The following is a 576,716-nucleotide window of genomic DNA, read 5'->3' on the forward strand; positions in this document are numbered from 1 at the left end:
CGCAGGGGGCCCACCGACCGGCGCGATTCCTGCCCCTGCCGAATCTCGGGGGGGGGGCGGAGAATTCGGGACACAGCGGGGCCGGGATTAACTCCGGCCCCGGGCAATTCTCCGACCCCCCGGGGGGTCTGGGAATTCTGCTCCAGGCCACCAATCCCACTGTTTTCAGCAACATCTCCCTGTCTGGTCTTCCTCAGAGCCATACTGGCCCTATTTCTTGGTTCTCCTTTAATTTCTTCCCCTTCTGACCTATTGCTCCGGTTACCCCCCCCCCCCATCCCCCCTGTCATACTAGTTTAAACCCTCCCGTGTGACATTAGCAAACCTCGCGGCCAGGATATTTATGCCTCTCCAGTTTAGATGCAACCCGTCCTTCTTATACAGGTCACACCTGCCCCGGAAGAGCTCCCAGATAACTGAAACCCACCCTTCTACACCAGCTGTTTAGCCATGTGTTTAGCTGCTCTATCTTCCTATTTCTAGCCTCACTGGCACATGGCACACAGAGTAATCCTGAGATTACAACCCTAGAGGTCCTGCCTTTTAACTTTCTGCCTAACTCCCTGAACTCCTGCTGCAGGACCTCAGCCCCCTTCCTGCCTATGTTGTTAGTACCAATATGTACCACAACCTCTGCCTGTTTGCCCTCCCCCTTCAGGATGCCCACTACCCGTTCTGAGACATCCTGGACCCTGGCACCAGGGAGGCAACATACCATCCTGGAGTCTCTTTCACATCCACAGAAGAGCCTTTCTGTGCCCCTGACTATAGAGTCCCCTATGACTATTGCTCTTCTGCGCTTTGACCCTCCCTTCTGAACATCAGAGCCAGCCATGGTGCCACTGCTCTGGCTGCTGCTGTTTTCCCCTGATAGGCTATCCCCCCCCGACAGTATCCAAAGCGGTATACCTGTTCGAGAAGGGGAACAACCACAGAGGATTCCTGCACTGACGGCTTGCCCCTTCTGCATAATCACACTTACTCTCGCACGCATACATGCTCATGCACCCTCACACACACTCATACATACATACACTCCTGCTGTTGCACATATACACAATCGCACACGTACATAAACTCATACATACATACACACACCCACACAATCATGCATGTTCAAATACACCCTACACGCTCACACCCACTCACGCTTGTTCAACAGTGGGGCACATTCAAGAAGGAAAGAGGGGGAATACAGGGCCCACGTGCTCCAAGCAAGGAAAAGGGAGGGGCCAACAAATCCAATGAACCCTGGATATTGAGGGATATACAGCATTGGATCAGGAGAAAAAGGGAGGCTTATGGCAAATATCAAGGGCTCAAACCAGCAGAAGCCCTAGAGGTGTATAGAATGTGCAAGAGGGAACTTAGAAAGGAAATCAGGAGAGCAAAAAGAGGACATGAAAGGATACTGGCCAGAAAAATAAAGAAAAATTCTAAATTGTTTTAAATGTACATTAAGGGTTAAAGGATAGCGAAGGAAAGAGTGGGGCCGGTTAAGGACCACAGTGCTAATGTGTGTGTGGAGCCGGAGGATGTGGGTAGGGTTTTAAATGAATACTTTGTGTCAGTGTTCACTAGTGAGAGGGACGGTGTGGGTAGAGGAATCAGAGAGAAGGACTATAATAAAATTAAAGAGATTAACACAGACAGAGAGGAGATTCTGAATGGTCTGACAGGCTTAAAAGTAGACAAATCTCCAGGGCCAGATGGAATGTATCCCAGGCTGCTGAGTGAGGCAAGGGAGGAAATAGCAGGGGTGCTGGCAATAGTTTTCAATTCCTCTCTGGCCACAGGAGAGGTTCTGGAGGACTGGAGGATAGTCAATGTGGTTCCATTATTCAAGACGGGAGGAAGGGATGAACTAGGAAACTACAGACCAGTCAGTCTAACCTCAGTAGTGGGCAAACTATTGGAAGCAATTCTGAGAGACAGAATGAATCTGCCTTTGGAGAGGCCGGGATTAATCAGGAACAGTCAGCACGGTTTTGTAAAGGAGAGGTCATGTCTGACCAACTTGATTGAATTTTTCAAAGAGGTGACCAGGTGTGTAGATGAGTGAAATGTATTTGACGTTGTCTACTTGGGCTTCAGCAAGGCTTTTGATAAGGCCCCACATGGGAGACTGATAGCGAAGGTAAGATCCCACGGGATCCAAGGAAATTTGGCAACATGGATCTAGAATTGGCTGAGTGGCAGGAAGCAGAGGGTGATGGGCGAGGGGTGTTTTTTTTGACTGGAAGCCTGTGTTCAGTGAGGTCCCGCAGGGATCAGAGTTGGGGTGATGCTGGGGCACCCTGGGAATGTCCCAATACATTGACAGCCTCTCACTCTTAGAGACGTGTCCACACAAACCTGGACAAGATTAATCTACCACACATCCAGACACTGACAGAATCAGCTGTTACATACACCCCACCTCAGTCTAACCTCCATTGACCAGATTCTTACACTCACACCCATATGTATTCTCCTCTCAAACACTTTCTTTATTGCTCGCACTCTCATGTTCTTTCTTGTACTCTCTCACCCATTCTCTCACTCTCACATCCTCTCTCTCTCCCTCTCGCAGATCCTCTATCTCTCTCTCTCTCCCTTTCGCACTTCCTCTATCTCTCTCTCTCCCTCTCACGCATCCTCTATCTCTCTCTCCCTCTCACACATCCTCTGTCCCATGCACGTTCACCTTTTTCATTTGTACTCTCTCACACATTATGCTGATACCTTCCTCACAATGACATACACTTTCATTAATTCATTCTCACACACGCCTTCTCGCTTTTAGGTACTCATGCACCCTACTCTTCTGTCACATGCATGCCCTCTCACCCATACACAAGTACTCTTTGTTCTCACTCACGCACCTCTCTGCAAATCATCTTTCTCTCACATGCACACTTTGATGCCATGATCTCTCTCCCCCTCTCTCTAACCACTGCGCCACCACTGCCCTGGCCACGCTAAATTGCCCCTTCATGTCCAAAGGTTAGGTGGAGTTACTGGGTTATGGGGATAGGGTGGAGGCGTGGGCTTAAGTGGGGTGCTCTTTCCAAGGCTCGATGGGCTGAATGGCCTCCTCCTGCACAGTAAATTCTATGGTTCTATGAATATCTCAACTACTAAACCTCCATCACCAAAACGGCCACAAGGGTTCCGAGAACAGTGTCACATTCAAGACATGCACCATCCTGGATATGGAAAAACATGATTGTTTCAGCATCATTTCTAGATCCTGAAATTCCATATCTAACTCCATGGCTGCAGATCCATAAATACAATGGATCACAGCAGATAAAAGAGAAGACACAGCACCACCACCTTCTCAACACAACAAGGAAGAGGTTATACACCCTAGGCTTTTGCCAACATCATCCTCAGCTTGAGAACAAATAATTTTTTAATGTTTTCTATCCTTTCAGCTAATTCTTATTCATTCTTAAGATTTATCCTGAGTCCCCATAATGTCTATGTGCAGCATTTCATGAGGCTTACAGTTCATTTGGGTCTTCTCTCCTTCAACGCAATTGGTTAGACAGGGTCTTTTCATTCTGAAGCCCCATTGGCTGTTGTTTACTCTGGTACAGATTATCCTCAAATTCTCTCCTGATGATCAATTCCAAGATTGTACACGGGGTGGACTGTATGATGTTGGTGTGTCTCTTAGTCCTTCTTGAAGATGCACTCACCCTAATCAGTTTTCAACACCCAGTGACTCTCTCATGATGAATTGTCAGTTCCTCTCTGGACTCTCTCAGCAATCGTCTATGCTAAAAATTCATCCATCACTGGATATGCTTGTTTTGAATCTCTTTTATGCTTTATGGCTTTCCATCTCACGGTAGCATGGTGGTTAGCATCAATGCTTCACAGCTCCAGGGTCCCAGGTTCGATTCCTGGCTGGGTCACTGTCTGTGTGGAGTCTGCACGTCCTCCCCGTGTGTGCGTGGGTTTCCTCCGGGTGCTCCGGTTTCCTCCCACAGTCCAAAGATGTGCGGGTTAGGTGGATTGGCCATGCTAAATTGCCCGTAGTGTAAGGTTAATGGGGGATTGTTGGGTTACGGGTATAGGGTGGATACGTGGGTTTGAGTAGGGTGATCATTGCTCGGCACAACATCGAGGGCCGAAGGGCCTGTTCTGTGCTGTACTGTTCTATGTTCTATGTTCTATCTCATAGAGTCATAGAGTTCTACAGCACACAAAGAGGCCTTTGGGTCCATCATGTCAGTGCTAGCCATCAAGCACCTATATATTCCAGTCCTATTTTTGTTTACAGAATTTACTGTGCAGAAGGAGGCCATTTTGGCCCATCGAGTCCGCACCGGCTCTTGGAAAGAGCACCCTACCCAAGCCCACACCCCCACCCTAACCCCATAACCCAGTAACCCCACCCAACACGAAGGGCAATTTTGGACACTAAGGGCAATTTAGCACGGCCAATCCTCCTAACCTGCACATCTTTGGACTGTGGGAGGAAACTGGAGCACCCGGAGGAAACCCACACAGACACGGGGAGAACGTGCAGACTCCACACAGACACTGATCCAGCACGGAATCAAACTGGGACCCTGGCGCTGTGAAGACATGGTGCCAGCCATATGCGCTACGATGCCGCCCATAATCCTCATCTTAACGCTCCTTAAACGTTGTGAGGGTTCCCACCACACTCTGGGTCAAAATGTTTTCCCTCAAATCCCTCGGAGTCTCCTGCCCCTGACCCCTGGTTATTGACCCCACCGCTAAGGCGAAAAGTTCCTTCCTATCCACCCTATCTGTGCCCTCCATCATTTTATACACCTGAATCCAGTCTCCCTTCAGCTCTCTTTGCTAAAAGGAAAACAGCCCCAGCCTATCCAGTGTCTTTATACACTCCAGCCCAGGCAACATCCTGGTGAATCTCCTCTGGACCGTCTCCAGCGCAATCACTTCCTTCCTATAATGTGCAATCAGAGCTGCACACAGTACTCCAGCTGTGGCTTAACCAGTGTTTTATACAGTTCCATCATAACCTCCTGCTCTTATATTCTATGCCTCGGCTAAAAAAGGCGAGTATCGCACATGCCTTCTTTTTTTTCTTATAAATTTAAAGTACCCAATAAATTTTTTCCAATTAAGGGCCAATTTAGAATGGCTAATCCACCTAACCTACACATCTTTGTGGCTGTGGGAGTGAGACCCACCCAGACACGGGGAGAATATGCAAATTCCACACGGACAGTGATCCAGAGCCGGGATCGAACCTGGGACTTCGGCGCCGTGAGGCTGCAGGGCTAACCCACTGCGCCACCGTGCTGTCCGCATATGCCTCCTTAACCACCTTAACTATGAGACGATAAGACGAAGCAGCAGATGTAGGCCATTCTGCCCATCATGTCCCCGCCACCACTCAATGAGATCATGGCTGATCTGATATAATCCTCAACTCCACTTTCCCACTTTTCCCCCATATACCTTTATTCCTTTACTGATTAAAAAGCAACTACCTGCCGTTGTGCTGTAACTGTTGAGGGAGTGTATGTTCCACACTCTCTCACTGGTTTTCACACATTCTCAAACAACTTACATGCGCTTCCACATATTGACACATAATCTGTCTAACACTCATAATGTATACTGTCATGCATATTTTCTCACATTTCACCTATGCAATTATATTTATTTTTTTTAAAATTGGAGTACCCAATTCTTTTTTTCCAATTAAGGGGCAATTTAGCGTGGCCAATCCACCTACCCTGTACATCTTTGGGTTGTGGGGTTGAGACCCGGGCAGACACGGGGAGAATGTGCAAACTCCACACGGACAGTGACCCAGGGCCGGGATCGAACCATGGTCCTTTGTGCCGTGAGGCAGCAGTGCTAACCACTGCGCCACCGTGTCGCCTCACATATGCAATTCTGGACACCCCCCTCTCCTTTTCACCATGCACCTTCTGTAGACGTGAACTCATTCAAATCACTATTGCCCTGATCCTGACTTGCACAGGGTCCTATGAATTTAGGCTCTGACAGATACATGTAGAAGATCTCCTTACACTGGTTTGAACAGGATGAGTCCCTTCCCGTTAACCAATCCATATTTATTGCTCAACTGACTAATATCTGGTCCTTATCACCTCGCTGTTAGTGCTGTGCAAAGAGCAGTGTGCAAATTGGCTGATATATTTTCTGCATTACAACAATTAAAAAGTATTTAATGGGCTGTGACGAGCCTGAGATTGTGAAAGGTGCAATGTAAATGCAAGTTATTTCTTTAGTCCTTTTTAAGTGCTGCCTGACTCTCCTTTAGCCCATGTAAGACCCAGTGTATGGGCTCTTTTAGCTCAGCCTCCATGTTAATAGAATACAAGGGAGCAGCAACATTGAGATTTATTGTAAACTTTCACAGAGCCAGCACGTGCATGGTGAGCCAAACAAGAGTCTCTGAGATAACCTGACTGGGACATTGAGCATAAAGAACAAAGAAAAATTACAGCACAGGAACAGCCCCTTCAGCCCTCCAAGCCTGTGCCGATCTAGATCCTCTATCTAAAACTGTTGCCTATTTTCTAAGGATCTGTATCCATCTGCTTCCTGCCCATTCATGTATCTGTCCAGATACATCTTAAATGACACTATCGTGCCCGCCTCTACCACCTCCGCCGGCAATGCGTTCCAGGCACCCACCAACCTCTGCGTAAAAAACTTTCCACGCATATCTCCCTTAAACTTTTCCCCTCTCACCTTGAAATCGTGACCCCTAGTAATTGAGTCCCCCACTCTGGGAAAAAGCTTCTTGCTATCCACCCTGTCCATACCTCTCCGTCTTTCTAATGGAAATAATCCTAATCTACTCAACCTCTCTTCATAGCTAGCGCCTGCCATACCAGGCAACAACCTGGTGAACCTCCTCTGTACCCTCTCTAAAGCATCCACATCCTTTTGGTAATGTGGCGACCAGAACTGCACGCAGTATTCCAAATGTGGCCGAACCAAAGTCTTATACAACTGTAACATGACCTGCCAACTCTTGTGCTCAATACCCCGTCCGATGAAGGAAAGCATGCCGTGTGCCTTCTTGACCACTCTATCGACCTGCGTTGCCACCTTCAGGGTACAATGGACCTGAACTCCCAGATCTCTCTGTACATCAATTTTCCCCAGGACTCTTCCATTGACCATATAGTCCGCTCTTGAATTAGATCTTCCAAAATGCATCACCTCGCATTTGCCCAGATTGAACTCCATCTGCCATTTCTCCACCCAACTCTCCAATCTATCTATATTCTGTTGTATTCTCTGACAGTCCCCTTCACTATCTGCTACTCCACCAATCTTAGTGTCATCTGCAAACTTGCTAATCAGACCACCTATACCTTCCTCCAGATCATTTATGTATAACACAAACAACAGTGGTCCCAGCACGGATCCCTGTGGAACACCACTGGTCACAGTTCTCCATTTTGAGAAACTCCCTTCCACCACTACTCTCTGTCTCCTGTTGCCCAGCCAGTTCTTTAGCCATCTCGCTAGTACACCCTGAACCCCATGAGTCTTCACTTTCTCCATCAGCCTACCATGGGGAACCTTATCAAATGCTTTACTGAAGTCCATGTATATGACATCTACAGGCCTCCCCTCATCAATCAACTTTGTCACTTCCTCAAAGAATTCTATTAAGTTGGTACGGCATGACCTTCCCTGCACAAACCATGTTGCCTATCACTGATAAGCCCATTTTCTTCCAAATGGGAATAGATCCTATCCCTCAGTATCTTCTCCAGCAGCTTCCCTACCACTGACGTCAGGCTCACAGGTCTATAATTACCTGGATTATCCCTGCTACCCTTCTTAAACAAGAGGACAACATTAGCAATTCTCCAGTCCTCCGGTAGCTTACCCATGTTCAAGGATGCTGCAAAGGTATCTGTTACGGCCCCAGCTATTTCCACTCTCACTCCCCTCAGTAACCTGGGATAGATCCCATCCAGACCTGGGGACTTGTCCACCTTAATGCCTTTTAGAATACCCAACACATCCTCCCTCCTTATGCCGACTTGACCTAGACTAATCAAACATCTATCCCTAACCTCAACATCCGTCATGTCCCTCTCCTCGGTGAATACCGATGGAAAGTACTTGTTAATAATCTCACCCATTTTCTCTGACTCCACGCATAACTTTCCTCCTTTGTCCTTGAGTGGGACAACCCTTTCTCTAGTTACCCTCTTGCTCTTTATATATGAATAAAAGGCTTTGGGATTTTCCTTAACCCAGTTAGCCAAAGATATTTCATGACCCCTTTTAGCCCTCTTGATTCCTCGTTTCAGATTGGTCCTACATTCCCGATATTCTTCCAAAGCTTCGTCTGTCTTCAGTCGCCTAGACCTTATGTATGCTTCCTTTTTCCTCTTAGCTAGTCTCATAATTTCACCTGTCATCCATGGTTCCCTAATCTTGCCATTTCTATCCCTCATTTTCACAGGGACATGTCTGTCCTGCACTCTAATCAACCTCTCTTTAAAACCCTCCCACATATCAAATGTGGATTTACCCTTAAACAGCTGCTCCCAATCCACATTCCCCAGCTCCTGCCGAATTTTGTTATACTTGGCCTTCCCCCAATTTAGCACTCTTCCTTTAGGACCACTCTCGTCTTTGTCCATGAGTATTCTAAAACTTACAGAACTGTGATCACTATTCCCAAAGTAATCCCCGACTGAAACTTCAACCACCTGGCCAGGCTCATCCCCAACACCAGGTCCAGTATGGCCCCTTCCCGAGTTGGACTATTTACATACTGCTCTAGAAAACCCTCCTGGATGCTTCTTACAAATTCTGCTCCATCTAGACCTCTGACCCTAAGTGTATCCCAGTCAATGTTGGTAAAATTAAAATCTCCTATCACCACCACCCTGTTGCTCCTATATCTTTCCATAATCTGTTGATATATTTGTACCTCTATCTCAAGCTATTGACGTTGAGCAAAAGAAAGTCTGGACAGCGGTTAAATGGATGGTTGATGTGTTTCCACCTGTTTTTGGCTTGATGCTAAAAGTTAAAATTGTCTATGCCTTACCTCTATTGGATACACCCTCTCTTCACACTCCACACACACACACTGGGTAGAAACTGGCGGTATAGCTTCAGTTTTACACTCCCACTGTCTTTCCAATCCTTTGATAAATCTTCGTTGTGAAAAGGTTAACATAATATTTGACACTTACTGTGAAAGATTTCAAGCAAGTCAAATTTAAGCATCTATTAATCTCACAGGCATAAATAGTGTACCCCCAGATAGGCTATCGTAGGAGCAAAGGACCCCGAACAAAAGGAAAGGGATATCTGATCAAGTTCTTCAAGATCAAGGAAGGACTTGTTCAAGTAGACACAGAGCAGATTTTGCACTTGTTTAATAATAATAATCTTTATTAGTGTCACAGGTCGGCTTACATTAACACTGCAATGAACTTACTGTGAAAATCTCCTAGTCATCACATTCCGGCGCCTGTTCGGGTACACAGAGGGAGAATTCAGAATGCCCAATTCACCTAACAGCACGTCTTTTGGGAAGGGAACCGGAGCACCCGGAGGAAGCCCGCGCCGACACGGAGAAAGTGCAGACTCCGCACAGACAGTGACCCAGGCCGGGAATCGAACCCGGGTCCATGGCGCTGCGAAGCAACAATGCTAACCACTGTGCTACATGGCGGGACCATGAGTATGTGATAGTCACTAATGAATCCGATTGGGAATTCAAGAGAAGCCCGTTTGCCCAGAGAATGATGAGAATGTGGAACTTGCTCCCACAAGGAGTACACAGCGTTTTGTGAGTAATTTCAGCACAGAAACAGCCCATTCAGCCCCTCTGGTCTGTGCTGGTGTTTCTGCTTTGCACAAGTTTCCTCCCACTCCTCTTCACCTCACCCTCTATTCTTTTCTCCCTCATGTGTGTCTAGCTTCCCCTTAAAGTACCTATGCTATTCAAATAGTATATGCCAATGTATATACAAAGATATATATATATATACATATATATATATATATGAACCAATTGGGCTAAATGGCCTGTTTCACTGCTGTAAAATTCTACATACATCTAATTAATTCTATGTAACTGATGCCATAGAAGCTCTTGATGCAAATCGCTATAAATGTTAATTGATTCTATTGGGATTCTCCACACTGAGTGATTGTCTGGATGGTGTCTTTACAGAAGGTAAAAGTTTACAATTATACCATGGGGGCAAGCAACACAGTTTTAACAGGACCAGCAACTAGGGACAGCCAGACTCAGAGGAGTGTAAGGTCCGTCAGTTCAGTTGCAGCTCTCTTAATTACAATTGCCATTTTAACTCTGTTTTCCACAGAGTCCCTTTGAATTAAGAATTATTTAACGTGAGTTAAATTCTGCTACCATCCCCCCCCCCCCCCCCCCCCCCCCCACCCCACCCCCACCCTGCAACTTGGGCTTGCTGGAGATTAAAATATGCCAAGAACCCCCCCCCCCCTCTCTCTCTCCCCCCCCCCCCCCCCCCCCCCCCCCCCCCCACCCTGCAACTTGGGCTTGCTGGAGATTACAAATATGCCAAGAATATTTTCTCGAGCTACACTGTATCACTGAAGTTTCTGTTGAGCCCAATTTTAGTTTTCCCTAAGTGATTTAGAGCAGGGCGGCATGGTGGCGCAGTGTTTAGCACTGCTGCCTCATGGCACTGAGGACCCAGGTTCACTCCCGGCCCCGGGTCACTGTCCGTGTGGATGTGGAGTTTGCATATTCTCCCTGTGTCCGCATGGGTCTCACCCCACAACCCAAAAGATCTGCAGGCTAGGTGGATTGGCCATGCTAAATTGCCCCTTAATTGGAAAAAATTAATTGGGTACTCTAAATTAAAAAAAGAAAATCCTCACAATCTCACTATCTTTGTTATTCAATGTTACATTTCTGCTAAGGACTTGAGCTCTCGCTGTTAGTTCTGATTTAAGTTCTCGCTACATCCTTTGAAAAAAATCAAGAGGTTTCTCCTCAAACACGTCAAATGCCTTTGAAGTTTTGAGGTTTTTTGAACGTTCATTTACCAGTACTTCCCTGCACATAACACACATGGGCTTTGCATCTTGATTTGCATTGGCACAATTAATCAAGCCGTACCTCAAGAAATTATCTTCAAACTACTTTGTTCCCGATTTCGGCTTCTTCTTAATGGGTTTTTCATCAGGGGCCCTGATGCTCAGACCAGCGCTGCTCTGTCCTGCCGTAGACTCTCCTGTGAAGCTCTCTCCAGTGGGTTCAGTTGTGAGATCCTGGCCTGTTTGTGTCTCTGGCCCCTCTCTTCCTTATTACAAAATGATCCATCTTCAGTTCTTCACACAGTCCTCTTGCTTGCTCGCTGGCAGCTACAAATTGGAGGAATCTCTCCTCAGTGATTTTGCGCCCAAACCACGGACTGTGTGACATCAGTGTATGTGCCAGGCATTTGACTTGCTCTCTGCTGCCACATCTGACGGGAAGACTGACGCACTGTCGTCAGGAGGAGATGGCACTGAGACAGCGTGCTGACATCAGGAGGAGACGGCACTGAAACAGCGTGCTGACGTCAGGAGGAGACGGCACTGAAACAGTGTGCTGACATCAGGAGGAGACGGTACTGGGACAGCGCGCTGATGTCAGGAGGAGGCGGTACTGGGACAGCGCGCTGACGTCAGGAGGAGACGGCACTGAAACAGCTCGCTGACGTCAGGAGGAGATGGCACTCAGGCAGCGCCCTGACGTCAGGAGGAGACGGCACTGAAACAGCGTGCTGACATCAGGAGGAGACGGCACTGAAACAGTGTGCTGACATCAGGAGGAGACGGTACTGAAACAGCTCGCTGACGTCAGGAGGAGACGGCACTCAGGCAGCGTGCTGACGTCAGGAGGAGACGGTACTGGGACAGCGCGCTGACGTCAGGAGGAGACGGTACTGGGACAGCGCACTGACGTCAGGAGAAGACGGTACTGGGACAGTGCGCGGATGTCAGGAGGAGACGGTACTGGGACAGCGCGCTGACGTCAGGAGGAGACGGTACTGGGACAGCGCGCTGACATCAGGAGGAGACGGTACTGGAACAGGGCGCTGACGTCAGGAGGAGACGGTACTGGGACAGTGCGCTGATGTCAGGAGGAGACGGTACTGGGACAGTGCGCTGATGTCAGGAGGAGACGGTACTGGGACAGTGCGCTGATGTCAGGAGAGACGGTGCTGGGACAGCGTGCTGATATCAGGAGGAGACGGTACTGGGAGAGCTCACTGACGTCAGGAGGAGACGGTACTGGGACAGCGCGCTGACATCAGGAGGAGACGGTACTGGGACAGCTCACTGACGTCAGGAGGAGACGGTACTGGGACAGCGCGCTGACGTCAGGAGGAGACAGTACTGGGACAGCGCGCTGACATCAGGAGGAGACGGTACTGGGACAGGGCGCTGACATCAGGAGGAGACAGTACTGAAACAGTGTGCTGACATCAGGAGGAGATGGTACTGGGACAGCTCACTGACGTCAGGAGGAGACGGTATTGAGACAGGGCGCTGACGTCAGGAGGAGACGGTACTGGTACAGCGCGCTGACGTCAGGAGGAGACGGTACTGGGACAGCTCACTGACGTCAGGAGGAGACGGTACTGGGACAGCACGCTGACGTCAGGAGGAGACGGTATTGAGACAGGGCGCTGACGTCAGGAGGAGACGGTACTGGTACAGCGCGCTGACGTCAGGAGGAGACGGTACTGGGACAGCGTGCTGACATCAGGAGGAGACGGCGCTGAGACAGCGTGCTGACATCAGGAGGAGACGGTACTGGGACAGCGCGCTGACATCAGGAGGAGACGGTACTGGGACAGCGCGCTGACATCAGGAGGAGACGGTACTGGGACAGCGCGCTGACATCAGGAGGAGACGGTACTGGGACATCTCACTGACGTCAGGAGGAGACGGCACTGGGACAGTGATGTCAGGCGGAGGCAGTCTGCCCTGCTGGCCTCTTGGGCTGCATGCGAGGGGTGCCCGACATTCGCAACTGAAAAGCAGGTTGCGGCCAGCATTTTGAAAAGCCGGTTGCTGCTGTTGGCCGCTTCTCCCGCGATCGGGAACGTCGTGTCCAATCGCCCCGTGACCCGCCTGCGACCTATCCGCGGTTCGCGCCCCTGAGTTTGAAAATCCCTGATCTAAAGAAAGAAGAAACAATACTTCCTGCATTTGTATACCACCGTGTCATATCATCAACATGTTTTAAACTGCTACATGCAGTGAATTTGTAAAAATACAGACTGGCAGTTATAATGTGTTTGTCATGACTGCCACCCATCTGAAAATGCTTCCCAGAGAGGGAAGAACATGTTGAAGTGGAGTCACTGTTATAATGTGGGAAATGCAGGAGCCAATCTTCACACAACAAAATCTGGCAAACAGCAATTTGATAGTGATCAGATAATCAGTATTGTTTTTGTGATGACCATTGAAGGATGAATATTGTCCAGGAAACTTGGGGTAACTCCGCTGCCCTTCTTCAAAACAGTGACGTGGGATTTTTTAATATCTACCCAAACCTGAACAGCTCTTACAGTGCAGTGCTCCCTCGGTACTGCCCTGATGTGTCAGCCTGGATTTATTGTTTGTGCGCTCAAACACTGGACTGAAACTTGAACGCAGAACTTTATGATTTGGAAACCAGTGGGCGACCGCTGAGCCACTGTATTTCTGAAGAACTGGGAGTCTAAAGGAGGGGGAATCTGCAGGGTAGCATGGTGGTTAGCATAAATGCTTCACAGCTCCAGGGTCCCAGGTTCGATTCCCGGCTGGGTCACTGTCTGTGTGGAGTCTGCACGTCCTCCCCCTGTGTGCGTGGGTTTCCTCCGGGTGCTCCGGTTTCCTCCCACAGTCCAAAGATGTGCGGGTTAGGTGGATTGGCCATGCTAAATTGCCCGTAGTGTCCTAATAAAAGTAAGGTTAAGGGGGGGGTTGTTGGGTTACGGGTATAGGGTGGATACGTGGGTTTGAGTAGGGTGATCATGGCTCGGCACAACATTGAGGGCCAAAGGGCCTGTTCTGTGCTGTACTGTTCTAAGTAATTCAGTGAGTAAATGTTGTGGATTTTACTCAAAATATACAGAACACTTAAATTGAAATCTTAGTCCTAAGTGGCTGACCTCTTCACTAATTTCTTTTTTTCCCCTTTTTTAAAAATAAATTTAGAGTACCCAATTCATGTTTTCCAATTAAGGGACAATTTAGCGTGGCCAATCCACCTACCCTGCACATCTTTGGGTTGTGGGGGCGAAACCCACGCAAACACGGGGAGAATGTGCAAACTCCACACGGGCAGTGACCCAGAGCCGGGATCGAACCTGGGACCTCGGCACCGTGAGGCTGCAGTGCTAACCCACTGCGTCACCGTGCTGCCCACTTTACTAATTTCTACCTGAGACCAGGATCCAGGATTTGGTTTAAATTTTCACTGGGCACCACATTGGGCGGGTCAGTTAACTTTTTGGCACAAAGTCTCTGGTGTGGAACTTGAACTCACACAACCTCCTTCCGTGGAGGTGAAAGTACTGCCCATGAAACCACAGCTGGCATTAGATACCATGTCAGAGAAACACAGCAAAGAATATTGTACCATGACACTGTGGTCAATTTGGTTACGCAGAGAGATGATTGGCATGGATTTCCTCTCAGCAATCTGACTTGCCAATGACTCCAGCCCAAGTCCCAGGCTGAGGGTATTTGTGTTAAGGAGGCAAGTATCCAAACAGACGTGATCTCCACCTCCCCCACACTCCTCAAACAAAGCCTCCATCTGGGGGAGGGAAGGGGGGGGGGGAGGGGAGCAGTGGGGGGGGGGGGGGGGGAGAGGGGGGGGGGGGGGAGGTTGACCATTCAACCAAAGAATCAATATTTTTCTTTTGAATGATTCTGCCAATCCATTTGTTGCCATTGGGAAGCCATCATTCAACCCTCATGTTTCCATTTAATAGGTGTACCCACATTACACAGGTATACCTGCGAGTGTACAGAAAGAGTTGGAGCTGGTGGGGTATCTATATGTGCGCCCCCCCATCCCAACTTACTACTCCCTCCCCCCCCCAAACCATACCTGCCTCAGGATGGAAAGGAAAAATTCATGAGGTAAATGTACACCCCTACCTCCCAGTCAGAATTTTGACTTGGGAGGAGAAATCAGCAGAGGCCATTTTCAACTGAATCCCTACCCAGATTCTGCTCTTATGAATTCTGTATGTTGTCCAAAGCTCAGGTGCTTCAGCCCTAAGTATCAGCACATTTATGACCCATGGAGAATATCCGATTAAACTTAATGTTCTGAGAGGCCTGACAGGTTAAACAAAGAACAAAGAACAAAGAAAATTACAGCCCAGGAACAGGCCCTTCGGCCCTCCCAGCCTGCGCCGATCCAGATCCTTTATCTAAAGCTGTCGCCTATTTTCCAAGGATCTACTTCCCTCTGTTCCCCGCCCATTCATATATCTGTCTGGATGCATCTTAAATGATGCTATCGTGCCCGCCTCTACCACCTCCGCTGGCAAAGCGTTCCAGGCACCCACCTCCCTCTGCGTAAAAAACTTTCCACGCACATCTCCCTTAAACTTTCCCCCTCTCACCTTGAAATCGTGACCCCTTGTAATTGACACCCCCACCCTTGGAAAAAGCTTGTTGCTATCCACCCTGTCCATACCTCACATAATTTTGTAGACCTCAATCAGGTTGGATGCTGAGAGACTGTGAAAATCCCCTCATTGCCACACTCCGGCACCCGTTCGGGTACACCGAGGGAGAATTCAGAATGTCCAATTCACCCAACATGCAGGGCAGCACGATGGCACAGTGGTTAGCATTGCTGCCTCATGGTGCCGACGTCCCATGTTCGATCCCGGTCCTGGGTCACTGTCTGTGTGGAGTTTGCGCATTCTCCCCGTGTTTGCATGGGTTTCGCCCCCACAACCCAAAAATGTGTAAGGTAGGTGGATTGGCCGCGCTAAATTGCCCCTTAATTGGAACAAATTAATTGGGTGCACTAAATTTTTTTTTTAAATTCACCTGACAAGCACATCTTGTGGGAGGAAACCGGAACACCCGGAGGAAACCCACGCAAACACGGGGAGAACGTGCAGACTCCGCACAGACAGTGACCCAAGCTGGGAATCGAACCTGGGACCCTGGCGCTGTGAAGCCACAAAGCTAACCACTGTGCTGCCTGTTACGTTGCTCTCTCTGTGTTGCTGCTTTTCCCTCCCAACTTACTCTTTTAAAAAAAAAATTTAAAATAAATTTAGAGTACTCAATTACTTTTTTTCTAATTAAGTGGCAATTTAGTACAACCAATCCACCTACCCTGCACATCATTCGGGTTGTGGGGATGAGACCCACGTAGGCACAGGGAGAATGTGCAAGTGACCCGGTGGCGGGATCGAACCCAGTTTCTCAGTGTCGTGAAGCAACAGTGCTAACTATAGGGCAGCACACTGGCCTAGTGGTTAGCACAACCGCCTCACGGCGCTGAGGTCCCAGGTTCGATCCCGGCTCTGGGTCACTGTCCATGTGGAGTTTGCACATTCTCCCCGTGTCTGCGTGGGTTTCGCCCCCACAACCCAAAAATGTGCAGGGTAGGTGGATTGGCCATGCTAAATTGTCCCTTAATTGGAAAAAATAATTGGGTAATCTAAATTTTTTTTAAAAACAGTGCTAACTATTGAGCCACCATACCGCCCCTCCTAACTTACTCAACAGCTTCCCCCTGTCCACTGAGTGCATGACCCTTTTGTTGGGAGTGTAGTCTGTACGGGCATCCAGTGTCCTAGCCAAGGGTTCCAGAGTCTCCGCAGCCTATTCTTCAATGGGTAGCATCACAGCTGAGGCTGATCCTGTCCTCGCGGAGATGCACTTGCATTTCCAATCAACCGATCTCAGTACGGTTTGGGAAGACTGGGGGAATTTACTCTCTCTATTGCAAGGTCTGAGGTCAATTTTAGCAATCCAAACAAGACCCTCAGTTTACATCAGTTAACTCAACCCAGACTGCACATAGGAACATAAGAACGAGGAGCACGAGTAGGCCATCTGGCCCCTTGAGCCTGCTCCACCATTCAATAGGATCATGGCTGATCTTTTTGTGGACTCAGGTCCACTTACCCACCCACTCACCATAACCCTTAATTCCTTTACAGTTCAAAAATCCATCTATCTTTGCCTTAAAAACATCCAATGAGGTAGCCTCAACTGCTTCACTGGGCAGGGAATTCCACAGAATCACAACCCTTTGGTGAAGAAGTTCCTCCTCAACAGTTTCACGAGTGTCATGAATGTGGAAAATTGATGAGATTAGCAGTGAATTGGAGATGAAAATAAAATAACAGAACAGTAACAAGATTAGCAGGCATCTAGAGGAATAATGAAATGTGATTTAATCAGGAACAAGATTAGCAGGGGTCTAGAGACATTGAGGTGCAATTTGGCCATATCAGAAATATTTTTTCCCAGATTTGTGGGGCAATACAAATGGTAACTTCTAAAGGCAAGGAATTTGAGCGAGGTAGACAACAGACTTCACACGGGGGAACATTAAAGAGACTGAACAGTATATCTATCCCCTCACTGGGGAAGCAGGCTAGTTCTCCATCCAACAGACAGGCAGGTCAGTTCCACCTGTATTAAGCCATGCAGGTTGGTTCCATCTAATATTCAGACCCATGCCAGATTGCAGATGTTCTCCTATAACAGACATAGTTTTGTGCCTTTGCTGAAACAGGAAGAGATGTGTTCCTAGATTTGGTTACCTAAGCAATACTGAGTGGTGACTATTAAGTGGATTTGACCGATAGAGTTACCGATAGAGGGCAGCATGGTATCACAAGTGGATAGCACTGTGGCTTCATAGCGCCAGGGTCCCAGGTTCGATTCCCGGCTTGGGTCACTGTCTGTGTGGAATCTGCACGTTCTCCCCGTGTGTGCGTGGGTTTCCTCCATGTGCTCTGGTTTCCTCCCACAGTCCAAAGATGTGTAGGTTAGGTGGATTGGCCATGCTAAAATTGCCCTTTGTGACCAAAAAGGTTAGGAGGGGTTATTGGGTTAGGGGGATAGGGTGGAAGTGAGGGTTTAAGTGGGTTGGTGCAGACTCGATGGGCGGAATAGCCTCGTTCTGCACCGTATGTTCTATGTTCTAAACTTGGATGTTGCTTGGGAAAAGGCGTGTCCCAGGGAATTCAGGAAATGCGGGCATATTTTTGGAAGAGGTAACTTCAGATAAAACGGTGTGTTTAGTTCTTCATAAACTTAAGTGTCACAGTGAATATTAGTCTTTTGTTGTGTTCTTTTCTTTTTTTAAATAAATTTAGAGTACTCGATTATTGGATTAAGGGGCAATTTAGCGTGGCCAATCCACCTACCCTGCATATCTTTTGAGTTCTGGGGGTGAGACCCACGCAAACTCGGGGAGAATGTGCAAACTCCACACGGAGAGTGACCTGGGGTCGGGATTTAACCCGGGTCCTTGGCGCCATGAGGCAGCAGTGCTAACATTTTCATATACACACACAATACCTCATACATTTTCCACAAACACACAATCCGTTATACACTTTCTCCCCAAACACAGACAATCACTCACACTTTCCACACACACAATCCTTTATACACACATACACCATCACTCATCCACTATCCCCACAAACGCACATAATCTGTCATACACTTTCCCCCCCACACATGCACATAATCACTCAGACACTTTTCCCCATACACACATGCACAACCCCTTATACACCTTCACCTCAGACAAACACACAATCCCTCAAACGCAACCCTCCCCCACATCTCCTGCGTGCACTTTCCCCACACACACAATCTCTCATTCAATATCCCCCCAACAAATGCACAATCCCTCCTACACTTGCCCCACACACAGACACACAATCCCTCATACACTTTACCGCCACACACCTATCCCTCGTACACTTTTCCCATACACATGGACATCACTCATACACTATCCCCACACACCTGCATAATCCCTCATACACTTCCCACCCCCTCACACACACACAATCCCTCATACACTTCACCCACATTAAGTGACCTCATTATCACTATACCCCTATATCATTCACCCGATGCGAGTGTCATGTAGTTACATTGTGTACCCTGTGTTGCCCTATTATCTATTTTCTTTTATTTCCTTTACTTTTCATGTACTTAATGATCTATTGATGTGCTCGCAGAAAAATACTTTTCACTGTACCTTGGTACACGTGACAATAAACAAATCCCAAAAAAATCCAAATCCAAATCATACATCTTCCCCACAAACATGCACAATCACTCATACACTTTCACCACCAAACATACACAATCCCTCATACACTTTTCCCCCCCACACACACACAATTCCTCATGTACTTTCCCCACACACAGGCACAATGACTCATACACTTTCCCCCTATGCACACGCACAATCCCTCACACTTTCCCCACACACAGGCATAATCATTCAACCACTTTCCCTACAAAGCACACAAGCCCTCAGACACGTTTGTCCCACACATACATGCACAATCCCTCATACACCTACTCCTCAGACACAAACACGATCCCTCATACATTTTCCCCACAAACATGCACACTCAATCATACACCTACCCCTCAGGCACAAACACAATCACTCATACACTTTCCCACTGCACACTCACAAACCACCATATACTTTCCCCGCACATATGCACAATCCCGCATATACTTTCACCACCAAACATACACAATCCCTCGTACACTTTCCCCACACACAGGTACCATGACACATACACTTTCCCCCTACACACACAATCCTTCATAAAGTTTCACCCACACACACAGATTCACTCATCTACTTTCCCCAAAACACACACAATCGCTCACACATTTTACCCACACGCAGACACAATCACTCATTTACTTTCCCCACAAACGCACACAATCCCTCATACGCTTACCCCCTATACACACAGTCCCTCATTCACTTACCCCCACCCACACACACAATCTGTCATACACTTTCTCCACACGCACACAATCCGTCCTACACTTTCCCCAGACACACAATGCTTTGTACACTTGACAATTTACACACACACAATCACTCATCCACTTTCCCCACAAATACTCACAACCCCTCATACACTTTCTCCACACACACACAATCCCTCCTACGCATTCCCCACAAACACACAGTCCCCCACCCACACAATCCCTCATCCACTTTCCCCACAAACGCACAAAGTCCCTCATACACTTACTCCGCAGAAACGAACATGATCACTCATACACCTTCCCCACGGACACGCACAATCACTCCTACACTTTTCCCACACACATGCCATATCCATCGTCCAGTTTCCCCCCACACACGCACAATCCCTCATAGAGATCCCTCATACACATTCCCCCCGCACAGACACACACAATCCCTCGTACACTTCCCCAAACATTCACAATCACTCATACGCTTTCCACACATTCACCCACAATCCCTCATACACTTCCCCCCACACACACAATCCCTCATACACTTTCCCCACACACACACAATCCCTCATACACTTCCCCCCACACACACACAATCCCTCATACACTTTCCCCACACACACACAATCCCTCATACACTTCCCCCCACACATACAATCCCTCATACACTTCCCCCACACACACAATTCCTCATACACTTCCCCCCACACACACACAATCCCTCATACACTTTCCCCACACACACAATTCCTCATACACTTCCCCCCCGCACACACAATCCCTCATACACTTCCCCCCCCACACACACAATCCCTCATACACTTTCCCCACACACACAATGCTTTGTACACTTGACAATTTACACACACACAATCACTCATCCACTTTCCCCACAAATACTCACAACCCCTCATACACTTTCTCCACACACACACAATCCCTCCTACGCATTCCCCACAAACACACAGTCCCCCACCCACACAATCCCTCATCCACTTTCCCCACAAACGCACAAAGTCCCTCATACACTTACTCCGCAGAAACGAACATGATCACTCATACACCTTCCCCACGGACACGCACAATCACTCCTACACTTTTCCCACACACATGCCATATCCATCGTCCAGTTTCCCCCCACACACGCACAATCCCTCATAGAGATCCCTCATACACATTCCCCCCGCACAGACACACACAATCCCTCGTACACTTCCCCAAACATTCACAATCACTCATACACTTTCCACACATTCACCCACAATCCCTCATACACTTCCCCCCACACACACACAATCCCTCATACACTTTCCCCACACACACACAATCCCTCATACACTTCCCCCCACACATACAATCCCTCATACACTTCCCCCACACACACAATTCCTCATACACTTCCCCCCACACACACACAATCCCTCATACACTTTCCCCACACACACAATTCCTCATACACTTCCCCCCCGCACACACAATCCCTCATACACTTCCCCCCCCCCACACACACAATCCCTCATACACTTTCCCCACACACACACAATCCCTCATACACCTTTTCACCAGACACCCGCAAAAACCCACATAAACTTTCCCCAGAATACTCACAATCACTCTTTCACTTTCCCTCCACACACATATAATCGCTCATCCACTTTTCCCACAGACACAAACAAACCCTCATACACATCCCCCACACATAAGCATAATCCCTCATACACTTTCCCCCCACAAATACAATTCCTCATACACTTTCCCCCCCCACACACACACACACACATTCCCTCATTCACTTTCCCCACACACAGGCACAATGACTCATACACTTTCCCTCCTACAGACACCACAAAATCCCTCATTCAGTTACACCCCCACAAACACAATATCCCTCATACACCTTCCCCACACACCCGCACAATCCCTCATACACTTTTCCCACACACACACAATCCATCATTCGCTTTCCCCACACACAGGCAAAATGACTCATACATTTCCCCCCCTACACACACACACAATCCCTCATACAGTTTCACCCCCACAAACACACAATCCCTCATAGAGTTCCCCCCACACCCATGCACAATCCCTCATTCACTTTCCCCACACACAGATGCAATGACTCATACACTTTCCCCCCACACACACACGCACAACCCCTTATACACTTTCCCCCTACACAATCACACACAGTCCCTCACACATTTTCCCTACACAGAGGCATAATCATTCAACCACTTTCCCCACAAACACACACAAGCCCGCATACAGCTTCACCTCACACCTACATGCACCATTAGTCATACACTTTCCCACTGCACACTCACAAACCATCATACACTTTTCCCACACCCATGCACACTACATCATACATTTTCCCCACACACAGGCACAATGACTCATACACTTTCCCCCTACACACACACACGCACACACAAAATCCCTCATTCAGTTACACCCCCACAAACATGATATCCCTCATACACCTTCCCCACACACCCAAACAATCCTCATACACTTTCACCACCAACAATGCACAATCCCTCATACACTTTCCCCACACACCCAAACAATCCTCATACACTTTCCCCACAAACGCACACAATCCCTCATACATCTACACCCCACACATACATGTACAATCCCTCATACACTTCCCCCTACACACATCCCTTGTACACTTTCCCCGCAAACACACACAAACCCTCATACACTTCGCCCCCTCAACACACACACACTCACACAATCACTCATACACCTCCCCACACATACACAATCCCTCATACACTTTTCCCCCACCCCACACACATGCACAATCCCTCATATGGTTCCTCCCACACACAATGCCTCATACACTTCCCCCCATACACGCACAACTTCTCATATGCTTTCCCTACACACCTGCACAATCCCTCATAAACTCCCCCCCCCCCCCCCCCCCACACACAAAATCTCTCATAACAATAATAAAAATAATAATAATCTTTATTATTGTCACAAGTAGGCTGACATTAACACTGCAATGAAGTTACTGTGAAAATCCCCTTGTCGCCACACTCCGGTGCCTGTTCGGGTCCACAGAGGGTGAATTCAGAATGTCCAATTCACCTAACAAGCACGGCTTTCGGGACTTGTGGTAGGAAACCGGTAGCTCTCCCACACACGCCCGCACAATCCCTCACACAATTCCCCCACAAACACACACAAACCCTCATATAATTCTCTCACACATAGGCACAATCCCTCATCAGGCACAATGACTCATACATGTTCCCACCTACACACACGCACACACACACACGCACACACACACACAAAATCCCTTCGACACTTCCCCCCCTCCCAAACTCAGAAGAAATCCATGCACACACGGGGAGAACGTGCAGACTCCGCACAGACAGTGACCCAAGCGGGAATCGAACCTGGGACCCTGGCGGTGTGAAGCAACAGTGTTAACCACTGTGCAACAATGCCACCCTCAGAAACTTTCCCCCTACACCCGCATAATCCCTCATAACATTTTGTGCCACACATGTAATTGTTCATACACTTCGCCCCCCCCCCACACACACACACAATCTTTCCAACACTTTACCCACACACACAGTCCCTCATAAACTTCCCCCGCACACTTGCACAATCCCTCATACACTTTCCTCACGCACACACAGAATCCCTCATACACTTTCCCCACACACAGGCACAGTGATTCAACCACTCTCCCCACAAACACACACAAGCCCTCATACACATTCTCTTTTTTTGAAATTTAGAGTACCCAATTATTTTTTCCAATTAAGGGGCAATTTAGAGTGGCCAAGCCACCTATCCTGCGCATCTTTGGGTTGTGGGGGTGAAACCCACGCAGACACGGGGAGAATGTGCAAACTCCACACGGACAGTGACCCAGAGCCAGGATACGATCCCTCATACACTTTCGCCCCACACATACATGCGCAATCCCTCACACACCTTCCCCACAAACAGGCACAATCACACATACACTTTCCCACTGCACACTCACAAACTCTCATATACTTTCCCTACACACATGCGTAATCCAGGCACAATCACACATACACATTCCCCACACATACACATAATCACTCATACACTTGCCCCTCACACACATGCACAATCCCTCATACAGTTCCGCTCACACACACACACACAATGCTTCATACACTTTCCCCTTACACACATGCACAATCCCTCATACAGTTCCACTCACACACACACACACGCAATGCTTCATACACTTTCCCCTCACACACATGCACAATCCTTCATACAGTTCCGTTCACACACACACACACACATGCAATGCTTCATACACTTTTCCCCTCACACACATGCACAATCCCTCATACAGTTCCGCTCACACACACACACATGCAATGCTTCATACACTTTCCCCTCAGACACATGCCCAATCCTTCATACAGTTCCGCTCACACACACACACACATGCAATGCTTCATACATTTTTCCCCTCACACACATGCACAATTACTCATTTTTAAAATATAAATTTAGAGTACCCAATTAATTTTTTTCCAATTAAGGGGCAATTTATTGAGGCCAATCCACCTAGCCTGCACATCTTTGGGTTGTGGGGGCGAAACCCATGCAAACACGGGGAGAATGTGCAAACTCCACACGGACTGTGACCCAGAGCCGGGATCGAACCTGGGACCTCGGCGCCGTGAGGCAGCAGGGCTAACCCACTGCGCCACCGTGCTGCCCTGCACGATCACTCACACACTTGCCCCCCCCACACACACCCACACAATCCTTCATACACTTTCCCCCGCACAGTCACACACAATCACTCGTACACTTCCCCACACATGAACAATCACTCATACACTTCCCCACAAACAGACACAAACCCTCAGATACTTTCCCACACACCTGCACAATCCCACATACACATTCACCCCACAAGCACACAATTCTTCCTACACTTCACCCATGCACACACACAATCCCTCATATACTTTCCCCGCACACAGGCACAATCACTCAACTACTTTCCGCACAAAAGCACAGAATCCCTCATACTCTTCCCCCCATGCACAGTCCCTCATACACCTTCCCCACACACACACACAATCCGTCATACATTGACCATCCCCACACAGGCACAATCCGTCATTCGCTTTTACCCCACACACATAAGCAATCCCTCATACACTTTTGCCACACACAATCCATCATACAATTTCCCCCCCCCCACACAAATGCAGAATCCATCATACAGTTGTCCGCCCCCACACACAACCCCTCATACTTTTCCCACACAGCCGCACAATCCCACATACTTTCCCCCCACACAGACAAAATCCCTCATACACTTTCCCCCCATGCAAGCACAGTCCCACATACACTTTTCCCACACAGTCCCTCATGTACTTTCCCCCCACACACAATCGCTCATACACTTTCCCTCCACACACACACAATCGCTCATACACTTTCCCCCCACACACACAATCGCTCATACACTTTCCCTCCACACACACACAATCGCTCATACACTTTCACCACACACTCACAATCGCTCATACACTTTCCCCCCACACACACAATCGCTCATACACTTTCCCTCCACACACACACAATCGCTCATACACTTTCACCACACACTCACAATCGCTCAAACACTTTCACCACACACACACAATCGCTCATACACTTTCCCTCCACACACACACAATCGCTCATACACTTTCTCCACACACACACAATCGCTCATACACTTTCTCCACACACTCACAATCGCTCATACACTTTCTCCACACACTCACAATCGCTCATACACGTTCCCTCCACACCCTCAGAATCGCTCATACACTTTCTCCACACACTCACAATCGCTCATACACTTTCTCCACACACTCACAATCGCTCATACACTTTCCCTCCACACACTCACAATCGCTCATACACTTTCCCTCCACACACTCACAATCGCTCATACACTATCCCTCCACACACTCACAATCACTCATACACTTTCCCTCCACACACTCACAATCGCTCATACACTTTCTCCACACACTCACAATCGCTCATACACTTTCTCCACACACGCACAATCGCTCATACACTTTCTCCACACACTCACAATCGCTCATACACTTTCCCTCCACACACTCACAATCACTCATACACTTTCCCTCCACACACTCACAATCGCTCATACACTTTCCCAACACACACTCACAATCGCTCATACTTTCTCCACACACTCACAATCGCTCATACACTTTCCCAACACACCTGCACAATCCCTCATTCACTAGTCCCCACAAACACACACAAACCTTCATATACATCCCCCACATACACATAATCCCTCATATTGTTTCCCAAAACACAGGCACAATACTCATATACTTGCCCCCATACACACACACAAACACAATCCCTTATACACTTTACCCCCACACAATCACGCACAATCCCTCAAACACTTTCCCAGTGCACACTCACACACACACAATCCCTTGTGAACTTCCCCACACACACATAATCCCTCATCCACTTTCCCCACGCACACACAAAATCCCTTGTACATTTCCACCCCCCCCCCCACACACACACACAATCCCACAAATACTTCCCCCACACAGTCCCTCATACACTCTTCCCTCCAGACACACACAATCCATTTTACACTTTCTCTACAGACACAATCCCCCATTCACTTCCACCCCCCCCCCCCCCCCCGCCCCCCCCCCCCCCACACACACACACAATCCCTGTTGCACTTTTCAGTCACAATCACTTCTCAGGGGAACGTGCCCTGCCAGAGCCTCGAGCAGTTGTGACTTCCTGCGTCTGTCACTCTCTCACAACAGCACTCCCAATATCCTCTCCTTCCCTTCATCTGCCTGTTCCCTGGTCCAGGGGTAATGCGGGTGCAGTGAGGGAGACATACTTACTGTATTACACAATAAAAGCCACACACGAACACACTTTTCTGCCGAATGAGACAGAGGCAACAAAGAACTTCCAAATGAAGACAAATATTTTCGCTTTCACTTCGTTTGTTTTGCCCTGACTCGATGTTACATTAAGACGTAAGGTTACACTTTTATTGTTTCCCTCAAATAACACCACGAGTCAGGGGGGGAATCAAATCTGCTTGAGGTGCCCAGCATATCCCGCTGGGCAGAGAGAAAAAAATCAAGCACTTCAGTGCTAATTACAAATAAATTATGATGTGCTGACTAAGTAATTGATTTAATGAAGTTCCTATGAAACTATTAAAAACGGGTAAAGGTCAGGATGGTGACGGCCCAGAGCGCACATTGTCGGATGTTTAACTCCAAGAGGCTCCTCGAAAAGGCATCGGGGCTAATAGGTGAAATCACAGCTGCCTGGACCTGACTTCCAGGAGGGGAATCAATCGCTCCCCAAATTTACCGCAATTCAAGCGGCCCTAATTCAACAGGACACCGACCTCCTCCCCCCCCCCCCCCCCCACCCCCGCATTGAAAACTTCTTCAAGAAAAGCACATAATACACTTTCAACAACTCCACCATCTGTGACAAAGCCCCCCCCCCCCCCCCCCCCCCGACCCAGCCACTACCAGCCTCCCTCATCTGCTTTAGAAAAGAGCTGGAGATTCATGTACTTACAATCTGCCAGATTGCCCAAACTCTGCACCTTCTGTAGAGAGAGAGAGAGAGATCTTGACCATTCAAATTAAAACTTGGCTGCTCAGGACGACTTTATCTGTTTCCCAGAACAAGACGATGCCAGTCTCCCCCCCCCCCCCCCCCCCCCCTTCTCTCTCTCTCTCTCTCCTTTTCTCTCTCTCTCTCTCTCTCCACCTATTCAAGAAATGTAAGCGGTTGCGGTCAGGTAGGGTGCTTGAAGATTTTGGCACGGTGCCTGGACTATGAATGTGTGTCCATTAACAAGAAGTATTTCCTCTCTGAAATCTCACACTTGAATCACCAGGAAGAATAGAGCAGAAGACCTGGGAGGGCAGCAACCCCCCCAAAAAATCTCCCAAATCCTACTGTAAAACAAACGCGAGGGTTTCAGGTTAATCCGAAGTGAGATGGAAAGTTTTGCTGTAAATTTCCTTAGTTATTGATAACGTGGATTATTTTTTTTCCTGGTGACTATTTTCCTGGTAACTAGCTGCTTTGCTTTTTGTTGTAAAGGAGTTTCAGAAGCCTCTCGTTGAGGATGAGCTGATCAGGGTGTGCTGGGACTGTCTGAGAGCGCGGCTCCCCTCCGAATTGTTCTGGCCCAGGACGGTGGCTGGTTCAAGGGGGGCATCTGACCTGTCTGTCCCTTTCCAACAGGATTGTTTTACGAGCCTTGCCTTTTGTTCAACCATCAAGGAGACTGGTCGAGCCAGACCCCCGCGTGTGTGACGAGGACAGTCGGACTCTGTGAAGAGCCTCACCTGGCCTCACTCAGACCCACTCCCCAATCACCCCTTGGCACAATGTCTTTTTTTTACAGCATTGATAACACTCGACAGACTCATCTCCCCGAGGAGAAACCCCACATGTCGCTAAATAGGTTTAGGGTAGAAACGAAAGAGTTATTCAGAGTGTTATCCGCCATCTTTCTAATGGTGATTCTGTCTCTGCCACCTCTCTATCTAAAGCAGAGAGAGGCACTGCTGCCTGTGTGACTGGGGGTGGAATGCCCAATGATTTAGTATCCTTGTTAAACCCAGCCCAGTGGCAGCAACACGTGTACCTTTCACTTTTCACAAACAGGCCATGTCCTCTGGGACTGAGCATTTTCCCCACAGAGCTTCCCCATTCACTCCTCTAGCAGGTAAAATCTTCCAAGGAATATTGGATTTTCCCCACCAAACAAAAAGGTAATTTCCCCAAATGGCTCCAGCAAAATATTTACTTCGGTCAAGTCCCCATCCTTAAAACCCGGAGTGGGAAATATTTGCGAATGGTGCGTGAATGAACCCAAATGATTTAAGCTACTGTCTCCCAGGGTTGTGAAGCTGAACCATTGGAGTTAGTTTCCTGAGTGAGTTGCTGATTTCAGTTTCTATCAGTGAGGCCTGGGAGTTTCTGAGGGGGGGGGGGGGTGCTGCTGAATCTCTGCTGGGGTTAATTTCCATTACAGGACATTTAGAGACGGGGGCCATGTTCTACCCCCCTGTAAATCACCCACATTAGAAGGGCAGCCGCCGAAGCACTCTTCACTCTGAATATGAAAGCGAATAAGAGGATATTTTGAGACCATGTTTATTTCTGTAATCTCTCCTAGCGGGACAGCTGTTGTTGTGGGTTCATTGTTGTTTGATGTTAGGGCAATTAGCAGGAAGTTTCCAGACATTATCAGCGGACCGCTTCTTGTAACCAATGCAAGGAGCACTGCGTTTAGTGCGTTTTCCATAACCGTTATCATTTGTAGCTTTTAAACATAGTTTGCAATGATCTGAAATATACAATATGATGTGGATTTTGTTTATTGTCACGTGTACAGAGGTACAGTGAAAAGTATTGTTCTGCCAGCAGCTCAAACAGATAATTTAGTACATGAAAATAAAATAAAATAAAATAAAAGGAAAATACATAATAGGGCAACACAAGGTACGCAATGTAACTACATAAACACCGGAATCGGATGAGGCATAAAGGAGTGTAGTATTAATCAGGTCAGTATGTTGCAGTAAAACAATTGGGCCGGTTGGCCTGAACCATACCTATTGATCAAGCATTGTGGAGAGGATTGATTAGCCAGACCATTGGCCTTTTGGTAAATATGTGACTTTAGCCTTCAGTGTAAAGCTTAAACAGTGTTTTATTCACGTGAATTCTCCGAATGGACGAAAGGTTGCGCTCAGAGCATGTTCTGTGTTCATGGTAGCCAGCACCCCGAGCCAAAAGTTCCAGTTAGACCCACCAATGACACCTTTGGGTTAATGCGGCTGTATCGATCTTTCAACATGTAAATCAATGTTTTAGGGGGAGGCTTCTGGGCTGGCTGAATCCCTTGCACGGCATGATGACAAGCCATCTCCAGTGCTACAGGAAATGTACTTTCACTAAACTAAACGTGTGTGCAAAAAAAAAAAATCTGGTTGGGCTAACGATGTCGTTTGACAAGTGTGGTGAGCGAAAGAGACAAAGCTGGGATGGAGCTGAATCGTAAGCAGCCTTAATTAACACCAGCTTAAATAGTCGGACAGGGCAGTGCAAGAACAAGTCAAAGAAAGACTTTCAGCCTGACTGCCCCTTGACAAGCTCTTTTTCCCCCCCTAATGTCATTCAATATTTAATGCACTCTGTTTGTAACGTAGCCACTGGTTCTCGATTCTCAGCAAGGACATTAATTTTCAGTGTCCAAACTAAAAGACAGTCCCTCGGAGAGTACAATATGTGCTCAATGTAATTATTTATATATATATATATACAGAGACACACACATGTGATAAATATATATATAAACTGTAGTCAATCTACCTTCAGAAGCTATCTGGTAAAAAGGTAACTTCAATTCCAAAAAAATAACATCTGTACTAAATGCGTCTTGCTTTTGATATTTCCATTTCTAAAAAGAGAAGCTCAGCTGTTAGACAGCCCATCTTTGGAAATCGAAAGTGCATTTATATTAAAGTGAAATAAGCAAGAGAATGTGGGGAAATATTAACAATGGGTTGTACATTGGGTATTCACCCTCTTTAACACAGTGAAACCTAATTATTCCATTGCAAGTGTGTAGTTTCAGAGGAGGTACAGATATTTCAAAATAAATCATTACTTGCACGGGGTCTGGGAGGGGAGGAGGTACAAAAGAATTATTTACAACTTTCCCAGCTCGCCTTCCTCTTCGACCCTTGGTTCTGAAATTGGCCCGTTCATCCCGTGCATTCTGTTGTGAATGAATTTGGGTCAAACAGGATGTGGTTTGGGGAAGAGAGGGGAGAAAAGGCGTCAGGCAGCTCGGGTGTTTAAGAGTTTAGTGGCGATGCAATGTGTGAGCAAGGGGAACACGAGGCCGCGAAATTTGGCGTTGTGGTGTCTAAAGCGGTGGTATGGAAGAACATGCGAGAAGTGGGGGCCGGAATCGAGTTTCTAACAATATACAATCAGAAAACGCGCATATATTTATAAATACTATCGATTATTCCAAACTCTCCCCCCCCCCCCCGTCCCACAGCCAGCAATACCCTCCACCTCCCCTCAAACTGGCGTCTGAAAGTCTGACTTGCAAAGTTACTGATTTCCAGTCTCTATGTTAAGACAGTTCATGTAAGTAATTCCAGTGGGCTTTCTAGTAAAGGAGAACAAATCGGTGACAAAAGGGAGCGCTTTTCAATTCAGCTGTGTCGTTAGGACGACGGGGAAGTATTCCTCAGATAATAAGTTCCACTTCAAAGCGTTTTCCATTCATTCGTGGCCGCGGTGGCTCTTTTATTTAGTCCCCGGGTTTTTCACTGGCAGGAATCATGTGTTTGGTTATTTTCCATCCTGTTTATTTTTCACCATTCACGCAAGTACTTGTATTAAATAAACAAAGAGCGATAACATATTTCACACAATAGTTGGTAAGCACCGACCCCCCCACCTCCGAAAGAGAGGGAGAGAGAGAAACAAAAAGAAGATCCGAGTAAACACTTCAAGGTCCATGCAACAAAAGAAAACACAAGTGGCTGCCTGATATTTGGAGAGGAGGGAGGAGAGGTAAAGGTAAAGGAGAGGGAGGGGGGGGGGGTGGAGTGGAGAGGGGGGGCTCAGAGGGGGCAAAACAAAATATGAACGGTCCTGATGCAGTGAAATTGACTAAACTAACAGAGCATGAAACTAAAGGTCAATGAAACTGTATCTTAATAGACTGTCGCGAATCGAGGTAGACCTGCTTTGAATGCAGCCCGCTCTGGGCTTACGCATTGCCATAGCAATCTTAACGCGCCATGTTGATATACCGTAAAAGCAGTAGTTTGAATTTCAAAGCGGTTTGCCTTTGAACTTTCGCATGTCTGATTTAGGCCTCTTGCGCTTTTTTTTCGTCTCCCTGGCTTCTTCTTTTGCTGTTGTTGTTGTTGTTGTGCTGGGTTAGCTGTGCTTTTCCTCCACACTCTTCTTCTGTTTGGCTTCTCCAGACCGACCAGTCACAAACTCCAGATATGGGTTGTTCCAGGGAATGGAGAGGGGGTGGGTGGGGAGGAAACTTGCCATTAATCTCTTAAAAAAGTGAGCCCACTTTTTGTCGTTCTGTTTGTAACCTCTGCACCTGATTCCGCCCACACACACTGGATAGACACCCCCCTACACACACACATACGCTCCTTGTTTAGCCCACATATATGCTATTTCTGGTCCACTCTTGTTTTTAAAAAAAAACAAACAAACTTGTTCGCTTCTTGAAAGGACTGAGCGAAATTACTTGCAGCATTATCCGCCGGTTATTTATGAGACATCTTTGTATCTCTGACAAAGGGAGTTGATCAATGTTTTAACATGTTGACATCAATATGCTGGTTACAGTGTGCGTTTGTGTGTGTGTGTGTGTGGTTGGGTGGGGGGGGGGGGGGGGTACCTGTAGCTGAGAGTTAGAGATGGGATACATGAACAAACGACAAGTTTCATCCATCAGTTCGCCCTCTGTAACAAAAAAAGTATTTTTCTTTTCTGGGGCTAGGTGTGTAGTGGTGCCTTGTTGGGGCGGGTGGCTGGGGGTGGGGGATGGACTCCGCTTGAATCATGCGCCGCTTCGACCCAAAGTGAGCTTTATTGTAAATATATTCAAATGTGGAGATGGGGTTTGCCAATTGCCATAGAAATCCTAACACAGCGTGAAGAGTGGGCAAATACCAACTCTTCCGCTCTGGAGTAAATTGCTTTGAAGTGGCCCAGGACAGGCACTGGTCGCATTTTAACTCTATAGGGAGCGATAGTGAATGCGAGGAGTGAGAGATTGTGGGGTTTAATGCAGAAAGTATGGAGGGAGGCGTGTTTTTTTTACATTCTTTACAACGATCTGCTTATTGTCGGATATCTTTTATCTTTTATATCTGCCATGAATGATTCATGTCTAGATGCCTTTGTACAACCCTGCCTTTCACCAGAAACTTCATTAGAGAGCTATAAGTTTTCCCATTGATTGGCGCCTTCATTTACATGAGTCTGCTGCTTCATATGCTTTTAATTGTGAATCTCACAGCAACGCCCTATTTCATTTAGGAGCCATATCACTCATTCTTCAGATTGCATGCCGGATCTGTCCTTTTACCCACATTTCCATCTGCTCTTTGACACTTTGGCCAACAGGAATGTAGTTCCTGTTGCTCCATTCTACCAGCAATGTTTCAGAAGAATATAAACTGGAAAAAGCCACCCCCAGGCTGGGGCTGTATGTCTTGAGTTCTATAGATCTCAACTTTTAGGTGCACAGTATGAGATATCTATCTGCTTTAAAAGGCAACACTGCGTGTCGTTCCATGTTGAAACCATTTTACCTGATGGCACAGTTTTTTTTAACAATCCCAATGAGAAAGAGATTGCGCCACCAACATCACACTTGAAGTCAATCGTCAATAGTGGCGCAATCGTCCATATGGATTTTCGGACCACCTTTGGCAGTTGCGAGGCAGGTGTGGGATTTTGGAAAAAGGGAACAGTAATGGTGGAATTTCGCGGAATATACAAACTGAAATTGACTTTCCGCCTGTTCTCTTTCCCTGGACTGTTTCTGGGATTTTTTTTTAAAATACCGGAGATTGGTGTGGCATTTGTGTGCAATTCACCAAGCGCAATGCTTCATTAATACTGCTGATGGGTTAAAAGTAGGCACAGTTACATTTCTGCGTGTACAAGTATTGGATCTGTGAAAAGGGCATGGGCAGAGCGAGGTGAGACAGGTATACATTGCTGCTTACCTGGGACCATGCTGAAATGCCAATCACAGGCAATATTAGGAACTGTTTGATCTCCCGTCTGCCAATTGTAGCCAGGTGGCATCTTCAATGTTTACTGTGGCCCTTCTGTACATCCTATTTACGATGGCCAGGTAAATATTTATAATGGGGCAAGTGCAGCCATGGAGCAACAGACATAGGAATAGAAGTTACACCAAGGGCCCTAGGTCGAGTAGTTTCAGACCCATTAGCCAACGAATTGATTCCCCCATCATGGAGGTAAGGATTTCCATATCCGCAAGACAAGGACTTACTGATGAGGGTACATTTAATACACAATACGGTTGTTAACACTGAGGAAAAACAATATTTGTTTATTCACAATTTTAAAATACATCGTCACAGGGTTAAACCTCCTTCACTGAAACACAATTCTAATTGATGTACACGTGGACCATTCGTCGTTTCAAATGAACTGCTATCACTCCGTTGCATTATGTGTGTGTGTGTGTGTTCTGGGGGGTAGGGAATTGTTTTCAGATTCCAATCAAAGGTGTCTGGGCGGTGTCTGTTAAATGACTGCAACATGCATGTTAATAACATATGCACCAATACTGTAGTTACAACGGTTAACTACAGCACCAGGAAGAAATAAACAAGCACATATCTCCATCTTCACATTTCACGTTTCATTCAAGTAAGCAAAAAAATAAATGTTCTGACAGACCACACATTCATAGACACCACGATACGGCACCAAACGTAACAATATAATTCTTTGGTGTGTCTGTACTATTGCAGAAAGATATTACACATCAGCAAATAAATTATAGTTTACAAATTAAAGAGCATTCACGGACGGAAATCTTAAGGTAGCTAACGATTATATCAACGGCTCGCAGCTCACAACGATTATATACAAACTCTACAGGGACAGGCCTGTCATTTTTGCGTCTCCTGGCCTCTAAGGACATATTAGTGCTCTTTAGTCTGTTTGTATGAAGGCCTGAATAATTATCAGTAAAATATGAATGTTTTTTTGTCAATACCACAATGGAGAGAAGGTCACACAAAAGGTTGGTCCTACAGAATCCCAGTGAAGGTTGATATATTGGCGGTACTGATTTCACAGGGTCAGGATCCTCGCGCTTTTCAGCATTACTGATATACGACTCACTTAGGGATCTCCTAATTCAACTCTTTTTTTTTGGTAACAGTGTAAAATTTGGGGCGGATAGACATGAGCTCGTGCGTGTGTTTCATTAGAGAACCCGGGAGCACTGAGTCATTTCGGTTCAAGGCAGAAATATGACCCCCCCCCCCCCCCTTCCAGAGCTGGAATCAACACCAATCCTTCGCTCAGACCGTCCAATTGTTGCTACTGTCCCCAACACCGCTTCCAGCTCTGCAGGCGGTGACCGTGTGTCTCCCCTGTGCCGGCTCCAAAAGGCGGATGTGTCTTCTAGCCCACAGGAATGTACGATTGCCAGGCCGGAGTAGGTCAGCTGATATGTTTCATTTCTTTGAAGTCACGTTTGAATTCATACCGTCATTATTTACAAGTCTTAAAAACAAATCAAGTTGTGACCCTCTCTTGTCTGCCATGATCTCAACCTTGGCTGCCACAGACAATGAGAACATCGAGTAGAAAAGTCGAATGGGGCCGGGTCCATAACCCCTTCGATTGTTTTCTTACGAGGTTTGAAGCTGGTTGACTTCAGGAGATGGGAGCTGGTTTGATCTGATGGCCGCCGTCGCTATAAACCTTTCTCCTGGCCATTCTCAAGGTGCCTAGACGAACGCTTCCGCAAGGCCCCTATGTCAGAGCATAGTCCTGGGGTCAGGGTCCCTGTAGCCCTCCTCGTCCTCGGTGTCGGACGAGGTGGCGTTGCTTGAAGGGGTGTGGAGGCTGTTGGCTGCCCCGCTCCCCTGGCAGACATACCACTCATTGAGGTTGGTCACTTGGGAAGATACGCTGGCAGTGCGGCCCCTGGCTGACTCCGAGGCTGGGGATACCACCCCCAGGGACATGTTGGAGAGCTCGTAACCGGAGCTGAGGGGAGGCGGGGGGGATTTGCAGTGCACCTTCATGTGTTTGCGGAGGGAACTGGGGTGAGTGTAAGACTTGTCGCAACCTCTGACTTTGCAGTTGTAGGGTTTGTCACTGGTGTGGACGTGAGAGTGTTTCTTCCTGTCACTACTGTTGGCAAACCTCCTGTCGCAACCATCGAACTCGCATTTAAAAGGTTTCTCTCCTGCAAATAAAAAGAGAAAACACTGTAAGGATCAGACAAATGGAGTGACATTGGAGAGCAAGGTTTTTGTTAAACGTGTTTCTATTGATTGTGGGGGTTGGACAGACTGCACGCGGTTTATTGGGACCATTTGAGTTCTGCTTCCCAAAGTAAATTCCTGCCTCACAGCTGTGGCATCTTCATTGGCGGCAGTGTGCGAAAGGGTATGAAAGGCGCTATGCAAATGCAAGTGTCCTTGTTTAAATGCACATGCACGTAAAATGAGAGCCTTATAACAGTGACCAGTGGCGGGACTTTGACCCCCCCCCCCCCCTAACGCATCACAGCTTCTGTCTGCATTCTGAAAGGGGCAACAAAAGCAAAGTATCCAATTCACCCTTTCGTTTGGCGTGAATGCATCTCGGGGAAAATTGCTCCTCTTTCCTAAGACTGCCCCTGAGTACTTTGCGAAACCTGAAGCCACGTCTTAAACGCATTTTAGCCAAATTGCACGTTCTTCCTCCGCAATATTGAGAAACTGACATGTTTATCACTTGACCCCGGAGCGGGAAATCGCTGCTGGTGTTAATGGTTGGGCTTTCCTTGGCCAGAAGTTTGCAGGCAACTTTTATTTAAACCCCCTTCCATTGTCACTATTTAATATTTATATTCGGCACTCACACCAACCCACATCGATCCTCCGGGGCTCTGTCGAGAGGATAACTGAACAGGGTATTGGCGTTTGATATTTGCATGGTCAACATGCAACAACCCCTTCAACAAAAAAATCTGTAACAACTCGAATTGAACCGTTTCGGCGGCCGTGAGGGATCAACCCTGAGCCTCGCCCCTTTGCTGTTGTCCTTTGTGGCGTTTCTCGCAATGTTTATTCTATAACTCGGCACCCAGTGGTCTGATATTTCAGTGAATGTACTCCCAGGGGCAATATTGTGGGTCAGGCAGGTTCCATTAAAATATTCCAATCGCCAAGAGGGACATTGATATTTACAGGCCAACTTTGCAATAACTCGAGCGAGCCGGAATCTCCCGTTTATCTATTTATTCGTAGATTAGAGTTCAAATGGAAATCAGATTCACATCACGTCGTTTCTTGTTTTTGTTTTCCAGCCTGTACTTGGGGTGAAGTTGAAGAAGGACAATAACAGCCGGATTGGTGGCCATTTTAGTAACAGCGCGCACTTTGCATCATTAGAAATGCATTTTGACCCTTCTTCCCAATGTGATTGAGGTTGACTTGCATTGAATGTCTTTAGTATCTGACACGTACCTGGCGGAATATTTAAAAACAAGAATAATGATGTGCCTGTCCTGGATCTGTTTGCGCCACTATTCTTCCGCAGGGATTGTGATGGAGGTGGACAAATGCAGGGGCCACAGGCTCCTTCCAGTATTTCGGCAGGCCAGACCCGCTTGTACATTGTAAATTTGGATATTTAGCTGTGCCGACTCCCAGGGACCGATCAGAAACTTGCACTTTGCAAAGTGTCTGCTGTTCGGCCTGGCGGTTAGTTAGGAGTATCTGACGGCAGGCTGCGATTTTTTGCAGAAAGACACTTTGTGAAAGACCTTTGACTGCCGTGTTGCATTTCTGTGTGAGCTGGGTCCAGGAAACATTTGGCATTTGATGTAATTTTTTTTTTTAAACCCTCAGACGTAACCTGGTCCAGGGCTTTGCGAGTGAGCTGGGTCCATTAGTGCCTGGCAGCTCACAGTCCTGTCACCATCAACCTGCCGACCACTCGAATTTCCTTGTGCTCCCAGACATTTCCCTATTTCAGAGGCACCGCTTTTATGTCTGAATGGGTACAGAATTCCTCCCGTAAAGACGCGGCTTTGAGAATATCGATGCCTCAGTTTAGACAACGCACGAGTGTATCGAACACAACACAAAGTCTCAGCAACGCCCCCCCCCCCCCCCCCCCCCCCCATCCTCCTCCCCAGGGTAACACACAGCTTCTGTGTCTGAACAGTACGAGTTTCCAAACTTATCAATTCTGCGTCCTGACGCCAAAAGACAGACAACACAGGCCCCTTCGAATGTATTTTTCTTTAAAAAAAAGCGAAAAATTATGGTAATTGACTTTGCAAACACACTTGGCTCACATCACCATATTGTGTGTGTTTATGCCTTGGGGGGGGGGGGGGGGGGGATTTGCATTTGAAATAGTGGCGAAACCGGCTCCACCAAACCCAAACCCTGGTTTGTTTTAGTGGCCGCTGCCCCTACTCTGCATTTCAGCAGCATCGCTTCCATTTGTTGGGCGGACATTGAGTGTGGATGGGCAGTTCCAGCTCCATTGAAAGTGGAGAAAGTGATTCTGCTTCTCCCCTGGGACGCCGGTGACCGTTCTTGTGTTATTTTTTTAAATCTGGGGCCCATTAAAAAATATTAGTTTTCCTCTCCGAACTCCTCCTCCTTTTCGTGTCCAAATGGCCACTATTCGGAAGGTTAAGCAAATGCCCGCTTCCTAACTGTAGCATGGAAGCATACACAGGCCTGAAAAGATGGAAGTAATGCATCAGGGTGTACGACGGCGCCCAGTTTGGGATTCACCTTTAAGGTGCTGTGTTAGGTGGATATAAGAGTACAGATTGGGTAAAGTTGGCCTTTTAAAACACTCCATTACTTTCCACACTTCTCTTGAGAAAAGATGGACAAGATCCGGCCAACCGAATCCATCCTTCCAATGGGGTGCTAAACAACATAACTGAAACACACATTCCCAGTTCGACCCCCCCCCCCCCCCCCCCCCCGACCCCCACGTTCTTTTTTTGGAAAAAAAAACTTGAGCAACATATTCTTTAGATAAAATCTGTAATCAAAGCAGTCAAGGCCCATTTGCTCTAACATATAAACAGCAAATTAAGAAGGCACTAAAGAAATAAGTGTAACACTATCTGTTTGTACCCTGTCACAGGGCGCTATAAATCAGGGCAAACAATTAAGCAAAGCATACGTCAATAAACATTCTCCAAGGGATCATATCTGTCTTAAACAATAAATTCTGACCAGGTTGAGTTATTTCGCAAGGAAACAAAAAAAAAACCGACACACGAGAATCCGAATAAACTTTGTTGAAGTTGGATGGGGCACAGCCCTGGGGTATTACTAGGCGAGGCGATTGTTCCTGGAGTATATTCACTGTTACAGATTGTGCTGCCTCTGTGTGAATCGGGACAGCTCCTCTCAAAAACTCTTCAGTAGTATTTTACAACAACTCGACTCGTCCGATCAACAATTTCAAACCCCCCTCCCTCCCTCCTTGTTTCTAAACCTTTGGCAAAACTGCACTGGAATCTTTCTCAACCAAATCTCCTTTCCCACTTCGCCAGGATCATTCTCAATTTCATTTTATTTTGGTTCCAAAATCTTAGGGGAGGGGGGGGGGGGGGGGGCTGAGGTAGGACCTCGCTTCCTCAACCCCCACACCACCTCCAGGAAAGGCACCTTCATTTCAAATCAGTGACATGACTTCCCGGGCGGGACACAAAGGGAGGCAGGCCCCTGTTTTAAATCCCTCTGGAAAATGTTCCCAGCCTGTGGAATGGAACAAACGCAAACCGCGGTGGGTGGAATTTAACGTTCTCCGAATTTGTGAAGGGGTGTATTGGTTTGCAGGCGTGTTTATGGCACAGTGGAAATGTGAAGTGGTTAGATTCGGGATTCAGGGTGTGTATGTGTGTGGGGGGTGCTGAGGGTTGATTTAACAGAGCTGTATTACCCTGGGATGCGGGCAACTGGACCGGGCGGGGGGACAAAAGCGCAAAACTGCTGAGAAACACCAACCTGTGTGAGTCCTCTTGTGAATTTTCAAGTTTTCTGAGCGGGCGAACACTTTGCCACAAGCTGGGAAGGGGCACGGGAAGGGTTTCTCGCCGGTGTGCACCCTGATGTGATTGACCAGTTTGTACTTGGCTTTGAAAGGTTTGCCCTCGCGGCTGCACTCCTCCCAGTAACAAATGTGGACGCTCTGCTCAGGGCCCCCGACATGTTCCACCGTGACATGGTTCACCAGTTCGTGCATGGTGCTGAAGGTTTTGGAGCAGGCTTTCCTGGCAGTCTCTCCCTGGTCAATCCACTTGCAGATCAGCTCCTGCTTGATGGGCTGCCTCATGTACCTGAAGAAGGCGCCGGCACCGGGGTGAGCCGTAGTCAGGTTAACGTTCAGATTCATGGAGTTGTAAGCGTGCAGAGAGGCGGCCGGGAACTGCTCTGCCCGGTGGTTGAAGTGCTCCTGCCGGTAGAGATCCCCCGCTAAGCCCAGGCGCATCTGTCCGTTGAGGGTGTGGTGGGATCCGGGTGCAGGGGGGTCGTGGAGCCCCTGGAAGACCTCCGGGTGAGGGTAGCTGGCGGCTGAGGGCAGGAACATGCCGTGGTGGTGGTGGTGGTGATGGTGGGAGGCAGGGGCAGGGTGCTGCTCGCTCAGCCCGTGCATGGAGAGGTCCCTCCTGAGGATATAGTCTCTGCCGCCCGCGTAGCCCGGGTGGTAGGAGCCGGGGGTCTGGCCCGAGCCGAAAATCGCTGCCGTTTGCGTGTCGGGAGGTCCGGCCATGTGCTGGGATGGACTGAGTTTCAGGGCAGTGGACTGGCCCATATGCTCCGGCCCAAAGGGGGCGAGGGCCACGCCGGGGTCGCTGCTCATCTCCCCAGGGTGGAGGTGTGCATGATTTCCCAGCCCCGGGAAGCTGGACATACTGTGCTGCGGATGGTATTTGTTCGCTGCCAGATCCGCTAATCTCAGAGCTGAATTCCGCTTGCTTAACGCGGCTTCCATAACTACACAAAGCTGTCCATCCGCACTACTTAGTGGGACACTTTAAAAAAAAACTCTCTTTACAACACCCCCCCCCCCACCCCCCACCCCACCCCCACCCCCCAAAAAAACGAAGCTTCAAAATACTATTGAGTGCACTTCAAGCACTTTTTTTTGAGCACTTTTAACTCAGCCTTTCTCAATCTTGTCCTCAAGCGATTGGCAGAACACAGAGCGATTAGAGGACACAGTGGGGAAATATAGTTCAGCCATGGCAAGGCCGGGGATTGGCGACTTGGGGCTGATTGGCAGATACGCCGTTCAGACAATTCGCCCGTTCGCTGCGGAGCAGCGCAGCGGGAACCTCCCATCTCCCGCCCGCACACCCCACAATGTTGCTCCTGCTCAAGTTTTGACTGGGAAACTTCAGGAAAATCGGCACTTGTTTTTTTTAAACCCCATCCCCCATATGACATGAAACCTCGATAAGTGGTCATTACAGAATTGCAATGCTCCCCCCTCTGCACACACACCTCGCCTACACCCTGGAAGAATTCATGTATTTTCTGCAGGGATGTTAGTTGTAAATTTGAACAATTCGCCCATCAGTCTCTTGTTGGAACTATGGTTCGCTAATAAAATCAAACAATGATAATTGCCTCCCAAAATAATTTCTAAACGCATTCCAACGTAAAGATAACAGCGCCGGTGTTGCAAGGCAGCATTTTACAGCATCATTTCAAATGTAAACCCTGCTTTACCATTATCGAAACGATGCTGTAAATATTGTTGTTTGTTACCAACTGAGCATAATTATGAATAACCATTTTACAGGATCGGATATGTTAAATTGTCCTTAATGGGGCACTAATTGAAACTCTATATGCCTGTAAATCGTGAAGGCATTCATAAATAAAACGAAGGGGTTGGGAATATTGGTACAACGTGTTTCAGCAAATCGTTATGAATAAAGTGTGCAAATTAACGGATTCCTCAAATTCGAACTGGTGTTTTACAATCAATATTTTAGGCCTATATCCCTGTAGCAAATTACACAAATAAAGGCGGGAAAATATTTAAACGGGCAGATGGATAGAGGGATGCATTCGAATATTCGGAGTGTTTTGCAGTTGCAAATCTATTGATTGAAGTGGGCTTGGTTGAAAGTGCAACAGGACAGGGCCAGCTATTGTCAACTTTCTTTCAAATCTGATGGAAAGGTTAAGATAGAAGATCAGAACACACATCACATAAGATTATGTTGCATGTTATTGTTGTTGGTTTACACGCCTGTACGCCAATGTTTCAAACTGCATTAACATAACGAAATCATTATTTTCTGCTTCATAATGTTTCCGCTGCTGTCGATACCTCTCACTGTAACTCCTTACCATAGGTTCAAATACACATTGTGTCACCTTTTTCCCACTTTGCGTTTTAAATGTATGTTTCGATCATGTATGATAATATGTAAATATGTATAGATGGTTTGGTGCAAAATTTGTCCCTGACATTTAACATGATCAGGTCGTTTGAGGGAGGTAAGATTTACCACTCACCCCCAGGTGAAATAATGGAAGATAGATCGCCATGTAACGAAAGGATTAATCGTTCTGAAAAGTCGCAAGGCAAAATTGAGGACAGAAAATGCGTTTATTTGACAAAATGCCAAATTTGTGGAAATCGAGCTATGTTCAGCCACAATATCTGGACATAGAAAAAATAAATAGGAATCTTTATAATACAATTAGAGATTCTGTTTTCGAAGGCAAGCGTTTAATGTGAACCTGCAGACTTCAGTATCACGAATTGACAAATGAGATTAAATATTAATTATAGCATAAATAAATGTGCAGTAAACATGTCAACACCATTACGGACCGTTCTCTTGTTTAATGTGTCTGTCTATTTGTGATACTTATTGCATATGAACCTACCTAAGAAGTTCTTACCTAGTTACTTGCCTTTGGATTGCGAAAAATAAGATGATGCGAAATAAAAATAAAAATAAAATAAAACAAACTAATAAATAAACTGGTAAATGCAAAGTTAAACCATTAAATTGAGTTCAGTTGATGTATTTATAAATACGTACTTATTTCCCATGTATTCAACGTGTGAGACATTTCACATCACCGCCAACCCTTCAAATATTTCTTAATGTTCCCATAACATTTAGAGGCTTTTATTTAATTTAAAAATGAATTTAAAAAATAAAATGATGTCGGGAAGGAATGGATACGGGTTATTGCCAGAGAGTCTTTACCGAAACAACACTGATGTAATCTTCTTGAATCCCAGTATTTATAGAGCTTTCTGATTCGTTGGTTTATTGACAATGTTTGAAACATTCTTTAAATTCTTGTGATTCTATTCTGGGCATCCAGCTAGCCAATATTACCAGATAGTTCATATTTCTAAAACTCTGCTCGATCATTGTGGAGTTTCATTGTTAATAAATTGGTTGCCACCTGTTTGCCCGTATATGCTGTATACAGGACATATTACAATAAAGTTCTGCAGAGATGTGTTTGCCCCTTGATTTCACTGTGCTTTACGCTACTTCGGGGTTTTCTTTTGGCAACGTTTTGGTAATCTTCTACTGGTGTTATATGTTTCCACGAGTTTCCATTCTCATTGCATCATTCCACCATGTCTGGCCAGGTGCACGCCCTTCAGTCCTTTGAGATATCTGTATTGATCCAACCCTTCACAAGGGCATGTGCCAACATAGAAGGAATGCAAATGTACATTGCTGGCCATAACAAATAATTTACGCAATTCACAAGTGATGGGATGTATAATTTAGCAAGCAATACAAAACATGACGGACGAACTACCAGCAAGCACCTCTGAGATGTTGCTGTGAAGCGGTTTGATGCCTTCCTGTGCAATTCGGCGAAGCGGAAAATATTGCCACACCTTTAGCTCATCCACAAACCTTTGCATGGTGTCTAACACACAACTCGTTTTGTGGGAATGTAGCACAAGTGTACTGTTTATTATTGTGCGTTATCGGGCAGCACGGTGGCGCAGTGGGTTAGCCCTGCTGCCTCACGGCGCCGAGGTCCCAATGTTCCATCCCGGCTCTGAGTTACTGTCCATGTGGAGTTTGCACATTCTCCCCGTGTCTGTGTGGGTTTCACCCCCACAACACAAAGATGTGCAGGGTAGGTGGATTGCGCCTTAATTGGAAACGATGAATTGGGTACTCTAAATTTATTTTTAAAAAAGTATTGTGCATTGTGCATCTTCTTTCAATGGTCTAAGTTAAGAATACTGATTGATACGCTTTCAAAAACATTTAAAATAAATACTATATGTCCATTGGATGGTTCATATTGTTCCTTAAGCTTCACACTAAATCAAGCGATATCATTCTCCGAGATCCATTATAGAACTGTTATAGAATGTTGCATGTAAGGACTCGTTCTCACTCTGTGATATGAAATTCAAAAGCAACAAAAATAGGTAATGTCATCAGTTCTCTTACTAGTAGTCACCTTCCACAACACAAAAGCACTTCCTAGGAAGTTCCCTGTACTTGCCACTTGCAAAGAAATAGATACCAAACTCCACTTAAGAAAGTTTGCTGATTACAAAAAAAAGTGAAAGATTTATGGTTTGAGCGGCTGGGTAGGTTAATTGCACCGTAAAGGGGTTTTGATAGAACACGCGTTTCCTTGTCGCTGTACTTGATCAACACAGCATGATGTGTATCTGTCATCGATTGGTATGTCTTAATATATACTTACTTCTGTGATCGATTTATTTATCCGACTTGTTTTTTTTTAAAGATCGTTACAAAATGTCACAGAGAAATAAAATCCCGATTATTTGCAAATCCCGACTGCTCCGATTGATCGCATTGATTTGAATAGACTTCGGATGAAGTATGACTGAACCCTTCAAAGATCCCAATCCACGCCCTGAAGAAAGTTCTCTTTCTCCGGCAGCTAATTGTAAATTAGGATGTGTTCACAATGCAAACAATATGGAACGCGGTTGAGAAATAACAAATATTTGGCACTAATTTCCTTCTTGCGGTCTGCATTAGCCCCGGCATTGCGCCTGTCCGTCCAGTGCAACGCACCGAGTTAAATAGTCATTAAACACTGTGCATGCGTTATAATTATAATGAATTGGTTTCCTGTTTTCCCTAGCTTGTTTATTTTTTAAGGAAATCGCTTCCGAGTTCTCGGGGTTTTATTATCTCTTATTGCACTTTCAAAGCATAATTGTGTTCCTAGTTCAAACTTCTAATTTTAGCTTGTCCTGCGATCTGGTGGGACACCAACAGTTGCTCAAAATGTGTCAAAATATCAGACAGGTTGGGTGGTGCCATTGTCAAAAAAGCTGCGCCAGTGATGCTAATTTTTGGAGCCCAAGTAATATTGTGAACGGATGTAGTGGGACTGTAAAGTTATTAATGTGGCTTGGGTAAATTGAATGAAGCATGGGGTTCGAATTAAGGAAACAGAAGCCTGTGTTATATCCTCTGGACAGTCGCAGAGTGGAATAGTGCTAAATCGTCAAATAACCCAGGGATCGGAGGCAGAGATCGTTGCAAAGGGAACAGGGAGCATTTGGAAATTAAGTGCTGGAGAGTACAGACAACGCCAAAGAATGCCACATGTTCCATCAATGTGAAAAGGGAGCCCAGAGACACACATAAATGCACTACCTACTGACCCAGGTAGGCACGGCGACTCCCTGATATCAGTTTCAGCAAGGAAGGAGCACCGTTAGAAGCGAAATGGTTGCAGGTAGGTGGAACGCAATGGATTACAGCCTTGTGAAAATGCTGGGCCATGTGTTTGGTATTTGTCTCCATTCCCATTCCAATACTGACTGGTGGTAAACCACAACGACTTGCCTCCAAAGCCAATGTTGTCTGTCAGTGGCCACATCATACAAGCCATGTCCTCAGAGCGATCCGACGCTCCATTACCTCATGCCTTGTAAGGCTGGATTCACATAAAATCCCCATACGCTTGATTGCACGCCCTTAATTATTGAACAGATTACATGTTTCTTCTCAATGGATGGGCTAATTAATAGACTATCAGTAAACTGAATTCAGCACTTGCTGGCGGTTTACCACTGTTTGTTTATAACGTGTTTCTACTTATTCACGTCAATATGAAAGAAGGCGAACAGAGGTATTGTGTTCTTGTCTTTCCTGATACTCACACAACTATAAACAGATTAGGTTATACTGATACATGAGGAAATTGGGGAAATCCGCATTTTATTTCGCCGGCGTTTGCATTGCATTTAATTTAAAGTTCTTCATTAAATTCGTGATGAAGAAAAAAAACATTTGCATCCTTAATACACCATATACTGGTTTTGTTCCGTTTTTGTTTACGTGTTGATTTTTCCTTTATGTTTCTATGAACTCCCTGCACATCGTTGGCAAAAACAGAAGTGTTAGAATTCATGTTGCGCATCGAAGGCTCAATATTCTCCCAACATTAGAATACTCATTGCAAATACTTGGGGGGAAATGTGTACAAGGTCATAAGATCATCCTTTCTTCGAAAAACATATTTTCGCCCATATAATTTTATCTCAAACATTTTGAACTGTAATACTGCGGAGGGATGTTTCATCACGATATCTAGATTGTTGCAAAACATTGACAAATTGAAACATTGAACCTTACTCATTTGTATTTGACAAATGTGGTAGTGAAGTTGTTCCCATTTTTCTCCACCATTTACTTTTTAATAAAAGCGACATACATTGTGAGCTTGCCCTTGGTGTCATAAGGTATACTGAGGTCAATGTTACAGATGATTAAGTGTCCTTTACAAATCCATTATTTAATTGGTTCATTTCTGACACCCATCATCCCGCCACATTTCCCCCCCCCCCCCCCCCCATCTCTCTCCCCTCTTTGTCAACTTTCTCCCTCTGCGCTCCCCTTTATTGGTAAATAATTAACTATTGATAGCAACTACTTAACGTTGGCAATTGTGAGAGGGAAATGCTAGCCCGGCTGGCCACTTACCTTAACGGGGTAGTCATATTTCTCGTGTCAACTGAATGGCAATGCTGATAAACAAGAGCGAGCAGAACACCCACAGACCAGAACCGAAATAAATTACGCTAGTAATGTGCTTTAAAAACGCGGGCCGACTTTACAGGGGTTAACAGCAGATATAATTTATGGAATAACCATCATAGGTCGCCAACTCGTAAACTGATAACACATGTCACTTCCATTTGTCCTCTTTCCAACATGCCATCGTAAAAATGTTTTTTTTTGGATGCTCTTTGCCAAGAGCTCACAGTCCCTAGTTGTAAACGCAATGCTGTAATGCACATGTATATATCTATGGATGGGTGCAGTCTGACAGTTAGCAACAGGCCATAACCCTGTACTCTGTATAGTACCAAGAGTAGTCGTTAACAGCATAACACAGGAGCGCATTTCTTCTGCCCATTTCTTAAATGCATAAAATTCACCCGGACCCCATTCACCCTGTAACTGGGTATAAGGTTAGTTCGATGTTGGGGATTCACCAGCTCGCACTATTTCCAGGCACTAACATTAACATCTAGGACAGTATTTCACAAACAAGTGGGCGAACTCATTCAGCTGTGTTCTCAGAACCCTCCCACAGGCCAACAGAACCGAACACACTGCAATTCTATCCTCCTGAAGTATGGGATAAATTAGCAACACTGCGTTTGGCCAAGGTTGCCTGTGTTGTCCCAGCAGTCTGCGGAGGAATTGTGCCACACAATCAGTAATATTTTGCGTGTAACATTTTGAGACTTTTGTGTCACGGAATCTAGATGGTCAGCTCAGAATACGAGAAGTGGTCAATGCATTCAGTGTTCTGGCAGCGGTGAGGAGTTGCATGTCGTCTGGGGCACCATGTCCTATAAATACACTGGGTCAGGATTGGTCATTGATTTGGTTTAAAGGTAGGGGCTCCCATCCCGAGCCTTGGGTTCTGATCAAAGTAAGCAAAAAGCAGAGGTAACTTGTACCTTGGCGGTCATTTGCTTAACTTACTTGGATTCAAGGTTTGATAGGCCAGGTAACAGCGATTGGAAACTGACTGTGTCGCAAACAGTAAGCTTTAGCAGCAGTCCTCAAGACCAATGTAATCCGAACAAAATACAACTATAAGCAAATCATGAAAGCAGCAAAGGCGGATTAAATGACACAGGATTCATTCTGAATTTATGCAGCAGAAATAGCCAGTAGCTGTATCGTATACAGGACTGAAAAGGCGGTCATGTTTATTGCACGATAGTGTACTAACAAAGGGTCCATGGACAATTTTCACATATACCTTTGTTGCCTTCACAAGATTTGAGAATACGAAGGAATCGTTTTTTTTTTAAATAAAGCAATGTTTTGGTAGATCATGTACAATTAATTCCCGAAAAATAATAACTAAACGCATGACCGACAATCTGGCCTTTTACGAAATTTTAGACCTTGTTTACTCAAAGAAACGTATTGAAAGCAATGGTGATTCCCCCCCCCCCCCCCCCCCCTCCCTCCCTCCCTCCTCCTAACCCGTTGCTTCCGAATACTGGCAAAAATATATCTTTAAGGAGGGGCGTTTCTGATGCGCTCAAGTGATGTTTTAAAAGTAAAAAGATTGCAGCCTGTCCCACAGTCAGCACAGTGATATTGTCCAGTGGGTGGATTCTGTTCCAAGGCTCTATCTAAACAACCACCCAACAGTCACAAGAAAACAATCTTTCACCCACATTTGTCAGAAACATGGCGTAGATTTCTCAGCCCTGCCTTGACCGACTTGATTCAAAAAATAGATGAAAATATGTGACCAGATTGATCAAGATGAAAGAGGAGATTGTAGAGGTGTCATGGTTGGCAGTTATTAAAACAAGCCTGACAGCGAACAAAAGAAGCGCTGTCGCTATAAAGTGTACGGATTGCGGTGTTGTACAACGAGATAAAGACATTTCTCCCAGCCTTCAGAGCTCCATCTCTCGCAGTGTAAGTTCATTGCTTACCTCCCTCCAAACCTGTTGAAGCACCATAAAGATTGCCAGCCGGGGGCCTTCCTTCCTATCCAGCTCCGGCTCCAGACTGCATTCCTGCTACAATGGTGCTGAAATGAAATTGAATTTTTGTATTTCTCTCTCCCCCAACCCCCCCCCCCCCTCTGTCTCCCAACCCCGGTGACCAAAGACAGAGGGTTTTTTGGGGGGAGGGGAGTTGGGGTGGGGGGGGGGGGGGGGGGGAGAGCTGCTCTGCTGAGAAATAATACCGCTCTGTGGAAAGTCGGCAAACGTGGCTTTGAACTTGGCTCAGCTCCTGAATTTCCTGCAGAGTGGCCCTGGATATAAGTGAAAGGATAGCAGCGACCACGATGCTGTGACCCTCCCGCCAACCCCCCACCCCGGGCCAACCCCCTTTAGACTGGAATCAGAGAAATAAAACAGCAAAGAGATTATCACAGAAAAAAACCCAATAAGATTATTACATGAATGTGTGACACACACAAGACAGTGCCCGCATCAAACTTTCGAAATTATTGCACATAAAGTGGGCAACAAATTGTCTTGTTTATTCTGTCCCCACCCACCAGCCCACTCACAACAACCCCCCCCCCCCCCAAAAAAAAACTTGCGGCTTGATTGAAATTCTGTTAATCTCAGATGAGGTGGTGACATTTGTGAAAAATGCGGGGTCAGTACACAGTAGCAGACGAACAGATCTTGTAATTAACTCTGGGTGATTTAGTGCAACGTGACGTGTGCTTGGGTTTCTGTCTGCAGACCTGCCTTTCCAGATACACTTCTACCAAAAGACAAACACATCCGGCACCCAAATGCAAAACGGTAACAAGTGAAACACTGCCTTTCCGTTCCTGACAATAAGGCAGCGTGGATATATATATATATATATTAAACTGTTGCATTAATATGTGCTTTTAACCCTCAACCCCCCTTTATTTAAGATTATTTCACAACCGTTTTCCTCAAACAATCGAATATCAGCTGGGGGAAAAATCGAGAGCTTTTAGTGCAAAAAAATATGGTGTGCAATTTAGTGGCTGGTAAATGAGGATTACCCCCCCCCCCCCCAACCCCAGGCTTCCTGTTGCCCCCCTCTTTTATTTCTGGTGCAAACCTGTCTTAGAAAAACCTGAGAGAGGGAGAAGGAAAGGCTGGTGGAGGGGTTTTCACAGCCCAAATTTGATCAGATAGATTCGTCTCTTCCATTGATGTCAAATGATTCCAACGCAAAGGTTTGAGATGTGACAAGTTTCCTACAGATAAAGTTCTCCGATTTGCACTGTGTTCCCGATGTTGTACAAAGGGTTGTTTGGGGGGGGGGGGGGGGGCAGGCGCGGATTGTATTTTGTAAACATTGCACTGACCTCCCCCCCCCCCCCCCCCCCCCCCTCCTCACCGGCACTTTCTGTAATCCGATTCCAAGCCGCGGGAAGGGATTTGGGTGAAGTTTTATTGCCTGCCGGTGGAGAGTGATTGTTGCTACAGCCACTGGTGTATCAGTGAGAAAGGGAGTGGCTCAGTGATGGCCGAACTGAAGAGAGGGGGAAGAGGAGGAGGGGGGGGGGGGGGGGGGGGGGGGAGAGTGAGAGAAAAAAAATCAAAGTAGGCGTAATTAATGAAAAATGGCGATGGGTTTGGAGCAGGCTACCTGGGATGGATGAGGCGGAATTGGCCAATGAGAGCCCTGCAGAATGTGCCCGCTGCCCTGTTTAAAAGGGGTGTTGGGACAGGCCCGTCAGTCCGTTCAGCTATTGCACTCTGTATCATATAACAAAGCGGGACCAGCTTCAGGTCCCCCCCCCCCCCCCCCTCCTACCAACCCCCCCCTCTCTCTCTCTCTCCCCCCCCCCCCCCCCACTCTCTCCCCCGGCCCCACATCCCCCCTCTCCCTCCCTCCCTATCCCATCCATGCTGAGGACGATGCTTATCTGCTTATTTATCCTCATCACTGAGCTGCCTTGCTGATTCCCGCTATCTCTGGCAACGCGAGTGAGAGGGAGACGGAGAGAGGGAGACAGACAGACAGAGAGAGAGAGAAGAAGCTTCAAAGAAGACGGTCGCTCGGTGGGATTCCCCGCTGCCTGTACGTGATCGCAATAAAAACTGTTTTCAGAGGGCAAAGGAAAAAAAAAGTTAGCCCAGCTAATGTGGCTCGAACTGTTGGTCACCGTGTTCTGAGTTTGCCAGGAGGCTGGTGGAGAGCGAGGCGGATCAGTGGACTTTTGGGGGCATTTTGGCCGCTTTCGGATCCATCGCTAAACAATCGGAGGCGCCTGAAGTGAGAGAGCCTCTGTGTGTGTGTGTTACTGTGGCTGGGAGGGCGCTGGGCCAGACCTGCTGCTTCTCTGCCCGGCTCTCGCAGGCATGCTGCTGGACGCGGGACCCCAGTTCCCCACCCTGGGGGTGGGCTCATTCGCCCGGCACCACCACCACCACCACCATCACCACTCGAGTGGGGACATGTCGGAGCGGGAGCTAGGCTTGCCTCACAACACCTTTGTCGACTCCCCGCACATGGGGGCGTTCAAGCTGAACGGGGGCGCCCACCACGACCAGAGCTCGGCGTTCAGCTCGCAGGCGGCCGCTGGCCAGGGCTACGGCTCCGCCCTGGCTCCCCACGCCGCCCATGTCGCCTCTTACTCGGGCGCCGCCTTCAATTCCACCCGGGACTTTCTGTTCCGCAGCCGCGGCTTCGGCGACTCGACCCCCGGCTCCAGCCAGCATGGCATCTTCGCTGCCAACCCCGGAGCCCTCCACCACCCTCACTCCGACCCGCCGGGACACCTCCTCTTCCCGGGCATCCACGAGCAAGGAACAGCCCACACCTCTCCTAACAGCCAGATGCGCCTGGGGCTGCCCGGGGAAGCGTTCGGCCGCTCCGACCAGTGTCCCAGGACTGACCCATACTCGGCGGCGCAGCTCCACCACCATCACCACAACTATAGCCACATGAATATGAACATGAGCATGAATATCGCTGCTCACCACGGCCCCGGAGCCTTCTTCAGATACATGAGGCAGCCCATCAAACAGGAGCTCATCTGCAAGTGGGTGGACCCCGAGCAACTCAACAACCCCAAAAAATCCTGCAGCAAAACCTTCAGCACCATGCATGAGCTGGTCACCCACGTCACGGTGGAACATGTCGGGGGCCCCGAGCAGACCAACCATATCTGCTTCTGGGAGGAGTGCGGCCGCGAGGGCAAACCTTTCAAAGCCAAGTACAAACTGGTCAATCACATCAGGGTGCACACCGGCGAGAAACCCTTCCCGTGCCCCTTCCCGGGCTGTGGCAAAGTGTTCGCCAGGTCGGAGAACTTAAAGATTCACAAACGCACCCATACAGGTAAAAGAAAACACCCCAAATCTCCCCAGTCTCCCCCCTACCCAGACCTCTGGCTGCTGCGATGCCCGCTTCGAGCACAGCTCTATCCACAGCCCAGCCCATTGCTGACAAACCTCACCCTTCAATTGTATTTTTCCTTTGGCGCGCATCGCAATGATATGGTTTTATGTATTGACAAAACAAAAACCCCACGGAGAATAAGATTACCGCCCAACAATAAAAATTAAACTTTCCCCCAGCTCTTTCTAATCCATGTGAGAAATCTCCATTTGCCTCGTAAACGACGCCAGATATAATTTATATTACTTGACCAAAACAGGCGTAGGATTTACGGCGAATAAATAGTTTGTAGAATATTTGGCACATTCGTTAAGAGTGCATTTGCTCAAGTTGCTCTTCAATCCTAAGGAAATGGAATCACAGTATCTGCTGTGGTGGACATTTAAGAAACTAACTGATACATTTCACCAACCCTGTTCAGCTCTGACCCGATCGTTAGGCGATCGAATCGCAACGTAAAGAAACAAACCCGCCAGATATTTTGAAGCAGCGTTGTGATATTTGGCAATTTTCGCCCTGGGCCACAGTGTTGTGGAAGGTAAACACTCCCTGTTAGATAGCAGAGAAAGGTCGCTCGCTACACCCCAGCTGTCCCTTACAATTTGTGCTGTGGTTGCATAATACTTCTCCGGAGTGAGTCGAGTTATGTCACCAGCACTGCCCTTCATTTGGAGCATAAACTCTGAATATGGGTCAAGATGCAGTGGAAGGTTGTGTGTCAAACGTGGCAGCTTTCAGCTCCACCCGGGCAACGTTCATTATTTACCGTCACGTTTAGATTTTCTAAATGGCTGGCTCCTTTAAAGAGGATCAAAACAAAGCGGTAATTAATTAATAAGATTTTTTTAATATATTAAAACACACACACACACACACAATAACTATTTGCTTCTCAGAGTCTGCTAACAGGAGGAAGGCCTATTGTTCACTCATCTGAATGATTAGTCATAGGTGCCAGACGAGCCTTTAGCGAGGTTTTCAACTGCGAAAATTATTTGCTTGGAGTGGCTATCGTTCAGATTTCGAGGCGGTTTACATATCTTTTCGGAAACAATTTAAATGCTAATAGAGTGTAATGTTACATTGTGTCCTGTCCGCATTCAGGGGGCTGCCTGTGTGATTCACACCTCCCCGGCATCGCGGCTCAGCACAGAAAAAGTTCGGACGGGACATTTTCAGTGTTTCACACGGTGCAATTGCCATTTATTTTTTATTTGCAAATTAAAAAAGAATGCGTTCCCGTAAATCAGTGCAGATAAACAGATGCAATTAACCAGGGGCTGTTTTTTTAAAATAAAAACCGTCTGCGTGGCTACCGATGGCGCTAAATTGGGACTTGTGTTGGTTAATCATTGTTCAGCTATTTTACTTTTAGATTCCGCGCGGATCAATTAATTTAATACACTCCAATCCTGCCAGTCCAAGCGGGCACTTTAATTACATTCTGCTATTGTGCGAACGCGATGAACTATTTCCTCTCCGTGTGTTGCAATCGGGGGTAGAGGGAGGCAGCTGCGAATCTTTCAATGTGAGTCCCTCCATTGAAGGACAGGGACCTGGACAAAAACACAGTATTGAGAACGCAAGCACTTCGCGCGCGGATTCCCATTAATCACTCAAAGCTGAATCAATTCTTGTCATTTCCCGTTCGCAGCCTGGGACATTTAGGATGGCTCGTTTTGAAATATATTTTGTGTGTGTGTGTGTGTTTTTAGGGGTCTGTGTGTGTGTGTGTTGGGGGGAGGTGGTGATTAACAACAACAGTATGGGTTGCAAACCACCACGGTTCAATATTCAGAATGTTTTCCAAGTGTTTTGAATCCAGGTGCTTGGTGGGGTGTTGAGACCCGAGCGAAATGCAGGGGATCGGTGGTTGAGGGATTTGTACTTTCTGCTATGACTGGTCCATTTCACCCCTGATGTTTTGTTTAGGTGAAAAGCCATTTAAATGCGAATTTGAAAACTGCGATAGACGCTTCGCCAACAGCAGCGACAGAAAGAAGCACATGCACGTTCACACTTCAGACAAACCCTATCTGTGCAAAATGTGTGACAAGTCCTACACACACCCCAGCTCTCTAAGGAAACACATGAAGGTTACTAGTTTACAATATTTCTACTGCGAGCGATCACTTTGTATTTCGGGAGTGTTTCTGTTGTTGGTCAAAGAGGACTAATTTGGGACTTTCTCCTCCCCCTTCCAACCATTCCTTTCCTTTGACTTTGTTTTTCTCTCCTCCACCCCCTCCTGTGCAGGTCCACGAATCCTCACAAGGCTCCGAGTCCTCACCGGCAGCGAGCTCCGGTTACGAATCATCGACACCCCCAGTTCTGGTTTCGCCGTCCACCGACCCCCAGAGCAGCAATAATCTCTCCCCTGCTTCGTCTGCGGTGCACTCTAACGCGGGGATTTCTTCCAACTTCAATGAATGGTACGTTTAGAGAAGAGACAAACGAAGCACAAAAGGAGATCGATCATAAGGCCCCCAAACGCCCTGGAAGATCACCGTCTGTGTTAACTCTTAAACAAAAAAAAAATCAGAAACGACATTTAAAAACGAAACAAACTTTCTCTTTATGTACACAAAAAAAAAATCTGTGAACGGGGAACGGAGAACTGTCGAGGCAATATCCGGAGATTTTGCAGAAGTGGAGACCAGCTTTATTTATGTCTTATTGAACAAGCCTTTTGTCGTTACTTTTTACAATTTGGGACCCGGCTAAACCCAACATCATGGAGCACACAGCCTTCAATCCTCGGCGACTGTGGATATACCGTCTCCTGGGGCTGACATTTCCCCCAAAACTGCGCGCACAACAGAAACGCGAAGGACAGAGAGAATGATTATATTGTCGTTGTGTGTTTTAATGCTGAAATTTCTGTCACCTATTTGCAGGACGGCCGATTGTAGAATCTTCATACAACAGAGTGGGAAACTGTGCCAAAGTCAATTTGCAGTTCACACACACAAACACACACACACAAAACGCAAACAACTGCTTGTGAATGTACTTTATTTTCTGTTAGCTGGGTTTATAAACTTGTGACGTTTTGTGCTTTTGCTAGTTTGAATTGTGGAACACTATTGGAGGATTGTGAAAAATAAAAGTTGTGCCCGTTAATTTTTGTAACAATACTCATTCTGTAAATTACCATATTTATCCCATTTGTAATTAAATTATGGTATTAACTTGCTACACATGAAACAATATTTATAAAGAATGTTTCTTAACTATAAATATGTACAATTGTGAGTTAAACATGAGATTGTTGAGATTGTTTTGTTTTAATTTTTAGATAAAACAACGTTTTCCTCTTTTTGTGCGCCATGTCCTGAGGTCATTAACAACATACAAATAAATAATAAAATATGTTGCAAGTGGACTTTTGATGAGATCGTTATTACTGAAATCCCAAATATTTCCTTGCTGATTTCAACCTGTATCTTATTCGTTAAATTGATCTCAGGCGAATTCTTTAAGGTCAATATTTTTTGTGTTTTTGTTTGTGTGGGGGGTGGGAGTTGCGAATAGATAAACAGCATCAAATATTCCACTAGTTTTCCAGGAGTGTCTAAATACACTGGGAAGTAAAGTCAATAAGAGCACCTTACGCAATATTTGAAAACAGGTTTGATTTCCATCATTGTTTGCTTGCAAAGTGCTCTGTCGAGTAAATATCCAGGCACATCTCTTTCAGAGCGGTGATTGGCAGTTTCGAAACGATTTATCGGATGTTTTGGCCGGGTGACTTCTGCGCTGGAGGTAGAGCGAGCCACGTTAAGAAAGGCAACTCAGACAGTAATGTTAAACCTACCAAAGGTGGATTCATTTGGGAGGGGGGAGGGGGGGGGGGGGGAGTAGTGCTTACTGCTATGGGGTTGGTGAAATTCGAAAATGTACATAATTCTGCGGAAATGGAGGTGGAATTCAGTTACACACTAGGCAAATGAGAGGTGTTTCCTTTGCATTTTGAATGAGCAAGGATCGGGCGCACATTTGAACATGGGGAGGTCAACGATTCCCTACTATAAATCGGATTGAGAATCGCTTCTGCTCCCGTGTTTTCCGCTCTGGAGTGAGAATGACCAGGGTAACGTCCAAACCCACTCGAATAATCAAACGGGCGATTTACAAAACGCATTGCCAGAACCAGGGGATGGGCCAGGTATATTTTGGTTTTTTTTAAAGAAAAATAAATAAAAGGCAAAAAAAAAAGAAGCGGAAGTTTTCTCTTTGCCAACAGCTCGCAATGAAACTCGACCTTCCCGCGGTTGCTTTAGGCCATTCGGCTCTGTGACTAAATCAGTCTTGTCGGCAGAAGCAAAGTAACTTTTGGGGAAAGAAAAACCCCCAAACGGCATTCCAGGGAAAAAGATAGAGGAGGGCGGGTAAACTTCGCTGGCAAGTGTGCAATGCACCCGGATCTGACAGCAAAGTAAAAGCAGCTCCTGTTACAACTGCCAGCGGATTGAAATAAAACACAATCCAGGCACCGAATCTCCACACGGGCACATTTGGGAATGAAATGAGAGACTCGCTCGCTGTTAAATCAGCCTCTAGCAAAGGCAAAGCAGCGCCTTGTTATTTCTGGAGACCACTTGAACTTGACTTTGCCCCACTCGTATTTTGTTCGAGTTCATCGCCCCCCGTCCTGACTTCCCACCGCCCAAAATTAAACAACCCGTTACCCCGTCTGATTGTGTGCCCCCCCCCCCCCCCCCGCCCCACTTCGCTCGGGCAACCGCGTTTCCGTTACCGATCTGAATAGTCGCAGCTCTCGTGGAGAGCTGACCGAAGAAGCGAATTCCCTCGGAAATGGTAGCGGGAGGTGTAAAGTGACCTTTCAAGTGTCGTTTCCTTCCATTTCTGATATTTCACATTGGCAACTTTTGACCAGGATTGGAACGTTGGGGGGCAGGGGGGGAGGGGGGGGGGGGTTCTGGCCCGAATGATTTGGGGGCCAAATGTGTCATCGAACCTTGGCAAAGGCAAACTGAGATTTGAAAATATAATTTCAGAAGGACTGTTAACGCTCCACATCTCAAAACAACGTCAGCCAACATGAAACTGATTATAAATTTCATGAGATCTGTTACAATGGCCAGTATCTATCGGTGGACTATTATTATTTAATGTCTACACACCCATGTATCCATATATTATACATACATAGTCCTGCAGGTCGGATGACTCGAGTCAAGCAGTGTTTTTTTTTTAGCTGTAAAGTGTAGTCAGAGCCCTGTTTAGCAGTGATGATAATACTGAATAAACGTTATGATGTAATCTTATAAAGAGGCTGTTAAATGGTCTATAAATTACAGATAGAGACGCACCTGAGGGCACAGTGGCTGCTGTATTGATAATTACAGGGGGATATGGCGAGTCCCTGTCACTCGAAATGGCAGCTCATAAATTATAAAGCTGCCCAATAAACATTCAATTGTGGCGCTCGAATCGGCAGATTTTATGGTACCATTCAAAGTTATAAGACAATTTTAAGAGATAATTCAATTGACCCTGCTATTAATGATTAACAATGGCACGATAACGTTACAGTAAGGGCTGGAAAAAGATGTGTTCATGTCCAGCGGTCGAATATATTGTATTGTGTCAGAAACTTAGAGAGAGCGGCAGACAAGGAACAGGCGCTTCAAAGGTATGAGTGGAAACCAAATTCTGCGAGGGCACACATTTTCAGAAAACACCCTTAAACATGGTCAGCTATTTCGAAGCGCCAGTTCAGGCAACCGAGAGATTTCTTTGCCAAGCAGGACTGCCGTTCTGTGTCCCAGCTCGCGCTCTCTTTCTATTCCTCCAGGAGAATGAAAGCTGTGTTCCCGGTGAAAACATCATTTGGCGTTGTTTAGAAACAAAAGTGCCGTGGAAGTGCCTCGTGAGCGGTCAGTAAGTTGGAACCTGCGCGATTCGCTGCTCAGGACAAAGCGAGCAGGCGGCAAGACACGAAACACACGCTTTACTGCACACCTATTGTTTTGGGCAAAGTAAATGCAAGCAGGCACGGGGCTTAACCATCATAAATGGGGAAACACAATTTACAAATACTCCAAGTCCTTGCGTATAAAACCAGTCACAACCAAATCCGAAAGTGCTTTTTACTAGTTGACCACAAATCCGTGTTTAATTGGTAAGACTGACGCTAAAGTTATGTGTGACAATTCTTACAATCTTTAAAATTCGAACCACGCGCTAGTGCATGTGTGATGTTGGAGGAATGCGCTTCAATTATATTATCTTATTCATATTTTCCACGTCTGCGCATTTTTACCTCCACGAGTTAAATTAATAATAAACTAATCAGCGCCTTTATTAGGGGATTAGCAATGGTCCATTCTGTTGTATATTAATGGTTTAACACGCATTTATGTCGATCAAAGTGGGTGAATGGGAGCAATTTGGTTACTTAAGATTCTCCAATTAAAATGATCACAAACTCGTGTTCGTTCGCGTACAAATTATTTCATTGGAAGGTAAATTAATCTCTTTGACTGGTCTATTACACAATCTCCACTCGTTAATTAAAATGTGACAGTGGTTCCAATTGAAAAAAAAAATATTGCTCTGTGTTGGTCACTTGACTTGAGAAAAATACTCGTTTTGTTTCTCCCTAACAGAGGGGAAAGCCCCCCCCCCCCCCCCCCACATTCCCCTCTGTCAGTCCAGCCACACACAGAGAGAGAGAGAGAGAAACAGAAAGATTGAGAAGATAAATTGTGAAGATGAAGGTGTTGTGCATAACACTAATGGTGAATTTGGTGATGATGCTGATTTGAGAGCTACAGTGAGGGTCAGAGGACAACCCCATACCGTGTCCAGATATCTGCTCATTTCTGACACACGCTGTTATGATATTGATCCGCGGTGGAAAGTGAATGCAGAAGCTGTATTGTTGGAGGTGAATACATATTCTGAGAAATTTGGGTTTACTTTACCCCAAATTATTTTCGATTAAACACTCCCTCGCCATGGGTGGTTTAGATTTCTGATTCCCCCACCAGCCCCCATATTTGTAATTTCCTGGAACTATAAACTACTTATTTTAAACTTGTAGATTATTCAGCACTTGACAGGCGCCCGGAAAGATGGTCAGGTGCGGGATAATGCATTGACCACTACTGTGCACACACCCGGTGCAATACTTGGGAATTCCTGTACCACCCAGGCGCAGGACTTTGCACTGTGTTGTTCTGGTATGGGTAAAAAGGTTACCGTGAGAGTAATCATTGGGGCAACAGGTACACTTGCGTTTTCCGCCCCGGTTCCGCCAATCATACACGTCCGCTGATCGTTTCCTTTTCGCTTTTTCTTCGCCGAATCGAAATGGTGTAACTTTTTGTTGACCCTTTGGGACATTTCACCAGATCACGCACCCCCCCCCCCCCCCCCCCCCCCCCCCCCCCAGCGAGTGGCCGCCAGCTTTTTAACCCTTTGGTTGCCAAATGCACTTTCACAATAGTTTAGTTTGCAGCAGGCGCGCGAATTTTAATCCATTTGTGAACATGGAAACGCCAAATGAGTGCGGGAGGAAAATAAAGAAAGGCAGAGGGAGCCAGGATATGTTTGTAAGCGGTAACATGTTTTGCGGCTATCTTACATTTGGATTTCACGCAATCATCAGACACTTGGTGCAGATTGAAAATGAGTAAGTGGCTGGGTTTAGCAGGTCAATTGCAAAGCTTGAAAAAAAAATTCGCACTTGGGAGTGAATTTGACCTTGAAATACTGAGGCTATCCATAGCGGTGAGTGTTTACTCGTAACCCGCTTGGCTGAATTATTAGGATGGCTGCCTGGTTCTGCACAGGTTAACTGCGCACCCGCACATTAGAAAACCTAAACCCGAATATTGTTCGGGTTGGACAAGGCGCCGACACAGCCAGATCGTGCAATTGTGTGAAACTAACCCAAGATCAGAAACTAGCTGGATTCTTACCTTCGCAGGCAACGATCCACCAAAGCAGCTTCTTCATTTTGAAGATTTTAACATGATAAGCCTGGTGCAGAGTTCTGAACGGACACTGGCCGCTTATATAGTTTCCGGAGCCCCAGTGAATAATGGACAAGTGGCATTTTTTGTGAGGATTATTATTGTAACCCGCGCCAGAGTGCCACTTTCAAAGCGATGTATTTATTTAGAATTTTGTATTTATTTTAAGGATCAAGCGACTTTTCTGAAAAGCCTGTTTCAATCGCCAAGTAACTGTCAAGCGAAAAGTTTCGTGCCTTTTAAAAATACACGTGCATTAAATCATTCCCCAAATACATCCTTTCGTTGGACGGCTAGATGCTGGCTGAATTTCCGTGTGGGAATTCGGAGAACGAATTCACTTCTATTCAATTTGAAATAAAGTGTTCAGAGACTGACGGGGCAAGGCGATTCTGATCCAGTGACATTCGGGGGAAAGTGCAGTTACCCTCACTGCTAAATGTCCCTTAACTCTGCAGTGTCCGTTTTTACAGAGTCAACCTTTAGTCAGAATTTGCCCTCTTGTTTTCAGGAGCACTCTTTATTTTACAGCCTGATATTTCAACAAGTTCAGCAAGTTGCACTAACATTTCTGGCCATATCGCTCTTCCTACCCCCTTCGCGTCGTGACAGCGGGATTGAAACCTCCGATTAGCAGGACGAGGCACTGCAGTCGCAAAAAAACGAAATCAATGCCCCCCCCCCCTCTATATTCGGACCTACCCTCACCCCGGCAACCCCGGCGAGTGGCCTGGCTGTCAGCCTCCACCAGAATATAATTCACGCAGCTTCAGTACAACAATGTGCATCTTTCTTGTTGTTGTTAGGATCAATAAATACACGTCTTTTGAAAAGACACCGAGGATAATTCAGTGCGCAAGGAAAGGTTAGGTCGTTTTAGAAATTCGGCCCAAGTTTTTAAAGTGGATTCAAACAATTTTAATCTTGGAAGTTACATTTTTGAAAATTGTTTGTTCTTGGGAGATTTTTCGTGTGCATCAAGATTAGCACAGAGATTTAAGTGGCGATTTTATATGGCGGTGTCCTGCCTCATTCTTGTCATTTACTGTGAAGCCGGTATTTCGAGCAACCTCTTCGACATTCTCTTGATCTGAATGAGACTGTATGGCAGAATCTAGATACTGGAGTGAAAAATACTCCGAAGGGGTACAAAGATAGACTGGACGGTGGATGGGGAGAAACGGTTCTCTCTGATCATCAAATGAAGTGTCAACCTTAATAAGAGTTTCCTGTCCCTCTACCCACTTCTTTCCCCCTCTCTTTGCATGTCCATGATCAAGACACATGACATTGCATTTGTACACATAATTGAGTAACTTGGAAACACAAGATAGGTTCAAATCAGTGTTCCGAATTCTCACAGGGAAACATCCCGATACTGTATAATAAGTGATATATTTACCCGTCAGTGTTTTTCTTTTCCTCTTGTCGCAATAGCAATCTTAAAAAAAATATATGTTCTCATTCTAAAATATTGCCTGAATCAAAGTTGCAATATTAATTCCTCCCGGCCTCTTTCTTTCAAATGGTTATTTATTTGACCTCCCCCACTTCTATGTTCTGGTGTATGTTTCTCTGCATTTATATTGAGACGCAATAAGATATCATCCACAGTAATGCGAAGAACTGCAACTATTTCATCAGTTTCAGAAAGCAAATATTCTAACTCTATCAATTCATTTACACAGCATCTTTAACGCTTCGTTTTAACGTTAGGGAATAATTAGAGGTTAAGATTACATTTAGAAAACATTCCAAAAAGTGGAGCTTTCGATGTAATGGATCCTCCGTCGAACCTGACGTATTTGTGATTTGCACTGTAGGAAGATTTTGACAGCACAGGAACAATATGATTTAATACCTCAGTTGTAATCCAGATCATTTTACAATAGTATTTGTCGTGGAATTCAATACTTCGTAAAATACTGATCTGCCATAAATCTACTTTTTAATCGCTTTTTAATGTCATGCAAAATACCAAGGACTTTCACCAAGGCTGTCTCTGAATATTTAGGCTTAAGCATGAAAGAATGTTATTTGGAACAGACACCGACTGCTGCCCGGGGAACCGTAAGTCAACATGAGGAGAGAAGGGGAACAGAATTAAAGGAGATTAAATAAAAATGAAAACAAGTTTGGCTTGCTGGTTTAATATTGCCACTTTTTTTTCGTGTTTAAATTAACTTTTCCCCCAGGGCTACAGTCCAGTTCAGCAATGAGGGAATGTTACACGTGGCATGCTCCCTCAGAATTATTTTGTTTTCTATGTTTTCCACATGGTAAATCTATTTTATGGTGCACTGTACCGCATAATAATAATAATAAACATAATGATAATCTTTATTATTGTCACAAGTAGGCTTATATTAACACTGCAATGAAGTTACTGTGAAAAATAGCTCAAAAGCCAATATGACTAAAACAGGACATTGGAGATTCTTGATGCTGTTAGTTCAGTGACAGTTTTACTGTTTGTTTAGTAACATTACCATTCGAGGTAAATCAGGGCAGCACGGTGGCACAGTGGTTACCACTGCTTTTTAAAATATAAAATTAGAGTACCGATTCATATTTTTCAATTAAGGGGCAATTTAGCATGGCCAATCCACCTACACTGCACATCTTTGGGTTCTGGGGGAGAAACCCACGCAAACACGGGGAGAATGAGCAAACTCCACACGGACAGTGACCCAGAGCCGGGATCGAACCTGGGACCTTGGCGCCGTGAGGCTGCCCAATGGTTAGCACTGCTGCCTCAGAACGCTGACGACCCAGGCTCGATCCCGGCCCCGGGTCACTGTCCATGTGAAGTTGCACATTCCCCCCGTGTCTGCGTGGGTTTCACCCCCACAGATGTGCCGGGTAGGTGGATTGGCCAAACTAAATTGCCCCTTTATTGGAAAAGAAGAATTGGGTACCCTAAATTTTTTTTAAAAATTGAGATAAGTGGCATTGTACAGTGGAGAATGATTTGTTTAGTTCAGAATGAATGTGGAAGTGGTCACATCAAGGAATAGCTGAGGGGGATAGCACAGATGCACTCAGGAGGAAACTAGATACATGAGCGAGGAAGGAATAGATGATGATGCCCACAGTGGGTGAGGATGAAGAGGGGCAAGAGAAGGCTCACTTGGAGCAGAAACACAAGTATCCACCAACAAGGGTGAATGGCCTGTGGCTGTACAATCAATCCACAGAATTCTGTGCAATTAGGGACAGCACGGTGGCGCAACGGTAAGCATTGCTGCCTTACAGCGCCGAGGACCCAGGTTCGACCCCGGCCCCGGGTCACTGTCCATGTGGAGTTTGCACATTCTCCCCGTGTATGCGTGGGTGCCACCCCCACAACCCAAAAAGATGTGCAGGGTCGGTGAATTATCCATCCTAAATTGCCCGTTACTTGGGAAATAAAGAATTGGGTCTCTAAATTTATTTTTAAAAAAAGAATTCTGTGCAATTGGATGTTTTCTTCTTATGATAGTTGACCGAATCACAAATTTATTTTCATCAGTATATCTTATCAGCATGATACTTAATCAACGAAATACATTTTTTTGTGGGAGACTTTGTAGTGTGATATACACTTTCCTCCAGACTCACACTAAACGAAAGTCTTTTGGTTGGACAAATGGACATGGAATTTTGGTAAGATCAACAAAAGTATATTTACTCTGGGATTTCAGGTGATATCATAAACCACAAATGTGAAATGAAAGGATCATGGTTTCTGCAGGATGTTTACATTATATTACAGGCCACTCTTGACAATTTAGAAACATAACCTCTTTTACAATCTCCACAACTTTCAATTCTCAGTAGATATAGAAGTAATGTCGAAGGACTGGAAGATTGCTAAGGTTATACTATTATTCAAGAAGAGGGATAAACCAGGAAACTACAGACCACTTGGAGTGGGAAATTTATCGGAAATTATCACCAGGGATAAAATGACGTTCCATTTGGAAAGGCATAGATTATTCAAGGAGAGCCCACATGAATTTGTTAAAGGTTAATCATATCTTACTAACTTGATTGAATTCTTTGATGAAGTAACATCATGAAACATCAACTGAATTATTATATCTTTTTAAAAATAAATTTAGAGTACCCAATTAATTTTTTCCAATTAAGGGGCAATTTAGCGTGGCCAATCCACCTACCCTGCACATCTTTGGGTTGTGGGGGCGATACCCATGAAAACACGGGGAGAATGTGCAAACTCCACACGGACAGTGACCCAGAGCCGGGATCGAACCTGGGACCTCGGCGCCGTTAGGCAGCAGTGCTAACCTCTTCACCAACATGCTACCCTGGTAACAGGGAAAGTTGATGAAGATTTAATAATTCAGGGGCAGCACGGTGGCGCAGTGGTTAGCATTGCTGCCTCATGACGCCGAGGTCCCAGGTTCGGCCCCGGCTCTGGGTCACTGTCCATGTGGAGTTTGCACATTCTTCCCGTGTTTGCGTGGGTTTCGTCCCCACAACCCAAAGATGTGCAGGATAGGTGGATTGGCCATGCTAAATTGTCCCTTAAATTGGAAAAAATGAATTGGGTACTCTAAATTTATTTTTAAAAAGATATAATAATTCAGTTGATGTTTCATACATATCATCATGAATTCCATGTGCCGTGGATGATTCTTTCTTGTGGACGGCTGGGTAGAAATGAGATGTGAGTGTTGGCTGTGTGTTTCCAGATGGCGTATGAGCTCCATCCTTGCCTTGAAAACTTTCCCACTGGGAGGAGATCAGTCATCAGCTCGTATAGATGGTGGAAGATTGTTGGCTTGAGGAGCTACCTTCTCTTTCCATCTCTCTCAGTATTCTCCCAGTTGCTGCTCTTGTTGAATTGAAGATCATGGTGCCATTTGCAATGATAGATTGTATTTTGATCACAATTGGTTCTCAGCTTCCTATGCATTGATGTTAATAGAGCAGACTTTCATGGAGACTTTGAGATTTTCTTTGAGAAACCTGGGGAGAACTATGTATTTATATGGACTTTTGTAAAGTTATCAACAAAGTGGAAGCTACCAGGAGCTTATTAAGTAGATGATATTGAACAAAATTTTTAGGTGCGGATGCAACATTAGTCTACTGACAAAAGGCGAAGATTGTTTTTCATAAATGACCTAGACTCGTGTTTAGGGAGCAGCATTATAAAGCTAATACATTGGGCGGCACTATGGTGCAGTGATTAGCACTGCTGTCTCATGGAGCCGAGGAATTGGGTTCGATCCCAGCGCCAGGTCATTGTCCGTGTGGAGTTTGCATATTCTCCCCATGTCTGCGTGGGTCTCACCCCCACAACCCAAAGATATGCAGGGTAGGTGGATTGGCCTCGCTAACTTAAAACATTTTTTTTTTTTAAATAATCCAATTATTTTTTGAATTAAGGGGCAATTTAGCATGGCCAATCCACCTATCCTGCACATCTTTGGGTGGTGGGGGTGAAACCCATGCAGACACAGGGAGAACGTGCAAACTCCACATGGACAGTGACCCAGGGCCAGGATTCGAACCCGGGTCCACAGCGTTGTGGGCAGCAATGCTCAACACTGTGCACCGTGCTGCCTTTGGCCACACTAACATGCTACCTAATTGGGTACTCTAAATTAATATTTAAAAAAGTAAAGCTAATACATGATACAAAATTTAGGAAAGTAGTTGTCATGTGAGAATACCTTTAAGAAATGGGTGTTTATAAATGGGTTTGTGTATAAATATCTGTAGTGAGGGTTCCTTTAAGAAATTAGTGTTTACTACTGCAATGATGTCAAAGAGTGGGTGGAGCTGGGCTGTCTGTCAGCTTTTTACTTTTGTCTTAGGCTGTTTGCTGCAGGGTGTGTTTTAGTTTTATTTTCAGTGTTGGAGCTGAAGCCAGACAGAACAGCTGTACTGTTGATCTCTCTGCCATGAAAAGACTATCTCTTGATCATTTGGTGAATTCAGAATTATAAATGTTTTCAGCAGTGACTTTAACCTGATGTGCTTCTGTTGAAAGGTGTTTCTTTTGTAATGGCCATGAAACATGACAGTCAGTTAAAATTTGCAGACATAAAGGGAAACGTACAGTTGGATGATAGTGATGAGGATAGTGAGAAAGAACGTCAAAGTCGAAGGCTTGGTGGGAATCTATTTAAATATGCCCAAGCATTGCCAAGGTTTGACGAGAAGGAGGTAGAAGTCTTTTTCATTTCATTTGAAAAGGTGGCTAAACAAATGAAATGGCCCGAGGACATGTGGGTATTAGTGATTCAAACAAAACTGATAGGTAGGGCTAGTGAAGTGTTTGCATTACTACCGGAGGAAGTACTGGGATGTATGAGGAGGTGAAAAAATCAATCTTAAGTGCATATGAACGAGTGCCTGAAGCTTACAGACAAAGGTTTAGAAATTTAAAGAAAGAATTTGGTCAAACATACATGGAGTTTGAAAGGCTCAAGCAAAGTAATTTTGATAGGTGAATATGGGCTTTGAAAATAGACCAAACCTATGAAGCTCTCAGAGAAATTATACTTTTGGAGGAGTTTAAAAATTCAATTCCTGATGTAATGAGAACTCATGTGGGAGAGCAGATGGTTAAAACTGCAAGGTTAGCAGCAGAAATGGCAGATGATTATGAATTAGTTCATAATCAAAGCTTGGGTTCCGACATCAGTTTCAGCCTGTGAGTATCCTGGGATTTTTCCGGATTGTGTAGTAACAAGGTTGCAAAGTCACAGGTTAAGACAAGAGGAGAAATCAAAGAGTGAAGATGAAGTTGAAGTGCAATTATCAGAAACGATAAAAAAAAAAAATTTAGAGCAGCCAATTCATTTTTTCCAATTAAGGGGCAATTTAGTGTGGCCAATCCACCTAGCCTGCACATCTTTGGGTTGTGGGGGTGAAACCCACGCAAACACGGTGAGAATGTGCAAACTCCACATGGACAGTGACCCAGAGCCGGGATCGAACCTGGGACCTTGGGGCCGTGAGTCAGCAGGGCTAACCCACTGTGCCACCGTGCTGCCCATCAGAAACGATTTTTGATCAGATGGTTGAAAAAGAACAAGAACAGGTGGAGGATCAGGCGGATATTTTTAGTTCAAGAAAATTGGCAGAGTTACAACAGAAATATATAGAAATAAAGCAGATGTATCAGAAAGCATTCACGGAAGAGGAATCTGCGTGTATACCAGAGTGTTATTATTGTAAAAGTGATGTCTTGATGAGAAAATGGAGACCTTTACATATACAGGCAGATGAAAAGTGGGCAGAAGTTCATCAAGTAGTATTGCCGGTAGGGTATAGAAAGGAGGTGTTGCGAGTTGCACATGAGGTACCAGTGGGAGGTCATTTGGGAATAAGGAAAACTCAAGCTAAAATTGAGAAACATTTTTATTGGCCTGGACTACATAAAGATGCAGTTAAATTGTGTCAATCATGTCACACATGTCAAGTGATAGGGAAACCTCAAGCAATGATAAAACCAGCGCCCTTAATACCCATTCCAGCATTTGAGGAACCTTTTACATGGGTCCTAATTGATTGCGTAGGACCGCTTCCTAAAACAAAAAGTGGGAATCAATATCTTTTGATGATAATGGATGTGTCTACTAGGTTTCCAGAGGCCATTCGAGTACATAATATTACAGCTAAAAAGATTGGGGAGGTGTTACATAATTCTTTAATTGATATGGACTACCCACAGAAATACAGTCGTATCAAGAATCAAATTTTACCTCAAGATTATTCAAAGAAGTTATGGAAAGCTTAGGAATAAAACAATTTAAATTAACTGCTTACCATCCAGAATCGCAATGAGCGTTAGAAAGGTGGTATCAGACATTAAAGACAATGTTGAGGCCTTATTGTCAAGATTATCCAGAGGATTGGGGTAAAGAAATTCCATTCATACTGTTTGCAATTAGGGATGCAACTAATAAGTCAACCAAATTTTGTCCTTTTGAACTAATTTTTGGTCATGAGGTAAGAGGACCACTTAAATTGATTACGGAAAAATTGGTGAGTGAGAAATCAGAAATTACATCATTGGATTACGTGTCAAAGTTTAGGGAACGATTAAATAGAGCAGGTGAATTGGCTAGACAATATTTAAAAGTTGCACAAAACGTGATGAAACGGATAGCGGACAAGAAATCCAAAGTTCGTAGTTTTGCCAGTGGAGATAAAGTTTTAGTATTGTTGGGCAGCATGGTGGCGCAGTGGTTAGCACGGTTGCCTCACGGCGCCGAGGTCCCAGGTTTGATCCCGGCTCTGGGTTACTGTCCGTGTGGAGTTGGCACATTCTCCCCATGTTTGCGTGGGTTTCACCCCCACAACCCAAAAGATGTGCAGGGTAAGTGTATTGACCACACTAAATTGCACCATAATTTTAAAACATGAATTGGATACTCTAAATTTAGAAACAAAAAGTTTTAGTATTGTTACCAGTGGTAGGTGAACCTTTAAAAGCTAGGTTTTGTGGACCTTATCAGATTGAAAGGAAATTAAGTGAGGAGAATTATGTGGTAAAAATGCCGGATAGAAGGAAAACTCACCGAGGGTGTCATGTGAATATGCTTAAAAGATACTTTGAAAGGGAAGGAGATAAAAAGGAGGAGGTTTTAATGATTCTAACTCAAAGTGACGAACCAAATCCGGATGATTGTGAATTTGACATACCTCAAATTAAATTGGAAAATGAGGATGTTCTTAAAAATTGGGATAATTTGTTGAGTTTCCTTCCAAACTGACCTGAAAGAGTTATTAATATCACATGAGCAAGTTTGTGGAGATAAATTGGGAAGTACTAAAATAGCTATACATGATGTAGACGTGGGAAATTCTGTTCCAATCAAACAACATCCATACAGACTTAAGCTTTAAAATTGGCACAGGTTAACAAAGAGATTGAGAGTATGCTTACAAATGGCATTATTGAAGTGGGTTGCAGCCAATGCAGCTCACCCATAGTGATGGTACCAAAACTAGACGGTACCCAACGGTTGTGTGTGGACTATAGAAAGGTTAATGCAGTTACAAGAATGGACTCTTATCCTATCCCACATCTGGAACAGTGCATTAAGAAAGTGGGACAATCAGCTTTTATTTCCAAACTGGATTTACTTAAAGGTTACTGGCAGGTCCCTTTATCCGAAAGGGTGAATGAGATTTCAGCTTTTGTGACTCCAGATGGTATATACCAATTCAAAGTTATGCCATTTGGCATGAAAAACGCCACAGCCACATTTCAACGGTTAACTAACAAAGTTATTTCAGGATTACCCAATTGTACGGTATACATCGACGATCTGATAATTTTCAGCCAGACATGGACAGTACATTTGAAAAATCTGATGGAGTTATTCGATCGACTTCAGGAGGCAGGTTTGGTGATAACCCTAGCCAAAAGTGAATTTGGAAAAGTCGAAGTCACTTTCCTTGGCCATACAATCGGACAGGGTCGAATGGTCACACGGGATGTGAAACCAACCGTTATTTTTTTTTTTTTTAAATTTAGATTACCCAATTATTTTTTCCAATTAAGGGGCAATTTTAGTGTGGCCAATCCACCTACTCTGCACATTTTTGGGTTGTGGGGGCGAAACCCACGCAGACACGGGGAGAATGTGCAAACTCCACACGGACAGTGACCCAGAGCCGGGATCGAACCTGGGACCTCAGCGCCGTGAGGCGGTTGTGCTAACCACTAGGCCACCGTGCTGCCCAAACCAACCGTTATTGAGGAGTTTCCAATATCCTCAAGACGAAGGGAGATGGAGCGATTTCTTGGCATGAGTGGATTTGATCAAACATTTGAGCAAACGTTTTGCGGCATGGTTGCTCCACTGATGGACTTGCTGAAGAAGCGTAACAAATTCCAGTGGACAGCGGAGTGTCAACAGACATTTGACTGCCTGAAAGCTGTGATAACCAATGCTCCTGTGTTGGAGATTTACAAGGGACTCTGTGATCAGATTGAACTAAAGTATCTGACTTTAAAGAGAAATGCCGAGGCATAGAGAACTGGGTGGATTGAGCAGAGACCTTCTTGTTCAAAGAGACTGTGAATCGAGAAGGATTGCAGTTGGAGTAGGAAGAACAAAAATGGACTATATTATTGTACCTGTTTGCGTGTGTTGCTTTTTCGAAACAAAGAAAGTATATTTACTGTGTGCATTTCTTAAAGGATAGTGAAAAGGTGAAAAATTAAACCATCTTGAAGTTGATGGTTTATTTATTTTCTTGGGGGGATGTGTCATGTGAGAGTACCGTTAAGAAATGGGTGTTTATAAATGGGTGTGTATATAAATATCTATAATGAGAGTATCTTTTTTTTTTTAAATTTAGATTACCCAATTATTTTCCAATTAAGGGGCAATTTAGCGTGGCCAATCCACCTACTCTGCACATTTTTGGGTTGTGGGGGCGAAACCCACGCAGACACGGGGAGAATGTGCAAACTCCACACGGACAGTGACCCAGAGCCGGGATCGAACCTGGGACCTCAGCGCCGTGAGGCGGTTATGCTAACCACTAGGCCACCGTGCTGCCCTATAATGAGAGTATCTTTAAGAAATGGGTGTTTATTACTGCAGTGATGTCAGAGAGTGGGTGGAGCTGGGTTGTCTGTCAGCTTTTACTTTTGTTTTCGGCTGTTTGCTGCAGGGTGTGTTTTAGTTTTGTTTTCAGTGTTGGAGCTGAAGCCAGACAGAGCAGCTGTACTGTTGATCTCTCTGCCATGAAAAGACTATCTCTTGATCATTTGGTGAATTCAGAATTATAAATGTTTTCAGTAGTGACTTTAACCCGATGTGCTTCTGTTCAAAGGTGTTTCTTTTGTAAGTCTTCTGGATGGAAAAAGACAACATAAGCATTACTTAGTGTTGTATTCTTTGGGGGTTGTATTTGAATTAATGGCTGCTAAGATGTTCACTGTATGTTTTAAAAAGGTTAACTTGAGTTCATAGAAGAAATATTGTTTTGCTTTAATAATTACTTTTCCATTTCTGCTGTACCACACCTGTAGAATGGGCAGTGTGCTCCCCATACCACAATCTATTAAAGGTTGTGGGTCAGGTGAACTCCATGATACACTTTGGGGTTACCTTATATAATGGAACACTACTCCTCTCACCCTGAATTCCACATATTACCAACTTTTCTGGCAACATTCTTCCCAAACTACATAACTCCTCATCTCTTACCATTAAAGATTGACTAGCTCCCGTATCTCTGAAAATTGTGACTTCTTTACCTGCTCCTCCTGATATACATGAGTAAACTTTACCCACACAAGTAAATTTTCAAAGAGATCTGGGACTTTCTTATCAATCACCTCTTGATCAGTCTGTACAATCTTTTGCACCTCCTTCGCTTCACTTGGGCTGTCCTTTACCATTTTAACAAACCCCACTGTCTTATCCTGTTTTAGCACATCAGCCTTCCCAGTGCTTTTCTTCAACCACCAACACTGTGACTTTACATGGCCTAGTTAATTACAGTGAAAACATTTGAAATTTTTCATGTCTCTTCCACCCTCCTGGATTTCTTTTTTTAAGCTGAGGTACACTCTCCTTATTATCTCCCATCAGATTCTCTTTACCTTTACCTCTTGAGTATTTCTCAAGTCCCCAGTTTCTATCCCACACAGGCCTTTCAAACTCCATATATGTTTGACCAAATTATTTCCTTTTTTAATTTTTTAATAAATTTAGAGTACCCAATTTATTTTTCTAATTAAGGGGCAATTTAGCATGGCCAATCCACCTACACTGCAGATCTTTGGGTTGTGGGGGGCGAAACCCACGCAAACACGGGGAGAATGTGCAACCTCCACACGGACAGTGACCCAGAGCCAGGATCGAACCTGAGGTCTCAGCTCCGTGAGGCTGCAGTGCTACCCACTGAGCCGCCGTGCTGCTCAGACCAAATTCGTTCCTTAAATTTCTAAACCTTTGTCTGTAAGCTTCAGGCACTAGTTCATATGTCCCTAAGGTGGATTTTTTCACCTCCTCATACGACCCAGATACCTCCTCTGGTAGTGATGCAAACACTTCACTAGCCCTACCTACCAGCTTTGTTTGAATCAGTAATTCCCACATGTCCTGTAGCCATTTCATTTGATTAGCTACCTTCTCAAATGAAATGAAAAAGGCTTCCACCTCCTTCTCATCAAACCTTGGCAATGCTTAGAAATATTTAAATAAATCCCCACCAAGCCTTCCACTATGACGCTCTTTCTCACTATCCTCATCACTATCCTCCAACTGTACGTTTCCCTTTACATCTGGCAATTTTAACTGACTGTTATGTTTCATAGCCATTTTCTGAAGTTCAAACTCTCTCTCTTTTTCCCTTTCCTCTCTATTTCTTTATTTTTGTTCTGCTAGGGCTATTCTTTCTTTGTTTCTTCTCTCTCCTTTTCTTTTTCCATGATCTGTATCTCCCTCTCTCTTTATTTTTCTCTCATGCATATTCAAGCTGCTTTAATTATTTTTCATGTTCAAGTTGCTGAATCTGCAACTAGATCTTTGCCATTTCTAATGAGTCAGACTGTATCTCAGGCAATTTGAAATGCTCAGCTACCACGGTACGTACCTCATCTTTTTGCATTTTGTCAGGTAATGTTAACTGCAATGTTTTTGCCAAATCTAAAAGTCTGTTTTTAGTCTCTGTCCGTAAGGTACTGCGTGTGATTGTCTCCACCCCCAAAAACTTCGGAGCCTCTGAAAGAGCCATTGTCCACAACACACTCCATACTTAAACTAAAATACCACACCTGAAAAGCAACCACAATATGCTCACCCCTCACTGTCTTTAAGTTCACTAAGCCAATCCAATAGATAGACTTTCATCCCCCTCGAGCACCCAAATTTGTTATGGCCCAGGGGTTAGAGAACCCCAAAGTGTATCATGGAGTTCACCTGACCCACAACTTTTAACAGATTGTGGTATGGGGAGCACACGGCCCATTCTACAGGTGTGGTACAGCAGAAATGGAAAAGTATTTTTTTTAAGCAAAACAATGTTTATTCTATGAACTCAAGTTAACCTTTTTAAAACATACAGTGAACATCTTAGCAACCATTAATTCAAATACAACCCCCAAAGAATACAACACTAAGTAATCCTTAAGCTGTCTTTTTAACATCCATAAGACTTTAAAAAACAACTTTTAACAGAAGGACGTCAGGTTAAAGTCACGACTGAGAGCACTTATCAGTTTTAAATCACCAAAGGATCGATTTACATTCTTTAGATTACAGAGAGAGAGACTAATACACCTTCTTGCTGTGACTGCAACTATCCAGCTCTAAAAACGAAACTCAAACACACCCTGCAGCAAACAGCCTAAAACGAAAGTAAAGAGCTGACAGACAGCCCAGCTCCACCCACACTCTGACATCACTGATAAAACACCAATTTCTTAAAGGTACATTTCTTAAACACCCATTTCTTAAAGGTACTCTCACATGACATTAGCACTACTGCCTCACGGCGCTGAGGTCCCAGATTCGACCCCGGCCTGGGTCACTGTCCGTGTGGAGTTTGCACATTCTCCCTGTGTCTGTGTGGGTCTCACCCCCACAACCCAAAGATGTGCAGGGTAGGTAATTAAGTACAGTCACCAGATTTGTAAATTTTAACAAAAATTTTAGGCCATGCTAAATTGCCCCTTATATGGAAAAAAAATAATTGGGCACTCTAAATTTATTTTAAATAAATAAATACCATGATTTTGAAGCGTGCTAATGAGCAGAGAGATCTTGGTGTGTGTATAAACAAACCCTTAAAGGTGGCTGGGCAACTTGATAAAGAGATTATAAAACATTTGGGTTATTTGGGTTTATAAATAGAAAAATAGGCAGCACGGTGGCGCAGTGGTTAGCACTGGGACTCTGGCGCTGAGGACCCATGTTCGAATCCCAGCCCTGGGTCACTGTCCGTGTGGAGTTTGCACATTCTCCCCGTGCCTGCGTGGGTTTCACCCCAAAGATGTGCAGGTTAGGTGGATTGGCCACGCTAAATTTCCACTTCATTGGAAAAGAAATAATTGGGTACTCATAATTTTTAAAAATAAATAAATAAATAAATAGAAAAATAGAATAAAAAGGAAAAGAGATCATGCTAGAATGTCATAAATCACAGGTTAGGTTTAGTGGACAATTCTGGACACTACACTTGAGGAAAGATGTAAAGACCTTAGAGTGAGCACAGAGGAGGTTTACTGCGATGTTACCAGGGGTGAGGATTTCCAATTATGAGCAGAGGTTGGAAATGTTAGTATTGTTTTCCTTGGATAATTAAGAGATGTCTTAATAGACATTTTCAAAATGATGAAAGATTTTGATCGTGTTACAATCTTGGTCGAGACCAGTAATTTGTTTAGTTAAGAATCTGAAATCCCCGTTATTTGCCAAAAGAATGAAGCCACAAGACTCCACAGTTTAAAACAAAATCATTTTTACTCTACAAGAGTCAAACAAAGCAAAGTCTAAGAACTGTCTTAGGTAACCATCTATACTCTAAAACTTCAAATTAACATAAATCAAATATGAATTAACAAATAAATTGTAGCTGATTATAAACTGACCTTAAATGTCAGATATAGCTAAGAGAGATCTTATGAATTGGCTTGACAATCCACTCAGTAAATATATATGTATATTTTTAATTTAGAGTATCCAATTATTTTTTTCCAATTAAGGGGCAATTCAGCGTGGCCAATTCACCTAACCTGCACATCTCTAGGTTATGGGGGTGAGATCCACGCAGACACGGGGAGAATGCACAAATTCCACACGGACAGTGACCCGGGGCTGGGATTGAACCTGGATTCTCAGCACCATGAGGCAGCAGAACTAACCACTGCAGCGCCATACCGCCCCACTCAGCATATATGTCATCAACCTCAGTCACAAAGTTGTTCAAAAAGTTGTCTTTCTCATGGACAATTTCAGCTTCTTTTCTTCTACGATGTAGCCTGATCCCCAGTTGACCACAATGCACAATCAACCTGAGTTCCATGGGCACGGTCTTCATCAAGAATGGTAGACATCTACAGATCCTCCTCAATTCTGCTTTTGCCAGTCTGGATGGTGCAAATCCACCAATTTTTAACTGTACCTTTGTTTACTCTCAGCTTCTTGGTCTATCCTCCTCCATCTTGAACCTGCCTGTACTACCCCACTGGAATCACCATCTGCGATCTAATGGCTCTGCGCCCTTTTACATTGTTTCAACCAATTTTGCTCTCCTTCAAAATGTTGGTTTCCAATCTCGGTTTCAGTTGCCTTAGAAATTGTCAGGATAAATTTCCTTTCTCAGTTTTGCTTTTCATTTTCCCCTTGCCATCTCAAAAAAACTACTAGCTTTGCAAACATGGATTCCATCACAATCAGGAAAAATCATTCCCTCCAGCAATTGGATCTAACTAAAGGTCATGGGATTCAAAATCATTGGCCGAAATTCCAGAGAGCAGATGTTGAGAATTTCTCGCTCAGAGAGTGGTCAGAATTTGGAACTCTCACCTGAACAGGTGGTAGGAACTGATTTTAAAAGGAAGCTAGGCAGCTAGCTGAGGATGTTGAACCTACAGATGTGAGACTCAGCAGGATCGCTCTTTGAGGAGCTAGCACAGGCACCATGGGATGAATGGCACCCTTCTGTGCTTAAAGTTTCTATAATTCTATGATTCAACTTCTATTAATAGATTGTCTGAAAAGGAGATTGCTATTTGTTTTGAAAGATGTCATGAATTTGTAGGAATAGGGCAACACGGTGGTACAGTGGTTAGCACCGCTGACTCACCGCGCCGAGGTCCCAGGTTCGATCCCGGCTCTGGGTTACTGTCCGTGTGGAGTTTGCACTTTCTCCCTGTGTCTGCATGGGTTTCACCCCCACAACCCCAAAAAAGATGTGTAGGGTAGGTGGATTGGCCACGCTAATTTGCCCCTTAATTGGAAAAAATGCATTGGCCATTCTAATTTTATATTTAAAAAATGAATTTGTAGGAGTATATAGAACAGGGGTGGGCAAACTTTTTGGTGCAAGGGCCACATTCAGAAATTCACAATTTTAAAGGGCCGCATAGTATATTAATTAATAGTCCCGGTTGTAACCAATTAGCGTGCGGCATATACCTCAGCGCTTCCCCCGGCGGCATCCTGCCTTTAGCCCTCTTTTTTTCTACTTTTCAAAAATGGCGCTTCACCCGGTTATGATTCTGGGCGCCTCATATAGAACATAGAACATAGAACAGTACAGCACAGAACAGGCCCTTCGGCCCTCGATGTTGTGCTGAGCAATGATCACCCTACTCAAGTCAACGTATCCACCCTATACCAGTAACCCAACAGCCCCCCCATTAACCTTATAAAAAAAAATAAAAAATGAAAAAAAAAAATTTTTTTTTAAAAATTTAAAATTTTTTTATTTTTATTTTTATGACTTGATCTTGGTGGGCCGCATAAAGACCTTTGGCGGGCCGTAGTTTTCCCACCCCTGATATAGAATGTTCCTGGTCTTTGCCATGGTCGGCTGGGGTGACAGCCAGTTAGTTGCGTGATCTTTGGCACTATTGTCCCTTGGTTGGTCGAACAAGTGCAGTACCGTGTTCCTGTTCTCGATGGCTCCTGACTGCTCCTTCTGATAGCACAAAAAATACATCAGTTGAGGACAAGATTTGGTTTGGCTGTGCTGCCTGTTGTGGTCAACAAGCCTGCTAAGCTTCACTATAAATCTCACAATGATTACTAGCCATTTGAGAAAGGTATCAGAGACACGTATCTCTCAGCATAAGTCAACATCCACAGAAAAGATGCTCAGATACACAAAGCTTTAAGAGTGGGAGGACAAGTTGATAAAACTGCAAAAAGGTAAAATATGAGATCAGACTGTGGATAAACATCTTGGGCAGTGTTCTTCCAGATAAACGTAACCCACTGTTCTTGTTTTATCTTGAAATTCACCGAGGAAGACAGGGGTTAATTAGGGCAGTCAGCGTGGGTTTGTAAAAGGTAAGACATGTCCAAAAAAATTAGTGGAGTTATTTGAGGAAATAATGAAGTATACTGATAAAGAAAATGAGTAGGTGTTGTTTATATGGATTTTGAAAATATGGCTCATAATATGGCACATGTTGACAAATATGAGGCATATGGTATTAAAGAAAACATGGACAGTTAAGTCTCAGAAAACAGAGAGTGCTGGTTATTAAAATGCTTGCTTTTGGAAAGGAAGTGTGCTGGAGCTACTGCTTTTCATGATCTATAAGTGAACCAGACAAGCTGTGAAGGGCACTGTCAATCAATCAAGCAGGTTACTAGAATGATCAAATAGATGTCTGATTAAATTTAGTGCAAAGAATTTTGGGGTGATTTGTTTTGAGAGTAGGACTGAAAACAGGTTACATGCAGTAAATGGCGAAACATTGAAGGAGTAGAAGAACAGAAAGAATTAGGGGTTCATATCCAGACATTTAAAAGTTAGGGGACAAATTGATAAGCCATGAAAAGCAGACAAGATTCCAGGTATTATTATAAATAAGGACCGAGAGTTCAAAAGTAAAGAGGTAAAGCTCAACCTAAACAACGTTTTCGGTATCTTACTTTACAAACATGGAGACCATGAAGAGAGTGCACAAGAGATTCATTGAGATGAACCAGTGATAAACTGTGCCAACTGTGGCTCGGCTCCGTTGGTAACACTCTCACTCTGAATCGCAAGATTCCCCACTGGTTAGCACTGCTGTCTCATGGCCCCGACCACCTGGGTTTGATCCTGGCCCTGGGTCACTGTCCGTGTGGAGTTCGCACATCCTGGCCCAGGCACACTGTCCTTGCGGAGTTTGCACATTGTCCCAGTGTGTGCGTGGGTCTCATCCCTTCAATCCAAAAGTGGGGCTGCTCGGTGGCACAGTGGTTAGCACTGCTGCCTCACAGCTCCACGGACCCGGATTCAATTCCGGCCTCGGGTGACTGTGTGGAGTTTGCACTTCCTCCCCATGTCTGCGTGGGTTTCCTCTGGGTGCTCCGGTTTCCTCCCACTATCCAAAGATGTGCGGGTTAAATGGATTGACCATGATCAATTGACGTTTAGTGTCCCAAGATTCATAGAATTTCATAGAATCTACAGTGCATAAGAAGGCCATTTGGCCCATCGGGTCTGCACCAGCTCTTGGAAAAAGCACCCTATTTAAGCCCATTTAAGCCCTATCCCTGGAACCCAGTAACCCCACCTCACGCTTTTTGGACACTAAGGACAATTTATCATGGCCAATCCACCTAACCTGCACATCTTTGGACTGTGGGAGGAAACCGAAGCACCCAGAGGAAACCCACGCAGACACAGGGAGAACATGCAGACTCCGCACAGACAGTGACCCAAGCTGGAATCGAATCTGGGACCCTGGAGCTGTGAAGCTACTGTGCTAACCACTATGCTACCATGCTGCCCTGCCCTACCACTGCCCAGTACTGAGATTAGGTGGAGTTACTGGGTTACGGGGCTAGGATGGAGGGGTGGGATGAGGTAGGGTGTTCTTTCAAGTGCCGGTGCATAAACCCACAATAAACATCTTATGATTTACCAACACTGATAATCCCCCAAAAAGATACAGTACTCAATAGGTAAGCCGTAGTAACTTTCCTAACAACATCCATAAGTCAAAGACCATTTTTAACAAGGTTTGCATTCCTTACAGAAACAGGTATTACTTTGAAATCATCAAGTGATCTGGAGTCATTCTTTAGCATGCAGAGAGAGTGGCCAAAATACACCTCCTTGGCTTGAATGCAGCTCTCCAACTGAAAATGAAACTAAAACTCAGAGTCAAAAACAGCGTCCAGATCAAACGAAAGTAAAAAGCAGAGCCAGAGCCCAGCTCCACCCACACACTGACATCACTGCAGCCACTTGAGAAGACAAACATTTCTTAAAGTGACATTTCCATGACAATAACTACTCTTTATTTCCACACTGTCTTGAAGCCAACAGCAGTCCATTTTATCACTTTTCCCTTGACTCTGCATTCTCGGGCCTTAGTCATTAGTCCTTTTCAAAACTTAGATGAATTACATCTACTGCATTACCATTGTCTACTCTATCTGTTATCGCCTCAATAAATTCAATAATGTTGGTTAAACAATATTTTCCCTTTCAAATCCATGGCGACTATTCATGATTGTATTTTTCATTTGTTTAAGTTCTTGTATTCTCTCCCCGAGTAGGGATTGTATTATTTTTCCGACCACAGATGTTAAGCAGTCTTGTCTATAACTGCTGGGACATGGGTAGTGGGAGCCTGCAATTTGATGCTCGAGTTGGTGGAGGAGGTACCTGGATCTGCACCTTAAGTTCTCTAAGATACAGGGCTGTGGACCGGGTGCAGGAAGGGGGATTAGAAAGGGCACCCGAAGGGCGGCATGTGGCACAGTGGTTATCACTACTGCTTACGGTGCTGAGGACTCGGGTTCAAATCCCAGCCCTGCGTCACTGTCCGTGTGGGGTTTGCACATTCTCCTCGTGTCTGCGTGGGTTTCCCACCCACAACCCAAAGATGTGCAGGATAGGTGGATTGGCCACGCTAAATTGTCTCTTATTTTGAAAAAAAATAATTGGGTACTCTAAATTTATAAAAAAAAAAGAAAGGGCACCTGGGTGTCCTCAGGTTGGCCTGGACAAGATGGGCCAAATGGCCTCCTTCTGTGCTGTAACTTTTCTATGTTCTGCTCCCCTATTTTAACAGGAATTATGTTCGCTATCTACTGGGCAGGACGGTGGCGCAGTTGGTTAGCTTTGCTGCCTCACAGCGCTGAGGTCCCAGGTTCGATCCTGGCTCTGGGTCACTGTCCGTGTGGAGTTTGCACATTCTCCCCATGTTTGCATTGGTTTCATCCCACAACCCAAAGATGTGCAGGGTAGGTATACAGTCGGACAGCAAGTCATGGTCTCCCTATACAATCCCGGCTCATTCCTCTCCCCCAAATTCGCATGACCCTACTCAATTTCTGATAAAGTAAGCCCCTCATTTTACAAGATTACGCATCCAAATGGAAAGTCAGGATGGTTCCATATAAAGCAATTTAAGGTTTATGGAACTCAGTGCAGCCACCCACACCACATTTAGCTGGCAATAGCAGACGACGACGAACCTCCCACTGGCGACCCAATCCAGCCCTCCCCCAGTCAGGCCAGTACGTCCACAGACACAACTTTGACTCCGCCCCCAGAGACGAGCTTCCGTCTCACACTTCATTCGACCACCAGCGATAGCGATAGCGACAGCGAAAGCACAGCGGACGTACTTGAAATCCCCGACTAATGGCAAAACAGACTAGGCCCCAGTCGGTACAGCCCCAGTGACACCGACCACGATATGTTCGGCCCCCTCAGAGACCATTTATTTGCCACTACCAGAATCTGACCCACCGCCCGACGATAGCGATTCACCCCTTGCCGCAACCATCCTACAGGATAAGAAATAATGGCACCACGATAACCCTTATCGACTGATCAGAAATGACAAAATGGATCCCACATCGGCCCACGCCGCCATGACACAGAAACTCCAGTCACGAGTTTGGCAACTGGGAGATGGTGATGACTCAGAGTCTGACTCCCACAATGCTAACCCCTTTACGACACTTTTCAGAATGGAACCCTGAGGTGTCCAGATGATGAGAGAAAGGAATCGATTGAGATTTACGGTGTCCTATTCCCTGATGGAGCCTACCATCTTTCTTTCTTTAGTTTGTTTTTTAATGTTGAATGGTTCTCTCTTGTACGACTTTGTGTGTCGATCTCTTGCCAAAATTCTTGATACAGTCATAACTACTCTTTTGACGCCACATGGTAGTTAAAGGAACAAGTTTGCCGGAAGTCCATAGATATTCAAATTCTTTCCGTTCTTGTAAGGTCACCCAGGCAGTGGAGTAACGGCACTGATCCCCGCCCTGCCTGAGGACCCCCTATGTATTTGGTCAGCCAAGCTTGGGTAGTGGAGCAATGGCACTGATCACTGCCCTACCCGGGGATTCCACCCATTCTTGCCCTGCTGATACGCACCCCATTCGGAAAGTTCTTTCCGAAACTCTTTTACTGTTCTTTTAAAGTGTGGGTCAAAGAATGCACTTTACCACAATTTTTGTTTGCTTTCTGGCGACCCTTCGGTCGCTAACCCCCAACTGCTATTTACACGTTCAAACACTTGGTTGAAACAAATTTGATACTCGGAAAACACTACCTCAACACTGGATGGAGAAATTGTCTGCCCACTCAGCGCATTGAACACAGACTGCGAGAGTGCTTGCACTGTGACAGAACTTCTTTCTCGGATGTCTTGTCTCCCAAATGGTTGGTTTAAAAAAAATGAGGGAGCCACATTTGGTGACGATTCTAAATGGGAAATTAATGTTAAGGAGAAAGAGACAGACAAACGAGATATTAAACAACAAGATAATAACAGATATTATGCTTGTATCCCCAGGAATACACGAATATACCAGGAGACAGAGGAAGACAAAGACAAAATGAAGACGGACCTGATGACCTGCATCATGATCGTCATTGGATCACTACAGTTGCGCACGTTATCAGCCCCTATATCCTTCACCACACAGGCCGTAAACATTAAAAAAAAAATTTAGAGTACCCAATTATTTTATCCGATTAAGGGGCAATTTAGAGTGGCCAATCTACCTATCCTGCACATCTTTGGGTTGTGGGGGTGAAACCCACGCAGACACGGGGAGAATGTGCAAACTCCACACGGACAGTGACCCAGGGCCGGGATTCGAACCCGGGTCCTCAGCGCCGTAGGCAGCAATGTTAACCACTGTGCCACCGTGCTGCCCTACAGGCCGTAAACATGACCACCCAACATGATAGCCTGGACACTACACAACACATAGAAACAGCCACTGATCCCCGACATGGTGTGGAAACATCATAAAGTGGTATTTCCTTTCTTACACGGTAGAAGCCCGATTGATTATAACAATACTTTACAGTGTTGACCAGACACTCAGACTTCGGAAATGGCGAAGGAGAGCCTCCCGCCCTCCAGTATACACACTCAGGGCACCTTTTCCTGGACTTCAACAGATCCCACACTCTTTTTGAACCCTTTTTCTGCACAATAAATTCCGCGGTTTTTAAGACAACTTACTTTCTCTGTAAATGGCGTAAGTGTTAAGTAGAAATGTGATGCTGCTATTGTTTATTTTGTACCGTAATACAAGTTCTTTTGGTTATGAGCTAACAGCATTAGTGTAGTTTAGGTAAGGACAGTTAGAGGTTCCCCTGTTTGTGTAAGGAAATTGAAATGTATGATTGACTGTTATAGTGCCCCCGTAGAATTTTTATAGATGTGTGATGTATTAAAATCATAGGTAAATGTTCCAATCCGCAGGACAGAGAACATGCCCCTGATTGCGAGTACCCGGCACAGCAGAGAACAGAAGAAGATTCAGTAGTGTGATCCATCGTGCTTCACATTTACGAACAAGTGGACGGACTGTAGCCATCTTGGATGGCCACTTACAACAAGAAACATGGACGTTCGCAAAACCTAAAGGGACATATGGAAAATGTAAGATTCAGGCAGGCACAGAGCCTGCATGTATATTCGTGAGCAGAGAATTCAGACAGCATCGAAACCCCCAACCGATCAGCATTTTCATGGCCCATCTCCATAAGACAAAGGACTGATGCTCAGGTAACCGATACATGTCCAGGGCAGCACGGTAGCATAGTGGTTAGCACAAATGCTTCACAGCTCCAGGGTCCCAGGTTCGATTCCAGCTTGGGTCACTGTCTGTGCGGAGTCTGCACGTTCTGCCCGTGTGTGCGTGGGTTTCCTCCGGGTGCTCCGGTTTCCTCCCACAGTCCAAAAGATGTGCAGGTTAGGTGAATTGGCCATGCTAAATTGCCCTGAGGGTCCAAATTGCCCTGAGGTGTTAGGTGGGGTTACTGGGTTATGGGGATAGGGTGGAGGTATGGGCTTGGGTAGGGTGCTCTTTACAGGAGCCGGTGCAGACTCGATGGGCCGAATGGCCTCCTTCTGCACTGTAAATTCTATGTCCAGACATTTCGGCGGCACTCCCTTTACTCAGGAAGCATAAACAGCAAGGTCAATGACCGCTTAGGACACGCCCAGCCATCAAGGTACCCGCCCCTTTATTGGCTCAGATAGAATGCAGTGATCGAGAACTGACCAATTAATTGGGTCCAAACCTAAGGACGACCCAAAAGAGCGTGAAACCCCCCCCCCCCCCCCCCATCCCTCCAAGGATAAAGAGAGACACTGCCATGTGTTCGATCTCTTTTGGACCAGGCGCTCCGGCAATGTCTATCTCCAATCACAGCACCACGACCAGAAGCAAGTCCACATTCAACGCCTGCAACCAGGCGGATGAGGCAAGCTGAACAGCAGTTACTGCTCCAGACCCAGCGGATCCAGATTCAATCAAAGGCCACTGTTCCTCTGACCTAAGCCGAGTGCCTGAAGTTAAGTACAGGTTGTCATAGTTGTTAGGTGTAGTTTAGCTCGTAGTGTTTATGTTGCATGTATAAGTTGATCTTGTGTGTAAATAAAGTATTATTGAACTTGAATAACTAACTGGTTGTTGGGTCTTTGATCGATATCTGGTTGAACCTTGTGGTGGTATCATTTGATACCTGGTGACTCTGAAAGCAATATAATATCGATATGTAAAGAAAGAAGGGCAACCTTTTTGACTGCCATATTTATAGCAAGTGAATATAGCAACACCTGTCCCTCCATTCACACACACCTGTCCCTCCATTCACACACACCTGCCCCTCCATTCACACACACACACACACACACGTCCCTTGATTTACACAGACATGTGTCCCTCCATTCACAGACACACCTGTCCCTCCATTCACACACACACACACACACACAAGTGTCCCTCGATTCACACAGACATGTGTCCCTCCATTCACAGACACACCTATCCCTCCATTCACACACATACCTGTCCCTTGATACACACACACACCTGTCCCTCCATTCACAGACACCTGTCCCTCCGTTCACACACACACCTGTCCCTCCAATCGTATACACACCTGTCTCTCGATTCACACACACACACACCTGTCCCTTCCATTCAAACATACATCTGTCCCGCCATTCACACACACACTTGTCCAACCATTCACACACACACCTGTCCCTCCATTCACACACACACCTGTCCCTGAATTCACACACACCTGTCCCTGAATTCACACACACCTGTCCCTCCATTCACACACACACCTGTCCCTGAATTCACACACACCTGTCCCTCCATTCACACACACAACTATCCCTCAATTCACACACACACCTGTCCCTGAATTCACACACACACCTGTCCCTGAATTCACACACACCTGTCCCTGAATTCACACACACACCTGTCCCTCCATTCACACACACAACTATCCCTCAATTCACACACACACCTGTCCCTGAATTCACACACACCTGTCCCTGAATTCACACACACATGCACACACACATACCTGTCCCTCCATTCACACACACACCTGTTCCTCCATTCACACACACACCTTTCCCTCCATTCACACACATCTGTCCCTCCATTCACAAACACACCTGTTCCTCCATTCACACACGTACCTGTCCCTCCATTCACACACACTTGTCCCTCCATTCACACACACAACTATCCCTCAATTCACACACACACCTGTCCCAGAATTCACACTCACACCTGTCCCTGAATTCACACACACCTGTCCCCGAATTCACACACACACACACCTGTCCCTCCATTCACACACAACTATCCCTCAATTCACACACACCTGTCCCTGAATTCACACACACCTGTCCCTGAATTCACACACACACGCACACACACATACCTGTCCCTCCATTCACACACACCTGTCCCTCCATTCACACACACACACCTTTCCCTCCATTCACACACATCTGTCCCTCCATTCACAAACACACCTGTCCCTCCTTTCACACATGTACCTGTCCCTCCATTCACACACACACCTGTCCCTCCATTCACACAGGCACCTGTCCCTCCGTTCACACACACACACACCTGTCCCTGAATTCACACACACACACCTGTCCCTGAATTCACACACACACGCACACATACCGGTCCCTCCATTCACAAACTCACCTGTCCCTCCATTCACACAGACACCTGACCCTCCGTTCACACACACACCTGTCCCCCCCATTCACACACACCTGTCCCTCCATTCACACACACAGCTGTCTCTCCATTCACACACACACACATCTGTCCTTCCATTCACAAACACACCTGTCCCTCCTTTCACACATGTACCTGTCCCTCCATTCACACACACACCTGTCCCTCCATTCACACAGGCACCTGTCCCTCCGTTCACACACACACACACCTGTCCCTGAATTCACACACACACACCTGTCCCTGAATTCACACACACACGCACACATACCGGTCCCTCCATTCACAAACTCACCTGTCCCTCCATTCACACAGACACCTGACCCTCCGTTCACACACACACCTGTCCCCCCATTCACACACACCTGTCCCTCCATTCACACACACAGCTGTCTCTCCATTCACACACACACACACCTGTCCCTCCATTCACACACACACCTGTCTCTCCCTCTCTGTTGCCTCCAATGGGAGGAGGGTTTTGCTGTTCCGTCACTAGAGTTGGGCTCCATGAGTGCTGATTGGCTGCCCCAGCCCCACCCCTAGGCTGTCCGGGGTGAGAGGTCAGAGACACCTGTCCCTAAATTCACACACACACCTGCCCCTGAATTCACACACACACGCACACATATACCTGTCCCTCCATTCACACACACACCTGTTCCTCCATTCACACACACACACCTGTCCCTCCATTCACACACACACCTGTCCCACCATTCACATACATCTGTCCCTCTATTCACAAATACACCTGTTCCTCCATTCACACACACACCTGTCCCTCCATTCACACATATACCTGTCCCTCCATTCACACATATACCTGTCCCTCCATTCACACACACATCTGTCCCTCCATTGACACACACACCTGTGCCTCCATTCACACACACACCTGTCCCTCCATTCACACACACATGTCCCTCCATTCACACATATACCTGTCCCTTCATTCACGCACTCACCTGTCCAAACATTCACACACACCTGTCCCTCCATTCACACACACACCTGCCCCTCCATTCACAGACATAACTGTCCCTCCATTTACACACACAGCTGTCTCTCCATTCACACACACACACCTGTCCCTCCATTCACACACACACCTGCCCCTCCATTCACAGACATAACTGTCCCTCCATTCACACACATACCTGTCCCTCCATTCACACACATACCTGTCCCAACATTCACACACACACACCTGCCCCCTCATTCACACAAAAACCTGTCCCTCAATTCACACACCTGTCCCTCCTTTCACACATACACCTGTCTCTCCATTAACACACACACCTGCCGCTCCAGTCACAAACACACACCTGTCCCTCGATTCACACACACACCTGTCCCTCCATTCAAACAAAATTGTGTCCCTCCATTCACACTTACACCTGTCCATCCATTCACACACACACCTTTTTCTCCATTCACACACACACCTGTCTCTCCATTCACACACACCTGTCTCTCCATTCACACACACACCTGTCCCTCCATTCACACACACCTGTCTTTGTATTCACATACTCACACTTGTCTCTCCATTCACACACACACACACACCTGTTTCTCCATTCACACACACCTGTCTCTCCATTCACACACACCTGTCCCTTCACACACGCACACCTGTCCCTCCAGTCACACACACATCTGTCCCTCCATTCACACACACCTGTCTCTCCATTCACACACACGTCCCTCCATTCACACACACACCTGTCCCTCCATTCACACACTCATCTGTCCATCCATTCACACACACACACCTGTTTCTCCATTCACACACACACCTGTCCCTCCATGGACACACACACCTGTCCCTTCATTCACACACACACCTGTCCCTTCACACACACACACCTGTCCCTCCATTCACACACACCTGTCCCTCCATTCACACACACACCTGTCCCTCCATTCACACACACACACCTGTCCCTCCATTCACACACACCTGTCCCTCCATTCACACACACACACCTGTCTCTTCATTCACACACACACACACCCACACACGTTCTTCCAGTCACACACACACCTGTCCCTCCAGTCACACACACACCTGTCCCTCCATTCACACACACACCTGTCCCTCCCTTTCTGTTGCCTCCTCTCCAATGGGAGGAGGGTTTTGCTCTTGCGTCACGAGAGTTGCGTTCCATGAGTGCTGATTGGCTGCCCCGGGCCCGCCCCTAGGCCGGCCGGGGTGAGAGGTCAGAGAAAGATGGCGGCCTCCAGGAGCGGCTGTTCTGTGTGGCGGGCGCTGCTGACCCTGAAGGTGAGCGGCTGTCAGCCCGGGCCGGGAGCGGGCAGCACAGTCCCGGGGATCGCGGGGAGAGCGGTCCGGGGCTGGGGGGCTCGGGTCAGTCTGCGGTTACAGAGCGGATTGGAGCCGGGGCGGCGGGTCCGCACCTTCCCCGGGCCTGAGGCACCGACTCCAGCCCGATGGAGCGGCCCGGATCCCGGCCCCAGCCTCTGGGCGATTCCTCCCTCACTCCTCACTCACTCACACCTCCTCACTCACTCCTCACTCACTTACTCCCTCTTCACTCACTTTCACCTCACTCACTCATACTCACTCACTCCCTCCTCTCACTCACTCCCTCCTCCCACTCACTCCCTCCTCCCTCACTCCCTCCTCCCTCACTCCCTCCTCCCTCACTCCCTCCTCCCTCACTCCCTCCTCCCTCACTCCCTCCTCCCTCACTCCCTCCTCCCTCACTCCCTCCTCCCTCCTCCCTCACTCCCTCCTCCCTCACTCCCTCCTCCCTCACTCCCTCCTCCCTCACTCCCTCCTCCCTCACTCCCTCACTCCCTCACTCCCTCCTCCCTCACTCCCTCCTCCCTCACTCCCTCCTCCCTCACTCCCTCCTCCCTCACTCCCTCCTCCCTCACTCCCTCCTCCCTCACTCCCTCCTCCCTCACTCCCTCCTCCCTCACTCCCTCCTCCCTCACTCCCTCCTCCCTCACTCCCTCCTCCCTCACTCCCTCCTCCCTCACTCCCTCCTCCCTCACTCCCTCCTCCCTCACTCCCTCCTCCCTCACTCCCTCCTCCCTCACTCCCTCCTCCCTCACTCACTCACAACTCCCTCGCTCACTCCTCCCTCACTCACTCACTCCTCTCACTCACACAACTCCCTCACTCACTCCTCCCTCACTCCTCACTCACTCACACCTCACTCATTCACTCACTCACTAACACACTCCTCATTGACACTCACTCCTCACTCACTTGTCACTCCCTCACTCCTCACTGACACTCACTCCTCACTCACTCACTCCCACTCCTCACTCACTCCCACTCCTCACTCACTCCCACTCCTCACTCACTCCCACTCCTCACTCACTCCCACTCCTCACTCACTCCCACTCCTCACTCACTCCCACTCCTCACTCACTCCCACTCCTCACTCACTCCCACTCCTCACTCACTCCCACTCCTCACTCACTCCCACTCCTCACTCACTCCCACTCCTCACTCACTCCCACTCCTCACTCACTCCCACTCCTCACTCACTCCCACTCCTCACTCACTCCCACTCCTCACTCACTCCCACTCCTCACTCACTCCCACTCCTCACTCACTCCCACTCCTCACTCACTCACTCACTCCTCACTCACTCCTCACTCACTCCTCACTCACTCCTCACTCACTCCTCACTCACTCCTCACTCACTCCTCACTCACTCCTCACTCACTCCTCACTCACTACTCTTCACTCACTCACTCACTCCTCACACTCCACTCACCACACTCCTCACTCACTCAATCATACTCACTCAGTCACTCAGAAACACCCAATCAATCAAACACATTCACTCACACGGCCAGGGAGGGTGACACTCACACTCTGGGTGGGGGGAAGGCTGACCCACACCCGCAGAGGGGGTGTGACACATACTAACTCCTCAGTCAGTCGGCTCCGGAACCTGGAGCACAGAATTCAGGTTGATCCAAGGACAGCGGAGCAGGAGCTGACCCTGCGGCTGGTGTCTCGAGCCTGCTCCACCTTTCAGTTCCACCGTGGGAAGTCCTCCTCTTGGGCAGCCCTTCGGGATTGAGGAGACCTTGCTCCCCCTCCGCTTCGATGGGCTCCGAGATGGCTGATGAGCCTCTGCCCACGGGCACGCTGTGTTCTCCTTGAAAGGTTGTTTGGAGGGTTTGTGCTCCCCCCTCTGACACCTCCATCTGTCCTCTGCGCATTCTCGAGCAAGTCTCTCACTATGTTCAGAGCCTTCGCAAGTGAACCTTCTCTGTTTTGGTCGATCACGAGCCAGGGTCTCCGAACTTTGATGGCATTTTTGAACTTTTCGCAGATGCTTTGAGGACGTCCCTAAATCATTTTTACTGTCCTGCTCGGGGGTCATGCTGCAATGGAGTCCCAAGTGGAGCAATTGCTTTGGGAGTTTGTTGTCAGGCATACGAACGATATGTCGCACCCAGCGGAACTGGCGTTGAGTGATTGGCGCCTCAATGTTTGTTGGGCCTGTTGGTTTGGGAGAGGACACTGCTATTGAACTACCTTTCTTATCACTGAATTTGGAGGATTTTGTACTACTGGTCGAACTTCAGTGCTGTAGGTGGTCCAAGTATCCAAAGGATATAGGAATGCGGGGATCTCTGCTGCCCTGTTAACCATAATCCTAGCCTCCAGGTTGAGATCCTGTTTATCCAATACTTTATCCCTCAGTCAGCTGAAGGCTGAACTCACACATTTGCGGTGAGCAAGGATTTCATTACCTATGTCTGCCTTCATCGAGAGGAGGCTCCCATGATATGGAAAATGGTCCTAGGATCTCGCCAAGGATCTGAATCAATGGGAGGGCGGAAACGTGTTTTGCTGTACTGTGTTTAGTGAAATGCTCATTTGGGAGTGTTGTACTGTCAGAGGTGCAGATTTATGAAAGAGACATTAAACCAAAGCATGTTCTCCTGGTCAATATCTACCCCCTCAATCAATGTCACAATCACAGATGATCTTGGGCAGCATGGCGGTGCAGTGGTTAGCACTGTTGGCCATGGCGCTGAGGACCCGGGTTCGATCCCTGCCCTAGGTCACTGTCCGTGTGGAGTTTGCACATTTTCCCCGTGTCTGTGTGGGTCTCACCCCCACAACCGAAAAATGTGCAGGTTAGGTGGATTGGCCACGCTAAATTGCCTCTTAATTGGAAAAAATAATTGGCTACTCTAAATTACAAAACAAGACACAGATGATCTGGGCGTTCTCATGTTGCTGTGTGCTGGAGTTTGCTGTGCGTAGGTTGCCTGCTGTGTTTGCAACATTACAGTTTTAAAAATAAATTTAGAGTACCCAATTATTTATTTATTTACTTTTCCAATTATGGGGCAGTTTAACGTGGCCAATCCACCTAACCTGCACATCTTTGGGTTGTGGGGATGAAACCCATGCAGGCACTGGGTTGGGGGGGGGGAGGGAATGTGCAAACTCCACACGGACAGTGACCCGGGGCCAGGAATAACCTGGGGCCTCGGCGTCATGAGGCAGCAGCACTAACCACTGCGCCACCGTGCTGCCGTTTGTTTCCTACATCACAACAGAGCAAGTGTTTCATTGGCTGTAAAGTGCTTTGAGAAATCCTGAGATTGTGAAATACACTAAATAATTGCAAGTCTGTTTTTCTTCATGTGGCTCAATGGGTAGCACTCTTGCCCCTCAGTCAGAAGGACACGGGTTAATTTCCTTCAGAGACCTCAATACGTAACCCATGCCAGCACTCCCAGTGCAGTACTGAGGGGGTGCTGCACTGTCAAAGCTGTGTATTTCAGATGTGAGATTAAATTGATGTTCCCTGCCTGCCCACCCGGATGAACGTAAATAATCTCGCAGGCACTGTTTAGAAGAAATGTCTGGGAGGGTTCCTCCAGTGTCCTGGGCCAAAAGCTATTCCCCAGCCAACACCACTTTAAAGACAAAACAGATGATCACATTGCTTTTTGTTGACGGTTGCTGTGTACAAAGTTGCTGTCACATTTCTTGCGTTTCAACGACGGCTACACTTCACAAGTACTTTCTCGCTTTGGGATTTGCTGAGGTCCTGAAATGCAATTTATAAATGTAAGTTTTTCTTTGAAAAGGTAAATGGCTTCTTACGGGTGTGCACATCTTGGCTATTGTTGTTTGACACAGGGCAGCGCAGTGGTGGCACTGCAGCCTCACGGCGCTGATGTCCCAGGTTCGATCCCGGCTCTGCGTCACTGTCCGTGTGGAGTTTGCACATTCTCCCCATGTTTGCACAACCCAAAGATGTGCAGGGTAGGTGGATTGGCCACACTAAATTGCCCCTTAATTGGAAAAATGAATTGGGTACTCTAGATTTATTTTTAAAAATAAAAAAATTATTGTTTGACACTTCGGTTTGGCAGATCTTGGTGATGTTTGTTGAGTTATGCCATGCGTAGCACAGTAGCACAGTGGTTAGCACAGTTGCTTCAGGGTCCCAGGTTCGGTTCCCAGCTTGGGTCACTGTCTGTGTGGAGTCTCCACGTTCTCCCCGTGTCTGTGTGGGTTTCCTCCGGGCGCACCGGTTTCCTCCCACAGCCCAAAGATGTGCAGGTTAGGTGGATTGGCCATGGGCAATTGCCCCTTAGTGTCCAGAAAAAGGTTAGACTGGGTTACGGTGATAGGGTGGAGACATGGGCTTAAGTGGGTGCTCATTCCAAGGGCCGGTGCAGACTCAATGGGCCGAATGGCCTCCTCCTGCACTGTAAATTCTATGATATACTTTGCAGCCTTCACTATTACTTATCAAATAGTCTGTTGCTCCCATACATTAATACACAGGCTTTCATTAGGCCAAGCGTATTTTAGATAATGTAAAATTAAAGTGCTTGAGTTATTACAGGCCAGATTTCAATTTTGTTTTTGAAATGGAGAATGAAGTTTATATCTTAAAATCAAGGTATTCTCATGGCAGTCAACCAGAGTTTTCCAATATCCTGTGAATGCTGGATAACTAACTCAGACACCTTTACTTTACTTTCTCTACATGGAAAGTCGAATGGTATTGATGTAACTATTTTGTAATGTTTGTTGACTGAACGGGAGGGGAGGGGGGGGGGGACTACATTGTTGTAACACGGATGCAAAAATGCTTATCCTGAAACCCACCTTTGTTTTTGCTAGAATTGAGTATTGTTGATTGTACTGTATGGTGTCATCTGGTAGTTTATAAATACAGTTTTGTCTCCATATTTATTTTCAAAATAATAAAAGTAAACAATTGAATGTGTACAATTCAGGGTCGAAGTTCAATGTGTACATGAGGGAACACATAACATTATATTCTGCAACTTAAATCTTGATGATCTTGACAAAGCATCTTCAGGGAGTTTAAGTCTGATTTGTTTATCAGAGTCTGCCCTTCTTTGCATTTCGATGAAGTTTCGAGTTCCAGTGCTTCATCTTCTGTTACCCCCGAGACACCACGTGCCTCTGAATGTGCTCCAACACCTGACATGTCTTCAGACTGGCTTTTTTAATTCTTTCATAGGATGTGGGCATTGATGGTAAGGCCAGCATTTGTTGCTCATCCCTAATTGACCTTGAACTGAATGACTTGGCTTGGCCATTTAAGAGTCAACGACATTGCTGTGGTTCTGCAGTCACATATAGACCAAAATGGGCTCACGGTTGGCTCACCTCCTTCCCTCAAGGATATTAGTGAACCAGATGGATTTTTACGGCAAATGGTGGTAGTTTCATGGACGTCATTATTGAGACTAACTGGGCAGCACGGTGGCCAAGTGGTTAGCACAATCGCCTCACGGCGCTGAGGTCCCAGGTTCGATCCCGGCTCTGGGTCACTGTCTGTGTGGAGTTCGCACATTCTCCCCGTGTCTGCGTGGGTTTCGCCCCCACAACCCAAAAATGTGCAGAGTAGGTGGATTGGCCACGCTAAATTGCCCCTTAATTGGAAAGAATAATTGGGTAATCTAAATTTAAAAAAAAAAATTAAAAAATTATTGAGACTAACTTTCAATTGCAGATTTATTAATTAAATTTAAATTCGGGGCGGCGTGTGGCGCAGTGGTTAGCACTGGCACTGCGGAGCTGTGGACCTAGGTTCGAATCCCGGCCCCGGGTCACTGTCCATGTGGCGTTTGCACATTCTCCCCATGTCTGCGTGAGGTTCACCCCCACAACCCAAAGATGTGCAGAGTAGGTGGATTGGCCACGCTAAATTGCCCCTTAATTGGAAAAAAAATAAATGGGTACTCTAAAATTGAACAGAATAAACTGTAAATTCCACTAGCTGCTGTTCACAAGAGGTTGTAAGGCGACCCCAGCAATTACACACAGGTCAGTCTAACATCAGTAATGGGCAAGCTTCTAGAAACAATTATTCGGGATAGAATTAGTAGTCACGTGGAAAAATGTGGATTGATTAGGAAGAGCCAGCCTGGATTTCTAAAATGGAAGACATGTTTAACTAGCTTGCTGAAATTCTTTGAGGTGTTAACAGAAAGGGTTGATGAGGGTAATTCTGTTGTTGATGTGGTGTACGTGGAATTTAAGAAGACATTTGATACAGTGCCACGCAACAGACTTGTGAGAAAAGTTATAGCTAATGGAGTCAAAGGGCCAGTAACAATGTGGATACAAAATTGGCTGAATACGAAGCAGAGGGTAACAGTCACTGGATATTTTTTGAATATTCACAGGGATCTGTGCTGTTTTTCATTTATATAAACGACGTATGACAATGTGGGGGGTAGGATCAGTACGTTTACGGATGGCACAAAGATTGGCCGGGTGGTTAACAGTGAGGTTGAGTGTCTTGGGTTACAGGATGATACAGACGGGATGGTCAAATGAGCAGAAATGTGACCGATGGAATTTAAGCCTGAAAATTGTGAGGTGATACACTTTGGAAGGAGTAATTTGACAAGGAAGTATTCAATAAATGGCCTGACACTGGGAAGTTCCAAGGAACAAAGGGACCTTTGTATGTTTGTCCATAGATCTCTGAAGGCAGAAGGGCAGGTTAATAGGGTGGTGAGAAAGGCATATGGGACACTTACCTTTATCAATAGATCTGAAGAAGGAGCCGTGCTCCGAAAGCTCGTGTTTGAAACAAACCTGTTGGACTTTAACCTGGTGTTGTAAGACTTCTTACTGTTTATCAATAGAGGCATGGGTTACAAAAGCAGGGAGGTCCTGTTGGAGTTGTATAGAATTTTGGTGAGGCCACAGCTGGAGTACTGTGTGCAATTCTGGTCGCTACATTATAGGAAGGATGTGATTGCACTGGAGGGGGTGCAGAAGCGATTTGCTAGGATGTTGCCTGGGATGGAACATTTAAGTTATGAATAGAGGTTGGATAGGGTTGGGTTTTTGCTGGAGAACCGAAGACTGAGGGCCGGCCTGATCGAGGTGGACAAGATTATGAGGGACATGGACAGGGTGGATAGGGAGCAGCTCTTCCCCTTAGTTGAAGGGTCAGTTAAGGAAGGGGGACAAGTTCAAGGTGAGGGGCAGGAGGTTTAGGGGGATTTGAGGAGAAACCTTTTTACCCAGAGGGTGGTGATGGTCTGGAATGCACTGCCTGGGAGGGTGGTAAAGATGGGTTGCCTCACATACTTATTTTCTTTGAACACTTTAGTTATAAATATAGTATAATAATCTTTTTGTCACAAGTAGGCTTACATTACCACTGCAATGAAGTTACTGTGAAAAGCCCCTAGTCGCCACACTCCGGTGCCGGTTCGGGTATGCAGAGGGAGAATTCAGATTGTCCAATTCACCTGACAAGCGCGTCTTTCGGGACTTGAGGGAGCAAACCGGAGCGCCCGGAGGAAACCCACGCAGTCACGGGGAGAACATGCAGATTCCGCACAGACAGACAGCGACCCATGCCGGGAATCGAACCTGGGACCGTGGCACTGTGAAGCCACAGTGCTAACCACTGTGCTACCGTGGGACGATAGGCTCTTTGATTAGACATGGTGGTTGGAGCTGGGAGGAGATGTACTTAAACCTCCAGGAATTAGGCCATTCAGAGATAGCAAACCCGGTCCTGTGGGGACGAATGCAATGGCTCCGATTGATTGTGGCGTGTGACTTGAGTTTTCTGGGGCCATCAGTGGGCTTATGTTTTGGGTTTTACTGCTGCAAAGAAAGTATTTGTGAGAGTCCAGGTTGTTTGTCACTGTGACTTTGTTCACACTGTCTATGACTTTAGTAGTTTGGCTTAATTAGTGGGTGATTCTTTTGAGATCCCACCACGCATTCAGTATAGACATGCAAATAGTTAATATGTCAGAATTGCATCAATTGAGATATATATTTTGTGAGTTATCTCTTATTTTTTAATTGGATAAAGTGGAGGGTGGGGGGATAGCCCAACATATGAGACTTGCCAGAAACCTTGCACTTGATATGGGCGGCACGGTAGCACAGAGGTTAGTTCTGTTGCTTCACAGCGCCAGGGTCCCAGGTTCGATTCCCGACTTGGGTCACTGTCTGTGTGGAGTCTGCACGTTCTCCCCGTGTCCGCGTGGGTTTCCTCCGGGTGCTCCGGTTTCCTCCCACAAGTCCCGAAAGACGTGCTTGTTAGGTGATTTGGACATTCTGAATTCTCCCTCAGTGTACCCGAACAGGCGCCGGAATGTGGCGACTAGGGGCTTTTCACAGGAACTTCATTGCAGTGTTTTTTATAATTTTTTAAATAAATGTTTTTTATTGGATTTTTGAACAAAGTATATTTACCGTTATATACACAGAATAAGATATATATATATATATATCGAGAGAGAAGAGAAGGGCACACAAACATACCAAAAAAAAGTAATAATATAAAATAACTGGTAAGGTATTATGCACCAGCTCAACAGAGCAACTCTGTGCAATTGGCAATATTATTTACAACACATAAGTAGGCATCTGTTTGTTGTTTTGTGGGCCGGGGGGGGGGGGGGGGGGGGGGGAGACGAGACTGGGTAGGTAGATATACATTTGGGTGTTGGAGAAACAATTACAGGGGGCAATACTTGAATGGGTTTGGTGTTGTCCATTGCAGTGTTAATGTAAGTTTACTTGTGACACTAATAAAGATTATTATTATACCTCAGGAGACAGCAGATTTATTTTGGAAACTGTTGGGAAGCAGAGTGTGGCGATCTCACTGAGATTTTAAGCTTGGAACATGGAGAGAAGATGGACAGAAGTCACATTGGAATGTGTTGATGTTTGATTGCCACATTAACAGATTAATTTAACTGAACCAAATCGGTAGTCATTTTTCCCAGTGGCTAATTATGGACATTGCCAATGTTTTAGAAGTGTGTTGTAATTTTAGTGTTTGCTGCTTCTATTGCTTCATATCACCATTTGAAAGTAAATGTATAATGGGCTGAAGCTACTGCTGTGTGTTTGCAGGTGGTAATTTCAAAGATAATTGGATGGTGCAAAATAAAACTATTAACTCCGGTAAGCCGATGACAGCAAATGGAATAGCTGTTAGATTTTTGAGTATGCATATCCCTGGTAGCAGAGATCAGAATATTACTGTCATGTTGCAGGAAGTAAAGATTACAGAAGAATATGGTACTAAATTCCTTCAAACTGTAACTACAAGGTGCACTGTAGTAAGTTCTTTTGAAAGCATCGTCCAAACCCGTGACCGTTACCACTTGAAAGGACAAGGGCAGCAGACACATGGGATAATAAAAATAATCTTTATTATCATGAGGATTCTGGGGGAATTTGGCCGGTTCTCAGGGTACAAACTTAGTAAGGAGCAAAGTGAGATGTTTACAATTCAGGCAAGGGGACAAGAGAGGCGACTGGGGGAACTGCCGTTTAGAGTGGTAGGGGGAAGCTTTCGGTACCTAGGCAGCCAAGTGGCGTGGGAAAGGGAATGGTTGCACAGACGTAATCTGGCCCGACTAGTAGTCCAAATGAACGACTATTTTCGGAGGTGGACGCGCTCCCATTGTCGTTAGCTGGGAGGGTCCAGACGATGAAGATGGTTCTTCCGAGATTCCTGTTTGTGTTCCAGTGTCTCCCCATCTTTATTCCGCGGTCCTTTTTTAAACGGGTTAGCAAAGTGATCACTGGCGTTGTATGGGTGGGCAAGACCCCGCGAATAAAAAGGGGATGCTTGAGCGGAGCCGGGGAGAGGGCGGGCTGGCGCTGCCAAACCTCAGTAACTGTTACTGGGCAGCGAATATAGCCATGATCAGGAAGTCCGTGTGGGGGCAGGGTCGGCACGGGAGCATATGGAGGCGGCTTCATGTAAGGGGGCATTAATAATGGCGCCTCTGCCGTTCCCGCCAGCATGGTAATCCACCAGCCCTGTGGTGGTGGTGGCGGCCCTGAGAGTCTGGGGGCAATGGAGGAAGCATGTGGGAGCGGAGGAAGCATGTGGGAGCAGAGGGAGCATCGGTGTGGTCTCCAATTTGTAATAATCACCGGTTTGCCCCGGGAAGGTTGGATGGGGGGATTTCGGAGATGGCAGAGAGCAGGGATTGAGAGGATGGGGGATATGTTTGTAGAGGGAGCGTTCCTAGCTTGAGGGAGCTGAAGGAGAAATTTGGATTGGCGAGGGGAAACAAATTCAGGTACCTTCTGGTGCGGGACTTCCTACATAGGCAGGTCTCAACCTTGCCGCTCGTACCACCAAGGGGGACACAGGATAGAGTAGTTTCTAGAATGTAAGTGGGAGAAGGGAAGGTCTCTGACATCTATAAGGAACTCATGGGGTCAGAGGACACGCCGACTGAGGAGCTGAAGCGCAAGTGGGAGGAGGAGTTAGGAGGAGAGATAGAGGATGGTCTCTGGTAGCAAACCGTGTCCACATGTTTTGGACATGCACATATCTCAGGGGATTCTGGCAGGTGTTTGCGGACGTCATGTCCACGGTGTTAAAAACAAGGGTGGCATCGAGTCTGGAGGTGACGATTTACGTGGTGTTGGAAGATCCGGGAATCCAGGAGGAGAAAGAGGCAGACGTTCTGGCCTTTGCTTCCCTGGTAGCCCGGAGACGGATACTATTTTTTTTTTAAATATATTTTTTTAATTTTAGAGTGCCCAATTCATTTTTTCCAATTAAGGGGCAATTTAGCAAGGCCAATCCACCTACCCTGCACATCTTTTGGGTTGTGGGGGCGAAACCCACGCAGACACGGGGAGAATGTGCAAACTCCACACAGACAGTAACCCAGAGCCGGGATCGAACCTGGGACCTCGGCGCCGTGAGGCAGCAGGGCTAACCCACTGCGCCACCGTGCTGCCCGAGACGGATACTATTAGCATGGAGGGACTCAAAGCCCCCGAAGTTGGAGACCTGGCTATCTGACATGGCTAGCTTTCTCTGCCTGGAGAAAATCAAGATCGCCTTGAGAGGGGCACTGTTAGGGTTCGCCCGGAGGCGGCAACCGTTTGTCGACTTCTTTGCAGAAAATTAATCGTCAGCAGAAGGGGGGGTTAGTTTAGCTTAAGGGTAGGGGGTTAATAAAGGTGGGATCTGTAAGGGAGGTAGCAGGCTTTTTGCACTATGTTTATAGACTCATGTACATTGTTTATTTTGTCGTAAAAACAAAAATACCTCAATAAAATGTTTATTAAAAAAAAAAAATCTTTATTTGTGTCACAATTAACACGATTAGGCTTACATTAACACTGCAATGAAGTTATTGTGAAAAGCCCCTAGTCACCATATTCCGGCGCCTGTTCGGGTACACAGAGGGAGAATTCAGAATGTCCAAATTACCTAACAGCACGTCTTGTGGGAGGAAACCGGAGCACCCGGAGGAAACCCACCCAGACACGGGGAGAACGTGCAGACTCTCACCTATCTTAACATTTCCTATGGTGTTTCATCCCACCTGTGAAGCAGCTTGGGCTGTTTTGCTACATTAAAGGTATTATGTAAATGCAAGTTGTTGCTGTTGAATATGACATTGGATGTTTTCCTGATATTGTGAAATCCGAATTCTAATCGAGTGATTTGTCTTTGTTTTTCAAGCATACGTCGTTTCGCTCCAGGTGCAGCTTCGCTGTCTCTCGTGTGTTGTACTCCACAGTTTATGATCCAAATGAAGCAGTAAGTTCAGCTTGGTGGATGTCTTGAGGGTTTGGTAGGGTAGATGTAGAGAAGACGTTGCCACCAAAACAGTTGTTGATGAACTGAAAGAAGAGCTGTGGAGGGGGCCATAGTACGACTGGAACAGGGAATGTTCCACATACCCCATAAAGAGATAGAAAAACTGGGACTCCTACGGATACCCACGGCTGCACCTTTGGTTTGGGTACCAGTTCTGTCTGTCTCTTTATGGGGTATGTGGAACATTCCTTGTTCCAGTCTCCGACCCCATCCCACAATTCTTCTCGTGGTACATCGACGACTATTTCGGTGCCGCTTCATGCTCCCGTCTGGACCTGGAAATATTTATCAATTTTCCACCCTTCCAATTCCCACCCTTCTATTACCTTCACAAGGACCATCTCCGACACTTCCCGTCCTTTCCTTGACCTCTCTATTTCCATTTCTGGGGTAGACGGCTCACTAATTTCCATTGCAAGCCCACTGACTCCCACAGCTACCTCGACTACAGCTCTTCCAACTCCACATCCTGTAAGGACTCCATCCCATTCTTCCAGTTCTTTCCCCTCTGTTGCATCTGCTCCCGATTATGTCACTTTCCAAAGTGGTGCCGCTGACTTGTTTGCCGCCTTCCTTAATTTTGGGTTCCCACCCTCCCTCCCAGAACCAGGATAGGGTCCACCTTGTCCTCACTTTTCAACCACCAGCCTCTTCATTCAAAGGATCATCCTCCACCAGACTCCAGGATGATGCCACCACCAAACACCTCTTTCCCTCACTCTACCTGTCAGCATTACACAGGGACTGCTCCCTCCTGGTCCACACCTCCATCACTCCCAACATCTCACTCTCTTCTCAGAGCACCTTCCCATGCAATCACTGTAGGTGCAACGCGTGCCTCTTTACCTCCACCCTGCTCGTCATCTCGGGGCCAAAACACCCTTTTCTGGTGAGGCAGTGCTTTACGTGCACCTCCTTCAATGTGTTCTATTGAATTCGCTGCTCCCAGTGCGATCTACTCAACAATCATAGAATCCCTAGTGCAGAATGAGGCCATTTGGTCCATCTAGACTGCACTGACCCTCTGAAAGCGTTCCCCACCCAAGGTTACTCCCCTGCCCTATCCCATAACCCCTTAACCTAACCTACACATCTTTTTTGGACACTGAGGGGCAATTTAGCATGGCCAATCCACCTAACCCGCACATCTTTGGACTGTGGGAGGGAACCGGAGCACCCGGAGGAAACCCACGCAGACTCGGGGAGAACGTGCAGACTCCACACAGACATTGGAGCGACTAAACACAGAATGGGTGACCGCTTTGCAGAACAACTATAGAATTTACAGCGCAGACATTCGGCCCATCGAGTCTGCACTGGCTCCTGGAAAGAGCACCCTATCCAAGCCCACACCCCCAACCTATCTCCATAACCCAGTAACCCCACCCAACACTAAGGGCAGTTTTGTACACTAAGGGCAATTTGGCGTGGCCAATCCACCTAACCTGCACGTCTTTGTACAGTGGGAGGAAACCGGAGCACCCGGAGGAAACCCACGCACACATGGGGAGGATGTGCAGACTCCGCACAGACAGTGACCCAAGCCTGGGAATCTAACCTGGGACCCTGGAGCTGTGAAGCAATTGTGCTAACCACAATGCTACCGTGCTGCCCACTAAAATATCTCTGATCAGAGCCGCTGCGAACGGGGTTTGAACCTGCGCGGGGAAACCTGGCTTGATTCTATGTCGATCACTTTAACCACTTGGCCGTCACAGACGACGGACCTCCGGCCCGTCCGCAAGCAGGACCCAGACCTTCCTGTCGCTGCCATTTCACCTCACCGTCCGGCTCTCCCATCCACATGTCCGTCCTTGGCCTGCTGCAATGTTCCAGTGAAACCGAGCACAAACAGGAGGAACAGCACCTCATTTTCCGATTAGACACGTTACGGCCTTCATGACTTAACATTGAGTTCAACAATTTCAGACCATGAGCTCCCTCCTCCACCTTCAGCCCATTTTTATTTCTATCAATTTATTTTAATTTTCTCCATCAATCCGTTTTTCACCATTGTCTCCCATCCCGCAGCCCTGTTTCTAGTTGTCCGTTGACACACTGCTCACCCCTGTTCAGCCATATTCTGATCTCTTGTTGTGGACCTATCAGCACCTTTCTTAGTCATTGTCACCGCCATTTACATTCCCTTTGTCTTTGTGTCCATATCTTTATCAATCTCCACCTATTGCTGACCCTTACCCAGCCCCACAGCTCCACGCCACCCCTCCCCTCCCACAACAGTATAAAACTCACCTTATTTCCAGGTCTCTCCAGCTTTGACAAAGAGTCATCCAGACTCGAAAAGTTAGCTCCCTTCTCTCTCCACAGATGCTGTCAGACCTGCTGAGATGGTCCAGCATTTTCCGATTTTGTTTCTGAAAAGAATGTTGGGCCAGACTTCCTTTGTTTCATTTAATTAGTAGAAATATTGCACTTTGCCTCCGCACCTTTAGATGAAGGAGGTGGGGGGTGCGGGGCGATATCAGCCAGCCTTCAGTGTCTGATTGCAATCCAATAATCAGCAGAAGGCTGCGTAAAGTAGATGAATAATGTCCCCTTGGACCAGCTACTTGAGGCCAGCCAAAGCTGACAGACTTGAGTATAGTCGGGGGAAGATGGGGGAATCTTAGCAAAGGTGGTTGGAATGACGCATTAATTTTACTTTGTTATGTATTGATGTAACTTCAGAGTAATTAACAAATCCCATCCTTTCGTGATTAAACAACTTTCTTTTTGGTGTTTGCCTTCTCCTCAGACATTTGACAAGATCCTTATTGCAAACAGAGGAGAGATTGCCTGCCGGGTAAGCTGTTTTCTATTACAATGTCGTCTTCACCAGAACAAGGGGAAGCAAAATCCAAGGAATGCATGTGTTTCAAAGATTTTTTTTTTGGAAAATCTTTTTATTGGCTTTTCTCATATTTATAAACAGTTGTTACTTATATACATTACATTTTTCTTGCCCGCGCTAATTTGCTTTATTTTACAGAGAGGTTTGTTTTGTCCTTCGTTTGACTAACTGTCCGTACATTTTGCTGCCCTCTGGATCGGTCTATGATATTCCCTCCTTCCTCCACCCCCCCTCCCATTGATTTCAGCACCCTTCTTCTTCTCTTGTGATTCCTCCCCCCCCCCGGGTTTCCCCACTGGGCTCGTTGTGTATCTTGCTGAGGAGGATAGGAGTGCTGCTGTGGCCAGGGCCCAGAGGGTTGTTTCTTTACAGGATGCCTCCTCCATTTGTACCCAATCTGTGTCGGGTTCTTGTACCCATCCCCTCACTTTTTCTGCCGTTGCTGCCCAGTGGTAATATTGTAGGTTCGGTAGAGCCAGGCCCCCTCTGACTTTCCCTCTTTGCAGTGTCGGTTTGGGAATTCTCGGGTTCATGCCCCCCCCACACAAACGCCATGATTAGCCTGTCTATGTTTGGGAAAAAGGCCTTGGGGATGAAGATCGGGATGGATCTAAACAGGAAGAGGAACCTCGGCAGTACATTCATCTTGACCGTCTGCACTCTTCCCGCCAGGGAGAGTGGGAGTAAGCCCCACCGTTGAAGGTCCTTTCTTACTTCCTCCACCAGGCTGGTCAGGTTCCACTTGTGGATCTGTGTCCAGTCTCTGGCTAACTGAAACCCCAGGTAACGGAATCTGTTCTGGGCCGTTTTGAACGGGAGCCCCTTCAGCTCTGCCCCTCCCCCTTTTGGGTTCACTGGGAATGTCTTGCTTTTGCCCAGGTTAAGTTTGTAGCCCGAGAAGGTTCCAAACTCTTTCAGTACTTGCAGTATTGCCTTCAGTCCCTCCTGTGGCTTCGAGACATAGAGCAGCCGGTCATCAGCATAGAGTGAGACTCTGTGCTCTCTGTCTCCTCTCTGGATTCCCTTCCAGCTTTCTGCGTCCCGCAAGGCTATCGCCAGAGGTTCGATCGCTAGCGCAAACAAGAGTAGGGACAGAGGAGAGCCCTGTCTTTTTCCTCTCCGTAGCTGGAAGTATTCAGAGCTGGTGGTGTTAGTTCGGACACTCGCTTTGGGAGCGTTGTACAGGAGCCTCACCCAGGTGGTGAATCCCACTCCTAGCCCAAACCGTTTTGAGGAGGTATTTCCATTCGACTCTGTCAAAGGCCTTTTCTGTGTCCAGGGGGAGACTATCACCTCTGGTGTTCTCTCCCTGGGGGGGGGGGGTGTCATCATCACATTCAGCAGCTGCCTGATGTTTGCTGTGAGCTGCTTACCCTTGACAAAGCCCATCTCTGGTACGCAGCCCTCCAGCCTTTTGGCCAGGCTTCAAATGAAGTTACTGTGAAAAGCCCCTAGTCGCCACATTCCGGCACCTGTTCGAGGAGGCTGGTAGGGGGACTGAACCGTTCTGCTGGCCTGCTGTAAAAGCTTTAAAAACCAGCTATTTAGCCCTGTGCTAAACCAGCCCCTTTTGGCAAAGTAATGGTTAAAATAAAAAACGTTAAAATGTTCAAGGTTCTGAATGTTCTTCTGTTTTATTGCCCTGTTTATGTACCACTGTGAGTCTGAGTTAAACTGAATTGGATGACAGCCTAAACTGAATAGATAATACGAAGAGTAGACCAAAGATTCGTTCCGATAAATCTGAAAGAGCAGTGGCAATAAAGAATTGTTTGGGAGAACAGCGTGAAAATGGTTCTAATATTTGAATCATGGTTAATGTTAACACTTTGTGCACCATAGCAAGCTGTTCAGTTGCTGGCTGGTGTGGAAAATTATATTTACAGACCGTTATGACTTGACATCTAGTTAGGTTTTATCGACCTTTTCACTCCATTGGAAAATTCTTTAAAAACATTTTTTTTTTTTTAGAGTACCCAATTATTTCTTTTTTCCAATTAAGGGGCAGTTTAACGTGGCCAATCCACCTACCCTGCACATCTTTGGGTTGTGGGGGTGAAACACGGGGAGAATGTGCAAACTCCACACGGACAGTGACCCCAGAGCTGGGATTCGATCCCGGGTCCTCAGTACCGCAGTCCCAATGCCAGCCATTGTGCCCATGGAATATTCTTTACAAAGCCCATCACTGCTGTAGTTTAAGGCCCTTATGGCTCCCATTCCAGCAACACCTCAACTTGAAACATCTCACCCTTGTTTTCAAATCCCTCCTTGTCCTCACCCCTCTCCGTCTCCATACCTACCTCTAGCCCTTCAACCCAAGAGATCTCTGCGCTTCTCGTTTTCTGGCCTCTTGAGAGGGAACGCAAACTTTTTTTTATTTTTTTACAGATTTTCCCCGGGCTCTCGCTAACTTTCTCCTGAAAAGAGGCAACCCCACTTTCTTGGGTGGCGGGGTCTGCCTGCTGGCTGCAGCTCGGGTTTTGAGTTGCACGTTTTACAAATGTGAGGTTATCCATTTTGGTAGGAATAACAGCAAACGGGATTATTATTTAAACGATAAAATATTAAAGCATGCCGCTGTTCAGAGAGACTTGGGTGTGCTAGTGCATGAGTCACAGAAGGTTGGTTTACAAGTGCAACAGGTGATTAAGAAGGCAAATGGAATTTTGTCCTTCATTGCTAGAGGGATGGAGTTTAAGACTAGGGAGGTTATGTTGCAATTGTATAAGGTGTTAGTGCGGCCACACCTGGAGTATTGTGTTCAGTTTTGGTCTCCTTACTTGAGAAAGGACGTACTGGCGCTGGAGGGTGTGCAGAGGAGATTCACTAGGTTAATCCCAGAGCTGAAGGGGTTGGATTATGAGGAGAGGTTGAGTAGACTGGGACTGTACTCGTTGGAATTTAGAAGGATGAGGGGGGATCTTATAGAAACATTTAAAATTATGAAGGGAATAGATAGGATAGATGCGGGCAGGTTGTTTCCACTGGCGGGTGACAGCAGAACTAGGGGGCATAGCCTCAAAATAAGGGGAAGTAGATTTAGGACTGAGTTTAGGAGGAACTTCTTCACCCAAAGGGTTGTGAATCTATGGAATTCCTTGCCCAGTGAAGCAGTTGAGGCTCCTTCATTACATGTTTTTAAGGTAAAGATAGATAGTTTTTTGAAGAATAAAGGGATTAAGGGTTATGGTGTTCGGGCCGGAAAGTGGAGCTGAGTCCACAAAAGATCAGCCATGATCTAATTGAATGGCGGAGCAGGCTCGAGGGGCCAGATGGCCTACTCCTGCTCCTAGTTCTTATGTTCTTATGTTTTCTATGCCCCACGGCAGAGAGCTCTGGTTATCCAGCCCAGCAACATGTTGTGCTGCCTCTCGTTGTGGATGGCCTCTTGGTGGTGGCCATGTCGACGGCCAGTTCCAGGATTTCAGAGATCACAACACTTGAGCCACAGTGCTCAGATTGACCAGCATCCTCAGCATAGTTTCCCTTTCCTAAGAACCTGTGAGTGTGGCTGAGGGGGCTGAGGTCCAGTGTGTGGGATGAGTGTGGTGTGGCTCCATCTTTATGCTGTTTTCCCTCTTCTAGACATTTCCTCAAAATCACTTGCATTCCTGCCCAATTAAAGAGTGGATGGCCAGGATGGAGACTGCAACTTGGGGAGAGGAAGAGAGATATTTCCTCCTTTAGAAATGCCTTGAGAGATGGTTAATATTGCTGAAACGTTAATATTTGAATTTAAGCTGCACAGTGTATAGTTTGAAAATTAATTTATTCTGTTATTAACTAAAGTCTTTAAATTGCAGTAAAATCAACAGCTGGATGACCCTATTTTAATCGATGAGTCTTAATTAATGTAAAGGAACAACTTGTTTTTTCTTATTTGTGTTAAAAATAAAACTTCTGACGCAGCAAGATGTTATGATCTGGAATGCGCAACCGAAAGGGAGATTCAGTAACTTTCAAAGGGAATTAGATGAATGCTTGAATAAAAAATTAGAACATTTCAAAGCTATGGCAAAAGAGCAGGGTCGTTAGACAAATTGGTTAACTTTCTAAGAGCTAGCACAGGCACGATGGGCTGAATGGCTGAATAGCTTCCCTTTGTGCTTCATTAAAAAAAAAATTTAGAGTGCCCAATTCATTTTTTCCGACTAAGGGCCAATTTAGCGTGGCCAATCCACCTACCCTGCACATCTTTGGGTTGTGGGGTGAAACCCACGCAGACACGGGGAGAATGTGTCTTCTATTCTGAAGTCCTTGACTCACGGTGACATAAAGACGTATAGGAGATGGCAGCCAGCAGTGCGGAGATCAATCCTGCATCTTCGCTTCTCTGCCTGTGGGCATTGCTGGCATGGTACGCTGCATCAGGAGTCTGATATTATTCCTGCACCTAATTATGGAATGCCATCTACTGTAATGAATATCATCATCCAATTGTTTTGAATGAGAGGGGTCATCAGGTAGAAATAAAAGGAGGAAGTGTTCAGAAGAATCAAACAGCTTTGCAAGGTGCTGTTGCATGGCTATCAACAAATAAGTAACTGAGTTGGCAATATTTGTGTTCCTTCTGTAGATCATTAAGACATGCAAGAAGATGGGCATAAAAACAGTTGCAATTCACAGCGATGTGGACTCCAATGCTGTAAGTAACTATCTCTGCAGCTTTAACCCTCTTTGTTCTGTATGTTAGACTTGTAAATACATTGTGATACATTTGAATGTGCTGCTCAATTAATTTAGCAGGAATTTCCTTTTTTAAAAAAAAACCAAAAAACTGCTTGACAAAGTTAGAAACTGTTTGTAACTTGTGACTGTGCTGCATACTAGAAAGTCCTTTGGAGTGAAAGAGGAGGTATAGCTTTCAGAAAACTGTTTTCCTAGCGGTGTGTGACCTGAAAGATGTTAACATACTTCACAACGTGATGACAAAATCTTTTTTGAAATTTAAGGGGCAATTTAGCGTGGCCTCTCCACCTACCCTGCACATTTTTGGGTTGTGGGGTGAGAACCACACAGACGCGGGGAGAATGCGCAGACTCCACACAGACAGTGACCCAGAGGTGGGATCGAACCTGGGACCTCGGTGCCGTGAGGCAGCAGTGCTAACCACTGAGCCAGCGTTCTGCCCCAGGGATGACAAAACCTGTGTGTGAAATGAGAGAGAAAGACAGGCTGACCTGCATGTATATAATAGCGGCTTTCACAACTTCATGATGCCTGAAAGCATTTTACAGCCAATTAAGTACTTTTGGAAGTGTAGTTACTGTTTTAAGAAATGCGGCAGCCAATCTGTGTACAAACAGCAATGTGATAATGACCAGGTAATCTGTTTTTGTGACTGAGAAATATGTATTGCCCAGGACGTGGGGGAGAACTCCCCCCTCCATTCTTCAGAATAGTGCCATTGGACGTTTCTTCTATAAATTTACAGTACCCAATTCTATTTTTCCCAGTTAAGGGGCAATTTAGTGTGACCAATCCACCTAACCTGCATATCTTTAGGTTGTGGGGGCGAGGCCCAAGCAGACACGGGGAGAATGTGCAACTACACAGACAGTGACCCGGGGCCAGGATCAAACCCGGGTCCTTGACACCGTGAGGTAGCAGTGCTAACCACTCCACCACCATGCCACCTTCCCATTGGCTATTTTATGTCCACCTGGAAGGACTGACAGGGCCTCAGTTTAATGCTTCACCTGAAAGACAACATCTCCAAGAATGCAGCACTCCTTTGGCACTGCACTGGAGCATCATTATAGACTTTTGTCCCTGGAGAGCGACTGGAACCCACAGCCTCCTGACCTGGAGGTGAGCCTGCAACCCATTGAGCCACAACCCGGGTAGTGCAAGCAAATTCAGTTGCCGATTCAAAAGGCAAGTGGGTATGTACTTAAAAAGGCAATTACTTAAGTTGAATTTTGTGGCTTCTTCAATCACAAATTATTCTGACCAGTAAAATATATTAGCTGCGTATCTTTTTCAAAAAATAAATTTAGACTACCCAATTCTTTTTTTTTCCAATTAAAGGGCAATTTAGCATGGTCAATCCACCTTGCCACCTCCCAAATCGTAACCTTCGCCAATCCGTCCACCCTGTGTGCCCACATTTTATACAAAACACCCCTCCAAAGTTCAATGTCCTCACCCTCCTCCCAGCCCATCATCTCGCAAACACGGGGAGAATGTGCAAACTCCACACGGACAGTGACCCAGAGCCGGGATCGAACCTGGGACCTTGGCGCCGTGAGGCAACAGGGCTAACCCACTGTGCCACCGTGCTGCCCTGCTGGTTGACTAGTTAACGGAGTGAAATGGGGGTTTGCCAGGAGGAGGGAGTGGGGATCGAGGGAATGGGTTAGTTTTTGTATGGTTCTCCGCGGTGGCACGGGGGGGGGGATAATGGGGGACAATTTTGAATGCGAGGATGTACCAGCTCGATGAAGGTATCGGTGACGGTGAGGAAATTGAGGGGGTTCATGGACAGTATTGGGGGTGGGGGTGGGGGGGGGGGGGGGGGGGGGGGGGGGCAGACCCGTGGAAGTTCGGGAGGTCAAGTGTGAAGGAGTTCTCGCACTTCTCCCATGTGTACCGGGTGTATTCCTGGATTAATTTTTCTGAGATAGATGAGGCGCTGTTGGCGAGGTTAGCCGACTCGGAGTATTCGGCGATCGTTGTCCCGGACCATGTGCCGCATTGGCTGGATTTGCGGGTGGTACAGGGAGAGGCACAGCGGCAGCAGTGAAGGTTAGATATGGGCTTGTCGCGGTGTGCGAGAGGGTGAGGGCAGCCATCCCTGGCTATATGGAAGGGAATGACACACGGCCTCCACGCTGTCGGAGGCACTTAAGGCGGTAATCCGGGGCGAATTTATCTTGATTCTGGCAGGGAGCGAGAGCGAGAGTGAGGCTTGTGGATGGGATCTTGAGGGTGGATCGGAGGTATTTGGTTGTGCCAGAGGAGGGGCGATGAAAGGAGAGGCAGAGGCACAAGATGATGTTTGGATTGGTGTCAATGGGGAAGACGGTCAGGCAATTGTGGAGGGGCAGTGGGCCAGTGAACGAGTATGGGGAAAAAGCGAATGGGATGTTGGCACACCGACTCAGGAAACAGGCAGCGTGGAGGGAGATCGGAAGGACAAAGAAAATGACAGCACAGGAACAGGCCCTTCGGCCCTCCCAGCCTGCGCCGATCCAGATCCTTTATCTAAACCTGTTGCCTATTTTCCAAGGATCTACTTCTCTCTGTTCCCCGCCCGTTCATATATCTGTTCAGATGCATCTTAAATGATGCTATCGTGCCCACCTCTACCACCTCCGCTGGCAAAGCGTTCCAGGCACCCACCACCCTCTGCGTAAAAAAACTTTCCACGCACATCTCCCTTAAACTTTCCCCCTCTCACCTTGAAATCGTGACCCCTTGTAATTGACATCCCGACTCTTGGAAAAAGCTTGTTGCTATCCTGTAAATACCTCTTATAATTTTGTAGACCTCAATCAGGTCCCCCCTCAACCTCCGTCTTTCCAGTGAAAACAATCCTAATCTACTCCACCTTTCCCAACCTTTCTTCATAGCTAAAAGGGTGAGGGATGAGAGGCAAGGTGGTGTCGGACCCAGATGGGGTGAATGGGGTGTTAGGCCTCAATGAGTCAGAGCCCTACAAGGCAAGAAAGACATGAGGCGGTTCTTGGATGGGCTGGAGTTCCCACGGGTGGAGAAGGAGATGGTGCAGGAGCTGGGGGCCCCAATTGGGCTGAGCGAGGGGATGGACTGCGTGGGCGCGATGCAGGCGGGGAAGGCCCCGGGGCTGGATGGGTTTCCAGCTGTGTTCTACAAGAGGTTTGGTGCGGAGATGGGGCCTCTGCGAGTGGGGAGGTACAATGGGTCAGGGGTAAAAAGGGGGAGCTCTCTTTCCCCCCCCCCCCCACATTGTTCATTTCGCTGATCTTAAAACACCAGGTTAAAGTCCAACATGTTTGTTTCAAACACTATCTTTCGGAGCACTGCTCCTTCCTCACTCACCTGAGGAAGGAGCAGTGCTCCGAAAGCTCGTGTTTGAAACAAATATGTTGGACTTTAACCTGGTGTTGTAAGACTTCTTACTGTGCTCACTCCAGTCCAACGCTGGCATCTCCACATCATAGCTGATCTTAAAGAAAGATAAAAGGGCAGCACGGTGGCACAGTGGTTAGCATTGCTGCCTACGGCGCTGAGGACCCGGGTTCGATCCCGGCTCTGGGTCACTGTCCGTGTGGAGTTTGCACGTTCTCCCCGTGTCTGCGTGGGTTTCGCCCCCACAACCCAAAGATTTGCAGGTTAGGTGAATTGCCCATGCTAAATTGCCCCTTAATTGGAAAAAATAATTGGGTACTCTAAATTAAAAAAAAAGAAAGATAAAGACCCGGAGCAGTGTGGGTCGTACCGCCGTTGTCGCTGCTAAATGTGGATATGAAGTTGTTAACGAAGGTGTGAGCATTGCGGATAGAGGCGTGACAGGGGAGCACAAAAGGGGTTTGTGAAGGGGGGGGGGCAGCCATTGACAAGTGTGCGCAGTTTGCTCAATGCCATTAAGCTGCCTTTGGAGGGGTAGGAGGTCGAAGCGGTGGTGACAATGGACGCGGAAAAGGATTTCGATCAGTTGGAGTAGGCGCATTTGTTGAAGGTGCTGGGTCAGTTTGGGTTTTGGCAGGGTTTTGTGGATTGGGTTCGGCTCCAGTATAGGTCACCGATGGCCACCGTCCAGACAACAGGGCATGTTTGGGGTACTTTGGCCCGAATAGGGGACGAGGCAGGGGTATCCGCTCTCCCTGTCGCTTTTTTGCTCTGCCGATAGAGCCATTGGCAATGATACTTCGGGCGTCGAGGGGTTGAAGAGGGATAGAGCAGGGTGGGGTTGAGCACAGAGTCTCGTTGTACGCGGACAATTTTGTGTTATACATTTCGGAAGCGGTGGGCAGCTTTGATAGGATCATGGAGACCCTGAGGGGATTTGGCTGTTTTTCAGGGTATAAATTCAACATGGGGGGGAAAAGCGAGGTGTTCGCGATTAATGCCACAGGGCAGCAGAGGAGGCGTGGGGTGGTAGAGCGAGTTTTCAGTATGTCGGGATACAGGTGCACGGAGCTGGGCACAGCTGCATAATTTGAATTTTGCAAGACTGGTGAACGGAACGAAGGCAGACATTAAGAGGTGCACTTCTTCATCTGCCTCGCCCGCCTCCAAAATCATCATCTTGTCAGGACGATGTTGCAGACTGAAAAGATTAGCCTCCAACAACCACCACCATCTTCCTTTGTGCCGGGTATGACTCCAACCAGCAGAGAGTTTTCCCCCTGATTCCCATTGAGTCCAGTTTAGCTCGGGCTCCTTGATGCCATACTCGGTCAAACGCTGCCTTGATGTCAAGGGCAGTCACTCTCGCCTCACTATTTACTCTCTCACAGAATTATTATTTTTTTGGAAATGTTTTTTATTGAGTTGTCATATTTTATATTCAACAAATTACAAATTATTAGAAAAAGAAACACGCAAAAATTAACATGTATATTTACAGGTAAGCATCTTCATAATAACAACTGTGGCCACCCCCTTTAACCGGCATACATATTTTACATTCCCCAATATGGCCGAGGCACATGTTTATCGGCATTTATTTACAATTTGGTTTTGGGCCTTAGCTTGCCATCAGACTGTCGCTTGCCGCTTTGTCCTTCTTTTTTTTTGGAATAATTTTTATTCAAGTTTTCAACAACAAATGTTATCACAACAGAGAAAAACAGCAACCCCTCCCCTCCAATATAAAAACAATAAATTAACAAGAAAAAGGAATAAGCGTAAAACCATGCGAACAAACCCCCATAACAAACCCGTAGCCCCCCCCCCCAGCTACCTTCCCCCGATTCCCGTCCATTTTCCCCTGATTCTTGGCCACCCGACTTTCTCTCACAGAATGATGATAAGTGCCATTGCACCTGGGTGTCAGGGGGATCTCACCTCTGACCTTGGACACTGAACTTGTCAGCAGGTTCTTAAACCTAGGTGGGGGAGTGGGATTCTCAACAGCTGATCCTTATTTAACCAACTAACTCCACACGCATACATTTTCCCATCAAAATCATCGCAAGACCAGAAAATATAATCCTGGTTTAATTTTGTTTTTCATTTCTCCTTTCGTGTTCCAGGGGTACTAAAGCCAACTTGAACTCTGTCACTTACACAACATCTGAGATTAATATATATGTATGCATTATATTCTAGAAACTTTTATGTGTGCTTTGAAGGCCAGATTTTTGTGTGGCTCAGGTGGAAAATTGGCTGAATGTTACATGCAAGTTGAAAAGGTCTTGTATTCCTACGTTGTAACAATGGCCACACTTCAAAAGTGCTTAATTGCCTGGGAAATGTTTTGGGACATCTGGAAGGTGCTGCAGAAATACAAGACATCTGTTCTTTCCCTGTCAGGAGGCAAAGCCCATAGCTGTAGGTGCAAGGTATTGGATTGGTGACACAGCCTAGCCATGAGCTAATTGAAAGGCAGAGCAGGCTTCAGCTTAACGCTGGCACCTTCCCCTCTATTAACAAAAACGTTACATGTCACTGACTTTGATTTGTTTATTTCTGGAGCTAAATGTGCTTGGAATCAAAAATGCTGCTGACTTGGACAAAATTTAAGCAGTAATTTTTTTTTAATGAACTTAAATGTTTTTTCCAATTAAGGGACAATTTAGCAGGGCCAATCTACCTACCCTGCACATCTTTTTGGCTGTGGGGCTGAGACACCCGCAGACACGGGGAGAATGTGCAAACTCCACACGGACAGTGACCCAGGGCCGGAATCGAACCTGGGACCTCGGTGCCGTGAGGCCACCAGGACTGCGCCACCGTGCTGCCCTTGAGAAGTAATGTTGGAGCAATTTTCTGAAACTCTTCCTTTTATTCATGGGATGTGGGCAAGGCCAGCAGTTATTGCTGTTATGGGCCAGGGTTTAGAGAACCCCAAAGTGTATCATGGAGTTCACCTGACCCACAACTTTTAATACATTGTGGTATGGGGAGCACACGGCCCACTCTACAGGCGTGGTACAGCAGAAATGGAAAAGTATTTTTTAAAGCAAAACAACTTTTATTCTATGAATTCAAGTTAACCTTTTTAAAACATACTGTGAACATCTTAGCAACCATCAATTTTAATACAACCCACAAAGAATGCAACACTAAGTAATCCTTAATAACTTGCCAAACAACATCCAGAAGACAAAATAAACACCTTTTACCAGAAGCACATTATGTTTACATTCACTACTGAGAACCTTTATAATTCTGAATTCACCAAATTATAAAGAGATAGATTTTTCATGGCAGAGAGATCAACAGTACACCAGCTCTGTCTGGCTTCAGCTCCAACACTGAAAACAAAACTAAAACACACCCTGCAGCAAACAGCCTAAAACAAAAGTAAAAAGCTGACAGACAGCCCAGCTCCACCCACACTCTGACATCTATGATAAACACCCATTTCTTAAAGGTACATCTCTTAAGCACCCATTTCTTAAAGGTACTCTCACATGCCATTGCTCATCCCTTATTTACCTCGAAGATGAGTCGCCTTCTTGAACTGCTGCAGTACATGGAGTGTAGGTTTATCCCAGTGCTGTTGAGAAGGGGGTTAAAGGATTTTGACCCAGTTGCAGTGAAGGAACGGCGATAGAATTTCATGTTTTGCTGCAATTAGATTTATTTTACTCAAATGAAAGTTGTAGCGACCTGTAATTTTCCGTCTACCTTCGTGGGCAGACGTATTTTTTAATTGTTTCTTTGATAATTTTAATGAGGAAGTATGTTTTCTTTTGCACAATTCACTGCAGCCATCTGTGGGATCCACATTGTATCATTTTATTCTGGTTCTTCAGTTGTGACCTTTACAAAAATGAGCAAAACATTACAAAAATATGCATTTTTATCTGGGCCCAATTTTCCCCTTTCAAAAGTAAAAATAGAATGAAACACAATAAAGGGCTGGCTGTGTGTGCACTTGAAAGTTGTGGAGTATTAGGCATTACGGAAACGTACAGATACTATATCCTTCCTGATAGCACTTCAGCCATTCCCACAATTGAAACTGGTGGGACAATATATCCTGTGTGTTAATGAACAAAATTGCCCTCGTCTGCTCTTTTTTGTCAACATATCCAGATGGAACCTATTCTGACTTTAACTGGCACTAAAAATTAAAGTTTTGAAAACTCCCAACTTGTGGCCATTTACTTAAGATGCAAGATATATAGATATCTCCATATTTTCACATTAGGTGAAATCTCGATAATGATTTGAGCAACATAATGAACTGGCCTCTTGATGACATTATCATACGAGGAGAACATTGAGTACCCGCTTGCGCGTACTGCAATTAAGTCTTATAAAAGGAGGTCATTTGTATCAATGTCCACTCATGAATGCATTAACTTTAAACCTTTCAGGAAGTGGCTTTTGTATTAGATTCCAAAGCGCGGCAGATGAGATGGCCTCCCACTCTTACCTTTCTGAAGCAACTGGATTGTGGAAATTATACCGTATCTGTGCATTCCTAATCTGGCCATGGGCGCTTTTTAAAAAACCTCTTCTCGTGATGTGTGCGTGCCTGGCAGGGCCAGCGTTCTTTGCCCATCATCGATTCCCTTTGAGAAGGTGGTGGTGAGCTGCCGCTCTGGGCCACGGCAGTCAGCGGAATGCAGGTTTAACTGCAGAGCTATCAAAAAGAGAGTTCCAGGTTTTTTTTTTTAACGAACAATTTTATTGAGGTTTTTTAGGCGTATAGAAAAAGTGACATTGTACAGTACAAAAAAAAAGAAGTCAAGACACAAATTACAAATTAAACATAGTGCAAACCATGGGGTTGCCGTTCAGGCTAGTGGGGGAGAGTTTCCAATATTTGGGTATTCAGGTGGCGCGGGACTGGGGCAGTTTGCATAAGGTCAACCTGTCCCGACTGGTGGAACGAGTGAGGGAGGAGGTCCGGAGGTGGGATGCGCTTCCGCTGTCATTGGCGGGGAGGGTGCAGACTTGCCTGACAGACCTGCCTCAATATCCCCCTACTCTACTCTACTCTACCCTTGCCCCCCCCCCCCCCCCCCCTCACCCCCCCCTGCTGACACTTACTCCTCTGCGAAGAAGTCAATAAATGGCTGCCACCTTCGGGCGAACCCTAGTAGCGAACCTCTCAAGGCAAACTTGACTTTCTCGAGGCCAAGAAAGCTCGCCATGTCCGATAGCCATACCTCAGTCCTCGGGGGCTTTGAGTCCCTCCATGCTAACAGTATTTGTCGCCGGGCTACCAGGGAAGCAAAGGCCAGAACGTCGACCTCCCTCTCTTCCTGGACTCCCGGGTCCTCCAAAACCCCAAAGATTGCCACCTCCGGGCCCATTACCGCCCCAGTTTTCAACACCCGGGACATGACATGTGCGAATCCCTGCCAATACCCCCTGAGTTTAGGGCACGACCAGAACATGTGTACATGGTTAGCCGGCGCATCTAGCACACTTGTCCTCCAGCCCGAAGAATCTGCTCATCCGGGCCACTGTCATGTGGTCCCGGTGCACAACCTTAAACTGGATCAGGCTGAGCCTGGCGCATGTTGCGGTTGTGTTTACTCTGCTCAGGGCATCTGCCCAAATACCGTCCTCCAGCTCCCCGCCCCCGAGCTCCTCCTCCCACTTACGCTTCAGGTCCTCAGTCTGCGTATCCTCAGCTCCCATTAGTTCCTTGTAGACGTCTGGAACTCTCCCCTCTCCCACCTCTCCCCTAGAAACTACCCTGTCCTGCCTGTCCTTCGGCGGGAGACGTAGGAAGGACGGCACCAGTCTGCGTACAAAATCCCTCACCTGCAAATATCTCAAGTCGTTCCCTCTCGTCAGCCCAAACTTCTCCTCCAGCGCCCTCATACTCGGAAAGCTTCCATCCAGGAACGGATCCTCCATCCTCACAATCCCCGCCCTCCTCCACAGTCGATACCATGTCCATGTTCGGCGGGGCAAATCGGTGGTTGCCGCAGATTGGGGTCCACACCAATGCTCTTGCCTCCCCTACATGCCTCCTCCACTGGCCCCAGATCGGAAGAGCCGTCACCACTATCGGGCTGGTGGAGTACCGTGCCAGCGGAAGCGGCAGAGGCGCCGTGACCAGGGCTGCTAAGCTAGTGCCCCTGCAAGAAGCAGCCTCCATCCACTCCCAAACCGACCCCGCACCCACCATCCATTTCCTTATCATCGCTATGTTGGCCGCCCAGTGATAGTTGCTGAAGTTCGGCAACACCAGCCTCCCTTCTCCTCTGCTCCTTTCAAGCATCACCCTCTTCACCCGCGGGGACTTCCCTGCCCACACAAATCCCAGAATAATTTTATTCAGCCTCTTAAAGGAGGACCGCTGGATAAAGATGGGGAGACACTGAAAAGCAAACAAGATCCGCGGGAGAATCGTCATCTTAACAGTCTGCACCCTCCCCGCCAATGACAGCGGAAGCGCATCCCACCTCCGGACCTCCTCCCTCACTCGTTCCACCAGTTGGGACAGGTTGAGCTTATGCAATCTGCCTCAGTCCCGTGCCACCTGAATCCCCAAATATCGGAAACTCTCCCCCACTAGCCTGAACAGCAACCCCTTCATCCTACTCTCCTGCCCCCTCTCCTGAATTACAGACAACTCGCTCTTCGCCATGTTCAGTTTGTATCGGAGAACCGGCCAATTCCCTCAGGGTTGCCATAATACCGTCCATCCCCACCATTGGGTCCGATACATATAACAGCAGATCATTCCCCCCCCCCCGCCCCTGTCTTGTCCCACGGTGCAGTCTAAAGTAGTCCGATGTTCTCCTGTTCATCCTTACACTCGCCTCCGAGGCCTGATACAATAGCCTAACCCAGTCAATGAACCCGAACCGTCATAGTACCTCCCACAGATAATCCCACTCGACCTGGTCAAAAGCCTTTTCAGCATCCATGGCTACCACTATCTCTACCTCCCTACTCTCCGGGGGCATCATAATCATGTTGAGCAGCTGATGGAACCATAATTTCACCAGACATGTGTTTCCGATATGAATATAGGCTTTAATCTACTTATTACAGAGCCAGCCTGTTACCCGTTGATGAACTCTCGGTGAACTGCAGGCTGACTCTGGACAAGGGTATTTATACAGCAGCACAAGGGGGAGGAGTCAAGGATGGAGCCCTGTACAATCTCCTGAGCATTCCCAGAGCTACTCCCCCCTAGTGGTCGGATAACGCTACTGCGCTTACAAAGATACAGTGTGAATTACCATGTTACATTCACCACATTCACCCCCTGCAAAAAAATCAAGTCTGGCGGGGGTGGTGGTTTACAAAATCAGTCTGTCCGGTGGTCGAACTGTCCGCTGTGATCTGCGGAGCACTGGGGTTGCAGCCTCTTGCGGTGGCTGGATGGGTGTTGTGTGCTGGGGTACGATGGCGGACTCCAGGGAGGGAGCTTCATATTCTCCTGGTTCGACTGGGGGCGCTGGGGGCTGGCCGGCGCGGGTGCGCAGAACTGGTGGAGCGAGCTCGTGGACTCGGGAGCGCGAGGGGGCGGCAGCATGGGGTGTAGGGTGAGGTGTCCTTCTGTGGGGGTAGAGGGGGCGCTGGTTCCGGCGGATGCCAGATCCCAGAGGGATACAGTTCCTGACGGCCGTCAGGGAACTCGACGAATGCGTACTGGGGGTTGGAGTGGAGCAGGCTCACCTTTTCAACAAGCGGTCGGTTTTGTGCGCCCTGACGTGTTTCCTCAGCAGTACGGGGCCCGGTGTCCTCAGCCATGCCGGAAGTGAGACCCCCGTGGTAGTGCCCCTGGAAAAAATGAAGAGCCTCTCGTGAGGGGTCTGATTGGTCGCTGTGCACAAAAGGGACCTAATAGCGTGGGGCGCGTCTGGGAGGACTTCCTGCCACTCGGAGACTGGGAGATTCCTGGACCGGAGGGTCAGTAGGACGGTCTTCCAGACCGTCGCATTCTCCCTCTCCACCTGCCCGTTCCCCCTGGGTTTGTAGCTAGTAGTCCTGCTCGAGGCAATGCCCTTGTCGAGCAGGTACTCACGCAGCTCGTCGCTCATGAAGGACGAACCTCGGTCGCTGTGTACGTAGCTGGGGAAACCAAACACGGTGAAGATGCTATGCAGGGCCCTAATGACTGTGTGGGAGGTCATGTCGGGGCACGGGATAGCAAATGGGAAACGGGAGAACTCATCTACGACGTTTAGAAAGTAAACGTTCTTGTTAGTTGAGGGGAGTGGCCCTTTGAAATCAATCGCGAGGCGTTCAAAGGGCCTAGAAGCCTTGACCAGGTGGGCCCTGTCTGGTCTATAGAAGTGCGGTTTGCACTCCGCACAGACCGGGCAGTCCCTGGTGACCGCTTTTACCTCCTCGTTGGAGAAAGGCAGGTTTCGGGCTCTGATGTAGTGGGCGAGCCGGGTGACCCCCGGGTGGCAGAGGTCATTGTGGATGACTTTCAATCGGTCAATCTGCGCGCTGGCGCATGTCCCGCGGGATAGGGCATCCGGAGGCTCGTTGAGCTTCCCGGGTCGATACTTAATATCGTAATTGTAGGTGGAGAGTTCGATCCTCCACCTCAGAATTTTGTCGTTTTTAATTTTGCCCCTTTGCGAGTTGTCAAACATGAAGGCAACCTATCTTTGGTCGGTGATGAGGGTGAACCTCCTACCTGCGAGGTAGTGCCTCAAGTAACGAATAGACTCCACAATGGCTTGTGCTTCTTTCTCGACTGAGGAGTGTCGGAGTTCTGAAGCGGAGAGGGTAAGGGAGAAAAATGCGACTGGCCTCCCTTCCTGATTTATTGTGGGTGCTAGAGCTACCTCTGAGGCGTCGCTCTCAACCTGGAATGGAGTGGATTCATCCACCACCCGCATCGCCGCTTTGGCGATGTCCTCCTTGATGCCGTCGAACCTGGCGTGCCTCGGCTGACAGGGAAAATCGTGTGGCCCTAAAGAGTGGGCGGGCTTTGTCCGCATATTGAGGGACCCACTGGGCGTAGTAGGAGAAGAAGCCCAAGCACCGTTTGAGGGCCTTGGGGCAATGGGGGAGGGGGAGTTCTAAGAGGTCCGGGTCTGGGCCCAGGACTCCGTTTTCCACGACATAGCCGAGGATGGCTAGTCTGGTTGTGCGGAAAACGCATTTCTCCTTGTTATACGTGAGATTCAGCTCCTGTGCCGTCTGGAGAAAACGGTGGAGGTTGGCGTCGTGGTCCTGCTGGTCATAGCCGCAGATGGTGACATTGTCCAAGTACGGAAACGTGGCCCGTAGCCCGTACTGGTCCACCATTCGGTCCCCCCCCTGGTTCCCTGGGTGGTTCCGAAGTGTACAGGTTCCTATAAAAGTCCCTAAAGACCTGGTTCAGCCCTGCTGGATCACCCACTAGATTACCTTCCTCATCCACTACCCTCCCTATTTCCCTAGCCGCTTCCCTCTTCCTCAGTTGCTGCGCAAGCATTCTACTGGCCTTCCATTCTACTGGCCTTCTCCCCATGCTGATAAATCGCGCCTTTTACCTTTCTAAGCTGCTCTACAGCCTTGCCTGTAGTCAGCACCCCGAATTCGGCCTGCAGCCTCTGTCGTTCCCTGAGTAACTCTGGCCTCGGGGATTCCGCGTAACTCCTGTCTGTCCGTAGAATTTCCTTAATCAGTCGGTCCGTCTCTACCCTATCTGTCCTGTCCCTGTACTCCCGGATTGAAATCAGCTCCCCTATCACCACTGCCTTCAGCGCCTCCCAGAGCACCGCTGCCGAGACTTCTCCAGTATCGTTCACCTGCAGGTAATTCTGCATGCATTTCCTCAGCCTCTCACACACCGCCTCATCCGCGAGTAATCCAACTTCCAGCCTCCATGGTGGGTGCTGAAAGCTGTCCTTACAAAACTGCAGGTCTACCCAGTGCGGAGCAGGGTCCGATATGGCAATTGCCGAATATTCTGCCCCCACCATTCCGGCCAGCAGGTCCCTACTCACCACAAAGTAGTCCATTCGGGAACACACCTTGTGGACGTGGGAGTAGTACGAGAACTCCATCGCTGTCGGCCAGCTAAATCTTCACGGATCTGCTGCCCCCCAGTTGCTCCATGAACCCTCTCGGTTCCTTTCCCATCGCTGGCAACCTGCTTGTTCTTGAGCATGACTGGTCCAGGCTCGTGTCCAGGACTGTCTTAAAGTCTCCGCCATGATCAACTTATGCAAGTCCCAGTCGGGGATCTTCCCTAGCATTCTCCTAATAAAATCCACATCGTCTCAATTAGGGGCACTGACCAGGACTACTCTCACCTCTTCGAGCTTACCCCTCACCATAACGGACCTACCACCCCCATCCACGACTGTGCCCTCCGCCTCAAATTGTACCCTTTTATTAATCAGGATCGAAATCCCCCTCGTCTTAGAATCAAGCCCAGAATGAAAGACCGGACTGACCCAGCCCTTCCTTAACCTAACCTGGTCTGCCACTTTCAGGTGCGCCTCCTGCAACCAGACTATGTCTGCCTTCAGAACCCACAGATGCGCAAACACGTGTCCTCTTCACTGGTCCGTTTAACCCTCTAACGTTCCGGGCGATCAGCCTGGTTGGGGGGCACTTCGCGCCCCCCCCCCCCCCCCCTTTGCCGATCAGCCATCCCCTTTCCTTGGCCAGCCTCCCAGCCATGTGTTGCCCTTCCTCTGGCCCGGCCTCCTCACTGTTACCATGCCCAGTTTCCATCCCCGTCAGCAGAACAACTCCCCCCCCCCCCCCCCCCCCCCCCCCCCCCCCCCCCCCCCCCCCCCCCAAAACCCCTGCTCTAATCTAACTATAGGGACACCCCCCACCTCGGCTTCCCATTGACTAGCTGCACTCAGCCAGCCTGGAGCTCCCAGCCTCGGCACCAGCCTGTCTCCCACCCATTGTTCCGTCACCCCTCCCCCCAACCCCCTCCACACCACTTCCCCAGATCAGCCCTACTTAAGCAAACACTCTATACAAGTCATAAACAGCCCCCGCATAGCACAATTCAAGTTAAACAAGAAAAATAGAGATAAGAAATAACAGGCACTCTTTAGTCCTACCCATACAGACACAGAAAAAGATTGCACAAGGTTCCCCTGAAGCATCCATTTTAACCCAACCCTTTTAACTGTTTTCTTTATTAATTCCCCCCCAGCCAAACTCCAACTAAGCAAAGAGCCCAAACAGGAAACATTCAAGTAAACCACGCAAAACCAAGAAAAAAGAGATACATCCCAAAACGGGAGAGACACCACATATACTTAAAAGCTGTAACATGAGTCTGAACGTCCTCAGCTCAGGGCCAGCCCTTGCTACTTAACGAAGTCCATCGCCTCTTCGGGTTCCTCGAAATAGTGGTGCTGACCCTCATACGTAACCCACTGTTGCGCCGGAAAAAGCAGCCCATATTTCACCTTCTTTTTATACAGTATCTCCTTCACCTGCCTGTAGCCTCCCCTCCTCCTGGCCACGTCCGCGCTCAAATCTTGGTAAACACGCAGGGTGGTATTGTCCCAAATACAGCTTTGTGTACTCTTTGCCCATTGCAGCACCCGTTCCTTATCCAGGTACCTGTGAAAACGTACCACCATCGCTCGTGGGGGACCCCCTTGTCGCGGCTGCCTCACCTGCACTCTGTGTGCCCTGTCCACCACCGGCGGGCGCGGGAACACCTCGTTCCCCAGCAACTTCTGAAACATACCCTCCACATCTGCGGCAGCGTCTAGCCCCTCTGCCCCCTCTGGGAGGCCCAGAATTCTGACGTAATGCCGGCGAGATCTGTTGTCCAGGTCCTCCAGCCTTTCCAGAAGCACTTTTTGCTGGTCCCTCAGCCTCCAAATCTCTACATCCGCCACTGTTTGAAAGTCAGCCTGCTCCTCCACTGACTTCTCCAACTGCTGGAGCTTCTCAGCCTGATCATCCAGCCTTTTCCCCATCCGATCAATCGACTTCTGAAGTGGCTCCAAGTTGTCATGCTTCAAAGCTGCATAGTCTGCAGCAGCTGCTCCATTGTGGGCTGGGCTGTCGGCTCCTTGCTCTGAACACCAGCCATGCTGGTCTCTCTCACAGCCTCCACTGTGCCCTTACTCGACCACTTCTTCTACTGTTAACGGTCCCTCCGGCTTCTTAGGTCCATACAATTCTGTATGGGTCCTGTGCCTGAGTACTATTGCTTTCCAGTTCCGCGCTCAAAAGTACAAAAAAGTCAGAGGAAAAGGTCCAAAAGTCCGACCGAAACAGGAGCCACCAAATGTGCGACCTACTCCGCCACCAGAAGTATCCGAGAGTTCCAGGTTTTTGACCTGCCGCCAGTCAAGGAGCAGCAATATAGTTGCAAGTCAATGTGACGTGTGATTTGGAGGAAGCTTGTGTCTGTTGCCTTTGCCTTTCTTGGTGTTTGGAGGCTGGGAACGTCTGTTGATAGGATGGTGCACTTTGTGTTGAATTCAAAATTTTAATAAAGAAAGACTTGCCCACGTATAGTGACTTTTATCACCTCAAATTGTCCCAAAGTCAATGAAGTATATATTGTTTGAAGTGCAGTTACTATTCTAATGTAGGATACATGGAATTTGGATGTTTGAACAGCAAGATCCCATAAACAAAAAGATGTTAATGACCAGATAATTTCTTTTACTGATGTTTTTTAAAATAAATTTAGAGTACTCAATTCATTAGCGTGGCCAATCCACCTAACCTGCACATCTTTGGATTTGGGGGCGCAACCCACGCAAACACAGGGAGAATGTGCAAACTCCACACGGACAGAGACCCAGAGCCGGGATCGAACCTGGGACCTCGGCACCGTGAGGCAACAATGCTAACCACTGCGCCAACATGCTGCCCTTCTTTTACTGAGCACAGTAAGAAGTCTTACAACACCAGGTTAAAGTCCAACAGGTTTGTTTCAAACACGAGCTTTCGGAGCACGGCTCCTTCTTCAGGTGAATGGAAAGGCTTGTTCCAGAAATGTTTATATAGACACAGTCAGAGATGCCCCGGAATGCGAGCACCTGCAGGCAATCAAATCATCAAAGATGCAGAGAGAGAGTAACTCCAGGTTAAAGAGGTGTGAATTGTCCCAAGCCAGTTCAGTCGGTAGGCCTCTGCAAGTCCAGGCTTGTTGGTGGGGGCCGAATGTAATGCGACATGAATCCCAGATCCCGGTTGAGTCCGCATTCATGCGTGCGGAACTAGCTATAAGTTTTTGCTCAGCAATTTTGCGTTGTCGCGTCTCCTGAAGGCCTCCTTGTAGAATGCTGACCCGGAGATCAGAGGCTGAATGTCCTTGACTGCTGAAGTGTTCCCCAACTGGAAGGGAACAGTCCTGCCTGTTGATAGTCGCACGATGCCCGTTTATTCGTTGTCGCAGTGTCTGCATGGTCTCGCCAATGTACCACGCTTCGGGACATCCTTTCCTGCAGCGTATGAGGTAGACTACATTGGTCGAGTCGCACGAGTATGCGCCGCGTACCTGGTGGGTGGTGTTTCCACGTGTAATGGTGGTGTCCATGTCGATGATCTGGCATGTCTTGCAGAGATTACCCTGGCAGGGTTTTGTGGTGTTGTGATTGCTGTTCTGAAGGCTGGGTAATTTGCTGCAAACAATGGTTTGTTTGAGGTTGCGCGGTTGTATTGAAGGCCAGTAGTGGGGGTGTGGGGATGACCTTGGCAAGATGGTCCATCCTCGCTGATGATGTGTTGGAGGCTGCGAAGAAGATGTCGTAGTTTCTCCGCCCCAGGAAAGTACTGGACGACGAAGGGTTACTCTGTCAGTGGTGTCCTGTGTTTGTCTTCTGAGGAGGTCGGTGCGGTTTTTGCTGTGGCGCGGTGGAACTGTCGATCAATGAGTCGAGCGCCATATCCCGTTCGTACGAGGGCATCTTTCAGCATCTGTAGGTGTCTGTTGCGCTCCTCCTTGTCTGAGCAGATCCTGTGTATACGGAGGGCTTGTCCATAGGGGATGGCTTCTTATGTGTTTCGGGTGAAGCTGGAGAAGTGGAGCATCGTGAGATTATCTGTGGGCTTGCGGTAAAGCGAGGGTGCTGAGGTGACCGTCCTTGATGGAGACGAGTGTGTCCAAGAATGGAACTGAATTTGGAGAATAGTCCATGGTGAGTTTGATGGTGGGATGGAACTTATTGATGTCATCGTGTACCTCTTTTATTCGTGTAATTCTTTTACTGAAGTTGGGCAAGGAATAAGTATTGGTCTGGATGCCAGGGGGAGGGGAAGGGGGGAGGGGGGGGGGGGGGGGGGGTGGGAGAGGAACATGGTGCTGACTTCTGGTGGCGGCTATGAAGGAGTAGGTCGTACATTTGGTGGCTCCCGCTCGGGTTTGACCTTTGGACCTTTTCCCCCGATTGTTTAGCGGACTTGATTTGGAAAATTGACGGTTGAGGTAACTTTTGATTGAATTCCCACACCGGTGCATGGAGAGGCGGACTAGAAGTGCTCGCAAAGGAAGAATCAGACGAACAGAGAAGGCTTGGGCTTGGGAGAAAGCATGGTGGATGACCGGAGACCTGGCTTGTCAACCCAGCGCTCAACGGAGCAGCTGTTGCAATTTATCCAGGAGGGCTTCGCCAAGCAGAAACTGGAATGCTTGGACCCGATTAAAGAGTCAACTGGAGCTCAGATTGGATGCCTAAGATCGGGCGATCCAGAAAGTAGAGAAGGAGCTGCCTTAGCAGGGGGAGCATCAAACTGCGGTGGAGTTGGAGGTGGGGATGCTGAGTGACCACCAGAAAAGACTCCTGGAGAAGGTGGAGGATCTAGAGAATAGATTCCGCTGACAGAACCTGAGAATCATCGCTGGGGCATACAGAGCGGGCATGTTTGAGACGTTGTTGGGGGATGGGGCATTCTCCCGACCCTTGGATGTGGGCAGGGCTCACAGAGCACTCACGAGGAAGCCGTGAGTGGGGAAACCCCCCCCCCCCCCCCCCCCCCCCCCCGAGGGCAATGGTGGTGAGATTCCACAGGTATTTGGACAAGGAGTGTATTTTACAGTGGGCCAGGCAGACACGGAGCTATGAATGGGAGAACAGTATCCTGCAGATCCATCAGGACCGGAGTGCGGAGGTGGCCAGGAGAAGAGCGGGGTTCAACCAGACTAAAATCGACCCTTTTTGAGAAAAAGGTGATGTTTGGACTGCTGTATCCGGTCCGTCTCTGGGTCAATTATGAGGAGCAACATGAGGAAGCGATGGACTTCGCTAAAAGGAAAGGACTGATGGCGGACTGAGGACTTTGAACTTTGCTGCAACGTTCACATCAAAAAAAAATTCTTGTTTTTCGGACGTTATTTGTAATGCCTTCTATATTGATTTGGGGCCAGTTGCAGAGCTGAGTGAGTTAAAGTTTACATTTGCACTGATGGGGGATGGAGGTGTGTTGTTAGATGCTGGATTTTCTGTTTGATCATTTCTTTGTTTATCGTTTTTTTTTCTAGGGCAATTGTGTTGGGACTGTTTTTTTTGTCTGAGTATGTGTGTATGAGCGGGGGAGGGTGGGGAGGGAACAATAGGTGGGATAATGTCTGGCGTCGTGGGCGGGGATCATCACCAAGCTAGCTGCGCGGGCTAGCTCATGGAAGCGCAGTGGGGGGTGAGCAGATGTTATGCTTGTCAAAGGGGTCGGTTTACATAGTGCTGTTACTATGGAGGGGAGGGGGGAAATGTTCTGCTGATGAGGGAGGGACTGTTGCTGAGGGACAGAAAGGAGGTCGGGGCGGAGGCTGTCTGGGGGCGCGGCGGTGGAGGCGTGGGGCGTGGGCTGGAGACTGGCCCAAGAAAGGTGATGGCTGATCGGCGAAGAGGTGGGGAGGGGTGATGAGCCCCCCCCCCCCCCCCCCCCCCCCCCCCCAACTAGGCTGATCACCTGGAATGTACGAGGACTAAATGGGCTGGTTCAGAGGGCGCGCATGTTCGCGCATCTGAGGGGACTGAAGGCGGACGTGGTAATGCTACAGGAGATGCACCATAGAGTAGCTGATCAGATTAGATGGAGGAAGGGATGGGTCCGGACAGGTTTTTCACTTGGGGCTGGACTCAAAGGCTAGAGGGGTCGCGATCCTGATTAATAAGTGAGTGGTGTTTGAGGTGGGAAGAATAGTTACGGATGTGGGAGGTCGGTACATTACGGTCAGTGGGAAGCTGGAGGGGGTGCAGGTGGTATTACTAAATGTGTATGCGCCAAATTGGGATGATGTGGAATTTATAAAGAGGACGCTGGGGAAGATCCCGGACCTAGATTCGCCTAAGTTGGTCATGGGAGGGGACTTTAACACAGTTATTGACCCTGGTTTGGACCGGTCGAGCTCAAAGACGGGCAGGGTACCAGTAATGGCAAAGGAGGTAAAGGGGTGCATGGAGCAGATTGGGGGGGAGGGGGGGATGGACCCGTGGGAATTTGGGCAGCCGAGAGTGAAGGAGTTTTCCTTCTACTCACAGGTGCAAAAAGTGTACTCCCGGATTGACTTTTCTATTTTGAACAGGGCTCTACTGACGAGGGTGATGGACACGGGGTATTTGGCAATCACAATCTCAGATCATGCCCCGCGCTGGGTTGACCTGCAGGTTAGCAGGGAGAGTAGCCAGCACCCGCACTGGAGGCTGGACGTGGGACTTTTAGCTGACGAGGAGGTGTGCGGGCGGTTGAGGAAATGTATTCAGAACTACCTGGAAGTCAATGGGACGGGTGAAGTTTCGGCGGCGGTGGTCTGGGAGGCATTGAAGGCGGTGGTTAGAGGGGAGCTGATCTCGCTATGGGCCCACAGGGAGAAGGTAGACAGAGCAGAGACGGACCGACTGATAAAGGAGATATTGCAGTCGACAGGAGGTATGCGGAGACCCCAGAGGCAGGGCTTTTAAGGGAACGATGGAGGCTACAGGTGGAGTTTGGCTTGTTAACTACAGGGAGGGCGGTAGAGCAGCTGAGGAAGGTGAGGGGAGTGATCTATGAGCACGGGGAGAAGGCCAGCAGAATACTTGCACAGCAGCTTAGAAAGAAGGAGGCAGCCAGGGAGATAGGGAAAGTAAAGGATGGGGACGGGAGCCTGGTTGGAGATTCAGCAGGGGTGAATAAGGCATTCAAGGAGTTTTACAGTAGGCTGTATGGGTCGGAACCTCCAGGCTGGAGGAGTTGAGGCACTTCTTAGGGGAGCTGGGGGCCCCGATCGGGTCGGAGGAGATAGCGGATGGTCTGAAGGCCATGCAATCGGGTAAAGCCCCGGGGCTGGGCGGGAACCCAGTGGAGTTCTCCGAAAGGTTGTCTGAGATATTGGGGTCGCCTGTTGATGAGGACATTCAATGAGGCAAGGGAACGTGGGGGGCTTTTCCCGACCATGTCACAGGCCACGATCTCATTGACCCTGAAGCGAGACAAGGACCCCGAGCTTTGTGGGTCCTATAGGCTGATATCCCTATTGAATGTGGACGCCAAACTGCTGGCCAAAATCTTGTCCTCTAGGATTGAGGATTGTGTTCCGGACGTTATTGGGAAGGACCAATCGGGGTTTGTTAAGGTAAGGCAGTTGGTGGCCAATGTAAGAAGGTTGTTAAATGTGATCATGATGCCCCCGGAAGGTAGGGAAGTGGAGGTAGTGTTTGCAATGGATGCAGAGAAGGCTTTTGATCGCGTAGAATGGGAATATCTGTGTGAGGTACTGGGATGGTTCGGATTTGGATGGGGCTTTTTTTGACTGGTTCAGGTTGTTGTATCAGGGACCTGTTGCGAGCGGATGGACGAATAGGACAACATCGGACTATTTTAAGCTGCATCGGGGGGCGATTCGGGTGCCCACCTTTGTTCTCGTTAGCCATAGACCCGCTGGCAATTGCGCTGAGAGCCTCAACGGGCTGGTCTGGGGTGAGGTGGTGGGGGTGGGTGGGTGGAACACAGAGTCTCGCTTTACGCAGACGACCTCCTCCTATCGTATCGGATCCATTAGAGAGGATGGATGAAATAATAAGGATTCTGGGGGAATGCGGCCGGTTTTTGGGGTATAAACTAAATATGGGGAAAAGTGAGATGTTTGCAATCCAGGCAAGGGGACAGGAGAGGCGACAGGGGGAGCTGCCGTTTAGAGTGGTAGGGGGAAGCTTTCGGTACCTCGGCATCCAGGTGGCGCGGGAATGGGAACGGCTGCACAAACTAAATCTGGCCCGACTAGACCAAATGAAGCCAAATTTCGGAGGTGGGACGTGCTCCCGTTGTAACTAGCTGGGAGGGGGGGGGGCGTCGGTATGGGAGTGTATGGAGGTGGCTTCATGCAAAGGCACCAGCTTGGGTGCGTTGATAACAGCGCCTCTGCCATTCCCGCCGGCACGGTACTCCACCAGCCCCGTGGTGGTGGCGGCCCTGAGAGTCTGGGGGCAGTGGAGGAGGCACATGGGAGTGGAGGGAGCATCGGTGTGGTCTACAATCTGTAATAATCACCGCTTTGCCCCAGGAAGGGTGGATGGAGGGTTTCCGAGATGGCAGAGAGCAGGGATCGAGAGGATGGGGGATATGTTTATTGAGGGGAGCTTTCCTAGCTTGAGGGAGCTGGAGGAGAAATTTGGATTGGCGAGGGGAAACAAATTCAGGTGCCTGCAGGTGCGTGACTTCCTACGGAGGCAGGTCTCAACCTTCCCACTCCTACCACCAAGGGGGATACAGGACAGGGTAGTTTCTAGAGTGTGGGTGGGAGAAGGGGGGGTCTCTGACATTTACAAGGAACTCATTGGGTCAGAGGAGACGCAGACTGAGGAGCTGAAGCGCAAGTGGGAAGAGGAGTTGGGAGGTGCGATAGAGGATGGTCTCTGGGCGGACGTGTTGACTCTACTCAACTTGTGCCAGGCTCAGCCTGATAAAATTCAAGGTTGTTCACCGGGCTCACATGACAGTGGCTCAGATGAACAGGTTCTGTGGGATAGAAGATAGGTGCGTAAGGTATGCAGGAGGACCAGCGAACCATGTCCACATGTTCTGGACATGCCCAAAGTTGAGGGGATTTTGGCAGGGGTTTGCGGATGTCATGTCCAAGATGTTCAAAACAAGGGTGGCGCTGAGTCCAGAGGTGGCGATTTTGGGGGTGTCGGAAGATAGGGGAATCCAGGAGGAGAAAGAGGCAGACATTCTGGCCTTTGCTTCCCTGGTAGCCCGGAGACGGATACTATTAGCTGGGAGGGACTCAAGGCCCCCGAAGTCGGAGACCTGGCTATCGGACATGGCTAACTTTCTCTGTTTGGAGAAAATCAAGTTCGCCTTGAGAGGGTCAGTGTTAGGGTTCACCCGGAGGCGGCAACCGTTTATCGACTTCCTTGCGGAAAATTAACCATCAGCAGAAGATGGGGGGTTAGCTTAATTTAGAGTAGGGGGTTAGTAAAGGTGGGACCTGTAAGGGAGGAAGGCTGTTTTTGTACTATGTTTATAAATTAATGTACATTCTTTATTTTATTGTTGTTGTAAAACCATAAATACCTCAATAAAATGTTTATATAAAAAAATATGGTGCCGGCCGTGCGCGGACCCGACCCGCCACCTGCGACCCCACAGGCCGCCCCCCCCCCCACTGGCCACCAGCCCTCGCAGAAGGCCCCCCCTGGCCAGCGGCACGGATACCGGCCGAGTGTGGCGGTGCTGGACACAGTCCGCAGCCGCAACACCGGGAACTCAGCCCAACGGGGGCGGAGCATCGCGGGAAGGCCTGCCGATGACGCGCTACGCGGTTACGCTATTTTTGAGGGGGCGGAGCATGGCTGACCAGCGTCAAACTGGCGCCGGCGCCGATTTGGCCGTCGGAGTCGATCCTCCGCCTGATTGCAGATTGTGATATCGGCGTTGGGCAATGGAGAATCCAGCCCCAGTTTTGAAAGAAGTCTTCTAAAGATCATGACTTTACAAGCCCTGATTTATTTTGTTCTAGCTGCACATTGGAACCGGCAGCTGAAAGCCTGCAGCCAACCACCACACACACACACACACACACACACACACACACAACCCCCCCCCCCCCCCCCCCCCAAAATAGCATTTACAGTTAATTTGGTTATCCGTGTGGGTTAAATTAACTATTTTTTTCAATTCTGCTCGTATGGTGAAGCTCGAGGGGGCAACCTACCACTGCCATTCACTTCCTACAAAGACTCTGTGCTGAAGGCCCTAGAGTTGCCAGGTCTAGTTTGACACATTGAGGGACGTTCCACATGACTTCCAGCTGGCACCCCCAACCCCTCTGTCTAAAGTCCTGGCGAGTGCGTGTCCACCGTCCCCTCCCTTGCAGTGGTACCACCTTCACCTGCCAATTATAAAGTAAACAGACTCTTCATTCCCTAGTTGGATGAACCTTGAGCGTCAAAAATATCACCACCACCCATCTCCAGTATATTTATAGCCAATTAAAGAATCATTTTCTTTATAATTGATCATCAGTGGTGTTCAGTGAAAATAAAGTAACAGTTTTGATTTGTATCTCCATGACTTTTCTCTGGGGTTGTTCACAGCAGAGGCCTGTAGATTAAGCAAGCATTCATTTCTTCACTCAGAATTGGGAGGGTTATTTGGTGTCAGCCATCCCACAGTGGATAGCATTCTCTCCCCTCTGAGTCAGAAGGTTGTGAGCTCCAGATCCACTCCGTAGACTGGAGCCGATAAGTCCAAACTGACACTCCCAGTGCAGTGCTGAGGGAGTGCCGCACTGTCAGAGGTGAGATGTTAAACCTAAGGCCTCTTCTGCCTGCACAGGTGGGTATAGCAGATCACACGGTACTATTTTAAAGGCGCGCAGGGCAGTTCTCCCTGTTGCCTAAGCTATTGTTTACCCCTCGGCCAACATTATTGAAAAGAGATTTTCTGGTTTTTATCACATTGATGGGGTGACAAGATATTGTATAAAGTTCAGCAACTTAACATCACTCCATTGGTTTCAATGCAGTCTTTCAGCGAGGTGCAGCTCAGCAATGCCTTGATTTCACCACGTAACTGTGCTTCACAGGAAGTTGCCACACAATTTACACTTTGATACCAGTAATCAAAGATAACTTCACTTCTGGGCAGCATGGTGGCGCAGTGGGTTAGCCCTGCAGCCTCATGGCGCCGAGGTCCCAGGTTCGATCCTGGAGTCCGTGTGGAGTTTGCACATTCTCCCCGTATCTGCTTGGGTTTCACCCCCACAACCCAAAGATGTGCAGGGTAGGTGGATTGGCCACGCTAAATTGCCCCTTAATTGGAAAAAATGATTTGGATACACTAAATTTCTAAATAAAAAAAAAATAAAATAAAAAAAAAGATAACTTCACTTCTATTTTTGCTACAAAGTCCAACCCATTGGCCAAGCGACTAAAAGTGCTGTGAGCAACAAACTTCATTCAAAGGGTGGCTGGAGTTTGGAAGGCACTCCCTCCTGAATAGTGGAGGCACCCGACTATCTGCTATCTTAAGTGAAATAATGTGCAAGATCATGGGGACAAGGCATGGGAGTAGGAATGGGTAGAATGCTCTTTCAGACAGTCAGCGCAGACTTGATGGGCCGAATGGCCTCCTTCTGCACCGCAAAGATTCTGCGATTGTTTGATTCTCTGGATGGAACAGCAGAATGTGCTACAAAATGAAGAAACAACTATGGTACTGCCTGAATCATCTAAACGGCGACAAAACAGAGACAGTATGAAAAGCAAAGTTTAACCTTTAGCCACACGAGAGTCATAAATTATACAGCAAGCAATAGCTCAAATATTGAGACAACTATTAAATTACAAAATCAGCACTCACAATTCCTCTAAGCTTGCTGATAACATTGTAAATCATATGCGAGACCTTCCATAACTTAAAAACCTCAGACCTAAAATGGTTGACTCCCAATTTCCAGTGGCAAATATATAATTTTTTTTTATATTAAGGGGCAATTTAGCGCGGCCAATCCACCTACCCTGCACATCTTGGTTGTGGGGGTGATACCCACGCAGACACAGGGAGAATGTGCAAACTCCACATGGACAGTGACCCGGGGCCGGGATTGAGCCCGGGTCCTCGGCGCCGTGAGGCAGCAGTGCTAACCACTGCCCCACTGTGCCGCTCTTATGTTATACAATTTAAAGAATCATGATTTTGAACATGTTTTGGTGGAAGTAAATAAAATACCTCAATAAAATGTTTATTAAAAAAAACATTTAAAAAAATTTTAGAAAGAAAAGAAAACCGCTAGGCAAGATTTCACTTTTTAAAACTCTTACTGTAACAAACCAACTAAAATTAACGTAATTCAAACACAGGTGCAGGATATTTCAAATAAAAAGGTAAATTTCATCTCAAGTAGTTGATACATCAAATATAGCATCACATGCTTATAAGCACCTGCATTATCTTTCGTACAAATGTGGGGCCATATGGTATCTCACAGTCTTCCCATCTGCCATGTCCTATCTCTCATTTCCCATCAAACTGTATCAGCCCTCGAGTTTATTCACCAGCAACCATGTTCCATCTGAAGTCCCCAGGCATGGCTACCACTGACAAGGCGCACAGCTATGAACCCTCTCTCACTCGGGTCATGACAGGCCTGATGCACGTAATCCTTGAGACTCCCTTCTCAAACTCTTATAATGGTCTGGTGGACTTTGGCAAGACAGGGCAGTAAAAGGCCTTATCCAATCTCCAATCCGTTGCCCTTCTTGTCTTCAGCATTCTGCTCTTTCCAACATATAGCACACAGAGTAACCCAGTCTCTGCTTTATTCTCAGAGACCTGCTTCAACACCAGGATCTATTCGAAGACATGCCAACCAGCAAACTGTTCCAATCGGAGACAGCTATGCTTCTTCCTCTTTGCACCGACTCTGTGTTCTGAACTGCCAAATAGAAAACACTGGCTGACCCAATCCTATTGCAATTAGCTTTCTATTTATCCATTGCTTCCTAGCTGTTCATCCCATGGCCACCTTGGGTTACATGACCTTTTCTTGGAACCAATGATGTCCACGTCAGGAAATCAGTTAGCCTTTTTCAGAAAACTCCCCAGCTCACTTTGATCTTAAACACATGGGTTGTCGCGCCCAGAAATGCTGAGAGTATTTGGAATGCATGTTGAAAGCACCTAACTCTGCACTGATCAGGGTTGAAACGGTGGTTCTTTCTCGCTACGTGGAGGGGTCAGCATGATGGGTCACACATCGATGGGCTGGTTTAGCACAGAGCTAAATCGTTGGCTTTGAAAGCAGACCAAGGCGGGCCAGCAGCATGGTTCAATTCCCGTACCAGCCTCCCCGGACAGGCGCCGGAATGTGGCGACTAGGGGCTTTTCACAGTAACTTCATTTGAAGCCTACTTGTGACAATAAGCAATTTTCATTTTCATTTCGACCCAACACAGAACAAGGAAACTTTTTTATGTTGAAAGCTTTTGCTGTTTTTAACTCAGTCGTGTACAGCACTGCAAGAAAATTCCTTTGACTCGAAGTCTGCCACGAAGAAGGAGATTAATTTGGATCGTTGTGCAGTTTGTAATTTGATATGCAGTACCCTAACTGCCAACTTTGGAATACTTGATTCTCTATGGTGTCATGATCTCAGTAGATGTCGATAACTTAAAGAGATCAGAGCTTCCAGTGTCTAGCTGAAAGAATGGCACAAGAAGATATCACGTTTTAAGTTTTACTGTAAGAAATGACAAATTGCTGAAACAGTATTTTCATTTTGCAGGCAGCTTATACCTGAAACTACAGAATGTGACGTTCCCCAATTATACCTATCAGCCATTGCACTCTGTGGAATTACAATCCTTTCAGCAAACAATCAATAATTGCACCCAGCTTCCACAGGGTTCGGTATCCGTGTAGCAACTTTGACCATCTCCAGGTGCTTCCTTAGTTTTCAGAGATTTTCTTAACTCCACTGCCAGCAGTAAAGCTTGTTCTGAGGCTTCGTCACCTTCCTGGCCATGCCAGGACAAGTCTCTTGGAATCCGCAGAAGGCTGCAGGATGCGTCTCTTCAATCAGAGACCGACTCACTCCCGCACGTGGTACTGCTGTGGCATGTGCCAAAGTCGAGCAGACATTTCTCTCAGCTGATCACTCAGAACTACTGTCTATCTGTGGCATTCATTGACTTGCAAGGATGGCTTCCTTGGTGCTTTTCTCCATGGCAACGTAATGCACTTTGTATCCAGGTGGAAATGTTAATTTGCTTCTTTTGACCTCCGCTTTCTTTCCTCTTTGAGGTAACGGGACAGTTTACAGCACAATTGTTTAAAAGTCGATACCTACGACGCTTTTCTGGGATTTAGGAGAGACTGAGTCAACCCATTGTGAACTTGGGGACTACTGTCATTGTCTTGAAACCCAGGTAAAATATCTAAGCCTTTGCATTGATCTCTAGAACCCAAGTTTATATCAGAACATATCACATTACTCCCTTCATTTACCCTAATTTTAACTTTTTATAATAATCTTTATTACTGTCACAAGTAGGCTTACATTAACACTGCAATGAAGTTACTGTGAAAAGCCCCTAGTCGCCACACTCCGGCCTTTCAGCTCTCCATTCCGAGATCTCTGAGAAGATCCAATGTGGCGCTGTGATTGCATCAAATTAATCTGCTCATTAACATACCCTCTATAATTCTTCATTGTTTGAGGCCACACTCCCGATGGGATCATTACCTAGGAACTAATTGGACTCGATACTAGACCAAATTAGTCCTTGGTGAGTATTTGCTTAGCTGACAAATATGGAAGAAGAATTGGTTCTATTATCAAGAGTATATTGAGGATAATATTTTCTGGATTTTGGGTTCGCTGATAAAATACCTGAAAATTTAAAGCTGTGCAAATCTGTTCATAACCTCAGTGAATAAGCAGGGTAGCACAGTTGCTTCACAGCTCCAGGGTCCCAGGTTCGATTCCCGGCTTGGGTCACTGTCTGTGCGGAGTCTGCACGTTCTCCCCGTGTCTGCGTGGGTTTCCTCCGGGTGCACCGGTTTCCTCCCACACTCCAAAGATGTGCAGGTGGATTGGCCATGATAAATCGCCCTTTGTGTCCAAAACAGGTTCAGTGGTGTTACTGGGTTACGGGGATATGGTGGCGATATGGGCATAGGTAGGGTGCTCTTTCCAAGGGCCGATGCAGACTTGATGGGCCGAATGGCCGCCTTCTGCACTGTAAATTCTATGATTACATCGGGAACTGCTATGTTGATTGCATAGATCTGGATGAGTGAACGGCTTGTGATTCTGGAACTTCAAAATTAATTCAATCGTTATCAAAATGGATGCTCTGTTGCAGAGATGAAAGGGCAGAATCTTGGGAGATTGGGAGCAGTTGCTGATTTTGAGCCACTGGAAGGAAGACGGATCAAGCATGCTCCTCAATTTACACAATGCAAAGAAAACTATAAAACTAATAACTAGGGGTAGTTTGTGTTATATGAACTATCTGACCTCTGTTCATGAGTCAAGTCCTTGATTTCTTAATTTATCATTGCATTCTAAGCGTTTATGTTTTCTTAAAAGTGCGATGGAAGGTTTTGTGTTTGAAACCCTCGTTGACTGGACTCTTGGACCTGTTTACACTATAAAGGCCGCATAAACAGATTGGAGCAACTGCAGCAAAGGCTCCCCCAACAATCTTGCGAGAGTGTCCATGCTAAACAGATATTGCTGGAATAGCCATGTTATTTCAGCAGTTCACCATTGACCCAGTAGATGAAGAGCTGAGTACAGCAGCCAGAGTATTCTCCTGTGTAGACATGGATGCTGGGGAATTCAGAGCCCCCAGCCCCATCTCCAAATTAAGCTTCTGGGACTGGTGTTTTGGGAAGAAGAAAACTCTTTGAAGAAATCAAAAGCACCCTGGCGAGTTTTAGTAAAGCAATAACAAAGCTCAAAAACAGCTTCGGCTATGGGGCCCTTATATTACAGCCTGTGAGCTCTGACCTGTTCTGTGCCTCTCCCTTCAAGGATGCATGGTTTTTCTTTCACAGCAGAGTACTAAGCATTGCCCTTCAATTCCAGTGATCCAAAAAAAAGGGGAACTCCCAGCACATAACCTAAGATCCGTGCGTCCCCTGCCCCCCCCCACCCACGTCCAAACTCTGACAAGCTCACATGCGCCCGCCCCTAACAGAACCCGAGAAAGCCGATCATCAAAAAGAATGCTTCGCTGCTCAAACAGCCCTGAATGATTCTTATTGATTAGCTTCCAGCCTCGGGGACAAAGATGAGATTTCTCGTGAGACAAGTACAGTTGGATGTTGACTGTCAACATGAAGAAATTTTGACACATGAACTACTGGGCGGCAGGCTGGCGCAGTGGTTAACACTGTTGCCTATGGTGCTGCGGACCTGGGTTTGATCCCGGCCCCGGGTCACTGTCCGTGTGGAGTTTGCACATTCTCCCTGTGTCTGCGTGGATTTCACCCCCACAACCCAAAGATGTGCAGGGTGAGTGGATTGGCCACGCTAAACTGCCCCTTAATTGGGGAAAAAAATAATTGGGTACTCTAAATTTATTTTTTTAAAAGCATATGACTGGAGGGTCTCAGATTTTCAAATGAATGGATATATTGCCATTCAGTCCCTTGGCCCTGCTCCACACGCCAATATGTTTATGGCTGATCTGGATTTTAACTTGGTCTGCCTGTGTTGGCTACATGTCCCTTCGAATTCTTGCGGGGTGTGGAGGCTGAGCCTCTATAAAGGAGTTTAGAAGAATGAGAGGTGACTTCATTCGGACATGCAAAATTCTTACAGGGCTCGACAGGGTAGGTGCGGTAGGGGGTTGGGGGGGAGGAGAGGGGGGGGGGGGCAGGAGTCTAGAACCAGTCTCCGAATAAGGGGAAGGCCACTTAAGACCAAGCTGAAGAGGAACTGTTTCACTCAGAGGGTGGTGAATCTCTGTAATTCTCGACCCCAGAGCGCTATGGATACTCCGTCATGGAGTGTATTCAGGACAGAGATTGATAGATCTTTCGTTATTAAAGATATCAAAGGATATGGGGATAGTGCATGAAAATAACGTTGAGGTTGAAGATCAGGCATGATCTAATTGAGTAGCAGAGCAGACTCAAGGGGCCAAATGGCCTCCTCCAGCCCCTACTTCCCGTGTTCCTGCTTTCCACATTATGCACAAGGTCCCCCAAATCCCTCTTCAGTGCAGTGTTCTGCAGTCTTTACCCAATTAAATAATATTGATTTTCTTTATTCTTCCGATCAAAGTGCATAACTTCACATTTTCCGACATGAAAATGAAATGAAAAGCGCTTATTGTCACGAGTAGGCTTCAATGAAGTTACTGTGAAAAGCCCCTAGTCGCCACACTCCGTCGCCTGTTCGGGGAGGCTGGTACAGGAATTGAACCGTGCTGCAGGCTGCCTTGGTCTGCTTTAAAAGCCAGCGATTTAGCCCAGTGTGCTAAACCAGCCCCCATTATATTCCACCTGCCAGGTTTTTTGCCCACTCACCTAACCTGTCTCTATCCCTCTGTAGGCTCCTTGTGTCATCCTCACCACTTGCCATCCCACCTATTTTTCTGTCATCCGCACACTTGGCTATAGTTCATTCACTTCCATCGTCCAAGTCATTAATATATTTTGTGAATAATTGTAGCCCCAACACTGATCCCTGTGGCACTACACTAGTTACAGGTTGCCATCCTGAAAATGCCCTTCTTATGCCAACTCTGTCTGATCAGCTAGCCAACCTTCTATCCATGCTAATATACTACCCTCCACACCATGAGCTCTCATCTTACTAAGTAGCCTTTTGTGTTGTACCTTATCAGGCACGTTTTAGAAACCCAGTTTATTACACCTACTGGTTCCTTCTTGTTACCCTCTCAAAGAATTCTAATAAATTTGTCAGGCAAGATTTCCCCTTCATGAAGCCATCTTGACTCAACTTGATTATATTCTGTATTTCTAAATGCTCTGTTATTACATCCTTTACAATGGACTCGTTAACATTTTCCTAATGACAGAAGTTATGCTAACTGGCCTAACTTGTTTTTTGTCTCCTTGCTTTTTTGAATAAAGGTGTTGCATTGGCAGTTTTCCAATCCTCTGGGACTTTCCCAGAATTTGATATTCTTGGAAGATCATTGCCAGTGCATCCCCTATCTCTGTAGCTGCTTCCTATAATATTCTGCGATGCGGGAGGCATGCGGCGCAGTGGTTAGCATTGGGACTGCGGTGCTGAGGACCCGGGTTCGAATCCTGGCTCTGGGTCACTGTCCATGTGGAGTTTGCACATTCTCCCCATGTCTGTGTGGATTTCACCCCCACAACCCAAAGATGTGCAGGGTAGGTGGATTGGCCACACTAAATTGCCCCTTAATTGGGAAAAAAATAATTGGGTACTCTAAGTTTATATAATTAAAAAAAAAATTATTCCTCATCACGTCCAGCGGCCTTATCGGCCTTTAGCCCCATTAGTTTCAGTAGTACTTTTTTTCCTAATGATTGTTATTGTATTTTTTATCCCCACTTCTGCCTCTTGCTTATATAGTATTGTTGGAATGTTATTAGTATCTCCCACCGTGAAGACTGACGCAACGTATTTTTTAAACTCCTCTGCTATTTCCTGGTTCCTTGTTATTATTTCCCCAGTCTCATTCTCTAAAGGATCTTTATTCACTTTGGCCTGTCTCTTTCCTTTTTATGTATTTAAAGAAGCTCTTGCTGCCCACCGTCATATTACTTTCTAGGGGTTCGCATCCCGGCCCTGGGTCACTGTCCGTGAGGAGTTTGCACATTCTCCCCGTGTCTGCGTGGGTTTCACCCCCACAACAAAACATGTGCAGAGTAGGTGGATTGGCCACGCTAAATTGCCCCTTAATTGGAAAAAATAATTGGGTACTCTTAAATTGTTAAAAAAAAATATTACTTTCTAGTTTGCCCTCATATTTTATCTTCTCTCAGCATGGTTTATCTTCTCTCGACACAGTGGTTAGCACTGCTGCCTCATGGCACTGAAGACCTGGGTTTGACCCCAGCCCCGGGTCAATGTTCCTGTGGAGTTTGCACATTCTCCCCGTGTTTGCGTGGGTTTCACCCCCACAATCCAAAGATGTGCAGGATAGATGGATTGGCCACGCTAAATTGCCCCTTAATTGGTACTCTAAATTTAAAAAAAAATATATATTTTTTTTTCTTACCCCCGTTATCATTTTCGTGGTCATTTGTTGTTGGTTTTTGAAACTTTCCCAATCCTCTGGTTTACTAATTAGATTTGCTATATGTTTTTTCTTTGAGTTTAATGCTATCCTTCACTTCCTTGGTTAACTATGGCTGATTTATCCCCTTCCTAGAATCCTTCTTATTCCTGGTCCCCTTATGACTTTTGCTACCTTTTCCCTTCGTTTGTTAAATCTCTGGGGTTTTGCCCTTTCTAATTGATGAATAATAGAAGTAGACAGTAACTGCCTCTGAGTCAGATGGTTGATGGTTTTAAGTTCCATTCACGACTTGAGTGCAACAATCTAGGTTGACACTCTCGTGCAGTACTGAGGGACTGCTGCACCCTTGGAGGTGCCACCTTTTGGACGAGGCATTGAATGGAGATCCATCCGCTCTCTCCGCAGGATGTAAAGGATTGCAAGGCACTCTTTCAAAGATGAACAAGAGAATTATCTCTCATGTCGTGCTCAATATTTATCTCTCAGCCAACATCACCCAAACTGTCACGACACTCTGGGTTAGTGCGCGTTCAATTAAAGCCCCACTTGACCCGCGGTCATAACACAGGTGAAATTCAAGTCATTTAAATATCCAATGTCTTTTGTTTGATCCCGATTAAGTACAGTTACCAGGTTTGTAAACTTTAGCACAAATAGACTTTCATTATTTAACAGTAATTAGTATTAAATACGCACCAATGCAACAACCCCCCCCCCTTTCTAACTTGCCCCACTCTATACACGCGCACACAGACAACAGAGAGGGAAAGGGTGGTGGTGATGGAAGAAAATAGCGATAAAAAATGAGAGCTTTGACTTCAGATCTCTTCCAGTTAGTTCCTTTCTCCAGTTTAGGCCTTCAGTTGCATGTCATCTTTTCCTTCAGTTTATAAAAACAAAGTAAGTAAAGTCGGCCATAGCCCCAGGTGACCATGGGGACCCTTTGAGGGGGGAGCTGATGGGTGGTGATTAACCTGAGGATCACCGTCGAGCGGCACGGTGGCGCAGTGGTTAGCACTGCTGCCTATGGCATCCTAGGACCCAGCTTCGATCCCGGCCCTGGGTCACTGTCCGTGTGGAGTTTGCACATTCTCCCCGTGTCTGCGTGGGTTTCGCCCCCACAACCCAAAGCTGTGCAGGGTTGGCCACACTAAAATTGCCCAGGTTCTCGACACTGTGAGGCAGACGTGCTAACCACCATGCCACCCCTGGAGAAGATTAAGTTTAAGTGTTGTTTGGGACACAAACAGAGGAACTACCTGGTGGTGGATGGAGATGGTGCTGGAGATGCCTGAAGGTGACAGAAGATGCTGATGGGTGGATGTTTGTGGGAGGGTTGGGGTTTGATCGTTATAAAGGGACCAGAAGCAGTGTAGATACAATTCTCCAGAACTGAAAACCCCCAACAGACGGATGGAGCCTATATCCCCCAATGCAGTCAGATCCCGCTCAGAACCACCTTCCACAGCCCAGTGCACTGTTAAGACCTTGTGACCGCAATGCAGAGACCCTTATGCTAAGTTATGGTTTCTGCTGATACTTTTAGTGGAATTATCTCCATTATCAATAAACCTTTTGCTGATCATGAGCAATGTCATGGGAGAGCTGCGAGTAATATAAACTCCACGAGTTGGTACCGTTGTTACATCCCCGAATTGCAACCAGCAGGTAATTCCCTGAATTATTACAACAGACACAGCTGAAAGTTGCATAGCTTCCCGTGACTAATTATCTAAACACAGTATGAGGACGTTTAGCCCATTGTGTCTGAGCTATCAAATTGGGCACTCACTCCTATTCTCTTTCTATTCCTGTAATGTTTTCCTTTTCAAATATACATCCAGTTCCCTTTTGAGAGTTAGTTAAACTTTTCAGCGATTGAATTTCATATCACAAGTCAGTGCTGAAAAGTATTTCTCCTCATCTCCCCTCTGATTCCTTTGTCAATGACCTTAAATCTGGACTGTCTTCTTCCAGACTCTCCCGCAGCTAGAAACAGTTTGTTCTTATTTATTCTATCAATAATCTTCCATGAGTGAGACCGCAGACGAATAGTTGGTATTCTGAGAAATGTTTTTCCGCGCTAGCATGTCTCTGAGATCTGGTTATGATGCCTGTTTCTCCCCAGCGTGGATCCTTCACTCCCTTGTGAATTAATGATGACCTTAGGGGGCAGCACGGTGACGCAGTGGTTCGCACAGCTGCCTCACGGCGCCGAGATCCCAGGTTCGATCCCGGCTCTGGGTCACTGTCTGTGTGGAGTTTGCACATTCTCCCTGTGTTTGCGTGGGTTTCTCCCCCACAGCCGAAAGATGTGCAGGGTAGATGGATTGGACGCGCTAAATTGTCCCTTAATTGGAAAAAATGAATTGGGTACTCTAAATTTATATTTAAAAAAATGATAACTTGGCAAACTCCAGGGCTTTAGATTTTGGTGCGTTACGAGCAAGTCATCTCCTTGAATACTGTTCTGTTGGGGTTCCCAAGCTCTTCCCAATGCAATCCTGAATGTATTCCAAACTCTGCATGCTGGTTTCCTGTCCTGCACTCCCATTAATTACCCCATGCTTTGTGAAACTCCACCAGCTCCTAATGCACATCCCTGTTCTACCTACAGGATTTGCACAGGGCCGTGCAGGGCACTTCCTCACTGAGCCAGCACAGCATCCACAATATTTTATAGAATTTTACAATGCAGAAGGAGGCCATTCGGCCCATCGAGTCTGCACCGGCTCTCTTTGAAAGAGCACCCTACCCAAGCCCACACCTCCACCCTATCCCCATAACCCAGTAACCCCACTCAACACTAAGGGCAATTTTTGGTCACTAAGGGCAATTTAGCATGGCCAATCCACCTAACCTGCACACCTTTGGACTGTGGGAGAAAACCGGAGCACCCGGAGGAAACCCACGCACACACGGGGAGAACGTGCAGTCTCCGCACAGACAGTGACCCAAGCTGGGAATCGAACCTGGGACCCTGGAGCTGTGAAGCAATTGTGCTAACCACCATGCTACCGGGCTGCTTTCTAAGGGATATCAATGGAATCCAGTATAAACGAGGCGGTAATGTAGTGGTATTGTCACTGGGCTGGTGATCCAGAAACCTAAGGTAATACTCTGGGTACCTGGGTTCGAATCCCACTACGGCAGATGGTGGAATCCAATACATATCTGGAATTAAAATCCTAAAGATTGCGGTAAAAAACCCAGTTGGTTTGCTAATGCCCTTCAGGAAATCTGCTGTTCCCCTTCTGGTCTGGCGTACATGTGACTCCACCTGACATCGACCTAGGCACTGGGGAAGACAGTCGGGAGGGAGTTGCCCTCAGAGTCCTCAACATCAACTCCAGCCACATGAAGTATCAAAAAGGTTAAACATGGCCAAGGAAACCTCTTGCTGATTACACGTACTGTCCACTGTCAGGTGATGAATCATCATTTGGAGGAAGCACTGAAGGTGGCAAGGGCACAGAATATATTCCAGGTGGGGGACTTCAGTGGCCGTCACCAAAAGTGGCTTGGTAGCACCACTACTGACTGAGCTGGCTGAGTCCTGAAGGACACAACTGCTTGGACTGGGTCAGCGACTGGTGGTGACGGGGAGCTACGAGAGAAAAGCATCCTCATCCTCACCAACCTGCCTGTCGCAAATGCATCTGTCCATGACAGTGCCGATAGGAGTGACTGCAACTCCGTCCTTGTGGAGACAAAGTCTTCACATTGAGGATACCCTCCGTCGGCACTGCCATTATGCTAAATGGGATAGATTCACAACACACGCAGCAACTCAAGACTGGGCATCCATGAGGCGTCGTGGGACATTAGCAGCAGCAGAATTATGCTCAGCCACAATGTGTAGCCTCATGACCCGGCATATCCCCCATTACTACCAAGGCAGAGGATCAACCCTGGTTCAATGAAGAGTGCTCGAGGGCGTGTCAGGAGTAGCACCAGGCAGACTGAAAAATGAGCTGCCAACATGGTGAAGCTACAACACAAGACTGCTTGAATGACGAAGAACATAAGCAGTGTGATCGAGCTGAGTCCCACAACCAATGGATTGGATCTAAGCTCTGCAGTCCTGACACATCCAGTCATGAATGGTGGTGGGCAATGAAACAACTCACTGGAGGAGGAGGCTCCACGAGTATCACTATCCTGAACGATGGAGGAGCCCAGCAGATCTGTGCAAAAGGCAAGGCTGAAGCTTTGACAATAATTTTGACAATAAGAAGTGGATGATCCATCTCGGCCTTCTCCAGAGGTCCCCAGCAACACCGATGCCAGTCTTCAGCCAATTCGGTTCACCCACATGATATCGAGATTCGGCTGAAGGCACTGGATACCACAAATACTATGAGTCCTGACAAGACTTGGTGCTCCAGAATTTGCTACATACCTAGCCAAATTGTTCCAGTGCATCTACCCGGCAATGTAGAAAATTGCCGAGGTATGTCCTGTACACAAAAAGCAGGACAAATCCAACTCGGCCAATTACCGCCATATCAGTCTACCCTCGATCGATAGTTAAGTGATGATAAGAGTCATCAACAACTGCTATCAAGCGGCACTCCGCAATAACCTGCACACTGATGCTCAGTTTGAATTCTTCCAGGGTCACTCAGCTGCTGACCCCATTGCAGCCTTGATTGAAACATGGACAAAAGAGCTGAACTCCAGAGGTGAAAGTGATTGCCCTGGACATCAAGGCAGCATTCGATCTCGTATGGCATCAAAGAGCCCGAGCAAAACTGGAGTTAATTGGAATCTAGGGAGAAAATTCTCAGTTGGTTGGAGTAATACCCGGCACAAAGGACAATGGTTGTGGTTGTTGGCGGTCAGTTATTTCAGTCCCGGGATATCGCTGCACGAGTTCCTCAAGATGGTGTCCTAGGCCCAACCATCTTCAGCTGCTTCATCAATGATCTTCCTTCCACCATAAGGTCAGATGTGAGAATGTTTGCTGATGACTGCACCATTCGCGACTCCTCAGACAGTGAAGCAGTCCATGTCCAAATGCAGCAAGACATAGGCGCTATCCAGGTTTAGTGCAGAGATAACAAAAGCACGGATGTGGGTTTCAGCAGCAAAGGAACTGAGACAGGCAAAGCTGAGCGATAGAACAGAGCTGGAGATGTGCATGCCGTAGGAATATGAGGCCAGAAGCACATCTCAGTTACAGGCTGGAAACGTTCTTGCTTAATGTCAAATTGTTACCAGCGATGCATTGTCGATAGTTAGGAAAACAGGCTTGGAGCGGGGACCAAAAACAATGGCTTCAGACTTCCTAGTGTTTAATGTTTTAACAAAAGCTCAAGTTGGTCTATGAGACAGAAATGAAAACTTGAAATTTGACAACACATAATTTCTGGTGAATGGTAGGGTTGAAGTCTTTGTAATTACAGTTAAATTATATCCTGAGGTATTTTCCATGGAAGGCTCCTGTAAGTCATACATAAGGGCCAGAGTTCTCTGATCGCCGGGATTCTCTTTTCCAGCTGGCACCGCACCCCCGCCAGAGGGTTACCTGCGGCGTCGGGTGGCTGGAATGGGAAATGACAATTGGCGGGAAGAGGGAATTCCACCGGCAGCGAGAGACGCACTGCCGAGAAACACACGGCTGGGGGACCGGAGAATACAGCTCACTATATTTTTGCAGGAGTCTCAAGTACTCGGTAAAAATCAAACCAGCAAAATTGCTGATTTTCTACTCATTGGATTGGATTGGATTTATTGTCATGTGTACTGAGGTACAGTGGAAAGTATTGTTCTGTGTACAATCCAAGTAGATTGTTCCATGGATGAAAAACATAGGACATACATAAACACACAATGTAAATATATAGACATAGGCATCAGGTGAGCATGTGGCACTACTCAGTAGAGAAGACGTGTGAAGAGATCAGATCAGTCCATAAGAGGGTCATTCAGGAGTCTGGTAACAGAGGGGAAGAAGCTGTTTTTGAATCTGTTTGTGCGTGTTCTCAGACTTTTGTATCACCTGCCCGATGGAAGAAGTTGGAAGAGAGAATAAGCCGGGTGGGAGGAGTCTTTGATTATGCTGCCCACTTTCCCAGGTGTAGACAGAGTCAATGGATGGGAGGCGATTTCGCGTGAAGGACTGGGCTGTATTCACGACTCTGTACTTTCTTACGGTCTTGGGCCGAACAGTTGCCCTGTCAGGCTGTGATGCAGCCAGATAGGATGCTTTCTACGGTGCATCTGTAAAAATGAGTAAGAGTCAATGTGGACAGGCTGAATTTCCCTAATTTCCTGAGGAAGTATAGGCGCTGTTGTATTTTCTTGGTCGTAGCGTCGACGTGGGTGGACCAGAACAGATTGTTGGTGATGTGTGCACCTAGGAATTTGAAGCTGTGAACTATCTGTACTTCGGCAGACATTGAACTTTGCAAGTACAGTTTTTCCAAGGATGATTTATTTCATGTTTAGTTTTATTTTCTATTAACTTGTGTGCAAAAGAACTGCTATGTTGTGACCTATAGTGAACATTTTACATCTTACTTTCCAGATAGTATTTGAAATGGAACTTAGATACTTAACTTGGTGGCAAAGTTCCTCGTTCGTATAGTGGTCAGTATCCCCGCCTGTCACGCAGGAGACCAGGGTTCAATTCCCCGATGGGGAGTTTGTACCTCTCCAGAAAAACGACGAGAATCCTTTGGGAAGCACGGTGGCGCAGTGGGTTAGCCCTGCTGCCTCATGGCGCTGAGGTCCCAGGTTCGATCCCGGCTCTGGGTCACTGTCTGTGTGGAGTTTGCACATTCTCCCCGTGTTTGCGTGGGTCTCACCCCCACAACCCAAAGATGTGCAGAGTAGGTGGATTGGCCTCGATAAATTGCCCCTTAATTGGAAAAAAATGAATTGGGTACTCTAAATTTATTTTAAGAAACCTTGGTAGCAAAACAGGAAGGCAGATTATTATCTGACTGGTGACAGTTTAGGGAAAGGGGAAGTGCAATGAGACCTGGGTGTCACGGTGAAACAGTCGCTGAAGGTTGGCATTTGGGTACAGCAGGCGGTGAGGAAGCTAATAGCATGCTGGCCTTCATAGCCAGAGGATTTGTGTATAGGAATAGGGATGTCTTGCTACAGTTATACAGGGCCTTGGTGAGGCCACACCTTGAGTATTGTGTGCACTTTTTCTCTCCTAGTTTGAGGAAGGACATTCTTGCCATTGAACGTGTCCAGCGAAGATTCACCAGACTAATCCTCAGGATGAAGGACTGACATATGGAGAAAGACTGGATGGACTGGGCTTGTACTGACTGGAGTTTAGAAGAATGAATGGGGATCACATAGAAACATATAAAATCCTGATGGGACTGGACAGGCTGGATACGGGAAGAATGTTCCCGATGTTGGGGACGTCCAGAACTAGGGGTCACAGCCTGAGAATAAGGGGTCAGCCATTCAGGACTGAGATGAGGAAAAACTTCTTATCTCAGAGAGTTGTGAACTTGTGGAATTCTCTACCACAGAAAACTGTTGGGGTCGGTTCGTTGGATATATTCAAGAGGGAGCTGGACGTGGCCCTTGCGGCTAAAGGGATCAAGGGGCAGGGAGAGAAAGCGGGACTGGGATGCTGAATTTGGGTTATCAGCCATGATCATATTGAATGGCGTTGCAGTGTCGAATGGCCTACTCCTGCACCTATTTTCTATGTTTCTAGCTTTTTATTCCACAATCAACATACCCTATTTTTGTATTGTGTGACTTTGGTTTACAGTGCTTCTGCTTATCTGTCTTCAATAAACCACCATTTTCCCTCCAATCTACAAAGCACCCTCTCCCGCTTCACTATTCCTTTTGCACCAATTAAATTCACAAAAGTTGAGACTTTTCTTACAAGCTTAGGAGGGACAAACTGTTTCCAGTGGTGAATAGATTGAGAAGTAGAAGGCACTGATTTACAGTAAAGAACATGTGGACGTGAGTTTTTTGCAGGTTAGTGTCTGGAATGCATTGCCTAAGAGTGTGGGGGAGGCAGATTCAATCATGGTTCAAAGGATTACCTGAATGATGAATGATCTGGATCGTTAACTGAAGAAAGAAAATGTTGGGCGGTGGGGAAAAGATGGGGGAGTGGGACAAGCTGTGAGTTGTTCTTGGAGAGAACCAGCACAACAACATGAATGGCCTCTTCTGTGCTGTAACAGTTCTATGAAGTCTACGATAAAAATTCTGTTGTAAATATTTTTGCCGTTGGTTCTATACAAGCTAAGTTTGTGAATTACATTCCACACTTTATGATTAGTTTTGAAGATAATATTTAAAAAGGAAATTGTGTTTTTCTTTTAAGTTTTATGAACAATTTGTTGAAACTGTATCCTGGCTGTGGATCAGAAAGTTTAATTTTACATCAAATAGGGATAATTAAATGAACTGTGTTGCAGGAGGGACATACAAATTTGTCCTTTCGTTAATCTGGTTCTAATTCATTGGCCGGGATCTTCCGGCCTTCCACGCGGGTGGGATCTTCTCGTCTCGCCGGTGGTGCACCCCCACCGCGGGTTTTCCTGCGGCGAGGGGTACGTTCATTGGGAAACCCCATTGACAGTGACGGGACCAGAAGACCGAGCCAATGGTGGGCCACCTCCCTCCACTGCTTTGGTGTCAAATCCTGCCCAATATCCCCCCCCCCCCCCCCCCCCAAAAATTGCTTTGTTGTCCCTGCAGCACATATAAGAAAGATGTGCTTTACGTGCCTGGCGGACTTGGCACTTCGCAGTCGATTAATTACTTCCTGAAGTGCAATTGCTGTTGTGGGCAAATGTGGCAGCTGATTTGTTCTTATTTTGTAAACATCAGAGAGATTAATAATTTGGTAACCAGTTTTAATGATGTTGGTTGAGAACATGGGGGAAGAGCTGTCTTGCTTTGTTTGGATGGTGGCCCAGAACCTGTTTGCACCAACTTTGGAGGGAAGGCGTGTTTAATGTTTCGCTTATAGAACATACAGTGCAGAATGAGGCCATTCGGCCCATCGACTTGGCACCGACCCACTTAAGCCCTCACTTCCACTCTATCCCCGTAACCCAATAACGCCTCTGAACCTTTTTGGACACTAAGGGCAATTTTAGCATGGCCAATCCACCTAACCTGCACGACAGTGACCCAGCGGGGAAACAACCCTGGGACTCTTATAAGACAGCACCTCTACCAACGGAGCACTCTTTCAAAACCCACAATTTCCAAGTCTTCCCAAGTCGCTGAAGTTGGGCTCGTGGCATCATGGAATTGTACAGCACAAAAGGAGGCCATGTACCCCAATCGTGTCTGGTTTGGCACTTTCAAAGAGCTCCTGCTTCCTTATTCTTTCCCCATACCTCTACATGTTGTTCTCCTCCTTGTGTTGTTTCAATTCCCTTTTGAAGGTTGTTGTTGTATCTGTATCCACCGCCTTATCGGACAGTACATGCCAAACCCTAAACACCTGGCGTAAAAATGTTTTTCCCCCTGTCATCTCTGGGTTCCCTTGCCACTCATCCTGAGTCTGATTATCAACCCGTCAGATATTGGAAACAGTTTTTTGCTTTGTTTGCTCTATCGAGATAATCATTTGTGGTTTTAAGCGCTTTTCAACGTGGGCTCGAGCCCACGTCCTTCTGAATCAGAGTGCCACCCACTGTGCCGGGTTAGCTCTGTGTCTTGCACTGCTTCATTGGCTTTCCAATGCTTGCTGGCCAGCTTCCTACATGAAAGACAGCACTTTGAGTGGTGCCGAGTGACTGTCTGTGCGTATGGAGCCCAGCTCCAGCAAAGCACTGGGGAGAGAGAGAGGAGGAGTGAAAAATGTCAGAAGAGGGAAGAAAAAAGAGCAGAGTGTTAATATTATACATCGAAAAGACTGCAGAGAGAGATGTCGCGCACACACAGAATTCTCTTTGGAATTTTAATTGAAATTTTAATGCAACATCAGTTGGTGAAGATTGCAGCACCTGCCCAGTTTTATTTGATCACCAATGCTAGCACCAATCAAGTTGAGAGAAATGGTTGTCTAGGTTACGAGGTGACATTTCTGAACTAGTTGTGGGTTACAGACATCTTGTCCGTATGTCGGGAATGATGAAATGACTTTTATGAGGTTAATACGTTTTTCGATCTGTGCTTAAAATTAAAAAAAATAACACTGATCTTCCTGTAGAAAAGCCAGGTAGACTTTTCAAAAGTATGATTTGAAGGCTTGCATATGGAAAGCACAGGGTGGCTTATGTGGAAAAGACAGCTGTTTCTCTTCGAATTAGAGTATCCTTTTAAAGTCTGTGTTCATATTTTTAAACGGGCGCTTACACAAAGTATTAGTGTAATAATGAGCAAGTTATACTCATGTAGACTGTCTGGGGAGATGCAGCATTGCACTAATTATGGAAGTTAAATTTAGTCCGAATTGAACAATTCTGCTTGTTCGTTAAATTTGTGGTGGCTTGGACTGAATATTATCTGTATATATGATGGAAAGTGAGGGATCAGAATGCCTCAAACAAGATGACTGACCTCTGCTGTCAGAAACCTAAAACTATTAAGGATCCTATGTGAATTCAAATTAAATTGACGTGGCAAATTATTTGTTTCTTAAATACCCGGAAAATTGAACAATGGTTGAATATTCATTGCACAGGCTATACTTTCTTAAAATGTGTAACAGAAAATAATACATCCCTTCCACCAGCCACCCCTCTCCACACCCCCCCCCCCCCCCTCCCCCCCCGTGCAAACAATTGCTTTTGCATCAAATACTCCTAGATTCGCCTGGAACCCTTTTACTACCGCATTCAGTTAATGGCTTGCAAAGGGCTGCAGCTCTTTACATTTCCAGTTGAGAATTTTCCGTTATATTATGAACATTTTGCGCCTTTGTTATGTGCTTGCTTCTTCCATAAAGATGTTGTGATCCGCAGCGTGCGTTAACTTTATTAAAAAGCAGGGGGCGGCACGGTGGCACAGTGGTTAGCATTGCTGCCTACGGCGCTGAGGACCCGGGTTTGAATCCCGGCCCTGGGTCACTGTCTGTGAGGAATTTGCACATCCTCCCCGTGTCTGCGTGGGTTTCGCCCCCACAACCCAAAGATGTGCAGGTTAGGTGGATTGGCCATATTAAAATTGCCCCTTAATTGAAAAAATGAATTGGATATTCTAAATTTAAAAAAAAAACTTTATTAAAAAGCAGAAACTTCCAGACCCAGGAAGTGGAGAGAATGTGGACGTTTTTTTCCTTTTGTTCTTTCGTAGCATGTGGGCATCGCTGGCTGGGACAGCATTTGTATCGCATCCCTAATTGCAGGGTAGCAGGGTAGCATGGTGGTTAGCATAAATGCTTCACAGGGCTTCCGGTTGCGGCTATGACCAGCTAAGTCGCACATTTGGCAGCTCCTGCGACAAAGGTGTTTAAGGGCCGATTGGAGGGCCCCGACGGTACTGTAAAGACGAATCCCGGTGGGGGAAGGCTCCCTGAGGAGAGTGAGACCAACTTTATGGTCGGTACTCGGAGTGGGGCGACAAAAAAAGCGGCAGCAGCTCCCCGAAAAAAGCGGGGGAAGAGGACCAAAATGGCGGCCGGTGGCGCACTAGAAGATTGGAGAAAATGGGCGGAGGAGCAGCAGGCCGCTCTCCTCCGGTGTTTTACGGAGCTGAAAGTGGAACTCTTAGAGTCTATGAACGCGACGACCACAAGGCTGATGAGGGCCCAGGCGACCCAAGAGGCGTCGATAAGAGAGCTGCAGCAGGAGATGACTGCAAGGGAGGAGGAGGCCACGGTCCTCGTGGGAAAGGTGGAGGTGCACGAGGCACTCCACCTGAAATGGCAGAGCCGCTTTGAGGAGCTGGACACTCGAATGAGGCGGAAGAACTTGAGGATCCTGGGCCTAGCAGAAGGCCTGGAGGGGCCTGATCTCCCGAAATATGTAGCGGAGATGCTGAGCTCCCTGATGGGAGAGGGGGCCGGTCCATCGTCTCTGGAGCTGGAAGAAGCATATCGGGTCATGGCTAGGCGGCCTAGGGCGAACGAGCCCCCGAGGGCGGTGCTGGTGCGATTCCAGCGTTTCTGTGATCGGGAGAAAGTGCTGAGGTGGGCCAAGAGGGAGAAAAGCAGCAAATGGGAGAATTCGACGGTGCGGATATATCAGGACTGGAGTGCGGAGGTGGCAAAGCGGCGGGCCCGGTTTAACCGGACGAAGGCGGTGCTGCACGCAAAGAGGATCAAGTTCGGAATGCTGCAGCCAGCGCGCTTGTGGGTCACCTACAAGGACCAGCACCATTACTTTGAGACCCCAGAGGAGGCATGGACTTTTGTTCGGGAGGAAAAGCTGGACCTGAACTAGAACTTGGGAACGCCGGTGGTCGAGGCCGCCCGAGTACCCTTGACTGATCAAGTGGCCCATGTCTTTCTTAGGCCAGGTCGGAACTTGGTTAAAGTTGATGGATCGTTTGGTTTCTTTGAAACTTGTGTTATGGGGGGTTTCTTTGTTCCTTTTTGTGTGTCTCTTCCCGTTGCCAACTTCCCTTAATTATTGTTGTTGTAGGGGGGGCTTTTTTACTGTTTTTTGATCTGTTCTTTAAGGGTTATGGTTACTGTTCTGTTCGATGGAGGGTGATGGTTAAATACGTTATTATTGGGTAGTTATTTAGTTATGCAGGCATAGTTATGTATTTATGTATTTATTTGAGATTTGTTATTTATATTGTTATATTAAGTTGGGGAGGCGGGACGGGGGGGGAGCAAGTTGGTTATGCGGGTTTTCTTTTTCTCTTTTTTTCTTCCTCTCGTTTTAAGGGGGCTTTTTTATGGGCTTGGATGGGGACGGGGGTGGAATTGAAGATGGCGGGGTAGGGTGTGGCCGGGCGAAAGCGCGGGCTTTCCCCTGTTTCCCGCGCGCGGGACGGAGGAAGGGGGAGGAGAGAAGAGTGGGGTGTGGCCAGCAATGGCGGCTTTTCCCGCGCTGAAGCGGGGTCAGAGAGGGATGGCAAGGGGGGGGGGAGGCCCCTCCCCCCCCACATTGGGAGGAGTCGGAGTGTGGCAGGGGCAGCCGGGTCAGCGAAAATCAGCTGACTCTCGGGAGTACGATGGTGGATACACCGCGGCTAGGAGGGGTCCTAGCCAGGGGGGGGGGAAGGGGGGTTAGGGGGGGATACCGGGTTGCTGCTGGAAAGGCCGAGGACGGGAAGGGAAGAACGGGAGGAGAGAGGGGGGGGGGGGCCATCGCCATGGGGAACGGGTCAGAAGGGGAGGGTCGACCCGGGGCGAACAGGGGACAGGACATGGCTAATAGACAGGGGAAAGGGACAGGTCGCTCCGCGACCCGGTTGATTACTTGGAACGTGAGGGGGCTGAATGGGCCGGTCAAGAGAGCAAGGGTTTTTTCACACCTAAAGGGACTGCAGGCGGATGTGGCAATGTTGCAGGAGACTCACTTGAGAGTAGTAGACCAGGTACGCCTGAGAAGGGGGTGGGTGGGACAGGTGTTCCACTCAGGCTTGGACGCAAAGAACCGGGGGGTGGCGATTTTGGTGGGAAAGAGGGTGTCGTTCGTGGCGGCGCAGGTGGTAGCAGATATGGAGGGTAGGTACGTGATGGTGAAGGGTAGGCTGCAGGGAGAGAATGTGGTGCTGGTGAATGTGTATGCCCCGAATTGGGATGACGCGGGTTTTATGAGGCGCCTGTTGGGCCTCATTCCGGGTCTGGAGGCAGGGGGCCTGATCATGGGGGGGGACTTCAATACAGTGCTCGACCCTGGGCTGGACAGATCGAGTTCCAGGACGAATAGGAGGCCGGCAGCGGCAGAGGTGCTAAGGGGGTTCATGGAGCAGATGGGGGGGGGTAGACCCTTGGAGATTTGGCAGGCCAAGGGCGAGGGAGTATTCTTTTTTCTCCCACGTCCACAGGGTGTACTCCAGAATAGACTTTTTGTACTGAGCAGGGGGCTGATTTCGAGAGTGCAGGACACGGAGTACTCGGCCATTGCGATTTCGGACCATGCACCACACTGGGTAGAGGTAGAACTGGGGGAAGCACGGGACCAGCGCCCATTGTGGCGCCTGGATGTGGGGCTGCTGGCGGACGATGAGGTGTGCGGAAGGGTCCGGAAGGGCATTGAGAGATATCTGGGCACGAACGACACGGGCGAGGTGAAGGTGGGGGTAGTCTGGGAGGCCCTGAAAGCAGTGATCAGAGGAGAGCTGATCTCCATAAGGGCACACAGAGAAAGGAAGGAGAGGCAGGAGAGGGAGAGACTGGTGGGGGAACTTATAGAAGTGGACAGGAGATATGCGGAGACACCAGAGGAGGGGCCGTTGAGGGAGCGGCGCAGTTTACAGGCCCAGTTTGACCTACTGACCACTAGGAAGGCGGAGACGCAATGGAGAAGGGCACAGGGCGCGGTCTATGAGTACGGGGAAAAGGCGAGCAGGATGCTAGCACACCAGCTGCGCAAGCGAGATGCAGCCAGAGAGATTGGGGGAGTGAGAGAGAAGGGAGGGAACGTAGTGCAGAAGGGGCAAGAGGTGAACGGGGTCTTCAGGGATTTCTACAGGGAATTGTACCGGTCTGAGCCGCCCAGGAGGAGGGGGGGAATGGAGAACTTCCTCGATAGATTGAGGTTCCCAAAGGTCCAGGAGGAACGGGTGGAGGGGCTGGGGGCGCCGATAGAGCTGCAGGAGCTAGTTAAAGGGATAGGCCAGATGCAGGCGGGGAAGGCGCCGGGGCCGGATGGGTTCCCGGTGGAATTTTATAAGAAGTATGTGGACTTGGTGGGTCCAGTGCTGGTGCGAGCCTTCAATGAGGCGCGAGAGGGGGGGGTTCTGCCCCCGACAATGTCACAGGCCCTGATCTCCTTGATCCTGAAGCGGGACAAAGACCCTGTACTGTGCGGGTCCTACAGGCCTATCTCCCTCTTGAATGTAGATGCCAAACTGTTGGCAAAGGTCCTGGCAACCAGAATAGAGGATTGTGTGCCAGGGGTAATCCATGAGGACCAGACGGGGTTCGTAAAGGGACGACAACTTAACACAAATGTCCGGAGACTGTTGAATGTGATTATGATGCCAGCAGTGGAGGGGGAGGCTGAGATAGTGGTAGCACTGGATGCGGAGAAGGCATTCGATAGGGTGGAGTGGGAATACCTGTGGGAGACGCTGGAACGGTTTGGGTTTGGGGAGGGATTTATCAAGTGGGTGAAGCTGCTGTATTCGGCCCCGATGGCGAGTGTGGTTACAAACGGGAGGAGGTCAGAGTATTTTGGGCTCCATCGAGGTACCAGGCAGGGATGCCCCCTATCCCCCTTACTATTTGCATTAGCGATCGAACTGTTGGCGATGGCACTGAGGGGTTCAGGGGGGTGGAGAGGACTGACAAGGGGAGGGGAGGAACATCGGGTATCACTCTATGCGGATGATTTGTTGTTATATGTGGCGGACCCGGAAGGGGGAATGCCGGAGGTAATGGAAATACTAGCGGAGTTTGGGGACTTTTCGGGATATAAATTAAACGTGGGTAAAAGTGAGGTCTTTGTGATACACCCGGGAGATCAGGGGGAGGGAATTGGGCGGCTCCCCTTTAAGAGAGCAGTAAAGAGCTTCAGGTACTTGGGGGTGCAGGTGGCAAGGAACTGGGGGACCCTCCACAAGCTGAACTTTTCAAGGCTGGTGGAGCAGATGGAGGAGGAGTTCAAGAGGTGGGACATGGTACCGCTGTCACTAGCAGGGAGGGTGCAGTCAGTCAAAATGACGGTCCTCCCGAGGTTCTTGTTTCTGTTTCAGTGCTTGCCCATCTTTCTCCCCAGGGCCTTCTTCAAGAAGGTAACTAGCAGCATTATGGGCTATGTGTGGGCACATGGCACCCCTAGAGTGAGAAGGATTTTCTTGGAATGGAGTAGGGACAGGGGAGGATTAGCGCTACCCAATCTTTCCGGATACTACTGGGCGGCGAACGCATCGATGGTGCGCAAGTGGGTGATGGAGGGGGAGGGGGCAGCTTGGAAACGTATGGAGAGGGCGTCCTGCGGCAATACAAGCCTGGGGGCGCTAGTAACGGCACCATGGCCGCTCCCCCCCACAAGGTATACCACGAGTCCGGTAGTGGCGGCCACCCTGAAATCTGGGGGCAGTGGAGGCGACACAGGGGGGAAGTGGGGGGTCTGATGGCGGCGCCACTGAGAGGGAACCACAGATTTGTCCCGGGGAACACTGGCGGGGGATTCCAGAGTTGGCACAGGGCGGGCATCAGGCAACTGAGGGACATGTTCATAGAGGGGAGGTTTGCGAGCCTGGGAGAGCTGGAGGAGAAATTTGAGCTCCCCCCGGGGAACACGTTTAGATACCTGCAGGTGAAGGCATTTGCCAGACGACAGGTGGAAGGATTTCCCTTGCTTCCCGATAGAGGGGTGAGTGATAGGGTGCTGTCAGGGGTCTGGGTCGGAGAAGGGAAGGTCTCGGACATCTACAAAATAATGCAGGAGGTGGAGGAGGTATCGATAGAGGAGCTGAAAGACAAGTGGGAAGCGGAGCTGGGAGAGCAGATAGAAGATGGGACATGGGCGGATGCCTTAGAGAGGGTCAATTCGTCGTCGTCGTGCGCAAGGTTGGGCCTCATCCAATTTAAGGTGCTGCACAGAGCCCATATGACGGGGACTAGGATGAGTCGGTTCTTCGGGGGTGAGGACAGGTGTGTTAGGTGTTCGGGAAGCCCTACGAACCATGTACATATGTTCTGGATGTGCCCGGCACTGGAAGAGTTCTGGGAGGGGGTGGCGGGGACGGTATCGAGAGTGGTGGGAACCAAGGTCAAACCAGGGTGGGGGCTAGCGATTTTTGGGGTTGGGGTGGAGCCAGGAGTACAGGAGGCAGGGGAGGCCGGAATATTGGCCTTTGCGTCCTTGGTAGCTCGGAGAAGGATCTTGATTCAGTGGAGGGACACAAGGCCACCAAGTGTTAACACCTGGTTAAACGACATGGCAAGCTTCATCCAATTGGAAAGAATCAAATTCGCCCTGAGAGGGTCGGTACAGGGGTTCTTCCGGCGGTGGCAGCCCTTCCTTGACTTTCTGGATCAGAGATAGGAACTGGAGGCCGAAACAGCAGCAACCCGGGGAGAAAGGGGGGAGGGGGGAAGGGAGGGGGGGGGGGGGGATAGCAACGTAGGGAGCACGTCAGCGGGGGGTCGCGGGCAATGACTGCCCGAGGCCATCGGCAGAAAGGGAAAAACGGTTTGGTTGCTAGACTGGTAGCGCGGGGGGGGGGGGGGGGGGGGGAGGGTGGGGGGGTGCGCGCGGGGGAGGGCGTGGGGAGGATTTTCCAGGGGGGATTTGTTGTGTTATAATTTAAAATGTAGTAGGGGTAAATGTTTGTATCGAAAAATTTCAATAAAAATTATTAAAAAAAAATAAAATAAATAAATAAATGCTTCACAGCTCCAGGGTCCCAGGTTCGATTCCCGGCTGGGTCACTGTCTGTGTGGAGTCTGCACGTCCTCCCCCTGTGTGCGTGGGTTTCCTCCGGGTGCTCCGGTTTCCTCCCACAGTCCAAAGATGTGCGGGTTAGGTGGATTGGCCATGCTAAATTGCCCGTAGTGTCCTAATAAAAGTAAGGTTAAGGGGGGGGGGGTTGTTGGGTTACGGGTATAGGGTGGATACGTGGGTTTGAGTAGGGTGATCATGGCTTGGCACAACATTGAGGGCCGAAGGGCCTGTTCTGTACTGTTCTATGTTCTATGTTCTAACTGAGTACCTTGCTGGGCCGTTTTGGAGGGCATTTTAAACGTCAACCACATTGGCGTGGGTCAGGAGTCACGTGTAGGCCAGACATGGTGAAGGTTAGTGAACCAGATGGGTTTTTATGACAATGGTTTCATGGTCATCATTAGACTTTTGATTTTTTTTTGTTGACTTCAAATTTCACCATCCGTCATGGCGGGATTCGAACCCAGATCCCCAGAGGATTACCTGAGGTCTTTGGATTACTAGTCCAGTGACAATGCCATTATGCCACTGCCTCCCCTGATGTTTGAAGGTGGCATAGATCTTTGCAGTTACCAACAATTCTTTTCTGACTGGGTCCAGTGAGAGTGAGACACTTGGTGTTTGGGGGAACCAAACGTTGGGCTTGTTTTGGGAACACATTTGAAAAAGAATTTTATTTCAAAATAGCCATTGCCCACAATCAGAAAGGGTGGTGACATGCCATTCCTGTAACAGGAACTCAGAAAATTGGCAATGGTTACCGGCATAACCACAAGCAACATGAGAGCCTTTCTTGCATGCGGCGGATATTTTTTCCTAATTCGAGCTAAAACACTGACATCTACCTGGCAATGTGGAAAACGGCTCAGGAATGTCCCGATAACAAAAAGCAGGAAGAATCCGGTAATGAGAATTACCACCTCTTCATAGAATCATAAAAGAGTTACAGCACAGAAGGAGGCCATTCGGCCCATCTTGTCCATGCCAACCCTTGGACACCCAGGTGCCCTTTCTAATCCCACCTTCCTGCAGGAATCCATAGCCCTTTAGCTTAGAGGACTTAAGGTACAGATCCAGATATCTTTTAAAAGAGTTTAAGGTCTCTGCTTCCCCCACCAACTTGAGTAACAGTTAATTATCAGCAAAGTGATGGAAGAGGTCATTGAGAGTGCTATCAAGCAGGACTTTCTCAGAAACAACCTGCTCACTGATGCTCAGTTTAGGTTCTGCCAGGGCCATTCATCTACTGACCTTGGTTCAAACAGGAACAAAGCACTGAACTCAAGCAGTGAGGTGAGAGTGAGTGCCCTTTGACATCAAGGCCTCAGTTTACCAAGTGTGGTATCAAGGAGCCCGAGCAAACCTGGGGTTATTGGGCATCGGGGAAAATCATCCCCAGGTTGGAATCTTAACTGGCACAAAGGAAGATGGTTGTGGTTGTTGGAGAACAATCATCTCAGTCCCAAGGCATCACTTCAGGTGTTCCTCAGGGTCGTTTCCTAGGCCCAACCACATACAGCTGCTTCATAATGACCATCACTCCATCATAAGGTTAGAAGTAGGACGTTCGCCATGATTGCATAATGTTCATCACCATTTGTGACTTGGATACTGAACCAGTACATGCCATGTGTAGCAAGACCCGGATAACATTCAGGCTTGGGTTGATAAGGGGCAAGTAACATTCATGCAACAAGTGCCAGGCAATGACCATCTCCTACAAGAAAGAATTGAACCATTTCCCCATAACATCTGATGACATTACCATTGCTAAATCTCCCATAATCAACATCCTCGGGGTTAGCATTGGCCAGAAATTGAACTGGACGAGCCATATAAATACTGTGACTACAAGAACAGGTCAAAGAACAAAACAAAGAACAATACAGCACAGGAACAAGCCCTTTGGCCCTCCAAGCCTGTGCCGATCTAGACCAACCGCCTGTATCCTTCCTTACCCGTCTGTTCATGTGCCTATCCAGATAAGTCTTAAAGGTCGCCGGGAATTCTATAGAATCCCTTCAGTGCAGAAGGATGCCATTCAGCCCATCGAGCATGCACCAACCCTCTGAAAAGAGCTCTTGACCGAGGCCCACTCCACTGCCTTATCCCCAGAACCCCACCTAACCTGTATATCTGTGGACTGTGGGAGAAAACTAGAGAACCTGAAGGAAACCCACGCAGTCAGTCACCCAAGGCAAAAATTGAACTCTGGTCTCTGGCGCTGTGAGGCTCACCACTGTGCCACTGTGGTGACTAACTCACCTCCTGATTTCCAAAAACTGTTCACCACCTAAAAGGGGTAAGTCAAGAGTGTGATGAATGGGCATCACGGTGGCACAGTGGGTCAGCACTGCTGCCTCACGGCGCTGAGATCCCAAGTTTGATCCCGGCTCTGGGTCACTGTCCGAGTGGAGTTTGCACATTCTCCCCGTGTCTGCGTGGGTTTCACCCCCACAACCCAAAGATGTGCAGGCTAGGTGGATTGGCCACACTAAATTGCCCCTTAATTGGAAAAAATGAATTGGGTACTCTAATTTGTTTTTAAAAAATAGTGTGATGAATACTCGTCACTTGCCTGCCTGAGTGCAGCTCCAAGAACACTCGAGAAGCTCAACATCACCCAGGACAAAGCAGCCCGCTTGATTGTTCTCCAATCTACCACCTCCACTCCACCCCCCAATGATGCACAGGAGCAGTATTTACATAGTTAGCATTTCCAGTGCAGAAGGAGGCCATTCGGCCCATCGAGTCTGCACCGGCTCTTGGAAAGAGCACCCTACCCAAGGTCAACACCTCCACCCTGTCCCCATAACCCAGTAACCCCACCCAACACTAATGGCAATTTTGGACACTAAGGGCAATTTATCATGGCCAATCCACCTAACCTGCACATCTTTGGACTGTGGGAGGAAACCGGAGCACCCGGAGGAAACCCACGCACACAGGGAGAGGACATGCAGACTTTGCACAGACAGTGACCCAAGCCGGAATCGAACCTGGGACCCTGGAGCTGTGAAGCAATTGTGCTAACCACTATGCTACCGTGCTGCCCCATTGTGTGCCATCTACAGGACGCATTGCAGCAACTCACCACCGTTCCTTCAACAGTATCGTCCAAGACTTCCGGTGGCAGCCACAGAGTGAGTGGCAACATATTTGGCAGCTCCCGCTCATGGTGGTCTTTTTGTGGCCTTTGCGCCGGTAAGTCGCAGGAATTTTGTAAGAAAGAGGTGCAGAAGTGGGAACAGAAGAGAATGACCCTTAGTTTCTGGAGCTGCGGTCCAGCCGCGGAGATGGCGGACAGGCAGGGTATGGCTCTGTCGGCTCGGTGGTCGATGGACCAGTTGGTGAGCTTCCTGAATGAGACTTTCACCCAACAGCGGAAGGAAAATGGAGAGGACCTGGCCCGGGCGGTGGACTCGATCAAGGTGGTGGTTGACCACGTGGAGATGAGACTGGAGGCCCAGGGACAGGCTATCCAGAAGCTGGAGGAGCAGGCGGGGGAGCAGGAGGAATAGTCCACCTCAATGGCAGCAGAGATTGGGCTGATGCGTGACCAGCAGAAGCGACTAATGGAGAAGATTAAGGACCTGAAGAATCATTCGCAGAGGCAGAACATTCGAATCGTGGGTCTGCCGGAGGGAATTGAAGGATCGGACGTGGGTATGTACGTCGGGAAGATGCTGGAGAAGCTGCTTGGGGAAGGTGTGTTCGACCGACCTTTGGAGGTGGATCGGGCCCACAGGGCGCTGATGCGCAAACTCTGGGGGGGGGGGGGGGGGGGTGTGAGTCGCCAAGGGCGATGGTGGTGTGATTGCAGTGGCTCCTGAACAAGGAACACATCATGAGGTGGGCTAGGCAGATGAGGAGACGCAATTGGGAAGATGTCGAGATTCTGGTGTACCAGGACCTGGGGTCAGAGTTGGTGAAGAGGAGTGCGAGCTTTAATAAGGTCAAGTCGGCCCTGTACAAGAAGGGCATAAAATCCGGAATCGGCCCACCTATGGGGGCCGGGAGTTGTACTTCAGCTCGGCAGAGGAAGCAGTGGACTTTATGAAGGAGAATGGACCGGCAGGGAAAGAATGATCTTGAACTTTGATTGAGGAGATCTGAACTATATTGTGGAAAACTTTGGGTTTATGTTATTTGGATTTTTTTTCGTTTTAGTTTCTCAGTTTGTTGGTTCTGGTTGGGGTTCGGGCGGTACATTGTGCTTTAAGGGAAGAGGGGTGGGCCTTTGTGTTCGGACCTTGGGAGGTATAGTTTGTTTGTTTTTACTTCTTGCCTTTGTTTTGACTGTTTGCGCTAAGAGCGGGGGGAGGGGAATCAGGGGGAGGTGGGATGCTCGGTGCCATGGATGGGGGCTGCCAGGCTAGCTGGGGAGGCTCGTTCACGGAAGCAAAGTGGGGGGGGGGGGGATGAGCTGAAGATCGATGTGGGGGGGACGTGGATGAGGGAGGGACTGGGAGTCGGTGAGGGGGTGGGATTATACTGCTGACGGGGAGGGGACTTTCAAAGTGGAGGAGGAGGAGGGTTGATGATGGTAGTTGCTCGAGGGAGGGTCGGGGGGGTGTGCGGGCCTTGGGCTGCTGACTGGCTTAGGAGAGATTATGTTGATCGGCAGGTGGGGGGGGCGTTCTCCCCGACCAGGTTGGTCACATGGAATGTTCGGTCAAATGGGCCGGTCAAAAGGCCCCTTGTGTTCGCGCACCTGAGGTAACTGAAGGCGGACGTGGCTATGTTGCAGGAGACACATCTGAAGGTGGGGGACCAGGTTTGGTTAAGGATTAGACTTTAAAACGAGGGGGGTGGCGATCTTGGTTAATCAGTGGGTGGCTGTCAAGGTGGGGAATATAGAAGCGGACCCAGGGGGTAGATATGTTATGGTTAGTGTCATCTGAGAGTGCCTTTAAGAATTGGATGTTTAAGAAATGTACCTTTAAGAAACGAAGCTGATCATATTACTGAAGTGATGTCACGGGGGGGAGTGGGGGGGGGGGGGGGGGAGCTGAGCTCACTTCTGCTTTTTGGGAGTTTAGTTTCAGTTTGAAGAAAGCTTGGGTGTGGCTGTGAGCTGCATTGCTGGTGATCGCTGCCATGAAGGACTATCTCTTAATCCTTTGGTGAAATCGGAATTGTAAAAAGGTCTCAGTATTGAATATAAATCTAATGTGCTTCTGTTTGAAGGATTTGTTAAGTCTTTTGGATGTGTAAAGGAACAGTTTGCAGGATTGGGTAGTGTTGTATTATTTTCAGGGTTATCTTTGAAGTAAGGGGTGTTAAGAGATCCAATGTTTATTTAAAAGGTTAATTTGAGTTCATGGAATAAAAATTGTTTCGTTTTAAAAACCACGTGTCCATAATTGTAATACCACACCTGGGGAACAAGCCACGTGCTTCAAAAGCAACAATCCATTAAAGGTGGGGGTTGGTTGAACTCCATGATACATTTTGGGGGTCTGAAAACACCTCTCCCATAACATTAATGGGAAGCTGGAGGGAATGGCTGTGGTATTGGTAAATATATATGCCCCGAACTGGGATGACGTTTCATTTGTTAGACGTGTACTGGGGAAGATCCCAGACCTGGATTCACATCGACTGATTATGGGGGGAGATTTCAATCCTGTCCTGGATCAAAGGTTGGACCGGTCGAGTTCTAGTTCTGGGAAGGTATCAGATATGGCAAGGGAGCTTCGGGCTTAGCCTGATCCAGTTGAAGGTGGCCCACAGGGCTCACATAACTGTGGCCCGGATGAGCAGGTTTTTTGAGGAGGTGGAGGACAGGTGTGGGTGTGTAGGGGAAGGCCTGTGAACCATGTGCATATGTTTTGGGCGTGTCTGAGGCTGAGAGGATTTTGGCAGGAATTTACAGAGGTCCTGGAAGGGAGGGTGACTCTGAGTCCAGAGATGGCAATATGGCCCGGAGACGGATTTTGCTGGGATGGAGGGACTCGGAGCCTCCAAAGTTAGGGGTTTGGTCAGTGATATGGCGGAGTTCCTTAGGCGAGAGAAATTTAAGTTTGCCTTGGGGGGGGGGGGGGGGGGGGCATGGAAGTCACGTATAAGGGCAGGGAATCTAATGTATGGGTAGATGGGGTTTAGGGGCGGGGAGAGTTGGGTGTGCTATTATGGGGTTTTTGCATGTGTTGGCTCTCTCTGTTTAGAATGTTAAAAATGTTAAACTTCTAAATGCCTGAATAGGGCAGCACGGTGGCGCAATGGGTTGGCACTGCTGCCTCACGGCGCTGAGGTCCCAGGTTCGATCCCGGCTCTGGGTCACTGTCCGTGTGGAGTTTGCACATTCTCCCCGTGTCTGCGTGGGTTTCACCCCCCCACAACCCAAAAAGGTGTGCTGGCTAGGTGGATTGGCCACTCTAAATTGCCCTCTTAATTGGAAAAAATGAACTGGATACTCTAAATTTATAACAAAAAAAAATGCCTGAATAAAATATTTTCTACAAAAAATCAGTATCGTCCAAACTCTTGAACATTACCATCTAGAAGGGCGAGGGCAGCAGACACAGGAACACCACCACCTGCAAGTTCTCCTCCAAGTCACTCACCTCCCTAACTTGGAATTATATAGCTGTTCCTTCACTGTCACAGGTTCAAACTCCTGGAACTCCCTCCCTAACAGCACTGTGGGTGTACTTACGCCATATGGACTGTAGCGGTTCAAGAAGGTGACTCGCCACTATCACCTCAAGGGCAATTAGGGATGGGTAATAAATGCTGTCTGAGCCAGTGACCCCCGCATCCTGTGAAAGAATACAAAAGGTTGTTCAATTTGAAATACCTGTGTGTTTTTAAGCATTCAGTTGTCACCTTGCTGTGTTATTTGCATTTCTTAATTCAAATCACAGGGTTCATTTCAATATTTTTCTCGTCTGAAAAATGATTTGAATTAACAGGAGCAGATTGTTTTTGTTAGTGACATTAATTTGAAGTGCCAGTCATGGTGAATGCTATTGTTCAAGGATTTCTAGAAAATGATGTTAAATTTGGAAGGCTGTATGATTCCTTATTGGCGAATGAGATTGCACGATAGGTCACACCTTTCAAGTTTACATTTAGACCTATAGAGCCAGGGAAGTTCGTAACACCAAAAAATGAAATTTAATCTGTACTTAAAAACTAATTTTTAAAATTTATTTATTTATTTTTTATGAATTTAGAAGAGCCAATTATTTTTCATTTCCAATTAAGGGGCAATTTAGTGTGGCCAATCTACCTAACCAGCACATCTTTGGATTGTGGGGGTGAAACCCACGCAGACAAGGGGAGAATGTGCAAACTCCACGTGGACAGTGACCCAGGACCGGGATTCGAACCTGGGTCCTCAGCGCCGCAGTCCCAGTGCTAACCACTGCGCCACAGGCCGCCTTTGGAACTAATTTAATTGCCCAACTCTCCCTGTTCTCTGCACTTGATTCTGCTTCAGACATTTTAGCCAATTTTCCCTTGAAATAATCTCCACTGTGTCCCTGTCTGTGCTCGAGCAGCCTTTATTCAATTAGTGATGTTAAATTTATGATCCCATTACTGCTCCCGAAGAAGAGGAAATGCTGTAAGATCAGAAGGCCAAAAGCAATAGGAGCAGGAGTCACACATTCAGCCCACCGAACTTGTTCTGACATTCAATAAGATCATGGCTATTTGATTGTAGCCGTAACTCCACTTTTCTGCTTGCCCCCATAATTATTTTTGCTCCCTTGTCGATCAAGAATCTGTGTAATTCAGTCTTGAGTGTATTCAATGACTCCTCAGCTCAATCTTAAATGGGAGACCCCTTATTTTGAAACTACCCCCTCGTTCTAGACTCTCGCACGAGGGGGAACATCCTCTCAACATCCATTCTGTCAAACTCCCTCAGAATCGCATGCTTTTAATAAGATTACCTCTCATCCTCCTGAACCCCAATCCGCTCAACCTTTCCTCAAGACATTCTCTCCATCACAGGAATCAGTATTTTCATAGAATCATAGAATTTACAATGCAGAAGGAGGCCATTTGGCCCATTGAGTCATCACCGGCCTTTGGAAAGAGCACCCTACTCAAGCCCTCACCTCCACCCTATCCCAGTAACCCCGCCTTACCTTTTTGGACACGAAGGGCAATTTTGCACGGCCAATCCACCCAACCTGCACACCTTTGGACTGTGGGAGGAAACCGGAGCACCCGGAGGAAACCCACGCAGACACGGGGAGAATGTGCAGACTCCGCACAGACAGTGACCCAAGCTGGGAATCGAACCTGGGACCCTGGCGCTGTGAAGCAATGTGCTAGCCACTGTGCTACCGTGCAGCCCATAAAATAAACTTTTTATTTGAGTTCTTTGTTTTATAAATTGCAAAATAAACAAATCTATACAAACCAAATACAATTTACAGAAAAAAATCATTAAAACTAACATAAACACAGCCCCTCCCCCAAACGACCTATGGTGATGTGGTCCTTAACTATGAAAGGTTGCTACCGCTGGTAGAATCTCAACTGAACCCCTCACGGTTTACTTGACCTTTATCCCGGTACAAAAATTCCATCAGGTCTGCCAGCCATAGGGCAGCACGGGGGCGCAGTGGTTAGCATTGTTGCCTATGGCGCTGAGGACCCGGGTTCGAATCCCGGCCCTGGGTCACTGTCCGTGTGGAGTTTGCACATTCTCCCCGTGTCTGCGTGGGTTTCACCCCCACAACCCAAAAGATGTGCCGGATAGGTGGATTGGCCACGCTAAATTGCCCCTTAATTGGAAAAAATAATTGAGTACTCTAAATTTATTTTTTTTAAAGTCTGCCAACCATACTGAGACGCTGGGTGGAGACGCAGTCCTCCACCCCAGGGGAACCCATCTCCGGGTAATCAACAAGGCGAAAGCATGAACATCCGCACCCTTCTGTAACCCTGGCCAGTCCGGCATCTCAAATTGGATTGGATTGGATTGGATTTGTTTATTGTCACGTGTACCAAGTTACAGTGAAAAGTATATTTCTGCGAGCAGCTTCAAACAGATCATTTAGGGCTTGAAAATAAAATAAAACAAAAAGAAAATGTTTATTTTCTACGCCCTTCAGCATCTCTCCATGTTCCTTCCCAGCCGCCGAGGTTTTCCCCAGCTTCTCCCGGATCGGGCCAAGCACCTCCTCGATTTGACTTTGTGAGGGTTTCCACCATCACCTTCCTGGCTTATCAAAATTGCTTTTGAATTGCTTTTCAAACTCTCGCGCCGGCAGCCCAGTCAGTGTTTTCACTGTAATAGGAGCAGCCACACCCGCGGAGGGCATCTCTGTCATCTCCCCCCCCCCCCCCCCCCCCCCCAGCAGCGGTGTGCCACGGCGGGACTGAAAGTTCCCACCGACGTGAACGGCTGGTGAGATCCGGCCTATGGCTTTTTGTAATGGGTTTACTCAAAAAGTGCACACACATCTAATTGTGGTGTAACCAATGGCTGATGAGGGAAGTCAAGGACAGCAGAAAAGCAAAAGAAAAAGCATACAAAGTGGCGAGGATTAGTCGGAAGCCAGAAGTTTGGGAAGCCTTTAATAACGTGCAGAGGACAACAAAAAAAGCAACAAGGGGAGAGATGATGAAATATGAGTGTAAGCTAGCTAGTAATATAAAAGAAGATAGGAAGAGTTTTTATCAGTATATAAAAGGTAAGAGAGAGGCAAAAATAGAATTGGACCACTGGAAAATGTAGCTGGAGAAGTAATAATAGGAAATAAAGAAATGGCAGAGGAACTGACTGAATAGTTACTTATTGAAACTTACAGGATACTACAAGGCCAGGATAGAGTGGACATGGAGAGGATGTTTCCAGTTGAAGGAAAATCTAGAACCAGAGGACACAATCTCAGACTAAAGGGACGATCCTTCGAAACAGAGATCAGGAGGAATTTCTTCAGTCAGAAGGTGGTGAATCTGCCGAACTCTTTGCCGCAGAAGGTTGTGGAGGCGAAATCACTGAGTGTCTTTAAGTCAGAGATAGATAGGTTCTTGATTAATAAGGGGATCATGGGGAGAAGGCAGGAGAATGGGGATGAGAAAAATATCAGCCATGATTGAATAACGGAGCAGACTCGATGAGCCGAGTGGTTTAATTCTGCAACTATGTCTCATGATCTTATTTCAAAATTTACGTCTCTTTACATGCACGTCATTTACCACCTTTCCATTGAGTGTATACACCAATTCATTGTTCATCATTCCAAGATGTAGCATATTGCACTTATTGCAATAAATTGCATCTGCCTCTAAGGGGCTGGTTTAGCTCACCAGGCTAAATCGCTGGCTTTTAAAGCAGACCAAGCAGGCCAGCAGCACGGTTCGATTCCCGTACCAGCCTTCCCGGACAGGCGCCGGAATGTGGCGACTAGGGGCTTTTCACAGTAACTTCATTCAAGTCTACTCGTGACAATAAGCGATTTTCATTTCATTTCATTTCCACTAACCTCTGTGTAAAGCATTTTTAGGGATATACACTTTTCAGGAGCAATCATAGCAGAATGCCAAAATAGAGCAACATTGTTATAATGTCTTTGTGTTGTGCAGTATTTTTAACTTTGACGTGAGATATATTGTTGCAGTGCAATCTTTAGCTTTTAATTCCTTGTGCTATCATTGTTTCTCTTTTCTGTAAATCATTTTGAAATTATCATTTGCGTTTATAGTTGTAATTAATGCATTATTTAAGAAAGATGCAATTCAGTCACCCTGACCTGAAAGTGTGGTAAATGGGGCTCAGTGTCAGGCAATTGAAAAATTATGTTTTTTGAGGTTAGATGTTTGGTGGCTCGGGCGCCAAAATAAATAATTCCCTCCGGGAATGAAGTTTGGCAGCATGACTGTATTTCAAGACTGCTGGAATGGAAAGAACAAAGAACAACAGCATTGTAACGATTTCACTCCTTCTGGCTTTACTGATTTTGTGCCTTTCTTTTGACTGCCTTGGGGAGCTCGCGTTGAGTCTGTGGAAAGTGTGCGCGTTCATGGTCAGGCAGACGGGCGGTTGCAGTTTTAGTTCCAATTGTGGGGAGGCGCACAGAGGCAACCCCAGGCAGCTGCTGCCTCCTCGCTGCCCCCCCCCCCCCCCCCCCCGGTGGAGTTGCCCTGTTTGCTGAGCTCAAAGAGAAGGAGGATTTGCTGTGGGGGAGTGAATTAAAGCTCCATTCGCCACGATGGCACCGGCCCCACTCCAGAGACCAGCACAAAATCCAGCCTGGCACTCCCAGCGCGGTACCGAGGGAGATCGGCAGAGTCCGAGGTGCCACCTTCCAGAAATCCGTCAGCCAATTTATGCTCAGCAATGGCTTCAGAAACAGCAATCTGCTAATGACCAGATACTCTGTGTTGGTGATGTTGTTTTAGAAATGTATACAAGATGTGCAGTTTAGGTGGATTGGCCACGCTAAATTGCACCTTAATTGAAAACAATACAATTGGGTACTCTAAATGTTAAAACAAGGAATGAAATCAGGAAGCAATGTTTTTAAAATTTGCAGTAGCCAATTTTGTTTTTCCAATTAAGGGGCAATTTAGCGTGGCCAATCCACCTACCCTGCACATCTTTTTGGGTTATGGGGGTGAGACCCACGCAAACAAGGGAGAATGTGCAAACTCCACATGGACAGTGATCCAGGTCTGGGATCGATCCGGATCCTCGGCGCCGTGAGGCAGCAGTGCCAACCACTGTGCCACCCTACCTGGGATTGTTGATGTGCTTTTTACAGCCCTGTTCCATTGACCGAGTGAAGTAGTCCCACGTCTGTCCCAAGGTGTATTTCTGTGTTAATTTTTAAAAATAAATTTAGAGTACTCAATTATTATTTTTCCCAAGGGGCAGTTTAGCGTGGCTAATCGGCCTGACCTGCGCATCTTTGGGTTGTGGGGGTGAGACCCACGCAGACATGGGGAAAATGTGCAAACTCCACGCGGACAGTGACGCAGGGCTGGGTTGGAACCCAGGTCCTCAGCGCCGAGGTCCCAGTGCTAACCACCGCGCCACTGCTTTAGTTTTAATAAAAATACTTTAGCAGTAATTTTTCAGTCAATTGCAGTGTTGAATCTATTACATAAGGTTTTCAGGAAACGCACCTATCAGTGACGAGTTGAATTTGGATCTCATTCTCCTGATTCTGTGCTTTTCACTTCAGTGCTTGTGAAATACTCTGTGCACATGTATGAGAATTCCTGTGTGCTATTTCAGGGTTATCGGAACTCCCCCTTTAACTTTGCTTCCCTCCTCTTATGATGATACTCTTTATTAGTGTCACAAGTAGGCTTACATTAACACTGCAATGAAGTTACTGTGAAAATCCCCTAGTCGCCACATTCCGGCACCTGTTCGGGTACACTGAGGGAGAATTCAGAATGTCCAATTCACCTAACAGCACCTCTTTCGGGACATTGTGGGAGGAAACCTGAGCACCCGGAGGAAACCCACGCCGAAACCGTTCTCTTCCTTATCAACCTGCTGCCCCAGGGTGGCTTTATCCATTGAAGGTCAGGATGCTGATTGTACCTAACTTTACCTCTCCAACACTCTCTTGGCCCACCGCTATATTGATGTTAAGTTTCCCCATTGGACAGGGTCACGGTTGACTTAAAATTTCTTTCGACTGTTTGCTGGGAAGGTGGAAACCGCATTTTGGTTCGTGGCATGAACTCCACTTGTTTTCCGACGACACAATTTCCCCATCCAGTCAGGTGCTCCGACTAAACCAGGCTGTACAATACATTAGTGCCCACTTCAACCCAGCTTCAAATCTTACACCCTACCAAGCACCAAGAATTTCACCTGGGAGACATCACAGGAAAGTGCTGTGGGAAGGAGTGGAAGTGTTTGGGGATGATTGAAGCATGACCCAGCTAAAAAGTACGGGAGGGGGAATGTGTGTTTGGTTGTGGCATCACGGTGCAGATGGTGGAAATGGTGAAGGATCTTGAGGGTGGAAGATGAACATGAAGAATGCTATTGTGTAATGGGGATGAGGGAAAGGGATTTAGAGCAAAGGTGCTGCAAGTGGGATGGACACGTGTGGAGGTCCTGCCAACCATGATGGAGGGGAATCTCCAGCTGAGGAAAAGGGAAGACGTATCAGATATGTTGTGTTGGAAGGTGGCATTGTCAGGACAGATGCAGTAGAGATGGGAACGCAGGGAGATTTGAATCGAGTCCTTGCAGAAATCAAGGTGAAAGGAAATATCGCCATTGTAAGTGTGAGAGATGCTGGTGAATAGGTCCCAGAGAAACACCTTTTAACACCTTGGCAGAAGTGAATGGAGTCAATGGAGAAGTTCTTCAGTGTAAGAAGAAAATTTAGGCAGGCAGTGGAGGGTAATGATGAATGGGGACTTATTGGGTTTTCATTTGAAGAAGAATTGGAGAGTCCTCAGGAGCCCCAGCATGGGCTGGAGGTGTAGAGGGATTTGGCTGAAAAGAGGAGTCGGACTGGGTCAGAAAACTGGAAACAGTTGAACGTTGTGCAGACAGTGCCAGATGTAGGTGGGAAGAGACTGGAGACGGGGAGATCAAATAGAGTTTGAGATAAGATGTCAGTTTCATGGGACAATTTTTCCCTCCTTGCGAGTCTCATGTTCATCACTTTCCATAATAAGCTCTGCTTTGCCCAATTCAGTCTCAACGCATTCATCGCTCCAGTTTTTTCCTAACCTAAATCAGCTCCTTTAGATTTAGATTTATTGTCACATATACCGGGGTACAGTGAAAAGTATTGTTCTGCGTACAGTTCATTCAGATCGATCCATACGTGACAAACATAGGACATACGATAAATACACAATGTAAATACTTAGACATCGGGTGAAGCATACGGAGTGTAGCGCCACACAATGAAGATGATGTGTGGAGAGATCAGTTCAGTCCATAAGAGGGTCATTCAGAAGTCTGGTAACAGTGGGGAAGAAGCTGTTTTAAATCTGTTGGTGCGTGTTCTCAGACTTTTGTATCTTCTGCCCGATGGAAGAGGTTGGAAGAGAGAATAACCTTCCAATTTATTAAGCTCCAAATCTCAATTGAAGTAAGAACTTTTACATAGCAACTGTAACAATATCAGGGGTTCAAAGTGTATGAAAGCCGTCATAGAGGTATCATAAAATACCTCAAGTGTAGAGGGAGGCCATTTAGCCCATCGAATGTGCACCGAAAGACCACCCCACCCAAGCCCACTCCCCCGCCCTATCCCCAAAACCCCGCGCATTGATCATGGTCAATCAATCCAACCTACGCATGCATCTTTGGACTGTGGGAGGAAACCGTAGCACCTGGAGGAAACCCACGCAGACACGGGGAGAACGTGCAAACTCCACACAGTCACCCATGGTCAGAATTGAACCCGGGTCCCTGACTCTGTGAGGCAGCAGTGCTAACATTTTGAAGAATCTTTGAAGTGTAGTCACTGCTTTAAGGTGCAGCAGTGAAATGCATTCGTCAGTCTATTGCCCAGCAAATTCGCACAAACAGCAAACATGACCAGATAATCTGATTTTGGACGTATTGTTGTTGGATAAATATTGGCCAGGTGACCGGGGTAAAATCAGCTTGCTATTTTTTGTATCGCGCCCTGGGATTAATATGTCCACTTTGAGGGGTCACTCCCAAAAGATGGTTTAATTCTGCAACTAGTATATCGCAAGATACTTTGTAGCTCCAAAGCACTGAATTCTCACCAGCGTAGTTTCTCAAAGGTTCCTGGGAGGATTCTTGTGTGTATTAACGTTAGTGCGCATCTGAAGATTGTCAGATCAAATGATTAGGCCTTCATGATCCTGTGGAACGAAAGCAATTCCTAATGGAATTTATGTTAAGTTCTTTGGGCTTCCAGCAGCTGTACATAATCACAAGTCTGGGCCTTGTAAATTAGCCCATCAAATAGGATTGTCATCATTTGTTGAAATAAGTTGCTGCATTGTATGTATTTCCAATAAATGACGCCGTGTTTTATTTTGTCACCAATATTCTTCCCCTTCTCTGAACATCTCAACCTCTTATCATAGAATCATAGAATTTACAGTGCAGAAGGAGGCCATTCAACCGATCGAGTCTACACCGACCCTTGGAAAGAGCACCCTACTTAAGCCCATGCCTCCTCCCTATCCCCGTAACACAGTAACCCCATACTTAACCTGTGGACACTTAAGTGGCAATTTAGCATAGCCAATCCACCTAACCTGCACATCTTTGGACTGTGCTCGAGGAAACCGGAGCACCCGGAGGAAACCCACGCAGACACGGGGAGGAAGTGCAGACTCCACATGGACAGTGACCCGAGGAGGGAATTGGCAGGCTTTGGGATCGAAGAGTTTCAGTGACTTACCGGTATCTTGCACATTTATCTTTTTGCAGTCAGATTAGGGTATGGGCAATTATTTGGGAGAAAAAGCGCAGTATCACAGCTAAACCCCATTCTGTCATGACAGAACATCCACTTCCAGGACATGTTGCAGGACATACTGAGGAGCTGAGACCAGGCTCCTTTTATCCCCTGCCTCAACCCTCCCACCCAGGGTGCTTTTGGTCAATTGTATCCTCACCGCTGCCCTAGCTGGGGTCAGCTCAGCCTGGGAACTGAACCACATTTATGTTGCTTAACTACCTACTATAAAAACTCACCGAGCCATTGCAGCAGCATCGTTTTCAAGCCTTTGTAATATAGAAAGCTCGCAGAAAGCTTATTTTTACAGCTGCTTGGACTATTGTTTCTTATCCTGGAGGCTTGCCCAGTTTGAGGGTCTCTTTTCTTTTCGCAATTTCTCCCTGCAAGCCTATCCTCAGAACGTTTCTGCACCTGAACTTTGTACATTAATATGCTGGAGGAGTGATCGGCAAAGCCATCTCGATGATTAGTGACACTCATTAAGCAACATAACTGTACACCAGAGTATTCTACTTGTCTGTGAAATATGAAAACAAAAGCTGCAAACTCTGGAAATCTGAAATCACGGCAGAAAATGCAGAAATACATAACGGGCCACTCAACAGGACAGAGACAAGAGAGGTTACGCATTCTGGTTACCATTCATTGCAAGAGGAATGAAGGGTGCGCACCTTAAGCATCCAGACTTGCCTCTGCTCACCAGATGTTAACTGACCTAAGGGCAGCACGGTAGCATGGTGGTTAGCACAGTTGCTTCACAGCTCCAGGGTCCTATGTTCCATTCCCGGCTTGGGTCACTGTCTGTGCGGAGTCTGCACGTTCTCCCCGTGTGTGCGTGGGTTTCCTCCGGGTGCTCCGGTTTCCTCCCACAGTCCAAAGATGTGCGGGTTAGGTGGATTGGCCAGGCTAAATTGCCCCTTAGTGCCCAAAACGATTAAGCGGGGTTATGGGGATAGGGTGGAGGTGTGCGATTGGGTAGGGTGCTCTTTCCTAGGGCCGGTGCAGACTCGATGGGCCGAATGGCCTCCTTCAGCACTGTAAAGTCTATGATTCTATGACCTGCTATGTATTTTTGGTGAGTTTTCTCTTTCAGCATTTCTATCTAAGATTTGCAAGGTTTGTGCAGCAGATTTTTTAAAACAATGTATTAATTGACGGTATGTGAGAGTGGCTGGCTGGGCAGGACTTGCTGTGCATCCTAATTGCCCTTGAGAAAGTGGGAGTGAGCCATCTTCATGAACCACTGCAGTCCACGATCTGCAGGTACACCCACAGAGTTTCCAGGTGTTTTGTAAGCAGTTCAAGGGACCAGAGTTTGCAGCGACAGGGCATCTAATAGTGTCTGCCATCAACAAGACTTGTCCCCGCGTCTTCCAGCTCAAAAATGTTTCCACCCCCACAAAGTTGTTGAAAAGCTGAATTGATAGAGGCACCTCAGTGAGGGTGACGGAGCAGCTGGGCTGTAAGTACACATTTCTGCATTTTCTGTTATTGCAGATATCCAGAATTTGCAGCTTTTGTTTTCATATTTAGAAGTTTATCAACTCAATCTATAAGTTTGCAGATGATGCGACTGTGGTGGGCCATATCTTAAACAACGACAAATCAGAAGGGAGATAAATCATTTGGTTGCATGGTGTACCGAAAACAACCTCTCTCTAAATGTTGAAAAGACCAAGGAACTGATCATTGACTTCAGGAAGCGCAGCACGACACACACTCCCATCTGCATCAATTGCTCCGAAGTGGAGATGGTCGATAGCTTTAAGTTCCTGAGGTCATCATCACCAACAATCTGTCCTGGTCCACTCACATTGATGCAAACAGTCAAGAAAGCCCAATAATGTCTCTACTTCCTACAGAAGCTAAAGAAATTCATCATGTCTGCATCGACCCTCACAAACTTCTACAGATGTGCGATAGAGAGCATCCTATCTGGCTGCATCACAGCCTGGTATGGCAACTGCTCGGTCCAAGATCGCAAGAAACTGCAGAGTGTGGTGAACTCAGCCCAACGCATCACACAAGCTTGCCACCCCCACATTGATTCTGTCTACACCTCTCGCTGCCTCAGGAAGGCAGACAGCATTATCAGAGACCCCTCCCACCCAGGCATTGCCTTCTTCCAGACCCTTCCATCGGGCAGAAGGTACAGAAGTCTGAAGACCCGCACATTCAGACATAGGAACAGCTTCTTCCCCACAGCTACTAGACTCCTCAACGACTCCCCCTCGGACTGATCTGTTCCCTGTAAGAACACTATTCATGGCGCCCTATGCTGCTCTTGCTCGTGGATTTGCTTTGTTTAGCCTTTGTTCCACTCTGTAACCAATCACTGTTTGTCGATGTACCATCTGTCAATGTATTCTGTCGATTATTCTTTTGTCTACTATGTACATACTGTGTACATTCCCTCGGCCGCAGAAAAATACTTTTCACTTTACTCCGGTACATGTGACAATAAATCAAATCAAATCATATTTTATAGATAAGTAGGATACTTTGATGTAACGTTATGTTGCTTAATATGTATCACTTGCCATTGAGGTGGCTATGGCAATCACTCCCGCAGCCAACTTACCTAATACCTTCAGTGTAGTAAAACATTTCAAGACGGTTTGAATGGTGTCGTTCCCCCCCCCCCTCCACAAACAAAATTTGACCCTGAGCCAAGTGAGATATCAGGGCAAATGAGCAAACATTTGGTCCAAGAATTAGGTTTCCAAGTGTTTTGAATGAGGAAAGAGGTAGATGATCAGAGTGGTTAAAGAAGTGAGTTCCTGAGCTTTGGGGCCCAGACAATTGAATGCACAGCTGCCACTAGTGGAGCAATTAAAATCGTGCGAGCTTTTGATGATCTCAGGTTATTGGAGGGGACAGCCAGGAGTAGGTTGGAATTCAATGAGCAGGTTACTTTTGAACTGATGAAGAGTGAAGAGGGAAACAAACAGCAGAATGATTGAGAAAGGCTGGTTAATGAGAATGGCACGGTAGCATTGTGGATAGCACAATCGCTTCACAGCTCCAGGGTCCCAGGTTCGATTCCGGCTTGGGTCACTGTCTGTGCGGAGTCTGCACATCCTCCCCGTGTGTGCGTGGGTTTCCTCCGGGTGCTTCGGTTTCCTCCCACAGTCCAAAGATGTGCAGGTTAGGTGGATTGGCCATGATAAATTGCCCTTAGTGTCCCTTAGTGTTGGGTGGGGTTACTGGGTTATGGGGATAGGATGGAGGTGTTAACCTTGGGTAGGGTGCTCTTTCCAGGAGCCGGTGCAGACTCGATGGGCCGAATGGCCGCCTTCTGCTCTGTAAATTCTATGATAATAAGTTAAAGGAGATGAATTCAGTGTCAACTCGGGTACATCCAGACATGTGTGTCAGAAGCAGGAGTAGACCATTTGGCCCTTCAAGCCTGCTCTGCCATTCAGAAAGACCAATGCTGAGGAGAGCAGGTAAATTGGAGGGGATGAATTCAATGTCAATTGAGCTACAGGAGGAGACATGAGTGATCCAACTTGAACTAATTCAAAACTCTCACAAGTTAAAATTGGGCACTAAAGTGGGCAAAAAAACTGCCTTAAAAAAAAGAGGGATATATAGGGACAGAAGGAGGTAAGTCACTACTTACAACAAGTGATAACTGTCCTTAACGTTATTTAAGAAAAATATTTAGAGTACCCACTTCATTTTTTCTAATTAAGGGGCAACTTAGAGTGGCTAATCCACCTACCCTGCACATCTTTGGGTTGTGGGGGGCGAAACTCACGCAAACACGGGGAGAATGTGCAAACTCCACACGGACAGTGACCCAGAGCCGGGATCGAACCTGGGACCTCGGCGCCGTGAGGCAGCAGTGCTAACCACTGTGCCCACCCTGCTGCCCCCTTAATGTTATTTTTCAAGCTGTCGGTTGCAATTTTGATGCAGATTAAGAAGGAAAATCGAATGACTTGCATTGGTTTATTCCCATTCTCAGCCTCACAACACACGTTACAGACAATGTTTAGTCCAAAAGGTTCAGTCCTTTTCATTAGTGGTGGTGCTTATTCACCAGTTCACAGGTAAGTATATTTTGGCAATTATTTTATTGGTAAATGTGAGCCTTGAATATTCATACAAGGAATTCAGAGTTGCAGTGGCATTCTGCCAAGTCCCCAGCATGATGATAGTCTCAATCTTATCTAGTTTAATCTTCAAATTATGTTAAAAAGGCTGGCAAATTATTTTCGTTCCAAAGGATTCAGGGATTTGTTTTGAACTTCAGTTGAAGATATGTAAAGCTAGGGCTATAGATTTTTTTCTTTTCTTTAAAAAAAAAAGAAATTTAGTGTATCCAATTATTTTTTTCCCAGTTAAGGGGCAATTTAGCATGGCCAATCCACCTACCCTGCACATCTTTGGGTTGTGGGGGTGAAACCCACGCAGATACGGGGAGAATGTGCAAACTCCACACGGACAATGACCCAGAGCCGGGATCGAACCCGGGACCTCGGCGCCGTGAGGCAACAGGGCTAACCCACTGCGTCACCGTGCTGCCCGTAGCTAGGGCTATAGATGACGGAACTTGGATAATAAGACTTATACCAAGTATAACCCTGTTATTGTACAATTATGCAATCATCTTTCCGTGTGCACATATAAATAAGGTTTCAAAGGTACAGTTTGACATTTTTCTGCTCTTCAAGTTGAGACAAATGCCAGTGAACTTTGCAAAATATCTGCAGAGAGCAGAGTCCTTCTCAGGAGCCCGCTGTTCTAAATATCTAACTCCTAGGGTGTTTTGTCCTCAGAACGCCAGGTTTCAGTAATAAGATTTACTTGTATCTTCTGCAAGTGTATTCGAATGATTGACAGTGAGGTGATGCAAGCCATCATTTATCAAGATATTACCATCCTTACCCTTGATAATGTCTTCCCCTGCTGTCAAGGGAGGTAAGGGACAGATATAACTTGGTGATGTCAAAGTAATTAGTGTTTGTTGGTTTCCAGCTGAACAAACGTGAAGCTAATGATCAGGTAAATGAAGATAGAGTGCATTAAGTGATGCTCAGTTGGCAGCACCTTAGGGAAGGGCTTATCAAAATTTGATATTGGCGATATGGATCATGGATCCTTTTCGAAAATGGTTTTATGTCGAGATAACAGGATAAATTTAAAATGACAAGATTTTGGTTTCCAAAAATGAAGCTTTTGAAAAATATATTATCAATGGCAAAATCCAAGAAGACTTGGTTTCAAGAGCTTTGTTTAAACTCTAAGAATGACCACTGTGCCTAATGCTGAGATATTAGGCAATAGTAGCAAACCTTATTTGTATCTGCGTAATCCCATTGTACATATTCATTCTGTTACACGGATTGTTTGACTTGCTTTCCATTGCGTATTTGACAAGGACAAGAAGTTACTGCCTTCCCAACACCTTCAATATTCAGGATGAGCTTTATTTATTTTGTACACTAGATGCTGATTTAAAATGTTATTTGATAGCTTCCTATTGATTGCCTCAACAGGGTCTAATCTGGCTTGTCTTAATTGTGCATGGAAGGTCCCACAGTGACCTGGAATTTGGGGAAAAGCTAGGAGTGTTGACTGAAGCAAGGTGGAAGGTATTGGTGCGACTTTCAAATGTGGAAAGAGATACAGTCAGGCCCTTGGGATTTTGTTGCAACCCCCACAAGACCCATGGAAGCAACGTGATAGATCTCATTGTGGGGCTCGTGGAATACTAGCTCCCCTGCTTGAGGGGCGGCGTCCCAACAGCGGGCCCGTTAATTTCTCCAGATAAAAGCCGGCCCAGAAGGGACCCAGCACCCGACTGGGCCTGGTTGTACTCCGTCTCTTTCTGGCTTTGCTTTACTTTGGAACGAAGCAATCGATCTCCAACCTTTTTGGGCCACCTTGTGATTACAATAGGTTTAGAAAGAGAATTTCAGAATTTAAGGAAGTTCTGGCTAAAGGCTCTTCCAAGAGTCGTAGAGAAATGGCAAGGAAAATGCATAGTTAGAAGAATGGAAAATGGGTGGGGAGGCACGGTGGCGCAGTGGTTAGCACTGCTGCCGCACGGCGCCGAGGACCCGAGTTTGATCCTGGCTCTGGGTCACTGTCAGTGTGGAGTTTGCACATTCTCCCTGTGTCTGCGTGGGTTTCGCCCCCACAACCCAATGATGTGCAGGGTAGGTGGATTGGCCACACTAAATCGCCCCTTAATTGGAAAAAAAAATAATTGGGTACGCTAAATTTATTATTAAAAATGGAAAATGGTTGTCCAAAGGGTAAGAAGACTATGATTTGAGTTATAAAGGATGACATTGTGCTGGGACAGTGGAAATCTAGTGGAAATTGGGCAAGAGTTGGTTAAATTTTAAGCAAATTATTTCATTGGATGTGGGCATCTCTGGTTGGGCCTGCATTTATTGCCCATCCCTAATTGCCCTTGGACTGAATGGGTTGCTCAGCCATAAGACGAGTGAGACTTTGTGCAGAGCAGAGCGCCTCCTGCTCTAACCTTGAACCTATGCGTCCCCCTCTCGCTCCCTCTCTTTCCATTCCCCCCCCCCCCCCCGTCCCCCCCCCCCCCCCCCCCCCCCCATCACTGCCCACACCATCTGCCTGGTCACCATGCTATGAGACCCACTCCTGCACCTTTGACGCCATTTCCTCAAAACTGAACATCAAATAGGGCCGAGATTCTAATGCAGACATATCCTTTCTGAAGAAAGGAGACCAAACCCGTACACAATACTCTCGGTGTGGTCTCACTAAGGCGAATCAAGCAAGGTATAACTTCCAAATTTGATTCCCCTTGCAATAAACACCAGCATTCCATTTGCCTTCTTTTTTTTTTTCTTCCTTTTAGAGTACCCAATTCATTTTTCCAATTAAGGGGCAATTTAGCGTGTTCAATCTACCTAACCTGCACATCTTTGGGTTGCGGGGCGAAACCCACGCAAACACGGGGAGAATGTGCAAACTACACATGGACAGTGACCCAGAGCCGGGATCGAACCTGGGACCTCGGCGCCGTGAGGCAACAGGGCTAACCCACTGCGCCACCATGCTGCCCTCTATTTGCCTTCCTAATCATTTGCTGCACCTGCCTCCCAACTTTTTGTGCTTCATGTACCAGGACTGCCAGGTCCCTCTGTACTATAGAGTTCTGCAATCTCTCTCCATTCAAATCATATGTTGTTTTTCAATTTTTCTTACCAAAATGGACAAGTTCACATTTCCCCACGGTATATTCTAATCTGCAAAATTTTTGTCCATTCATTTAACCTACTGAATCCCTCTGTAGAGTTAATGAGGAGTTGGGCAGCATGTTGGTGCAGTGGTTAGCACTGCTGCCTCGTGGCGATGAGGACCCGGGTTCCGGTCCTAGGTCTCTGTCTGTGTGGAGTTTGCACATTGTCCCCGTGTTTGCGTGGGTCTCCCCCCCCCCCCCCCCCAAACCCCAAAAGATGGGCAGAGTAGGTGGAAATAAGTGGGCTTTGCGGTGGAGATCAACCATGTTTCCCCGCCCAGATTGGACAGGGCGTAAAGATTTTGAATAGTTTTATTGTATCTCCCTGCTCAGGATGAATCAGTGATGAGAACAGTATTTGTGATAAGGTTGAAAATGATAAGACCAATTAAAACAATAATACTCGAGGAGAGAGCAGACACGTGTACCCCTATAATCTTCATGTGTGAGTCATGGAGGCATTAATTCTATGTTTGTTTGTTCTCGCTCCTTCAATATTTCTTTTACCACGTCTTTCTTTCCCTCCTTAACTCTGTGTACCTTTCCAGTGATCTTGATATCAGCTGGTATAGTTTCTAACCTCTTCCAGTGCCATTCTTCAATTTAGTAGTATGCACAGTTTGCAGTCCAGATTAGAAAAAGCATATTGAGGTGAAAAAAGGTTTTCAAAGGATTGATGCCTGAACAAGTGGTTATAAATATCAAGAGTGAATAGAATGGGTCTGTTTTCTATAGAAAAGAGAAGGTTGAGAGGCGACCTCATAAACGTAGATAATTCCAAAAGGGTTTGATAAGCTAGACATGGAGAAGATATTTCCACTTGGGAACATAAATAGCCGCCAATAAATCGGCTTATAAGTCCAGTAAGGAATTTGGGAAAAACACCTTTCGCCAAAATGTGGAACTTATTACCTCAAGAGTAGTTTTTCCCCCCCCAAAATTTAGAGTCCCAATTAATTTTTTCCAATGAAGGGGCAATTCACTGTGGCCAATCCACCTACCCTGCACATCTTTGGGTTGTGGGGGTGAAACCCACGCAGACACGGGGAGAATGTGCAAACTCCACACGGACAGTGACCCAGAGCCGGGATCAAACCTGGGACCTCGGCGCCGCGAGGCAGCAGTGCTAACCACTGCGCCACCGTGCTGCCCTTTGAGGTTTATTAATTAAACTTAAATTCCACCAATTGCCACTGTGGGATTTGAACCTGTGTCCTCAAGAGCATTAGCCTGGGCCTCTGGATTACTTGCCCAGTGACATTATCGCTACTCTACATCTCCCTCGAATGAAATCATGTGTCTCCGTTTAACTATGCTTTTCAGACCACCCTCAGCGTTACCAGTGCAAGATCTTTAGTGACGTCCCATTTCATTCTGGTGAAATGACTGAAAACATCTCCAAGTGATAGTTTTTTGCACCCATTGCATTCCACTGTGCTCAGTACATAAACAATTTGCAAATCATTATATATGTATTATTTGAAAATCTGATTAATTCCTGCTTGCAAACCTGGCATTGGTTTGTAAATTAATTGTCAAACTCAAGCGAGGAGTCAAGTACACATTTTCTTTATGCAGTGAGCTGTGATTATCTAGATCTTGCTGCCTCAGGGGTGGCGGAAGTAGATTTAATAGTGACTTTCGAAAGGGAATCAAATAAATACACAAAGGCAAATATAAATGGCAGGGCTACAGGGAAAGGGCAGGGGAACGAGACTAATTGGACAGCTCTTTCAAAGAGCTGGCACAGGCCCGATGGGCCGAATTGCCTCCTCCTGTGCTGAACGATTCATTAGTAGTAGTCCGAGCTTTTATCACCAAAACATGCTTGTATGACGACGCCACGTGATGCTGATGCACATTGCTAATGCAGCAAATTTCCAGTTGAGAGTGGCTGTCATAAATGGCAGCTATTTTATACTGATGCAGAGTTACTACTGGGAAAGAGCCCTGTACCATAACTGGTATGTGCCTCAGGACCTCCGAGTGATTTCCGATGTTTACCTAACAGAAATCTTTTTAAGCCTTGCACTGAGGGTGGGGTTGGGTGCAGAGTCCATAATTCAGGCAGGCCATTTTGGTAGCTGTTGGTTGTGGGGAGTTTTGGTGCAGCATATTGCATAAAATAATTTTGCTGATTTTTTAAAAAAAAAATTATTTTGGCTTTATAATTATTTTTGAACACGGTATGACAATTTGCTTGGTTGCCAGGGCTGCCTTTTGTGTGCAGTTGTTGACCTGAGATTTTGGCAGGAGCTTGTCAGCTTTGCTGTGACTCATCAGAGACTCTGTATTCAATTGCACAGTCTGTGGTATAATAGGAGGTTGGTAAGAATTATTTAGCATTAGTGTGGCTCATCTGGGATTTCAGTACTAATATGAAAACCTGTGGTGTTAAGTGAGTGAGTTATTGGGATGATGTGAATTATGACGATTATGACATGTTATTACATGTCTCTGATAATTGGACAAGGAATGAATTAATTTAGACATCTCTGAAACTGCTTATGCGCCATGTCATTTTAACCTTCCAGGTGTATATACGTGCCTTACTTCACCCTGTGCAAACTTAATGAATGCTTGGCTTTTGTACAGGCCGCAGTTCAAACACAACTTAAAACAGCATTACGCATACAAGAGTTAATAATTTGTGAATATTAGCAATTATAATGAAAAAAATGCACCAGGATTTCAGGTTAAAGCAATAAATGTTAGTGTTGCCGGTTTCAGTGAGAAATGTGTTCACTTCTTACGCCTCTCTCTCTCTCTCTCTCTCTCTCTCTCTCTTTCGTTTACCTAGTTACTGGAATTCTTCATCCCTGCTAACATGTTTTGAATTCATGACGATTCCAGCACCCTCCTGACCGGCCTCTTTGGAAGCTGACTCAAATCACTGCTGGCTGTCTGCACCCTAACTCGACCCAAGCCCTGTTCACCCTTCACCCCTGGTTCCCTGGTCATTGATTTTCGAATTCTTACCCTTGTTTTGAATTTGCTCCATGGACTCGCCCCTTCCCCATCTCGGTAATATCCTCCAGACTGACAACCGGCTGCGCTCCTCCATTTTTTCAATTTCCTCTTGCACATCACAGATTTCAATCACTTCGGTCATGGCGGCCATGCCTTCAGCTGCCTGGATGGGTCGTTAGTTGTGGAATTCCATCCCCAAATCTCTCCTCCCTCTCTGTCCCTCTCTTTCAAAAGACACTCATTAAAACCTATCGTTTTGACCAGGTTTTTGGTGTCAAATTTCCAAGTCATTCAAAGTGAAAATGAAAATGAAAATCGCTTATTGTCACGAGTAGGCTTCAATGAAGTTACTGTGAAAAGCCCCTAGTCGCCACATTCTGGCACCTGTACGGGGAGGCTGGTACGGGAATCGAACCGTGCTGCTGGCCTGCTTGGTCTGCTTTAAAAGCCAGCGATTTTTAGCTCAGTGAGCTAAACCAGCCCCTGTTTTACATCCAGTAAAAACTCTGGGTTAATGCAAAATGTTGTGGTGCATTTGCCACAGACTTTGTACTTCTGTTGTGAATGCAGAAGCCTAGTTTCAGCCAGTGCTGCTCTCATTGTAGCAGCAACCACACCATAGTTGTCCAGGGTAGAATCTGCTGTAGCTTTCATTGCATTATTCTGTAATGTTCAGGAGTGTATTAAGTCCAAACGCACAAGATAATTTTCGAGATGGAACAACGGGCTATTAAGTAGGATAATAATCTTTATTAGTGTCGCAAGTAGGCTTACATTAACACTGCAATGAAGTTACTGTGAAAAGCCCCTAGTCACCACATTCCGGCACCTGTTCGGGTACACAGAGGGAGAATTCAGAATGTCCAGTTCACCTAACAAGCACGTCTTTCGGGACTTGTGAGAAGAAACCGGAGCGCCCGGAGGAAACCCACGCAGACAGAGGTAGAACATGTATAGTCCACACAGACAGTGACCCAAACCAGGAATCGAACTCGGCTCCCTGGTGCTGTGAAGCAACAGTGCTAACCACTGCTCTACCGTGCCGCCCATGGTGCTTTCTCATGAGCTTGTAGATAGAACGATCTTTCGACCATCTCTTTTTTTAAAATACTGCAGCACGGTAGCTCACAGCGCCAGGGTCCCTGGTTTGATTCCCCGCTGGGTCACTGTCTGTGCGGAGTTTGCACGTTCTCCCCATGTCTGCGTGGGTTTTCTCCGGGTGCTCCGGTTTCCTCCCACAGTCCAAAGACGTGCAGGTTAGGTGAATTGGCCATGATAAATTGCCCTTCGTGACCAAAAAAGGTTAGGAAGGGTTATTGGGTTACGGGGATAGAGTGGAAGTGGGGCTTAAGTGGGTTGGTGCAGACTCGATGGGCCGAATGGCCTCCTTCTGCACTGTATGTTCTATGTTCTTAAATTTAGAGTATCCAATTCATTTGTTTCCAATTAAGGGGCAATTTAACATGGCCAATCCACCTACCCTGCACATGTTTGGGTTGTGGGGGTGAAATCCACGGAAACACGGGGAGAATGTGCAAACTCCACACGGCAGTGACCCAGAGCCGGGATCGAACCTGGGACCTCGGCGCTGTGAGGCAGCAGTGCTAACCCACTGCACCACCATGCTGCCCCTCTTTCAACCATCTCTTGAAACCTCTCTGTCAGTCCAGAGGGACTGTCAGAATTTCAAATTGCAGTTCACCTGTTATTGAACTAATGATCGGTGGAAATTACGTAATAGGACTCAGTCTCTTAGTGACCAGCTCAGTGATAGAGCCGGTTAACAAGCGAAAACACGTATATAAATTAAAAGATTTTAGGAAATAACAAATCTCTTATGATATGAATTAAACATATGGTGGGTTGACAATGGGTCACTTCATTCTTTACATTATTCTCTTGTCACCATGGCAGACAGCTAACTTATTCCCAAACCTGCACCATGTTCTAGCACCATTATCTAGACTCGGAGAGCAAACTGCAGCGTAGCGCACCCTCAGACAGCTCTTCTTGCCCATTGAGTAACTGCCTCCCCTTCATTCAGTACCTTTGTCAGTGAGCAAAGTGGAGATAGAGTTTCCAACTTGGAGGGCAGTGGTTAGCACTGCTGCATCACGGCGTTGAGGACCCGGGTTCGACCCCGGGTTATTGCACATTCTCCCCATGGGGCTCACAACTCAAAAAGATGAGCAGGGTAGGTAAATTGGCCACGCTAAATTACCCCTTAATTGGAAAAAAAGGAATTGGTTACTCTAAATTTATATATTAAAAAAGTTTACAACTTGGGGCATGGCAAAAGTGAGACTAAATTCTGTTGCTCAGCACAGTCCATCCTGCCACAGCTCTGTGAACCTGGTATTAAGCATTGTCCATTGTGGCCCCTCGCAGGGCAGGTTCACACCGGTGTATTCTCCATTGCCATTGGTGGTCGCCAGAGTGGCGGATTAAAATGCTCGTGATTGGGAGCAGGCTTGGATCATTGAAACCAGGCTGGACAGCGAGCATTTTGACTTTACTGTGCGGGAATCTGATTGTGCACGTGAGTACGATTTGTGGCTCCAGCAAATGTGGGGCTGCGTGGGAATCCGGTGAGATAGTGGGTTAACATGGTGTAGACCACACAGAAACATTGCTTTCTGACCTAAGTAGTGGGATCCAGGTCACCACATCAATGTAGTAATAGATTTTGGAGGGTGCATCATGTACAGATTATATCAACTATGTTTTATTGAGCTGGAGGGTGTCCCATACAATTTGTTTTCTTGATCCTCCAGACTAAGATCTGTAGACTCATGCTGCAGCATGTTTGTGGATAAATACTTTATAGTGGCTGCAAGATTTTCATTTGTATTGATTTAGGAAACTGATAGTTGAATTGTTTGTCAGTCATAAAACACATTGATTTAAAACTAAATATATATTGGTTGGAGAAAATTTCTTCCAGCAGATTGCAATCATGAAGAGCTTTGTTCTTCCCTGTGATTCACTGCACTTAAGGGGCAATTTAGCGTGGCCAGGCAACCTACCCTGCAATTCTTTGGGTTGTGGGGGTGAAACACACGCAGACACGGGGAGAATGTGCAAACTCCTCACGGACAGTGATCCAGGGCCGGGATTCGAACCCAGGTCCTCAGCGTCGTAGTCCCAGTGCTAATAAATTGAATTTCATGAGCCTGGTGGGTAGGGCCAAGGTAGATTTGCTGAGATGGGGCAGCCTTCCCCTGTCATTGGCAGGCCGGGCACAGGCGGTAAAGATGAATATCTTGCCACGGTTTTTATTTTTATTTTGGTGCCCGGCGGTCTTTTTGCCGAAAGCGCTTTTTATGGGGGTGGAACGGTTGATTTTGTCGTTTGTCTGGGCAGGAAATGTAGCAAGGTATTTGGAAGACAGTCCGTCAGAGAGGGCGGAATCAGGGGGCCCTGGCCCTTCTAAACCTGTTGCATTATTATTGGGCGGCGTATGCTGAGGAAGTGCGGGGCTGGATTAGGGAGCCGGTGGCTTTGTGGGTGAAGGTGGAAGCAGGCTTTTGTAGGGGGTTGGGCTTGCGGGCACTGGTAATGGTGCTGCTCCCGTTTGCCCCAGGGAAATATTCGGGGAGTCTGATGGTGATGGCCACGTTGAACATATGGAGGCAATTTCGGCAGCGCTTTAGATGAGGGTCAAAGCTGATGCCAAACCGAGGGAATCATGGGTTTGAGCCAGCGAGGCTGGATGCTAGGTTACATAGAACATACAGTGCAGAAGGAGGCCATTCGGCCCATCGAGTCTGCACCGACCCACCTAAGTCCCCACTTCCACCCTATCCCTGTAACCCAATAACCCCTTCTAAGCTCTTTTTCGTCACTAAGGGCAATTATTATGGGCAATCCACCTAACCTGCACATCTTTGGACTGTGGGAGGAAACCGGAGCACCCGGAGGAAACCCACGCAAACGCAGTGAGAACGTGCAGACTCTGCACCGACAGTGACCCAAGCCGGGAATCGAACATGGGACCCAGGCACTGTGAAGCCACAGTGCTATCCACTTGTGCTACCGTGCTCAGGGTCGGGGGGGGGGGGGGGGGTTGATGGAAATGAAGGCTTACCCCCACAACCCAAAGATGTGCAGGGTAGGTGAATTGACCATGCTAAATTGCCCCTTCATTGGAAAAAATAAGAATTGGCTACTCTAAATTTTTAAAAAAGGAAATGAAAGACTTATTTCTAGAAGGGCAGTTTGTGGGTTTGGAGGAGTTGACGGAGGAGTTTGGATTCCGTGGGGGAGGCCTTGAGGTATATGCAGGTGTGGGACTTTTCCGCTGGCACCACCCTCCTCGGTATTGGACGGGGTGCTGTTGGTGGGTGGTGGGTGGGGGATCATCTCGGTGATTTATGCGAGGATTTTGGAGGAGGACATGGCGTCGTTGGAGGGGTGGGAGGTTAAGTGGGAGGAGGATTTGGGGATAGTAGAGGAAGGACTGCGGTGTGAGATGCTGTGGGGGGTGAATGCCTCCACCTCGTGTGCGAGGCTGGGGTTGTTACAGCTGAAGGTCGAGCACAGAGTGCACCTGATGAAGTCGAGGATGAGCCGGTTGTTTGAGAGGGTAGAGGACACGTGTGAGCGGTGTGGGAGGGATCCGGCCAATCATGTACATATGTTCCGGTCCTGCCCGAAGTTGGAGAGATTTTGGAGGTCCTTGTTCAGCACCATGTCGGCAATCCTGCACGTGGAGCGCAGTCTCTGTCGGAGTTTAAGACCGGAGCGGGGGAGATGTTTGAGCCTTCGCCTCGCTGATCCCTCGCAGGCAGGTCCTGTTGGGGTGGAGGTCAATCTCTCCGACCTGTGCCTCAGTGTGGCTGGGGGTACCTGATGGAGTTCCTGTACTTGGAGAAGGTTAATTTCATTTTGAGGGCGGCGAGTGAGAGGTTCCACAAGAGATGGGGGTCTGTGTACGTTACACTTTAAAGAGTTGGTTCCCGTCAGCTGTTGGGGTCGGGGGCTGGGGGTGAATGTTTGTTCTGAGTTACTGGGGTGTTGGAGGTGGGAGGAGGGTTTGGGGTTTTTTGTTGTTTCACTTAATTGTGTTGTATGTTAAAAATGTAATAAAAATATTAAAAAAGAAAGCAATCCAAGATGATTTTATTGTCTAGCTGAGAACCCTTGCCTTTTGGTTTTCCCCCCCAGTTACCCTGCCTCGCTCCCCCCTTGAATGGTCAATAATTTGGCAGGTTCGACGAGAAAGGGGAGAGAACATGCTGGCTTTCACCTCCTGCTCTGCAGCAGAAGCATTGCTAGTAGCTGTGGAATTGCCATTGCGAACTGCAGAAGAGGAACCGGAAAAGTAACATTGACGTTACAAATTGATTTCTCTTGTAAAAGTGGCGTTTGAGTGAATAAACAGTGGTTGGTGTTAACTTCAAAATCGGGAAGGTCCGGATCATGCCACGTCCTTGTAGCTCACTGACCCTATCGCACCACAGTCATAGTTACAACATTCGAAGAAGCCATTCGGCCCATTGAGTCCATGCCAGCTCTCTGCAGCAACCTGGTCAGTGCCGTTTTCCACTCTATTGTCATAGCCCTGCGGATTTGAGGGCAGCATGGTGGCGCAGTGGTTAGCACTGCTGCCTCACGGCGCCAAGGTCCCAGGTTCGATTCCGGCTCTCGGTCACTGTCCGTGTGGAGTTTGAACATTCTCCCCGTGCTTGCGTGGGTCTTGCCCCCACTACCCAAAGATGTGCAGGTTAGGTGGATTGGCCACGCTAAACTGCCCCTTAATTGGAAAAAATGAATTGGGTACTCTAAATTTATTTTTAAAAAGCCCTGTGGATTTGTTCCCCTCAAAGTGCCCATCCAATTTCCTTTCGTAAATATTGAGCATCTCTGCACCCAACGAAACAGCGAGCGAGCTTCAGGTCTTTTACCACATGCTGCATGATAAAGTTGTTCTTCATCTCCCCCTGTCGCCCTTGCCCAAAACCTTAAATCTGTTTCCTCAAGTTCACGTGCCGTCAACAAAGGAGCTTTTCTGTTCTTGAAGCTGAGTGTTCGTTTCTAAGAAATAGAAGTTCTTCTTAGAATTCAACTGTGTCAGCCGAGGATTAACTGACGGCTTTGGCCAATATCGCAGCTTGTTCTCCGAGCCTCAGGGTGCTGAACCGTGCTGCCTTAAACCTGGAATCTAAGTTGGGGTGGCACCTCTTGAGGTGGGGGGGGGGGGGGGGGGGTTGTTAATGGGGAGAAAAACATTCTTGCGTTTTCAACCCAGATAACAAAATAGTGACCACGGCTGGAAAATGCACCTGCTTGGTTGTCAAGTATATTTTCGAAATGGGCTAGGTTGTGAATCCCTTCACAGTTAAACAGCCGACCAAAACCATTTTCGGAGGCTCACTTGAATGGCCACCTGGTTGAGTCATCAGGAAATCTGCCACCTTGGGTTTGAACCCCAGCGTGAATAACCTTTTACAAAGTGGATCTTGAATACAGAGATTCAGACAGCCTTTTTGCAAAGAGCCTCTGAGCAGTACAGCAAACCAAAGTACAGCAGAAATTCCTAATTAATGGAGGACTGCTTCTCAAACAGAATGCAGTGTGTGGAGGATAGTTACTCAATACAAATTACACGCTGAAAATTTTATTCCAGTAATTTATGACAATATCCCTCCACATCTGATTGATGGAGGATTTATTTTCAAATTTAGAGTACCCAATTCATTTTTTCCAATTGAGGGGCAATTTAGCGTGGCCAATCCACCTACCCTGCACATCTTTTGGGTTGTGGGGGCGAAACCCACGCAGACACGGGGAGAATGTGCAAACTCCACACGGACAGTGACCCAGAGTTGGGATCGAACCTGGGACCTCGGTGCTGTGAGGCAGCTGGGCTAACCCACTGCGCCATCGTGCTGCCCTTCGTTGATGGAGGAATTAGCCAATGATCTCCATTCTGGCCAAGGTTGCTGGTGTCGCTACATGCAACCTTTGTTTTGCTTTAAAGGTGAGAGGCGTAAAATAAACTCTGCACTCCGAGAAGTATGCTTCTCCGGTACATTGTTGGAAGCGTCTGGGCTTCTCTGTCCCTGTGTGCCCCGTTGTAATTGCAGGATATATTCACCTTGATGGGCACCTTGTTGAGGCCTGCCAAATGGTTTCCAGCGGGGTGTAGCCATGCTGGCCACGCAAAATGGACACTGAGCCAAACTAAAATGGAAGACAGAAGGAAAAGCCTGTTTAGTGAGAACAGACAGCCTGCTCTCAACTAATTAGCATTTTGCAAGCAGCAAAACAGTTTCTGGCCAGGTGCAAGATCTCCAAGCCAAAGGTGTTAATGGCAAAGCGGTTAGCATTCTGATGAGGCAGCCCAGATCCAGGCACAAACAATGGCAACATTTCCATCTCAATGTAACACTTAATTGGTTGTGCAGACAGGATGGCACCAGAGTAACGAATATCGAAACCACCCCCCAACATCGAGGGAAGCCCCCGCATTGGAGGATTTCGAAGGTAACCGTTTGGAAACGCTCCAATCGGTACCGAAAGGTAGAGCCCGCCTAGAAGGGGGCAAGGACATTAGAGAGGGGTATAAAGGCAAATTCCCCACAGAGCCCGGTCTGTTAAACCCGTGCTCCGGCCCTGACTGACATCTTGCATCCTGACTCCAGCCGTTGAGCACCAGCCGCCGAAACCGTAAGTTCAACGCTCGCTACGCGATCCAAGCCCACTAGACTCCCAAGTACCAGAACACTTGCTGAAGGCTGCAGTACAAGACCAGGACGAAGGCCTCGTTCTCTGACCTTGCCTGTTCCTGTTAGATAAGTATTCTGTTCACTTAAGTTTAGTTATAGCTTGGGCAGCACGGTGGCGCAGTAGGTTAGCACTGTTGCCTCACGGCGCCGAGGTCCCAGGTTCGAATCCCGGCTCTGGGTCACTGTCCGTGTGGAGTTTGCACATTCTCCCCGTGTTTGCGTGGGTCTCGCCCCCACAACCCAAAGATGTGCAGAGTAGGTGGATTGGCCACGCTAAATTGCCCCTTAATTGGAAAAATGAATTGGGTATTCTAAATTTCTAAAAAAAAAAAAAAAAAGTTTAGTTATAGCTTAGTCTCTTAGTGTGTGCATGAGTATTTATTATAACTGTATAATAAATATTGATCGTTTGAACCTTACTAATCGGTGTATCGTCTTTATTACTTTGAACTTGACCTTGGAATACTTGTGACGTTGTCTATACGGCAACTGGCGACTCCAGAGCTGAATAATTACATAGAACAGAGCCTAGTAGTGTTAAGCACACGTCGAATACGGAGGCGTGTTAATACACTCCAATAAACGCGTTTTACGCCCACAGTAAAACGTGCAACAGGGGAAACTAGAATGAAGTTGGGAGGGCCTGCTGCTTGGAGTGTGCGTGTTTTGAATAGTAATGTTTCATTTGCTGTATAAGTCGGGTGTTTGGTATCTACCCACTTTGTAGGGGCGTCTCAACTGTTCCAGATTGGACATCAGTCTGCGTTCCGCCAAAGCGGGCTCTTGTTTTTGCTTATTGCTGTGTGTGGGATCTTGCTGTGTGCAAATTAGCAGCCGCGTTACCTACATTGTAACAGTGACTGCACTTCAGAAGCACTTCTCGATTGCAAACGCATTGGGAGGTCCGGAGGTTTTGAAAGGCACTATATGAAAGCAAGCCTTTTTTTTAATAAAGGGTTACTGAATATAACAACCTAGAAATGCCTCTGATTTTGATTAAAAGCTCTTGTCCTGTAGCCGATCTGCTTCCAGACCTTCATCTCCAATGACACTTTTAGCTGGTTGCTAGGAATGCACCGAAGCAGGGTGGGTGCGATTGTTAATTAATTTCAGTCTGACCTTTGCTTGGGGCTTTCTCACATCAATGCACCCAAGACTGGGAACCCAGTACCATGGTGAGAGGTTCTATCTCCTACTGCTGTTGGCGCTATGAGTATGCTGCTCCACCATGCTGTCTCCACATGGCTTAGCTGCTAACTAATTCCTCGCTGTTTTTCAGCAATAGCGTTGAGAGATATTAGTGGTATTTTGAAGTTAAATGATTATGCGGTTTTCGCACCATTGTGTTAGTTTTTTTTAATTCTCAGCTGTGTCTTGGTGGAGAGCACAACTGCCTCTGAGTCGGAAGGTTGTGTGTTCAAGTCTCACACATGGAGACTTGAGCACAGAATCTGGGCTGAGGGAGTACTGCACTAACGTTGGGCTGGCTTCTGAATGAGACGTTAAATCTAGGCCAGGTGTGCCCCCTCAGGTGATTTAATAGTTTCAAGCCTTATTTGGCGAAGAGCAGTGATGTTCTCCCCCATGTCCTGGGGCCAATACCTAGCATGCAATGAACATCACTAAAACAGATTACCTGGATGTTCATCCTATTGCTGTTTATGGGAACCTTGCTGTAGGCAAATCGGTGTTTCCCTACGTTAAACATTAGCTGCACTTCTGAAGTGCTTCCCCGGATTTGATCCACTTGGGATGGCCTGGAGTCATAAAAGATGCCGTATAAATGCACATCATTCTCCCTAAAGCCTGCAACTCTTCTTAAGCCTTAGCGGTAAGTTCAAGTGCGGTAATTGATTGGCGATGGCCAAATCTGGTCCTTTTCGTTGCCTACGTAACCTGGACGTGGTACATGTTGGCCCAGATCTTGCGGTCCCACATTCACAATGACACTCTAACGTCCAGCTGAAGTCTGGAAGTTGCGGTGGAGCTGTACATTGGCGGTACTGCCGAGACCTGTCATTTGGGGACTTGGCTCATCCCCAGCAGTTACATTACTTTCTACATGATTATTTTAGGGCTGTGACTAATAGATGCAGGGCCTCTTTGGAGCTCATTCCTTTAAACCAGCGTGAGTGTGAAAATATTCCCATTGCTCTGGCTCTCACCTTCCTTTCCCCCAACCTTACTGCTTCCGGCTCTTGGATCCAATCCCCTTACATCCATGCCTCCATTCCCCGTGTTTGCGTGGGCCTCACCCCCACAACCCAAAGATGTAGATTGCTGACGTTAAATTGTCCCTGAATTGGGGAAAAAAAAGAATTGGGTACTCTTAAATTTATTTTTTTAAATGTCAACCTTAAGCACAGACCTGGGATCAAATCTGTAATCTTCCTAAATTGCAAAGATAAATGTCGCACAGGGCTATTCGCTCATCTGAATTATTGTCATGTATTTTCCAGAAATTAAACATTAAGCTCCAGGATGCTCCTGTGGGTAATCCAGGGGGCAGAAAATACATAGGGGTGTCAAAATTCTCTTTGAACGTTTTCATTTATTAGTTATAAACAGATTGGAGATGGATGTGGGCCAAGGTGTTTGTGGGGCCACCAAGAATCATCCAACCAGTTCTTTGATTTTGAAAAAATTTAGAGTACCCAATTCATCTTTTCCAATTAAGGGCCAATTTAGCGTGGCCAATCCACCTACCCTGCACATCTTTGGGTTGTGGGGGCGAAACCCACGCAAATACGAGGAGAATGTGCAAACTCCACACGGACAGTGATCCAGAGCAGAGATCGAACCTGGGACCTCGGCGGCGTGAGACTGCAGTGCTAACCACTGCGCCACCGTTCTGCTCCCAGTTCTTTGTTTAGTCGGTGTGTGAAAGCAGGGCTGAGCGACCAGTGGCAAGAGGGTGGGAGGTGGGAGCCTGGAGGCAAAAAGTCACATGTAGGACCTGCAGGAATTCCTCGAGCCAGAGGAATCGATGGTGGTGCGATTAAAATTGGGGTATGTATAAGAGGCCAGAAGTGGAAGAGCGCAAGGTTCTTAGATGTTTGGATGGCTGCAAGAGGTCACAGAGGTAGGAAAAGGTGAGGCCGGGGAGAAATTTGAATACAGGGCTGAGGATTTTAAAATTGAGATGTTGCTGGATTGGCAACCAATATAGATCAGCGAGCGCAGGGGGTCATGGCAAGCAGGGTTTGGCAACGGACTCAATAACTCGGTGTTTGGTAGGTGTAGAGAGGCTACAGTGTGGCTTTAGGTACGATTTTCCTAAATCGATTTGTACTATATTTTCTTGTTCTAAAACTGAAACAAAGCCCTTTTCCCTCCAATCTCATACACAAGCATCCATGTATATCTCTTAGGTTTAATCAAAGAGAAGCTGGCACGCGGCGCAGTGGTAAGCACTGGGACTGCGGCACTGAGAACCCGGGTTCGAATCTCGGCTCTGGGTCACTGTCCGTGTGGAGTTTGCACATTCTCCCCGTGTCTGCGTGGGTTTCACCCCCACAACCCAACGATGTGCAGGTAGGTGGTGGGAAAATTAGTAGACTAAACTGTCACAAAGAAAGGCATGGACTAATTGTGGATAGTCAGCTTGGATTTGTTAAAGGAAGGTCTTGCCTCGCAAATTAGATTGAATTCTTTGAGGGCTATACTTCTGCACTGTAGGGATTCTATGATTTCAAGTTGCAAGAAGGGTTGATGAAGATAATGCAATAGATGTTGTGGACATGGATTTTAGCGAGGTATTTGAGGGGCGGCATGGTGGCACAGTGGTTAGCATTGCTGCCTCACAGCGCCAGGGACCCGAGTTTAATTCCAACCTCGGGTAACTGGCTGTGTGGTGTTTGAACCTTCTCCTCGTGTCTGCGTGGGTTTTCTCCAGGTGCTCTGGTTACCTCCCACAGCCCAGAGATGTGCGGGTTAGGTGGATAGATCATGCTCAATTGCCCATAGCGTCCAAAAGGTTAGGTAGGGTTATAGGATTGCAGGGATGGGGTGGGGTGGGGGAGTGAGCCTTGGTGGGGTGCTCGTTCAGAGGGTCGGTGTAGACTCGATGGGCCGAGTGGCCGCCTCCTGCATTGTAGGCATTCTCTGATTTTAAGTTGCAAGGAGGGTTGATGAAGGTAGTGCAGTGGATGTTGTGTTCATGGATTTTAGCGAGGCATTTGACAAGGTCCCACATGGCATTTTCGTCAAAAAAGTAAATGCCAGGGCAGCACGGTGGCGCAGTGGGTTAGCCCTGCTGCACGGCGCCGAGGTCCCAGGTTCGATCCCAGCTCTGGGTCACTGTCCGTGGGGAGTTTGCACATTCTCCTTGTGTTTGCGTGGGTTTCGCCCCCACAACCCAAAGATGTGCAGGGTAGGTGGATTGGCCACGCTAAATTGCCCCTTAATTGGAAAAAATGAATTGGGTACTCTAAATTTATTTTTAAAAAAGTAAATGCCCATGGGATACAGGGCAATGTGGTAAACTGGATAAAAAGTTGACGTAGGATCAGGAAACCAAGGGTAATAGTTGATGGCTGCCCCTGCAAATGGAAAGTTGTTTCAAGTGGTGTTCCACAGGGCTCGGTGTTGGGACCCATACTGTTTTATTTATGTTATACATTAACGATTTGGAGGAGAATGTGGGAGCACGATTGGGAAACTTGCAGATGACACAAAGATTGGCTGAGTGATGGACAGTGTAGAGGATAGCTATAATCTCCAAAACGATATAGATGGGTTGGAGGAGTGGGCAATTAAGTGGCAGATGGAATTTAACACAGCGAAGCGTGAGGTCATGCATTTAGGGAGGGTGAACAGTTGTAGGGAGTACACAATAAATGGAAATATACCAAGAGGGGTAGATGAAGTGAGAGATCTTTTTTTAAATATAAATTTAGAGTACCCAATTATTTTTTTCCAATTAAGGAGCAATTTAGCGTGGACAATCCACTTAACCCGCACATCTTTGGGTTGTGAGGGTGAAACCCACGGAGAGAAGTGAAGGATCTTGGCGTACAGGTACAGGTCCTGAAAGGTAGCATTTCAAGTCGACAAGGTTATTAAGAAAGAACATGGAATGCTCTCCTTAATTGGCAGAGGTATAGAATATACAAGTATGGATATAATGTTGGTATCGTAAAAACACAACACTGGTGAGGCCACAACTGGAGTATTGTGTGCAGTTCTGGTTGCTACATTACAGGAAGAATGTAATTGCTCTGGTGAGAGTGCACAGGAGGTTTACAAGAATATTGCCAGTACTGGAAAAGTGTAGCCACGAGGAGAGGTTGGATAGGTTGGGGTAGTTTTACATGGAACAAAGCAGACTGAGGGGTGACTTCATTGAGGTCTACATAATTATGAGGGGAAAGAGATAGAGTGGACAGATAAAATTGTTTGTCTTGGTTGAGAATTCTAGATCCAGGGAACATAGATTCAAGATAAATGGCAGAAGGTGGAGAGGGGACATGAAGAAGAACTTTCTTACGCAGAGGGTAGTGGGAGTCTGGAATTTGCTACCCGAGATGGTGGTGGAGGCAGAGACCCTAAACTGTTTTAAAAAGTACCTGGATAAAAGCAAATTACTGCGGATGCTGGAATCTGAAACGAAGGAGAAAATGCTGGAAAATCTCAGCAAATCCGGCAGCATCTGTAGGGAGAGAAAAGAGCTAACGTTTCGAGTCCGATGACTCTTTGTCATAGCCCAAAGAGTGAGAATGAAAGATGAGTCATAGCCACAGAAACCCAGGGAAACTGGGTGCTAATGGCCGCAGAAACCAAGGGGAAAGAGTGTTAATGGCAGCCCCCAGAGAGGACAAAAGACGTGAAAGGTCAAACAGCAGGGAAACTAACATCAGAGGATGAGCTGTAGATGTGGGGGGAGGAGAAGGGGGAAGCAAAGAGGAGAAAGGTGAAGGAAAGGTGGAAAAGATTGGGGGGGGGGGGGGGAATTAAATATATATTAAGAAAGAAAGAAATGGTAAAAGACAGTTAAAATGAAATGAAAACAAATGGGTCGAGGTGGGGTAGAGCTGAAGGCCAGTGAAATTATACCAGGAAATTGCCGGTGCGTATGTGTAACTGCAATGGAACTGTCCCTAAATTGCTTCCTGATGGAAAAACTCCCATTGAGTAAATTTTGTTAAATGCCGGCACCCTCATCTGAATGTAGCTAACTCCACATTTAATGAAAAGCACAAACTGGATATAGAAATGCACACGTCTCTTCACTTGTCTCACTCAAAAGTAAAGAGATTATCTGGCCTGTATCTTGTTGTTTTGTGCAAATTGGCTGCCGTGTATTTTAAAAAACTTCTCAAAGCGGCTACTCTTCAAAAGTACTTTATTGGGTTCAAAGCACTTTGGGTCGTCCTGAAGCTGGAAAAGGTACCATAGAAATGCAACCTCTTTTCTTTTTGAAGATTTGACCTTGCTGTTCCCCCGGTGAATCTTTTTTGTACCCATTAAGTTTGTGCTGTGGAATGGAAAACCTTCGAATCACGGCACCCTTTTCAGAGTCGGACTGGGATGAAACAACGCCATATCACATCGCACCCTAACTGGGTTTGAACTCGAGCCTCAGAGGCGGAAACATGTGTCTTGGCCATTGCGCAGAACAGTTTATAGGTGAGATGAAGAACAATCCCAGAGCAGAGGGGAAGAATTACACCGTTTGCTATTTATAGTAAGACCATCAATCTGTTCTGTGTTTAGGCAGATACTTAGAATAATGAGCAGCACAAATCTTTGTCTCGCCTCTTTCGTTGTTTAACCAGTAACTTTGTCGCCGTTTTTAAAAGTTTGACAATATTACTTTTTAAATTAGTTGTGACAACTCTCAGTAAAATTCAGACTGCGCATGTGGAGGCAATTTTAGCTGGTCACGTGCTCTAATGCGCTAGCTGAGACTAACTATGTTAAATTCAATGTTCTGCACTTAAATTGAATGCTAAACTGCAGATAGTTCCCCCTGTTTCTTTACTCTTATAAAGGCAATATGTGTGTGGGTGAAACTTTCGAGTTGGTGCCTGCCTGGATAAATAATTCCCTAGATTTTCCGGTTCACATGCAGCGATATTGAACTCTTTAGACATTGGCCTTAATTTGTGCATGTTGCTGACCTGATGCTGTGCAGGGACATTTGGAGCATCCCTGCATTGAATTCACTCTTAATTATCTCCAACATCCTGGGGAGCCTGCTTAGAAATGGCCATGAGTGTTTGTTATTCAGTACAATTTTATTAACTGCCTACGCTACATGTAATTGTCATTTGTATTTCCAAACATTCATGGCTACAGACACATTAAATGGCCACAGTCATTCATTTATATTTAATTGCAATTAATTTTCACAATTGATGCGTTGATTGCCAGGAATCAGTCTCTTGTGTAACAGTGCACTCTAAATAGTCACTAGCTGATTTTGAAATCATTTTGTAGGTTTTGCGGTGCATTTATTGTTCAACAAACCTAAACACAATGCGGGTAAAAGGACACGTTTTTAGTCTTGGTTGAAGTCGCCTCTTCCAAAGCCACGTGTGAATGTAAAATATAAATTCATTATTTTCGCTTGAGAGTATCCTGTTGGAGCAGAATTCTTTTGCCTTTGTTCTCGCAGGTTCATGTTAAAATGGCAGATGAGGCCTCCTGCGTTGGACCAGCCCCCACCAACAAAAGCTACCTCAACCTGGATGCCATCATGGAGACCATTCAAAAGACCGGTGCCCAAGCTGTGAGTCTGAATGTGCTTAAAGCCCATTGCCGCCGCTTGTATATTCCTCGGGAAACGGGCAGAACTTGTAAAAGGGTGGCGATCCTCTTCCTGTTTAGTTCACGTGATGCGAGTTAAATGGCAAGCTTGATTGGTGCTGGAAATCAAAGGCTCTGTGGCATCTGGCAGTCCTGTCACTGATGCTGCAGGTGGCTGCTGAATTCAGCTTTTCACACCAGGGAGTAACTTGAGTTCATTTCATAACTTACTTTTATTTATTATTATTTAAAAAATTCTAATTAATCTTGAGCACCGAATTAGCATCCCCCCCCTTAATATTTGTTGTGGTAATTGTTCCTTAAGCTACTGACTCTGCAGGAAATCAATGAAGATTCGCATTGCCAATACACACGGTCAGGCAAACAATGCAATCAAATTTTCTTTCCTTGTTTCAAGCACTGAATAAGATAAATGGTGATAGACTTGAGATTAATTAGGAGCTTAAAAGATTATATTATATATGCCTTCTGCTTTTATTGTGTTAGGTCCACCCAGGATATGGGTTTCTTTCCGAAAACAAAGAGTTTGCCAGACGTCTGGTAAGTTTCGTCGTTGATGTGTGTGCCCCCCCCCCCCCCCCGCCCCGCCGCCTTGCTGTTGATTAATCTTGCGGAAAGGATAGACATGGCAGTTCGCCTGTGAGTAAGGAACATGTGAGTCGAGAGAGAGAGAGAGGGGCCTGATGTAAAGCAAGGCTGAAACCTTCACAGTGGTGCGGTTGATGACTCAGCTAGTCTCATCAGTGTGTATTATGATAACTGGAGAATTCTGGCTTGATGAGATTCAGCTGAAAGCATGGGGGGGGGGGGGGGAGATGGATCACACAGGCTTCGCTGACACGAGCAGGCCCCGGAAAAAAAGGTGTTTAAATGGCATAATGATTCTCGAAAAATCAGCTTTTTCAGAGAATAGAGGCCATTTCCGAAATTACACTGCAATCCGGTTCCACGAGATTAACCCTTCAGCTCTGTTAGAGGTTAGTGTATCATCACTTTAACTTTCAATTCGGCTTGATGCACATACAAAATCTCAGAAAGACATATGCCATTTAAACCCCCTTTAAATTTTATCCATTTGCTTTCTAGTCCCCCAACACAGGGTGTACATAAATCAGTACAATGTTTTACATAGTAGGAATTGCACAGTTTATGACCATATAAAATTTTTAAAAATCCGTTTGGGCCACCAAATAGTTGTTTCAATGTTGTTCAAAAACCACTTAAAACCAGGATAAATCCATTGATTTAATTTAAGGTTTAATTCAACAGTATAAAAATAAGCTACACTTGATTGATTAGTAGCTTAAGTGCAACTTTTGATTAAACTAATTGCTCATAACTAAATAGCATAACGGGAGGTTACAACAAGTAACATTTCCTGAACCTATCTAGTTGTATTTGCAGCATTTTATTCAGTGTATTTCTTCAAAGCAAAAGTTGGTGAGGGATTTTATCCTTGCGTTAATAAATGATAAATATAAATGGTAAAGAGCGCAGCTGTTGGTCTATTGTGATATGGACACGCTCCACTGGCAGATAGTGACCCTCTAGGTCAGGAGGCGTCATTACAGCACTTCCATTGACGAACAAGCAGAGGCACTCAGTCATTAATTAATGCAGACGAGCCTTGTTCTTGTCGCTTTCAATTTGCCAGCCTAAAATGTGACAATAAGCAGGAAGTGACGCTAACTGAGCTTCATTGTAATAGTGGTACTAATCCAGCATGGTTGTGGCTTCGTTGAGGAAATGGGGTGAACGCACTGTTATTTTCGTTTTAAACAGTGTCTGTTACAGGAGTTTTGTTTTCATGGGATTGTACAGAAAAGAAGGCGGCTGCTTGGCCCACTGAACCTACGTTAGCGCTTAGGAAGATTAATCCAGTTTGTCCCACTCCACTGCTCTTCCTGCAATGTTTCCTCTTTTGAGTATTTATGCGGTTTCCTTTTGAAGACGGCTATTGACCGATTCCGCCACCCTATCAGACCTGCATTCAAAACCCTAATCACGCGTGGTGTAAAGAAGTTTTCTTCTGTTACCATGGCTCTTTTACCAATCACCTGCAATCTGTATCCTCTGATTATTGACTCTTCAGCATTGTTCCTTATTTATTCTACCTAAACCAAACATCTTCCATTCCGTCCTCCCTTCTTCTCTCTGTCTGTAGCAGCCTCCATGTTTCAGCCCTCCCAGATCTCTGCGCTCTTCCATCCCTCCACCGTTGGTAGCTTGTGCCATCAGCAGCTAAGATCCTAAGCTATGAAATTCCCTCCTTAAACCCCTCTCTATCATTATCTCATCCTTCAAGGTGCTCCTTAAAACCTATTTCTTTGACCAAGCTTTTATTCACCTGTCCTCTACTATCTCCTTACATGGCCTTGTGACTAATTTTATTCTATAATTGCTCACGTGAAGTGCCTTGTGACGTTTTGCCACGTTAAAAGTGTTATACAAAGGGCGGCATGTGGTGCAGTGGGACTACGGCGCTGAGGACCTGGATTCGAATCCCAGCCCCGGGTCACTGTCTGTGTGGAGTTTGCATGTCCCTATGTCTGCGTGTGTTTCACCCCCACACCCAAAGATGTACAGGTTAGATAGATTGGCCACGCTAAATTGCCCCTTAATTGGTAAAAAAAATAATTGGGTATTCTAAAATTCATTAAAAAGTGTTATATAAATGCAATTTGCTGTTGCTGCTATAACTGTAAACCTATTTTTAAATTACGATCTCAGACCAGACCCCAACAGTGGCTGGGGTACTGGACCGAAATCCCAATATTTTAGTTTATTTAAGACTGTGCGGAGAGAATGATTTGCTCCAGGAGTGATTGCATGAAAAAAAAGTGATTTTGTATTTCTAAAACACAACTTTATTATAAATACAATTTTAACTTCACACCCAAAAAAGAAGAGCTTGCAATTGCCCCTTAACACTAATTTCACGTTAAACAACAAGGAAAGCAATATATAGCTGTCAATCCAGCTTCAAAGCCAGCAGGGCATTGAGTAATACTTACAGCACAGGACAGATTCTGGCTCTGGTTAGAATTCCTTCAGATTCTGGCTGAATGTCTTCAAATAGCTGTTTCAACTGGATGGTTTCTGCCTCTTCCTTGTCTTCAGACAAGACTGCTCGGCATCGAAAATATTATTACTTTTTAAAAACTCGCCTCCTGGGAATCGTGTGGTCTAAAAGAACAACAGTTGCCAGATCAGACTTCACTTCGAATAGCCTTTCTCCAAAACCCTGTCTGTCTAATGCTTGCAGAACACCTCTCTGCCTTCCTGGGCTCCACCCAGCAATGACCTCATCTCCCCAGGCTAAAACACAAATGAACTTTCCAGGAACTGAACGCACATTAACTCCCCAGGGACTCTCCCAGGCAAACCACTATGCATTGGCCCAGATTGAAAAACACATTGCTTCGTCAAATTCACCGACATCCAACCTGGAAACCTAGCAGTCAGTCTAGCCGGTTCAAACATTTGATGGCCCCTAATCGGAGTCACCTTCGACCTTCCCCCCACTTTAAAATGCTGCCGCAATTGCCTCCATATTTTTAACGTGGCCTCCATTTTTTTTAATAAACATTTTATTGAGGTATTTTTGGTATTATAACAACACAGTAAACAATGTACATGAAACTATAAACATAGTGCAGCAAGCCGTCTCCCTCCCTTACAGATCCCACCTTTATTAACCCCCTACTCTTAAACTAAACTAACCCCCCCTTCTGCTGACGATTAATTTTCTATGAAGAAGTCGACGAACGGTTGCCACCTCCGGGCGAACCCTAACAGTGATCCTCTCAAGGTGAACTTGATTTTTTCCAAACAGAGAAAGCTAGCCATGTCCGATAGCCAGGTCTCCGACTTCGGGGGCTTTGAGTCCCTCCAAGCTAATAGTATCCGTCTCCAGGCTACCAGGGAAGCAAAGACCAGAATGTTTGCCTCTTTCTCCTCCTAGATTCCTGGATCTTCCGACATCCTGAAAATCGCCACCTCTGGACTTGGTGCCACCTTTGTTTTTAACACCGTGGACATGACATCTGCAAACCCCTGCCAAAATCCCCTGAGCTTCGGACATGCCCAGAACATGTGGACATGGTTCGCTGGTCCTCCCGCACATTTTGCACACCTGTCTTCCACCCCAAAGAATCTGCTCATCCGGGCCACTGTCATGTGAGCCCAATGAACGACCTTGAATTGTATCAGGCTGAGCCTGGCACATGTTGCGGACGCGTTGAGTAGAGTTGATCCCGCCACCGGGATCTGCGACGGTCGGGATCTCCTCAGGCTCCTCCTGGGGCCCTGTGCCAGCAGAAGGCGGTGGTGCAGATGCCACGCTAAATTGCCCCTTAATTGGGGGAAAAAATAATTGGGTACTCTAGAAATGAAGGAGAGAGAAAGCTGAGAATTTATAGGCCAGTTAGCCTGACATCCATACTAGAACAAATGCAGGAATCTGTTTGTAAGGATGTGACAACAGGGCACTTAGCAAATCAGAAGTGGTTGGGCAGAGACAACACAAATTTATGAAAGGGAAATTGTGTTGGAGAAATCTTTTTTTTTAAAGGATGTAAGTGGTAGGTTAGATCAAGGGGAACCAGTGGATCTAGTGTAACTGAATTTTCAAAAAGTAGTCAATAAAGTGCCACACAGATAGGGCTGCTGCCTCGTGGCGCCAAGGTCCCAGGTTCGATCCCGGCTCTGGGTCACAGTCCGTGTGGAGTTGGCACATTCTCCCTGTGTTTGCGTGGGTTTCACCCCCACAACCCAAAGATGTGCAGGGTGGGTGGATTGGCCTCGATAAATTGCCCCTTAAGTGGAAAAAATGAATTGGGTACGCTAAATTTATTAAAAAAATATAAAGTGCCACACAGATATTTACACAAGGTTAGAGCTCATGGGGTTGTGGTAATATATTAGCTAGGATTGAGCATTGGCTAATGGACAGAAATCGAGTAAGATTAAATAGGGGTAATTTAAGAGTTGACAGGCTGTAACTTGTGAGGTATCACAGGATCAGTGCTGGGTCTTTTGGGTCTCCACTGTTTACAGTCAATGACTTAAATGGGAGGACGTTTCAATGTTAACTGGAAAGTATGCTGTGAAGGCTGCAAAAGGCATTAGGCAAGTTCAATGGTTGACAGGGATGTGAGAGATGGGATGTAATGGAGAAATGTGAAGTTAGCTGCTTTATAAAAACTAAAGAAAAGAATATTTGTTAAAGGTTGAGAGACAGGCTGAGGGTTGACCTGGTAGATGTTATAATTTTGAAGTGATTTGATCTGGTGGGTGTGGAGAAGATGGCGGAGACTAAATTTAGGAGGCATAAATATAAAATAGTCACGAGTAAATCCCAGAAAAACGGTGGCATGGTGGTGCAGTGGTTAGCACTACTGCCTCACGGCGCCGAGGACCCGGTTTCGATCCCGGCCCCAGATCACAGTCCATGTGGAGTTTGCACATTCTCTCCCCCCCTGTCTGCGTTGGTTTCACCCCCCCCCCACAACCCAAAGATGTGCAGTGATCGGCCGCGCTAAATTGCCCCTTAATTGGAAAAAATTGGATACTCTAAACTTATTTTGAAAACAAAAATCAATAAATCCAAGAGAAACTTTATTCAGAGAGTTGTTTGAATGTGGAACTCGCTACCACAGGAGTAGTTAAGTCACATAGCATAGATGAAGTTAAGGGGAAGCATGAAGAAAACAGGAGGGAGGAAGGGTTGGATGAAGAGGGAATTGTGTGGAGCGTAAACAGTGGCATAGAACTGTCCTGTCAAGTGACCTGCTAGCATGCTGTTAAATTCTAATATCAATGTTACGAAGCTGCATTTCTAAGAGTGGATGGAATCATAACCTGCAGAAGTGAAAGTAAAGAAAAATTCCAATTAAGGGTCAATTTAGTGTGGCCAGTCCACCTAACCTGCACATCTCTTGGGTTGTGGGGGTGAGACCCACGCAGATACCGGGTGAATGTGCAAACATCATTTTAACTAACTTCATTGCAGTGTTAATGTAAGCCTACTTGTGACAATAATAAAGATTATGAACTCCACACGGACAGTGACCCAGGGCCGGGATCAAACCCAGGTCCTTGGCGCTGAGAGAGAAATGTGAAGTTAGCAGCTTTGTAAAAACTTAAGAAAGGAGGAATATTTGTTAAAGGTTGAGAGAACAGGCTGAGGGTTGCTACTGCGCCACCGTGTGCGCCATTGAAACATGCATTTTAAAGCAATTCAATTGTTTGGGAACTCCCCAATGTTGTATTGACACCTGCGACCATTGCTGTTTCTTGTGGCAGTTTCTGCGTGAACTTCTGCTGCTGAGGTTTTGTATTTTTCTCACGGGCCCCCCTCTCCCCATTAGGACAGTTTCACGTGGTAGAAAGAGGAGATAGACATTCACATTGCTGTGGAACTCACAATTAAAAGGTGTGAAAACTCCCCTCACGAATGTTCATTTGCCACTGCCTAAAGCAAAGGAAATGACATTAACTAGTGTCTGTCCACAAAACATTAAAAGATATGTTCAATCCAATCGGAAAAGTTGGCTCTTTGAACAAAAATTGAGAATGAACAGAAGAGAAAGGAAATAGGAGCATGAGTAGGTCATTTGGGCCCTTGAGCCTAGTTTGCCATTCAATAACTGATCTGATTGTAGTCTTAACTCCACTTTCTTGCTCACCCCTACCCCTTATCCCAAACTCTTCACTGCTTTGTTGAGCAAAACTTTGTCTAATTCTGTCTTGAATATATATATAATGACCCAGCGTCCAATGCACTCTGGGGAAGCGTGTGCCAAAGACTAATGGTCCTCTGGGAGACCAGGAATTTCTCCTCTTCCCCATCTTAAATGGGAGACCCCCTTATTTTGAAACGATGCCCGCTAGTTCTAAATTCCCTCATGCGGGAAGAATCCTCTCGCCATCTACCCTGTCAAGCCGCTTCGGATCTTACATGTTTCAATGAGGTTATACCTCAGTCTTCTAAACTCCACATACTATAGGTTGTGGTAAGACAACCCTTTCATCCCAGGAAACCCCCCAGTGAACCTTCTCTGAACTGCTTCCAACGCAAGTATTTAATTAGGGTAAAGGGACCAAAACTGCACACACTACTCTAGGTGTGGTCTCATCAATGCCCTGTATAGTTTATTATGATCCTGGACCAGACCCAACAGTAGCTAGGTTACTGGAATGAGACCCCAATATTTTATCCTAGTTTTGTCAGACTGTGAGGAAAGGATACCTCGTTCCAGGAGTGATTTCACACAAAATAGGGATGTGGTTTATTCAAACAAACTTTATTACTGACACAGTATTAAAATATCTTTAACACTGCACAAGTAAATAGCTTACAATTACCCCTTAAACAGTGCTAATCAATGCAGTGGCACAATAACCCTTAACTGCTATCTTTATTCCCACTCAAACAACAAAACCATCGCTGATTTTAAATAGAGTTAGCACTCGGGAAGACTTGGTATACGGAGATGTATGTAGAGACTGTTTGAAAAGATAAACCTGAACCCTGTCAGAACCATGCAGAATCTCTGGCTGTATTTCTTCAGAAAACCTTTCTATTTGCTTTCCAGCCTCAAACTAAAACTGAACCTCAATACCTGACTGCTTCAATCCCTGGCTCCTCCCATTAACTACATCATCTTGCCAAGCTGCACAAAGTGTCTCTAATTAACAACTCCACAGGGAACCCTCTTAATATAAACTGTCATGGGAATGTCACTTTAAGAAATGTTTGTCAGCTCAAGTGGCTGCAGTGATGTCAGAGTGGGTGGAGCTGAACTCTGGCTCTACTTTTTCGTTTCGCTTTGAGAAGAAGCTTGGGTGTGTGTGTTTTTTGGTTTCGTTTTAGTGTTGGAGCTGAAGCCAGCCAAAGCAGGTGTAATTTTGATCTCTCCGCCATCTAAAGATTATCTCTAGATCATTTGGTGAATTCAGAGTGATAACTGCTTTCAGTAGAGAATGTAAACCTGATGTGCTTCTGTAAATAGGATTCTTGTCTTCTGGATGTTAAAAGGAAAGTTTAAGGATTACTTAGAGTGTTATATTCATAGAACATAGAACAGTACAGCACAGAACAGCCCCTTCGGCCCTCAATGTTGTGCCGAGCCATGATCACCCTACTCAAAACCACATATCCACCCTATACCGTAACCCAACAACCCCCCCCCCCCCCCAACCTTACTTTTATTAGGACACTACGGGCAATTTAGCATGGCCAATCCACCTAACCCGCACATCTTTGGACTGTGGGAGGAAACCGGAGCACCCGGAGGAAACCCACGCACACAGGGGGAGGACGTGCAGACTCCACACAGGCAGTGACCCAGCCGGGAATCGAACCTGGGACCCTGGAGCTGTGAAGCATTTATGCTAACCACCATGCTACCCTGCTGCCTTCTTTGGGGGTGTATTTGAATTGATGGATGCTCAGATGTTCACTATGTTTTAAAAAGGTTAACTGAGTTCATAGAATAAACATTGTTTTGCTTTAAAAATTACTTTTAAATTTCCTCTGCCCCACACCTGTAGAGTGGGCCGTGTGCTCCCCATACCACAATCTAGTAAAAGTTGTGGGTCAGGTGATCTCTATGATATACTTTGGAGTTCTCTAAACCCATAACAAAACAAATATCCATTAGCCCAAACATTTACAATTGCACCTTTAATTGCACCTCTTGCTCCCAAAAACGCCTAGCTGCCTTGCAACCCAGGATTAAAAAACACTCCAGCAGCAATAACCCAGGCTTTTAACCCTTATGCACCACATACTTTTTTTTTAACTTTCCAATTAAGGGGAGATTTTGTGTGGCCAATCCACCTACCTTGCACATCGTTTTGGGTTCTGGGGGTGAGACCCACGCAGTCATGGGGAGAATGTGCAAATTCCAAATGGACAGTGACATGGGGCCAGGATCGAACCCGGGTCCTCAGCGCCGTGAGGCAGCAGTGGTAACCACTGTGCCACCATGCCGCCCTATGGTCACTGGCACTAAAACTAATTTTCCATTCCAGATGTTTTTTAATCAATTGAATTGAACCTCAAGAGCATTAGCCTGGGTCTCCAGATTGCTAGGCCAGTAACAACACCACTATGCCACCAGAAACACTCCCCCTGCCATGAAATTTGGCCTGATTTGAGATTAGTATCCATGTTGAGGTGCGAAGACAATTACGCTTCACACTATAATAATAATAATAACAATCTTTATTATTTCCACAAGTAGGCTTGCATTAACGCTGCAATGAAAGGGCAGCACGGTGGCACAGTGGTTAGCACTGCTGCCCCACTGCGCCGAGGTCCTAGGTTTGATCCCAGCTCTGGGTCATTGTCTGGGTGGCGTTTACACATTCTCCCCGTGTTTGCGTGGGTTTCGCCCCCACAACCCAAAGATGTGCAGGGTAGGTGGATTGGCCACGCTAAAATCCCCAAATCGCCACATTCCGGCGCCGGTTCGGGTACACAGAGGGAGAATTCAGAATGTCCAATTCACCTAACAAGCTGGTCTTTTGGGCTTGTGGGAGGAAACCGGAGCACCCAGAGAAAACCCACGCAGACACGGGGAGAACGTGCAGACTCCGCACAGACAGTGACCCAGCGGGGAATCGAACCTGGGGCCCTGGCGCTGAAACAAGAGTGCTGACCACTGTGCCACCCATTATTATTTGCCATTTAGGTATGTGCTTCCGACATAACAGAATGTGATTCTCTCAATTAAGAAAAATCATGGATAATACTGGGATGGTGCAAGTTTAATTTGGAAACTATGCCGTACTATTTTTAGAAAGATTTCTGATAGTCTGTAATTCAATATTAAACTTTAAACGAAGTTTAGATTCTTGATCCCATTCTGTGGCTTTGTAGCAAACGAAAGACTGGCAGCACCAACAGACATTATTAAAAGGCTCTTTGCTTAAGTGCTTCACTTGTATTCTCTCAGTTTAGTAACTGTTTCCAGTTTTAGCGCTTGTAATGTTAGATGTTTGAAAGGCTCCTGCAATGATAACCGATTAATATTGGGAACCACGCAGGATGTTGCAGAAGTCCAGTCAGAGCGCAACTTTCATCAGCCCTCTGTTGTAGTCATCACCAGGGTGTGGAGACATCAGAATGTGTCGGGTTAAATGGAAACATTTAAATCATCCACTGAGTACTTTCCTTTGAGTGCACTCATTAGGCAATGGTAAGTCTGTGTTTTAAACACAAGTCCGTGATTTACATTTCACTGCCTTTGTCCAAGAGTTGTTTCTAAGCTTGATGAATATACTTGTATTGGGAATAAACAGAGTAGAAGAATTGAAAGGCAAATACCCTGCCGGGCTTTTCAGAGTGATCTGCAGTTTCTAGTTGATCACTGATTAGCAATGCTTGGAGCAGTTTGGAGTGCAGAGTTAAGGAACACAAAAAGTTACCACAGGTAGGCTATTTTATTAACTCCCAGCTTTTTTTGTCTCTACCTTTTTAAAAATCCCATCCTGGGCATTGTCCAGGGGTTCCGCTGGTTCTCTGTCAGTGTGAAAAATGCAATGCATTAAACACGGGGAGATGGACAATACAGGGTTGCTTAGCCCCCTCCAACTGTTAAGCAAAGTCTCTTTTATTATGCGCCGAGTCCTGGAAGAAACAAAAGGCTTGATGGGCTTTCCAGCACCACAGGGTCAGATGATTGTTATTGGGAACCCTGTGAATATTTGCTCTGGGGGGGTTTGTTTCTTCCCCTTTTGCCTGATTGATTTCAGCTTCTTCAGGGTTTAGTAGAAGACTGCAGCAGGCAGGACTGATGGCAATAACATTTGTAGTGCGAGGCAGCATGCAAACCAGGGGATGCTGTATTGTTGGTCAGCACTGGGATGAGATACGGACGTGCTGCCTAAGGAAACGAGTTATTGCAAGGATTTTCCAGTCTGTATCTTGTCAGTTTGAAATCTCCAAGTACATTTTGCGATCGCTTAAATATTGATTATGTATTGTATAATATGTCATATGATTATGTAATCGTACAGCACAGAAGGATATTCAGCCCTTTGTTCTCGTGCCACTCTTTGGCAGAGCTCTCCAATTAGTCCCAGTGCTTCCTCTTTTCTCGTACACTCTAATTAATTTTTCTTTCCTGCTCTCACTTTATTCAATCTTCTTTTGAAATTGCTATTAAATTTGGTTCCGTAGCCTCTTTGGGCCGCGTGTCTCTTAATCGCAACAATTTGCTGCGTAGAAGGTATGTTTCTTCATCTTCCCTCTCGTTCTTCGGCCAGCTGGATTAAATCTGGACACTGACTCTCCTGCCAACGGGAAACAGTTTCTCCTTATCAAAAGCCTTTCTGATTTTGGACATCTATTAAATCTCCCCTTAAACTTCACAGCTCTAAATGGGAATATAATTATAACTAATGCTAAACTGTTCATTCAATACATCCTAAAGCAGGGGTGGGCAAACTACGGCCCGCCAAAGGTCTTGAGGCAGCCCACCAAGTCATTTAAAAATAAATAAATAAATAAATAAATAAAAATAAAAAATTTTTAAAATAAAAAATATATATATTTTTTAAGGTTAATGGGGGGGGGGGGGGGGCTGTTGGGTTACTTACTGGTATAGGGTGGATACATTGACTTGAGTAGGGTGATCATTGCTCGGCACAACATCGAGGGCCGAAGGGCCTGTTTTGTGCTGTACTGTTCTATGTTCTATATGAGGCGCCCAGAATCATAACCGGGTGAAGTAATTATTTTACTTAATATACTATGCGGCCCTTTAAAATTGTGAATTTCTGAATGTGGCCCTTGCACGGAAAAGTTTGCCCACCCCTGTCCTAAAGGCAAGGAAGCATTTTTCACACCCACTTCCTCGTTGGGAATAAAGCTTTCAATTTAAAAATTATACAGAAGGGTCAAAACATTTAATGGGTTTTTGTTATGTTGAGACTCCTTTAAAAAAAAATTTAGAGTAGCCAATTATTTTTTATTTCTTTTCCAATTAAGGGGCAATTTAGCATGGCCAATCCACCTACCCAGCACACCTTTGAGTTGTGGGGGTGAGACTCACACAGACACGGGGAGAATGTGCAAACTCCACACGGACAGTGACCCAGCGCCGGGATTGAACCTGGGACCTCGGCACCGCAGTCCCAATGCTAACCCACTGCACCCTACGTTGAGACTTCTTAAAACAAGTTTAATTGTCTTCCTCACGTGTACATTGAGAGGAGAGCTTTTAATCTTTTAATGTCAGTTTTTTCATGAAATCATGAATAATAGCTGAAATGAAATTACCCTCTTATGGACTGACCTCATTAACACTACACCCCTGTATGCTTCACCCGATGCCGGTGTTTATGTAGTTACATTGTGTACCTTGTGTTGCCCTATTATCTATTTTCTTTTATATCGTTTTCTTTTCATGTACTTAATGATCTATTGAGCTGCTCGTAAAAAAAAATACTTTTCAGTGTACCTCAGTAGGTACACGAGACAATAAACAAATCCAATCCAACAATGCAAGAGCACCCCGGGATTCTCCATATTTTCGTTGCCCCCAGAGACGTGTCTAGCCTTCATTTGCACATCCCTACGATGCCGGAGGACCTGAATGACACAGAGCCCAAATGGGTTAAATTATCAGGACAGGTTGCATAGAGTCAGAGAATCCCTACAGTACAGATGAGGCCATTTGACCCAATGAATCTGCACCAACCCTCCGAAAGAGCACTTCACCCAGGTCCACTCCCCCATCCGCCCCGCCCTAACCCCGTAACCCTGCAACCTAACCTGCAAAGCGCTGAACTCTTAAGGGACAATTTTGGCACGGCCAATCCATGTAACCTGCACTTCTTTGGACTGTGGGAGGAAACCGAAGCACCCGGAAGAAACCCACGCAGACACGGGGAAAACGTGCAGACTTCGCACAGACAGGCACCCAAGGCCGGAACTGAACTCGCCAACCTGGCATAACAAGGCATGCATTAATTTTCTCAAATATATCGGATTAGGAGGTGATCGAATTGAAGTGTTTAGGATGTTTAACGGAATAAGTAGTGAGATACTTTGGTGGTGAGTCCAGACCAAGGGGACCTAACCTTAAAAGTAGAGCCAGATTGTTCCAGCCCAATGAAGCATTTCTTTACCAAAGGTTAATGGAAATTTGTAATTTTGAAATCAGATGCTCCAAACAAGAAGTCCGAGGTCAGGGATAAAGACAGGAATGGGAAATATCCTCTGAAGTGAAGTTGAAGAAAGGAACAGAGTATGAGGCTGCAAATGCATGCAAGATCTGCAGGAAGCAGGCTTTAAGAAGAGTGGGCACCAGCGGAGCCCTGGAAATCCGAGGAGGCAGCAAAAGTCAGCGAGTCTATGCTGCGGCTGTTGGGACAACAGACCCCTTTGGAACAGTCTGCTTGGAATAACCAAACATCCAAAATTGTGCTTGGAAACTGATGCTTGAGTGTACTTAAGGTACAGGGAAAGGAATCTCGAAGGTGAGGTTGAAACTCTGCGAGGTGGAACATTGCTGAAGGTGTCACAGTAGGCAGGACTTTTAGAGAGAATTCCAAGGCAAAATCTTCCAAGAAATCTAACTCAAGTACATCCACTGGTTCCCCTTTATCCTCAGCACATGTTACTTCCTCAAAGAACATGATTGCCCTTTCACAAAACCATGCTGACTCTGCCTGATTAGGTTCAGTGAGGTTTGTTGACTCAGTGTGACAGATGTTTGGGTGGATTGTTGAAAAATCCAAGGAATCTATTTTGGTCGCATCTGTCATCTATTGTGTACTGTGGTGTGTCCGACCATAGTTCGCTTGCCAATTCACATGTACCTAATGCTCACCCTGAATATTAAAATATATATAAGCTGTATATAGATAGATGGAGGATGCAAGTAACATCCCAGAAGCAGCTGTAAACCAGGAAATAGAGGCAGGAGGAACGCGGGGAAAATGACAGTCACTAGAGAAGTGATATTGAGTAAATTGTAGGAACTGCAGACTAACAAGAGCTTCGGTCCTGGTGGACTTTTTAAAAAAGTGTCTAATGAGTAAATAGATGCATTGGTTTTAATTTTCCAAAATTCACTAAATTTGGAGAAGGTTGCATTGGATTGTAAGATAGTAAATGTAACTCCAATATTAAAAAAGGGAGGGAGACGGAGAATATTATTATTAAAGAAGTTGTATGGGATCAGCTCAGGGCAGATGTTTGGTTTCGTGAAAGGTCAGTTATGTTCTTTGCGGAAGTAACATGTGCTGAGGATAAAGGGGGACCATGCATGTACTCGATTTAGATTTCCAGAAGGCATTTGCTAAAGTGCCACATCAAAGTTATTGCAGAAAATAAAAGTTCATGTTCTAGGGGGCAACATATTGGCATGGATAGATTATCTAGCTAATTGGAACCAGAAATGGGTTTTTCAGGTTGGCATAATGTAACGAGTTGTGTGCCACCGGGATCAGTGCAGTATATCAACTATTTGCAATGTATATAAATGCCTTGGATGAAGGGATTGAAGAGATGGTTGCCAAATTTGCTGATGACACAAAGATAGGTAGGAAAGTAAGTTGTGAAGAGGACATAAGGAGGCTACAAAAGATATAGATAGGTTTAACAAGTGGGCAAAGATCTGCCAAGTGGGATATAATGTGGGAAAAAAGTGAAATTATCAATTTTGGCAGGAAAAATTAAAAAAGAAGCTTATTATCCAAATGGTGAGAGATTGCAGAGCTCTGAGGTGCAGAGGGATCTGGATGTCCTAGTACATGAATCACAAGAAGTTAGTCTGCAGGTACAACAGGTAATTAGGAAGGCTAATAGAATGTTAATATACATTGTGATGGTAAAAGTAGGGAGCTTATGCTTCAGTTGTACCAGGGCACTAGTGAGGCGACATTTGGAGTGGTGTGTACAGATTTGGTCACCATATTTGAGTTTGGATTTAGATGGGCTGAAAGCAGTTCAGGGAAGGTTCACCATATGTAATAGCAGGAACGGATGGGTTGCGTTATGGGGAAAGGTCAGACTAGACTTGTATCCGCTGGGGTTTAGAAGCGTAGGAGGTGACTTGATTGAGACATGACAAGGTGGATATGAAGAGGATGTTTCCTTCTGTGGGAGAATCACTGATTAAAAATAAGGGGTCGTCCATTTAAAGCAGAGACGAGGAGAAATCTTTTCACTCAGATGACTGAGAGTCTTTGGAACTCTTCCTGAAAAGGCAGTGGAAGCAGAGTCTTTGAATATTTTTAAGGCAGAGGTGGGAGATTCTTGGTTAAAAAAAAAAAGGGAGTGATTCAGGAGCAGACAGAGGGCAGATTTGAGATTACTATCAGATCAGCCATGATCTTATTCAATGGCAGAGGAGGTTTGAGGGGCTGAATGGCCTCCTCCTGCTCCTCGTTTGTATGTCCGCATGCTGTAACTTGTTCATCATTCTGAATTTGTATACAAAGTTTACCTTTATTTGGTCAAAACCTGTGGAATCATAGAATCCCTACAGTGCAAAGAGGGTGCCATTAGGTTCAATCTCAAACTTCCTCTACTTTGGGGCAGCAGACTGGCGCAGTGGGTTAGCCCTGCTGCCTCATGACTCTGGGTCACTGTCCGTGTGGAGTTTGCACATTCTCCCCGTGTTTGCGTGGGTTTCGCCCCCACAACCCAAAGATGTGCAGCATAGGTGAATTGGTCAGGCTAAATTGCCCCTTAATTGGAAAACATGAATTGGGTACTCTAAATTTATTTTTTAAAACTTCCTCTACTGTAAACAAAGGACTGGACAGCAACATGACATTGACCACATCATCTGTGGAGGGATAAATGTCGGCCAATGACGGTCAGTGTTAAATAGTGGGAAACTAATTGAAGGCAAATGTGTAAACATTTGGAGAGATGTAAAACTGTTCTGTTTCACTATCACCTATTTACACAATTGTAAATCAGCATTGCTCCCATTGTCGTTCACAATTGACAGATTTGTCAATTATTTTTGAATAGGAATAAAAGTGCAAGTGGATTTTCAATCAGCCAGCTATCACTTCCCAAAAAGCTATTACCATGCCCTCTCCCATGTGGTGCCACAGTACACAGGGAACCTGTAACCCCCATTCCATCCCACCTTGCAAATTCCTACCCTCCTACCTCACTCAAGAGGAGTTTCTTCTCCGTGAACTCTCCGTCCACGTACTTCTCCCCGCCTTCCTTAATCGTGGCAGGTGACCAAATGCTTGGTTCAAGACGTAGGTCTGAAAGAGCGCCTTAAAGGAGGAGGGAGAGATAGCAAGACAAAGTGGGTTTAGGCAGGGAATTCCGGATCTTGGAGCTTAGGCAGCTGAAGACAGAGTCACCGTAGGACAGAGTGATGGAAATCTACAGGAGGCCAAAAGTGGAGAGGCACAGAAATCTGGGATGGTTGTGGGCCTGGAACAGATTGCGCTACTTTTCTGTCTGTACCCCACAACCCTTGGCTCCCTTGTCAGTCAAAAATATGTCTGTCTCAACCTTGGAATACGTTCACTGATTCAGCCTCCACTGCTCTTTGTTGAAGAGAATTGCAAAGACCTGCAAGACCGTGTTGTGATTTGAAAACCAGGACGACAATTATAAAGCCGAAATGTTGCTGGACTGGGGGCTAGTGTAGGTCAGTAAGCACAGAGGTGAGAGGCACCAGCAAACTACCTTTCTAATCAGTGCTTTCGTGGGGTTGGAACCATAGCTGGAGAAACGAATTGCTTCTCAGCGGCACATTACTCGATGCTGCTTCTCACTGCGGAAATCACGCCGGACCTTTCTGGCTGCTCACGCGGCCTGCCGACGGCGCGCCCCCAGCGCCGAGGGGCGCATTCAACACGAAATCCCATTGACAATGGCAGGACCAGAACCTCCCGCCACCTGCCCAATGGCGGGACGCCTCTCGTTGCCGTGAAACACGCTGGGTAAATCCCGCCCAGAATATCGGTATGAATATCTGGTTTGAACCTGTTTCAAGTTGTTATAGGAGCTGAAGGAACACGTGACTTAATTTCTCATCTGCCACTATAAACGTTAAGAATGCCAAAAGAGTAACTCAAGCTAAATACTTTTCTGATGGATTTCCACGAGGCAGGGCCTCCAGATGTGACTTATGACTTTATGTTCTCGGGGCTGTAAAATGTGGCAGCGTGAAGCACAAAGTCAGCACTGTCCAAAATAGCATGGCTGCTGGCAAGTCTAAATACCCAAAACTGCCTCCAATCTCCATCCACCGTTGCTAAGAAGTTTCACAAACAATGTCTTACTGGCCGCACGACTCCCCTGGTGATCTCTTTAAATCTGCTTTGAACGGGGGCGTTGCAAAAAAAAAACACATAACAGTATGCGGCTTGCTGTCTTTTTTTTGGCTGATATATCTGACCCCCCCCCCATACGATCTTGAGTCCCACACTGGACAGGGTGGTGTAGTCGACTGTTGGCAGTTTCCCTGCGTGTCAGACTGATGACTAATTTCCTCAAAAATCTTTCATCTTGAATTTTATAGTTTCCAAGCCTTGTTGGGACCAGTAGGTTCCCATCTTACTCCCTAATGAGTGCAGATCAAAGGGGAAAACCATAAGCATCACATTGTTTTAACACCTCGGCTCCCAAAAAATGCAGCCATGCCAAGCATTATACACAAAATATCGGCAATTAGAATATATGTAATTATATAGCCAGGAGGAAAGGCAGTTGTGCAATTGTAATATGACAGGTAGGATCCGTTTTGGTGAGTTTTGTAAGCGAGTGTTGGCAGTGTGCCTACGTGGAGGGTTTTGATCAGAGTAAATGAGGAGAAATTGCTCCCACAGGCACGGGAGTCAGTGAGCAGGGGGGAGATGCAGATTTCAGATAATTGACAAAAGAACCAGAGGGGTGATGGGAATTTGTTTTTGCACAGTGAGTTGCTATGATCTGGGAGAGACTGCCTGAAATGGCAGTGGAAGCGAGCCCTGGAATAACTTTCAAAAGGAAATGGGATACTTACTTGAAAAGGAAAGATTTGCGGATCTCTGGGGATAGAGCATGGGGAGTGGGACTAATTGGATAAGAGTTAGCACTGGTGTGAAGGGCCGAATGGGCCCCTATTGTGTCGTACTGTTCTGTGCTATAACTACCTTGATCCTCCATCACCGTAAGCTGGGTATTGCAGCTACATTCAGAATTTCTACCAAAGGCTTGCTCTTTAGTGGATTTATTGGATCATGAATTTCTGCTCAGTCCGACCGTCTGATTCATGTTCTCTCACCTCCTGAACTGATTACTAACTGTATGTCTCTCAATACCCTCGCTCAGTCTCTCCTAGAGCCTAAAATGTGTCAGATTGGGCGGCAGGGCGGCGCAGTGGTTAGTACCGCTCCCTCACGGCCCCGAGGACCGTGGTTCAATCACTGTCCGTGTGGAGTTTGCACATTCTCCCCGTGTTTGCGTGGGTTTCGCCCCCACAACCCAAGTATGTGCAGGGTAGGTGGATTGGCCACGCTAAATTGCCCCTTAATTGGAAAAATTTTAAAAGATTTTTAAAAAAAAATGAAATATGTCAGATACGGCCACTGAACATCAATAGCAGAACTTAAAAGCAACATGGACCTACTTACTGGCACATTCGTGAGCTACTTTTCAGAAGCAAGTGAATACAATAAAACTTTTTTTTTTATTGCAATGAACATGCAGATAAATCCATCCCCCAAATGCAGAGCAACTATTTTCAAACATTCCTGATCAGGATTTCTGTAAATCTGGGCTTTGCTGGATGGTTTTAGAAATGACAAGAAAATGTTCACCACATGGTAGCTCATCCAAAAACCTGACTGGCAGAAAGATATGCAGAGGATCAGCCTACTTTCCCCAGCCGAAGCTACTTGGGACAATCGTAACACTTTAGTGACTCTGCTGGCCGGGGGCAGGAATCTGCCCTGATTTGGGATTGAGGCTGGCATCTTGTAGTCAAAATGGAGATCATCTTAATAATAATAATATTTATTTGTGCCACAAGTAGGCTTACATTAACACTGCAGTGAAGTTACTGTGAAAATCCCCTAGTCGCCGCATTCCGGCGTCTGTTCGGGTACACAGAGGGAGAATTCAGAATGTCCAAATTACCTAACAGCACGTCTTTCGGGACTTGTGGGAGGAAACCGGAGCACCTGGAGGAAACCCACGCAGACATGGGGAGAACGTACAGACTTTGCAGACAGCGACCCAGGCCGGGAATCGAACCGGGGACCCTGGCGCTGTGAAGCAACAGTGGCAACCGCTCTGCTACCATGCCACCCTTAAAACAAGTGCAAGTATTAGGAAAGCTTGCAGCAAGTTGGCTGCATCAGTTAAGTCACTTTTCTGCCCACCATGCTCTCCCACGTACTGGTGAAATTGCCTCTTCCTAACGATGGAAGTTGCGATAGCACCGATTGAATTTAAGTGAGAAACTCGGCCTAGCCTTTGGGCAGTAACTCGATTTACTCTGAATTTTATTTCTATGTGCAGTTATCCCCACAGTTACTGTAAGTTTTGAATATTAAGAGGAGCGGGGCGGAGTTCTTCCTGGTGTCCTGGCCAATATTTATCCCTCAACCAACATCACTGGAACACATTATCTGGTCTGTGTCACATTGCAGATTGTGGGTGTTTGCTGTGTGTAAATTAGCTGCCGAGTTTCTTACACCACAACAGTGATAACACTTCAAAAGTACTCTACTGGCTGTAAAGCACTTTGGGATGTCCTGAGGTTCTGAAAGGTGTTATATAAACACAGGTTTTTAAAACAGAATGAAAAGTCCAGGTTGTTCACTTAAAGCAGAATGTCATGAAGTGAGCTACAGTGGCTGAGTAGGAGTGACCTGAAGAGTTAGCGGACAAATTGAAACTGAAGATCTTGGGTAGTGTTACAAAGTTGAATTAATTTGATTTTGATTTCTTTGTGGGCTGCAATTCAAAGCTAACAGATGGAAATGCAGAGAAGGAACCAGTTTCTGTATCCTTCAGACCCCTGGGACTGCAGCCAGCGAGCAGAGATATGCCTTGTTACTTGTCTGTTTAAGACTTGTTTTGTTAGTGCAATTCTCAACATCTTGAAGGGCTACTTAAAACTGCAGCGATGCAGTTCACTGCTTGTTCCAAGGTAGTGTGAAGCTGGCAAAAAGTTTTGGATTGAGTCAGAATTTCAGTATGTCTGTGTTTGGGTAATAAATGACATCTGCTTTTAATTAGCAGTTTATATCTATTCTAAATGAGTTGCATTTCAACAAGGCTGAGGATATTAAGACAAACAAGCTAAACAGAGACAGTTAATGAAGTGATGCTAACGGTTGTCCAGCACAGCTAGGCATATGGCAAGGTGTTAAAAGCTTGATTAATTATTTGGAGTCTCCTGTCTGTGATGCCCTCTCTGTTGTTAGACTTAAAAATGCATTTTCAGGCTTGACTTTAGAATTACGTGCAAAGACCTGTTGTAATTAAATTTTGACTGTTTAAACTCTCAGTTCCATCCTTTCCCTTGTGTCCATTTATTTCATCTGAAACGCAAGCATTTTCGCTGTGATCTGGAAGGGGGAACCTCTGCTTGTGTCTGATATGGAAATGATTTTGTGATTTGCAAATAGAGCTAATTAGAACCATGGAATGAGACAGCGCTGAAGGATGTTTTGAGGCCTTTTGTGCCTGTATGGGAACTTTGAAATATCTCATCATTTAGGCTGCCCCCTTGCTCTTTCCCCATTGCCTTGAAAGTCTTAACTTTTAAGTATTTATCCAATTCCCTTTTGAAAATTACTGCTCAATCCTCTACGCGTTCCAGATCACAGAGTCAGAAAATATTCTTCTTACCTCCCCCTTTGTGCATTAATATTAACAAAATATGCCTGTGATGCCATGGGTAGTTTTCAAACTTGTACTCCAACACAATTTTAAAAGACTTTTTGGAAAGTGTTAGCCTTCAGATTTATTTAATGTGTGTCAATCAGTTTCAACTTCGATTGGCAGAAAGACCCATTGAAAATAAATTGAACACTATATTGGCTTCTGAGTGAAATATTGGTAATTGTTATGGTACTGCAATTAAATTGGATGTGTAATAATAAACTTTATTAGTGTCCCACGTAGGCTTACATTAACACTGCAATGAAGTAACTGTGAAAATCCCCTAGTCGCCACATTCCGGTGCCTGTTCGGGTACACAGAGGGAGAATTCAGAATGCCCAATTCACCTAACAGCACGTCTTTTGGGTCTTGTGGGAGGAAAGCGGAGCACCCCGAGGAAACCCACGCAGACACGGGGAGAACGTGCAGACTCCGCACAGACAGTGACCCAAGCCGGGAATCGAACCTGGGACTCTGGTTCTGTGAAGCAGCAGTGCTAACCACTGTGCTACCGTGCCGATTGGATAGTGCAATGTGGCACATGCATCAGTTGAAACTGAGCTTCTCTTGGCTATTTTTCATTCAATATATATACTTGTTTGGAGTTATACGTTTATGATTTTTAAAAAAAGTTTGATTTAAGGTTATGCATTTTTGGAATCTGCATAATTTATGAGAACAACAGACAGCAGCCACACTTGATGTGTGTTAAATGTGTGCCATAAACCACCCTTTTTGATCTCTATTCTGGCTTTCACAATGCAGGGAATGACTGCAGAAATCTGAGAGACCTAGCTGGGTGTTCTTGTGCATGAGTCACTAAAAGTTGTACAACAAGTAATTAAGAAGACTAATGGCATGCCATCCTTTATTACGAGAGGAAGTGAACATAAAGGTTAGGATGTTATGCTTCAGCCATACAGGGAATTGGTGAGACCACGGCCGGGATTTTTCGGGGCTGCCTGCCAATGGATAGAATACCGAAGGCCCGTTGAATTGGGCGTCAGGCCACACGCATCTCCCAGTCCATCCTGCACTCCCCAACCAGGTTCCCGGCGCGGTTCATGCCCAGACCCGGCGGGAACACGTAATTAGCTCAATAGAGCTGATCTGAATCTCATTTACGGGGAGGGCACCTGATTCGCCTGCATTCTGGGATGCTCCAGGCTCACTAGCCATGAGTCGCGCTGGCTTGACTTGGTTAATGGGGACCTGGCGGCCTGCAGTCCAAGGCGTGGTAAGAGGGGAGAGTACTCTCCCTACACTTGCTTCCAGGGTACAGAATGGGGTCCTTCATGGGAGGTGGGGGTCAGGTGGGTTTGTGCAGGGCTGGAGGGTTCAAGCTGGGGATCTTTCCTGGGATGGGGGTCATTTTGCTGCTCTTCCTATCTGAGGCCTTTTAAACAACCTGTCAATATCTCAAAAATACATTTCTCTGATAATAAAGTGAACGTGTCCCATCTGTATCCCTAACCCTTTAAATGGTCTCCCAGCATGCCAAGTTCAAAGATATGTGTGATGAAAGTAAAAGTATTCCCTTTAATTGGTGGAAACCTTTGAAGTGTTTTTTTTCACAGCCTAGTTCATTACACTTTAAAGTATTGAGGCCTGCTTGTATCCTTGGAAGCCTAAAAGGTTTGAACTGCATTGTGTCTGTTCAATGTCACAGGCCACTACATTTTAAAAGCTATTTGACTGACAGGTCCAAGCAGTTTCAAAGGGAGGATTCAGGTTGTTTATCTGTATAGCTCTACAGGACTTCATTAAGTCAGAGGAGTAGCTTCCTAGAAAGAGCAGGAGACCCCATACTTCCGATCAGGAAAATCATGCCCCATATCTCGAATACTGTGCGCAGTTTTGATCTCCTTATTTAAGGAAGGATGTGTTGGAGGAGTTTCAGAGGAGGTTTGCTAGATTGATACCAAGATTAAATTAGCACGTTTCCTTATGAAGAAAGGATGGACAGACTGGAGTTATTTCTTCTGGAGTTTAGAAGAGTGAGAGTAGGCATGTGTTTAGCACTGCTGCCTACGACGCTGTGGACCCGGGTTCGAATCCTAGCCCCAGGTCACTCTCTGTGTGGTATTTGCACATTCTCCCCGTGTCTGCGTGGGTTTCACCCCCACAACCCAAAGATGTGCGGGTTAGGTGGATTGGCCATGCTAAATTGCCCGTAGTATCCTAAAAAGTAAGGTTAAGGGGGGGTTTGTTGGGTTACGGGTATAGGGTGGATACGTGGGTTTGAGTAGGGTGATCATTGCTCGGCACAACATTGAGGGCTGAAGGGCCTGTTCTGTGCTGTACTGTTCTATGTTCTAATGCGGAATTCAAAACACAAACAGAAACGTTTGCAGCTGTGTACAGTAGGTGAATAAGAGCACTATGTAAAAGAAATACATAGAATTTACAGCACAGAAGTAAGTCATTCAACCCAATATCTATGCTGATCTTTATGTTTAATACAAGCTTCCCCATCTCTCTTCATCTAACCTCATCAGCAATACCTCCTATTCCTTATGTTTTTCATTTCTAGATTCCTCTTGAATGTCTCTATGCTGTTCACCTTAGCCACTCCCTGTGGTAGCGAGTTCCACATTCTCCCCGAAGAAGGTTCTGAATGGATTTATCCATAGAATCCTTGCAGTGCAGAAGGAAGCTCTTCAGCCCATTGAGTCTGCACTGACCCTCCGAAAGGACACTCTATATTGGCCCACTCCCTCGCTTTATCCCTGTAACCCTGTGCATTGACCATGGCCACTGCACCTAACCTGTACATCTCTGGACTGAGAGAGGAAACCAGAGCATTGGGAAGAGACGAGATACAAACTCCACAGTCACCCAATGCCGGAATCGAACCCGGGTCCCTAGCCTGGTGAGGCAGCAGTGCTAATGACTGTGCCACCATGCCGTTTTATGTTTATGGCCCCCAGTTCTGGCCTCCCACAAGAAGTGGAAACATCTTCTCTTGTATCTACCCTATCAAACACCTTTATTAAAAAATTTTTTTTTAGAGTACCCAATTATTTTTTCAAATTAAGGGGCAATTTAGTGCGGTCAATCCACCTAAACTACACATCTTTTGGGTTGTGGGGGTGAAACCCACGCAGACACAGGGAGAATGTGCAAACTCCAAATGGACAGTGACCCAGGGCCGGGATTCGAACCCAGGTCCTCAGCGCCGTAGGCAGCAATGCTAACCATTGTGCCACTGTGCTGCCCTTATCAAACACCTTTATAATTTTCAAGACTTCTATTAGGTTACTCCTCGGCTGCCTCATGAGAAAAGAACCTCAGTTTGTTCAGTCTTTCTCGATTAGTTATAACCTCGCGTTTCTGGTATCACCTTGTAAATCTTTTATTTCACCTTCTCCATTGACTCGATATCCTTTTTATAATATGGAGGCCAGAACTGTGCAAAAAAAATTGTAAGAGTCAGGATGATGTATTGGTTGGAATAATAACCCTTTCATCTCATGGACCTAGAGTTTGAAGCCAACTCAGATCAACAACATGAAGATCTGTCTCTCTTTGCTGACTGTAACTGCATCTTTGTAAATGGAAGCGGCCCATTGGCCATAAGTCCTGATCATAAAGAGGCACTCTCAAGAGATCAGTCGGGTGGCTGGTGTTAAAAGTGGCAGTATCATAGGATGACTAGCTCTTGTTGAAGTATTTCAGAGAAAACTGAGAGAACAGTCTGCTTTATGTCAGACACGGCTCTCCAATTGATGTCGCTGACCTCTTCAGTGGCAGAGTTAGTAGCTGAACTTGTTCTTGTATAATGTCCCAACAGGGATCATGCACTAACCAGGATGGTAGGCCTGGCTGATGGTTTGCCCGGCGGCGCTAAATCCAATTGTGTTGGTAACCAAGCGCAAAAGACATCAAATTTTAAACGCAGAAGCAAATGTTTCAACCAAAAGACTCCGCTGCATATTTTTGCCTTCTTGAAAGAAATAATTTTTCATTCATACAACATTTTCATGACCTCACCATGACCCAAAGCGCTTGAAGCCAGTGAAATATTTTTGAAGTGTGACCACTGTAGGAAACATGGCAGCCAGATCATGCACAACAAGATTCCACAAACATCCTTGTGATAACGATCAGATGATCTGCTTTTTAGTGATGATAACCGAGGGATAAATATAGTCCAAGACTTTGGGGTTGAACGCCTCTTTGTTAAGAGATCCCTTTGGAGGGCAAATGGGGCCTTTGTTTACCATCTCATCCAAAAGACAGCACTTGCCTCCGTTCTGCTCTGGGGATGCCAGCCTAGATTCTGGTGTTCAGGTCTCCAGAGGAGGGCACACAACCTTTTCACTCAAAGTCGAGAGTGCCGCCCACTGAGGCACAACTAACACCATTGCTACCTAGTGACCTTTTGCCCAATGATGAGGCTTAGATCAGAGGCATCCGGTGGGAGGCCCATTCCAAAGATTGGAGCTGCACTGGGAATGCTCCCAACATTTCAGAGCTGGTGAATCCTGATGAAGGAGCTGCGCTCCGAAAGCTAGTGGTTCGAAACAAACCTGTTGGACTTCAACCTGGTGTTGTAAGACTTCTTACTGTGCCCACCCCAGTCCAATGCCGGCATCTCCATCATATTTTGAGAGCTAGCAGGCGACTTACTTTAAAAAAAATAAATTTAGAGTACCCAATTATTTTCTTTTCCAATTAAGGGGCAATTTAGCGTGGCCAGTCCACCTAACCTGCACATCTTTGGGTTGTGGGGGTGAGACCCACACAGACACGGGGAGAATGTGCAATCTCCACACGGACAGTGACCCAGGGCCGGGATCGAACCTGGAACCTCAGCGCCGTGAGGCAGCAGTGCTAACCACTGCGCCACCGTGCCTCCCTATCGGACGACTTACTGCCTAGTTTAAACAACACTATGCCACTGGGGACAACCTCGTAATAAAAAGGTGACATGAAACTCTCCTGTTCTATGGGCCACAAGTGTCAATGGGCATTTGGAGGATTAAGTAATTGTTGCCATTTATTTTGCATATGCTTGATGTTTTTACTTTATCTTCTTATAATCAGCACCAACATCCATTTCCCTTGTCCAATTGAATTTAATGAGGAAGGAGTTTGCATTAAGCATCTACATTCCTCTTCCTTTGTATTGTCGATGATTTGGAACACTTGAATTGATGTTAACATGAGCCGTTTTAGCTGGTTGTTTGAAACAGCTATTCTGTTTGAGAAATGCTGGCAATAAAATTTACAGCTGAAAAGACTCATTTCTGGTTTCTCATGTTTACTAAGCAAATCCACAGCTTTGCTCCAAGCATGGCCCCAAGCTACCACACCATCAATGGAGCAAAAACTAGTTTTTTTTTTGCATTTGCCGCCCAATTTAGGACCTAATTCACCACCTCAAATTTCTTCTCCCTCCCTCCTTCCCACCTCCCTCAGAAAAGGGCAGTGGATAGCAAGAAGGAGCAAGTTTGTTCAGCTTTTTAATACCCCTGCCCCTTCACTTATCAGGAGTTTGCGCATTATTCTGATTGTCACATGATACAGTGGTAAGAGACAAAAGCAGAACAATAAACCTCTTTTGATGAGCCTACATGAGCTGAGGTGAACCCCAGTGGAAAAAAGCTTTGGGAACCATTAGTCCAACATTTTCTGTTTGGGGAACATAGGAGCAGGAGGCCATTTAGCCCATTGAGCCTGTACCACCATTCAGCAACGAAGTCCATATGTCCCCCCCTTTGTTTCATATACCTTAATATCTTTTAAGAAAAAAGTTATCAATCTCCGGTTTAAAATCGATCGAGTGTGAATTTTCACGTGCAGAAGAAAGTTCTAAACTTTAGCGTCCTTTGTGTGTAGAACTGTTTCTTCATTTCACACCTAAAGGGCTGCCTCTTTGTTTTTTTTAAAATTTAGATTACCCAATTATTTTTTCCAATTAAGGGGCAATTTAGCGTGGCCAATCCACCTACTCTGCACATCTTTGGGTTGTGGGGGTGAAACCCACGCAGACACGGGGAGAATGTGCAAACTCCACACGGACAGTGACCCAGAGCCGGGATCGAACCTGGGACCTCAGCGCCGTGAGGCGGTTCTGCTAACCACTAGGCCACCGTGTTGCCCTGCCTCTTTGTTTTGAGGCTTTGCATCCTTGTCCGATACTCCCCAATTAATAGAAATAGGCCGAGATTCTCTGACCTTCCTGTCAGGCGATTCTCAGTTGCCCGCCGGCGATTAGCCTGTTCCTGCTGCTGTCATGGGATTTCCCATTGAATGCACCCCACTATGCCTGGAAATGTGCGACAGGGGGTGCGCCGTCGGTGGGACAGGAAGATCTCGCCAACGTGAACAGCTGAAAGATCTCACCGATAGTTTCTTTTTATCTGCCCTGTACCATACCTCAAGGTTCCTCAAGACCTCAGATTACTTATCCCAAAATATTTGTTCTGAAAGGAATCTATCGCACTGGTTTTCTAACAGGACAAATTGTTAATTATGGTGTTAAAAAGTTCGAGACTACTTTTCCTACCTTCATTCAACTCCACATACAAACTATACACAAGCCAATCATTTAAATGTGCGAACAAGCGGAGATTGTGCCATTAATCTAGTCCTGAGAAAAGTCGAGACTTGAATTAATAATAATAGCTTATTGTCACAAGTAGGCTTCAATGAAGTTACTGTGAAAAGCCCCTAGTCGCCACATCCCGGCACCTGTTTGGGTAGGCCCGTACGGGAATTGAACCCGCGCTGCTGGCCTTGTTCTGCATTACAAGCCAGGTATTTAGCCCACTGTGCTAAACCAGCCCCTTGGTGCTGTTCATGATCGCTGGTAGTCTCAAAGTGCTTCACAGCTAGTGAGGTGATTTTTGAGGTAAAGTCACTGCTGAAATATAGGAAATGTGGCAACAAATATCTGCTCAGCAAACTGCCGCACACAGCAGTGTTTTTCTCTATTGGCCAGGGCGCCAGGGAGAACTCCCCTGCTCTTCTTCAAAACTGTGCCGTAACATCTTTCACAACCAGACGGATCCCCAGTTTAACATCTCATTTGGAGGGCAGCACGGTGGCCTAGTGGTTAGCACAACTGCCTCACGGTGCTGAGGTCCCAGGTTCGATCCCGGCTCTGGGTCACTGTTCGTGTGGAGTTTGCACATTCTCCCCGTGTCTGCGTGGGTTTTGCCCCCACAACCCAAAAATGTGCAGGTTAGGTGGATTGGCCATGTTAAATTGCCCCTTAATTGGAAAAAATAATTGGGTAATCTAAATTTATTAAAAAAAACATCTCATTTGAAAGACGCACCTCTGACAGTATTGCACTGCGAGCGTTGGCCTTAATTCCTAGGCCCAAGTCCTACAGTGAGCCAACTGAGCAACATCTGACACAACTATGCCACTGTGCTGCACCAATGAGTTTGAGTCGGTAGCTTAGCCCTTGGTGTAATTGCTTATTCAATACTGGAAGCGATGTTCTTGCTTGTATGTCTGGTTCATGTGGAGTTTTAATTCCCTCCCCCCTCGCCCCTTGTTATAGATGGAAAAATCCCACTTTGTGAACATTTCAAGAACGTTTCTCAGCTTGGGCAGTGCTGACCTTCTATTGGGTGTTGCATCGTGCAAATGTTTACTCAGGGCGTCCCCAAGGGCGTTGTACTATTTTGACGTATAATCACTGTTGCTCTGTAGGAACTGAAGTAGGGAATCTGCGTACAGCAAGCTCCCACAAGGAACAATGCGGCAGATGATCTATTTTGTTGCGGCTTCAGTTGAGGGACAGCTATTGGCCCAGGACACGGGCAAGCCCTCCTTTTCTTCTTTGAATAGCGCCATGTGTTCTTTTATGGCCACCTGGTTCAACATCTTCTCTGAAAGGTGTCATCTCCGCCATTGCAGCACTCCCTTGCTGTTGCCACTGGGAGTGTCAACCTGAATTGTGTGCTCAGGTCTTGGACAAACTCTGCTCAACCTTTTCTGAAAGATGCAACCTTTCTGTTCATGGCATCACCCTTGTAATCCTTCTTTGCCCTTTTCCCAGTGCCTTAATATTCTTTTTTATGACATCGAGGTCACCATTTTGCCAAATCCCATTCACCTTTCACCCTTGTGCTCACTGACCGGCATTGGTCCAGCAACCCAGTCGGGCAACTCCTCGATTTAAAAAAGAATAAATAAAATTCTCACCCTTGGTTCCAAATCCCTTCATGTCCTCCAACACCCGAGATATCTGTGTTCCAATTGTGGTTTCTTGGCCTCCCCCAATCCCTCCACCATTACCAGCTATGCCTTTAATTGCTTAGATCTGAAATGCGGGCAGCACGATGGCGCAGTGGGTTAGCCCTGTGGCCTCACGGCGCCGAGGTCCCAGGTTCGATCCCGGCCCTGGGTCACTGTCCGTGTGGCGTTTACACATTCTCCCTGTGTTTGTGTGGGTTTCGCCCCCCACAGTCCAAAAGATGTGCAGGGTAGGTGGATTGGCTAAATTGTCCCTTAATTGGAAAAACGAATTGGATACTCTAAATTTAAAAAGAAAAAGATCTGAAACGCAAGAGGTTCCCTCCCCAAACCCCGCAGGCGCTCCCCTGCACTCGTTTGCTTTAAGACTCTTTAAAACCCATGTATTTAACCATGTTTTTGTTCATCTTTCATAACATCTCTTTATGTGGCTTGGTGTCAAATTTTGTCTGATAATGCTCCACTGAAGCACCTCAATGTTTTGCAAGGCCATAGGTGCTATATAAATGCAAGTTGTTGGGGTACTTTTAAATATGGTTTAACCACGGTGCTCTTCAAGTTTATGATAAACCAGCAATAATATACAGCTGTTTTCTGGTATATTCAGTATTGTGCACCACATTTTATATTGGAACTGACGGTGATTACTCCGAGTACTGCAGTTACATCTCAGGTCAGCTCAACTGTTCTTTATAGGTTTCATTCCTTTAACCTCCTCTGAAAGGTAGAGTTCTCCCACACAGTATGAGTTTTATGCTGTTACAGAGCCATTGCATGTATGATTCCTGTCACAGCCAAGTGATCTCTCTGAGGATTTGGGTGCATGCTTACCTCGAGGCTGGTTTCTCAGGGTTTGCTGACTTTTTCACCAGCCAAGTCGTTGGCATCTTCCATTGCATCGTGACACTGGGCAACATTACAGAGTTTAGAGTGTTCTCATTTCGACACCAGCTGGGCACTTCTCCCAGAACTAAAAGAAATACTGAAGTATGAAAGTAAAATCAGAAAAAGAAAGCTGGCAAGTATAAAGTTGCTTCAGCAATTTGCTGGGAAAGATAGGAACACTTGTGGGTTGAAGCACTGTGCTTTTTAATAGTGATCGTGATATTTTTCATCCATGGAGTATTCTACATGTAAGTGTTGTGAAGCCAGTGCTAAGGCCAAATCTGTTACTATTGTAATCTAAAACGTTTAATGATCTCTGCAGACTGCTGAAGGTATTACCTTCATTGGACCCGACACGCACGCTATTCAAGCCATGGGCGACAAGATCGAAAGCAAATTAATAGCCAAGAAGGCGAAAGTCAGCACCATCCCTGGCTACGATGGAGTGGTCAAGGTGAGATACCTTCGATTTTGTCCGATTAATCGGCCGTTTATACAGATCCATGCAATTCCGTCATCAGTTTGACGCAGGTGGAGACCATTCCTCCCATCATGCCTGTGCTAGCTCTGCGAAAGTTATCCCAATTAGTCCCACTTTCCCTGTGGCCTGTCAGAAGTACCTTGCCGTTGAAAGTTACTGCTGAATCTGCTTGCACCACCGTTTCAAGCAGTGCATTCCAACAGCAGGTCACTGTGCAAAACTATTTCTCCTCATCTCCTTCCTGGTTTTCTTGCATCATAACTTTGAATGCTATTATTCAATTTCTCCTTAAGTTTCTTTGCTGTAGGGTAAACAGCCCAGCTTCTTTAATCTCTTCACCCGTGTACAAATTACTCAATGAAGAATTAATGCAGATTGCGGGTAATTTAATATTCAAAAATATAGGCCAACAGTTCAGTATTCTAAAGATTGATAGTTTTGACAGAAGTTTGACCGTTTCTTTGGCGCAGGTGCATGTATGGTGGTACATACAGATCTGGAAAAGAGTGGTATTGGACTCAAAATGTTAACTCAATTCCTCTCTGCACAGATGTTGTCCCTCTTGAGTTTTTCCAGCATTTTCTTTTATTTTTATCATGCATGTCGATGCTGTTCTGTTTACAGCAGAGAAGATTACCGAGGAACGGGAGTAGTCTATTCAGCCCCTCGAGCCTGTCTCGCCAGTCAATGAGATAATGGTTCAGCTGTGACCTCAGTCCATATACCTGCCTTTGGCCCATTTCCCTTAATATCTTTGCTTAACAAAAAACACAGATTTAAAATTAACAACCGATCCAGCTTCAACTCCTGTTTGTGGGAGAAAGTTCCAAACCTCTACTACCCTTTGAGTGAATTTGTGCTTCCTAACATCTCTCCTGAACGGTCGAGCCCTAATTTTTAGACAGTGCACTCTAGTTTTAGAATCACTGGAAATAGTTTATCTTTATCTACCCTGTCTTTCCCTGTTAATATTTCATTGATTTCATAGAATTTACAGTGCAGAAGGAGGCCATTCGGCCCATCAAGTCTGCACTGGCCCATGGAAAGAACACCCTGCTTAAACCCAGGCTTCCACCATATCCCCGGAACCCAACCTATCCCTTTGGAGAGTAAGGGGCAATTTAGCATGGCCAATTCACCTAACCTGTACATTTTTGGACTGTGGGAGGAAACCGGAGCACCTGGGAGAAAGTGCAAACTCCACATAGACAGTCACCCGAGGCCGGAATTGAACTTGGGACCCTGGTGCTTTGAAGCAGCAGTGCTAACCACTGTGCCACCGTGCTGCAAATCTTGAATACTTCGATCGGATCACCCCTTAACCTTCAGAATTCTATCAAAATCAGGTCTAATTTGAGTAATCTCGCCTCGAAACTCAACCCCTGTATCATTGCTGTAAACCTACTTTGCCTTCCCTCCATTTAAGGTTAAGGGGAGATTTAGCTGCTCAAAATTGAGGGGGTTTTGATGGAGAAAATAAGGAGAAACTATTTGCAGTGGTGGGAGGGTCAGAGGGACTCAGATTTATGACAATTGATAAAAGAAGCGTGGGAGGGATAAGAATGTTTCCTGCTCAGTGACTTGCTGTGATCTGGAATGTGCCGTCTGAAAGGATGGTGCAAGCAGATTCAATACTAACTTTCAAATTAGGAACATTTGCAGGGTTGTGGGGAGAGATTAGTTGGATAGATCTTTCAATGAGCTGGCACAAGGACGATGGGCTGAATTTGGGCAGCATGGTAGCACAAGTGGATAGCACTGTGGCTTCACAGCGCCAGGGTCCCAGGTTCGATTCCTGGCTTGGGTCACTCTGTGCGGAGTCTGCACGTTCTCCCCACGTCTGCATGGGTTTCCTCCGGGTGCTCCGGTTTCCTCCCACAGTCCAAAGACGCGCAGGTTAGGTGGATTGGCCATGATAAATTGCCCTTAGTGGCCAAAAAGGTTAGGAGGGGTTATTGGGTTGTGGGGATAGGGTGGAAGTGAGGGTCACTCGATGGGCCAAATGGCCTCCTTCTGCACTGTATGTTCTATGTACCCTGCATATTGTTTTGGGTTGTGGGGGTGAGACCCACGCAGACACGGGGAGAATGTGCAAACTCCGCATGGACAGTGACCCGGAGCCGGGATCGAACCTGGGTCCTCGGCGCCGTGAGGCAGCAGTGCTAACACCCGTGCCACTGTGTCGCCCCCAAACCAAAGAGAAGCGTTGCCCATTGCATGTTTAATTTTAAAATTTACTCTCATCTTGGAAGGTTGTCTAAAAGAAACCTAGGGCTGCACGTCAGGCTCCTTGTTTACTGAGATCAGATACAGAAGCAAACCAACTGATACATGACTTAGTTAAAGCAGAATGCAAATGAAAAGCTGCAATTTTGCAACTGCAAAGACAATTCAAAGTGTTTCTACTTATCTATAAATGGTGGGGCGCCATCAGCCTTTACTTCATTGCATTGGGTTCAAGAGGCTCTAATTGTCTGCATTTGACTGGTTTAACACTCCCTGACAGAGTGGCTATTAAGGCGAAGTATTCTCGCATAACTGTCATCGAGTTGAACAAAGGCACTTGAAACTCAATGTGTGGAAACCACTAACATGCCTAAATTACTCTCTTTTGATTCTCTTTTTCCCTTTGGTATCTCCCGGCTAAAAATATTGGAAGGTGGGTTCCCTCTGCCGAACCGAGGTGGCTGGAGATTTTCTGTAAAGTTACAAACTTTTTAAAACCGGGTTTGTGTTACCGGAAAACAAATTATTTTTTGAGGGGGGTGTGGGAGGCCGGGGGGTGGGGGGGGGGGGGGGCGGGGGGGGGGATACCATTTAACACTCACAATTATTTGTAAAGAAAAGGACCTTCAACAGATACTCCTTTCAGGTTTGCTTTGAACTTAACAAGCACTGATTTGTGGAGCAGGCAAGCTAATGAAAGGAAATTAAAATTTCCGCCAACTTCCCCACCCACCCCCCACTCTAACTTACTTGTTACGTCAAATATGTATGTACTTGCAATATATATTTTTATAAAGCAATTCTTTTTTTTCTCCTCCTAGCTGGCTGCACACTTTTCCCTTGCTGCCCAGATAATTTCAACAAGGACTAACATTTAACATCAGTTGCTATCTAGTTGGCAGAGTGTATTGTGCGCACAGCTTTAAAAACTATTGGGTTTCATTTTAATGTTCATAAGGCAACCCCTGTAGCTTTAATCACTGGTGGTTTCCAGACGCCCCTTCCAATGTTTTGCTTCTCAGCTGTTTCTCTGCCCCCCCCCCCCCCCCCCTCCCCCAAGCAAATTGCAGAAAATATAATTTCCTTCTGAAATATACAAAAACCCAGTGAATTGAGGGTTAAAATCCTAGTGTTGGTTTTTTTTTTCACTGGACGCAACAGGGAAAAATTAAATTGGACCTCCTTCCCCATCCATGCTCCTCTCTCGGATAATTAGCAACAAAAATAGTGAGCTCCATACAAACTTTTCATAGGATTTTATTTTTGAAAGCATTTTCTGAACAGTTTGCCAAATGTATTTTAGCTGATTTTCTCATACTTTGTGAGGTTGGTCGGAATGGAGAAATAGAAGCAGGAATCATCTTGCTGCAAAGTGGGTGAGGTGGGGGGGAAATGCGAGTTTTGCTAAACTGTGAAAGTAACTTAATGTCTCCAAGAGTAATTTTTTGCATTCATTTAGATGTGAAATAACTGAGATCCTAGAAGCAGCGTGACCACTCAAGTAGTGATAACTGTAGACAGTTCACTCCCCCTACTGTCAGTTATGGGGACACCATAGTTGGTTGAAGATGATAAAAAACATGCGCCAGTGGGCAGATACACTGCAAAGGCTGATTTACATTTCACAAGTGACTGAAAACTATTAAAGCTTGTAATTTTTTCTCCCGCACGCTGACATGGCTAAAGTGCCTGTCAAGTGATTTGATGCTTTTTTTTGGCCGACCTTGCTTTATTAATTCGTCTTGAAAGTTTTGAGAAAAGTTGACATTTTGTGAGTGGAGAGTTGTCTTTACAATATAGGTACACAGTCAAGGTTTCGGCTAAATTATTTTGAATCCTACGAAGGGATGGTGATTTGGAAGACCCAGTCAGAAAAGCTTTACCGTTTCAATTGTGGAATTAATTCCATGTTTGGCTGAATAAGGAAGTGTGGCTGGATTGTAAATGCAACATAAAGCCTACCCTTAGTGACCGCACTACACTGCACAGCTGCCTTGAGGGGAAAGGACAGAGGTTGACGGGAGTAATCTTTGGTCTTATTTCCTGCCCTTACAGGATGCTGAGGAAGCTGTCAAAATTGCCAATGAAATTGGTAAGGTGTTAAGTTTAACCATCACACTACTGATTTATTTATCGGTGAATGTATGTGCGTGCGTAACTTGCCTACTAACACTGGTATTGGAGATTTTTAGACTTAATCTTGGAAAATTAGGATAAATAGAGCCAAATAGTGAAAGACTTGTTAAGTTACTCGATTTTTGGAGGAAGTACAGTAAAATCTTTGTTATCCGGCATGTGTAGCGAATTGGTGCGGATTAATCAAAACTGCTGGTTAATGGAGAGTTCCAGCTACCATTGGAATAAAGTGCAATACGTGCAGCAATGGCCCAATATGCAAGTACTCAGGAAGCAAAGAACAGTATTCTTTTTGCTTCCTATCTTCCACAGTACATTAAAAATAAATTAAAGAATAAAATAACACAGTATAGAGGTACACGTTCCGGACAACTTTGTAATTGCTACTGGTTGGCAATGATTCGTGTTAGAAGAACATCAGAAATTCCGGTTAGTTGGGCGGCACGGTGGCGCAGTGGTTAGCACTGCTGCCTCACGGCGCCGAGGACCCAGGTTCGAATCCCGGCCCCGGGTCACTGTCTGTGTGGAGTTTGCACATTCTCCCCGTGTCTGCGTGGGTCTCACCCCCACAACCCAAAGATGTGCAGGGTAGGTGGATTGGCCACTCTAAATTGTCCCTTCATTGGGAAAAAAAATTAGGTACTCCAGATTTATATTTTTAAAAAATTCTGGTTAGTAAGAACATCCCAGTTGGAAGAATGCCGGATAACACAAAGTTTACTGTGCTTGAAAGATTTTTTTTTTACATTTTTACGGTTTGTTTATATTCCCTCGGACATGTTTTTGTTACTGTTTCATTCCTTTAGATTCCTCCCATTCCCTTTGTCTGTCTCCCACTGAGATGCATTATTTTCAGTCTGACAGAGTGCAGGCAATCTCGGTTCCTGATGGTCCGCTTTGCAACTGGCCATGAGGTGATCTGAAAAGAATTGCCCAGGGATGATGACCTGTTGTTTTCCTTAGCTCCCTTCCTCTCTTCGGCCAAGTGCTCAGCCTTTCCTTGGCCACTCAACCGTGATGGGGACCTCACCACTGGGGTTGGCTCAAGTGCATACCTGCATTGACGAATTTGAAGTGTCGCATTTTGATGCACTAGTATAATCAAATAATATGTTTCTATTTAAAAATGCTGTTTCTACCTGTACAATTCTTGTTCGCCTACCATAAGACTAACAATGCTGAAGTTTCAGCAACTGGATTAATTTTTACTGCAATACTATTTACAGCGCAGAGACAGGCTATTTGGTCCCAATGCTCCTGCGCCTCCCCCCACCCTACTTTATCTCACACTACCTATTTATTTATCCCTCGCGTATTCCATTCTCTCTCATGTACTTTTCTGGTTTCATAGAACATAGAACATTACAGCGCAGTACAGGCCCTTCGGCCCACGATGTTGCACGTCCTGTGAAACCCTTCTAAAGTCCCTCTACACTATTCCCTTATTGTCCATATGCCTATCCAATGACGTTTCATCTTAAATGCACAAAGTACAAAGGTGTAAGATATTTCTTTCTGAATCGTTAATAAAAATAACACAAAAAAGAAGATCTGACCTTTGGCTTGATATCTGCCCTTTTTTTTAAATGACTATCTTCTTTGGTTTGGGAGAGAGGGTGGAAGTGGAAAACAAGTTATTCAAAGTAATGACGCTGTTAGTACAATGGACCCAGTGAATCAGGAATGGGATTGGAAATTTCACCTCCGATTTGATAACTTGGGAGCGATACATTTTGGCAAAAGCAAGAATAATACCCCTGGTGCCAGGTAGTACCTGAATGTGGATTTCAGTAAACCAGTTGTTGTCTCCAGCGTTATTGGACATATGGTCAGCTGTCATGCTCACATGACCAAGTGATCAAAGTCAGTACTTGTGTCTAATTGTCCCCTGCTGCTAGGTTACCCCATCATGATCAAGGCCTCCGCGGGAGGTGGTGGCAAAGGTATGCGAATAGCCTGGAATGACGATGAGACCAGGTGAGGCCACGCTCAGAAACTAACCTCCCAAAAAAAAAAACAAATTTTGAAAAAGGTTCCATCATGCCATGGCGGCTTTGATATTGGAGATCTGAAATGGGATGAAATCAAATCAGAACGAAATGGGATGAAATCAAATGCCTCTTGGTGTTGCGTCTGGCTGAGGTTTGAGGGAAGTGTTGGGAGTGTTGGCCAAGGCAGACGTTTAACATAAACAGAACACCACAGGCAGGTTGATCTTGTTTATTTTGTTTGCAAGGGTGCTGTTAAAGCAAACAGATTTGTCTGTTTGGGAAACTCATTGGAATGCCATTCACTCCTCTCTGCCACCGTTTACCGAGGTCCCGCTTTGAGCCAAATGCTCCATTTGCCATACCTGCCTCTCCCTCATCTCCCAATCAGTGTGGAAAAATAGGAGGAGCCAACACTCGAGTTGCAACAAGTAGGAACTTGAGCACAAGAAACCATCCAACCCCATTTGTGCCTGTTTTCTAATCTTATGCCACTAGCAATCTGCAGCTAGACTGAATTAAATTCATCATAACTTACATTATTCTTTTTCAAAGAAGGCTTCTGCTTTTTAAAACAATGGTGGTTAATTTAATATAATTCATTGAAGGGATACTTACACTCCGGTGCGACGCCACTACTCTCTTTGGAAAACAAAGAGTAGTTGTGATGACCACTCTGAGGAGGTGCCTGGAGGCCCTGGTGGTGAGAGCTGAGGCTGGGCATTGCACCCTAGCAGTGCCAGTGGGTGCTGACGTGGGCAGTGCGGGGAGGGGGGTAACTCTTCTCTATTGGGGCAGGGGGTACTTCCCCTTGTGTATGGTGGGGGAGGGCAGCACGGTGGCGCAGTGGGTTAGCCCTGTTGCCTCACGGCGCCGAGGTCCCAGGTTCGATCCTGGCTCTGGGTCACTGTCCGTGTGGAGTTTGCACTTTCTCCCAGTGTTTGTGTGGGTTTCGCCCCCACAACCCAAAGATGTGCAGAATAGGTGGATTGACCACGCTAAATTGCCCCTTAATTGGAAAAAAATAATTGGGCACACTAAATTTAAAAAATAAACAAACAAAAAAAAGTGTACGGTTTGAGGGGGGGTGAGAAAGAGTGTCCTTGATAGTTCCGTGCTGGGAAGAGGGTGGTGGGGGGTCATTCCAAAGCTTGTGTGGGAGGGGGAGGGGGGTCCTCCATGTGCCATCGTGGGGATGGGAAGGAGTTCATTTTTCTCGCAGATCGGCCACGCCCCTGCTCTCTGTGTGGCTGGGCTTCTGCCTGCTCTATCAGGTCCCGCCCTGCCCGAGGGATGGAGCAGTCTGCGCCGCCCAATTGATTTTGACAAAGTGTTAAAAGATCTGGCCGGAAAACTTGTGTTTCGGGGGAGCAACACACTGCTTTTCACTCAGAACCTGACACTTTGCCATTTTTTTAAAAATTCCGCCCAACGCCTCCGTTTATAAAGCCCCAGCCTCATCAGCTTGTCCTGGCAACATAGAGAAAATAAGTTTATTTTTGATACTTGACATGCCCTTGGACAAAATACTGGGTAAATATTCCTGAATACTTTCTCTTTATTTTGCTCTCAAGGTCATCGATTTTGGGCGTCGACAATTAAGTACCATAATTGAAACCAAAATGATGCAATAAAAAATTTTTTTTCCTGTTCTGATATTGTTGACTTTTTTGCTGGGGAAAGATTTCACTGGCTGCTGGTACCTGTGGTACGGTAATATTTATTTCTCATGTATAATCCCACACTGAGTCGGCTATTTTAGCTGTGGGTGAATTGGTATTATACAATACTGAAGCTACTTTAATGCAAATCATATTGTGCAAACTTGGCACAAGATGTAATATTAGGAACTAAGTTTCTGAATTGCTTCTATATTTAACGAAAACATTGGGGTATATGTGACCACTATAGGAAAGTGACTAGATTACGTTGAATTTTAAACACCGCACATTTTGGTTCGCTACTGATTTCAATGGATAATCCTCCAATATTGGCTGCTTGTGCATTGTCCGCACCTTCAACTACCGAGGGGCCCAAGTTTCCTTCTCAAACACCTTTGATTTTGATTCTGTCACGGGTTGATGTCATTACTGGCACGGCTAGCATTTGTCCTTGAACTGAGTGGCTTGTTAGGCCATTTCAGAGCACAGTTAAGTTTTTTAAAAAAATATTGTCAACACAATTATTTTTTTCCAATTAAGGGGCAATTTAGCGTGGACAATCCACTGATCCTGCACATTTTTTTTTTTTGGGTTGCGGGGGTGAGACCCACGCAGACACGGGGATAATCTGCTAACTCCAGACAGGCGGTGACCCGGGGCTTGGATCGAACCCGGATCCTCAGTGCCGCAAGGCAGCAGTGCTAACCACTGCGCCACCGTGCTGCCCAGAGGATGGGTTAAGTTAAAAGTCAACCACATTGCTGTGGATCATGTAGGCCAGACCAGGTCGGGTTGCCAAATTTCTTTCCCTGGAGGACATTATGAACCAGATGTTTGTTTACGACAACCGATGATTGTTTCATTGCTACCCTTACTGAGACTAGGGGCGGAATTCTCCCCACCCGGCTGGGCGAGTTCTCCCCACCTTTGGGGGCTAGGCCCGCGCCGGAGTGGTTGGCGCCACGCCGACCGGCGCCAAAACCGGCACCAACGGCCTTTGACGCCCGCCGGCCGGCGTCGGGCCTGGCCGAAAGGCCATCGCCGGTTTGCGCATGCGCCGGTGCGTCAGCTACCGCTGACGTCACCACCGGCGCATGCGTGGTAGGGGGGTTCTCCTCTGCCTCCGCCATGGTGGAGGCGGTGGAAGAAGAAGAGTGCCCCCCGGCACCGGCCCGCCCGCCGATTGGTGGGCCCCGATCGTGGGGGCACGCCCCGGGGGCCCGCTCGCGCCGCCAATCCCGCCGCCACCAGAGGTGGTTTAAACCACGGCGGCGGGAGAGGCCTCTCGGTGGCGGGACTTCGGCCCATCGCGGGCCGGAGAATCGCCGCAGGGGGCTCGTCGATCGGCGCGGTGCAATTCCCGCGCCCGCCAATTCCCGGATGGCGGAGAATTCCGGCCACGGCGGGGGCGGGATTTTCGCCGGACCCGGGCGATTCTCTGATCCTGCAGGGGGTTGGAGAATTTCGCCCTAGGTTTTAATTCCAGATTTTATGTTCCTCCTCTCTGGATCTCATTCTTCCTTTACGATTCTCTTTAAAACCAGAGAAAAATCATAATTAGATCACTCTTCACATAAGTATAGTTATAATTTAGATGGGGGGGGGGGGGTGGGTCTGTGCTTACTAATACATTTGAAAAGGAGTCGGGCGGCATGGTAGCACAGTGGTTAACACTGCTACCTCATAGCTCCAGGGTCCCAGGAGCTATGGGTCACTATCTGTGTGGATTGGGTCACTATCTGTGTGGATTCTGCACGTTCTCCCTGTGTCTGTGTGGGTTTCCCCCGGGTGCTCCGGTTTCCACCCACAGTTCAAAGATGTGCAGGTTAGGTGGATTGGCCATGCTAAATTGCCCCTTAGTGTTCAAAAGGTTAGGAGGGGTTACTGGGTTACAGGGAGGCGTGGACTTAAAGAGGGTGCTATTTCCAAGGGCTGGTGCAGACTCGATGGGCCGAATGGCACTGTAAATTGTATGATAATCTATGAGTCCTTCAACCAATGAAGTTTGAGATCCACTGGTTTACAGATCAGCCATGACCTCAATGAACTGTGGAACAGGCTCGAGGCGGCTGAATGGCCTTTTCCTGTTCTAAATGCTCCAGGACTCCATCTAACTGACCCCACATTCATGGTGCTTGTTGGACCGTGACTAAACACTTCTACTCTCTTTCACCCCGCTCCTCCCCACAACCGTCACAACTTCCTCACCAGTGTGGATACCCTTGAGAAAAGCAAATAAAATCCAGAACCAATATGGGAACAACGACTGTTTCTTTGACCCCGATGGATGATTGAACCAGGCCAGGAGACCAATTGGATCAAGAAATTTGGCTTGTCCTTACTGTAATGCAAATGTATTAGACAATTTTATAACTTTGCAAACTGCAATTCAACTTGCTGGGAGAAACCGTGCTTCCTGTGCGCCTCATTTTTCGAAGATACAGGGAGGGATTCTCTCAGCCCGGGGCCAGGCCGGAGAATCCCCGGGACCAGGCCGGAGAATCCCCGGGACCGGCGCAAATCGGGCCGAGCCGCCCCGACACCGGCACGCGATTCTCCGTAGAGCGTGGCGTGGTTGGCGTGGTGCAGGTCGGGGGCCACTCTATGCGCCCCCCCCCCCCCCCCCCCCCGCCGATTCTCGGCCCGGGTTGGGCCGAGTGGCTGTCGTAACAAAGCCGTGTCCCGCCAGCGCTGTCCATACCTGCTCAGCCGGCGGGAACTCGGTGTGGAAGGATCCAGGGGCGGCCTGGGGGGGGGGGGGGGGGGGGGGGGGATGTGGCCTGGCCCCCCCGATGTGGCCTGGCCCTCCGATGTGGCCTGGCCCCCCCGATGTGGCCTGGCCCCCCCGATGTGGCCTGGCCCTCCGATGTGGCCTGGCCCCCCCGATGTGGCCTGGCCCCCCCGATGTGGCCTGGCCCCCCCGATGTGGCCTGGCCCCCCCGATGTGGCCTGGCCCGCGATCGGAGCCCACCAATCGGCGGGCCGGCCTCTGTGGCTAGGGGCCTCCTTTCCTCCACGCGGCTCCTGTAACCCTGCGCCATGTTGTGTCGGGGCCGGTGCGGACAAGCGAACCACTGCTCATGCCAGCGCGGAAAGAGAATCCCAACGGCCAGAGAATTCCGGCCCTGGTTTGCGAATTGGCTGCTCCCCTTGCCGACGAAGCGATATGTTTTTTTATTTATTTTTTCTTTAAATTTCAGAAAACCCAATTATTCTTTTTTCCAATTAAGGGGCAATTTAGTGTGGCCAATCCACCTAACCTGCACGTCTTTGGGTTGTGGGGGCGAAACCCACGCAGACACTGGGAGAATGTGCAAACTCCACACGGACAGTGACCCAGAGCCGGGGTTTGAACCCGAGTCCTCAACGCTGCAGTCCCAGTGCTAACCACTGTGCCACATGCCGCCCCCGTGATTTGTTTATAAGGAATTAGTGTAAACAAGGGGCAGAGGATTGGTGAACATAAATGTCTTAACTATTGCAGAGTAGAGTAGCAATTTAGAACCTTACTGGGGTTCAGTTCAAGGGAAGCAGAATACATCATCGTTAAATTATCCTCCTTTTTGCTGCCGAATGCCTTTTGCAGGCTGGATCCCTTGTATGTTTTTTTTTCTCTGGCCATCCTTGATGCAGCATTTTACATTCCTGCATAACCTCTGATTCATTTTATTCTGTTTTGATTTGACCGGAATAAATGTTGATTGTAGCCTTAGCAACCACCTTTCAATGCTTCCTAAGATTGATTTCCCAACTATTCTTGTACTTGCATTTGTTTTTTTTTCTTAGTTTCCTTTAAGTCTACAATTCCTAATGCACAATATTTTGGTTGCTGCCCTTTTTGCAGACCCAGCAATAGTTCCAATATTTCGGTCTCACTTGTTCGTTGCTGCTAACTGTGCTGCGTTTGGACCAGTGGATATGAATCCAGCATCCCTGAAACCATGCACCCTGCTTTAAGGAAAAAAGAACAAAAGGGGGCAGCACGGTGGCTCAGTGGTTAGCATTGCTGCCTCATGGCGCCGAGGTCCCTAGATTCAATCCCGGCTCTGGGTCCCTGTCCATGTGTCCCTGTGTTTGCCCCCCCCCCCACACACACACAGCCCAAAAGATGTGCAGGGTAGGTGGATTGGCCACGCGAAAGAATTGCCCCTTAATTGGAAAAAATGAAACGTAATCACCGTCGCTTCGACGGCAAGGGGAGTAGCCAATTAGCAAATCAGGGTCGGAATTCTCTGGCCGTTGGGATTCTTTTTCCGCGCTGGCAGTGCCCCCCCCCCCCCCCGCGCGCGCGCGTTTTCCAGGTGGCGTGGGGGGGCATCAATGGGAAATCCTATTGACAAGCAGTCAGGGAATGGTAGCCAGTGAATGGCGCGCCGCCGTGAAACAGGCGGTCGGTGGTCCGGGGAATCCCGCTCCAGATCTTGAACAATGACCTGAACAGTTAAATGCAACACCCCTTTAGCCGGCACTAGTTCACGTGGTTGCTTTCTGGAGTGGGACCTGACCACAACCCGTTCCCTATTTCTATCTCTGCCCTCCTGCCTCATTTCATCTGTTGCTGAAACCCTCATCCTGCCTTTGTTCCCTCCGGACTTGACTATTTTAATGTCTCTTCCCGCAATTCTGCTCCCCGCCTCCCCCATAACTTGCGATGATGCCATATCCTTACTTGCACCAATTGCCATTCACCCATCATTCCTCCCTGTGCTCACTCACCAATATGCTGGGCCACATTCCTGCTCTCAAATTTCTGGCCCCCTCCCTATCTCTGTCACCTCCACCAGGTTCACAAGTGTCGGAGATATCGGCACTCCTTTAATTCTGACCTTTGAGGACCCCCGATTTGAATCACGTAACCATTGGTGGTCATGCCTTGAGCTGCCTGGGTCCTAACTCTGGAGTTCCCTCCCTAAACCTCCCCGTCTCTCTCTCTTCCTTTTAAGCTGCTCCTGATAAACCTATCTCTGATCAAGCTTTTGACCATCTGCTGAAAGATCTCCTTGTGTGTCTCAAAGAGCAAAGAACAAAGAAAAGTACAGCACAGCTCTCCGGTGTCAAGTTTTGCTTTTTAATGCATCTGCTAAGTGCTTTGGGACATGGTGTTATGTTTACAGTGCTGTATAAATACAACATTTTGTTGCCTGATAAAAAGGTGTGGGTCCCACCCCTGAGCCAAGCTAATCTTTGAACAGTTGAGATCGCACTTTGCACCATCAAAGTTTGCAGTGGGGACTGAGGCCCTGTCTGTGCTGTTTTGCCAGACAATCGAAAACAAGTCTCATGGCCCCAATCTGTGCGCCAGCAATAGAATCATAGAATTTACAGTTCAGAAGGAGGCCATTCGGCCCATCGAGTCTGCACCGACCCTTGGAAAGAGTACCCTACTCCAGCCCACGCCTTCACCCTATACCAGTAAACGCACTTAACTTTTTTGGATACTAAGGGCAAATTAGCATGGCAAATCCACCTAATCATCCACCTAACCTGCACATCTTTGGACCGTGGGTGGAAACCGAAGCACCCGGAGGAAACCCACGCAGACACAAGGAGAACATGCAGACTCCTCACAGTTAGTGACCCAAGCCGGGAATCGGTCGGGAATAGGAACAGAATAAGGCCAATTTGCCCGAACTGTACCTTAATTTCCATCTAGAATCTGTAAACCATAAAACCTCTGCCCAACAATAATCGATTAATCACAGTTTTGAAAATTTTCAACAAGCTTTTGGGGGCAAGGATTCTGGATTTCCAGCACCTTTTGTGTGAATGAATGCTTCTTTGTAGGGGCGGCACAGTCGTTAGCACTGCTGCCTCGCAGCTCCAGGGACCTTGGGTGACTGTCTGTGCGGAGTTTGCACGTTCTCCCTGTGCCTGCATGGGTTTCCTCCGGTTTCCTCCCGCAGTCCATAACTGTATAGGTTTGGTGGACTGGCTGTGCTAAATTGCTCCTTGGTGTCCAGGGAAGTGCAGATTAGTTGGGGTTACAGCCATAGGGCGGGGAGTGGACCCTAGGTCGGTGCTCTTTCAGAGGGTCAGTACAGATTTGATGGGCCAATTGGCCTCCGTAAACACTTTAGGAATTCTATGATTCTTGACATTACCCCTGAACAGCCCAACTCTAATTTTAAACTTATGCCCTCTTGTTCTGGACTATCTCTCCCCCAGTCGACCTGACAAACTTCCTACGATCGCCTTAAATACCTCAATTTGATGTTCCCTTTTCTATACTCAGGAGGGTACAAGCTCCATCTATGAAACTTATTCAGTAAAGTGGCTAACAATTGATTGGCTCTTCGGTTGAATCACTAGATGGTGCTTGGTGACTGTGCATCAACGTTACTTGACAACTTCAGGAGAAAAAGGAAGAATGTTGCAGGAATAAAAAGAAACCTTCACACCTGTCAGAACCACCTTTAACTAGTTTTATTAAAACAAAATTTTTTTTAGAGTACCCAATTATTTTTTTTTCCCAATTAAGGGGCAATTTAGCGTGGCCAATCCAATTAGGTTGTGGGGGTGAGACCCACGCAGACATGGGGAGAATGTGCAAACTCCACACGGATAATAACCCAGGGCCGGGATCGTACCTCAGTCCTCACCACTGCATCACGTTTAACCGTTGAGCCAATTAATTTACCACTCTGTTGGTCAGCACATTAATGAATTTATACTTATTAGCTCAATTATTTCGCCACAGCAATAACAACTTGTATTTAAATAGCACCTTTAACATAGTAACATGTCCCCAAGAGACTTCACATGAACGTTTATCAGGCAAAATGTGACACTCCGCTACATAAGATGTTAGGAGAGGTGACCATGCGCTTTGTCAAAGAGGTAGGTTTTAAGGAGCATCTTAAAGGAGGGGAGAGCGGTAGAAGTTAGTTCTGGAGTTTAGTCCCCAGGCAGCTGAAGTTATGGCCGCCAGTGATGGAGTGATTAGAATCTTGTATTCAGCCACTTCTTTAAGAGGAGGACGTTGAACATCCTGATTGCTGCATATAACTGAAAAAAGCTCTGTTGCAATTTTATTAATGAAATTCCTCATCCACCTTCAGTGACATGTAAAGTATGATGCTAAAGTTAAATAGACCATTCTCTCAAACATTTGTCTGTTCACACTCCTTTAGGGAAGGGTTTAGGTTTTCTTCACAAGAAGCAACTTCGAGTTTCGGTGATGACCGGCTGTTGATCGAGAAGTTTATTGATAATCCTCGCCACATCGAAATTCAGGTTAATGAATTCAGGATTCTCTTTGTCAAGAAAGGCTTGTAATTAAAACTGAGGTTTATGCGGGGAACTGGATGGCTCAATCATTGCTTTTTCACCTGGGGATGTGCTTTCAAATGTAGCGAAGAACTAACGGGATAAGAGTCTCTGGAAGGAAGGATCTTTTTAAAAATTGTTTTAAAAATATTTTCTTCCCCAATTAAGGGCCAATTTGTCCACCTACCCTGCACATCTTTGGGTTGTGGGGGCGAAACCCACGCAGACACGGGGAGAATGTGCAAACTCCACACGGGCAGTGACCCAGGGCCCAGATCGAACCCGGGTCCTCGGCGCTGTGAGGCAGCAGTGCTAACCACTGCGCCACTGTGCCGTCCCTTCATCACATCCTTTTGATGTATCCTTCTGTTCCTTTTTGCCTTATGTATTTATCCAGCCTCCTCTTAAATGTACCTTTTCTAATCGCCTTCACCACTGTTAAGTGTGAAGACATTTCTCCTGAAATCTCTCTTGGATTTATTAGTGACCATTTTGTACATATGGCCCCTAGTTTTGGTCTTCCTCATGATAGGAAACACCTTGTATAATTATTATTATTCTCCATGTCTACCCTATCTATCTCCTTCATAATCTTTAAACCCCATTACCAGCTTTGGTCAATTTCCTAATGCTAATATTTAATTTTCAAGTGCCCGATTCATTTTTTCCCAATTAAGGGGCAATTTAGGCTCAATCATTGCTTTTTCACCTGGGGATGTGGTTTCAAATGTAGCGAAGAACTAACGGGATAAGGGCCAATTTGTCCACCTGCCCTGCACATCTTTGGGTTGTGGGGGCGAAACCCACGCGGACACAGGGAGAATGCGCAAACTCCACACGGACAGTGACCCGGAGCCGGGATTCGAACCCGGATCCTCGGTGCCATCAGGCAGCAGTGCTAACCACTGTGCATCCGTGCTGCCCATCCTAATGCTAATATTTCCCTCGTTGAAGAGCACAGATACTGTCCTGATGTTTTGGTGATTAACATGAACAATATAGAACCCCAATACCATTGGGGACAGCCTGCTTGACTGGCATCCCATCCATCACCTTAAATATTCCATGCCTCCAGCGATGCACAGTAGCAGCTGTGTGTACCAGCTACAAAATGCATTGCAGTAGCTTGCCAAGGCTGCTTCGATACCACCTTCCAAACCTGTGACCTCCACCACCTAGAAGGACAAGGTAAGCTGGTGCATGGGAAAACCATCACCTGCAAGTTCTCCTCACAAGCTACACACCATCCTGACTTGGAACGCTAATCAATGTTCCTTCATCATTCGATCATCATCCTGGAACTCCCTCCCTAACAGCACTGTGGATGTACCTACCCCACATCAACTGTAGCGATTTAAGAAGGCACCTTGTCAAGGGCAGTTAGGGATGGGCAGCAATTGCTGGTGTTTCCAGCTGTGCCCACATCATGTGAAATAATTTTTAAAAATAGACTGGGAAGACCCCAACTTTAATCCAGCACGAGGCTGAATCCATTGATTTTGGCTAAGATATCAATCGGACACTACAGTTGGCTTTGACACCTTGGATCAGATTGGGGAAAATCAGATATGTTTCATTTCTGTTCATCGACTTGTAATCTCTGCTGGAGAGGTGCATGTGTTAATGCTGGGGATGCTCAGCTGTGATGCTCCTATAGTTAAACAGTCCGCATCCACTAACTATGAAGCCCACACATGATAAAGAAGCACCTGAGGACATTGGAGCCTCTTGTTACGGTAGACATCATACCTGTGTTCGTGGGGTTTGAAACTTTGAAGAAAGATTGTGTTCGGAAAGAGGCAAATTTGGGAACTGTTAACTGAAAGCATGGGTGAATAAAATTTCCTTGGAAAAAAAGACGGGGAAAGACCAGATATTATAACAACAACAATTTTTATTAGTGTCACAAGTAGGCTTACACAATGAAGTTACTGTGAAAATCCCCTAGTCACAACACTCTGGCCGGCGCCTGTTCGGGTACAATGATGGATAATACTGTTTTGGATTGATATCTTAAATGTAGTTTTAACCAGGTGATTATATCAAGCATCATTGCATATAAATAAATGCCTTTCAATTGCAACATTTTTTGCCCCCCCAGATATTAGGGGACAAACATGGCAATGCGCTCTGGCTGAATGAGAGAGAGTGCTCCATTCAGAGGAGAAACCAGAAGGTGGTTGAAGAGGCACCAAGGTAAGGCCTTTAACATAGTGTTCATTTAAAAAAATTATTTATTCGATCTTGGGATGTGGGCGCCGCTGACTGGGCCAGAATTTGCTGCCCATCCCTAATTGCTCTTGGACTGAGTGCCTTGCTTGGCCATTTTAGAAGGGCAGTTAAGAGTCAACCCTATCGTTGTGTGGGTCTGGAGTCACATGTAGGCCAGACTGGGTACAGCTGGCATATTACCATCATAGAATTTACAGTGCAGAAAGAGGCCATTCGGCCTATCGAGTCTGCACTGGCCACTGGAAAGAGCACGCCACCCAAGCCCACACCTCCACCCCATCCCCGCAACTCAGTAACCCCACCCAACCCTTTTGGACACTAAGGGCAATTTATCATGGCCAATCCACTTAACCTGCACATCTTTGGACTGTGGGAGGAAACCGGAGCACCTGGAGGAAACCCACACAGACACGGGGAGGATGTGCAGACTCCGCACAGACAGTGACCCAAGCCGGGAAGTGAACCGGGTCCCTGGAGCTATGAAGCAACAGTGCTAACCACTGTGCTACCATGCCGCCCTTTCCACCCAAAAAGGGCATCAGTGAACCAGATAGGTTTTTTTTTTTACAAACCATGGATGATAGTTTCATGGTCATTACTGAAATTAGTTTTATATTCCATATTTATTAATTGAATTGAAACTCCTTCAGTTGCTTTGAACCCATGTGTCCCAAGCCTGGACTCCTGGATTTCTTGTCCCAGTGACTTACCACTACACCAGCATCTTCCCCTATTCCTGTCTTATTTATTAGTTTCTATTCTTTAGTAACATCACTAGTAAAATAAATTCATGATGCCAATATTGGATCCGAGGAGGTTAAGGCCAGAATTCGAGGAGAGCAGAAAACTCAGAGGATTATGGGTCTGGAGAGGAGATGGGAATAGAGTTAGGGAGGGGCAAAGGTATGGTGCGGGGTGGATTGAGGTTTGCAAACCAGGATGAACATTTTCAAATGGGCGTGTTGCCGGATTGGTAGTCAACATAGGTCCGTCAACCTAGGGGCGAAGGGTGAAGGAGACAGGGTGTGAGTTAGGATGTGGGCAGCCGAGACCGGCCAGGAATGCATTGGTAGCGTCAAACCTGGAGTTAACAAAGTCATAACATTTATTATTGTCACTAGTAGGCTTACATTAACACTGGAATGAATAGGGCAGCACGGTGGCCTAGTGGTTAGCACAACCGCCTCACGGCGCTGAGGTCCCAGGTTCGATCCCGGCTCTGGGTCACTGTGTGGAGTTTGCACATTCTCCCCGTGTCTGCGTGGGTTTCGCCCCCACAACCCAAAAAAAATGTGCAGAGTAGGTGGATTGGCCACGCTAAATTGCCCCTTAATTGGAAAAAATAATTGGGTAATCTAAATTTTTTTTTAAAATTTTAAAAAAACAACAAAAAAACAACACTGGAATGAAGTTACTGTGAAAATCCCCTAGTCGCCACATTCTGGCGCCTGTTCGGGTACGCGGAAGGAGAATTAAAAATGTCCAATTCACCTAACAAGCACGTCTTTCAGGAATTATGGGAGGAAACCGGGGTACCCGGCGGAAACCCACGCTGCCACAGGGAGAACGTGCAGACTCCGCACAGACAGCGGCCCAAGTTGGGAATCGAACCCGGGTCCCTGGAGCTGTGAATGAACAGTGCCAACCACTGTGCTACCGTGCCGCCCACAATGGATGAGGTTTCCAGTTACTGATGAACTGAGGAATTGCCAGAGACGGTCATTATTACAGAGATTGAAGTGGGTGGTCCGGGTGATGGAGGGAACATATGCTGGGAAGTTAGGCACAGTGTCAAATAGTTTGTGAACAGTGTGGTTAAGCCTCAGAAAGTAACCAGAGAGACAGATGGAGTCCAGGGCTCGGGAACAAAGCTATTTTCCGAGGACCAAAGACAGCAGCTTTGGCCTTATCGGATTTTAACTTGAGGAAATTTCTGTCCATCCAACATTGGTTGTCAGGCCGGCAGAGTGAACACTCAGAGGCAGTCTTTTTTTAAATGCTTCCTTAGGATCTTTTTTGACACTTCTATGACTCAGTCCCATCGGGGAATGCTGTGGGACTTTTACATATTGAAGACACATTTATTTATATTCATGCAGTTAATTTTTAGTGATTGTCGTTGAATGATAGAAAAAACTTGCACTTTTGCGGCGTCTCTCACAGCCTCAGAACTGTCCCAAAACACATTTCAAAAAGTTGTTTTAATGCTAGAAATGCGGCTGCCAATTTGCACACAGCAAGCTCCCACACACAGCAGCGTAAATAAAGAAAGGTGTCCTAGTGATGTGGGTTGAGTGATAAATATTGGCCCCAACTCCCCTGCTGTTCTTTGAGATTGTGCCATCAGGTCCTCTAAGCCCACCTGGAGTGGCAGATGGTTTATTGCCTCACCTGGAAGACAGCACCTCGGACAGTGCCAACCCCCCTCAGCATGAGGAATTCGAGTGTCAATTTAGATTACGTGCTCAAGTCCCTGGAGTGGACCTAGAACCCACAGCCTTCAGAGGCGACCACTGTGCCACTGCCACCTCCGTTGATACTAAAAGGTGTTGGCTGCGTGCTGATAAATTTACTGTCTTTTTCATTGCAGCATCTTCCTGGACCCAGAGACTCGGCGGGCTATGGGAGAACAAGCTGTGACATTGGCCAAAGCCGTCAGCTATTCCTCTGCTGGCACGGTTGAATTCCTTGTGGATTCTAAGAAGAACTTCTATTTCTTGGAAATGAACACTCGGCTGCAGGTACAGAAAAGCTCCTTTGCTGCTCAGGAAAATACGATATGAACATTATTTATGCAGTTAATAGAATAGAATAGAATTTACAGTGCAGAAGAACGCCATTCGGCCCATCGAGTCTACACCCACCCTTGAAAGAGCACCCTACTTAAGCCGACACCTCCACCCTATTCCCGTAACCCAGTAACCCCACCTAACCTTTGGACACTACGGGGCAATTTAGCATGGCCAATTCACCTAACCCGTATCTTTGGCCTGTGGGTGGAATCGGAGCCCTCTGAGGAAACCCTCGCAGACAGGGGGAGAACGTGTAGACAGTGACCCAAGCCGAGAGTCGAACCTGGTTCCCTGGCGCTGTGAAGCGTTGCTAACCACTGTGCTACCGTGCTGTCCTCATGTGGTGTGGTAAGTGGTAATGAGCTGCAACTCATTATATATGAGGCTGGTGGAAACGGAGACAGTCAGTGATTTCAAAATGACGTTGGAAGGGCACTTGCAAGGCTGCAGGGATAGGATGGGGGAGAAGGACTGACTGGATTGCTTCATGAAAAGCTGACATGAAGCCGATGGGCTGAATGGCCTCCTACTGTGCTGTAAATGTGTCTATGCACTGGAAAAGAATCTCGCCGTGGCTGATAGAGGCCAGGAGACCCCGCTCCCAGGATCTACCCGGCTTGCAACGCCTCGAGAGATCCAACGCAATCTCTCACAGCTTTGCAATGTAAATTCCTGAGTGCCTGAGGCTTTAGGATTTATCCCCTTCACCTCGGGGACCTCGGGCGAGCGCCGTTCAGCACTGGTCCAGACGGCGTCCAGACGCAACGGGTACTCGTGGGGGGTCTCCCCGGGGAACGGAGGCTCGCCGGGGAACTGAGGCTCCCAGCTGCATGCCCTTTGGGAAGGGTGGGTGCCAGTCGGGCACTGCCAAGGTGCCCAGGTAGCCCTGTCAGCTGGCATGGGCACTGCTAGGGCGCTAGGTTGGCCCTGCCAAGCTGGCATTTTCTGCAGGCGCGCCAGTGTTGCCCTGCATGGGTGTTGGGAGGGACCTTGTGTGTTTGGGAGGGGGGTGGTTTGGGGTCCTTGGAGACCTCTTGCCACGCTGGGGAGTTTCAGCAAGCGGAGCTCCTTCGTGTGCAAAATCCATTCTCTGCTGAGGCCCCTTATACAACGCGAGTCACGTTGAATAGCCGTGTTTTTCTCGATGCTGCGGGCGCCGGTAAACACGCGGCTAAATGCGCTCGCTAGGGGACCTTGTTCCCATTTGGCTGAATCGAGCCCTCTGACCTGAGGTGATTTTTATTTACCAATTCTGGTGGACCTACCTTACCAGAGAATAGCGAGATTGTTCAGTCACTGTTAATGTGAATAGCATTGGTACATGTCAGGGTGAGATGAAGCAGGGTGGCAGAAGGCTTGTGTGGAGTGTTAAATGCCAGCATGGACCAGTTAGACTGAGTGGCCTGTGTCCGCACCGTAACTTCTGTGTAATTGCTGCTACGGTTGCTGTGTACACTTTGCCCCTTGCTTCAAAGTGACCTTGAGGAGGGCACAGTTAAATAGCACAGAGGGTCCCCAGTATGTAGCTAGCCACAGTGCTTTGATATTTTCCCTACTTGGCAGCTGAAATTTCCTTTCAGTTTTTGGAGTGGTGAATGCATGCTGTGTTACACTAAAATTTATGTTGGTGTCAGCAATAAAAAAACCAACCTTTTTGAAAATGGTTTTTCAAAGCAACTAGTCTGCTTACCCAGACTAATGAGATGTGTTTTATGGATAACACAAAAATGTGTGTTTTGCTTTAAAAGAAAGCAGAGGAACAATATTAAAGCGTAGAAGTTTCACCACCATTAATATTTGCTCTTCCCTTTGATGGTAATCCTTATATTACAAAAAAACAGGAAAGGGTTTTGTCAGGGTTACCCTGTCGCCTGTGTGATATTAAAATGGTTTTCTTAATATTTTGTTTATATCTCTTTAAGGATCTTCAAGTTGATTCACAGAAGGGAACGTAGTTGAGGATGCAGAGCAGATTTACCAGAATATTTGTGTGGGCTTTGCACTTTCTCCCTGTGTCTCTGTGGGTTTCCTGCCGGTTAGGTGGATTAGCCATGCTAAATTACCCCTTCGTTTCCAAAGATGTGCAGGTTAGGTAGGGTTACGTGGAGTGGGGCCGAGGGAAGGTGCTCTTTCAGAGGGTCGGTGCACACTCGATGGGTCGAATGGCCTCCTTCTGCACTGTAGGAATTCTAGGTTTCTATTCCATATTTCTAATGTTCCGACCTCAGGTGACTGTCTGTGTGGAGTTTATACATTCTTCCCGTGTCCGCGTGCTCCGGGTGCTCCGGTTTCCTCCCTCAGCCAAAAGATGTGCAGGTTAGGTGGATTGGCCACGATCAATTGCCCTTTAGGGTGGGGTTGCAGGAATGGGTTAGGGGACTGGGCCTAGGTACGGTCATCTTTCAAAGGGTCGGTGCAGACTTGATGGGCCGAATGGCCTCCTTCTGCACTGTAGGGATTCAATGATTCTATGTTGAAAATTATGCCAGGTTCTGATAGAGTGAATAAGGAGAAACTGTTTCCACCGACAGGAGGCTCGGTAACTGGAGGATACACATTTAAGGTAATTTCAAGAGGGAGATGAGATTCTTTTTTTACCAGAGTGAGTTGCTGTGATCTGGAACTGGGCGGGTGGCTGAGATTCTGAACATCTCGCACACACACAAGCGCACACACACACACAAGCGCACACATGCACGCTCACACACACAAGCACACAGACGCACACACAAAGCTGAAAGGGCGGAGGAAGCAGATTCAGCAGCGGCTTTAAGGGAACTGGATAAATACTTGGAAAGGAGTAATTTGCTGTGGGGGAAGAGCAGGAGAGGGACTAATTGGATCGATCATTTTCTTTCTTTTTAATATAAATTTTTGAATACCCAATTCATTTTTTCCAATTAAGGGGCAATTTAGCGTGGCCAATCCACCGACCCTACACATCTTTGGGTTGTGGGGGTGAAACCTACGCAGACACGGGGAGAATGTGCAAACCCCACACGGACAGTGACCCAGAGCCGGGATCGACACTGGGACCTCGGCGCCGGGAGGCAGCAGTGCTAACCACTGCGCCAACATGTCACCCTTGTTTTCTTTCTTTCATTCTTTATAGTTCAAATGCATTTAAATGTAAATTGTGGTGATTTGTATTGAAGAGTTTACCCCATTTTCGCTTTTGCCTGTGTTAAATATTGGCGCTGAGGTGAATGGTGAATGTGGTCAATTGTTGCTTTGTGTGTGTGTGTGTGAGAGATGCTGAGAATCTTAGCCACCCGCCCAGTTTAGAGATGGGGGTTTACTGGTGACCCCCACAGAGAGGTGCCCACACACTTCTGAGGTGTTGTTGCACATATACACTGGTCACAGTTATGTACGCTGATTGAATCAGGATGTTTTAAAATTTTTTATCATAATCTTGCCACTCCTTTTGACAATAGAATGGGAGGAAATGACTCAATTTATGTTTGGTCCATAACATTCTTTAATATTATTCCCAGTTTATCAGACCCACTTGGAAAGTTGTGACGTGGTACTGTGCAAGATTGTGAACAGGACCTGTAACAACATTTAACAATTGTTTAATATTGCACAGACTAGGCTTGTATTCCCTCGGGTACGGAAGATCAAGGGGTGATTATAAATTAGGTGTTTAAGATGATTAAAGGACTTATTAGGGTCGACATAGAGAAACTATTGCCGATGGTGGTGGAGGTGGTGCGGGGGGAGGAAGGAGGAGGAGGAGAGAGAGAGAGAGAGAGAAGGATGTCCCTACACAATGGGGGAGTGGAAATCTGGAATCCTTTCCACCCCCCGGGAAAATCTTTGGATGTTAAGTCAATGAATAGGTAAGGGTATTAAGTGATCTGGAGTCCAGATGGGTAAATAGAGTGGAGTTGAGGTACACATAAGCCATGATCTAATTGACAGGCTGGAGGGGATGACTGCCGTGCTGCTGTTCCAGTGCTGCTTCTTCATTCTACTGCTGTGTACCACATTGTGGGAACTACAGCATCTCCTTTCATGGCTGTTCTTAATGTGCTTGCAGCGATCAATTGTGCATTCCCATTCCTGACCGCCTCTGCCGGCCATATATGCTCTCACCCTCCGAAAGATCCATTGCCCGGAAACATGACTAGTCGCTCTGGTCCTCCAATCAGCTTCAGCCACCAACCTCAGGGTTGTTATCGCTTCTGAATGATGAGAAGGAGGGAGAACGGCAGCTCTTTGCCCCGGCTGAGAATGTATGAGAAACGCGACCTCTTGTATTCCTCGGCTCTGAGGGAGAGATTGGGCCAGATTCTCCGATTCGAAGGCCACGTCTGGAAGATCCGTGGCTTTTAAGTGGAAAGCTTCGGCACCGCCCCCTCACCGATGTTGCGGCCGGTGACGGGCTAGCCGTCGCGCCACGTAAAACGCCCGGCCTCCACGAAATAAACGGCCGGAGAATTGTCGGGTCCGTGGCTGCTCATGCGCACGACGGCGACCTGCGGCGGCCGCATCGTACAACTTGACGCCGGCCACGCATGGACCCGACCTGCTAGATAGCGTCTGCCTGGACTCCCCCCTGGCCACCTCCCACCAGTCCCCCCCAGCTCTCGTGGAAGCCCCCCCCCCCCCCCCCCCCCCCCCGGGCAGCAGCACGGCTCCCACCCGACTGTGGCGGTGCTGGACATAGTCCGCAGCCGCCATGTCGGGTTCCCGCGTGGCTGGGACCACACACCCGCACGCCGTCGTGCACGCGGCCCATCGGGGGTGGAGCATCAGGGAGAGCCTTCAGGTGACGTCATGCAGCCATCCCGGTGGAGCGCGGTCCGCGATGTGATGACGCCATTTCGGAGGGGGCGGAGCATGCAAAATCTGCACAAAACTGGCACGCCCCCCAATTCAGGCGTGAAAATGGATTCTCTGCCCAATCACCGATTACGAAATCGGCGTTGGGAAACAGAATGTCGTCCAGTAACTCTGAGCTGTCCATCTCTGTTGCTCATTTCTGTGTCTAATGATCATCTTGTCTTCCTATACAAAGCATCAATCTCTCTGGTCACTTTTTAAAAGGACTGGTTTCAAAATTGTTGGAAGTGTTGGGAACCATAAAGCACTAATTTAAGATGATTGCCAAAAGAACCAACTGTGACACGAGGAAAAGCTTGTCTACACAGTGAATGGTAAGGGAAGCACAGTGGTTAGCACAGTTACTTCACAGCTCCTGGGTCCCAGGTTCGATTCCCGGCTTGGTTCACTGTCTGTGCGGAGTCTGCATGCTCTCCCCGTGTCTGCGTGGGTTTCCTCTGGGTGCTCTGGTTTCCTCCCACAGTCCAAAGATGTACAGGTTAGGTGGATTGGCCATGATAAATTGCACCTTAGTGTCCAAAAATATTAGGTGGCGTTACATGGTTACGGGGATGGGGTGGAGGCGTGGGTTTGAGTAGGGTTCTCTTTCCAAGAGCCGGTGCAGACCCGATGGGCCGAATGACCTCTTTCTGCGATGTAAATTCTATGATTCTGTGATCAGGAAGACGCTGCCTGAGCGTGTGGCGGTGGCAGATTCAATCAAGACTTTGGAAAGAGAGAAAAACTGCAAGACCAAGGGGCTGACCTGCTCTTGCAGAGAACAAGCATCGACATTGCGGGCTGAATGGTCTTCTGTGCTGGAACCATCCTCGCAATCCCACGATTCCATAACTTTACCCAGCGGCCCTACGATTATCATGACAGGACCGTAAGCCTGCAGGATCCTTGGGCAGCACCTTCCAAATCCACGACCTCCACCTTGTAGAAGGACAAAGGCAGCCAGATTAAAGGGGAACCCCATCACCTGGAGGTTCCCCTCCAAGTCACTCACCACCCTGACTTGGAAATAAATCGCCCTACCTTCACTGTCACTGGGTTAAAATCCTGGCACTCCCTCCCTAACAGCACAGTGAATGCACCTACACTCAGGGACTGCAGCGGGTCAAGAAGGCAGCTCGCCACCACCAAATAGGGATGGGTAATGCAGGCTGACCCAGCCAGCGACACCCATATCCCTTAAATGAAGATGAAGAAAATAAGCCTTTTGCTGCCTGTTAGGCTGACAAATCCTCCTCTCTGTTCACTGTTACATTTTGAGACTGCGGAGCGTCTTGACTTTACACACACGCTAGATATTAATTATGCATTACAAATCTTCAGCCCAAACTCTCGGCTGGCACTCCAGTGCAGTGCTGAGGGAGTGCTCAACCGCCGGGGGCCCGTCCTTTTGGTGCGATGGTAAACCAAGAACTGGCCCACCTGCCCTCGCGAGGTGTAACCGATTCCGTTGGTGTGTTTGAAGACGCGCGCAGGAGGTCTCTGTGGTCGCTATTTGACAACTAATCAGCTCCCAACAGCATCAGGAAAATAGCTAAGTGGTCACTGTCTCATTGCTGATTGGGATCTTCCTGTGCCCAGATTGGAGTTCCACATTTCCTCTCTCACAAGCGGTGGCTGCTCTTCACAAATACTGAATTGGCTGTCCAGAGCTTTTGAACATTCCGAGATTGATAAAGGCACTGTTGTATTGCAAGTATTTCTATCCATTTCATTAAGAATTCTTACAACACCAGGTTAAAGTCCAACAGGTTTGTTTCAAACACGAGCTTTCGGAGCACTGCTCCTTCCTCAGCTGCGCTCCGAAAGCTCGTGTTTGAATCAAACCTGTTGGACTTTAACCTGGTGTTGTAAGACTTCTTATTGTGCTCACCCCAGTCCAACGCCGGCATCTCCACATCATATCCATTTCATGTCACTGACTAGTTGACGATGGGCTGATCCCAGAACCCTTCTGCCAAGCTCATTGTGAATTGTTACAGCGTCTCTCACCTTGATGAGTGTCTGGAACGCTTTGGTTGCAAAACGCGCCTTCGTCGTTTTTAATAGAGTACCCAATTAATTTTTTTCCAAATTAAGGGGCAGTTTAGTGTGGCCAATCCACCTACCTTGCACACATTTGGGTTGTGGGAGGCGTAACCCACGCAAACACGGGGAGAATGTGCAAACTCCACTCGGACAATGACCCGGGGCCAGGATCGAACCTGGGACCTCGGCGCCGTGGGCAGCAATGCTAACCACTGCACCACCCTGCTGCCTGCCTTTGTCGGTTTCTAACCAGAAGATGTTTTAAAGTTTTTTTTTAGAACAGTACAGCACAGAACAGGCCCTTCGGCCCTCAATGTTGTGCCGAGCAATGATCACCCTGCTCAAACCCACGTATCCACCCTATACCCGTAACCCAACAACCGCCCCCCCCCCTAACCTTACTTTTTAGGACACTACGGGCCAATCCACCTAACCCGCACATCTTTGGACTGTGGGAGGAAACCGGAGCACCCGGAGGAAACCCACGCACACAGGGGGAGGACGTGCAGACTCCACACAGACAGTGACCCAGCCGGGAATCGAACCTGGGACCCTGGAGCTGTGGAGCACTTATGCTAACCACCATGCTACCGTGCTCCCCATGGTGATCCAAAGGCAACCAACAACCAAGGGAATGATTCCTTGCTGCACCCCTTCATTATAAATTTCCAGAAGTTACATTTATAGGGCAGCACAATTGCTACCTTCTGTTAGAATGATTTGAGAACCCCTTCCTGAACATCCCAAGCCCCCCTTTTCTTTAATGTATTTCCTTGCGGTCAGAGTGCTTCTGCACGTTCGCCTACCACGCTGGGCACCACAGATGAGCTTGATCCACCTCTCATTCAAATGTTAAACACACACACTTTCAGCAGGGGTACTGGATTGCGATCAAGAGCTGAAACCTCGGCCGGCTTCTCTCCTTTGATATGCCTGGCTCAGACGCCGCAGCAGGCCCCGTACCTGTGAGCCAAGCCGCCGCAAATTGGTTCTGAAGACCTTAGCGTAGCAGTGTCACAGCCAGCCAGAGGTTTTTTTTTTTTGCTGGCAGGCTCTCTCTTACAGCTCCATTTCTGGTCCTGATTGCTTTCCCTTCCAAAACATTCTCCGTTTGACCAACTCGGGTCAACTGGGGAAAAGGTGGCCAGTCCAACTTGTTGCCAATGTACTATAAATACAGAAATCCACCGAGAGGTTTGTGCAATGTTTCTGCAGCAAAATGAAAATATACATTGGGACAGTTCGGCTGTTTAATGCTGAAGCATGTATAAAAAAGGTTTTTGTGCTTTTCTGCATTTAACATATGCAGACTTCAGGCTACAGAATGGACAGTTTTGTCCTCGTCCAAGTTTTGATTGCTCAAAATGAACGCTGCTGACTTCTATCTAGACTGCTCTTTAAAGAATAAGATGCCTATTCCACAGTCCCTTGGCCAGATTTACACTGCACAAACTGTTTGCTTTTTTAAGTAATGAATTTTATTAGAAAAATGTCAAAGTGTCAGTTAATTATGAAGAAAATTTCCTTGGAATAAAAGGCTTACTGAGTTAATTGCACCATCTGCTCTGTATGTAGCGAGGTGGTCTCTGCTGAAATCACCCAGTAAACAAGTGCCTGGTAACATTTTGCTAGACATTGGAGTTTCACCTGGGTGTCAGCACATTCACTTATACCCAGAAAACCCACATTGAATTTTATTTGCAGGGTGTTATTGAATTGAAGCCATCTGATTTTTACATGGTTTCAAATGCCAAGATTAAATGCTTCCCCCCCCCCCCCCCAATCCATCCTGACTTGAGGTTAGAGACCTAGACTGGCCAGTGTATGTATTCAGGCTGGGTATTCCCTTAACAGCATCATGCGAAGCTGTTAGCAGCAATTTGCTGATAGCACAGTGACTGTATTGGTTCAGTCCAGCTATTGTGCATGCTAAGCACTACACAGCTTCGTCTGGAGGAGAGGGGGGGGGGGACCTGAAGGATCCATCTGCTCATTTCTGCTGCACTGGATTGATGTAAGATTACATTAATCTGGTTGCTTGTCGGGGCAGGTTAGGGAAAGTAGGCAAATGGGTGAAATTTAGCATAAAATGTATGTCAGGAAATCACAAAAAAAGTGTGGGGGAGGAGGGGGCACGGCGGCGCAGTGGTTAGCACTGCTGTCTCGCGGAGCCGAGGTCCCAGGTTCGATCCCGGCCCCGGGTCACTGTCCGTGTGGCGTTTGCACATTCTCCCCGTGTCTACGTGGGTCTCGCCCCCACAACCCAAAGATGTGCAGGCTAGGTGGATTGGCCACGCTAAATTGCCTCTTAATTGGAATTTTGATTTTAAATAAAAAAAGGAAATCAAAAACTCTTCAGAGCGTGTAGTATTAAATAACAGAGCAGACTTGTAATCAGGTGCGAATAGCAGTTTCTTAAAACTGTGCAGGATTACATAACTGATTGTGTGTGTATATATATATATATATATGTGTCTGTGTGAGAGTGCTTGTGTTGTGTAAGAGTATATTCTCATAGAATTTACAGTGCAGAAGGAGGCCATTCGGCCCATCGAGTCTGCACCGGCTCTTGGAAAGAGCACCCTACTCAAGGTCAACACCTCCACCCTATCCCCATAACCCAGTAACCCCACCCAACACTAAGGGCAATTTTGGACACTAAGGGCAATTTATCACGGCCAATCCCCCTAACCTGCACATCTTTGGACTGTGGGAGGAAACCGGAGCACCCGGAGGAAACCCACGCAGACACGGGGAGTGTGTGTGTGAGAGAGAGTGGAGTGTGTGTGTGAGAGAGAGTGGAGTGTGTGTGTGAGAGAGAGTGGAGTGTGTGTGTGAGAGAGAGTGGAGTGTGTGTGTGAGAGAGTGGAGTGTGTGTGTGAGAGAGTGGAGTGTGTGTGTGAGAGAGTGGAGTGTGTGTGTGAGAGAGTGGAGTGTGTGTGAGAGAGAGTGGAGTGTGTGTGTGAGAGAGTGGAGTGTGTGAGTGAGAGAGTGGAGTGTGTGAGAGAGAGAGTGGAGTGTGTGAGAGAGAGAGTGGAGTGTGTGAGAGAGAGAGTGGAGTGTGTGAGAGAGAGTGGAGTGTGTGAGAGGGAGTGGAGTGTGTGAGAGAGAGTGGAGTGTGTGAGAGAGAGTGGAGTGTGTGAGAGAGAGTGGAGTGTGTGAGAGAGAGTGGAGTGTGTGAGAGAGAGAGTGGAGTGTGTGAGAGAGAGTGGAGTGTGTGAGAGGGAGTGGAGTGTGTGAGAGAGAGTGGAGTGTGTGAGAGAGAGTGGAGTGTGTGAGAGAGAGTGGAGTGTGTGAGAGCGAGTGGAGTGTGTGTGTGAGAGTGGAGTGTGTGAGAGAGAGTGGAGTGTGTGAGAGAGAGTGGAGTGTGTGTGTGAGAGAGTGGAGTGTGTGAGAGAGAGTGGAGTGTGTGTGGGTGAGAGTGGAGTGTGTGAGAGAGAGAGTGGAGTGTGTGAGAGAGAGAGTGGAGTGTGTGAGAGAGAGAGTGGAGTGTGTGAGAGAGAGAGTGGAGTGTGTGAGAGAGAGAGTGGAGTGTGTGAGAGAGAGAGTGGAGTGTGTGAGAGAGAGAGTGGAGTGTGTGAGAGAGAGTGGAGTGTGTGTGAGAGTTGTAAGTGTGATTGAGAGTGGTAAGTGTGTGTGTGCGAGAGCGGAGTGTGTGTGTGCGAGAGCGGAGTGTGTGTGTGCGAGAGCGGAGTGTGTGTGTGCGAGAGCGGAGTGTGTGTGTGCGAGAGCGGAGTGTGTGTGTGCGAGAGCGGAGTGTGTGTGTGCGAGAGCGGAGTGTGTGTGCGAGAGCGGAGTGTGTGTGTGCGAGAGCGGAGTGTGTGTGTGCGAGAGCGGAGTGTGTGTGTGCGAGAGCGGAGTGTGTGTGTGCGAGAGCGGAGTGTGTGTGTGCGAGAGTGAGTGGAGTGTGTGTGTGCGAGAGTGAGTGGAGTGTGTGTGTGTGCGAGAGTGAGTGGAGTGCGTGTGTGTCCACGCAAGAGAGGAGTGGGTGTGTGTGCGAGAGCGGAGTGTGTGTGTGCGAGAGCGGAGTGTGTGTGTGCGAGAGCGGAGTGTGTGTGTGCGAGAGCGAGTGGAGTGCGTGTGTGCGAGAGTGAGTGGGTGGAGTGCATGTGTGTGTGAGAGAGTGGAGTATGTGTGTCCACGTAAGAGAGGAGTGTGTGTGTGTATGAGAGTGGAGTGTGTGTGTGAGAGAGAGTGTGGGTGGAGTGCATGTGTGTGTGAGAGAGAGAGTGGAGTGTGTGTGTCCACGTAATAGAGGAGTGTGTGTGTGTATGAGAGTGGAGTGTGTGTGTGAGAGAATGGAGTGGAGTGTGTGTGCAAGAGAGAGGACTGTGTGCATGTGTGTAAGAGAGAGTGCGTTGTGCATATGGGGCGGTGCAGTGATTAGCACTGCCGCATCACAGTACCAGGGGCCCGGATTCAATTCTGACATCGGGTGACTGTGTGGAGTCTGCACGATCTCCCTGTGTCTGCGTGGGTTTCATCCGTGTACTCCGGTTTCCTCCGACAGTCCAAAGATGTGCAAGTGAGGTAGATTGGCCGTGGTAAAATTGCCCATTCGTGTCCTGAGATTTGCTGGTTAGATGGCGTTACGGATGGGTGGGGGAATAGGCCCTCGGTAGAGTGCTCCTTCAGAGATAGGTGCTGACTCAATGGGCTAAATGGCCTCGTTCGGCACAGTGGGGATTCTCTGCAGTGAATGTGACGTTTTGTTTGTGTGTGTGTGTGCGTGCGTGTGGTGGGGAGATTTGTGACTGTGTTTTGTGTGTGTTCTGTGCTGTGTGTGACGTGGTGCGGACTGCTTGTGTGTGTTTTTAATTTTTTGTTTTTATTTACTGTTAATGAACTGGGAAACAAAGACTGGGGTAACAACAGTCTTGTCCTTGGCAAGTGAGAGCTAACATTTTCCAGCTTTGTGTAGATTTTCATCTTTCGTTGTTTTCCCTTAATGACTGCCAATTTGTGACCTTGCAGGTTGAGCATCCTGTCACCGAATGTATCACTGGCCTGGACCTAGTCCAAGAAATGATCCGTGTTGCCAAGGGTTACCCACTTGGCTACAAGCAAGCTGATATTCCCATCAATGGCTGGGCGATTGAATGTAGAGTGTATGCAGAGGTAAATCTGAGCCAGTATCACAGCTCGTAACAAATACCTACCATCTAATAGATTGGGAGCTTGGATAGAATTGCTTGACCGTTAAATGGGAAAATAAAATTAATAAGCGCCCTCTTGATATCGCGCGCGCTAAATGGTGCATGTTGGACAATGGCGGCCCCTCCCCCAGTTTCCCAAACTTTTACTTCTTTTCCATCCATAAAGTGATCCTTGTTTAATTGCCTATGACATCCTGAAGGCTTTGTGCTGCTGCTCGCTCTGTCCTCTTTAAAGGCGCACTAATAATTTTGTAACTTGTTATGCTAATCAGGAAACTGATGCAAATCTTCTGAATGGGAGAGGTGTTTATTGGCCGTTTACTTGGTGATAAAAATCAGGGGAGAAAAGGGTGCAAGTGTAATTTAATGTCTTAAGTAATCAAAAATAGCTCTGTCAATGGCTTCAGCTTGCATGAACAGTTAACCCCACTTCCTGTGTTTTATCTGAAAGTTAATACTTCCTCTCTCTCTTGTGTGAACCTGCTTTTCCAGGATCCCTACAAATCTTTTGGACTGCCGTCGATTGGCCGTCTCTCTCAGTACAGAGAGCCCCTGCACGTGCCCAATGTAAGTTATCTCGAGTGTTGTGGTGTTTGCTGAGTGGCCTTCGATGAAAACCCCAGCTGTCTTTATATATTCAAAGAAAATCAGTACTGACTTCTCAGTGAGACGCAAAAACATTAGAAAGTCCCTTAATTTAATTATAAAATGTAAAATAAAAAGAACGTGCGGAAAATACTCAGCCCGTGTGGTAGCATCTCTGCAAAGAGAAATTGCCTTACTGTCCCGAGTCAGGTATGGCTTTTTAATCAGATGAATGATTTAATCATATCCGCAATATTTTCCTTTTACTTATTTCCCCATTTAAATTAGATTAAATGAGGAGGTGTTCGTACTAACTGCTGCACACAGTTTGAAGAATAACGATCGTCAGAAGTAATCGCGTTCCTCTTTGAATTGTTCTTTCCAAAGGAATCTGAATTCTGGAATCACCACAAGGTTTTTATTTTTGGCCAACTTGCAGCTTAACCTATGTGGGACCAAATTGAGTCATGTAAAAAGGCGTGGAATTTTAGGCTTAACTGAGTCATAACAGCATTGCGCCCAGTAACCACGGAATCTTTCAAGGGTGTTAGACGAACCCGCCTCTCACACTAGGGCCCATCCCACAAAACTGGCTGTATACATCCTTGAGTCGAAAATATGTAATTCATTTAATTGTATCAGATTGAGGAGATGGTGGTGTCGCAGTAACGCCACTGGACTACCAATCCAGAGGCCCCAGCTATTGTTGGGTGTCACGGTAGCACAATGGTAGCATTGTTGCTTCACAGCATCAGGGTCCCAGGTTTGATTCCCGGCTTGGGTCACTGTCTGTGCGGAGTCTGCACGTTCTCCCCGTGTCTGCGTGGGTTTCCCCCGGGTGCTCCGGTTTCCTCCCACAAGTCCCGAAAGACGTGCTTGTTAGGTTTTTTGGACGTTCTGAATTCTCCCGCAGTGTACCAGAACAGGCGCCGGAATGTGGCGACTAGGGGCTTTTCACAGTAACTTCATTGCAGTGTTAATGTAAGCCTACTTGTGACAATAAAGATTATTTTTATTCTGGGGACATGGTCTCAAACCCCACCAAAGCAGCTGGTGGAATTTAAATTCTATTCATAAAATCCAGAATATAAAACTAGTCTCAGTAACGGTGATCGTAAAACTACCATCAATTGTCACAAAACCCCGACTGGTTCGCTCATCTTGTTTAGGGACGGAAATCTGCTGCCCTGAGCTGCTCCAGCCGATATGTGACTCGCGGACCACAAAAGGATGGTTGACTCCTAAATGCTCTCCAGGGGCCGAGCAAGCCATTCGGCTGTGTCAACCCATTACAGAAAAATGAAACTGGACAGGCCACCTGGTGGTGACCTAAGCACCGAAAACAACACAAAAAAAACCCCAGCTTTGTCAATCCTGCAAAGTCCTCCTTAGTAACAGCTGGGGGCTTGCGGCAACATTGGTCAAGCAACAGCCCGATATACTCAAGGAATCACACCTTACAGACAATGTCCCAGACACTACCACCACCATCCCTTGGTATACCCACCCCTCTGGCAGTGGTGGAAACACAGTGGTGTATAGTTGGGAGGGAGTTACCGTGGCAGTACCCGGATGCTGTGAAGTCATGGTAAGCAAACCTCCTGCCCATTATCACCTACCACCCACCCCCTCAGCTGATGAATTAGTGTTATTCCACGTTGAACACCACTTGGAGAAAATGCTGAGGGTGGCAAGGGCGCAGAATGTATTCTGGGTGGGGGGGCTTCAATGCCCTTTGCTAAGAGTGGCTCGGTAGCACCATACTGACCAAGCTGGCCAAGTCATAAAGGATATAGCAGCTAGCCTAGGTCTGCGGCAGGTGGTGAGGACAGATCCCCTTGATGTCCACTTCACCAATCTACCTGCCGTAGATGCAGCTGCCCAGGACTGGATCGGTCGGAGTGACTACGGAATAATCCTTGTCACATTGAGCGTATCTTCCACGAGGGGCCGAATGGCCTACTCCTGTTTCTATTTCTTATGGTCTTATGGACCGCGACATTCTTACTGATACCAAGATCTTCGTGAACAAGAAAGTGTCCCCCCCCCTTCCCTGCCCACTCTTCTATATTGTTCAGAAATTTGGACTACGTCCAGACGCCATCTCAAGGCCCTGAAGAGGTACCATCAATGCTGTCTGAGACTGATTCCATGCTTCAGCTGGGAGGACAGGGGTACTAACATCAGCGGCCTTGAAGGAGCAAAGAGCACTAGAATGTAGAGGCTATGATCATCCAAAACCAACTGTGCAGGGCGTGCCATGTGCTCAGGATGTCAGAATCCCGGCTGCCAAAGCAAATCTTCTTTACGTAGCTCACGGAAGGCTCCAGAACAAGCGAAGGGCAAAGGAAGCGTTTCAAAGACACCCTGAAGGCTCACCTCAAGAAATGCAACATGGACGTGAATGCCTACGAGATCTTTGCTCAAGAGAGACCTACTTCGAGGAACCTCCCTAATTGAAGGGACGCAATTCATTGAGAACACCCGGTGGCTAGAAGGAGGCCCGGAAAAGTAGCCTGAGAAAGGAATACCAGTGATCACGAGTCCAAGGACCAATCCCACCTCCCAGAAACACCCGCCAAGTGTGCCAAGGTTGGAGATGCGGCTCTAGGATCGGGCTCATCAACCACGCAAGGAGCCTGACCAGTAATGCGGAGCTTCTTAAGTGGACAATCATACACGTTAGCGAGTGATCGCCACTGCGCTAAATCAGATAGATTTGTTTTTTAGGATTGCAATAATTTCTTAAAAAATAAATTGTGAATACCCAATTATTATTTTTTTCCAATTAAGGGGCAATTTAGCGTGGCCAGTCTATCTACCCTGCACATCTTTGGGTTGTGGGGGTTGTAGGACCACGCAGACACAGGGAGAATGTGCAAACTCCACGTGGACAGACCAGGGCCAGGATTCGAACATGGGTCCTCAGCACTGTAGGCAGCAATGCTAACCATTGTGCCACCTGCCGCCCTGAAAATCAGATAGATTTTGAACCGATCTAGCAATTCAAATCTGGGCTTCCGTGAGGTGCTGTGGGCCATCAGCGGGGGCAGAATGGCATTCACCCACAATCTGTAACCTCAGGGCCTGGCATATCCCTCACTCGACCACTACCACCAAGCCGGGGATCAACCCTACTTCAATGAAGTGGGGTATGCCAGGATCAGCACCAGGCATACCCGAGAATGAGGTGTCCATCTGGTGAAGCTACAACACAGGATTGCTTGCGCGCCAGACAACAAAAGGAGTTTGCAACAAACAAAACGGATCCACAACCAACTGATCTGACTTAAACTCAGCAGTCCTACCACATCCAGTTGTAGATGGCAGTGGACAATCAAACAACTCACTGGAGGAGGGGGTTCTACCAATATCCCCATCCGCACTAATGGGAGAGCCCAGCGCATCAGTGCAAAAGGAAAGGCATTTGCAACAATCTTCAGCTAGGCGTGCCGTGTGGATGACCCGTCTCGACCTCCAGTTGTCAGTCTTCAGTCAATTCCAATCTCTCCATGAAAACCAAGAAATGGCTGACGGTGCTGGAAACTTCAAAAGCTATGGGCTCTGACCATATTCCAGTCAATATTGCATTCTAGCCAAACTGCTCCAGTAAGCTACAATGCTGTCATCCACCCAGCAATGTGGAACATTTCCCAGGCATGTCCGCAAAGGGCAGGACAAATCCAAGCCGGATAATTACCACCGCCTATCAGCAATGTGATGAAAGGGGTCATCGACAGTGCTGTCAGTGGCTCTTAGCAATAACTTCTTCACTTACGCTCACTTTGGGTTCAGCCAGAGTCACTCAGCTCCTGACCTCAACACAGCCTTGGTTCAAACGTGGACAAAAGAGCTGAATTCCAAAGGTGACGTGAGAGTGCCTTTGACATCAAGGCAGCATTTGTCCAAGTGGCAAAAAGGAGCCGGGGAAAACTCTCCGTTGGTTGGAGTCATACCTGGCACAAATGAAGATGGTTGTGGTGGTTGGAGGTCAATCATCTCCGTTCTAGGGCATCACTCAGGGATGTGTCCTAGGCCCAACTATCTTCAGCTGCTTCATCAATGACCTCTCTTCCATCATAAGGCCAGGAGTGACTATGTTCACTGAATGAACAATGTTCAGCACTATTCGTGACTCCTCAGACACTGAAGCACTTCATCTCCCAAGGCAGCCAAACCTGGACAACATTCAGGCTTGGGCTCGTAAGTTATATTCCTGCAACACAAGCACCAGGCAATACAGCTCCTACAAGAGAGGATCTAACCATCGGCCCTTGACATTCAATGGCATTACCAGCATTGAATTCCCCACAGTCAACATCCTGGGGATTAACATTGAACTGGACTACCCATATAAATACTGTGGCTTCAAGAGCAGGTCAGAGGCTGGGAATCCTGCTGCGAGTAACTCACCACCTATCTCCCCAAAGCCTGTCCACCGTCTACAAGGCACAAGTCAGGTGTGTAATGGAATACACCCGACTTGCCTGGGTGAGGGCAGCTCCAACAACACTCAAAAAGCTCAACACCATCCAGGAGAATGCAGCCCACCTAATTGGCATTGCATCTTAAACATTCACTCCCTCCACCACTGACGCACAGTGGCAGCCGTGTGTGCAATCTACAAGGCACACTGCAGCATCTCACCAAGGCTTCATTGCAAACCTCTGCGACCTCTGCCATCTAGCAATACAAGGGCAGCAGATGCATGGGAACACAATCACCATGGGAACGCCAAGTTTCCGCTCTGAGCCACACACCATCGTGACTTGGAAATATACCTCCGTTCCTTCATCGTCGCTGGATCAAATTCCTGCAACTCCCTCCCTAACAGCACTGTGGGTGTACCTACACTTCAGGGACTGAAGCGGTTCAAGAACTCAGCTCACCACTCAGCTCATCTCAAGGGCAGTTTGCGACGGGCGATAAATGTTGGCCTAGCCAGTGGGCTCACATTCTGTTGAAGAATAAAACACTCTGGTCACATTGATCCAGCCCGAGCCACCTGACCAGCAGTCGGTTGAAGTCACATTTTCTGCTCTGCTCTGGCGCTCATCATTAGTGAGTTCACTAAGCTACTGAATGGTTCACTTCATGGCAATTCCACTGCTGAGGAGTTTGAATTGTCATTCCAAGGAAAGGGTTAATATTAATATTTACTGAACAACTTTGATAAAATCTATTAATGGGAATTCATAGCAGATATAGTAACAGAAAAGCAATTAGAATTTTTCAGAATTCAAAAATGACCATCTTGCCTCATAACGATGATTAACCAGGCCAGTTGATTACCTGTAAGACGGTTATTAGGGCTCTCGTGATTTTGATCGATTACACTGCTTGATTGCGCTGATTCACCTTCAGGTTGATCCTAATGAATGTGCTCAGAGAATTGGTCACGATATCACCCCACCAAATGGGCGCAGTGCCGGCCACAATCTGGGCGCTATTTTCTGATTGCACCAGTAGTGGAAGGTCCACGGCACCTTCAAGCTTGAGGAGAAGCTTTCTAATTTATGAAAAATGCATTAATGAGAAACGTGCGGCAGCTGCTTTTTTCAGAAGGAAAACGTCGGGAAATTCGCCATTTGCCACTCGATAAAATGATGTCAAACCTTTTGCCCTTGCAAGTTTTTGCAATTTGCAGTTTTTAAAACATGCAACCTGTTGAAAGTACAAGTGATAATGGACATATTCTACCCCCTGCTGTTCTTGTCCCACCAAATCCTCCTTCAATTAATGCTGCAGCAGGAGTTTTATGTAATAACACTTACGCCTGTAAGACATCAGCATAAAGGAAAAAAAAACAATTAAAATGCCTTAAATGTTATGCTTACTGCTGTTATTTGCTTATGCGAATGTTGCATGTCAGCTAAATGGAGCAGGAAACAGATAACGTGATTGGGTGTAAGGGAGTGCACACTAAGCTTTGTCTATCATTATTGCAGGGAGCAATCAGATTGATGCCAGCGGGATCGTAGATGCTGTTGGCAGCTGTAATTATGCATCTCCATGGTGATCACTTTTGGCCTGTCATGGAGGCCCGCAAGCTCCCTCCCCCTGCAAAGATTTAATCAGATTGTTCTGTCACTTGTCAGGTAGACAAGGCAGACTGGGAGTAGTGCTTAGGGGAGAGGTGAATAGAGAATGAAGGGTGGGGAGATGCCTGATAGCTTCACGTTGCTTGTCAGGGTTCCGATAAGCAGAATTTTTAATTACGCTTGAGGCTCTGGAACATTGCTGAACAGATTATGTTGAGTGGGATCTGACATTTGTTCTGCTCTTGTGTTATCTTCATTCTGTTTTATATCAATAACGTGACAACCACTTTTTCACGTGAGGCGTTTTGACAAGTAGCTGAGTGAACGATACAGTTAAGTTTTTTCGCAACTTGTCGGTCATTTCCAGTTCTTCCCTCCTTGTTTGTTGAAGCGTGGGGTTACAGTGAATAGGTGGGCCAGATGCAGATCGTTAAGAACGCTGAAGCAGTTTATCCAATCATAGAGCATCCTGCTAACAAAATGTCACACCCATGATATCTTTCAGTCACACATTATGCTTCATTTCTGATGAATGATTTTGGAGGACTCGTAGAATAATTGTGTGGCATCACTCACTGTGGTGCATTTGTGCCTCGGGTTCTTTCCTCTCTGGAATGAGGGTGCAGTTCATACTGTGGACTTGTCTATGACAATCTTCTGTGTCGCCATTAGTCAGTGAGAGTCTTTCATGTGGGCCCTTCACTTGATTATTTTTGAGCTTGTATCTGTTTGTGAATGAAGTATTTTCTTGCAAGTTTCAATACTGTGCGATTATTATGGTAGCTGGGCTGAAAATGAAGATGGGGGTGACCTTGCCATGGCAGTAGATTTATTTGTCCAATTAAGGGGCAATTTAGCGTGGCCTGTCCACCTACCCTGCACATCTTTGGGCTGTGGGGGTGAGACCCACGCAGACACGGGGAGAATGTGCAAACTCCACACGGACAGTGACCCGGGGGCAGGATCGAACCCGGGTCCTCGGAGCCGTGAGGCAGCAGTGCTAACCCACTGCGCCACCGTGCTGCCCGATGGCAAGAGCTTTAAACATTAGTTGCAGGTATTGTTAAAATCTTGGAATTTAGCTCAAATTATTAGCGTAAGCCAAGCAGTTACTCTCTCACACTTGTTTTTGGTATGTTTGTTTTCTTAGACAGGATTTTCCGTTAGCTAAAATTGGTGTTCACTGACAGAACAATGGCAAGTATTGCAGAACACCGTAATAATTCAAAAAAATATTAGTAAGTGAGGTGGGAAGAAAGGAGCTTAAAGTCCATATTGCTTTTTCATGATGAAAACATTTTAGAATGGGAGCATGAATAATGCATAAAGGTTAGTAAGATGCAATCATGTCTGCACATTCTCCCCATGTCTGCATGGGTTTCACCCCCAGAATCCCAAAGATGTGCAGGTCAGGTGGATTGGCCATGCTAAATTGCCCCTTAATTGGAAAAAAAATACTTGGGTACTCTGAATTTATATTTAAAAAAAAGATGCGTACATATCTCAAACCCTTCCAGCGAATTTATGGTGTCTGGTATACATTTTACGGTGTTAAAGAATTGTCGTACAGGAAGTTAGAAATCTGCATTGAAAAGAGAAATTTCACAGGCTGTTAGCTAGGTTGGTAGCAATAACATCGGAGCGCTGGCGAATAGTCACTATCGTTTATAGTGACCAAATATAATCTGTTGCCCGTACCGTAACTCAGACAGTTACAATCCCCGTGGGGGAACCGTTAACCAAAATAGCTACATTTATTGAATCGTCCCAATATGTAGTAATTACCAACAAAATTTCACTTTTTGTAACTTTTACTTAAGTGGCATGGTAGCACAGTGGTTAGCACTGTTGCTTCACAGCGCCAGGGACCCGGGTTCGATTCCCGGCTTGAAACACTGTCTGTGCGGAGTCTGCATGTTCTTCCCGTGTCTGCCGTCTGGGTGCTCTGGTTTCCTCCCACAAACCTGGACGACGCGCTGTTAGATGAATTGAACATTCTGAATTCTCCCTCCGTGTACCCAAACAGACGCCGGAGTGTGGCGACTAGGGGATTTTCACAGTAACCTCATTGCAGTGTTAATGTAAGCCCACTTGTGACAATAAAGATTATTATTATTATAACCAGTGCTAATTAAACATAAATCATCAAGCAAAGAATGCTTCAAATCGAAAGATAGATTTCGCTTTCAGTAGCCAGTCTGATAAGGATAGAGATAGATAGATAGAGAAATACAGCACAGAACAGGCCCTTCGGCCCACGATGTTGCGCCGAACTTTTGTCCTAGGTTAATCATAGAATTTTGGACAATTTTTCATGGCCAATCCACCCAACCTGCACATCTTTGGACTGTGGGAGGAAACCGGAGTACCCGGAGGAAACCCACGCAGTCACGGGGAGGATGTGCAGACTCCACGCAGACAGTGACCCAAGTCGAAATCGAACTTGGGACCCTGGAGCTGTGAAGCAATTGTGCTATCCACAATGCTACCGTGCTGCCCTTAAGAAGTTAACCTACACTCCATTATTCTACCCTAATCCATGTACCTATCCAATAGCCGCTTGAAGGTCCCTAACATTTCCGACTCAACTACTTCCACAGGCAGTGCATTCCATGCCCCCACTACTCTCTGGGTAAAGAACCTACCTCTGACATCCCCTCTATATCTTCCACCATTTATCTTAAATTTATGTCCCCTTGTAATGGCGTGTTCCACCTGGGGAAAAAGTCTCTGACTGTCTACTCTATCTATTCCCCTAATCATCTTATAAACCTCTATCAAGTCTCCCCTCATCCTTCTCCGTTCTAATGAGAAAAGGCCTAGCACCCTCAACCTTTCCTCGTATGACCTACTCTCCATTCCAGGCAACATCCTGGTAAATCTCCTTTGCACCTTTTCCAAAGCTTCCACATCCTTCCTAAAATGAGGCGACCAGAACTGCACACAGTACTCCAAATGTGGCCTGACCAAGGTTTTGTACAGCTGCATCATCACCCCACGGCTCTTAAATTCAGTCCCTCTGCTAATGAATGCTAGCACACCATAGGCCTTCTTCACAGCTCTATCCACTTGAGTGGCAACTTTCAAAGATCTATGAACATAGACCCCAAGATCTCTCTGCTCCTCCACATTGCCAAGAACCCTACCGTTAACCCTGTATTCCGCATTCATATTTGTCCTTCCAAAATGGACAACCTCACACTTGTCAGGGTTAAACTCCATCTGCCACTTCTCAGCCCAGCTCTGCATTCTATCTATGTCTCTTTGAAGCCGACAACAGCCCTCCTCACTATCCACTACTCCACCAATCTTCGTATCATCTGCAAATTTACTGACCCACCCTTCAACTCCCTCATCCAAGTCGTTAATGAAAATCACAAACAGCAGAGGACCCAGAACTGATCCCTGCGGTACGCCACTGATAACTGGGCTCCAGGCTGAATATTTGCCATCCACCACCACTCTGTCTTCTATCGGTTAGCCAGTTTGTTATCCAACTGGCCAAATTTCCCACTATCCCATGCCTCCTTACTTTCTGCACAAGCCTACAATGGGGAACCTTATCAAATGCCTTACTAAAATCCATGTACACTACATCCACTGCTTTACCTTCATCCACATGCTTGGTCACCTCCTCAAAGAAGTCAATAAGACTTGTAAGGCAAGACCTACCCCTCACAAATCCGTGCTGACTATCCCTAATCAAGCAGTGTCTTTCCAGATGCTCAGAAATCCTATCCCTCAGTACCCTTTCCATTACTTTGCCTACCACCGAAGTAAGACTAACTGGCCTGTAATTCCCAGGGTTATCCCTATTCCCTTTTTTGAACAGGGGCACGACATTCGCCACTCTCCAATCCTCTGGTACCACCCCTGTTGACAGCGAGGATGAAAAGATCATTGCCAACGGCTCTGCAATTTCGTTTCTTGCTTCCCATAAAATCCTTGGATATATCCCGTCAGGCCCGGGGGACTTGTCTATCCTCAAGTTTTTCAAAACGCGCAACACATCTTCCTTCCTGACAAGTATCTCCTTGAGCTTATCAGTCTGTTTCACACTGTCCTCTCCAACAATATGGCCTCTCTCGTTTGTAAATACTGAAGAAAAATACTTGTTCAAGACCTCTCCTATCTCTTCAGACTCAATACACAATCTCCCGCTACTATCCTTGATCGGACCTACCCTCGCTCTAGTCATTCTCTGAAACAACCACAAGCATTCCCCTTCAACATATATGACATTACATAGTTGCACAATATGCTGTTCTTTATAGACATGGGAGCCCAGGAATCCTATCTGACAACAGCCTTCACCCCCTGTTACACGGGTGCGATTATCGTCAGCAAAACATAATCCTATGAACCATTTCTTCTTCGAGTCACGACAGCCCTGAACTTTCCAGAGTTTATTTCAACCGACCTATCAACTAGAATCCGGTTTATGGTTTGGCTTCTTCTGGGAAAATCCAGCTCTTTGGTGTCTCGTAGCTATTCACACAGCTTTCTAGGTTTTAGACCTTTATAGCCAGCTCATACAGTATCTCCAAGGGCTCCTGTCCCCTTTTCAGGCAAACAGAAAAACTGACCTGCACCAGTTCGCCGATCTCCCTTCACTCTCCGGCTCCTCAGCTTGAAACTCTTCTTTGAGTTCTCAGCTGTCCTTTGTGACTGGCCACACGTCTTAACATAGAACATAGAACAGTACAGCACTCTTTTTAACTTCCATCTTGTTGCTACTGCTTCCAGATTAAGGGTCACCAGGTCACATGGGCCAGTTTTCTTATTATCCAAGAAAATTATGATTGATCCCTTGATCGCGCACAGTCCTTGTGCAGACAAAGTCCTGTCTTCACATTGAGGATACGCTCCACCATGTGTGGCATGAGGAACCATGAGACACTGTGGGTCAGCAGCAGCAGAACTGTATTAAATCACAATCTGTAACCTCATGGCCTGGCATATTCCCCACTCTACCATTACCACCAAGCCAGGGGATCAACAGGAGGTCACCAGGCATACCTTAAAATGAGGTGAAGCTGCAATGCAAGACAATATTGCATGCCAAATAGCATAAGCAACAAGCAATAGATTCCACAACCAATGAATCTGATCTAAGCTCTGAAGTCCTTCCACATCCAGTGTGAATGGTGTTGGACAATTAAACAACTCACTAGAAGAGGCGACTGACTCCACGAATATTCCCATCGTTGAATCCAGCACATCAGTGCAAAATGATAAGATCTGCACCGATCTTCAGCCAGAAGTGCCGAGTGGATGATCCAACTCCGGAGGTTCTCAGAATTACAGACGTCAGTCTTCAGCAAATTCGATTCATTCCATGTCAGAGCAGGAAACAGCTGAAGGCCTTGGATACTGCAAAGGCTATGGGCTCTCACAATATTCCGGCAATAGCACTGAAGAGCTATGCTCCAGAACTAGCTGCACCCCTAGCCAAGCTGTTCCAGTACAGCTAAAACATTGGTATCTACCCGGCAATGTGGAAAACTTCTAAATTATGTCCCGTACATAAAAAACAGGACAAAAACAACCCAGCTAATTAGTGTCCCATCTGTCTACTCTTGGTCATCAGTAAAGTATTGATCAACAGCACAATCTTTTTTTTTTAATTAATAAAAATTTAGAGTACCCAATTCATTTTTTCCAATTAAGGGGCAATTTAGCGTGGTCAATCCACCTAGCCTGCACATCTTTGGGTTGTGGGGGCGAAACCCACGCAAACACGGGGAGAATGTGCAAACTCCACACGGACAGTGACCCAGAGCCGGGATCGAACCTGGGACCTCGGCGCCGTGAGGCAGCAGTGCTACTCACTGCGCCACCGTGCTGCCATAATCAACAGCACAATCAAACAGCATGTCCTCAGCAATATCCTGCTCACTGATGATAAGTTTGGGTTCTGACAGGGCAACTCAGCTCCTGACCTCATTACAGCTTTGCTTCGAACATGGACAAAAGAGCTGAATTTCAGGTGAGGTGGGAGTGGCTGCCCTTGATATCAAGGCAGCATTTGACCGAGTGTGGCATCAAAGAGCCCCAGCTAAACTGGACTCAATGGGAATCGGGGAAAATTCTCCGCTGGTTGGAGTCATACCCGGCACAAAGGAAGATGGTTGTGGTGGTTGGAAGTCAATCATCTCAGCTCCAGGACATCACTGCAGGAATTCCTCAGGGTGGTTCCTAGGCCCAACCATCATCAGCTGCTTCATCAATGACCTCTCTTCCATTATTCGGTCAGTGTTTGCGGATGACTGCAAAGTGTCAACAACATTTGTGACGACTCAGATACTGAAGCGAGTCCATGTCCAACTGCAGCAGGACCTGGACAACATCCAGGCTTGGGCTGACAAGTGGAAAGTAATATTCACACCACACAAATACCAGTAAATGACCATCTCCAACAAGAGAGAATCTAACCATTGCCCCTTGACATTCAATGGCATTGTGGTCACTGAATCCCCCACAATCAATATCCTGGGGGGGTTTGCCATTGACCAGAAACTGAACTGGATCAGCCATATCTACACTGTGGCTACATGGGCAAGGCAGAGGCTAGGAATCCTGCAGCAAATAACGCACCTCCTGACTCTCCAAAGCCTGTCTGTCAGCCATCTACAAGGCACAAGTCAGGAGTGTAATAGAAAACTACCCATTTGCCTGGAAGGGTGCAGCTCTAACACTCAAGAAACCCGATACTATCCAGGACAAAGCAGCCCGCTTGATTGGCATCCAGTCCACAAACATTCCCTCCCTCCATCACTGACGCATTGTGGTAGCCGTGTGTACCATCTACAAGATGCACTGAACAAGCTCACCAAGGCTCCCTTGACAGCACCTTCTAAACCCACCGCTACAATCATCGAGAAAGACAAGAGCAAGCTGATACCTGGGAACACCAAATGGACTGCAGCGGTTGAAGAAGACGGCTCACTACTACCTTCTCAAGGGGATATTAATGCTGGCCTCGCCAGCAAGGACCAAATCCCATGAATTAATTAATTAAATAAATAAATACAGCATAAAAATTCCTCTACACCGTCACGCGGAGATTCAGCATGGGTTAAGAGTAAAGCTCCTGCTATATTATCCCATCAAATAGTTCCAAGGGAAGTAGAACCCAGGTTAGATATAGAGTAAAGCTTCCTCTGTCCTGTCAAACACTCCCAAGGCAGGAACTACACACATTATATAGCACCACCTGCAATGTTCCAATGATTTTCATTTATTTTTTTTAAAAAAATTTGAGTACCCAATAACCTTTTCCAATTAAGGGGCAATTTAGTGTGGCCAATCCACCTACCCTGCACATCTTTTGTGGGGGCGAAACCCATGCAGACACGGAGGCGAATGTGCAAACTCCACATGGACAGTGACCCAGAGCCGGGATCGAATCTGGGACCTCGGCGCCGTGAGGCAGCAGTGCTAACCCACTTTGCCGCCGTGCTGCCCATTCAATATTCCAACGATAACTGCGAGAGCAGGTTATATTAAAAAATTCACTGAGAGTTTGATCCCTGTAACAAATTGCAAATATGTATTTTTCTGTATTTCTGTGGATGTGAAGGAGGAGCAGAATTTGATAGTGAATATTTTTGGTTTGTGAAATTAGAAAACTGATGTCAGCGAATTCAATGTCTATCAGATTTAAACAGTAAATTTTATTCAACCCTTCTGAAGTTAAATGTTAAATTGAGCAGCATTCATTGAGGTGATTTATCCACATACTTGATTCACTTATTGGGGATAATATGTTATTGCTGCTTCACTTTCAGAACATTCAAAGAAGGAATGGGAAAGAGGTGAAACAGAATTGTTTCTGAATAGCATCCGAGGAAAGTGTAGTCATTCATTTAGACCCGTTCCCACTGTATGAGGTAGATTTAGTGTTCCTGACGTGGATCCTGCCCACCGTTTGGCGGGAGACCCACGTCACTTCAGTGGATGAGGTCTGACTGAATTGTGCCTCTCAAGCATTTATGTGGGCAACATTGGGCCTCCCTGGGGGCTCGGGGCCCATTGGTGGGGGAACTCCCAGCCGCTTGGAGTCATCAGAGACCGGGCACTCTGCAGTACAGACAGCGCCACCAGGAGCGGTAGCCATTTCCACAATGGGTACAACTGATTCCCATTCGGTCTGTAGTGGGAATGAGTTGATGTGGGGAGCCTACCGTCTGGTAACTTAGGCTCATTAAAGAGTCACTTTGAAGTCCCTGCTACTATTGTGAGGCCTTCTCCTGAGATCATCGTGGGATCCCTGGAGAGAGTCAAGTAGGTCAGCTTGGTGTTTACAGTGTGGGGGGTGGGGATGGGGAGGTGAGACACAAGGGCGAGTACCTCCCCCCCCCCCCCATTCCCAATGCCATTCACCTTGATCAGGCACAAAAGTGCCTTGGAATGAGGGCCCCCCAGACGGGAAGCTGCTGAGGGGGTCTTTGAGAGACACTGGAAACCCACGCAAGTTTGGGAGAATCTCTGAACCATTAAATCCCAGTGGACCCGGGTATAATGACTTCAAAGTGACTCTTTAATGAGCCTAATTTACCAGACGGTAGGCTCCCCGCATCAACTCATTCCCACTACAGACCGAATGGGAATCAGTTGTACCCATTGTGGAAATGGTATGCACTGCCTCGCCTGCGTTTATGCAGGTCAGTGCGCCACCCAAAGTCCTCACCAGTGCGCTCCATTAAATCCAGATCCATAGTTCCCATCACTCAAAACCATCTGTAAAACAGGTAGTTTTTATATCGAAAGACCATAAGAAGCAGGATCAGGAATGGGCCATTTGGCCCCTCAGGGCGGCTCCACCTTTCAACACTATTGTTTCTGATCTCGTACATTAACCCCACCCTCCTTCGCCATCCTGCATATCCCTTAATTCTCTTAGTACCCAAAAAGCTATTAACGTCTGTCTTGGATACGCTCAATGGCTGAACATAGACATAGTAGTTGCTGTACTCATAGAATTTACAGTGCAGAAGGAGGCCATTCAGCCCATCAAGTCTGCACCGGCTCTTGGAAAGAGCACCCTACCCAAGCCCACACCTCCACCCTATCCCTATAACCCAGTAACCCCATCCAACACTAAGGGCAATTTTGGACACTAAGGGCAATTAAGCATAACCAATCCACCTAACCTGCACATCTTTGGACTGGGGGAGGAAACCGGAGCACCCGGAGGAAACCTGCGCACACACGGGGAGAACATGCAGACTCCACGTAGACAGTGACCCAAGCCGGGAATCGAACCTGGAGCCCTGGAGCTGTGAAGCAATTATGCTAACCACTATGCTACTGGTTGAGAATTCCAAGCATTCACAATCCTTTGTGCGAAGAAATATCTCATCTCAAGGCAGCATGATGGCACAGTGGTTAGCCCTGCTGCCACACGGCGTCGAGGTCCCAGGTTCGATCCCGGCTCTGGGTCACTGCCCGTGTGGTGTTTGCCCATTCTCCCCGTGTCTGCGTGCGTTTCGCCCCCACAACCTGAATGATCTGTTGAGCTGCTCGCAGAAAAATACTTTTCACTGTACCTCAGTACACTTGACAATAAACAAATCCAATCCAATCCAATGTGCAGGCTAGGTGGATTGGCCGTGCTAAATTGCCCCGTAATTGGAAAAAATGAACTGGGTACTCTAAATATATATATATATAAAAAGGAAATATCTAATTCTGCGCAATCAGGAGAAAGTTCCAGTTGAACTGGAAGCCATCGGCTACGATAATGGAATGTGTGCTATTTGTTTTGCACGGTAGCCGTCAGTCGAACGGTATTTTTCATTCATTTTTGGAAAAATGCACCTGACTTTGACCCTGCAGCCCACCTTTCATCCAAGTGTATAAATCGGAGCAGCGAGTAACAGGCACCAGGAGTTGAAATCAGGGGCGTGCTTGTGATTTTACAAACGCCGGGAGAGTGAACATTGGGTTCTGAAACCGAGCTGCCTTCAATCGAGCATTTCTTTGAATGGCTCTGACATGGCTATGTGGGGGGGGGGGGGGGGGGGGGGGGTTACTCCTGCGGTACACTCGGTGGCGTAACTGAGTGAGGAGAGCCGGATAGATCAGACGAGGGGGACTTTCCTGTGCACCATTGTACAAATAACATTGGACAAATTTACGAACATCTGTTTGTAAATGACAAACGGCAAACACTGGAAAGTGGAACCGAGGGGCCAAAGTGCTGGATAAGCCAGTTACGCTGATTTCACACCAGCCTGCAAGTTCTGCCAACTGGCTTCAGTCGCTTGAGCTGCATTGCAAATAAAGACGTCTTTGTAGCCGGCTCCCACTGCAGCAGTCGTCCGTTCTCCCTCCCCCCCCCCCCCCCAACCCCGGACAATCCGCTAAACCAAAATATTTAAAAAACGGCATCTGAGTGACCATCTTGTGTCTGCCTCGTTGCAAACAGATGTTCAGCTGCTGTTTATTATGAGGGTTTGCTTCTCCGGTGAAGATCTAGGAGTGCGTTTATTTTGTCACAGTGTTGTTTCTCGGAGCCCTGCTGTTCCCGCAGCTCCGACTCACGTTTTGTTCTCCAGATCCCTGGGATGTTTCTATCTGTCTTGAATTTTTTGATTAGTTTTTAAATACTTTGAAGTCTTTATCTTGACGCGAGCAATTTAATAAATACTTATGCCCCAGGAACAGCTAATTTTAAAAATGTTTCATACAGCTAACCCCAATACAACACTAATGATGTCAAACAGTGAAGGAAACCAGAATTTCCAGCGTGTTTTTCTTGATAAACCAAACTCCTGCGCTATACACCGTGGCAATACTGTTGAATGGGACTATGGGCTAGATGTCTAGTAGATTATGGAAGAAAGCTGTGTAAACAGTCATCTCTCTGGGGGAATGACATGAATAACTTGTACTGTTGGAGTGAAGGGTATCTGGGAATATTGCAAAATATGTAGTGCATGGTGCTGAATTAATAAAAACGCTTCAAATGCTCAACAGCCTTATGAGCATCTGGTAAAGGTTTGTCTGTAATAATTATAACGCGTATCAATAATACATGCATTTTTCTAATTTGTATGTAAATATTAGGGCGTTTTGTACAAGTGCTGCAATCAATCTGAAGTTTTATTTCTTCACTAGGTGCGAATTGACAGCGGCATTCAAGAAGGGAGCGACATCAGTATATATTATGATCCTATGATATCAAAAGTTAGTACATTTTTACTGCTGTATTTTTTTTTTAATGAGTGTATTTTGTTTAAGAATGGGTGCCGTGTCTCTTTCAGCACTGTGTCTCTTACAAGGTGCCTTCAAAGATGGCTGTCGATACCACCTTGCTATCCGAATGAGAGAATCACCCGAGTGCTCTTCATTATATTTTCTGCAGAGATCAGCCAGACACAGAACATACAGTGCAGAAGGAGGCCATTCGGCCCATCGAGTCTGCACCCACTTAAGCCCTCACTTCCACCCTATCCCCTATAACCCAATAATCCCTCCTAACCGTTTTGGTCACTAAGGGCAATTTATCATGGCCAATCCACCGAACCTGTACATCTTTGGACAAAGTCATTTAAAATGAAATCGGAAATATCAAGCCGCCTTAATTCCAGTGTACCAGGAATGTGGCAAATTATCTTCCAAATAAGCTTTGCCAATACATTTCCAACAAAAGCATTTTGTCGCTCTATTGACAAGTGCAATTAAATTCACTGTGAGGTTGCAATGATGTCACAGAGTAGGGCAGTATAGCTGTGCAGGCAGCGAACGGAGCTCCCCTGTAACGAGGCATTTGTTCCAAAACTACACCAGGTAACTTGGCCCTCATCCACCGATCTGATTCATTGGCATGCAATGGCAGCTTAAAATGATTCTGTCTTTATGATCCTGGCCTGTGTTTGAAACTAAAAGAGGGCGGCACGGTGGCACAGTGGTTATCACTGCAGCCTCACAGCGCCGAGGTCCCAGGTTCGATCCCGGCTCTGGGTCACTGTCCGTGTGGAGTTTGCACATTCTCCCCGTGTCTGCGTGGGTTTCGGCCCCACAACCCAAAGATGTGCAGATAGGTGGATTGGCCACGCTAAATTGCCCCTTAATTGGAAAAAATGAATTGGGTACTCTAAATTTATTTTTAAAAAGGAGAATGCTTGCTAATATATAAAAATTAGGTTCCTGGAATTCTGAGGTGCGATTCCCACTACTTCATTGGAGGGGGGGGGGGTGAACTGAACCCAATGGAGGGGGGGGGGGGGTGAACCCCCGCCGGTGAACCTCCTGAATCAAAGGGCTGAATGTAAGAGGGCACCTAAAATCCTGCTTTCTGCCGGTCCCCGCCTCAACCACAGTTTCATCAGCAGTGGTGGGGGGGGCGGTGTTGGATGGCCTGCCACTGAGTCAATTTGGGCCTTCAAGTGGGTAATTAATTTCCATTCAGGGGCCTCATCCTGCCAGGCTGGGATTTAACCGGTAGCGTAAGAGGCCCACGTCAATTATCCAGTTTGATAGTTTACCCAGCATGCAGTGGTGGTGTGCAGGGGGAAGGGGTGTCCCTTCTTAATGAACTTCCTCGGCCTATATCACCCCTCCCCAAGTTTATCTTCTCCTCGTATGTTGCACTCACCCCTCCACCAATGCCCGCCGAGCTTGACACTCGGAGAGACCGCTCTACGGCACTCTGTAAAATCCAGTCTAGAGTTACCACCGAACTCGGGCCGACACTGACACAATTTGAAACCATTATAAAAGTAGGTAAGGGGGCGGCACGGTGGCACAGTGGTTAGCACTGTCGCCTCATGCCGCTGAGGTCCCAGGTTCGATCCCAGCTCTGGGGCACTGTCCGTGTGGAGTTTGTACATTCTCCCTGTGTTTGCGTGGGTTTCGCCCCCACAACCCAAAGGTGTGCAGGGTAGGTGGATTGGCCAGGCTAAATTGCCCCTTAATTGGAAAAAATTAATTGGGTACTCTAAGTTTGTAAAAAAGAAAAGAAATGAAAAGGAGGTATACAATGCCACACTTAATGTCAGACATTGCTTTGTTTCAAGATTCTCAAGTGGAATAGGAAGTTGATAAACTCGACTCTTCCAAATGTGCAGAGTATCAATTGAATAACTTATAGTTGGATAACTTTGTTCAACTTTTGGTTCCTCACTAACGACATGTACTTTCATCTTATTTAAAACTATTTGTTCTCTTCCATTTTAGTTGGTTACGTATGGAGCGACTCGTGCAGAAGCGTTAGAGAGAATGCAAGAAGCACTAGACAATTACGTAATTCGAGGTAACGAGTGGAAACCTGGCATGTCCTGAAAGGGAGTGAAACAGCATGAAAACATAGTAATTAAGCCAAATTCAATAAATATTTCATACCAAGTCTTATTTAAAACAATGTGTTATGAAAATCTGAAACTGATTCAAAAGAGGTGATTTGTGTGTGCTGAACTCCCAATTATCTGAGGGCCTATTCTTTCTTGTGACCTGTTTAGCTGTGTATTTAGATGCACTACTGAATTAACTTTAAAGTTTTTCTGTGGGATGATTCTTTTGCTCACGTGATATCTCAATGTATGTGATAAATTTAGCACTCTTGTTTTTTTTAACAAGTACGAATACTTGCCTAAATTTAGCTGACATTCCAGAGTTTCTCATTTAAAACATTCTGGGCTGGATTCTCCGCAGCCGCGCGCTGAAATCGCGTTTGCCGCGGGGTCGGAGCAGCGATCTTTACGCGGAAATCGTAGCTGGCGCCGCTCCCACGGGTCCCCAGAGAACCGCTCGCGCGCTGGTTATGCAGCGCGGCTGGGGGGGCCAAGTACAGATTCTCCGGGCAAAACTGGCCAAGTTCCTGACGGCGTGGTTCTAACCACATATGGCCTGTCCGCTGGCTGAGTCTGCCATTGCGTTCGGCGAGGCCGCTCCAGACCGCCGCCGTGCGCATGCGCGTATTCCCGACCGGAGGTGCGGGGGCCCATATCCGTAGGCAGAGCTGCGAGAAGCTGTCCGGCGCCCTGCCAGCCCCCTGCAGGTAGGGGAATACCTCTTGACTTTATAAAGGACAGTCGAGGGAAACGCCAGCGTTTTCACGTTGGCGTGGGGACATAGCCCCATTTTTGGAGAATCCAGCCCTCTATTTTTAAAAATAAATTTAGAGTTCCCAATTATTTTTTGTTCCAATTAAGGGGCAGTTTAGCGTGGCCAATCCAGATAACCTGTATATTTTTTTGGGTTGTGGGGGTGTGATCCACGCAGCCACGGGGAGAATGTGCAAACTCCTCACGGACAGTGATCCGGGGCCAGGGGATCGCAAAACCTTCTCTTTTATTGAAAATTAGGGATAGGGGAAACATTTTGTAACTTCTTAAAGTTTGCAGCAAGAATTTCAAGGAGTGGGGAGTGAATGTTTTGACGGAGTTTTTGAAAATGACCATTTTTGCATTGGTAATAAATGAAAAAATTTCAGGCAATGGGCAGATTTGATGATGTAAGTATGCTGGCCCTCAATTTACCTTTTCGACAAGTAATTCATAATTCCTCTGCACTGACTGTTTTGTTCAGTACATTACCGGCTTTTTAAAGGAGCATTGTGTTATGGCTGCATCCCAATCGACTCGCTTTGCAAAGAGACAATAGAAGCAAGACATTGGAAGAGAGGTTGACCTGAACTCATGTTAAATGCATCGGCTGTTCGAGGCTGCTCAAAGTCTACGCTGCCTCCTGTAATAATATTTATTATTGTCACAAGTAGGCTTACAGTAACACTGCAGTGAGGTTCCTGCGAAAAGCCCCTAGTCGTCACATTCTGGCGCCTGTTCGAAAACACAGAGGGAGAATTCAGAATGTCCAATTCACCTAACAACGCGTCGTCCAGGTTTGTGGGAGGAAACTGGAGCATCCAGAGGAAACCCATGCAGACACGGGAAGAATGCGCAGACTCCCCACAGACAGTGACCCAAGACGGAAACAAACCATGGTCCCTGGTGCTGTGAAGCAACAGTGCTAACCACTGTGCTATCGTGCCGCCCCCTTGGTGTTAACAGTGCCAGAAACTGATTGAGGCTTCGTGCAACTCTCGTCAGCCATTGACACGGTTAAGCATTACAGGAGGCAATTTGTAAAATGTATTTATAGATCTTTAACACAATAATTCTCCCAGGAGAGTTATCAGACAAAGTTTGACAACAAACCACAAAAGGAGACATTTGCACTGAACCAAAAGCTTGGATGAAGAGGTAGATTTTATTTAAGGAATGTCCTAAAGGAGGAGAGAGAGAGATAGAGAGACAGAGCCATGGTTAAGCAGTGAATTCCTGAGCTTGAGGTAGAGGCAATTGAAGTCCCAGTCACTGCTGTGGGAGCAAAGGGAATCAGGGATGCAAAAGAAGCCAGAACTGGAGGAGCACAGAGATCATAGAAGGTTATTAGTGTGGAGGAGGTCACCGGGATAGGAAGGGGTGAGGCCATGATGGGATTTGAAAACCAGGACGACAATTTTGAAATACGTGGTGTTGTCAGTTCGAGAGCCAATTCAAGTCGGAGAGCACTGGAATGTTGGGTGAACGGAACATGGTGCACGTTAAGATACCGGGCAGCAGAGCTTTCGACTAGCTTAAGTTTATAGAGGGTGGGAAATGGGAGGTCGGCCAGGAGAGCATTCGAATGGTCAGTTCCGGAGACGTGGATAAGGATTGCTGCAGCCGATGTGCTGAGCTCAGGAGCTTTCTTATGTAGTCTCGCGAAAAACCCATCGCTTTGTCCTTCCTGCTTAATCATAGACATCAATGCCTGTCGTCCATTAAACATATTTACAAGCAAAAAGCCCTGTGTGTTTGGAGAACAGACCGTCTCCCTGAGCAATCTGTCATTGTCCAGATTGCGAATCTGTGCACAAAAACTTTGAAGGGTTCCATGGAACCAATTTGTAAAAGTTTATGTAACATGCAGTCAAATTTTCCCAATCCCGGCTCACTTTACTATAAAAGCTGTAAGTGAACAATAAATGTTATAAGAACAATAAATACTATAATAATGAGAGAAAAAAATTGCGAGTCAATAAGATGGACAAATCCAGAAGACAATTAGCCAAACAGTGAAGAGACAACAGGATTTATCAAACCAATACCCAGTTCAGTCACTGAAACAACTTGAAGCCCATCCTCGGTAAAATGTACACAATATTGCAGTTAGTAACAGATAACAGTTTCTAGCTGTGTCATTGAAAAGTAATATAAAATCAATATCAAAGTGTCAAAAGATGTGATCTTATTGACTGTCTTATTACCAGCTCCTCTATACTGAGCATTGGATATTTCCTCTTTCAAAAAGGAACAATAATGTTTTTCTTTCCAAGCTGATATATTCATGTCTTAGCTTTTCGATATACTAGCACAAAACCAACTGAGTTAAGTTTTACTGCTGCAGTGGTTTTTCAGTAGATAACTTGGATTTTTTCTTTTAAATTGCTCGACAAATTGGTATTGACCTGGTATTTGGAGAAGTGTATAGGTGTTGTCTGATGTTCAATACATTGTTTGCACCAGATTTCCTTCATAATAATCTTTATTACTGTCACAAGTAGGCTTACACTGCAGTGCAGTTACTGTGAAAAGCCCCCATTCGCCACACTCCAGCGCCTGTTCAGGTACACAGAGGGAGAATTCAGAATGTCCAATTCACCTAACAAGCACATCTTTGGGGATTTGTGGGAGGAAACCGGAGCACCCGGAGGAAACCCACGCAGACACGGGGAGAACGTGCAGACTCCGTGCAGACAGTGACCCAAGCCAGGAATCAAACCCGGGTCCCTGGCGCTGTGAAGCAACAGTGTTAACCATTGTGCTACCGTGCTAAGACAGTGACTATACCTCAATAGCAGTGCATTAGTGTAAAGCACTTTGGGTTGTTCTGATGTTGGGAAAGGTGTTACAGAAATGCCAATCTTTCTTTTTTAATAAAAATTTTAAGTGCCCTATTCTTTTTTTCCCCAATTAAGGGGCAATTTAGCGTGGCCAATCCACCTACCCTGCACATTATTTTGGGTTGTGGGGGTGAGACCCACGCAGACACGGGGAGAATGTGCAAACTCCACACAGACAGTGACCCGGGACCGGGATTGAAGCCCTATGCAGCAATAATCTGAATCACAGTCTTGATAATTCTATTCTTGAGATCTCCACTCATTCCTTTGCTGAGCAAACCTTTACATTTGGAGGATGCATTCTTTACCATTGCTTTTGTAGCTCTGATTTCTTCATGGCACAAGATGTTTCCCGGCTACTTAAATTGTGAAACCTGCTCCAGCATTTTGACCGTTTACCGTGACCTTTACTTTCCCACCAATATGTATGTGTGGGTATTTCATGAAGTTTGTACATCTATATCAACGTAACTTCATCGCTGAGACTGGGATTTGATTAATTTGATTTTACTTTATTGTCACATGAACCCAGTACAACAAAAAGTATTTTTCTGCGGCCAAGGAAACGTACACAGTAGACAAAAAGTATAGTAGATAGTTACAGTGAATGCAAAAAAGTACACAGTACTTCGACAAATAAGTAATTGGCTACAGCATAGAACAAGGGCCAAAGAAAGCAAATACAACATCAGCAAGAGCAGCAGAGGGCTGAATAGTGTCTTACAGGGAGCAGATCAGTCCGAGGGAGAGTCATTGAGGAGACTTGTAGCTGTGGGGAAGAAGCTGTTCCTGTCTGGATGTGTGGGTCTTCAGACTTCTGTACCTTCTGCCTGATGGAAGGGTCTGGAAGAAGGCAATGCCTGGGTGGGAGGGGTCTCTGATAATGTTGTCTGCCTTCCTGAGGCAGTGGGAGGTGTAGACAGATTCAATGGGAGGGATTTTTGAATTGCTTCCCTCAATTTTGAATGGATGGAAAGGAGTTCCAGTGAAAATCTGCCAGATTGCTCACCATTCGCTGAATCAATTGGTATTAAATAGCTGTTGATATTTGTCATGGGAAATCATGCGGCAATGATTTCTGCCACCAGGTGTGTGGTGTTGTCTATTTAGTTGCTTTAAAATTGAGGAGTCTTATCTCGAGCATTGAGAGAGAGAGAGCCAGACCGAGGTAGCAGAGAGAGATTCAGTACGATTCATTAAAACAAAAACACCATTAAGATTGAGGTTTACATTGCATTTAGCAAAGCAGATGCGGCTATTTTCTACCAATTTAGGAAGACGATTGGCATCTAAATACATTCTTCCCATTCACTGTTTAATGTTGTCAAATAAGTTATCAGGTTTATCCAATTTTTAATTGATTTTTGTATTGAAACTTTAATACATGTAAATTCCTTCCTACACTTTGCAAATCTATTGACAGAACACTGATACTCATTTTGCAGTTTCACGTTACCACCCTATTTACTTCCTAATAATACAACAAAATACACATTGATAGGAACAGGGCAGCACGGTGGCGCAGTGGTTAGCACTGGGTCTATGGCGCTGAGGACCCAGGTTTGAATCCCGGCCCTGAGTCACTGAACGTGTGGAGTTTGCACATTCTCCCCGTGTCTCCGTGGGATTCATCCGCACAACACAAAAAGATGTGCTGGTTAGGTGGGCTGGCTACATCTTTTTATTAAAACAGTAAAAAATATATCCAAGGCCAAACGGTACACACACTAATTTTGTGTTGGAGAAACAGGGTACCCTCCCCTCAGTACCAATGTACGGGGAGGATGGGTAGGATACTCTGATTATTAAAACAGTTCACAATACAGTTGTACAAAAATCTAACAGTACAAGCACTAAACTTTGTGCTGGACAGACCAGATACCCTCGCCTCTATATCAACCATATCTTTTTATTAAAATAGTAAAAACTAAATTGCCCTTTAATTGGAAAATAAAATAATTGGGTATATGAAATTTTTAAAAATAATAATTAATTAAACATTGATAGAAACACAAAATGCTGGAAATACTAGGCTGAATAGGAAAGATTATTTTTTCCATTTGAACTGCCTCGGAAAATATGATATGAACAGAGGTTATAAGGAGAAATATGACCGGTTTGGATAAGGTAGACGAGGAAACGTTGTCCCCGTTAGCTGATGGCAGAAGGACTAGGGAACACAGATTTAAGGGTAGGGTTTGGTCAAGAGATCCAGGGGAATGTGGGTGGGGAAGCGAGTGGTAATGACATGGAACCCGCTGCTTAAGAAGGTGGTGGATGACAGTGTCTCATCAATTACATTGCTAGGTTTAAGAAACAGGTGGTGGGTATTAATTGTCTTGAAACAAATAAATGGAGAACAGTCAAAAGGGTATAAAGAGAGGACAGCTGGAAGCTATCCCAATCCAGTTCAAAAAATGTCATCAACCTGAACCGTTGTTAGGAAAGAGTTAATGTCTCCCTCGTACTTAAGTTAGAATTGGGGTTTGAATGGGTTAATAGATTGCATTGATATATAAAGGGGATACAGGTGGCACTTTTTTGTTGTGGAGAAATGATTACTGAAGGATATAAACTTGGAGTCGAAGAAGGCATGGCTTGCTTCCTAGTTCTTATTATAGAGTTAAAATCGGAGCTTAACACGGTAGCATGGTGGTTAGCATAAATGCTTCACAGCTCCAGGGTCCCAGGTTTGATTTCCGGCTGGGTCACTGTCTGTGCGGAGCCTGCACGTCCTCCCCGTGTGTGCGTGGGTTTCCTCCGGGTGCTCCGGTTTCCTCCTACAGTCCAAAGATGCGTGGGTTAGGTGGATTGGCCAGGCTAAATTGCCCTTAGTGTCCTAAAAAATAAGGTTAATGGGGGTTGTTGGGTTACTGGTATAGGGTGGATACGTGGGTTTGAGTAGGGTGATCATTGCTCGGCACAACATCGAGGGCCGAAGGGCCTGTTCTGTGCTGTACTGTTCTATGTTAACAGCGTCAACTCTGGTTCTTTCTCCACAGATGCTGCCTGACTTGCTGAGCATTTCCAGCATTTTCTGATTCTGCTGCGGACTCCTAGTTTGCTGGAATATAAACATTACCTTGCGGATGAGGTTCATAACCAATATTTATCAGCTATTCATCCAAATCCCATTCTAATGATCAGTGTTCTAAAGCAAACTTTTCTGTCGACTAAACTCGGTGATCAGTGTATTTCTGTTCTTTCCAGTCAAAACTATAATAAGAAACAATAAAATGTGAACTGTCATTTCATGTACGGATACCTGAAAGAGAACTAATCACTGTAAAAGTAGATCTGCCAATCTAGTATAAAGAGCAGCTTTAAAATGTTTATGCATTTGCACAATGATCGCAAAGTAAATCAGATTGAGAATAGCCTTTCAGCTCATTTCGATCCATCAATGCAGACTGGTATCCCACATGGAACCTACGGGGTGGAAATACTCATCCTCCCTGTGCTCCTGTTGGAGTAGAAGATCCCGCGCTAGGGGCGGAGTACCTCAATTGACTCATGTTTATGAGGTTTATCAGTCAAACAAGCCCCCATTCTTTTTGTAATCTAACTGACCGTGACTACTCACCTCATCAAAGATCAGCTGCCCTGTGGTGTCAGTATTAAATGCTGTCTGGTTGGAAAATTCTTTAACCTCCGTCTCATCGATGCCAAAAAGAAATTGACAACCACATGATCTACAGTTGGTTGACGGCTGCAATGTTGTGGCCCCCTCCACATCAGATTTGCAAGTTCCAATCTCTTCTGCACACAGGAAACTTGGCCTGTCTTTGAATGTTGTCAAAACTGTATCGACTCTCACGTGGTCGGCCAAATATTCCACCTCCCATAGACTCTGGAATATATTCAGCATTTCCCATTCCTCCCTCAAAAGGCCTTTGTTGACGAGGGGACCTAACGCTGGATCAGCTGCGCCAGCTCAGCCTTCTGCAAACTATCACAGCGAGTGCTGGAAACAAAGACCTCTGCTGGTCAACAAAGGCCCTAGTGTACAGAATGGTTGTTGTCACCACACTCTTGGACTGCAGTGAGATCGGGACTGTGTATCAGCGACACAAATGATCGCCAGAGAAAACCAGCAGTAGCGTCTCTGCCATATCCTTCGGGTTTAATAGCAGGATGGTCGAACAGACACTTGAAGCTAGCTTCACAAATGTTCAGGCAAAACTCCTGCAAGATTAACAGCAAAATTGTACACCATGTTTGTCTGAAAAGCACCTCGCGTTTTCTCGAATCTCAAATGGACAGTGCAAAGAAATATTTCAAAGACACTCTGAAACTCTCTACCTGTAACGCAGCAACATTGACGTTAATGAGGAGCCCGCTAGCGATAGTTGAGAAGGCGACAACTTGTCCATTAGGCTGCATCGTGCTTTGCGTCACAATATCTTTTTAATTTAGAGTACCCAATTCATTTTTTCCAATTAAGGAGCAATTTAGTGTGGCCAATCCACCTACCCTGCACATCTTTGGGGTTTGGGGGCGAAACCCTCGCAAACACGGGGAGAATGTGCAAACTCCACACGGACAGTGACCCAGAGCCAGGATCGAACCTGGAACCTCGGTGCCGTGGGGCAGCAGTGCTAACCACTGCGCCACTCTGCTGCCCTGAGTCACAATATCTTAATGATGAGGCAGAGGAGGACAGAAGCAAATCCTGTTCTCCAGACCCCACCTACCTCATCGGCCATCCGCCATCTGAGGGCTGGCAGCGCCTCAGAGGCCCCGCAGCTCTATTGAACGGCAACACCACCGCCGTGGAGGCAGTGGCAGCAGCTGCTGGCCCGGCTCCCAGCTGAGGCCGAGGGTTGCCCCTGGATCTCTGGCCACAGGTGAATGATGGCGGGAGAGGGGTCTTGCAGGAGGGGGATCAGCAACAAGGGCAGGACAAAGTGATTCCCCAGCTGTATAGATTTGCTGGTTGTGCTCCCGTTTTGGTGATATGTTGGCCACTTAGTGCCCTCCATCGATGGTGAGGCAGGATGTCAATTCACAGGCCTTCCCAACACGGACTTAATCAGGGTGGAAGTGGGCAAGACCCCCTCCTTTCCCCATCAGAAATTCCATTTAAATGCACCCTGCCGCCAAATTCTTTACGGGGGAGGGCGTTAACGTCTGCCCACTTTGTTGAAGGTGGGAGGCAGTTTTGAAGCCGTGTGAACATCTTCAAAGACTATAGCACTCTGATTCCAGCGCAAGATAATTACAATACTCTGGTGATCTCGATCTCTTTTAATATTAATGCTATTCGATGGTGAGCATCCAGAGTGATTTGATTAGCCTGCTGTTTCGTATCCAGGATGAAGCTCAGAACTCCATTCCAGCACAACAGGATTAAAACAACTAAAGAGAACCTTCATCAGATATTTTCTGCATTTCAATGGTCACGGATACGTTTTAAAAATAATTATTGGTAACACAACCCGGCATGAGCAGTATGATTTGGTAAACATTCAAATATGTAGCAGGGAAGGCTAAGAAAAGAAAAAAATACCAGAGTACCGGCTGCGGGAGAGCTGTGCTTTTGATGACTCTGTGGTTATTTGCCTGAGGGCTCGTCCTCTCCTCATTCCTCCATGCCTTGCGGTCTTGAGAGAGATGTGAAAGATCAGAAATTTTTAAAAATACAACTTTATAGCCAGTTGCTTTAGTTTTCTGGTTCATTCAAAGGATATTTTAGGCTTTAGCTCCAAATAAAATCCTAGCAACATTGGAACATAGGAACATGAGGGGGCCCACAATGCCCCTTGAGTCTAATTTGCCCCCTCTTTAATTAGATCAATGGCTGATCTATGACATAGTTCCACATGCGCCCATATTCCTTGAATACCTTTGGTTAACAATATCTCAGATTTTTATCCCAGATTTAAACAATTGACCTCGCAGCAATTTCCATTTGTGAAAGGGGATTCCATCCTCTGAGTGTAGAAGTATTCAATTTATTTTTGTTTATTTCAAAACTGTAAAATCTGTTGTCGCACTGGAAAGAATTCAACTGGCGCTTGCCAAAGTGCTAATTTGTAAAATGCATGTGCTCTTTCGGAGAGTCGGTAAAGAATCGATGGGCCAAATAGTGTCCTCCTGTACTGTAGGAAGTCTGTGGTTCTGTAGGTGCAGAAAACAAGCCTTTTGATGGTTGGTGCATTGTTCTGTTCAACTTTGTTTGAGAAAATGGTTGACTCGTGGAAGTCTTGTCACAATAGCGTTCTGCTGATGTGTCAGGATCCTTTGCAGGCACTTGCTATAATAATTGCATTGGTTTCACTAACTCTACTGTGTCAAGATAAGTCCCCTTTATTATGTTGTAGCTGCAGACGCAAGTATAATTGTGCAACCTCTAAGTGATCCCAACCACATATGGAGACCAACATAAATTTTGGTATTGGTTCATTGTGGGTAAGACCTAATTGTGCCACTTTGCATCCCTGACCTGGAGGAAGTATCGTTCTGAGTGCAGAGATTACTTAAGTGGCCCCATTTGAAGGTGAATGTCTCGGGAGCCTGGCATAGAATTGATGTGCCAAAAGAGGCCATGTTGAATGAAATCCTGCGGGATTTTAACACCAGTTAAAACTAAGAATTCTGCACGACGTTTTGGCTAAATGCAAAAAAAAAAGTTTTTTTTGTTTTGCTTTTAGCTGCTGTACTAGACGATTGAAAATGAGCATAACTGTTGGCCTCTGTTTGATCCTGTTAGTGTGTGGCTAATGTCTTGCCGGTGTTTTGGTAGCAGCAGGTAGCCAGGAGAAGGCAGCTTGTGGGTCATCATTCTTCAGCCTGGCAGTTTTTCACACACAGATGTAGACCTTGTGAACTTTGGAGGAGGTCAAATATGAACCTCACATTCAACACTTGTGACATGCTCTTAGATGAAGTGAAGACAACTTGGCTTGTCTATGTTTTTTTTCCCCCCAAATCTAGCAGAGCTGAAACATGAAACCCATTTTTTTCCCTTTACCAAGCTTCCTAAAAGCCAGGCTCGAGCTGAAATTTAGCTCTATGTTGTCTATACTTCTTGATTTACATATTTCTGCCCTCCTAGGTATTATTTATAGTAGGCGGCCGACTTCAGGACTGAATCCTTTGATCAAATTATTGAGGACTCCTTTCAAGTAACGCTATAAAATTACAGGCCTGAATCTGCTTATTGATTAATGTGGTGAAGATGATTTATTCATTTCGGTTCAAAGAGCCAGCTTTGGTTTATTTTATTGTGAATGTAGCCGAGATTTTTTGCTGCGATTGAAACATTCATGGCTGATCTTTGAATCAGTGTCGTCTTATTGAAAGTTGGATGAGTTCGAGGGGATGTACAACCTACTCTGGCTCCTGTTTCTTATGTACTCATGTCCTGAACCCTTTACAACCAATATAAAGTACTTTTTGGAAGTTCTGTCAATGTTGTGATGTCGGAAACGCAGCGGCCAATTTGTGTGCAGCAAGCTTCCACAAACAGAAACATAATAATAGGGCAGCACGGTGGCCTAGTGGTTAGCACAACCGCCTCACGGCGCTGAGGTCCCAGGTTCGATCCCGGCTCTGGGTCACTGTCTGTGTGGAGTTTGCATATTCTCCCTGTGTCTGCGTGGGTTTCGCCCCCACAACCCAAAAAAAAATGTGCAGAGTAGGTGGATTGGCCACGCTAAATTGCCCCTTAATTGGAAAAAAAAATATTTGGGTAATCTAAATTTATAAAAAAAAAGAAACATAATAATAACCGGGTAACCTATTTTTAATAACAGTTTTGGTGGAGAGATAGATATTGCCCAGGAGACCAAGGAGAATACCCCCCCCCCCCCCACGCTCTCTTTGAAATAATACCATTGGACGTCTTACATCTGTTTGCCTCGGTTTGATATCTTATTTAAAACAGGACTACATTTCGGATGAATTAGTGTTCCTTTCTGTTCTATGAAACAAGAGATATACTTCATCAAGACTTTCAAAACTGTTGGCAGACTTTGCCCAGCAAAGTAATCGGAGTCTGCTATGTTAAAGGAACATGTGCTTCCCGTGATCTAGGTATTGGATAGATTCCTTGACTGCAAGGGACAGTATGGTAATTTCAGGTGTTACCAATTGTACCGTCATTCTTTTTAACATGTTGCTTTCCAATTTGTAGGAGTGACTCACAACATTCCACTTCTTCGGGAAGTTATCATCCACCCGCGCTTTGTGAAAGGAGACATCACCACTAATTTCCTTCCCGAGGTCTATCCAGATGGCTTCAAAGGTTTGTGTCTGTGAACTTCGTAAACCAAAGGCAGTTGTTTCTTGGACTAACTATGTATGCTATTGGTTGCTATTGATCTCTTGATTCTGTTGACACATTATTCATAAAATTAACTTTAGTTGATCATGTTTGCTTTACTACAGGTACCCAAAGTAAAAGAGACTTTAACCAGGCTAATTTCAATAATCCCAGAACAATTGATTTATTATAAAGCAAATATTCTTTTCAACAAATTGTAAGAAATCGTTAACCCATGATTGTAATCTGGAAGCATAACTATAGAACGTAGAACAGTACAGGCCCTTCAGCCCACGATGTTGTGCTGACCATTTATCCTAATTTTTTTTTTTTTAATTTAGATTACCCAATTATTTTTTCTATTAAGGGGCAATTTAGCGTGGCCAATCCACCTACTCTGCACATTTTTGGGTTGTGGGGGCGAAACCCACGCAGACACGGGGAGAACATGCAAACTCCACACAGACAGTGACCCAGAGCCGGGATCGAACCTGGGACCTCAGCTTATCCTAATCTAAGATCAACCTAACCTACACCCCTTTAGTTTACTGCTGTCCATGTGCCTGTCTAAGAGTCGCTCAAATGTCCCTAATGACTCAGACTCCACCACCTCTGCTGGCAGTGCATTCCACACACCCACCACTCTCTGTAAAGAACCTACCTCTGACATCTCCCCTATACCTTCCTCCAGTCACCTTAAAATTATGTCCCCTCGTGACAGCCATTTCCGCCCTGGGGAAAAGTCTCTGGCTATCCAGTCTATCCGTGCCTCTCATCACCTTGTACACCTCTATCAAGTCACCTCTCTTCCTTCTTCGCTTCAGTGAGAAAAGCCCTAGCTCCCTCAACCTTTCTTCATAAGAGATGCCCTCCATTCCAGGCAGCATCCTGGTAAATCTCTGTGCCCTCTCCAAAGCATCCACATCCTTCCAATAATGAGGCGACCAGAACTGAACACAATATTCCAAGTATGGTCTAACTAGAGTTTTATAAAGCTCCAGCAAAGCCTCGCGGCTCTTAATCTCAATGCTCCTGCTAATGAAAGCCAACACACCATACGCCTTCTTAACAACCCTTTCAACCTGGGTGGCAACTTTTTTTAAATAAATTTAGTGTACCCAATTAATTTTTTTCCAATTGAGGGGCAATTTAGCGTGGCCAATCCACCTAGCCTGCACATCTTTGGGTTGTGGGGTGAAACCCACGCAAACACGGGGAGAATGTGCAAACTCCACACGGACAGTGACCCAGAGCCGGGATCGAACCTGGGACCTCGGCGCCGTGAGGCTACAGGGCTAACCCACTGCGCCACCGTGCTGCCCCTGGGTGGCAACTTTGAGGGATCTATGTACGTGGACCCCAAGATCCCTCTGTTCCTCCACACTTCCAAGAATCCTGCCTTTAACCCTGTATTCAGCATTCAAATTCGACCTTCCAAAATGAATCACTTCACATTTATCAAGGTTGAACTCCATCTACCACTTCTCAGCCCAGCTCTGCATCCTGTCAATGTCCTGTTGTAACCTGTAGCAACTCTCAACACTAAAACTATCTCTTCATAAAACCTTCCTAGCACGCACGGCAGCGCGCACACGCTGCACACACACATGAAGCTTCTGCAGAAACGGCTAGAAAATAGTTCATAAGAAAAGGATAAAGTTCGCAGGGTTTGATGTTGTTGATCTAGAGTTCGCTCATGTGACTACTCAGTAGATGTCTGAGATTCTCATCAATGGAACCTCAGTGTGGAGAAATAAATTCAGACAAGTTACAAGTGAGGGATTTTCTGTCTATAGGATGCTAACCCCATGGACAATATCAGGCAAGGAAGGGAAAGAGTGAGTTCAGCCAGCCTTCCTTCTCCGCTTATTTCCCCCAAAACACAATGATTTCAAAACCGCCTGCTCCAAAATGTAATGCTTGTCTCTGTCATGTGACTTCCAGTAAGTTACTAACCGTTGCCAGTTTACCCCCCATAATTTAAATTTATTGCAGTTCAAAACAAACAGCTCTCCCCTCTCATGTGCAGTGCTGGTCAGGTGATTGCTTTGAAAAGGTATTCTTACTCCCAGGCCAAAGGTGAACTTTTGGCCTTTTTGTAAAAACAAAAAATCCAAATGCCCAAATAATACAATATCCTTCCAAATTTTAAAAGAAAACTCCAGTTTCTGAAGATATGGTTTTCCCAACATTGCATTTAATTGGAGACACAAAACGGTTAATTAACTTGATTGGTGGGAAGCTAGATGATTTGATTTGATTTGATTTAATTTATTGTCGCGTGTACCGAGGTACAGTGAAAAGTATTGTTCTGCGTACAGTCCAGACAGATTGTTCCATACGTGGAAAAAACATAGGACAAACACAAATACACAATGTAAAATGCCGATTCGGGGGAACCACAGATTTGAGCCAGGGAAGTGGGATGGAAATTTTCGGAAATGGGAGGAGAAGGGGATTAAGACACTAAAAGATTTGTTTCTTAGGGGTCGGTTTGCAGGATTCAAGGAGCTGGAAGCGAAGTATGGGCTGGAGCAGGGGGAAATGTTTAGATACATGCAGGTTCAAGATTTTGCCAGAAAGGAGATACAGAGCTTCCCGGTGGAGCTGGCCTCAACATTGCTGGAGGAGGTGCTGACGACAGGGGGACTGGAGAAGGGGGTAGTGTCGGCAGTGCACGGAGCTATTTTAGAAAAGGAGAAGGCACCACTGGAAGGGATCAAAGAAAAGTGGGAGGAAGAGTTGGGAGAGGATATGGAGGAGGGATTGTGGTGTGAGGTGCTCTGGACAGTGAATGCCTCCACCTCGTGCGCGAGGTTGGGGCTGATACAGCTGTAGGTGGTGTACAGAGCACACCTCAAGGGCAAGGATGAGCCGACTCTTTGGAGGAGATGATGTGTGTGAACGTTGCGGTGGGGCCCCGCTAATCACATTCATATGTTTTAGTCCTGTCCAAAGCTAGAGGAATACTGGCAGGAGATTTTTAGGGTAATGTCTAAAGTGGTGCACGTGAAACTGGACCCGGACCCTCGGGAGGCCATATTCGGGGTGTCGGACCAGCCAGGGTCAGAAATGGGTGTGGAGGCAGATGTTGTAGCCTTCGCTTCATTGGGCTGTGAAGTTGTCATACCAAGCTGTGATGCAGCCAGATAGGATGCTTTCTATGGTGCACCTGTAAAAGTTGGTAAGAGTCAATATGGATATGCCGAATTTCCTTAGTTTCCTTAGGAAGTATAGGCGCTGTTGTGCTTTCTTGGTCATAGCGTCGATGTGAATGGACCAGGACAGATTGTTGGTGATGTGAATTTGAAGTTGTCAACTATCTGTACTTCGACACCATTGATGCAGACAGGGATATGTATGATACTTCGCTTCCTGAAGTCAATGACTAGTTCCCTAGTTTTGCTGATGTTGCAAGAGAGATGGTTGTCGCTGCACCATTCCACTAGGTTCTCTATCTCCCTCCTGCATTGGGACTCATTGTATTTTGAGATCGGACCCACTACAGTCGTGTTGTCAGCAAACATGTAAATGGAGTTGGATCCAAATTTAGCCATGCAGTTGTGTGTGTGTAGGGAGTACTGTGGGGGGTAAGTACGCAGCCTTGTGGGGCCCCGGTATTGAAGACTATTGTGGAGGAGATGTTGTTGTTTATTCTTATTGATTGTGGTCTATGGGTCAGAAAGTCGAGGATCCAGTTGCAGGGGGAGCAGCCAAGTCCTCGGTTTTGGTCCTTTGATCTGAGCTTGGCTAGGGTTATGGTGTTGAAGGCAGAGCTGTAGTCAATGAATAGGAGTCTGATGTAGGAGCCCTCACTGTCGAGATGCTCCAGGGATGAGTGTAGGGCCAGGGAGACGGCGTCTGCTGTTGACGGGTTGTGGCGGTCTGCGGTATGAACACATGAGGGAGAAGGTTTATGCAGATAGGGTTCGATGGCAGGGTGGGAGGAGACTAGTGTGGAATGCTGGCATCAGTCAGATCAAATGGCCATTTTCTGGCTGCGCATTCTTGTAATTTTATGTAAAACCCTTGCCCAACAGGACATATACTGTCAGATGCAGAGCACAAGGAGCTGTTGGCCACTGCTGGATCCATTTACGTCGCTTCACTAGTGAAGGCCCAGAGATTTCTTGAAAAATCTATAAGGTGAGGAATCTTTGGTGAGCATGGGTTGTGCATTATGAACATGCTTCTGCACTCAAACAGCCAGAATGAAGTTCAGGAGCAATTCCAATGGAGGAGAGATTCAATTCCATTCTTCGTTACACATTGGAGTGGGGAATAATTTTAGCAAATGGGCATAATGTATCTCTTCAGGACTGTAATAATCTCCAAAATTAAGCCATTTTTCACTTATTAACTCTGGTGCCTGAATTGTGAAGGAGAAAGAAATAGAAAGATTTGGTGATAGGGCGAGATGAATTATGGGGGATCGTGCTGAGGGTAAGTATCGACATGATTCACTGAATGACACATTTCTGTGCTTGAAATTTGAAGCGATTCTATGTAAATTGAGGTAGATGAGGGTAGATTATCACGTTCGCACTTGCTTTTAAGTAGAATATCGCACTGATGGCTGAGTATTTTTGAGTCTGCTTTACTTATGATAAATAACTAATTTATTCAAATGTCTGCTGCCTGTGTATAATAGCTTCCTCACATGGAATAAATGCAGTGGTGGTTAGCTGTTGATGATTCAATACACCCTTGAACTGTTTCCTGTAAGATTGATTTTCAAAGTTTCCCAATATGCCAACTCGTATTTCCTGACTTGAAAATAAATGTAGTTCAAGGGTATAATGAGTGCTGTGGAATGGTTATATGGCTGGCATATTGGTTATCAAGTTGTTACAACACAGAAACAGGCCATTTGGCCCAGCTTGTTCATGCTGACGTTTATACTCCACACAGGTCACATCCTGACCCTTGATCTCACCCAGCAACATATCCTTCTCTTCTTTTCTGCCTGGTGATTACTCACCTTACTTTTAAAAATGTACCTACACTATGCGTCTCAGCCACTCCCTGAGGGAGCAAGATCCACATTCACACCACTCTCTGGGTAAAGACGTTTCTCTTGAATTCCTGATTGGATTTATGGGCAGAATTTGATGTTTGTGACGGTGATCTTACCCGCCCGCTGGAGAACCAGTGGGAGCATCAAGTTGCCTCTTTTGTGGGATGTCATCGAATGAGGCGGCTCGAGTCGGGTTTCGCTGGGATTAAGTACACCCTGGATCGGGCACCTGGTACCTTTGAACGAAGCGCGCACGCACCACCTATTCCCCCCTTTCCCCCCCCCCCCCCCCCCCCCCCCCCCCCCATTTCTCACACCGGGGACAACGTCAGGTTTGCTTTTCAGACTTCCTGTGTGCTGATGTCCCCCACTTCCCCCTCACAGCACTGGTTGAATACCGTCGACAGCAGGATGAGGCCCGATTAAGTTGCCACTTACGGGTCTCGATTGGCATCCAGGCGGGGAGGTGGTCCACGAGTCTCCCAGTAACGGGCTGAATTGGGTGGAGGATAGAAGTGGCGAGACCCTCGCGTGGCATTCTCTCGCCTAATTAAGTGCCCGCTGTCTTCAAGCTCACCTCTGGGGGAAATTATCTCCCACCCCATTAGTGGCAATCTGGATATTCATGGCCCCTAGTTTGGATTCTGCCACAAGTGATCAGCTTACAAGTGATCTTGGAACCAGAAGGTACAATCTCCGCATCCACAGCATGTCTTTCAACATCAGCAGTGTCGAAGATTTTTCAAGGAAATAAGAAAAAAAATGATTCTCCCGTTGAGAGGTATGATCCCGCAAGCCAGGGAATTTTGTTTAAAATATTGTAGCCTTATCGTTGGTATAGCACCATTATTGGCACGGCGTTGTTGTATATAGCTCACACACCATATGTATGCTGGAAACTTGGAATTACTAGTGTGAAACTTTAATCGAGTGCAACAGTCAAGTTTTTTCAGTTAAAGCATGGTAAGGATTGGTATATAAACAAAAATGGTCATTCCTGACCTCCAGTTGGTGAACAAAATGTATGGTTACCAAAACATTGAGTAAAACTCTTTGAAGTCACACAGCACTGTAACCCGTGTGTGTAGTAAATATCAGTCTATTGTCAGCTCCAAGTTGTACATTAGACCAGTATTTATTAGTATAGAAAAATTTAATTGCATTCTCTTGCGTTTATGTAAATAAAAAAACACAAATTTATAAAGTATTAATGCAGTTATATTTTCCAGGTTTATAATTAAGTTACACTGATCCATGCCTGAAATAACTACAAAGATCGCATGAAAATGAATGCATTTGGATATGAATGATCATAAGCTTTTATTTTTATTAATCAGGACTACACGGTGAAGTTGATGAATGGAAAGTGAAACTTTCAGGAAGTTGTTTTTTTTAAGGCAACCATTGGATGTGATCACTTTCCGCTCTGTGCAAGAATATGGGATTGTTATCAATCCTCTCTCCAACAGGAAGAAAAGCCCTCACTTTAACATGCTCCGTGAAGAATCGTGCATGGTCTGTCTTTAGTATACAAATCCCAGGTGGGAATCAGCCCACAAATGTTCGGGTTTTTGCAACACACAAATTTTCATTAGACTGAATTTGTTAAGCAGCGCGTAATTCTTGACCATAACTACAGAAGTAATAAACACATGTCGCCTTCAGGAAATGGTTCTGGATGATTGACAATTGCTTCATTGTTAGACTTAAAGCCACTTTTCTTTGTTTGATTTTCCATCCGACCGCGAACTGAGAGTTTCATTGTCAAAGGCTCGTTTCACTGAAAAAAGATTGAAATTCTCTCAGAAAAAGCAACGGCGAGAATGTTCGGGGGGCTGATGGGGTAGAAATCATGGACGTTATTCCAACCCAGTCACAAAGTATGGCATTCAGAACAATAGAAAACGGTCTCACTCTTTGCAGAATTCTAAACAGACAGAAATACCTTACCCTGCAATTCTGAAATTGAAGAGAGCAAATGAAGCAATGTTGACGGAACTGTGCTTGTGTGCAATATTGAAAAATATGATGATGTTTACCAGGCCGCAATTACTAGAATAACATGGTGCATATGGAACTGTTCCACAGCGTGCAAAGCACTTAGAGGTCCACTTTCCTTCAAGCAAGGTGCATTTAACATTTTTTGTTCCATCATTCAGGATTCTGCAGCAAGGATCGATATGATTTGTAATTAATTGTATGGGGCACCGTCAATGGCTCAACGAGTTTGTCCAGAGAATAGTTTAAAAATGTAGACCAGAAACGGTTCAGGTTTGATCACAGACCTAGCTCACCTCCGCAGGTCAACTCTATGGGCTGTGCAAATGGCCTCTGTACCTAGTGGGACTTGCGCCAAGTCCCGCTCATTCTTCTCTCCCTGTGCTCGCCGACCCACATTGGTTCACAGTGCGCCATTGCCTCACGTTGTAAAAACTCCGTTCTTGTGTTCAAACCTCGTGGCCATTGCCCAATCCTGCCTCTGTAATCTCCTCCAGCCCCACGAACCTCCCAAGATCTCTGTGCTCTCCCAGTTCTGTCCTGCTGCACATTTCCAATTTTTATTGGGACCACCATTGGCGGTTCTGCACTCCTCTGCCGAACCCCTGGACTCTGGAATTCCTCTCTGTCTTCACACCTCCCACCAAAGATGCTTCTGAAAATCTTCCTTTTTGACCAAGCTTTTGCTCACCTGTCGTACGTCTTGTGTATGTCTGGGTATCAACTTTTGACAGATAACACACCTGTGAGATAAAATAAAACACGGCGGATGCTGGGAATCTGAAATAAAAGTGGAAAATACAGAAAAAGTTCAGCAGGTCTGGCAGCGTCTGTGGAGAGAGAAACAGGTTGATGTTTTGAGTCCGCTTGACTCTTCGTCAGAGTTGTGAGATACCTTGGGACATTTTTACTCTGTGGAAGGCGTTCTCTAAAGGCAAATAGGTTGGGTCGGGAGTGAGAAAATTGGCTAGGCTTTCTGCGATTGTTGACGACCAGGGAAGTGCTGTGTTTGTTCTCTGGGGCAGTGCTCTCTGAGGTTGAATGATCTGCTGACACTCACTCAAGACTCACAAACGAGGGCAGCATGGTGGCACAGTGGGTTAGCCCTGCTGCCTCACGGCGCCGAGGTCTCAGGTTCGATCCCGGCTCTGGGTCACTGTCCATGTGGAGTTTGCACATTCTCCCCGTGTTTATGTGGGTTTCACCCCCACAACCCAAAGATGTGCAGGGTAGGTGGATTGGCCACGCTAAATTGCCCCTTAATTGGAAAAAATGAATTGGGTACTCTAAATTCATTTTTTTTAAAAGACTCACAAACGAACATGGGCCACTTGTGTGTGTAATTCTATAATGCAGGCAGGAGGGTGGAAACTTTGGCCAGAGAAACCAAACCTGGTCTACATATGGCTGCAAGATACAAAAGCAGCACACAGAGCATTTGTAAAGTCTTGCTTTCCTTGAAACCCGATCATTATTTTATCGAGGTTGCCACGATACATTTCTGATAAACCTACTTTACCCCGGAGAGTTTGTTGTTTTATGCGATCAATATTCACATTTAATAACTTGACCATATGGGTGGATGAATGGTGATTAGTTTGCTATATTGCTGCCGCTGGTGAATTCGTAAGGGAAACAAGAGTAACTCTCCAGGTGTTGCTGTCTCAGAAATACCTCATGGGTTCACTAGTGTCATGTCTATGCTTTTAAAATCAATTGCCTGTAGCAATTCATCGGCATTTCTTTGTGGGTTGTCCCCTTTTTCCAGTTTCCACTCACATTATCACTGCTTACAATTTGCACTGGAATTGGTTTTGTTTTTTTAAATAAATTTAGAGTACCCAATTCATTTTTTCCAATTAAAGGGCAATTTAATGTGGCCAATCCACCTACCCTGCATATCTTTGGGTTGTGGGGGTGAAACCCACGCTAACACGGGGAGAATGTGCAAACTCCACATGGACAAAAGGCCGTCCAGAACTCCCTGACTCTGGGGCAGGACCAGAACATGCGCGTGTGGTTGGCCGGGCCCCCCTGAAAGCGCTCGCACTTATCCTCCACCCCTGGGAAGATCCCGCTCCTGTGTGTCCTAGTAAGGTGGGCTCTGTGCACCTTGAGCTGCATCAGGCTTAGTCCAGCGCAGGAGGAGGTGGAGTTGATCCTGTGAAGTGCCTCGATCTCGAGTCCATGCCCAGCTCCTCCCTCCATTTCAGACTGGTCTCATCCAATGGGGTCCTGTTCGTTTCTATGAGTTGCACGCAGATGTTTCCACATTTGCCATCCCCTAACCAGTCCAGCCCTACCATTGTGTGTCCGGGTCTCTAGGGGAGCGATTTTGTCTCCTTGTGGAGGAAGTCACGCATCTGCAGGTATCTGATCTCATCCCATTTCGGGAGTTACAGCCTCTCTGAGAGTTCCCCCAGGGTCGCCAGTCTATTGGCCACGTACATATCCTCCGCTCTCAGTGTACGTCTGCCCTCCCTCCATGTCCCAAATGTGGCGTCTATCCTCGCCGTTGTGAACCTGTAATTGTTGTAGATGGGGGCCACTATGGACATCTCGGCAAGTTTGAAATGGCGTCTGAACTGGTTCCATACCCTTAGTGTCACCACTATCACCGGGCTCCTGGAGTATGTGTGTGGGGTGGCCGGGAGTGGTGATATGGCCAGCGCTCAGGGAGACATCCCCATGCAGGAGGCCTCCTCCATTCGGACCCAGTCAGCCTCCGGTTCCCTTAGCCACCCCCTCACCCTCTCCGCGTTTGCCGCCCAGTGATAGAATTGGAGATTCGGTAGGGCCAGGACTGCCATGTGTAAGATGCTGTTGCGTATTTAGGGACTCTTCTCCTCCCAGATTGAGTTTGTAACCGAGAAGGAACCGAACTCCCTAAGGAGTCCAGTTATCTTCCCCATACTGGCTGGAGGGTTCGACACGTAGAGGAGCAGGTCATCCGCATAGAGTGAGAGCCTGTGCTCTCTACCCCTTCTCTGAATGCCCGTTCATCACTCTGCCAATCTAAGGTCGATGGCCAGCGGTTCAGTTGCCAGTACGAACGGGGATACCGAGCATCCCTGCCTCGTTTCCCTATGCAGCCAAAAGTATTTGGAGCTGGTGGCGTTTGCCTGTACGCTCACCAGAGGAACACTGTACAGGAGCTTCACCCACACGGTGAACCCGTCTCCATGCCCAAACCGTTCAAGTACCTCCATGAGGTACCTCCATTCTACTCGATCGAAGGCTTTCTTGACTTTCAGGGAGACAATCTCCTCTGGTGACTTCTCCCCGGATGGGGTTATTATAATATATTTTTTATAAATTTAGAGTACCCAATTCATTTTTGTTTCCAATTAAGGGGCAATTTAGCGTGGCTAATCCACCTACCCTGCACATCGTTGGGTTGTGGGGGCGAAACCCACGCAAACACGGGGAGAATGTGCAAACTCCACACGGACAGTGACCCAGAGCCGGGATCGAACCTGGGACCTCGGCGCCGTGAGGCAGCAGGGCTAACCACTGCGCCACAGTGCTGCCAGATGGGGTTATTATTACATTCAGCAGGAGGTGTTGAAGTTTCTCACGGCAATTAATTAGAAATCACTGAACTGATGAGAAATTGCCCTTTTCACACCATTAGCCTCACTGTAAAAACTCTTGAAAAAGTTGGATGGTGCAGAATGAGATGTAACTGGGTTCCAAAAGACCATTCCAAGCCTATAATATCTACTGAACAACCTCATTGGCCTTGAAAACTAAGTACATATTTGTGGTGTGTCAAATGATGGTTTTAAAAACGTCACATTTTATTGGTTTTTAAATAAATTTGTTTCTGATATTTCAACTTCTGCCTTTATCCCATGTGCATGTTCCGATAATTTGTTTTGCTCCCTGTAAAATGTTAATTGAAAGTAAATGGTGATGGATGCATTTCATTTTCTGGTTTGTGGCCTATGCGAATACTTCAATGCGATTGGCTGCATGCCCCACCTGATACATACCTCGAGATCATCTTGACTTGGCACCAAATTTGGGAGAGGGAATATCCATAGCATATAGATCGCTCGATCTTTGTGGGCAGTTTTGTTCGAGATTAGCAGCATCGCTTCGTCATTGCCTGTAGAATTCAGACCAATGTTTACAATTATAATTTGATTTTTTTATTAGTTCCTGAAGAGTACAAATTCTCTTTCCTGTTGCAGCTTTGCTTGTGTGTTACCATTAATTCCCTGTCTGTTACCATTAATTCCATTTTGCTTCCCCTCTGCCCCTCTATGTATGGCATATTTCGCTCTTTGCCTTTTGTAGAACTTTCTGCCTCCATCTTTGTGCAAATTGCCATTTCTCATATTTCCTTTCCCTCTGTGGCTTGCACTTTCTCTGCTTTGCAAATGATGCTTTACTCAATTGTATATTATCCTTCTCTTTAAAAGGAAAGCAAAATGATAAACACAAGGAGATGGGTCGACATCTTGCTCCCATTTCTGAGGTTCTAATGCTCCCTTTAACGGGGATTTAAAATGATGACTGATTGGGTTGGAACTCTGCCTTTATCACACAATCTGAGTGTACTTTGTGTGGCCTTTTCTCAAACATGAATGTTCCTGTAAAGGGTTGGTTATAGCCCTCATGTGTTTACAGACACTTTGTGTTGTCTCCGGCTCTCCCCTTGTTTAAGGCGCACCACAAAACGTACCTGTTTGACCAAACATCTAGTCACCTGCCCTTCTATCTCTTGGCGTGGTTCAATATCTGATCACACATCTGTGAAAAGTCTTGGGATCTTTTTACATGTTAAAGCTGCCAAATGAATGCGAGCTGTTGTTTTTGTGTGACTTAATGGTACATTGAGACAATTAGACTATATTGAAGCACTGCTTCACTTTGATAGTAAATCTCACATTCATCTGCAGCAGGATAGTGTCAGGCAAAGTGATTTGTTTTTTTCAGATGTAGTTCCATGTTTGTCAATGCATCATGCAGAGATCCAACATAGCGAGAGTGTGAAGAGTTGGCTATTACTGCATTTAAGGTGCTATTTAAATCAAAGTTGTTGGCACTCTGTCACAATGTCGAAACAGCACATGCCTTTAGAACATATGTTTGAAAATTGAAACAACGGATCAGAGTGAGGTGAGATTTATTTCAATGGGTAAGGTCGGAGTTGTAAACCTCACCAGGATGTGATGTAGCAACCTCGGGTTTCTCAGCATTTATAGTTTTTTTTGTAAGAAACTCCATTGCGCACATTTGCTGATAAAAGCAAACATTGCATTGTACTTGTTTCCTTTGGTTTATAACCGAACCTTAAATGAGAATATTTGTCAAAGCATAATATAAGCAATCAAAGGAAAAAGCTCATTAGGGAAGCAAAAAACACAGCAGAGGAAACTCCCCACGTTGCACTCTTGTTCTTCGTTATCACAGACCTCCCCTTTTGTTGCCCCCCTGCTTCTGTACTTGCTTAAAACCTGTTGCATTTCTGATCTTGTATTAGAGCTAGAAAGAGTCAGCGACCTGTTAACTCTATTACTCTCTCCAGAGATGCTGCCTGACCTGCTGAGTGTTTTCAGTCATTTCTCTTTATCTCCCCACCTCCAGATATTTTGTTGCACAATATATTAGCAAAGAGTCTAGTGTCTTTCCTATCACTGACATTAAGCTATCCGCTTATCAATTCTCTGGATTAGTTCTGTTTCCCTTTAGTAAGCGAGAAGTTACATTCATGGTTTCCCAGTCCTCTGCTCCTGTTCTTTTTTTTAAATTTAAAGTACCCAATTCATTGTTTTTCCAATTAAGGGGCAATTTGGCGTGGCCAATTCACCTACCCTACACATCTTTGAGTTGCGGGGATGAGACCCACGCAGACACAGGGATAATATGCAAACTCCACATGGGGCCAGGATCGAACGCAGGTCCTCGGCGCCTTGAGGCAGCAGCGCTAACCACTGCGCCTCCTTGCCGCCCTGCCTGTTCCTTTTTCTACCGAATTTTGATGTGTGGATACCTCCGTGAACTCCACCCGAGTTTCTTTGAGAATCTACCCACTGTTAACAGGAGCATTTCCCAGGTGTCCCCAGCCAATCCCCGCTCCTTCCTGTCCACCCAACAGCCCAGCCAGGTGGGGAGCAGTAATGGGGTTTCATGCTGTCTCCGTGCTCTTCAGGTAGTTTTTAGAAACATGGAAAAATGTTGGCACTGACAGAAGATATTCGGCCCATCGTGCTGTGCTACCATGTCTTCCTGTCCTTGTTTACCAGAGGAAGACTTAGGCGAGGCCTTTAAAGCCATTGAAGGGTTTTGATCAGGGCGGCATGTGGCGCAGTGGTTAGCACTGGGACTGAGGCGCTGAGGACCCGGGTTCGAATCCCGGCCCTGGGTCACTGTCCGTGTGCAGTTTGCACATTCTCCCCATGTCCGCATGGGTTTCACCCCCACAACTCAAAGATGCGCAGGGTAGGTGAATTGGCCACGCTAAATTGCCCCTTAATTGGGAGAAGAAAAAAAATTGGCTACTCTAAATTTATTTTTTTTAAATGAAGGGTTTTGATCGAGAGACTCTTTCCACTGACAGGAGGGTCGACAATTCAAGGACACTGATTTGCGGTAATGGTAGAAGAACCAGAGAGTGTTACGCAAAGAAATTGTTTTACGCCGTGAGTTTCTGTGACCTGGAATGCGCTTCCTGTAACTGCCCTGGGAACACATTCAGTCGTGAGTTTCAAGAGGAAATTGGGGTGTGGGACTAATCGAGTAGCCCATTCAGAGAGCTGCCACAGGCACCATGGGCTGAATGGCCTACTCCTGTGCTGTACGATTCGGTGCCCAGCTGTAATACAAATGCCAAACTGAATTGTAATTCGGAATCTACCTGAGACTACTTTTCTCGTGAACTCTGGAATGATTTTGAAAGCTCCTCCGCACTGCATCACTATTATTGTAATTTTTTCTTGGACTCCAGGACATTTGGCAGCTGTTATGCCCCACTGGCAATACCTATTCATACTCTATTTCCATTCACCACTTGCATCGCCAAATTGATTTCTCCCCTATGTCCTCTAACCCGTTCCTATTCATTTTGGATTGTTCGATAAGAAACATTTTAATTTCATATCACGCAGCCATTCAGTCCGTAATCACTTTATTGCCAGTCGCCAGGGAAACAGCAGAACCGGGTTTGCTCTGTGTAATCAAGACTTCATTTCCTGCTTTTAGCGACATGTCAGGCTCCTCATTTTATTTCATTCCTAAACTGCCTAATCTCTCTTGTGTTGCGGGCGACCCTTTCTGACCTAACGCCAGGGGTCCACTTTCGTCTCGAGACTTTGTTGAAACTTTAAGCCTCCTCTGCTCTTCAACACTGGCGTCATGCACCCCTGATTTAAATAGATCACTTTCTTTGCATGGTTATGAGAATTAAAACCAGTTTTAAAATTTTTTTAAAAAAATCTATTCGTTTTGCAGTGCCACAGGGCAAGTAGGTCAAATTCACACAAACATCACGGATTGATAACATTTTTGAAACCAGAGAGTGGCAAAGTTCTATCCATTTGATTTTCAGTTGAAACCAATTATACAAGGACAAAAACAAAAATATGTATCTGCCCGGCCATCTCTTTGAAGATGGAAGAACTTCCCGTGCCTTTAACAGGTAAAACATCTGACGATGCTTCACAGGAGAGTGATCAAAGACAGAAGATTGGAATCGAGCAATATAGGGAAACATTAGGAATTGCGCCACAAGGCTTGTTCAAAGAGGATAGGTTTTAACGAGCAACCTTATTGAGAGAGGGGTGAAGACATTTAGGGAGGGAGTTCCAGAGTTTATAGTCTTGTCAACGGAAGGCAATGGTCGCCAGTGGTAGAACGATTAAAATTGGAGATGCACAAGAGGCCAATATTGGAGCAGCACCGTGCCACCGGTTTTGTGCTCGAGTGTATTACCAGCAAGTCTATTAACAGCTCATAACTATATACATATATACAGTAGAGAGCACAGTATGGAGCTGACTTCATCTTGGGTCTTTTCTACAAGTCCACTTGTCCCTTGCCTCTGGAGTATGTGCCTTCTTACATCACGGTGTGGCCGTATTGTACTCAGCCCCACAGTAGTTCCGTATGTACCAGATCCCTACACCACCTCCCCCAATTCTGAATCCCATGGATTTAGGCTACTTTAGTTTACTTCAAGTCTTCCAATATTGCAAGTCCTGTGCATTTATTGTTACAACATTAAGCTATTCTAGGGCGGTACTGTGGCGCATGTGGTTAGCATTGCTGCCTCATGGCACCGAGGACCCGGGTTCGATCCCGGCTCTGGGTCACTGTCCGTGTGGAGTTTGCACATTCTCCCCGTGTCTGCATGGGTTTCACCCCCACAACCCAAAGATGTGCAGGGTAGGTGGATTGGCCACGCTAAATTGCCCCTTAGTAAAAAAGCTAAAGTTGTTGCTATACAGTGTTAATATGAACAATATTCTTGCTAACCCATCACCCCTTCAAGTCCTTGAAGTTAGAGGTTCAGGGTGTCTGGAGACCTTCTAACCCTTCCACATCTCGTTCGCCATTCTGTTGAAAGAGTGGTGGCTTTAGTGGTTCAGTTTTGTGTTGTCGGCTTGGAGGTTGGACTGGTGTTGGCTATGGTTTTGTCTATTTCTGCCACTGTTTGGTTGATCAGGCTGGTTTTGTGGTGTATGGTTATTAATCTTGATCATCCTGCAGGATGGGTGGAAATGGAATCCACCTACTTGGCAATGCCTTTTCTTCTTTTTCCCATTAGGGTCACCAGGAAGCTCCCTGGAGCTGAGGAAGGATGGTCCTGAGGCAAAGAGAAGATTGAGTAGCATGTTCACCTATGTTGTTGATGGTGCGAGTTTGCTACTGAGTTTCAGCATCCCTTGTGGTTATGGCACGCTGACTATAAGTTGCCGTGCGTGCCCAGTGATTGGTGTGTGTACCGACTGCACCATTGTCATAGGTGAAGGTAGAGGCTCCCCCAGACTATTGATCCTTCTCTGATCCCACTTCCACTGGAGGTGCTATGGTAATTTTGTGTACAGTAGGTTGATCTAACCATTGGGGACTTTCCTGGACCTGGAATGTTTTAAAAAGAAATAAATTTAGAGTGCCCAATTCATTTTTTCCAATTAAGGGGCAGTTTAGCGTGGCCAATCCACCTATCCTGCACATCTTTGGGTTGTGGGGGTGAAACCCACGCAAACATGGGGAGAATGTGCAAACTCCACACGGACAGTGACCCAGGGCCGGGATTCGAACCCGGGTCCTCAGCGCCGTAGGCAGCAATGCTAACCACTGTGCCACCGTGCTGCCCTGGACCTGGAATGTTAATGGTCATACCTGCTCCACAAAAAAAAAAGAATACGCAGTCTGAATGCCCTTTACTGTTTGAGTACTCGGGTCCATGCTGAGGCTGATTGCAGACAACGTTTCAGGTCAGGGAGCTGTTTGCTGCACCATCTTGTATTCTCTCCACTGATCAGCTTTCCCTTGGCAGAGTATAATTCATTTTTGTTCTAAAGTGTTAACCGCCTAATTTTAAAGCAGTGCCCCCTCATTCTGATGCACCCACAAGAGGAAGCATCCTTTCCACGTCCGCCCCGTCAAGGCTGTTCAGGATCTTGTACACTTCAACCAAGCACCTCTCGCTCTTCTGAACTCCAGTGAAAACAAGCCCACTCTGTCCACCCTTTGCTCCTATCACAAACCCGCTTTTCCAGGTATTAATCTAGTAAACCTGCTCTGAACCGCCTCAAATGTATTTACATCCTTCATTAAATGAGACAATAACTGCCCATAGTGTTCAAGATATGATTTCACCAATACCTAGTATAACTGAAGCACAACATCCTTACTTTCATGTTTGAGTCTTCTCATAATAAAGCACAGCATTCCATTCACCTTCTTAATTACTTGCTGTTCCTGTATTTTCACTTTTTGTGACTCATACGCGAGAATAGGGCAGCAGGGTAGCATGGTGGTTAGCGTCAATGCTTCACAGCTCCAGTGGTCCCAGGTTCGATTCCCGGCTGGGTCACTGTCTGTGCGGAGTCTGCACGTCCTCCCCGTGTGTGCGTGGGTTTCCTCCGGGTGCTCCGGTTTCCTCCCACAGTCCAAAGATGTGCGGGTTAGGTGGATTGGCCGTGCTAAATTGCCCGTAGTGTCCTAAAAAGTAAGGTTAAGGGGAGGGGGGTTATTGGGTTACGGGTATAGGGTGGATACGTGGGTTTGAGTAGGGTGATCATTGCTCGGCACAACATCGAGGGCCGAAGGGCCTGTTCTGTGCTGTACTGTTCTATGTTCTATAATAGCTAGATCCCTCTGCACCTTAAAATCCTGAAGCTAGGGTCGCACGGTGGCGCAGTGGGTTAGCACGGTTGCCTCACGGTACCGAGGTCCCAGGTTCGATCCCGGCTCTGGGTCACTGTCCGTGTGGAGTTTGCACATTCTCCCCGTGTCTGCGTGGGTTTCGCCCCCACAACCCAAAAAGATGTGCAGGATAGGTGGATTGGCCACGCTAAATTGCCCCTTAATTGGAAAAAATGAATTGCATACTCGAAATTTATTTTTTAAAAACCTGAAGCTGTTCTCCATTTAAGTAATACTCTGCTTTTTTATTGTTCCTGCCAAAATGAACAACTTCACATTTTCGCACATTATATCCATTTGAAACCTCCTTGTGTCCTCTTCACAACATATTTTCCCACCTATCTTTTTGTCATCTGCAAATTTAGCTGTGTGCAGGTTAGGTGGATTGACCATGATCAATGCACGAGGATAGGGCGGTGGAGTGGGCCCAGGTGGGGCGCTCTTTTGAAGCGCAGTGCAGCCTTGATGGGCCGAATGGCCGCCTGCCGCATCCGTAATGATTCTGTGATTCTCTCTCTGCAGCTTTGTCCTTCTGGTGAATTTTCTCCATGTCTGTGGCTTCAGTTAGGAGTATGTTTCTGTTGAAAGCATCCTGATTATGCCTGGCAAAGTACTGCAGTGATTTGCCATTGCCCCCTGCAGTATGGCTGAACTGAAACTCTCCAGCTCGCCCTGCCTGCCCTTGGATGTATTGGAAGGATTCACAGGCCGATAATCGACCTGTTTGGCCACATTATTTTTTTTTTATTTATTTTTTTTTTTTTTTTTTTTTTTATAAATTTAGAATATCCAATTCATTTTTTCCAATTAAGGGGCAATTTAGCGTGGCCAATCCACCTACCCTGCACATCTTTGGGTTGTGGGGGTGAAACCCACGCAGACACGGGGAGAATGTGCAAACTCCTCACAGACAGTGACCCAGGGCCGGGATTCGAACCCGGGTCCTCAGTTGTTTGGCCACATTATGAACGCACTTTCTGTGGCCACCAAGCCACAAGTGGGACTTGAAACCGGAGCATCCCGGCCCAGAGTTAGGCACGCCACCCACTGCACCACAAGAACTCTTTAACCATCATCGTAACTTTACAATACTTGAATCAATTATCATACAAATAATATATATTTTTTTTAATTTAGAGTACCCAATTCATTTTTTCCAATTAAGGGACAATTTAGAGTGGCCAATCCACCTACCCTGCACATCTTTGGGTTGTGGGTGTGATACCCACGCAAGCATGGGGAGAATGTGCAAACTCCACACGGACAGTGACCCAGAGCCGGGATCGAACCTGGGACCTCGGCGCCGTGAGGCATCAGGGCTAACCCACTGTGCCACCGTGCTGCCCCAAATAATTTTCATTACAATATATGAGAAAACTTTCAGAGCTAAAGCAGTAAAAAATGTAAACCAAGCTCTTGGGTTCATTTCTCGAGGTGCTGGAATTCACAGGCGGAGCAGAATGAAAGTTTTGTTTGTCCACACTTCCAGCGATGGAGAAGATACAAAAAGTTTCACAATGATGATATCAGAATTTAGCAGAAAGATCACCAGGTTGTGTTTCTTTCTCTAGGATAGAGAAGGCTGGGCGGTGACCCGATAGAGGACTTTACACTAGGAACGATTTCTGTATGATAGATGTAGGGGGGATGTTTCCATTTATGGGGGATTCCAAAACTAGCGATTATAAATATATTGTCACTCATAAATCAAATAAGGAGTTCAGGAGAAATCACGTGGAGAGATTTCCCTGCCCCCCGCTCTGGTTCGTGGGGTTCCGACATCCACTGTGAGATCTGCAGACCTCTGCCACATGAAGGCCAGGTGGTGCTTGAAGCGGTAGATGGGATGTCTGAAGGTTTCTGTGCTGCCTTTGATGCCTCGACTTCGCCTGTGCACATTCCTGACAAAGTCTCTCGATGTGTTCGGTGCCTTTCCCAATGAACCTACCCCATTTTGCTCGGTCACAAACCAGGATCTCCCATGGGTCTGTGGGTATGTTTAACCATTTCAGAGATGCTTCAAGGTGTTGCCTTTCTTTTCTACTTGGTCTTTTCTGTGGCTCTGTTCCAATTAGGGTAATCAGTGAATTTGCCTTTTTTTCTATGCTATCTATGTCCAAATGCTTAGAGTCGCCAGGTATGGAATGGTACCACCACAAGTTTCAACTGGCTATCGATCAAAGAGCCAAACACCAGTTAGTTAATTCAATGTCAAGGGTACTTTATTTACACACAATTAGTTATGCAACATAAACACTACTAGTTAACTCACCTATCGACTAAGACAACCTGTACTTAACTTTGGGCACCTGGCTTAGGTCAGAAAATAGTGGCCGCTGTTCAATTCTGGATCTCTCGGGTTCGAAGGAGTAACTGCTGCTCAGCTGGGTTCGTACGTCTGGTAGCGGGCGTTGAACTTGGACTCGCTTCTGGTGTTGCTGCGATTGGCGATGACCGTGACCGGGGTACCAAGGCCAAAAGAGAGCAGACATGTGGCAAACTTCTTCTTATACTCGGGGGGGGTTTCACGCTCTTTTAGCCAATAAGTGGGCGGGGCTCTGGATGGCTGGGCATGTCCCAAAAGGTCACTGACCCCGTTGTTTGCATTTGCCTTGAACAGGGAGGGGCGCTGAAATGTCTGGGACTGTCCCGGTTGCTTGAGTACCAGTCCTTTGTTTTGGGGGAGATGGGCCATCAAATGTTAATCGGCCTGATTAACATGCTAATTGGACGGAGTTTCGATACCGTCTGGACTTTTGCTGACAAATATGCATTTCAGGCTCTGAGCCTGCCTGAGTCTTGGCTGGTCCATTTTACCTGCCAGGCTTTGCAAGTTTCCCTGTACCTAGTTGGAAGTGGCCATCCCAAATGGCTACAAAGGACATCCCTAAAGCATTTCTGCTGTCCTCCTGGGAATATCCTGTGCAGCCTAAATCCTGAATAGAGCAGTTGCTTCCAGAGTTTGGTGTCAGGCATGTGAACGACATGTTCCACTCACCAGAGCTTGTTCTGAGTGATTAATGTGTCGATGCTGGACAAGTTGACTCGGGAGAGGGCCTAGATCTCCTTTCTTGCCACCACATTTGGAGGATCTTGCAAAGACATCACTGGTGGCACTTCTCCAGTGCTTTGAGGATGCTACTGTAGGTTGTCCAAGTTTCCGATGCGTGCAAGAGCACAGGGGTCTCTGTTACCCGGTAAACCAGGACTTTAGGCTTGACTTTGAGATCCGGATCCTCAAATACATTTTTCCTCAGTCAGCTGAAGTCTGGAGCAAGCACTTTGGAGTTTATGATGACTTTCATTGTCCATGTCTGTTTTCATCAAGGTAAGGAAAATGGTCCAAGATCCTGCCATTGATCTGAATCAAATGGAAGGGGGGTGGGGGTGTGGTTTGCTGTTGGAAGAGGACATTAGTTTTCCAGGTGTTTAGTGAAATGCCACTTTTCATGTGCTTCACAGCACGAGTCAATAATGAATCGTATAATCCCTGCAGTCCAGAAGGAGACCATTCGGCCCATCGTGCATGCACCGGCCCTCCAAAAGAGAACCCCACCTAAGGCCCACTCACCCGCTCCATCCCTGTAACCCCCTTGCCCCACCTAACCTTTGAACACTAAAGGGCAATTTATCATGGCCAATCCACCTAATCTGCACATCTTTGGACTGCGGGAGGAAACCGGAGCACCCGGAGGAAACCCAGGCAGACACGGGGAGAACGTGCAGACTCCGTACAGTGACCCGAGGCCGGAATCGAACCTGGGGCCCTGGCGCTGTGAGGCAGCAGTGGTAACCACTGTGTCTCCGTGCCACCCCACCGTGCTGTCGGATGTGGAGTTCAGTTTCTGAGTAGGTGCACACACAAACGGCAGCTGCATACTGAAACCCTACGATTGAGTTAGGAGTTGTTTTGGTTTTGGGTTGAAGGTTGAACAGCTTCCGGCCTGTTCTGTAGATTTATCTCTACTCCTATGGGCAATTTGCAGGGGGTGCGGTGCAGTGTAGCAGTGAGGAAAATAGTGGGGAGAATATGGAACCTGATACAATGGGGAGTGGTTAAGGAGAATAACATTTAAAGGGATACATTTAAGGGGAAGCTGGGTAAGTTCACAAGGGAGATGAGAATAGAAGGGTATGCTTATAGGATAAGGTGATAAGGGATGGGTTTTGGAAGCTCATCAGAAGCCTGGGCCAATTAGGCAAGTTATGTTTCTGTGCTGTGAAATGCTCGGCAGTGGGCAACACGGTAGCATAGTGGTTAGCACTATGGCTTCACAGCTCCAGGGTCCCAGGTTCGATTCCCGGCTTGGGTCACTGTCTGTGCGGAGTCTGCACGTTCTCCCCGTGTCTGCGTGGGTTTCCTCCGGGTGCTCTGGTTTCTGCTCACAAGTACCGAAAGACGTGCTGGTAGCTAATTTGGACATTCTGAATTCTCCCTCAGTGTACCCGAACAGGGGCCGGAATGGGCTTTTCACAGTAACTTCATTGCAGTGTTAATGTGAGCCTACTTGTGACAACAATAAAGATTATTGAAACGAAAATTAAAAAATTATGTTAGTGCAGCACGGTGGCACAGTGGTTAGCACTTCTGCCGCACGGTGCCGAGGTCCCAGGTTCGATCCCGGCTCTGGGTCACTGTCCGTGTGGAGTTTGCACATTCTCCCCGTGTTTGCGTAGGTTTTGCCCCCACAACCCAAAGATGTGCAGGGTAGGTGGATTGGTCATACGAAATTGCCCCTTGATTGGAAAGAACTAATAGGATGCTCTAAACTTTTTTTTAAAATGATGTGGTGATGCCGGCACTGGACAGGGGTGGGGGGGGGGGGGGGGGGGGCACAGTAAGACGTCTCACAACTCTAGGTTAAAGACCATCAGGTTTATTTGAAATCACAAGCTTTCGGAGCGCAGCTCCTTCCGCAGGTGAAGTGGAGGCAGATCTGGGACTTCTTCCCTGCAATGAGATTTTAAAACAAAGCTCCGGTGTTATACCACAGAAATACCCAGGGCTAGTGCATTATCATTTTGCTTCCCAGCCCTTCAAATTCATTGTGTTCCCTTATGCTGCCAAGTAAAAATTAAAAGTTGGACCTTTATTCAGTACTAGATTTCTACAAACCTTTTAAAAAGGTTATTAATCAAAGGATTTACTTTTGGAGGGGTGGTTCGCAAGCTTTGAGGAGTTGAGGGAGATGTTTGGGTTTCTGCGTGAGGGGGGGTTTCAGTGTATGCAGGTGCGGAGCTTTGGCAGAAAGGTTTTTTCTACCTTTCCGATAGCGCCTGCCTCCTCTTTGTTGGAGTTGGTGCTGTCGGTAATGGGGTTGGAGGACGGGGTCATCTCGACGGGTTATAGGAGGATTTTGGAGGAGGATAAGGTGTCTAGAGATGGGATAACGGCCAAGTGGGAGAAGGAATTGGGGATGACGCTGGGGGAGTGGCTGCGGAGGGTGAATGCCTCAACTTTGTGTGCGAGGCTGGGTTCGATACAATTGAAGATGGTGCACAGGGCGCATTTGACAAAGTCAAGGATGAGCCGGCTGTTTGAGGGGGTCGAGGACACTTGCGAACGGTGGTAGAGTGGCCCGGCTAATCATGTGCACATGATCTGGTCTTGCCCGAAGGTGAAGAAATTTTGGGACGTCGTTTTTCGGCACCATGTCTCCGATCCTGCATGTGGATTTGGAGCAGGGTTCCCTGGGGGGGCAGATTTGGGGTGTCGGATCTGCCGGAGTTGTGGACGGGAGCGGAGGGGGGGGAAAGAGATGTTTTAGCCTCACAGGCAGGTCCTCTTGGGGTGGAGGTCAGCTTCTCCATCCTGCCCCTCGGCCTGGCAGGGGAATCTAAGGGAGTTCTTGCATCTTGAGAAGGTGAAATGTTCCCTAAGGGGGGGGGGGAATGGCTTCCACTAGAGGTGGGGCTTTGTTTATTTTGCATTTCTGAGAGCTAATTACTGTCAGCTGTCCGGGGGGGGGGGGGGGGGGGGGGGGGGTTGATGCAGGGTTTATTATATTTGGGGGTGCAATGGTTTTGTTTTGATTTGTAAAGTGTTAAAATGCGAAAAGTTTGAATAAAATTACCTGTTTAAAAAAAAGGTTACTAATTAAAATATTTCTAAGTCTAGAACAAGCAACGACTGTATGTACAGTATAACAGAGTTTTGGAGCAGCATGCTGGTGGTGAGGGCTATTGCCTGCACTCAAATGAGCCTGAAAAAATTAAAGCCGTGCATTTTTATATGGTGTAGAAATGTTAATTTAGTGTGAACAACTGCAATACATGAAATTCTATTTTATAGGTTGATCCATATGGGGATTTATGACTCAGACTGTATCAACACATCAGATCACCAGCCCGAGAAAGCCAGTGATGGAGCACAACTGTGGGTCATAAACTTCCCCAATAGCTTATTACAGAGCAAACCTAAAACAAATTTTGTTTTCAAACTGACAGCATTTAATTACAAACTTAACAAAAAACTTTCCCAACTCTTGAAGTGCCATTTACGTTCCAAATGTTGATTGCAAATCTCTGCTTAAGTAGGTGTTTAAGTGAAGATTTTAGAATTATTTGCATTTCTATACTCTGTTGAGCGTAAAGGCTACTTTGAGTAGGTGGCAGCTAAATAAGTTACCTGCTTGTAAAGTTAAATGTCATTCTAATAGGTGTGGACAAAAGTACTGGACCAGAATACGAGTATTAAAAGAATCTGTCTCAGTAGGAGAGTGACCTCTGTCTCTGCGTGACATAGTTTCCTTGATGATTTGTGTGTGAGAACAAGAATTCGAAAAGCTACTTGCCTGCTTTTAACTAACATTCAGTTGTTGTAAATGTGAAGCAAAGGCATTGGAATTTGAAATAAGGGAAAACCACATTTTTAATTTATTATGGACGAACACAAAGACTTCAGATGTTTTAAATAGTCCAACCTAAGTAGTGATAATAACTTAAACAAAGTTTAGAAACAGCTAATCCATGATTTACAAAAAATCATAGTTGGTTCATGCTTTTGAATGTGAAGACGTTGGGGTCAATATGAAGATATTTGCCATGTTGGAACAGAGTGATCTGAATGGGTATGCTTGTTGTAAACAGCCAGGATGAGCAAGCATATTGAGGATATAACTTAATAGTTCTGGATTTTGGGAATGCTGGACAGCTAAACAAAACCTCTATTTGTTTTGCTGAAGGATTGAACATACAAAATACAACTGGTGGTGCAACAGAGAGGAAATGCTGCAGTGTAAATCTAGAGTTTGTTACCCACAGAGGGAGCGAGTGTTCAAAGTGAAAAATGATCACAAAATAAATCTTCAGCATTGTTTTGGTTGGAACAAATTCATGCTATTTAAAATTCCTTTAATCCTGACCTTCCTTTGCGTCTGATTATACTTCAAGTTTTCAGATAGTTTTTTTTACATTTAAATAGTTCTCTTGGTAACACTTCAAGGATTTATTCATTTACCTGTCTGGGGACGTTGGAGAATAAAGATCAATTATTAACAAAATCTAACATTTCATTCAAATTGCTGCCACTTTATCCCATGTGTTTTAAGTGGGCCATCTGTCCAAACATCTCTCCATTTTTTTCTGATCATTTCCTCGACTTATTCATGAACCATGGGAGGGCCTGCTTTGTAGTCTCCATGTAGCTGGTCTTGTCAACCTCCACTGAATACTTCTATATGCTTGCATAACATATCTTTTCACGCTCTTGCAAATTCTCTGAAATCATTTCAGATGAATGACTGACTTCTCTAGTGCGCGTTTGTATGCAAAAACTGACCTCAGCTCCCACGAAACTGGCCACATTATTCTTGATCATTTTTGTGACTCCCTGCAATGGAAGTTATGACTAAGGATTTCTTAATGATCCTTTCACTGCATAGCTAAGCTACTTAAGATCAGAATTTACTTTCAGTGTAAGTCTCTCTTTTTTTTTAAATTCAAAGCCTATATCTGATCAACGACATTGTCAGATTATCAAATGTTAGAAGGTTGTGCGTCAATTAAACTTTTCTTACCTTGAAATGAAATGAAATGAAAATCGCTTATTGTCACAAGTAGGCTTCAAATTAAGTTACTGTGAAAAGCCCCTAGTCGCCACATTCCGGCGCCTGTCCGGGGAGGCTGGTACAGGAATTGAACTGTGCTGCTGGCCTGCCTTGGTCTGCTTTCACAGCCAGCGATTTAGCCCAGTGTGCTAAACCGGCCCCTTAAAAACAACTGTTTAAATTCCCTTCACGTTTATTTTAGAAAATATTTTATTAAGGCATTTATGACTTTAACACTTATAAACAGAAAGATCCGACAAAGACAGAAACCCCACAATAACATTGCCAACCCCCCCAAACACAGACCCCTACCAACATGGTCCATATATACACTCCGTCTGACCCTTCATTGGTTTTCCTACCCTTACTATTCCCTTCACTTTTAAAGGAATAAAACCTTGCGATATGAGAGGCATTTAAATAAAAGATCAATGAGCTAAACTTTAATTGATTTTTGGTAAGGTCTTGTATGGCTCCTGATTATTTTGCTTTATCCGTATCCATATTACGGAGATTGATGGCTGGGCTCGGCAGGAAAAAGAAAATAATTTATTTGTCACCTCGCTCTCAAGTTGCCCTCATCGAGATGTTGAACTATGGAAATTATATTTACTGTTTAATTTCTGTTGGAATCACATTATTATAATAGCTGGCACCATGATGGAAATGATATTATTGTTACGCTGTGTTTTGCAACACGGAAATAGATCATTCAGCCCAGCAGATCAATGCCTGTGTTTGTGCTGCACATGGATATCCTCCCATTCCTACTCCTTCTCACTCTGTCCTTTCTTTCTCCTGTTGGCCTTTCAGTTGAGATGTTGAACTGAGGCCCTTTAAGCCTCTATCAGGTGGACGCAAAGGTTCCCATTTTGAAGAAGGGATCAGGATTTACCCCTTGTTTCCTAATCGATTTCTAACCCTCAACCGATATCACTTACGGACTATCTGGTCATTATTGCATTCCCGTGTGTGGGAACTTGCTGTGTGCAGATTGGCTGCTGTGTCTCCCACATTACAAATGACCACCAGCATTTCATTGGCTAGGAAAGCATTTTGGACGTCCAGTGCTCTTGCAAGGTGACATATTAAATCCAAAGTTAAAACGAGATACTGGAGACCCGGAATAAAAACAGAGCGTGCTGGATTCAACAGGGTTGGCAGCACCTGTGGAATGAGACACAGAGTTTTGTTTCTTTTTTAAAAATAAATTTAGAGTACCCAATAATTTTTTCCAATTAAGGGGCAATTTAGCGTGGCCAATCCACCTAACCTGCACATCTTTGGGTTGTGGGGGCGAAACCCACGCAGACACGGGGAGAATGTGCAAACTCCACACGGACAGTGACCCAGGGCCGGGATTCGAACCCGGGTCCTCAGCGACGTAGGCAGCAATGCTAACCACTGTGCCACCGTGCTGCCCCCTCGAGACACAGAGTTAACATTTCAAGTTGTTGATGACTTTTTATTGGAAGCCTTTGTTTATTCAGATGACAAGTCGTAGTGGACTCGAAACATTAACTCTGGTTCTTTCAGGGCAGCACGGTGGCACAGTGGTTAGCCCTGTTGCCTCACGGCGCCGAGGTCCCAGGTTCGATCCCGGCTCTGGGCCATTGTCCATGTGGAGTTTGCACACTCTCCCCGTGTTTGCGTGGGTTTCGCCCCCACAACGCAAAGATGTGTAGGGTTGGTGGATTGGCCACGCTAAATTGCCCCTTAATTGGAAAAAATGAATTGGGTACTCTAACTTTATAAAAAAAGTAAAAAATAAAACTCTGCTACTTTCTCCACATATGCTGCATGACTTGCTGATTGTTTCCAGCACTTTGTTGATATTTTATATACATTCAGTTACTACTTCTTTTCTCTCTTCTCTTTCTTGCTCTCTTGAATTGTCTTTTGTGTTTTGCCTCTCTTTTACTCTTATTCTCTTTTAAAATTTATCATTCTCTTTTCTTTTTGTCCAATTTGCTGTCGTGCGTCAGTAAAAATTATAATCATTGTGATGGAAGCTGATACAGTTTGGAACAGCTCCGTGCTTTGCCTGAGCTTTGACTGAGCTTAAATGATTGCTGGGTCTCGAAATTCAGAACCGGAGGAGGTGCAAAGAAAGGATAAGTTCTCCGAGATAGAATAGTAAGAGATTGAGCTTCCAACGCCATTGCCCTTGAGCTGGCAACAGCCAACCAGCAGAAACCAGGCAGCACCAGGGTGGCAGTGTCAAGGTGCCAGCTGGGCACTGCCTAGATACCCGAGTTCCAGGGGGAGGGCTAGGGGGCCACCCTGCACTGACCCTGACCACCCGGGAGCCTCCATGGCCTGAGAGACCCCATGGGTGCCGTTGTGCCTGGTCCATGTTTGTGGGACCAGTACTGAACGGTGCCTGACTGCAGCCACGCTGAGAAGGCTGGTGGACCCTGGCAGAGCCTGGGTAAGCCTGCCTATGTAGGTTTAAAACCTTTGTTCACACCCCTTTTGGACAGGGTTTTGATTCCAACGCCTCGCAGGACTTGGGTATATCCCGCCTCGTAAAGGCTGCCGGAAGCCTGTGGTAGGCCTCTCACAGGACCTACCGACCGCATTACACTCCAGTGAGAGTGCAGCGTGACCGATTGATTGCGCCCACAGTCTCTTCCATGAGGGGCAACATCTCGCCAGCATCCACCCTGTCAATTCCCCTCAGCATCTTGCATGTTTCAATAAGATTACCTCTCATTCTTCTAAGCGCCAGTGGATGCTTACGCAACCTGTCCAACCTTCCCTCACCCCAGGAATCAGTCAGGTGAACTTTCTCTGAAATGCTTCTCATGCAATTATTATCCTTTTTCAAGTACGGGGACCAAAACTGAACACAGTATTCCAGATTTGCATTTGTATAGTGTCTTCCGCAGCATCAGGATGTTCCAGTGCATATTGCAGCTGATGAAGTACATCCTGAAATATAGTCACTGTTGCAATGTAGAGAATATGGCACAGCAAGTTCCCACAAACAGCATATGATAATGACCAAGTAATCTGTTTAGCGGTGATGCAGCAGGGTATTTATTGTGGGGTTGGGCTCCTCGGCTCTGCATTCAGTTGAGTTCTTGACTGGCAGGGTTTCCCCAGGATCAGTTTCCCCAAGTGCAACCTGTGAGGGAGCTGGCTGTTCCAGGACAAAGTAATGTCAGAGTGGGGGTCTGAGGTGGGTGTTTGGCCCCCTACTTTCATTTGCAAAGATGCTAACATCTGCATCATTTATAGGGAAAGAACCCCTCTTCGTCAATGCCCAAGATCACTTCTGACCCACTTCCAGTCGGAAATGTACTTGTGCATCTTGTCTGCTGGTTTGGGGTGTAATTGTGCCGTGCCTGAAATTAGGGACGTGCACCCCAATTTCTAGGTCCTGATTGATCCTTGTCTCTGCTCATTTGCTGGCGAGACCCTCATCCATACTTTTGCTGTCTCTAGATTTTACTATTCCAATGCTCGCCTGGCCTGTCCCTCATCTTCCACCCTCATTAAACTCAAACTCATGAAAAACTCTGCTGCCTGTATCCTAACTCGCACCAAGTCCCATTCCTCTATCACCCCTGGTCTCGCAGACCTACACTGACCTGGGATCCGGCCATTTCCCAACTTTAAAATTCCCATACTCCGATACGATGGCACAGTGGTTAGCACTGTCGCTTCACAGCGACAGGGATCTCGGTTCAATTCCGGCCTTGGGTGACTGTCTCTGTCTGCGTGGGTTTCCTCCGGGTGCTCCAGTTTCCTCACACAGTCCAAAGGTACGTGGGTTAACTGGGGTTATGGGGATGGAGCGTGGGAGAGGGCCTAGGGATGGTGCTCTTTCAGAGGGTCAGTGCAGACTTGATGGGCCGAATAGCCTCCTTCGGCACTGTAGGAATTCTATGGTTCCTGTTTAAGCCTCCCTCCATGCCCTCACCCCTTTTTATCACTGCAACCTCCTCCAGCCCTTCAGCTCTCTGAGGTCTCTACGCTGCACCAATTCTGCTACATTCCTGATCTCCTCTGCACCATCATTACCAGTTATACATTCAGCTGTGGAATTCCCTTCCTAAACCTCTCTACATCTCTCTCTCTCTCTCATCCCGGCTCGGGACCTGCGTGGGTGGGGAGCTGTGCAGGGTAGGTGGATTGGCCTCTTAATTGGAAAAAAATAATTTTAAAACAAAAAAAAAATTAAGGCATAATATAAATGCAAGTTGCTATTCTTCACGGTGCCTGCAAGCAGTTAACGTTTTTCAACCAGGTAAAAAGAAAGAACCCACTTTTGAAACTTGTTTTCGTGACATTGACAAAATCGTAAGGAATAATCTCTTTGAACTCGACATTGAATAAATGTTCTGCATATTACAGATGAATTGTTTGGCCCCTGGAGTTTCTCTTGTTTAAAATTTCAACAAAAAATAGTCACTGCACCGTGGGGTGGAACTTTAACAAGCAGAGTTTACATTTGGGCAGTTCATGCGTGGGTAGGTCATGTCGTTGTCCGAAAGGCATCGCTGTGTTGCAATAAAAATTTAGTCTGTTTGTATGAGGTGTGTTTGTAATCTTATGATATTTTTTAAAAATTAAAGAAATCAATAGTCAATGCCTGCTAAGCAATCGATTGAACAAATGATTGCAGTGTTCAATCTTGTCTGCTCCAATTCTAACCCTTTTTAATGCACATTTCTTCAGCAGTGTAATACCAAATGGTTCCAGCTTTTAAAAATAGCCAAACCTTTTGAAATGCATTTGGTAAAATGGAACCACTGGTTATATGTCTGAAATAATTTTGTTATACTGATTGCTTGTGATTTGTGTGCTTTGCAAAGGTGTAAAACACTGATTTTATGTAATATTATGGCTTTAATGGTATTGTGTACCATGTATTGTTGTTAAGTTGACATCTCAGTAGGAACGTCTCTTCTGTTGACCTCAAGCTAAGGCAGAAGATTGGTGCAAAAACTAATTAAGCTATTAAAGTAATAGCTGGTGATGCTGGGCCAAATCCTACTCTGGGCTGGTTTAGCACACTGGACTAAATTGTTGTCTGTGAAAGCAGACCAAGGCAGGCCAGCAGCACGGTTCAATTCCCGTACCAGCCTCCCCGAACAGGCGCCGGAATGTGGTGACTAGGGGATTTTCACAGTATCTTCATTGAAGCCTACTCGTGACAATAAGCGATTTTCGTTTCATTTCATTCTTATGGACAATTTGAGTTCTTATTGGCTTAATTTGTGCGTGAATATGGTACAAAGAGGCACAGCATCAGTTTTTAACAGAATCTGGGCCATAATTGGAAAATATATTTCTGTGAGCAACCTTTGCGAGATATGAGTGTTCAGCGACGAGGTGCTGAGGATGAAGTTAAGATCAAGATCAGCCATAGTCAAATCCAATGGCTGAATGGGCTGGAGGGGCAGAATGACCTCCCACTGTTCGTACGTTCCAAACAGATTGTGTAGAATGGTTTCACTTTGAAGCAGAATAGTAGATCTAATGTGTATTACTACTGGCGATCCTAGTATAATCCAAAATTCTGAATGATTAATGATTCTGCAACTGCATGAGAGCACTAGCTTTATGCCTGCCTTATCCAGGGTTTGCAGTATATTAAGCACTTGGAGTAAGGTTTCTCTGAGCACCATCAATTGATAAATGTGTTGCTTTGCCCGTAACAGCAATTGCATTACTATCCCAATACCCGGGGTATGTATTTTTGTACCTTCTAAAATAAATTCGATAAAAATTCTGTCATGATATGCAAACACGCAACCAATGAACACTCAGAATAGGACACAACCAATGGGCAGTCAGGAAACTCCGAGGTGGCATCACCACAAGGGGGCATGACATAAACACTATAAAAGGGATGAGGCACTTACACCCTGTCTCTTTCCACAGACAGACATCTAGAGAGGTAGACAGGGTTGATCAGCAGCAACACACCCCTGCACGTGGCTTAGAGCAAGCTGGTACACTTAGACTGAGTTACTACAGTTAGATTAGCAGAGAGTCGAACTCATTTGAGAACTGTGTTAATAGTTCAATAAACACGTTGAACTCACTTCAGAGTCGGGAGCATCCTTTAGTTAAGACTGCATCAAGTAGCAGCCTGTGTTATCCGAAGCAGCAGACCACAACAGATTCTACCCAGAGAGTGGTTAGACCGTAGAACTTGCAACCGTATGGAATGATTGAGGCCAATAGTATAGATACATTTGTGCGAACGGTTGGTAAATACATGAGGGAGAAAGGGATAGAAGGTTAATTCGATAGGATGAAGAGAGAGGTTTGTGTGGAACATAAACAGCAGCACGGACTAGTCGGCCGAATGGTCTGTTTCTGCGCTGTACGTTCCATGTAAAATTTTCTTTGCTTTTCACGTGTCTTCAAGTTCTCGAAAAAGTATTTTCCATAAGACACTGCTGCTTACTACCATGAAGTAAATGATCAGAGTAGTTCTTGAATAAAATCCAGAATTGCATTCTTTTTTATTTTTGTGGTGCGGAAATGCTTTTGGTCTTGAAAGAGTTGGCTGAAAATGATGTTAACTGCTGCAATTTGTTTCTTTTGATTCATACATTATATTTGATCTCAATGTCGAAATACTCCAACAAAACTATAATGGAGATAATTGCCAGAGTCAAACACGTACAAGTTAATGATAAGAATTTTACAAGCACATTTTCCAGCAATATCACTTATAACATTTGATTTTTTTTTAAACGGACGACTTGTTCTCATGGGGAGAGCATGTTTTGTTTTGTTTTGTGTGCAAGCTCCTTTCAAGTTTGCAGGTCTGGTGATGAAAGAGCAATTTCTTTCAATTTGGGCAGAAAACGTTTCAAAAACGTTCACTGGTTGATCGTTAATAAAATAAGTCTCAAATTCGAGTGACACTTTAATAATTGAATGCCTTTAATATATCGCTGTGATCCAAGTTTACTGAGCACATCTATTTCATCTTTTAGAAATAAAATGTTCTTCGTTCTTGCATCTGCAGGATTCCTGCTGCTAAACAAGACCAGAAGAGCTGGGAGCTGTCAGTACAGCTGGATGATGGGGTGCATTCTGTTACTGTCTCACGATCGGGGTCATCATACAATGTAAGCTTGAAACAATATCTCTGCCTTTTAAACCTAATATAAAGTTGCTAACGCAGCGCATTGTTTGCTGTCAACCTTCTTCAAGTGTGCTGCAAATTACAACTGCAGTTTATTGCTGAACAACACGTCATTGTTAGCGTCTTGCAGACAGACGCCCGATTCTCGTTTTACTTAGAGACAGCCACTTTCCCCAGACTCTGACCGTAAGCTAAATTCATGATTCCGTTGCAGTACTGCGGGGGGAAAAGAACACTTCAGGCTTTACATGATACCGAGCATAGTTTTCCACTTTCAAAGCTTGCGTTGGCAACATTATTTTAATTGAACATGTAATGCTTATCATTTGAATGTAGTTAAAATGCAAAAGGGGTTAGTTTTGCGGCACGATTGACGTCAGCGTGGTCTCATGTTTAAGGCCCGGTTGCGCGTCTGATTGACTGGACATAAGTTGAGAAAGCTAATGCTTGGGACCTCTTTTTAAGATGCGACTGGCTCACATGGATTTAATTAGTAGGTCATGTTGCCAACATGTCCATGTCCCACTACAGATTTCTCATTTCAGTCACCCATAACTAGAAATAGCTCACTTCAAATAGGCCTCTTCAAAGGAGGTTTTAGGGTTCAGGATTTTACTGGTGGTTTGATGTCTGATTCCTTTTTACTGAGGAAGGCTGTGTGTTTGTTCAACTGCTTTTATGGGGAAAACATCTTCTCTGTTTGACTGTCGAATATCCTCCTGTAATAACATCAGCCATTGGTCCCTCTTCTTGTTCTGTGGACCAGATCCCAGAGCATTAAAATGTAGGAGTTGTACCGCAGCATCTCATTAATCTAGTTACCATAAATAACATATTTTTAATAAAAAGTTATGCGGTCCTTTGAAGCCCATTTACAGAAAAGTCACTCCCCCGCAGCTCAGTTGCCAATTTGTTTTATGAATCCTAGATTATATTGTCATTGCTTTGGGGCAGCACGCTGGCCTAGTGGTTAGCACAACCGCTTCACGGCCAGGTTCGATCCCGGCTCTGGGTCACTGTCCGTGTGGAGTTTGCACATTCTCCCCGTGACTGCGTGGGTTTCGCCCCCACAATCCAAAAATGTGCCGAGTAGGTGGATTGGCCACACTAAATTGCCCCTTAATTGGAAAAAATAATTGGGTAATCTAAAATTTATTTAAAAAAAAATATATATATTGTCATTGCTTTTACACTTTAGGACACCGTCATATTGTGAAAGGAGTCATATGAAATGAAATGAAATGAAAATCGCTTATTGTCACGAGTAGGCTTCAATGAAGTTACTGTGAAAAGCCCCTAGTCGCCACATTCCGGCGCCTGTCCGGGGAGGCTGGTACGGGAATCGAACCGTGCTGCTGGCCTGCTTGGTCTGCTTTAAAAGCCAGCGATTTAGCCCAGTGAGCTAAACCAGCCCCTAGATATAAATAGAAGCCTATATTTCTATACAATATATAGTATATATATATATATATATAGTACTTAGACTCCTTCTTCCCATGTTCCCCAGTAATCTTTCACCCCAGTCCAGGATATGTGGATTTTGCTTTTGCAATGAAATTCAGTCTGTTCTATAACAGGGAAAAGTTTGTTCTAGACCATTTACTCGGTTCTTTCTAGAAACAGATAACCCACTATTACATCCTGTAGATGCACATTGTGCTCGGTTGGGCTTGCCAGAGTCTTCAAGTGGGGGTTTCATCTTTGTGTCCAAATCTCTCCATAGCCTTGCTTTTCACTGATATTAACCTCACCTACAATCCTTCGAGATCTCTGCATTCCGCTCCCCACTATCCTGGCCTCTTGTACAACCCAGATATTAATCATTCTACCATTGGTGGCTGTGTCTTCAGCAGCGGAGGCCCCAAGCCCTGAAATTCCCTCTTCAAACATCTCCACCTCTCTCTCTCCTCCTTTAAGATGTTCCTTATGAGGGCGGCACGTGGCGCAGCGGGTTAGCGCTGAGACTACGGCGCTGAGGACCCGGGTTCGAATCCCGGGCCTTGGTTCACTGTCCGTGTGGAGTTTGCACGTTCTTCCCGTGTCTGCGTGGGTTTCACCCCCACAACCCAAAGATGTGCAGGGTAGGGGGATTTGCCTCGCTAAATTGCCCCTTAATTGGGGGGAAAAAAAAAATTGGGTACTCTAAAAATTTATTTGAAAAAAAGATGTTCCTTAAACCCTACTTCTTTCCCCGTGTTTGCATGGGTCTCACCCCCACAACCCAAAAGACATGCAGGGTAGGTGAATCGGCCATTAAATTGCCCCATAATTGGGGGACAAAATGAATTGGATACTTAAAAAAAAACCCTCCCCCTTTGACCAAGCTTTTGTTCATCCGTCCCAATATCTTCTGTGGCTCAGTGTCAAATGTTGTTTGCAAAGTTTTGGTGAAACACTTTTGCACATGGTATTACTTTTGGAGGGCTATACAAATGCAAGTTGTTGTTGGAAAACTAATTGGTGCCTTTAACGTAATGGCAAAATCTTAGCTTTGAGCTGTGTTGTGATTTGCAGAGACTCTGGGTCAGGTACAAAATCAAGTGTGAACGCTGAAGCGTTTTCAGAAAGCAATTTACATCAAATCAATGCCGGGCATTCAGCCTGGCTCCTTGCCATTGGTGCTGCACCTACCATCAGAAAAACACTGCTGCCACCCAGTGGCCCTGTGAAAGAAACTCAACCCCACTCAATAAACCAACAGTAACAGCATTAGACAAGGCCCTGGCTTGGGCCATCACACACCTGGACTTAGAATGGGCCTATATCTTGAGTAGAATGGGTAGGTGTTCTCCCGAGTAGAGACGACATGATCGCATTGAAAATTTATAAGATTCTGAGAGAGTTTGGCAGGATAAATACAGAGAGTCCAGAACTAGGAGTAAAAGTCTAGAACTAGGGGCAAGAGTCTAGAACTAGGGGTAAGAGTCTAGAACGAGGGGTGACAGGTCTCAGGATAAGGGGTCGGCCACTTAAGACTGAGTTGGGGTGAGATTTTAACACTCAAAAGGTTGTGAATCTTCTACCTCACAGGCTGTGGATACTCGGTCAATAAGTATATTTAAAATTGAGATTTGTAGTTTTTTGAACATCAATGGAAATGGCAATAGGCAGGAGAGCGGAGTTGGGGTAGTAGATCGACCATGATCTTATTGAATTGCAGATCAGACTTGAGTGGCTGAATGGCCTTCACCTCATATAACTAATGGAATTGGAGCTGATCTTGGGCTTGTGCACCTCCTCTTCATTCCCCAGTCACTAATATGTTAACTTACCATAGAATCCCTTCAGTGCCGAAGGATGCAATTCGGCCCATTGAGCCTGCACCGACCCTTCGAATGAGCACTGTATCCATGTCCACTCCCCCCCCCACCCCCCACCGTCCAACTCCTGTCTAACCCCCCACCCTATCCCCATAACCTAACCTGCACATCCCTGGACACTAAGAGGCAATTGACCATGGCCAACCCACCTAACCCGCACATCTTCGGACTGTGGGAGGAAACCGGAGCACCCGGAGGAAACCCACGCAGACGCGGGGAGAACGTGCAGATACTGCACAGGCAGTGACCCGAGGCTGGAATTGAACCCGTGTCCCTTTGAGACTGCAGTGCTAACCACTGTGCTGCAACCTGAGGCTGCATTTGTCCAATTGCTGGTGGCAGTGCGGCAGGTCTTTGAGTGAGAAGTAACCTTAAGAGGTATCTTCAAATGAAAGGATTTGCATTGGGGATTTTGATTGGCAAGCTGAGCACATTCCATCCTTTGCTTCATCATGGTATCAGTGCTGTCAACCAAAGAGACAAATTGTCTTCGCTGGCAGCATTGTCATGTGCCCCCTGTGGTGCATCCAAAAATAGTCAGGCCGCCATTGTTGACCAGAAATAGCCGACAACGAAAATGGACATTGAGATATCATCAGAGTAGAAGTAAAGCCATGTGACTGTTCTCTATTTGATTGCATTTCGATGTATAGTTATAATGCCCCCAATGCTTCTAGATTAGATCTTTATGTTCCTGCTGACTCTGCTTGAACTGGGAGCTGTATGGGTCTTCCTGCGTCATTATCCATCCAACCGGTGCTGAGCCGTGTAGAGAAAATGAACTTTATCATTACTCAAGTAAGCATGCTACAGTCTCATGAAGATGTTTATTCATACATCCGTACTAAAACTCCACATTTGACAGATTCTGTTTCTCCCTCTAAGGGCAGAAATCACATGCTGAGATACCTCTACCAGTCAGGCCACGTTCCCACCGTGTGTACCAGACTGGCCTGCCTGATAATCCTCAGATCTCTGTGCTCCTCCAATCCCAGCTTTTTGTCTATCTAACAATTTCCTTCACGATGACGTTGGTTGACTGCCAAGACACAACGCCCTATAATTCCCTCCTTAAACCCCTCATATTATCATCCCCTCCCTCCTCTAAGAGGCTCTTTGAAGCCATGAGAGCACAAGATGTAGGAGCAGAATTGGGCCATTCAGCCCATCGAGTCTTCTCCACCATTTGATCATGGCTCATAGGTCCCTCATTCCCATTCTCCTGCCTTCTCCCCATAACCCCTGATCCACTTATTAATCACGAACACCAGATTTGTGTTTGAGGTGCTGTTACCTACAGGGCTGCAGACCAAGAGCTGGAAGATGGAATTAGACAGAATAGTTCTTTTTTAGAATTTAGCCTCTCGAACCTGCTGGACCATTCAGTACGATCACAGCTGATCCCATCCTGACCTCAACTCCACCGCCCTGCTCATTCTCTATAACCCTTCAACCCATTGCCAATTAAAAATCTGTCTAACTCCTCCTTAAATTTACTCACTGTCCCAGAATCCACCGCACTCCGTAATGTATTCCGCAGATTCAAGACCCTTTTGGAGAAGTTCTTTCTTATCATTTCTGTTTTAGAATTTCTATCTCTTATCCTGAGACTATGACCTCTTGTTCTAGAATGTGCCACAAGAGGAAGCATCTGCTCCACGTCTACTTTATCCATATCTTTATCATTTTAGGGCAGCACGGTGGCGCAGTGGGTTAGCTCTGCTGCCTCACGACGCCGAGGTCCCAGGTTCGATCCCGGCCCCAGGTCACTGTCCGTGCATTCTCCCCGTGTCTGTGTGGGTCTCACCCCCATAACCCAAAGACGTGCAGGGTAGGTGGATTGACTGCGCTAAATTGCCCCATAATTGGAAAAAGTGAATTGGGTACTCTAAATTTAAAAATAAACTTTTATCATTTTATATACCTCAATTGATCTACCCTCATTCTTATAAACTCTTGAGAGTATTGGCCTAAAATGCTCGATCTATCTTCATACGACAAACCTCACTTCTCTGGAATCAATCTTGTGAACTGTCATGATATGCAGACATGCAGATAATGATATACAGACAGGCAGCTAATGAACACAGAGAACAGGACATGACCAATGAGCAGGCAGGACACTCGGGGGTGGTATCTCGCACGAGGCACTCACACTCTGCCTCTTTCCACTGAACATCTAGAGTGAGTCGGGGTGTATGTACAGTATCACACTTCCAGCACGTGGCTAAGAGCTAGTCTGATTCCGTCAGACAGAGTAACCACACTTAGGTTAGCAGAGAGCCGAACACATAGAGAACTGTGCTACTGGTTCAATAAATCAGATTGAACTAACTTCAAGGTCTGGAGTATCTTTTGGTTAAAAGCTGCATCCAGTTGCAGCCTGTGTTATCCCAAAGTACATTACACATCATGAACCTCCTCTGAACTGCCTGCAATGCCATGTCATTTTTCCTCAAATAAAGAGATCAAAACTGAACACAGGTGCGGTCTCACCAATGCCTTGTACAGTTGCAACAACACTTCCCTACTTTTATAATCTAGGAGTGGTGGGGGGTGGTAGTTAGATCCAGGGGTGAGGCTGGCAAGGGGTTAGGGAGGAGATTGTGACAGAAGAATTGTGTCAGGGGCCGGGGAGAAGAATTCCTGTCCCTCTCGGCCCACAAGCCATGCTGGAGAAACACTTGCAAAACTGTGTGGCCTGCGGACCTTGCCTCCCTTTAACTACCAGAAGTCCCGAACCCAAGGAAACCCACTCCCGGCCATTAAATTTAAACGGTTTCCGAAATCAAAGGAGAGAAACCTCATGTAACTGTAATCGCAGGCTTGTCAGTCCGAAATGACTTAACTCCCTGATTGCAAATCTGCTGCTGTTAAACTGGAATTGGATTCCACATATCTGCCGATATAATCCCACACTGCCCCACAAATCTCTCCAGACCCTTGCCACCCTTTTTGATGATGTTAAATTCCTCCCATCGACTCAGCAACACAGAAAGAGGCCCTTCTGCCCAACAGGTCTGTGCTGGCGGTGTTTGTTCTCCGTCGGAGCCTCGGCTATCAACCTATCTTTTTATTCCTTTCCTTCTCATGCGTTTATCAAGTTCCCCCTTAAATGCATCTATGCCATTTGCCTCGACCACTCCCTGTAATTGCGAGTCCCGTATTCTAACCACTCTCTGGGTATGGAAGCTTCTCCTGAATTCCTGATTGAACGGAGCAGTGATTATTCAATAATAAGTAACCTCTAAGGGTACAGTTTACCTTTGCTGTCCCAAGCTATCGAGCTGAACGGGGTACCAGATAGCTTCTTCCTATGGTTCTGGTACCGGCACCAATCTTTGTTGCGTTTCCTGCCCAGTGACAAATTTCTCTTTGAAGACCATGGACTCGAGTACCTCACACATGGCATTGGGGCAGAGCTGAGCAGATAGCTGTCTAGTTATCTGTGTTTCAAAGAGAATATCTGCTACTAATCACTGGGAGAGTCTGCAAAAAATAAAGTGACTTGTGAGTTACATTTGAAACAGGATGAAACTCAATCCGTCCTTCGATGTTTCAATAACATTCCACATCTTTGTTCTCAAGATCTTATGAAGATGTTACTTCACAGCGCTGCAGTAATTCAGAATGTGAGCGCAGATGAACTTTGCACAAAGATACAAACATTCTTTGGTGTTTATGGGACTGATCGTACAGGGCATTCGGCTAATCATGTCAGTGCTTTGAATGCTCTATCCAATTAGACCCATTTACCCTGCTCTTTCCCCATAGCCCTACAATTCTTTTAGTTTTTAAGTATTTATCTTAAATCTGTGTCCTCTCACGGCGCCGAGCTCCCAGGTTCGATCCCGGCTCTGGGTCACTGTCCATGTGGATTTTGCACATTCTCCCCGTGTTTGCATGGGTTTCACCCCCACGACCCAAAGATAATAATAATCAAAGATGTGCAGGGTAGGTGGATTGGCCACGCTAAATTGCTCCTTAATTGGAAAAAAATGAATTGGGCACTCTAAATTTAAAAGAAGAAAATCTGTGTCTTCTGCTTACCGATTCTACTGGCAGTGGAACTTGATGTTAGCCAGATCTGGATTCGTCTGTCAAGGCAAGAATTCGCAAATGCTTGGTGTCAAGAATTGCAAGTTCGTTAATGGGAGGTGGGCGTTGCTGGCTAGGCCAGCATTATTGCCCATTTCTAATGCCCTTGAGGAGGTGGTGGTGAGCTGCCTTCTTGAACCGCTGCAGTCCATGCTGTGTAAGTACACCCACTGTGCTGTTGGGAAGGGAGTTCCAAGATTTTGATCCAGTGACGGTGAAGGAATAGTCCCATTAATAGTTCCAAGTCAGAATGGCGTGTAACCTGGAGGGGAACTTGCAGGCGGTGGTGTTCCCAGGTATCTGCTGCCCTTGTCCTGGTAGGTGGTCGATTTAGCTGGTTTGGAAGATGCTGCTGAAGGAGTTTTCGTGAGTCCTGCAGTCCTGCAGGTACTAACTGCCACCACTGTGTGACAGCGGTGGAGCGAGTGAATGTTTATTGTGGTGGAAAGGGAGCTGATTTAGCTCAGTGGGCTAGACAGCTGGTTTGTAATGCAGAACAAGGCCAGCAGCGCGGGTTCAATTCCCGTAGCATCCTCCCCGAACAGGCGCCGGAATGTGGCCACTAGGGGCTTCTCACAGTAACTTCATACTTGTAACAATAAAAGATTCTTATTATTAAATGGGCTGCTTTGTGCTGGATACTGTTGAGCTTCTTGAGTGTTTGTTGGAGTTACATATGTCCAGGCAAGTAGAGAGTATATTGTCTTGAACAAAAGTTCCGACTCTGTTTTCCCTCTTTCTCCGAAGGGCATTCCTTTTTTAAAAATAAATTTAGAGTACCCAATTATTATATTTTCCAATTAAGGGGCAATTTAGCATGGCCAATCCACCTACCCTGCACATCTTTGGGTTGTGGGGGTGAAACCCACGCAAACATAGGGAGAATGTGCAAACTCCACATGGACAGTGACCCAGGGCCGGGATTGGAACCCAGGTCCTCAGCGCCGCAATCCCAGTGCTAACCACTGCGCCACATGCCGTGCCCCGATGGCCATTTCTGAGTATGGTGGTGCAGTGATTATGTTAGAGGGAGCAGTTAATCTAGAGGCCTGAATCCAGTAGAACGTGAGTTCAAATCCCACCAAGGGTAGTCTGAGAATTTGAATTCAGTTTGAGGAGAAACTGGAAGTAAAAAACCTGACCTCGATAAGAATGACCATGATGCTGGGGCATTGGCACCAAGGCCCAACTGGTTCAATAATGTCCTTTGCGAATGGGAGTAAAATAACACGTTTGAGATAAAACCCCGCCACTGCCTTCTCAGGTCAACAAGGGTTCGGTGATAACTGTCAAGCTTGCCAGCAGAGGGGGCCGCACGGTGGCGCAGTGGTTAGCACTGCAGTCTCTCGGCGTCGAGGTCTCAGGTTCGATCCCGGCCCTGGGTCACTTTCCGTGTGGAGTTTGCACATTCTCCCCGTGTTTGCGTGGGTTTCATCCCCACAACCCAAAGATGTGCAGGGTAGGTGGATTGGCCACGCTGAATTGCCCCTTAATTGGAAGAAATGAATTGGGTACTCTAAATTTATAAAAAAAATAAAAATTGCCAGCAGCACTCACATTATGAAAATTATTATTTTTCAAATTTTAATCTTTGGACGGAAGGAACAATAATGATTTGTGATTCCCTAACAAGGGAGATCTGTTTCCGAGACATTGTTTCCCAGAAGATCAGTCCAATCCATTGAGCCCCCTGTTAAAACTAGGACAGCTGGCAACTCTGGTATTACAGGTTAAGCATCCCTTATCCGAAATTCCAGCAACCGCGAAAATTCTGAAATCCGCACTTTTTTCGAGTGCGCAGCAAATGCATAGTTGCCAACGCGTGCGACACATGCAGTTCTTAACGTGGGGCTGCTGCAGTTCCCAACGTGCTGCACATGCGCAGGTCCCAACGTTCTGCGCATGCACAGTTCCCAAAGCTCGCTGCACATGTGCAGTTCCCAATGTTCCGCACATGCACAATTCCCAACGCGGGCCGCACATGCGCAGTTCCCAAAGCGCGCCCGCATGTGCAATTCCCAATGTTCCGCACATGCACAGTTCCCAACGCGGGCTGCACATGCACAGTTCCCAAAGTGCACCCACATGTGCAGTTCCCAATGTTCCGCACATGCACAGTTTCCAATGTGCACTGCACATGCGCAGTTTCCAATGTTCCACACATGCACAGTTCCCAAAGCGCGCCGTGCCGCACCTGTGCAGTATTGCAAAATCCGAAAAATTCTGAAATCCGATGCAAACTCGGCCCCAAGTATTTTAGATAATGGGTTTTCAACCTGTACAGTCCTTTGACATGAACTATTACATTAATGTTAGTTAATTTTACATTTTCTGTTGTAAACTTTTAGACTCAGCATTTGAAATTTACCAAAGAAGAAAGTTAAATATGTTTAATACAATTTCCATTGCTTGTCCAGTGAAAGCTCTCCCTGGATAGTTGAGGCATTGTATACGGTAATGTCATAAATACACTTTGGGATGCAATAGCAATTTGGCCAATACCATTTCCTGGTAACTGCCAAGTAACGCCTACACATAAGCACTTCCATTTTATTTAATTTCAAAATTGCTGCTTTGTATCAATATCCTCTAGGTCTTGATCATAGAATTTACAGAGCAGAAAGGCCATTCAGCCCATCGAGTCTGCACCGGCCCTTGGAAAGAGCTCCCTACTTAAGCCCACACTTCTACCTTATCCCCGTAACCCAGTAACCCCACCTAATCTTTCTGGACACTAAGGGTAATTTAGCATGGCCAATTCACCTAACCTTCACATCTTTGGTTTGTGGGGGCGAAACCCACGCAGACACGGGGAGAACGTGCAAACTCCACACGGACAGTGACCCAGAGCCGGGATCGAACTTGGGACCTCAGCGCCGTGAGGCTGCAGTGCTAACCGCTGCGCCACCATGCTGCCCCCTAAATCTCATCAAATTTCATAATATAACCTATTCAACTGCCCTCTTCGTAATCTGCAGCAGTTTAAAGGTCTGAATATTTCTTGTAAAATAAGATGTTCTTCCCTTGCAATGGTTACTATTCGCCTTCAACACTTGAAGAGCGAGTTGCTCCTGAAATCCTCAGATTAGGTTGGGAAATTCCTGATACTGCTAAACATTTATTTTCAATTACGTACAACAGAAGGTCAGTTTTTTTGAGGGGAAAAATGATTAAAATGAAAGTATTAATTATGCTGTAATTATTGAAGCAGTGAAGAAATGCTTCTGTAATCCTTGGAGATTTGGGTTATTATAAGCAAGCTCCAATGCACAGGTTGAAATGTGTCACAGGAATTTACATTCGGCACTTGTTAAATTGCAGTAAATGTAGCCTATCAAGGTAGGTGTAAAAGTCGGGTGACTATTTGTTACTTATTTTAAATTGCTTGAAACCTCCGTAACCAGAAGCAGCTGTTCTGAGGTCCATTGCTGGTCCCCAGGGATGATTTGAGGACTATGTTGTTGGGCCCTGTCTTTTATGACAGTCGTAATAAACATGACAGGGCTGTTGGGTTACCATCTGTTTAAAATGGCTGCTGCTTTTGTCCACCGTAGTGGATTTGGGGGGTCTGTTTTCTGTCTATCTTCTCTGTAACAGTCTTATCTAATGTCACAACAGGTGGAGGTTGATGGAAAGACGCTAAATGTGACCAGCGAATGGAACCTTGCTTCACCCTTGTTGCCTGTCACCATTGACGATACCCACAGGATTGTTCAGGTACATTTAACGGCAGTCCTGTTATCTGATTTCTTTTTATTTTATTTATTTATTTTAAAAATTTCATGTACCCAATTCATTTTTTGTTCCAATTAAGGAACAATTTAGCATACCTAAGATAGCCTGCACATCTTGGGGTTGTGGGGGCCAAACCCACGCTCATGAGGAAATAAATTTATAGTCTTTCATAGTCCGGGGCATTCCAACCCACTTTACAGCAGGTAAAGTTCTGTAGAAGTCCATTCTCCGTTGTAATGTTGAAAACCTGGCAGCCAATTTGTGCACAGCAAGCTCCCACAAACAGCAATGTCACGAGGAGCCGATAATCTGTTTGGATGATGCTGACTGAGGGAAGAACATGGTCCCAGGAAATGTACAACTCATCATCACCGTGCTGAATGAATTTTCAAACGAGATCTCAGAACACATTATAGATACTGCATCAAAATAAAAACGATTAGCTTCTGAACAGGATTATCTCCTCTCCATTGCGGTGTGAGAGGGAAATTCACTGTGACCTGCACTGTCTGCTCCTCAACTGTCTCATTCTGAGCGGCCCGTTTCAAAAGTAGCTCATGCGGAATATTCCTGCTTTAAAAAGAAATCAGAGGGCAGCACGGTGGCGCAGTGGGTTAGCCCTGCAGCCTCACGGCGCCGAGGTCCCAGGTTCGATCCCGGCCCTGGGTCACTGTCCGTGTGGAGTTAGCACATTCTCCCCATGTCTGTGTGGATCTCACCCCCACAACCCAAAGATGTGCAGGGTAGGTGGATTGGCCACACTAAATTGCCCCTTAATTAGAAAAAAAAGAATTGGCTACTTTAAATTTAAAACAAAATATTGCTCTGTGCGCGAAGCTTCTGCTAAAATACTAAGTTTGAATAGAAAATATACAATACGGGGAGAAATGTTCTTCACGTTTTTTGACTTGCTCTCTACAGAAGTGTTTGAAAATTGTGTAGGGTATCCACACTTGGGTAATACAAGAGGTCCTCTAACTCTAAAGTTTGCTAATACTTGCTTTCCTAGCACAGCTTGAAAAGCAGTGGTGACCCTGTTGTTCTACTGTTGTGGTTTTAAAAGCAAGTCTCCTATTAAGGACCTCTCTGACTTCACTGAGATCAAGAGCTTGATGTTAGACATGCATTATTTGGCAGTCACGCATGGTGATTTAAAAACTCCATTTAATTTTTTTTTAATGGAAAATGACTTCAAAACAGTTTAGCGAAATATTTAATTACGTCAAGGTTCTAAGAAAAGGAACGCTGAAATAGCTGGAATTAGCTTGTTAATGGTCATAGCTAACTTTATGGAAAGTTTGGAAAGGAATTCAAGTATAATTATAGTCAGGCATGATGTAGTGGTCTAGGAAGGTAAGTTGTATTTGTGGCTGTGTTTATTTTAACTCCTAATAGCTTCTCTTGGGGAGGGTAATGGGGAGAAATTGCCTTGGAAATCTGGCAACTGTTCATTCCCTTGGATGGCTTTCTGAGCAGTGTCCTGTTAGAACCGTATATACCCTTGGATGTTCCAGAGACTTGCTCTGGTCTCTATCCACAAGAGAGAGAGGATCTTATCGAGTTTGCAAAGCACAGAGCAAATCTCGCCGGTGTCAGTGGCTGTTGAAGTCATTTTGCAGCCAATCGCATCCTTGGGAGGACACCGATCAGAGAGAGGGACAAGGCGGGCTTTCTGTCTGCTGAGGAATATGTCACGCAGGATGCGGCCTTGCGTTCTGCGGAACCACACTTGGACCACTTTCACTGATTTGTGTAAGGCTCAGTGCTTCCCACCCTCATGGAGCAGCTGGCAGCGTTGGGAAGTACATGTCAAAATCTTGCATATTGTTCACGATGTGGGCTAGATTCTCTGATTCTGGGCTGTGTCCCAACGCCAGCGTGGGGACGGTGGCATTTTATGCCAGAAAAAGTGGTGTAAAACGGCCATCGATACGCCGTTTTGCTGGGAGCTAGCAGGACGGCAGCGTAGAGCATTCGGCTCTAGCTGCCGTTACGCCCTGGAGAATTGCCGGGTCCGTGGCCGCGCATGCGCAAGGCGGCGGCCTGCAGCGGCCGCACCGTGCTATGCGCCGGTCGTAGCCTGCAGACCCAGCCAGCGAAATAGTACCCACCCCCCCCCCTTTGGCCGGCCCGTGCCCCCCCCAACCACAGTGCCCCCAGCCCCGAATAATGTCCCCCCTGCCCACGGAACGGCCCTCCCCTCGACTGTGGCGGTGCTGGATGAGTCCTCAGCCGCCACGTTGAGTTCCCGACGGTTGAGACCATGAGAGACCCACGCCGTCGGGAACTCGGCCGGTCGGAGCGGGGGGGGTGGTCGATCGATGCGTGGTGCGGCACACTCGGAAGGGGCAGAGCATCGCGAAAGCGGCGCCCTCCCCGATTTGGTCAGAAGCTTGGATTCTCCGGCCGTTTGCCGAACGCGATTTGGCCGTCGGTGACCGGAGAATCCAGCCCGTGGTCTCCACTTGGAAGACCAGGAAAGGGAAGCGAAAGATTCACTAAACCTCACGTTCCCACGAAGAGAGTGATGCAAGGTTATGCAAAGTCACCCGTTCTGTTCTGTGATTTCCGCCAGGGGTGCAATCATTTCGATGGTCTTGGAGTATCAGGATATGACGCAACACTTTTTTTTTTAACAAGGTGACCCTGGTACTGACAGATGCAGGTCGAGGACACACTTTACTCTTCAACTTGAACAGTGGGTTAACCAGTGGGATTTGGAGTTGCATGTCTCCATGTGCTGTGTTAGGACAACACACAGGGGGGCATCAAAGGGAACACAAAGGGGCATTTATCAAGGAATCCTGGGGATGTCAACACAACACATGAACCGTCTTTCAATAAAAAATACCTCCACTAAGAAGGATGAAGAAAGCTTCATTATTTCCATCTTTCTTCAGAAATCCAAAAATCCAATTCAGACCCTAGCATTCAATGATTGAGTGAACACCCGAGAACACCCTGATACTCTATAACATATGGCATCTCTCTGCCTGCATCTCTATGATGGCTCCCACTTGTGCAATGCCTTGATTTTAAAAAACTCCTCCCTGTTTTCAAATCCCTCCATGGCCTTATCCCTCCCTGTCTCTGTAACCTCCTCCAGCTCCATTACCCTCCGATACCTGCACGTCTTCAGCTGCCAAAGCGTTGAGCTTTGTAATTTGTTCCCTAAACCTCTCCGCTTCTCACCTTTAAATACCACTTCAAACCTACCTCTACCCTCCAGCATTTGGCCATGTGCCCTAATGTCATCTTACATGGACTGGTGTCAGATTTTATGATGTTCCTGTGACGAGTCCTGGGATGTTTTATTGAATTACAATGTGCTATATAAATGCAATCATTGTTGTCTGCCTTATGTACAATAAATCCGTGACCGTATTATGGGAATTTGAGCCTGTTTTTAGCCCCTGGATGGATTGGATTGGATTTGTTTATTGTCACGTGTACCGAGGTACAGTGAAAAGTATTTTTCTGCAAGCAGCTCAACAGATCATTCAGTACATGGGAAGAAAAGGGAATTAAACAGAATTCAAGAAAATACATGAGAATACATGAGCATGCCAATAGATTCAAGTGTTTTCACAAGACAAGTAGGCTCCTGACCATTCCTGCACTTTCCCAAACCATGTGTCAATGAGATAGTTCCTGTGCTATGATCCCATCAACCTAAGGACAATTAAAAAAAAAAAAATTTAGAGTACCCAATTATTTTTTTTTCAATTAAGGGGCAATTTAGTGTGGCCAATCCACCTAACCTGCACATTTTTGGGTTGTGGGGGTGAGACCCACGCAGACATGCTGCCCAACTAATGTAGACAAGGGCAGCCCTGTGGCATAGTGGCCTCACAGCGCCAAGGTCCCAGGTTCGATCCCGGCTCTGGGTCACTGTCCGTGTTGAGTTTGCACATTCTCCCCGTGTTTGCGTGGATCTCACCCCCACAACCCAAAGATGTGCAGGGTAGGTGGATTGTCCATGCTAAACTGCCGCTTAATTGGAAAAATGAATTGGGTACTCTAAATTTTTTTAAAAAAACTAAAGTAGACAAAACATCCTTTAGCATTGTGGTGTAAGGGCAAATGCTGAAAAGGCCATTTTGAGTCGAAAGGACCTAATCTATTTCAACACTAAAGTCTAAAAGATCCTCTACAGTGGAATATTGATGGACTGTGGAAGTGGAGCTGTACAGAGGAGCTGATGAAAGATAGGCAGAGGGGGAAGCCATTTGCTCCACCGAGCCTGTATATACACTTGGTTAGCTTTACACCTATTGTTCCGGCCTTCTCCATAAAAAATAAGTATTTTGCTCAGTGAGTGGTATTGACCTTCGATTCGCTGCCTATGAGCTTGTCGCAAACGGAAACAATCAATGCTTCCAAAAAGTGATTGGAAGGGTACATGAAGGAAATAGACTTGAAATGAAATGAAAATGGCTTATTGTCACAAGTAGGCTTCAATGAAGTTACTGTGAAAAACCCCTAGTCGCCACATTCCGTCGCCTGTTCGGGGAGGCTGGTACGGGAATCTAACTGCGCTGCTGGCCTGCCTCGGTCTGCTTTCAAAGCCAGCTATTTAGCCCAGTGTGCTAAACCAGCCCCTGGTAGAGATGCAGGGATTTAGCTTTTGAGGGGGGGTGGTTACTGGACTGCTCCACCGAGAGTCAGCATCAAGTTGATGGGTCGAATGGCCTCCCTTTCTGCTGCAGATGACTGCGGCTCTACCCCCTTTCCTCCCAAGTGAAACATCTATTTCTCTTTGAAAGGCTTCATATTATTCTGCATCAAAAAAAGGCCTTTTTGGGCAGTGTGGAGGGGGTGGCAGAGACGAGAGTACTGGAATGAAATTGGAAGGGGAACGGAAAGCGCCATGTTGAATGAGAGAATGCCTGGGGTTAGAAACCTTGGCTCCAACAAGCCGGTATACAATAGCCGTGCTGGTGGAAACTGTTTATTATATATGATTTCTATGCATATTCATGATTTCATTGGAAGAAGGGGTCCTGCTTATATTCAGGTATAAAATGTTCCGAGACAGGACAGTCAGGAGCTTTTTCCCAGGGTGGAAGAGTCAATTACTAGGGGGCATAGGTTTAATGTGCAAATGGCAAAGTTTAGAGGAGATGTACAAGGGAAGTTTTTTACACAGAGAGTAGTGGGTGCCTGGAACTCGCTGCCGGAGGAGGTGTTGGAAGCAGGTACGACAGTGATGTTTAAGAGGCACCTTGAGAAATACATGAATAGGATGGGAATAAAGGGATACAGACCCCGGAAGTGGAGAAGGATTTAGTTTAGATGGGCAGCATGGTCGGCGCAGGCTTGGAGGGCCAAAGGGCCTGTTCCTGTGCTGTATATTTCTTTGTCCTTTGTTAGAAAAAAGTATTCCCCCAAAATAAAAAATTGAATTTGTTTTAAAACAGTGGAATGGATATTAATCAAAATCCTTCCCCTATCCTACCTCTGTTGCTTTGTTGTCGTGTTCTTTCTGTCATCTTTTGTGCTCCCCCCCCACTCGCTGCCTCCCTCTCTCTCTCTCTCTCTCTACCCTCTCCTGTTCTCCCTTATCCTGCACTCGCCTCACCTCTAGCTTGCTGACTCCCCCAGCACCTGTTTCAACCCCCCCCTCCCCCTTGCTCTCTCTCCACCCCTTTCCCCTTCTCTTTCCCCTCCACCTACCCTTTGCTCCCCTCTCCTCCTTCATTCATTTCCTGTGGTCCACACCCCCCCCCCCCGAGTCGGACTCTTAACCTGATTCCTCGTTTTGCAATCAAAGGATTTTAAGACCAACCAGCTGACCAAACTCTACCCACACTGAGAATGGCATTTGGAACTTTATTGGGGCGCACAGTTCAATTGCTCAGTGATTAAATGTGACAATCCTTTAGGGGTGGTTGTAAAGTTTTCTCCGATCTATTTCATTATTTGACTGAAGCAGTGTGATTCCAAATCTTTGTCCGAAAGCTGATGAATAAACAACAGTCATTATTTCAGTACAATTAAAAGCTGAAAAGGAAGAATGGGGGTGGGGGGGTAGGAGGATACCATCTCACGTATAATTTTCTTGCTTCTTATGAGCTTTCCCAAAAAGTGTGCAATTTAATTTTGCCTGCAACAATTGTAATTCTCTTCACCTAGACTAGCAAATGAGTGTGTACAAAGCCTTGAAATGCTATGAAACAGTGCCTCATGAATGGTACCTTTGTATTCTTTGACGCCTGTTACCTTTTGCTCATCCTTGACTGTGATAATCGTACAGTGGAGGCGGTAAATATCGTGCTGATTGTAACCTTGCTGCGTCTTGCGCTGAAAAGGTCATTGATACCCAACTAACTGGAACTAATTACAGACGGCAAAAGCGAGAAAAGAAAATCTGGGTGCAGCATCACATGAAACCCTCTTCGTTCAAGAGAAGTTCAGGATAGCCTGGTCTGAAAAAGAAGTGGAATTAGTTTTTTCTTTAATCTGCTCAGGCTACGAGAAGTAAGGATTTTATGCAGCCGTTCCGTATGCCTTTCCGCCTGGCCGATATAGTTCACCTCCATCAAACAAACAACTCCTTTTTAACAAACCCACGGGTAACTTCCTCATTGGATCCCGACTTACGTTTAATGGGGGTGCAGTTCTCCCCCACTTGTTTCCCGACCCTGTCCGGGTTTTCTCGTGCCACTCTGAACCAGCTATTTGCAGGCATGTACAGGCCATCAAGGAATGACTTCCCTTCAGATATTCTTCCTCCTCCTCCCCTCCCATTGACCAAGCAGGAATCAACAGCTTGCTTCTGGCAAAGGAGTTGATGCGTCACTCCGTGTACTATTGCACCCCAGATTGTAGTTACCTGGACCTGTTGGGCTATATCTGTCTCTGACCTCAATGGGATTAAAACAACAAGGCGATGGTCTGAACACACTGTACACAATATGGTCTTTGTCTGTGAATCCTTCCTCCCTCCGTCCCTCCCTCCGTGTTCTTTGTGATTCTGTTATCAGGATGGATGTCGTCATGTTCACAAAGACTACAGAAGCTAAGTTCATTAACGAAGCTAACTTTTATTTACACTACTTATTAAAACTCGACCACTTACTCCTATAGTAAACGATAATCTGGTAATCTACACTCTACTAACACTAATCTCTACACTCTATCTGTAACTGTACTGTACACTCTCTCACTGCTCCTCTCCAGCCTTCTCCCAGAAGTCTGTGAGTCAGTGCTTTATATAGTTCTGCATGTAGCTCCATCTAGTGGTTAAATATGATATGACATTAACCCTTTATATTCTGAACATTTCACATAATGTCACATCTCCCTCCCTCGCCTTTTGCATTATCTCTTTTTTCGCCCTCTTCTTTCTTTTTCTTCTCTCTCTCAAGTTTGCAAGCATTTGCCAGTGGGGATCCTGAGGATTGCCAAGTCAAAGTGCCCGCTGCATATGAATCTCCTGGCATTCGCACCTCCCGCTCTGCTCCTGCCTCCTGGGAGTAGATGAGCTTTTCCAGGATCCCCACCACCAAATGTGCCTCCAATGTGGCACAAAAATCTCCCCCGTTATTGCAGAAAAACATCTCAAACACACTCAACACTTTTGCTAACATTCTTACATGACCTTGCCAGCTTATCCTAATCTGTATGCAAGTTAAAATCCTTCATATAAAACCCCTACATGTTTGCCTGATCTCTGCATTAATAAGTTCTGCCACTTCACAGTTGCTATCATGGGCCATATACAAAACTCCCACATCAGTCTTAAATCCATTTCTATTTCTTAATTCTATCCATAGAGACACGGGTTCAATTCCGGCCTTGGGTCACTGTCTGTGCGGAGTCTGAATGTTTGCCCCGTGTCTGCATGGGTTTCTTCCGGGTGAACATAAGAACTAGGAGCAGGAGTAGGCCATCTGGCCCCTCGAGCCTGCTCCGCCATTCAATGAGATCATGGCTGATCTTTTGTGGACTCAGCTCCACTTTCCGGCCCGAACACCATAACCCTTAATCCCTTTATTCTTCAAAAAACTATCTATCTTTATCTTAAAAACATTTAATGAAGGAGCCTCAACTGCTTCACTGGGCAAGGAAGTCCATAGATTCACAACCCTTTGGGTGAAGAAGTTCCTCCTAAACTCAGTCCTAAATCTACATCCCCTTATTTTAAGGCTATGCCCCCTAGTTCTGCTTTCACCCGCCAGTGGAAACAACCTGTCCGCATCTATCCTATCTATTCCCTTCATAATTTTATATGTTTCTATAAGAGCCCCCCTCATCCTTCTAAATTCCAACGAGTACAGTCCCAGTCTACTCAACCTCTCCTCGTAATCCAACCCCTTCAGCTCTGGGATTAACCTAGTGAATCTCCTCTGCATACCCTCCAGTGCCAGTACGTCCTTTCTCAAGTAAGGAGACCAAAACTGAACACAGTACTCCAGGTGTGGCCTCACTAACATCTTATAGAATTGCAGCATAACCTCCCTAGTCTTAAACTCCATCCCTCGAGCAATGAAGGACAAAATTCCATTTGCCTTCTTAATCACCTGTTGCACCTGTAAACCAACTTTCTGTGATTCGTGCACTAGCACACCCAGGTCTCTCTGCACAGCGGCATGCTTTAATATTTTATCGTTTAAATAATAATCCCGTTTGCTGTTATTCCTACCAAAATGGATAACCTCACATTTGTCAATTTGGGTGCTCTGGTTTCCTCCCACAGTCCCGAAAGACGTGCTGTTGGGTGAATTGGACATTCTGAATTCTCCCTATGTGTACCCGAACAGGCGCCGGAATGTGGTGACTCGGGGCTTTTCACAGTAACTTCATTGCAGTGTTAATGTAAGCCTGCTTGTGACAATAAAGATTTATTATTATCTTGGGTCCTCTCCCTGGCGTTAGTGCCGATCTGGGCCACAAGTTAGGAAATGTCAGTGAGCCATCAACTGATTGAATACATTCGAGGCTGAGTTCGATTTCTGATCGACGATCGATGAGGGAGTCGAGGGTTTTTGGGGACAGGAAGGAAAGCGGAGTTGAGACCACAATCAGATCAGCCATGATATTACTGAGTGAAGGGGCAGGCCGGAGGGGCCGAATGGCCCACTTCTGACCCTGTTCTATTTGCAGAGCATACCAACCTAAATTGTGTGACATAGAAGGCGATATTGGATTTAAACCAATTTTTCAAAGAAACTACGAGGAATATTTTGAGGAGGAGTGAGATGTTTTTAAAGATTGATTGCAAAGTCTAGTTTTTCAATTCAGCTTAAGTAGGTCAACAAAGCAACATGTTTTCTCGGTGTAAATATGCAAGTATTAATGCGGGGCTGCTTTTTTGCCCTTATCAAGCCTTATCCTTTAATAAGCTTTCAGGGTTTTATTGTCAATATTTGAAGGACATCACTGTAAGAAAGCCGAGGAAAAGAACTTTACAATATCATTCAAATTAAGCTCATGTTTATGACGGAAATACTTTAAATTGAATCTTGTTCTTCGGGGAGTCCTTTTAAATGGTCTATAAAATTGCCAGTAAAATACAATGAGGATGAAATTATTTTGACCGTGCAGTCTGCTGTTTACTCCTTGAGTGACCAAACTTTGTTAATTTATGTTGGCTCGGTGTACAATACATCTTGAGCAAATTACAATTTGTCCTATTCTGCCCTTTCCAAAATCTAATGTTTATGTTGAGTTCTGGGAAATAGTAACTGTTCCTGCTTCCTCAGCTGATGTAGTTCGTAAGTTGTGAATGAAAACAAATCTTCCATGTTTCATGTACTTGTTTCCCAGGAGGAAGTTTTAATGCAGGTGTAAAAAGATTGTACAACATTGTTTTCATTTTCCATGCTGTAATAAGTTTGTATTGGATGCAGGAGTTCAGTGGCAGGGATGTAGATACTCTTAACAATGTTGTTAGTGCGCGGGTCACATTCTGGGCGCTAGGAAATGACAGTATATGTCCATCACCAGGGGCTCCCAGAGTCTGTCGAACCTTTCTTCCTTCCCAGTGCTTCCACTGTTGACCATTGTTGCTGGCCTGGCATGAAGTCATCATCAAAGAGCAAAGAAAAGTACAGCACTGGAACAGGCCCTTCGGCCCTCCAAGCCTGTGCTGATCGTGACGCCCCAACTAAAAAAAAAACCTTCTGCCCTTACTCAGTCCCTGTCCCTCTATTTCCTCCCTATTCATGTATCCATCCAGATGCCTCTTAAATGTGGCTAATGTGCTGCTTCCACCACATCCTCTGGCAGCCGGTTCCAGGCACCCACCGCTCTCTGCGTGAAAAACCTACCCCGCACATCTCCCTTAAACATTCCCCCTCTGGCCTTGAACCTGTGCCCCTGTGTAATTAACACTTCCACCCTTGGAAAAAGCCTCTGACTATCCACGCCTTTCATAATTTTGTCGACGTATAGTAGGTCTCCCCACCAGCCTCCGTCTTTCCAGTGAGAACAATCCTAGTTTACTTAACGTCTCCTCATAGCCAAGACCCCCTCGAGACCAGGCAACATCCTGGTGAACCTTCTTTGCCCTCTCTCCAAAGCCTCCACGTCCTTCTGATAATGTGGTGACCAGAACTGCACGCAATACTCCGAATGCAGTGTAATGAAGATTTTATATAGCTGCAACCTGATTTCCCAACTCCTGTACTCAATGCCCCGGCTGATGAAGTTAAGCATGCCATATGCCTTCTTAATCACCATATGTTCCTACTTTTAGGGAACTGTGGACCTGCACGCCCGGATCCCTCTGTTAATGTTCCTAAAGGTTCTGCCATTTACAGTATAATTCATACCTAGAATTGATCCTCCAAAATGCATCACCTCACGTGGAGTCATTACAACACAAAAGAAGGTCATCCAGCACATGGAATCCATGCCAGCTTTCTGTAAAGCAATGCAGTCAGTCCTATTCCCTCGCTCTATCCGTGTAACCTGACACGTGTATTGCAGGCCATTATTTGCTGTGTAAGAGGCCCTTTCACACATCCTCTGTATCTTTAATCCAAGACCTTAAATTTATGACCCCTAATCCTTGGCCGCGATCCAACAGCCGTGGTAGCCGCGGACACAGATTCTGTAATGGCCGCTAAATCGCACGAGAGGGCCAAAACGAGATCTTGATTTGAAATTCCCCCCCCCCCCCCCCCCCCCCCCACTTTGCCGGTGATGCGGTCGGGGCGTGTACCTGATTTCCATACATTTTAATAAATGAATCTGCACTTACTAGCCTTGGCCCCGTAATGTCCACCCACGCAGTGGTGAGGAACATGGCCGACCACCTTGGCACGGCCAGGTTGGCACGGCTGGGTCAGGCACTCTGGGGAACCCCATTTGGCGGGTTCCCCTTAAGTCTGATTGGGAGGGCAGCACGGTGGCCTAGTGGTTAGCACAACCGCCTCACGGCGCTGAGGTCCCAGGTTCGACCCCGGCTCTGGGTCACTGTCCGCGTGGAGTTTGCACATTCTCCCCGTGTCTGCGTGGGTTTCGCCCCCCCCCCACAACCCAAAAATGTGCAGAGTAGGTGGATTGGCCACACTAAATTGCCCCTTAATTGGAAAAAATAATTGGCTAATCTAAATTTAAAAAAAAAAGTCTGATTGGGGCATGTCTCCCCCCTCACCCCCACCACTTTGGACATTGCCTTGAAGAAGGCTGTCCAGTATTCCACAAGTCTGGGGCAAGACCAGAACATGTGGGCGTGGTTGGCCGGGCCTCCTTGGCACCGTTCACATCTATCCTCCACCTCCGGGAAGAACCTACTCATACGGGTTCTTGTTAAGTGGGCTCTATGTAGCACTTCTAGTTGCGTCAGGCTGAGCCTTGCGCACGTAGAGATGGAGTTGACCCTATGCAGTAGTTCATAGAATTTACAGTGCAGAAGGAGGCCATTCGGCCCATCGAGTCTGCACCGGCTCTTGGAAAGAGCACCCTACCCAAGGTCAACACCTCCACCCTATCCCCATAACCCAGTAACCCCACCCAACACTAAGGACAATTTTTGGACACTAAGGGCAATTTTGGACACTTAAGGGCAATTTAGCATGGCCAATCCACCTAACCTGCACATCTTTGGACTGTGGGAGGAAACCGGAGCATCCGGAGGAAACCCACGCACACACGGGGAGGATGTGCAGACTCCGCACAGACAGTGACCCAAGCCAGAATCGAACCTGGGACCCTGGAGCTGTGAGGCAATTGTGCTATCCACAATGCTACCGTGCTGCCCTACTTCGCTCCAGAGTCCCCACCCTATTTCGGTCCCCAGGTCCTCCTCCCATTTCATTCTTGTTGCGCACAGTACGGTGTCGGCCCCTTCTGTCGGTCATACATGTAGCTACAGTTTCCTTTCTCTAGTATACTCGCGTCCAGTAACTCTTCCAGTAATGTGTGTCGTGGCGGTTGTGGGTAAGTTCATGTCTCCTTTCGTAGGAAGTTTTTGAGTTGCAGGTACCTTAGCTCAGTGTTCTTCAAACTTTTTTTCCGGGGACCCATTTTACCCAAACTGGTAGACCTTCGGGACCCAACGCGGCCGACCTGAGCGACCCACCATTTTCTCTTATCTTGTTTGCTGCTGATAAAAATGGAGGAAATGGTTTTGGGTCCCTTTGGCCTCGTACACGCTCCTCCAATGGAACCTGTTGGATGAAGGTGAAGCCTTCCAGTGTCGGAAAGTAGGGAGTCTCCATCTGCCCAAGGTTTGGCATTTTTTCCTGTAAAAGTTTATCAAATAAACCCCCCCGCCACCCGAACTTGTAAAAAAAAAATGAATAAAATAAATGAAAAAAATACAAATGAATAAAATGAATAAATCCCCCCGCATTTGTAAAAAAAAATAAAATGAAGAAAATAAATGAATAAAATTAATTTAAAAACCCCGAACTTGTAAAACAAAAAGCTGCAACCGTTTAAAAAAAAATAGTGGCCGCACCACGCATGCGCACCCGATCATCGGCGCGCATGCACGTAGTTTTGCGCATGCGTGCCGATGATCGTGCACGCATTTACAATGCGGCCGAAATGTTTTTACATGTTCCTGGCCATTTTAATGGCCGCTTGCAGCCGCCGTTATTAAAAGCCAGCTGCTGCACCGGGATTTGCGCGATTGGGACCGCTGTGAAGGACGGCTCCGCGTCCCTCCCGACACCTGCCCGCTACCCACCTGCGGGCCGCGTCCCCGACTTTGAAGAACACTGCCTTAGCTCGTTCCCCCTGGCTAGCTGGAATTTCTCTGTCGGTTCGCCCAGTGTTGCGACCCTGCCGTCGATGTATAGGTCCCTGACTGTCAGTATCCCCCAGTCCTGTCCCCACTTTTTGAAGGTGGCGTCAGTCAGCGCTGGTGTGAACCTATGGTTGTTGCAGATGGGAGCTTTGTCCGACATTTTGCTCAGGCCGAATTGCTGCCACAGTTGGTTCCAGGATTGGAGGGTAGCTATCACCACCGGGCTGCTGGAGTGTTTTTTGGGTGGGGTTGGAAGTGCTGCCGTTGCGAGGGCCCGGAGGGAGGTCCCCTTGCAGGAGGCCTCCTCCGCACGCACCCACTCGGCTTCCGGCTCCTTGATCCATTCCCTTATTTCGCCTCGGCCGTCACCCTCCCCTTGATTTTGTTTTTGTAAGACCCCCCTACCCCCATACGAGCCCCCCCCAATACGAATGCCATGATTAGTTTGTCTAATGCTTTGAAAAAGGCCTTGGGGATGTAGATTGGGATGGATCTGAATAGGAAGAGGACCTGGGCAGTACGTTCATTTTGATCGTCTGGACTCTCCCCGCGAGGGAGAGTGGGTGTGTGATCCATCTTTGCAGGTCCTTTTTTACTTCCTCTGTCAGACTGGTGAGGTTCCATTTGTGGATCCCTTTCCAGTAAGATGGGTCTGTGTGACCCACATTCCATTGGGTCTTTATCTTTCTTAGGTATCAGCGAGATTGAAGCCTATGCTAGCATGGGTGGCAATCTGCCCTTCAGGGTTTCAGACCAGCCAGATCTATTCCTGGGGAGGAGGGCGGACGCCCTTGCCTTTGCCTCCCTGATCGCCCGCCGTAGAATCCTGTTCGGCTGGCGGTCAACAGCACCGCCCAGAGCTGCAGACTGGCTGTCTGACTTCTCGGAATCTCTCCAAATGGAGAAAATCAAATTCGCCATCCGAGGGTCAGACGACGGCTTCCACAGAACGTGGGAGCCATTCATGCAATTGTTCCGAGGAGAGCCAGGGAGGTTGGGCGGTGGGTGGGGGGGGGGGGGGGGGGGGTGGGGGGGGGGGGGGGGTGGGGGGGGTGGGGGGGGGGGGGGGGGGGGGGGGTGGGGGGGGGGGGGGGCGGATAACTAACTTGACATCCACAGGAACAGAGAAAAAGGAGAATTGCAGGCGGAAGACGGGAGGGCCGGTTGAAGCGGTAGTGAGCACGAGATGACGATGGGAGCAAAATCCGTCCGGGAGAGGCAAGGGGCAACACCAGCACCCGTACCATTTGAGGATCGCCCTCCGGAATTGTCTCTCCGTCACAAACAGATGCCTACTTATGTGTGTAAATAATTTTGGCAGGTGTACAGAGTAGCTGCGGCTGGGCGGGTGTATTATACCTGACCACTTACATTATTTGATTTTGTACTTCTGTCCTGTTGTTGCAGTCGTTTTTCTTTTCTCCTGTCCCTTTGTGATTTGTGTGTGTGTGCCCTTCCCTTTTATATATATATATACATCTTACCCTGTGTACGTATATATCAAAAATCCAATAAAAAACATTTATAAAAAAAAGTGTGATTGGGGGGTGGCGAATCATGATGGGTGGGGCGCGAAGTTGGTGTTGTGGTGGTTGGGGGTGGAGCAGGGGAGGGCGTCCTTTTATTAAAGTTGGAATCTCTTTCAGCCTTGCTGCCGTTTTCAGCCCCCCCCCCACTCCCGCTGACGGTGCGGCTCTCTCTACCCTTTTTAAAATGCACCGAGTTGTTCAACACGACGTGAAAGGCCGATTGTGCATCCAGTGAGCCTGACACCGGTTTTCTCGCCCGAGTCAACACTCGGCGATTCCGCTCCAAATATTACTAGCCAATGGAAACAGCTTTTGTTTACAAAACTCACCTAAAGCTGCCATATTTCTGTGCCCCTCTATCAAATTCCACTTCAACCTCCTTTCGTTCAAGGAGAATAACCAGAAGATCTTCACATTTTGACCGTATGGCTAAATTCCCTCATCCTTGGGCCGACCTGATAAATCTCCTCTGCACCCTTCGAGGACAGCCACAGCCTTCCTAAAGTGCGGTGACCAGAAACTGAGATGATTGAACCCACCCCACACTATGTAGCCACCTTTGACCATGCCACTGCTGCTGGGACAGTTGCTTGTGGATAGCACAAGTGATTAGCACTGTGGCTTCACAGCACCAGGTCCCAGGTTCCCACTGTCTGTGCGGAGTCTGCACGTTATTCCAGTGTCTGCATGGGTTTCCTCCAGGTGTTCGGGTTTCCTCCGACAATCCAAAGGCGTGCAGGTTAGCTGGATTGGCCAGGCTAAGTTGCCCTTAGTGACCAAAAAAGGTCAGGAGAGATTATTGGGTTGCGGGGATAGGGTGGAAGTGAGGGCTTGAGTGGGTCGGTGCAGACTCGGTGGGCCGAATGGCCTCCTTCTGCACTGTATGCTCTACCTGTTGCAACACTTTGGGCAAGACGCGACTGACCCTGGGAGCTGTGGCAGCGCCCAAAAAAGAGCAGGGAGAAACCATTTTGCTCCTCATGCTGGTTCCGCCATTTGATTCGAGCGTGGCTAATCTGTATCGTCGCTCCGTCTCACCCACCCTTATTCTGTAGCCCTTGGTCAACCTTGCTGAGCAAAAGCTTCATGTTTTGACATTTTTACTTCAGCCCTCCCAGTATTTTGGGGGGGGGGGAGTTCCAGATTTCCAGCTTTTGTGTGAGGAAGTGTTTCCTGACATCGCCCCTCAACGACCCGGCTGTGATTTAAGGTTCTGCTCTCTCGTTTCCCCCCCCCCCCCCCCCCCCCCCCCCCCCCCACCACACACCAGAGGAAGCAGTTTCTCTCTGTCGACCCTATCAAATCCTTTAATTGATTTGATTTGATTTATTGGCACATGTACCGAAGTTAGCGAGAAGTATTTTTCTGCGGCCGAGGGAATGTAGACAGTTACGTACATAGTAGACAAAAAGAATAATCAACAGAGAACATTGACAAATGCTGCATCGACAAACAGTGATTGGTTACAGTGCGGAACAAGGTGCCAAACAAAGCAAATACATGAGCAAGAGCAGCATAGGGCATTGTGAATTGTGTTCTTACAGGGAACAGATCAGTCCGAGGGGGAGTCGTTGAGGAGTCTTGTAGCTGTGGGGAAGAAGCTGTTCCTATGTCTGGATTTGCGAGTCTTCAGACTTCTGTACCTTCTGCCTGATGGAAGGGTCTGGAAGAAGGCAATGCCTGGATGGGAGGGGTCTCTGATAATGCTGTCTGCCTTCCTGAGGCAGCGGGAGGTGTAGACGGAATCAATGTGCGGGTGGCAAGCTTGTGTGATGCGTTGGGCTGAGTTCATCACCCTCTGCAGTTTCTTGTGATCTTGGACCGAGCAGTTGCCATACCAGGCTGTGATGCAGCCGGATAGGATGCTCTCTATGGCACATCTGTAGAAGTTGGTGAGAGTCAATGCACACATGCCGAATTTCTTTAGCTTCCGTAGGAAGTAGAGACGCTATTGGGCTTTCTTGACTGTTGCATCAACGTGAGTGGACCAGGACAGACTGTTGGTGATGGTGACTCCCAGGAACTTAAAGCTATCGACCATCTCCACTTTGGAGCCATTGATGCAGACGGGAGGGCGTGTCGTGTTGCGCTTTATGAGATCGATGATCAGTTCCTTGATCTTTTCAACATTTAGAGAGAGGTTGTTTTTGGCACACCATGCAACCAAGTGATTTATCTCCCTTCTGTAGTCTGATTCGTCGTTGTTTGAGATACGACCCACCACAGTCGTATCATCCACAAACTTATAGATTGAGTTGGAGTTAAATCTTGCCACACAGTCATATGTGTATAGGGATTACAGTAGAGGACTGAACACACACCCTTGTGGGGCCCCGGTGTTGAGGACAATTGTGGAGGAGGTGCTGTTGCCTATCCTGACAGATTGCGGTCTGTTGCTGAGGAAGTCGAGGATCCAGCTACACAGGGAGGGGTCAAGTCCACGGTTACAGAGTTTGGTTGTTAGTTTTGTCGGGATAATGGTGTTGAAGGCGGAGCTGTAGTCTATGAACAGCAGTCTTACAGAGGTGTCCTTGTTGTCAAGGTGTTCGAGTGTTGATTGTAGAGCCAGTGAGATAGCATCTGCTGTGGATTGGTTGTGGCGATAGGCAAACTGCAGTCGATGAAGACCGTCTGGGAGGCTGCTGTTGATCTGTCTCATGACTAGCTGCTCAAAGCATTTCATGATAACAGACGTCAGGGCCACTGGTCGGTAGTCGTTGAGGCAGGCTACCTTGTTCTTCTTTGGTACTGGGTATTATCATTATCAGGGTAGGGGGTGAGAAGAAAGAACATTATGGTGAGGCATGTGCCGCTTTGATTTCCCCCCCCACTTCCTTGAGGTATGTTGCTGTGGGGAGTGATGCTGAATGGAAAATGATGAGGTTCTCCACGGGGAGGGAGGGGAAAAAACCTAGCGGAGAGCTTAACATCCTTTGTTCCTGCTAACTTGTCTGTATATTATCGGTTGCTATGGAAGACGAGGGGAGGATAAAGCTGCTCGTCACGTGGGCTCTGCTGCAAATTGAAAATCTCTTTCTGCCTCAAATGAATTTTGCCTTGATCTGAAAGGTGCTTACATCAGTTTGTTACTCTCGGGAATTGAGCGCTTTAATCCAGACTGACACTTCGGTGCGTTCCTGCGGGAGTGCTGTATTTTCACAAACTCTGCCTTTCAGATAAGACTCGAACCAAACCCTCATCTGCTCTCTCAGGTAAATATAAAAGATCTAACACCATTGCAAGACCAGCAGGTGGTTCCTCCTGGCATCCTTGCCGATACCTATCCCTCCCTCAACCAATGTCAACAAGACGTGAACTGTCATGCCGTGGATCTCATTGTTATTTGTGGGAGCTTGCTGTGCACAAATTGGTCATTGCATTCCTCTACATTACAACTTTGACTGCATTTCAAACATATTTCATTGGCTGGGGACCACTTTGAGGTTGTGAAGGGCACTGTAAAAATGCACGCTGCTTCTTTACTGTAAACTTCTTATTCCCTGAAGTCTCGGCTTTGCCAAGTGATGAACTGCAGGAAATTGGATTACTTCCAAAAGAGTTGGGATTATTCTCCTTAGAGAAGGGAAGGCTGAAGAGAAACTTCATAGAGGAGAGGTGGAGTTTCCATCGAGTAAAATCAAAAGAGACTGTTTTGGGTGGCAGGAAGGTCTGGAATGAAAGGACACAAATTTAAGATAATTGGCAAAAGAACCAGAGGGGGTTGAAGAATGTTTTATAACTAAGTGGGTTGATGTGATCGGGAATGTGCTGTCTGAAAGTGCAGTGAAAGCAGATTCAGTTTCACAAAGGAATCCAATACATATTTGAAATGCAAAATAAATGTCTGTGCTTTGGGGAAAGAGCAGGGGGGTTGGGGACTGCACTAGCTGGATAGCTTTCAAGGAGCTAGCACGGGCACAGGAGGTTAAATGGCCTCCTGTGCTGCAGGGTTTGATTAATCCATAATGTTGTGCAGCACGGTAGCACTGTTGCTCCACAGTGCCAGGGTCCCAGGTTCGATTCCCAACTTGGCTCACTGTCTGGGCGGAGTCTGCACGTTCTCCCCATGTCTGCGTGGGTTTCCTCCGGGTGCTCCGGTTTCCTCCCACAAGTCCTGAAAGACGTGCTGTTAGGTGTATTGGACATTCTGAATTCTCACTCTGTGTACCCGAACAGGCGCCGGAGTGTGGCGACTAAGGGCTTTTCACAGTAACTTCATTGCAGTGTTAATGTAAGCCTACTTGTGACAATAAAGATTATTATTATAGAATGCTTACCCTTCATAGATTTATGTTTGCGGTCAGCGTGCGCAGATTGTGAGTCAGAATTATGGCCTGGATTTTTCGGAATGCGTCCCTAGGCTCCCATGAGCGTTGATTGGCAGCAGAAGGGACTTCTGTCCGTACTTGGGAAGGAAATCCCACCTTGGACAGCTGTAGGCCAATCTGATTGGCAGACAACTCCCCAGCCCGTCCAGGTACAGCGCTGCAGTGGCTGGAGGACTAAATGTCGGGACACAAAGGCCAGGTAGGTTGTAGGGATCCCAGAAAGGGGAGGGTATGGGGCTCCTGGGAGGTGTCGCAAACTGGTGAGTGGGGAAAGGCTGGGGTGGGGGGGGGGGGGGGGGGGGGGGGGGAACGGTAGTGAGGTCTGGAGTATCCAGTGCTTGATTTGGGGGGGGGGGGAACGGTAGTGAGGTCTGGAGTATCCAGTTCTTGATGGGGGGGGCACCTCCAATCAGATGGGGATTTCCAATGTCCTGTCCAAGATCAAGGATCTGGGCGCCTGTCAGCCTAAAATTGAGGCTGGGCTGGTAAAGGCCCTTAAGTGACGGCCTGTATTGGGATAAGGACGGGCTTCCCGTCTAAGGCCCATTCCCGCCATAAAATCGTGTCCAGGTCAGGCGAGCGGAATACCATCCAAGCATTTTCACCCGCCCCGCCCAACTCGGCTGAAAACCATCTTTGGATGGGGTGGGGGAGGGCTAGCGTCTGCGTTTCTTTAGTAGATAACATTTTATAACTGCTTGAGCTGCTTTTTACAGATTGCACGCTGCATTTGTTCTGTTAAACCAATATATCTGTGTAAGCATACAATAATTTATCAGTAAATTGTTTGTTTTGGAAATTATTACTTATTCAGTGGGATAAAGTTTAACATTGCTCGAAAATCTTCGTGCACCTGTCTGGAATGGATTTTTTATTCCTCGACATAGTGAATAATATTGTTTTCTTTTGTGTATGTCGGACAAAATAGTCTTGCTGCAACGTGTTGTGACAAGAAGAGAGTTTGATTTCCGATTTGAAGGTTATTTCTGTCCAGGTCGAAACATTATTGGATAATTGGCTTGCCGAACAGTAATTGATTGTAACCCTCTGAGATTTCCCATTGTGAGAAATTATTATTTATTTTTCAGTGCCTTTCCCGAGATGCAGCAGGAAATATGAAGATTCAGCACCTTGGCACCGTGGTAAGCTGTTGTTCAACCCTGATGTGTTTTCGGTGGTGATGTGGTATGATAATAGCAGAGTTGCTGGCAAATGATGCTTCACACATTATCTCCATTCACAATACACGGCTCAGACATTGTTCGCAATATGTTGGCAAGTACCATGTTGCAAAGGCACCTGGACCTGAAGGCCCCAGGTTTGGCTCTTGGGCTGTGCTATCTTTTGATTATGGTGAATTTGGGAGCGCAAATGGGTGTTGCCCAAATGGGCTTTCAGAAGGGATTTTTTAAAAAAAATTTAGATTACCCAATAAGGGCAGCACGGTGGCCTAGTGGTTAGCACTGCTGCCTCACGGCGCTGAGGTCCCAGGTTTGATCCCGGCTCTGGGTCACTGTCCGTGTGGAGTTTGCACATTCTCCCCGTGTCTGCGTGGGTTTCGCCCCCACAACCCAAAAATGTGCAGAGTAGGTGGATTGGCCACGCTAAATTGCCCCTTAATTGGAAAAAATAATTGGATAATCTAAATTTTTTAAAAAAGATTACCCAATTATTTTTTCCAATTAAGGGGCAATTTAGCGTGGCCAATCCACCTATTCTGCACATTTTTGGGTTGTGGGGGCGAAACCCACGCAGACACGGGGACAATGTGCAAACTCCACACGGACAGTGACCCGGGGCCGGGATCGAACCTGGGACCTCAGCGCGTGAGGCGTTGTGCTGACCACTAGGCCACCGTGCTGCCCCTTTCAGAAGGGATTTGATCAAATCCGTAGAAGAGATTGTGAATAAAACTTAGTGTGTGGCATGAACTCATGAGGAGACAGTAAACAAAGAGTTGGAGTAAAGGGTTGATTCTGTGATTGTCAAGATGGGCAGCACGGTAGCACTGTGACTTCAGAGCGCCAGGGTCCCAGGTTCGATTCCCCGCTGGATCACTGTCTGTGCAGAGTCTGCACGTTCTCCCCGTGTCTGCGTGGGTTTCGTCCGGGTGCTCCGGTTTCCTCCCACAGTCCAAAGACGTGCAGGTGAAGTGGATTGGCCGTGCTAAATTGCTCTTAGTGTCCAAACAGGTTAGGAGGAGTTATTGGGTTATGGGGATAGGGTGGAAGTGAGGGCTTAAGTGGGCCGGTGCAGACTCGATGGGCCGAATGGCCTCCTTCTGCACTGTATGTTCTACGGGACAAGTGGTGTTCCCCAAGGAAGTCCGCAGGCTTCTGCTTTTCAGCCGATAAATGAGTTGGATGAAGGAATAGAGAGTTGTACATCTAGGTTTGGCAGTTGAAACCAGGTTAAAAGGCACAGCGAGTACTCAGTTACCAAGTCATGTGGCTAGATGATGGAAGGTGGAGATTATTGCGGGGAAGCGTGAGAATCTGAGAAACCACACTGGTTATAGCGGCTTGATGCTGAGAGACAAGGAAGTGTGGAGGAGCAAAAGGGTTTGGGTGTCCGTGTACACCAACCACTAACGGATGGTGCACGAGTCAAAAGTAATCAAAAGTGAATGGAATTTGGGCATTTATCTCATGGGAGTTAGAATTTAAGGAGAGGGAAAATTATGCCTCAGCCATACAGAGCCGTGGTCAGATCCAATATGGAGTTTGGACACCTTACCTCGTGTGTTTTAGAGGGAATACAACACAGGTTCACGTGAATTAATCCAGGAGTTAAATAGTTAGATCACAGCCGGTTACATAAATTTGGTTTGTTTAGCTTAGAATACTTAGAATCTTTAGAATATTGAACAGTGATCGACCAATGTATTTACAGTGGTAAAGTGATCCAATATGGGCCTGAATTTTTTGACTGGCGGGGTCCTGTTTCCCGCCACCTGAAGAGTCTGCGGGGAACACGCCCCCCCCAATACCCCATTCCCCCCCGCCGTCCTGCTGCCAATTGACGTTCCATTGATTGGCTGCAAGTGGGACCTCTGACTCTCACTCTGGGAGGAGGTCCTGTCTTAGAGAGCTGCTGGTCAATCCGATTGAGTGCTGCAGTGGACAGAAGAGGAAGTTGAAGATGACGTCGGAGACTGAATCTGGGAACTGGAGGCCCAGGTACGTCCGAGTGGGTCCCATGACCGGGAGGGTAGGGAAGGCTTGGGGGTTGCAAAGGAGCAATGAGGGCCTTGGGAGAGAGGCCGGGGGAGAGGGAGCCCCGGAGATTACTGGACCTTGAGTGGTAGGGCGGCGTTTCTGATGCCGGCGTCCCCTCCCCCCGCCCCCACACCCTGCCTAACGTACCGCTTTGTTTCACCCACAATCTTCCCACTGGCCTAAAAGTTCAGGCTGGGTGGGTAAGGACCCGTAATTGGACATTAATTACTTAAGGGCCTCAGTTGGGACAAGGACAGGCTTCCCGTCCGAGGTCTTGCCTACCCCAGCGTCAAACCACTGTGTGGTCGGGGCCGGCAGGAACTCGGAGAGAACCCCATCCCTTCACAATCTACCTGTCCCCCCCCCCCCCGCACCTATAAACCCGCCAGTGTGAAATTCTGTCTGTGGTAGAAATGGAGAAATAACAGCAGAAGAGTAACTATTTGCTGTGGTGGGGAATTCAAAATGAGCGGGTATAAGAAATATTCATCCTGAGCAGCTCTGTGACAGAGGAATGTCGGAAATATTCATCCTGAGCAGCTCTGTGACAGAGGAATGTCGGAAATATTCATCCTGAGCAGCTCTGTGACAGGAATGTCGGAAATATTCATCCTGAGCAGCTCTGTGACAGGAATGTAGGAAATATTCATCCTGAGCAGCTCGGTGACAGGAATGTCGGAAATATTCATCCTGAGCAGCTCTGTGACAGAGGAATGTCGGAAATATTCATCCTGAGCAGCTCTGTGACAGGAATGTCGGAAATAGGAGCTGGAGTAGGTCCTTCGACTGGTCAAGTCTGTTCTGTCCATCAAACAGGTCATGGCTGACCATGTACCTCTTACGCCATTTTTCCTCCCCGTCCCCATATCTTTCTTTATCATTTCTATCTACACATCTATCAATTTCTGTTTTGAACATGCTCAATGATTGAGCTTCCACAGTCGTCTGGGCTGGGGAATTCCAAAGATTCTTCATTCTCCAAGTGAAGAAATTCCATCTCTTTTTTTTATAAATTTAGATTATCCAGTTATTTTTTCCAATTAAGGGGCAATTTAGCATGGCCAATCCACCTACTCTGCCCATCTTTGGGTTGTGGGGGCGAAACCCATGCAGACACGGGGAGAATGTGCAAACTCCACACGGACAGTGACCCAGAGCCGGGATCGAACCTGGGACCTCAGTGCCGCAGACAGCAATGTTAACCACTGCACCACCGTGCCACCCCTCCTTTTTATATATTTAAAGAAGCTCTAGCTGTCCATTTTTATATTACTTGCTAGTTTACCCTCGTAGCCTATCTTCTCCCTCTTTATTTTTTTTTGGTCATCTTTTGTTTGTTTTTGAAACTTTCCCAATCCTCCCCCTTACCACTAATCTTTGACACATTATAGTTTCAGTTTCATACCGTCCTTCACTTCTTTGGTTAACCATGGTTGATATATCCCCTTCCTCACTGGGATACATCTTTGTTATGAGTCATGAACTATTTTCAGAAACGTCTGCCATTGCTGATCAACCGTCTTTCCTGCTAAACGCCTTTCCCAGTCCACTCCAAACAACTCTGCCCTCATTCCTTTATAATTATTCTTATTTAAATGTAAGATAGTTGTTTCTGACCCAGGTTTCTCACTCTCAAATTGAATGCTAAATTCTACCATGTTATGGTCACTACTTCCTCGGGGATCTTTTACTCTGAGATTATTTATTAAACCTGCCTTCTTGCACATTGCCAAATCCAATATAGCCTAATCCCTGGTTGAATCCACAACGTATTGTTCTGGGAAACTGTCCCGAATACCCTCTATGAATTCTTCCTGTGACTGGGTTGCATGTGGAACCGGGATTGACCCATGCACTAGCCCAGGATGTTGTAACATTATTTGGAGGCTTGTCTGGGACCGTTGGAACTGTAGACGGCAAAAATTTGGGTTACAGTATAACTTAAAAAGAGACACCAGGTTTGTAGTGATGTAATAGGATGGCCCTGGAAGCTGCTAGGGGTTTTCTTCAGGGGTGTATTTAAAAGAGCTTCAAAAAGACAAACTAGTCGAATTGCTAGGTGAATTAGAAATAGAGGTACCAGCTAGAGCCAAGAAGGTGGAGATAATCGAAGCGATGCTCAACATTTAAATTGGAAAGAAATGCAAGAAACGCAGCTTGGGTCATGGCAACAATCAGGGGAATCCAGTTACAAATGAAACTATTGCAAATACAGCCGAAGGGAAAAAGAAATGGAGATGCAGCAAATCAAAGAGAAATGGAGCTGAGGTAGAAAGGACAAGAAAAAGAAATGGAGATGGGAATGTGGAGGTTGGAATTAGAGAGCAATCAGAAAAAGAAAGAGAGAAACAGGAAAAGGAAAAAGAGAGGGGAAAAGAAAAAGAGAGAGCCTTCCAGCTTTAGGCACGGAAAATGAACGTGGAGCTGCCACAAAGTAGAGGGAGCCTAATCTTATAACGGAACCCAGGGACAATATGTTTAAATTTATGCAGGTCCTCTCAAAAATTTAAGAAAAGGAGGTTGAAACCTTTTTATGGCTTTTGAGAAAATTGGATGGATTGGATTGGATTTTGTTTATCGTCACTTGTACCAAGGTACAGTGAAAAGTATTTTTCTGCGAGCAGCTCAACAGATCATTAAGTACATGAAAAGAAAAGGAAAGAAAATACATAATAGGGCAACACAAGGTACACAATGTAACTACATAAACACCGGCATCGGGTGAAGCATAAGGTCAGTCTAGAAGAGGGTCGTTTAGGAGTATGATAACCCAAAAGGAGTGACCAGGAGTAAAGTGGACATTAAACAGGAAGTTTATGCTTCCCTGTCAGAACAGGTGTAATTATGATGCGATAAAAAAGGCTATTCTGGATGCAAATGAATTGGTTTCCAAAGCATATGGGCAAAAGTTTTGGAATTTAAGGCAACAGCTGGGACAGACATATGCAGAATTTGAAAGGGTTAAGCAGAACACTTTTAGTAGGTGGGGACGAGCATTGGGAGTTGAAACTACCAATGAGGTTCCGAGAGAGGTTATTCTCTTGGAGGAACTTCTACTTTCTCTGAAAATAACCCATATGGAAGACTAAAGGATGGTCACTGTTGGAAGGCAGCAATTACGGCTGATAATTATGAGCTTGTCCATAAATTTAAACCTTTGTTCTGTCACTCCCATAATTTTGAAAAGGATAGAAAGTGGGAGAGGTTAAGGAAGGCAGGTAGTCAAGGTAAAGAATGGGTAGCTGGGAATTCTCCGAGACCATTCCCCAGACCAGGAAGGAAGCTGTTGTGGGTGGACTGAGAATCGAAAGCCTTGGTGTTGCCATTTTAACAAGATGGGACATGTTCATTCAGCATGTTGGAAGTTCCAAGGAAAGCCCATGGGACTTGAGGGTCCAAAGGAGGATTCTGATAAGGGAACGAAAGTGGAGAACACTACAGGGCAGACTGGCTTTAACTGAACTTAGGAGAAGTGAGGTAAACGCTGCTGTGAGAGCAAGTGTGAGATATGGGGAAGCACACCCCATTTTCATTAACTGATGTTGCCAAACACATAACTATGTTAAGGGCTGCAGATGCTACTCAAACTCTGTTATTGGCGAAGAATTTGGTTTTCCTTCCAGAGAGCTCAATGAAAGCTGAGGTGGTAGTGAATGGGATAGGTGGAGATCGTATCCCAATTCCATTGTACCACTGGAGTGTGATTTAGTGTCAGGCCCAGTAGATGTTGAGCTGGTTAAGAAATTCCCAGTAGGCGGAGTAGACCTCTTCTGAGTAATGATTTGGCAGGAGTGAAGGTTGTAGCTTCACCCATGATTACAGAGAGTGCGAGGGAAGTACTGCAGATGCCAATGGTGGGGCATGCGAGAATTAGGAAAATTCATTGGGCATTGAATGACTCAACAAAGGAAATGTTGATGACATTGATCACATATCAAAGGACAACCAGATTCTGAGAATTCTAAGACTGAAGGTGACCTTAAGAAAGAGGAGTCCAAATTTACTAGTACTGACAGCGATGAAGAGTCAGACAAGAGTATTAAATTTGATTTTGGTTCTGATTATGAAGTAATGATTAACAGCTGTTACCAAATAAACCTGTCACTAACTAATCTTGAACAAATAGCAAGTAATTCTTCCAAAGCTAGTAAAGAAGACAGCAAACCAGAAGGAGAAAGTGACTTGGACTTTTCTAAAAGTAATTTGTTACAGCCTCTTGCAGTAAACCCATCCATTGCCATCCACTTCAGGTGCAAATATTTAACAGAGAATGCCTGCTCCGACGGAAAGTATACATGATAGCATGGCATTTGTTAGTCAGGATGAAGACAGCAAGGACTGTGAAGTGACACCAAGCAAACGGCTGGTTAACCCGCATCCTTTTAAAGGTCCACAGTGCCCCTTCGAGGTGAAGGAAGCAAATAGCAATTCATTCCTTTTTAAAATTTAAGGGAAGGTGAATGGAGAACCTGTATTGATTCCGCCACCTCATCCGTTAACATAAACCAGAAAGTTCATAGAGCCAATAAAATGCCGCCCTCTGAATCTGTAGGTAAAGAGGAACAGTTGAAATCTGGAAGCACAATTCCTTTCAGTCTGAAGTAGTGACCTGAGATAAGAGCTGTGATTGCGAAAACTCCAATGAGGAGGTAAAAGCTGTTCAACAAAGAATGGTCCCAAAACTAGAGGGGTATTGGAGGAAGGTCTTTAAGGTCATCTCAAAGGTGGTGCACGTGAGACTCGATCCGGGTCCCCTAGAAGCCATATTCAGTGTGTCGGATCGGCTGTGGTTGGAAGCGGGTGCGGAGGCAGATGTCTTAGCCTTTGCCTCACCGATTGCCCGAAGGTGGATTCTGCTGGGGTGGAGGGGGTTGGTAGAGGGGGATGGGGGGGGGGGGGGGGGGGGTGGTTTGGAATGTATAAGTTATTGATGATTTTTTCTCATTATATTCAAAATGTTGCGAGCTGTTTGAGGGTGGGTGGGATAAGGGGATTGTTGGCTGGGGGATTGCCATTGTATTAGTTATTGTTGATTATGTGAAAAAGGAGAATAAAAATATTTATATAAAAACAAACAAAGAATGGTGCATATACCGCCAGCCAAATCTGCGGAAATTGAATCCTCAGCTGTTCTTGTCACTGAAAGTGACCATGTGCAGGAAAAGAGAGATTGTAAAGCTGGAGAGGTTGAAGAGTGTTTATTTATTTATTTATTTATTTATTTATTTATAAATTTAGATTAGCCAATTATTTTTTCCAATTAAGGGGCAATTTTAGCGTGGCCAATCCACCTACTCTGCACATTTTTGGGTTGTGGGGGCGAAACCCACGCAGACACGGGGAGAACGTGCAAACTCCACACGGACAGTGACCCAGAGCCGGGATCGAACCTGGGACCTCAGCGCCGTGAGGCGGTTGTGCTAACCACTAGGCCACCGTGCTGCCCTGAGTGTTTATTTATTGAAAATACATCAAATTCACGGCGTCGAGGACCCAGGTTTGATCCCGGCCCCGGCTCACTGTCCGTGTGGAGTTTGCACATTCTCCTCGTGTCTGCATGGACCTCACCCCCACAACCCAATGGTGCGCAGGGTAGGTGGATTGGCCACGCTAAATATTAAGAAAAAATGTTTTTAAATCAAAAAAAGAAAATGAACTAGAAAATGAACTAGTTTGGTTCTAGGAGATCTTTAAAATGTGTTTAAATATCCATTGGACAATCAGAAAAGCCTGACTGCATTGCACGAGAAACAGAAGGAGACAGATATAATAAAAAATACAGAACGAGTGTAGACAGAGTTGTAGGGAAACCCCAGGGGCCACTCAATTAAGAAACTCTGACTTAATGAAGGAACATCCATCTCGACTAAAACCGTGAAGAATGAAATGCAATGCATGTTGGACATGGTGCTGAAACAAGTGAACCCACTGTGCTCCACACAGGGGCAGCACGGTAGCATTGTGGATAGCACAATCGCTTCACAGCTCCAGGGTCCCAGGTTCCATTCCGGTCTGGGTCACTGTCTGTGTGGAGTCTGCACATCCTCCCCGTGTCTGCGTGGGTTTCCTCCGGGTGCTCCGGTTTCCTCCCACAGTCCAAAGATGTGCAGGTTAGGTGGATTGGCCATGATAAATTGCCCTTAGTGTCCAAAATTGATCTTAGTGTTGGGTGGGGTTACTGGGTTATGGGGATAGGGTGGAGGTGTTGACCTTGGGGTAGGGTGCTCTTTCCAGGAGCCGGTGCAGACTCGATGGGCCGAATGGCCTCCTGCACTGTAAATTCTATATAAATGTAAATAAGTAGGGATTGAGAGATTGACGGCCATGTTAGTGGACGAACCGGTGCTAGCCGCCCTTGACTTTTTCAGACTATTTAAAATGGCCACCGATGCCAGTGACCTGGGGGTAGGGGCAGTGCTACTACAAGGCGACAATGCAGGAGTAGAGAGATCAGTGGGTTATTTTTAGAAATAAGTCCATGCCAAAGAAAGTATTCCACCATTGAAAAGGAAACTTCAGCATAGCAACTTGCCCGTCAGCATTTGGAAGTATATGTCCATCATGAGACGTTGGAACAGATTTAGGCCATTCAACCCATCCAGTCTGCCAGTCTGCTCCGCCATTCAATCATGGCTGATTTGTTTCTCATCCCCATTCTCCTGCCTTCTCCCCATAACCCCTGATCGTGACAATTGTCATGACAATCAACAAAGCTTGGTTTACACAGACCCTAACCCACTTGAGTTTATCGAGAAGTTTAAAACCCGGAATGCAAGATTATTCCATTGATGTTTATTATTACAACAGTTCAATGTTAAGATTGTACACATTCCTGGAATGGATAATGTGATTGCAGATTCTTTGTCACACATTTAAGGGCTGACTAGTTACCAATATAGGCACTGGGAAGGGGACTTGAATAATGGGGATGGTTTGGATGAACATGTGTTTGTGACTTATGTCTTGCACACCTGGGGCGGCACGGTGGCGCAGTGGTTAGCATTGTTACCTCACTACGTCGAGGACCTGGGTTCGATCCCGGCCCCGGACCACTGTCTGTGTGGTGTTTGCACATTCTCCCTGTGTCTGCGTAGGTCGCCTCCCACGACTCAAAAAGATGTGCAGGGTAGATGGATTGACCACACTAAAATTGTCCCTTAATTAATAATAATGTTTTGCATACCTCATAATGAAACGCCATGCCCTGAAGTTTCATTCTTTGGGGGAGGTATATAAGGATCCTTTCTGTTTGTTCCCTTATTTCCTCTTTTCGATTGCTGTTGTACTTTTTTTAAAATTTAGACTACCCAATTATTTTTTCTCCAATTAAGGGGCAATTTAATGTGGCCAATCCACCTAACCTGCGCAGCTTTGGGTTGTGGGGGTGAAACCCACGCAGACACGGGGAGAATGTGCAAACTCCACACGGGCAGTGACCCAGGGCCGGGATTCGAACCCAGATCCTCAGTGCCGTAGTCCCAGTGCGAACCACTCCGCCACAGGCCGCCCCTGCTGTTGCACGTTTGATCTATGGATGATTGATGGACATCTTCCTTTAAGGCAGGCAGCCTGTAAGAGGCCTGTACCTTTAATTCAAACAGAAAAATCCAGAAGGCTGTCCTGGTTGAAACTGGTGATTGCAGACGGGCCGGTATCAGTGAGGACTCAGTTTGATTGATTTTGCTGGTGGCCAATGAATGGGCCCAAAGAGCTGTGCTCTGTCCAGTAACAGGCGGTGATTGGATATTATTCCACTGGAAGGCTTTTCAGAGTCTCGTGGTTCCAGTTTGGTTTCCTTTTTGATTTTGGCCGGCCGGTGAAGAGATCCAACTCACTCTCTCCAAAATGATCCATCTAATTCTGTCCAGAAGGCCGCTGTGAGGGCTGACTCTCTCTCCAGCAAGTCCGGGTGCCGTTCCCTTGAAACGGCAGAGGCCTGAAGTCAAACCACGCGCTGGAAGCAAAGTTTGGGGTGAAATATAAAGTGTCTGTCCAGAAAGACGAGAGGCCTGAAAGTGAACCTCGAGCTGGAGGCCCGATGAGAAGTAAGGTGTCTCTCCAGAAAGCCTGCGGCCTGAGAGAACTGCACTTTCTAAATTACACAGACCCTTGAATTAAGTATTCTACAAAGAATACCATTACTGGCGGCAAACCAAAAACTCTAATCTGCAAGGTTGCTATGAAGAAAGTGAACTAAAAGAACCACCCATTGGGAGAAAAGACTCTTAACTCTTGACTTTCAGACTGATTATTTTTCAGCCCCTCTCCCTGTGTGTGTGTGTGTGTTTAGATAGAGGGTGGGACAGTTAAAGGAGGCAGTAGGTATTAGCTTGTCATTAACCAGTTGTAATTACTGCATGATGGGTCTTTTTTTTAATTTAGAGTACCCAATTCATTTTTTTCCAATTAAGGGGCAATTTAGCGTGGCCAATCCACCTACTCTGCACATCTTTGGGTTGTGGGGGCGAAACCCACGCAGACACGGGGAGAATGTGCAAACTCCACACGGACAGTGACCCGGGGCCGGGATCGAACCTGGGACCTCGGCGCCGTGAGGCAGCAGTGCTAACCACTGCATCGCCGTGCTGCCCTTGGTCTTGGTATATCTAAACAGTAGTTGTGTTTGGATTTACGAACCTGGTGACTGTGATTATTGGGCAGCCAAGGGCCACAGAGTTTTGGGTATTTTTATAAGAATTATTGGTTAATTCACTTGCTTGGGACTGCGTGGCATGTGGAACTGAAATTGACCCTGCACTACCCCAGGGTATCGTGACACCGCACCTGTGAAACACTTTGTGATGTTTATTTATGACAAAGGGGTTGTTGTCTTCTCCTCCTGTATCACCTCCGCCCCCACCCCCACAAATAATTGTCAAGTAGATCACTGCTCCTCCAATCCTGGCCAATTGAGCATTCCCAGGTTTAACAACTCCACCATTGGCAGCCATGCTTTTAGCTGCCTGAGTCTTAGACTCTGTAATTCCCTCCCTAAACCTCTCCATCTCTCTTTCCTCCTTTAAGACGCTCCTTCAAACCTACCTCTTTGAGCAAGGTTTTGGTCACCAGTCCTAATATAACACTTAAGGTGTCAAATCTTGTTTGAGAATGCTCCTTTGAAATGTGTTGGGATATTTTAATGACACTAAAGGTGCTGAATAAATATGACTGGTGGTTGTTATCCACATTGTAGTAACATCAGGGGCTGGTTTAGCACACTGGGCTAAAGCGCTGGCCAAGGCAGGCCAGCAGCACGGTTCAATTCCCGTACCAGCCTCCCCGAACAGGCGCCGGAATGTGGCGACTAGGGGCTTTTCACAGTAACTTCATTTGAAGCCTACTCGTGACAATAAGCGATTTTCATTTTTCATCAGACTTTGAAAAGCATGGTTTCCAAAAAATGCAGTTTGTTAGTGCATGCTAATTATGGAGATAAGCAGTCACCAACCACATTTAGTTAAGATATGACCTCCACACAGTCATGTGCACACACACACATATTACTAATTTTGTAAAGATTGATTTGCTGAACCACAATTTTAATAAAAAGCTCTGTGCTTGTGATTGCATGGTTCTCTTCATTCATTGGTATGTTGAGCACATACAAAAATGACCTGTTTCTGTGCTGTATGTTCTGTGCATTTCTGTGTAACAGAGTCCCTCATGGAAACTGTTGAAATGTTTTGCTGAAAAAGAGTTAGCAACACTCTCTTCTCATGAAGTATTAATTGTTGTTCCTTTTACAATTGGTATTCTTGCGAATTGTCCTGATACCCAAGTCCTGTACGAGCAAATATCTGTTAAGATAATGCTACTTGAGGAGGAGTGGGGTCTCTTTTGTTATGCTCTTGACGTAGCATAAGCTGCTTCCTTGATGTGCACTCTGACAAAGGAAGGTTCAGACTTGGAGATAGCTTTAACACATTTATTAAACTGTTAACAATTCTCCTACTTGGATTCGACTCTCCTGTTAATCCTGCTATAGCTACTCAGACTGAAGAACCAGTCTGCTACAATCCACGTGGTGGGTGTGATGTGTTTCAAATCAATCCTGTGTACTCACTGAGTGTCTCCACTGGAAAGAGGAAGATCATGTGTGCTGTGTCCTTGTATATGGGTTGGTGTAATGCCCGCCTGTGGTCGTGGCACCTCTGTGTGTGTCGTGAATGTCCATTGGTCGTGTCCTATCTTACTGGGCTATTGGTTGAATGTCTGTGTGTCATGTCTCTGATGCTCCCTCTAGTGTCTAGCTCAGGGGTGGGCAAACTACGGCCCGCAGGCCGCATGCGGCCCGCCAAAGGTATTTCTGCGGCCCACCAAGTCATTTTAAAAAAAATCTTTTTTTTTTTTTTAATTTTTTTTTAAGGTTAATGGGGGGGGGGGGCTGTTGGGTTACTTACTGGTATAGGGTGGATACGTTGACTTGAGTAGGGTGATCATTGCTCGGCACAACATCGAGGGCCGAAGGGCCTGTTCTGTGCTGTACTGTTCTATGTTCTATATGAGGCGCCCAGAATCATAACCGGGTGAAGTAATTATTTTACTTAATGAATTGTGAATTTCTGAATGTGGCCCTTGCACGGAAAAGTTTGCCCACCCCTGGTCTAGCTAGTCTACGTTTAGCACACTGGGCTAAATCGCTGGCTTTTAAAGCAGACCAAGGCAGGCCAGCAGCACGGTTCAATTCCTGCACCAGCCTCCCCGAACAGGCGCCAGAATGTGGCGACTAGGGGTTTTTCACAGTAACTTCATTTGAAGCCTACTTGTGACAATAAGTGATTTTTATTTCATTTCATTTCATTTACATTAACCCCTTGTATATTTACAGTGATGCATATCACCACAGGGTCGAGCAGGAGGATAATGCGGCCAATTGTATCATTCTTTCAGAGCGCTGACACAGGTCCAATGGGCCCACTGGCTGTACCATATGATCCTAACGAGTTCACTACAAGTATTTATTCAATTGCCTTTAGAAAGTTTTCATTGAATTTGCTTCTACTGGATTTTCAGATCATCATAACTCTGTTTTAAAAAATCGTTAATCTTGCCAATTCATTAAATGTAGATTTAGATATTGAAACCAAATTGGGCAGCACGGTAGCGCTGTTTCTTCACTGTGCCAGGGTCCCAGGTTCGATTCCCGGGTTGAGTCACTGTCTGTGCGGAATGCTCCCCGTGTCTGAGGGGGTTTCCTCCGGATGCTCCGGTTTCCTCCCACAAGTCCCGAGAGACGTGCAGGTTAGGTGAATTGGACATTCTGAATTCCCCCTCTGTGTACCCGAACAGGCGCCGGAATGTGCGGACTGGGGGATTTTCACACTAACTTCATTGCAGTGTTAATGTAAGCCCACTTGTGACAATAATAAAGATTATTATAGTATGTTATTCAAGCTACTGAATTCCACTTCTAATTAGTATTAACTCGGGTGGTCTGTTTCCCCACTGTGCAGTCGTTGGCTCAGCTTTTCTTGCATCTTTGACGATGTGTTTTGCATTTTTAAGTTGCGGCAAACCACTTTGATGTATCTATTCTTGGTGAATTTGTGCTACCTGGTCTGTTTGGCTGGCTGATATGCAAGTTCAGCATGGCATATTGTGCATCAGTATTTTTTCCAGCTGTCAGTACTACTTCAGTTTCCTTTACCAGCATGATGCTACTTAGCACATACTCCACTGACCTTTGCATCATAAGGGGACTGATAGTAAATCCAGTCCTGTTGCCAGTTAGAAGGGCATCAGCTGGGATATAATGATTCACTTGATTTGCTGACATTAATGGGAAGCGCAATTCTGCTGTTAGTTTTTTCAGTGACGGCTTCAGACTCTGATTACTAATTATATGTTATTTTATTATGCCTTGATTTTGCAGGGTTATGGCTGAATTCATTTGCTGGCTATATTTTAATTTTTAAAAAATAAATTTAGAGTACCCAATGCATTTTTTCCAATTAAGGGACAATTTAGCGTGACCAACCCACCTAGCCTGCACATCTTTGGGTTGCGGGGGGGGGGGGGGGGGCGAAACCCACACAAACACGGGGAGAATGTGCAAACTCCACACGGACAGTGACCCAGGGCTGGGATCGAACCTGGAACCTCGGTGTTGTGAGGCAGCAGGGCTAACTGCTGCGCCATCATGCTGCTCGCCTACATTTTAATTTGCTTAATGTTTACTACTAGGGGCTGGTTTAGCACAGTGGGCTAATCAGCTGGCGTGTAATGCAGAACAAGACGAGCAGTGCGGGTTCAATTCCCGTACCGGCCTCCCCGAACAAGCACAGGAATGTAGCAACTAGGGGCTTTTCACAGTAACTTCATTAAGCGTACTTGTGACAATAAGGGATTATTTATTTTATTTATTTAAACTTGCATTCATCCAAGTCTCAGCTGCGTTGTCCATATTTGCATCAGTTTCCTGTGCTTTGCTGATCTTTGCTGGCTCTTGGTTAAGGAACGCCTCAATTTTCAAATATTTCCCCGTGTTTCCAAAGCCTTCCTCGCCTACCTATCTCTCTAATCTCCTCCAGCTCCACAACCTTCCCAGAACTCTGCACCTTTCTAATTCAGACCTCTTGACCAACCCCAATTTTAATTGCTCTATCATTGGCTGTGCCTTCAGCCACCTAGACCCTAGGCTGTGGAATTTCCCTCTCTAAACCTCTCCACCTCTCTACCTCACTCTCCTCCCTCACAATGCTCCAACCTGCTTGACCAAGCTTCTGGTCATCCACCCTAATATCTCCTTAAGAGACTTGGTGTCAATTGTTGCTTAACAGCGCTCCTATCAAGCACCTTGGGATGTTTTACTACATTAAATAGACGATAAGAACATGTTGTTGTTGTTACTGTTGTAGGAGTGGGATGAGGCTTGTGCGGAGCATAAACATCGGCATAGACTAGATGGGCAGAGTGGCCCTTTTTTGTGCTGTAGTTTCTGTGCAAGTCTATGTAATGGAATATCTGGTGAAATGCCAGTCTCCTATTATTGGTGTTTAATATAGCCCTTAAGGAATGCCCGTAAAAGCATTTAATGTTTGTTCTCCTGAACATTGGTCATGGTTAATTGTGGATTCATGCACAATCCAGTGTCTTAAAACTGTAAATGCCTGCTGCCCATTTTACTAGTTGCTAATAAAACTGTAACCACGAGATTGTGTTACTTTTCTTCGTTCATTTTTTTTTGATTTGTTTGTTTTTGCCTCTATTCCGGTGCTCATGTTGATGAATAATTATGCTGGAGAATGAAACATCTTTCCTCTCTGCAGTGACAGCATCAACCCGTCTTAGGTCAGGTAAAGTGCAAGTTAGATGCAGGTTAGAGCTTCTCCTGTGCTGGTCCTATAATGTTACTTGACCCATTCCGTAAAGGGTGCGCCCCCCCCCCCCCCCCCCCCCCCCCAACCCTCTGCAGTCACGCACCATTTTCATTTACATGATTAACTCTCGTAGCCTATTTACATTGACAGCTTAATAATGATACAGGGCTGACAGTTCTCTCAACTGAGCACAATGTACGCAGCGCATCCCTTCCCTTGTTCTGATCTCCGAATTGATATTGGGATTTTAAAAAAGGCACTACTCTGAGAGCTGGCTTTAGTGGTGGTGCTTTGCGTGGTACCCATACCCTGCCAGCTACCTAACCGGTCATTATTACAATGCAGTGTTGAGCACCTAGAGAATGGCAAGGAACAGACACGAGCAATGGAATAGGGACGTAATAAGAAGCCGATCTGCACAATCCCAAAATGTTTTTTTTATTGTCAAGGTTAAATGTTACTTGGATGTTGCAGCATGAATCTTGTCTCAACCAGCTATGGACCTGTTACAGAGGTTTTTTTGGTTCACTTTGGGCACCTGAAAAGGAGCTGGACTGATCAAAAGCATTCAACAAAATAACAACCTTTTATGTAGCGCTCTTAATGTAACAAGAACATAACAAGGGAGGAGCATAATTGGACAAGATTCGATACCCAGTCAGTTAAAGCGATATGAGGAAGGTAACCAGAAGCTTGGGCAGAGAGGTAGGGTTTAAGGGGTGTCTTAAAAGGAGAGGGAGGAGGTGAGAGGATTAATAGAGAAATTCGGACCTTGCCCACTGAAGGCAAGGCTGTCCTTGGTGGGTTGATGCACGACGGGGATGCACAGGAGCCCAGAATTGGAGGAATACCAAAATCCTGGAGGTTCATAGGGCTGCTGGTGGTTACAGAGTTAGGGATGGGTGAGGCCATGGAGGGATTTGAAAAGAAGGATGAGAATTGAAACCTGGGAGCTAATGTATGTCAGTGAGTATACGGAGCGAATGGGTGAAAGGGGCCTGGTGTGTGTTAGGACGCGGGCAGTAGAGCTTTGGATGAGCAGACGTTTACAGAGGGTGGAGGTGCTAGAGCATTAGAGTAATTGAATCTAGAGGTAACATACATGGCGAGGCGAGGGTTTCAGCAACAGATGAGCACAGGTTTGTTCGTATAATTGGAGGGATACATTTTGGTTAGAGATTTGGAAAAACGAAGGTGTAAACCAGTGCAGTAGTGAAGGACAAAGGGAATCCAGCAGAAGTATTCGAAATTATGAAATGGTTTGGGAGGGTCAAGAGAGAAAGCTGATTCCCATCGATGGAGAATCAGCAGCTGGGAGGTATAAGTTTAGGACTGCTCAGACAAAGCCTAAAGTAGAAGATATTTTAACAGAAAGCATTGCATTACCACATACTACTGAAGCGCACTTGAGAAATTTAAGATGAAAAATATCCACTGTCCGTGTGGAGTTTGCACATTCTCCCCGTGTCTGCGTGGGTCTCACCCCCACAATCCAAAGATGTGCAGTTTAGGTGGATTGGCCGCGCTAAATTGCCCCTTAATTGGAAAAAACGAATTGAGAACTCTAAATTTATAAAATAAAAAGTCAGAGGCATTGGAACAATTAAAAAAAAAATCAAATTAGCACAAAAAATCAAATAGGGCCTCACGGTAGCATGGTGGTTAGCATCAATGCTTCACAGCTCCAGGGTCCCAGGTTCGATTCCCGGCTGGGTCACTGTCTGTGTGGAGTCTGCACGTCCTCCCCGTGTGTGCGTGGGTTTCCTCCGGGTGCTCCGGTTTCCTCCCACAGTCCAAAGATGTGCAGGTTAGGTGGATTGGCCATGCTAAATTGCCCGTAGTGTAAGGTTAATGGGGGGATTGTTGGGTTACGGGTATACGGGTTACGTGGGTTTAAGTAGGGTGATCATTGCTCGGCACAACATCGAGGGCCGAAGGGCCTGTTCTGTGCTGTACTGTTCTATGTTCTATGTTCTATGTCTTTGGGTTGTGGGGGTGAGACCCACGCGGGCACGGGGAGAATATGCAAACTCCACACGGACGGTGACCCGGGGCCGGGATCGAACCTGGGACCTCGGCGCCGTGAGGCAGCAGTGCTAACCACTGAGCCACCATGCCACCCTGCATTGGAATAATTAGGTAGAAAACACGATAATCAGTACATTCCAATACACTGCCAACAGCGACATGGGCACTATGGTCCACAATCGCTTCCCAGTCTCTTCTTACTGCAGAACTTTCCACTTTTTGATGGGACATAAAATGGAGGTTACATGTTGACTGCCCATTTTAATACCCTGCTTATTTTATTTGATTGTTTCAATTTTCGATCTTTGCTCGCGTGTTGGATCGAAAGCCCTAGTGTGTGCCACTTGGCTGAGTTCCTCTTTAAGAACCAATGTTGCACTCTGTTGTCACACCCACTGTGCATGTGCATTACTTAAGGTGCTTCGGAACTCAGAAGTGACACTTTGATGTTGCTGTGTGTAAGCTGAAGGATGGCGCGTGCCTGCCGCTCAAGTTGAATCCAGTAACAGCAGTCTGAGACTGGATTGATGATTATCCTCAACGTAAACAAGCTTATCGAGATTGCCCAGTTTGTGCCAAAACTATGGCCAGCTCTGCACTGTGGGCCCTAGTCCGCTGGGAGCTGAGGCGAGGCTGCCGAAAAGGATTTCTGTTGAAAACCTTAATTGTCATTTGTGACAGGACTTTCATCCAGTGGTGTGAATGGGGCTCCGTTCCAACTCCCTGAGGCAAATTGATGGTGTTCTATGATACTCTGAACCGCTCATCTATTATTCAATACAGCTCTTAAATAGAATTTTCAAATGGATCGAGTTTAATCCTACTTAAGGGTATTTACATATCATGAATGAGAGTGCTTTGAAAGAGCTCATTGATGCAACAGGTAGACACAATCAGGAGCATTAAGTGACTTTTGGATTGTTTGAACAGTGGAAGCTATAGATTGACCATATAGACTTACTGTTCATCGGTTTTTGCATCATTTTTTATTGGGCCCGTGCTTTGTGTTGTCACAGAGCTGTCTGCTTTGCATCTTCCACAATTACAATTTTTTTGTTTTAAAAAAAAAGATGCATAAATAAGGAAAATATAAGGGCTTACCTTACGGGAAATTGCTGTGTGGACACACTTTGGGCGCAGACAGGGTAGATTTTGAATTCTGCTGCAATATCCAACAGCAGGGAGCTCTGAGATGGAAGCTGAAAATTGTTTTGTATTGCCAACCGCCTCACCTCGCTTCATATCATTAATGCTCACTTCGAGGGCAGCACGGTGGCGCAGTGGGTTAGCCCTGCTGCCTCACGGCGCCGAGGCCCCAGGTTCGATCCCGGGTCACCGCCCATGTGGAGTTTGCACATTCTCCCCATGTTTGTGTTGGTTTCGCCCCCGCAGCCCAAAGATGTACAGGTTAGGTGGATCGGCCACGCTAAATTGCCCCTTAATTGGAAAAAAATAATTGGTTACTCTAAATTTATTTGAAAAAATTAATGCTCAATTCTAATCCCAAAGTGCGATCATCGAGGAAAATGCTGGGCACTGAGGTTCGGTCCTGACCCCCCCCCCCCCCCCCCCCCCCCCCCCCCCCTCTCCACCCTCTCACCTCTCCTCTGAAATGTATTTGGTAGAGGTGTTCGAAATTTGGAGGCGTTGATGGAGCACATGAGGGGAAACTGTTTTCGCGGGCAGTTGGTAACCAGAGGAGCAGATTGAAGGTGATTGGCAAAAGAGCCAGGGGGAGGGGGTGTGACACAGCGGAGATGTTGCGACCTGGAAGCAGATTCAATCGTAAGCTTTGAAAGGAAGTTGGATGAAGTCATTTGCAGGGTTACGGGGAAAGAGCAGGGGGTGGGGAGGTGGGTGGTTAGGACTAATTAGAGAGCAATGTCAAACATCTGGTGATGGAGGGCAGCACGGTGGCGCAGTGGTTAGCACTGCTGCCTCATGGTGCGGAGGTCCCTGGTTCGATCCCGGCTCTGGGTCACTGTCCGTGTGGAGTTTGCACATTCACCCCGTGTTTGCGTGGGTTTCGCCCCCCAGAACCCAAAGATGTGCAGACTAGGTGGATTGACGGCGCTAAATTGCTCCTTAATTGGAAATAGAAAGGAATTGGGAACTCTAAATTTATTTTTAAAAACATCTGGCGATGGGCTGAATGGCCTGCTAAGCAATTTGGTTCTACGATGTATCCTAGCTGTACAATGCAACAGTGCAATACTTGTTTAATTGCATGACGTTTGGGTGGTGCTTCGAGTGCCATGGAAATGATAAGTGATGGGTTCAGGTCTGTGGTTTTCCACATGACCAAATTATTGATCTTGGCTGTACTGCCGTACCCTGTGCAGTTCCAGTCAGTGAAAAAGCTAATAAACCAATGTGTGTTTTATTCATTGCTTGGAGTCATTCATATTGATGGCAGGCATCAGCTCATTTGGCTTCTTTTTTTATGGAGTGTGTGAAAGGACTAATGACAGAAAAGAAAGATTTGCGTTTACATATCACCTTTCATAACTTCCCGAAATGTTTTACAGCCAAACAAGTAAGTTTCAAAGTGCAGAATGTAGGAAAGGAGCAGACAATTTGGACGTAGCGAACTCCCGCAGACAGCAATGTGATAATGAACAGATGATCTGTTTCAGCGATGTTGGCTGGGGGATAAATATTGACCAGGACACTGGGGGCAAACCCCCCCCCCCCCTCCCCCAACTGCACTCCTTTGAAGTACTACCCAGGGAGCTTTTGTATTCACCCGAGAGTGATTGCAGTACCTCCAAGTCCCTCATTGCTGCACTCGAGGATCAGCCTTCATTTTGTGCTTGAATCTCTGGAGTGGGCTTTCTTGGGCCCATAACCTCCTGAAAGGAGAGAATGCCACCCAACTGAGCTTACGGTGCAAATGCTTTTCATTAAAAACTTGAGAAGGGGCTCTTAATGTTGCACAATAATTTTGTGTGTTCGTAAACTGGGCCCGGTATGCATCACTCACACGGCATGTGTTTTTTTTAGACCAAGTAGTTCTGTGCCGAATGTGCATTAGAGCAAGGTTTGCAAGAGTGGAGATTGGTTGCTTAGGAGAAGGAGCTCAATTTCCTTTAAAACAGATTGTGAGGGCGGCACGGTGGCGCAGTGGGTTAGCACTGCTGCCTCACGGCACCGAGGTCCCGGGTTCAATCCCGGCTCTGGGTCACTGTCCGTGTGGAGTTTGCACATTCTCCCCGTGTCCACGTGGGTTTAGCCATCCCACAACCCAAAAAGATGTGCAGGCTAGGTGGATTGGCCACACTAAAATTGCCCCTTAATTGGAAAAAATGAATTGGGTACTGTTTTAAAAAAATTTTTAAGAATAAAAACAGATTGTGATTAGCAGAAGTTGGATTTCAAGGGCACCAAATTTGGGAAATTAATGTTTTTTTATTTTGTTTATGTTTCCCCCCCCCCCCCCCCCCCCCCCCTCCCTCCTGCTTTTAAACAGATTAATCAGGTCATGCCCCATCTAGCTGTGCGCCTGAAGAATTGATCAAACCCGCGCAACGAAGCAGGCTAGTCGGGAGTGATGGGCAGCTTTGGGAGTTGATTTGCAAAATTCTGCTTGGGAGTCGGAGGCTCAGCCTGTTTGAGCTAACAGTTTACCCCAAGAGTATACTTCTGTTAATTGTATCATTTTGTGTGGCAAGGACACTCTATACATTAGAGTATTGTACAATAGTTGAGGCCCATTAATTGGGATGTCGTTGCGGAGATGTCTTTATCAGCCTTTCCCAGTCAGCAATGCTCATCAGAACTGATTAAATACAATAGAACTCAATGTGAGGCCTGGAAACATTGCCTCTTAAGTAATCTCCTCATTAACCAGAACCTCATCAACTGTTTATTGAAAGAATGGAATCATTGACGATAGGTTATTTATAGGTATTCGTCCACAAATCTAAAAATCTATAAACTGTATAAATAAGCTGTGCATTCTTCCCCAAATCTAATTAACTGTAACACGCTGGGCGGGACATCATATTACACGCACACAAAAAAAATGCAGATTGTTCCACTGTGACCCAGGCTATAGCTGTACAATTAGATCTTTCTATCTGCATTTAAGCTTTAGCATAAACTAATGACAAACCTCAAAAACAATTTGAAACTCAATCAGTTGAACTCAGGAGGGTAAATTTAATATGATAATTTGTCTCGTTGAATTGTATTAACCTAGCAGGGGTAGCATGCAAATATATGACCCTTACTTAGTGCCTTCAGTGGTTGATGTGCTGATGGATATTTCCGTTCCGGGAAGCAACTTTGGGGGAACTTTGCAATTCTGTTGAATGTTCTCTTGGAGGTCTGAGATCTGAACCAGATCTCATACTGGGTTGATCTTCGTCTCCCCCGTTTCCATAATTTGCCTCCATTCGCGATGTGACAGCAAGACACAAATAACTGTTTCTAATAATATCAGATGGAGTTGTGGAGGACCGCATTTTAATGTAGTAAACGACCTCCCTGTGGGGTTGTTATTGCCACTGCAAGAACATCAGTTACACAGTTGCAACAATAGTCTCTTAATTGATTCGTTTAATTAGCAGGAGATGAAGTTTGTGCTGCATCTTGTCATCCAGTATCACGGGAGGGGGGCCCAACAGCCTGTGCTTGTCTGCCACCAAAGAATGTTTTCACTTGTCATGTCCGTATAAAGCTGTAATTATATGTAAATGAAAACTGCCAAAACCGTTTTAAATTTCATGTGACAACGCAAAGTGGTGTCGAGCGATTTCGAGATGAGACATGTTAAATGTTCCTTCGTTTGTGGCTGATACCCACATGTGTTGAATCAAATTTCATGGGAAGCCATTCATTCGGCGGCCAATGTGCCACACGAAAGCAGTCGATTTTGTGTGCTCTTTTATTGATCCAGAAATTGTTCTGTTCATAACATGCAGTGCGTGTTTTTAACTTATGTTTTCTGTAAGTCGACAAGTAACAAAACCAAAAATCCGTGACCCCCCCCAAGGATGGACACAAGTGGGTTTTGGCCGTATTTGGGTCTCCTGAAAATCTTGTACCAGTAATAGGGGGCTGAATTCCAGTTGATTCTGACAAGCTGAACTCCCTTTGAGTCACATTTATATATAACATTGGTCCAAAATCTGTCTTTTCTGTAACGATAGTCCTAAAGTTGGCATCAGCTTTTTACTCTCATCTGTTTATTTTTCTGTAAATTTAGAGTACCCAATTACTTTTTTCCAATTAAGGGGCAATTTAGCGTGGCCAATCCTCCTACCCTGCACATTTGTGGGTTGTGGGGGCGAAACCCACACAAACACGGGGAGAATGTGCAAACTCCACACGGACAGTGACCCGGAGCCGGGATCGAACCTGGGACCTCGGCGCCTTGAGGCAGCAGGGCTAACCCACTGTGCCACCGTGCGGCCCCTCATCCATTTTTAAAGTGTCTGTAATATCACATTAAAAACCTTCAGAACCCTTAATTTTTGCTTCTAAAACCCATGGTTTCCCCATAAGCTCGTGATTTACATATTTCAAACATGATCTAACCTTGCACATATTAGAGTACCTTCCTCCTGGATGATTTATTTTTCTTTATTTTTCCAATTAAGGAGCAATTTAGCGTGGCCAATCCACCTCACCTGCACATCTTTGGGTTGTGGGGGTGAAACCCACGCAGGCACGGGGAGAATGTGCAAACTCCACACAGACAGTGACCCAGGGCCAGGATTCGAACCCGGGTCCTCAGCGCCGTGAGGCAGCCGTGCTAACCACTGCGTCACCTTGACACCCTGTCGCTGTGACAACTGTGCCAAGTGCTATGAAAAGAAAAAGAAAATTGCTTATTGTCACAAGTAGGATTCAAATGAAGTTGTTGTGAAAAGCCCCTAGTCGCCACACTTGACTCTTAGTTGCTGTTGTTCTTCCTCTTCCCAATCCTGACCTTTTCTTTAAATTTAGAGTACCCAATTATTTTTTCCAATTAAGAGGCAATTTAGCGTGGCCAATCCACCTACCCTGCACATCTTTGGGTTGTGGGGGTGAAACCCACGCAAACACGGGGAGAATGTGCAAACTCCACACAGACAATGACCCAGAGCCGGGATCGAACCTGGGACCTCAGCGCCGTATGCAGCAATGCTAACCACTGCGCCACCGTGCTGCCCTCCCAATCCTGACCTTGTGTGAAATCAGACATTTTATTTGGAAAAACTTCAGTTCTGTATGAATTTCAATCCTGGATGAGGCTCTCACATTTAGTGGCCGGGTCCAATTATAGCTACGGTTGACAGCAGAACTATAAAGGAAACTGAAATTGATGGGACTCTGGAGAGGCACAGTACGCTGATCAGAGTTTCATTTTGTCACAGGTCCCCTTTGGACTGGGGAGCTGATGTGACGGAAAGGGGACTCATCGCTGAATAGAGATCATCGTCAAAAGCATTTTAAAGGCCACATTCCAGAACGTGCTCCTTAGAGCAGAGAAGGCTGGGAGGAGATTTGATGGAGGAGTTTAAAATCAGGATGGGTTTAGATAGAATGAATAAAGAGAAACTCTTTGAAGGTCAATAACAAGAGGCCACAGATTTACGGTGGTTGGCAAAGCAATTGACATCTGAAGTGGTTAGAAAACAGCTTGCACCTTTATACAAATAACTAACAAACTGCCAGCGAGTTATATGGGAAAGGAGATCGTTGGGGGGGGGGGAACATACCCTTCAAAGGAGCCAGACTCAATGGGCCAATTGAACTCCTTTTATTCTGTACGTTTTAAGTTCAGTTAGAGGTTTTTGTATGTGGAGTCAGTGGGCGGCACAGTAGCACAGTGGTGAGCACTATCGCTTCACAGCTCCAAAATCCCAGGTTCGATTCCCGGCTTGTGTCAGTGTCTGTGCGGAGTCTGCACGTTCCTCCCATGCCTGCGTGGGTTTCCTCCAGGTGCTCCGGTTCCCTCCCACAGTCCAAACATGTGCAGGTTAGGTGGATTGGCCATGCTTAATTACCCTTAGTGTCAAAAATGTTAGGTGGGGGTTACAGGGATAGTGTGGATGTGTGGGCTTAAGTGGGGTGCTCTTTCCAAGGGCCAGTGCAGACGCGATGGGCCAAATGGCCTCCTTCTGCATTGTAAAGATTCTATGATTCAAATGTCTGAAGTGCATGAGAAGTAAGGGCAGCACGGTGGCCTAGTGGTTAGCACAACCGCCTCACAGCGCTGAGGTCCCAGGTTCGATCCCGGCTCTGGGTCACTGTCCGTGTGGAGTTTGCACATTCTCCCCGTGTCTGCGTGGGTTTCGCCCCCACAACCCAAAAATGTGCAGAGTAGGTGGATTGGCCACGCTAAATTGCCCCTTAATTGGAAAAAATAATTGGGTGATCTAAATTTTTTAAAAAAAGAAGTGTTGGAAATTTGCTTCGATATGATTCTGTAGGAGTAAGTTAGTCCCTCAGCTGACCTGCATATATATTTTAGCCTGCGTAAAGTTGCTAATTAATTGAGAATAATATAAACTTGGTGACAATGGACTTCACCGAAACCAAAAGTAGTTTTACAATCCACTCTAAAGTCAGAAAACTCTTCAATCCCTTTATCTAGTTCCTTGTGAGCAAACTTTCTAGTGGTTTGCTATCCCCATCTGGTGATTGATAGATGTCCATGACTTTGTTTGCTTGAACTGTCTCTAATTAATTAGCCCGGATTACAACAAAAACCACACAAACAAATTCCATTCTTAGATTGCAAGATACGCTATTTAGTAAATAAATTAAACCCTTCTCCACTGAGCCATCAAGGAGGAATCTATGGACTGAAATTGAGAGCTGGCATTTTCTAAATCATTAATGCTAAAAATAAATTCAAACCATTTAAGTGTTGACATTAGAGGACAGCAAGTTCCCACAAACAGCGAAGTGTGAATGGCCGAATGATCTGTTTTTAATGGTATTGGTTGAAGGATACATATTGGGCAGAAGGCAAGGGAAAACTCGTCTGCTGTTTGCAATAGCGGCAGTGGGAATTTGCATCCATCTGGTTGTGCAGATAGGGTCCAGATTAAACACTCCAACTGAAAAATATAGCCCATTTCACAGTGTGGCACTCCATCAGTACCGCATAGAAACATTGGCCTGGATTTGTGCCCTAGACTTTGGAATGGAGACTATGAGTAGGAACAGGAGGAGCCTGTTTAGCCACTCAATCCTGGTCTGCAATTCAAATTGATTATGCCTGACCCTACGTCTTAACTCCATCCTGCAACCTTGGTTCTCTAACCTTAATACTCTCGCCTATTAAATCTGCTAACAATGCAACTGTACCTCATGTTTGTACTGCTGACCACCGGCGTTATAAGAGCCAGCCCTCTAATATTATGGAGGCTTTTAGGTGATCAACATTGTGGGAACATTCCTTCCCGGGATGTTGGCATCACTGGCAAAGCCAGCATTTGTTTCCCATCCCTAATTAATCTTGAACTGATCATTTCAGAGGGCAGATAAGAGTCAACCACATCACTGGGTGGGTCTGGAGTCACCTGTAGGCCAGATCAGGTAAGGACAACAAATTTCCTTCCCTAAAGGACATTACTGAGCCAGGTGGGTTTTTACAACAATCATGGTCACCATTTTTGAGGCTTAACTTTCAATTCCAGGTGTAATAATTGAACTTAAATTCCATCAGTTGCCATGATGGGATTTGAACCCCTTTCCCCAGAGTATTAGCCTGGGGCCTCTGGATTGCTAGTGCGGTGACATCACTGTCCCACTACCTCCCCCAGGAGGGGGCGGAATGACCTCTTTCTGTGCTGCATGATTCTATAAAATTATGCCTATTGTCTGAAACTACGGGCTGAATTCTCCCAAGCAAAGCCCACGAAGGGGGGGTTTGACGGCGGGCATGAGGAGAGAATATGGCGGGAATCGGCTTCCCACAGGGGTGAATTTCCAGCGGGATCTTCAGCTGGTGCCCGCCATGCAGTTCATAAAACCCGGCAGAGCCCGACGTGAACCTCATTTGCATCCCGTTAATGGGATGCGGATGAGGGCGTGGTCTCCCCTCCCCCCACCTCCGATTCTCCGCGATGCCAGCGGGAAAAACATGTTTGGAACAATGTCACATGCAGATGTCGCCACTCACCTGAACAATGTCTTGGGGCTGCCTCCTGAGTTCAGGATGGAGGCCTCCCGCAACCCTGGACCCCAGAACACCACGGCAGTGGGTCTGGAGTGTACCGACAGGTGGGCCATCCAAATTTGGTTTCCCGAGAGGGTGTTCATCTTCCAGCCTCAGAATGTTCCTGGAGATCCATCTTCTTCCTCAAGAGGTCCATCTCCTGGACCCAGAATGCTGCCAGAGATCAGGTCCACCTTCTTTCTTCAATAGTGGTTCAGTAATGTTGGGCACCTTTTCAGTATGGCGCCCAGATAGGGTGGCAGATTACGCAGACCTACAAGGCCTGCCCGCCACTGACTACGGCAATAAACAACCAGGTTCATAATGAACACAGTCAGGGCCTGAAGATTTGATGTTATCCTACTGGTTGCTGCAGCGTAACAATAGGAATTAGGAGCCAAAGTCGGCATTTCAGCCCTTCGAGCCTGCTCTGCCATTCAATCAGATCATTGGTGATCTCTTCCAGATCTCTAATCCACCCCCCATCTGTCCCCCACATCCCTTTAACCCAGTTTTTTAATCAAAAATGTATCTATCTCTTTCTTGAAAACACTCAATGACTCAGATTCCACCACACTAGGAGGCAGTGAAACATTCCACGGCCCTCTCCTCGCCATCGGACCTAGTCTCAAATTGGTAGAATTCCTCCCTCTGCTTGCTAACTTTGTTTATTAACGGTCTTTAATAACACTCTCATTCCTAACTCGAGCTCTGAGAATACAGATCAGCTTTTTCATCTGGATGCCACAGGACACGACAGGCAAGCGTCATGTGGAGGGGGATAGAGAATGAATACTTTCCTGCAATAAATTCCACTGCAACCACTGAGCCAGATGAAAATGGTGAGCAGAGGTTGAATACTGCCCATAGGGAGAGAGAAATCTTGAAGGACAAGTCGTCCTTCCTCATTAATATGCACACCTCGTGCAAGCAGTGTTAGCAGTGTGAATTCTTTCCCGAACGGTGGGGTTTGTTCGTTTCGGAGTCACTGTCGTCTCTCAAAAATGTATCTAAATTTTGTGTTGTCACGTGTGTGGAAAAGTTGGCATAATAATGAAGTGGTTCTTAAAGGGGTATTTTGTGCCTTTCTGCTGGTTAAAGTGTCGGTCAAACCTCCCTTTCTGGTTAGCATTCCTGGAGTGCACAAAGGCTTTTAAAATAACCAATATCATTTCCCGATACGCTGAATTTGAATGTTCAAAAAGGGAACTTTTATCAGTGTTTGGTATCCGAGGATGGGTCATATTTTGCATTGAAACCCATAGTTTCCATGGTCCCATTGAGACTGGAGACTTGACTTACTTGCTGACCATTACTCGGGGCAGCTGGGCTTCCCAATGTTTCCACCATCACTCCAGTTGGTTGACAGAACTGCGCCCCATCCAACCCACCAACCATTACAAACCTACAGTTGTTAGCTTTAGAAATGACCATTGAGACAAATCAGGCATTGATTCTGTTACGTACTTATTGGCTCATTGTGCCTCATAAATAGAATTAAATACAATTTACAATACAGTAACAGACCATTCGGCCCACCTGCTCCGTGCTGGTGTTTCTGCTCCGCATGAGCCTCCTTCCACCTGCTCCACATCTGACCCCACCAGATATCCTCCTAGCCCTCTCTCCCTCATGTGTTTATCCAGCTTTCCCTTAAATGTATCTGTACGATTCACCTCAACTACGCCCTGTTGGAATCTGTTCCACATTCCCATCACTCTCTGGGTGAAGAGGTTTCCCCTGAGTTCCCGATTGGATGCATTAGTTAACTTGTTTATCGCTTTGTTGGTTTTTATGTCTGTCCAGCCTCCCCAATGGCCCATTTCCTCCTTTGACTGGATTCATTCTAAAATCAGGTGGAGGCGTCTCTAAATTAGCCTGTTATAGTATTTTGAAATAAATACTCGCTTGTTCTCTTTCCGATATCTTTCCTCAGCAACAAAACATACTTTGCCTCTTAAGTATAGTTGAGGTCACAATCTTTATTGCGTACACTCTGTAAATTCTTTTATCCGAGACACCGAAAGGAATCACAATCAGAAAAAGAATGACTGGACAAACAAAACCAGTTTCTCAGTCTGTTCGTAGACTTGGGGAGCGATTCATGTTCAGGACACCCAAAACACTTAAAACAGCCAAAGCGGAGGGCAGCACGGTGGCGCAGTGGTTAGCACTGCTGCCTCACGGCACCGAGGTCCCAGGTTTGATCCCGGCTCTGGGTCACTGTCCGTGTGGAGTTTGCACATTCTCCCCGTGTCTGCGTGGGTTTCACCCTCACAACCCAAAGATGTGCAGAATAGGTGGATTGGCCACGCTAAATTGCCCCTTAATTGGATAAAATGAATTGGGTACACTGAATTTATTTTTTTTAAACGGCCAAAGGGAAGTACTTTTGAAGTGTAAAGTCGCCATGGACCCTGTTGACAATGGGCTACAGTCCCCTTTGAGGGGGATTGTTGACTGGTGGTGATTTAACCTGGGGATCACCACACCTCAGGCGAGGGACAAGGTTGAGAGGGTGGGACCTTCATGAATAACCTCGGCCAGTATGGGAATTGAACCCACGCTGCTGGCCTCACTCTGCATCACGAACCAGCTGTCCAGCCAACTGAGCTAAACTGTTGCCGCCACCCTCCCCCCCCCCCCCCCCCCCCCCCCCCCCCCCCAACAAGAACGGCATGGTGACACAGTGGTTAGCACTGCTGTCTCACGGCGCTGCCCCAGGTTTGATCCCAACCCTGGGTCACTGTCCCTGTGTAGGTTGCACATTCTCCCTGTGTTTGCGTGGGATTCAGCCCCACAACCCAAAGATGTGCAGGATAGGTGGATTGACCACGCTAAATTGCCCCTGAATTGGAAAAAATGAATTGGGTACTCTAAATTTTTGGGAACAAGAAGAAAAAATAAACTAAGTTTTAAAAAATGATGTAGCCACCCCGAATGCCTCACAGGAACTTCACAAAACAAATTCAACACCAAGTCACATGAGGAGATATTAGAGCAAGTGACTAAAAAGCTTGGTCAAGAAGGCACAGTTTAAGAAGATGGAGAGAGATGGAAAGATGGAGAGCTCAGGGCCTTGGCAGCTCTAGGCACTGCCCCCACCAGCAGGGCAATGAAAATCAGAAATACCCTCGAGGCTTGACGTAGAGGAGTACCGATATTGTGGACGGTTATGGGGCTGGAGGGGTTTACAGTGATGAGGAAAGGGGGAGGCCATGAAGAGATTTGAAAACAGGGATAGAATTTTATCATTGCAGCAACGATAAACTGGGAGCCAGAGTAGGTCGGTAAGCACCGGGTAAGTGGAACTCAGTGTGAGGCAGGACATGCAGCGGCCAAGTTCCACAGAGCATTTATCATAGAATCTCCTTTTAATGGCCTTTGTTTCGCTAAACTTTGAAGCATCTGCCCAACGAATCTGCCAATGCTCACTTGCTTGCCAAAGTCCTTCCTATTTATGTTCTAATAAATCTTGGGGATTTTAAGGGCAGTAAGTTTTTACTGGATTGGGATCATGGCATCCATTATCTCCTCTTGCTAGTTTGAATTGAAAACCATAAATTGTTTTCTTTTGAAGGATTGCAATCGGTTGAAATAAACTTTCCCACTGTCTGTGATGTCACTTTCTAAAGCTGCTTTCTTCTCTCAAGGGGAAAAAGGTGTTTTTGGTAAAACAAGGATGTTAAAAGTGTTAAGGGTCCCACATACATTTCATATTGAGAATCTAGAATCTTTACAGTGCGCTCGGCCCATCAATCCTGCCCTAGCTCTCTGAAAGGGCATTCTGGCCAGTCTCATTCTACCCTTCTCCCCATGACACTGCACATTCTTTCTTTTCAGATATTAATCCAATTCCCCTTTTAATAACTCGATCAAACCTGCCGCCACCCTCTCAGGAAGTTAATTCCAGACTCCAACCACCCTCTGGGTGAATTGTTAGAACCTGACCCAAGGCCACGAAGTCGGCAACCTCCCATTCCCTGTGGCATCTAAGCCCTGGGTGAGGGGTGGAGCTACATCCTTAAGCCAAAGGCCTCGTGTTATAAATACCCCAATCAAAATGTGGGCCAGGTGCGAGAGACCCTTCGGGGAGTAGGAGTTGTGTCATAGGGAGGTAAAATAAACTTGAGTATCTCTCACAGTGGTCCCTTCCGAGTGGTCACTCGCCTGCATCTTTTTTAAGTAAATTTAGAGTACCCAATTTTTTTTTTCCCCAATTAAAGGGGCAATTTAGTGTGACCAATCCACCTAACCTCCACATCTTAAACCCACACAGACATTTTTTTATTTTTAAAAAAATAAATTGAGAGTACCCAATAATTTTTTCCAATTAAGGGGCAATTTAGCGTGGCCAATCTACCTATCCTGCACATCTTTGGGTTGTGGGGGTGAAACCCACGCAGACACGGGGAGAATGTGCAAACTCCACACAGACAGTGACCCAGGGCCGGGATTCGAACCCGCGTCCTCAGCGGCGTGAGGCAGCAATGCTAACCACTGCGCCACCGTGCTGCCTTCTGCTCGCCTGCATCTTTGCACTAATCATTTTCACTCCTCCTGCCAATTATTCTGAATCTGTGCTCTCCATTTCTTGATGCTCTCTTTGCGTGGGAGCAGTTTCTCACTATTTGCCGGGTCAATACCTCTCAGATTCTTGAATATTTCGAGCGGCACGGTGGCGCAGTGGTTAGCACTGCTGCCTCACGACACCGAGGACCCGGGTTCAATCCCCGCTCTGGGTCACTGTCCGTGTGGAGTTTGCACATTCTTCCCGTGTCTGCGTGGGTTTGGCCCCCACAACCCAAAGATGTTACAGGGTAGGTGGATTGGCCACACTAAATTGTCCCTTAATTGGAAATTTTATGTTAAAATTTTTTTAAAAGATCTCGATCAAGCCTCCTCTCAGCTTTCTTTTCTCCAGGGAAAATAGACCCAATCTCTCCAATCTATCCTCATAGCTACAGCTCTTTATCTCCAGAATCATTCTTGTGAATCTGCTCTGTACTCCAATGCCTTCACATCCTTCCTCAAGTGTGTATGTGTGTGTCTATATTACATATAGTGATTAAATTTCACTTGTTACAAAAATCAAACTAGTATTGGCGGGGCATGGTAGCACAGAGGTTAGCACAGTTGCTTAACAGCTCCAGGGTCCCATGTTCGACTCCCGGCTTGGGTCACTGTCTGTGTGAAGTTTGCACTTTCTCCTTGTGTTTTCGTGGGTTTCCTCCGGGTGCTCCGGTTTCCTCCCACAGTCCAAAGATGTGCAGGTTAGGTGGATTGGCCATGTTCAATTGCCCCCGAGTGTCCAAAATGGTTGGTTTGGGTGGGGTTACTGGGTTGCGTGGATAGGGTGGGGGTGTGGGCTTGGTTAGGGTGCCCTTTCCAAGGGCCAGTGCAGACTCGATGGGCCGAATGGCCTCCTCCTGCACTGTAAATTCTATGATTCTTTGATGTTCCAAGATGCTGGATTCAAATTTAAATAAGGGGAGGGCGGTCACGTGATGTGAACCCGGGAGCGGGTATGTTTTTGTGGGCTCCGGCTCTGATGATTGTTTATCTTTGCTTTCTCATGTGTTACATGACTTGCGCTCTGTCCCTGGAACATCCTGATTGGTGTTTCGAAAAAGAGCCCAGATACATGGTAGAAATTCCTTGTTTGTTTGTGGCTGTGGGAGTGGGGCAGGGCCCAGCTTGAAGTGGAGCAGCTGCCACTCCGCGGGCTCTTGCTCCGCTCTCCCCTGGGTGCACCAGCCGCCAATGAAAAGGTTGTCTTGGTAGAAGATCTCGGCTCTGCGGTGGAGAGCGTTAGAGCTCACTTTGAAGAATTCCAGGGCACCTTTAGGACTGCTTTCACTGGTGAGGGCCCGCTTTGTATCGCCGAGACCCTACTCCATGGTACGTTGTCTATGCTGAAGGGTTCGGGAGATGGGGGCTGAGCAAGGTGGGTTCGAACCCTGGCGAGAGGTAGGAGGCGAGTTCCCCATTGAGTTTGAAAATTGCCTGCCCCGTTTTGGCGATCGGAGGCTGGGTGCATCAGATTGAATGGAGAATGACAGATCTGATCTTTGAGGCCAGGGGTTGGTTGGACCCAATGATCGCTGGTCCTGTACTGTCCTTTTCTCGCTGCTTGCCATGAGGGATTGGAGGTGTCCGTGCGGGTTGGGTCATTCATCCCAGCCAGGGATGCGGACCTCCTGGGTGTCGAAGAGATGACATGGTGGAAATGATGGTGCCTTGGGCTTCGATCGTTGGAATCTTTGAGAGATCCCCAAGAGTGCTCACTGATCCTAGCTTATCATTTACCTTCTTGTGCAATATAGATGGTGGCGATGCCCTGCAATTATTCTAGAATCCTGGACATTATTCCCTTGTGATTATGACATTGATTATTTATTATTGTCTTTTTCACTGCAAGCGAGTATGAGATTTGAGCATCGAGAAGGTGTTATCAATTTTCCTGTACTAGCAAAATTATATTGAGTAGATTACATGGTGTGATCTAGGCGCAGTTTTACTCCTTTTTTCTTTTTATTGTAGTAAGAAGTTTTACAACACCAGGTTAAAGTCCAACAGGTTTGTTTCAAACACTAGCTTTCCTCAGTTGAATGAAGAGGTATGTTCCAGAAACATATATACAGACAAAATCAAAGATGCAAGACGATACTTTGAATGTGAGCATTTGCAGGTAATTAAGTCTTTACAGATCCAGAGAGAGGGGTAACCCCAGGTTAAAGAGGTGTGAATTGTCTCAAGCCAGGACAGTTGGTAGGATTTCGCAAGCCCAGGCCAGATGGTGGGGGATGAATGTAATGCAACATGAATCCCAGGTCCCGGTTGAGGCCGTACTCATGTGTGCGGAACTTGGCTATAGGTTTCTGCTCGGCGATTCTGTGTTGTCTCGCAGTTTGCAGTAAACTACCCAGCCTTCAGAACAGCGACCATGACACCACACAACCCTGCCATGGCAATCTCTGCAAGACGTGCCGGATCGTCGACATGGATACCACCATTAAATTTAAGTCGCTTATTGTCACAAGTAGGCTTCAAATGAAGTTACTGTGAAAAGCCCCTCGTCGCCACATTCCGGCGCCTGTTCGCAGAGACTGGTACGGGAATTGAACCGTGCTGATGGCCTGCCCTGGTCTGCTTTAAAAGCCAGCGATTTAGCTGTGTGCTAAACCAGCCCCCTAATTGCACATTACACGTGAGAACACCACCCACCAGGTACGCGGCACATACTCGTGCGACTCGGCCAGCGTTGGCTACCTCATACGCTGCAGGAAAGGATGTCCCGAAGCGTTGTGCATTGGCGAGACCATGCAGACGCTGCGATAACGAATGAACGGACATCGCGCGACAATCACCAGGCAGGAATGTTCCCTTCCAGTCGGGGAACACTTCAGCAGTCAAGGGCATTCAGCCTCTGATCTCTGGGTAAGCGTTCTCCAAGGCGGCCTTCAGGACGCGCGACATTACAGAATCGCCGAGCAGAAACGTATAGCCAAGTTCCGCATACATGAGGACGGCCTCAACCGGAACATCCTGGGAGGTTGCTTCTTAAGTGCACAGGGGCCTGGGGACGAGACGAGTCCTATACTTGGTGGATATCCTGTTGTCCCCATTGGGGGTGGGACTCCATTTTGGTTGATGGAGCGACCTGTTCTCATCTTCAGTAGCGGCTGCTTGGCACATGCCAGGGAAATACGGAACCTGGGTTGGGTATTGATCCCTTGTTATCCTGTGGATTAGTTCTGGTAGTTCTCGTTCTTCTTCCTTTTTGTTCCTTCCTCTCTTTGGAGGTCCTGAAGATTTGATCACAATCCGAACATGTTGTTGCCGATCCTCTCTGATTAATAGTATGGAATGTTTTATTTTTTTATTTTTTTAAAATTTAGTGTACCCAATTCTTTTTTTCCAATTAAGGGGCAATTTAGCGTGGCCAATCCATCTAACCTGCACATCTTAGTGTTGTGAGGACGAAACCCATGCAGGCACTGGGAGAATGTCCAAACTCCACACGGACAGTGACCCAGAGCCAGGATCGAACCTGGGATCTTGGCGCCATGAGGCTGCAGTGCTAACCACTGTGCTACCGTGCTGCCCTGATTTTTTTTCATATAAATTGTTATGGGCCAGGGATTAGAGAACCCCAAAGTGTATCATGGAGTTCACCTGACCCACAAGTTTAAATAGATTGTGGTTATGGGGAGCACAAGGGCCCACTCTACAGGTGTGATGCTTCAGAGAGCTAAAGCATTTTAAAAACAAAACAATGTTTATTCTGTGAATCCAGTTAACATTTTATTAACTCGCAGTAAACATCTTAGCAACTATCTAACCCCTCCCCCAAAAAAGATACAGTACTCCATAGGTAACCCTTAGTAACTTTCCTAACAACATCCATAAGCCAAAACACCTTTTAACAAAGACAGTAGGTTTGAGTTCTCTACAGAAACAGGTATTACTATGAAATCATCAAGTGATCTGGAGACATTCCTTCGAGAGAGAGAGAATGCAGCTCTCCAACAGAAAGCAAAACTAAAACACAGAGCCAAAAAGAGCTTCCAGCTCAAAACGAAAGTAAAAGCAGAATCACATTGGAGCTCCACCCACACAATGACATCGCTGTAGCCATTTGATAATACACACTTTTCTTAAAGGGACTCTCACATGCCAAAATTTAGAGTACCCAATTTTTTCCCCCAATTAAGCGGCAGTTTAGCATGGCCAATCCACCTAGCCTGGGTTGTGGGGGCGGAACCCACGGGGAGAATGTGCAAACTCCACACGGACAGTGACCCAGAGCCGGGATCGAACCTGGGACCTCAGTGCCGTGAGGCAGCAGTGCTACACCCTGCTACACTGTGCCGCCCATAGTATGGAATGATTTTTATTTATTTTATTTAGTCTTTTTAAATTTAGAGTACCCAATTCATTTTTTGCAACTAAGGGGCAATTTAGTGTGATCAGTCCACTTACCCGGCACATCTTTTTGGTTGTGGGGGCGAAATCCACGCAAACACGGGGAGAAGGTGTAAACTCCACATGGACAGTGACCCAGAGCCGGGATCGAACCTGGGACCTCAGCGCCGTGAGGCAGCAAAGCAAACCACTGCGCCACCGTGCTGCCCTCATAGTATGGAATGATGTTGGTTCTGCACTGCCTCTTAGTTTGGGATTAGGTTGTGTGGTAGTAATGTAACTCCCCTTGGAACTAGTGATGTCGCATATGTTTGCTTTTGAAAGGGTGGGCATGAAGATGCCCTGCGTGGCTTTGACATGGGTGCTAATGGGTCTGGTATCGCAGGATAAGTGTCTGTGGTGGGCCGCTGGTACCTTTGGTGCTGCTAGAGGTGAGGGTGATGTACGTTGGTGCACACACGAACACGGCGTGGAAAGCTTCGCCTGATTTCTCGCAGTGATTGCAGGCTTCATTCACCGGCTTCTTTCACTATGTTCTCATGGCCTCATCCTGTTTCTCCCTCGGTTTCTGCCGGTCCCTAGTTGTGTCTGTTGAATGTATCGAGCCAGCTGTGATGTTCCCCTGTCTCTGTCTCTCTCTCTATCGTGTGTGCTGAACCGTTTTTCTTTTTGCTCCTTGCTGCTTTAGCTCAGTGGGCTAGACAGATGATTTGCGATGCAGAACCAGGCCAGCAGTGCGGGTTCAATTCCCGTACCAGCTGAGAATTCTGAATTCTCTTTCAGTGTACCCAAACAGGCGCCGGAATGTGGCGACTAGGGGCTTTTCACAATAACTTCATTGCAGTGTTAATGTAAGCCTACTTGTGACAATAATAAAGTTTGTTATTATTATGGCGATACATTATTTTTTTATTTTGTTGCATCATTCTCCAAAATGTAAAATCTTAATAAATATACTTTTTTAAAATATGTAAATAAATCATTTTGTAAAATAACACATATATGTAGCTGACAAAGAAACTCTCAGTTTCCAGCAAGTTTCAATCAGTAACTGCATTGTGTTTCTGTTATCGACCCAAATCCCAGAAGAAATCCTCATTTGGCGATTTCTGTCTATTTTTGAAGTAGTGATTCCGCAACTGTGAAGGTCGAGCAACTTTGGTCAGGGCTTTGCAAACGCACCACCCAATCAGAATATAACGGGAGACTGGAAGAATGACGAGCTATTAAAAAAAAAAACTATTTTCATAATGAAGCACTGTAACTGATTTGGTTAAGAAACCAGCATCCAACCTCGATTTTAACAGGTTGTAAATCGGCATGATTTCCATCTCTTCGGAGTGGGATAATTAAATTCATTTCTTCAGCGCAACAAAATTTACATAAGCTTTACATAAATGTCTTGTGTATCGTTTTGTCAGTGGCAGATAGAACTGCTTGAAATTGGTATAAATTGCTATTGCTTCTCAAATCTCCACTGTGAACTCTCCTGATTAGATTATACGCAATTTATATAAAACCCCTGGACTCTGATATTGTATTGTTACCTCCTTTGTGCGAACGTATAAACGATCAGCAGCAATAGAACAACAGTTTTACATTATGTTGTGCGTGTGTATAGAAAAAGAAACACCCAATTTGTACACTTTCGATCACTTTGCAGTGCCAGAACTTTAAAGTGTAGCCCCACCACCCCATCCCACGACATGGGAACACCACCGCCCAGGAGTTCCCCTCCAGGCCACACACCATCCTCGCTTGGAAATTGATCACAGTTGCTTCACTGTGGCTGGTCCAAAATCCTGGAACACCCTCTCTAACAGCACTGTGGGTGTACCTACACCACGTGGTCTGCAGCAGTTTGCGAAGGCAGCTCACCACCACCTTCTTGAGGGTAGTTAGGGATGGGTAATAAACGCTATCCCAGCCAGAGACACCCGCATCCCGTAAATGAATAAAGAGAAGATACCACACTAACAACTGACACCTCGGGCCGTTGATCATCATAGACCCCCAAAATGACTTGTTTTCTGTCAACTACCTTTCCCAGAGAGAGGTGAGTTTCTGCAATAGATTGCTGGGCTGTTTCAACTCCAACATTACCTTCTAAAGGGAGCTGGACTAGCTTCTGACTGCAGCAAACATCGTGTCGCACAGACTGTGTCTCGAGAGAACACTCTTGGTCCATGCATGATCTCTTCGACTGTTTTCAATCACCTGAAGGGGTCGTAGCTCGGCCTTTTCAGGAAAGTACATGGCTAAGGCACCAAGGTGGCGCAGTGGGTTAGCACTGCCGCCTCACGGCTCCGATGTCCCAGGTTCGATCCCGGCTCTGGGTCACTGTCCGTGTGGAATTTGCACATTCTCCCCGTGTTTGTGTGGGTTTCGCCCCCACAACCCAAAGATGTGCAGGGTAGGTGGATTGGCCATGCTAAATTGGCCTATTAATTGGGAACTCCAGATTTATTTAAAAAAAGGAAAGTACATGGCTGCAGGAGGGAGGACTTGATGAAAGAGGTAGGTTTCAAGGAGCATCTTAAAACATTGAGAGCAAGAGAAAGAAAGAGAGAGAGATGGACAGTTTTAGGGAGGGACTTCCAGAGCTTGGGGTCCAGGCCGGTGAAGAGATAGCCACCAATGGTGAAGCAAAGATAATTGGAGATGCACACGAGGCCAGAATTGGAGGAGTGCAGAGATCTCCGAGGGTTGTAGGGCTGGACGGGGAGGGATGAGGTTTTCCTGCACCAGGAGCCAGTATAGATCAGCGAGCACTGAATGATAGGTGTGCAGGATTTGGTAAGTATAAGCGAAGTGTGTCTTGACACAGACTTTAGAAGTGCAAGTCTTCGGGAAGCATGGTGGCGCAGTGGTAGCACTGCAGTCTCACGGCGCCGAGGTCCCAGGTTCGATCCCGGCTCTGGGTCACTGTCCGTGTGGCGTTTGCACATTCCCCCCGTGTCTGCGTGAGTTTCACCCCCACAACCCAAAGATGTGCAGGGTAGGTGGATTGAACATGCTAAATTGCCCCTTAATTGGAAAAATGAATTGGGTACTCTAAATTTATTTTTAAAAAAGTGCAAGTCTTAAAAGTGTAGCAGAGGGAATAAACCAACACAAAACCCAAATGTGGATAGTTATCATGAAAAAATGGGAAGGGCCACTAAATGATAGAAACAATGCAAATTAGATTCATGAAGGAAAAAAGAAATCTAAAGGAATGAGAGGTGAACACCGAGGTAAGAGACATGTATACCGGTTTATTTGGTGGATTATACATCATAGAGAATTATATGTGCTTCAGATTTTTTCCAAAATGCTGGACAAGCAGAGACAAAGATTTCTGAGTGGTGAACTATTAGAGAATTTTTGATAGGGAGAGATGGATTACGGAATTTACAGTGCAGGAGGAGGCCATTCGGCCCATCGAGTCTGCACCGGCCCCTGGAAAGCGCACCCCTCTTAAGCCCACACCTCCCCCCTATCCCCGTAACCCAGTAACCCCACCTTTTTTTGGACACTAAGGAGCAATTAGCATGGCCAACCCACCTAACCTGCACATCTTTGGGCAGTGGGAGGAAACCGGAGCACCCGGAGGGAACCCACGCAGACACGGGGAGAACGTGCAGACTCCGCACAGACAGTGACCCAAGGCGGGAATCGAACCTGCGACCCTGGAATTGTGAAGCACAGAGCTAACCACTGTGCTACCGTGCCGCACAGCGTGAGGAGGCTGCCATACAGCATGGACCAGATGGGCCGACTGGTCTCTTTCTCTGCCGTGCGATCCACGTAACGGGGACTAACTGAATAGCAAAGGTGACCTTTGATTTTTATGATTAGAAGTTTAATTTTTGCTCACTGTTGCCATGTTGCAGGAAACCATGGTGACTCCTCAGCTTTAACTCGCACTAATCTTTTGTAATGATTTGGCACAATTTGAAAGGAACTTGACTGTGAGATTAGTTTATTTTAAAAATGCTGTGACCAGGGAATGATGACAAGATTTGAGGTAGAGTTCAAGTTTGAATTCTTCCACTTTAAAGTATTTAACTTGGCATTTGTGTTTTCCGCAGATGAGATGTTTTGAGCCTAAGTAGTTTCTCCTACGTTTTATGGCACTGCCTTGTTTTACGAGAGGTCATACTGTGCCGGAAAGTCATTGTACAGAAAGTCCATGGTCAGCACAAAAAAAGAAAGTTATTATTGCGCACAAGGATTTTCTACCATTAGTCTAGCATTTAATGACATTTTGGAAGGTTCCTTGTCCAATCAGTTACCACATCAATACTGTTTTTGCTGGAAGCACCTTGCTCAGTATAGACTGCTTTCCACAATGGCTCAAGCATCCAGCCATCTGCTTTTGATTGGAAAAGAGTTAATAGATTGTCATGTGGCAATGGGTAAAACTCCCAAAGTGTGTGGTTAACTTTTAGCTCCCTGTAGTTCCTGTGAAGAAAAAGAGATAATGTTTTTACATTGCTTTAGTTTTTTTTTTATTCACTGGGCTCTGATGTTAGCGACAGTCCATTTAGTTACGGTTTCTACTTTTGCTGATTTTAGTCAATGCATGGGTTAAAATTCAGCATGCCAAAATGAGAAGCGAATTGAGTTTGTGCTAATCGCCCCCACAACCCAAAGATGTGCAGGGTAGGTGGATTGGCCTCGCTGAATTGCCCCTTAATTGGAAAAAATGAATTGGGTACTCTAACTTTAAAAAAAAAGATTGAATGGTGGAGCAGACTCAATGGGCCGAGTGGCCTAATTCTGCTCCTATCTCTTATGGTCTTATGGTAGTGAGGTCCCGATTCTCATCACTGCCTGGGTGACAAAGTTTCCCCAGAACTCCCGATTGGATTTATGAAGGACTATCTCACGTTGATGGCCCCTATCCCACAAGTGGAAACGTTTCCCTGTCTACTCTTATCAAATCCCTTTTGTAATTTTGAAGGTCACTTCTCGGCCTTCTCTCTTCCAGGGAAAAGAGCCCCTCCCTGTTTCGCCTTGCCTTTATTTCATAAACCCTCAGTTTTGATACCATCCTTGTTAATATCTCCCCTCAGCCTTCTCTGGTACGCACAGCTGACACTGTGTGCCGGAGGTGAAGGGAGCGAATGTGTGAGGTGGCGATGGATGGGGTACCAATCAAGTGGGCTGCTTTGCCCTGGATGGTATTGCGTTCCTGGAGTGTTGTCGGAGCTGCTCTCATGCAGGCAAGTAAGGAGAGTACCTCAGCACACTCCTGACTTGTGCCTTGTAGATGGCGAACAGGCTGTGGGGAGTCTGGAGAGTTACTCACCACAGAATTCCCAGTCAGGTGGTAGTACATACAAGATTTTTGAAATTATATGACTTGATTCCTGCCTCTCTAATTTTGAAACATTGGCTGTTTCCAGTCAATAAACTCAGAAACTGGCAATCTCTTCCAGATTTGTACAGAGCTGCGACCACTAATATCCCATTGCCAATTTCTGAGTTCTGGAGAGAACATTTGAAGGTGTTGCAGATGGATCAGCGGATAGAGTGAGATGAAGAGGGGTGGGGGGAGGCTGTATAATCACCAGCGTGGCCCTGTTGGGCTGAGTGGCCGATTCCAGTGAAAATTCCATCCAAGGGTAGGGCAGAAAAGAAAGACCTGGGGCGGGATTCTCCGAAAACGGGTTCAGCGCGCGCCCGCCCGGAGCAGGATCCTCTGTCCCGGCAGCCAGCCAATGGGGTTTCCCATCGTGGGCACCCCCACGCTGTCGGGAAATCCGCGGGGGTGAGTGCGCTGCCGGCGAAGCGGGGGATCCCGTGCACGGAGAATCCAGCCCCTTTCATTTCCATAGTGCTTTTTACAGCTTTATGACACCACCAAGCGCTTTACACTCAATGAAGTACTTTTTGTCAGAGTTGTGGCAGCAGATTTACACACAGTAAGCACCCACATGCAGCGGCGTGATAAGTGATCAGATAATCTATGTCAGTGATGTTGGTAAAGGGGATGTGAGGGAGTAAACGGGGAAGGAATAAAATGTTTTGCAAGCAATCCTGCTATTGAGCCACGCGAGAAATTCAACGGCAATTTACTTGTAGTGATGGGAAGGCATTGCCGGAAGAGGGGGGGTGTTGTGGAATGATTTATGTTGTGTACGGTGTTGTGTATAGTTTGGCAGATCATCATGAAGAGGATCTCAAGCTCGGCTTTTCATTAAGCGTTATTAAGAGGCAGCACGGTAAGGGCAGCACGGTGGCACAGTGGTTAGCACTGCTGCCTACGGCGCTGAGGACCCGGTTCGATCCCGGCCCTGGGTCACTGTCCGTGTGGAGTTTGCACATTCTCCCCGTGTCTGCGTGGGTTTCACCCCCACAACCCAAAGATGTGCAGGTTAGGTGGATTGGCCACGCTAAACTGCCCCTTAATTGGAAAAACAAATAATTGGTTACTCTGAATTTTAAAAAATGTGTTATTAAGTACTGCTAAGTATATATGCACAGTATACGGCCTAAGCTAGGAGCTGCCTCCATGCTTGCCTCTACACACATCTCTGTCCAATACAAGAGCACCCTCCAGACTAGGGTCATGTGTTCCTTTACATCACACTGTGGATTGGAACCCTAACCTCAGGGAATAGCTCGTGTACTCAAGAGATTCCACAGGAGGAAAGCAGGAGATAATAGACTTGGCGTTTGGCCAGATGATGTGGGATCAGAAGCAAATGGAGAATTCTTTCGGAACTCCTGCCACATGTTTCTCCGCACTGGCCGCTGAAGATATGTATCCTCCATTCCTCGGCATCAATGTTCCCCACCAGGCAGGAAATAGAGAACCAGAGAAGAAAGGAGTCAGCAAAGAGTACCAAGAGCAGGAAGTCAGTGACATAGAACAACACCCAGATGCTGAAACCCCAAATTTTCCATCTTGCTATGAGCAGTATGATGCAGGTTCCGCTAATAGTCAGCAAAACAATCAATTTCATAAATCAGAAATGTTCCTAATTCAGTTCCTCGACACAGAAAAACATTAATGCAGTGTTAAAAATCAAATTATTTGGGCAGCACGGTGGCGCAGTGGTTAGCACTTTGCCTCACGGCACTGAGGACCCAGGTTCGATCCCGGCCCTGGTCACTGCCCATGTGGAGGTTGTACATTCTCCCCAGTTGGAAAAAAAATAATTGGGTACGATAAATGAATGAATGAATTTATTTAAAAAATAAATTTAGAGTACCCAATTCATTTTTTCCCATTAAGGGGCAATTTAGCATGGCCAATCCACCTACCCTGCACATCTTTTTTGGGTTGTGGGGGTGAAACCCCCCCTTTCACCCCCCTCTCTGACAGTGCATTCCAGAACGTATCGCCTTGTTGTATTGCAGTGTTAATGTCAGCCTACTTGTGCCAATAAAGATTATTATTATAAAAATAACCTGGTAGGGCAGCACGGTGGCCTAGTGGTTAGCACAGCTGCCTCACGGCGCTGAGGTCCCAGGTTCGAAGCCCGGCTCTGGGTCACTGTCCGTGTGGAGTTTGCATATTCTCCCCGTGTCTGCGTGGGTTTCGCCCCCACAACCCAAAATAATGTGCAGAGTAGGTGGATTGGCTACACTAAATTACCCCTTAATTGGAAAAAATAATTGAGTAATCTAAATTTAAAAAAATAAATATAATTAAATTTAAAAAAATAAAAATAACCTGCTCATCTCACCTTTGAATCTTTGCCGACTACCTTACTATTGTTCGTTATTTTTCTCAATTGACATTATTGAATCATTCAGTTTTATTAGCCCCTAAAACAGTGTCACACTACTCCGAGGAAATGGAATTAATTCTATGGTATCACGTACAAAAGTTTCATACATTCTGAGGAAATAGCAAGCACAATAATCAGAATTTTCCAAAGGTCTTTGGAAACAGGGTTTCTACTATTTGACAGGAGGGTGGTGAATGTTACACCCCTGTCCAAAACAAAAGGGGAATGCGAGATAACTGGAGACCAATTAACCTCACATCGGTGGTAGGAACCTGCAAGAGATTGAGAGATAAGATTAGTGCAAACTTGGAAAACTGTGAGCTGGTTAGGAATAGTCAACATGGATTTGTAAAGGGTAGGTCATACATGGCTCACCTCGTTGAATTCTTTGAGGAAGCTACTAAACAGGAGGACAGACAGAAAGTAACATGTTTGGACTTCCAAAATGTATCTCCTAAGGTGTCACTTAAGACACTTATTGCAAAGATTAAGGCCCATGGGGTAATATAGATAAAATGTTGGTATGGATAGAGAAATAGCGAGGGTGACACAGTGGTTAGGATAGAGAAATAGCGAGGGTGGCGCAGTGGTTAGCACTGGTGCATCACGGCGCTGAGGACTCTGGTTTGAATCCCGGCCCTGGGTCACTGTCCGTGTGGAGTTTGCACATTCTCCCCGTGTCTGCGTGGGTTTCACCCCCACAACCCAAAGATGTGCAGGCTAGGTGGATTGGCCACAGTAAATTGCTATATTAAAAAAGGAAGCTCGACATCAACTCAACATCATCCAGGACAAAGCAGCTCACTTGATCGGCACCCCTTACACAAACATTCACTCCTTCCACCACAAATGCACAGTGTGCCATCGTCAAGAGGCGGTGTAGGAATTCACCAGGGTTTCTTAGACTGCACCTTCCAAACTCATGACTACTACCTTCTAGAAGAACCAGGAGAGCAGATACATGGGAACACCACATTTAAAAAAATATATAAATTGGGAGTACCCAGTTCTTTTTTTCCCAATTAAGGGCCAATTTTAGCGTGGCCAATTCACCTACCCTGCACACCTTTTTGGGTTGTGGGGGTGACCCCGGGTCCTCAGCGCTGTGAGGCAGCAGTGCTAAGCACTGTGCCACCGTACCGCCCTCCGTGGGAACTCCACATAAAGAAGTTCCTCTCCGAGGCACTCACCTTGGGAATGTATTGGAAATATATCTCCATTCCTTAAATATTGCTGGGCTGGATTTCCCTTCCAAACAGCACTCTGGCCGTACCTACATCAGATGGATTGCAGCCGATTCAAAAAGGCGGCTCACCTCCACCTTCCTAAGGACAATTAGGGATGGACAATAAATGCTGACTTAGTTTGTGAAGCCCAAATCCCTTGAATTAAGAAAAAAAATGATTTTGGTAAATACATACAGACAACAGAACAGTTAGAATCATGCCACCGTTAGTTTTAATAAAATTATTATAATTATAGCATCAAGCTGTATTTAAAAACAAATGATCTGTACAGGAGTGCCAAGTTTTATAAAAGAGATGTCACTAATTATTTTATCCTTTATTTAATCTGATAGTTTGACCTCTTCTCATTATATTTAATCACAGTAACACACACTGACTACAACACTTACTACAGTTATTATCTTATTGTATCAGCTTTAATTTTGTCTAAAAATATATCATTTATTTGAAGTAACATAGGAAACGTAAATGATGGAGGAGATGGTGGTGTAGTTGTAATGTTATGCACACCAGTTATGCAAACTAGTTCTGCAGAGGCACAGCCCAGTATTCTGGGGCCATGGGTTCAAAATCCACCACGGCAGCTGATGGGATTTAAGTCAAATTAATAAATCTGGAATTGAAATTTTAGTCTGGGTAATGGTGACCATGAATCTCTTTTTGGTTTTCGTTAAAACCTTTCCAGTTTGGGCAGCACGATGGCGCAGTGGGTTAGCCCTGCTGCCTCACGGCGGCGAGGTCCCAGGTTCGATCCCGGCTCTGGGTCACTGTCCGTGTGGAGTTTGCACTTTCTCTCCGTGTCTGCGTGGGTCTCACCCCCACAACCCAAAGATGTGCAGGTTAGGTGGATTGGCCACGCTAAATTGCCCCTTAATTGGATAAAATGAATTTGGTACTCTAAATTTAAAAAAAAACCTTTCCAGTCACCAATGTCCTTTAGGGAAGGAAGTCTACCATCCTGACCCGGTCTGGCCCATATAATAATTTTTCATTTTTTCCAATTAAAGGGCAATTTATCGTGGCCAATCCACCTGCCCTGCACATCTTTGGGTTTGAGTTTGGGGGCGAAACCCAGGCAAACACGGGGAGAATGTGCAAGCTCCACACGGACAGTGATCCAGAGCCAGGGTTGAACCTGGGACCTCGGCGCCGTGAGGCAGCAGAGCTAACCCACTGCGCCACCGTGCTGCCCTAAAAGTTGCATTTACATCGTGGCTTTCGCAACCACTGGCCGTCTCAAAACACTCTAAGTCAAAGATAACAGATGACCAAAATTACAGCAGTGTTGCTGAGAAAGGCAGGCTTATTTCTCCAGCAAAATGCAGTGAGTGATAGAATCTCTATGGTGAAGAAGGGGGCCATTCAGCCCATCGATTCTGCACCGACTCTCCGAAAGAGCACCCCACCTAGGCCCACTCCCCCGCCCTATTCCCGTAACCCCATAATCTGCCTAACCTGCACATCTTCTGACATTAAGGGGCAATTTAGCCTGGCCAATCCAACTAACCCACGCATTATTGGACTGTGGATGGAAACCGGAGCACCCGGAGGAAACCCACACAGGCGCAGGAGGATAGAAATATAATATGACTTCTGTGCGTAAGATCAGTTCCCATCACTCACAGTCTCCAGGGGTGATTGACAGAAAAATCACCCTTCCTGGCTTGGAATGATGGACCTTTCATTCCTACAAGCATCCTTGAACTTCCTGGTTCTCATCCGATGCTTTATGCAACTACTTCTCTTTGCCTCACATTTAATGCAGCTACCTTCAATCACCTCGGCCCCACTAACTCAAATTTCCTTCTTAATACCTCAATACCCTCCATTTGCACAGGGCTGAAGAGCTGGCCTTTAAAACAGACCAAGGGAGGCCAGCAGCACGGTTCAATTCCCGTACCAGCCTCCCCAAACAGGCGCCGGAATGTGGCGACTAGGGGCTTTTCACAGTAACTCCATTTGAAGCCTACTTGTGACAATAAGCGATTTTCACTTCATTTCATTTCATTAAAAACCCACCTATTTTAGCCACGGTTTTAATCGTTTCATAATCTAGCCTCCTCACAATCAGTATCTGCTTTTCTCAATCCTCTTGTGCAGCTTCTTGCAGACTATTCCTATGTTCAAAGTGCTGGAGAAATGTAAGTTGCTGTTTTGTTCATTAGTGGAAACGGTTTTCACAACTCAGACACTTGGCTCTTTAGTTCTTTTCAAGCCTGACACTACCAGTAGCTCGGACACTAAAATGATTAGTGTTTGATAGTATCCTTCAGTTGGGACTGAGCATGAGCAGACTCGCTAATTTAGCAGTTTTAGATCAAATAGCTTACTATTAAAGTGTAAGAAAGGGGGAGATGATGATTTTGTAAATTAGTGGCTTGACAATTAGTCATTGCTTTCCATTATAATACAAACTGTTCCTCATATTACAAAGAACAAAGAAAAGTACAGCATTGGGCCAGGCCCTTCGGCCCTCCAAGCCTGTGCCGACCATGCTGCCCGTCTAAACTAAAATCTTCTACACTTCCAGGGTCCGTATCCCTCTATTCCCACCCTATTCATGTATTTGTCAAGATGCCCCTTAAACATCACTATCGTCCCTGCTTCCACCACCTCCTCCGGCAGCGAGTTCCAGGCACCCACTACCCTCTGTGTAAAAAAAACGTGCCTCTTCACATCTCCTCTAAACCTTGCCCCTCGCACCTTAAACCTATGCCCCCTAGTAATTGACCCCTCTACGCTGGGGAAAAGCCTCTGACTATCCACTCTGTCTATGCCCCTCATAATTTTGTAGACCTCTATCAGGTCGCCCCTCAACCTCCGTTGTTCCAGTGAGAACAAACCGACTTTGTTCAACTGCTCCTCATAGCTAATGCCCTCCATACCAGGCAACATCCTGGTAAATCTCTTCTGCACCCTCTCTAATGCCTCCACATCCTTCTGGTAGTGTGGCAACCAGAATTGAACACTATACTCCAAGTGTGGCCTAACTAAGGTTCTATACAGCTGCAACATGACTTCCCATTTCTTATACTTAGTGCCCCTGCCAATGAAGGCATGCCATATGCCTTCTTGACTACCTTCTCCACCTGTGTTTGTCCCTTTCAGTGACCTGTGGACCTGTGCACCTAAATCTCTCTGACTCAATACTCTTGAGGGTTCTACCATCTCCATCTCCCATGCCTGAAGACATCCAAAACTCTGCTGCCATGTCCAAACTTGCACCATGTCCCGTTCGCCTTTCACTTGTGCCCAATCATCTACTTGGGGGCTGGTTTAGCTCACTTGTGTAGACAGCTAGTTTGTGATGTAAAGCGAGGCCAGCAGCGCAGGTTCAATTCCTGTACCGGCCGAGTTTGTTCATAAAGGCGCCGCCTCCTCTTTTTTTATAAATTTAGAGTACCCAATTCTTTTCAAATTGAGAGGCAATCTAGGGTGGCCAATCCACCTACTCTGTGCTTCTTTGAGTTATGGTGGTGAGACCCACGTAGACATGGGGAGAACGTGCAAACGCTACTTGGACAGTGACCTGGGGCCAGGTTTGAACCCGAGTCCTCGGCACCGTGAGGCAGCAGTGTGCACCGCCTTCCCAATCTTGCCCCCCGCCTGAGGTGTGGTGGTCTTCCAGTTAAATCACTACCATTCAGCTCTCCCCCTCAAAGAGGAAAGCAGCCTGTGGCCATCTGGGACTATGGTGTCTGGTGACCTATCAGGGCCTGGTGCTTCGGCCCGATTAAAATTGGCCATTTTAAATGAAGTACAGTAAGAAGTCTTACAACACCAGGTTAAAGTCCAACAGGTTTGTTTCAAACACGAGCTTTCGGAGCACGGCTCCTTCTTCAGGTGAATGAAAGAATTGGGCACTTTAAAGCAAACCAAAGTCACTCCAGCCCAGCCTTATGCGAATTCAGACTGGCCAAGTTCTAATACACTAGAGGTCAGACAGGCTGCCAAGACATATCCGGACCTGCCCCGTCAATCGACCATCAAGAGATAATCGATCTGCTTGATATGCACCGGCCTATTGTTGCAAACCCAGGCCGGGCCAGACTCTCGGGCGCCTGGAGTTACTGCCATCACCTTATTTGACAAGGTGTACGTGCAAACACAGCCACTGGAGATGGACACCTGGGGCAGGTCAGGTGACCTGTCAATTGGGCATCAATCGGATCATTGGAGACTAAAACCACCTTTCAATACCCCATTGGCAAAAGGCCACAGGAAATGCAAAAAGGACATGAAGCCAAAGAGGGATGAAAGTAGGCATTCCGGACCCCTCGGCAGCGAAGACTTGGCGTGTGAGGTGACCTTGATCAGACCAGACAAGAGAAGACCAGACAGGAAGGAAGGAAGGGATTGCCAGCGAGAACCACCTTTGTAAAGACAGACCAGAGGAACACCAGCGATCAGACCCATAACCCTACCAAGCCATCTTTTTTCAAAAATTTAGAGTACCCAATTCATTTTTTTTGGCCAATCCACCTAGCCTGCACATCTTTGGGTTGTGGGGGCGAAACCCACGCAAACACGGGGAGAATGTGCAAACTCCACATGGACAGTGACCCGGAGCCGGGATCGAACCTGGGACCTCGACGCCGTGAGGAAACAGTACTAACCCACTGCGCCACCGTGCTGCCTCTACCAAGCCACCTTTGCGGGTAGTATATACTGATCTTGGGTACCTCTAGAATATATTTTGTGGGTAATGGAAGGGTTAATTGTGTTAAATAAATATTGTCGAATTTGAACTTCTCTTCGTTATTAAAGACATCCTCGGTAAAACTTTGAGTAAGTGAACTGGTCGAAAGTATCTGAGGTTTAACCTGTACAAAGGCGACTTTACCTTTAGTTGGATCCTATCAATTTAAAAATTCTCATCTTGAGGTCTCACCCCATCCATATCCTGTAACTTCCTCCAGCCTTCCAACCTTCCGAGATCTCTGCGCCTGGCCAATTCTGACCTCTTGCGCATCCCCAGTTTTAATCACTGCTCCATTGCCACCTGTGTCTTCAGGTACCGTGGTCCCACGTTTTGAAATTCCCTCCCTAAACAGGGCCAGGGTCGCAGGTTCGATTCCCGCCTTGGGTCACTGTCTGTGTGGAGTCTACACGTTCTCCCCGTCTCTGCGTGGGTTTCCTCCGGGTGCTCTGGTTTCCTTCCACAAGTCCCGAAAGACGTGCTGTTGCGTGAATTGGACATTCGGAATTCTCCCTCAGTGTACCCGAACAGGAGCCGGAATGTGGCGACTCGGGGATTTTCACAGTAACTTCATTGCAGTGTTAATGTAAGCCTACTTGTGACAATAAAGGTTATTAAAATGCTGCCATTTATTCCGGGATCTCGGGTAGCCCATAGTCCGGTGGATCTATACAGTAAAGTCACAACTACTTCTTGACTGGAGGATCTTCAGTGGTAATTCAGTTGAAAGATTTTTAAAAATAAATTTAGAGTACCCAATTCATTTTTTCCAATTAAGGGGCAATTTAGCATGGCCAACCCACCTAGTCTGCACACCTTTGGGTTGTGGGGGCGAAACCCGCGCAAACACGGGGAGAATGTGCAAACTCCACACAGACTCACCCAGAGCTAGGATCGAACCTGGGACCTCGGCGACATGAGGCAGCAGTGCTAACCCACTGCGCCACCGTGCTGCCCCCAGTTGAAAGATCTGAGGGGACTCACGTCTGTTGTATTGAATGTTATTTTTAAAATACCATGATGTGTGGAGTTGACGGTAATTTTGCTAAAACTTGCAGCTTATTTATAACTCAGGTTCTGCTGGAATGGAGAGACGGATTGTCTGTTAAAAGTATGTAATTTTCTTTCAGACAAAGTCAAAGTATCAAAAATAGAATTGATCTGCTCCGAGCTCCACGGTATTGTTGAATAGTTTACATTGATACTTTGGGAAAGGCGTGATGTTTAAGTAAACCGTGTTACAAAATCTGATGACTGCACGATTTGTAGTGCCAGGCTAAAAATGTAGCTTTGAAGAAAAGTGTTCCTTTCCAATGGCAGTAATTTCTGTTTGTTCCCAACCAAAAGCACTGGGATTTCCTGTAAGGCGCTGACAAAACGTGCAACTTTGCACTCAGGCTTACCCTCGCAGACTTGTTTCTCGAATGCTGAGCTGGGGGACTGGCTCTGTGCTAATAATACCACCAACAAAAGCCACAGTTTAATTACCGGGGTGGACGTTTGACCCTGCTCTGTTTACATTGGTGTGAGATATAGATTTTACAGCAACAGGCCAGTGACGCCCTGATTAGTGCTGACTTTGGTTCCATAACTGGAGAATGTGTTTAATTCAGAAAATTGATTTGGTGTCTGCTGAACCTGGATTTGCTGGCATTATTTAACTGTGACTTAATATTACAATGACATTTTCAATTTTGTAATGTTAACAAAAGGATCCACTTAGTGACAATCAAAGTTCCGTTAGGAATTGCGAAATATTAAGCGAGAACTAATTTTAGTTGTCGCAAATCTCATTGAATGGTGCGGTTAGATTCTTTAGATCCTGGACTTTCTGCCTCTATTTATTAAACTCAAAATCCTGTTGGCTTTAGTGCTACATTTTCACTTCCATGGAATTGTGTTTTTGAATCCTTAGATTTTTATCTTCTTCCTCACCCTTGGTATTTTTCCAAGTTGTGTCTTCTCACTGAAACACCTCACTGAAAAGTCAAGGAGGAAACCGGAGCATCCAGTGGAAACCTAGACAGATACGGGGAGGACGTGCAGGGTCCACACAGTGACCCAAGTCTGGAATCGGACCTGGGACCCTGGCGCTGTGAAGCAACAGTGCTAACCACTGTGCTAACGTGCCGCCTAGCTAAATAAGTACATGAGGAAGGAAGGAATAGAAGGATATGCCAATAGCATTAAAGGAAGAGGATGTGAGGAGGCTTATGCGGAGGATAAACACCAGCATGGACCAGTTGGGCTGAACATGGCAGACTCGGTAAAACACATGATGCCACTTTCCAGTTATAACATAATTAAATGTTTTAAAATTAATTGTACTTCTGAATCAATGATGGTGCAGTGCTGCTTCCCCCTTGTTTTTGTATTTGTTGATGTGATCTTAGGGATCTGACTTTATTGGCCCCAGTATGACATTTACTAACCCGCTTTACCTAACACCAATTATACTAATGAGCATTGGGACTGGCTTGTATCATAAATCGAAGTGCAGACAATTTGTTCTGCTCTATGAATCTGCTGATGGTGGCTGGTTGTAATATTGTTGCTTTAATGGTTAGCATTTTATTAGAGGAACTAATTACATGAAGAATTTCTGTCTGCGGCATTTTTAAGTTTTTCTAACGATGCGTTAAATTCAGGATAATTTAAAGTACAACTTTGTACGAAGGCATAATTAATATAAAAGGCTTGTTTATTTTTAATGCATTATATTTGTTTGCACACTATTCATCCGCAGTATAAACATTATGCCTTCGCCCATCACATCACATACACAATGTTAGCACAGTGTGGTGCTTTCCTCTCAGACAGACTCTCAGGATCAGGGATGATTTGCTGCCGCGCAGGTTCGATGGGTTCTGAGATGGCCGATAAGTCCAATGTGCGATCTACAGCCTCTGCCACACGCGGGCAAGTGATGCTTGAAGGGTTGGGTGGATGAGTTGTTGGGAGGTTTGTGCACTGTCTCTGCCACTTTGGCTTCTCTCCCTGCAAGATCCCAACAAAGTCTCTTGAATGTGTTCAGTACCTCCCTGAATGAACCGTCTCCATTTTGGTCACAAGGCAGGCCCGCCCATCCGTCGATGGAGATGTTTGACCATTTCGGGGAAGCTTTGAGAACATCCCAAATGTGTTTTCACTGTCCTCCTTGGGTGTTTCCTGCCACGAGCGAGTTCCAGGTAGAGCACCAAGATAGTGCAAATTACTGCGGATGCTGGAATCTGAAACAATGACAGAAAATGCTGGACAATCTCAGCAGGTCTGATAGCGTGTGTGGAGAGAAAAGGGAGGCATTGCTTTGAGTCTGGATGACTCCTTGTCAAAGCTGGAGGGAACTGGAGATTTATACTGTCGTGGTGTGTGTGGGGTGGGGTGGGGGGGGGCATGGAGCAGTGGGAATGAATAGAGGGCCGTGATTAGGAGAGATTGACAAAGATGTCTTGTCTTTTTGTCCATGATTGTCCGAGTAGAGCAATTGCTTTTGGAGTTTGATGTCAGGTTAATGAGCTAACGCTGTATCCCGCCGAGAGGAGCTGATTTTGAGTGATTAGTGCCTGGAGGCTGGGCGCGTTGGCTTGGAAGAGGACACTGCTATTCGCCCGCCTTCCACCGTATTGAGAGGATTTTGCGATGGCATCACTGGCAAAGTGCCAAAGCACGTCTCCAAAGCATATCGGAGCACCAGAATCACCGTTACCTAGTAAACCGTGACCTTAGACTTTATTTGAGGTCCTGACCCTCAAATACTCTTTTCCTCAGTTGGCGGAAGGATGAGCTGGCACATCGGAGACCATGATTAATTTCCAGATGCCTCAGCCGAGCAGTGATATATAGATGGAATAAATACATAGCATAACCGCAGAACAGAGATGTTGACAGCCGTCATTGTGGCTATTCTAATCGTTCCATTGTAGGAACAGCTCTTTCAACTGTCCATTTCAAGAGCTGGGGTAGATGACAGGAAATGTGGGCAAAGTCTTATATTTTGAGAGAAGCTAGAGAGATAGGAAGGTGGGGGTATGGGAAATGACATTTCAGAGTCTTCAGCGATTACTTGCTAACGAGTATGATTGCCCATCTAAGAAATTCTGTGTCACTGGCCATGGGCTCTGTGGGTCCTTGCATGGCTGGTCAGCCCAGTCCTCAAGCCATATCTCTGACCGAACACTTGACAGGTGTTTCCGGGAGGTGGGATTGTTGGAGATGATGGGTGATCTCTACTCCTCCAAGTTTGAATATCTTCACTGGGATCCATCCACTCCTGTGGCTTTTCCATTCTTCATATGTTTAATGGCGGCTTTGACTTTGTCCACGCTTTGTGACAGTCCAGGATCATCTTTGATGGGGAGTTGGGGAATGTCCTTTATAGCCACCTGGGGTGGCCACGTCCCGATTCCAAAATGGACACTCGCAAAGAGTACAGGGAAAAATGGACAGCACTAGAAGAACAAGCAGGTGCAAGGTTTCCTGTGGATTGGAACTTGCAGAAACCAGACAGAACTGAAACTACAAGCCATTAGCATATAATGAGCTATCTCCGGTGACAAAAAGAAACATTGAAACAATCGGTACCAGGGCAGACTCCCCGGCGCCAGTGGAAGCTAAAACAAAGGCATGCCAATGGTTACCTAGAGCCCGCCCAGCGATCGGGGAACCCCGTTATTGGAGAGAATCGATACAAACGATTGGGACATGGTCCAATTAATTGGGACCAGGTCCAGGGTCCGCCCAGAAGGGCGCAAAACCCTGGGGGCTATAAAACAGAGTCCCCAAGGTCAGTTTGCTCTTTTGAGAACTCTTACTTTCTCCATCTTCACCTTGGCATTTGGCTCTCAGCGACGAGAGGCCCGCCAAGCACCAGCCAAATAGGTCTAAGGTCAACGCACGCTACGAGATAGGCGCTCCTAGCTACTATTCTATACCAGTTCAAAGCCAACAGTATCAGAACCGGACAACGGCCATTGTTCCTCTGGCTGAGTGGGCCACTCGAAGCTAAGTATAGGCTTTTAGTAGTAGTTGTAGTTCAGTGAGTAGAGTTTGTGCATGAGTAATAATTGACTGTGTGTATAAATAAATGTGCATTGATTTCAAACTTACTAACTGGTGTATTGAGTCATTGATCAGTATTCGGTTTTGAACCTTGTGGTGGTATCAGAAAGATACCTGGCGACACTTGAGCAAAGGTAATTAGAAACAGAGCAAATTAAGGGAAAGCATAACGAGCAACACCTTGAACATGTGCTCATTTATCGTTGTATCATAGTTTGTGCTTGTCAGCAAGGATTTGCAGCTCCTTAGCTTTCTCAGTCCACCATTCATTCTTCTTTGTATCTCCATTTGCTGATTGATAAGCTCTCCTCTTTGCCTTGCTGGTGGTGCCGTTTTGTCAGGTGCGGAGAGCTTTCCTCTTCTTGTCGAAGAGGTCTTGGATGGCGCGGTCGTTCTTGTCGAACCAGTCTTGGTGTTTTCTGGTTTTGTAGCCGATGGTTTCTTCACAGCTTGAGATGTTGGCTGTCTTCACCTCTTTCCAGAGTCCCTCCACTTCAATGGAATGAACGCTTTAGAAATTTTGGTGAAGACATTGTTGGAAGTTCACTAGGATGCTTGACTTTTGAAACCACTCAACAATGATCTTCTTTCTGAGCTGTTTCTTCATCTTCTGCTGCTTCAGATGGAGTTTGGATGTGGAGGAGCGGATTAGCCGGTGGTTTGTCCAGCAGCCATCTGCACTGGTCATTGATTTGGTAATGAGGGCATCCTTTTGGCCTGTGGATTGGACGATGATGGAGTCGATCATGCACCAATATTTTGATCGTGGATGTCCCCAGGAAGTCTGGAACTTGTTTTCCTGGTCGAGCAATGTGTTGGTGATGGCAGGCTGGTGTTCTGCACGTTTGCTGAGCAGGAGAACCCCCGTTGGAATTGCTATTCCCTACTTGTTCCGTTTCGATGGTTCTTTTCCAGAGTTGGGAATCCTTTTCAACCCTGGCGTTGATTACTCCAAGGATGATCATGTCTTGCTTTGGAATGTTGGGAGAATATGGAGTCCAGGATCGAGTAGAAGCCTTTGGTCTCATCCTGAAGAGAGCTGCTCAGTCCTGGAGAAAGCTGCTGAGGCGCCCTCCTCTTCCTATTCCAAGAGCGCAACGATTGAATCAAACTCCATCGCCTCGGTGCCGGGCCGAAGCTCGGGACTCTCAACACCCAGTACAAGATGGCCTCTTCCCTTGTTGGTTCCTCAACATCTTGGTCCAGAAAACCATCCCGTATACACTCCAGAAATTCATAGAGGTGATCATAGATTCCTCCTCTATTGTACTGTCACTAATTTGACTCGCTCAATCTATATCCAAATTAACGTCACCCATAATCATAGATGTTCCTTTAGCGCATGCATCTCTGATTTCCTGTCTGATACTATTCCCAACATTACCAACACAGTTTGGTGGTCTGTATACCACCCCAACTAATGTTTTTGCCCCTTGGTGTTTCTTAACTCGATCCATACAGATTCCACATCATCTGTGCTAAAATCATTCCTCATATTGGATCAATATCTTCTTTAATCAACAATGAAACTCCACCACTATTTCCTTTCTGTCTGACCTTCCTAAAAACTGAATAGCTCTCAATGTTTAGTTCTCATCCTTGATCACCTTGGAGGCATGTCTCCGTAAACCTTACTATATCATATCCCTTTACATCTCCCTGCTCAACTAATTCAGCCATTTTATTTCAAAAGCTCCGTGTCTTCAGGTACAAAACATTTTTTTTTTTTTTTTTTTTTTTTTATAAATTTAAATTACCCAATTATTTTTTCTATTAAGGGGCAATTTAGCATGGCCAATCCACCTACTCTGCACATTTTTGGGTTGTGGGGGCGAAACCCACGCAGACACGGGGAGAATGTGCAAACTCCACACGGACAGTGACCCAGAGCCGGGATCGAACCTGGGACCTCAGCGCCGTGAGGCGGTTGTGCTAACCACTAGGCCACCGTGCTGCCCTAGGTACAAAACATTAAGGCTAATCCTTTTAACGTTCCTTGTTCCCAGTCCCTGTTATTTTTTACAGTGATTTTTCTGCCTATCACTTTCTTATTCTCCTTGCTGTCTTTTTCTCTTGTTCTTGATTCTACCTGCTCTGAATCCTTACATAGGTTCCCACCCCTTTACCATATTAGTTTAAACCCAACCGCTCTGGCAAGTACCCCCCAAGGACATCAGTCCCAGTCCTGCCCAGGTGCAGCCCATCCAGTTTATGCAGATCCCAACTCCCCTCGAACTGATCGCAATGCCCCAGGAATCTGAAACCCTCCCCCTCACCCAATCTCTTTAGCCACATATTCATCCGATGTGTTCTGCTATTTCTACTCTGACTAGTACTTGGCACTGGTAGTATTCCTGAGATCGTTACCTTTGAATTCTGGGAGCTTGCTGTGCACAAATTGGCAGCAACAGTAAAGAGAACATCACTTTATTGGCTGCAGGCACTTTGTGTTATGGAAATTGCTGTATAAATACAAGCTCCCTCTTTGTTATTTCTACCTTTCAAGCCGACTTCTCAACTTTCTTCCTATCTCCCTATATTTTGCTTTTAGGATCTCATCCCTTTTTAAAAAAATTTAGATTAGCCAATTATTTTTTCCAATTAAGGGGCAATTTAGCGTGGCCAATCCACCTACCCTGCACATTTTTGGGTTGTGGGGGCGAAACCCACGCAGACACGGGGAGAATGTGCAAACTCCACATGGACAGTGACCCAGAGCCGGGATCGAACCTGGGACCTCAGCGACGTGAGGCAGTTGTGCTAACCACTAGGCCACCGTGCTGCCCACTCATCCCTTTTTTTAACCCATGTCATTGGGTACCGATGTGTACAATGACCACTGGCTGTTCATCCAGAATGCCCTGTGTCCGCTCCAAGACATCCTTGACCCTAGCACCAGGGGGGCAACATACCATTCTGGAGTCTCGTTTGCGGCCACAGAAACGCCTGTCTATCCCCCTTACAATTCAATCCCCTGTAACTATTGGATTCGCACACATTTTACTTATCCCTTCTGCAGCAATATAGTGCCAAGGAGGGCGGGTAGGGTCTTGGTGTAACCTCGTCTCTGAAAGTCTGTCCTCATATTATTAAGCAATGCCAACCCAAGCAGCAATTGACACAAGGAAGAGAACAAAAGAGAGCTGGAAAAACGTGGGATGTGGGAAACAAAAAGATGTCGGGTAGAAAATCATGAAAAAGGAAGAAATAATGATAAACAAAGTTGTGTATAATGAGGGGACTGTGGAGTGTGTGAAAGCTCTTTATAGCTCTTAAGTTACAAATGAATTATAATGATCTTCCTTCTAATTAGTATACATTCTATGTTGCACAGTTTTCCCTATTGGGTAGTTTGTTTATACAGTGTACGTTTTGTGTAATAAAACATTAAGATTTAAAACCCATTATATTGTAAATCAGGCTTTGCAAATTAGCGGCTTGAAAGGTAGAAATAACAAAGAGGGAGCTTGTATTTATACAGCAATTTCCATAACACAAAGTGCCTGCAGCCAATAAAGTGATGTTCTCTTTACTGTTGCTGCCAATTTGTGCACAGCAAGCTCCCAGAATTCAGGAATGCAATAATAACAGATAATCTGTTTAGGAATTTAGGAACATAGGAAATAGGAGCAGTCGTAGGGCGTTCGTTCCCTTGGGTCTGCTCCACCATTCAATTACGTCATGGCTGATCTTGTACCTCAGTGCCCGCTTTCTCCACGCTATCCCCATGTCCCTTGAAGCCTTTGCTATCTAGAAATCTACTGATTTCTGCCTTGAACAAAGAACAAAGAAACAAACAGCACATGAACAGGCCCTTCGGCCCTCCAAGCCTGTGCCGACCATGCTGCCCGTCTAAACTAAAATCTTCTACACTTCCGGGGTCCATATCCCTCTATTCCCATCCTATTCATGTATTTGTCAAGATGCCCCTTAAACGTCCCTATTGTCTCTGCTTCCACCACCTCCTCCGGCAGCGAGTCCCAGGCACCCACTACCCTCTGTGTAAAAAAACTTGCCTCGTACATCTCCTCTAAACCTTGCCCCTTGCACCTTAAACCTATGCCCCCTAGTAATTGACCCCTCTACCCTGGGAAAAAGTCTCTTGACTATCTACCCTGTCTATGCCCCTCATAATTTTGTAGACCTCTATCAGGTCGCCCCTCAAACCGCCTCATCCTTCTGGTAGTGTGGCAAACAGAATTGAACACTATACTCCAGGTGTGGCCTAACTTAGGTTCTATACAGCTTGCCAATTTTTATACTTAATGCCCCGGCCAATGAAGGCAAGCATGCTGTATGCCTTCTTGAACACCTTCTCCACCTGTGTTGCCCCTTTCAGTGACTAGTCTCTCTGGCTGTTAATGCTTTTGAGGGTTCTACCATTCACTGTATATTCCCTACCTGCATTAGACCTTCCAAAATGCATTACCTCACATTTGTCCGGATTAAACTCCATCTGCCATCTCTCCGCCCAAGTCTCCAAATGATCTAAATCCTGCTGTATCCTCTGACAGTCCTCAGACTCAATGATTGAGCATCCACAAGCCTCTGGGGTACAGAATTCCAAAGCTTCACAACCCTCTGAGTGAAGAAATTCTTCCTCATCTCAGTCCTAAATGACTTTTCCCCTTATTCCGAGACCGTGTCTCCTGATTCGAAATTCCCCAGCCAGGGGAAACATCCTTCCTGCATCTACCCTTGTTGAGCCCTTTAAGAATTTAATATCTTTGAATGCTCAGTCTTCTAGCCTCCAGAGAACAAAGGCCCGTTATATTTAATCCTTTCTCATAGGACAAGCCCTCCAACCCGGGAATTAGTTTGTTGAACTCCCTCTATGTCAAATATATCTTTCTTTAGTTAAGGAGACCAAAACTGTACACAATACTCCAAGTCTGGACTTACCAAGACTCTATATATTTGCAGTAGGACATCTTTGCTCCTATACTCAACCCTCTTATACTAAAGACCAACATACCATTTGCCTCCTTAATTTCTCGCTGTACCCTCCTGTTAGGTTTTAGTGACTCATGAATAATGACAACCAAGTCCCTTTGACATTTAACATTTCTCAGTCTCTCATGCTTTAAGAAATACTCTGTATTTCTGCTTTTCCTACCAAAATAGATAACCTCATATTTCTCTACATTGTATTCCATTGTCAAATTTTTACTCACTCGCTTAATGCTTCCAAGTCCTCTTGAATTGTCTCCTGACAATTCACACTTCTACCTAGTTTATGCCATCTGCGAGCTTGTAGATAATACATTTAATCCCCACATCAAATCATTGGTATAGATTGTGAATGGTTGAGGCTCAAGTATTAATCCTTGTGCTATTATTCAACCTGAAAATCACCCATTTATTCCTACTCTCTGAATTCTGCAAATTAACCAGTTCTCAATCAATGGCAGGATATTATCCCCAATCCCATGTGATCTGATTTTGTTTACTAACCTCTTACATGGGACCTTATCAAAAGCTTTGTGAAAATCTAAATATTCCACATCCACCGGCTCCCCCTTATTTATTCTGCTCGTTACAACCTCATAAGCCTCAACAGATTTGTTAAAGATGATTTACCTTTCATAAATCCATGTTGATTCTGCTCAATCCTACCATCATTAAGAGTCCTGTTATTGCATCCTTTATTATAGATTCTAATATAGATTATTCTGAGACGGTATCACTGGTTCTATATCCCCCTCCCCAGCCTGGGGAAATATCCTTCCTGCATCCTTCCTTTTTTAAAATAAATTTAGAGTGCCCAATTCATTTTTTCCAATTAAAGGGGCAATTTAGCGTGGCAATTCACCTAGCCTGCACACCTTTGGGTTGTGGGGGCGAAACCCACGCAAACACGGGGAGAATGTGCAAACTCCACACAGACAGTGACCCAGAGCTGGCATCGAACCTGGGACCGCGGCGCTGTGAGGCAGCAGGGCTAACCACTGCGCCACCGTGCTGCCCCTCCTGCAACCTTCCTAACCTTGTCAAGCCCTGAAAGAATCTTGCACGTTTCAATGAGATCATATCTCCTTCTTCTAAATTCTAGAGAACACAGGCCCAGTCTCCTCAATCTCTCATCATAGGACACTCCTGCCATCTCGGGAATAAGTCTAGTGAACCTTTGTTGCACCCCCTTTATGGCAAGACTACCCTTCCTTAGATAAGGAGACCAAAATCGTACATAATACTCCAGGTGCGCTCTCACCAAGACTCTATGCTACACCATTTCTGTACATCTTTATTCCTGTACACAAATCCTCTTGCAATAAAGGCCAACATACCAATTGCTTTCCTAATTGCTTGCTGTACCTGCATGCTACATTTTAGTGATTCATGAACAATGACACCCAGGTTCCTTTCGACATCAACATTTCCCAATCCCCTCATCATTTTTTTTAAAAGTCCGCTTTTCTGTTTTTGTTTTCCAACTAAAGTGGTAACCTCACATTTTTCATGTCATATTTCATCTACCATGCTCGTGCCCACTCACTGGGCCTGTCTAAATCTTTTAAGCCTCTTTGTATCCTCATCACAATTTACGTTTCCAACTAGTTTTGTCTTATCAGCAAACTTGAAAATATCACATTTGGTCCCCACATCCAAATCATTGACACAAAAACAGAAAATACAGTCGGTCTGACAGCATCTGGAGAGAAAAGGAAGCTAACGTTTCGAGTTTGGATGACTCTTTGTCAAAAGCATCCAGACTCAAAACGTTAGCTCCCTTCTCTCTCTCCACCGAGGCTGTCAGACCTGCTGAGATTGTCCAGTGTTCTTTGTTTTGTTTCAGATTCCAGCATCCGCAGTCATTTGCTTTTTTCCAAATCATTGATTTAGATTGTGAACAGCTGGGGCCCAAGAACCTTGTGGTACCTCACGTGTCGCAGCCTTCCAATCTGAGAATGACCTGTTTCGTCCTACCCTGTTTTTTGTCCATTAACCAATTCTCAATTCATGCCAGTATATTACCCCCAATCTCACGAGTTCTAATTTTGCTTACTAACCTCTGTTGCGTGGGACATTAGTCATCGGCAACGCAGCCCCGGATGCGGGTTTCGTAGCGGCGAATGGGGGGGGCTTCAATGGAAAATCCCATTGACAAGCGGCGGGAGCAGTGAATCCGAGAAACGCGCAGCTGGGAAACTGGAGAATCCAGCCCATTAGGGGCTGGTTTAGCTCACTTGGCTAAATCGCTGGATTTTAAAGCAGACCAAGCAGGCCAGCAGCACGGTTCGATTCCCGTACCAGCCTCCCAGAATGTGGCGACTAGGGGCTTTTCACAGTAACTTCATTGAAGCCTACTCCTGACAATAAGCGATTTTCATTTCATTTTTTCATTCATCAACTTACAATTTTCATTCTCGGGCAGCACGGTGCCGCAGTGGGTTAGCCCTGCTGCCTCACGGCGCCACGGTCCCAGGATCTGTCCCAGCTCTGGGTCACTGTCCATGTGGAGTTTGCACATTCTTCCCGAGTCTGCATGGGTTTCGCCCACAACCCAAAGATGTGCCGGGTAGGTGGATTGGCCACGCTAAATTGGAAAAAATGAATTGGGCACTCTAAATTTTGTTTTTTTTTAATCAAAAAAATTATTTTAATTCTCCATTCCCGATAGTCCCTTGGTTCTCTAGTATTCCTGTTGGATTTTTTTACCTTCCACCGTGAAGACAGGCACAAACCTGTCGCAGCCCGGGAATGGGAAATTTAGGGAGGTAGCTAAAACTCCAGTAACTTCCTGTGGCACCGGAAAATCCCGCCCAAAGTATTTGGTGAGTGAAATCTGCAAATTTAGTAAATTTGTTTTGTGGTGTTGGTTTGGGGATAGATTTTGGCCAGCACTCCAGTGGAAAAGCCCTCCCCTCCCGCCTCGTTGGAAAAAATAATGTTGTGGGATCTTTGACGTCCGTCCGAGGGGGTAGACGGGGCCTGAGTTTAATGTCTCGACAGAAACACAGCACACCTCTGATGGTGGAGCACTTCGCTCAGTACTGCGCTGGGAGTGTCCGCTTCAGTTTTGTGCTCAGGGGCCCCCGAAGCGGCTCTTGGGCACACTGCCCCTTGATCCAAAAGTTGGAGTGGCCATGGAGTCCCATAAGAAAGAATGCAGGGAGAATGCGGAAGAAACATTACGTGTGATGAGAAACAAAAATGTTCTTTAGGACCTCTCGTCCCTCCAGGTTGTCTTTTATTCTTTTCATGGGTGTGGCCGGCTTGGCTATCATTTGTCATACCCATCTCTAATTGCCCTTGAGGAGGTGGTGGTGGTGATCTGCCTTAGGGGCTGGTTTAGCACACTGGGCTAAATCGCTGGCTTTGAAAGCAGACCACGGCAGGCCAGCAGCACGGTTCAGTTCCCGTACCAGCCTCCCCGAACAGGCGCCGGAATGTGGCGACTAGGGGCTTTTCACGGTAACTTCATTTGAAGCCTACTTGTGACAATAAATGATTTTCATTTCATTTTCATGAACTGTGGCAGTCCCTGCACTAGTCGTTGATGTAAAGGGACAAAAACAACATAGGCGGTTGGGGGGGGGGGGGGTAGTGGAAATAAGAAGGGACTGCTTCGATTGACGGCAGATAGGCTGGAAGAAACAGTTTTGATGACGTTTAATCAATTCTAAAGAGATACAGCAAGAACAGACTACATAATATGGTTGCTTATAATTAAGTCGAATAATTGCTGCCATGAATATTTAATTTGCATCCTACTGGCTGTCATTTGTCAGAATATGTAGTTTAACGCAGGCTACATGTGTGTGACTATTTGTGGATTTTAAGCGCACACAGTGCTTTTAGTTCACTAATTAATTTTGTTGCTTTGCTGGTCAACCGTTTCAATCCCCCAAGCCTGCAGTTAGCAGCGAAAACAATTAAAGAGTCGGTGTCACAAATGTGAAAAATGCAGGAAAAGGAAATAATTCATTCACCACAACAGGACATGATGCAGCGGAGGATAGCCTGCCTTCAAAGATTTCACTTGAATGGTTATAATAGCCGCTAAGTAGCTGACTTCAAAGGACTGCAATGCTTTAAATTCTGCAGCTTTCCTGCTATTCTTGTTAGCTGGGCCCACGGTTGCTATAAGTAACCCATATCCTGGCCTCTGTGGTCTCAGGTGGTTGGGTCTTTGTTACTGCAGCGCAAACTGCACCAGAAACAGTTGTCAGTGTTTCCAGTCAAATTGTCCAACTTGTTGAGTTATCGATGGCGCCACTATACATAGAGTTGAATAATTACCACTGTTTCAACACCGGAGGAAAATAGCAGTGGTTTGTGGTTGTGCTAGCTTTGATCTGGTATCTCGCATGTGATCCATGTTACCTGACGGACAGTTTCATTTGGTTCTTAACTTGCGCAGGCAAAAACAGCTCTCGCACTCAGAGCAATGCACCTGAGGACAAGCATCCCCTAGCCTGGAAGAATCCAGGTGATGGAAACCGCCATTGAAAACAGAATGTGCTGGAAGCACTCCGCAAGTCAGGCGGCACCTGTGGAGAGAGAAACAGTTAACATTTCGGGTCAAGATTACCTGAGCCAGAATCCCCTATAATGTGGCTTATTTTTACCATTAACATTGTGGACGCACTTAATAAATCAAGCCCACTCCCGCAGCACGGTGGTACAGTGGTTAGCACTGTTGCTTCACAGCTCCAGGGTTCAAGGTTCGATTCCCGGCTTGGGTCACTGTCTGTGCGGAGTCTGCACGTCCTCCCCGTGTTTGCGTGGGTTTCCTCCGGGTGCTCCGGGTTCCTCCCACAGTCCATAGATGTGCAGGTCAGGTGGATTGGCCATGCTAAATTGCCCTTAATGTCCAAAAAGGTCAGGTGGGGTTACAGGGATAGGGTGGAGGTGTGGGCTTAGGTAGGGTGCCCTTTCCAAGAGCCGGTGCAGACTCGATGGGCCGAATGGCCTCCTTGTACACTGTACATTCTATGATAAATTAGCAACATTTTTAAAAATATAAATTTTGAGTACCTAATTCAATTTTTTCCAATTAAGGGGCAATTTAGCGTGGCCAATCCACCTACCCTGCACATCTTTGGGTAGTGGGGGCGAAACCCACGCAAACACAGGGAGAATATGCAAACTCCACACGGACAGTGGCCCAGAGCCGGGATCGAACCTGGGACCTCGGCGCCGTGAGGCAGCAGGGCTAACCCACTGCGCCACCATGCTGCCATAAATTAGCAACATGATTGTATGTAGTCTCGGGCGAAGCAGTATGTTAATAGTGATCTGAATGTATTCATTTGTTTGTTTGTCTCTTTCTTTTTTTTTCTTAAAAATATGTTTTATTTAAGAGTACCCAATTCTTTTTTTTCAATTAAGGGCCAATTTAGTGTGGTCAATTCACCTATGCTGCACATCTTTGGCTTGTGGGGCAGCACGGTGGCGCAGTGGGTTAGCACTGCTGCCTCACGGCGCTGAGGTCCCAGATCGATCCCGGCTCTGGGTCACTGTCCGTGTGGAGTTTGCACATTCTCCCCGTGTCTGCGTGGGTTTCACCCCCACAACCCAAAAAGATGTACAGGCTAGATGAATTGGCCGTGCTAAATTGCCCCTTAATTGGAAAAATGAATTGGGTACTCTAAATCTCAAAAAAAAAATCTTTGGCTTGTGGGGGTGAGACCTATGCAGACAGGAGGAGAATGTGCAAACTCCACACGGACAGTGACCCAGAGCCGGGATCGAACCTGGGACCTCGGCGCCATTGTGCCACCCAAAGGCTCACTGCTAATAAGCGCAAAGGTACTTTAGGAAAATTCCTCTTCAGTCCTGAGACAATTGTAGCCAGCCCAGGAGATTACACAGACCAAATGCTGTCACCAAAAGAATTCACCTTCTATACGCAATATATGTCCTAGTGAGGAAGTGGGCCAGCTCCTTCTTAAAGGCAAGTAGGGGGTCAGCATCCTCCAAACCAGCCAACAGTATTTTTCAGACACTCACTGCTCCCTTGGAACATTAAAGTTAGCACAAATGTCAGCGATCAAGTCTCAGAATCTTTCTTGTCTGAAGGATTCTGCCTATCACTGCACCAACTGTGTCATTGGCGGAGTTAAATCTGGTGCAGGCATGCTGGGCTGAATGGCCTCACTTCTTCTCCTTCTGTAAAATGTCTTTTTTTAAAATTTTTTTATTCTCCTTTTTCACATTTTCATCAAATATACTCGCAACAGCAGATAACCAACAATTACGAAGACAATGGACATCCCCTGACCAACAACCCCTTTATCCTGCAACCCCCCGAGCAGCCCCCAGCATCTTTAATGCAGAACAAGAAAGAAAAAAGGAAATCCACGGTAATCCCAAACATAATCACCAATACATTCCAAACCCCCTCTCCTTACATCCCCCCTAATGTTCCATGTCTCCTAATTCTTGAAAGTGCATGATAAACAAAGCTCACGCATTGCAGAGCCCTCCCACCCTTCCCTTCAGCACGAACTTCACCTTCTCGAGTGTTGAAAACTCCCTCTGCCGCACTGAGGCACAGCGTGGAGAAGCTGACCTCCTCCCCAACAGGACCCGCCTCGGGCGATCAGTGAGGCGAAGGCTAAAACATCTGCCCCAACATCTGTCTCCAACCCTGGCTGGTCCGGCACCCCGAATATGGCTTCTAGGGGCCCTGGTTCAAGCCTCACGTGCACCACCCTCGAGGTTACCCTGAAGATCACCCACCACAACCCCTCCAGTTTTTGACAGGCCCAAAACAAGGGAACTTGATTTGCAGGGCTCCTCCCACAGTGCTCACTTACAACCTCCACCCCCCTCAAAGAGTCGGCTCATCCTCGTCCTCACGAGGTGCGCCCTGCACACCACCTTCAACTGTATCCGTCCCAACCTCGCGCACAAGGTAGAGGCATTCACCCTCCGGAGCACCTCACACCACAACCCCACCTCCATGCACTCCTCCAACTCTTCCTCCCACTTCGTCTTAATCCCCTCCAATGATACCTTGTCCTCTCCAGAATAACCCTCTAGATGGCCAACACCACCCCCCCTCCCCTCCATACCCCCTGCCGTCAATACCTCCTCCAACAATGTGGGGGCCGGCGCCATCGGACATCCCTGAACATCCTTCTGGCGAAATCTCGGACCTGCAGATGTCTAAACATCTCCCCCTGCCCCAGCCCATATAGAGTTTCATTTTCAATCGCCACTTCTCCTTTGTAACAAAATAATGAGTTGGAATGCCAAACATTTGTAATTCCAGTCTCATGTACGAATTTTTTCAGCTGTTCAAGGAGTCTTGAGAACCTGATTGAGATCACACTTGAAGATTCCAATAGCGTGTGGGCGAGTTGAGGCCAGATTTCCATTGTTCTGAGGTGGCTCAGGCAGTATTGCACACAGATGCCCCTTACATTGAAAGGATGTTTTCCATTTCTTCTGGCGAGCCGCTTAAAATTCTGTTTTTCATTTTGGCTTGCTTGATTTTCGTCTGGTGTTAATATTTTTCCATGGAAATTCCATGACCTCACTGCCATGTACTATTCCCTTCCTGGATTAGGGACATGCTGGCTAATTGCTGCCTGGGAACTAAGTGCTGGGAGCTATCCGGGAAAGATTGTTTGCAGATACCTATTAGGTACTACAGGATTGACACAGCAAGTGAACAGGAGATTTAAAGGTCATCCACACAGAGAGGTGTATGGGCACTTTCGTTGAGGTTTCTGTTGGCCGTGAATATTGCCATTTGTTAGGTTGTGAAAGTAGCATTTATACTTGCAAATTGCTTTTGTCGTGTAATTGCCTGTCTCGGCTACCTGTGAGTAGCATGCAGTTTAACCACGCCTGCAAGTATTGTTGTCTACAAAAAGCAGACAAACAAGTTGTCTTAGCTGTGTCTCTCAGTGACATAAATTTGAGGACTTGAAGGTTATAGTTACCCAGCCATTATAAGTAAACAAGGATTACTCTTTAGAAATGAAAAGGGTTGGAGTTGATTCCTTCAATGATGCACTTGCTTTTTAAAAAAAATCTAATCTCTTGGATGCAGTTTTAAATGTACTGCTTTACTTGGACGCCATTCGGCCCATTGAGTCTGCAACGACCCCCTGAAAGAGCCATCCTACCATGTCCAATCCACCACCCTTTCCCCTCAATCCCACCTAGGGGCAATTTAGCATGGCCAATCCACCTAACCTGCACACCTTTGAACTATGGGAGGAAACCGGAGCACCCGGAGGAAACCCACGCAGTCACCGGTTGGGGGGGGGGGGGTGCACAGTCACCGTAGCTGGAATCGAACCCGGGTCTCTGGCGCTGTGAGGCAGCAGTGCTAACCATTGTGCCACCCTGTCACCCCTCCCCCCCCCAGCTTTTGTTGCCTTGAATCTCAATATGATAGTGATAATAATCTTTATTGTCACAAGTAGGCTTACATTAACACTGCAATGAAGTTACTGTGAAAAGCCCCTAGTCGCCACATTCCGGCGCCTGTTCGGGTACACGGAGGGAGAATTCAGAATGTCCAATTCACCTCATAGCACGCCTTTCGGGACTTGTGGGAGGAAACCGGAGCACCCGGAGGAAACTCATGCAGACACGGGGAGAATGCGCAGACTCCACACAGAGCAGGGGGGGCCGTACAGTGTTCAAGTAACTTAGAGGTTGTCTGTTCAGGTACCATCAAGGTAGATTATGAAACTCAATTTCAATAGGTCTAATCCAGCATATGAATGATTGGCCAAATGGGCTCCTTCTGTGCTCTGACATTCTATGATTCGTGGTCTGATGTCGTTTTATGATTGGGGTAGCACATAATTCCAATCCCTTTGCTCTGTTGTAAACAGAACAAAGAAAGGGTATGGTAGCATGGTGGTTATGTTACTGGACGACCCAGGACCTGAACAGAGGAGGATCCAGCAACACGAGTTCAATTAATAAAAGCTGGAATAAAAAGCTAAATCAGGAATAGTGACCATGGTTGGAGACTGGTTGACTCGTCTCCTTTTGGGGAAGAAATCTACCAACCGTATCTGTTTGGCTGGTGATGCTGACAAAATATCAGTAGAAGCAGGAATAGTGGAGGATCTGGATGAGGTAAAAATTGTTGAGCAAGGTCTACGGGATTGGCTGGTTGGCTCAGATATGTCACGTGATCCCGGTGGCTTGCATCCCAGGTTGGCACAGGAAGCAGGGGATGGAGATAGCAGAAGGGCTTTCCAAAATCTTCAAATCTTCCCTAGATGTGGGCACGGTTCCAGAGGATTGCAGAGTGGCAAGTGTGACTCCCGAGTCACTGCAGGCTGGCCGGGGGCGGCGCAGTGGCTAGCACAGTTGCTTCTCAGCTCCAGGGTCCGACGTCCAATTCCCGGCTTGGGTCAGTGTCTGTGCGGAGTCCGCACGTTCTCCCTGTGTCTGCGTGGGTTTTCTCCGGGTGCTCCGGTTTCCTCCCACGGTCCAAAGATGTGCAGGTTCGGTGGATTGGCCATGATAAAATAAAATTGCCCTTCATGTCCAAAAAGGTTGGGTGGGGTTACTGGGTTGCGGGGATGGAGTGGAGGTGTGGGCATAAGTGGGTTGCTCTTTCCAAGGGCTGGTCCAGACTCGATAGGCCGAATGGCCTCCATCTGCACTGTAAATTCTATGATTCTATGGACATCAGTATTGGTAAAGTTTTCGAAACAATAATCAGGAGAAATAAATTCAACAGGTACTTTTTTTTATTATTCCATGGATTGTGGGTGTCACTGGCAAGACAGCATTTTTTGCCCATTCCTATTGACACAAATGTCTCGCTCGGCCGTTTCAGAGGGTAGTTAAGAGTCAACCACATTGCTGTGGATCTGGAGTCACATGTAGGCCAGACCGGGTAAGGACGGCAGATTTCGTTCCCGAAAGGATGTGCGCGAAGCAACTGGGTTTTTTATGAAACTTGATGATATTTCTTGAGACTAGCTTTCAAATTCCAGATTCATTAGTAGAATTTAGCTGCCATAGTGGGATTTTAACCCCTGTCCCCAGAGCATGAGCCTGGGGCCTCTGGATTACGGCTCCAATGACATTAACACCACCATTTCAGTTAATTGAGGAAAACCAGCTAGAATTGGCAAAACCAAAGAGAAAACGCTGGAAAATCTCAGCAGGTCTGGCAGCATCGAGGGAGAGAAAAGAGCTGATGTTTCGCGACCCTTTGTCAAAGCTGGAAGATGACCCTCTGGAGTCAAAACATTAGCTCTTTCCTCTCCCTGCAGATGCTGCCAGACCTGCTGAGATTTTCCAACATTTTCTCTTTGGTTTCAGATTCCAGCATCCGCGGTAATCTGCTTTTATAGGATTAGTAAAAAGCGGATTGAGTTTGATTAGTCTAATTGAATTTTTTGATGACGTAACAAGGGGACGTCGATGAAGGGAAAGCAATGGATGTTGGCCACCTGGATCTTGAGCAGACGTTTTGCAAAATACCACATGACAGGCTGGTGAAGGAAAATGAGGCTCATGGATGTGACGGTCAACCTGGATTTCAAACAAAGCAGCAGAAAGCAGCAAGATCAGATAAAAACCGAAAATGCTGGAAATACCCAGCAGGCCTGGTAGCATCTGTGCGGTGAGAAACTGTGTTCACGATTCAGGTCGATGACCTTGCAGCAGAGCCCGATGTTCTGCAAGAAAAGAAGGACCTGACAATGTATAGGATGGAGCATAATCGGAGCGGGAGATTTGAGGAACTGTCATGACGGCTGATCAGTGAGTGTTATTTCACAGCGCTCAACGCTGGGTCCTAAATCCCGCAACGCCAAGTAGATATCTTGGCCTGATCAGGGCAGCACGGTAGCATAGTGGTTAGCATAAATGCTTCACAGCTCCAGGGTCCCAGGTTCGATTCCCGGCTTGGGTCACTGTCTGTGTGGAGTCTGCATGTTCTCCCCGTGTGTGCGTGGGTTTCCTCCGGGTGCTCCGGTTTCCTCCCACAGTCCAAAGATGTGCAGGTTAGGTGAATTGGCCATGCTAAATTGCCCTTAAGGTCCAAATTGCCCTTAGTGCTAGGTGGAGTTACTGGGTTATGGGGATAGGGTGGAGGTATGGGGTTGGGTAGGGTGCTCTTTCCAAGAGCCGGTGCAGACTCGATGGGCCGAATGGCCTCCTTCTGCACTGTAAATTCTGTAAATTCCATGAAATCTATGAAAAATCAGTGTGTTAGAGACTTGTGATAAGAGCTGCGATTTTTAAAATTCAGATTGATTTTCAGGTCTGGGATCATGCACAGAATCAACGTTAAACACATTTACCAGTGAAACGTGTTCAATGGCTACTGGTTCACTGACTCAATTGCATCTTCATGGTCACATGCTGGCACTGTAATAATTACAGGTGGATCGTCTTCCCCTACAGAGTGGACTTGCAGCTGCAGGTTAGGTAATGAAATCAAATTTGTTTACAAAACCAGAAAGGTTAATAACTTGCTCATGCAATGTGAGATTGTACGGTGGAACGAAATCGAGTGCTTGCTTCACATTCCAACCATGTCGCTCCGACACCCAAATGTTGAATGTGGGCCAGAATTTAAAATCTTGGCAAGTACAAATACTTTCCTGGCTAACACCCCATTTATATTATGTTCTGAATTAGTTCCCTTTAGTGGTAAACTACCTCAATGCTTAAGTCGTTGTTTTGAGGATTAGGGGAGGCAGTGATTTACCAAATTGTAATTATGGATTCGGAAGGTTCCTCAAGAATCGACAAGGGGCTGGATTGTCTGGAAACGCAATCGGGGCGGAATAGCAAGTCAGCCGGACTCCGAGGCTGGCGCCCGATGGAATGCCATGCTCCGGTGCCTCGACAGCGGCGTGCCTGCGTTCTGCGCCGCACGCTGGCATGGACATGCACATTGTACAGTAAACGCCGTTGGCATATTATTAACGGGCCCGACCCAGCAATTTCTGAATCCCCGCGATGTTCCGCGGAGGAATTACCGACGGTGAGGTTCGCGTGCGGTATTTAAAATCAGGAAACAGGCGTCGGGGCTGCTGAGGGAGAGAGAGAGAGGGGGGGGGGGTACGGAGAGTATCCAACATCGCTATAGTGTGCTGACAGGCTGCTGAGGGAGAGAGAGGGGGGGGGGTACGGAGAGTATCCAACATCGCTATAGTGTGCTGACAGTTAGGCTGCTGAGGGAGAGAGAGAGAGAGAGAGAGGGGGTACGGAGAGTGTCCAACATCGCTATAGTGTGCTGACAGTTAGGCTGCTGAGGGAGAGAGAGAGAGAGGGGGTACGGAGAGTATCCAACATCGCTATAGTGTGCTGACAGGCTGCTGAGGGAGAGAGAGAGAGAGGGGGTACGGAGAGTGTCCAACATCGCTATAGTGTGCTGACAGGCTGCTGAGGGAGAGAGAGAGAGAGGGGGTACGGAGAGTGTCCAACATCGCTATAGTGTGCTGACAGTTGGGCCGCTGGCCAGGGAGCTTCTGCCAGAGCCGGTGGAGGGGAGGGGGGTGCAGGAGGTGGGCCATGGGGTGGGGGTAGACGGGCACAGACCACCATTTCCCCAGCCTTCAAGGCAGCCATAAGGCCGTGCACTGAGTGCTCATTGAGAACTTAGCGCCATGGGTAAAATGGGTACCTCCCCAGGCCACCCCCCCCCTAAGTACCCTCTGGCCCCAACCCCACCCATCAATGGGATGAGCGTGCTCCAGCGCTAACCCATCCCATCATCTTGGCTGGGATGAGGGTTTGTGGGGAGTGGAGTGGAGTGCCTAAAGGCAGCTCCTGATTTTCCAGCTCTGCAGTGCCGATTCCAACCCCGTCATATCACCCGCCGTCATGCTTTGGAATGGCACTAGTTCCACGTGAAGCCTGTGCTAACCCATTAGGATATCCTGACTCGCTCCGGGACCAGCGCCGCTATTGTGCACGTCGCAATTCAGTCCCGCCGTCACCACTTCAAACGGAGAATCCAGCCCAAGGTCGTTGAGAGGGATTTTGAGTTGGCCCAGTTTTTTTCAGGATTTGTGTTCGCAATCCTGGCCTCTTCAACCAGCTGGGTGCTTAAAATGAAAGTGTGAAAAAACGTTGGACGTGCCAAAGTACTTGAAAAGGATTTCCCATTTTCATTGTCTCAGTCACTTACATCAGTCCCTACACTTGGGAGGTATGATTGGAGGAGTGTCGAAAAAAGTGTTAATCTTGCTGCTGTTTGTTTCCATTTGGGTGACCCCTCTGGCCTTGTACAGTCGGCAAAGGACAACACGACTGCTGGCTCACTTTATAAAGAGGATTAATCTGTAACCTTTCACAGCCAATTTGGAGCATTGACATGGGAATCTCCTGTTATTTGCCAAAAATCCAATAAGATTAAACTGCTCCGCCAACTGAATAATCTCTTGTATACACTCATGAAGGGCGGCACGGTGGCCTAGTGGTTAGCACTGCTGCCTCACGGCGCCGAGGTCCCAGGTTCGATCCCGGCTCTGGGTCACTGTCCGTGGGGGGTTTGCACATTCTCCCCGTGTCTGCGTGGGTTTCACCCCCACAACCCAAAGATGTGCAGGGTAGGTTGATTGGCCAGGCTAAATTGCCCCTTAATTGGAAAAAATGAATTGGGTGCTCTAAATAAAAAATTTTTAAAACAATATATATATATATATATTTGTACTCATGACCTCGTCACCAGCATCTTGGTTTTTTTTAAACCTCCATCAGGCTTTTCTCCCCCAAAATTATTTGTAATTCTACAAAATCTACACATTTTTAGACTTCAGTTGAGGTTTTTTAGATATTTCACAATTGGATTTTAAGCTTTTAAAAGTTACCTCATGAGGTGTGTGTATGATTGGGAGGGTGGCATACCTTGCTCATTCCTAATGACCCTTAAACTGAGTGGCTCGCTCGGCCATTACAGAGAGGGGGCATTTAAGAGTGAACCACATTGCTGTGGGTCTGGAGTCACATGTAGGTCAGACCGGGTAAGGCCGGCAGATTTCTCTCCCGAAAGGACATTATTGAATCAAATGGGTGTTTATGTTAAGTTCCACGGGCTCCTTTACTGAGACTAGCTTTTCAATTAGAGATTTTAAAAAATAAATAACTGAATTTAAACTCCACCTGTTGCAGTGGTGGGATTTGAACCCCAGCATGCGAGCCTTGGCCTCTGGATTGTTAGTCCAGATGACACAGTGGCACAGTGGTTTGCACTGTTTTTTCACAGCGCCAGGGTCCCAGGTTCGATTCCTGGCTTGGGTCACTGTCTGTGCGGAGTCTGCACGTTCTTCCCGTGTCTGCGTGGGTTTCCTCCGGTTTCCCCTCTCAGTCCAAAATGTGCAGGTTAGGTGGATTGGCCGTGCTAAATTGCCCCTTAGTGTCCCAAGGCTGGGGTTATGGGGTTACAGGGATAGGGTGGGCCTCGGTAGGGTGCTCTTTCGGAAGGTCAATGCAGACCCGTTGGGCCGAATGGACTCCTTCTGCCCTGTAGGGATTCTACGTTGGCATGGCAGGTTGAGACTGGCCGGGCAGGCTGTGGGATCTGTGATGAGGATGTGTGTTGGTTCCAATCCTGCAGCCAGCGGTCTCTGCTGTTCATCCTTGGCGCGGTGGTCCTAGTCGTACAGGCTGGCGTGATAGGTGAGCAGCAGGTGGATTGGGAAGGTCCTTTTGCAGCCTCAGGCTTGGGTTGATGTAGACCTTCTCCAGGAGCTTACCACCAACTCCCCCACAACAACCAGACTGACTCTTCATGGTTTTGCTATGTGGCAAACTCACTACTTTATTTCTTTTTAAAAATAAATTTAGAGCACCCAATTCATTTTTTTTTCCAATAAAGGGGTAATTGAGCGTGGCCAATCCACCTACCCTGCAGAGGTATGGGTTGTGGGGGCGAAACCCACGCAGACACGGGGAGAATGTGCAAACTCCACACGGACAGTGACCCAGAGCCGGGATCGAACCTGGGACCTCGGCACCGTGAGGCAGCAGTGCTAACCCACTGTGCCACCATTCTGCCCTCTCACTACTTTATTTCTAAAGCTATTCGGTACCAGACACATTGCGTTATTGGAGCCACCTATCAATTTCTGCCTCAGTTTATTCAATCCTGATGGTATTTGATGGGTTCCACTCATCAAAATCGTTACCCTGTGAATCTCTGCCTTTTTCAGCTCATCAAATTCTCTCTCCCGGCCGGCCGGCACGGTGGAGCTGTGGTTAGCACTGCTGCCTCACGGCGCCAAGGACCCGGGTTCAATCCCGGCCCCGGGTCACTGTCCGTGTGGAGTTTGCACATTCTCTCAAAAAATGAATTGGGTATTCTAAATTTATATTAAAAAAAAAAGTTTTTTGCACCTTTCAATGCAGAAATAAAGTGGTTAATTTCAAGCATCAAACTGATTTACAGAAAATCTTAACGTTGAACGCCTCGGGAATTTTCTGTTTCCGAGTTGCTGCATCAGCAATATTTTCTTGCTCTTTTGTCAAATTGCTCACGATGGTTCTTTGACCATTATTGAATATAATTGGGAACCAGTCTGCCCATGGTTTGGTGCCCGTGCTTTTTGGACATTGTTAGTGAAAATGTAATTATTTAGGGCAGCACGGTGGCGCAGTGGTTAGCACAACCGCCTCACGGCGCTGAGGTCCCAGGTTCGATCCCGGCTCTGGGTCACTGTCCGTGTGGAGTTTGCACATTCTCCCCGTGTCTGCGTGGGTTTCGCCCCCACAACCCAAAAATGTGCAGGGTAGGTGGATTGGCCACGCTAAATTGCCCCTTAATTGGAAAAAATAATTGGGTAATCTAAATTTATAAAAAATAAAAAAAATAAAAATGTAATTATGTAATTATTTTTCGGCGATTCATCTGTAGTTATAAAATATTAAAAATCTTAAGGCGGTAAGAAATGCATACACTTCCCTCCTACAGAACCCATGTTTTGGTTTCAGCAGAGTGATGTCTGTGTGGACCACTGCGCGTGCGCAGATGGTCATAGAACATAGAACAGTACAGCACAGAACAGGCCCTTCGGCCCTCGATGTTGTGCCGAGCAATGATCACCCTACTCAAACCCACGTATCCACCCTATACCCGTAACCCAACAACCCCCCCCTTAACCTTACTTTTTAGGACACTACGGGCAATTTAGCATGGCCAATCCACCTAACCCGCACATCGTTGGACTGTGGGAGGAAACCGGAGCACCCGGAGGAAACCCACGTACACACGGGGAGGACGTGCAGACTCCGCACAGGCAGTGACCCAGCCGGGAACCGAACCTGGGACCCTGGCGCTGTGAAGCATTTATGCTAACCACCATGCTACCGTGCTGCCCACCGATATTGGTCATATTGCATTGGGAGGAGACACAGTGTTTCTCGTATTGCGAAGGGGTTTGATTGGGTACAAGTGGAGAAGATCTTTCCACGCAGCAGCATTCAAACCGAGGGGAGCCCAATAGGAAACTCTGGAGAAATCTCTTCACCCAGAGAGTGGGCAGAATGTGGAACTTATCACCACAGGGAGTCGTTCAAATTATTAGTATTGATGTATTTAAGGGGAAGCTGCATAACTGCAGTTGGGAGGGGGGGGGAATGTTGATGGGTGTTCAAGTAAATAGAGTGGGAGGAGGTTCGTGTAAACACATTTCCAGTACTGACTGGGAGGTGGAGAACTACAGGAAACATTTGATCATTTTTGAAATACATCCAAAAATAGTAAGGCTTGGAATGAAACATCACGGGCGCAATTTTCCGCAAACTGGCGGGGCGGGCCACTCCGGTGCCGAGGAGTGGCGTGAACCACACTGGTCGGGGGGGGGGGTCAGAGAATCCTGTCCCACAGCTCCAGAATTGTAATGTTCTGAACACTTTGTAGACATAACTTTATGGTGCATCATGTGTAATACAATTCCTACAAAATTGATTAGGCACTGGTACTTGTAGTTTTTATTGGGACCGAAAGCTTTGAGTTATGAGGACAGGTTGCATAGACTAAATGGCCTGAAGTATTGCCGGGCCGGAATGGGCTCCACGCCTTCGTCAAAATGGCACTGCAGTCCGGAATCCTGGCGTACCGACCCAAAACTGGCCCCGCTATTTTCTCTGGGAGAGTGGGGTGGAAGTAGGTGATCCACAGTTCACGGAGGCAGCCGCAGCACATTCAAAGGTTCAGCTACCTTCAATCAGAAGCAATTTTCACTGGCAAATTTCCAAAACACGACTCATGGACTTCAGACGTTTGGGTCATAGAATCCCTGCAGTGCAGAAGGAGGCCATTCGGCCCATCGAGTCTGCACCGGCCCTCTGAAAGATCACCCTACCTTGGCCCACTCCCCTATCCCTGTCCCTTTAACCCCACCAAACCTTGGGACACTAGGGGGCAATATAACATGGCCAATCCACCTCATCCGCGCATCTTTGTACTATGGGAGGAAACCGGAGCACCCGGAGGAAACCCACGCAGACACGGGGAGGAGGTGCAGACTCCGCACAGACTGTTACCCAAGGCCGGAATTGAATCCGGGTCAGTGGCACTGTGAGTCAGCAGTGCTAACGACTGTGCCACTGTGACACCCCAGTTACCACTTGAGGTAAAAGTCTAATCATACCCACAATTCTTTAAAGAGTTAGGTTGCCCTTTTGGAGAGATTCAGCTATCCTTTTGGTGAGGTCTGGTACCTGTGGATGACGTCCAGGTACCCCTTTAGGATTGTTAAAAATGGACGTGAATGTGTTTAAAAGGGGATACGGTTTGTGCAACTATCAAGTCAGTTAAATCTTCTGCCCAAATTCGAGCCAGGCCGTTCAAGGTTGATATCAGGAAGCACATTCTCACCCCGAGGGAGTGGAAATGTGGAACTATTCTCCCTTCCACAATCCTGCTCCCAGCTGTGAGGCTGGGGGTCAATTGTAAAGTTCAGAACTGGGATTGATAGATTTTTATTGGGTAAGGGAATTGAGGGTTATGGAACCAACACAGATAACTTAGAACTTAGAACAGTACAGCACAGAACAGGCCCTTCGGCCCTCAATGTTGTGCCGAGCCATGATCACCCTACTCAAACCCACGTATCCACCCTATACCCATAACCCAACAACCCCCCCCTTAACCTTACTTTTATTAGGACACTACGGTCAATTTAGCATGGCCAATCCACCTAACCCGCACATCTTTGGACTGTGGGAGGAAACCGGAGCACCCGGAGGAAACCCACGCACACAGGCGGAGGACGTGCAGACTCCACACAGACAGTGACCCAGCCGGGAATCGAACCTGGGACCCTGGAGCTGTGAAGCATTTATGCTAACCACCATGCTACCCTGCTGCCCCTAAATGGAGTAAAGATCTAGATGAGCTGTGATCGAATGGAATGGTGGTGCAGACTCAAGAGGACAAGCCTCCCCTTTTCCCTATATTTTTATTCTTGGATTTTTTCCCCCCCCCCAACTTTACACTAATTTTGATGTAGTTCGAGTTAGTGTCATTAATGCAAATTTCAGGGCAGCACGGTGGCGCAGTGGTTAGCACTTCTGCCTCACGGCGCCGAGGTCCCAAGTTCGATCCTGGCTCTGCGTCACTGCCCGTGTGGAGTTTGCGCATTCTCCCCGTGTTTGTGTGAGTTTCGCCCCCACAACCCAAAGATGTGCAGGTTAGGTGGATTGGCCAGGCTAAATTGCCCCCTTAATTGGAAAAAATGAATTGGGTACTTAAAAATTTATATTAAAATTTTTTTTAAATTGTGTGCAATAAATCACTTTGAGAAGAGGTTTATCATAAATCAACTTGAACTAATGCCGATACATTTAGGGATAAAACCTGGAGGACAATCTAAACTGGCCTGTAATCTGTTATCTATTCGCTTTCTGCGAAAACACTTTTAGAAGCTTTGCATCATCAGAAAAGTTGTTCTTCATCTTGGTCAAGATCTGTCAAGACAATTAGAGGAGCATTGGTTTTAGATTTGAAGTAGTGTTGTAAATTTCGGGTTAAATTGTTTAATTCAACTGCGATGGGTTTTTTGGAGGGACTGTTTTTTAAAAGATCTGAATAGATCTGATGACAAAATGCATTGAGAGAGTCTTTCAAGTAGTTTTGCTAAATACATGGCTTGAAAATGCTAATCCACTGCACGCTTAAATGTTTTTGTGATAAATTTGACTGCGATTTAGTGTTATTTGCATCTAGGATATATAGGCAGCCGTTGGTTTTGTTTCTTGTTCGACACTGGTTCAGCTGTCTGAAGAATTTGTTGTTCCTTTCTCCATTGTAAAAAGAGAAAATATAACAATTTTCCACACACCGTTGGTATGTTAGTCTATGAAGTACTGCTTGCGGATAAGAGGAAGTGTTTTCAAAGGAGTGCCATCTCCGTATGGTTCTGCTTGATGATTCTTTCTCCGCCATCTTTCCTTCTCATTCATGTTTCCTTGCCTGTGGCTGCATTTCTTTCTTTATATCAATTAGCACTATGATTAATACAACAAAGCAAGCAGATTAGAGGTAATGGTCCACAATTAGCATCGCATTCTGCGGTAAAGGGTATGTCAAATACCCTAGCCACTGCTTTCTCTGGAATTGAAATAAGTGTTCTCCTGATTCATCTGCTGGTTAATGCGAAGTGGGTCTGCTTTATTCTGTAAAACGCCATTCATCACATTACAGATAGCTGAAACTGAGGTGCTGTACGCTCGAATTGACTGAATGAAGTGGAGGCCTTTGAATTTTGCATAATGCAGTCACGGAAGATCACAGTGTGTGGAAATGCAGAAGGAGAGAGCGAGAGAAAAAAACACCACATCTGAATATATTCAGACCTGTAGCTTTGTTCTAATTACAACAGCAGTGCTAAACAACTGGGCATATCTATAAATAGAGCTGTAGATGTGCTGTCATGTGGTTTATACAGAACTCCTCAGAGTGTTGTTGGATTAAATGATGCATTGTGATTGACAGCTACCTTGAGATTTCGCTGATGGAGTTGTCAAACCATTATGCTAACAGGCTGCTCCAGTGACTGCAGCTGTACACATCCTCACAGCTTTCTAGCTGTATCCGGCTCGCCACTGTTCCGTGTACAAGCATGCGTTTTGTATTTTTTTTATGGAGGAGAAAGAGAGAGTTTCACGTTTACAACCGTTACATTAGTGCCGTGGGCAGATTTTCCAACGAGATTAACGGGGGAACGTAGCTTGATGATTGATTCTGGCTAATTGCCACTTTTAGCTGCCATTCTCTTCACCTTGTCCAGGTAAGGATTCCTCCCTTCGCTGCGAATAATGTGATCCGTGATCATATTTTAACGCAGACAGGGCAGCACGGTGGTGCAGTGGTTAACACTGCAGTCTCACGGCGCTGAGGTCTCAGGTTCGATCCTGGCTCTGGGTCACTGTCCATGTGGAGTTTGCACATTCTCTTCATGTCTGCGTGGGTTTCACCCCCACAACCCAAAGATGTGCAGGGTAGGTGGATTGGCCACGCTAAATTGCCCCTTAACTGGAAAAAATTAATTGGGTACTCTAAATTAAATTTTTTTTAAAAACATATATATTTTAACGCAGAACAGACTGCGTTCTATTAGAATAATAAGTCATTGACATGGTGGTAATGACCACAAAACTGCCAGCATTTCTCTACTCCTCTGAAATTCACAACAGGCTCAGATTAACATGGAAACCCCAAAGTTGCTGTCACTAATTGTTCAACTTCCTGTACGGTGGGTTGATGAGGCAGCCCCATTCTGGTCAAGGTAATTCCACAAAAAAGTGTCAGAAAAAGCAGGACAAGTCCAATCCGGCCAATTTCAAGCTTGTCAGTTTACTCTCGATTATCTGCAAAGTGATGGAAGGTATAGTTGACAGTGCTATCAAGCAACTTTTGCAAGTTAGGAGTGTAATGGGGTAACAGTGGTGCAGTGGTTAGCACTGCTGCCTCACGGCGCCGAGGTCCCAGGTTATCCCTACTCTGGGTCACTGTCCGTGTGGAGTTTGCACATTCTCCCCGTGTTTGTGTGGGTTTCGCACCCACAACTCAAAGATGTGCAGGATAGGTGGATTGGCCACGCTAAATTGCCCCTTAATTGGAATAAATGAATTGGGTACTCTAAATTTTTTTTTAAAAGGAGTGTAATGAAATACTCTCCACCTGCCTGGATGAGTGCAGCTCCGACAACACACAAGAAGCTCGACACCATCCAGGACAAAGCAGCCCACTTGATTGCTCCCCCTTCCACAAACATTCACTCCACCGACAAACAGTGTCAGCTGTGTGTACCATCTACAAGATGCACTGCAGTAACTCACCAAGGCTCCTCAGATAGCACCTTCAAACCTACGACCACAAGAGCAGCAGATACCTGGGAACCCCACCAAGTCACTCACCACCCCGACTTGGAAATATATCGGCCGTTCCTTCACTGTCCCTGCAACTCCCTCCCTAACAGCACAGTGGGTGTACCTACACCTGAAGGACTGCAGCAATTCAAGAAGGCAGCTCACCACCACCTTTTGAAGGGCATTGAAGCATTAAAAAATCTACCCAAAGCCTCTCCACCACCTACAAGGCACAAGTCAGGAGTGTGATGGAATACTCTCCACTGGCCTGGATGAGCGCAGCTGCAACAACACTCAAGACGCTCAACACCAGGGCAGCACGGTGGCACAGTGGTTAGCATTGCTGCCTATGGCGCTGAGGACCCGGGTTCGAATCCCGGCCCTGGGTCACTGTCCGTGTGGAGTTTGCACATTCTCCCCCGTGTCTGCGTGGGTTTCACCCCCACAACCCAAAAAAAGATGTGCAAAGTGTCGGTGGATTGGCCACGCTAAATTGCCCCTTAGTGGGGAAAAAAAATAATTGGCTACTCTAAATTTTTTTTAAAAGACGCTCGACACCATCCAGCCCTGCTTGATTGGCATCCCATCCACCACTTCAGATTTCACACCCTCCACAACTGGTGCACAGTGGCAGCCGTGTGTACCATCTACAAGATGCACTGCAGTAACTCGCCAAGCCTCCTTCAGCAGCACCTTGCAAACCTGCATATTCTTCCATCTGGAAGGGCAAAGACAGCAGACAAAGCAACACCATCTGCAAGTTCCTCTTAAAGTCACACATTATGCTTTCTTGGTATATTCAACAATAACAACAACAATTATAAACCTTTAACAGAAAAATGTTTGAAGTTGCTGTAGAAAAGCATAATTTGGCAGACATTAACACCAAGCCAAAAAGAGGTAAACAAAACCAAGAATCACCTGGACAAAGGTGTGTTTATTATGGTAAGCCAGCATGGATTTAGAACATAGAACATAGAACAGTACAACACAGAACAGAACAGGCCCTTCGGCCCTCGATGTTGTGCCGAGCAATGATCACCCTACTCAAACCCACGTATCCACCCTATACCCGTAACCCAACAACCCCCCCCCCTCCCCCCCCCCCCCCCCCCCCCCCCAACCTTACTTTTTAGGACACTACGGGTTATTTAGCATGGTCAATCCACCTAACCCGCACATCTTTGGACTGTGGGAGGAAACCGGAGCACCCGGAGGAAACCCACGCACACACGCAGACAGACATGCAGACTCCACACAGACAGTGAATTTCCTGAAGGAAAGTACATGCAACCAACTTGCTGGAGTTTTTTGAAGAGGCAACAGAGAGGGTTGATGAGGGGAATGCTGTTGATGTGGTGTACCTGGACTTTCAAAAGGCTTTTGCTACAGTGCCATAAAACAGACTTGTGAGCAAAGTTATAGCTCATGGAATAAAAGGAACAATAGCAACATGGATATGAAATTGGCTGAGGCACAGGAAACAGAGTAGTGGTTAATGGATATTTTTTGGGCTGGAGGAAGATTTGTAATGGTGTTCCGCAGAGGTCAATGTTGGGACCCTTGCTTTTCCTGATATATAATTTAATGACAAAGACCTGGTGGGTGTACAGAGCACAAAGTTCAAAATTTGCCGATGAGATGGAGATATTGTGAACTGTGAGGAGGACAGTGTGAAAGTTCAGAAGGGCACAGACTGGTCAGTAGAATGGGTGAGCAGGTGGCAGCTGAAGTTCAATGCAGAGAAATGTGAAGTGGTTAATTTTGGTGCAAAGAACATGAAGAAACAAAATAAAGCAAGTGAACAACTCTAAAAGGAAGTGCATCAGTCATTTGAAGGTGGTGGAACAGGTTGAGTGTGCGGCAAATAATGCACATGACTTTTCAGGCTTTATTAATAGGAGCATTGAGTACAAGAGCAAGCGAGGTGCAGTGGTATTGTGGCTGGGCTAGTAATCACCCAGGGTAATCCTCTGGGGAACTGCGTTGGGAAACTGGTTCGAATCCAACAGAGGGCGGGATTTAAACTCAATAAAAATCATGATCATGAAGTGATTGTCCGAGAAATCCAACTGGTTCACAAATGTCCCGTCTTCACAAATTTGAAGAAAACGAAATGGGCGGCACGGTAACGCACTGGTTAGCACTGTTGCTTCACAGCGCCAGGGACCCGGGTTCGAATTCAGGCTTGGGTCACTGTCTGCGCGGAGTCTGCACTTTCTCCCCGTGTCTCCGTGGGTTTCCTCCGGGTGCTCCGGTTTCCTCCCACAAGTCCTGAAAGACGTGCTGTCAGGTGAGTTGAACATTCTGACGTGCAGGTTAGGTGGATTGGCCATGCTAAATTGCCCTTAGTGTCCAAAAAGGTTAGATGGGATTATTGGTTCACGGGGATAGGGTGGAAGTGAGGGCTTAAGTGGGTCGGTGCAGACTTGATGGGCCGAATGGCCTCCTTCTGCACTGTGTGTTCTATGTAAATCTATGTTAATTCTCGTCCGTGTACCCGAACAGGCGCCGGAGTGTGGCGACTAGGGGATTTTCACAGCAACTTCATTGCAATGTTAATGTACTTGTTACACTAATAAAGATCATTACATTGAGGATTCCCTCCATATAGACTTCAAACAGATCTAGCAACTCTAGCGGGCAGCACGGTAGCCTTGTGGGTAGCAGAATTGCTTCACAGGTCCAGGGTCCCAGGTTCGATTCCGGCTTGGGTTACTGTCTGTGCGGAGTCTGCACATCCTCCCTGTGTGTGCGTGCGTTTCCTCCGGGTGCTCCGGTTTCCTCCCACAGTCCAAAGCTGTGCAGGTTAGGTGGATTGGCCATGATAAATTGCCCTTAGTGTCCAAAATTGCCCTTAGTGTTGGGTGGGGTTACTGGGTTATGGGGATAGGGTGGAGGTGTTGACCTTGGGTAGGGTGCTCTTTCCAACAGCCGGTGCAGACTCGATGGGCCGAATGGCCTCCTTCTGCACTGTAAATTCTATGATTAACTCGACACTGGGAATTCTTGAGTTGCTGTGGGCTATCAGCAGCAGCACAATTGTACCACAATTTGTAGCCTCAAGGCCTGTTATGTTCCCATTACCACCAAGCTAGGGATCAACCCTTGTTCAATGAAGAATGCAGGAAGACATGCCAGGAGCAAAGCCAGACATAAAAAAATGAGGTGTAAACCTGGTGAAGCAACAACACAGGACTACTTGCATGGAAAACAGCATAAGCTGCAAGTAATAGACGGAGCTAATCGATTCCACAAGCAGATCAGATGCAGTCCTGCCGCATCCAGCTGTGAATGGTGGTGGACAATTCACTGGAGAAGGAACCTCCACAAATATCCCCCCCCCCCCCCCTCAATCATGGAGGAGCCAGCGCTCTGTGCAGAAGGTGTACGGCTGAAGCATTCGCTGTCAGGGCATAGTCTAAAAATTCTGGCTGGACCGTTCAGGAGAGATGTTTGGAAGAACTTCTTCTTTCAAAGCGTGGTAGAGTTTTCGAACTCTCTCCCACGAACAGCAGTTGAAGCCGGACCAGTTGTTAATTTTTTATTTTAAACGCATTTTATCAAAACTTGTATCAAAGTAGGTTACAGCAAATAAACACCCTGGGAAACATTCTTCCCAACAATCAACTATACAGTTTGTACAGATGTTTCTCCTTTTTCACCCCCCCCCCGCCCTCCCCCCCCCCCCCCCCCCCCCCCCCCTGCGACGAACAGATCCTCAAAAACACGGTCACAAACACCCCCCACCTTTTCTCGAACTCCCCTGCTGAGCCCCTTAACTCATACTTTATCTTCTCTTTTTTTTTAACAAACTATTTTATTGAGGTATTTTTTGGCATTGTAAACATTTACAGGTAACAGAAATATGCAAACGTAAAACCAATACTTCAATCAAACCATACTGCACATACCCGCTCCTCTCCCATAGACACTACCCGCTATTTATCCCTCCTACTCTACTCTAATCTCCCCCCTCCCCCCCTCTTCCTCCATACTTTATCATCTCTAACCGCAGCGGGCAGTCATACAGGTCACCCAACCATGCTGCTACCCCCGGTGGCGATGCCGACCGCCCCTCCAGCAGAATTTGTCAGCGTGCAATCAGAGAGGCGAAGGCCAAGACATCGGCCTTCCTCCTCTATGAGCTCCGGCTTCTCTGAAACCCCAAATATCGCCACCAAAAGGTTCGGGTCCACTCCCTCCTCCACTATCCTGGCTAAGATCGCCAACACTCCAGCCCAGAATTTTCCCAATTTTTCACAACCCCAAAACATATGCGCGTGATTCGCTGGCCCCTGCCCACACCTCTCACACTCATCTGCTACCCCCTGAAAGAACCCACTAATCCTCTGCCCCCGTGCACTATCTTAAACTGTATCAGGCTCATCCTTGCACAGGAGGAGGTCCCGTTTACCCTTCGCAGTGCCTCATTCCATACTCCCCAATTGATCTCCATTCCTAACTCCGCTTCCCATTTCTCCTTGATCTTCACCAGCCACTCGCCTCCCTGCTCCCTGAGCCACTTATATATATCCCCAATTCTTCCCTTCCACATCCAGAAGCAGCAGTCTCTCCAGCAGGGTGTATCCTGGCAATCTAGGAAACCCCTTCCAGACCTTTCGTGCAAAGTCCCTAACCTGTAGATACCTGAACTCACTCCCCCTCGGCAGCTCTACCCTCTCCCTTAGCTCCTCCAGACTGGCAAACCCTTCCTCCAAATACAAATCCCTCACCTTGACCAGCCCCACTTCCCTCCACCTCCTGTATACACTATCCACCCCCCCCCCCCCCCACCCCGGCTTAAACCCATGATTCTCGCACAGTGGCGTTAGCACCGACATCCCTTCCACCCTAAAATACCTCCTCAGCTGATTCCATATCTTCACCGTGGACTGCACCACTGGGCTCCCTGAATACCTACTTGGAGCCATTGGCAATGCTGCCGTCACCATAGCTCTCAAACTGGACCCCTTACAAGACTCTTCCTGACCCAGTCTACCCCTTCTCCTTCCCACCACTGCCGCACCTTGTCCACATTCGCCACCCAATAATAATGAAGCAAGTTTGGCAACGCCAACCCTCCCTGCTGCCTCTGCCTCTGTAGCAGGGTCCTCCCCACCCTCGGCACCTTCCCCCCCCCCCTGCTGCCTCTGCAGCAGGGCCCTCCCCACCCTCAGCACCTTCCCCGCCCATACACAGTCAGAGATGATTGTGTCCACTTTCCGAAAAAAGGCCTTTGGTATAAAGATCGGGAGAGCCTGAAAGATAAACAAGAACCTTGGCAGAATATTCATTTTCACCACTTGGGCCCTCCCCACCAATGCTAAGTGCCGTGTATCCCACCTCTTAAGATCCTCCCTGGCCTCCTCCACCAGCTTCGTTAAGTTCCACTTATGGAGCCCCGTCCATTCCCTCACTACCTGAATCCCCAAGTACCTAAACCTACCCCTCGCTACCGTAAATGGCATCCCCCCTAAATTAGCCCGCTGTGCCAGCTCATTCACCGGGAATACCTCGCTTTTCCCTACATTCAGCTTGTATCCTGGGAACCCTCCAAACCTCCCCAACAGGCCCATAATCCTTCCCATACTCTCCAACGGATCCGAAACGTACAGCAATAGGTCATCGGCATAGAGCGACACCCGATGCTCCCTCTGTCCCCTCGTTACCCCTACCACTCTGCCAGCCCCCTGAGAGCCATCACCAATGGCTCTATGGCCAGCGCAAATGGCAGCGGCAACAGCGGGCACTCCTGCCTCGTACCCCTGTGTAAGCCCAAGCTTCGTGAGCTCATATCATTCGTCCTCGCTCTTGGCGCCACATACAGCAACCGCACCCATGCCACAAATCTCGGCACAAACCCAAACCTTCCCAAAACTTCGAACAAGTACCGCCAGTCTACCCGATCAAATGCTTTCTCCGCGTCCATGGATATCACCACCTCCGGTACCAAAGCTCTCGACGGATTCATCATCACATTCAACAGCCGTCTTATATTACTCGCGAGCTGCCTGCCCTTCATGAAGCCTGTTTGATCTTCTGCAACCTCCCCCGGGACACAATCCTCCATCCTCCCCATCAACAACTTCGCCAATACTTTCACATCCGTGTTCAATAGTGATAGGTGCTTTCCGACCCACATTCCACCGAATCCTTCCCTTTTTTTGTGATTAGTGTGATTACTACCTACTTCATCCGCTCCGGCAACTCCCCCTTCTCCAGTGCTTCATTAAACGCCCCCAACAGATATGGTGCCAGGTCCGCCGCAAATTCCTTATAAAATTCTACCTGGTACCCATCCGGCCCTGGGGCCTTCCCCAACTTCATACCCCTGATACTATCCAGCACCTCCCTCAGCCCCAGGGGCCCCTCCAACGCCTGCTTCTTTGCTTCCTCTACCTGGGGAAATTCCAGCTCGTCCAGAAACCATCCTATGTCCCCCTCCTCTCCTCCTGGGTCTGCCTCATAAAGTCCCTGGTAATACTCTCTAAATGCCTCATTTATCTTCCCTGGCTCTGACACCACATCCCCAGCCCCAGTCCGGATCTTCAATATTTCCCTGGATACACCCTGCCTCCGCAGCTGGTCCGCCAGCATGTGGCTCGCCTTCTCCCCATACTCGCACTGCACCCCTCTTGCCCTGCGCAGTTGCCCTACCGCCCTCCCCGTTTTCAGCCTGTCAAATTGCCCCTGCAACTTTTTCCTCCTCGCCAATCCCTCCACGGTGGGCACCCTCGAATATTCCCTGTCCACCTCCACTATCTCGCTCACTAGACGGTCATGTTCCGCCCTCCTTTCCTTATTCACACAAACCGTAAATGAGAGAATTTCTCCCTGGACCACTGCCTTCAGTGCTTCCCAAAAAATGCCCGCCGACACCTCCCCATTCTGATTGAACTCCACATAATCCCTAATCCCCAACAGCACCTTATCACGAAAACCTCCATCCGCCAACAACCCCGAGTCAAACCTCCACCCCGGCCTCTGCTCTCGTCCTGTACTGAACCGAATATCCAGCCAGTGGGGCGCATGGACCGAGATAACTAACCCCGTATACTCTGCCCCCTCCACCCCAACCAAAATCCCCCCACTCACTACAAAGTAATCAGTCCTCGAATACACTTTATAGACGTGTGAAAAGAAGGAATACTCCCTTCCCCCTGGGTTCTGAAAGCGCCATGGATCCACCATACCCATCCTCTCCATAAACCCCCCCACAGCTCCCTTGCCATTCGTACCCTGCCCATCGACCTGCGGCTCGATCTATCCACCCTCGGCTCCAGGACACAGTTAAAATCTCCTCCCATGATCAATTGGTACGTGGCCAAATCCGGGATTGCTGCCAGCAACCCCCTCATAAAACCCACATCATCCCAATTTGGGGCATACACATTTACCAACACTACTGGTGCCCCTTCCAATACCCCACTCACAATCACATATCTCCCACCTGGATCCCTCACCTCCTTCGCACTCACAAATCCTATTTTTTTGCTCATTAAAATCACCACGCCCCTCAATTTCAAATCAGACCCCGAGTGAAAAACCTGCCCGACCCACCCCTTCCTTAACCTAACCTGGTCCTTCACACGGAGGTGTGCCTCCTGCAAAAAGACCACCCCCGCTTTGAAGCTCCTGAGGTGCGCTATCACCCGCAACCTTTTAACCGGCCCATTCTGTCCCCAGACGTTCCACGTTACCAACCTTACCAGAAGCTTGCGCCTCCATTCTCCTCTACCGTCTGTCATCTTCCCCACTTAACTCCTGCCCCTTTAATTCCACTCTGTACCTAGCCCATCCCAGATAGCCCCTTTCTTCGCCCTTGACCGTGTCATCTCTCACCCCCTGCCGCGTCACAGAAACCCCCCCCCCCCCACTTCCCCTACCCCGGGCCACCCCTCTTGGCCTTCTCCCCCACCACCTCACTTCCGTTCACCAGTGTAACCTGCTAGCATGGCTGCCCCTGCCCAAAGGCACATCCTAATGACCTTCCCCTCCCTCCCCCCACCCACTCCTCAGCTCAAAGAAGAAGGCCTCCTGCTGGCCTTACCCTCCCCCACCCAAACAAGGACTTCTCCTGAATTCCAGGTAGCCTTCTCCAAAAGCAAACAAACAGATGTGAAACACAAACAGTCCAATAAAACAGGAGGGGGGAGGGGGGGGGGGGGGGGGATGGGAACATCCATCCCCACACAAACGTTTCGCCCCTACAGCTTCTTACAATCTCAACATTGAACAGAACCCCCCCCCCCCCCCCCCCCCCCCCCCAAAAAAAAGGCGAAAACCTACACCCACTTCAAACATGCTCCCGGCCATTACATAGTGCCAGCACCCCGGTTCCCAAGCATTGTCCGTTCAGTTCTCCCCCTGTTTATGCTCCTTAATGAAGTCTTCGGCCACTTCTGGGGTCTCGAAATAATACTCCCGGCCTCCGAACGTCACCCATAATTTCGCCGGGTAGAGAACCCAAAACCTGATCTGCCGCCGGTCCAGCACCGCCTTGGCCTTGTTGAAACCTGCCCGCCGTTTTGCCAACTCGGCTCCGATGTCCCGATAAATCCGGACGTTATTTCCCTCCCAGTCACAGCTACACTTCTCCCTGGCCCAACGTAGAATTTTCTCTTTCTCCACAAATTTATGGAGTCTAACGATCACCGCCCGCGGCGGCTCCCCAGCTCTAGGCTTTTGCCTCAGAGACCTATGCGCTCTGTCCACTTCAGGTGCCTTATCTATCATAGATTATCATAGAGTTTACAGTGCAGAAGGAGGCCATTCGGCCCATCGAGTATGCACCAGCTCTTGGAAAGACCACCCTACCCAAGGTCAACACCTCCACACTATCCCCATAAGCCAGGAACCCCACCCAAAACTAAGGGCAATTTTGGACACTAAGGGCAATTTAGCATGGCCAATCCACCTAACCTGCACATCTTTGGACTGTGGGAGGAAACCGGAGGAAACCCACGCACACACGGGGAGGATGTGCAGACTCCGCACAGACAGTGACCCAAGCCGGAATCAAACCTGGGACCCTGGAGCTGTGAAGCAATTGTGCTATCCATAATGTTACCGTGCTGCCCCTAGCACCCCTTCTGCCACCAGTCCCACCAGCATCCTTGAGACGAACCTTGTTGCACTCACACCTTCCACTCCTTCAGGCAGGCCCACTATTCGCAGGTTCTGTCTTCGAGGTATTCTCCTGCTCCTCCACCTTTGCCCTCCACGGTTTACAAAGGTCTCCTCGGAGCCCCACCTCCGCCTCCAGAGCCACCACACAATCACTGTGGTCCGAGATCACTCCTTCAATCTCCCGAATCTGTGACCCCTGCACCTCCAAACACCTCTCCATCCGCTCCAAAGTACTCTTCAGGGGTGCCACAGCTTCTGCAATGGCCTTTGCATGATCCTCATGCATTTCTTTCCTCTGTTTATGGAATTCCTCCTTGATAAAAGTCATCAGTTCCTGTATCTACGGCCTTACAGCTTGCCCCTCCCCAACAGTTGTTAATTTAAAATCTGAGATAGATGGTTATTCGTGAACCAAAGATACTTAAGGGATTATGGGCCAAAGGCAGGTGTATGGAGTTAGGTCACAGGTCATCCATGATCTCATTGAATGTCCGAGAGGCTGAATGTTCCTATGTTCTTATATTCTTCAGCCAGAAGTGCCAGGTGGATGATCCATCTCTGCCTCCTCTGGAAGTCCCCAGCATCACATATGTCAGCCTTCAGTCAATTCGATTCACTGCACGTGATATCAAGACTGCGGGATAAGGGTAGGGAAATCTCAATGCAACTGTACAAGGTCCAGGTGAGACCACATCTGGAGCAATGTGAGCAGTTTTGGCCACCTTATTATCGGAAAGATATGATTTAGTTGGAGGGTGTTCCAAGAATTCAACTCGGCTGACCTCCGGTATGAAGACATTGCCTATTGAGTGAATATTAAACAGTTTGGGACTCTACTAGAATTAGGACAGGTGACCAAAAGGTTTGGTCAATTAGGTGGGTTTTAAGGAGGGTGGTAAAGTGCAGCGATCGATGGTGTTGACTTTGTCCATCGTCTATTGTGAAAGTTGAAAATGAAAAATGAAAATCGCTTATTGTCACGAGTAGGCTTCAAATGAAGTTACTGTGAAAAGCCCCTAGTCGCCACTTTCCGGCGCCTGTTCGGGCAGGCTGTTACGGGAATCGAACCGTGCTGCTGGCTTGCCTTGGTCTGCTTTCAAAGCCAGCGATTAGCCCTGTGAGCTAAACAGTTGCTCGCGTTGTTGTCATTTGCTAAATACTGCTTCAGAAATCTTCCTGAAAATTGTGACAGCGCCCAATCTGAGGTTGCTTTGGTCATGAATCTAGGCTAAGAAAATGCTAGGAACTTTTCCCTTTTGACGAGGTGGAGAATGCATGTGGAGACATTTCTTTACGATTGGTTCTGGAAAAAATCCCACGCAATTTCCTCTGTTGTGTGAAGTTCACAGATGACACTCTCGCTTGGGAAATATTACAGAAACATTTCTGTGCTGAGAGTTGTGTGAGATATTACAGGTTAGAATTCCCGACATCGAATGAGACAGACAAAAAGGCAGTTTAATTCACAGTGCTGTTAAAAATAAGCTTAGCATGATTTGTAATATATATATTTAAATTTAGAGTACCCAATTCTTTTTTTTCCAATTAAGGGGCAATGTGGCGTGTCTAATCCACCTACCCTGCACATCTTTTGGGTTGTGGGGGTGAGACCCACGCAGACACGGGGAGAACGTGCGGACGGCACACGGAAAGTGACCCAAGGTCGGGATCAAACCTGGGTCCTTGGCGCTGTGAGGCAGCAGTGCTAACCACTGTGCTACCAGGCCGTCCTTACGGGGACACGGGAGGGGAGTGGGCCTAGGTACGGTGCTCTTTCAGAAGGACGGTGCAGACTCAATGGACCGAATGGCCTCATCTGTACTGGAGGAATTCTATGGTTCTCCCACATATAAACCCCAATATTTCCTTTTGGCAACTCCCGCTACTTTCCCCAAATCCAAAAGCGCTAATAATCCCCCAGTAACTAACATAAATTGCCAGTCATTTGTTGAGAGTTGATATAGTCAGTGATAGCAGGGCAGCACGGTGGCCTAGTGGTTAGCACAACCGTCTCACGGCGCTGAGGTCCCAGGTTCGATCCCGGCTCTGGGTCACTGTCCGTGTGGAGTTTACACGTTCTCCCCGTGTCGTCGTGGATTTCGCCCCCACAACCCAAAAATGTGCAGAGTAGGTGGATTGGCCACGCTAAATTGCCCCTTAATTGGAAAAAATAATTGGGTAATCTAAATTTATAAAGAAAAACAAATAATCAGTGATAGCAGACGATTGGACTAGCTTCAACCAGATTATATATCGGCCCCCACTGTGCTAGCCAGTGAGTTGGAGGCGGGTTGGGATTTATGCCAGGATTTAAAGTGGCATTGAGCTGCCTCCTGGAATACATCTGAGTGGTTTGATTGGGCATTTTAGAGAGCGGTTAACATATAGACAGGCCCAGTAAGATTGACAGATTTTCTTCCCAGAAGGACCGGATGGGTTTTTACGACAATCGATCAGAACTGATACTAACCTTTTAAATTGCCGATTTAGTTATTTCATTGAATTTAAATTCCTGTGGTGAAATTTGAGCTCATGACTACCGATTCAGGTCTCTGGATTGCTAGTCCAAAACGGGAGCATTTTCTCCTGAAAAAAGCAGGATTATTTCTTCAGCAAAATATAGTCAGTGGAGGATAGCAACATGATTTTCATGAAATCAATCGCAGCTATTTACAGCAATGTGGCCTAATTCCATAGAACATACAGTGCAGAAGGAGGCCATTCGGCCCATCCAGTCTGCACCGACCCACTTAAGCCCTCACTTCTACCCTATCCCCATAACCCAATAACCCCTCCTAACCTTTTTGGTCACTAAGGGCAATTTATCATGGCCAATCCACCTAACCTGCACGTCTTTTGGACTGCGGGAGGAAACCGGAGCACCCGGAGGAAATCCACGTAGACACGGGGAGAACGTACAGACTCCGCACAGACAGTGACCCAGCGGGGTATCAAACCTGGGACCCCGGCGCTGTGAAGCCACAGTGCTAGCCACTTGTGCTACCCCGCTGCCCACGGAGGCCGTCATCTCCATTCTGGCTGGGAAAAGAAGCTTCGCTCCTCGATGCATTTTTAATCAACAGGAAATTCTATTTTGTCGCAAACGTCATCGTTGACCAGAATCTCAGTAAGCTTAAAGTGAGAAACTTCAAGTGTTTGCAGCTCTTTAAGCGTGAAGTTGTAGATTATTTTTTTCCTTCTCGGGAACCAGCCTTAGGTTCATGCGGAATTTGAGAAGTAGGAATTTGCCAAATCAGCAGACACAGCATGTACAATAAACCTGTCACGTCAGGCATTTTGAGGGATGCCTAGATGTTCATGTGATAGTCTTGTTTGTTATGTCACTTGCCAGTTCCATCGTTGATGAGCAAACTTGTGTGTGTGTGATACAGCGACAGATGTCACAGGGCTTTAACCTGTCTCTATAACAGCCTTAGCCATAGTTGACTTCATTTTTGCATTAACATACTGGAATGGATATGTTATTTGGCAGGATTTCATGGTTTAAACCAGAAACAGTACTTCATGCAATTCAATTTAATATTAAAAGAGTGTGTGCAATGTTTTGATAGCTTTATGGTTGGATAAAATATGGTAAATATTTATACAAAATTGAGCCTGTCTGATAGAACATTACAGCGCAGTACAGGCCCTTCGGCCCTCGATGTTGCGCCGACCTGTGAAACCACTCTAAAGCCCATCTACACTATTCCCTTATCATCCATATGTCTATCCAATGACCATTTCAATGCGTTTAGTGTTGGCGAGTCCACTACTGTTGCAGGCAGGGCATTCCACGCCCTTACTACTTGGAGTAAAGAACCTACCTCTGACATCTGTCCTGTATCTATCTCCCCTCAATTTAAAGCTATGCGGAAAAAGGCTCTCACTGTCCACCCTATCTAATCCTCTGATCATCTTGTATGCCTCAATTAAGTCACCGATGGATCAGATTCATTTTTGAAGTGTAGTCACTGCTGTAATGTAGGGAAATCAGCAGCCAATTTACACACAACAAGATCCCACTAAATGCAATATGATAATTACCTGTTATCCTGTTTTATGGTGATAGCTGAGGGATGAATGTTGACTCCACTGCGCTTCTTCAAAGTAGTAGCTTTTCCATCCACCGAGGATTTAACCTCACTTAAAGGACGGGATCTCCGACAGTGCAGCACTCCCTCAGTACTACACTGGGACTGTCAGGAGGGATTATGTGGGATTAAACTCACGTCTGTTTGACTCAGGGAGTTCCAATTAGCAGCAGACACATATAAACCGTCGTGTGAATGTTTCATGTTCTGGTTAAGCTCCGCAAATGAACTAACTTCAGTAGCGCTGGAAGCTTTTGCTTTTCGCACCTGTTAATTTACAGAAACACACCCGATAAATTCTGGGAAATAACACAAAGCCCAAGGGGGCAATATTTTGGTGAGAAGCAGCGACTTTACAAACACAGGGAGAATGTGCAAACTCCACACGGACAGTGACCCAGAGCTGGGGTCGAACCTGGGACCTTGGCGCAGTGAGGCAGCAGTGCTAACCACTGCGCAACCGTGCTGCCCCAAGAGAAGCAACGGCATGATGAAAGATGCACAATCGGTACTTTCACACCCTTCAATTCTGGCTGGTCGAGATTTGGGAGATAGAAAAGATAGCTGAGAATTTTACAGATTCACTGACAGCACCAAAGAGGCAGTGATTGTTGGGCGGCTGAAATTAGGACTCGATACAGTGTGCAGAACATGATAAGACATTACAGTTCGAAGCGATAGTCATGGGGCGGCGTGGTGGTGCAGTGGTTAGCACTGCCGTCTCATGGCGCCAAGGGCCCGGGTTCGATCCCGGTCCCGGGTCACTGCCCGTGTGGAGTTTGCGCATTCTCCCCGTATGTCTGCGTGGGTCTAACCCTCCACAATCCAAAAATGTGCAGGGTAGGTGGATTGGACATGCTAAATTGCCCCTTAATTGGGGGGAAAAAAAAATTGGATACTCTAAATTTATTTTTAAAAAGTTGGGCAGGTTTAGTTTTTTTTGGGTCCGACTGAATAATTTCAACCAGAGGAATAATCTTTTTGAATCAGACAGCACAAGTGGCCATTCAGCCCATTGAGCCGATGCTGGCTCTCTGTACACTATAACAAAAAGAACAGCCACTGGCATTTGTACAGGAGTTCTTCATTGATTGTAAAGTGCTTTGTTATGTCTTTTTAAAAATAAATTTAAAGTACCCAATTCTTTTCCAATTAAGGGGCAGTTTAGCATGGCCAATTCACCTACCCTGCACATCTTTGGGTTGTGGGGGTGAGACCCACGCAGACATGGGGAGAATGTGCAAACTCCACACAGACAGTGACCCAGGGCCAGGATGGAACCCAGGTCCTCGGCGCAGTGAGGCAACAGTGCTAACCACTGCCCCGCTGTGTCGCCCCCCCCCCTTACTTTGCTATGTCCTGTGGGTCATGAACGTTGTGACATATCCATGCATACCTTTCTTTTTACAGCTCTCTTGTGAAGGCGATCGAAGAAAGGTGACCCTCGCGTTGTGGCCCTTAGCCAAATGCCATCAGAGACACGTGACCTGGTGCTTTAATCTCACTGACATTTTCGAGATCCTGCTGTACTTCCCAGTATCCCAACAGTTACTGGGCTTTAAGGGAAGAATTTGTCCGTTCTCTCAGGAAAACGCATGGGGGATTGGGACTACATGGATAGCTCTTTCAAAGGGACATCACAGGCCTAAATGGGCTGAGTGGTCTCCTGTGTTGTGTTGTTTTATTCTATAGCTTGTGCATGAGGAATGGCTACATCCAAGAATGTGATCTCTCATCTTGCTATTGGGTTTCGCAGTCCCTGTGAGGATCATAATAACCCGGTATGAATTATCACAGCAGATGAAGAACAGTGAAATGGAATCAAATTAATTTAGCGGCTTTGAAAAAAAGTTGCAATTTCAGCAATTTAAAAGTCTCAGTCTTGTAGAGGGGAAGGACAGAAAAGAAAGGAGAATGTTTTTCAGCCTTGCCGGGGTCATCTTATGGGAGCAGGCGTTGGGGGGGGGGGGGGAGCGGGGGTAGGGTAGGGGGGGAGGAAGAAAGGGAGCAAAACCTTTGTTAATCACACTGGGTTGTCTCTTGTTGAATCAGCAAATAAATTGTACTGCTATTCTTGGACGGGACCTGTGTTAACTCTTTTAATCCTACGCTTACTGAGAATGGTGAGGACATGCGCATAGTCTGATCAAAGCAAAGTGGGTAGAGACAGAAAATAACAGTGATTAAAACAAATCTTTGCTAATTTCCTTCAATTCTTACCCAGTCCCCTTTTTGCAGACGACTGCTGCCATCTGCAGGCGGGTCATGTGAACGACAATCTTAAAAACCACCACTTTACATTGAGGAACTGAACTGGGAAAATTCAAAATGGGGAGTTGCACTTTTGTGTGTGTGTGTGTGTGTGTGTGTGTGTGTGTGTGTGTGTGTGAAGATTTCAGTTCATTGCATTGCACGGACCCTTTTCTTCCGCAGCGATCTGGAATGCAGGCGGGTTAGCTGAGGTGGCTGATTTCTCCCACGGGCTCACTGAAAATGACCATTCCAGTGCAGAATGTGTCGACACAGAATCTAACCCGACATCCTGAAGAAGGAATTGGTGACAACAGTTAAAACATGTTTCTGTAATCAACTTGTACAATTAACGTTAAAAAGAAGCCGGCAAGTCTGGCTATTATCGAGTTGCTGTTCATGGGAGCTTGCTGTGCACAAGTTGCCTGCTGCATTTCAACAGTGACTACACCTAGTTTGTTGTCTGTGAAGTTCTCTGGGGCTTATTAAGGTCAAGAAAGGTGCTGTGGAAATACCTTCGGCAACATTTCCACCCGTCAAAGTCCACTCACCAAGGGACGGCACGGTGACTCAGTGGTTAGCACTGATGCCTCACGGCACCGAGGACCCAGGTTCGATCCTGGCCCCACGTAGAGTTTGAACATTCTCCCAGTGTTTGTGTGGATCTCACCCTCACAACCAGGGCTGCGCGGTTGCACATTGGTTAGCACAGTTGCTTCACCGCTCCAGGTTTGATTCCCGGCTTGGGTCACTGTCTGTGCGGAGTCTGCACGTCCTCCCCTTCTCTGCGTGGGTTTTCGCCGGGTGCTCCGGTTTCCTCCCACAGTCCAAAGATGTGCAGGTTGGGTGGAATGGCCATGCTAAATTGCTTTTATCGCCCAAAAAGAATAAGTGGGGTTACTGGGTTACGGGGATAGGGTGGAGGTGTGGGCTTGAGGAGGGTGCTCTTTCCAAGGGCCGGTGCAGACTCGATGGGCTGAATGACCTCCTTCTGCACTGTAAGTTCTATGATTCTATAACCCAACGATGTGCAGGATAGGTGGAATGGCCACGTCAAATTGCCCCTTAATTGGGAAAAAAAGAATAGGGCACTTTAAATTTAAAAAGAAAGTCCATTCGCCAACCGTTCTCTTATGCAATATAAATTGCTCCCACATTCTAGTTTGGTAATTTCTTGTGAGCTGTCCTGTTGGGTGCAAGATGAAAACTTTGACAGCATGTCTCATTTTTCAGAAATACTGTATTGCCAAACGATTCTTGGGTCTTTTGTTGGGAGTCTTGAACTCTGCCTGTCTGAGGGTTCCATCTCGATATCCACGTTTGTAACTATAAGCTTGGATACAAAGATGTTGACCAATAAAGAATTTCACTTCTACGGCGCCTTTCAAGCCCTCAGGAGATACCAAGATATTTTACAGCCAATGTAGTACTTTTAAAGTGTAATTTCTAACTCGCACCAAGCAAACTCCCACAGGAGCAATGTTATAATATAGTCGGCTGTGGAATTAAACAAGAACTTTGGTGCGCCTTGTCGAAATAGTTCCATGGGATCATTTACATCCATGGGGCCTCAGTTTAAAATCTCTTAAAGTCGGCACCTCTGACAGTGCAGCACTCCCTTGGTTCTGCACTATAGTGTCAGCCTGCATCTCGTGCGGAGGTCTCGGAGTGGGACTCAAACGCACCGACCGAGGCCAGCATTTGTTGGTTGTTGGGTAGTTAGTAGGTTTGACTTCGGAGGTTTTTAAAAATTCTTTCACAGGATGTGGGCATCGTTGGCTAAGTCAGCATTAATCGCCCACCCCTAAATACCCTTGCAAAGGTGGTGGTGAGGGCAGCAGGGTGGCGCAGTGGTTAGCATTGCTGCCTACGGCGCTGAGGACCCGGGTTCGAAACCCGGCCCTGGGTCACTGTCCGTGTGGAGTTTGCACATTCTCCCCGTGTCTGCGTGGGTCTCACCCCCACAACCCAAAAAGATGTGCAGGGTAGGTAGATTGGCCACACTAAATTGCCCCTTAATTGGAAAAAATAATTGGGTACTCTAAATTTATTTTAAAAAAAGAGAAGGTGGTGGTGAGCTGCCCTTTTTAAAATAAATTTAGGGTACCCAATTATTATTATTTTTCCAATTAAGGGGCAATTTAGCATGGCCAATCCACCTAACCTGCACATCTTTGGGTTCCCGTACCAGCCTCCCCGGACAGGCGCCGGAATGTGGCGACTAGGGGCTTTTCACAGTAATTTCATTGAAGCCTACTCGTGACAATAAGCGATTTTCATTTCATTTTTCATTGTGGGGGGTGAAACCCACGCAAACACGGGGAGAATGTGCAAACTCTACACAACAGTGACCCAGGGGCGGGATTCGAACCCGGGTCCTCAGCGCCGCAGTCCCAGTGCTAACCACTGCGCCACGTGCCGCCCTTGAGCTGCCTTCTTGAACCGCTGCAGTCCCATGTGGTCTGTAGGTACACCCGCAGTGCTGTTAGAGAGGGAGTTTCAGGATTTTGACCCAGCGACAGTGAAGGAACAACAACATACAAATGTGTCTTGGAGATGGGGCAAACACTTGGAGATTTGAAAGAGATTGAAGGCACAACCCCGGCTTGTTCATTTCAATTGTACAACTGGGTTAAAATGTTTACGTGTTCTTTCTTTTTAGTACAAGGTCCGAGTACTGACCAAGCTAGCGGCAGAACTGAATAAATACATGCTCGAGAGAGTGCCAGAGGACACGAGTAAATTCTTGACATCACCAATGCCTGGATCAGTTATCACCATAGCTGTTGCCCCAGGAAATGAGGTAAGCATCATCACAATATTGTTACACTGACTGTCTGCGAAGACTGTTCTTGCTCTACATTTGATGTGTTTCGATTTTCACTGGACCGGAACATTTTACTTGGCTAAACTTAGGATTTAATATATTTACGTTTTTGTGCCCCTGGATGTCAGTATTTTTGATGTTTCACATGCTGCTTGTACTGGGTAAGAGTCATCACTCAATTGTCATGATGTTTCTGAACAATTTAACTGATTTCTTATACCTTTCTGAAAGGCTTACCTTGTAAAGAAAGGTTGAATGGGTTGGACCTATACCCACAAGAGTTTGGAAGAATGAGAGGTGATCTTATCAAAACGTAATATCCTGAGGGAACTTCATAGTGTGGAAGCTGGGAGGCTGTTTCCCCTTGTAGGAGTGACTAGAACCAGGAGACATATTTTAAGAGGGGGGATGAGAAGTTTATTTTCTGCCAGAGAGTTGTCAGTCTGTGGAATTCTCTTTCCCCGAGAGCAGTGCGGGCTTAGTCATTGAATATATTCAGGCTGAGTTACAGATTTTTGATAGATATGGGGGGGGGGGGGTCAAGGGTTATGAGGGGCGGGGCGGAGACAGGAAAGCGGAGTTGAGATATGACTGGATCGGCTATGATTCTGTGAGGGGCCGAATGGCCTATGTTTGCTCTTAAATTCCATGTCCCTTTTAAAACTTCAAATGTTGTTAGTTGCGCATTAATTGGGTGTTTAATTGTATTCAGGTGGTGGGTATTAACTGGAGATTCAGTCCTCCATATCAGAGCAGACTGAAACCTGTGACTACATGGTTTGGAGGTGCAGGCGTGTCACGGAAATCTCTGTAAATAAAAGCTTATAAAGAATAACGAAGGGCAGCACGGTGGCCCAGTGGTTAGCACAGCTGCCTACGGCGCCGAGGACCCGGGTTCGAATCCCGACCCTGAATCACAGTCCGTGTGGAGTTTGCACATTCTCCCCGTGTCTGCGTGGGTTTCGCCCCCACAACCCAAAGATGTGCAGGGTAGGTGGATTGGCCACGCTAAATTGCCCCTTAATTGAAAAAAAATAATTGGGTACTCTAAATTTAAAAAAAAAAGAATAACGAGCAGGCTCGAGACAATTGTTCACTGTTTCGATATCTGGTTTGTCACGAACGTATCTGCAAGCTGTTTCGATATAGGTCGGAGTAACATAACGAGCAGGTATCTTATCCCACTGCACGTAACTAGTGCATTTGCGCAGTCCCTTAATTACGATACTTAAGTTTATTAATAGTCCACTGTTTACATTAGGTTTGACCTTTCTGCGTGTCTCAATGACCCGAGTCCACAAATCTTCATGCAGTCTCGTTCAATAAACAATTAGCATTTAGAAATTAACGTTGGCTAGTTGCATTTCTGAGTTCTACGTTTGAATATTACTTTGTGCTTGTTGTGCTGTAACTGTTAGCAAAGCTTCCTCTAATTCATTCAATTGTCCTGCTGCTTTGTGGCTGAAGACAGGATCGACCCAGATTATTTATTGACAGCGTTATATCAACCCGAGAGTTGGAGGCCGGGCCTAAACTCTCAGAAAACGGTCTAATTTGCAGCAAACAAAATTTATCTGCTTGGCAAACAAGTTCTATTTATGAAGTCAGCGGAGTTTATCCAAGCACAGGGTATCAGTCTATGGAGTCTATTTAAAAAGAGTCTCAACAGGACAGCACGGTGGCACAGTGGTTAGCATTGCTGCCTACGGTGCTGAGGACCCAGGTTCGAATCCCGGCCCTGGGTTACTGCCTGTGTGGAGTTTGCACATTCTCCCCGTGTCTGCGTGGGTTTCACCCCCACAACCCAAAGATGTGAAGGCTAGGTGGATTGGCCACTCTAAATTGCCCCTTAATTTAAAAGAATTATTGGGTACTCTAAATTTATATTTAAAAAAAGAGTCTCAACAAACTGCAGCAAACAGAACCCATGACCAAAACTGCAGCAAAGTCTCCAGCAAAGTAACATAATGCAAATTAAATGGGTAAAATCCACCTCAGTCATTGGCGGCAGTGTGGCTCCAGCCAGCATGGGCAGGGGAATTAGCCAATCACTTTCATTCTGGTTGTGTCATTGTATTGCTGAAAACAGAGACGGGATGCCGAAGTTTTATGTCTTACACTCATCAAGTGTGTGCGTGGGTTTCCTCCGGGTACTCCGGTTTCCTCCCACAGTCCAAAGATGTGCGGGTTAGGTGGATTGGCCATGCTAAATTGCCCTTAGTGTCCTAAAAAGTAAGGTTAAGCGGGGGGTTGTTGGGTTACGGGTATAGGGTGGATATGTGGGTTTGAGTAGGGTGGTCGTTGCTCGGCACAACATCGAGGGCCGAAGGGCCTGTTCTGTGCTGTACTTTTCTATGTTCTAAGGCAGATGCAAAAATGCTAAATTTCAAAATTAATGCAAAAAAAAAGTATATGATCCATTTTGACAGGAAGACTGAGGAGCAGCAACATGAACTGAACAGTAATGCAAAATACAACAGATGCTGGAAATTTGAAATAAAAAACATTAGAAATACTGCGCAGGTCTGACAGCATCTACAGAGAGAGAAACAGAGTTAAGGTTTCAGGTCGAGGCAGCACGGTGGCGCAGTGGTTAGCACTGCTGCTTCACGGCGCCGAGGTCCCGGGTTCGATCCCTGCTCTGGGTCACTGTCCGTGTGGCGTTTGCACATTCTCCCCGTGTTTGCGTGGGTTTCACCCCCACAACCCACAGATGTGCAGGGTAGGTGGATTGGCCATGCTAAATTGGCCCTCAATTGGGAAAAAATGAATTGGAATTTTTTTTTAAAGTTTCAGGTCGAGATGCCCTGACATCAGAACTGGGGAAAGTTCGAAATGTAACAGGTTTGGGGCAGGCGGAACAGGAAAAGAATGAAAGGGACGATCTGTGATAGGATTGAAGACAAGCGATATTAAATGATGAAGGAATTGGTTGAGAAAGGTGAACGGGAGTGGTAATGGGACACGTAAAGACACAACTCTGTCTGGAGTAATTGTGAATTGAATGGCAGAACAGCCAATGGCGTTACCAGTAATGCTGGAGTTCGCTGGAAGAGCTGGCTCCTGAAAGCAGATCCAAGGGGAAAACAAGACTGCGAACGGAACTGGGGAAGAAAAGGAAACAAAATGGAGGCAGAGACTGCGGCCTGAAATTGTTGAGCTTTGTGTTGTGGGGTTGGCTTGTGGTGCAACAGTAGTGTGTCGGACTCCAGATCAGAAGGTTGTGTGTTCAAACCCTGTCAGGCACACTACTGGTCCTGACCTCGGTATAAATGACAATAAAACTAATCCTTTATCGAAAAACGAGGCGCTGTTCCTGAAGTGAGAGAGCAAGGTGGAGAATTAAAATGGCATGCTCAATGGTACAGTTTTAGAACATAGAACATAGAACAGTACAGCACAGAACAGGCCCTTCGGCCCTCAATGTTGTGCCGAGCCATGATCACCCTACTCAAACCCACGTATCCACCCTATACCCGTAACCCAACAACCCCCCCTTAACCTTACTTTTATTAGGACACTACGGGCAATTTATCATGGCCAATCCACCTAACCCACACATCTTTGGACTGTGGGAGGAAACCGGAGCACCCGGAGGAAACCCACGCACACAGGGGGAGGACGTGCAGACTCCACACAGACAGTGACCCAGCCGGGAATCGAACCTGGGACCCTGGAGCTGTGAAGCATTTATGCTAACCACCATGCTACCCTGCTGCCCAAGGATTCAGGAACAGAGTGCAGAGTGACCACTATATGTCCGCACGTCTTTAAGGCTGGCAGGACAAGTTGAAGAGGCTCTTTAAAGTAGACAGGTTCCTTGCCTCTATTAATAGTCATGATGTGGAGATGCCGGCGTTGGACTGGGGTGAGCACAGTAAGAAGTCTTACAACACCAGGTTAAAGTCCAACAGGTTTGTTTCAAACCTGATGGACTTTAACCTGGTGTTGTAAGACTTCTTACTCTATTAATAGAGGAATAGATTACAAAAAAATAGGGAGCTACGCCAACCTTTATAGGACACGAATTAGACCTCAGCTGGTGTAGTGTCCATTACAAAGCACAACGTATTCGGAAGAAGGTGAAGGCTTTGAAGAAGATACAGGGGAGATTGACTAGAATGGTACCAGAGATGAAGACCTCTATCGATGTGGTAGCACTGGAGAAGCTAATGTTGTTCTTTTTAGAGCAGATTTGATGGAGGTGTTCAAATAACAAATGGTTTTGGCGGAGTAAATCAGAAGGTAACGAGAGAATGCAAATTTAAGGTGATTGGCCAACGTTATCCGAAGTACCACGAGGTAACACTGTTTCACACAGCGAGGAACTGTGACCGGGATTCGCTGCCTGAAAGGGAAATGGAAGCAGATTCAGTGGTGACTTTCAAGGGAGAATTGGATAAATACGTGTAAATACATATATAGGGCTTTGGAGAAAGAACAGGGGGGTGGTTCAAAGGACCAGCATAGACACAATGAGCCCTACGGCCTTTCTCTGTGCTGTATGATTCTAGACTGATTAGACATCACAAAATGAATCATCTTGTGGACGATGGAGGCATGGTTGAGATGTTGAATGAGTACCTTGCTTGAATTAAAAAAAAATAAATTTAGAGTGCCCAATTAATTTTTTCCCAATTAAGGGCCAATTTAGCATGGCCAATCCACCTACCCTGCACATCTTTGGGTTGTGGGGGCGAAACCCACGCAGACACGGGGAGAATGTGCAAACTCCACACGGACAGTGACCCAGAGCCGGGATCGAACCTGGGACCTCAGCGCCGTGAGGCAGCAGAGCTAACCCACTGAGCCATCGTACCGCCCTTCTTGCTTGCATTTTCATAGACTAGTATGGCAGGGGGATTGAACAAACAGAAGGATAGAAGTTGGAGCAACTGGATCGAATAACAATGAGTCGGCATTGTAAAAAGCAGCGGGACTCAGAGTGGTAAATTCAGTGTGCCCTGAGAGCTGGCATCATAGTCATAAGGGAGGAGGGAAAATAATCGGAGCTCAGTTCTATTGTCCTGGGAAAATGGACCATTAAAATGCAAACGAGCGGGGGTTTCAATCAGGTCTGGTTACCTGTGTTTTAGATACACATAGGCTCTGTATCTGTCTGAGTCCTGGGTTGGCCATAATTCCCATGGTCCTTTGCAGGTGGCCATCTTAGAAGGCTACAGTAGTTGCTATTCTAACGTAGGGAATATGGCAACCAATTCGCCCACAATATGCTCCCACAGGCAGCAATAAGATAATAACCAGATAATGTTGTTGAGGGATTAATATTGTCCGGGACACCAGACAGAATGGCCTGTTCACCTTCAAAATAGCGCAGTGGGATCTTTTAATATCCATTGAGAGGGTCGATGCTGTCCCATTTCATCTAACAGACAGCACCTCCGACAGTGCGGCATTTTTTTTGTTAGCTGGATCCCAGGCCAGATGGTGAAGTATGAGCTGGACACACATCCTTACATTTAGGGGAGGCTTATTTCCAGAATGCAGCACTCCCCATCTCTGCTTCCTACTTACCAACACCCAGTGTCCCCGAAACCTTTCTTTATACACTTCTGTGTGTACCCATGAATCAAGTTAGCTAATTGAGAAATTGACAGCCCCTTAAAGGAGCCAATCTTTATGTATGTGCTCAAGGTAACTTAATCATTGCCCTTTACCTGTGCACGCTTGACCATAATACGATGAACGTACCGTTGACATCCTCAGTACTGTGCCAGGAGTGTCAGCATAGGCTTTGCACTCAAGTGAAAGAGTGGGGCACAACCTTCTGATTTAGAGACAAGAAGAGAGCGTGTTACCAACTGGCCTGCATTGACGCCACAAATGATACAAAATTATTTACTAGCCTAGTTAGCACAGGCCTGCTTTGGAGTTCAGGCAGGGGGGTAGAGAGTCACAGGGCTGGATTCGTCCGCCCCGCCTGTCACAAGAAAGCTACGGGGCGAGCCACAGACAATGGAGACGTCCACTGACCTCGGGCAGGATTCTCCAATCGCCGGACAGATGTGGCCGGAGAAACCAGCCCATAAAGTTTTACAGCACAGTAAGTGGCCATTCGGCCCATCATGTCCACACCGGCCATCAAACACCCAACTATTCTAATCCCATTTTCCAGCACTTGGTCCGTAGCCTCGTCTGCTTTAGTGTTTCACTGGTTCATCTCAATAGTTCTTAAATGTTGTGAGGGTTCCCACCTCCACCACCCTTTCAGGCAGCGGGTTCCAGAATTCCACCGTCTTCTGGGTGAAAAAGGGTTTCCCTTCAATCCCCTCTAAACCTCTTGCCTTAAATTTATGTCCCCGGGTTGTTAGATATCTCTCTACTGAGGGGAAAAGTTTCTTCCCATCTATCCCATCTATATCCTTCATAATTTTGTACACCTCGATCGGGTCCCTCCCCAGCCTCCTCTGCTCCAGGGTAAACAACCGCAGCCTAACCAGCCTCCCTTCATAGCTGATTGGGATTAATGCCTGCATCAGCTGCAGCCTTTGAAGCCAATTCCACCCATCATGAGATATCCAATTGATCCCATTCCTTCTGCTCTTTACCCATGGCCCTGCAAATGTTTCCTTTTCAAATATCTACCCTCATTCCTTTCTGGAGGTTACTGTCGAATAAGTGCATTGCCAGAGGTCACTGTGCAGAGGGAGGACTGGGTGAAACCAGGAAGATAGAGGAGGTTTCAGAAAACCTCTGGGGCGCTGGGCCTGTCCAGTAGCTACAAAGCAGCAATCAGTTCCGAGGAGAGCAACAATGACTTGTGGAAGATGATCCCGATCAATATTGTGGTCAAAGCCAGGAATTGGCGGGCAGCACGGTGGCGCAGTGGTTAGCACTGCTGCCTCACGGCGCCGAGGTCCCAGGTTCGCTCCCGGCTCTGGGTCACTGTCCGTGTGGAGTTTGCACATCCTACCCGGTTTTGCCCCCACAACCCAAAGATGTGCAGGCTAGTTGGATTGAACACGGTAAATTGCCCCTTAATTGGAAAAATGAATTGGGTACTCTAGACTTATTTTTTTTAAAGCCAGGAATTGGAGGGCGAGCTACCAAAGGAGAAGATTTGCCAGTTTTGGAGGCAGGGCTGAGAGTTCCTGGGCAGGAGGAGGTTGTACAAACAGCACTGATCCAACTGTTCTGCACTGGCACCTGTACACTGACAGCAGAAGTCAAAGGGCAGTGGGAGATTTAACAGCAAAGTGCACGCAGAAGAGGAAATATAATTTGAGCACGGTAGTTTATACTATTTGACTTGATACTCAGCAGAATGTTACAGCCACAACTTCAACCCTATCCAGTGCGGGGAACACAAACCTCACAGACTCCACCAATAATTTCCTTTCTCTTGCTGCCTAGCTAAAGGCCTCTTAGCTTAATTGAGCACTTTTCGTTTGCTGAGAAAATGCTGCCGCGCTAGAGTCAGAATTGTTTGGATTAGCTGGGGGGTGAAGGAAAGTGCGGCGTGGGGTTGAGGGGAGCCCGCTGCTGATGAACAAGCAAAATACAGTCCCGGCAAATAGCTTTGGCTGTGAAATGGGGGAAGGAGGTGAGGCAGAGTGTACATTAACGCCACTTTTCAAACCACATCAGGAGATGCTGCATCAGCCTCTATTTTTGCATCAATGCCAGGGCGGGGGGTGTCAACGTTTTCACTGCCAACTCATGCCGTGTAGTTGAGCCGAACTCCATGCGTGAACCTTTGGACACACCTGTGGCCGTGATACTCCTCTTGCTCATCCCTTACTGAAAAATGAACATAACGAACCGAAAGGGTGATTAGCCTTGAACTTAAGGCTACGGTGAGCAAACAAATGATTTATTTTTAGGCTTTGAAAACTTTACAAGTGTTTTTCAAAGGATGTTTCTATACATCAATAAGCACTAGTGAATCTGTCTCTTCTCGGAAACTTCACCACTCCAATTTTTAAAAATAAATTTAGAGTACACAATAATTTTTTTTCCAAATTAAGGGGGAATTTAGCTTGGCCAATCCGCCTACCCTGCACATCTTTGGGTTGTGGGGGTGAGACCCATGCAGACTTGGGGAGAATGTGCAAACTCCACACCACCATACCAATTAGACCTTTTCTCTTTCTATTGCCCTCTTGGACACTCAAACAACGCATCTGGTGTAACACGAGGGCAATCCTTTGAGGTGGCTTTGGTTTGAAGAGGTGGAGCTTAAAGCTGCACAGGGCCACACCGATTAACCCTAATGTAGGCTTGAGGTGGAATATGAAATTAAAAATACGCATTTAACAGCTTACATCTAATTTTATAAACATAACTTTAAAAAAAATAAATTTAGAGTACCCAATTTTTTTTTTCCAATTAAGGGGCAATTTAGCGTGGCCAATCCACCTAATCTGCACATCTTTGGGTTGTGGGGGCGAAACCCACGCAGACACGGGGAGAATGTGCAAACTCCACACGGACAGTGACCCGGGGCCGGGATCAAACCCGAGTCCTCAGCGCCGTAGACAGTAGTGCTAACCACGGTGCTGCCCTACTTTATGAACTTTATAAACTTGACTGGCTGGGATGCCTTAATGTGGTGGTTTCATAATCTTAACAATGCGTTTCCACGCGGCATTCAGTTGCGCCAGATACTGTGTTGTTAAGGAAGCGCGGTTAACAGGATTTTCCCCGTAGACTGTCATTGTAAAGAATTTACACTGGCAATTACGAGCACAGCAATTATCGGAGGAAGTAATTATCTTTGTGTAGTGCTTAAGTGAAATTTAATATTTGCTGCAGAATCTTATTTTTTTGTCCAGCTACTGAAAAAAAATGAAATTTCTAAAATTGTCTAATTTTAACCCAGTCATTAGAAATGAACCTTCTTACACAGAAAGCCCATGGTGGATGAAGCAAAGAAAAAATCCCCCTTTGTTTACGGGGCAAATGTGCAAGAACTGAGGCTAAAATAAAATGTTGGATTGGTCACAGTGCCTGCCTCTGTTGTGTGAACATTAATGCCTGCGAGTGCTTTGACAAGAAAAGTGCTATTTGCATGATTTGTGGTTCCCTTTGCACACAACCCAATTTAACTTCAATTTTAAGAGAATAGTGAAATCTCTAGGATACCTTTTGTGCGCAAAGTGAGGTTAGCAGAAGACCACAAAATATGTGAAGCAAAATGCGGCACTCCACAAGGACTAGGCTGGGAGCTAGGCCAAGTTGATAAAGGATGTGCTTCTCTTCTAACTGCAGCTGTTTTCTTGCTGGAAGCTTCGAGCAGTGAGCGTAATCTGTGCCACGGTGACCCTGCGCTTATTGCCAGTGTTAATTACGCAGCTTTAATTACAAAAACAAACTGGTGATGTTGAAAAGGATTTAGTTAATTCCTTCCTTTTTAACATCGACCTCTTGAGTGAAGACTGACACTGGAGTCAGTGCCAGCTATCAGCGTTAAAGTAAGTCATGGGGACAACTACCTGCGATTACTCATTGTGCTTGTCCATCAGAGTAATCTATTTTACATTGTGCAGCTGCACAGTTGAAGTTGAGTAGGGGGTTGCTGCTGTGTAATAAACGTGCTGCCTTCCTACGTTTTTATCATTTTCTTTGGGATGTGAGCGGGCAGAGTTGGGGCGGGTTGGGGGGGCAACTTTCCATTTGGTGGGGCGTCTCACTGCAGAATGGTTGGTATTTCCTGAAACAAAAATGAGTAGCTCAGTGGTCATGCAGAAAGTCTCCAGGCCGAAGTCAGGAAACATGATGCTGTAGCAAACCAACGTGCTTTCAATAACGGACTTGCTTCCAGCAGAAAACCATTCAGCCCTTCAAACTACTTCTTTCATTTTAATTTTCTACCTGTCGTGGGTCGACCCTGAATACCCTTAGTGTGTTGGGTCAGGATGATTTTGGACATTAATGTTACTATTAGAAATGCTGCTGTTCATCGTGACCACTTTATTTAGGAAGCGCCTTTTGGTTCCCAAGTTCTACCAGATGTTGAGTGTTGTTTTCCTGATCTAGTCTGTGGCCGCATGGTTTTCGTTTACATTTCCAGTCGGCTGATGAGCTGTGAGCGTATCGTAAAATAAAAATCTTCCCATCTGAACTAAAATAATAATAATAATCTTTATTGTCACAAGTAGGCTTACATTAACACTGCAGTGAAGTTACTGTGAAAAGCCCCTAGTCGCCACATTCCGGCACCTGTTCGGGTACACAGAGGGAGAATTCGGGACTTGTGGGAGGAAACCGGAGCACCCGGAGGAAACCCACGCAGACACGGGGAGAACGTGCAGACTCCGCACAGTGGCCCAAGCCAGGAATCGAACCTGGGACCCTGGCACTGTGAAGCAGCAGTGCTAGCCACTGTGCTACCATGCTACCCTAAAGGGCGCAATTTGCCGTCCGTGTCCCATTGGGAGGGACCCAGGCTTTCAGAGTTAAGTGAGTTTAAAAGCTCATTGAACACTGCCGACATCAGATCGAACCGGCTCCGGGATCTCCCGGCCTGCCAAGGAGTCCCCATCCAGGCGGCGTTTAGCGCTGGTCCCCACACACACTGACCAGATGGAATGGCATTTCGGGGGGGTGTCTCTGGCGATCAGAGGCCGCTGGGTGGCTGGTAACTGGGCATAGTGGCACTGCCACCTGGGCACCCTGGCACTATCACCTGGGCATCCTGGCACTATCACCTGGGCACCCTGGCACTATCACCTGGGCACCCTGGCACTATCACCTGGGCACCCTGGTGCTATCACCTGGGCACCCTGACGCTATCACCTGGGCACCCTGGCGCTATCGCCTGGGCACCCTGACTCTGCCACCTGACTGACAGACGAGGACTGCCAGTGTCCATGTGTCACTACCGGGCTGGCAGGGGCACTGCCACGGTGCCAGACTGGCATTGCCAAGTTACCAAACTGGCATTTTGCCCCGCCCCCTATGAGGTGGGGTGCGGGGGGTGGGGGGGCTCGAAGACCCCCAACAGGTGAGTTGGGGTGTTGGAGGGGTCCGGGGGTTGCATTGGGACGTCGAGAGATTGGGGTGCCATTTAAAAATGACGCCCCCATCTCTTCCTGCGTTGGCGGGCAGAGCTCAGTGCCGAGCAATGATCACCCTACTCAAGCCCATGTATCCACCCTATACCCGTAACCCGGAATTGAATGTGGGTCACTGGCGCTGTAAGGCAACAGTGCTAACCACTGTGCAGCCGTGCTGCCCTGGGTTCCTGGTACTGTGATGCAGCAGTGCTAACCACTGTGCCACCGTGTTGACCTGAGTCACTGGCACTGTGAGGCAGCAGTGCTAACCACTGTGCCAACCGCCATGCCGCCCAATTCCAGTCATTCACTGGGAGATCAAATTTATTTTTAAAATGTTATTGGCGTGTGTAGGGATTTTAAGACTTGCTTTTCACCTGGCTAACTGGATGAGTTCAGAATTTGGTGGAGTTGGGTGTCTCGCAGCGAGTGATTTGTTTTATTCGTTGCCTTCAAATTGCTGGAAGAGCTAGTAGGTAGTGGAGCATCTGGGACCTCGGAGAAGGATGAGCATTAACATTCTGTAGAGAGTTTCATCCATCTTTACAGCATAAATCATGCAGCTCTCGAGGTTGAGGGTAGACTGGCATTTTCATGGGTCTCACCATGGAGCAAGACAAATCGACTTGTAGCGATTCACAGCAAACAGGGAATCTCTTCATAAACACAGGTGACTGGGTTTTCTCATGCGTTAAACTAAAACTCATTGTTAATTCTCAACAAATTATTTTTTTTAATATATAAATTTAAGAGTACCCAATTCATTTTTTCCAATTAAGAGACAATTTCGTTTGGACAGTCTTTTGGGTTGTGTGAAACCCAGGCACACATGGGGAGAATGTTCTCAACAAATTCTGAACTGATGTGATGGCACCCGATGTGTAGTCTTGAAGTCAGTTAGGGGCAGCACGGTGGCACAGTGGTTAGCACTGTGGCCTCACGGCACCGAGGCCCCAGATTCGATCCCGGCTCTGGGTCACTGTCCGTGTGGAGTTTGCACATTCTCCCCGTGTCTGCGTGGGTTTCACCCCCACAACCCAAAGATGTGCAGGGTGGGTGGATTGGCCATGCTACATTGCCCCTTAATTGGAAAAAAATGAATTGGGTATTCTAAATTTTGAAAAAAGATATGTTTTTAAAGTATTGAAGTCAGTTGGTTCACTGGTGGTACTTTTGCCTCAGTTTCAGCATACTGTGTTCGCTACTCACAGTGTGTTCCCCTTTATTGTTTGAGTGTCATTTTGAGTACAGAGTGTTCCTCTAAGTCTTTCTCCCACGTCTTTCTGACATCTGTCGAGGATTTTGAGCTTTGGTGGGTTTTTCAATCTGCCAGAGAGTGACCTGTAAGACCTGTTTTACTAGAGCTCCTGTTTCCATTATTATTACTCTTACTATTGTTCTGCTGAGTCAAACTCCGTTATTTATTTATATAAAGAAGTTCCTCCTTTTAAACAACGCATATGACTACCTCTTTGTGGTCTCAAGTTACAATGCATTTTTAAAAAAATTTAGTGTACCCATTTCATTTTTTCCAATTAAGAGGTAATTTAGCCTGGCCAATCCACCTACCCTGCACATCTTTGGGTTGTGGGGGTGAAACCTACGCAAACACGGGGAGAACGTGCAAACTCCACACGGACAGTGACCCAGAGCCGGGATCGAACCTGGGACCTCGGCGCCGTGAGGCTGCAGGGCTAACCCACTGCGCCACCTTGCTTGCGATGCATTTTTGGCAACGAGGTGAAAATAGCAAGAAAATAAAACAGCATTTTTTAGATTTTCAGTGTGGCAACACCAGGTTGCATTCAGTGAGTGGCTACTATTCATTATGGGTTTATTCGATGGAGTATCAAGTTAGCAGCACCATGACTATGTTTGATTGGTCGATGAGTTCGATGAGAGAAATGAGGACTGGGCTGGATGCATGGAGAGGTTACAGCATTTCTTTTCAGCAAATGGAATAGAAGATGAAGCAGAACAGCACTCCTGAGTGTGTGTAGGGTGAAGACTGAAAGGTTGATGAGGAATCTAGCTATGCCATGGAAGCCAGTGGAGATTTCATTTGCAGATTTAGTTTCTCTGCTCCAGAGTCACCATAACCTGAAGCCCTTGGTGATTATTCAAATTTCATAACCATTTACAAAAAATAGGTCCGTCGGTAGCTAGCTTTGTTGGCGAATTACGGCAATTTCAGATCATTGTGATTTTGGAGCAGTTTTAGAAGATATAATCAGAGACAGGCTGGTCTGCGGCATTAGCCAGGACAGCATTCAGCGCTGGCTGTTGCCTGAAGTCACAGTTACTTTAAAGAAGGATCTGGAAGGGCAGCACGGTGGCTCAGTGGGTTCGCACTGCTGCCTCACGGCGCTGAGGTCCCAGGTTCGATCCCGGCTCTGGGTCACTGTCCATGTGGAGTTTGCAAATTGTCCCCGTGTCTGCGTGGGTTTCGCACCCACAACCCAAAAATCTGCAGAGTAGGTGGATTGGCCTCGCTAAATTGCCCCTTAATTGGAAAAAGTAATTGGGTAATCTAAATTTATTTTTAAAAAAAGAAGGATCTGGAAATTTTGCCAGGCATGGAAATGCTAAAGGTAGTCAGAAGGCTAATATTGGTGCTCGGACGGGAGCACGACATCAAATTAAGAAAGAGGTGAGAGCAGTAGAGTCTTTTAGATGTGGTGGATCACACTACGCAAATCATTGCAAATTTATGGACGCTGCTAGTCACCGGTGCAACAAGAGGCATTTAGCGAAGAAATGGAGGGGTGCGAAGAACAAGGCGAAGGCTGGGCAAGAAAATTTAAATTCTAAGAAGCAGCTACGCATCGTTTAGCCGCTCAGAGCAGGCAGAGGGACAAGCATATGGCATGTTTAATGCGAATGAGGCACAAACGGAGCCTAGTTATTCTACAGTAGTGGTTGATGGTAAGCAAATCAAAATGGAGGTGGACACAGGAGCCTCAACGTCTGTAATTAGTGAAGAGACCGACAAGCCGATGTGGGACTCTTAAGTGCCAGCCCTCACTCCGGCAGAGATTATTCTTCAGACGTACACCAGGGAGTCCATATCTTTTCTCGGGACATTGGAAGTCCATATTGCGTATAATAGTCAAGAAGCAAAGACACGCCTCCTTGTGGTCAAAGGGAAGGGGTCGATTTTGCTTGGCTGCAAAATTCTAACAAAGTTGCCTGAGGTCAAGCACAGGAGGGTGAACGGGGACGTTATCGCGATGTTACCGGACATGTTCAAGAATGAAGTGAGTACATTGTGTGGTACACTGTGAAGTTGTCTGTAGATCCTCAGTTCCCTCTCTGCTTTAGAAAACCCAGGATACTGCCCTATGTCATGAGAGGGGAGGTGAAGTTGGAATGACTGCAAAGGCTTGGAATCATTGAACCTATTCAGTTTTCATCATAGATCATAGAATTCACAGTGCAGACGGAGGCCATTCGGCCCATCGAGTCTGCACCGGCTCTTGGAAAGAGCACCCTACCCAAGGTCCACACCTCCACCCTATCCCCATAACCCAGTAACCCCACCCAACACTAAGGGCAATTTTGGACGATAAAAGCAATTTAGCCTGGCCAATCCACCCAACCTGCACATCTTTGGACTGTGGGAGGAAACCGGAGCACCCGGAGGAAACCCACGCACACACGGGGAGAACGTGCAGACTCCACACAGACAGTGACCCAAGCCGGGAATCGAACCTGGGACCCTGAAGTTGTGAAGCTATTGTGCTAACCACTGTGCTACCGTGCAGCTCCAATCATTCCTGTCCTAAAACATGTTGCTACAGTGCACATATGTGGTGACTGCAAGCTCACCGTTAACCAGGTTTCCCAGTGAGGGTGCTAACCACTGCGCCGCCGTGCTACCTCTCAGTGCAATATCTTGCACAGAGCAGGGGAAGACAATGCAAATGAAGAGCGTTGAGTCTCTTCCTTGATCAGATTTACCGTCAAAGGTTTTGTGTCCCCGATACAATTTTTTACGGGAGAGATTTGCACAGTCATTTGTGTAAATAAGTGTAAAGCAGTGGATGGACAGAGATCCTATTCTGTCGCAAGTTTCAATAACATGGGTGGCCAAATATCATTGAAGATGAGTCAAAACCTTGTATGAAGTGTAGGGATAAATTATGTGTGCAGGATCTTTTTTCAATGGGATGTGGGTGTGGCTGGGCCGGCATTTATTGCCCATCCCTGAGGGCATTTAAGTGTCAACCACATTGCTGTGGGTCTGGAGTGACATGTGGGCCAGACCGGGTAAGGACGGCAGATTTCCTTCTCTCAAGAACATTAGTGAACCAGATGGGTTTTTACGGCAATCGACAATGGTTCCATGGTCGTCATTAGACTTTTAATTCCAGATATTTATTGAATTAAAATTTCACCATCTGTCCTGGTGGGATTCGAACCCAGGTCCCCAGAGCATTAGCTGGATTACTAGTCCAGTGACAATACCACTATGCCACTCCCTCCCCTCACAGTTGCAAACAATGAGTGGTCATTCCACCCCCTTGTTGTTCGTAACTCATGGAGGAAATTCATGAGGTTCATCCAGTTGCTCCTAGAATTGAAAGTCTAGCCAGGGTTGGGGGCCGAATGTGGATCAGGGCTTGGAGAACAGAGGAAGATCCTGTTTGTCATGTCAGATTAACCATAAACACAGAAGAGTTGTTCGCAGACGTTACAGATAACCTGCCAGACGGTAATGTCGCTCTGGGCGTTCACCAGGAAGTGGTTCCTGGGTTTCCAGGGGAGTGGAGGAGGAACATTAATGATCAAATTCTCAATCTACCTCTTCACCTACAATTCAAGATCAACTGATACAAGATTAACCAGTAGTTACTGAGTAGGTATCCGCCCCCCCCCCCCCTCCAATGGGGTGGGATTGAAATTTATGGGGGGAGGAGTGTTAGAGTGTCATTTTGAGTACAGTGTTCTTATAAGCCTTTCTCCTATGTAATTGTTTTTCTAGCTTCTGTTGAGGGCACTGAGCAAGCTTGGGCGGGCTTACCTGCGAGCAAGACCTGTTGTACCGCAGCTCCTGTTTTCATAGTCATCACTCTTACTACCGTTCTGCTGGGTTTACTGTTATTGCTGAACTTTATTATTTATTTACGTAAAGAAGTTCCTCCTTTTAAAGAACGCATTCGACTACCTGCTGTGTGGTCTCAAGCCGCCAGATTTATACTGGGCAGACCTAATGTAGATTGGATGGCCACTTTGCAGAACACCCTGTTGAATCCGTAATCACGCCCCCGAGCTTTCAGCGGCCTGTCATTTTAGTTCCTCATCATGCTTCTGCACTGACCTCTCTCTGCTCTGCTTCTTACAGTGTTCGAGTGAAGCTCAAGGAACAGCACCTCCTCTTTCATTTAGGCTCTCTGCAGACTTTTGGACTCAGCTCTGAGTTCAGCAATTTCTGACTGCACTCTCTTTTCATTTGTTGCAGGGTATTTTGGCCTTTATCTTGTTCTTGCTCTTTTACAACAACTATTCATTACAGTGGTTAGCACCGTTGCTTCACAGCGCCAGGGTCCCAGGTTCGATTCCCGACTTGGGTCACTGTCTGTGTGGAGTCTGCACGTTCTCCCCGTATCTGCGTGGGTTTCTTCCGGGTGCTCCGGTTTCCTCCCACAAGTCCTGAAAGAGGTGCTGTTAGGTGAATTGGACATTCTGAATTTTCCCTCAGTGTATCCGAACAGGCGCCGGAATGTGGCGACTAGGGGATTTTCACAGTAACTTCATTGCAGTATTTATGTAAGCCTACTTGTGACATTAATAATGATTGCCATTCATATCTGCTCCAGACAAACCTTTTTGTTTCTTTACTTGTCCCATTATCGCAGCGACACTTTTGTAATTAAAAATAAATAAATTTAGAGTATCCAATTCATTTTTTCCAATTAAGGGGCAATGTAGCGTGGCCAATCCACCTACCCTGCACATCTTTGGGTTGTGGGGGCGTAACCCACGCAAACACGGGGTGAATGTGCAAACTCCACACGGACAGTGACCCAGAGCCGAGGTCGAACCTGGGACCTCGCCACCGTGCTGCCCCCTGTGACATTTCTAATTCATCCCGGTTCAAATGAAGGATTATTGACCCGAAACGTTGTGATTCTCCCTCCATGGACGCTGGGCGTTTTCCAGCATTTTCCATTTTTAATTCAGATTTCCAGCATCTGCAGCATTTTGCTTTTGGACAACCAAAATGAAAACTGCTTGAAGGAAGGGAGAAAAGTTTGACAAAGAATTAAAACTTAATAGTAAAGTAAATCTTAAAACCTGTGCCGACTGTGTTACGGATTAGGCAAGAGACTAATTTTCTGATTTGCGGATTGCAATTAACGTTGTGTTTTTAACTTTTGTCCCTGATCAGTGCTTTCAAAAGCTCTAATTTGTGCACTTTAACTTTCATTCAAAATAGACAAAAAGGCGGGCAGCATGGTGGCACAGTGGGTTAGCATTGCTGTCTCACGGCACTGAGGACCCGGGTTCGATCCCGGCTCTGGGTCACTGTCCGTGTGGAGTTTGCACATTCTCCCCGTGTTTGCATGGGTTTCACCCCCACAACCCAAAGATGTGCACAGGGTAGGTGGATTGGCCACTCTAAATTGTCCCTTAATTGGAAAAAACGAATTGGGTACTCTAAATTTATTTTTTTTAAAAACCATTCTGGTTGTATGTCTACTGTAGTACCGGCATTTTAAATCTCACTCACACTCCTGACTTAAGAAATCTTTGGGAAGGTCGAAGGGATCTGATTCTTTGCAGTAAGATCATTTTTGCACCAATCTCATTGTTTGTGTTGCACTTTGCCTGAACAGAAGGTGATATGACAATTGGACCCCTATGACCCTCTTTGTGCCTTCTGTCACATTTGGCAGACACATACAGGACCCGACAGAACAAAGGGAGGTGTGACATTAATAAACCTTCTCTTTGAGGAGATCTTGTGTTTTCTAAGAAAACGTGCAAGAACTTACATGGCTCCCTACTTCATTGACGTAATTGTCTTTTCGGAAGAAAGACGCGATTCTTTTGTTCAAACTACCAAAGTTGTTGCAAAGTGTCCTACTGCTGTGCAGAACAGATGCTCTGCATTAATTGGCCTGTGCAGCTTTGACCCAGGCTGTGGGCTTTAGCTGGGAGTTTTGTATGCGTATTTATTGCTGTATATTACCTGGCAAGCATGATCTGAGCATTGCAACAAAAGTATTTCATGGTCTGCAGTTTCTAGTGTCATGTGGGTTTAAAAACCTGTGTTTCTTTGATAATGTTTGAGCAGCAGGGTAAACTCTAAATATCATCCATCAGACGATAATTTTTTAATGCAGATACACAAATGACTGATGAAGCTGTCTCTGGTATGAATGTTTAGCACCATGGTAAACCATATGTCATTGGCACCAGTTCCATTGCAGTCCTCGCGTTTCTGCGGGATCTGCGCAAAAGAAAAACATCAAACGAATTGAATCTGATTCTCTTGCTTTTCATTTTAAACTTGGTTGAAAGGAAACGACTGCTGGAGGAGGAACCACAGTTTAAAAAAAAAATAAATCAATTTTGCAACCCAACACGGAATCGCATTTTAATCTGTTTTCTCGAGAAGATACGTGGTGAATGCTTGTTGCGGAGGGGGTGTAGGGGCAGCTCTAATGTATTTTTCCATCTGCTCGAACCCGATCGCAGCCCAGGATAGCGCACTCTCCCTCATGTGGGAAAAGCACAGCTGTTACTGTCCGCCACGTCCAGCAAATGTATTGTGCTCATTTCACATCGTGGGAGGATCAGGACCAGAACCGTGGCGTTCCTGGTCAGGGATGGTCATGCCTCTGCCTCTGTAGTTTAGAACATTCCCTGGCATCTGCGCCCGGCGATACTGTCAGCGTGGGCCAAAGGTAGTCTGGATCAACATTTATCTTTTTATTATTGTTGTGTCAGGAGAGTGTCTGAAGGCCCCCCCCCTTTTCCCCTTCCACAATTTCTGGTGGATACCCGTCCGCAGAATGCATTGTGAAGCTGTAACCCCGTTGCGGTAAAATGCGAAGCCCTTAGGTATTTGTTTGCCAGTTCAGTAGCCACCACTTTCATCTAACAGTGTTTGCCCGAGTGTGACTTTGGCACCTTGTTCTGTATGAGGGTGCATTCATGGGAATAATTAAAGGGCATTTGGCAACAACCTCTCCCCCCACCGGAAAATGGAGCAGATGTCTTAAAAGGATGAATTTCAGAATATTCCTGGTTCATCCCACAGTCACAGTGTTCTTAGACCAGGCACACGTCTCAATGAACTTACACGGGGTATAGAGTTAAAATCAGGTTACCTATATATTGCTGCCCCAAAGTTTTCAGGTGGAAATATCCAGGGAGGACCAGCTCTGGTGAAAATAAATAGACCTTGATAGATTTCCATATCATTTATAACTTTCCTTAATTGCACAGGGAAGACGTGCCAGTAAACCTTGGAAAATTGGCAGCTTATATCCATTATAGTAATGTTTCAGGCCATGGCAAGCAGCTGGCCTTGTTTCCCATCATTCACAATTAATCATCAGTTGGAGATGTCTGGGAAAGCATGGCAATGCTATGCGACATGCGAAAAGCTCCTCAAGCACCCGGGCCTGTGGAATAAATGGCCTGGGTTTGATTCTTTGCGGCAAATTGATCCTGGGCAAGGCAAGGCCGCAGCGCCTAATGAGTTGCCAGTTTGATAATCTGATGCGACTGTGAACCTTGACCTGGTGTCAGAAAGGATGGGACGCTGTAAGCGGGATGAAAGATGTGTGTTTCCAATCAACAAAACTTTGCATCAATTAGAGGCAGGAAGGGAATTCCATCATCAGTGAGTGGATTTATCGGAAAGACTTCTCGGACCTGTGACCATTTCGAAGGCATAACATTGGAGAGCTCTTGTCATAATCATTACGTCTTCATGGGAATTGTGAAATGGGGCCCATGTATGAAGCTCTGTTAATGTCCAAACAATATTTGCTCGGGTGTCCGTCCTTATCCCATTAAAGGATTTGATAGGATCGACAGAAATAAACTATTTCACCTGGTGGTGGTGGGAGAGGGGAAGGGGGGTCCAAACAAGGCCGAGGGGGGGTGGGGGTGGGGGGGGGCAGAACCTTAAATACCGAGCCAGGCCGTTCAGGGGAGATGTCAGGAAGCACTTCCTCACAGGAAGGGGAGTGGAAATCTGCCCCCCGACCCACTCTCCGCCCCAAAGCTGTTGAGGCTGAGGGTCAGCAGGAAATTTCAAAACTGAGATTTATGATTTTTTTGGTTGGGTATGGGGACTAAGGGTTACAGAACCCAAGCGGTTAGACGGGGTTACGATATAGTTAGCACAGTTGCTTCACAGCTCCAGGGTCCCAGGTTCGATTCCCGGCTGGGTCACTGTCTGTGCGGAGTCTGCACGTTCTCGCCGTGTCTGTGTGGGTTTCCTCCGGGCGCTCCGGTTTCCTCCCACAAGTCCCGAAAGACGTGCTTGTTAGGTGAATTGGACATTCTGAATTCTCCCTCTGTGTACCCGAACTGGTGCCGGAGTGTGGCGACTAGGGGCTTTTCACAGTAACTTCATTGCAGTGTTAATGTAAGCCTACTTGTCACTATAATAAAGATTATTATTAACGGAAGTGCACAATGGGCTTGTGAAACTGACTAACCTCCTCCTGTTCCAATTAGCAAACAGTAAAAACCTGTGACAAAGCTATAAATCAAACAGGTGATTGTTTTTGTTCTTTAATTTTTGGACTGTAGTTCAAAGGTCTGGCACATATAAGTTTAACACATAGGGACTGAGTACGGTATCGCCCACATGGTGATGTAAGAGAACACAGGACCCACACCCAGGGGTCAGTCTTTGGACGGGAGCAGTGTGTGCAGGCAAGCATGGAGGCGGTTCATATCCGGAGCCCTTCCCTGTTTATATGAACATAGTAAGAAGTCTTACAACACCAGGTTAAAGTCCAACAGGTTTGTTTCAAACACGAGCTTTCGGAGCACGGCTCCTTCTTCAGGTGAATGACTCACCTGAAGAAGGAGCCGTGCTCCGAAAGCTCGTGTTTGAAACAAACCTGTTGGACTTTAACCTGGTGTTGTAAGACTTCTTACTGTGCTCACCCCAGTCCAACGCCGGCATCGCCACATCATGGCTATATATGAACATAGATTTTGTAGTTAATAAATGCAGTTAGCCTACTTAAGGCTATGAAGACTTCATTGAGATAGGCTGAACGTTACCCAACATCCTACAACATAATAACCAAAATACTGCGGATTCTGGATTCTGGAGTGTGAAACGAGAGCAGAGGGGACACTGCAAAACCTCAGCAGCCCTACAGCATCTGTAAGATGAGAAAGCAGAGTTAACACTTCGAATCCTTTGGCTCTTCATCAGAACTGAAGGGAGGGAGAATGTGTTTGACATTAAACAGTTGCTGGGAGAGACTGCAGCAAGGTGTACTGGCGCCGGAATGTGGCGACTAGGGGCATTTTCACAGTAACTTCATTGCAGTGTTAATGTAAGCCTACTTGTGACAATAATAACGATTATTATTATTAGAACAAAAGACACGTAGAGATAGACATAGAATATACAGTGCAGAAGGAGGCCGTTCGGCCCATCGAATCTGCGCCGACCCACTTAAGCTCTCACTTCCACCCTATCCCCGTAACCCAATAACCCCTCTCTAACCTTTTTGGACACTAAGGGCAATTTTAGCATGGCCAATCCACCTAACCGGCACGTCTTTGGACTGAGGGAGGAAACCGGAGCACCCGGGGAAAACCCACGCGGACACGGGGAGAACGTGCAGACTCCATGCAGACAGTGACCCAGCAGGGAATCGAACCTGGGACCCTGGCGCTGTGAAGCCACAGTGCTAACCACTGTGTGTGGGGTATTAAAACAAATGGAGAGTGATGGTCACAATCTGAAGCGGCTGAACTCAGCTTTGAGACCTTACAATATGTACATCAGGGGTGGGCAAACTTTTCCGTGCAAGGGCCACATTCAGAAATTCACAATTTTAAAGGGCCGCATAGTATATTAAGTAAAATAATTACTTCACCCGGTTATGATTCTGGGCGCCTCATATAGAACATAGAACAGTACAGCACAGAACAGGCCCTTCGGCCCTCGACGTTGTGCCGAGCAATGATCACCCTACTCAAGTCAACGTATCCACCCTATACCAGTAAGTAACCCAACAGCCCCCCCATTAACCTTAAAAAAAATAATTAAAATTTTTTTTTAAAACAATTTTTTTTAACAAATTTTTTTTTTTTTAATGACTTGGTTGTAGTTTGCCCACCCCTGATGTACATCCTTCCTCAGAGAGTGGTGAGAATGTCGCCCCCACAGGGAGTGGTTGAGGTAAATAGCATTGATACATTTCAGGAAACACTAGGTAAACATATGAATCAGAAAGGATAGAAGGATATGTGGATAGGGTTGGATGTACAGCAGCAATTTGTTTCATATTGTGTCTTGAACGTTTTATAAAACTTCTCCGGGGTATTGTAAAGCTGAATGTGCACATGGAGATACCAGAACAGGTGACCAGTAGCTTGGTGACAGAAGTGGGATTTAAGGAATGTCCTGAAGGAGGAAAGAGAGGCCGAGAGGGAGAGCGAAGGAATTCGAAAGGTTGGGGGCCCCCCAGCAGCTGAAGGTGGAGAGAATCAAACCAGAGATTCTCACGGGGTCAGAATTAGAGGCGAGCGGGTGTCTCGGGTGGTGGGGCTGGAAGAGATTCCGGAGATAGGGAGGGAGTGAGGCCGTGGAGGGATCTGAACTCGGGAACGAGAATTTCTGTCAGGCGGGAGGAGGCTCGGGTGGAACAGGTGCATTAGTCGGGCTGAATGGCCTGTTTCTGTGCCGTAAAACCTACGGTCAACTTAAGCTCTTTTTCACGGACAATATCATTTAGCAGGAGCGGCATGATCTGAGAAATGACTGCACATTGGCAGACGGTGGGGGTGGGTTGAACGAGCCTTGGGCAGCCGGACACAACGAACCAAATGTCGCAGGTGGATGTTTGTCAGATTTATTCTGGGCCACCAGATGGAGCATCTACTTCAACAGAAGTGGGGGATTTAAAAAAAAAAACACCATACCCTGCTCGTTCTGCTTGAATTGCCCTTCCTTCCTGAAAGTCAGCAAATGACGCTTGACAGCAGATGCGAAAAATGCAAGCCATCCCACCCTCCCAGTGAGCGGGGCAGGCTGAAAGGAGAGGGAGGGCAAGCAAGGCTTTCTTTGCAGAATCGGCCAGAGGGCTGTTGTTGAACCAATTGTTGAGTGGCGAGTGAGCTTTTGAACCTTCAGAGGCAGGCCAATCAGATTACACATTGGGGCACTGTGAACTATTAAATGTGCAGCTCTATATGTTTCACTGGCTCAGATCAGAGATCACACGCTAAAATACATGGTGGTTAATATACCGCACTAAACGTTCATACATTCTTAGAATGGCTACAGCAGAGAATTGAGGCCATTCAGTCCTTCCTGTCCATGCTGACTCTCTGCAGATCAGTTAATCCCATCCTCTCCTCGTACCTCGGCAATTCTTGTTATATTACCATCCTTGGTAATATGTTTTATTATTTGTCCTTTCCTCCAGAATGATCCAATATGTTGTTGACACAGAATTTTACCAATCAAAAATTGAAACAAAACTAATTTATTATAACACTATTAATTAAATGAAGTTCGCACACTCTACTGAGCTACAGGTAATAATTAAGTAATATTGGATCTGTCTTACAGTATTCAATAACCTAAATAGTCACTAACTACACTATGATCTAACCTTGTGTTAATGCAATCTACTCTAATCGTCTACTAATGCTATAACCATGCTTTCTCCTTATGCTACTCCCAGAATTCCCTCAGGGTCTGTCTTAAATACAGAGAAGTGGTAGCACCCACTAGTGTTTGATTCATTTGGAGATATAATTATTAACCCTTCTCTAACCTGACTATATATCATTACAATTCTTTGTCCACTCCTATCGAGTCGGCCTCCGCCGCGCACTCGGGCAGTAGATCCTCACCACTAAAGATGTTCCTTGTATCCCTGTTGCTTCTTTTCTCAGTCACCTTGCAATCTGTTTCCTCAGGTTCGCGACCTTTCTGCCAACAGGAATTTGTTCTCTATCTTCCCGCATGTTTTTTTGGCCACCTCCATCAAATCTCCTCTCAACCTTCCGTTCTCTAAGGAGAACAACCCACTAACCTCTCCAATCTATCCAAGTCTCTCATGCACGGGACCGTTCTCGTACACCTCTTCTGTGCCTTCCCTGACCCTAATGTGCGATGCCCAGAATTGGACACAATACTCCGACTCAGGACATAGCGGTGTTTGTAAAGAATCGTCAGACCTGCCTTGCTGTTGTACTTCATACCTCTGTTCATAAAGGCCAGGAGCACTTTCTCAACCTTCATCCACCTACAGTGATATGCGCATGTATAAGCATGGGTCTCTACTCTCATTTAAAATTGTACCCTTTATTTTATCTTTCCTCGTTCTCCATACTGAAATACATCATTTCACACTTCTCTCCATTGAATTGTGTCTGCCAGACACCCACCCATTCCACCGGCCTGTCTGTGCTCTCTTGAAGTTTATCACCATCACCATTCACAATACCTTCAAGCTCTGCGTCGTCTGCCAATTTTGAAATTGTGCCCTGCACACCTAAACCACTAATATACACGTGAAAAGCATACTGACTCCTAGAGACCTCACTCTACACGCTCCTCCAGGCTGCACAGCAACCATTCACCATGGACTCCTCCTCCTGTTTCTTATAATAATAAGTTTCCTGTCTGTTTCTGTTTCCTGTCACTCACCCAGCTTTGTATCCATGTTGCTACTGTCCCCTTCATTCCAGGATCTTCAGCTTCTCTGAATCGCCTATCTTGTGGCACTTTGTCAGATAGCTTTGGGGAGTATATGGACACCATATCAACCACATTGCTTTTCATCAAACCTCTCCGTTCCCTCATCAAATACTCAATCAAGTTAATTAAATGCCATTTGCCTTGAACAAATCCACGCTGGTCTTCCTTAATTAATCCACAATTGTCCGAGCGACAGTTCGTTTTCTCACTGATTATCGTTTCTAAATGCTTTCCCACCATCGAGGTTAAATGGACGGGTTAGCAATTGCTGGGTTTATCACTACACCCCTTTTTTGAGCAAGGATGTAAAATTTGCAATTCTCTAGTCTGCTGGCAGCCTCCATGTGTCTAAGGAGGATTGGAAGATTTTTTAAAACACATTTTATTCCTTCTCAGAGTTACAAAGCCAACGCACAGAGTGGACAGGGCAAGTCCTTAATCCATCTCATTGCTTGCTCCAAAGACCAATTCAAATTCAGACTGAATCAAATTCATGGTTCCCGCAAGTGATACATACAGGACCAAAGGTGACTAGAAAAGGCATTGCACCTGATCCCGCGCTTGATCTTAACCAAAAGGCCTTCACAATTTCCCCCGGTATCCTCGGATGCATCTCATCTGGCCCTGGTGCCTTGTCAACCTTTAAGTGCAGTTATCCTTTCTAATACCTCTTTGTCATTTGTAACCCATTCAATATGGATGGAGTTTAAGACGAGGGAGGTTATGCTGCAGTTGTATAAGATGTTAGTGAGGCCACACCTGGAGTATTGTGTTTAGCTTTGGTCTTCTTACCTGAGAAAGGACGTACTGGCGCTGGAGGGTGTGCAGAGGAGATTCACTAGGTTAATCCCAGAGCTGAAGGGGTTGGGTTACGAGGAGAGGTTGAGTAGACTGGGACTGTACTCTTTGGAATTTAGAAGGATGAGGGGGGCTCTTATAGAAACATATAAAATTATGAAGGGAATAGATAGGATAGATGCGGGCAGGTTGTTTCCACTGGCGGGTGAAAGCAAAACTAGGGGGCATAGCCTCAAAATAAGGGGAAGTAGATTTAGGACTGAGTTTAGGAGGAACTTCTTCACCCAAAGGGTTGTGAATCTATGGAATTCCTTGCCCAGTGAAGCAGTTGAGGCTCCTTCATTGAATGTTTTTAAGATAAAGATAGATAGTTTTTTGAAGAATAAAGGGATTAAGGGTTATGGTGTTCAGGCCGGAAAGTGGAGCTGAGTCCACAAAAGATCAGCCATGATCTCATTGAATGGTGGAGCAGGCTCGAGGGGCCAGATGGCCTACTCCTGCTCCTAGTTCTTATGTTATTATGTTTAATATCTCACGTGCCTCTTTAGTTAGGCAGTGTCTTCTTCTTTGCTCATGACCAGTGCAAAGTAGTCATTTAGTACCCGAGCCATACTCCGGCCTCCGTGCACATGTTCCCTTTCTGGCCCAACCATCTTACTATCGTCTGAAAATGTATATGCTGATAGAAGACTTTAGGATTCTCTTTTCTTAGCTGCCAGTCTCTGCTCATATGCCACCTTTGCCTCTCTTAGGGAACTAAAATACTGCAAAATGTTGTGTTCTTTTATTAACTAAATCACAGGCTGCATGACAGGTCCTAAAAATTCAAGTTTTCCTTTTAATCCCAATGTCCAAACCAGATATGGTGGTTTCTGCTAAATTCGTAAGACTTGTACTCATGGACATGCAACTTATTACCTCGCTGAACACCTTTCATCTTTATTCTCTCCAATTCTCTCCCTTTGTCTGTCTTCGCGGGCAGTGATTCCTCGTCTTCACTGGACCCTGAATCTACAAGGGCCTCTTGCCCCTAGCTTGGCCATGGTGCGCCTGCTGAACACCATCCAGTGAATGACTTTCACTAAGGTCGCCTGTTTAACTCGATGCACCCATCGGGAATTTGGCAAATTGGGTTTTTTTCATATCCTGCCTAATTTTACTCTCTGTTCAAGTCGGGGGAGCAATATTGTGCAGTGGTAAAAGTAGCGTTTCACCCAATCCTGTGGTTTTTCTTTTTGGAGAGAAATATTACAAGAGTTCCCAAATACTCCTTACCAGTCATGTCATTTATTTTAACACTGATGCCAGATTGTGAATTGCACAAATAAACAAGTGCATGGTAATAATGGTGTACAGTCATGGACTGGATCAATGTTCATAGAATTTACAGTGCAGAAGGAGGCCATTCAGCCCATCGAGTCTGCACCGGCTCTTGGAAAGAGCACCCTACCCAAGGTCAACAACTCCACCCTATCCTCATAACCCAATAACCCCACCCAACACTAGGCAATTTTGGACACTAAGGGCAATTTATCACGGCCAATCCACCCAACCTGCACATCTTTGGACTGTGGGAGGAAACCGGAGCACCCGGAGGAAACCCACGCACACACGGGGAGGATGTGCAGACTCCGCACAGAAAATGACAAGTACTTATTTAATTTCCCGCTGTACTTGCGCAATAATTGCTCTCTTCCTCAGTTTGAAACTCGCAAAGTGGCGCTGCTAAATTTTACAACTAACTTTTTATTGCGAACGCCGGGAATCGAACCCGCGTCAACTCCATGGAAGGCAGCTATGCTCACCACTATACCACCATCGCTCACTAAATAATGGTGTACAGTCATGGACTGGATCAACATTACATTCATTCATTGTCAGATGTTTTGCTATGGGATAATAGTTCATATGCTCATTGGTTTATGTGCCTTTATAAACAGCGGTCTGCTTTGCTCTGTAACCTGTAGTGAAACTTCAGTTTAAATAGTTTCCTTCTGATGCTTTTTGCAAATCAGAATTCATAAAGCAGTAAATCTTGATCCATTATAGAGTGAAATGCTCACCATTCACATAATTAAGCAGATGTTACTGAGTTTAGCGATTGCTATAATTAATTATCATTAATAATCCTTTTTCTCAAGTCTATGTTAAATTTGTCTTGCAGATTCCAACATTTATACATGCACAGGAGGACCTGCGTTTTTAACTTGAATGACCAATGTTAACAAAAATTAAGCCAATTACATTTTTAAAGGTCCATATGCAGTGTGAAAGATTTATTTAGACTTTAGCATTTCTTTTAAATATTGGAAAGTTATACTGTTTTTTGAAGAAGGGTTCAGTTAATAAGCCCTAGCAGATTCTAGGGAGAGTAAGATGTTCTCTCTCCTCCTACAACTTGGCTGGAAATGCGATCACAAAACTCGTATTAGTTTTAGCATTGTACTGTAAGCAAAGCTAGGTTTAAGGGCTGCACGGAGAAGATGATTACATATATTTTTTGATTCATTCAAAGGATGTGGGCTTCGCTGGCTAGGCCGGCATTCATTGTCCATCCTGCGGTAACTTCAGTGTGCCAAACCGTATTGGTGTAGTGTGGAGTTAAGATGCTCCTTAAAACTTAACTCTTGAACTAATTCTTTGGCGCCTGTCCCAATGCCTCTTTTGACTTGGTGTCAAACTTTATCTGATCACATTCTTGAGAATTTGAAATGAAATGAAAATCGCTTATTCTCACGAGTAGGCTTCAATGAAGTTACTGTGAAAAGCCCCTAGTCGCCACATTCCGGCGCCTGTTCAGGGAGGCTGGTACGGGAATTGAACCCGCGCTGCTGGCCTGCTTTCAAAGCCAGTGATTTAGCCCTGTGCTAAACCAGTCCCTTGGTTTCTTATTTGGTATCTTAAGATGAGTATACACTTGCATTCTGCGGTCACAGGAATGGTAATACTAATCAAAGTTTCACTCTACCCCTGCAGCAGGTAACAGTTAATACAGCAAAAACGCATTTCTGCTTGGGTTGATTTCCAAATTTTATTTAAAAAGTGACAGTATCAGGATGTCGCGATCCTTTCAGCTTATGTTCCATAATGATTTTACTGATGGCGAATAATTCATTTTCTGGAACAGAGAGAATGTTGACCTTTGATCAAATGTGATGTTTTTGGTATTAATCTTCTGTATTTAATGAAGCATTTTTTAAAAACATAAATTGTGCAGGTTACAGAAGGTCAGGAGGTCTGTGTAATTGAGGCAATGAAAATGCAAAACAGTTTGGCTGCAGCAAAATCTGGAAAGGTAGGTTTACTGAAACTGATTGTAAAGATTTATTTGTTAAAGGGTGAAGGATTAGTGGCTCAGTGGTTAGCACACCTGCCTCACGGCGCCGAGGTCTCAGGTTCGATCTCGGCTCGGTCACTGTCTGTGTGGAGTAATCCAACCCTTTCAGCTCTGAGATTAACCTAGTGAATCTCCTCTGCACACCCTCCAGTGCCAGTATGTCCTTTCTCAAGTAAGGAGACCAAAACTGAACACACTACTCCAGGTGTGGCCTCACTAACACCTTATACAATTGCAGTCCTTGTGATCCAATGAACTGGGTACTCTAAGAAAAGAAAAAAAAAAGGTGAAGAATTAGGGTGGCACAGAGGCGCAGTGGTTAGCACTGTGTCCTCACGGCACCAAGGACCCGGGTTCGATCCCAGCCCCGGGTCACTGTCCGTCTGGAGTCCACAAATTCTCCCTGTGTCATGGGCTTCAATTTTCTTTGTCCAATTCTTCACCCTTTTATTTTAATTTAGTGTACCCAATTCATTTTTTTCCAATTAAGGGGCAATTTAGCGCGGCCAATCCACCTACCCTGCACATCTTTGGGTTGTGGGGGTGAGACCCACGCAGACACGGGGAGAATGTGCAAACTCCACACGGACAGTGACCCGGGGGCGGGATCGAACCCGTGTCCTCAGCGCCATGAGGCAGCAATGCTAACCACGTAATCTATACCTGTAAATTAACCCCCAGAGCCCAGATAGTATTCCAGTGAATCCATACTGCACTCTCTCCAAAGCCACTATATCAGCGGCGGACAACCTGCAGCCCATCTGGGTTCGGAATGGGACCCACGAGACATTTAATTAAATTTTTAAAAATAAATTTAGAGTATCCAATTCATTTTTTCTAATTAAGGGGCAATTTAGCGTGGCCAATCCACCTACCCTGCACATCTTTGGGTTGTGGGGGTGAAACCCACGCAGACACGGGGAGAATGTGCAAACTCCACACGGGCAGTGACCCAGGGCCGGGATCGAACCTGGGACCTCGGCGCCCTGAGGCAGCAGTGCTAACCACTGCGTCACCCTGCCGCCCACCGACCCACGAGACATTTTGACCGTTTCTCACGCACGGCATGGCCACATTCCGCTGATTTCCACCTGCGTAGTTTTTTTTCCTTCTGTTGTGACTGAAGCGATTTGCAGGTAACCGGGGCTGATAGAAACTGCAGCATTAACAAATAAATGACATTAACTATTAATGTTTATTGAATTTAATTTCGGTATCTGCGATGCAGTGTTGCTTTTGCTCCTTACCGTTTGCAGATGAGCATTAATTCAATCTTTGGTCACCTTAATACCTGTGTGCGACTGTAAACATGTTTATCTCTCTTGACCTTGTTTAGATATTGAAGGTGTACTGCAAACCAGGAGACACAGTTGGAGAAGGAGATATTCTTATTGAATTTGAGTGACGTGCATTCTACAGAGGAACATTTTAGAAGCTTTACTTCACATCATGTCCCCAGACTTTCGATTGTAACTTCTCAACCTAAAACCCCCGTAGACATTCCTCCACGGATTTTCTCTCTGTTACCTCAGTAATATTTACTGTCTGTCGCAGAATAGGAACGCATCTGATTATTTTACTGATAGTGTAACAGAAATTTGAAGCTAATTCCCACCTCTGTGTTGTGAAAATGTAACATGATTACCGAGCTGCTAATTGACATATTTGGCCCTTAACGAGGAGGGACATTATCACTGGTTCGACAGCAGAGTTAATGGACATTTTAGTTACATTTGCCAGATTTATTGGTGCACGATTTTCCAAGATGAGTAAAGATGCTTTTCAAATTTCGCCATTTGTTTTCTCGTACACCTAACTGGGAAAGGGGGAAAAAGTGTTGGACTTTGTGTTTTGTTTCAGCAAGTTGATTAAGGAGGTGCAAGTTTCCAGTGACAATAGAGAGGTAACCAGAGAGCGTAGATTTGAGGTAAATTGAAACTTGTTGTCACTTGAAACGCCGCACCTGTAAAGAGCGATCAACAGGTACAAACTCGATGGGGAATTGGATAACTCCGTGAAAAGGAAATAAATAATTGCAACGGTACTGGAGAAAGAACCGGGAGGGGGAGAAATTGGAGCTGACAGAGGGAACGATGGACTGACTGCATGAACCTATTTTGAAAAATGGCCTTTGAAATTGGTTCATACGCAGTGATTTCTACTGAACAGTAAACGCCCCTGAAATTGCACTCATCCGATTAATAAGTTATTAAAACTCTTTTGTGCTTTATTCGATCACAGTCAAAGATTCATGTTGTTAAAAATTGTGAGAGTTGATTATTAATAAGAAGTGTGGCTGCTGTCATTTTAATTTTGGTATCACAAACTCACTTTAACTAGTTTACTACTCATCCGTGGGATGTGGCCTTTGCTAACAGGCCCGCGTTTATTGTCCATCCCTAATAGTCCATGTGAAGACTGCAGTTGAACTATCCTCTTAAATGCAACTCAGAGGCTCGTTTGGCCATTTCATAGGGCAGTTAAGTGTCCATTGCCGTGGATCTGGGGGTCACAGATAGGGCTTCAGATTTCTTCCCCTAAACAAAATAGTGAAGCACGTGTCGTGTCCAACAGTCCAGTGATTTCATGGTCATCGGGGAAGATGGTGGCGTCATGTTAATGTCACTGGACCCGTAATCATGAGGCTCAGGCTATAGCTCTGGGGGCAAAGGTTCAAATTGAACTTAAATTCAATAAAGACATCTGGAATTAAAAGCTAGTTTCAGGAATTGTCACCATAAAACTATTGTCAATTTTCTTAATGTAGGGCAGCACAGTAGCACAAGTGGATAGCACTGTGGCTTCACAGCGCCAGGGTCCCAGGTTCGATTCCCCGCTGGGTCACTGTCTGTGCGGAGTCTGCACGTTCTCCCCGTGTCTGCGTGGGCTTCCTCCGGGTGCTCCGGTTTCCTCCCACAATCCAAAGGCGTGCAGGTTAGGTGGATTGGCCATGATCAAATTGCCCTTGGTGACCAGAAAAAGGTTAGGAGGGGTTATTGGGTTACGGGGATAGGGTGGAGACTCGAAGGGCTGAATGGCCTCATTTTGCACTGTATATTCTATGTAAACATCCACCTTTTGCTAATATCCTTCAGGGAAGGAAATCTGCCGTCTTTACCCGGTCTGGCCTACATGTGACTCCAGACCCACAGCAATATGGCTGACTCTTAACCCCTCCCCACCGAAATGGTCGAGCGAGACACTCAGTTCAAGGTTCTTTAGGGATGGGCAACAAATGGTAGCCCAGCCAGCGACACCCACATCTCATGAAAGAATAATTTTTAAAAATTGCCGACGCTATCTTTTTGTTGAAGATATTTGATTGTATTTAAATTGCCCAGCTGCAGTGATGGGATTTGAACTCGAGTTTGCATATCATTCATCCAATAATAATCAGTATGCTACTGTACCCACACCGGTTCTTCGTGGCCGAGTTTAGCTATTTTTATGATCGAACTAGAACTTTAGTGAAAGTGTTTCAAACCAGTCCTAACACGAGGGCCTAATGATGGGCAGAGGCTGAGACATGGTTTACCACACCTCAACGAAAATTGGCCATTGCAGAGGTAAACATGATGAGATTTCTCTCTTAAGGGCAGAGGGCAGAACTGTCCCCCCTCTCCGCCACCCCCACAAGATACTATTGGCCCAGAGATGGTGGAGGAGTGAGAGAGAGAAGCAAGAGAGGGAGCTGGAATGTGGAGTTAGTAAAGTGATCAGGGCGTCTCACACTATTTCTGCTTCAGGGATTTGCAGTCCTTCGCTGAGATTCAGTGTCAAATGCAGGAATCCAGTTTCGGATGACACGTTGGTGATGGGAGTGTTGGAACACAGCCACCAGGAACTTCCTTTTTTAACTCAAACAGGTGGGACAGTCTTGGAAGAAAAACATCTTTCATTATAAGACAAAAAATACCCGGAACGTTGATTGATTCAATCTTCATTTCGTAGCTCTACTTGATGTGAATAATTCTGACAGCTTTCGTGTTCCACTTATTACTCACATCAGTTAGCAAAGAAAGACTTGCATTTATGTAGCACCTTTCCCAACCGTAGGACCTCCCAAAGTGCTTTTACGGTCAATGAAGTACCTGACTGGATACTGGGAGGTAAAGATTGGCTCGGACATTGGCGATAACTCTCCTGCTCTTCCTTGTCCATGTGCACCAGAGAGGGCGAATGGTGCCTCCCTTTAACATAGCACCCAGCAGACGGTGCTTCACTCGGCCAGTAACTGCAGTGCGAGTCCGCCTCCACTATATGCTGAGGCCTCTGGAACCTCACTCAGATGTCCCAGTGCTATGCAGCTGGTACCTCTAACCTCGTAGTTAAGACACGGAATTGTCAACTTAAAAGTCACAGGTGCAACGTTGTACTTGGTGGGTGTGGGGGGGGGGGGGTGGGGGGAGTCTCCCAAAGTCAAAATAATGCAACACTTAAATGATAGATTCAACTTTAATAATGTGCAGAAATACACAAAGCTCTGAACATATAAACAGGGACACAATGCCGCCGATCAGTAGAGTTTTAATGAACTCCAGAAATTGAAATGGAAGTTCCTACAATCAGAAATAAACCTAAATGATTTTCATAAATGGCTTTCGAATTTGAATTCAAGAATGCAATTAAGATTCAAGTATTGAAAAAGAATATGTTTTAAATTTAATTTCTCACTCTTCAGTTATGAAGATTGATAGTTATTTGATATTCTTTGATAATTATCTAGCCTCGCGTAGAACATACTTTGGTTGACCATGATTCCCAAAGGGGTCATAGTTGTTATAATAAGGAAGCTTTAACCAGTCCTGTTCGTAGCTTGTTGTGTTGTACAGAAAGCACTCCATCATTCCATCCACATCGGGCTTCACCTCCAGTGTGTTGGCTTGATCTTGCCACTCTACTACATGAACCCCAACAGGTCTCCGCTGGTAAAGCTCCGGGCAACTTTCAAACTCGTCGAGGAACTGCAGCAACTGGTTATCGATTAAGTAAATCTCTCCGGCTATTTCGTGCCCTTTTCCTGGCAGGTGGAGCAAAAAGGGAATGTTGAATTTCCCTGCGATCACCAGCGGATACTTCTGATGGGTATGTCCCATGCCACAGTACAATCCTTTTCCCTTGGTTCCATCGATCATGTAGCGATGGTTGGGTTGGCCTTTCTTGAGTGTGCCGTAGACAAAGACAGTGTTCATTTTGCCTAGAGGAGGTACACAACCACACAGATTACAACAGCGATAGAGGAAGAGGTGATAACAGCATTTGGAAACAACCCTGGGCATTCACGTGAGGCTCACCATTTTTCTCTAAAGAACTAGCGACACTATTAAAACGAGAAAATGGTTTGGCTGCATTGCTTTTACAGGGCACCTTTCACAGCCGTTCAACATCCCAAAGTTGCTTACTCCCTGACCAAGCTTTTGATCATCTGTCCTATTATGTGGCTATCTGTCAGATTTTGCTGCACAATGCTCCTGTAAAATGCCTTAGAACTTTTTAAAATGCTGTATAAACATAAGTTGATGTTGTTGTAGTTATCGAGGGAGATGGAATCCGTCAAGCGCCCATCGGAGACCGTCACGTTTGGACGGTCTGGGGAGAGAAAGTGCCTCCAGGCTAAAGTGGGAAAGAGCCCAGCTGGAAGATATAAATATGAGAATGTCACTAATGAGGAATTCTCTACCCGGAGAATGGTGAGAATATGGAACTGACCAACACAAGGAGTTGTTGAGGTGAATAGTATCGATAACATCTGGGAGAGGCCGAAGGGATAAGGGAATAAAAGATAAATGCTGACAGTTAAATGAGGAAGAGTGGGATGGAGCTCGTGAGCACCAACACCAGAGCAGGCAGGTTGCATCGACTGGCCTGTTTCGCTGCTGTAAACTCGTAACTGTTCATCTGCTACGCACGGGGTAGGGACCCTGGGAAAGGGCAGGTGATTGGGACAAGCTGAGTAGCTCTTAGAGAGAGCCAGCACAGACAGGAGGGCTGAATGGCCTCCTCATGTGCTGTGACCATTCTATGATTCTAACTCTGTCTATGGTCCCGCATGAAACATGCTCCAAAAATAAGCTTTCGGAACCAGTTGCACACGAGGAATGATGATACCCAGGAATTTAAGGTGGCAGTGTGGGAGCATTGCAGTGATAGCGACAGCTGTTTAAGGGTAAGTCTTTTAAGGAAAGGTTGATTAGAGTGCAGGACAGACATGTCCCTGTGAAAATGAGGGATAGAAATGGCAAGATTAGGGAACCATGGATGACGGGTGGAATTGTGAGACTAGCTAAAATGAAAAAGGAAACATACATAAGATCGAGGCGTCTCAAAACTGATGAAGCTTTGGAGGAATATCGGGAAAGTAGGACGAATCTCAAACGCACAATAAAGAGGGCCAAAAAGGGTCATGAAATATCTTTGGCTAACAAGGTTAAGGAAAATTCCAAAGACTTTTATTCGTATATAAGGAGCAAAGAGGGTAACTAGAGAAAGGATTGGCCCACTCAAAGACAAAAGAGGGAATTTATGCGTAGAGTCAGAGGAAACGATCAGATTCTTAATGAGTACTTTGCCTCGGCATTCACCAAGGAGAGGGACATGACGGATGTTGAGGCTAGGGATGGATGTTTAAATACTCTAGGTGAAGTCGTCATGAGGAAGGGGGAAGTTTTGGGTATTCTAAAAGGCATGAAAGTGGGCAAGTCCCCAGGACCGGATGGGATCTATCCCAGGTTACTGAGGGAAGCGAGGGTCGAAATAGCTGGGGCCTTAACAGATATCTTTGCAGCATCCTTGAGCACGGGTGAGGTCCCGGAGGACTGGAGAATTGCTAATGTTGTCCCTTTGTTTAAGAAGGGTAGCAGGGATAATCCAGGGAATTATAGACCTGTGAGCTTGACGTCAGTGGTAGGCAAACTGTTGGAGAAGATACTGAGGGAAAGGATCTATTCAGATTTGGAAGAAAATAGACTTATCAGTGATAGGCAGCATGGTTTTGTGCAGGGAAGGTCATGTCTTATAAACCTCACAGAATTCTTTGAGGAAGTGACAAAGTTAATTGATGAGGGAAGGGCTGTAGATGTCCTATACATGGACTTCAGTAAGGCGTTTGATAAAGTTTCCCATGGCAGGTTGATGGAAAAAGCGAAGTCGTATGGGGTTCAGTGTGTAGTAGCTAGATGGATAAAGAACTGGCTGGGCAACAGGAGACAGAGAGTAGTGGTGGAAGGGAGTGTCTCAAAATGGAGAATGGTGACTAGTGGTGTTCCACAGGGATCTGTGCTCAGACCACTGTTGTTTGTGATATACATAAATGATCTGGACGAAGGTATAGGTGGTCTGATTAGCAAGTTTGCAGATGATACTAAGATTGGTGGAGTTGCAGATAGCGAGGAGGACTGTCAGAATACAGCAAAATATAGATAGATTAGAGATTTGGGCAGAGAAATGGCAGATGGAGTTCAATCCAGGCAAATGCAAGGTGATGCATTTTGGAAGATCTAATTCAAGAGCGGACTATACGGTCAATGGAAGAGTCCTGGGGAAAATTGATGTACAGACAAATCTGGGAGTTCAGGTCCATTGTACCCTGAAGGTGGCAACGCTGGTCGATAGAGTGGTCAAGAAGGCATACAGCATGCTTGCCTTCACTGGACAGGGTATTGAGTACAAGAGTCGGCAGGTCATGTTAAAGTTGTATAGGACTTTGGTTCGGCCACATTTGGAATACTGCGTGCAGTTCTGGTCGCCATATTACCAGAAGGACTTGGATGCTTTACAGAGGGTGCAGAGGAGGTTCACTAGGATGTTGCCTGGTATGGAGGGTGCTAGCTATGAAGAAAGGTTGAGTAGATTAGGATTGTTTTCGTTGGAAAGACAGAGGTTGAGGGGGGACCTGATTGAGGTCTACAAAATTATGAGAGGTATGGACAGGGTGGGTAGCAACAAGCTTTTTCCAAGAGTGGGGGTGTCAATTACAAGGGGTCACGATTTCAAGGTGAGAGGGGGAAAATTTAAGGGAGATGTGCGTGGAAAGTTTTTTACACAGAGGGTGGTGGATGCCTGGAACCCTTTGCCAGCGGAGGTGGTAGAGGCGGGCACGATAGCATCATTTAAGATGCATCTAGACAGATATATGAACGGGCGGGGAACAGAGGGAAGTAGATCCTTGGAAAATAGGCGACAGGTTTAGATAAAGGATCTGGATCGGCGCAGGCTGGGAGGGCCGAAGGGCCTGTTTCTGTGCTGTAATGTTCTTTGTTCTATAACATAGTACGATTTAAGTTTGTTATGGAAAAGGAAAACAATGGTCTTCAAAAAATGGTTTTGGTGTGGGGGGGGGGGGTGCAGGCATATTTTATTAAAATAAGTAAGAAGTCTTACAACACCAGGTTAAAGTCCAACAGGTTTGTTTGGAATCACTAGCTTTCGGAGCGCAGCTCCTTCATCAAATGACTCACCTGAGGAAGGAGCTGCACTCCGAAAGCTAGTGATTCTAAACAAACCTGTTGCACTTTAACCTGCTGTCGTAAGACTTTTGACTGAACCCACCCCAGTCCAACGCCGGCATCTCTACATCATTATTCAAATAAGGCAGGATCTGGCCAAAGTGGACTGGGAACTGCTTCTTGTGGAAAGATCTACAGCCAAGCAGTGGAAATGGGGAGATACAAACCCAACATGTTCACTTTAGGGTGAAATATAGGAGCAACAAGCCCAGAGAACCCTGGATGTCTAGGAACATTCAGGACTGGATAAGAAAGAGGCTTTTAGGTACAAAAGGGTATAAATCAGCAGAGGCCTTAGTGGAGTATCGAAGGCACGGGGGGAAACTTAGAAAGCAATTTGGACAACGCTCCCATGGCGAGTGTACAGACCAACAATACCAACTCCCAATACTTCCAGCTGCACAGGGGCACCAGACAAGGATGCCCACTGTCCCCGCTGCTGTTCGCACTAGCAATTGAACCGCTAGCAATCGCGCTCAGGGCAGCAAAAAATTGGAGGGGGATCCGAAGGGGAGGTAGAGAGCACAGAGTCTCACTCTATGCGGATGATCTGCTCCTCTATATCTCGGACCCACAAAGCAGCATGGACGGAATCATCGCGCTCCTGAAAGAGTTTGGAGCCTTCTCGGGCTACAAACTCAACATGAGCAAAAGTGAGATCTTCCCAGTACACCCGCAAGGGGGGGGGGGGGGGGGGGCAGCACTAAAGGGGCTGCCGTTCAAACAAGCCCGACATAAATTCCGCTACCTGGGGATCCAAATAGCCCATGACTGGAAAGGGATCCACAAATGGAACCTCACCAGCCTGACGGAGGAAGTTAAAAAGGACCTGCAAAGATGGAACACACTCCCGCTCTCCCTCGCGGGGAGAGTTCAGACGATCAAAATGAACGTACTGCCCAGGTTCCTCTTCCTGTTTAGATCCATTCCGATCTACATCATGCCTAACAAATTTGATTGAATTTTTCGAAGTGGTGATCAGGTGTGTAGGTGATGGCAGAGCAGTTGATGCAAGTTATCTGGATTTCAGCAAAGCCTCTGACAAGATTCCACTTGGGAGACTGATAGAAAAGAAAAAGTAAAAGCACATGGGATCCAGGGTAACTTGGCAAGTTGTAACAAAAAATGGTTTCATGATGGGAGACAGAGTTGGTGGAAGGCCGTTCATGTGATCGGAGGCCGGTGTCCAGTGGTGTACCACAGGGATCAGTGCTGGGTCCCTTATTCTTCCGTGATATATATAAATGATATAGATGAGAATGCGGGGAGGAGCAGGATGATAAGCAAGTTCGCGGATGACACAAAGATTGGCCGGGTGGTTAATAGTGAAGAAGCAGGTCTTAGGTTGCAAGAAGATATAGACGGGTTGGTCACATGGGCAGATCAAGGGCAGCTGGAATTTAACCCTGAAAAGTGTGAGGTGATACAATTTAGAAGTAGTAAGAAGGCAAGGGAGCACTCAGTGACTGACAGGACACGAGGAAGCTCAGGAACAGATGCATCTTGGGATGCTTGCCCGCAGATCCCGGAGGTCGGCAGGACAGGCTAACAGGGTTTTTAAGGCATATGGGAGACTTGCCTTTATCAGTCATGGCATAGATTATAAGAGCAGGGAGGTTATGGTGGAGCTGTACAGGACTTTGGTTAGGCCACAGCTGGAGTACTGTGTGCAGTTCTGACCACCGCATTATAGGAAGGTGATTGCACTGGAGGGGGTGCAGAGGAGATTCACCAGGATGTTCCCTGGCATGGAGCATTTGAGCTCAGTAGAGAGGCTGGATAAGCTTGGGTTGTTTTCTCTGGAGCAGAGAAGGCTGAGAGGGGACCTGATTGAGATGTGTAAGATTATGAGGGGTATGGACAGTGTGGATGGAAAGCAGCAGTTCCTCTTAGTTGAAGGGTAAATAACAAGGGGGCATCATTTTAAGGTGAGGGGCAGGGGGTTTAGGGGGGACTAGAGTAAAGATCCAGAGGGTTGGGGGAGTCTGGAATGCACTGGCTGGGATGTTAGAACAAAGAACAATACAGCACAGGAACAGGCCCTTCAGCCCGCCAAGCCTGTACCGGTCATGATTCTAACCTTGGCCAAAACCCTCAGCACTTCCTTGTGCCATATCCCTCTACACCCATCCTAGGCACGTATTTGTCGAGATGCCTTTTGAACGCCGTTAATGTATCTGCTTCCACAGCCTCCCCTGGCAACGTGTTCCAGCCACTCACCACCCTCTGTGTACAAAACCTGCCTCGCACATGCTCTAGACTTTAGCCCTCGGACCTTAAACTTGTGCCCCCTGGTGACTGACCCTTCCACCCTGGGAAAGAGTGCCTGCCCATCCACTCTATCCATGCCCCTCCTAATCTTGGAGATCTCCATAAGGTTGCCCCTCAACCTCCGTCTTTCTAATGAAAACAGTCCGAGTCTATTCTGCCTCTCCGCATAGCTAACACCCTCCCAGCATTGAGGCAGGAAACCTCACAATCCTTAAAAAGTATGTGGACGAGGACTTGAAATGTCAGAAGGCGACAGACCAAGTGCTGGAAAGTGGAATTAGTGTAGATTTAGTGTAGTTTTGTTAGTGCCGGCCCAAAGAGCCTCTTCTGTGTGGTTCTAATTCAATGATATAAGAAATGAAGGATTGTTGAACGACAGCCACTAATAGTGTTCTGCTGTGGTTAACCGACACATTTGTACCAGTTCAGTTCCAGCTGTTATCTTCATCCTGCTTGAGGATTGACACTTCACAGATGTGGGATTTAGTTGCCAACAACCCAAGGTTGGCCTGGCGAATCCCGGAATTCAAGACTAATTCCTAGGTCAGTGATGCCAACAAACCCCAGGAGAAAGTCAACAAAAAACTATCGAGCCTCTTTATTTTCATCAAACATGTCCATTAAAACGCGTTGCATTATTTTTTTAATAAAGGGGGGCAAAAAGCAGTCTGAAATCATCCACTCGGGAGTGAAGCTTTGTAGAATGTAGGTGCCAGTGACCAGTGGGATGGTTGGTGTTGGGAGGTCGTGTGGCAAAACCTCCCACAGGGCCGGGCCAACCCGTGCTGGCACCGCAGGTGGGTGTGGTGCGATTTACCCGTTTTGAAACCACAGCATTTGACCGACCATGATGCAGTTTGATGTCTGTGACCGACTTTGAGCAGGGGACATGGTTCAAATTAAATCCCCGCGCTATGGTTCCTGGGCACGTGCAAGATGTTTGCAACCTGGGATTGCGTCACCTCAAAACCAGCCGACTGTGCAGGATAAATAAAGACAGTAAAAGAAAGAATTGAATCGTTTATAGAAAGGAAAACAGAAGGATTTATACAGCAGCCTTCACAAGCTCTGGATGCCTCGAAGCGATTTACAGCCTGTGAGGCATATCTGTTGTTATGTCGAAAACTCAGTACCTAATTTGTGCAAAGCAAGCTCCCACAAACAGTAATGTGATCGTTACCAGATAACCTGCTTTTTATAATGTTGCTTGAGGGTTAAATATTGACCAGGACACCGGGCAGAACTTCCCTGCTCTTCAGAACAGGATCGGGAGACGCCGGCGTTGGACTGGGGTGGGCACAGTTAGAAGTCTTACAACACCGGGTTAAAGTCCAACAAGTTTGTTTGGAATCTCTAGCTTTTGGAGCACTGCTCCTTCCTCAGGTGAATGAAGAGGTAGGTTCCAGAAACATATATATATATATAAAGTCAAAGATGCAAGATGACACTTTGAATGCGAGGCAGAACAGTGACCCTGGGATATTTTGCATCCATCTGCAAGTGCACCTTTTTTTTTATCAAACAATTTTATTGAGGTATTTTTCGGCATTGTAAACAGTTACAGATAACAACAAAAAAAAAGGCAAAAATGAGCAAACACCAACATAAAATCAATACTTCAATCAAACCATACTGCACAAGCCCGCTCCTCTCCCATCGACACTACCCGCCTATTTATCCCTCCTACTCTACTCTAATCCCCCCCCCCCCCCCCCCCCCCCCCCCCCCCACCCTGCTGACGTTCACTCTCCCGCGCAGAAGTCGATGAATGGTTGCCACCTTCGGGCGAACCCCAGTACAGATCCCCTCAAGGCGAACTTAATTTTTTCCACATCCAGAAAACTTGACATGTCCGAAAGCCACAGCTTGGTCTTCGGGGATTTTGAGTCCCTCCACGCCAATAGTATTCATCGCCGGGCTACTAGGGAAGCAAAGGCCAGAACATCGGCCTCTTTCTCCCCCTGGACTCCCGGGTCTTCCGAAACCCCAAAAATTGCCACCCCTGGACCCATTGCCACCCTTGTTTTTAGCACCCGGGACATGATCCCCGCAAATCCCTCCCAGTACCCCCTAAGCTTAGGACATGCCCAAAACATGTGAACGTGGTTTGCTGGTCCTCCCCCGCATCTAGCGCACTTGTCCTCTACCCCAAAGAATTTGCTCATCAGAGCCACCGTCATGTGGGCCCGCTGAACGACCTTAAATTGAATCAGGCCGAGCCTGGCACATGTTGCGGTCGAATTTACCTCTGCCCACAGCCCGTCCTCCATCTCCTTGCAAGTGCACCTTTGACAGTGCAGCTCTCCCCTTGGTACTGCCCGCTAGAGTGTCAGTGGAGTGGGGATTGAGGTCAGGAACCTGCGGCTCAGCGGCGAGTAGAGCTGCCAACTTCATATTTACAGCAGAGGAACAGCCCAACTGGACCTTGCTGGGGTTTATGTTCCACACAAGCCTTATCTCACCCCCTCAGCATGTCCTTTTATTCCTGTCTCACTTACCTGTTTTTTAAAAATAAATTTAGAGTACCCAAATCTTTATTTGCCCCAATTAAGGGGCAATTTAGCGCGGCCAATCCACCTGCCCTGCACACCTTTTTGGGTTTGTGGGGGTGAAACCCATGCAGACACGGGGAGAATGTGCAAACTCCACACGGACAGTGACCCGGGGTCGGGATCGAACCCGGGCCTTCTGCGCTGTAGGCAGCAGTGCTAATCCACCACGCCCTACCAGGCTGCCCTGTCTCCCTTACCTGTTTATCCAGTTTCCTCGTAATTGCATCCACGCGGTTCACCACAACCACTCCTCATGGTAACGACTTCCACATACTCAAAACTGGAGAGGAAGTTATCAAATAAACAGTACAGCAAAATCAATGAATTAGTGTCTTTCTTTGCAGATACGGCTACTACTACTGTTCCTGAGCTTTGCTCAAAAATATGTTGAACAAATCTTGTGTGTGGATATGGCTGACTCATTTCACTGACTGAAAAAAGGGGATGCCCAGGCCCTAAAAGATCAGGCTGAGACAATCTCACTAATTCAATGTCGGAGCTTGAAACCCAGTGACTCTCCAAGTTAATAACAATGACTTGTGAATAGAGCTGTTGACACAAGCAAACATTTGCATATCAGACCCACAGCCACTTCTGAAGACAAAATACACAACAGATTGTGAACACGCAAATGTTTAAACGAAGGTGGCAGGGTGGCGCAATGGTTAGCACTGCTGCCTCACGGCGCCGAGGACCCGCGTTCAATCCCGGCCCCGGGTCACTGTCCGGGTGGAGTTTGCAACCAAAATGTCAGCCACTGAAATTCGACACAGCCTGTATTGACGGAGCACATTTAACGTAATGAAATATCATGAAGTGGTTCACTGGAATGGTACGAAGTTAAATCAGTTGGAGAGGTTCAGGGAGGGCATTCCAGAGTTTAATGGCGGTCCACGCGGAACAACTGAAACGAGTGATATGCAAGAGGCCAAATTGAATTCACGATCTCGGAAAGCTGCGAGGAGATCGCAAAGATAGGGAGGGGCGAGGCCATGGAGGGACTCTGAACAAAAGGGTGAGAAGTTTAAAATCGAGGCACTGCACACGGGGAGCTAGTGTGGGCCAGCGAGCGGGAGGTTCATGCCGTGTTTAGTTATTACTGCCGATTATCGTAGTCTCACCCCTTTTATTTTAAACAGATGTGAACCAAGAGTCAGTGGGTAGAACCCAATTTCGTGAGTCACACAATTATGGATTCAAATCCCAATCCAACCACCTGAGCCACTAACCCAGGCTGACACTCCCCATTGTGGTACTCAATTGTAATACTTTTTTTTTTAAATTTAGAGTAGCCAATTATTTTTTTCCAATTAAGTGGCAATTTAGCGTGGCCAATCCACCTAACCTGCACATCTTTGGGTTGTGGGGGTGAAACCCACGCAGACATGGGGAGAATGTGCAAACTCCACACGGACAGTGACCCAGAGCCAGGATTCGAACCCGGGTCCTCAGCGCCGCAGTCCCAGTGCTAACCACTGCGCCACATGCTGCCCTCAATTGTAATACTTTAAAAGACTTTTTGGGCGGCAGAATGGTGAGCACTGCTGCCTCACAGCGCCAGGGACCCAGGTTCGATTCCGGTCTTGGGTGTCTGTGCGGAGTTTGCACGTTCTCCCTGCGTTTGCGCGAGTTTCCTCCGGGGTGCTCCGGTTTCCTCACACAGTCCAAAGGTGTGCAGGTTAGGTGGATTGGCCATGATCCAATGTATGGGGTTACGGGGATAGGGTGGGGGATTGGGCTTGGATGGAGTGCTCTTTTGGAGGATGGTGCAGACTCGATGGGCCGAATGGCCTCCTTCTGCACTATGATCCTACATTACGGTTCAGAAGATGAATAAATTCAAGGATTTTATGAATTGTTTGACTGCACCACTTTAAATATTAAACCTATAAGATATTGCAGCAAATGGACACTCTGCAATCTTTCAATGCTGTCAAAAGATTTGATTATTTAAAGCTCCTATTTATTCTCTTGGTTAGGTTCATATAAAAAAAAGTGCTCAAAAATAGCACACAGTGAAAAGTGTTGTGAAAATTAAACCACAACGAAAAACCCAAAATAACGCGGAGCAGTTAATTTCAGCCTCGGAATGTGACAGTCCAACACCCCCAGATGTAAACTAGGTATTTTTGACTTGCAAAATGCTGAGATTGGGATTCAGTGAGAAGTAAATGATGGTTGAAACGCGACTTGGCTGCCATGCTGGTGCCTGTGGTTTAGACTTTAAATGCACAAAATTCGGATGAATGTACTGAAGTACCATATTTCCTGTACAGCAGTTACAAAGCTCAATGAGTATTTTGTACCTTCGCAAATCCTACAGGATTGCAATATCACAAAAATGTCATATTCTCAGCGTTCATATTGGTTGAACCAGACCCGTCGCCTGATTTTCTTTTGCACTCGGGATGGCCGCTATTGTCCCCGGAGGCACGATTTCACACTGGGTGGCCAATTGGCAGGCATCTAGCACGGAACCCGAGCTGCGAACGGCTCAGCGCTGCCAGGCGGGAAGAGGGCGGGAGCGGACTGGCACTCCCTCGGGGCGGGGGGGGGGGCTCGATTGTGGCGTTGCCTCCGGGAGCTGCAGGCCTGTGAAAACTAAATCCCAACGGTAAAAAAACGCTGCAGATCGTGTCGAGGCTGCACATTCCGGCACAGACCTCTGTCCCCAGACACCTTTGGAAATTTTATTTCAGCCCCGACCTTTCATCCCCCAGCCCAGATTAAATTTGCGGATAGGACGGCACGGTGGTGCAGTGGGTTAGCACTGCTGCCTCACGGCGCCGAGGTCCCAGGTTCGATCCCGGCTCTGGGTCACTGTCCGTGTGGAGTTTGCACATTCTCCCCGTGTCTGCGTGGGTTTCGCCCCCACAGCCCAAAGATGTGCAGGGTAGGTGGATTGGCCACGCTAAATTGCCCCTTAATTGGAAAAAATGAATTGGGTACTTTAAATGTACTGAAAAAAAAATTAAAAAATTCACAGTTAACACGTAAAGACCACCTGACCAATTGTCCCGCCCGTCACCCGCAGACGATGCACCGAAAATTGCTTTCAATTGGTCCCTCCATCGGCTAAATGGCCGAGTGGATTGTCAACAGACTCGCTCCCAAGTTTGTGAAAGGCGCTTTATAAATGCAAATTGATCTCATTGCTTAGTGTGAGGGGACACGGCATCGAGAGTAACTGCTCTGAAGTATAACAGGTCCCGTCCAACGTCTTCTCACGTGATTCCACACGCTTCTGGGTCAGGCGCCTGCCCGTAAAAGATTCTGGCTCGTGTATTTAAATGGGGCTGTCCCGTGCCTGCGTGGGTCTCACCCCGAAAACCCAAAGGATGTACAGGCTAGGTGAATTGGTCACGCTAATTGCAGCACAGTAGCACAGTGGTTAGCACAGTTGCTTCACAGCACCAGGATCCCAGGTTCGATTCCCGGCTTGGGTCACTGTCTGTGCGGAGTCTGCACGTTCTCCCCGTGTGTGCGTGGGTTTCCTCCGGGTGCTCCGGTTTCCTCCCACAGTCCAAAGACGCGCAGGTTAGGTGGATTGACCGTGATAAATTGCCCCTTAGTGTCCAAAAAGGTTAGGTGGGATTGCTGGGTTACGGGGATAGGGTGGCGGCACAGGCTTAAGTGGGTGCTCTTTCCATGGGCCGGTGCAGACTCGATGGGCTGAATGGCCTCCTTCTGCACTGTAAACTCTATCATTCTAAATTGCCCCTTCATTGGAATTTTTAAAAAAAGTATTTAAATCCGGCTTTAATCCAAACTTTTCCTTATCATTAGACAGAACTTTTTAGGTCAACTGGGGTGCCCGTTTGGTCGGTTATTGATAAAGTGCACGCAAAGGTGGCCATCGCCTGTCTGTTGAGCAAACTGAACCAGTTTGCACCATCTCGGTTCGGGTCCCATGGAGACCGGGCCCGTTACCCTTCAGAGCTGTTACTCTGCACGGGGTGTCCCCTCACACACTCAGCAATGAGGACAATTCGCAGTTATATAGCGCCTTTCCCAACCTCAGCATCTTCCAGAGGGGATTTATGTCCAATAAGGTACCTTTTTCTTTTAAGTGCAGTCATTGTTGTAAAGTGGGAAACGCCTCCAGCCAATTTGCTCACAGCAAGCTCCCGCATTCAGCAGTAGAAAGATTATCTGGTCATTTCTGAGGTGGTTGTAGTGACTCCTGGGCATGTTTGGAGTGTCAATGGAAAGAGGCAAGTTCCAGTTTCGCAACTAGATTAATAGCTGGCTGCAGGGAGAGGGAGATTTTTTTTTTTTTTTAATTACTCATTCACGCAATGTGGGTATTGCATTCCTATCAATTTCTAAGGTTGCAGTTTGCACCGAGTTACTGTCATAGGAAATGGTGAGTTACACAGACATAACGTGTAAACTCTTACTATTAATTCATTGACAGGATGCGGATGTCGCTGGCTAGGTCAGCATTTACTGCCCATCCCTAATTGCCCCTCTAGAAGGTGGTGGGGAGCCGCCTTCTCGATCCGCTGCAGTCCCTGCAGTGTAGGTACAACCCCTGTGCAGTTAGGGAGGGAGTTCCAGGATTCTGAACTAGCGACAGTGAAGGAAGGGAACTTGCGGCTGATGATGCCTTGCTGGTCCTTGTCCTCACGATCATCAGAAAGAGAAGGTGGCTTAGGAAGCCATATGGCCCCTTCAGCCTACGATTCAACAAGACCATGGCTGGATTGAGGCCTAAACTCCACCTCTCTGTCGGTCCTCCATAACCCTCGACTCCCTCATCCATCAAATCTCAGTCTGACTCGGCCTTGAATATACTCAGTGACCCGAAGCCTCCACTGTGCTCTGGGGAAGAGAAGTCCAAAGACTGACGAGTCTCTGAGAGATGGGCAGCAGGGTAGTATGGTGGTTAGCATAAATGCTTCACAGCTCCAGGGTCCCAGGTTCGATTCCCGGCTGGGTCACTGTCTGTGCGGAGTCTGCACGTCCTCCCACTGTGTGCGTGGGTTTTCTCCGGGTGCTCCGGTTTCCTCCCACAGTCCAAAGATGTGCGGGTTAGGTGGATTGGCCATGCTAAATTGCCCGTAGTGGCCTAATAAAAAAGTAAGGTTAAGGGGGGTTGTTGGGTTACGGGTATAGGGTGGATACGTGGGTTTGAGTAGGGTGATCATGGCTCAGCACAACATTGAGGGCCGAAGGGCCTATTCTGTGCTGTACTGTTCTATGTTCTAGAAGAATCCTCCCGAAACTCCACCTCGAATGGGAAACCCCTGATTATATAAACTGCTGCCCCCTAGTTCTAGTATCCCCCACAGGGGTAAACATCATTCCAGCATCCACACTGTAAAGTCCCCTCAGAACCTTGGTCTGATCTGCGAGACTTTCACAGCACACAAACAGGCCATTCTGGCTCAGCCCTGCAGATTAGGCTCCACATAAGCCTCCTCACACCCCCTCTTTATCTCCCTCTATCAGTATATCCTCCCAATCCTTTCTCCCTCATGTTTATCCAGTTTCCCCCAAAACGTATCTGTCCTGATCACCTCGACGGTAGCGGGTTCCTCTGGGACTTTGTCCCAGTCACAATAAATAAGAAAGCAACAACCAACCCCTCTGTCCCTCACCCCTCATATGCTCTCCATGCCCCATCCATACCACCTCATGCCTCCACCTCGTGGCTCCTCATGCCCACCCACACTGGGCTTTCGAGCGCCTATGCTAAATTAGCGGCAACACACACCAAGCCATGCACCCCCCCCCACCCACTACCCTTTGACCTTAGAACCTCAATGCCAACTCGCCCAGTATCCAACATGGGCGGACGTTAGGAGTCATTCCGAGATAAAATAAAATAAAGTTCTAAGTGTCTATTGATACCATCACTATTATTATAAAAAATATTCTTACCAATTTAAAAACCCATTCAATATATTCAAATTCCTTCAAATTAGCTAATCCCTTATGGAAACAAACATTTGCATCATAGCCACAGATCAGAGACTTGGAGCTGTCCATCAAACTGTGAATTTGCAAACTCTACTGTCCCCCACCCTTGCCTGCCCCACCCTATGATGATCGCTTGTTGAACTCTTCACGTAGCAGAAATCCGATAATGTTCGTGAAATTGCAAGCAGACATAGCAGGCTGTTTGTAAACTTAAAGAGCTTGAGGAGTGAAATGCGTTGACAGTTTAACTATTGCAATGGGTTTATCTGCTTTTAACACACATTCATTTTTAAAAATTTTTTATAAATTTAGATTACCCAATTATTTTTTCCAATTAAGGGGCAATTTAGCATGGCCAATCCACCTACCCTGCACATCTTTGGGTTGTCGGGGCGAAACCCACGCAAACACGGGGAGAATGTGCAAACTCCACACCGACAGTGACCCAGAGCCGGGATCGAACCTGGGACCTCAGTGCCATGAGGCGGTTGTGCTAACCACTAGGCCACCGTGCTGCCCCTTTAACACACATTCATGTCTACTTTTAACAATCCTCAAGCGCACCTGACCACCTGCAAAGGGCACTCTACCTCTCCCAAAGGGATCCTTGGAGCCATCCACAAGGGTCCCTCACCGCTCCAAAAGGGTACCCTACCCCTCCAGATGAGTCCGGCAGCTTTAGACTTCAGTACCGTTGGGATACATTCTCCGATCAATTTTATAGTTCAATGGATGATGCCGCTGCCTCTCCAGAAGCCCTGGGTTCAAATTCCACCCAAGGTTCGTTGACCACGGAAGGTATGTTCATCATCCAGTAAAACCGATTGATCATCAACCTGCTGATGCTCCCAGCACACTGATAGCGGGCAGCAAGAACGGGAGACACTCCTGGTCAGCCATGCTTTATGTGGAGCGCTGCTGCCTCAAGCTTTAAGCACCTCTCTCTCTCTCTCTCTCTCTAAACAGAGAGAGATGCCATGTCTATGGCCACCCCACAGATACGGATACTGAGATGCTAGACACTGAAGACCAACAACAAGTAGCAGAGTTACAACATATGTCACCGTGTTCTCTACAATGCAGAGCAAGTTCTTGCCAGCCCCCAGGCTAAACCCCAACAATTAACACAACACGTATCTGGAGTGCAGCATTGCAGCAGGACTGCGCTCATTAAAGTTCAGAAAAGGGAAATATAAAAAGAGTAACAGAGGGGTGGCACGGTGGCGCCGTGGGTTAGCACTGCTGCCTCACAGCGCCGAGGACCCGGGTTCGATTCCGGCTCTGGTCACTGTTCGTGTGGAGTTTGCACATTCTCCCCTTGATTGTGTGGGTTTCGCCCCACATCCCAAAGATGTGCAGGGTGGGTGGATTGGCCGCGCTAAATTGCCCCTTATTAGGAAAAAAAAACGAATTGGGTACTCTGAATTTATTTTTTGAAAAGAGTAATAGATGGAGATTAATTCTACACAGAGTAAATCAAGTGTTCTAGACAGCTGTGAAAAGTGGTGGACATTTCATATCTGTACATAAATAGAAATGTATCTAGGTTCGTGAAGATGAACCACGTGGACCTTAGCAAAAGATAAAACGACAGCCCGACATCGCCATTCAGTTAATCAATTCCAGAGGTCAGACTAAACAACAGGACTGTAACCTCTTGGCAGGGGAAGTAAGGAGTCCTTCCCCAGCAAACCCCCCCCCCCCCCCCCCCCCAATCTCCGAACAGCACTTGTAGTTTGACACATCTCACAAAGTCCGAGAGAGAAGGCTGCAGCATCTTGAAGCAATCAGGCACCGACATTGGAAACAATAAAAGCTTTGAAATCAGAAGTTCAACTAGCATCCTGACGTTTTGAAGCCACAAACTCCCATTATGCACTCTGCGCATCACTCGGTAAGTTTAAATACTACGCCAAAAAAGTACACAAAATTACTTTGGCTAAAACAGGAATCCATTGATTCGACTTGACAAACAAAAACAGTCCGGATGCAGCGTAATCGGTTAAGTGCAATCCCGAGGATGAATCAATGAAAAAAATAAAACCAAGACACCCCATTTACACTTCCAAACAGCTAACCAACATTTAAATTATTGTTGCCACCTCACACCCGTTTTACAAAAGTGGCAATTTTACTAATAATGACCAAGATTTGTTTCCTTCTGCCTTCCTCCCTTTATCAGTCCTATCTACTCTCAAAGTACTTGCAGTGTAAATGTTTTTTTAATAAATTTAGAGTACCCAATTAATTTTTTCCAATTAAGGGGCAATTTAGCGTGGCCAATCCACCTACCCTGCACATCTTTGGGCTGTGGGGCGAAACCCACGCAAACACGGGGAGAACGTGCAAACTCCACACGGACAGTGACCCAGAGCCGGGATCGAACCTGGGACCTCGGCGCCGTGAGGCAGCAGGGTTAACCCACTGCGCCACCATGCTGCCCCGCAGTGTAAATGTTTTAAATACAGAATTCACGGCACAGGCCATTCGGCCTAACTGGTCCGTGTTGGTGTTTCTGCTCCATGTGGGCCCCTCCCCTACCCCATCTGCATATCCTCTTCATTCCTCTTGTGCTTATCTCGCTTTGTCTCAAAGCATATGTGCGTACAAAACTTTGACTTCAGTATCAAGTATTCCAGACTTGTTCTCTGTTCAGTTGCTTCGATTAACTCAGATGTTTGTGTGGGTTTCGCCCCCACAACCCAAAAATGTGCAGAGTAGGTGGATTGGCCATGCTAAATTGCCCCTTAAATTGGAAAAAATAATTTGGTACTCTAAATGTTTTTAAAAACTCAGATGTTTGTTTCTTTCAAGGTTATTTGTAATAAATGGAGTTTGCACGATCACTTGACACGAATGTGTTTGTATACAGTGTCCTGTTTGTTTGCTACAGACCTCATTTGATGGGTTTAAGTTTGAATAGTATAGCAACAGAGACCCTTTGGCCCATCCAGACTGTGCCAGCTCTTTCAAAGACCAATCCAGTCAGCACCACTCACCCACTCTTTCTCCACATACCTACAACCTTCCGCCTTCAGATATTGACCCAATTCCCTTTTGAAGGTGATGATTCAATCTGTAGCCCCCAAGTTAGCAGGTTGGGGAATCCTAACCACTCGTCGTGTGAGATTTAATCAAACCATTCATCTTACAATTACTGAAAGGGCACACTCCTCATGCACTTTGGAAACTTTGGAGAAAATAGATTATCGAAGTGGGTTTTTCCTGGATCGATTTAGAAAAACCGTAACGGATCCTTGATGTACGAAGTGACGTATATGGGACCACAAAAGCAAGGAGGTTATGCCGAACATTCATAATAAAACCGGTCGTGCCTCAGCTGTAATATGGTGTTCAATTCTGGGTACCACACTTAGTGAGAAGGTCAAGGCCTTGGAGAGGGGGAGGAGGGATTGACCAGAACACGGTACCAGGGGTTGAGGGGCTTTGGTCAATGTGGAGAGACTGGAGGAGCTGGGATTGTCAATCTTCGAACACAGAACGTTGAGGAGGAGATGTAGTCGAGGTCTTCAAAATCAGGAAGGGTGTTAATGGGAGTAAATAAGGAGAATTGTGACCACTGGCAAGAGGGTGGGACACAGGTTTAAGATAGTTGGCAAAAAGCAGGGGAGAAGAGAAATATTTTTATACAGTGAGTCACAACTTTCAAAAGGGAACTGGATCGATGCCTGAAAGGTTTTCCAGGGCTTTGGGGAAAGAGCAGAGGAGTGGGATTAATTAGATAGGTCTTCACAGAGCCAGTGCAAGCGCGAGGGGATAAATATCCGCCTTCTCAGCATGTGAAATGTCAAGGTGAGAGATCCCTTTTTGATTGAAAGCTATTTATTTTATATTGTTATTCTTTGCAACGTTCCTCCACCTTAACAAACATGTAAAAATTTGCCTTCAGGACGCGCGACAACGCAGAATCCCCGAGCAGAAACTTATAGCCAAGTTCCGCTCACATGAGTACGGCCTCAACCGGGACCTGGGATTCATGTCGCATTACATTCACCCCCCACCATCTGGCCTGGGCTTGCCAAATCCTACCAACTGTCCTGGCTTGAGACAATTCACACCTCTTTAACCTGGGGTTACCCCTTTCTCTGGATCTGTAAATACTTGATTACCTTCAAATGCTCGCATTCTAAGCATTGTCTGGCATCTTTGAATTTGTCTATATATATGTTTCTGGATCACACCTCTTCATTCACCCGAGGAAGGAGCAGTGCTCCGAAAGCTAGTGTTTGAAACAAACATGTTGGACTTTAACCTGGTGTTGTAAGACTTCTTAATGTAAAAATGTGGTTCCGAATCAGCCACTAGTAGAAAAAGACTGTCTCGTGTTGACTGTGAACCTGTTTTACACTCGTTCCCTGGAAGGATGCACCCGCCATTTAGGAGTCTTGACCCAGGCAGCACCCAGCAGGGGATGAGGGTGTACTTGCAGGTATTACAAAAGAACGATGGTGTATTCAGGGGTGGATGGGTAGGGTAGTGGGAGTGTCACTGAAAGCAGTAATCCAGGGGCCCAGTATTTCCGGGGTCATGGGTTCAAATTAATTTCAATTAATAAATCTGGAATTGAAACCATGGAAATAAAAGTGACCACGAAACTGTCATCGATTGTCTTAAAAAAAACAGCTGGTTCATTAACGTCCTTCAGGGGAGGGAATCTGCCGCCTTTACCCAGTCTGGCCTACATGTGACTCCAGGCCCACAGCAATGCCATCCCTTTGTTCAGCTAACTTAATGCAATTCTTCAGGATCAGGGTACTGAACTTGATGAGCAGCCATGATCCGAATGAATGGCGGAACAGGCTCGAAGGGCCGAATGGCCTCCTCCTGCTTCTATTTTCGATGAATTGAAAACTAGGGGGCCATAAACGTTTGACAGCCACCAAAAAACACAATAGGGTATTCAGAAGAAACACCTTTACTCCGAGAGTGGTGAGAATTCAGAACTCACTACCAGAGAGGGCAGTCGTGGCGAATAGTGTTGATACGCTTACGGGAAAACTAGATGAGTACAAGAGGGAAACAGGAATAGAAGGATGTGTTGATGGGGTCAGATGAGTTTTCTGGATCAAATTCTTGGAGCTGGCTCCCTACCAGCACAGTGGGTGTACCTGCACCACATGGACTGCAGCGTTTCAAGAAGGCAGCTCACCACCACCTTCTCAAGGGGCAATTGGGGATGGGCAACAATGCTGGCCTAGCCAGCGATGCCCACATTCTGTGAAACAAAGCATACAAACCAGCAGTGGCTAGATGGGCTGACTGGCCAGATTCTCTAGTAAAATCTCCGTTAAACAGACAGGAAGTTGAAGAGTGCAAGCGTGGTTGGAGCATAAAATACAGGATCAGAAATACAGCAAACAACGCAATTCTATCTGCAGAACTCAAACCCAATCCCTCACTTGGCAGAAAAGTTACAACACAATTCTTCAGAAAGCTCTCAGGAAACAGGTGAGAAAACAAACCACACTAAACATTAAACCCGAGCCCAGTGGGTTTGACTGAAGGTCACTGCTCTTTGAAAGCTAACCTTCATGAAAAAGCCACTGGAGGAGAACAGACTGGTGGGACAATATCCTGTCCATTCCTTTGAAGCTGTGCTTGCCTTTTCTCCTTTCTTCCCAGTTCAGAGCTGGGCTTCCTGCTTTGGCTGTGACCCCCTATGTACCGCAACGCGACAAAAAGAAAATCTTACTTCACCACAACACCTTTCTTCTATTAGTGGCAGGGCTGTAATGTGAGCCCCTTTAAAAATCTCCCACCAATAAACATCCTTCCAGAATCTTACAGCACAGGAGGAGGCCATTTGGCCCACTGTGTCTGTCCTGGCTCTTTGAAAGAACTATCCATTGGTCTCACTCCCCCGCCGCAGCCTTGCGATTCTTTTCCTTTTCAAATCTACATCCAACTCCCCGTTGAAAGTTACGATTCAATCTGATCGCACTGTCCTTCTAGGCAGCGCTAGAAGAATCTGTTAAGCTCTTCCAAAAATAAATCTGGCGTGCTAACCACAAGTCAGCTAGCTTCTACCAACTTGCATCGACTTATTTTGGAAGAGTTTTGCTTTGTGACAAGAATCCCTATTTTCTTCAACGCCTACTTCTGAAAAAAAATCTTCTCGCCCAAATCGCTTGTGTGGGATCCCAGTTTTTGTAACTGCAGAGTTTTGGGTGGGGGCATGGAAAGCACACATGCACATACACATATATATAAATACAGCCAGCTCCAACATACATTACAGGTACCCCTTGCAAGCAGGAGATATCTCTCCCAATACCAAATGTTCGTACGGACAGGACAGAGTTGAGAAAAGTACAACAGTCGGAGTTATTGAACGTGACAATAAGGACTTCCTCATGGGGGTGATAAATCTGTTACACCATTTCCCCATGTGCATTCTCTTTACAAATCATGTTATGGCCAATCTTCTGTCTACAGCCTTACCAAATCTCTTGATGGTAGGATCAATATTCTTTTGCCAGCAGTAGTTTGGAGTGCGTATTATGACGTCCAACACTCTTCGAAGAGAAAACATGGAGGTCCCAAAGGATTAGAGATGGAAGTGAACTGCAAATCTATTGCGAAAATAAATTGAAAACCACCAGTAAATCAGGGCAACACTGCATTTATGATAAAATCATTAAGGTGAATATGAAGTTATTTGAACACATTAAAAAGGTACATCACTTTTTGAGATTGTTAATTACCATTAAACAACTTTGAGAAGTTTAGAAAGTTAAATTGCATACTTCCGACAGGAGTAACTCTGGACATAACAAGTTTTCTAGTCACTGCACTAAACATCTGAATTGGGATTGCCAAACTCATCGCTCACTCAGAATTTGGAATTCCTGATCAAGTCGCTTGTTATCCATGGGGAGCCAGTCAATTTTTTGGCAGTACCCTCGTGGATCTGAGTTTAGCCAGCAACTCCCGCGACGAGGAAGTAGGAGGTGGCCATCCCTGGGTCCCACTCTCGACAATCGAGCACAAGGTCCAGGCTGACACTCCCAGTGCTGTGCTGAGGGAGTGCTGAGGCGTCGGGATGTTAACCTGGAGTCTGGTCTCATGGGATGTGGGCATCACTGGATAGGCCATCATTTGTCATCCATCCCTAATGGGGTTGGGGGGGGGGGGGGGGGGAACGGTGAACCACCTTTCTGGGCTTCTGCAGGTACACTCACCGCAATGGTAAGGACGCTATACCCACCCACTCAGGTGGACATAACAGATCCAGCGGCACCATTTTGAGGAACTGGGCACTTCTGGACAGACTTTACCCTTCCACCAGATTATCTGATCATCGTTACACTGCTGCTGCTCGAGTTGACTTGCTGTGGGCAAATTGTTTCCTCCATTACAGCAACAACCACGATTCAAAAGCAGTTCACTAGCTGTGAAGTGGTTTGGGACGTTCTGAGATGGCAAGATAAAGGTGCAAACATAAACAACACAATTCTGGACAAACTCAGCAGGTCTGGCAGCACATGTGGAGAGAGAAACAGAGACAGCCCCAGCATTTTCTGTTCCTATTTCAGATTTCCAGCATCTGCAGTATTTGGCGTTCAGTACAGAAATTACAATCAAGGGGTACGGGAGCGGGGGAGAGGGGAGGCGCTGGAACATTGAGAGAGCAGATCAGCTTTGATCATAATGGCAGAGCACACTCGAGGGCTTATCCCTTTCCCACGTTTCTACACAAGGAGGCCTTTCGGCTTTTTCTGCCTGTGCTAGCTCTTTGAAAGAGCTATGCAATTAGTTTTCTTTTTGATGTCCAGTTTAGCTCAGCGGGCTAGACAGCCGGTGCATGATGCAGAGCGAGGCCAGCAGCTCAGGTTCAATTCCCGTACCGGCTGAGGTTATTCTTGAAGGGCCTGCCTTCTCAACCTTGCCTGAGGTATGGTGACCCTCAGGTTAAACCCCTGACAGTCAGCTCTCCCCCTCAAAGGGGAAAAAAGCAGCCTCCGGTCATCTGGGACTATGGCAATTTTACCCTTACCTGCAATTAGTTGCATTGCCTCTCCCCCGTTCTTTTTTGGACGGTTACAACAGAATCTGGAGCTTTGAGAGTCAACAGACTCGAAACGTTAGCTCTTTTCTCTCCCTACAGATGCTGACATTTTCCAGCATTTGCCCTTCCATTACAACGGAATCTGCTTCAGCCCTCCCGCAGCGCGCCCCAAATCCCTTTAATTTTAGCACTCGACGGCGGCACAGTGGCGCAGTGCTTAGCACTGCTGCCTCACGGCGCCGAGGACCCGGGTTCAATCCCGGCCCCTGGGGAATGTGCTCATTCTGCCCCATGTCTGCTTGGGTCTCACCCCCACAACCCAAAAAGGTGGGTTGGCCAGGCTAAATTGCCCCTTCATTGGGGGGGGGGCTAATAATTGGGTATTCTAAATTAATTTTTGAGAAATTGCACTTGCATCCACAGCATCAACAAACCGGTTTGAAGAGCCTGGAGTGATGAGGGTGACGCAATGCTGGTGTCAGGAGCTCAGATTTTGTAGCAGAATTTGTAGCAGATTTTGTAGCAGAGGCGGCTGATTGACAGCGGAACCCCACCCCCCCCCCAAACAGCGAAGACAGGAATGTGCAAACCTGGGCAGGAGACAAACCCCTCCCCAAACTCACCCGAGGGGGGTCACCCTGCCACGGCAGCCACGGCAATGGGCCGGGAACGCGGAAGTCTTTCAGCATCAAATAAGGCCCGGAGGGGGGGGGGGGGTCAAAACAAGGCTTTTAAAATCATTAAATACGCCACAATCTCAATAGCACAGAGTGCAACCTCCCCCCGCCCCCCGCGGACATCCCTGACCAACCCCCACTGCACCGGGGTTACGCCCCGTTATTGATTTTTGGAAGGAGCTCAGTTGCCAACCCTCCCGGATTGCCCTGGAGTCTCCCGGAATTAGAGACCATTGTTGACACTGCTGCGATCTCACCCAGCTGGGAACACACCCAGTAAAACAAAAATGGGGGGGGGGGGGGGGGGGGGTGAAATCGTGGATGCATTTTTTAAAGAAGTATTTTCTTTAAACACTGCCATTGGAAAACACATTGGGGGGGGGGGGGGGTGTGGGGGGGTTGATGGCAGAGGGCGCTTGGCTGGTCATAAAGAATCTTCGGGATGCGGCAGTCACTGGCTGGGCCATCTTCGGGGGCATTGGAGAGAGTCAACCACATGGTTGTGGGTCCGGAGTCACAAGTAGGCCAGAGTAAGGACAGCAGATGTCCTTCGGTTAAGGACATTATTGAATCTGGTGTCTTTTTAAGACAATCGGCAGAATTCTCCAGTCCCCCAGCCGCATGGTTCTCTACTCGCGCCGCTTGTCATTGAGGTTTCCCATTGACACCCCCCCCCCCCCCCCCCACCACCACCACACACACACACACACACACACCTCCAGAAAACCCAAGGGAGGAATGTGCTGTGGCGGGAACAGAGGATCCCAGCGGCTATAGAATTCTAGCTAATAGGGGGTGAGTATTTGAAAAAAAAAGATTATTGATTGAACATACATTCCGCCAGCTGCCGGGATGGGATTCGAACCTTTGTTATCCTGGGTCCTCAGATTACAAATCCAGTGAGATTATCACTACAACCCTCCCCATCTCCCCCCCCAATCGGTGCTGAAAAGTGGACAGATCTGTTGACAAACCAATGTCAAGAGTGAGAATTAAAATGAACCTCCAGGAATATTCGTTTTGGTGAGGTGGCATTAATGGGAAATATTTTAGGTGCTACCCAAGGAGCCACCCTCGTGACAATAGTAGACATTATAAATAGTAGCTTCATTATAAAAAAAGCACCAGCATATTAATCGAGTGCATAAGTAACAAGAAGAAAACTCACAGCAGTTTCTCGAAGTTACAGCTTTTGCTGCTTCCCGACTCTCACCAAAGACGAGAACAAATCCTCTGATCAGACACAACAATCCCATGTATCAGATATCACCCACCCACATCTTGCGTTACAGGTTGATGTGTTAGGCAGGTTGGTTTGATGTGGACTGCACTCAATACAGGGAAGCTAGAAACAGACGTCTAACACTGGTGAAGATCCTGTGGTGGTTGTAGATCTGACTAGATGCAATACAACTGAGCAAGCACTAGAGGGAGCACGGGAGAGCTATATATACACAGGGACAGGAAGTGAGGACACACTTCACGGAAGACAGAACTGGTAGCAGGACACAGAGACAAGCAGGCAGCATTTGAGGTAGCCATAAGTTAAGCTCTGAAGACAGAACAAATTCACAATAAAGCACCTTCTCCACCTTTGAGACTACGAGCTTTATTAAGACACGAGGAACAACACTGATCCAACACTGTTTTATTCAACGATAGAACTGCTATACATATTCAGCTGTGGATCGACACTATACTGAACTGACTATTGACCTAGTAGTAGCCCGACCAGACATACTAGCTACCGCATGGTGTTTGCACTGGCTAGCTCGTGGACTCTGCCTGTCTCAGTGGCTGGGTCCCGAGAGAGCGCGAAAACTAGTGCCCTCTGGCTTTATAGTGGTAGTGTCCTGTCTGGTGATTGGCTGTACTGTGTTGTATGCTTACTGGTCATCCTGTGTGTCAATCACTGCCTGTCTGCATCTCATTATATACATGAGTGGATATTATGACATCTTCCCCCTTTTGTTTTTAGATAAATAAATACTAAGGTGTGCTTGCGTATATATATATATGCCTGACTATATACAAAAGGTGTCTAAATGAACATATATACATAGGAAGGTGTCGATAGTGCAGGTACATGGCAAACAAAACAATATTTACAGAGGTTAAATCGATGAAGTCGCAAAATGTACAAAAGTTCAGTCTACAGATTCAGTCTTTGTGGTGGGCGACAAATTCTTGTTGATCGCCACAGAGGTGGATCAGGAGCCGCCTGCACGTAGATAGGTGGGATCGCTGCCATCGCGGTGGTCGCGGGGGCCGGCAGGATTGCTGGTAGATTGGTGGCCTCGTGGCAGGTTACGTCCGGAGGAAGCATCGTAGGCGGCGGGGCAATTCGGTCAGGTAGCAGGCGTGGAACTCTTCGCAGTGCCCATCTGTTGCGCCAACTCCTCACGAATTTGGACCACCCGTTCATCAGAGGCCGTAAGGTTGGTGGCACACAACTGCACTTGCATTTCTATGCGGCAGATGAAGTCACTTTGTTCACACGGTGTGGTGATGGACCGGGATAGGGCATCTGCAAGGATCAGCTCTTTGCCTGGCGTGTAGATAAGTTCGAAGTCATAGCGGCGTAGCTTAAGAAGAATTTGCTGTAACCGAGGTGTCATGCCATTTAAATACTTCTGGATTATGTGGACTAGAGGCCTGTGGTCCATTTCTACCGTGAATTTTGGAAGGCCATAAATGTAGTCGTGAAACTTGACTATCCCTGTCAGGAGGCCCAGACACTCCTCAATCTGAGCATACCGTTGCTCAGTGGGCGTCATGACCCTGGAGGCATACGCCACTGGAGCCCAGGATGAGGAGTCATCTCGCTGAAGGAGCACCGCCCCAATGCCGTCCTGGCTCGCATCAGTTGACATCTTGGTTTCCCAGGTTGGGTCGAAGAATGCTAGAACTGGGGCTGTGGTGAGCTTTGCTTTCAGCTCACGCCATTCCTCTCCATGCGTGGGCAGCCACTGGAATTCCGTCGACTTCTTGACGAGATGGCGGAGGGCCGTGGTGTGGGATGCCATATTGGGAATGAATTTCCCAAGAAAGTTGGCCATCCCGAGGAAGCGGAGGACCGCCTTCTTGACCTCCGGGGTCTTCATGGCGTTGATCGCCGAGACCTTGTCGGCATCTGGCCGCACGCCCTGCTGCGAGATGTGGTCACCTAGGAACTTAATATCCGATTCACCAAATGAGCACTTGGCCCTGTTGAGCTGGAGACCACGTTATGAATTCGCTGGAAGACCTTCTTGAGGCGAGCGGTGTGTTCCTGGGGCGTTGTGGACCAGATAATTACGTCGTCCACGTATACTCGCACCCCCTCGATGCCCTCCATGATCTGCTCCATGATGCGGTGAAACACTTCGGAGGCAGATCTGATGCCGAAAGGCATGCGGTTGTAGCTGTAGCGACCGAACGGGGTGTTGAACGTGCACAGCTTGCGACTGGACATGTCCAGCTGTATTTGCCAAAAGCTCCAGGAGGCGTCCAGCTTAGTGAAGAATTTGGCCTGAGCCATCTCACTGGTCAACTCTTCACGTTTCGGGATCGGGTAGGGCTCCCGCATGATGTTGCGGTTTAGATCCTTAGGGTCAATGCAAATGCGAAGCTCCCCTGACGGCTTCTTTACACAGACCATGGAGCTGACCCAGTCTGTTGGCTCTGTGACCTTCGAGATGATGCCCTGGTCTTGGAGGTCCTGTAATTGCTTCTTCAGACGATCCTTGAGGGGTGCCTGCACCCGGCGTGGTGCATGAGGGGTGGCATTCGGCTTGAGAAGGATTTTATATCGGTATGGGAGCGTGCCCATTCCATCAAATGTGCTGTGGTACTGCGTGATAATGTCATCTATGTCGGCTTGCAAGTTTCCATCGGGCGAGGCCGTCGCCGGTGACGATGACATGGTGTGGACTCGCTGAACCAGGTTCAGGAGCTTGTAGGCTTGAGCACCGAGGAGGGATACTCTGTCAGGCCCAACGATTTCAAACCGCAGCGTTGCCTTGATCACCTTATTGGATACCCCGAGGTGACACGAGCCACTGGCAGCTATGGCATTGCCATTGTAGTCAAGGAGCTGGCAGGCCGGTGGAAGATTGCTTGGTCTAGCGCGGATGGTGTCGAGGTCGGATTTTGAGATGAGGTTCGCCGATGCGCCAGTGTCCAGTTTAAATCGGATGCGAGCCTTGTTAACTGTGAGGACAACACACCACTCGTCGTCGGGATCCACACTGAGGATCGAGAGGCGTTTCACCGTTGTGGTGGAAGGCAGCGCATGTGTCGTTATGATGCCCAACCAGTTTGGGGACTTGAGGCACTCAGCATCAGGGTCTGTTGGGCTGTCGGGATCGGAATCTGGCATGCTTTGTTGTATTGAGTGGATAGTTCTGTGCCGCAGCTGGGACCGCTGGCTGCTGAGCGGTGGAGCAGATCTGCAAAGGGCTGCGGTGTGGCCAAGCTTGCCACACCGTAGACATCGGCGTCCTTTTGCCAGACATTGCCGCTTTAAGTGGGCAGAGCCACAATTCGGACCCGTCATGACGCCGACGTCAGCGCGTTCCGTGCGCCATCGCGCATTCGCAGTGCGGTCGGTCGACGTACGCACCTGCGCAGTCGGGTTGTCGGTCTAGTCGTCCACTCGGTTGTGGCGCATGCGCAGGGACCCAGGAAAAGCGCGCAAAACGGCCACTCTCCTCGATGCTCAGGCCCTGCATCTGTGTGATGGCCTGCACCCATTCCGCCTCGTGGGAGGCCAGCTTTGCAGCCTCTGCCACCCTGATGTAGGAGTAACAATTCTTAGCATGCTCATGGACAACGCACGTCTCGATAGCGACAGCGAGGGTCAACTGTTTGACTTTCAGGAGCTGCTGCCGAAGGGAGTCGGAGTGGATCCAGAAAACGATCTGATCCCGGATCATGGAATGAGCCGTCGAGTCATAGTTACATGATTGCGCTAGGAGGCGGAGATGGGTCAAGGAGGAGTGAAAAGGTTCATCCTTACCCTGAAGCCTCTGCTGGAAAACGTACCGTTCAAAGCTCTCATTCACCTCAATGTCGCAGTGGCTGCCGAACTTCAGCAGGACTGTTTTGAATTTTGTTTTGTCTTCGCCTTCAGCGAACGTAAGGGAGTTGTAGATATGGATGCTTGAAGATCTTCCAATTGGCGCCGAGGTTGCTGGAGATGTGGAGGAGGCTGGATGTTTGCCATTTCACCGGATGGCTGCTTGCTGGTCATTGCTGATTCACTCAAGGTAGGTCCGTCAAGATCAGTATCACTCCGGTACCATGATGTGTTAGGCAGGTTGGTTCGATGTGGACTGCACTCGATGCAGGGAAGTTAGAAACAGACGTCTAACACTGGAGATCATAGAACATAGAACAGTACAGCACAGAACAGGCCCTTCGGCCCTCGATGTTGTGCCGAACAATGATCACCCTACTTAAACCCACGTAACCTGTATACCCAATCCCCCCATTAACCTTACACTACGGGCAATTTAGCATGGCCAATCCACCTAACCCGCACATCTTTGGACTGTGGGAGGAAACCGGAGCACCCGGAGGAAACCCACGCACACACAGGGAGGACGTGCAGACTCCACACAGGCAGTGACCCAGCCGGGAATCGAACCTGGGACCCTGGAGCTGTGAAGCATTGATGCTAACCACCATGCTACCGTGAGGCCCCAAGTGTTGAAGATCCAACACTGTTTTATTCAACGATAGAACTGACAAACATATTCAGCTGTGGGTCGACACTATACTGAACTGATTGGAGACCTTGTACTAGCCCGACCAGACTTACTAGCCACCGCATGGTGTTTGCACTGGCTAGCTTGTGGACTCTGACTGTCTCAGTGGCTGGGTCCAGAGAGAGCGGGAAACCTAGTGCCCTCTGGCTTTATAGTGGTAGTGTCCTGTCTGGTGATTGGCTGCACTGTGTTGTATGCTTACTGGTCATCCCGTGTATCAATCACTGCCTGTCTGCACCTCATTATATACATGAGTGGATATTATGACACAGGTGACGATACAAATGAAGCAAACATTGGCAGTCAGTGGGGAATTTGATGAAAACATGGGTGCTGTCGGGCATGTCGAACTTGCCTAATGCTTCTGAGAGGACGTGTGGTTTGCATTACATGTACACGCAGTGAAGGTGGCTGGGGGTGGGGTGGGGTGGCGGGGTGGGGGGGGGGGGGAGGTCACCTTTCAGGGTTTGCCGTGGTGGCTCCAGGTATTAATCTCCCTGGATCCTTCCACAATTTAAAAAATAATGAATGAAGTTACTGTGAAAATCCCCTAGTCGCCACGTTCCGGCGCCTGTTCAGATACAGAGGGAGAATTCAGAATGTCCAATTAACCTAACAGCACATCTTTCGGGACTTGGGGAGGGAACCGGAGCACCCGGAGGAAATCCACGCACACACGGGGAGAACGTGCAGACTCCTCACAGACAGTGACCCAAGCCGGGAATCGAACCTGGGACCCTGGCGCTGTGAAGCAACAGTGCTGACGTTGCCGCCAGCAAGGAGTGAGTCAGGAGGAAAGTCATGGGGCTATCAACGGATTGTCCATTTATCATTCTCCTTGAACAATTTTATTGATTGTCACAAGGTACTGGAGATGCAAGGAAAGGCTGACAACAAGTCATCCAATTTGAAAATGATCTGATTGGTCTGAAGATGCGATGTGGATGGATGTCCACATTGGAACGGGAGGGGGGGGGGGGGGCAAGCTAGGCAGCTAGAAGTAGGTGGTTGCGTTTTTCTGCTACCTCCATGTTAGATTTGCATCATTTCCATTAAATGAACAAGCTTCATCAAACATTGACCTTTTTTTGCTCTGTATTTCCAATTTTTGTTTCCCCCTTCCGCCGCCCCTAATTCATGTGGCTTTTTGTCTCACAGAATTTGCCATTGCTTTAGCATCATCTGGACATATTTTCCCACTGCTACTCTGGGTTTGACTACTCCAATCACTCCTGGCTGACCTTCCACATTCTAGTTTCTGTAAATTGGAGCCCATTCAAACCTCCGGTTTGTGCTCCGACTCGTACCAAGTTCTGCTCACTCTTCACACCCACGACCACTACCGCCTAGAAGGACGAGGGCAGCAGATACCTGGGAACCCCACCGCCTGGAGGTTTCCCTCCAAGTCACTCACCATCCTGACTTGGAAATATATCGGCCGTTCCTTCACTGTCAGGGTCAAAATCCTGGAATACCCTCCCTAACAGCACCTACACCACACGGACTGCAGTCAAGGTGATAGCTCAACACCACTTTCTCAACGGCAATTAGGGATGGGCAACAATGCTGACCCAGCCAGCAACGCCCACATCCATAAATTCTAGAATTTTAACAAAGGAGATTGATACATTTGCATTCAGTCACGGGTGAGGTAGACACCATAAGACATGGGAGCAGAAAAAGGCCACTCGGTCCATTGTATCTGCTCCGCCGTTCAATCATGGCTGATATTTTTCTCATCCCCATTCTCCTGCCTTCTCCCCATAGCCCCTGATCCCCAGTCATCACTTTCAGAATGTGTCACGTTATAAACATTTAATGTAACAAAATAGAATAAAGGTTGGATGTAAAAGCATGTTAATAATAATAATCGCTTGTCTTTAATGGCAATATAAATGCTTTAAACCTCCAAGTATGTACAATTCAAAATATTCCATTCGTGTACGCATTGGACAATCTAAGTGTCGATATAAACTCAGTTTGCTCAAATGTTCGTTCCTAATTTTGAGAATTCTCAAGGTGATCCCAATGAAGGCACATTTATAAACAATGCAAAATATTTCACCGCAAATTGAAAAGAGTGCAGGTCTTCACACACGGTCTTTCAGACGTAGAGGTATCGTGCTGGGACTTCTCCGAGCTGGGGCCTCTCCGTGCTAGGACCTCTCCGTGCTGGGACCTCTCCGAGCTGGGGCCTCTCCGAGCTGGGGCCTCTCCGAGCTGGGGCCTCTCCGAGCTGGGGCCTCTCCGAGCTGGGACCTCTCCGAGCTGGGACCTCTCCGAGCTGGGACCTCTCCGAGCTGGGACCTCTCCGTGCTGGGACCTCTCCGTGCTGGGACCTCTCCGTGCTGGGACCTCTCCGTGCTGGGACCTCTCCGCATCTCTCTCCAATGACCACAAGGAACAGGTTCCAAACTCGGACAACTTATCAGGAGCCAGCTGGATCCCAACTCCCACCTCTCACAAACGTCATCCGATTCGGACCCCAGGAAAGGTAGATTGGAGTGTTGGTGAGAAGCTGGGAATTGTGGAGGAGCAGAGAGATTTCAGGGTCCGACTGTAGAAATCACAAAAGCTTGTGGACAGATACAAAAATAAATTGATGGGGGCTGAAGGAACATTGGTCACTAATCTAAAGTGGTCAGGAATACAATGCTACAGTGGTGTAAAGCTTTGGTCGGACTCCGTGCAGTTTTGGGCACTGAACCTCAGAAAGTATAAATGAAAGTTAGTGTCTCCACAGTCTCAGAGGACCCCCTTTTTGAGGGACAGCTAACTGGTGGTGATTTAACTTGAGGGTCACCACATCTCAGGTGAGGGGCAAGGTTGAGAAGGCCTTCACGGATAACCTCATCCGGGACAATAATCGAACTCGCCCTCTTGCCGTCGCTCCGCATCATGAACCAGCTGTCCAGCCATCTGAGCTAAATGAACCCCTTCAGAAAGGATACACTGGCTTTGCCGGAGGGGGCGCAGTGTAGATTCACCAAAGGGTAAAACGATCAAATTACGAGCAGGTTTGCTGGATTGGTCTATAAGGGGAGATCTAATGGAGGTGTTTGTGGAATTGGTAGAGCAGAGAGGGAGGGAGAGAGAGAGACAGAGGGAAAGGGAGAGAGGGAGGGAGGGAGAGAGGGAAAGAGAGAGGGAGGGAGGGAGAGAGAGAGAGAGAGAGAAAGAGAGAGAGAGCGAGGGAGAGAGGGAGGGAGGGAGGGAGGGTGGGAGACAGAGAGGGAGAGAGAGACAGAGAGAGGGAGAGAGAGAGAGAGAGAGAGAGAGGAGAGAGAGAGAGAGAGAGAGAGAAATAGAGGGAGAGAGGGAGAGGGAGAGAGGGAGAGAGGGAGAGGGAGGGTGGGAGAGGGAGAGAGAGACAGAGGAAGAGAGAGGGAGGAGAGAGAGAGAGAGAGGGAGAGGGGGGAGAGAGAGACAGAGAGAGAGACAGAGAGAGGGAGAGAGAGAGAGGGAGAGAGAGAGACTATTTCCTCTGGTGGAAGGTGGGGGGAGGGGGGTGGGGAAGAGTCCAGAACAATTCGAGCCAGACTATTCGGGGTTTTAAAAAATTCATTGATGGGATGTGGGTGTCGCTGGCTAGAACAGCATTTATTACCCATCCCTGATCGCAAGGTGATGTAAGGAAGCACTTCTTCACACAAAGAAGAGTGGAAATCTGGAACACCCCCCACTCCCCCCGAACCAAAAGGCTACAAATGTCAAAGCTGAGATCGCTAAGATTTTTGTTGGGTAAGGGGCTTGAGGGTTGCGGTACCAAGCTCGGTAGATGGGGTTAAGAGACAGATTAGCCATGATGATCTGGTTGAAAGATGGAACAGGTTCGAGGGGCTGAATGGCCTCCTCCTGTTCCTGTGTCATGCCACTCTGCAACTTGCAATACTGGACCACGGGATTTATCATCAGATTCTGACAATGACATCCCAGCTCCAAGACGCGGCGAGTTGGTTAATGGGCTGAATCAGACCAGGTTTCCCAAACCAGTGCGTCTGTGAAAATAGCTGCAAGAGCCGAGACAACTCTTCACACTCAGGAGGCAATTTAGCAAGAGAGGTCCCAGAGAAACAGGACTAAATAGCAGCGCCACAGCGTAAACACGATGGGACAACTGCCTTGTGCTGAGATTGACGAGCGAGTCCAATTCACTAGTGCTGTACTTCGCCATTTTCCCAACAGCGAGCTCTTTCAAGTCCTTTAACTTTCTCCCGCGCCATCAGCCTTCCTTCACTTGTTCAAGTTTTTTCTTCAGCAAATTGTAGTTCTCCGCAATCCCCGGAGAGGCTGGGTCGAGCTTCAGAGCGAGCTTGTACCGTTCACCGGCCAGACTGAGTCTCCCCCAGCGATGGTAGAGCACGGCTGTGGAAGAAGGACAAACTATTAGCCAAACACAGTTAAAACGTATCTGGGTACATGATTGCTAATGAGTGCAGAATCTGAGCTTGTTCTTCTGGGCGCCGAGGAGATTTAATAAAACTTCTTAAAGTTACGTGGAGTTTTGATAGACTAAACAAAGAGAATCTTGTTTCGTTGTTCGGTGAATCGATAGCCAAGGATGAGAAATTTTACAGAACTGGAGGGGATGAGGAGAGCTTCACTCACACAGCGAGTTGTTGTGATCTAGGAGGTGTTGCCTGAAAGGGCGGCGGAAGCAGACTCAATAGGAACTTTCGAAAGAAAATGGGTTAAATGGTCAAAAAAGGAAAACAAACTGCAGGGTTAAGGGGAGAGAGCAAGGGGAAGTGGGGTTTATTGGAAAGCTCTTTCAAAGAGCTAGTCCAAGCACGACAGGCCAAATAGCCTCTTGTGTTTATGATTCTATGATTCAGTAAGAGATTGTGCTTGAGGTGCACTCCGGGGTAAATATAGAGTGAGCTTTATTGTGTATTTAGCACCTCCACAGATATCTGTTCAATGTTAATGGATCTGTGGATGCTCTGTCACTTTACTTGACCTTTATACAAAATGGAAAAGCCATTTGACTGTCCAATAATCAAGTTATTGTTAGAATATACAGGACATCCTCCTGAAGTCTTTGATAAAGTCCTTGTGAAGCACCTCAGGATATTTCACTATGTTATAGGTGCTATCTAAATGTACACTGTCTCTCATGTCAACGCAGGAGGCCACCAACAGCCATCTGCACATGTGCATTGGTCCGCATGTGCGTCGCAATCCAATTCCGCAGGTCCGCCACGCCCAGACTGTCAGCACCCCTCTGCGCATGCGCCAGCGATGTCACCACGCACAGACGCTGCGACCTCGTTAGTGCACATGTGCAGAAGATCGGATGTATTGTGCGTGGTGACGTCAGTAAACGGCACAGTGAAGCTCCGTAAGACATTTCATGATTTTCACACCCCCCCCCCCTCTCCTCTGTAAGTCTTCCACTTGACTCCCACTCGGACCAAACTCACTTCCCAAGTCCCAGTCCGGCTGGGGCCCCGACCCGGAAAACTGACTCTCTCCCCATGAGTGAGAAGCGTTCCCGGCCAATCTGCTTCAATGAGGAATTATTTATTTTCTTCCTTTTTTAAAATATTTTTTATTCTCCTCCTTTTTCACATTTTCTCCCAAATTTACAGCCACCAACAACAATAATCAGTAATAAATATGTCACTCCCCATATCAATAATGATCCCATCCTCCCACCAAACCCCAAACATTAGCCCGCATGTTCACATAAACAAATGACAAAAAGGAATCAAGAATCACCCATAGTCACCATTAATACACACTGCCCCCCCCCCCCCCACTAATGTTCGATGTTATCCAGTTCTTGAAAGTGTATAATGAATAACGCCCATGAATTGTAGAACCCCTCCATCCTTCCGCTCAGTTCAAACTTAACTTTCTCAAGAGTCAAGTATTCCAACAGGTCCCCCTGCCACGCCAGGGCACAGGGTGGAGAGGCTGCTCTCCATCCCAGCAGGATCCGCCTTCGGGCGATCAACGAGGCGAAGGCTACGATATCTGCCTCCGCACCCGTTTCCAACCCTGGCTGGTCCGACACCCCGAATATGGCCTCCCGGAGGCCCGGGTCCAGTTTCACGTACACCACTTTAGAAATTACCCTAAAAACCTCTTTCCAGTAATCCTCCAGCTTTGGACAGGACAAAAACATATGAACGTGATTAGCAGAGCCCCCTCCCCAACGCTCACACACATCTTCCACCCCCTCAAAGAATTGGCTCATCCTCGCCCTCGTGAGGTGTGCTCTGTATACCACCTTCAGCCGTATTAGCCCCAACCTCGCGCACGAGGTGGAGGCATTCATTCTCCGGAGCACCTCACACCAGAACCCTTCCTCCATATCCTCTCCCAACTCTTCCTCCCATTTTGCATTGATCCCTTCCAGTGGTGCCTTCACCTCTTCCGTAAACCGCTGAGTTATTTCTTTTCTTCGTAAATTTAGAGTAACCAATTCTTTTTTTTCCGATTAAGGGCCAATTTAGCGCGGCCAATCCACCTAGCCTGCACATCTTTGGGTTGTGGGGGCGAAACCCACGCAGACACGGGGGGAATTTGCGAACTCCACACGGACAGTGACCCAGGGCCGGGATTTAACCTGGGTCCTCAGCTCCGTGAGCCAGCAGCGCTAACCACTGCGCCGCCGTGCCGCCCTTTCAATGAGGAACTAAAGGGCGGTACCTAAAACACAGCCATAATGAAATGAGCAATGCCATCTTTGGTTCTGGCCGCCACCGACTCTGTTGCTCGGAATAGCGTCACAGAGTGAGACACTCAAGCAGCAGAATTATGGCACTGGTAACAAATGCAACCATAAAATTAGGTGTTACTGTGCAATGTGAGATGTTAAACAAAAATGTTTTTCACTTAACATCTCTCATTGCACCACACCCATTGGCCTTTATACAATGCCTTTAACATAGTAAAACGTCCCAAGCTGTTTCATATGAGAATTATTGAACAGTATTTGACAATGAGTCACACAAGGAGGCATCAGGGGTGATTACCAAACACTTGTCAGTGAGATGGGTTTTAAGGAGCACCTTCGAGGATAGAGAGATTATCGGGAGGTTTCCATACCAGGGGCCCAGGCAGCTGAAAACACAGTCAAAAACTAATGGGGGAGCAATTAAAATCAGCGATGCGCTAGAGGTCAGAAATGGAGCGTAGAGATCTCAGAGGATTGTGGGGTTGGAGGAGACGATTGACACAGGGAAGGGTGTGTTGTTAAAAATTTAAATTTAGAGTACCCAATTATATTTTTTCCAATTAAGTAGCACACGTTTTTGGGTTGTGGGGCCGAAACCCACGCAAACAGGGGGAGAATGTACAAACTCAACACGGACAGTGACCCGGGGCTGGGATCGAACCCGGGACCTCGGCGCCGTGAGGCAGCAGTGCTAACCACTGTGTCACCCCACTGGGAGAGGTGAGTTGATTGAATTTTAACATTGGGACATTGTTGGGCCAGGAGACAATGTAGGTCAGTGCGCACAGGGATTACGTGTCTTCAGGGCTTGATGTAAATTAGGATTGCAGCCTCAGTTTGGTTCTTAAGAGGAAACAGCAAAGTCCTAGTTTTGCACCAACTGTTTTTTGGATGTCGAGTCAAATTTTAATTATAAAATTACAGCAATCACGGAATTTGTACTTCTAAACGTTACTTTATCTGATATATTATAACAATCACATTTTATATTTTATATAGTTTGGCTATTGTTCATTAAAGTGTAAGGCGTGTTAGACAAGGCTTTAGTTGTTTCAAAGTGACACCTACCTAAATTTCCATGATAACTTGCAATGGTAGGATTAATGTGAAGTGCTTTCAGAAACAGATTTTCAGACTCCTGTACAAACAAAAGCAGTTAATAGTTTACATATTTTTAAGTAAAATCTTGACATAATTATTACCTTAAAAGAAAAATTGCAGTGTGAGGCCCTAAATCAAATGATTCATCAAGAACAAAGTGACAAAATGACTATGAGCACCTTCAGTTGTTCCCACCGGTTGAAGTCGTGCAAGTGAGGGCATAAGTGGGTCGGTGCAGACTCGATGGGCCGAATGGCCTCCTTCTGCACTGTATGTTCTATGTTCCACGGGACATGTGGTATTCCCAAGTCTGCGTTTTTGTGCTTTTCCTATTTGTTGGGATTTATGTTTTTCCCAAAAAAAACGCATCGAACAAACGCAGAAAGATAGCTTTAGATTTATCAATGTATAACAGCTACAGCAGATAGTCATTGCATAACTGGGAACAAATACGGTCCGATGAATCAGTGGCAAAATGCCCAACATGTTCCTCCCACGGATACAGGACCCTGTCTGCTCCCAAATAGGAGACGGGCAACATTAAAGACCTACATCCCGCCCATAGCTACAAAACAAAATGACAGAAGACAACAAAATCCCTAGATCCCCAGTGCTGAGGGGGAATTGACTAACTCCAGCTCTGCTCATTCTCCCCACAAGGATATACTCAGATAAAGAACCTGTGCAAAAAATTCCGAAATCAATATTCAGCTTAACATGATAAAACCTTATTGAATCAGGACAATCCACAGTGCAGGGCATCACACCCAAAATATTTACTTCCCTGCAGACAGATAAATTGACAGACAACAACAGGATTATCGGGGTTCAGGATGACAACTGAGGAACGAAACAATCACCAGGGTAAAGACCACTCTGCTGGTGCACGAAGCAAGCGGACATTCAGGATAATGGAGGATCGGAGACTGACAGCAGTCTCCAGCACCTTCCAAGGATTCCATCAATCAGAACACGAACCTCATTACTTCCAACGTGCCGACTCAACTGAGCCCAGGCAGCCAATTGCATAGGCTCCGGCGAAGGGGCAGGCCAACCGGACCCCAGGCCTCGGAGAAAGGATTAAATGTGCTCCATCGAATTTGAGCTGCCCGGCCCCCAGATCGAGGTTCCTGAAACACGGCAGCCAATTCTCAAACTCGGCTGGCAATTTCTTCACCACCTCACCGGAGACACCCGGGGCATGACCAGGTTCCTCACCGGCTCCCCTTCGTCCTCACCCGAAACCCCTCAGGATGGATGAGAGGCCATGCAACAGGAACCCGACCGTGCGGAGGCAGGGTTCCACCAGAGACAGTTCCCCCTCTGCTGCAGGAACCTCCTTGTGCGCCACCACAGCCTCCACAAAGACGCTTTGCAACTCATGAAATTGGGCTTTTACGTCCGACACAGTGGGGACAAGACTATCAGACGGATCACCTTCTCACTGGCAGCTATCATCATTCGGTGTGCGCCGTATCGCTCGGGCGGGAAACCTCTCAAAGGCAACTGCGCCACAAGACTCGCCCCCCCCCACCCCAACCCCCTCCAGTCACCACGATTCAACGAGGATTACAACATATTGTCTCGACTGAAAGGTGCTGAAACATTGACCAACACATCTTGGTACATAGTAAAAGCCACGTAAAACGAAAAAAGACACGAGAGAGAGAGAGGTGTTTCCAACTTGTGACAACTCACCTTGTACTTTTTCAATTTGCCAAGCACATTTGCGACTGAAAACATGATGGTGTGATCATTGGGTAGTAATTTCAGAGCTTCTTTTCCAACTGCTTCAGCTTGTGCTAAGTTGCCTAGTTTTTGAAACAACACAGGTTTAGATATAAAACTCACAGCCGTCGACAGCAGTTGTAACTGGGGTAGATACCCCGCTTGGTTACATCGGCTTTTTTTTCCGGTACAATTCACAAAAAACTAGCATAATCGCCGCAAAGGATTGTGGAATTTTAAAGCCAATTACATTCAGCACAAATCCAATTCTTGCGGTGTTCAGCGTGCCCAGGGTGAATTAATGGCTTTTTCAAAAGTTAAACTGGATTTTTTGACACCAAACCAATCAGAACATTAGGTGAGGTTTCTCCCCACACGTCGTGCCTGGCGCACTTTACGCTATTCCCGGAGAATAGCGGGAGTGTCCCTAACCATGGTTCGTGTCGGGAGCCGAACCGATCGTGATGTTCCTAAACAGCGGTGCTCGATGCAATCTGGACAACACCCTCGCTGAACGTGAATCGACCTCGCATATTTAAATTAGTCTTCAAACAAATGTGAACATGCTCAGCCGGTACGAAGCCGGAGTCTCCCGGCTCCCGGGATTCACCAGCACAGCGCGAGGCCAACGGGAATCAGTACTGGTTTCCATAAACAGAAACCGGATATGATGACCATGCTGGGGTGGGGTTTGGAGGCCATTGGGGATCCTGGGTAGTCGGGGATGGGGCAGGGCACCAGCAGGGTACGAGGCTGGCACAGCCCAGGCACCAGGTCCGCACTGTCAGCCTGCCAAGGGGCACTTCCAAGGGACGGGGCTGGAGGGGAACCATGGCCATGAAAGGGGGCGGTGGTGAAGGGGGTGCATGAAATTGGGGGGGGGGGGGGGTCTGAAGGGGGGGACCCGAAAGAGGGAGTGCTGATAAAAGGGGGGTGGGTGTGGGCCTCAGCGACAGCCCCATATGATCACTTTGGGGGGGGGTGGCAATGGCCCAATGCCAAGAAGGATGGTGGTGGGGCCAGGGTCACCATGCCTGGGGAGGGGGAGGAGGGTGACACAAAGATTTAATGATGTGGTGGGGGGGGTGGGGTTGCCCCTCCAAGGTAGACTGTTGGGGGTGTGGCCAATGCCAATGTCTGCGGGGGGGGGGGGGGGGGGGGGGGGGGGCAATGGCCCAATGCCAAGGATGGATGGTGGTGGGGCCAGGGTCACCATGCCTGGGGAGGGGGGTGACACAAAGATTTAATGATGTGGTGGGGGGGTGGGGTTGCCCCTCCAAGGTAGACTGTTGGGGGTGTGGCCAATGCCAATGTCTGCGGGGGGGGGGGGGGTTGCTGCCCAGATCGCTGAGGAGCTGGACTTGCCGGCGTCATCAATTCCCCACTGCAGAAAGATGTGAGATAATTCAGTGAGAATATCCCCAAGTTCCAAAACAATGACTAGGAACATCGCGATCGGCTCGGCTCCCAACGCGAACCATGGGTTAGCGACTCTCCCACTATTCTCCGGGAATAGTGTAACGTGCCGTGTGGGGAGAACCTCACCTAATGTTCCGATTGGTGTGGTGTCAAAAAATCCAGTTTAACTTTTGAAAAAAATGACTAAGTGTGGGTGAATTGCGATGGGAACGATGCCTGAACTCCTGGCGGGAATCTCACTGTTTATCCGCCCTCAATGACACTCAGTCACTTTTTGGCAGAACTTCGTCCTGGGAAAGATTCTGAGTTAATGTTTTATTAAACTTACTCAGGAGCTAACGACTGTATCCCAATCCAACCGGAAATGTGTTCTGCATATATTCTACAAGTCACTTCGGTCATATCAAATCAGGATACTGAAATTCAACAGCTTATTCTTCGTGAGCAAACCCATTTTCAGATGCATCAATCAAACTACTTCAAGTTAGCGCTCTTGAACATACAGGGAAACATGAAATTAAATTGTGTGGGTTCCGGGTAGATTTTTGCATTTGGCAGATATGTAAATGAGACTTGAGAAATAAAACATGGAATTTGTGACCAGATTCCAGACTGCGGCCCATACCTATATGGGGTTTACAGCGCCTGAAGGCTCCTGATGGACTAAACCAGGAAAAAACATTTCCAAAGGACACAGATTTAAGGTAACTATAGAAAAAAGGCAGAGCTGAGATGAGGAATGTTTTTACGCAGTGAGTTGTTGCAATCTGGGCAGTGGAAGCAGTTTCATAGATCGTAGAATTTACAGTGCAGAAGGAGGCCATTCGGCCCATCGAGTCTCACCGGCCCATGGAAAGAGCGCCTTACCTAAGCCCACTCCTCCACCCTATCCCTATAACCCAGTAACCCCACCTAACCTTTTTGGACACTAAGGGTAATTTATCATGGCCAATCCACCTAACCTGCACATCTTTGGACTGTGGAAGGAAACCGGAGCACCCGGAAGAAACCCACGCAGACACGGGGAGGACGAAAAAATAACTTTCAAAAGGGAATTGGGTAAGGAGCACGATGGCACAGTGGTTAGCACTGCTGCTTCACGGTGCTGAGGACCCGGGTCCGATCCCGGGTCACTGTCCGTGTGGAGTTTACACGTTCTCCCCATGTCTGCGTGGGTCTCACCCCCACAACCCAAAAATGTGTAGGGCAGTTGAATTGTAACGGTGCTTTATAAATGCAAATTCTTCCTTTCTGATTAGCCTGGGAGAGGTGTTTGTAATGGATAAGTATTACAAATAAGACTGTTACCTGTGTTATCTAGCAATATAATCAAATTATTCCAAGCCAGACTGTGGCTGGGTTTGAGAAGGGTAGCATTCCGCCACGCATTGAGAGCGTCTACCGTACGCTGCAGGTCTGCATACTGAAAGAAAAGAGTTGGCAAGAAATGGCAGCAAATAAAGTCACCTCATAATCTGATATTTGCCTAAAGTCCATGGTCGTGTAAGGTTTCACCACTGGAGTATTATCTCTGGACAGTTCAACAGCAGAGTCCTCGCCCAAGTCAACCTGCCCAGCACGGATCACACCAAGCAGCTCTGCTGGGCGGGGACATGTCGTTCTGCCTGACGCCAGACTGCCCTACTTCTGAACTCGGTTGGGGCAGAGAGTCCCTGGGAGACATCACCGATGTCTAGACAACACGCCTACTCGACCTTGCGGGCAGCATCTGCCCCACGTGTGGCCAAGTCGCGCCTCCTCCACACTGAATTTTACAGCTCAGAAACAGGCCATTTGCTCCCTGTGGTGTTCATGCTCCACACAAACCTTCCCCAACCCTCCTTCATCGCACCTTATCAATCTGCCCTTCTGTCACTTTCTCAGCCCTGTGTTTATCTGGCTTCCCCTTAAAGCCGCCTGTCTATTTGCCTTAACTACACCCTGTGACAGCCTGTCCCACATTTTCCACTGGATTCACGAGCGACCATCTTATATTTATGGACAGGAAAAGCTCAGCGTGCCAGGCAGAATCTTGAAGGAAAAAAACAGGGTAACATGTTGCAGGTTTTAACCAGATTTCTCTCCCCACAGAGCTTCCCAGCCTTCCCCGGCAGAGGGATCTTTCAGCCCTGCCAAAGGTGCCCCCCCCCCCCGGCAGCGCGACGGGTGAACCATACAAATCTCAGCGGGTCTGGAAGCTCCGGCAGCCGCCAACCAGGAGCCGCTTCCGCCACTGGAGAACACGCAGCGGAGTGAGGCGGAAAATAGTGGCCTCTTTCTTTATTTCACATTTCCAGCATCTGCAGTATTTGGCTTGTTGTTATGAATGACCCCCCACAGGCAAAGACCTTCTCTCCGTGTGAATAATTTCAGTTTCCATTTCCAGCAAACATTTTAAAAATAAATTTCGAGTACCCTATTCATATTTTTCCAATTAAGGGGCAATTCAGCGTTGGCCAATCCACCTAACCTGCCCATCTTTGGGTTGTGAGGGCGAAACCCACGCAGACACGGGGAGAATGTGCAGACTCCACACGGACACGGGATCGAACCTGGGACCTCAACGCCACGAGGCAGCAGTGCTAACCACCCAGCCACCGTGCCCCCTCCCCGCATTTCCAGCAAACGTAAGGGTGTTTTACAATTTTAAAATTCATTCAGACTGACACCAGGCTTCATACAGACCTACCAGACGTCCTAAATTGTAGTAGCAATCTGGATATTTTTTTCTGTATTTTATTGCTGTCCAGTAACTCCTTTCAGCCTCTTCATATTTCCTCAAACTGTTCTGGACAATCCCGAGATTCATCCAGGCGGCAGCAAAATCAGGTCTGTGCATCAGGAACCAAGAGGGAGAAATTAGATCCTCATGCTTTTATAACAAGGTACTGCCAAGCACAATGACACAGATTTAGAGCACACAGACAGGCCATTCATTCCAGACATTCTATGTCGGTGTTTATGCTCCACATCAGTCTCCGCCAACATCTCAACACTTCATCCCATGTAGAATATAAGAAATAAGGGCTGAAGGCGGCCATTCAGCCCCTCGAACTACTGTTCAGCAAGATCATCTACCCAGCTACACCTTCCCGCATTATCCCCGATTCCCTTAGTCCCCCCCAAAGTCCATCCTGACTCGAATACACTCATCGTTTTGAATATACACAGCTCCCTGGGGTAGAGAATTCCAATAGTCTATTCAATCTCTTCTTGTTGGACAAGTTCCTTCATTCAGCCCAGTGAACCTTTGCTGCACCCCTTGTCTCTACACAGTGACCCAGGTGGTTCTCCCATACTCAGGCATGATCTTCTGTTCCTATCTCCTGTGAGCGTCTATCGAGCTTCGCTTATAGACATCTTTATAGGCATCTATGTTACGTGCATCAACTGTTGTCTTTGGTAGTAGTGAGTGAGTTCCATATTCTTACCACTCTCTGATATTTTATTTAAGGGTGTGCAGTAGTCGCCAAGCAAGGCAGCAGCTACCGCAGTGGCTAAATGGAGCTCTGTGGGCCCTCCGCTGAATTCTGTCAGGGGGCAGTCTACAATGTTAGGTGGGCACTGCAGCTATAGCACGGGCTCCCTGCAAGGCCCCACCTGTGCCGATCTGCTGCACAAAGGCCTTGGTCCCAAGGAAACAAGAGTGCTAGATAAGGTGGCACAGTAGTTAGCACTGCTGCCTCACAGATCCAGGGTCCCAGGTTCGTTTCCGGCCTTGGGTGACTGTCTGTGCGGAGTCTGCACCTTCTCCCGTGTCTGCGTGGGTTTCCTCCGGGTGCTCTGGTTTCCTCCCACAGCCCAAAGATGTGCAGGTTCGGTGTATTGGCCATGATAAATTGCCCCTTAGTGTCCAAAGGTTGGGTGGGGTAACGAGGATGGGGCAGATGTCGGGTGCTCTTTCAGAGGGTCGGTGCAGGCTCGATGGGACGAATAGCTTCTTCTGCCCTGTAGGGATTCTACGTTGGCGTGGCAGGTTGAGGCTGGCCGGGCAGGCTGTGGGATCTGTGATGAGGATGTGTGTTGGTTCCAGTCCTGCAGCCACGCGGCCTCTGCTGTTCATCCTTGGCGCGGTGGTCCTAGTCGTACAGGCTGGCGTGATAGGTGAGCAGCAGGTGCATTGCTGTGCCAGGTTTGGGTTGATGTAGATCTTCTCCAGGAGCTTCCTTGTTGCGATCTCCCTCCTTATGTGAGGGGACGGGATGTTGTTCAGGACTGGGAGCCAGGGGAGTTGAGTTGATCGAAGGGTACCCGAGATGATGCACTTTGTTGTGTTGAGCTGGTTATCTACCAGACTGGTGTGGGATGAGTTGTACCAGACTGGTACACAGTACTCAGCATTCGAGTAGACAGTGGCAAGAGCTGAGGTCCCTCAGGTTTGAGCATCTCCACTCCATGAAGAGCCAGCAGGTTTGAGGAGGAGGTTGTTTCGCGTTTTGATCTTTGCTGCTGTCTCTCGGTAAAGAAGTCTCTTAGTGACTATCTTACATTTATGACCATCAGTTTTGGTCTACACCTGACAAGTGAACTCAGTAATATTAAGCTTAAATTGAGACGTACTGAATGGCCACAGCTCTGGCGAGTAACTTCTCTGCTTCGTGTAGCTCCTTCCTTTCCTTTAAGATATTTCCCAGATTGTTCATCGCATGGACATACTTTGGATTGAGCCTGAAATATAAGAAAAAGGGCGTCTGAAATTTTCATCACGGCTAAAGGCATTTTTATTTGAAGAGTGAACTTTGCACCTTTCATAATGTAATTACTAACTGATAAAGCAAGGTGTGCGAATACCTCACCGCTTCTCTGTAATACTGGATTGCAGAGGTTTCTTTACCTCGGTCAGCGAGATTTTTACCAACATTGTAATGTACCTACAGAGAAAGAAAAAGAATTCGTCAGCAGTGAACGGCAAGGGTTAAATAATGCAATCTAGCATGCAGCAACGATCAGTATCAGCAAGATTTTTACCAACATTGTAATGTACCTACAGGGAAAGAAAAAGAATTCGTCAGCAGTGAACGGCAAGGGTTAAATAATGCAATCTAGCATGCAGCAACGATCAGTATCAGCCGTGGCTCAGTTGACAGCCTCCGCACCGGCGGGTCAGAAGGTTGTGGCTCGACACTCCAGTGCAGCACTGCCAGCGATGCCGTCTTTTAGTTGAGATGCTTAAACCGAGGAGCCAGCTGCCCTCTCGGCTGCATGGAAAAGATCCCCGGCACTATTCAAAGAAGAGCGGGGGAGTTCACTCTGGCGTCCGGACCAACATTTATCCCTCAACCTGTTTATTTATTACTTAGTGAATGCAAATCGCCAAAGCCAAGCATTAGCCCCCCCCCCCCCCAGAAATTTGCTGAGTTTAAGATGATTAGTCCGCCACTTAAGCCTTACTCCTCAGCTTTTTTTTTGTATCTTTCCGCAAGTGCATAAGGGGTTTTGTGCTCGAGGCCGCAGTAGTGGAGGTTGGCTGCACAGGGTCCCTGGCCTGTCCTGAACCTGTTTAGCCAGGGCTACTCTCTCCGGGGTCATTCAAAGCCTGCTCTTTGACAGGTGGAGTCGTCACAAGAAACTGGTTGGTGACTTCCCACGTTCCTCATTTCTTGATCCAGAGAACGTCTGCTGTTGATCTTGCTCGGGAAAGGTGCCGAGATCGACCAACATCACGAAGAAACAGATCGTCTGGTCATTACCACGCTGCTGTTTACAGGAGCTGGACGTGCTCAACACGGATACTGTGTTTCCAACATCACAACACAGACTATTCATTTTATCCCTTTTCTTTTTACAAATTTAGAGTACCCAATTCTTTTTTTTTCCCAATTAAGGGGCAATTTAGCGTGGCCAATCCACCTACCCGGCACATCTTTGTGTTGTGGGGGTGAGGCCCACGCAGACACGGGGAGAATGTGCAAACTCCACACGGACAGTGACCCAGGGCCGGGATCGAACCTGGGACCTCGGCGTCGGGAGGCAGCAGTGACAACACGGGCTACACTTTGAAAAGCATTTCATTAGCTGCAAAACATTTTGGGAAGCCCTGAAGTACAAGACACTATGGAAATACGAGTCCTTTATTGCATGTCAAAATCATAATGCTGTAGTCGGCAGGGGAGTGGGGCAGGGAGCCCTCTGATCCGGCTGATAACTTGGAACGTGAGGGGGCTGAATGGGCCGGGACCGGGTGTTTAGGTGAAGGGGCTGAAGGTGGACGTGGCTATGCTCCAGGAGACGCACCTGAAGGTGGCGGACCAGGTTAGACTGAGGAAGGACTGGGTAGGCCAGGTGTTTCATTCGGGGCTGGATGCAAAAAATCGGGGGTGGCGATTCTGGTGGGAAAAAGGGTGTCGTTTGAGGCGTCAAAGGTGGTGGCTGACAGTGGAGGGAGGTATGTGATGGTGAGCAGCAAGTTACAAGGGGAGCGTGCATTTCGAGGGTGAAGGTTGCCGAGTATTCGGCCATAGTCATTTCGGACCATGCCCCGCACTGGGTAGACCTTGAGCTGGGGGAGGAGAGGGACCAGCCCCCGCTCTGGCGCCTGGAGGTGGGACTGCTGGCGGATGAGAAGGTGGGTGGGCGGGCGGGTTCGGGGGTGTATCAAGAGGTACTTAGAGGCCAATGATAATGGGGAGGTCCGGGTGGGGACGGTTTGGGAGGCATTGAAGGCGGTGGTTAGAGGGAAGTTGATTTCCATCCGAGCCCATAGGGAGAGGGGAGAGCAAAGAGAGAGGGAGAGGTTGGTGGGGGAGATGGTGAGGGTGGATAAGAGATATGCGGAGGCTCCGGAGGAGGGACTGTTGGGGGAGCGACGTAACCTTCAGGCCAAGTTCGACTTGCTGACCACCGGAAAGGCGGAAGCTCAGTGGAGGAAGGCACAGGGACCGGTGTGCGAATATGGGGAGAAGGCGAGTAAGATGCTGGCGCATCAGCTACGTACAGTGTGGATCATATAGGCCGATCTCGTTGTTAAATGTGGATGCCAAGCTGTTGGCGAAGATCTTGGCCACAAGGATAGAGGACTGTGTGCCGGGGGTCATTCATGAGGACCAGACAGGGTTTGTGAAGGGAAGGCAGCTGAACACCAATATATGTAGGCTTCTGAATGTTATAATGATGCCGGCTGTAGAAGGGGAGGCGGAGATAGTGGTAGCATTAGACGCGGAGAAGGCCTTTGATAGGGTTGAGTGGGGGTACTTGTAGGAGGTGCTAGAACGGTTTGGGTTCGGGGAGAGGTTTGTCAGTTGGGTGAGGCTGCTATATGAGGCCCCGATGGCGAGCGTAGCCACGAATAGGAGGAGTTCGGAGTACTTTCGGTTGTACCGGGGGACGAGGCAGGGGTGTCCCCTGTCCCCTTTGCTCTTTGCGTTGGCAATTGAGCCCCTGGCATGGCGTTGAGGGAGTTGAGGAATTGGAGGGGTCTGGTGCGGGGTGGGGAGGAGCTCCGAGTGTCATTATACGCAGATGACTTGTTGCTATATGTGGCAGACCCAGTGGGGGGGAATGCCGGAGGTGATGCAGATCCTTAGGGAATTTGGGGGCTTTTCTGGGTACAAGCTCAACCTGGGTAAGAGTGAGCTGTTCGTTGTGCACTCGGGTGATCAAGAGGAGGGGATTGGTAGGCTCCCGCTGAAAAGGGCGGGGAGGAGCTTTCGGTACCTGGGAGTCCAGGTGGCTAGGAGCTGGGGGGCCCTTCACAAGCTTAACCTCATTAGGCTGGTGGAGCAAATGGAGGAGGAGTTTAAAAGATGGGACATGTTGCCGCTGTCGCTGGCGGGCAGGGTGCAGTCCGTCAAGATGACGGTGCTCCCAAGGTTTTTGTTCCTGTTCCAGTGCCTCCCCATCCTTATCCCGAAGGCCTTTTTTAGGAGGGTCAACAGGAGTATTATGGGATTTGTGTGGGCGCATGGGACTCCGAGGGTGAGAAGGATATTTTTGGAGTGGGGCAGGGATGGGGGGGCTGGCGTTGCCCAACCTCTGTGGGTACTATTGGACTGCCAACGCAGCGATGGTGCGTAAGTGGGTAATGGACGGGGCAGGGGCAGCATGGAAGAGGATGGAGATGGCGTCCTGCGTGGACACGAGTCTGGAGGCGCTGGTAACGGCGCCGTTGCCACTCCCTCCAACAAGGTATACCACTAGCCCGGTGGCGGCGGCTACCCTCAAAATTTGGGGGCAATGGAGACGGCATAGGGGGGAGGTGGGTGGCTCGATGGAGTCCCCAATACGGGGGAACCACCAGTTTGTTCCAGGGAGCATCGATGGCGGGTTTCTGGGCTGGCACAGGGTAGGTATTAGGAGGTTGAGGGACCTGTTTGTGGATGGGAGGTTTGCGAGCCTGGGTGAGTTAGAGGGGAGGTTTGGGCTCCACCCGGGGAACATGTTTAGGTGCATGAAGGTTAGGGCGTTTGCTAGGCGGCAGGTGGAGGGATTCCCTCTGCTGCCCCCACGTGGGGTACGAGACAGGGTGCTCTCGGGGGTGTGGTTTGGAGGGGGGAAGATTTTGGACATGTACCACGTCATGCAGGAGGTGGATGAGGCCTCGGTGGAGGAACTGAAGGGTAAATGGGAAGAGGAGCTGGGTGAGGAGATTGAGGAGGGGACGTGGGCGGATGCCCTGGAAAGGGTGAATTCCTCCTCTTCCTGTGCGAGGCTTAGCCTCATACAGTTCAAGGTGCTGCACAGGGCCCACATGACTGGGACGAGGATGAGTAGGTTTTTCGGGGGCGAAGACAGGTGTGCTAGGTGCTCGGGGAGCCCAGCGAACCACGCCCATATGTTCTGGGCATGCTGGGGGAGTTTTGGAAGGGGGTGGCGAGGACGGTGTCGAGGGTGGTAGGATCCAGGGTCAAGCCAGGCTGGGGACGCGCAATTTTTGGGGTTGCAGTGGAGCCGGGAGTGCAGGAGGCGAAAGAGGCCGGTGTTCTGGCCTTTGCGTCCCTAGTAGCCCGGCGGAGGATCTTGCTTCAATGGAAGGATGCGAGGCCGCCAAGCGTGGAGGCCTGGATCAATGATATGGCGGGGGGGGGGGGGGGGGGGGGGGGGGGTTTGTTTCGGGGGAAGGGAGAAATGTGTATCTATGTTTATTGAATATGCCGGGTGTTTATCTATTTCTTCTTTTTGTAGTTACTGGGGGGGGGGGGGGGGGGGGTTTGGTTTTGTGGGTTAGTGTGTTTTTCTTTTTGTTGTTGTTAAAACTGTTTTCTTGTTGTTATTTTCTGTTTTTGATATGTTTTTGAAAATCTCAATAAAAATTATTTTTAAAAAAAAATCATAATGCTGAGAAAATTAAATGCAAGTTGCTGGACAATACATTTCATTCATGTATTTGTCAGTAAGAGCATCATCTTCCATTATGATTTTTCTCAATGAATATTTAAGAACATTTGCATTAAGTTATCCCCCCCCCCAAAAAAAATAAATGTATTTTCTTACTTTGGCATTGAAGGGACACACTGACAAAGCACTTGTGAAAAGATCTTCCTCTGTCCTCCAGTGGTGACTGCGCCTGACACACTGCAGAATGTTCAGAATGACCAAGCCTGCCACAGCAACGGAGGTGATGCTCTAAAGAAAATCACGCAGCACAAATTAAAAATTGAGATTCGGAGCCCATTTCAAACCTGCAGGTTGCAAAGCTCAGACAAGGGTGACAAGGTAAATAAACGTGTGCCCCTACCTTGAATCTCCTGCCTTGCCTCGACAAAGTGCAAATGCCGTAAGACAGCAGCATGCAGTAACCAGCACTGGAGAGGTAGATCACTCTCTCCGCAACCACAAACCCCACTCGGAAGAAAACGTTCGATGCAGGAAGGAACGGGATGATCACAAGAGTGACTCCAGAGGCGAGGATTCTGTGGACGTATCCAAATACATCTGTTCACACAATATGTTTGCAGCTTAGAAAACTAATAGCAGGTAGACATGGCAATATGGACTTTGGTTACGTTCAAATTAATCTCAGTTAATAAGCTCTTTGGAGAGAGATACCTTAGAATTAGTTGTTCATCTCTCATATATACACGAGTGCCCATAATAAAACATTTCATAGAATAGAATCATAGAAATCCTACAATGCAGGAGGCCATTCGGCCCATCGGGTCTCCACCGGCCCTTGGAAAGAGCACCCTACTTAAGCCCACACCCCCACCCTGTCCCCGTAACCCAGTAACCCCGCCTAACTTTTTGGACACTAAGGGGCAATTTAGCACAGCCAATCCACCTAACCTGCACATCTTTGGACTGTGGGAGGAAACCGGAGCACCCGGAGGAAATCCATGCAGACACGGGGAGAATGTGCAAACTCCACACAGACAGTCAACCGAGGCCGGAATTGAACCCGGAACCCTGGAGCTAAATGATACCAAAAGATAAAGACATCAGCTGCTCCTGAAACATCTATCAGCTCCCTTTATCCAAGGTTCAGAAGAGTTTTGATTCACAATCAAAATGCAGCCTTACAGAAAAGAATGTTTTATTCCCAGCCAGAGAATGCCTCTTTAGATACATATCTAACAGGGTCACAATCTCGAGAACCCATCAGCGCGATATTGGCCAAACTCAGCTCATGAACTGTACATCGATGGCAAGGTCATGGCCAGGGCATAAATACAAGACAGTCACCAACAAATACAATAAGGGGCTCTCGACCACAAATAACACTTGAGGCAAATAGCTTGAATGCATTTAAAGAGAGGGCTGATTGGATTGGTTTATTATCACGTGTACCGAGGTACAGTGAAAAGTATTTTTGTGCGAGCAGCTCAACAGATCATTAAATACATGAAAAGAAGGGCAGCACGGTGGCCTAGTGGTTAGCACAACCGCCTCACAGCGCTGAGGTCCCAGGTTCGATCCCGGCTCTGGGTCACTGTCTGTGTGGAGTTTGCACATTCTCCCCGTGTCTGCGTGGGTTTCGCCCCCACAACCCAAAGATGTGCAGAGTAGGTGGACTGGCCATGCTAAATTGCCCCTTAATTGGAAAAAATAATTGGGTAATCTAAATTTATAAAAAAAAATACATGAAAAGACATACTAGGACAACAAGGTGCACAATATAACTCCATAAACCCCGGCATCGGGTGAAGCATACAGGGGTGTAGTGTCAATCAGGTCAGCACGGTAGCATTGTGGATAGCACAATTGCTTCACAGCTCCAGGGTCCCAGGTTCGATTCCGGCTTGGGTCACTTTCTGTGCCGAGTTTGCACATCCTCCCCGTGTGTGCGTGTGTGGGTTTCCTCCGGGTGCTCCGGTTTCCTCCCACAGTCCAAAGATGTGCAGGTTAGGTGGATTGGCCATGCTAAATTGCCCTTAGTGTCCAAAATTGCCCGTAGTGTTGGGTGGGGTTACTGGGTTATGGGGATAGGGTGGAGGTGTTGACCTTGGGTAGGGTGCTCTTTCCAAGAGCCGGTGCAGACTCGATGGGCCGAATGGCCTCCTTCTGCACTGTAAATTCTATGTCCAAAAAATAAACACATGAAGGGAAAAAAAGATTATTGGACTGGTATTCGGGGGAAATGGCATGACTGAGAGGTGAGAATGTGGGGCTGACTACCAGAGACAGTGGTCGAAGTGAACAATAGAATATTTAAGGGGAAATGGGATAAACGTGAGGGAGAAAGGAACAGGTGGAAATGTTAATAGGGTGGAATGAAGAGATGCAGGAGGTGTCTTGCATGGAGCATAAGGACCATCATGGGCTAGTTGGGTCGAATGGCCTGTTTCTGTGCTGGATGTTTTATGCAATTATTTCTTCAAACGGATATAGATTCCTATTCAAATCAATGGACGTCTACCGGCAATGGACACATTAGATATGTCATCCGAATGGATGTTCTCTGGCTATGAAATCCAATATGGTGGATCGTGTATCAGATAACATGTGGACCAAATGAAAGATAATAATGTTGCCTCCTCCTGCCCCCAAAGTATTTCTTCATTCAAACACATTCGCTGGAAGAGTCACTCAAGCCATAACGAAGATTGCGTTATGAATTGATCCAGGACGCTGCTACCCAGTAACTTAGCTGAGGAATGTCACCAACATTTGTCTTAAAAGCAGCCACCCGGCCCTCCCTTCCTCTGGAGGGGACTCATACAGAGGATGAATCAGCCCATCGTGCCTGTGTCACTTCCTTCAATGAGCTATTCAATTAGTCTCACTTGAGCGCTCTCTCACCCCAGACCTGCGAACCATCCAACTTTTGAAAGTTGCCCTTTTGAAAGTTGCGACTGAATCTGATTCCAATGTCCTTAAGGAAGCACATTCCAGGTCACAATGACTGGGTGCGTTACAACTAGAAATCCACATCTACCCCCCTCCCCCCCCCGCCCCCACTCCACTCTGGTTCTTGTGTCAATTATCTTCGATCCGTGTCTCTCTGGTTATCAACTCCCCTGCCATTGGAAACAGTTTCCCCGGATTTACGCTTATCAAAGCCTTTCATAAATTTCAAAACCTCTATCAAACCTCTCCTCAAATAGATTAATCCCACCTTCTCTCGTCACACCATCTGGGATTTTCTCTTCTAAAATAATTTTTTAAAAAGGGAACTAAAATAAGAAAAGCATTTTAGAACCGTAGAATTCCTCAGGTGCAGGAGGCCATTGGGCCCATCAAGTCTGCACCAATCCTCTGAGGGAACACCCTACCCCATAACCACACCTAACCTGCACATCTTTGGGCTGTGGGAGGAAACCGGAGCACCCGGAGGAAACCCACGCAGACACGGAGAGAAAATGCAAACTCCACATTGACAGTCACCCAAGGCTGGGTAGCACAGTGGTTAGCACAGTTGCTTCACAGTTCCAGGGTCCAACGTTTGATTCCCCGCTGGGTCACTATCTGTGTGGAGTCTGCACGTAAATTCTATGATTCTGTAAGGCTGGAATTGAACCCGGGTCCCCGGCTATGTGAGGCAGCAGTGCTAATCAATTGTGCCACTGTGCGCCCCCACCCTCCCCCAGTCAGGTGTTAACATCCTCCCAACATCGACCCGTACAGATCCCTTTAAAGGAGTTTCCCCTTCATCTGCATTTGGTAACGGCGAGTATTTATCAACACCAAAAGCTTTACCTTCTTTCATCTGTGTTTGTGGAGCATAAAGCTTGACATATGATCCCGATGAGGAAGAACCAAAGTACGAGAGGGGCAAATATTCTAATGTCACCGATCGATTTAATCAGCGGTAAACAGCCCATTGACCAATCAAAGCACAGCCACCAGGGACAGACTAATAGCCATGTGTTCAGAGAGTAGTAGTAATTATAATTAATAGCCTGATAAAACAAAATAAAACAAGAAAATCAGTTTATAACTTCGACAAAAGCGGTGCTAATTAACCTCAGTTGTACTGTACAACAGAAGTGATGTTTCACGACAGAAACAAGACCACCTCAACCAGTGTAACGTCTGAAGCCATTCCTTCACGTTTTATATATTGGAATGACACTGGGAAAACCTGCAACATCTCATGATCTTGGTACTGATGGTGGTCGGAAGTGATGGAAACCCAGACAATTGGTACTCATAAGGAACACCGACCATAGCTGTGAACAGCACAGGACGAGGCCCATTGCCCCATCAAGGGCCAATAGGCCTCCTCCTGCTCCTATCTTCTATGTCAGGAGGTCAAAGGCGATCGGGGAGGTAGGTGGTCTGTCGGGTTGAGGCCAAAGTCAGATTAGCCACGTTGGTTCCACTAACCCTGCCCTTTCCCCATAGCCCTGCAAATATTTCCCTGGTCAAGTTTATATCCAATTCCCCATTTTGAAGTTTACTTTACCTCCTGCCCTGTCAGGCAGCGCCATCCGGATCATAGCAACCTGCTGCATATAAAATTTACCCCATTTTTCTTTGCCACTTTTCTTCCTGCCAGCAGAAACAGGTTCTCCTTTTTTACTCTGCGAAGGATGCACATTAAAGTGAGACTCGCTTTAATATGCAGATTTGCCAAAAAGTGATCCCGCCCACAATGGGCAGGACTTAAACTGCATCGTCTGGCAAGATCACTCTCGTCTCGCGCAGCGGTGCGAGCCGGATGGATCCCGGGAGCAGGGTCTCCCGGCTTCTATCAGCCACGCTGCACCGTGGCGAGCTGATTTTCTGGCGTAGGTGGCCACTGGATCGCGTCCATTGTGTTTAAACTGAGGTAATTATGTCGTAAAGGGAGGGGCCAGGTCTGTGGCAGTTAGGTCTCTGGACGTTGTGAGCCGAACAACAGTTTCTTCAGAAGGCTGTCAGAGATTCACTATAAATCCGACAGATCTCTCTCTCTCTCCAAGCTGTCTTTCAAAAGATCTTTTTAACCAGAAGCTGACATGTAATCCTGTGTTTGCTAACTTTATTTAAAAGTGGGTTTTGACCTGTGATAGGTTTTGCTAGATTGGAGATAAAGAAGGTATCAATATTGTAAAGCATTGTTTAACTGGTAATTATAAGCTGTATTTCGGTGCTGTTAAAGGTAGTTTAATATTGTGTTAATGATAAAGTTTGTTTTAATATACCATATCCCTACTTCTGCGTGGATTTGCTCCTGGAGCGATGTACCCTTTCCTCACAGTTTTGTACATTTTTAAAAAGTGATTGGGGTTCGTGTCCGGTATCATAGCAAATGTTGGGACCTGGTCTGATTGTAATAGGCTCAAGTGGAACATAAACCCCAGCAGGGAGTAGAGGGCCAAACTGAACTTTACTGCGCTGCAGGTTCGATATAATACAAGTACATATTCCGAACAAAAGCATTCTTAAAATTTAACAGCAGAGGTTTGTGAACCATTTAACTTTGGATTCTAAAAATGCTGAGAGTTCCCACTGTAGGCAGCACGAGCAGCTTACCCGCACGAGAGCGCTGTCCGCAAACGATGCTGGGTTATCCACTTCAGTGAAAGCCGGGGGCCCCGTACCCATGATCCGCCAGCGGCCATACAGCAGGGCAATCCCGCCGGATGCCACCAGCAGAATTCGGGTGAAAAATCCTCTTTTCCACAGTAGGGAATTCTGAGAATCAGGCAAAAAGGAAACAGAAAAATAAGAGAAAGCAGCGCAGCAAATATTTCAACAAGTTATATTTATATAGCGCCTTCAACATAACGAAATGTCCCAAGGCACTTCACAGGAAAATGATAAAACAGTGAGTAACACCAAGCCACATAAGGTGGGGTTAGGTCAGATAACTAAAAGCTTGGTCAAAGAGGTAGGTTTTAAGCAGTGTCTTAAAGTGCTGTGGAGGGGTTTAGGGAGCGATATTCCAGAGCTTGGGGGGGGAGGACTAAGCAGCTGAAGACACCGTCATCTATAGTGCAGCTTTGTAAATTGGGGGTGCATAAGAAGCTAGAATTGGAGTTCAGGGGCTGGATTCTCCGCATCCGGGATTCTCCGTTTTGCCGGCAGCCTGGGGGCTTTCCCGATCGCGTGGGCAGCCCCACAATGGGAAGCCCCATTGACCGGTCGGCGTAACGGAGCACCCCACCGGCGGGGTGAAATGGAAATGTGGCGTGGCAGGGCGGAGGATCCAGCCCCAGGTATCTCAGAGGGGGGTGGGGCTGGAGGCGATCAGAGATAGGGAGGTGTGAGGCCATGGAGGTATTTGAAAACGTGTAATGTATGTAGAAAATTGTTATATATATTATATTATATATCTGTTGCAGTAATATTTTTATAAATCCTAGTTTAACAAACAGGTAGACGGTGTGTCTGCAAAGGATGCAATTAAGATGTTGTATAAGTGGGATAATCATTGATTATAACCATTTAGTTGTTTGCCTCTGTAGGGCTTATGGACTTTTGCTTATAGAAATAAGGTTCCCTGGGGTTTAGATAATTGATGGGTTGTGTTTCGCCTTAGTGAGATGGGATAGAGATTATGTAAATAATGGGAGGAGCCAGGTCTGTAGCAGGCACTTTTTTCTAGTCTGAAAAAGATAGAAGGACTTGCAGGTTGTGCCTGGAAAGGGTTTCTTTCTTTTGGTGAAAGCAACCCTCTACACAGAGGACACAGGAATCCCTGTGTTTGCTAACTTTATTTCCAAGTGGCTTTTGCCCTGAAATGGACTTTGCTTAATTGGAGAGAGAGAATTAGAAGTTAAAGTGTTTCCTTTTACTGTTATGGAATGGTTTAACTTTAAGTATAAGTTATTATCTGTGATGTTAATGCATTTGGTCCTGTGGTTAAGGATTAAATTTGTTTTAATAGTTTTTTAAAATCCCTGTTTGTCAGTGGAATTACTCCTTTGGGGGGGGGGGGGGGGGGGGGGGGTGTGAAGCATCCTTTCCTCCCAGTTTACAAATTGAAAAATTGTTGGGGCCTCTGGTCCAGTTGCCTAATGTATACTGGGGTCTGGCCTGGGACCGTAGCACAAGGGTGAGAACTTTAAACTCAAGACACTGCTTGACCAGGGGCCAATGGAGATTAAGACAGGCTATGGAGGCTAAGGGCAGCACAGTGGCTAGCAAGGTTGCTTCACAGCTCCACGGTCCCAGGTTCGATTCCCGGCTTGGGTCACTGTCTGTGCGGAGTCTGCACGTTCTGCCCGTGTCTGCGTGGGTTTCCTCCGGGTGCTCCGGTTTCCTCCCACAGTCCAAAGACGTGCAGGTGAGGTGGATTGGCCATGATAAATTGCCCTTCGTGTCCAATAAGGTTGGGTGGGGTTACTGAGTTATGAGGATGGGGTGGAGGTGTGGGCTTAAGTTGAGTGCTCTTTCCAAGGGCCGGTGCAGACATGATGGGCCGAATGGCCTCCTTCTGCACTGTAAATTCTATGATTCTAAGACAGGAGTGATAGGTGGATGGGACTTGCTGTGAATTAAAACACCGGCAGCGGTTTTTTGAAATAATTGAGTCCAGAGGTAACAAAAACATCAATGACGGCTGATGAAGCATTCCAAATATTCTGAATTTTCTTTCCACATAAACAACGCCTCACAAAATACGCTTTCATAACACGATTCTTTTCTTAAATATAAAGTATTAACATTGCGACATAGAATTTATAGCAAAGATAAGGGGTGAGGTTTAGGGAGGGAAGTACACAGCCGAGAGTCCATGCAACAAAACGCTCGGCTGACAACAGCAAAACAACTAAAATTGGGGACGCTCAAACGGCCAGAACGGGAGGAATGCAGAGATCTTGGAGGGTTGTGGGACTGGAGATGACAGGTTTAGGGAGCAGTGGGGCCACGGAGGGAGTTGAAATCACATAAGACATAGGAGCAGAATTAGGCCACTCGGCCCGTCAAGAATGCTCCGCCATTCAATCATGGTTGATATTTTTCTCATCCCCATTCTCCTGCCTTCTCCCCATAACCCCTGATCCCCTTATCACTCAAGAACCTATCGATCTCTATCTTAAAGACACTCAGTGATTTGGCCCCCACAGCCTTCTGCGGCAAAGAGTTCCACAGGTTCACCAACGAGGGATAAGTTTTGCTTAGGGCCGGGCGGCACGCTGGCCCAGTGGTTAGCACTGCTGCCATGACCCAGGTTCGATCATGGCCTCGGGTCTGTGTGGAGTTTGCACATTCTCCCCGTGTCTGCGTGGGTTTTGCCCCCACAACCCAAAGATGTGCAGGCTAGGTGGATGGGCCACGCTAAATTGCCCCTTAATTGGAAAAAAATAATTGGGTACTCTATAAATTTATATTAAAAAAGTTTAGCACAGGGTCTAATAGGAAATAAATCTAAGGGAATAATATTCCAAAGTCATAGTTGTACCTCAGACCTTGTGTCTTTTCGCAACAGAGCGGCGCCTAGCTGCAGGATATCCATTTTGCAGATCACAAGGGCATCAAAGACTGCATTCACACCCTAAGCATAGACAAACGAGACTGTAAATAATAAATAAAATACTACAAATAATACAGTAATTCTGAACTAAAAGCAAAGTGCTGGAAAAACTCTGGCAGCGTCTGTGGTGAGAGAAACCGATTTAACATCGAGTCCGTGTGACTCCTCTTGTATAACTACAGGAAAATCCACATTCAGCCAGTAAACCCCCAAACACACTGAAGGCCAGCAAAGCACAAAACTGTATCTTCCCAACTTCGTAAGGATGACGTGTCTCACCAGCACTGTGATACCCTGTTCCTTGCAAAGCATCGCTACGGCACAAAGCAACAAGCTGGCAAAAATCCAGTGAAAGGAGAACTCTCCTTCTGCATCATCTGAAAAAGAGACAATGCAATAACTGGGCTTAATTTTGATGTAGTTGGTAACAGCACCGTAAAAGTAACACCCTTACTGATACAGCTACCTCGCGACAAGGCACAAGTCAGGAGTGTGATGGAATACTCTCCACTTGCCTGGATGAGTGCAGCTCCAACTACACACAAGATGCTCGCCACCATCCAGGTCAAAACAGCCCTGCTTGATTGGTAGCCCATCCACAAACATTCACTCCCTCCACCCCTGATGCCGTTTGTATCGTCCACAAGATGCACTGCAGCAACTCACAGAGACCCCCACGGAGGGCACCTTCCAAACCCACGACCACTACACCTAAAAGGACAAGGGCAGTAGGTGTATGGGAACACCACTACCTGGAAATACCCCTCCAAGCCACTTCCCATCCTGACTATTGTCATTTCTTCACTGTCGCTGGGTCAAAACCCTGGAACTCATTCCCTAACAGTACTAACAGAAGGAGGGTCAGCACCACCTTTTCGAAGGCAATTAGGGACAGGTAATAAATGGCCTAATCAGTAATGTCACCATCCCATGAAAAATAAATAAAGAGCAAGGCTGTAATACCCACCGACTTCTTTAACAGAGTAAAATGTTGCAAATTGCTCCCTGTCCAATCTTATGCTCTATTAACAGATATTAATACTGGAAGGTCTGCAAAAGGCAGCATTTCCATCCAATCCCATGAGCTTTCTGCCTGACATTATTGTTGAAGTTGTCGCCAGTGTTTCCTTCACTGGTATCTCTGCTAACGGGGGGGTGGGTGTGGGTGTGTGTGTGTGTGTGTGTGTGTGTTAGGCGGTGCGCATATTCCAGAACACACACAGTCTCGGAACATTCATACGTACATTTTCTGAACGCTTTACAATAGCTGATGAAAGACAACAGAAAGAACAGAGCACAGAGGAGATCTGCCCTGCCAACAATCCCAGCAACCTGCAAAACAAATAAAAAACACAAAGTCTAGTGAGTGCTAACATTATCTTATGGTAATTAATGCACAGTTCCTGCTCTCCTGGACAGCCTTCCACCTCCTGTTCCCCATAAAGAAACTCACCCAAATCCTAACTCACACCAAGTTAACCCATAGCCCTGCTCTCGCTGGCCAACAGAAACACCCAGTCCAGCAACACCTCGATTTTAAAATTCTCATCTTGGTGTTCATATTCCTATGTGGCCTTGTTACCTCACTGTCAGTGTAACCTCCTCCCCTCCCCACCTTACAATCCCCCCGTGACCTCCACACTCCACCGACACTGGCCTCTCGCTCAGTGTCAAAATATGGCTGATGACCAACCTGCAAAGCACCTTTGGCTATTTAACCATGTTAGAGGTGCTATATGAAAGCAAGTTGTTGTTGTAAATGTAAAATTAGCGATCATGCTGGATGGCATAGGAGATTCAGACTCTCCTCCAACTCAAATCACCCAACCGCTTGCCTGAAACATGCAATACAAAAGGTGGACGTGGAAAAATTGGACTGAACCGCTGATTTAAAGGGATGACACTCTTGAACGTCCACAAACTTTCAATCAGTCTTAAGCCCACCTTGAAATAATTTACTTACGCTCTCTGTGTGTATCGGATGCACAGCAAAGAGCAGGGCAGCTAGAAATGATGCTTTTGGCGCCCTGTTGAGCTGCCTCCCTTTCTCATCATGCTCGAGACCACCTAGAAGCACTGAGAACACATCGAGGGTCATGACAGAAATCACGCTGTGAAGTACAATGTTGACCACGTGAAATCCAACCGGGTACAATCCTCCAGCTATCAAGTAGTTCAACCTGAGAGAGATGGATATGCGGCAGATCGTAAATGAAACATGAATTTAATGAAGGTACAAATTGCGTACTGCCCTGTATTTTACACTGTGCTCTTGTACGATAGGAGAGGTAAACGATGCGTGGTAATATCCTACAATACAACAGTGGCAATATTCTGTAATAAACCGGACACTACCGCAGCATAGAAAACAATGTCATTGTCCACACCATCAGAATGAAAGCCTTCAACTACAACCATAAGAACGTCCTTATTTATTCCACACTCTGCACTATAACGACAGAGGTTATGCACACTATTAGATGGCACTTGTTCAGACAGTACTGCTAGGACGATAGTTTTTAGCTGCCTTCACACTGAAAATTAGGATTTTTGTTTAATTTAGTTTTGCTTGCTGACATATTAACCCATCCATTCACGGAATTATTTTAATTAAACCAAACAATCTTTTTTTTAATATAAATTTAGAGTACCCAATTCATCCTTTCCAATTAAGGGGCAATTTAGCGTATTCAATCAACAATCTTTGGGTTGTGGGGGCGAAACCCACGCAGACACAGGGAGAATGTGCAAACTCCACACGGACAGTGACCCAGAGCCGGGATCGAACCTGGGACCTCAGTGCCGTGAGGCAGCAGGGCTAACCCACTGTGCCACCATACTGCCCGACCAAACAATCTTAATGATTTGTTGGCAAGTAGTAATCAAAATTTAATCTGCTTTTTATGGAACCTTGCTGGCTGAAACCTGACAGGCAGCCAAATTCACGGAAACAGTGAATGTACTATATGGATGGTTAGTGAAAGAGATTAAGTGGAAATGGGAGGAGGAGTTGGGGTTGGAGTTGGGGTGGGGGGTTTGGAGTGAAGCAGTGCACCGAGTCAACTCAACCTCCTCCTGCGCAAGGATGAGCCTCATACAGTTCAAGGTGGGTGCATAGGGCCCATACGACTCGGGGCCCGGATGAGTGGTTTCTTCCCGGGAGTGGCGGATATGTGCGGGAAATGAGGGAGGGGCCGGCGAACCATTCCCACATGTTCTGCAGGTGTACAGAATTGTAGAGTTTCTGGGGGATGGTGTCCGAGAGTCTGTCGGGGATTGTGGGGGTGCAGCCGGACTCCACGGTGCGGGTTTGGGGTGTTGGAGATGCTGGGGGTACAGGAGGGGAAGGGGGCCGATGTAGTGACCTTTGCCTCTCTGACTGCCCCGGTGATGGATTCTCTTAAAGAGGAGGTCGGCAGCGCCAGCGGGGATCATGGCGAGGGTGGGGGTCCTATACGAGTTCCTCAGGTTGGAGAGAATGAAGTTTCCCCCCAGGGGATGGGAGGAGGGGTTTGTAGTGCAGTGGAGGCTGCTTCTATCCCTGTTTGAGGATTTATTTGTCGCTGGGGGGTGGCTGGGGATTAAAAGGGGGGAAGGGTGGCATGTGGTGTAGTGGTTAGCACTGGGGCTGCGGCACTGAGGACCCAGGTTCGATCCCGGCCCTGGGTCACTGTCCCTGTGGTCTCACCCCCACAACCCAAAGATGTGCAGGGTGGGTGGCTTGGCCACGCTAAATTGCCCCTAAATTGGAAAAAATTAATTGGGTACTCTAAATTTATAAATAAAAGGGGGGGGGAAATTGAGCCAACTGTATGGACCATATTTTGTTGGTGTTTTGTGGGTGTCTTTTGAAGATGTTTGGAACAAAATATTTTAAAAATAAAACAGTGAATGTACTTAAAAAGGATAAACAACCATTTGTGAATGTTTTGATGATTTCTATGCTTGCATACACCTTTAGTTATACTCGTTAACCCAATACTTTTCTTCAAAGAAATTCCAATTAAGGGGCAGTTTAGCGTGGCCAATCCACCTGCCCTGCACATCTTTGGGTTGTGGGGGTGAAACCCACGCAGACACGGGGAGAATATGCAAACTCCACACGGACAGTGACCCAGGGCCGGGGTCGAACCCGGGTTCTTGGCTGCGTGAGGCAGCAGTGCTAACCGCTGTGCCACCGTGCCCCCACCCCCAATAACCTGTGCCTTCCAAACACCAGAATTCATGCAAGAGAGAATTGGCTCATTTCCATCAACTTCAATATACAGAATAACTGGCTTAAAATGAAACCGTGCTTGCCTGGTAGGGGGATAGGTACTTGTTACATGTTGCAAATAACATGTAAACATTACAGTATAAAAATAATCTTTCACCATAACACCCAGTCTCACCGGAACGTAAGCACCGTGAATGGTCGGTAGGACTTGTGACTGGTGTTGCTGATCAGGTTAGAACCCCAGAAGTCGTGTTCCCAAAGGTTGCCAAGTGACGTCTCCGGCCGAAGATCCTGACACATGAAGGAAATACCACAAGTTAATTGATGCAAATTTCTCTTTTTAAAAAAAAACATAAATGCTTGACTTGCTTCTCCACCACGCTCATTCCAAGGCCCCGCTCACCCCTATCTCTGTGACCTACTCCAGCCCCACCATCCTCCGAGATCTCAATGCTGGACTCACCTCGCCGATTTTAATCGTTCCACCGCAGGGGGGCTGTGCCTTCAGCTGGATGCTGTCTACGGATCTCCCAAACCTCTCTTTCTTGCTTCACCTGCCTCTACCATTAATATAATAATCTTTATTGTCACAAGTAGGCTTACGTTAGCACTGCAATGAAGTTACTGGGAAAATCCCCTAGTCGCCACACTCCGGCGCCTGTTCGGATACACAGAGGGAGAATTCAGAATGTCTCTGTCTCCACTCTATCTAAACCCTCTGTTATTCTAAATATGTCCGATCGGTCATCCCTCAGCTTTCTTCTTTCAACTGAAAAGAGGCTCAGCCTCTCCGCATTCTCCTGATAGAGAGACCCTCACATTTCTGGTACCACCCGTGCAAAATAGTTTTGCAACTTTTCCAGTGTCTCTTTAACCTTTTCGTAACAAGGCAACCAGAGTTTTCCAACTGTGCGGTGCAGCCAAAGTTCAATACAATTTTGGTATAACTTCTCTGGAGTGAACCTGCAGCAAATCCAAGTGAACCATTAGTATCAACAGCACTTTACATTCGCCGTGTTCACGTTATTATAATAATCCAGAAATTTGCATTAAGCGCCTGCCAATTTGAAATGCAAAAACCACACACCTTGTTGTTGATAATGGCTTCTGAGTCATCAAAGACAAAATCTCCATCGTAACTGATGCCAAAGCACAGAAGGGCCAGTGCACCAATGATAGTCCTTGCCCAATGCTGGGGGAGCTGGGGCACTGGTAAGGTGTTGTCCAAACTCCGATCAGACTGCAACATTGTGCTAAACCACGCACCATACCCAGAACTCTGGGATTCGCCTGTCCATAACCTAGGATGAGAAGCACAAGACCAAGATAATACATCTCTGGAAAACTTCAGGAATACCATTTTTATGGGACAAAAAATAAAAACCATGGGCCGACTGCACCATTGAACAGATATGCCCAGTTGCCATCTCTGGTTATCCTGGGGGGTTTTTATGACTTGAAACGTTGTCAGTCCTCACAACGCAACTCCTTCCCACCCGAGTGGATGATTTTTGACTGTCAGTCAAAGTGCCTTCCGTTCTTCCACTGCAAATATTTTTATAAATGATAAAGGAAAATGTTCAAGGAAAACTTAAATGAAAATATTTTACTTCTGGATGATTTTTCTCCGGGATTTGTTGCTCACATCAGTGCCCTGGCGATTGGCCTTCAATTGATGCAAACTGCAGGACAATCCTGGAGGGTTGGCAACTCCTATGATCAGTCTTTGCCTTTAGGTCCTGACACAATGAAAGCATTCCAATCGTCAAATATCTGGGCTCGCACATACATGAAAATTGGGTAGTTTATTAAGCGTAGCAACACGAGCTTCACTCCAAGAGGTCCCCTCTTACCGGAGGGGAGACCACGGGGGGTTGGGGGGGGGCTGAAAATTGAATTTTCAAGTTCCACTCCGGAGATTTGAGCACAAAATCTAGGATGACACTCCCAGCGCAGTTCGGAGTGAGTGCTGCACAGTTGGAGGTGCCGTCTTCCACATGAGATGACAGACTGAGGCGAGATGGACAAAGATCCCACGGTGCCGCTCAAAAAAAGCAAAGGGAAATTCACTGGCCCAGTAGACATCGCCAAATGGGCGGCACGGTAGCACAATGGTTAGCACTGTTGCTTCACAGCACCAGGGTCCCAGGTTCGATTCCCGGCTTGGGTCACTGTCTGTGCAGAGTCTGCACATTCTCCCGACAGGGCAGAAGGAGGCCGTTCGGCCCATTGAGTCTGCACTGACCCTACCAGGAGCACCCCACGCAGACGTGGGGATGACGTGCAAACTCCACACAGACTGTCACATGGACCGGAATCGCACCTGGGTCCGTCCCTGGTGCTGTGAGGCCGCAGTGCTGACCACTGTGCTGACCGGGGGTCCCTGGCACTGTGGCCACAGTGCTGACCACTGTGCTGACCAGGGGGTCCCTGGCACTGAGGCCACTGAGCTGACCGTGGGTCCCTGGCACTGAGGCCGCAGTGCTGACCACTGTGCTGACCGTGGGTCCCTGGCACTGAGCTGACCGTGGGTCCCTGGCACTGTGGCCGCAGTGCTGACCACTGTGCTGACTGTCCCTGGCACTGTGACTGCAGTGCTGACCACTGTGCTGACCGGGGGTCCCTGGAACTGAGGCCGCAGAGCTGACCGGGGGTCCCTGGCACTGTGGCCGCAGTCCTGACCGTGGGTCCCTGGCACTGTGGCCGCAGTGCTGACCACTGTGCTGACCGGGTGTCCGTGGCACTGTGGCCGCAGTGCTGACTGTGGGTCCCTGGCACTGTGGCCGCAGTGCTGACCACTGTGCTGACCGTGGGTCCCTGGCACTGAGCTGACCACTGAGCTGACCGTGGGTCCCTGGCACTGTGGGCGCAGTGCTGACCGCTGTGCCACCCTCTCAGGATAGAATTGACCAACTTCAATAGAAAGCCTCTGGATGGTAAATATCTTCACTCTGCTAAAAATAATCCATTTAAACTGGAAATAAATCCCTTTAAACCCCAAATAAACCCACAGAAGTGTTTTTCCCAGCGCTGCAGTGGAATTCTCTCTGCCCCCCGGCCTCAGGACAGGCTCAGCGGGAAAGCTGCTTTATTATTGACCTTTTTGGGGGTAATTTGTGGGGTTTTTGTTTTACCTCCCAAAGTGTCCGCGGCCCCGGAACCGGCTGTCCACCCGGCGGAACCGAAAGGCGGGCCCGCGGCCGGGGGGACGACGTCCGGTGTGGGACCCACTTCCGGCGCGGGAGGTGGGGAGAGGAGATGGGGCAAGCGCGCATGCGCGGGTCCCGGGAGGGCCGGAGCTGTCAATCAAACCCTCCAGGTGCAGCCCAGAGCTGCAGCCAACTTCAGGCCGGGGTGCAGGGGGACAAGCACAAAGGGGCAAAGCACAGAGGTTAAAAATGCAAAACAATTTTAAAAAGTTGCCTTTTGAAGCATCTTGAAAAAAAAAACATTTATTTTTTCCCCATTTTGACCGCTGAGGCACAGGTTTAAGACAAGACCCAGACAGCTTTGGATAAGATAGATAGACAATGCAGAAACTGCAACCTGTCCACAGGTGCGACACGACTGGCGGGACGGGAATTTAAGAATTTAGGCGAGGGTGGGTTTGCGAAGAGGAGCATTTTTCCGCAGTGAGTGGTACTGACCGGGAGCTCACTTGTCTACCAGGGTGGCGGAGGCGGAGATGATCAATGGTTTCAAAACAAGATTGGGGGTACCCGAGGGAAATAAACCAGCAGAGCTACGGGAATAGAGGGGGGAATGAATGGGACTGACTGGATTGCTATCCGCAGAGAGCTGGCATGGACTCGAAAGGCAGAATGGCCTCCTTCTGCCTCCGTATGACTTGTAAAAATTTTTTTTAAAGAGTACCCAATTCTTTTTTTCCCAATTAAGGGGCATTCTACCCAGTCCCCCTCCCCTGCCGTACCCCCATAACCCTTCACATTCTTTTCAGATCGCTTTCCAATTCCCTTTTGAACACCTCAATCCAACCTGCCTCCATCATCGCCCTGTCAGGATGTTCATTCCAGACTCCAACCACCTATGGGTGAAACATAAGACATAGGAGCAGAGTTAGGCCACTCGGCCCATCGAGTCTGCTCCACCATTCAATCATGGCTGATATTTTTCTCATCCCCATTCACCTGCCTTCTCCCCATAACGCCCCATCCCCTTATTAATGAAGAACCTATCTATCTCAGTCTTAAAGACGCTCAGTGATTTGGCCTCCACAGCCTTCTGCGGCAAGGAGTTCCACAGATTCACCACCCACTGGCTGAAGAAATTCCTCCTCATTTCTGTTTTAAAGGATTGTCCCTTTAGTCTGAGATTGTGTCCTCTGGTTCTAGTTTTTCCTACACATAGAAACATCCTCTCCACATCCACTCTATCCAGGCCTTGCTGTATCCTGTAAGTTTCAAAAAGATCCCCTCTCATCCTTCTAAACTCCAACGAGTACAGACCCAGAGTCCTCAAACGTTCCTCATACGACAAGTTCTTCATTCCAAGGATCATTCTTGTGAACCTCCTCTGGACCCTTTCCAAGGCCAGCACATCCTTCCTTAGATACGGGGCACAATTCTGCTCACAATACTCCAAATGGGGTCTGACCGGAGCCTTATACAGCCTCAGGAGTACATCCCTGGCCTTGTATTCTAACCCTCTCGACATGAATGCTAACATTGCATTTGCCTTCCTAACTGCCGACTGAACTTGCGCATTAACCTTAAGGGAATCATGAACAAGGACTCCCAAAGTCCCTTTGTGCTTCTAATTTCCGAAGCATTTCCCCATTTAGAAAACAATTTTTTTTCACATCTCTTCTACTCCTTTTGCCCATCATCTTGAATCAGTGTCTCTAGTTTTTGATGCTCTCTTGAGTGGGAGCAGTTTCTCACTATTAACCCTCTCCATATCCCTCAGGATCTTGAATAACTCCATCACGTATCCTCTCAGTTTTAATTTCTCCAGGGAAAACAGACCCAGCCTCTCCAATCTATCCTCAAAGCTACGGTTCTTTATCCCAGAAATAATTCTTGTAAATCTCCTCTGCACTCTCTCCAATGCTTTCACCTCCTTCCTCAGGTTGGATGCAGTCTCCAGATGAAGCCTAACTCGTGTCTTACACAAGTTAAAACATGACCTCCTTACTCCTGTACTCAATGTTGCTATTGATTAAGCCGAGGATATTACATGCTTTATTAACTGCTCTCTCAACAATGACTAAGGTCCCTTTGTTCCTGCACCTCCTTTAGAGTCACTCACTGTATTTTTTATTGTCTCTCCACATTCTTCCTGACAAAATGAATCACCTCACACTTATCTGCGTTGAACTTCATCTGCCACTTGTCTGCCCAATCCACCAGTATGTCTATGTCCTTTTGAAGACTTTCCCCATCACAGTTGACAATGCTTCCAATCTTCACATCACTCCCCTGTTTTCCTATTTTGAAATCATGCCCTGCGCACCACAGTCTCGGTCATTAATATGTATCAGGAAGAACAACGTTCCCAACACTGACCCTGGAGAACTCCACTGCAAACCTTCCTCCAGTCCGAGAAACAACCATGTACTCTCTGTTTCCTGTCTCTCAGCTAATTTCGTATCCAAGTGCCAACTTTCAGAACTGGAAAAATGTTAGAGGAGTGTGTTGGAATCTTCAATTCTCGAATAAACATAATCTTAACTGAGGGTTTCAGCAGCAGACAAGCTGAGGGTGAAGTCAGACGATGTTATGGAGGTGGAAATAGGCAGTCTTCGTGTTTGCACGAATACCTGGTTGGAGGATCATCGCAGCATCGAATATGACACCAAAGTTGCAAACAGTCAGGTTCAATGCCAGCCAGCTGCCAGGTACAGGGATGGAGTCAGAATGGACAGGGTGGATCCAGGTGAGCACGGTCCCACAGACTATATTTGACAGCATCATGGAAAAGAATTGTTGAATTGTTACAGTAGTGAAGGAGGCCATTCTCTCCATCATGTCTGTGCTGGCTTCAGCAAGAGCAACTCACTCAGTCCCACTCCCCTGTCTATTCCCCTGTAGCCCTGCACTTTGTTATCAGCAGATACTCATCCAATTTAGTTTTGAAAGCCTCGATTGAATCTTATATATTGAGGTTATTGCAGCTGCGCGAAATGTCCCTTTAAGAATGGAGTAATGTGACTTACGCAACATCATTGGCTACTTCTCGGGGTTTTAGGGTGTCTAGTACCTAAGCTTTGACGCTGAAGACCTATTCGATAAACACTGTTATTCTTGCATCAAACCCATAACGTACAGCAATCTATTCTTTTGTACTGTTAGTCTAAAGATATAACATAATCTGCCTCCACCACACTCACAGACAGTGCATTCCAGACCCTAACCCTCGCTGTGTGAATCTGTTTCCACCACACTCACAGACAGTGCATTCCAGACCCTAACCCTCGCTGTGTGAATCTGCTTCCACCACACTCTCAGACAGTGCATTCCTGATCCTAACCACTCGCTGTGTGAATCTGCCTCCACCACACTCTCAGACAGTGCATTCCCGACCCTAACCACTCGCTGTGTGAATCTGCCTCCACCACACTCTCAGACAGTGCATTCCAGACCCTAACCACTTGCTGTGTGAATCTGCCTACAGCACAGGAACAGGCCCTTCGGCCCTCCAAGCCTGCACCGACCATGCTGCCCATCGAAACTAAAATCTTCTACACATCAGAGGTCCGTATCCCTCTATTCCCATCCTATTCATGTATTTGTCAAGATGCCTCTTTTTTTTTTATAAATGTTTTTTATTGAGTTTTCATATTTTATATATGACAAATTACAAATTATTAGAGAGAAAAAAAGAAAACACAAAATTTAACATGAATTTTTACAGGTAAGCATCTTCATAACAACAATTGTGGCCGCCCCCTTTAGCCAGCATACATATTTTACATAAGATGCCTCTTAAACGTCACTATCGTCCCTGCTTCCACCACCTCCTCCGGTAGCGAGTTCCTTCTGTGTAAAAAAACTTGCCTCATAATCTCCTCTAAACCTTGCCCCTCGCACCTTAAACCTATTCTCCCTAGTAATTGACCCCTCTACCCTGGGAAAAAGTCTCTGACCATCCACTCTGTCTATGCCCCTCATAATTAGCCTTCTCCCAATTTAGCACATTCACCCTAGGTCCACTCTTATCCTTGTCCAACAGCACTTTAAAACTTACTGAATTGTGGTCACTGTTCCCGAAATGCTCCCCTACTGAAACTTCTACCACCTGGCCGGGTTCATTCACCAATATCAGGTCCAGTATAGCCCCTTCCCCAGTTGGACTATCTACATATTGTTTTAAGAAGCCCTCCTGGATGCTCCTTACAAACTCTGCCCCGTCTAAGCCCCTAGCACTAAGTGAGTCCCAGTCAATATTGGGGAAGTTAAAGTCTCCCATCACAACAACCCTGTTGCTTTTAATCCTTTCCAAAATCTGTCTACCTATCTGCTCCTCTATCTCCCGCTGGCTGTTGGGAGGCCTGTAGTAAACCCCCAACATTGTGACTGCACCCTTCTTATTCCTGATCTCTACCCATATAGCCTCGCTGCCCTCTGAGATGTCCTCCTGCAGTACAGCTGTGATATTCTCCCTAACCAGTAGCGCAACTCCTCCACCCCTTTTACATCCCCATCTAAATCCTGGAACGTTTAGCTGCCAATCCTGTCCTTCCCTCAACCAGGTCTCTGTAATGGCAACAACACATCATAGTTCCAAGTACTAATCCAAACTCTAAGTTCATCTGCCTTACCTGTTATACTTCTTGCATTAAAACATATGCACTTCAGGCCACCAGACCCGCTGTGTTCAGCAACATCTCCCTGTCTGCTCTGCCTCAGAGCCATGCTGGCCCTATTCCCTAATTCTCCCTCAATGCTTTCACCTTCGGACCTATTGCTCTGGTGCCCACCCCCCTGCCATACTAGTTTAAACCCTCCCGTGTGACATTAGCAAACTTCGCGGCCAGGATATTTATGCCTCTCCAGTTGAGATGCAACCCGTCCTTCTTATACAGGTCACACCTGCCCTGGAAGAGCTTCCAGTGATCCAGATAACAGAAACCCTCCCTCCTACACTGTTTAGCCATGTGTTTAGTTGCTCTATCTTCCTATTTCTAGCCTCACTGGCACGTGGCACAGGGCGTAATCCAAGATTACAACCCTAGAGGTCCTGTCTTTTAACCTTCTGCCGAGCTCCCTGAACTCCTGCTGCAGGACCTCATGCCCCTTCCTGCCTATGTCGTTAGTGCCAATATGTACAACGACCTCTGCCTGTTTGCCCTCCCCCTTCAGGATGCCCGCTACCCATTCAGAGACATCCTGGACCCTGGCATCAGGGAGGCAACATACCATCCTGGAGTCTCTTTCACATCCACAGAAGCGCCTATCTGTGCCCCTGACTATAGAGTCTCCTATGACTATTGCTCTTCTGCGCTTTGACCCTCCCTGCTGAACATCAGAGCCAGCCATGGTGCCACTGCTCTGGCTGCTGCTGTTTTCCCCAGATAGGCTTGATGAGACCATCAATTCACGCGACACGTGGTTAGAAGTGAACAGTGGTTTTAATCGTCTTACAACAGAGCCTGCCTGTGACAAGGTGAACTCCAGATGAACTGGCAGGCAGGCTCACAGCATCAACCTTTATACTTCCGGTTAGGGGGAGGAGCCGTGGGTGGAGCCAACGGTGGAGCCCAGTACAAACTCCCGTACACTCCCAGTGCATCTCCCCCTAGTGGCAGAGCAGCGCAACTGCTCGTGTGCCGAGCTTACAGAGACATAGTACAACATGTGTAATACAGTGTGAATTACACTACTGTGATTCACCACAAGGCTATTCCCCCCAACAGTATCCCAAGGGGTGTACCTGTTCAAGAGGTGGTCAACCACAGGGGATTCCTGCACTGACTGCCTGCCCCTTCTGGTGGTCACCCATCTCTCTGCCTGCACCTTTGGTGTGACCACATCTCGAAAACTCCTATCTATGATACTTTGCGCCACCTGCATGCTCCAACTGAACCACGCATTTCAGAATGCCCTTTGTTTGATGTTGTTTGAACTTGTTTGAGATCCACTAGAATCTCAACTAAAATGTAAAGCGATAGTCGCATGTTTACAGATGTGTTTAGTGTTAAATAATTACAATGGAAAATAAGAATTACAGAGACTCTATAGGTGGAAGTGATTATTGTTTTTAAAATTTAGATTAGCCAATTATTTTTTCCAATTAAGGGGCAATTTAGCGTGGCCAATCCACCTACTCTGCACATTTTTGTTTGGATTGTGGGGGCGAAACCCACACAGACACGGGGAGAATGTGCAAACTCCACACGGACAGTGACCCAGAGCCGGGATCGAACCTGGGACCTCGGCGCCGTGAGGCGGCTGTGCTAACCACTAGGCCACCGTGCTGCCCAGGTGGAAGTGATTATTTTTTTTTTTTTTTTTATAAATTTAGATTACCCAATTATTTTTTCCAATTAAGGGGCAATTTAGTGTGGCCAATCCACCTACTCTGCACATTTTTGGGTTGTGGGGGCGAAACCCACGCAGACACGGGGAGAATGTGCAAACTCCACACGGACAGTGACCCAGAGCCGGGATCGAACCTGGGACCTCGGCGCCGTGAGGCGGTTGTGCTAACCACTAGGCCACCGTGCTGCCCCGGTGGAAGTGATTATAACGCCTGACCCCTTTTGGGTCTGTTCTAGATTAGAATTAGCAGAGTGTGATGAATGTCGGAATTTCAGATATATTGGGCGGAATTCTCCGTTATCCGACACCGATATTGTAATCAGCGATCGGGCGGAGAATCCGTTCCAACGGCCAAGTCGCCGGTTTGACACCAGTTTTCGAGTCCCCTCCAAAATGGCGTCATTGCGTCGCGCGGCGCACTTTGAAACGGGGTTGGCCCGTCATCGGAAGGCCCTCCTCTGATACTCCGCCCCCGATGGGCCGAGTTCTCGAACACGCGGCTGACGTGTGGTCTGCGCGCACGGCCGGCGCCATGCTGTACAGCGCGACCGCTGTAGGTCGTTGCCATGCGCATGCACAGCCATGGAATCGGCCATTTTATGGCCGTTTTTCACGCAGGGTCCGGGAATTTCACCCGGCGCCGTTACTAGCCCCTCACCGGTCCCGGAATCAGTGAGGGTACGGCGCCGAATTTAGCACCGTAAAACGCCCGTGAGTTCCCCGTTTCAGTTAGCCGCTGAAACGGAGAATCCAGCCCATTGTATTTTTATGCATGTGGTGCAGTAAGGGTTAAAAGCTTAGGTTTGTGTGTGTATGACTACTGCAGTCATGTGTAAAAACAGATCCTAATTTGAAAGACAACAAAGCTTTTAGGGAGCCAGGCATGCAATCAAAGCACGGTAAAAACCTTAGGCTAATGGAATATTGTTTTGATTAAGGGGATTCCCTGTGGAGTTAATTGGATTTCAGCTTGGTGAGATGATGTCATTACTGGGTGGAGCTAAACTATCCTGCATTTTGCAGAAAGCAGGTCAGTGAAGTTGCAGATGAAGCTGTGACCAGAAGTCAAGCAGTTTGCTCCCTGCAGTTCAGTTAAAAGGTAAGTCTGCAGCCAGAAGAGCAGTGTGGTTGGGAAGGCGAACAAACCAGCAGAAACAGCTTCTTAAGAGATAGGCCAGAGTTTCTGCTTGGGTCTGACAGGAGTCAGATCTTTTCTTTAAAGAAGTGTCAAGAAATGTCTTTCTCAAAGAACATCTCTGTAAAACCCATATTCTTGAGTGCTAATGGCATTTAAGAGTGGATTGAGAGCTGAGATGGGTATTCTTGTTGTTTGAGTGCGAATAAAGATAGCAGTTAAGGGTATTGTATTCCACTCCCACTCTCCCTCGCAGGAAGAGTCCAGACGATCAAAATGAACGTACTGCCCAGGTTCCTCTTCCTGTTTAGATCCATTCCGATCTACATCCCCAAGGCCTTTTTCAAAGCGCTGGACAACTTATCATGGCGTTCGTATGGGGGGGGGGTAAAAATGCTAGGATCCCAAAGAAGGTCCTACAAAAAACAAAATCCAGGGGGGGTAGCTAGCCCTCCCGAATCTACAATTCTACCACTGGGCGGCAACAGCCGAGCGAGTAAGGGGATGGATCCAGGAGCCAGAAGCCGAGTGGGTGCGTGCGGAGGAGGCCTCCTGCATGGGAACCTCCCTCCGGGCCCTCGCCACGGCAGCACTCCCATCCCCACCCAAAAAACACTCCAGCAGCCCAGTGGTGACAGCCACCCTCCAATCCTGGAACCAACTGCGGCAGCAATTTGGCCTGAACAATATGTCGGACAAGGCTCCCATCTGCAACAACCATAGGTTCAAACCAGCACTGACTGACGCCACCTTCAAAAGGTGGAGGCAGGACGGGGGGGACACTGACAGTCAGGGACCTATACACGGACGACAGGATCGCAACACTGGACGAACTGACAGAGAAATTTCAGCTAGCTGGGGGGAACGAGCTACGGTACCTGCAGCTCAAAAACTTCCTACGATAGGAGACAAGGACGTACCCACAACCGCCACGACAGACACTACTGCAAGACCTACTGGACGCAAGTATCCTAGAGAAAGGGAACTGTAGTGACATGTATGACCGACTGGTAGATAGGGACAACACCGTACTGGACGCAACAAGAAGGAAATGGGAGGACGACCTGGGGATGGAGATAGGGTGGGGACTCTGGAGCGAAGCACTGCATAGGGTCAACTCCACCTCCACGTGCGCAAGGCTCAGCCTGACGCAACTAAAAGTGGTACATAGAGCCCACTTAATGAGAAACCGTATGAGTAGGTTCTTCCCGGAGGTGGAGGACAGATGTGAGCGGTGCCAAAGAGGCCCGGCCAACCACGCCCACATGTTCTGGTCTTGCCCCAGACTTGTGGAGTACTGGACAGCCTTCTTCGAGGCTATGTCCAAAGTGGTGGGGGTGAGGGTGGAGCCATGCCCGATAGTGGCGGTCTTCAGGGTTTCAGACCAGTCAGATCTATTCCTGGGGAGGAGGGCGGACGCCCTTGCCTTTGCCTCCCTGATCGCCCGCCGGAGAATCCTGTTCGGCTGGCGGTCAGCAGCACCGCCCAGAGCTGCAGACTGGCTGTCCGACCTCTCGGAATCTCTCCAAATGGAGAAAATCAAATTCGCCATCCGAGGGTCAGACGACGGCTTCCATAGAACGTGGGAGCCATTCATGCAATTGTCCCGGGACCTGTTTGTGGCCAACGTACAAGAGGAAGAATAGTCGGGTGGCCAAGAATCAGGGGAAAATGGACGGGAATCGGGGGAAGGTAGCCGGGGGGGGGGGGGGGGGGTTAACGGGCTCGTTATGGGGGTTTGATGGCAAGCCAAGGCCCAAAACCAAACTATAAATAAATGCCTATAAACATGTGCCTCGGCCATATTGGGGAATGTAAAATATGTATGCTGGCTAAAGGGGGCGGCCACAATTGTTGTTATGAAGATGCTTACCTGTAAATATTCATGTTAAATTTTTGTGTTTTCTTTTTTTCTCTCTAATAATTTGTAATTTGTCATATATAAAATATGAAAACTCAATAAAAAACATTTATAAAAAAAAGGGCATTGTATTCACTGTATTGAAAAGTATTGTTTGAGGGGTAATTGTAAGCCATTTTCTTGAGTGATTTTTAGAAAAATTTAGAGTACCCAATTCATTTTTATCAATTAAGAGGCAATTTAGCGTGGCCAATCCACCTACCCTGCACATCTTTGGGTTGTGGGGGTGAGACCCACGCAGACATGGGGGAGAATGTGCAAACTCCACACGGGCAGTGACCCAGAGCCGGGATTGAACCTGGGACCTCGGCACCCTGAGGCAGCAATGCTAACCACTGCGCCACCGTGCTGCCCTGACATCCCTATTTCTTTGTGAAATCACTCCTAGAGTAGATATCCTTTCCTCCCAGTCTTACAAAACTAAAATAAAATATTGTGGTTTCTGACCACGATCCCATCGCTGTTGGGGTCTGGTCTGGGATTGTAATAGGGTGACCAGATTGTGAAAAATCTAAATGGAGAGCTCTCTGTGGTAAAGCTCATAACATGTACCACTTTCCCCTTTGCAGCTCCTCAGGTAGAACACCTTCACCAGTTATAGAGTCGCACAACCCGGAAAGAAGCAAAGTGGCCACAAATCGGCACCTCCTGTTTATTGCTGTGGTAGTCACCACTGACTGTACAGTAAATGCAGTAACTGTATAGCAGATGTAGTACGGTAAGGCTCCTGTACTAGAGGTACGGGGGTAAATCCCTGCCTGCTGGCTCTGCCCAGTAGGCTGAGTATAAATGTGTGTGCACACCGAGCTGCTCCCATTCTGGCAGAAGCTGCAGGAGGCCACACATCTCTGCTTAATAAAGCCACAATTATTCTTAGATTATCACAGAATTTACAGTGCAGAAGGAGGCCATTCGGCCCATCAAGTCTGCACCGGCTCTTGGAATGAGCACCCTACCCAAGGTCAACACCTCCACCCTATCCCCATAACCCAGTAACCCCACCCAACACTAAGGGCAATTTTGGACACTGTGGGCAATTTAGCATGGCCAATCCACCTAACCTGCACATCTTTGGACTGTGGGAGGAAACCGGAGCACCCGGAGGAAACCCACGCAGACACGGGGAGAACGTGCAGACTCCACCCAGACAGTGACCCAAGCTGGGAATCGAACCTGGGACCCTGGAGCTGTGAAGCAATTGTGCTATCCACAATGCTACCGTGCTGCCCATTCTCTACTCTCGTCTCGTAGTAATTGATAGTGCATCACTTGCAAAGTCAATTAGATAAATAAATGTTATTGTCACAAGTAGGCTTACATTAACTCTGCAATGAAGTTACTGTGTAAAGTCCCTAGTCACCACATTCCAGCACCTTTTCAGGTACACGGAGGGAGTATTCAGAGTTCTCAGCTGGTGTGGGAATTGAACCCGCGCTGCTGGCCTTGTTCCATATCACACACCAGATGTCTATCCCACTGAGCTAAACCAGCCAGTCCCTGTAACTACCCGAGAAAACCAAGCTCGGCGAATCTGAACAACTAAAGTGCCTCCCGCCTTCCTGCCACACATAGCAGCTCAAAGTGGTACACAGGCTGTGGGTTACAGCGGTACACAGGCTGCACTGACTGTGGGACACAGCGGTACACAGGCTGCACTGACTGTGGGACACAGCGGTACACAGGCTGCACTGACTGTGGGACACAGCGGTACACAGGCTGCACTGACTGTGGGTTACAGTGGTACACAGACTGCACTGACTGTGGGACACAGCGGTACACAGGCTGCACTGACTGTGGGACACAGCGGTACACAGGCTGGACTGACTGTGGGACACAGCGGTACACAGGCTGCACTGACTGTGGGACACAGCGGTACACAGGCTGCACTGACTGTGGGACACAGCGGTACACAGGCTGCACTGACTGTGGGACACAGCGGTACACAGACTGCACTGACTGTGGGTTACAGCGGTACACAGGCTGCACTGACTGTGGGTTACAGCGGTACACAGACTGCACTGACTGTGGGTTACAGCGGTACACAGGCTGCACTGACTGTGGGTTACAGCGGTACACAGGCTGCACTGACTGTGGGTTACAGCGGTACACAGGCTTCACTGACTGTGGGACACAGCGGTACACAGACTGCACTGACTGTGGGTTACAGCGGTACACAGGCTGCACTGACTGTGGGTTACAGCGGTACACAGGCTGCACTGACTGTGGGTTACAGCGGTACACAGACTGCACTGACTGTGGGACACAGCGGTACACAGGCTGCACTGACTGTGGGTTACAGCGGTACACAGGCTGCACTGACTGTGGTTACAGCGGTACACAGACTGCACTGACTGTGGGTTACAGCGGTACACAGGCTGCACTGACTGTGGGTTACAGCGGTACACAGACTGCACTGACTGTGGGACACAGCGGTACACAGACTGCACTGACTGTGGGACACAGCGGTACACAGGCTGCACTGACTGTGGGTTACAGCGGTACACAGGCTGCACTGACTGTGGGTTACAGCGGTACACAGACTGCACTGACTGTGGGACAGAGCGGTACACAGGCTGCACTGACTGTGGGACACAGCGGTACACAGACTGCACTGACTGTGGGACACAGCGGTACACAGACGGCACTGACTGTGGGACAGAGCGGTACACAGGCTGCACTGACTGTGGGTTACAGCGGTACACAGGCTGCACTGACTGTGGGTTACAGCGGTACACAGACTGCCCTGACTGTGGGTTACAGCGGTACACAGGCTGCACTGACTGTGGGTTACAGCGGTACACAGACTGCCCTGACTGTGGGTTACAGCGGTACACAGGCTGCACTGACTGTGGGACACAGCGGTACACAGGCTGCACTGACTGTGGGACACAGCGGTATACAGGCTGCACTGACTGTGGGACACAGCGGTACACAGGCTGCACTGACTGTGGGTTACAGCGGTACACAGGCTGCACTGACTGTGGGTTACAGCGGTACACAGACTGCCCTGACTGTGGGACACAGCGGTACACAGGCTGCACTGACTGTGGGACACAGCGGTACACAGGCTGCACTGACTGTGGGTTACAGCGGTACACAGGCTGCACTGACTGTGGGTTACAGCGGTACACAGACTGCCCTGACTGTGGGTTACAGCCAGGGCCGGCTCAAGGCACCGGCAACTCGGGCTGTTGCCCGGGGCGCCATGTGCTAGGGGGCGCCAGACTCGGGTCCCGCGCATGCGCGGTGGCCGCACTCCCCCAGTGTGGCCGCACTCCCCCAGGGCGCCCCCCCCCCCCGGTCCGTCCCCTCGGTCCGCCCCCCCCGCTCGGTCCGCTCGGTCCGCTCGCCCCCCCAGCCTCGGGTCCGCCCCCCCCTCGGGTCCACCCGCCCCGAACCCCCCCCCCCCCTCGGGTCCGCCCGCCCCGCCCCGCCCCCCCCCCTCGGGTCCGCCCGCCCCGCCCCGCCCCCCCCCCTCGGGTCCGCCCGCCACGCCCCCCCCCCTCGGGTCCGCCTGCCCCGCCCCCCCCTCGAGTCCGCCCGCCCCGCCCCCCCCCTCGGGTCCGCCCGCCCCGCCCCCCCCCCTTGGGTCCGCCCCCCCCGCCGGGTCCGCCCCCCCCCTCGGTCCGCCCCCCCCCCGCCCCCCCCCTCGGGTCCGCCCCCCCGCCGGGTCCGCCCCCCCCCTCGGGTCCGCCCCCCTCGGGTCCGCCCCCCCCTCTCAGCCCCGCCCCCTGCGGCCCCCCTCGGCCCCGCCCCCCTCTCGGCCCCGCCCCCCTCTCGCCCCCCCCCCCCCACCAAGGGCGCCGAAGTTCAGCTTGCCCGGGGCGCCAGCAACCCTAGGGCCGGCGCTGCGGTACACAGACTGCACTGACTGTGGGACACAGCGGTACACAGGCTGCACTGACTGTGGGACACAGCGGTACACAGGCTGCACTGACTGTGGGACACAGCGGTACACAGGCTGCACTGACTGTGGGTTACAGCGGTACACAGACTGCACTGACTGTGGGACACAGCGGTACACAGACTGCACTGACTGTGGGACACAGCGGTACACAGGCTGCACTGACTGTGGGTTACAGCGGTACACAGGCTGCACTGACTGTGGGACACAGCGGTACACAGACTGCACTGACTGTGGGACACAGCGGTACACAGACTGCACTGACTGTGGGTTACAGCGGTACACAGGCTGCACTGACTGTGGGACACAGCGGTACACAGGCTGCACTGACTGTGGGTTACAGCGGTACACAGACTGCACTGACTGTGGGACACAGCGGTACACAGACTGCACTGACTGTGGGACACAGCGGTACACAGGCTGCACTGACTGTGGGTTACAGCGGTACACAGGCTGCACTGACTGTGGGACACAGCGGTACACAGGCTGCACTGACTGTGGGTTACAGCGGTACACAGGCTGCACTGACTGTGGGACACAGCGGTACACAGGCTGCACTGACTGTGGGTTACAGCGGTACACAGGCTGCACTGACTGCGGGTTACAGCGGTACACAGGCTGCACTGACTGTGGGTTACAGCGGTACACAGGCTGCACTGACTGTGGGACACAGCGGTACACAGGCTGCACTGACTGTGGGACACAGCGGTACACAGACTGCACTGACTGTGGGTTACAGCGGTACACAGGCTGCACTGACTGTGGGTTACAGCGGTACACAGGCTGCACTGACTGTGGGACACAGCGGTACACAGACTGCACTGACTGTGGGACACAGCGGTACACAGGCTGCACTGACTGTGGGTTACAGCGGTACACAGGCTGCACTGACTGTGGGACACAGCGGTACACAGACTGCACTGACTGTGGGACACAGCGGTACACAGACTGCACTGACTGTGGGTTACAGCGGTACACAGGCTGCACTGACTGTGGGACACAGCGGTACACAGGCTGCACTGACTGTGGGTTACAGCGGTACACAGGCTGCACTGACTGTGGGTTACAGCGGTACACAGGCTGCACTGACTGTGGGACACAGCGGTACACAGGCTGCACTGACTGTGGGACACAGCGGTACACAGGCTGCACTGACTGTGGGTTACAGCGGTACACAGACTGCACTGACTGTGGGTTACAGCGGTACGCAGGCTGCACTGACTGTGGGTTACAGCGGTACACAGGCTGCACTGACTGTGGGTTACAGCGGTACACAGGCTGCACTGACTGTGGGACACAGCGGTACACAGGCTGCACTGACTGTGGGACACAGCGGTACACAGACTGCGCTGACTGTGGGACACAGCGGTACACAGGCTGCACTGACTGTGGGACACAGCGGTACACAGGCTGCACTGACTGTGGGACACAGCGGTACACAGGCTGCACTGACTGTGGGACACAGCGGTACACAGACTGCACTGACTGTGGGTTACAGCGGTACACAGGCTGCACTGACTGTGGGTTACAGCGGTACACAGGCTGCACTGACTGTGGGTTACAGCGGTACACAGACTGCACTGACTGTGGGTTACAGCGGTACACAGGCTGCACTGACTGTGGGACACAGCGGTACACAGACTGCACTGACTGTGGGACACAGCGGTACACAGACTGCACTGACTGTGGGACACAGCGGTACACAGGCTGCACTGACTGTGGGTTACAGCGGTACACAGGCTGCACTGACTGTGGGTTACAGCGGTACACAGACTGCACTGACTGTGGGATACAGCGGTACACAGACTGCACTGACTGTGGGACACGGCGGTACACAGGCTGCACTGACTGTGGGTTACAGCGGTACACAGACTGCACTGACTGTGGGACACAGCGGTACACAGGCTGCACTGACTGTGGGTTACAGCGGTACACAGGCTGCACTGACTGTGGGACACAGCGGTACACAGGCTGCACTGACTGTGGGTTACAGCGGTACACAGGCTGCACTGACTGTGGGTTACAGCGGTACACAGACTGCACTGACTGTGGGACACAGCGGTACACAGGCTGCACTGACTGTGGGACACAGCGGTACACAGGCTGCACAGACTGTGGGACACAGCGGTACACAGACTGCACTGACTGTGGGTTACAGCGGTACACAGGCTGCACTGACTGTGGGACACAGCGGTACACAGACTGCCCTGACTGTGGGACACAGCGGTACACAGGCTGCACTGACTGTGGGTTACAGCGGTACACAGGCTGCACTGACTGTGGGACACAGCGGTACACAGGCTGCACTGACTGTGGGACACAGCGGTACACAGGCTGCACTGACTGTGGGACACAGCGGTACACAGGCTGCACTGACTGTGGGACACAGCGGTACACAGGCTGCACTGACTGTGGGGTTACAGCGGTACACAGACTGCACTGACTGTGGGTTACAGCGGTACACAGGCTGCACTGACTGTGGGACACAGCGGTACACAGGCTGCACTGACTGTGGGTTACAGCGGTACACAGGCTGCACTGACTGTGGGTTACAGCGGGACACACAGACTGCACTGACTGTGGGACACAGCGGTACACAGGCTGCACTGACTGTGGGACACAGCGGTACACAGGCTGCACTGACTGTGGGTTACAGCGGTACACAGGCTGCACTGACTGTGGGACACAGCGGTACACAGGCTGCACTGACTGTCGGTTACAGCGGTACACAGGCTGCACTGACTGTGGGTTACAGCGGTACACAGACTGCACTGACTGTGGGTTACAGCGGTACACAGGCTGCACTGACTGTGGGACACAGCGGTACACAGACTGCACTGACTGTGGGTTACAGCGGTACACAGACTGCACTGACAGTGGGTTACAGCGGTACACAGACTGCGCTGACTGTGCGGTACAGCAGTACACAGACTGCACTGACTGTGGGACACAGCGGTACACAGGCTGCACTGACTGTGGGACACAGCGGTACACAGACTGCACTGACTGTGGGACACAGCGGTACACAGACTGCACTGACTGTGGGACACAGCGGTACACAGGCTGCACTGACTGTGGGTTACAGCGGTACACAGGCTGCACTGACTGTGGGTTACAGCGGTACACAGGCTTCACTGACTGTGGGTTACAGCGGTACACAGGCTGCACTGACTGTGGGTTACAGCGGTACACAGGCTGCACTGACTGTGGGACACAGCGGTACACAGACTGCACTGACTGTGGGTTACAGCGGTACACAGGCTGCACTGACTGTGGGTTACAGCGGTACACAGACTGCACTGACTGTGGGTTACAGCGGTACACAGGCTGCACTGACTGTGGGACACAGCGGTACACAGACTGCACTGACTGTGGGTTACAGCGGTACACAGGCTGCACTGACTGTGGGACACAGCGGTACACAGACTGCACTGACAGTGGGTTACAGCGGTACACAGACTGCGCTGACTGTGCGGTACAGCAGTACACAGACTGCACTGACTGTGGGACACAGCGGTACACAGGCTGCACTGACTGTGGGTTACAGCAGTACACAGACTGCACTGACTGTGGGACACAGCGGTACACAGGCTGCACTGACTGTGGGTTACAGCGGTACACAGGCTGCACTGACTGTGGGTTACAGCGGTACACAGGCTGCACTGACTGTGGGTTACAGCGGTACACAGACTGCACTGACTGTGGGACACAGCGGTACACAGGCTGCACTGACTGTGGGACACAGCGGTACACAGGCTGCACTGACTGTGGGTTACAGCGGTACACAGACTGCACTGACTGTGGGTTACAGCGGTACACAGGCTGCACTGACTGTGGGACACAGCGGTACACAGGCTGCACTGACTGTGGTACACAGCGGTACACAGGCTGCACTGACTGTGGGTTACAGCGGTACACAGGCTGCACTGACTGTGGGACAGAGCGGTACACAGGCTGCACTGACTGTGGTACACAGCGGTACACAGGCTGCACTGACTGTGGGACACAGCGGTACACAGACTGCACTGACTGTGGGTTACAGCGGTACACAGGCTGCACTGACTGTGGGACACAGCGGTACACAGGCTGCACTGACTGTGGGTTACAGCGGTACACAGGCTGCACTGACTGTGGGACACAGCGGTACACAGGCTGCACTAACTGTGGGACACAGCGGTACACAGGCTGCACTGGCTGTGGGACACAGCGGTACACAGGCTGCACTGACTGTGGGACACAGCGGTACACAGGCTGCACTGACTGTGGGACACAGCGGTACACAGGCTGCACTGACTGTGGGACACAGCGGTACACAGACTGCACTGACTGTGGGACACAGCGGTACACAGGCTGCACTGACTGTGGGTTACAGCGGTACACAGGCTGCCCTGACTGTGGGACACAGCGGTACACAGGCTGCACTGACTGTGGGACACAGCGGTACACAGGCTGCACTGACTGTGGGACACAGCGGTACACAGACTGCACTGACTGTGGGTTACAGCGGTACACAGGCTGCACTGACTGTGGGTTACAGCGGTACACAGGCTGCACTGACTGTGGGACACAGCGGTACACAGGCTGCACTGACTGTGGGTTACAGCGGTACACAGGCTGCACTGACTGTGGGACACAGCGGTACACAGACTGCGCTGACTGTGGGTTACAGCGGTACACAGGCTGCACTGACTGTGGGACACAGCGGTACACAGGCTGCACTGACTGTGGGTTACAGCGGTACACAGGCTGCACTGACTGTGGGTTACAGCGGTACACAGGCTGCACTGACTGTGGGTTACAGCGGTACACAGACTGCACTGACTGTGGGTTACAGCGGTACACAGACTGCACTGACTGTGGGACACAGCGGTACACAGACCGTGAGAAGTGGCAGATCCAGGACACGTGCACAGACCTATAAAGAACTATTGAATTCAATCTCCAGCAGAACTAATTGGAGGAAATGACTGGGCTAAATGAAAGGCTGGCAACAGCAGAATGCCTGGTGACTGCTGATGGAAAGTACAGGCTTTGCTCCTTGTTGTGACTTGTGCGGGTTAGCAAGATGTTTTTACAAAGAAGTTAAAAGTTCAAAATACAAGTTAGGAGCTTGCAACACTGCAGAGATATGCTGAATGAACAAAGTGCTCATTGGAACTCTGGCTTAGAAGCTGCTTAGCTGTGTGTAAATACCAGCCTATCCAGTTCCTTCTGTGTCACTTCCTCGGTAGTATAGTGGTCAGTATCCCCGCCTGTCACGCGGGAGACCGGGGTTCAATTCCCCGCCGGGGAGGAAGTAAACCATTATTACATTTTCAACCTTGACTGTACCGACACACAGCATTTTACACCATCTCTCTCTCACTCCTTCCCTTGATCAGCATTTCTCCCTTTCTCCTACACTCTCATCCCCATACCATTGTCACCATTTACAATTACTTTCATTTCCACAACTAAATTCACACTCACTCACTCTCACATTTACACTCAGTCTCTTTTACTCTCACTCTTACATTCACTCACACTCACATTTTCTCACTCACTCTCACTCACACTCTCACTATCGCACACTCTCTCTTACATTCACACTTACTTTCTCACTCACTCACTATCACACACTCATTCACTCTCTTACATTCACACTCACTCTCTCACTCACTGTCTCTCACTCTTACACTTTCTTACACTCTCACACTCTTACACTAACTTTCTCACACTAACTTTCTCACACTCACTCTCTCTCACTCTCTCTCACTCACTCTCTCTCACACTCTCCACACTGCACAACACAACTATCTCAAGCTCACAACCGCACAATCACCTGGAATTCATTCCACTCTCTCTGCCCCGGGCACTCATTCCCCTTTTTCATTCACCCCTTTCCCCTTCCTGCTGCACCAATTGTCTCAAAACGATTCACATCTGACACTCTTGCATTTTCCTGTCACTCTCTTGTGTTTTGGGAAGGTGGGAACGAGCCGATTCTTTCCCATTGTGGAGGGAGTGCCCATTCCTGAACAACAGGACGAGGCTGATTATCACTGCGGAGGGTGCAGGAAACATCTCCACATTTCACAGAGTATTCTGTGTGTGTGTGAGAGCCCAGGTCACTGTGTGTGTCTGTGTGTGAGAGAGAGAGCCCTGGTCACTGTGTGTGTGTGAAAGCCCAGGTCACTGTGTGTGTGTGTGTGTGTGTGAGAGCCCAGGTCACTGTGTGTGTGTGTGTGTGAGACCAGGTCACTGTGTGTGTGTGTGTGTGTGTGAGAGAGAGCCCAGGTCACTGTGTGTGTGTGTGTGTGAGAGAGAGAGCCCAGGTCACTGTGTGTGTGTGTGTGAGAGAGCCCAGGTCACTGTGTGTGTGTGTGTGTGTGTGTGTGAGAGCCCAGGTCACTGTGCGTGTGTGTGTGTGTGTGAGAGCCCAGGTCACTGTGTGTGTGTGTGTGTGAGAGCCCAGGTCACTGTGTGTGTGTGAGAGCCCAGGTCACTGTGTGTGTGTGTGTGTGTGTGAGAGCCCAGGTCACTGTGTGTGTGTGTGTGTGTGTGTGTGAGAGAGAGAGCGCCCAGGTCACTGTGTGTGTGTGTGTGTGTGTGAGAGCCCAGGTCACTGTGTGTGTGTGTGAAAGCCCAGGTGACTGTGTGTGTGTGTGTGTGTGTGAGAGAGCCCAGGGCACTGTGTGTGTGTGTGAGCCCAGGTCACTGTGTGTGTGTGTGAGCCCAGGTCACTGTGTGTGTGTGTGTGTGAGCCCAGGTCACTGTGTGTGTGTGTGTGAGAGCCCAGGTCACTGTGTGTGTGTGTGTGTGTGTGTGTGTGTGTGAGAGCCCAGGTCACTGTGTGTGTGTGTGTGTGAGACAGCCCAGGTCACTGTGTGTGTGTGTGTGTGTGTGAGAGCCCAGGTCACTGTGTGTGTGTGTGTGTGAGCTCAGGTCACTCTGTGTGTGTATGTGTGAAAGCCCAGGTCACTGTGTGTGGGTGTGTGTGTGTGTGTGTGAGAGAGAGAGAGCCCAGGTCACTGTGTGTGGGTGTGTGTGTGAGAGAGAGAGAGCCCAGGTCACTGTGTGTGGGTGTGTGTGTGAGAGAGAGAGAGCCCAGGTCACTGTGTGTGGGTGTGTGTGTGTGTGTGTGAGAGCCCAGGTCACTGTGTGTGTGTGTGTGTGTGTGAGACAGCCCAGGTGACTGTATGTGTATGTGTGAAAGCCCAGGTCACTGTGTGTGGGTGTGTGTGTGAGAGAGCCCAGGTCACTGTGTGTGTGTGTGAGAGAGAGAGAGCCCAGGTCACTGTGTGTGTGTGTGTGTGTGAGAGAGCCCAGGTCACTGTGTGTGGGTGTGTGGGAGCCCAGGTCACTGTGTGTGTGTGTATGTGTGAAAGCCCAGGTCACTCTGTGTGTGTGTGTGTGTGAGAGCCCAGGGCACTGTGTGTGTGTGTGTGTGTGTGAGAGAGAGAGAGCCCAGGTCACTGTGTGTGTGTGTGTGTGTGTGAGAGCCCAGGTGACTGTATGTGTGTGTGTGTGTGTGTGAGAGCCCAGGTCACTGTGTGTGTGTGAGAGAGAGAGCCCAGGTCACTGTGTGTGTGTGAGAGAGAGAGCCCAGGTCACTGTGTGTGTGTGTGAGAGAGCCCAGGTCACTGTGTGTGTGTGTGTGTGAGAGCCCAGGTCACTGTGTGTGTGTGTGTGTGAGAGCCCAGGTCACTGTGTGTGTGTGTGTGTGTGAGAGCCCAGGTCACTGTGTGTGTGTGAGAGAGAGCCCAGGTCACTGTGTGTGTGTGTGTGTGAGAGCCCAGGTCACTGTGTGTGTGTGAGAGAGAGAGAGCCCAGGTGACTGTATGTGTGTGAGAGAGAGAGCCCAGGGCACTGTGTGTGTGTGTGTGTGTGTGTGAGCCCAGGTCACTGTGTGTGTGTGAGAGAGAGAGCCCAGGGCACTGTGTGTGTGTGTGTGAGAGCCCAGGTCACTGTGTGTGTGTGTGTGTGTGAGAGAGAGAGCCCAGGTCACTGTGTGTGTGTGAGAGAGAGCCCAGGGCACTGTGTGTGTGTGTGTGAGAGCCCAGGTCACTGTGTGTGTGTGTGTGAGAGCCCAGGGCACTGTGTGTGTGTGTGTGTGTGTGAGAGAGAGAGCCCAGGTCACTGTGTGTGTGTGTGTGTGAGAGCCCAGGTCACTGTGTGTGTGTGTGTGTGTGTGAGAGAGCCCAGGTCACTGTGTCCTGTGTCTTCAGATCTACTGTCCAAGGGGTGTTTTCTTTTGCAAATTCATTGAACTCCTGTCAAAGATAATTCAGAAGTTTTTCCCAGTGCAGGTGTGTGCAGTTGCTGTATTTCCGAATCACCAGGAGGAGGCAGCACTGAACAGAACTCCCAACACAGTAACTAACTCCCCAATTCACAGTGCAAAGCCAGAGAAATATAGATGTTTCCGTGAGAACGAATGTGGTCATTGTGATGATATGATCTGCATACTCGTCTGCCATTGGGCCAGAACGTCGGCTTACCATTGGCCCTGGTCGGTCATGTGCCTCTCGACCGATTGGCCGAGAGGCTGAGTTAACCACGCCTCTATCAACGAGGTATAAATGCTCAGAAGCCTGACGATCGTTCCTTTCCACGGTAGACGATCGCCAGGCTGTGTTCTAGTTAATTAAAGCCTGACATTGGTAAATCACTCGCCTCACGTGCAATCGATGGTGCATCAGTCATTATCCATCTCTCCTCCTGTTTCAAGGAAAACAAATCACAAAAATATGCATTGACAGACAAAAGTGTTCATTGTTGCGCGGCACAAAGGCAAAATGTCACAGATGTTGCTGAATTCTGCATCGGTGGCTCTGGTTTTTAAACTTCTGGAATAGTTTGCATTTTGATTCGTGGCTGAATCTTTTTGAATTTCTTTCGACAAGAGCGCTGTAGACACAGACCTGGGCTCACACAGACACACACACACACACAGTGACCTGGGCTCACACAC

At 47.0% G+C, this 576,716-nt stretch overlaps 5 protein-coding genes, 1 long non-coding RNA gene and 1 other non-coding gene across 20 annotated transcripts; 3 read left to right on the forward strand and 4 right to left on the reverse strand.

Moving 5' to 3' along the window:
• Positions 1-34,228: 34,228 nt before the first annotated feature.
• On the reverse strand, positions 34,229-40,963 carry zic5 (zic family member 5 (odd-paired homolog, Drosophila)). Its single transcript, XM_038818823.1, has 2 exons — positions 39,924-40,963; positions 34,229-36,136 (listed from the first exon to the last, which is right to left on the reverse strand). Exons 1-2 carry the CDS (start codon positions 40,909-40,911, stop codon positions 35,703-35,705), a joined length of 1,422 nt encoding a protein of 473 aa, XP_038674751.1. The 5' UTR covers positions 40,912-40,963; the 3' UTR covers positions 34,229-35,702.
• Positions 40,964-50,771: 9,808 nt separating this feature from the next.
• On the forward strand, positions 50,772-55,697 carry zic2a (zic family member 2 (odd-paired homolog, Drosophila), a). The gene is made up of 3 exons (XM_038818695.1): positions 50,772-52,252; positions 54,245-54,408; positions 54,569-55,697. The coding sequence occupies exons 1-3, from the start codon at positions 51,271-51,273 to the stop codon at positions 54,752-54,754; spliced, it is 1,332 nt and encodes a 443-aa protein (XP_038674623.1). The 5' UTR covers positions 50,772-51,270; the 3' UTR covers positions 54,755-55,697.
• A 32,038-nt stretch (positions 55,698-87,735) lies between these two features.
• On the forward strand, positions 87,736-486,897 carry pcca (propionyl-CoA carboxylase subunit alpha). Of its 5 annotated transcripts, XM_038817962.1 has the most exons (24): positions 87,736-87,816; positions 99,527-99,604; positions 102,420-102,467; positions 107,095-107,163; positions 198,136-198,249; positions 198,774-198,827; positions 228,587-228,718; positions 233,027-233,063; positions 235,006-235,084; positions 243,887-243,989; positions 246,124-246,218; positions 248,845-248,995; positions 260,897-261,040; positions 261,571-261,645; positions 278,829-278,897; positions 280,890-280,965; positions 292,736-292,846; positions 296,905-297,010; positions 325,305-325,407; positions 336,461-336,559; positions 356,727-356,780; positions 455,423-455,563; positions 484,548-484,625; positions 486,004-486,897. In XM_038817962.1, the coding sequence occupies exons 1-24, from the start codon at positions 87,763-87,765 to the stop codon at positions 486,070-486,072; spliced, it is 2,139 nt and encodes a 712-aa protein (XP_038673890.1). In that variant the 5' UTR covers positions 87,736-87,762; the 3' UTR covers positions 486,073-486,897. The 5 variants fall into 5 exon arrangements, with proteins under 5 accessions (XP_038673890.1, XP_038673892.1, XP_038673891.1 ...); XM_038817964.1 differs by lacking the exons at positions 198,136-198,249; positions 198,774-198,827; XM_038817963.1 differs by lacking the exons at positions 356,727-356,780; positions 455,423-455,563; positions 484,548-484,625; positions 486,004-486,897 and adding an exon at positions 339,218-339,898.
• Positions 486,898-489,106: 2,209 nt separating this feature from the next.
• Positions 489,107-514,015, reverse strand: LOC119977584 (gamma-glutamylaminecyclotransferase-like). Of its 10 annotated transcripts, none has more exons than XM_038818686.1 (3): positions 513,794-514,015; positions 510,382-510,512; positions 489,107-489,864 (listed from the first exon to the last, which is right to left on the reverse strand). In XM_038818686.1, the coding sequence occupies exons 2-3, from the start codon at positions 510,470-510,472 to the stop codon at positions 489,386-489,388; spliced, it is 570 nt and encodes a 189-aa protein (XP_038674614.1). In that variant the 5' UTR covers positions 510,473-510,512; positions 513,794-514,015; the 3' UTR covers positions 489,107-489,385. The 10 variants fall into 10 exon arrangements, with proteins under 10 accessions (XP_038674614.1, XP_038674613.1, XP_038674617.1 ...); XM_038818685.1 differs by lacking the exon at positions 513,794-514,015 and adding an exon at positions 512,572-512,741; XM_038818689.1 differs by lacking the exon at positions 513,794-514,015 and adding an exon at positions 512,539-512,557.
• A 6,160-nt stretch (positions 514,016-520,175) lies between these two features.
• LOC119977747 lies at positions 520,176-521,558 on the reverse strand. The gene is made up of 2 exons (XR_005463274.1): positions 520,683-521,558; positions 520,176-520,522 (listed from the first exon to the last, which is right to left on the reverse strand). It is a non-coding gene; the product is annotated as an uncharacterized LOC119977747 (long non-coding RNA).
• A 251-nt stretch (positions 521,559-521,809) lies between these two features.
• tmtc4 (transmembrane O-mannosyltransferase targeting cadherins 4) lies at positions 521,810-554,509 on the reverse strand. Its single transcript, XM_038818553.1, has 18 exons — positions 554,438-554,509; positions 552,391-552,604; positions 551,479-551,594; positions 549,051-549,267; positions 548,332-548,419; positions 547,367-547,464; positions 547,016-547,108; positions 544,141-544,302; positions 542,380-542,582; positions 538,982-539,156; positions 538,738-538,869; positions 534,100-534,179; positions 533,869-533,976; positions 531,998-532,139; positions 530,617-530,731; positions 527,860-527,972; positions 526,129-526,198; positions 521,810-522,740 (listed from the first exon to the last, which is right to left on the reverse strand). The coding sequence occupies exons 2-18, from the start codon at positions 552,550-552,552 to the stop codon at positions 522,598-522,600; spliced, it is 2,217 nt and encodes a 738-aa protein (XP_038674481.1). The 5' UTR covers positions 552,553-552,604; positions 554,438-554,509; the 3' UTR covers positions 521,810-522,597.
• Positions 554,510-572,984: 18,475 nt separating this feature from the next.
• Positions 572,985-573,056, forward strand: trnad-guc. The gene has a single exon. It is a non-coding gene; the product is annotated as a tRNA-Asp (tRNA).
• Positions 573,057-576,716: the final 3,660 nt, after the last annotated feature.

Source organism: Scyliorhinus canicula, chromosome 14 (genome assembly GCF_902713615.1).
Source record: "Scyliorhinus canicula chromosome 14, sScyCan1.1, whole genome shotgun sequence".
Taxonomy (NCBI): Eukaryota; Metazoa; Chordata; class Chondrichthyes; order Carcharhiniformes; family Scyliorhinidae; genus Scyliorhinus; species Scyliorhinus canicula.

Excerpts from the sequence above, each read along its gene's own strand:
- zic5 (XM_038818823.1), bottom strand. The coding sequence starts at position 40,911 with ATGGAAGCCGCGTTAAGCAAGCGGAATTCAGCTCTGAGATTAGCGGAT. Across the intron at positions 36,137-39,923 it reads TCACAAGAGGACTCACACAG|GAGAGAAACCTTTTAAATGC; the intron begins GTTGGTGTTTCT and ends TTTTATTTGCAG.
- pcca (XM_038817962.1), top strand. The coding sequence starts at position 87,763 with ATGGCGGCCTCCAGGAGCGGCTGTTCTGTGTGGCGGGCGCTGCTGACC. Across the intron at positions 87,817-99,526 it reads GGGCGCTGCTGACCCTGAAG|CATACGTCGTTTCGCTCCAG; the intron begins GTGAGCGGCTGT and ends TTGTTTTTCAAG. Across the intron at positions 246,219-248,844 it reads GTGGTTGAAGAGGCACCAAG|CATCTTCCTGGACCCAGAGA; the intron begins GTAAGGCCTTTA and ends TTTTCATTGCAG.
- tmtc4 (XM_038818553.1), bottom strand. The coding sequence starts at position 552,552 with ATGTTGCAGTCTGATCGGAGTTTGGACAACACCTTACCAGTGCCCCAG. Across the intron at positions 533,977-534,099 it reads TATTACAGAGAAGCGGTGAG|GCTCAATCCAAAGTATGTCC; the intron begins GTATTCGCACAC and ends CTTATATTTCAG. Across the intron at positions 526,199-527,859 it reads GCAAATTGAAAAAGTACAAG|GAGTCTGAAAATCTGTTTCT; the intron begins GTGAGTTGTCAC and ends TTGTTTGTACAG.
- LOC119977584 (XM_038818686.1), bottom strand. The coding sequence starts at position 510,472 with ATGTTTTCTCTTCGAAGAGTGTTGGACGTCATAATACGCACTCCAAAC. Across the intron at positions 489,865-510,381 it reads TCCTACCATCAAGAGATTTG|GCAAAATGAACACTGTCTTT; the intron begins GTAAGGCTGTAG and ends TACCTCCTCTAG.
- zic2a (XM_038818695.1), top strand. The coding sequence starts at position 51,271 with ATGCTGCTGGACGCGGGACCCCAGTTCCCCACCCTGGGGGTGGGCTCA. Across the intron at positions 52,253-54,244 it reads TCACAAACGCACCCATACAG|GTGAAAAGCCATTTAAATGC; the intron begins GTAAAAGAAAAC and ends TGTTTTGTTTAG. Across the intron at positions 54,409-54,568 it reads CTCTAAGGAAACACATGAAG|GTCCACGAATCCTCACAAGG; the intron begins GTTACTAGTTTA and ends CCTCCTGTGCAG.